Source organism: Staurois parvus, unplaced genomic scaffold, assembly GCF_062004578.1.
Source record: "Staurois parvus isolate SC_StPar_1 unplaced genomic scaffold, SC_StPar_1.0 ptg000050l, whole genome shotgun sequence".
Lineage (NCBI taxonomy): Eukaryota > Metazoa > Chordata > Amphibia > Anura > Ranidae > Staurois > Staurois parvus.
Genome location: NW_028317846.1, coordinates 2,930,576 through 3,415,007, shown reverse-complemented (window position 1 = coordinate 3,415,007; position 484,432 = coordinate 2,930,576). Strand labels below are relative to the sequence as shown.

Sequence of the window (484,432 nt, the reverse complement as noted above, 5' to 3'; positions counted from 1 at the left end):
CATTTCTGCCAGATACTAATGGAGAATTGCATGGGGCCAAGGAAAAAATGACGGATAGGGACAAGGTCCACCGCTGAGGTCGACCAGAGGAGAGAGCAAGGATGAGTCGGGGTCAATTGTAAGGACTCGATCTCAGTCCACAGGTTGGGAGGGTTATAAGAAGATCATGATGCGAGGAAGCGGAGATGAGTAGCATAGTAATAGGTCACGATATCCGGTGCCCCTAGGCCTCCCCTAGAACGCAGAGAGAGTAGTACACTACGTGCAATTCTATGTCGCTTATTATGCCAGATGAAATGTAGAAGGGATTTCTGGAGGGAGTGTAGTCTGGACATAGGAACAGGAATGGGGAGGGTCGCAAATAAGTACAGAAGTTTGGGCAGTACAGTCATTTTTATGACACTGATGCGTCCCAGGAAGGATATGGGAAGGGTATCCCAAAATTTCAAGGAGTGAGAAATAGCTGTAAATAAGGGGGGGAAATTGGCGTCATATATAGAATCATGGGAGGAAGTGAGACTAGTACCCAAGTATTTTAGAGAATGAGTGCACCATCGATAAGGAAAGGATTCCTGGAGAGACGTGAGAACAGCTGGTGGGATGTGGAGTGGAAGTGCTTCAGTTTTGGAAGTATTAACCTTGTAACCCGAGAGAGTCCCAAACTGACATAAAATTTTTTGCAGTACTGGAAGAGAGATTTGGGGATTCGAGAGTGTAAGGAGGATATCATCTGCAAATAGAGATAGTTTGTATTCATGGCCATGGGATATTATCCCTTGTATATCGGGGTGAGACCGAATTGCAATAGCCAAAGGTTCCAAGCAGAGGATAAACAATAGAGGGGAAGTGGGCATCCCTGTCGCGTACCATTCGACATCTGGAAAGGAGGGGAGAGAAAGGAAGCCAATCTGACCTGTGAGGAAGGATAAGAATAGAGAGCCTTTAAAGGGGCCGCGGAAGCCAAACTTCTCCAAGACCATAAACATATAAGGCCAGCTGAGGCGGTCGAAAGCTTTTTGGGCATCTAAGCTCAATAAAATGGTGGCCGTAGCAGACCGGTTAACCAAGTCAACCAGATCGATGGATCTCCTAGTATTGTCCGCTGCATGTCTGGCAGGAAAAAAGCCGACTTGGTCTCTGTGTATGAGCTTGGAGATGAGCCTGGACAGCCTATTGGCTAGGATTTTAGTAAAAATCTTGTAGTCGGGAGTTAAGTAGGGCAATAGGACGGTAATTATCTAAAATAGAGTGATCTTTGTCTGGTTTGGGAATTACAGAAATGTATGCACGGGAAAAGTCAGCCTGGGGAGTAATACCCTTGAAAAAAATCCTGATAGAGAGAGAGAAGATGTAAAGCCAAGATACCAATGAAAGTCTTGAAGTAAGAGTAGGGAAGTCCATCAGGTCCCGGCGATTTGCGTGAGGGGAGATGTTTGACTGTATCAAATAGTTCCTCAAAGGAAATGTCAGCATTAAGGGCCGAGATGTCAGAGGGCGATAGTTTCGGCAATAGAAGAGGATTAAAAAACCTATCGAAAGAAGTCTCTGTGAGGGGAGGATGGAGATCTGGGGTCAAACAGGTGTAAAAGGGACTCGTAATAGGAGCCAAAAAGGGAGACCATTACATGGGGGTCATAAGTAGGGTCCCCATTCAGTTGGATGAGATGGTCTGGCAATGTAGAGGGAGTTTGGGCTTTGAGTCTATTAACGAGCAGACGGTGAGGTTTATTGGAAAATTCATAGAATTTCTGCTTGACCCAGAGAAGAGATTTAATAGACTTACAGGCATCAAGAGCCTTGATTCGGTCACGGAGAGAGGTCACTTTACGCAGCCCAGAAATAGACGGTTTTTGCGAGAAGTCTACGTTCAGCCAAAATTAACTGGCGGACTAGGGTAGTCCTGGCACTCTGAGGATTTCTTCAGGCGAGAGCCCATGGAGATACACAGACCTCGAAATACCGCCTTGTGGGCTTCCCATACGGTTGAGTTGGATGGTACAGAGCCTTCATTGTGGCGGAAATACATGTCAAGTCCCTGTGAAAGCTCAGCACGGAGAAGTTCCGTGGTTAAAAAGATTTCATTAAGGCGTCAATAACCTACCTTAGGCATAACAGTAGGGAAAAAAAGGTTTAAGGTCAAGGAGGCATGATCAGACCATGTGATAGGGTTGATATCAGAAGAAACCAGAAGGGGGAGCAGAGGAGCTGAAATAAAAAAGTGATCTAGGCGTGAATAACTACGATGAGGAGTGGAGTAAAAGGTGGTTTGTGGAGGGGGTGCCGAATCCGCCATGCATCAAAGAGAAGATGTTCCCTGATCAATTACGAAAGGATTTCGAGGAGGAACATTGCCGCTTCGAGGGAGTAGACTCAAAAAGAGCCTTCCTATCTTTATGTGGTGAGAGGATTAAGTTCAAATCACCCCCTATAATCATGGGTGGAGTAGGGAAGGAACCTAATTTGGCGAGTGTTTGTGTAAGAAACTGTAACTGACCTGAGTTCGGGGCATATAAATTCATCAAGCTAAGAGGAGTGTCACCAAGTGTACATTCTAAAATAATGAAGCGACCATGGTGGTCGACCTTGGAGGAAACGACCCGAAGGGAGCAATGTGTCCGAATCAAAATTGCCACTCCAGCCTTCCCAGATGGGTCAAAGGCCGAGTAGGATTGGGAAAAAAACGAAAGGAGCCTGTTGATTTAAAATGGGTCTCCTGGACAAAAATAATGTCTGCTTCTGAAGATCGGAATTCCTTCAAAGCCATCTACTGCTTCTGAACCGAATTAAGGCTTTTGACATTATATGACATAAGTCGCAAAGCCATCACAAAATAACAATAGATATAGCATGTGTACCAGCAGGAAAGGTAAATGGAAAACCATCGATGAAACTAAACAAAAAATAAATGACATTTATAGATAAACCGGAAACATAACAGTAAAAGACACAGATATCCGTGAGGATATACACTTGGGAAAAACAACTATACCCAAGTCGTCCAGGCCAACGGCTGGACGGGATCGGGGGCAACACGACAACTGAAACATAACAGTCGTCGCCAGAAAATCAGAACAAATGAAAGCACCCAGCAAGGGCTCAGCCAGGAAAAAGAAAAAAAAGAAAAAAAAGAAAAAAAAAAAAAAAAGGGGGGGGGGTGAGAGGAGGGAGAAGGGAAGCGAAGAAGGACAACCCCAAAGTATCCGCAGGAGAACACTCTAGAAGAGCATCAGGTAGGCTCATCTCTGGAATGAGGGCATTGTGGAGTACGTGAAGAACGCTTCCGGCCCCCACGAACTGGTGTCCAAATCTTATTGGGAGTAACAGTAGGGCGAGATGGAGTAGGCGGTGATGAGGAGGCATCTTCTGGTAGAGGAGCTAGTCCCAATTGCTTCAGAAAGGAGTCCGCCTCTAAGAGATCACGTAGAAAAACTTGGGAATTGTCTTTGGAGACAACCAGCTTGAAGGGAAATCCTCAGCGATAAGGGACACAGTGGTGTTGAAGGTGCGTGGTGATTGGTTTCAGTGCCTGCCGTTTGGCCAGTGTAATCGGAGAAAGATCACAAAAGAGCTGGAGCCTGTCCCCTTTAAATTCCAAGGAAGGCTTGTTGCGTACGGAAGCTAGCAAGGCTTCTTTGCTTTCAAAAAAATGAAAGTGGACAATGACATCACGAGGTCTGGTACCATAAGCAGGTCTAGGGCCTAGTGATCGGTGGGCCCTGTCCATGCGCCAATCTGCTTCTGAGACCATGGGGGTGGTTGCAATGAAAAAGGATAAGAGATGTCGGCGGAGTTGGGAATCGGCAATAGATTCAGACATACCACGAATACGGATGTTCTGCCGACGTTCCCGGTTTTCCAAATCATCTTGTTGGAGCTGGATTTGTGACATGGTGTGTTTCAGATACGCGTTATCTTCTTCTAAGACATGGACGTATTGCACCAATTCGTCAAATTTGTTCTCCAATTGATCCGCACGCTCACCAATCGGCGCTATTTCTCCTCTAAGATCTAAAGCCAATTTGCCCACTTCGGCAGATATAGAGGCGGTAATGTTGCGTAAAAAAACTTGAAGTTTTTCCTCCAACGCAGACACCGTAAGAGAAGATGAGGAGTGAGGAGCGGAAGGAACAGAGGGAGGATGGCTCAGCGAAGGGTATTCTATTGCCCTCCCTACCAGTGTCAGGGGCTCAGGATCCTTCATCTGGGGATTAGGAGACTGTGGGGATGCAGGGGATGCTGGCTGCACTGCAGAGCTGGTGGCTGCAGTACCTCCGGCCGCCACTGGGGGCCCGGAGCTCGTTCTCCAGGTCTCGGCTGTAATTGAGGCCGGGGATTACGGCCTGGTGAGGAACCGCTGCAGCGGGGATGGCCGCGGGTCCCTCGGCGGTGGGGAGGGGAGCTTCCAGCTCCCGATCTTCCCCATTGTCTCTCCCCTTATCATGGGGGCTGGGTGTAGAGCTGACTCACCCAGGGACGCCCGGCGGCCGACGCTGCGCCGTGGGTGAGTCGCTAAGGCCAGAGAAGCAGGAAGCCTCACAGAAACGCGGCCATCACCTGTCCTGGTCGCGCATGCACCCCACACCAACACTTTTTAATCAGTTTAGCATCAAGTCAATTAAACTCCTGGGATATTGATCTGGTCAGTTAAGTAGCAGAGGGGGTTGTTAATCAGTTTCAGCTGTTTTGGTGATAATGAAATTACCAACAGGTGCACTAGATGGGCAACAATGATAAGAGCCCCAAAACAGAAAAGAGTAGGGGAAAAAAAATGTCAGCAGCCTCCACCTGTAAAACCATTCCTGACTTTTTTTTCCACTAGTTTTGCATTTGACTAGGGTCAGTGTCACTACTGGTAGCATGAGGCGATACCTACAGAGGTTGCACAGGCAGTCTAACTTCTCCAGGATGGCACATCAATACATGCCATAGCCAGAAGGTTTCCTGTGTCTCCCAGCACGGTCTCAAGAGCATGGAGGAGATCCGGGGGACAAGCAGTTAATCTAGGAGAGCTGGACAGGGCCATAGCAGGTCTTTAACCCATCAGCAGGACCAGTATCTGCTCCTTTCCAAGGAGGGAAAAGTTGAGCACTGCCAGAGCCCCACAAAATAACCTCCAGAAGGCCACTTGTGTGAATGTCTCTGACCAAACAATAAGAAACAGACTTCATGAGGGTGGCCTGAGGGCCCAATTCCTCTAGTGGGCCCTGTGCTCACTGCCCGGCACGAAAGAGCTCAATTGGCATTTGCCATTGAACACTAGAATTGGCAGGTCCGTCACTGGTGCCCTGTGCGTTTCACAGATGAGAGCAGACAGATGTGAAAGGGTCTAGAGCCATGGAGAACGTTATGCTGCCTGTAACATTGTTTAGCTTGACTGTTTTAGTGGTGGGTCAGTGATGGTCTAGGGAAGCATATCCATGAAGGGATGCACAGACCTCTACAGTCTAGAAAATAGCATCCTGACTGCCATTAGGTATCAGGATGAAATCCATGGACCAATTGTCAGACCCTACGCTGGTGCAGTGGGTCCTGGGTTCCTCCTCGTGCACGACAATGCCCAACCTCCTGTGGCGAGAGTATGCAGGCAATTCCTGGAGGATGAAGGAATTGATACCACTGAATGGCCACCATGACCTAAATCCAATAGCACACCTCTAAGATATCATGTTTCGGTCCATTCCACGCCAACAGGTTGCAGCTCAGACTGTTCAGGAGCTCAGTGATGCCCTGGTCCAGTTTTGGGAGGAAATACCCCAGGACACTATCCATCGTCTCATTAGGAACATGCCCTGACGTTGTCAGGCATGCATACAAGCACATGGAGGTCATACAAACTACTGAGTACCATTTTAAGTTGCTGCAATGAAATTTCAGCAAAATGGACAAGCTTGCTGCATAATTTTTTCACTTTGATTTTCGGGGTGTCATTGAATTCAGTCCTCTGTAGGTTCATAATTTTTACTTCCATCAAACGATGGGGGCATCCTTCCATTCCTAACAAATTACCCAGTCCATATCAGTATAGATATCCAGCATGATATTTTTTTCCCCATTGAGATCTGATGTGTTTTCAAAGTGTTCCTTTCATTTTTTTTGAGCAGTGTATATACACCTCCCCCTTTTTTTCTTGAATGAAATCTATCATTCAGTCTGTACAATTGTGATTAGTTGTGATTGGCTACAGCTAATCACATGGTACAAATGGGCTGTGATTGGTCACAGTGTTTGCATGGTAGAGACATGGCCAATCATGTCAACCTAGGGATGTCTATATGGGGCCCAATAAATTATTTCAAATCTGGCGACTATTTATATATAGAATAGGTAAGCTGAAGGAACCATCAATCTGAACAGTTATTACAATTTTTCAAGATCAAATTTATGGCATGATCAACAGAAAATTTATCTACATACATACAGTTGTGTTCAAAATAATAGCAGTGTGTTGAAAAAAAGTGAATAAAGCTCAAAATCCTTCGAATAGCTTTTATTTCCATACACACAAATGCGTTAGGAACACTACACATTCTATTCCAAATCAAAACATGAAGAAAAATATCAAATTTGTGTTGTTCCTCTAAAAAAAATAGAATAAAAACACTATTTTTTTTGAACAGTCGAATCACTTTTCTTCATCTTTACAAACTCAAACATTCAGTATATAAACTAAAAAATGTTTGAAGATTTTGCTTTCCTTTGAATCACTTAATATTTAGTTGTATAAGCACTGTTTCTGAGAACTGCTGTACATCTGTGCTGCATGGAGTCAACCAACTTCTGGCACCTGTGAACAGGTATTCCAGCCCAGGATGATTGGACTACATTCCACAGTTCTTCTCTATTTCTTGGTTGCATTTCTGCATTTTTGATGTCATCCCACAAGTTTTCTATTGGATTAAGATCCAAGGATTGGGCTGGCCACTCCATAATGTCAATCTTGTTGGTCTGGAACCAAGATGTTGCACGTTTACTGATGTGTTTGGGGTCGTTGTCTTGTTGGAACACCCATTTCAAGGGCATTTCCTCTTCAGCATAAGGCAGTATGACCTCTTCAAGTATTCTGATGTATTCAAACTGATCCATAATCCCTGGTATGCGATAAATAGGCCCAACGCCGTAGTATGACAAACATCCCCATATCATGATGCTTGTGCAACCATCCTTCACTGTTTTCACAGTGTACTGTGGCTTGAATTCAGTGTTTGGGGGTCGTCTGACAAACTGTCTCCGGCCACTAGACCCAAAAAGAACAATCTTACTTTCATCAGTCCACAAAACGTTGCGCCATTTCTCTTTAGGCCAGTCAATGTGCTCTTTGGCAAATTGTAACCTCTTCAGCACATGTCTTTTTTTCAACAGTGGGACTTTGCGGGGACTTCTTGCAGATAGCTTGGCTTCACATAGGCGTCTTCTAATTGTAACAGTACTCACAGGTAACTTTAGACTTTCTTTGATCTTCCTGGAGTGGATTATTGACTGAGTCCTTGCCATTTTGGCAATTCTTCTATCCATTCAAATGGTAGTTTTTCGCTTTCTTCCACATCTTTCAGGTTTTGGTTGCCATTTTAAAGCATTTGCGATCATTTTAGCTGAGCAGCCTATCATTTTCTGCACTTCTCCCTATGTTTTCCCCTCTCCAATCAACTTTTTAATCAAGGTACGCTGTTCTTCTGCACAATGTCTGGAACGACCCATTTTCCTCAGAATTTCAGAGAGAAATGCACTGTAACCAGCATGTACAACATTTGCTGCCTTCCTTCCTTAAATAAGGACAATAATTGCCACCTGTTTTTCAAAGAATGAATGACCTCACTAATAGAACTCCACACTGCTATTATTTTGAACATGCCCCTTTCAAGTAGTGATTCCATTACACTGTTGGGTCTGTTGGATTTCTATTACCCTACTACACCTGCTAGTAAATTATTTGCCATGTAGAAATATAATTTCTACCAAAAAGAGTGATTGATCAGGTTAGTGATGTCTGACTGCTATTATTTTGAACACAACTGTATATATTTTCACTGTATATACAAGTATGTGAAGTTGGCACTCATAGTGGATCAGACAAACTGCATTTTTTTCATATCAAAAGGAGAGAATAAGGACTCCTTACTATGCTAATTTATGCAGGAGGCAATTACCTTTCCTTTATGTTGGACTAACCTGTTTTTGGATAAATATGTGGAAAGTCAGGGGGAGCTTCAGAGCTGGTTATTTGCAAATCTACCAGCAATGTAAAATGCAAGTGTCTGATTAGATTTGGAAAGGTCTTAAATATTCTTATTTATGAGAAATAGCATTTTTAAAAAGGTGGAGTCTTTACCTATACAAGAAGGGTAAAAAAAATTGCAATTTTCTCTTAAACAGTATGAGAAGTATATGGTAAATGGGTTTAAATGGGCGTCTTAAATATTCATAGTGTACTTGCTTATGGTGAACAAAATTTCAATGTGGGTTTCGTGTGCACCTTTGTACAAGGATGTTAAAGATTGCAGTTTTGCCATAAACAAGACGAGGAGGATATATTTACCTTTTTAAATAAAATCTATGCATGAAGCTGTTCTAGGCCTAGAAATATTGTTTGTAACACACAAGATCAAACATGCTCATAAAACCAACCAGATTGCTCAACATTTAGGTTAATGGGGAAAAGGTGTATATTAGGAAAAGTTTTTTGGTTGAGTTATGAAAGGAGAAACTGGGTCCTCAGAATATTCATGTAATTATCAGATACCTTCAAAGTACCCTGTCATCCATCTATAGATTGTTTCTAAGCCTATTAAGTCTCTCTCTGGAAAAACACTGTTGGACTTGTTGCTGCGAGAAAATACATTTGTAAATACACTAGTCATCCTTGTAATATAAGACAACAGATTGATGGGTACTGCTGTAACATAAGACAAGGGCATGTAGCAAGTTTAATCTCACTGCCCTGCTTCGGGGATCCCCCTTCCCAGTACACTGTAATTGTTGGCTGTGATTAATCAAAGCCGGAATTACAGTACAATGAGAGAAGTAAGCAGCTTTAGCTGTCTAAAAAGCAGTCTGAATCAGCGTTTATAAACAACACTGCTCCAGACCGCAATTATACAAAAATAAAAAGTAACATCATTTTACATTTATATATTTCTGTTCATTCATTTTCAGATCAAAGGGATGAACATAGATTTGCAGACAATGTCAGTTAAAGCAACCTGACAAGCAAAACAAATAAATAAAATGTTCCTCTAGATCTAACAACACAAGGAGTTGTTCAGACAATTTTGAAGAACTAAGGGCCCGTAGCATGACACCCAGGTGTTGTCACCAACATTTAATTATGGATAGGCTATTGCTATGATACACAAAGTCACTATCTCCTGTATCTGCCTTTACATGGATTCCCCAAGTACTGCTGTAGGTTTTGTATGTTTACGGTTACTGCCTAATGTGCTTTGGTCATTGAACTGTAGATTTGCACAGTTGGTTGGCTATATCATTCTGTATCATTGCTTATGTCATCAAATCGTTTGGCATTTGTAATGATAATTTAGATTTCTCAATAAAAAAAATAAAAAAATTAGTCAAAACATTTTTCCTCTGTTTAACCTCTTATTAACCCTTAGTTTAATCAACCATAATTAATTCCTTAGTTACCTTCTCTCCAACTATTATTTTCATGCATATTTTTTGGTTTGAACCTAAACACAGAAGGTTTTTTACCTTAATGCAGAGAATGAATTAGGAAACTGAAATGAGAAAAAAAAAAAAAAAAACCCTTCTGCCTTTACAACTACTTTAATGTTTGTTCTGAAAAAAAACTGTCAAAGGAGACATTTAGGCCTCGTTCACACCATACGTGAAGTAAAACTGATGGAAACTGAGGTGCGTGACATCAGTTTTCATGTGGTTTTATAGACATCGCAGATTCTGGCACAGAAAAAATCTGCACGTGTGTTGTGAACAGGGCACAATTGATTTTGTTGTGCCCTTGCAGAATGCATGCAGAAAAACTGACGTCTCTGCACCATGGTGTGTACAAGCCCTTAATAGCATATGTGGGCTGCCATTGCAGAACTAATAACTCCTGAGTCACCGGCTGCATGTTTGTTCTGGGTCAGAGATATAAAAGCGACTGAAACCAAAAGACATCCAAACAACTTGTATTTCTAAGAGGGCAACATGGCAGCTAATATACAGTCAGGTCCATAAATATTGGGACATCGACACAATTCTAACATTTTTGGCTCTATACAACACCACAATGGATTTGAAATGAAACGAACAAGATGTGCTTTAACTGCAGACTGTCAGCTTTAATTTGAGGTTAGTGCATCTAAATCAGGTGAACGGTGTAGGAATTACAACAGTTTGCATATGTGCCTCCCACTTTTTAAGGGACCAAAAGTAATGGGACAGAATAAACATCAAACTTTCACTTTTTAATACTTGGTTGTAAATCCTTTGCAGTCAATTACAGCCTGAAGTCTGGAACGCATAGACATCACCAGACGCTAGGTTTCATCCCTGGTGATGCTCTGCCAGGCCTCTACTGCAACTGTCTTCAGTTCCTGCTTGTTCTTGGGGCATTTTCTCTTCAGTTTTGTCTTCAGCAAGTGAAATGCATGCTCAGTCGGATTCAGGTCAGGTGATTGACTTGGCCATTGCCTAACATTCCACTTCTTTCCCTTAAAAAACTGTTTGGTTGCTTTTGCAGTATGCTTTGGGGCATTGTCCATCTGCACTGTGAAGCGGCGTCCAATGAGTTGTGAAGCATTTGGCTGAATATGAGCAGATAATATTGCCCGAAACACTTCAGAATTCATCCTGCTGCTTTTGTCTGCAGTCACATCATCAATAAATACAAGAGAACCAGTTCCATTGGCAGCCATACATGCCCACGCCATGACACTACCACCACCATGCTTCACTGATGAGGTGGTATGCTTAGGATCATGAGCAGTTCCTTTCCTTCTCCATACTCTTCTCTTCCCATCACTCGGGTACAAGTTCATCTTGGTCTCATCTGTCCATAGGATGTTGTTCTAGAACTATGAGAACTATGAAGGCTTTTTTAGATGTCGTTTGGCAAACTCTAATCTGGCCTTCCTGTTTTTGAGGCTCACCAATGGTTTACATCTTGTGGTGAACCCTCTGTATTCACTCTGGTGAAGTCTTCTCTTGATTGTTGACTTTGACACACATACACCTACCTCCTGGAGAGTGTTCTTGATCTGGCCAACTGTTGTGAAGGGTGTTTTCTTCACCAGGGAAAGAATTCTTCAATCATTCACCACAGTTGTTTTCCGTGGTCTTCCGGGTCTTTTGGTGTTGCTGAGCTCACTGGTGCATTCCTTCTTTTTAAGAATGTTCCAAACAGTTGTTTTGGCCATGCCTAATGTTTTTGCTATCTCTCTGATGGGTTTGTTTTGTTTTTTCAGCCTAATGATGGTTTGCTTCACTGATAGTGACAGCTCTTTGGATCTCATCTTGAGAGTTGACAGCAACAGATTCCAAATGCAAATAGCACACTTGAAATGAACTCTGGACCTTTTATCTGCTCAATGTAATTGGGATAATGAGGGAATAACACACACCTGAGAAGCCAATTGTCCCATTACTTTTGATCCCTTAACAAGTGGGAGGCACATATGCAAACTGTTGTAATTCCTACACCATTCTCCTGATTTGGATGTAAATACCCTCAAATTAAAGCTGACAGAATGCAGTTAAAGCACATCTTGGTAGTTTCATTTCAAATCCATTGTGGTGGTGTATAGAGCCAAAAATGTTAGAATTGTGTCAATGTCCCAATATTTATGGACCTGACTGTATTTCTTTCTCAACAGGTTTTGTTGTGCACTATATATGAGGAAAGCACTTCTGTTCATGAGGCAGACGTGGGTGGTGAAAACCTCTTTGTGCTGACGGCACCAAATCATAAAAAAAATGATAGAATTATATACTCTAGAAATCTTAATTTGCCAATAACAAAGTCAGTTACAAAGTAATGCACAGCTTTTTATGTAACATTTTCAGCACGCATTTTTTAATGTTTTGCACACAAACACTAACAAATATGAAGCAGACTACACATCCAATGTATAATTGTTCAAAATCTTCCGCAGGTGGATAAAGAAACAAAAGTTGTTTAGCAGGTAACACAACAGACTACATATCTAATGTATAACTGTTCAAACTGATCCAAATTTGGATAAATAAAGTTGCATAGCATTTAACACAAAGAAGAACTTTTATCTTCAAAGTAGTAAATCTTCAAATATATCTGTAAAAGAACAACACACCTTTAATTCACAACAGCAAATAAACATGTCATATGTCTATTAAAACAAGGCAAATCAAACATTGCATACAAAATGCTGGAGCAAAGTGACCCCCCCCTCCACCCAACTCTTTCCTTGGCAATGATTCCCAGCTGCTCCTTCCGCATGCCCAGCAGGTACCAGAATCCACAGTGTGACAATGCTCATGTTCAGTGACTGGTTGCTAGACCTAGTACTGTCGCATAGGAAGAGGCCATGTACTCTCCTATACCAGGAAGAATGCTGAGGTAGTGGAAGGGGCAGCAGAGGAGCTCTGGCAAGATATTAGTGGTTCAGGGCATTCACTTTACACAGACTGTCACTTTGCCCTGTACGTAACTCGTTTCTTTAAATATTTTAAAGCAAGCATCTCCTTGAGTGCCCAAACCAGGTGTTGAAGGCTTTAACTCATCCCCTCTGTATTTTCTGATCCTTGTAACAGGTGGCTTCACTGACCAATAGTAAGACATGAATGAGTGCAGCCTAGATCTCACAGTTACAGGTGGAGGTGACTATTTGCACAATAGTGTCTTTGCTGTTGAAGTTTCTTGGGCGCTTTTAAAGAAATTAGAGCCGGCATACGGGAATGTTGATTTCTGGCTGTAACAACTACTGTTCAGTTAGGGACATCTAAAGTAATGGTTTTGAAACTGTAACGTCAAAAATTTACACTACTGAGAAGAGAGACTCTGAACTCTTAACCACTTGCCCTCTAGAGGATTTACCCCCTTAATAACCAGGCATTTTTTTTGTTATTCGGTGCTGCACTATTTCAACTAATACTGTAATTGTGAGGTCGTGCAATGCTGTATCCAAACAAAATTTATGTTCTTTTTTTCACACAAATAGAGCTTTCTTTCAGTGGTATCTGATCACCTGTGCGCTTTTTATTTTTTGCACTATAAACAAAAAAAGACAGAAAATTAGAAAAAAAAAAATAAAAAAAAAATAATTTTTTATTTTCGGCTATAAAAAAAATATAGTAAACTCAAAGTTAGTCATAAATGTAGGCCAAAATGTATTCTGCTACATGTTTTTGGTAAAAAAATCCCAATAATTGTATATTGATTGCTTTGTGTGAAAGTTATAGCATCTACAAACTATGGTATAGAATAGATAATGGAATATATGCCATTTTTTGCTATACAGCGCTATGCTAGTTTAACTGACAATTGCTCGGTCATGCAACGCTGTACATAAATTAAATTTATGTCCTTTTTTCACACAGATCGTGCTTTCTTTTGGTGGTATTTGATCACCTGTACGCTTTTTATTTTTTGCACTATAAACAAAAAAACCCTAAAAATTAAAAAAAAAAATATTTTTTACTTTTGGCTATAAAAAAATATATAGTAAACTCAAAGTTAGTCATAAATTGAGGCCAAAATGTATTCTGCTACATGTTTTTGGTAAAAAAAATCCTAATAAGTGTATATTGATTACTTTCTGTGAAAGTTATCGCATCTACAAACTATGATATAGATAATGGAATTTACACTCTTTTACTTTCTGGCTGCCTATCACATTTGCGCGGTCATACAAAGCTGTACCCAAACAAAATTTATGTCCTTTTTTTCACACTTTTTTTTTTTTACACAAAGTTGTCATTTAAATGATATATTGTTCACATAAGCCATCGGTATATGTGGAATTACACCTCAAAATACATTCTGCTACTTCTACTGAGTATGGGGATACCACATGTGAGACTTTTTGGGAGCCTAGGCACATACAGGAGCCTGAAATCCAATGACCACTTTGAAAGCCTGAAGGTGTGCAATTTCCTCATTTCACTTCCTCACTACCCATCACAGTTTCAGAGGCCCTGAAATGCCAAGATAGCACCAAATGCCCCAAAAAGACCCCTTTTTGGAAAGTAGACACCCCAAGGAATTTAAAAAGAGGCATGTGAGTATTTTGCAGATCTAATTTTTTCTCACAAGGTTTCGAAATATAAAAAAAGAAAAGAAAAAATATGTTTTTGTTTACTTTCTTCATTTTCAAAAAACTTGTGGCAACAAACGAGATCTACAAAATACTCACAATGCTTCTTATCAAATTCCTTGGGGTGTCTACTCTCCAAAAAGGGTTCATTGGGGGGGGGGCTTTGGTGCTATCCTGGCATTTCAGGGCTTCCGAAACTGTGATAGGTAGTCAGGAAGAATTATGAGGAAATAAAGCCCTTTAAAAGCGTGACTGCTTATTGGATTTTTGGGGTCCTGTACAGGGCAAGACTGTCAAAAAGTCTCTCACATGTGGTATCCCCATACTCGGGAGAAGTAGCAGAATGTATTTTGGGGAGTAATTACACATATACCCATAGCATGTGTGAGCAATAAATTATTTAAGTGACAATTTTGTGTAAAAAAAAATAAAAAATTGTTTGTCATTTTCCAAACACTTGTGGCAAAAAATAAATTCTTCTATTGACTCAACATGCCTCTCAGCAAATAGCTTGGGGTGTCTACTTTCCAAAAAGGGGTCGTTTTGGAAGGTGGGTGCATTTTATGCCCAGCATTAGAAGTTTATGCCACACATTACTCACTCTTCAAACCACCTGAAGATCAAGCATTTTCTGATACTTTTTTTTCACATGAAAAAAATCTGTATTTTTGCTAGGAAATTACTTTGAACCTCCAATTATTATATATATTTTTTAAAGCAGACACCCTAGTGAATAAAATGGTCGGTGCTGCAATTTTTTGTGTCACATAGTACTCGCACAGTGACTTTTCAAATTAAAATTTTTGAAAAAAATACACTTTTTAATTTTAATGCACAAAAGCACAATATATTGGCCATTTATTTGGTAACTTATAAAAAATGATGCTATGCTGAGTAAATAGATACCAAACATGACATAAAACTGCGCATGCACCGTGAAATGAGGACAAACTGCATACATTTTTAATATTCATAAGCAACGCTTTAAAAACCTTTACAAGCCACCATTTTAGATTTACAGATGAGGTCTAATGCTAGAATGACTGCACTTGATATTACATTTGTGGCGATACCGCACATGCATGGTGCAACCGCTGTTTACATACTGGCACGGGGTCAATGCTCAAGCACGCATGCAGGTGCGCACGCAGTGGAGGTACTATTTTTTTAAAGTTATTTAGATTTTTTTTAAATTATTTGTATACTGTCCCTTTCATTTTTTTTTAATCATTGTTAATGCTATCACAGGTAGATCAAATATCCCCTATAAAACTTCAATGAGCATTGTCATATATTCTTTTTTGAGAAATCTGGGGTTTCTCAGACTCTAGATATCTCCTCTGCCCTTACATTATCTAATCTCACCAAGATCGGTGTAATCAGATGCTTTCCCAATTTACAAATGGCGCTATTTATATACTGCGAAACTGAAGAGATGAAAAGCTCGTTACTTCCGATTTCTTAAACTATAGAGATGATTGCACCATTCCGGTCTCCAATCAGCTCTATGGTCAGCTGGCAGAAACACCGGCTGCATTCTCAGGTTCCCCTGATGGCACGGAACTGTCCGAAAAGGCAATGGCAGGCAGCAGGGGAGGGGGGCATCTTCTCTGGCTGCTTGTAAAAGCAATCCTGCAGCTAATTAGCCACTAGGATTGCTTTCACATGAAAGCCCATCGTCGGCTGAAAAAAATGATACCAGGATGATGCCTGCAGCTGCAGGCATCATCCTGGTATAACCACTTAAAGTCCAGTGATTTACCAGTACGTCGCTGGTCCTTGTTGGGTGTATATGTTATGTTGGTTTTTTTTTTCTTTCATTCAGCCCACAGGCAGCATAAAAAAAAACCAAAAAAAAAACAAAGGAGAAGAAATTTCTGCCAGAAAATGTGTGTGGTATACCCACCATTAGAATATACCTCCCTGCATCCACCCACTTCTAATGGTGGGCACACATGAAATGTGCCAACAAATATTATAAAATATATATGCCGAAGCATGGGGGCCATCCACCCACTGGCCACCCCAAGCCTCCATGCTTTGCCATATATGCTCTTTTTTTTAACTGCAGATGAAAAATCTCATCCAAAAGCGCTGCCCACACTGACTTATGTATATTCTGAGAGCAAGTGCCTGTTGCTGTCAGAATAAATGGGTCGGTGCTGCAGCAGAAAGCATTTCTGCAAAGAAAACAGCAATGGTTAACAATAAAACAGTAATAAAACAGTAAAAGTGGAACAGTAGAACAGTAACAAAAAAATATTTTGGGTTTTTAAAATTTTTAATTTTTTTGCGAATTTGTACTTTTCATTTTTTTGAATTTTTTATTTTTTTTTTAAACGTTAACTTTTTAAAACCCGATTGTAGGTTCTCTCCAAATGCAATAGCCAATTTCCTGACTACCTAACATCTTTCGAGACCCTGTGCAAATATGTGCCCTGAACTGTGCCGTGCTGTACCCTATACTAATACTCTACTAGTGTGTGGCAGAGACCAGGTTGGTCAGGACAGGAGGAACAAAAAAAGTGGGTGTCACACCTAATTCCATGTCTGCTACAGACATGACATCTTTTTTGGGGTGCCTTTTAGATTAAGGTACCAGGAATGGCATCGGGAAAATGCCTCTCATGCAGCCGGCTAACTGCATCTGGGTTGGGGGTTTGGGCCACAGCACCTTCTGGATACAAAAGGGCCGTGATGATCCCTTCCTGGAATTTTAGGAAGGATCCACTACGTCCAGTTGCTTTGGACAAAAGCATTATATAGAGCCAATTGAAATCAGAAGACACTTTTCTGTACCAGTGTCTGGCTTTTCAGGAAACTAAGTACGGCTTCATCATCTGCTCGCTGAAGTCCACCCCTCCCATGTTAAGGTTATAATCGGGGACACAGAGGGGCTTCTTAACAACACCAGCTGCCGTGGTAATTTGGATGGCCGTATCTGCATGAATCGAAGACAGGACAAAAACATCCCGTTTGTCCTTCCACTTCACTGCAAGCAATTCCTCATTTCTCAGGCAGGCTTTTTCCCCCTTTCTAAGATGGGTACTTTCAAGCCGTCAGGGGAAGTCCCGGCGATTAAGTCGCACAGTGCCACATGCGCCAATTCTAAGATTGTACAAATGTCTAAATAGTGGCACACTTGAATAAAAATTGCCCATGTATAAGTGGTACCCCATATGGAAAAAGGATGACACCAAGTCCCAAACTATCTTGCCACTGCTCCCCATGTAGTCTGGGCATCCGGGGGGTTCCACGTGACTATCTTTTTCATTGTAAATATGAAACTTATATGTATAGTCTGTTGCACGCTTGGTGGGGAGAAATTGTTTGAATGCAAGGCGGACAGAAAAATTAATGAGGGACTCATCAACACAGATGTTTTGCTGGGGAGTATAGACATCCGCAAATTTTTGGTTAAGGTGATTTACGAGGGGCCGAATTTTGCTGAGCAGGTAAAATTCAGGGTCACCCCAAGAACAACTGAGTGTGTTGTCGCTAAAATGCATAAAACGCATTATATTCTAATATCTAGTCCTGGCCATGGCAGCAGAGAACATGGGCATATGATGAATTGGGTCTGTGGACCAATACAACCACACCTGACTTTTTAGTAATGCCCATGTTGAGGGTTAAGCCCAAAAAAACTTTAAATTTGGAAACCCGTAATGGGTTTCTATGCAAATGGTCTGGCAAGGTTTGAATTTGGGTTGGTGGCGATAACTGTTGTGCATATAAATTGCTTTGATCCACAATCAATGCATACAGATCCTCCGTGAAAAGAAGCTCCTAAAAATCAAGGGGAGTATTTAAATTTGCTGTTTCCACCTGAATTTCCGGGTTGGGCAGTGAATGGGGGAAGTACGGGTGTTGCAAAATTTGTGGGCTGCCAATCGGTATTTGCAAACATGTCCAGACGGACACTATGGGCCTTACAGGCCCGTGTGCAAATTCTTGGTGGCTGTGGGACACTCCTTGTGCTTGCCAGCGCACTAGCTTGTACTGTACTTATGGGACTCGCCACGTCACCAAGTGATACTGCAAAGCTGGTATGAAAAAGACCAGGATGTACTAGGCCGCTGATGCTCGCCAGTTCACCAAAAGGTAGAGCGGCACTAGTACTGACACTCTGCTGCATATGAGCGTCATCATGCGTTTGTAACATCTCAGCAACCTGGGAATGGGGTCGGGGAATGCCTGATCTTAGCAGGGACCTCGCCTCCATCGTCTGAGCTATCTGTCAGGGTGCCGCTGCTGTCTGCAGGTTCGCATTTTGAGCCTGATTCTGTCAGTGAGTGTTTCCCTTCGCTCTCACCTGACATACTCAGAATCCTGTAGGCCTCTTCACTAGTGTACCATTCGTTGGACATTTTGGCCACTAAATTTATAGGTACCTAGTGCGACTCACGGGAAAAAGAGCACCTGGCTGTCAGGGACTCCATGAACCGCTATAAAAAATTTACCGACAAGTGCTAACAGAGATCAAGCCTGATTCTGTGAACACTGCGGTTTTGTGTGCAATGTACCAAGTGAGTGATCTACTGACACGGCACCTGCTGAGGGAGAGGGGGGGGGGGCTGTGGGTAAGCGTAGGGGCTAAATGCAGGTGCTGGCAGGTGCCGGAACTGATCCTGCTAACACTGCGTTTTTGGGGACGCAACACTAACGTGAATGCTGGTTTAGTTCTTTATGAGCGTGTTTCTGGCAATTAAGGGGTTAAATGTAATTACTGGTGCCCTAGCGGGCAATCTGACGCTATCTGGGAGGGGCGCTAAAGCTATCTGAAGTCGCCAGCGACACTAATACAGTGATTAGTAGAAAAATTCTGTACACTGTACTAATGACACTGGTGACAGGGCAGTGAACTGGGGGGGGTCAAGGGGTTAAATCTGTCCTAGTGTGTTCTAACTGGATTTGTGTAGTGCTTTTACTCACAGTTGATGTTCTTTCTTTTCTCTCTGGAACAGAATGTGCCCAGGCAGAGAAGCTTGACATATTTTCCTGTCCTGTGTAATTGTCAACACAGGACAGGATAGGTCAGGGATCGAACACCCGACTTAGGCCGGACATCACTGGCCTAATTCGAATGACTGATCCCTCAGGGATCGAATTGGGATACCCACAGGTTGGTGGGGGCGCGCGTGCACCCCCCGGCCCGAGAAAGCCGTGGGAGCGCGAATCATGTATACATACACTTGATACTGTGCACAGGGGCTGCCCTGCAGCAGTAAAAGTACTGTGGCCGATCCCCAAACGGTTAATTAAAATGCAGTGTCTTATTTTCATACAAACACAAAAAAAAGAAAAAGTCATAACAGTTCTATTTAAAGATAATACTAAAATAGTAATATGCTTTGTTTGCAGGATTATAAAAAAGTTTACATCTAAGAAGCATCAACCATGAGAAATCTTAGCAAAAAAAGGTCTGAGCAAAAAACAGTTTGTATAGTAACTTCCAAAATCTATCAGTTTCCAGCTGTACCCAGGTGTGGGGAGATTCTGGGATATTACTAATCCCTGGGTAATGTTGTCTAGGGACACTATGAGCTTTCAGTTACAGAATATACAATTGTGGACTAGAAGGAAAGGTTGCATGTCTCTTACAAAATATAATGATTAAAACATGTACGTACAGGATCACTCAGGATCAGCCAGGCCCACGTTTAGCAATGGTTTGTGTACCGGTTGCAGCTTTTCATCAAACAAACAAACAGTGTTTTGTGCAGGGCTAGGCTAGAAAACAAATATATATATTTATTAAGTTACAAAACAAGAATGTTTACATTTTTACTCACAGACTATCTTAGAATGTAAACCTGTCATGTATATTGTATGAGTTAACCCCTTTCCGCCAATGCCTTCGAGGGCTGGGAGGCAGGCTTGCTGATCATGTGACCATCGTTATTGGCTGTCGTGATCGGAAAGCTCCCGTTGGCAAGAAGACATCGGGAGCTTTCCATTACCCACAGGAAGCTGTGCCAGGAGAGTGCACGGTGCATATATGCAGCCTCTCATAATTAAAGTCCATCTGCCAAGAGGCTGCATGTATCCATACAGCCAGCAGGAAGTAAAAAAAATATTATTACTGTGGTATTACAATCTAAAAAACCTATAATAATAAATAAAAAACAATAAGCCAAAAAAACATTCATGAGAGGAATATGTAGGCTGTCAATACTGATCTTTTCAGAAAATGCTAATCTATGGCTTGCTCTCATTTCCTCCACAGCATGGGAGAAGGGAGTGCCTAATATACAGTGCAGGTGATGTGGGTTTCAGAAGATATTTATACCTCCTATTTTGGCACTGTGTTTACACTGGAAGGTGTGAGACATCAGGGCAATTCCTGTCAGTAAGAAGGCTCAGGAAGAGCTGTTACAGCTCTGTCCATTCTCTGCCTGCAAGAATAGATCACTTCTATAGTGATCTATTCTGTCTGATTGCAGCCAATAATAGATTACTATTAGAACTGATCTGTTGATGTACAGCTGCATGTGGGGTCTGGATCAGGTCGCTACTGACTAAAGGAAAAAAAAACAAAAAACTACTGTATACTGCCAAAAGTATTGGGACACCACTCCAAATCATTAGATTCAGGTGTTCCAATCACCTTCATGGTCACAGGTGTATACAATCAAGCACCTAAGCATGCAGACTGCTTCTACAAACATTTGTGAAAGAATGGGTCGCTCTCAGGATCTCAGTGAATTCAAGCATGGTAACGTGATAGGTTGCCACCACCGCAATAAGTCCATCCATGAAATTTCCTTGCTACTAAACCGTTCCATGGTCAACTGTTATTGGTATTATAACAAAGTGGAAATAACTGGTAACAAAAGCTACTCAGCCACGTAAAATGACAGGATGGGGTCAGCACATGCTGAAGTGTACTGTGCGCAGAAGTCGCCAACTGTCTGCAGAGTCAATAGCTAAAGATCTCCAAATTTCGTGTGGTCTTCAGACTGGCACATTAGTGTGTAGAGAGCTTCAAGGAATGGTTTTCCTTGGCCAAGCAGCTTCATCCAAACTGGACATCTCCAAGTTCAATGCAAAGCGTTGGATGCATTGGTGTAAAGCACACTGCCACTGGACTCTAGAGCACTAATCAAGCTTCTCTGTCTGGCAATCCGATGGACATTTCTGGGTTTGGCGGTACTTGCCTGAATGCATTGTGCCAAGTGTAAAGTTTGGGGGAGAGGGGATTATGGTGTGGGGTTGTTTTTCAGGGGTTGGGCTTGGCCCCTTAGTTCCAGTGAAGGGAACTCTTAAGGTGTCAGCATACCAAGACATTTTGGACAATTTCATGCTGGACTGCGCACAGTGTACAAAGCAAGGTCCATAAAGACATTGATGAAGGAGTCTGGGGTGGAACTGAAATAGAGCGGAGACTGTGAGCCTGGCCTTCTTGACCGATATCTGTGCCTGATCTCACAAATGCATTTCTGGAAGAATAGTCCAACAGTCCCAAAGACACTCCTAAACCTTGTGTACAGCATTCTCAGAAGAGTTGAAGCTGTTATAGCTGCAAAGGGTGGGCCAACTCAATATTGAACCCTACAGACTAAGACTGGGATGCCACTAAAGTCCATGTGTGTGTAAAGGTAGGTGTCACAATACTTTTGGCAATATAGTGTGTGTGTGTATATATATATACAGTCAGGTCCATAAATATTGGGACATCGACACAATTCTAACATTTTTGGTTCTATACACCACCACAATGGATTTGAAATGAAACGAACAAGATGTGCTTTAACTGCAGACTGTCAGCTTTAATTTGAGAGTATTCACATCCAAATCAGGTGAACGGTGTAGGAATTACAACAGTTTGCATATGTGCCGCCCACTTGTTAAGGGACCAAAAGTAATGGGACAATTGGCTTCTCAGCTGTTCCATGGCCAGGTGTGTGTTATTCCCTCATTATCCCAATTACAATGAGCAGATAAAAGGTCCAGAGTTCATTTCAAGTGTGCTATTTGCATTTGGAATCTGTTGCTGTCAACTCTCAAGATAAGATCCAAAGAGCTGTCACTATCAGTGAAGCAAGCCATTATTAGGCTGAAAAAACAAAACAAACCCATCAGAGAGATAGCAAAAACATTAGGCGTGGCCAAAACAACTGTTTGGAACATTCTTAAAAAGAAGGAACGCACCAGTGAGCTCACCAACACCAAAAGACCGGAAGACCACGGAAAACAACTGTGGTGGATGACCGAAGAATTCTTTCCCTGGTGAAGAAAACACCCTTCACAACAGTTGGCCAGATCAAGAACACTTTCCAGGAGGTAGGTGTATGTTTGTCAAAGTCAACAATCAAGAGAAGACTTCACCAGAGTGAATACAGAGGGTTCACCACAAGATGTAAACCATTGGTGAGCCTCAAAAACAGGAAGGCCAGATTAGAGTTTGCCAAATGACATCTAAAAAAGCCTTCACAGTTCTGGAACAACATCCTATGGACAGATGAGACCAAGATCAACTTGTACCAGAGTGATGGGAAGAGAAGAGTATGGAGAAGGAAAGGAACTGCTCATGATCCTAAGCATACCACCTCATCGGTGAAGCATGGTGGTGGTAGTGTCATGGCGTGGGCATGTATGGCTGCCAATGGAACTGGTTCTCTTGTATTTATTGATGATGTGACTGCTGACAAAAGCAGCAGGATGAATTCTGAAGTGTTTCGGGCAATATTATCTGCTCATATTCAGCCAAATGCTTCAGAACTCATTGGACGCCGCTTCACAGTGCAGATGGACAATGACCCAAAGCATACTGCAAAAGCAACCAAAGAGTTTTTTAAGGGAAAGAAGTGGAATGTTATGCAATGGCCAAGTCAATCACCTGACCTGAATCCGATTGAGCATGCATTTCACTTGCTAAAGACAAAACTGAAGGGAAAATGCCCCAAGAACAAGCAGGAACTGAAGACAGTTGCAGTAGAGGCCTGACAGAGCATCACCAGGGATGAAACCCAGCGTCTGGTGATGTCTATGCGTTCCAGACTTCAGGCTGTAATTGACTGCAAAGGATTTGCAACCAAGTATTCAAAAGTAAAAGTTTGATTTATGATTATTATTCTGTCCCATTACTTTTGGTCCCTTAACAAGTGGGAGGCACATATGCAAACTGTTGTACTTCCTACACCGTTCACCTGATTTGGCTGTAAATACCCTCAAATTAAAGCTGACAGTCTGCAGTTAAAGCACATCTTGTTCGTTTCATTTCAAATCAATTGTGGTGGTGTATAGAGCCAAAAATGTTAGAATTGTGTTGATGTCCCAATATTTATGGACCTGACTGTATATATATATATACAGTGAGGAACAGACGTATTTGAACACCCTGCGTTTTTGCAAGTTCTCCCACTTAGAAATCATGGAGGGGTCTGAAATTCACATTGTAGGTGCATTCTCACTCAAGAGACAGAATTTAAAAAAAAAAATTCAGGAAATCACATTTTATTATTTTTAAAGAATTTGTCTTGCACTGCTGCATATAAGTATTTGAACACCTGAGAAAATCAGTGTTAATATTTGGTACAGAAGCCTTTGCTTGCAATTACAGAGGTCAAACGTTTCCTGTAGTTCTTGACCAGATTTGCACACACTGCAACAGGGATTTTGGCCCACTCCTCCACACAGATCTCCTCTAGATCTGTCAGGTTTCGGGGCTGTCGCTGAGCAACACGGAGTTTCAGCTCCCTCCAAAGATGTTCTATTGGATTTAGGTCTAGAGCAGGGGTGGGCAAACTTTTTGACTTGAGGGCCGCAATGGGTTCATATATGGGACCCGGGGGCCGGACCAAAAGTAGATAGTAATTCATCCCCCATATAGTAATTCATCCCCCATATAGTAATTCATCCCCCATAGTAATTCATCCCCCATATAGTAATTCATCCCCCATATAGTAATTTATCCCCCATATAGTAATTCATCCCCCATAGTAATTCATCCCCCATATAGTAATTCATCCCCCATATAGTAATTCATCCCCCATAGTAATTAATCCCCCATATAGTAATTCATTCCCCATATTAATTCATCCCCCATATTAATTAATCCCTCATATAGTATTTCATCCCCCACAGTACTATTCCCCCCAAGTAGTAAGCCAAGTCCCCCCTGTGTCAATTCACTTACCTTTGCTCCGCGCGTTCCTCTCGCCGTGTTCCCGCGCCGTTCCGGTCTTCAGGGCGGACTGTGAGAGGAGCCTAGCTCCCTTCACATTCGTCACGCTGCCCCGCCTACACACATCCTGACAGCCAATGTTTGCCTGCCCTGGCTGTGTTTTTTTTTTTTAGCACGCTCCGCGGGCCGGATTAAAAGGTCCGCCGGGCCGTAGTTTGCCCATTGCTGGTCTACAGACTGGCTAGGCCACTCCAGAACCTTGATATGCTTCTTATGGAGCCACTCCTTGGTTATCCTGGCTGTGTGCTTCGGGTCGTTGTCATGTTGGAACTCCCAGCCACGACCCATCTTCAATGCTCTGACTGAGGGAAAGAGGTTGTTGCTCAAAATCTCACAATAAATGGCCCCATTCATCCTCTCCTTAATACAATTCAGTCGCCCTGTCCCCTTTGCAGAAAAGCACCCCCAAAGCATGATGTTACCACCCCCCATGCTTCACAGTAGGGATGGCGTTCTTGGGATGCAACTCATCCTTTTTCCTCCAAACACAACGAATGAAGTTTAGACCAAAAAGTTCTACTTTGGTCTCATCTGACCACATGACTTTCTCCCATGCCTCCTCTGGATCATCCAGATGGTCATTGGCAAACTTCAGACAGGCCTGGACATGTGATGACTTGAGCAGGGGAACCTTCCGTGCAATGCATGATTTGAAACCATGACGGCGTAGAGTTCTACCGACAGTAACCTTTGAAACTGTGGTCCCAGCTCTCTTCATGTCATTGACCAGCTCCTCCCTTGTAGTTCTGGGCTGATTCCTCACCTTTCTTATCATCAGTGATACAACACGAGGTAAGATCTTGCATGGAGCCCCAGTCCGAGGGAGACTGACAGTCGTCTTTAGCCTCTTCCACTTTCTAACAATTGCACCAACAGTTGATCTATTTTCACCAAGCTGCTTGGCAATTGCCCCGTAGCCCTTTCCAGCCTTGTGAAGGTCCACAATTTTGTCTCTGGTGTCTTTTGACAGCTCTTTGGTCTTGCCCATGGTAATAGTTGGCGTCTGACTGACTGTGGGGTGGACAGGTGTTTTTAAAGAGCTCAGACAGGTGCTACTAAGTTAGATTAATGAGTGGAGTAGAGGTGGACTTTTTAAAGGCAGAGTAACAGGTCTTTGAGAGCCAAAATTCTTGCTGTTTCTTAGGTGTTCAAATACTTATGTTCAGCAGTGCAAGACAAATAAATTCTTTAAAAATCTTACAATGTGATTTCCTGAATTTAGTTTTTTAATTCCGTCTCTCAGAGTGGGAATCCACCTATAATGTGAATTTCAGACCCCTCCATGATTTCTAAGTGGGAGAACTTGCAAAATCGCAGGGTGTTCAAATACTTTTGTTACTCACTGTGTGTATATATATATATATATATATATATATATATATATATATATATATTACAGGATTTACATAGCGCCAACAGCTTGCTTGGCGCTTTACAACACATATGTATACACACACACATATATATATATATATATATATATATATACACACACATATACATACATACACACACGTCTCAGAACCTTAAATGATCATATACAGTGGATATAAAAAGTCTACACACCCGTTAGAATGTCATGTTTCTGTGATGTAATAAAAAATTAGACAAAGATAAATCATTTCAGAACTTCTTCCACCTTTAATGTGTAAACTGTACAACTCAATTGAAAAACAAACTGAAATCTTTTTTTTGGGGGGGAGGGGGGACATAAACTAAAATAATGCAGTTGCATAAACTGTGTTCAGAATTAGGCAATCACATTCAAAATCATGGACTCAGTACACACCTGCCATTATTTAAAGTTCCTGTAATTAACCCCAAATAAAGTTTAGCTGTTCTAGTAGGTCTTTCCTGACAAAAGCCATGGTTTGCAGAGAGATTCCAAATCATCAGAGGGATCTCATTGTTAAAAGGTATCAGTCAGGAGAAGGGTAAAAAAAGGCCAAGGCATTAGATATAACATGGAACACAGTGAAGACAGTCATCATCAAGTGCAGAAAATATGGTGCAAGAGTGACCTTGCCAAAAGCTGGACGTCCCTCCAAAATTGATGAAAAGACAAGAAGAAAATGGTCTGGGAGGCTGTCAAGAGGCCTACAGCAACATTAAAAGAAGCTGCAGGAATATCTGGAAAGTACTGGCCGTGTGGTACATTTGACAACAATCGCCTGTATTCTTCATTTGTCTGGGCTATGGGGTAGAGTGGCAAGATGGAAGCCTTTTCTTGCTAAGAAAAACATCCAAGCCCGGATAAATTTTGCAAAAACACATCTGAAGTCTCCCAAAAGCATGTGGGAAAATGTGTGACGGTCTGATGAAACCAAGGTTGAACCTTTTGGCTATAGTTCCAAAAGATATGTTTGGCGTAAAAACAATACTGCACATCACCAAAAGAACACCCAGAGTGTACAATGGTGGTGGCAGCATCATGCTTTGGGGCTGTTTTTCTTCAGCTGGAACTGGGGCCTTAGTCAAGGTAAAGGAAAATGAAATTATGAACAGTTCCAAATACTAGTCAATATTGGCACCAAACCTTCAGGTTTCTGCTAGAAAGCTGAACATGAAGAGGAACGTCATCTTTCAGCATTACAACGACCCAAAGCATACATCCAAATCAACAAAGTCTTCACCAGAAGAAGATTAAAGTTTTGGAAAGGCCAAGACTTGAATCCAATCCGAAATCTGTGGAACAATCTGAATAGGGCTGTGCACAGGAGATGCCCTCGCAATCTGACAGATTTGGAATGTTTTTGCAGGGAAGAGTGGGCAAATATTGTTGTGTAATAAAATCAAAAGGTGCTTCAACAAAGTATTAGTTTAACCACTAGCCTACAGGGCACTTATACTCCCTTCCTGCCCAGGCCAATTTCCAGATTTCAGCGCATGTCGCACTTTTAATGACAATTGCGCGGTCATGCAACACTGTACCCATATGAAATTTTTATAATTTTTTTTGTGACAGATAGAGCTTTCTTTTAGTGGTATTTAATCACCTCTGGGTTTTTTATTTTTTCTTAAACCAAAAACCACTGAAATATTTGAAAAAAAAAAAAAAGTTTTTTCTTAGTTTTTGTTATAAAATTTTGTAAAGTGATTTTTCTCCTTCACTGATGTGCGATAATGAGGCTGCAGTGATGGGCACTGATAGGCTGCACTGATGGACACTGATAGGTGGCACTGGTAGGTGGCACTGATGGGCATTGACAGGCATCACTGATTGGCACTGAAAGGCAGCACTGATACATGGCACTGTTAGGTGGCACTGACTTTCACTGATAGGCGACACTGACTGGCACTGTTAGGCGGCACTGATGCACACTGATAGGCACTACTGATAGATAACACTGATGGATGACACTGAAAGCCAGCTCAGATGGGCACTGATATGTGGCATTGATGTGCACTGGTATGCAGCATTGATGTGGCACTGATAGGCACTGGCACTGATAGCTGGCACTGATTGACTGACAGGTGGCACAGCTGGGGCTACACTGATCATCAGGGAACACTGATCATCAGTGCCCTGATGATCAGTGTACATGTCCCCTCCGCGGAAAGCAGATTACCGGCTCTCCTCTTGAGCTGTCAGCGTGACAGCTCGAGGGGAGAGAAATGCCGATAACCGGCATTTCCGTGTTTACATGTGATCAGCTGTGATTGGACACAGCTGATCACATGACCGAGCCGACATCTTCGGCCCTTTCCATGATCGGTGATCCGCTGTGTCCGAGGGACACAGCGCACCGCCGCTCGCTCCCTGAGCCGCGCATGTGCGGTGAGAATGGGAGGACGTCATATGATGCCCTCTCAGAACCAGAGAACCACCTTGCGCCCGTCATTGGACTATATGGCGGGCGGTGGTTAAGGGTGTGCACGCTTACGCAACCATATTTTAGTTTATTTTTACTTCCCTCCACCTAAAAGATTTCAGTTTGTTGTTTAACCGAGTTGTACAGTTTATAGGTTACATTAACTGCTTCCCAACCTCGCTATAGACAAATGATGGCTACAGCGCGGTTGTCCAGTTCTGGGAAGGTGTCTATGGATGTCCTCCCAGAACGTGCCCTCTGTGTTCTGGGAGGTCGACTGCGCGGTTGGTGAGCTGATCACGTAATGAGGTAAAAAGCCAATCACAGCGGCCTTTTACCACATAATCAGATATGTCCAATGACACAACAGATCACAAAGTAAATACAGTTGCCGGTTATCGGCAGAACTTTCCTCACGCTGTCACAGCGTGAGGAACGTACTGCCGATACCTGGCAAATGTGACAGGGGAGATCTGCAGTGATAATCAGGGCACGGTTTATCAGTGCCGCCCATCAGTGCCCAGCAGTACCACCTGTCAGTGCCCAGCAGTGCCGCCTAGCAGTGCCTCCAGTCGGGGCTATCAGTCATTGCCGCCCTTCAGTAACGCCAATCAGTGCCCATCATTGCTGCATATCAGTGCATCATCAGTGCCTTCTCATCATTTCCCATCAGTGCTGCCTATCAGTGCAGCCTCATGCACATCAGTGAAGGAGAAAAATTACCTGTCTGCAAATTTTATAATAGAAACAAAAGAAAACCTTTTTTTTTTTAAATTTTGTTTTTTCATTTACAGTGCAAAAAAAAAATAATTTTTTTTAAAAACAGCGGCGATTAAATACCACCAGAAGAAAGCTCTATTTGTTTGGAAAAAAAAAAAGCAAAAAATTGCAGATGGGTACAATGTAGCATGACCGTGCAATTGTCTTTCAAAGTGCAACAGCACTGAAAGCTGAAAATTGGCCTGGGCTGGAAGTCGGAAAAGTGCCCAGTAGGCAAGTGTTTAAAGGTGGAAAAAGTTCTGAAATTATTTCTCTTTATCTCTTTTTTTACATCACAGAAACCTGACATTTTAACAGGGGTGTGTAGACTTTTTATGTCCACTGTAATTGATTATCATTCAGATTGCTGCACAACCCTGAGTCGGAGCAGGCAAACTGATGTACATGCACATGATTGTGTCTGCACGTGCCGCCTATCTGCAGTATATGTACTGCGGCTGGTTGGTGAGTAGTTAAAGTAAAATGCATACTTGTACTCTGAACTTCACCACTCTGCAACACTCCATAACATTGCACTAATGTGATATCATTTTAATCAGCAGACTGCTGATTACATTTTGCTGTAAATATACCCTATAAGGGTGTGCAAATTAGGTTGAGAAAAGATACAGGAATTTTTTCCCCATTTTTTGTTTAAACTATTTATTCCAAATAAAAAAAAAAAACAAGGGAGTAAGTTTAGTAACAAGCAATACAGAGGAAACAAGGAGAGTTAGGGAGGATGGTCTGTGTCTTGTACTATAAATGTTACAGGCAAGTCAAAATTCCTTTCATCTTAATTGTACAGTACAGGACAGTGAACTTGTTCATATACCATGGGTTGTCCCCAAGGATTGAATAAAAGTGTGGGCAACAACTAAGCAAACAGAAGTGTGCCAACAGGCCCACAAAACAACAAGGATAGAAGACCCAAGTGTGGGCAACAACTAAGCAAACAGAAGTGTGCCAACAGGCCCACAAAACAACAAGGATAGAAGACCCGAGTTTAGAGTGCCACTACAAGAACCTTGTGCCCAAAAGCTTCATCTGCAGAAAACTGAAAAATTACCTTGTAAAAGTTTGAGAAAGTATAAACAGAAGACCAAGTGGCGGTCTTAAGCTGGGTACACACTATAAGAAAATAAGGAGAGCGATTGTCCGATTTTCTTTGATGTTTCGCATCAAGTTGAACTTGAGGATGGATAAGGCTGATAGGCTGCCCTTCTAGGATGCCAAAAGTTAGATTCCGGAAAAGACCTCTTTGCACTAAGGCCAGAATGTGAGGCATGGAGTAATATTTGGGACTGAATTTACTACATTACCAGGTAAATATTTTCAGGTACAATATTAGAGATACCTGGAAGTGACCTTTCTTGCTTTCAACAAGGTAGGAATCACAAACTCAGAAATCCCTATCTTTTTTTTTTACCAATAAATTGTTATTGATTGTAAACAAGAAAACATACATGTTATTCCACCATATGCAGGCTTGCAATGAAAATAGTTATCATATATAACAGGAAAAAAAAAGGGAACATAATAAAATACACAAATACAAAGACAATGCACGTGGAGTACCAGTTAACTAGTCATCAATAAAATGGTACAGATGGTCGCATAGGGAAGGGAATAAGGTAGATCTAGATGGGAATGAATGGCGTGGAGTGGCTAGGAACCCCTTTTCGACCAGGTGATCCAGGGTTCCTAATCAGATTCAAAGGACGAGATCTGGCCCGACCATAGTGCTAAGACACGTTCATAAGAGTAAGGGAGTTTAACAAGCGCAAGAGCTTCAGAGGCATTAGGTGCATCCTGGGCTTTCCAATGTTTGGCTATCACGACTCTGGCAGCAATCAGGACATGTGCAGTGAATAAACAGACAGGACGAGGGATGTCATCAATACCCAGGTTCAGAACCACTAAGGCAGGATTGGGAGTAATCTTTTAACCTGTCACTTCTGAAATCACTGCAAAAATTTTGTTCCATAAACTGACAACACTTTTACAGGTCCAGAAGGTGTGAATAAGGTTACCAATTTGACCACACCCACGCCAACATAGCGGAGACTGGGACGTAGAGAACTGGGCCAGACGGTATGGAGTGAGGTACCAGCGGAGAGAAAGTTTTTGTGTTAATTCCCAATGCTGGATGCAGTGTGAGGCTTTACAAATTGACTTAAGTGCGCTCTTCCATTGGGAGGGATCAAAGGAGGAATTCAAATCTTCCTCCCAGCGTAAGAAGGGTCCTAGTTTGTGAAAAGTTAATTTATCTTGCAGGATATTGTATATTAGAGAGATACCCTTACTTTTGGGAGGTGTAGATAGAAAACATATTCGTAAGCGTTGAGGTAAATGAATTACCGGAAGGGGTGATGCTAACAGGAGGTGTTGAACTCGGAGATACTGGAAATAATCTGCATCTGTTAGTCCAAATCGTTCCCTCAGTGTCTCCATGGGGAGGGGTAACCCGTGTGACATTATGTCATTTATGACATTAATACCTTTTGATAACCAAGGCCTAAAGTTTATATTCGGGATAACTGAGTGTATTGTCAGGAGAGGGATTTGGAGTGAAGTGTCAAAGACTTCAGAACTAGGGTATCTGTGCACTTCTCTCCGCGTAAGAAGGGAGGTTCTCATTGGAGGGGAAAATTTATTCAAGCAAAAGGGTTGCCATATGTCAGCAATTAAGAGAGAACAGAGATCAAGGGCTGGGGTCAGGGAACGCTCTATGGCCAGCCAAGGTGAAGAATATGAGGGTACGAACTAATGTTTACGTTGGTCGAGGCAGCCAGGTAATAATCTCTGATGTCTATCATACCCATTCTGCCCGCTCGTTTATGTTTAATCAGGAGGGCACGAGAGCATCTGGCCCTCTTACCTTGTCATAAGAACTGTTTCAATGAGGCTTGTAGAGCACAGATATATTTAGAAGGAACTGGAGTGGACAATGTTTTAAAAAGGTAAAGGATTTGGGGGAGAATAAACATTTAGAAGGATGGAAGGCAGCCAGACGAAGATAGTTCAAATGTGGTCAAGCGAACCAATTCTTGTGAAACTTTTTTTTAGAGAAGTCTGAACATTAACGTGGGTAAGGTGTTTCGTGTAAGGGGTTAGGGTTGTACACAGATATGGGACTCCTTGAGAGGACCATAGATATGGGAGTAATTGCTGTAACAATTGCTTCTCTGGTTCAGGGGTGCCTAAGTCTAAAATCAATGACTTTGAAAAATTTACCTTGTAGTAAGAGATGTTACTAAAACTAGATAGGATGTGGTGAGCCTGGGGTAAAGAAGTACGAGGGTTATGAGGAGGAGAATAATCCGAAATCCTCCTGCGCTATGAGAATGGAACTACTAAACCTCTTCTCTAGCTGCCAGCACTCAAAAACTGATACCAAAAAACAGTGTCAATAAATTATAAATAAACAGTGCAGCGCTCTAAACAACTACAACTCAATTATAATGATAATGACAAAAATATCAATAGTGATATAAATAATAGTGCCAACCCTTAATAAAAATAAAAAATTAAGTGCCAAACCATGACCATAAAAATAGTGTACACACAATTAAGTATAATAAATAACACTCCAAACATCGTCCAATATTTTTATGGTCATGGTTTGGCACTTAATTTTTTATTTTTATTAAGGGTTGGCACTATTATTTATATCACTATTGATATTTTTGTCATTATCATTATAATTGAGTTGTAGTTGTTTAGAGCGCTGCACTGTTTATTTATAATGAGGAGGAGAATGATGTCCTTTGCAAAGAGGCTAATGGAATGGACGGATTGGCTAATATGGAAGCCTGCGATTTGGGGGTGCGAGCAAATGGCCTCAGTGAGGGGTTCTATCAACAGGTTAAATATCGAGCGGGACAGTGGAAAACCCTGGCGTGTGCCGTTCGTATAATCAAATGGTCTAGAGAGGTTAGACATGTATACCTGTGCGGTTGGGCATGAGTACAGAGCTAGGATGGCTGATAGGATGGGACCCTGGAAGCCAAACCCTGACAGCACTGCCGTCATGTATCCCCAGTGGATCCGATCGAATGCCTTCGCCGCATCCAGTGAGAGGAGTAGGGAAGGCACTTGATGGGTCTCAGCATAGAGTAGAAGATTAATTAAGCGTCTAGTGGCATCAGAAGCCTGCTGGCCCTTGCTAAAACCAGAATGATCAGGCCTGACCAGATCCGGCAGTATATCGAACAAGCGTCCTGCCAACAGTTTAGCATAAATCTTAACATCTGTATTGAGCAAAGAGATAGGTCTAAAATTTGCAGCATATGTCAGGACCTTACACGGTTTAGGAATGGTTACCACATAAGCTCTCAGCATCTCCGGGGGAAAGGAAGCCTGAGACACAGCATCATGAAAAAACAATCTTAGGTATAGGGTCAATTGAGCTTTAAAGCGTTTATAATAGTCATTAATAAACCCGGCTGGTCACGGAGCCTTCCCGTTAGAGAGAGAATCTATAACTTTGATAATCTCAAGCGTGGTAAAAGGGGCAGAGTAGAGAGATGCTCCTCAGATAGGGAGGGAAGTTGTAGCTGAGCCAATACGTCACTAATGACCTGGGCATTGGGTTAGGGGGTAAGTGGATCATTTTTAAAATTATACAGAGTACTGTAATAATCTGAAAATGAATTGGTAATGTCCTGGGGATCAGTAATTTTATGATTAGTAAGAGGGTGCAAGAGGTGGGGTATTTTAGAAGTAGCCTTATATGACTTAAGTCTGTTAGCTAAGCATTTCCCTGCCCGATTGCCATCGGAGTAGCGTTTAATTTTAAAGGTTCTTGTTATCTTATCATACTGTTCAAATAGAAGTCCTCTCAGTTCAAGTCTAAGTTTGTGAGGGGTGGAGGAATGGGTTGGTTTAAAGTTAGCTTTATTGTCCACTTCAAGCTTATGAATGGTAGCAAGTTTTGAGTTCAAGCGGAGGTTATAGTGCTTCGTTGCTCTAGCGCAAAGTTGAAGTATTACACCTCTCATATAGGCCTTATGGGCATTCCAAATTAAGAAGTTGTCAATAGAAGAAGCAGAATTTGTGTCAAAATAGTCCCGGAGATGCTGAGTGAGCAAAGACACATTTGGCAGGGACATTGATAATTTTAGAGTTACATTGCCATATGCGTATCGGATAACCGGGCTTCCTCTCCTCTATGTACAATGAGATAGCTGCATAGTCCGACCATGTGATGTCAGAAATAGAGGAGCAGGCGGCCTGTTAAAGAAGCCATATCTGTCAAAAACATATCTATGCGGGAATATGCGACACGTCTAGGAGAGAAAAATGTCCTTCTCAGATGCATGGTGGCAACACCAAACAAATGCTCAGAGTGCAATAAGGAGCAAAGAGCAGGGATTGATTTCTTTGATGGCTTGGATGAGTCCATGGCAGGGTCTACTGTTGAAGAGAAGTCTCCAAAGAGGAGCAGACAGCCATACTTAATCCTGTCTACTTTTCGGAGAATTTTGCAGAGGAAGCAAAGTTGATGCGTGTTTGGGGCATATAGATTCCCAAGGGTGTAGGGTTGGTTGTCTATGTCACAAAGTAAGACAATATACCTGCCCTGCGGATCCAGAATTGAGTCTCTGCAGGTGAAGGAAAGAGTGTTCTTTATTGCTGTCAGTACACCTCTTTGCTTTACAGGGGTCTGAAGCTCGAAAGATATGAGGGAATGCTTTATGGCTACAACTGGGACCATGGAGGGCATGAAAGTGAGTCTCTTGTATGCAGATTATGTCAGCCTGGAGATTGGCGGCTTCCTTCCACATCGAGGATCTTTTTGCACGGTGATTTAGGCCTCTAACATTAAGTGAGACTATTTTAAGTCCCATCTGAGAAAAGCGGACGAGTCAAATGTCGTAGGTACAGCTCAAGGCAAACAGAGGTAGGGTAGCAATCAGTAAGAATTCTAAATCGGCATCGTCAATGCTCAAATGTGTAGCACCAACTGCAAGGTATGAGACGTAGAGGTATTGAAACTTGGGGAAAAAAAAACAAATGGGATTGGGGAGGTAAAAAAGATTTTAAGAACTGTGTGCAACAAACTGCCGAACTTTGCGGGAGAAAAGGAGAGTAGAGACATCTAAATCCCAGCTGGGGAGTATTAGGGTAGGAGACCCCTGAAGAGCACTTAGGACTCACGTTGACTTCGAGGAGGGTGAGACTTTCTGCGTGATATGACTTTCCAGTTGGAAGTGATCTGATTGGGCCCAGGCGCCCCTGTGGTAGGAGGATTCTCTTCTGGAATAATGTTCCATCTTCTAAGCAGTTGGAGGCCACTTTCCAGGAATGAAATAGTGGAAGATTCACCATTACGGGTAATGATGAAAGAGCACAGATAGCGCCTATGGTGCATGATCTTATGGTTCGCAGAACTTTAGTAACTGTCATTAAATTCCTACGGCTCTAGAGGGTGTACTGTGATAGGTCAGGAACAAGTTGTAATTTGGAAAATTTCTCCGGAATATGCTCCGAGTGGTGGAAAGCATGCACCTTTTCCATGGCCTGGAAGAAGTGCATCCTATGTAGCACATCCCTCGGGATGGACTGGGGTAGATGGCTTGGCTTTGGTATTCTGTGGATCCTATCTATAGTGAGGTCTGCTGTTGTCAGGCCAGTACAAACAGATGTCAATAGATCTTGTACATAATGAAACTGTTGGCCTGCTGAACAGATTCAGGGATCCCACTTATCTTTAGGTTGTTTCTTCGGTATCTGTCCTCTAAATCAGCCATTTTCATCTTAAGCCACTGAATATCTTCCGACTGAGCACTATGGCAATCCCCATTATGTCCTCAATCTGCCCCACTCTATCTCCTACCTCGCGGAGTTCCCCTTTAAAGCTATGGATGCAGGAAAGCATGTCGGTTTGTAGGGATGCCCTTAGGGACAAGAGCAGGTCCTTTATTGTGGAGTCCGACACCGGCTGACCTGTAGTGGGGAAGTTTGCTAGAGAATCAGGCTGGTCCGGAGTTTGGGGGGGGGGGGGGGGATTATTGTGAGATGTGCCTACCTCCATGCCCATGTGGGTGAGAAGGTCTTCATCCTCATCCATGCATGGTCTGCACTTGGCTGGGCTGCAAAAGGAGGGTGAGGAGGCACCAGAGCCTGAGGATTCCACTGGGTGGGACTGCTCATTCCTCTCTGTGCTGTGGATGTGTGAAAGGCTCAATTGCGGCCTGTGGCAAGGAGCGGTGGCCTGGGTGCAGGAGGCAAGGATGTCCACATCTGGAGTGTCCCATCTTTGGCATATCAGATTGAACACACCTGTAATGTTGACACCATTCCCCTTGATACAAGTGGTGGAAACTGAGAAAATCTGCCTACCACTCCTGGGATGTGCGCCACAGAAAATTGCTGAACAGCAAGTATCTGTCCATGAGAAAATTTGGCTTCCTTCCTTCAAGGCAGCCAGACCCCTCGTGCCCCATGGATGGTTAATATATGCCATTGTGGTATAATTTATATGTGGGGGATGGATATTAAATAATTTACACCTTAGGAGGTACCATCGGTAAATATATTTCTAAAGGTGATACTGACATGAAAATTTTCACCAACTGTCAGTAGCAACCCATGCAATGCATACATACAAAGAAACCAAAACAAATAAGTTCAGAAATTAGGTTATGTGTAATAAAATGGAATGACATAGGGAAAAAGTATTGAACACGCTAAGTGAATTTGATTAAATATTTCCTACAAAATCCTTTGTTAGTAACGATAGCTTCAGGATGCCTCCTGTATGGAGAAACTAGCTACATGCATTGCTCAGGTGTGATTTTGGCCCACTCTTCCACACAGTCTTCAGATCTTGAAGGTTCTGTGGGTCTCTCCTATGAACTCAGATCTTTAGTTCTTTCCATAGATTTTCTGTTGGATTGAAGTTAGGTGATTGGCTGAGCCATTCTAGCAGCTTTATTTTCTTTGAAACAAATTGAGAGTTTCTTTGGCTTTATGTTTGGGATCATTGTATTGCTGAAATGTCCACCATTGTTTCATCTCCATCATCCTGGTAGATGGCAGCAGATTTTTATCAAGAATGTCTTGGTACATTTTTCCATTCATCCTTCCTTCAATGACATGAAGTTTGCCAGTACCATATGCTGAAAAACAGCCCCACACCATGATGTCCCTAACTCCAAACTTCACTGTTGGTATGGTGTTTTAGGGGTGATGTGCACTGCCATTTGACCTCCAAACATGGTATGTATTATGGCATCCAAAGGGTTCAATTTTGGTCTCATCTGGCCAGACCATTTTTCCCAGTATTTCACAGGCTTGTCTAAGTGTTGTGCAGCAAACTTTAAACGAGCTTCAGCATGCTTTTTCTAAAGAAATGGAGTCTTGCATGGTACGAGTATATACAGGACATGGCGGTTGAGTGCATTCTTTGAAAAAAATTGTACCTGCTAATTCCAGGTCTTTCTGAAGCTCTCCACAAGTGATCTTTGGCTCTTGGACAACTCTTCTGATAATTCTGATCACTCCTTTGTCAGAAATCTTGCGAGGAGACCCTTGTTGTGGCCAGTTTATGGTGAAATGATGTTCTTTCCACTTTCAGATTATGGCCAAAACAGTGCTCACTGGGACATTCAGAAGTTTAGAAATCCTTTTGTAACCAATGCCATCATTATGTTTTTCAGCAATAAAGTTGTGAAGATCTTGAGAGAGCTCTTTGCTTTTACCCATCATGAGATGTTTCTTATATGACACCATGGTAATGAGACACTTTTCTTAGGCTATCAGTTGAGACTGGAGCAGCTGATACTAATTTGCACTGACAAGGGGCAGGATTACTTTCTAATTACTGATAGATTTCAGCTGGTGTCTTTGCTTTCCATGCCCTTATGCACCTCCTTTTCTTCATGTGTTCAATACCTTTTCCAATGTCATTCCATTTTATTACTCATAACTTAAGCATTTGCCTTTCAGAGGATTTACCCCCCTTCCTGACCAGGCCATTTTTTGATATACAGCACTGCATTACTTTAAATGACAATTGCACAGTCATGCAGTGCTGTACATAAATTAAATGTATAATAATAATAATAATTATATTTGACTTTTTGCTATAAAACATATCCAAAAATTTTTTTAAAAAAATCTAATTTCTTCATAAATTTAGGCCAAAATGTATTCGGCTGCATGTCTTTGCTTAAAACAAAATCCCAATATGTGTAAATTAATTGGTTTTCAGAAAGTTATTGCATCTACAAATGTCGGTATATATACTGGAATTTTTATTTTTAGTTTACTAGATTGTGTTACTAGTTTACTAGGCAGTGATCAGCGACTTATAGCGGGACTGGCATTCTGACACTGGGTGGGAACTGACTGTCACTGACATCCCCAGTGACACTAATACAGTGATCAGTGCTAATAAAAAGCACCGACACTGTACTAATGACACTGGGCAGGAAGGGGTTAACATCTGGGGCGATCAAAAGGTTAACTGTGTTCTGTGTGTGTTTTACTAGTGAAACACAGCAGAGAGATACAAAACAGCATGCCCATGCTGAAAGGAGAGAGAACTGTGTTGTTTACACACAGGTTTCTCTATGTTAGCTTTCCCCAACGATAGCTGAGTGCCGGCCGGGACCTGGTGATTGACATCTCTAGCCACCAATAGCGGTGCGGGTAGGGCAGCGCACACGCCCCCTACCCGGAAACGCAAATCACACACACACACACGCATATATGTATATATATATATACACACACACGTGATTTTGCACAGCCCTGTAGCAGTACTTCTGCTATAGAGCAGGATGGCAAGCGCTAAATTTCTGAACTTAGTTGTTTTGGTTTCTTTATATGCATGGATTGCATGGGTTGTTACCGACATGTGGTGAAAACTTCATGTTAATAGCACCTTTAGAAATATATATACCAAGAAAAATGGTGATGTGTTCAATACTTATTTTACCCGCTGTACATGCAGATTGAGTAAAGTGAATCAGAGTGTTTCATCGTCGCCATCTTGAGGAGGCCACACCATTGGATCGTTTCTCGGGCCAGCTGGTATTAATGGTAAGCCTGAGAAACAGTGGCGGGAGAGGGGGACGTCCCATTCCACTGCTAAGGAAAGCTATCCAGCAACTCAAGAGCCGCTAGGACCACTTTCATGTGAAAGCCGGCAGTCTGCTGAACAAAACAGTAACCGGGTTATGGCTGATTTCTTCAGCCATAACCCCGGTAAGCCACTTGAAACCAGCAACGTTTATATATTTATTGCAGCCGTCATAATTGGTATTTGTTACAGGATGACCCTACTCTTCAATCATTCACATATTCTGAACCACACATCACATTTAAAAGAAACCAATCTATAAGACCTACTTGTGGCCAGATAATACAAAAGATCCTTGTGGCTCTCTTCCAAGAGGTACTTTTAAGGGTGGGATCTGTACACATTGTCAGTTCATTAAACAAGGTAAATCTTTTACCAAACAGGGAAAATTTTGAGGCAAAACATTTTGTAAATTGAAAGACTGGCATTCTATACTTACTCACATGTAGCTGTAATAGCTACTATGTAGGCAAAATGAAATGTAATTTTTGGAAGTGAATCAGAGATAATGTATCGGATATCCAATGTGGTATTACAGAAAAAACAGTTGCTAGGCATTTTGCTAGAGGAATAATATCAAACTGGTATTCATTGTTGAACTGAATACTTTGTTGTGGCTTTTTTATTTCTTTTATTGTTTTTTTTATTACGTTTTCCTTTTCCTCATTTAAATTTTTTATTTACACGTGGTTTTGCGGCTATGGGGCACCGTCCTGTGGCTATTTACATGTGGCTTTATGGCTATGGGGCGCTGACCAGCAATGCCGGGTCCATGTCCCCCTGCTTGGAGCTGTCCGGTGGTGGTTAGCATTTGCTCCTTTGGCCAGTGGAACAGGGATATTTGGCCCAGGTGGCCCTGCATCCTGTCTGTTGATGATGGGAGGATGCAATGTGCTTTTACCATCTGTTCCATTTTCCCTGCAGATGTGCTCCAGCATGGAATGCAACCGTTGCGAACCAGGAAGTGTCGTCATGATGCGCATCACTTCCGGTGATCAGGATTAGGTCCCGCGTCATTTACGGTTGTGGTCTACAAGCGGGGAGAGGAGCCTGCCTTGATTCCTCGGGCCTGATAGGCCTTAAGCGACCTGACCAGGGTAATGGAGGCAGCCTCAGGATCTTCTCAGGTACCCACAATATATATAGCTGGCTAGTGATGAGAGTCTCTCTCTCTCTGTCACCATCTTGACCATGAGCTCTGTGTTGATGATACAGTAGCTTGATCTAGGTGAATCTTGTTCATGATATCTGTATGTTCTTTTTGAAGGGATCCTATGTAAGATGATTATTTTTGCACCATCTTTAAACTCCTTGTGGGGCACTTTTTAATTTACAGACTCATCTGTGGAGATAATATATAGCCTATACAAGCAACAGATGTCTGATTTTGACAACTGATTTCATGCATGGAGCTAATAGCTCACGTTATCTACCCAGGGCTCCCCAATGTTGTGTGGAGCTAGTACCTAGTTGGGTATTACAGTTAAGAATCTTAATATACTTGACACCTTTAAGGTCACTCTTTGGGTTATTTCAATATATATCTTATAGGATACATGAGTATTTAATTTTGTTACATGGGGTCTTTCAGAGTCTGCTCTAACTTGTGTGGTGTATACTGATTAGAACTCTCCGCACAGGCGCGGCAGGCGGGATCACCAAGCACAAATTGCTGTATATGTGAATATAAGGTGATAATTATAATTACTACTTTGGATAAATTATTTTTTTCTTTTTCTCCTCTTTCCTTTCTCATGATCCAGAGTGGGTACTTTTCAACTAGAGATTGGTATTGTCATAACAATAATTTCTATGCCGTGTAAAATGTAGGCGAGATTTCTTAATAAAAAAATAAACCGTTACATGTTCTTTGATTATAATTTATGTATGTACAGTGGGGTAAAAAAGTATTTAGTCAGCCACCAATTGTGCAAGTTCTCCCACTTAAAAAGATGAGAGAGGCCTGTAATTGGCATCATAGGTAGACCTCAACTATGAGAGACAAAATGAGAAAAATAATCCAGACAATCACATTGGCTGATTTGGAAAGAAATTATTTGCAACTTATGGTGGAAAATAAGTATTTGGTCAATATCAAAAGTTCATCTCAATACTTTGTTATATATCCTTTGTTGGCAATGACAGAGGTGTCAAACGTTTCCTGTAAGGCTTCACAAGGTTGGCACACACTGTTGCCGGTATGTTGGCCCATTCCTCCATGCAGATCTCCTCTAGAGCAGTGATGTTTTGGGGCTGTCGCTGGGCAACACGGATTTTCAACTCCCTCCAAAGGTTTTCTATGGGGTTGAGATCTGGAGACTGGCTAGGCCACTCCAGGACCTTGAAATGCTTCTTACGAAGCCACTCCTTCGTTGCCCGGGTGGTATGTTTGGGATCATTGTCATGTTGGAAGACCCAGCCACGTTTCATCTTCAATGCCCTTGCTGATGGAAGGAGGTTTGCACTCAAAATCTCACGATACATGGCTCCATTCATTCTGTCCTGTACATGGATCAGTCGCCCTGGTCCCTTTGCGGAGAAACAACCCCAAAGCATGATGTTGCCACCCCCATGCTTCACAGTAGGTATGGTGTTCTTTGGATGCAACTCAGCATTCTCTCTCCTCCAAACACGACGAGTTGTGTTTCTACCAAACAGTTCTATTTTGGTTTCATCTGACCATATGACATTCTCCCAATCTTCTTCTGGATCATCCAAATGCTCTCTAGCAAACTTCAGACGGGCCCGGACATGTACTGGCTTAAGCAGGGGGACACGTCTGGCACTGCAGGATCTGAGTCCCTGGCGGCGTAGTGTGTTACCGATGGTAGCCTTTGTTACGTTGGTCCCAGCTCTCTGCAGGTCATTCACTAGGTCCCCCGTGTGGTCCTGGGATTTTTGCTCACCGTTCCTGTGATCACTTTGACCCCACGGGGTGAGATCTTGCGTGGAGCCCCAGATCGAAGGAGATTATCAGTGGTCTTGTATGTCTTCCATTTTCTAATTATTGCTCCTACAGTTGATTTGTTCACACCAAGCTGCTTGCCTATTGCAGATTCAGTCTTCCCAGCCTGGTGCAGGTCTACAATTTTGTTTCTGGTGTCCTTCGGCAGCTTTTTGTTGTTCACCATAGTGGAGTTTGGAGTGTGACTGTTTGAGGTTGTGGACAGGTGTCTTTTATACTGATAACAAGTTCAAACAGGTGCCATTGATACAGGTAATGAGTGCAGGACAGAGGAGCCTCTTAAAGAAGAAGGTACAGGTCTGTGAGAGCCAGAAATCTTGCTTGTTTGTAGGTGACCAAATACTTATTTTCCACCATAATTTGCATATAAATTCTTTCCAAATCAGCCAATGTGATTGTCTGGATTTTTTTTCTCATTTTGTCTCTCATAGTTGAGGTCTATCTATGATGCCAATTACAGGCCTCTCTCATCTTTTTAAGTGGGAGAACTTGCACAATTGGTGGCTGACTAAATACTTTTTTGCCCCACTGTATCTTGTTTCAGCAACTGTATAGTGAGATTTAAGGTCCTGATGAAGCGGGTTTCCCGCGAAATGCCTTGGCCATCTATGAATATGATCTCATGAACATGTGTATGGCTATAATGGTTGGCCAAGATGTTCACGTTTTTAAACATTTTATGGATTTTTGTGAATATAATAATTGTTTTATATGCATATATCTTGTCAGTATCATACCTTTTGAGGTAAATTTAAAATCCAAATTCTGTACTTTCCTCAATCTGCATATATGCCACTGTGGTGGCATTGTCTAACTCTACCCAAACTGGGTTTCCAAGAAGTACTGGAGGATCAGCCTGACTGTCCCGAGCTCCAAGTCAGGGGGGGGATGGCGGTTGGTTTCTCAACCATGCTCCCCGGTCAGGGTTTGGAAGACACCTCTCTAGCATGACAAACTTTTGTCTTTCGTAAGAACGTTCCAACTACAAGGAAGGAAAGATTTTGCCATTGTTAGAGCTGGAGTGGTGATTCACCAGGACAAGGAAGTTCTTGCTTGGCTAGACAGAGGCATGAATAAGTACAGTGAAAGAACCATTTTCTATGCTGACAGAATGTTTTGTTGGAGAGCTCTAGAATGGAACTGGGTGAAAGGTACTGCACAGGAGGTGACTATTAGAGCCAGAACTCTCAATGGTTCTCACTGTGGGATTTTTCTTGAATCTCAGTTGTCGAGCTCTTAAAAATTTTCTTTTCTACAAGAAAAGACTCTTGCTTGGGATGCACCCAGGATCAGACCCAAGTTTTCAAGGTGTGAAAGGCTGGACAGTAGATTTTTTCAAAATTGATAACCCAGCCACATGCATGGAGCAGCTGAGAGCTGGAAAGGGGATGAACCCTTCAGGGGAAGGTAATTTAGAAAGCCTGTCATTGAATGTCCTAAACTCTGAGAAGGGCAAGAACAGGCACTAAGGCTTTTGTGAACACCCTGGGAGCTGAGGATAGGCCGAAGGGCAGTGTGAAAAACTTGAAGTGGTTCAGGGTTCAACATGTTGTGAAAGGATCGGTCCCGCTCCCTCTTTGGGACAGGGGAACTTCTCCCCCCGCTAGCGGTCTCATATTTAAGAAAATGTGGTCGTTTGGAGCCCAGGTCAGTATTTTGTGAATGGAAAAACTACAAGTTCTGATAGCCTTTACTTGCAAAAAAAAGTGCATTTATTGTTTTTTGTTAAAAGGTGAACTTCTCTTTTAAGGTGTGTAACCAGCAATGTGATGTAAGATTTGGTTTTCCACCTGAGACTGTTCTTAAAAGCTTGCAAGTGTCCAGTCAACTGAAAGTATCAGTCTATAACCCACAGTTGCTTGTGTCCTGTACTGTACGCTTAACAAAAACAAAAAAAAAAAAAAAAAAAAAAAACTGGGACTCAAAAGGGATTTAACAAACAAGAGCTAGGGACTTAAAGTACATACAGGTTTCCAAAAAGATTTGTCATGTTATTTTATTGCTGTTTACCTCCCTATAGGACCAAGTGCAAAAAGCGCCTGGTCCAATTTAAATAATTTCTTTACTTTCTAAGCAACATAGTTGGTCAGACATGTCCCTCCATTCCTCCAACAATGTTGCTAGAAAGGAGAAAGATGTGATAATCACTATTATAGAGGGGGTAGGACTTTGCTGGCTTTGTCTTATCCCAAAGGAATAACCATGATTTTGATTTTAAAATGGGATAGAGCTGCAGCCAGCTATAGCGGTGTGTTTTGATGGACAACAGGGCCACCAATCACAAAATATATAGCACTTCATCTCCTGGGGAGTTAAATTTACAATGCAAAAATTTATGAGAGTTCTAATTTAAAGTGTGAGCAACAATATGCTATATAACCAAGCAATTAATTTCTTACCTGACATTTAGCAAAGAGTGTTCTTCCTTGCACTAACTCCATCATTTCAAACAATGCTTTAAAACTCCATTTCTTTTCGTAAGGAAGTCTCTCCTGTTCCAAGTCTTCTTTAGGTGGCCTAAATCCAGCAAGTTTCACTTTTATTGCTTTTGCAGGGTACCGAATGAGGAATGGAGGAAGCTGAAACAAGCTATAGAATATATTTAGTTACTATATAAGTCATGGCCAAATCTTTTGTCTCATTTAAAACCTAAACATGGCACAAACGGGATACTTTTTGTTATGAGCAAACTAAGCAATACAACGAACAACAGGTTTTATATAAAAGCATGAATATAAAAGTGTACCAGCAGCAAAGAAGGGAGGTCGAATGCATGCATGCTACTTTTAGTGGCTTATCTACTCTACAACTTGTTATATTTAATAAATTAAGAAATGCAAAAATTACATACAGGAGTACTTAAAGTGTTACTAAACCCACAACAGTAAAATCAGTCTGTATATGCAGTAAGGCATGCTTGTTATACTCACCGTGGAACCTAAGGGGTTAATCCTCTGCAATGTGTAAAAAGGTTGTTTGATCCTGTCTTCTCTGATCCTCCTCTTCTACTACTGTCCCCAATCCATCTGTTAATAGAACAGAGCCTTGGGGGCAAGCTGGACATACTCAGTTTGGTGTGAATTGCTAGAGTTTTTTTTTCCTTCGTACAGTGCATGTGATCAGCACAGGGCCAATTCATCTGTTAATAGAACAGAGCCTTGGGGGCAAGTTACACATGCTCAGTTTGGTGTGAACTGCTAGTTTTTTTTTTCCTTCGTAGAGTGCATGTTATCAGCACAGGGCCAATCAGCGCTATCCAGACAGAGGGTCAGGGGTTATACAGCTTCATAGTAAAATCAGAGACTGAAAACTCCCCCTGCAAGCTTTAACCAGTGCTAAGCTAGACACTGATAGAAATCACAAGACGGCTCTAACTGCTGATGAAAAAGGTATATAGCAGTCTATATTTACTAAAACAATTGCATTCCCTTGCTCTGTGTACTGTGGGAGACCATATATAGTAAATACAGGGTCCTGGGTTTAGTAACACTTTAACTGCAATAACTCTCCCGCTGAAAATGCACTGACAAAAAGAAATGTCAATGTTTAAAACCTTTTCTTACCTGTTGGTTTCAATAACTGCTCTTGATCCATAATCAACAAATTCTACAAAGGCGGCCACAGGATCATACCTTTTAACAGACACTAACTTTGCTCTGTGTAGCATATTGTCATTGTACATTGCAAGACATGGCATTTCTGATAAGGAAAAGAAGCACAAACAATAAAAACAAAAAATTAGGTGATTTTGGGATGCTAGAAAAACAAAAAAGTGTCTTGAGGTGTTAGCCAGGTAGCCACAACTTTATAGTCTAATATATTTGTGGGCCCAAAATATTCCTATTCACTGATGCACAAGTTTATTTTCCCTTATCTAATACTGCACTATAATTAGCATAACGTCTGATATATTTTTATTATGGTGCAAGTAGTTCAGTTGGGACTCACACTGCTGAGAATGTATAGCATTTGAACATTAATCTGGAAAAGTTACCTTAAAAGGAACTTCAGATTTTTTTTAAAAACTGTAAGTATAATAAAATGGGTTCACATACTTACTTGTAACACTTAACCCTTACACTCAACTGTAATACTGGGCACTTTTACCGCCTTCCCGCCCTGGCCAATATTTAGCTTTCAGCGCTATTGCACTTTGAATGACAACTGCGCAGGCATGCAACTCTGTACCCAAACTAAATTTTTATAATTTCACACAAATAGAGCTTTCTTTTGGTGTTAATTACCGTATATTTCACGCCATAAGAAGCACCTGACCATAAGACGCACCTAGGTTTTAGAGGAGGAAAACAAAAAAATATTCTGAACCAATGGACTGAAGACACAGTACAGGAAAAGACCAGAGACTGCGAATGTGCTACAGGAGATGACCACAGACTGCAGACATAGTGCAGGAGATGACCAGAGGCTGCAGACATAGTGCAGGAGATGACCAGAGGCTGCAGACATAGTGCAGGAGATGACCAGAGGCTGCAGACATAGTGCAGGAGATGACCAGAGGCTGCAGACATAGTGCAGGAGATGACCAGAGGCTGCAGACATGGTGCAGGAGATGACCAGAGGCTGCAGACATGGTGCAGGAGATGACCAGAGGCTGCAGACATAGTGCAGGAGATGACCAGAGGCTGCAGACATAGTGCAGGAGATGACCAGAGGCTGCAGACATAGTGCAGGAGATGACCAGAGGCTGCAGACATAGTGCAGGAGATGACCAGAGGCTGCAGACATAGTGCAGGAGATGACCAGAGGCTGCAGACATAGTGCAGGAGATGACCAGAGGCTGCAGACATAGTGCAGGAGATGACCAGAGGCTGCAGACATAGTGCAGGAGATGACCAGAGGCTGCAGACATAGTGCAGGAGATGACCAGAGGCTGCAGACATAGTGCAGGAGATGACCAGAGGCTGCAGACATAGTGCAGGAGATGACCAGAGGCTGCAGACATAGTGCAGGAGATGACCAGAGGCTGCAGACATAGTGCAGGAGATGACCAGAGGCTGCAGACCTTTGAGGAGCGGGTACCCGAATTTGACAGGTACCCGCTCCCACTTCTGCTGCGATTGCCTAGGATTGGAAGCGGAAGTTGTCCTCCACCCCCCCCCCCGTAGTCTTCTGGGACACTTGCCAGGTCCCAGAAAACTAGGGGGCCATTCACAAAGTACAGCGCTTCTCGAGCATGTGCAGTGGGCACCCGGCTGTGAAGCCCACACTAAAGATGCCGGCGCCAGGGAGAGAAGACAGCCGGTGAAACCAGCAGTGAAGACACCGCTGGAACACGTAAGTGGCTGTATTTTAAAAGTCAGCAGCTACTGTTTTTTTTAGCTGCTGACGACTTTTTTTTTCAGCTGGAACTCCGTTTTAAGGGGCAGCTGCTTTGGGCCCTGCCTGGTGCTGCCACAGAAGAGCCTAGTGGCCAGCCTGGTATTCTAACACGGCGGCGGCGACGGGGGGAATACCAGGCTGGCCACTCCATATTTGCTCCATAAGATGCACAGACATTTCCCCCCATCCTTCGGGGGGAAAAAAGTGTGTCTTATGGAGCAAAAAATACGGTAATTACCACAGGGTTTTTTTATTTATACTATGCTAAACAAAAAAAGACCAAACATTTTGAAAAAAAAAAAAGTTTGTGTTAAAAATTTTTTTGCAAATAAATAGTGGTTACTTATAAATTTAGGCCAAAATGTATTCTGCCTCAATTCATTGGTGAAATCAACCCAAATTAGTGTTTATTATTTAATCTGTAAAAAGATAAGAGTCCATAAACTAAAGTATATCTGAAAATCGATCAGTAATGATGTACTTATGGCCAATCTCATTTCTTGAGGCCCAAATATGTCAGGACAGTATAGATATGCCCAAAAATTACCCCTTTTCGGAAAGTAGACAGTTCAAGGTATTTAGTAAGAGGCATGGCGAGTTTTTTGAAGTTGTAATTTTATAAATTTAAGAAATGAAAAAAAAAAAAAAAAAATCACATACTGTCATCAGTGCTGTACAGCATCATCATATAACTGGTGTGGCGGTGATCAGGGACACTGGTGAAAGTACAAAAAAAAAATTTTTATATTTTTTTCCTTTATCACTTTTTTTTTTTTTTAAACACACTGTGCCCAGAGCACAGCAAATTGACAGCCAGGAGGGACTTTTATTGCTCCGGGTGGACATCATTTGATGTCCTCCCGGAACATGCCTGGCGTGGTTAAAGATAACTCGAGCCAGAACAAAGAAGAAAAAAAATTATATTTATATAAATCCTGTATATATACATCTCTCTGCCAATCCCTCCACTGGCTTCCACTCGCTCAACAAATAAAATTCAAAATACTAACAACTTACAAAGCCATCCACAACTCTGCCCCCAGGTACATCACCAACCTGGTCTCAAAATATCAACCAAACCGCTTTCTTCGATCCTCCCAAGACCTTCTGCTCTCTAGTTCCCGTGTCACCTCCTCCCAGGACTTCTCCCGAGCTTTTCCCATCCCATCCCATCCTCTCTACCCCAATCTCTCCGGCTGTCTCCTAATCTATCCACCTTTAGACGATCCCTGAAAACTTCTCTCTTTAAAGAAGTCTATCCTGCTTCTACCTAGTAAACCACCATTTATTTCCTCCATCAGCTCATCCCCCACAACTATTATTTTTTGTATCACTCAACCCTTCCTCCTAGATTGTAAGCTCTAACGAGCAGGGCCCTCTGTTTCCTCTTGTACCAAATTGCATTGTAACTGTAATGTCTACATTCATTTTGTAAAGCGCTTCGCAAACTGTTTGCGCTATAGAAATCCTGTATTATAATAATACATACACAGGTTAAAATAAGTATTGAACATCTCACCGTTTTTCTCAGTAAATATATTTCTAAAGACATTACATGAAATTTTCACCACGTCGGTAACAACCCATGCAATCCATACATACAAATAAATTCACAAATGAAGTTATGTGTAATAAAATGGAATGACACAAGGAAAAAGTATTGAACACACTAACTGAAATGTATTTAATACTTTGTACAAGTCAATAATCCTTTGTTGGTAATGAGAGCTTCAGGATGCCTCCTGTATGGAGAAACTAGTTGCATGTATTGCTCAGGTGTGATTTTAGCACATTCTTCCACACAGTCTTCAAATTTTGAAGGTTCTGTGGGCCTCTTCTATGAACCCTGATCTTAAGTTCTTTCCATAGATTTTCTTGTTCAAACATTTTATTGAATTTTCCAAAGCCAAAAACAAGCGTAGGACATTCAAAATACATGTACAGGAAAAAAGGGGGGACATGCTGCCCCAAGGCAAAAAGGAAAATGTCGTACAAAAACATACAGCAGGGAACCATGGTGAAACATAAGGGAATAATGTAATACAAAGGAAGGTAAAACATGGTTATGCTCTAAATAGGGAGTACTACTCCCAAGAACTATCCATGTAAGGCGAAGGGAAAAAAGCGGTAGCGGGTAGAAAAGATTAGGGAAGATCAAGGGGGGAAAGAGGACGGGATGGAGGATTGTGTGACCTCTGGAAGAGAAAAGGCAAATCGGGACAAGACCAATGTATAGTTGGAAACATTGGACCACCATAAGGCGAGACTAGGAGGTGTTAAGGGAGGAGCAACGAATCATCAAAATTCGGTGGGAGGAAACGTTCCACCCAAGGGGTCCAGATCGACAGAAATTTTGCCGGGACCAAGTACCATCGCATCAAAACTTTGTATTTAGTCTCTACAGCTATTACATTCTGCGAGGAGGACTCGGTAGCCGACCAGATGCGATCCCAATCTGTAAGGCTCAACTGGTGTCCAAGATCTTTCTCCCACTTAGCAACATAAGTAGGGCTTAGCGAAGACTCAGGAGTTGAAAGAAGATTATAGAGAGCAGAGATAAGGCCTCACCTATGCGGGTCCCTGTAGTAAGAGCGTTCAAAAAAAGGTAATAGAACAGGCTGAATGGGATTGAACGGTAAGCGGAGCATAAAATGCTTCAACTGAAGATATCTGATGTCGGTATAGAATGTGACTCACGGAGGGAAGGGAAGGATTTGAAGCCTTTATTGGTCAAGAAGTGATGGGTGCAGAGCAGGGGCGGACTGACAATTCATGGGGCCCCCGGGCAATAGGGGATCATGGGGCCCCTGTCTCCTTGCCCAAACTCAAGAAAGCCTATGAAAAAGGTACCAGGGGCATCTCATGGGGCCCCCTACTGACCCCGGGCAGGTGCCCGAGTTTCCAAATGGTCAGTCCGCCCATGCCGCGGAGCACGTTTGCCGAGGACCAGTGCTGAAGGAACGCAGGGAAGGCGGGGTTCCGAAGGTACGAGAGTAGAGGATTATGCGGAGACTAAAAAGAGTTTTGGGATTTTAGCCTGTCCCAGAGTGAAACATAATGAGACATAATTGGATTACGAAGCGGCCAGCGATTTGAAGGCCTAAGCCATAGTAGATTAGCGACAGAGAGAATCACAGTCGACCGATTCAAGAATGACCCATTGAGGTATTTCATACGTCGCATTGTACTTTGGCAATTGTGCAAGATGTGCAGCTTGGTAATACTTGGCAAAATCTGGGAGATCCAGGCCGCCCATAAACTTAGATTTATGTATAGTTGAGCAAGTTATACGAGGACGGACGGAACCCCAGATATACGTGTAAGTTCGTCGCTGCAGAATGCGGAGAAAATGTGCAGGCAGTGGTATGGCTAAGACTCTAAACAAATATAATATTTTAGGAAGAATGGACATTTTCACAACAGTGATTCTGCCCATCTAAGCCAATGGCAGGGAGAACCATTTGGTCATGAGACTAGTAAGGTGGGTTAGGATAGGTAAGTAATTGGCAGAATAAAGGCCCGATGGGCTAGCAGTCAGTTTAATGCCTACATAGGGAATGGATTGCTGGGACCAAGCAAATAGTAGAACCTGTTGCAGATGAGCCAGCTCCGGAGGAGGTAGGGAGAAACTTAAGCTATCGACTTTTGGGGGTAACGTATAGGCCGGAGATATGGCCAAAATTCTGAAATAGCCGGAGTAAAGTTGGAGTGGAGGACAGTGGGGAGGTGGGAAAGAGGAGCACGTCGTTAGCAAAGAGGCAAAGCTTATGGTGGGAACCTCCAAACTCAAGTCCTCGTATATCAGGATCAGCTCTTATCAAGAGGGCCAAAGGTTCAATGGCTAGGGCAAAGAGCAACGGAGAAAGCGGGCAGCCTTGGCGGGTGCCGCGCAGAATTGGAAATGAGGCTGAATTGTGCCCCAAGTACCTAACGCAAGCCGATGGTTCACAGTATAAGGAGGAGATCCACGGCAGAAAATGAGTTCCAAACCCCCAGTGACGTAGAATAAAGTCAAGGTAGGGCCACGGGACCGTGTCGAAAGCTTTCCTAATATCCAGGGACAAGAAGCAAGTGGGGCTGTTGCGAGTACGGGTCAAATGCGAAAGGAGGACCACGTGTCTAACATTGTCGCCTGCTTGGCGGGAGGGTATAAAGCCTAATTGATCATTGTGGACGAAGAGCCTATAAATGGGTTAAGGCGGTTGGAGAGGATTTTCGCGAGGAGTTTAATATCAATATTATGGAGGGAAATGGGCCTATAATTGGACCAGGCAGAGGCGTCAGAGTTGGGTTTCGGGATCATGGAAATAGTGGCCGTCACTGTTTCAGACTTAAAAGACTGACCGGTTAGGATGGCACTGAAGGCGTTTGCTAGAACTGGGAAGAGAAGGTGAGCGAATTTCTTATAGTAGGCGGCGAAGAAGCCTTCCGGACTAGGACGCTTATGAAGCTTCAGGGCCTTGATAGCATTCAGTTGGTGTGATTGGTTTCTCAAGGATTTCCAGTTGGTGGTCTGGCAGTTTCAGGAAAGTAAGGTGAGCGAAGATAGTTTCAGCGTGAGACAGGTCAAAAGGAAACTGTTGGGGAGTACAGCTGAGACAGGTGTTTGCGGAAAACTTGTAATATGCGTACTGTGTTGCTCGTGTAACTGCCCTGAGATACTTGCAAGCGGATCGGTTTAGTAGATCGATCTAGTCTGTGGCACAAGAGGGCTAGGAATGTGTCTGGTTTGTTCACTTTAGTATAATACTTGTGTCAAGACCTACAGAGAGAGAGTTCCGCTAGATCTGTGAGAAAGAGATCCAGTTCCAATCGGGATTGTTCTAAGGCCTTTTGAGTGTTGGGTGATGGAGTGGCTTGGAAGGCCTGATGAGAAGATGGTTGTAATTTGCCTCAAGACAGGAACGCAGCAGAGGTTTTTCTTTATTCAGGAAAGATGACTTACTGATACAGAACCCTCAAAGAACTGGTTTGTGTGCCTCCCACAGAAGGAGGGGAGAGATGTCTGGAGTGGAATTTGTTGACAGGTACTCCTGAAGAGCAATCTCTATGTCTAAGCTGTGTGAAGGATGGGACAGTAGATTATCATTGATAACCCAAGGGGCATCGGCATTTCACAGGGTTAAGTTCTCTCCACGTTTCAACTAAAAAGTAACGATGTAGAAGTTGTTGGAAGGAGATTCTAGAGGCCAGCAGAAGAGGCGGTTGGGGGGGGGATTTGCACAGAAAGGGGTATAGTGTGCAGTTAAGAGTCTCCGCAAACAATTAGAGTACCGCGTTTATGGCAGTCGGTGATAGTCAGTAGGTAGGAGAGGAACGGTAGTGGGCCCTGATTGGGGGCATAAAAGGTAACGATGGTAACGTCCGAATCGAGTAGTAGCCCCGACAGGATGAGGTACCGACCCTCAGGGTCTACAATCTCAGAATGAAGTGTAAAAGGGGTTGTGCAATGGAAGGCTATTAGGACTCCTCTACGCTTGGATTTTGCAGAAGCAGTGAAAACTTTAGGATCATGGGGGACAAATAATTTGGGTGTGGAAGTAGAAGAGTAGGACTTTTGTAAAATTTCCCATGCATGTATCCACTAATAATATGCATTTTTAGTGAATATATTGGTTTAAAAAACATTTACACAAATAACAGTGCCTAAAAAAATCAGTAGCACCTTCCTTTTATTCTACTGGTCTTATGCTTTCAGAAAATGTATGACATGAGGGGTCCTTCACAAAGTCTGAAAGCTGTAAGGGGGGGAAAAAAAAGGAGCGCAGGGCCTGGTAGTGAAAAAATTAAAAGCAGTCCAACTAAGGGATGGGCAACAAAGCAAATACCCTAACAAAAAGAGGAAGCTGATACTACTTAAGGTATTAAGTTCTGAGCCTCAACACCATCATCTTCCTGTGTAAGATAAGAAAGGGTTCAAGATAGAGCAGCCAGTTTAGACACATGCCTCAGAGGTGATGGCAACAAGAAACACCACCTTATGAGTAGAAATGAAGAGAACATCTCTGATGGGTTCAAGGGTGGTTCCTGAAGTGCCTAGAAAACAATTCAGATCTCACGGAGTCACAAGGAAGCGAACAGGTGGAATCACATAGGAGTCACTATGAACAATGGTCTTAATGAAGGAATAGGTAGCCAATGGTCTATAAAACAGGAAAACGAGCAGAGGCAGACCTGACCCTTGATAGTGCAGAGAGCAAAATGCTCGTCTAAGCCCAGCTGAAAGAAGGCAAGGATTCTCCTAGAGAATATCCTGGGGTGAAGATTTCAACTCACACCAAGTGAAGTATGCCTTCTACGTATAGTGAAAGACCTTTTGAAGAGCAGACTTTGAAGCTTTTAGAGATGCCAGTGTCTCTCAGAACATGGTTTCAACAGCCATGCCATTAAAGGCAGCGACTGTAAAGCAAGGTGGCAAATTGATCCTTGAGACAGAAGATCTTGACAGTCTGGGAGAGCCCAAGGAGTATCTGATCAGTTTAGAGTATCATATCTGCACTGGGCCAATCCAAGCTATAAAAAAAACAAAAACAAAACAGAATGCCACCATCTTGATCCTGCAAAGTATATAAGGAATGATTTTTCAGGGGAGTCCATGTTGAGTCTGAAGGAAGGAAATTCACAGTGGTCTAAAAGACAGGTCCTGAAAAACCTCTAGCTGTAGTGGTTCAAACTTGGCTGGCTGAGGAAGTACACCGGCCAATTGTCCACATCTGGGATGTAAAAGCTGGAATGCGAGGTTCACCCTAGGGCAGGGTCCGCTCTACTGCTCTTGTCACAAAACCTCTGGTTCCTCCCAAATGGTTATATGGCACTGCTAAGTATAGTATATTGTGTGTAAAAAATTTTTTATATATATATATATATATATATATATATATATATATATATTTATTGAAACACGTATTGTTCATTCTTGGACAGGCCAGTGACAAGACCACTTTACACATCAAAAGAACTCTTTGCTATGTCAATTATATGCAAGGTCACCTTGGTATTTGGGGAATAGCCTGTTTATCTAATTAGACATTTCAAAGGGTACATTGTTTACATGTTTAAGGATGATAAAGAATGTGAGGACCATACAAGAAATATTTATTAATGGTAATTAGACTCGAGAGGGTATTCATGGGATATGGTGAAAGGATGACTTGATTACCTGGTAAACACTATAGTGACCTTAACTGTTACCTACAGTAATGACAAGTGAAGTGTGATGGATTTTACCAAATCCACCACAGAAGTCTTTTCATGTAAGATCAAAAGTGTTTTGTAAGCCAATCAGAAACTCCTCCAGTAAACTGTATATCAAGTGACGTTTTCTTGGCTGGGAGAGGAGCTTCTTCCTTTCATTAATATGGAAGCACAGGTATAGATCATAACTCTCATTATTGCATGCATTGAAGCTACCTAGGTGCATAATATAGATTGGACATATGCTGGAAGGTGTAGTATCTCCATGCTTGATATGAAGTATCTTAAATGGGACTGTTTGTTGTAATATTTACAACTATTCAGCTTTAGATTTGTCATTTGTAACTAATATCTTTATACAATTAAATGCATCTCTCTGGAAAATAACTGTTGGGACTAATTGCTGCAGGAAAATAAATTTATAAATATACACTCGTCATGTGTCCACATTAATAGAAGACAACAGATTTGTCTTATGGACTGTTTCTGTGTGGACTTCCTCCTTCATGATATATGAAAACACTAAGGTTTTGTCCAGATAAATATGTATCAGCTATGACTCTCCAGCTGGGTAGTCCAAAGCTGCAGGGACAACCATATCCCCGAAGTTCCATGAATGTTGACTGGGAGACGGGATTACTCAGACATTAAAGTCCCCTGCACCAACAGGGTGTCCAGAACTTCTCCCAGGCCTGACAGGATGGCATCCAGTTAGATGATGTTCCAAAAGACGGGAAGGAAGGACTTCACTGACTCCACAGCCAAATGCATGAGCCACCCAGGCAAGGACAACATAGTCCTTGGTGCCAGACAAACCAGTTTGTCTAAGGACCGAACTGACTTGCCCCAAGATGATGGAATGTTGTGTTGCAGGGGTCTGGAGAGAAACTGGGCAGATGGTGTGACAATTGTGCAAAATAGAGACATGGACACTGACAGCCATCTTGTTAGGTCGCAGCCATATTGTCTCTCCTGTCCTCCCCTCTCCCTTCTGAATGGAATGTGAGGCTGTAAGTGAACGGGGTCAAAAGTGCCTCTTATCTAAAACACAGCTAGATAAACTCCAGGGCTGTAAACCACTAATTAGTCTGGTTCCAGGGGGTCTGCTTGAAAACCACTTTCCTCTGCCCGATCATAAAACAATAACTCAGTCAGACATGACCTGTTAGGCCATTAGGGCTAAAGCATGCCATAAAACGTACATTGCACATGAGTCATTTTTCATACAAATTCATACACTTCAGCAGGAACTGGGCACATTAATATGAAGTATATATTCGGATAGATCATTTTAATATGAGTCAAACGAGACCTAGCATGACTATTATCAGTGCCAACAAAAGAAAATAAAGCAGTCTCTTATCTGGAGTGGCAAAGATATGCTAAGTTTGGTATCTGTGCGTTTAGAATAGAATTCTAAATATTAATCTGCCAGTTGTTAGGATGCTGCCTGTACCTATTGAAGGTTATTGACCTTAGTATGAAATTGTAAGGGATTTGGTCATAACCTTGGTTACCGCCCAACACCCATCCCCAAACTGGATGATTGGTCATTTGTTCTCAGGAGACACCCCTTTGAGATGATAGAAAAAGACTGACAGCCTGGAGAAAAATGAGCTCACCTTTTAACATCGATCAGGAACCACCTAAGACTTGAATGCCAGAGCAGCCTTTATTCAGACAATTGGACTCTGCTCAAACCAAGGACCTTTGCAAGTATTCTGCCTTCTGAACTTCTTTCTTTTGTTTCTCTGTTGTTTTATTGCTCTCTTTATATTTTTGTTACATCTTTTTCTGTAAATATTTTAATTGCACCATTTTTACCTTTTAGTAATAAATCCTATTTTCTGAAAAGTGTTGAACTGTCTCTAAAGCTTTTAATGTAAACTAAAGAATCTCTGAAGAGTGCTACTGTATGTAATAATCCTCTGAATACATCTGTCTGTGGTGACTGTGTGTATTAAAGATGCTTATACTAATGTGTTACTGCTAAGATTTGTGAGTTTCCTCCTTTTCTGTAAAAAGGTGGTGGCGGCAGTGTGAAGAGTTAATTGCGTAATTAACCTGACCCAGTAACAATCGCTCTCAGGCTGCTGGCACATAGATTGTGGTCCCGCAAGCTGGAAAATCTTTGTGCAGGGCACAGCTGAGAGTAGCATTGTTACGCAAGTGACAGCGCGGTGTGAGATCGGCTGGTCCTTCAGTCACAAGTTGGTGAGAAGGGCTGGGGTCTGATGCCACATACCGTCACAGATGGGACTGCTTAAAAGGAGGGTGCTATTAGACCTAGGGCTCTCATGAGGAAGCAGAATGCTTGAAGGGTCTCCTAATCAAAGAAAAACTCTGGCTTGAGAAGTGCCTAGGACAGTGGTGGCGAACCCGTGGCACGCGTGCCACAGCCGGCACGCCGAGCCTTATCTGTGGGCACGCCAGGAGAATCCAGCGGCGCGCTGTCTTCCCGGCTGTAGTGTGCGTGACAGCCGGGTCCCAAGTGCGCATGCACAAGAAGCAGTGCTCCTTGTGAATGGTAAGGCGGTACCTGGGACACATGACAGATCCCAGAAGCCGCCGGACCAATCACAAAGCGCAGCGCTTCTCGCGCATGCGCACTGGGCATCCGGCTGTCCGACGAGCGCCCACACTACAGAAGCCGGGAAGACAGCGCGCGGCTGGATCGAAGAACAGGTAAGATAAAAAAAAAAAACTCTGCGGAAGTAAGAGCGGGTACCTGTCAAATTCAGGTACCCGCTCCCCCTCCCTCCCCAAAGGTCAGCAGTCGTCCCTGTGCTGTGTCCCCAGTCTCTGGTCGTCCCTGTGCTGTGTCCCCAGTCTCTGGTCCTCCCTGTGCTGTGTCCCCAGTCTCTGGTCCTCCCTGTGCTGTGTCCCCAGTCTCTGGTCCTCCCTGTGCTGTGTCCCCAGTCTCTGGTCCTCCCTGTGCTGTGTCCCCAGTCTCTGGTCATCCCTGTGCTGTGTCCCCAGTCTCTGGTCCTCCCTGTGCTGTGTCCCCAGTCTCTGGTCCTCCCTGTGCTGTGTCCCCAGTCTCTGGTCCTCCCTGTGCTGTGTCCCCAGTCTCTGGTCCTCCCTGTGCTGTGTCCCCAGTCTCTGGTCCTCCCTGTGCTGTGTCCCCAGTCTCTGGTCCTCCCTGTGCTGTGTCCCCAGTCTCTGGTCGTCCCTGTGCTGTGTCCCCAGTCTCTGGTCGTCCCTGTGCTGTGTCCCCAGTCTCTGGTCGTCCCTGTGCTGTGTCCCCAGTCTCTGGTCGTCCCTGTGCTGTGTCCCCAGTCTCTGGTCGTCCCTGTGCTGTGTCCCCAGTCTCTGGTCGTCCCTGTGCTGTGTCCCCAGTCTCTGGTCGTCCCTGTGCTGTGTCCCCAGTCTCTGGTCGTCCCTGTGCTGTGTCCCCAGTCTCTGGTCGTCCCTGTGCTGTGTCCCCAGTCTCTGGTCGTCCCTGTGCTGTGTCCCCAGTCTCTGGTCGTCCCTGTGCTGTGTCCCCAGTCTCTGGTCGTCCCTGTGCTGTGTCCCCAGTCTCTGGTCGTCCCTGTGCTGTGTCCCCAGTCTCTGGTCGTCCCTGTGCTGTGTCCCCAGTCTCTGGTCGTCCCTGTGCTGTGTCCCCAGTCTCTGGTCGTCCCTGTGCTGTGTCCCCAGTCTCTGGTCGTCCCTGTGCTGTGTCCCCAGTCTCTGGTCGTCCCTGTGCTGTGTCCCCAGTCTCTGGTCGTCCCTGTGCTGTGTCCCCAGTCTCTGGTCGTCCCTGTGCTGTGTCCCCAGTCTCTGGTCGTCCCTGTGCTGTGTCCCCAGTCTCTGGTCGTCCCTGTGCTGTGTCCCCAGTCTCTGGTCGTCCCTGTGCTGTGTCCCCAGTCTCTGGTCCTCCCTGTGCTGTGTCCCCAGTCTCTGGTCCTCCCTGTGCTGTGTCCCCAGTCTCTGGTCCTCCCTGTGCTGTGTCCCCAGTCTCTGGTCCTCCCTGTGCTGTGTCCCCAGTCTCTGGTCCTCCCTGTGCTGTGTCCCCAGTCTCTGGTCCTCCCTGTGCTGTGTCCCCAGTCTCTGGTCCTCCCTGTGCTGTGTCCCCAGTCTCTGGTCCTCCCTGTGCTGTGTCCCCAGTCTCTGGTCCTCCCTGTGCTGTGTCCCCAGTCTCTGGTCGTCCCTGTGCTGTGTCCCCAGTCTCTGGTCGTCCCTGTGCTGTGTCCCCAGTCTCTGGTCGTCCCTGTGCTGTGTCCCCAGTCTCTGGTCGTCCCTGTGCTGTGTCCCCAGTCTCTGGTCGTCCCTGTGCTGTGTCCCCAGTCTCTGGTCGTCCCTGTGCTGTGTCCCCAGTCTCTGGTCCTCCCTGTGCTGTGTCCCCAGTCTCTGGTCCTCCCTGTGCTGTGTCCCCAGTCTCTGGTCCTCCCTGTGCTGTGTCCCCAGTCTCTGGTCCTCCCTGTGCTGTGTCCCCAGTCTCTGGTCCTCCCTGTGCTGTGTCCCCAGTCTCTGGTCCTCCCTGTGCTGTGTCCCCAGTCTCTGGTCATCCCTGTGCTGTGTCCCCAGTCTCTGGTCATCCCTGTGCTGTGTCCCCAGTCTCTGGTCATCCCTGTGCTGTGTCCCCAGTCTCTGGTCATCCCTGTGCTGTGTCCCCAGTCTCTGGTCATCCCTGTGCTGTGTCCCCAGTCTCTGGTCATCCCTGTGCTGTGTCCCCAGTCTCTGGTCATCCCTGTGCTGTGTCCCCAGTCTCTGGTCATCCCTGTGCTGTGTCCCCAGTCTCTGGTCATCCCTGTGCTGTGTCCGCAGTCTCTGGTCATCCCTGTGCTGTGTCCGCAGTCTCTGGTCATCCCTGTACTGTGTCCGCAGTCTCTGGTCATCCCTGTACTGTGTCCGCAGTCTCTGGTCATCCCTGTACTGTGTCCGCAGTCTCTGGTCATCCCTGTACTGTGTCCGCAGTCTCTGGTCATCCCTGTACTGTGTCCGCAGTCTCTGGTCATCCCTGTACTGTGTCCGCAGTCCTGGTCATCCCTGTACTGTGTCCGCAGTCTCTGGTCATCCCTGTACTGTGTCCGCAGTCTCTGGTCATCCCTGTACTGTGTCCGCAGTCTCTGGTCATCCCTGTACTGTGTCCGCAGTCCTGGTCATCCCTGTACTGTGTCCGCAGTCTCTGGTCATCCCTGTACTGTGTCCGCAGTCTCTGGTCATCCCTGTACTGTGTCCGCAGTCTCTGGTCATCCCTGTACTGTGTCCGCAGTCTCTGGTCATCCCTGTACTGTTAATTAGTTTGCACTACTGTACGAGTTGTTTTTTCTAAACCAAAAGCTCGATATTCAGGTTTCATTGCAGTGTTGGCACTTTGAAAGAAATAAGTTGGTTTTGGGTTGCAGTTTGGGCACTCGGGCTCAAAAAGGTTCGCCATCACTGGCCTAGGACCAGACCCAGATACTACAAGCAATGTGTTGGTTCCAAAGCTGATTTCCTATATGGCAGAGCATCACCAGGGATGAAACCCAGCGTCTGGTGATGTCTATGCATTCCAGACTTCAGGCTGTAATTGACTGCAAAGGATTTGCAACCAAGTATTAGAAAGTGAAAGTTTGATTTATGATTATTATTTTGTCCCATTATTTTTGGTCCCTTAACAAGTGGGAGACACATATGCAAACTGTTGTAATTCCTACACCGTTCACCTGATTTGGATGTAAATACCCTCAAATTAAAGCTGATAGTCTGCAGTTAAAGCACATCTTGTTCGTTTCATTTCAAATCCATTGTGGTGGTGTATAGAGCCAAAAACATTAGAATTGTGTCAATGTCCCAATATTTATGGACCTGACTGTATGCCTACAATCAGACATGTTGCAACTACAGGGCAAAAAGGCAATGTTGCTAGCTCAGGGTACGAGGAAAGGTCTCAGGTACGCATGAACCAACTGCTGGTAGCAGGTGAGGGTCAGGTGGCCAGAGGTGACCACCGTAGATGGGCACAGCAGAACGCGCTAAGAATGGGAAATCCATATATTTTTGCAAGTTGCAGCAGCAGGATGATGTCTCCTTTAAGACTTCCTCAGTCCCTCGATGGATGTTAGAGAAAATTAGATTTTTTAAATCCACATAAATTCCTCTCTCATATTCAACTGGTAAAAGCCTTCTACCTTTTTATTGTCTTTTTATGTACTGCTTGTTACAGCTGAGCAGAGTAAGTTAAGGAGGGGTGTTGCTCAGAGCTGGTAACTATGTTTTGTGTCTAGTGTAGAATTCTCCTGTAGCCGGCTGTATATAACCCACAGTTCCTGAATGGAAGTGCTGGGTCCCTCAATGGAAAGTGATCTATTTCGTAGAGTACAGGACACAGACATCTAAAAAATAATTATGAATGGAATATATGCAGTCTTAAGGTGATTGGATACTGGCAAAAAAAAAAAAAAGCAAGCTGCACAGACATCCCTCTATATAACCTATCCCACTCCCAGCTAGTCTCAGTTTTGAAGGAAGATCATAAGATCAAAAGCAGAGGGTCCTGTACAGTATTCCAGAAAACATACTTTACTGCTAAGTCAAGATCCAAATTTTTCCTACAGTACAATACTATACAAAGGCTCCTTTAAATCATTACGACTGGCATGTCCAAAAGCAGTCCAACAGAGGGGTGGACAACACAAACGTTAACAGGCCAACATATATAGAGTGAAAAAAAAAAAAGACACTCAGAGCAGCTTGTGGCACATTATGCCTGAAACTGGCATATGAGGCGGCTTGCACATCCACTTGGTAGAACATATTAATAGATGCCCAAGTGGCAGTCTTGCAAATCTGAGAAAAAAAAGTCTGATATTAAAAACTCACAAAGCAATAACAGATCTAGTAGAATGTGCCTCAACAGGAAAGAGGTGTACTCTTTTCTTCAAAGGATAACTCTTAACCACTTCCCGACCGCCCTATAGCAGATATTATTATACAGTATTTATATAGCGCCAACAGTTCGCTCAGCGCTGTACATTACAATGGGGGACAATACATGAGAGAGTACAATAATAATACAGTGCGATACACGAGGGGTTCGAGGGCCCTGCTCCTTGGAGCTTACAATCTAGGACTGCTACAGGGCTACACGGGTGCGCAAAATCATGTATATATACGTGATTTTGCATCTCCGCGGCCGTCAATCACTGGGTCCCAGCTGGTGATTGCCGAGGATCTCCGACGGGGAGAACTGTATGTAAACAATACAGTTCTCCCTGTCAGCTCGTGCACACTGCTTTGGATGGCTGTGCATAGAGGTGCCATGTTGAACTTCCAGTGACCAGAATGAGAGAGTGAGAGCGATACCACCAAATTTAACACACCTGCTCCCCATTCACACCTGAGACCTTGTAACACTAACGAGTCACATGACACCGGGAGGGAAAATAGCTAATTGGGCCTAATTTGGACATTTTCACTTAGGGGTGTACTCACTTTTGTTGCCAGCAGTTTAGACATTAATGGCTGTGTGTTGAGTTATTTTGAGGGGACAGCAAATTTACACTGTTATTCGAGCTGTACACTCACTACATTGTAGCAAAGTGTCATTTCTGCAGTGTTGTCACATGAAAAGATATGAAAAAATGTTTACAAAAATGTGAGGGGTGTACTCACTTCTGTGAGATACTGTACACACACACACACACACACACACACACACACACACACAGTTAGGTCCATATATATTTGGATGCAGGCACAATGCTAGGTTTTTTCAGGTATTTACCAAAACATATTCAAGCTGTAGTTATATAATGGATATGGGTTGAACGTGTACACGTTCAGGTTTAATTTGAGGGTATGTACATCGAAACTGGAGGAAAGGTTTAGGAATTACAGTCTTAAGGTTTGGCAGGTGAATGTGCAGGAGAGTTTGCTACTGTCTTACCTCTGTCCGGAGGAGAGAAGGCTGGATGAATCGCCGTGTCTGCTGCGTCCTCCATGTCAGAAGGTGAATCTCCACCAGGCTCATTCTGCGGGAGCGGCGGCGCTCATTCTCTTGACTCCCGAACGTCATGTTGATCCGATGGCTGTGTGGGCCGCATGTAGAAATCAAGGAATCTGTGCAATTCATTTGGTTGGGATCGCTTGTGGGACACAGTTTAGGGGAACTGGGATGTGACCCTGCAGAGTCGAGGGAGGTTTGCTGGATTGGGGCGCTGGAAGCGGATATTTAGGCTGTGGAGGAACGGAGCTCCATTTACAGCTGGCCATCTTCTTCTGCGTCCAGACCATGCCCCCACGTTCACCTCTTGTAACATGTTACACCCATGTTCAGGGTGTAACATGTTATGTCCATGTTCAGGTGTAACATGTTACAAAACCACCGGCCCACACAACCATATCTCCCCTTCCCCACGAGTCCACATTTTGATAGATAGTGGCAGATCTTCTCCCCCGGCTAGAGGTCAAAAGATTTAAAAAGACGTGGCTTTTTGGGGCTTCCTTACACACAATGGGAAAACTACAAGTCCTGACAGCCTTTGACCGCTCAATGTTAACCATTTCTCCCATATACAGTAACTTTAAAATTCTCTAAAGTATTTTCCCGTCTATGCAGTATTTCTTCTATACTGAAAGTTTAGTTTACTTTTTTAAGCCATTCGTTCACAGTAGAGATTACCACCAATAAACACCAATGCTTAGGGATCAACCCATAGATGCGTTTAATAGATGGGGCAGGAGAGACCTCTTACACTAGGCGACCGGTATTTCAGAATAATGGAACAAAAGGCTCCATGAGTATATCCTGTCCAGTTATGTCTTTGATAATTAAAGCTATTCTTTTTAAAAAAAACTGCTATTCTAGGGAAGGGCCACCACTAGTGTGCAAAGATTTCAGGTGCATCGTACTCCCTCCAACACATAAGTGACATAGCCACCCTGAATCTCCTCACGCTCAGCGAAGTTGCATACTATCTCGCCAGAAGCTTGAAAGCATTTCTATTGTTTTCAAGTCAACTGTAGAAAAACATGCCAGTTTTAAGCATCAGAATGGGGAAGACAGGGGATTTAAGGTTGAACGTGGCATGGTTGTTGGTGCCAGATGGGCTGGTCTGAGTATTTAAAAAACTGCTGATCTGAGATTTTCACACACAACCATCTTTAGGGTTTACAGAGGATGGTTCGAAAAAGAGAAAATATCCAGAGTGGCAGTTATGTGTATGCAAATGCCTTGCTGATGTCAGAGGAGAATGGGCAGACTGGTTCAAGATGACAGAAAGGTAACAGTAACCCGTGTCAATATGGACCAAAATCTCTGAGGAATGTTTCCAACACTTGTTGAATCTATGCCACGAAGAATTAGGGCAATTCGGCAGGCAAAACGGCATCCAACCTGGTACTAGCAAGGTGTACCTAATAAAGTGGCCAGTGAGTGTACATGAAAAAAAAGCCCAAAAATTTTGAAAAATAACAAACGTGTTTTTTTCTTCATATATTTAGGCCAAAATGTAATCTGCTACATTTCTTTGGTAAAAATAACTTAATTCAGTATATATTATTTAGTTTGTGTATGTATGAAAATTGACTAATGTACTGAGGGCCTATCTCATTTCCGGAGGTCCTAAAATGCCAGGACAGTACAAATACTCCTCCAAATGACCCTTTTGGAAAGTAGACATCCCAAGGGATTTAGTAAGGAGGCATGGTGGATTTTTTTTAAGTTTTACATTTTACCCTACAATTATTTGGAAAATTAAGTGAAATTTGTATTTTCCCCACTAAATTGTCGATTTAACAACATATTTATCACACGGCATAGGCATACTTGCAATTACACCTTAAAATACATTCTGCTACTCCTGAGTATAGTGATACCACAAGTGAACTTTTTTCACAGCCTAGCCGCATAGCGGGACCCCAAATCCAAGCAGCACCTTCCGGCTTTCAAGGATCATAAATTAAGGTGTTACCAAACCCATAACAGTAAAATCAGTCTGTATATGCAGTAAAGCATGCTTGTTATACTCGCTGTGTAAAAACGCTGTTTGATCCTGACTTCTCTGATCCTCCGCTTCTTCCAATGTCTCCCTCTTATCTCCTGATAAAACATATAGTGTGGAGATACTGCACATGCTCAGTTTGGTGTGTATCAATAGAGAGGTTTTTTTTTTTCTTGGGAGAGTGCATGTCCAATCAGCACAGGGCCAATTAGCACTGCCCAGACAAGTCAGGGGTTCTGCATCCTCCTAGATAAAACTACTCCTACAAGATTAAACCAGTGCTCTGCTGAACACTGATAGAAGTCCCAAGACTGCTCTGACTGCTGATGAGAAAAGTTATTTAGCAGTTCATATTTACTAAAACAATTGCATTCCTATGTTCTGTGTACTGTGGGAGACCAGACAGAGTGAATGCAGGGTCCTAGGTTTAGTAACACTTTAAGCATAAATTACACTTTCCTGATTACCTATCACACTTTTGAAAGCCCGGGAGCACCAGAGCAATGGAAACACCCACAAAATGACCACATTTTGGAAAGAAAACACCCCAATGTATTTTCTATGAGGAATAATGAGTCTTTTGAAAATGCCACTTTTTTGCCACAAGAAAATGTGGAAAGAAAAAAAAACCTTTTTTTTTTTTTTTTTTTTTTACACAACGTTGTGAAATAAGATATTTCTAACACTCGGCAAGGACATGCTAAGAAATGCATCCCAGAACACAAACAGCTACTCCTCCAGAGTATGGCGATGCTACATGTGAGAGACTTTTTCACAGCCTAGACACATAGAGGGGCGTAATGGTGCAAATAAAATATTTCCAGAAAGAAGGTGTTACAAAGAAGCAAAGAAGAAAATAAAGGAAATTAAAGAAATTAAAAAAATAATTGAAAATGAAGAATACTTGCAATGTCCTTGGTTTTAACAGAGCCCAATTGATCAAGCAAAAATGGTAGTCCGGTTAGGTGTTCCTTGGTTGAGGTTACGAGAGCTGTCAAATCTGCTTGCAATCTTTTTTATTGGACATAAAGGGTGTGGGGAGGTGTTGACACAGGCAATCTGACCAATTACCTGGGTTAACCGCTTGAAGACCAAGCATTTTCTGAGACATTTTGTTTAAATCAGTGTTTTTTGCTAGAAAATTACTAACAACCCCCAAATGTTATATATTTTTTTTAGCAAAGACCCCAGTGAATGAAATGCAGATTGTTGCAATTTTTTATGTCACATGGTATTTGCGAAGCGGATTTTCAAAAGCAATTTCTTTTTGGGGAAAAGTACAGTTTAGTGAATTACAAAAACAACATATAACCAATTTTTTTTGTAAAATATGAAAGGGTATGTTATGGCGAGTAGATACCCAACATGTCATGCTTTAAAACTGCGCATGCCTGTGGGATGGCGACAAACTATGATACTTAAAAATCTCCATAGGCGATGCTTTAAAAAATTTTTTATGGGTTACCTGTTTAGAGTTACAGAGGAGGTCTAGAGCTAGAGAATCATTGCTCTCGCTCTAACGTTCGCAGTGATACCTCATATGTGTGCTGCAAACACCATGTACGATTTATGTACACGTTCACTTCTATGTGTGAGCACGATGGGATGGGGGCACCTCATTTTTTTTTTTTTTTTTTACACTGTACCTTCAATTGTTTTTTTGATCACTTTTATTCCTATTACAAAGAATGTAAACATCCCTTGTAATATTAATATGCAGGACAGGAACTCAAATTTTATTTATGTACAGCATTGCATGACTGTGCAATTGTCAGTTAAAGTAACACAGCGCCGTAGTGCAAAAAATGGCCTGTCAGGAAGGGGGGTAAATCTTCCAGAGGGCAAGTGGTTGATTAGACATCTGGGGACAAAAGACCTCAAATCTCTTCTTCACCTTTAAAACCAAAAGTTAAAAAAAATTTTTTTCATCTTTTGCTTTAAAAAAAAAAAAAAAAGTCTACTTCCACTGCCGATTGGAAGTGACATCACTCTGGTCCTCCATCATGGTGATTAAGAGTCTTTCATTGCCTCCATCTTCAGTATGTCAAAAAAAAAAGAAAAGAAAGTTCCCAGTTCAACTTGCCAGCCAGCTTGCTAACAACTGAATTAACCTAACAGTATGCATTAAAAACAGGGGATTAGTTAGCACACATTTGCAAATACATACGTTAGCTACAGAGTCACGGCACCCCGATATTCTGTGGTCCTAACTCTACAAATTTTGAGAGCCCCTCCATCTTCAGTAGGCTGAACTGTTGGTTCGTTTTTGGGGCCCAGTCCCCTCCTCTCACAGCTACAGAAAGCGATCCAGCAACTGAAGGGCCGCTAAGACTGCTTTCAGAAGAAAGCTGTCCGTTTGCTCAAAAAAAATAAAAACCCAATACCGGGGTTATGGTTGATTTCTTCAGCCATAACCCCGGAAAATCACTTGAAAACCAGGTTTATATACATATTGCGGTCTTCAAGTGGTTAAGGGGTGGTGGCTGGGAGGTCACCATATTTGATTGTATTGTGGCCCTCCCTTACATACAGTTTTATATCTTTCACTATGTACAGGTCGCATTCTGGAAACTAGTAGATTATTGTTCAGCATTAGATTTCGTGTCCAGGGATACCAAACACAGAGTATTTCGGATAGGTCTGTCACCCAGGAGGTAGGAGACTGCTATCCCTCCTTTCGTATGTGTTCGCTTAGTAATGTTTGACCTTGATTTTTTTCAGTATATTCCCCGTTCAAATATATACTTAATATTAACCTGTCTTGGTCCTGTTGGATTTTATGAATTGTGTGTGCATTTTGTTAAGTTGTGCATTTGGCAGAAGTCTCAGTTCACCCCACCCTTGACTGCTTTCTGCGTAGACATTTTATGGCACTCTGTGTTCCTAGTGCTTTAATTGCCTGAAGGATTTTGCCATAGTTTTACGATAGGTCACTTCCAATCCTCTCCAGAAAGTGATACACTGTAGGAGTTGATTACTATCAGACACTGCCAGATCTCTGGCCTGAGTGAAGATAACCAGTCCTTTGAAGACTGAGCCCCTTGTTGACTCAAGGCGCCTCTAAAACTTTAGCTATGTTCTGGAAAGGAGGGGGGCGGAGTATTCAAAACTGCTGGATCTCTGGTTTTATAAAAGAAAAGAAGATTACAAAATGTAATGGCTGAATTCTGTAGCAGCATGGCTGCTAAACACACAGCTTGTCATGTGCCCTGTCCGCATTACCATCACACCCCATAATGCCTTATTTCCTCCAGGACATTCTGCCGAGTTTACACTTGGGTTTGGGACATAAAAGTACATAATCTGCATACACTGAGACCTTGCACACTCAATGTCCAACTCTTACCCCTTTTACGTTTTCATTCTCTCAAATCGAGGCCAACAAAGGTCTTAGAGACATGACAAATAACATGAGTGACAAAGGACACCCCTATCTTGTTCTGTTAAACTCAAAAGGTTGGGATAAGCTGCAATTTATCCACACCTTTGTTGTGGGACAATGGTATAACACCGTTACCCATTGCATCATTCTTGGCCCAATGTCAAGAGGTTTCAAAGTTGCAAACTTGAGTCCCCAGTCTACCATTAAACTTCCCGGATTTTTTGTCAAAGTCTAATTGAACAAGCTGAAAAATTAGAAGCCAACGGGCTACCATGCAGAGCTGCACCAGATTTTGCACTCTACAGTTTTAGTAAATCAACCCCTATGCATCAATACTGTATTTAGACATAATTTAAATGGCTACAAACTAAATGCCCCCCTCCAACTATATTGCTAGAGTAATGCCTACTGTTCATATTACGTTACCTTGAACTGCACTAAAGCTAGGAATATAATTCACGATGCAACAGACTTCCCTAGTACAGAGAAATAAACTATGCAGCTAGCACAGAAACTGTACTGCTGAGTTGTTATTTTTAACAATAGAAGCCCAAGACTTTAAAGTGTGCTGTCAAGGGGACTTTAAGATGGGAAACCATAAAACTCAGACTTGGTAAGCTGTCTGTAAGTCAGGGCTCCTGCTTAGAAATGAACTAGACCTGGGACTGCTATTTCTGAAACCTTCCATCTATTATAAGGTAATGTTATTTTTCATTCTTACAGTTGTGTGTGTGTGTTATTTCACTGGTACAATGAGACAGGGAGACTTACAAGATGAGACAAAGTGTTACTAAACCCAAGACCCTGCATTCACTATATCTGGTCTCCCACAGTACACAGAATATGGAAGTGCAGTTATTTTAGTAAATATAAACTGCTAAATACATTTTCTCATCAGCAGTTAGAGCAGTCTTGTGACTTCAGCTAAACACTGGTTAAAGCTTGTAGAAGTTTTGTTTATGCTCTAGGAGGATGCAAAACCCCTGACCCTCTGTCTGAACAGTGCTGATTGGCCCTGTGCTAATCACATGCACTCTCCCAAGAAAAAAAAAAAAAAAAAAACCTCTGTAGCAATACACACTAAACTGAGAATGTGCAGAAGGGCTACAGGTTCAGTCTGTCTAATCAGCGTGGACATTTGAACAAGAGCAGGGGCAGAGAAGAAAGGATCAAACAGCCTTTTTACACAATGCAAAGGATTAACTCCTTGGGTTCCACAGCGAGTATAACAAGCATGCCTTATTGCATATTTAAACTGATTTTACTGTTGTGGGTTTAGTAACACTTTAAATTGCATATATGTTTTCTTGAAGTTGCTGCATGAATTTAAAGTGTTACTAAACCCACAACAGTAATATCAGTCTGTATATGCAGTAAAGCATGCTTATATACTCACTGTGGAACCTAAGGGGTTAAACGTTTGCATTGTGTAAAAATGTGTAAAATAGCTGTTTGATTGTGACTTCTCTGATCCTCCCCCTCTTCCAGTGTCCCCTTATCTCCCGATAGGACATATTGTGTGGAGTCACTCTGCACATGCTCAGTTTGGTGTGTATTGCTAGAGAAGTATTTTTTCTTGGGAGAGTGCATGTGATCAACACAGGGCCATTAAGCACTGTCCAGACAGAGGTCAGGGGTTCTGCATCCTCAAAGAACAGAAAGAAAACTCCTCCTACAAGCTTTACCTGTGCTCTGCTGGATACTGATAGAAGTCACAAGACTGCTCTAACTGCTGATGAGAAGCGGTATTTAGCAGTTTATATTTACTAAAATAATTGCATTTGCATGTAGTATGTACTGTGGGAGACCAGATAAAGAGAATGTGGGGTCATGGGTTTAGTTACACTTTAAGATGAATAGTGCCAGGGCAATTGGAGATCTCGTCAAGATCTGTTTAATGGATTAGGGAATCAAAGCCCCAAAACTCTACAAAACAAGACTTTTTTTTATATCCCACAGTACCTGTTTTAAAATCTGTCAGGCATGGTAAAATGTTTGCTTTGTTGTTGATTTCTTTCAGTTTGGATTCAATTGTAGCACAGTCACTCTCCTGATTTTCACTGCTGATCTGTGACATCTCTCCTCCGTTTTCAATGCAAATAAACATCTATGCAGAAGAGCATAAACAAACAATATGTTAAACACTTACAAAGCAGATTACACCCAACATACCCATGGGCTAATATGACTGAGATCAGCTGACTAGATAAAACACAACAAAATAATGTTCACGGTTGTCATAAACAATACATGACTCTTGAAAACTTACATCAAATGAGCCACAGCACAGTTATTTAGCTAAACTATTTTGGGTCAATCTTATGTTTATTTTGTCTTTTAAATGCACAAGTTTTTAAACTAATATACACCGATCAGCCATAGCATTATAAGATCATTGACAGGTAAGGTGAATAACATTATCTCATTACAATGGAATCTGAAAGTGGGTGTGATATACAGTATTAGGCAGCAAGCTAACAGTGTTTTGAAAGTTGTTTTTTAGAAACTAAAAAAATCAGACAAGCACTAAAGCCTATTACACACTATCAGAAAAACGGGCATAAAATACTGCTTTCAAAGAGATCATATTATAATCTGATTGTTAGTACACAACTTTCGGCTAAAATTATTCAAAGGGCCAAACACGAAAATTATTGTCGTACACTACCAGATCATACGATTTTCCTGTAATCAGGGGGGAGGGGGAGGAGGGAGGAGGAATAATCAAAGTAAAACTGTAAACTGCCACCCCCCCCACCAGCCCCTCACTCTTCTGTTGCCAGCAATCTGGCTCCCTGCCGAGGGAGCATCCAGCTCCCCTGGCTGAGCGCCAGTCGGCCCCCCTGCTGTGGGAATCCACATGCAGGCTCCCTCCTGTCACCCCCCTCACGCGATTCTGTCCTCCCACGCTCCGTGCCCGAAAGGGATAAAGGCTGCACTCCCTGTGCGGGGCCAGAGCCCGTTGCCATGGTAACCCGATGCAAAGTCTTGCGTTACCACGGCAACGCGCCCAGCTCTGTATTTAATGCAGAGCGGGGCCCTGGTCCTAGTGTAGATCTCCTGGCTGCTGTCCCGGCTGTGTGAGCGCGGTCTGAGCTCCAGGCCAGCCTGCTCACTGATCTCCATCCTCCCACTGACCTCCTCCACTTTCTGCCAGTCTGCTGCCTGATTCCTCCCCTTTGTGCGGTTAACTCTCCGCTGTCTGGAGCTTCTCTGTGCGGACTTAACCCTTTGCTGCCCGCGAGTCTGGCGGACTAAACCCTTTGCTGCCTGTGTGGATTGACCCTGTGTTGCCTGTGTGCACAGTGTCTGGCTCCCCACATCCAGTAAGTGGACTAACCCCGTGCTGCCCGAAAGACTGAGCCCAATTCTCCCCATGAACCCCAATTCCCATGGAACCCCCGCCACTCTGTCCTGTTGAACCCGGTGATTATCGGCCCCCTGTTGTCCCATATGCCATCCAGAGAACTTTACTGTGTCGCTGTGTCTGGTGTTGATCTGTGGACTGACGGATCTATTGTCTGTACCCTGAAAAGCTCCCCAATAAATGCCCGCAAGTTGGGTTCCGTGCAATCTGTCTCCATGTGCTCTAAGTGCGCTCCTAGTACGTTACAACAATACATAAAATGATAAATTTTTTCAATATGCAACTCAACAGATGAATTAATAAATGGCAAGACCTGCCTATGACACGGCTGTAAGGTGCAGTCCCGAATACTGTCAGTAGGTCTAAATAAAAGTATCTGGGTATAAAGGGCAGGTATCACATGTGGCAAGTGCGAGATGGTTAATGAGTTCAATAAACGTGCATGACAGCACATGCATATAAAATCACATGTGCAAATGCTTAAATACCAGGGCATAAAATATATGTTAAAATGCACAGACGTCCCCCGAAGCACAATTAAGTGAAAAAGGAGACAAAAAAGAAGCTAGGAGATCAGAGGGTGGCGCATGATATACATGCCGGGTGTAAGAGGCCACCATACCTGCCTAGTCAGTAGATAGCTCAGACAGCAGGGGGGGAAAAAAAAAAGTGCCTAAAAGATGGAAACAACTGAAGTTCCCACTGATGTCGCCATGGGAAAATAAACTCATGACGCGACCATCTTGCACCTCCCATGGCGCTCCAGTATGTCACATGGTCAGGGGATGGTCTCAAACCCCCGCCCCCCATCCTCATCAGGGGGTCTGGCAGTTGATGTCCCCCCCCCCCCCCCCACTTATGTCCTCTCTCTCCCCCCACAACCTCCCCCTCCCAAACCTCCTCCCCACTCTGCATATCTGTGACCTCGATACAGGGGTCTTCAATCATGGCATAGAATTATTAATAAGAGGGGGAGATGACAGCATGGGAGGGCCCGCCTTTACATGTGTACTGGTGCTCAAGACATAAGCTAGTGTATGACTTCAACATATTTTGTATACAATATTTACATCAGGGCAAGCTTAATTCATTCATCATTTTATTTACTTATATATTATACGACTCTGGCTTTGGTTGGGGCTTTTGAGTGTTTTTTTTTTTATGTTGGTGGTATCTCTCTGGGTTCACGGACACTGTTTTAACCCGCATTATAAATATATACTATAGAGGCAGTGTAATTTTGTATTTGGATATGCACAGTTAATCTCCGCCCATGGGCGGTCTGGAGACATCCCTGGATTGATTGGTGGCCTTTATCCAACACTATATATCAGTCCAGGAGCAGCGATTAGCTTGATAGGCTCTGTGGAAGAGGATAAGACATCGAAACGCGTCACAGTGTAGATGTTCCATCGTTTCTGCACACTGTGATGCTATGAGGACTGCTTGTGCTATACCAAAGAGATGTACTTGCACTTTTTATGAGTATAATACCTACCTTTTTACAATAAATTCACTATTTTACCACCTCTGACCCGCCATATAGTCCAATGACGGGCGCAAAGTGGTTCTCTTGTTCTGGGAGGATGTCATATGACTTCCTCCCATTCTGACCGCGCATGCGCGGCTCAGGGAGCACACAGCACGGTGATCAGCGGTGCGCTGTGTCCTCGGACACAGCGGATCACCGATCTACGGAAAGAGCTGAAGATGTCGGCTCAGTCATGTGATCAGCTGTGTCCAATCACAGCTGATCACATGTAAACAGGAAAATGCCGGTTATCGGCATTTCTCTCCTCACGAGCTGTCACGCTGACAACTCGAGAGGAGAGGAAAGTCGGTAATCGGCATTCCGCGGAGGGGACATGTACACTGATCATCAGGGCACTGATGATCAGTGTGCCCTGATGATCAGTGTGGCCCCAGAAGTGCCACCTGTCAGTGTCCATCAGTGCTGAACAGTGCCATGTGCTAGTGCCTATCAGTGCCACATCAATACCATATATCAGTGCCTACCAGTGCACATCAATGCCACATATCAGTGCCCATCTGAGCTGCCTTTCAGTGTCACCCATCAGTGCCACCTATCAATGCCAATCAGTGCCACCTATCAGTGCCAATCAGTGCCGGCTATCAGTGCCAATCAGTGCCGCCTTTCAGTGCCACCTAACAGTGCCAGTCAGTGCCACCTAACAGTGCCAGTCAGTGCCACCTATCAGTGCTGCTTTTCAGTGCCCATCAGTGATGCCTATCAATGCCCATCAGTGCCACCTACCAGTGCCTCCTCATCAGTGCCATCTATCAGTGTCCATCAGTGCCCATCTCTGCAGCCTCCTTAGCCCACATCAGTGAAGGAGAAAAATCACTTATTTACAAAATTTTACAACAAAAACTAAGAAAAAATGTTTGGGTTTTTTTTCAAAATTTTCAGTGGTTTTTGGTTTAAGAAAAAATAAAAACCCAGAGGTGATTAAATACCACCAAAATAAAGCTCTGTCACAAAAAAATTATAAAAATTTCATATGGGTACAGTGTTGCATGACCGCGCAATTGTTATTCAAAGTGTGACAGCGCTGAGAGCTGGAAATTGGCCTGGGCAGGAAGGGGGTATAAGTGCCCTGTAGGCAAGTGGTTAAAAGTTAATGCACTAGGCCGGTGCGCCCTCCCCAGTCTTGTGAGGGTAGCAAGGCAAGTGCACCATGAAGGCCAAGTGTTTGACTATAGCCCAGTAATGCCATTGGGCCTACTCCCCAAGCGCAGGAAGATTGAAGTGTCCTGTTTCTTTGTCTCTCCATGTTCCTCCTGCACCGCTGAAAGCAGTCTTCTCCTCTCCCTACTGCTGGCATTCAGTGGCTGCAGGAGTAAAATGTTCATTATGCTATTCAAAATTCTGAGCCATTCCATTGTGGCCTATGATGGGTTTACTAATCCCTAAGTGGCCCTCGCTCTTAAAAAGATTGAGCACCCCTGAGCTAAATGATTCCTTCCAAACATTTACAGAAAATTAATTAACAAGGGCTATCAAATCCTTACCTCTCTATAATGCTCCTGGATCTGAAAGGTTCTGCAATTAATATTATAAAGAGTTCTCTACCCTCCTTATCCCTCACCTTTGTGACTTTCTTAACAGGTCAGCATCCATAGGAGATATACCTAAAGAATCACTGGAGGCCCTTATCGTTACTATCCAAAAACCGGTTAAGCCTTTTGTTAGCCCGGCTAAGTACCGGCCTATCTCCCTACTGAACTCTGATCTAAAGCTCTACTCTAAACTCTAAGCATCTCAGTTTGCAAGCAAAATTCCTGGTCTCATACCCCCCAATCAGGTAGGGTTCATCCTTCACAGGCAAGCCTCCGATGGCACCAGGAGATTAACTGATCTGATCCAGTGGGCTGATCATCCGGGAACAATTTCTCTGCTCATCTCTTTGGATGCAAAGAAGGCGTTCAAGCTAATATTGGCCTATACTCTGTGCTCAGCATGAGGGCCATGAGGACATCAGGCCTACTCTAATGGCACCTTCCAGGGGCGTCCGCTGTCTCCCCTCATCTTTGCTTTAGTTATAAAACCACTGGCCGCAGTTATTTGTTCTCATCACCTCATATCGGGTATCGCGGTAGGTGATGTCATTCATAAAGTTGCTCTGCATGCAGACGACATCAATTGTTTCCCTCTCTGACTCCATTCACTCCCTACCTGTCCTCCATCAACCACTGGACAATTTTGGAGCCATGTCCTTATTTAAATTAAATTACTATAAATCTTCTATAATGGGCATCTCATTTCCTCAAACGGTTAAGGATACGATTACTCAGTTGAAGTTTTTTGTAGGTACCCAACTCCACCTTGACCTATCTAGGAATATAACTAGTTTTCCCCTCCTCTACTCATTTATGCACTAACTTAACTTCTCTCATCAAGAAACTTAAAAATGTGAGCCTGGCCTTGTGCCCCATTAAGGCCTCCTGGACAGAACGTATTGCTCTTACCAAAACGTTTCTTTTATCCCACCTATTGTATACGGTGCTTTGAAAAAGTATTCATACCCCTTGAAATTTTCCACATTTTGTCATGTTAAAACCAAAAATTTTGGAGATCTGACAGCTTGAGCTATTTTGCAAAGAAGAATGGGCAAAAATTTCACTCTCTAGATGTGCAAAGCTGGTAGAGGTATGACCAAAAAGACTTGCAGCTGTAATTGCAGCTAAAGGTGGTTCTACAAAGTTTTGACTCAGGGCTGAATACAAATGCACGCCACACTTTTCAGATATTTGGAATATATATGAAATTCTGAAAACCATTTATAATTTTCCTTCTACTTCACAATTATGTTCCACTTTGTATTGGTCTATCATATAAAATTTCAATAAAATACATTTACGTTTTTGGTTTTAACATGACAAAATGTGGAAAATTTCAAGGGGTATGAATATTTTTTCAAGGAACTGTAGGTTTAGGACTCTGCCTATTCCAACTCCAAATTGTCACCTCTTAAAAATCCAACATATCCTGAATACAGTTGCAAGAAAAAGTATGTGAACCCCTTGGGATTACGTGGAGTTTTGCATGAATTGGGCATAAAATGTGCTCTGAACCTCATCTATGTCACAATAGAAGAACACAGTCTGCTGAACATAATACTACACAAACATTAGATGTTGTCATGGTTTAATTGCACATAACATGTAAACATTCACAGTGCAGGGAGGAAAAAGTATGTGAATCTTTGCACTTAACTGGTTGACCCTCCTTTGGCAGCAATAACCTCAACCAAACATTTCCTGTAGTTGCAGATCAGACCTGCACTACGATCTGGAGTAATTTTGGACCACTCCTCTTCACAAAACTGTTTCAGTGTAGCAATATTCTTGGGATGTCTGGTGTGAATCGCTCTCTTAAGGTCATGCCACAGCATTTCAATCGGGTTGAGGTCAGGACTCTTGACTGGGCCACTCCAGAAGGCGTATTCTGTACTGTTGCAGCCATTGTTTTGTTGAATTACTTGTATGCTTTGGGTCATTGTCCTGTTGCATCACCCATCCTCTGCGGAGCTTCGGTTGGCGGACAGATGGTCGTACGTTTTCCTGCAAAATGTCTTGATAAACTCTGGAATTCATTTTCCCATCAATGACAACAATCCGTCCAGGCCCTGAGGCAGCAAAGCAGCCCCAAACCATGATGCTCCCTCCGCCATGTTTTACAGTGGGGATGAGGTTTTGATGTTGGTGTGCTGTGCCTTTTTTTCTCCACACATAGTGTTGTGTGTTCTTCCCAAACAACTCGATCTTGGTTTCATCTGTCCACAGTATGTTTTGCCAGCAGTGCTGTGGAACATTCAGGTGCTCTTTTGAAAACTTCAAACGTGCTGCAATATTCTTTTCGGACAGCAATGGCTTCCTCCGTGGTGTCCTCCCATGTACTCCATTCTTGTTTAATGTTTTCCTTATTGTAGATGTGTCAACAAAAATGTTAGCATGTGCCAGAGATTTCTGTGGGTCTTTAGCCGACACTTTGGGATTCTTCTTTACCTCATGCAGCATTCTGCGCTGTGCTCTTGCAGTCATTTTTACAGGACGACCACGCCTAGGGAGAGTAGCAACAGTGCTAAACTTTCTCCATTTGTAGACAGTCTGTCTTACCGTGGACACATGAACATCAAGGCCTTTGGAGATACTTTTGTAACCCTTTCCAGCTTCATGCAAGTCAACAATTCTTGATCGTAGGTCTTCTGAGAGCTCTATTCTGCGAGGCATGGTTCACATCAGACAGTGCTTCTTGAAACCAGTAAACCCAAAACAGGTGTGTGTGTTTAAGGGCAGGACAGCAACACATCCAATATCATCACACTGATTGGAGTCAAGGTTGGCTCACTCCTGGCTCCAATTAGCTCTGGGAGAAGTCATTAAGCTAGGGCCTCACATACTTTTTCCTCCCTGCACTGTGAATGTTTACATGTTATGTGCAATTAAACCATGGCAACATCTAATGTTTGTGTAGTATTATGTTCAGCAGACTGTGTTCTTCTATTGTTGTGACTTAGATGAGGTTCAGAGCACATTTTATGCCCAATTCATGCAAAACTCCACGTAATCCCAAGGGGTTCACATACTTTTTCTTGCAACTGTATATATCCATATCTATTCATCTGGGACATGCGTCCATGCCTAAGACAATACATTATGTGCCTTCCTGTCACCCACGCAGGCCTAGGCGGTCCATGATAAGGCATACCACAAATCTCTCCTCAACTAGGCGAAACACTGGTGGTCCCCCCACTCACGACTCCAATAGCTGCAAATTGAACAATCAGCACTCCCCCAGGATCCAAAGCTCTTACTAACTGCATTCTGTCTTCACTACCACCTTAAGTATATTTATCTAAATACAGTCCATGCAACTTTAATCACCTGGCACTCTATACTTCAAGGAACAAAGGGTCCAATGCATTACAACATGAATCAATTGCCACATGCCGCTTTGAAAATTATATCTCCTGACCTATCGTACCAGCATTGGTCCTCAGGCATGCATATTCTTGCTGTACTCTACACCAGTGTTTCTCAACCTTTTTTCAGTCAAGGCACCCTTAAAATGATGTTTAGTGCGGAGGCACCCTTTAAAATTATGGACTGTCTTGAGGCACCCCATTCTAAAATGGGAAAAACTATTCTAATGGTTTCATATAATGCAACTACATCCACACATGTAGGACACCCAACAATAGAGGTGATTTATTCTTCCAAAGCAAACACACCTTTGCACACCGGTACTGACTAGTATTCCAGTGTTTCTCTTCTCACTCACTTTTCATCCATCACTGAGCTAATGTGACCCCAACACTGATGGAGAGGGGCAGGCAAGGGTCAACTAGGATGCTCTGCAGGCAACTGACATCCTCCTTATTAACTGATGTCATTGGCTGTCAGGACGCCAGCAGCTAGAAGGTCGTAATGGTGCACATTGAAAACCTGTGGCTTTGTGTAACTAAAAGGCAGGCTTGTTCCACTCACTGGCTTGTATACAGATTTTGGGCAATTTTTAGACATTTTGCCAAGGCACCCCTGAAGAAACCTCAAGGCACCCTGGTTGAGAAAGGCTGCTTTTCACAACCCATGGTTTTACTTTGTTCCAATATCTCTTCGAAACCTACCATATATCTCTACAAGAGACTTCTACACATTCCTCCGTATTCGAAACGCCTTATCCACCGTCTTTTGGTCTAAATCAACGTTAACTTGGGGCCTTATAAAACTTAATAACTCCAACAACTAATTCCAAAGTTCTACCAACTTCTTACTTGTCTGCAAACTGACAAGTCTACTGCCATAAAATACTGGGAGAGGACCTTTCATTTTTCCATGTCCCTCGCTATGTAACCCTAAGGAAACAGAGCTATTTCTACCAACCTTACACACTGGGAGTCAGGTTTAAAAATATTTCATCAGTGGTATTACACACCTACGAAACTTGCACTCCCCCAAAAGTTGGAGTTCCTGTGGACAGGATGGAACGCTTTCATACAACTGGTGAGAGTGTCCCACCCTAAACAACTTTTGGATTAATGTAGGTATAGTGCCATCTACAGGAGTAGGACACTAAGCGGAAAAAGAAACTCAGTACTGCCTATGGTCAGTACTGGTTGGTATAAACCCCCTCTCTGCTATAGGAAATCCAGTTAGTTACAAGCAGTGTCAAACAGAAAGAGTACAAAACAGGGGTGGGTGCTGTGTCCGTCAATGAACTCAAGAGAAAGGGATTTTATGGTGAATAACAAAAAATCCTGTTTTCTTTCGTTCATTGATGGACACAGCCTCTTCTTATTCTCGACCACAGGGATGTCTCAAAGCAGTGCCAAAAACAAGAGGGGTGGGGAAACAAGAGCCAAAAGCAGCCAACACACCCTGGAACAGGGTAATAGAAAACAACCACTCAAATGGAACACCCTGCAAGAGGGACAGCAACACTCAAAACAGCTGCATGCTTGTATGGACAAGGGAAGCATCCGAAGATGCAGAAATGTCCACCTGAGAACAACTTGGCTTAGCATGTACAGATGACCAGGTAGCCACCATAAAATCAAGTGACACCAACGCCTGATGTTGGAAGGCTCAGGGAACACAAAGCGCCCTGGATCAACGTGCCATGACCGGGAAGGAAGAAATCAACCTTCTTGATGAAAAGGTCAAAGTTAGCAATCAAAAGCCGAGAGCCCCCCAGACTGGCATCTCTCCTAATTACAGTCCTATGTACTAGAAGGAATGATTTTACAGCTCGAAGGGGAGGGGACCACCTCCACCAATGCAGAGATACCCTGGCCTTTGCCTGGGCGAACTCAGGCAGCTAAACATGAGGGGATGTGTCCCACTTGGACAAGATTTTCATCTGCAGGACCCTCACATGGAACTGCACATACGGAACCGCCTCGAAAGTAGACACCATCAGGCTCAGAACCTGCATGCAAGAGCAGGTGGAGGACTGACAGCGGTATATCAGCTGACAAATAGCCAAAGGAGGCTTCTGAAACTTGACCACCAGAAGAAACCCCCTGGCCTGCGACAATCTAAAAGGTAGACCCAGACATTACAAACATTTGGTCGGAGTCAGGGACGATGTCTGGAGATTCAGAATCCACCAAAAGTCTGCAGGTTGTGTAGTAAGGTAGTCACGGTATCCAGCAGGGCCAGGGGAAATCATCTACATAGCCATCACGGCCATCCCCCATTGTCTTAGAAAGGCCAGAGCCAGCACCCTGGAGAAGACCCAAAGAGCAGAGGAGAGACTAAGGGGCAACACCACAAACTGATAACGTGACTCATGAACTGCAAAAATCAAGAGAGCAGTAGAGTCCAGCGGAAAAGGCATTTGCCGACACACATCCTTGATGTCTATAGTAGCCAGGAAAAAACCCTGAGGAAAGGAGGCCACCATCGACCGGCTAAATTCCATCTAGACTGCTACGCCTTCATGTAACAATTCAAGTCCATGAGACCTACAGCAGGCGAACCTTCCATTCCCTTTTGAATACCATTAACAAGTTGGAGAGAAACTCCCAAAACCTTTCTGAGCCGGAACTGAAGTCGTCATCCCCTGGGACAAGAGGTCCTGCACTGCCACCGTAGGGAGACAGCAGGCAAAATAGGGAAGGCTGAAGAGGGGAAGGAGGAACCACAAATTCCATTTAATACCCAGACAAAATCCGCCTGCGTCAGAAAGAAGTGGGCCTTAAAGTGCATGAAATCTTGAGCAGCGGAGCTCACGAAATGCAAAAGTCCCCAATGTGCAGTGAAGAAGAGACCAAGCGTTCGATGCACAGCTATTTCCATCTGGGCATGCTGGAGGAAGGTATTCTAGGCAACCATATGGTTCATAAGGGTATCCAAGATAGCACTGAGGAGACTTCCACCCACGACACTCAGATCCTTCCAGGTCCTTGGCAGACCAACATGTGAGCTAAAGCACCCCTGCCCAGATGGAGAGCCCGGAGAGTATAGGCATGGGGCGCAGCTATACACACCTTTGGCAATGGACCAGTTAGATAGCCAGCTCCAAATAAGCCTCGGTGACCTGTCTGGGGTTCAATCCCGGCAGCAGGACCGCAGTCCAGGCCGTATGCGGCTCATACACCTGGGCTGTAGCCAAAACCGGCCACAAGGCCACCCTGACAATGGCCAACAAAGAACAAACAATCAAGGTTGCTTTGCGGGAGGCAAAGTAGGGTCCCACATCTATTGGGGGGGGGGGGGGGGGGGGTCTACCACAGAAGGGAGGAATGACGCTTCACCAGAAGGGCCTCATGACAAGAGAATTGCACACAGGAAACAAGCTCTGAACATACCCAAACACCTCCAGCTTAAGCAAATAAACAGAAAATAGTGTCAGTGGTAGCACCAGAGGGGTCCAAAAATCCTAAGCACTCGCCGGTGAATTTTTTCGCATTTTTTGCACAGCCCTGACAGCATAGGTAGCAAACATGCTCTGAGAGGCATGGCCACAAACACCACATGTAAGGTAGAGGAAAACCAGTAGACCCCTCATTGTCCAGGAGGATCGTGCAGCCCTCACAGGAGCTCAAGGGCCAGCGGAGTGCACCATAATGTGCGGCCAAAGGGAGCAAGGCAGGCTATGAAGACTGAAGGCCCAGCCACCGGTGCACATCCCTGCCCGAAAGGAATAGTGAGCACAGCACATCTGCCCCCCAGCTGCAAACCAAGTGCAGTGGAAGGTGTGCGGACCGCCCCCAACAGGACGCAGGCCCAAGGCAAAAAGCAGCATCACAGCCTGTCAGTCACTTGGCCAAAACATGCATGTGATGGGTGGTGGCTCGCCAGGGAGGGAAAATAGTCCAGTGACTGGGGTCACTATGTGCATGCCACTCTAAGCTGTGTGGCTGTGGCAGGACAGAGAGAAACTGAAAACAATGCAGTTTCACCTGTGTTTTCCTTTTTGCCTAGAAAGTGAAGGTTTTTTTTTTTTTTTAACTGATGCCATTTCAGCACTCCAGCCAACTGCCACACTCCTCACCCGCTCTCCAGCAGCAAGGTAAGGGCGCCAGACCAAGCCCACAACACAGCGACATCCATGGCCGCAACCCCAGCACCCAGCTGTCAAACTGGTCAAAGATGTCAGAGGTAGGTGGGCAGAGAGTAGGGCAAGGGTGAAGACCTCAGTCAAGAGGGCAGTTGCCACTGAGAGGTCAGTGACCATCAGTGGATCCTGCCATTTCTGTTCTCAAAAAACATTTGTTTATTTTTATTTTTTTTTTTTTTACACAAAGCTGTCAATTAATTGGATATTTATAACTTACAACACAGGTACCCTTAGAATTACACTCCAAAACACATACAGTTACTCCCCTCGAGTATGGCGATATGTTAGACTTTTCCACAGCCTAGACACACAGAGGGGCCCAAAATCCAAGGAGCACCTTAAGGCGTTATAGAGATATAAAATATGCATGTAATTTCCTGACTACCCATCACGTTTATGGACACTGGTACTGGCTGCACTATTAGAGCTCACTCACACGTGAGACTTGGGGGTGGGGCAGTAAAACTCGCAGTTGAGCTTTAGTTTCAATGCCCCCAACCACTACCCCCTTTAGCTGCAAAGGCAGCGGCCAAGGGTATACGCATGCTACTACTGTGATAGCCGTAGCAGGAATTACACCACTGTTGCTTTTGGCAGGGACAATGCCCTCCGATCGCTGCCCATTCAAGTGCGGAGTCCAAGGGCATTAAGGAGGTGATGCACCTCCTTATCGCCTGTCAAATGCTCTTTGAAGAGCAATCCAAATATGTATCACTTTTCAGAGAGCATCAACCATGTGAACAAGGCCTTATGGTGACACTGGGACTGGTGAGGCAGTAATTAAGGACTTTAGGATTGTCAGCACTATTAGGTACAAAGAGAATAAACAGGCGCATGCATTATGCAGTCCATGTAGTCTTGTGATTAATATAATATGTTGCAGGTCAGGCTGAGGGTCAGGCAAAAGGTAATCCAGTCTGGGACACTAGGGCAGGCTGTGGTAGAGTGAAACAAAACTCTGGAGTAGAAGGAACAAAAGCAAAGACACAGCACCTCCAAGTGAAGACTGTATGACGGTTTATTATTAAAAAAGGTAAGGTTAACAACTCACATCTTGTAAAAGCAATACAAGCTCATAGGGGTAAACGTGCAAGATGTCTATCGCCAGATGTAGAAAGCTGCTCTGGGAAGGGATTCCGGAGCTAGTGGTGTAGGCGTCCAACGTCATCGAGATGTGATGCGTTTCTGAGTACTCCTCCATATATGCCTGGTGAAAGAGCGTGCCGGTACACATCGGCTACCGCGCATGCTCAGAAACGCGTCGCATCTCGATGATGTCAGACGCCTACACCACTAGCTACAGACATATCAGAGACGCAGCCAGTCTCCACCATCCATGCCTCTCCTCTTCACAGCGCCTCCTGCTGATCGGCTGGAAGCCCTTCCCAGAGAGGCTTTCTACATCTGGAAATAGACGTCTTGCACATTTACCCCTATGAGCCTGTATTACTTTTACAAGATGTGAGTTATTAAACTTACCTATCTTTTAATAATAAAGTCATACAATCTACACTTACATAGTCCAGCTGAAAAAAGACAAAAGTCCAACCACTTCAACCATAGAAAAAAAAAAAAGTTATAATCCTATACCCACAGTTGGTCCAGAGGAAGGCAAAAAAAAAAAACCCCAGCAAAGAACGATCCAATTTGCGCCTGCTGGGAAAAAAAATCTTTCCTGATCCGCCGAGAGGCAATCGGATATTCCCTGGATCAACTTTACCTATAAATGTTAGTATCCAGTTATACTCTATCTAAGAAAGAATCCAGGCGTTTTTTGAAGCAATCCACTGAGATGGCCAGAACCAACTCTTGAGGGAGCATGGTAAGCCCGAGTGTAGCTCGGGGTTACCGCTTTTGGTACAGACATTTTACCCCGAGCTACACTCGGGAATACCGTTAGGGAGGTTAAGCTTGTGATCTACCAGAACCCCCAGATCCTTCTCCACCATTGATTCCCCCAGTTGTACCCACCCTGGTATGTATGATGCATGCATATTCTTAACCCCCAAGTGCATAACCTTACATTTATCAACATTAAATCTCATTTGCCACATAGTTGCCAAATTAAACAGTGCATTGAGGTCGGCTTGTAAAATGAAGACATCCTGTAAGGACGTTATTCCACTGCACAGCTTGGTGTCATCTGCAAAGCCTGAAATGGGATTTTTAATCTCAGACCCTATATCGTTTATAAATATATTAAAAAGTAAGGGTCCCAACACTGAACCCTGGGGTACACCACTGATGACCCCAGACCATTCAGAGTATGAATCATTAACTACTACTCTTTGAATACAATCTTTTTAGCCAGTTTTATATCCATTTACCTACAGATTTTTCCAAGCCCGTAGACTTTACCTTACACATTGTGTGGGGAACTGTGTCAAACGCTTTTGCAAAATCCAGTTATACCACGTCCACCGCCACCCCTCTGTCCAAGGTTTTGCTCACCCCCTCATAAAAAGAAATCAGATTTGTTTGACAACTTCTGTCTTTCATGAATCCATGCTGTCTGTTGCTTAAAATATTTTTTTCCAGAAAGAACTCATCTATGTGGTCTTTTATTAAACTCTCCAGTATCTTCCCAACTATAGAAGTTAAACTAACAGATCTATAATTACTTGGTATAGATTTTGACCCCTTTTTAAATATTGGCACCACATTGGCCTTACGCCAATCAAGTGGTACTATGCCAGACATTAAAGAGTCCCTAAAAATTAGAAACAATGGCTTTGAAATGACAGCGCTCAATTGTATAAGGACCCGTGGGTGTATGCCATTCGGTCCAGGTGCTTTATTCACCTTTATCATTTCCTCTTACGGTTATCATCCCCCTTTATCATCCCCTCTTACGGTCAAACCTTACGGTTGAGCCACAGTTTTACTGCCCCTCAAGTGCTCCACCCTTTAGCTGCTGTAGCCAGGGGTGTACACATGCCATGGCTGCAATTGCTTTGAAGCAGTGGCAGAAATTTTACCCATTGTTGCTTTTGGCAGGCGTAGAGCCCACTGATCCATGGGGGCACTTGTTCAGGTTCCAAAGAGTTAAAGCAAGTGCTGAAGAGGCAATGTATCAAATGTCAAATGCTATCAAAGCCCATTGCTGTGAGAAGGAACAGATTAAAGGCTGCAGGCATGCAGCCTTAGTTTACATGTGTGATTGGCCTTGTACACTGCAGAGGGCGAGTATGAAGTGTGCATGCAATATGCAGGCTGACACTTCTGAGTTCTCCTTCTGAAAAAACTGTTCTGACTTTTATGCTGATTCAATAATTGGGTAAAACCTCCTGCTCTTAAATGGAGAAAAACACTAACAAGAAGCTGCTGTCACCTGACCTGACTTCACTAGGTAAAATGCAATAGTTAAAAAAATGGTGAAGTGCTAGCAATATAATACAGATAAAAATGACAAAGTAAACATATAAACAGCAAAAACATTTTTTATACAATGCATGAAAAATGAAGTGAACATTCAATGCGCTGATCCAATCGGATCTAATAAAGTGCTGCTGATAGTGAACAGGTAAAACCCGTAGCCATAAAAGTGGACCCTTTTCCCAGAGGAAAAAAAAACAACAAACCAGCCTCCCCCTGTCCACATGGGGGACTGATGGTATATAATTAAGTGACCCCTCAAGAGGTGAAGACACAACAAAGGTGACCAATACGGTAGTAGATAATGTAATTCCTCCCACTGACTAGTAAATGCACATGCAAACATATTAATGTCCAGAAAGCACTATATGTCAACGCACAAGTGCATTTTTCAATGTAGAAATCTAAAACACAGAATGACTGCAAGCAAACAGCTAAGTGCTCGTGATAGGTGATCTTCAAACTGGGTGACAGGAATCCTAAATGGCAGAAATGCCCCCTCCTCCAAGCAGCGACCACAAGGGCCAGTTCGCCTTATGACTCTCACCACGATGCCACATCCAGACCAAGATGTTGCATAGGGTCCTTTCCCACTAGTAATCTCAGGTCACACTCCCCACAGAGCCATACTATCAAAGACATAAGCACAGAACATCCTCCATAGTGTAATACGTTTATTGATCATCAAATATTAAGTTAAAATTGCCCACTCACATGCAGAAGTAGAAAAAATATTGCACTGCCACCACTTAGTATGGGTGTACTGCATGGATCTTCATATAGAGCCCAAAATGCCGTCTAACCGGAAGTGCGTCACCGGAACTGACGCGTGACTTCCTCAGGGAGGCCTGCGCATTGACATCACGCCACCGGGGCTGCACGAAGGTCCGGCGGCCATTTTGCCGATTTTCTCTGGATCTTTTTTTTTTTTTTTATAACTACTGTTTATGGCAATTGTATAATTTGATATATGTTCACTATTAGTCACTATTCATTTTATATCACCCAACGCTGACCACTCAAGTGTTACAGATACCATCACATTTATCAGTATATTAATTATTGCTATATTAATAATTCATGAACTCTCACACTTTAGACTGTTAGCGCTGATCAGAGCGCCTCACTGTGTCTGCTTTTTAATATTGCTGCTATTCGTTCTATTGCTGCTTCTATTCACCTTATCCTCATTATTTATGTATATGCACGTTTTAGAAATATTTCATTTGATTCATTCATTGCTTGTTGACACAAACTGCTAATCAGCCAATCACATGGCAACTCAAAGCATTTAGGCATCTAAACGTTGTGAAGACACTTGCTGAAGTTCAAATCGAGCATCAGAATAGGGAACGGGGATTTAAGTGACTTTGAATGTGGCATGGTTATAGGTGCCAGATGGACTCGTTTGTGTATTTAAAAAACCTGCTGATCTACTGGGATTTTCATGCACAACCATCTCTAGGGTTTACAGAGATTAGTCCGAAAAATAGAAAATATCTAGTAGTAAGCGACAGTTGTGTGGCCAAAAAATGCCTTACTGATGTCAGAGGAGAATGGGCAGACTGGTTCAGCTGCGACATTCAGATAGTAGGGTCATAATTTGGCACAAACATGAAAGCATGGAACCAGCCTGCTTTGTATCAACGGTTCAGGCTGGTGGTGTAATGGTGTGGGAGATATTTCTTGCACTAGCAAGGTGTACCTAATAAAGTGGCCGGTGATTGTATATTTACAATTTAAAAACAGAATTAAAAAAAAAACAACGATTTATCCATTAGAAATGTGATAAATGAAATCCTAACCCAGGGTTATTTTTGTAAATTCTCCCCAGTTGTTTAAGAAAAGAAAACAGCTTGGGCTGAAATGCTCACCATCAACCTGCGTTGGTCCCATATAGTACCTGTTTTTGCCCAAAATACTCGTATGTTCTCAGTGTTCTGAGCTGAATGATGCTCAGCATCAATCAAACCAACAAGACAGAGTAGTAGGCACAATAGCTACGCCCCTGAGCACAGCGCACTGAACTCACAGTGTTCTGTTTTAGAGAATGTGGTGAAATTAGAGCCACACTCTGCAACATCCAGTATTGCCCACTACTAGAAGACCAAAGAGCAATTTTGTTTGTTTTGCTTTAGAATTTAAACAGATTTGCTATAAACCCAAGGCTTAAAAAAAAAGTTTGTTTTCACAATATATACCCACTTACAACCACAACTTTACACCCTAAATTTGATGTAGTTAGCTAATATGAAGGACAACTTACCCGGTCTGGTGTTTCTATATGGGTCACTTTGACTCTGAAGACCTCTTTTGAAGAAGGCAATGTCAACGGCAAATATTTACATAGTATAGGGGTATACGAGTAACTGCAAAGTAGCTCCTAAAAACATATGCACAAAAAGGTTTTTAGAAAAGTTGAAAAGCAAATGATCAAGTAAACTGTAATCTTCTGTGATACCAAGTTTCTGGGAAAAGGTACAAGTCTCTGAATCACTGTTACACCATCCTTACGTCTGTTTTTCTGTGGCCCTGGGTCAGATAATAGACTACTGCCGGCTATCGGAGTCGTTCCAGGCTTTTAAAGGATCGGGACAACAATGTTGAGATCCATGCTCTGCCTCTCAGCATGCAGCTGGAAGTCGGAGCCAACTGTACCTCCTGCTCTCTAGTACAGCACTCCAGTGAGTGCAAGACAATCACAGCTCTCTGCTTAGGACAGACCAAGAACTAAGTAATCAGCAATCAAGTTCTCGGTCTTAAGAGCTGGAGATACAGCATAGAGGTGAGTATGGATGTTTGTTTTTTAACCATTAGCCGCCCGGCCAATGGCCATTTGGCGTGCTCCCACACATGCGCAGTTTGCGCTAATGCAGAGCCGCGCAGCGGCGCGATCTGTCACCGGCCGTGTACCTCGGACACGGCCGATGACAGATCTGAGTACTGGCCCCCGTTGCTGGTACCATGTGACCTGCTGTGACCAATCACAGCAGGTCACATGACAGTTGTATACAATGGATGGCTTCATTCATGCCATCCATTGTATACTAGTGCCTAGCTGTGAATGGTCACAGCTAATCACATGCACGTCATGTGATTAGCTGTGACCAAATCACAGCTAAGCAAAAAAAAAAAAAAAAAAACCTGAATGAATCGATATCATTCTGGTAAATGCTTGCTTATAGCAAAGTAATTCTTTGCTATAAGCAAATTGTGTAAAAAAAAAAAAATACTGATCACTTCCCCAAAGTAGTACAATGTTACTATGGTGACATTGTACTACTTTGGTCATAGTAAAATATGAAAAAAAAATCTTAAAAAAAAAAAAAAAAAATATAATAAAAAAAAAAAATATATATATATATTTTTTTTTTTCATACTGTCACCAGTCAGTGTCCCTGTTCACCGCCATGCCAGTTATATAATGACGCTGTACTGCACTGGTGACAGTATGTAAAAAAAAAAAATAGTGAAAATAAATTTTTTAATTTTCCAAAAAATGACAAAAAAAATACAACTGCAAAAAACTCCCCATGCCTCTAATGAAGTACGTCTAGCTGTCTACTCTGCAAAAAGGGGTCATTTGGGGGATATCTGTACTATTCTGACATTCTTGGACCTCAAGAAATTAGATTGGCTGTCAGTACTTCAGGATTGATCAATATTCAGATATATACCATAGTTTGTGAACTCTATAACTTTCCTACAAACTAAAAAATACATCCTAATTTGGGTTATTTTCACCAAAGACATGTAGCAGAATACATCTTGGCCTAAATTTATGAAGAACAATTATTTATTTGTAAACTTTTATAACAGAAACAAAGAAAAACGTGTTTGTGGTCTTTTTTGTTAATTTAGCAAAAAATAAAAACCCCAGCGGTGATTAAATACCACCAAAAGAAAGCTCTAGTTGTGTGAAGAAAATGATAAAATTTTAGTTTGGGTACAATGTTGTATGACCGCGCAATTGTCATTCAAAGTGTGAGAGCGCTGAAACGTGAAAAATGGCCTGGGCAGGAAGGTGTAAAATTGCACGGTATTGAAATGGTTAACCACTTGACCACCTGGCCTTTTAATGACACTTTTGTTTACATGTAAAAATCGTTATTTTTTGTTAGAAAATTAGTTAGAACCCACAAACATTTTTAAAGTAGTGGCCCTAGATAATAAAATGGTGGGTTTTGCAATTTTGTATGGGAGAATGTCACCAGCACACCGAGGATGACCAATATGGGTCCAACAGTTTTCATGAACGTTCACTTAGTTACAGCAAGGCAACGTTTCCGAGTCTCACAGGACCTCTTCATCAGCCATGTCACAAACGTTGCCTTGCCTGGTGACATTCTCCCTTGCTGATTCTGATCGGTTCCAGCAGACAGTCGCTGCAGCACCCACTTATACACACAGCCATTTTTAACGCAGGAACGTGTGTGTTTGGATTGTACTCTTGCAATTTCGTATGTCACATGGTATTTGCACAGTGGTTTTAAGAAAGCAATTAAAAAAAATAAACTTTTTTAAGTTTAAAAAACAAAACAATACCTAACCCATTTTTATTGTAAAATATAAAAGATGATGTTACACTGAGTAAATAGATACCACACATGACATGCTTTAAAATTGCACACGCCCGCGTAACGGCAATGACACAAATTTTACTATCTATAGCCGATGCTTTAAAAGCCTTTACAGGTTACCACTTTAGATTTATAGGAGGAGTTCTAGTGCTTGAATTACTGCCCATGATCTGACATTCACGGTGATACCTCACACGTGTGGGATGATCGCAGTTTGTGTGCGTTTGGGACTGATGCGTTCGCCTGCAGGCATCATCCCGGTATAACTGCTTGAAGTCCAGCAAAGTACGGGTAGGTTGCTGATCTGCAAGTGGTTAACCAGTTCCTGCCTGGCCTATAGCAAAATGATGACCGGGCGGGACTCACGCAGGGATCGGATGTGTCCATACATAGCTAATCACAACTGTAAAACAATCACTACAAAGGTGTGTCGTCCCAAAACCTGTATATGAAAAAGCAGCTCTATGTAGTGTAAATATACTGTATACCAAAATCTGTGAAAAATGAAGGCGCTAATCCTACTATTAAAATGAATACCCACAATATTGTGTGAAAAATTATAACCAAAGCATTTTTTTCCAATTCAAAGTCTCAATAAATGTCCATTCTTTCAAATGTTCCCCATGATGCTTTCAGTGATTATTTCAACATTATAGTGCTTTAATTTCATTAATGTGCCCAAACCCAGTGATGTATCCAATCGATGACCTATTTCACCACATGTGGTAAGATTGAATGACTTACCAGAAGTCTATAAGTATAAGAATATCATAATATACAACCAAAATTTGGGGAAGGCAGACATTACAAAGATCTTCTCCAGCTCTCTCCCTTAACAGTGGGATATGGCATGTGTACACTCAAAAGAAAATGGGATCAATACAAAGCACTATGCCCCACCGCTCACCCTGTGTGAGCCGCCGTGCGTTCCAAATTCCAGATCCAAACCACCGAAAGTGACGACATTGGCTGGACCTCAGTGCATTTCGTGGAATTGAGTCATCAGGAAGAGTTGGATTATATAATATGGTTATGCTTATAGACCTCCCCAAGATTAGACTGGCAATGATAAGCTCTACAAAATCCGCCTACTAATTTTTTTTCCCCCAAGAAATTTGCTGAAGTGTATGTCCCTGACCAAAACATCTGTGTGGACGAGTCCCTTGTCCACTTTACTGGGTGGCTGGGAATCAAGCAGTACATTCCCTGCATGGGCCAGGTACTGATTGAAGCTCAAAAAGCTCTGTGCCACAGGATATGTGCACTCTTTTTCTGTTTGTACGAAGGCAAAGACTCTCAGCTCCAGCCCCGAGTGCCCAACCTACATTGGCACAAATGGAAAAATTGTTTGGGACCTGGCATTTCCACTATTAAAGAAGGGGTATCACATCTACCTGGTTGGCTATTACACAAAAAAACAAAAGGAGAAGAAAAAAAGCTGCACACCTAAAAGGCTAACCTCAAAAGAAATGTATTATGCACCATAAACAGTAATAGGCCATCGGAGACATGATAATCCTGCATGACAGAGGACTCTACCCCCGAGATATCAAGAGGGAACACTCAGGGATGGACCAAGGATGGAGTCAGTCCACTGGGACTAACCTGACCTAACCCTCCAACACTTGACCCAAACCACCCCACCATTCCCCCACAAGGAACCCCTCCACTAGATGGAGGACCCTTATGTCCCACCACCCCCATCACAAAGGAGAGAGAGGAGCTGAGGGAGATAATACCAGCCCACTGACACCACCAACACCCACTAGATGGAGCATAAGCCTACTGCACACACCAGGGGCTCCTGGAAGTACCAACCATAGAGATATATTACACAGCTAAACAACAAACATCAATGCATAAACTTATAGCATTAATCCTAGATTGTAAGCTCGAAAGAGCAGGGCCCTCGATCCCCTCATGTTATGCATTGTATTGTTGTTGTTCTGTCCCCCTTTGTAATGTACAGCGCTGAGCGAACTATTGGTGCTTTATAAATACTGTATAATAATAATTAATATATATAGCAATATGCAAAAGCCAGTGTGGCCATAGCCGCTGGCCAAAGAGGATCACAAGGTATAAAGTCACTGTACAGGGCAAAAGCCTCAAAGTCCATGCAATACTTGGTATAAATAACCTCTTGTGTGACCAGAGACAGATGGATGGAGGCAGTAATGAAGGTAAGGCAATGAAAAGGTATTGCATGCAAAGGCTGTGAGAAAATGGATGACACTGGTGCAGCCTGCTGAAATCAATCAGCTAATAGCCAGAGAAGATATGACAGCCATGGAGTGAGGATGGTCAGCTGGTAACTGGGAGTTCAGTACTATAGTACATACTGGTGAAACTCAAAAAATTAGAATATCGTGCAAAAGTTAATTTATTTCAGTAATGCAACTTAAAAGGTGAAACTACTATATGAGATAGACTCATTACATGCAAAGCAATATAGTTCAAGCTGTAATTTGTCATAATTGTGATGATTATGGCTTACAGCTCATGAAAACCCCAAATCCACAATCTCAGAAAATTAGAATATTGTGAAAAGGTGCAATATTCTAGGCTCAAAGTGTCCCACTCTAATCAGCTAAATAAGCCATAACACCTTCAATGGGTTCCTGAGCCTCATGGGAAAGACTGCTAACCTGACAGTTGTGCAGAAAACCATCATTGACACCCTCCATAAGGAGGGAAAGCCTCAAAAGGTAATTGCAAAAGAAGTTGGATGTTCCCAAAGTGCTGTATCAAAGCACATTAATAGAAAGTTGTGTGGAAGAAAAAGGTGCACAAGCAGCAGGGATGACCACAGCCTGGAGAGGATTGTCAGGAAAAGGCCATTCAAAAGTGTTGGGGACTTTCACAAGGAGTTGACTGAGGATGGAGTCAGTGCATCAAGAGCCACCACACACAGACGGATCCTGGACATGGGCTTCAAATGTCGTATTCCTTGTGTTAAGCCGCTCCCGAACAACAAAAAGTCAGAAGCGTCTTACCTGCGCTAAAGAAAAACAGACCTGGTCTGTTGCTCAGTGGTCCAAAGTCCTCTTTTCTGATGAGAGCAACTTTTGCATCTCATTTGGAAACCAAGGACCCAGAGTATGGAAGAAGAATGGAGAGGCACAACACTGCAAGATGCTTGAAGTCCAATGTGAAGTTTCCACAGTCTGTGTTGATTTGGGGAGCCATGTCATCTGCTGGTGTTGGTCCACTGTGCTTCTATAAGTCTAGGGTCAACGCAGCCATCTACCAGGAGATTTTGGAGCACTCCATGCTTCTTTCCGCAGACGAGCTTTATGGGGATGCTGACTTCATTTTCCAGCAGGACTTGGCACCTGCCCATACTGCCAAGAGCACCAAAACCTGGTTCAATGACCATGGGATTACTGTGCTTGATTGGCCAGCAAACTCGCCTGACCTGAACCCCATAGAGAATCTATGGGTCATTGCCAAGAGCAAGATGAGCGACATGAGATCGAACAATGCAGAAGAGCTGAAGGCCGCTATTGAAGCATCCTGGTCTTCCATAACACCTCAGGAGTGCCACAGGCTGATAGCTTCCATGCCACGCCGCATTGAGGCAGTAATTGCTGCAAAAGGGGCCCAAACCAAGTACTGAGTACATATCCATGCTTATACTTTTCAGAGGTCCGATATTGTTCTATGTACAATCCTTGTTTTACTGATTGCATGTAATATTCTAATTTTCTGAGATTGTGGATTTGGGGTTTTCATGAGCTGTAAGCCATAATCATCACAATTATGACAAATCATGGCTTGAACTATCTTGCTTTGCATGTAATGAGTCTATCTCATATTAGTTTCACCTTTTAAGTTGCATTACTAAAATTTTTGCACGATATTCTAATTTTTTGAGTTTCACCTGTAGTAGACAGCCTATGTGGTAGAGGATATTGTAGGAGTAAATCGGCGACATGAACGTGTATGACCAGTCCAGCCTGTGAGCTGCACAGCTGATATGACTAGGGTAGCATCACAAATCGCTAGTACTTACAGTACGATGGAACCCCTGGGTCCTGTGAGGATAAAGGTGAAATAACAGTGGAACCTCCAAATCCAGCAAAAAATCTGCCTGCACTCCCGTGAATGGCGGCCAGTCCTCAAGTTCAAGCCTAGCAAATGGCTCAAGGATAGATGTGTGGCTGTAAAAGATCCAGGTATGCACCACAGCATGTTGAGATGGCATGTGGATGTCAGAGGGAGGCACCTGTCAGCTGAAGTGGGCAGGACGAAACACGTCAGCTGACACGTGCCTCCCCCCCTCCCTCTGACATCTGCATGCTATCTCCACATGCTGTGATTCTCTTTGGCCAGCGGCCGTGGCCACACTGGCCTTTGCATATTGCTATATATACTAATGCTATATGTTTATGCATTGATGTTTGTTCTTTAGCTGTGTAACATACCTGTATGGTTGGTAGGTACTTCAAGGAGCCCCTGGTGTTTGCAGTAGGCTCACTCTCCATCTAGTGGGTGTTGGGGCGGGGGGGTTTGGGGGTGTCAGTTGGCTGGTATTATCAGCCACTCTCTTTCCTTTGTGAGGGGGGTGGTGGAACATGAGGGTCCGCCATCTAGGGACGGGGTTCCTTGTGAGGGTATTGGTGGGGTGGTTTGGGTCAGGTTACTCCCAGTGGACCAACTCCATCCTTGGTGGTCCATTCTTGGGGGGGGGGGGGGTGTTAGAGTCCTCTGCCATGCAGGATTATCATGTCTCCGATGGCTTATTACAGTTTATGGTGCATAAAAATTTCTTTTGAGGTTAGCCTTTTTTCTTCTTCACCTTTTGTTTTTTGCATATTGATTAGGTAGCACCCTTCCAGACACTCTGGTGGCACCTCCACTTTTATACATTGTACGTGGATTCCCCTGCATTTCCCAATTCCCTTTTCCCTGATTTGTGTAACGATTACACAAGTCTGCCCCTTTTCCGCCACATGAACCTCCAGAAAACCTTGGCCTGCGGTACCACCCAAACAAACAGGAAAGGCTTCCTGGTGACTACAAGGCTACAAAGGAGGGAATCAGCAAGTCTGAGGAACGATGAAGTGTTGGCCATGAACTGGAGGGATAAGAGGGGTGTGTATATCCTGTCCACCATCCACAATTTAACTGATCAGAAGCTACAGGCCTATTTATTGTTCTTGGTGGATGGGTGGCCCCGAATCAATCTTTGGGGGTGATTCATTCTGGGGAACCGGATCAACTGTTCCCTTGGTTGGTGCTAATTGGGTGGCTCTCGCTAGGATTTCCCCTCTAGTTACATCCTAACCCTCTGGGGGATTCCCTGATGGCTGTGCTCCCTGGTTTGTTGCCCTTGGGGGTCCCTTTGCTGGATGTTGTCTACATTGCGGGACTTGATTCTTGTCCAGCCCTATGGGTAGATGGTGGTCTGGCAAGGATTTCCAAGATGGCGCGGACATCATTGCACGTGTGACGTCACATCAGCTGGGAGGAGTTGGCGCATGCATGATGGGTACCACTGGGCATTCGCATCCTGCCAATGAGGTCAGACCCCAGCAAGATAGGAGGGATTTAAAAGGACCGCCATGCCATGGATGTTTGACCACGGTTTTTACACCAGGGAGTACTATTTGTGAATGGTCTCTGTCAGAACTTTTACACTCGGTGAGAAGAGGGGGATTGTTGGGCGGGTTAGATTTTTTTTATCTATTGGAATTGTTGCTAGAATTGTTCAGTCTTGCCTATCCTTTGTAGAGCCAAAACCAAAAAAAATAAAATAATTATTCAAATATATTAATAGTTAAAAGGTCTGGGCCCTTTACAAAACAATCTAGAGTGGGTGATGGGACAAAGAGAGGGCACATTTATTAAATACCTTTTTCAGCTCTGTCTATACAAAGGAGCATGGGGGAGCTCTTGTCCATAACAGGCATGTTATTGACACAGCTCCAGATGATCCACATTGGCTCACAATTGATATGATCCAGGGTTGAAGGTTTTGTGCAGTACACAGTGTGATGCATGTATGCGGCAATGAAGCAACAGCTCCAGGATGGATATCGCTGTGACAGATGTGTGCGTCTTGCCCTTCTGGAAACTTGCATTAGAGATCTGGAGAAGCAAGTTGCAACACTGGGCAGAACCGATAACCCTGAAGGTGGTCTTCTGCTCTGTGAGCAGGTAGCTAATGGGAGCGATGTGGAGGGGCTAATCAAGATTATCAGGTAGGAAGATGGGTTACGGTAATGAGAGGGAGTGGTAGGGGCTCACAGAAAAGGAAGGCTGGCCCTGGGCTTGAGCACCCAAAAAGATTTGCTAAGTTGGGTGAAGATGTGGGAATGGCAAGCTCAGGGGTGGCAGCCCTGGATGTCACTGCTAACCCTAACAGCCGGGAGGGCAGACCATCTGGGACGGGTGGTGAGGGTAGTGCAGGAAGGCCTAGACAGCTGGTGGTAGTAGGGGATTCAATAATCAGAAGGACTGAATAATTTGTCGCCAGGATCGGCTCAACCGAATGGTTTGCGGTCTTCCTGGTGCCAGGGTTCAGCATGTGGTGGACCGGGTTGATAAATGACTGGGAGGGGCGGAGCATGACCCGGCTGTCTTGGTTCATGTTGGAACCAATGACAGAAAACATGGAAAGTGGAGGCTCCTTAAGAATCAATTTAAATAACTAGGCTGCACGTTGAAGGGAAGGACCTCCAAGGTGATATTCTCTGAAATATTACCTGTGCCATGCGCAGCTCAGGAAAGACAGGGGGAGATTAAAGAACTCAATGCATGGCTGAAGACCTAGTGTAAGAGGGAAGGATTTGGGTTTCTAGAGCACTGAGCTGACTTTTCATTATGGTGCAACCTATATGCTAGAGATGGCTTGCACTTAAATGGAAGGGGGTCTGCTGTGCTAGGGGAGAGGTTTATGGGAAGGCTGGAGGTGTATTTAAACTAGGATCAAGGGGGGGAGGGAGAATTAGATTATAACAGAGTAGACAGATCAAATAGGGGTCAGTACTTAGTGGTGGGTGGAATGAGGAAAGATGGGGGAAAGGCTATGGCAGATAAGAAGGTTCTCATGTTACAAACAACCAGTGGAATTGGTACTATTTGTATGAAAATAAAAAATATGCAAAACATATGTGAACAAGGTGTCAATTAAAGTGTTTGTTCGCCAATGCCAGAGGTCTGCCAAGCAAAAGGTGAGTTGGAAGCTTTGGTGCATGAAGAGAACTATGATTTAATTGGTATTACTGAATATTGGCCTAATTCTTCACATGACTGGGCCATTAATATTCCTGGCTATGTTCTCTTTCGGAGAAACAGGGTAAATAGTTAAGGTGGTGGTGTCTGTCTCTATGTGAGAAGTGATCTCAGAACGAGTGTGAAAGAGGACCTAGTTGATGGCGTGTGTGATGAGGCTGAAGTATTATGGGTGGAACTGCACATGGGGATGCGTACTACAAAGGTAATCGGCGTTTGTAATAGGCCTCCCAGTGTTAATGAGGAGGTGGAAACTCAGCTCATTGCAAAGATCAAAAGGGCTGAGACAGTGATAATGGTGGATTTTAACTACCCGGAAATTGACTGGAGTAATGGTACTGCAGGAACAGTTAAAGGGCTACATTTTTTAAACCTACTACAGGATAATGTTATGGTACAGTTCATAGAAGCCCCTACTAGGAATGATGCTCTGCTGGACCTGGTAATCTCAAACCATGCAGAGCTTATTACGAATGTCTATATAAAAGAACATCTGGGTAGCAGTGACCATAACATGATTTAATTTATTGTTAGCTGTAAACATCAAGCACATACGGGAAAAATAAAAATGCTCAATTTCAAAAAAGCTAATTTTCCAAGGCTAAGAGCTGCTCTCCAAGACTTAGACTGGGAGGGAATATTGGCATCAATGAACACAACACAGAAATAGGAGTTCTTCAAAAAGACTATGTGAATACACTGCAAAATATATTCCCATGGGCAACAAGTTTAAAAGGCTGGAGTGGGTGATAGGGGACAAAGAGAAGGCAAATTCATTTAATACCTTCTTCAGCTCTGTGTATACAAAGTAGCATGGGGGAGCTCTTGTCCATAATGGGTATGGTATTGACACCGCTCCAGACTGATATGATCCAAAAATATTTAGACAGTATAAAGGTGAAAAAAAAGCACCTAGACTGGATGGCTTACACCCACGGGTGCTTAAAGAATTGAGCTCTGTCATTTCAAAGCCATGTTTCTAATTTTTAGGGACTCTAATAACTGGAATAGTACCACTGGATTGGCGTAAGGCCAATGTGGTGCCAATATTTAAAAAAGGGTCAAAATCTTTACCAAGTAATTATAGACCTGTTAGTTTAACTTCTATAGTTGGAAAGATACTGGTGAGTTTAATAAAAAGAACTCAGATGAGTTCTTGCTGGAAAAAAATATTTTAAGCAACAGACTGCATGGATTCATGAAAGACAGAAGTTGTCAAACAAATCTGATTTCTTTTTATGAGGAGGTGAGCAAAACTTTGGATAGAGGGGTGGCGGTGGACGTGGTATACTTGGATTTTGCAAAAGCATTTGACACAGTTCCTAGGGGCTTGGAAAAAATCTCTATGTAAATGGGTAGAAAACTGGCTAAAAGATCCTATACAAATAGTGGTTAATGATTCATACTCTGAATGGTCTAGGGTTGTCAGTGGTGTACCCCAGGGTTCAGTGTTGGGACCCTTACTTCCCCCCGGCTAAAAGAAAGAAATTTCCTTTTAAGTTTATTTCCCCGAGTTAAAAGAAACAATGGTTCCTTTTAGTTTCTTAAAAGAAAATAAGTTTCCTTTAACTCTGGGGAAAGTGACAGCTAATTCTGTGAGCTATAGTGAAGAAAAAAAAAAAAAGCCGGCAATTGCATTTAAAAATCGCTCCGACATACACTTTGTACTGCGAAAAAAAATTTGTACTAAAATTTGTAAACCGAGGCATTATTTTCAATGGCTTTTCATTCGTAAACCGAAAATTATGTTAACCGAGGTGTTCAGAAACCAAGGTAGACCTGTAATAAAGAAAATAAACTAGTGAAGCTGTTTTTTATGGAAAGAAGAAGAGGTCTATCACCTACAGACACTAGCAAAATACTGAGGACTCACAGAGAGGGGTAGGGTTATAGGGGAGTCCTCAAAAGCTTGCCAGTGTCCAGTCACCTGAAGGTACAAGCTTATATCTCATTGTTTATTAATAAGTTGCCTGTGTCATGTACTGTATGAGCAAGAATCTTTTTCATAGCATAAATCTCAGCAAAAAGATTGGGATGGGTGTACTATATACCCTCTCGAGATTGTGCACTTTGAGGACTGGTGCAATCAATCTATGTGTGTATGGGAACAGCTATTTTAACCTAGGCATTGACCATGTTCCTGTGGCTATGTCAATGCAGAAGATGGCAGCAGGAGTGCCAGAAAATGTTGTGTTTTTGCCAAAATATTCGGGTGGGAATGCGTCAGCCAGGAGACATGAAGCAGTTACCTCATCCTCCTGAGACAAGGTCTGAAAAGGAGAAGAAGAAAATTGCTGGCATCAAGAAACGTTACAGTGTTGCTAAAGGCAGATTGCAAAAAAACAAAACAAAAACATGTCATGCTCACCTTCTCTGTACAGTGGTATTGCACAGAGTGGCTCGATCCTTCTCTTCTCAGGTCCCCCGTTGACGATCCTGGCTCCTCCTCTGTGTGTCCTCATAGAAAGCCGGTTCCTTGGGAGGGACACACTGCATTCTCGCTCCCAAACTGTGTGTCTACAGAGCAACAATCCATAGACACACGCAGCGGGACTTACTTAACCCCCCCACTTCCTCTTCACCACATATGACCAACAGCAGCAAGAGCCAAAGGTTCCTGCTGCTGTTCGAGTCCCTGTGTGAAGAGGAAGTGAGGGTAGAAGAAATACACATGTTCAGAGCACTGATCTCTTTTCCCCTCTCTTCCCCTTCATACAGCGAAACTAAAATCCTTTTTTACCTTAATGCAAGCAAAGCATTAAGGTTATAAAAAAACGTTTTTAGGTTTAGTATCACTTTGGAATACAAAATGGCTGAGGTTGCCACAATAAAGTGAATAACACAAAAAATCCTCTGCACTATGCACTGCTGATTGCCTTAGTGAAAGGCAGGAACGGGTGTAGATACACAGGTGAACCCCCCCCCCCCCAAAGGGGTCATCAGGATCTGGTAATCATAGAAATGGACCATGGCCCTAAACCTATACAGCACCCTGTGGCGGACTACAAACACTGCACTGGGTGCCTAGGTGGGCTTTTAAAATAGGATCCAGTGCCTGAAGAAAAGATTACAGGCTGGTCTCAGACAGCGGGGTCTGGGAACAGTCCCCCAATGTATACAAAGTGTAAACGATACAGAAAACTGCTAGATAGCCCAGGGCAGTAAGCAGTTAGATTTTAGTAGAAGTTTCAAAGAGAAAAACTAAATGTTAACCGCTTCCCGTCTGCCCTATAGCAAAAATAAGGCTACAGGGCGGCAAGGGTGCGCAAAATCATGTATATATACATAATTTTGCATTTCCGGGTAGGGCACGTGCGAGCCATGCGCGCATCTTACCCATGCCGCCATTCACGGCTGCGGCTGTCAATCACTAGGTCCCACCCAGTGATTTCCAAGGATCTCCAATGGGGAGGAGAACTGTTTTGTTTACTAACAGTTCTCCTCCCTGTCAGCTCGTGCACACTGCTTTGGAAGGCTGTGCACAGCACAACCATCACACTCCAAGCACACAGTTACCCCTTATGTTAACCTGTTCCTCCCCAGCGTAGTACAGTGTTAGTGCTTTTTTTTTTTTTAGCACTGATCACTGTATTGGTGTCACTGGGGATGTCAGTGACACCAAGTCAGTTCCCCCTAGTGTCAGAATGTCCGCCGCAAACAAGATATGTCCGCCGCAGTCCTGCTGATCGCCGCCATTACTAGTAAAAATAAAAAAATCCCAGTATATATACCGCCATTAGTAAACGCAATAACTTTTACGTAAACCAATTAATTTACACGTATTGGGATTTTTTTTTAGCAAAGAAATGTAGCAAAATACATTTTGCCATAAATGTATGACGAAATTTGAGTTTTTAAATCTTTTTTTACTGGACAGGTTTAATAGCAAAAAGTCAAAAATATTGTTTTTTTCTCAAAATTGTCGGTCATTTTATTTTTTAGCGCAAACAATAAAAACAGCACATGGGAAAAAAGGATGTAAATTTCATTTGGGTGCAGCGATGTAGGATCGTGCAATTGTCAGTTATAGTAATGTAGCGCCATAACGCAAAAAATGGCCTGGTCAGGAAGGGAGGCAAATCCTCAGGAGGGCAAGTGGTTAACAAAGGGCAACAAAAAAAATAAAAAATCCAGATGAAAACAGGTCAATAAACTAAAAACACTAGCAAAAAGTTGAAGTGTCACAGGGCAGGGTTATATGGCGTGCTCTGCAGGTGGCCCTAGCAAGTCACATGACGTATGCTAAATATAACAGATGGTCCAAGACTACAAGTGTGTCCTGTATGATCAAGACAATGAAGCATGTTGATAGTTGAAGGAGTTATTCTGTTATGACCTTAGTTTTTTTGTTTCTCCAATTCTCCTGAGGCAGCAGCATAACCCAAAAATGAATTACTGTGTTCTTCAAGAAATAAGTTTTAATTTGGATTCCCACATGTGCAGTGCGGATTGAAGGTCAGGTAGCACAGCTAATTAACACAGTAGTTGTTGAGCAGTTCAGGACAGGTTCAGATCAGGATTTTATCCTGTTCACAACTGATGACATTTGCAGTTTAAAAATGGTTCCCATAGAAGTCATTAGCCTGTAATCTGCACCTGAACAGGAAAACACTGCTCAGAAATAGTACAAGAATCTTTTTCAAACTGCATTGCCAGTGCACTGGATATATGTAAACAGGCACCATAGGAAGCAATGTTATTTCACATCTCATGTGGATTGGATGCGGTTCAAATCTCATCCAATCCGCATATATGTGAACCGTTACTTAGAGTAATAGCAGCATCAAACATGGTACAACAGTGACAAGAAAAAAATGCTCGGTTCCTTAAAAGGTTAAAGAAAATCTAAATACCAAGTATGGAGCCTCTCATAGCTAACGTCTCCTGAACATAATTGCCTGGCTGTAATTGAAAACCAGACCTTCAGTAGTAGGGATGCACTGAAATTTTGGTGGTGGAAACGTGTTGGCAGAAATGGAAAAAAAAAAAGCACAGATACAGGTGCCGAAAAAAACCCACCCCTCACCACCCAGTAGTTCTCAGCCTTACCTGCACTGGGCATAGAGATGAGTGAAGGAAAGATGGCCGCCACTCATCTCTATTCCTTGGAGGACCGGATTGATATCACTTCCCATTCTGGCCATTTTTTTTTTAAGCACTAGATCAGTGCTTTTTTTTTTTTTTTTTTTTTAATCTAATGCTTTGCATTGCAGAGGAGAGATGTGGGGTCTTATTGACCCCATCTCTCTAAATAAAGAGAAAGAGAATCTGTCACTAATTATTTCAATCACAAGGGATGCATGCATTCCTTGTGATAAGAGTAAAAGTGATTAATTTTTTTTTTAAAGGGGCAGTGAAAGAAAAAAAAAAAGTTTAAAGTGCCCCCATCCCCCCGTGCTCGCACGTAGTGGTGTACGCATACATAGGCCATGCCCACATATGTAAACAGTGTTCAAACCACACACGTAAGGTATTGCCATGAACATCAGGGCAAGAGCAATAATTCTCGCACTAGACCTCTTCTGTAACGCTACACTGCTAACCTGTAGAAATTTGTAAAGCATCACCCATGGAGATTTTTAAGTACCATAGTTTCACGCCATTCCACGAACGTGTGCAATTTTAAAGCGTGACATGTTGGGTATCTATTTACACCCCGTAACATCCTCTTTCATATTTTACAAAACAATTGGGGGTATATATTTTTTTTAACCAGTGAATTTCTTTCCAAAAAATATTATTCATTTTTAAAAACTGCGCATTTCGTTTTCTGACCAAGTGCATTTTGACTTTTCGTTTTCGGCACCAGAATTTTCATTTCTGTGCACCACTATTCAGCAGTGCCAATGACCTGAAAAAAATATGCAAATCTGAGTTTCAGTTTGACTTTGTGTTTTTGTCCCAGATAAGTGACTTAGTGAGTACTAAAGCCAGAAACGGCCTGAAAATTATAATTTTCATAAAAAAGGTAGCCTCCATATTTTCTTCAGTATAAGTTTCTTGGAAAGAAAGATACAAATAACATTACATACCTGGAAATCAGTGCCCCAAAATTTTTCATGGGAAATTTTGAAGAAACTCTGGTTTTCCTACAAAGAACCAAAATATATAGTTTTTTTTAAAACCCCAGAAATAAAAACCATGAAATAATATTTGCAAGACTTATCAAAATTATAACAATGAAAGAGCACTTGTGAATTAAATGGCATAGCTTAGTGATGGAAATCTAGAGAAACTGCTACACTTACATGTGATCATGACAGGTCCTCTTGACGAGCTGCATGAGACATTTTCATGATGTCATACAGACAGGCCTACTTTACTACCAGTTTTAGCCACTGCTTTATTAGTACAGTGCCATAATGACAACTGCTTAACTGCTTCCTGCCCTCCACATAAGGAAATGACGGGCGCAAGGCACTTCTCTTGTTCTGGGAGGACATCATATGATGTCCTCCCACTCTAACCACGCGTGTGCGCCCCCGGGGCCCGTAGCGTGGCGATCAGTGGTGCGCTGTGTCCCTGGGACACAGTGGATCACTGATCAACCGAAAGAGCCGAAGATGTCGGCTCTGTGTTGTGATCAGCTGTGTCCAATCACTGCTGATCGCATATAAATAAGGAAATGCCAGTTATCGTCATTTCTCTCCTCACGAGCTTTCACGCTGACAGCTCGTGAGGAGAGGAGAGCCGGTAATCAGAGGGGCCATGTACACTGATCATCAGGGCACTGATGACGAGTGTGTCCTGATGATCAGTGTAGTCTCAGCAGTGCCACCTGCCAGTGCCCATCAATGCCACATATCAGTGCCTACTAGTGCCCATCCATGCCACATATCAGTGCCTACTAGTGCACATCAATGCCACATATCAGTGCCCATCTGAGCTGCCTTTCAGTGCCACCGATCAATGCCAGTCAGTGCCGCCTATCAGTATTGCCAATCAATGCCGCCTATCAGTGCGCATCAATGCCGCCCATCAGTGTGCATCAGTGCCACCTATCAGTGCGCATCAATGCCGCCCATCAGTGTGCATCAGTGCCGCCTATCAGTGCGCATCAATGCCGCCCATCAGTGTGCATCAGTGCCGCCTATCAATGCCCGTCAGTGCTGCCTATCAGTGCGCATCAGTGCCGCCTATCAGTGCCATATATGAGTGCTGCCTTTCAGTGCCCATCAGTGCCACCTACTAGTGCCTCCTCATCAGTGCCAATCAGTGCAGCCTATCACTGCAGCCTCATTAGCGCACATCAGTGAAAGAGAAAAATCACTTATTTCCAAAATTTTATAACAAACTAAGAAAAAACTTTTTTTTTCAAAATTTTCAGTTTTTGGCTTGTTTAGCAAAAAATAAACCCAGAGGTGGTTAAATACCACCAAAAGAAAGCTGTCTCAAAAAAATGATAACAATTTCATATGGGTACAGTGTTGCATGACCGCACAATTGTCTTTCAAAGTGCGACAGCGCTGACAGCTGAAAATTAACCTGGGCAGGAAGGGGGTATAAGTGCCCTGTAGGCAAGTGGTTAAAGTAGAACTTTAGATGGGGTGGCAGTAGCAGCCTTGATGTGCATACTAGCACTTGCCTCTGAGCTCATTGCTTCCTGCAGCTACATCTTCTGCACTTTCTTCAGTTGTGGCATTTTCCTTCTTTGGCCATTGGGCAGCCAATGATGATCTGAAATCCTGAGTATGCATACTGGAGTTACATTACCCTATTTTACAATGCCAAAAAGTGGTCCGGGACTGTATGCTGCATTGCACAACACCACAGCCAGTGCGCTTAGGTAGCAGACAGTAAAATATACAAGGTAGTTCCTATTCCTACTTGAAATATACTGCCACTGGCAGGAATAACTCCTGCCAGCCCCACTAAGCATTAACTGTTCCACTGCCAGAGCCAATTTTGCATTTTTTGCATACATTTAACCACTTGCCCTCCGTGGACCAGGCTATTTCAACTGGTAATTGCGTGGTCATGCAATGATGTACCCAAATGAAATTCATGTTTTTTTAACAGAAATAGAGCTTTTGATGGTATTTGATCACCAATGGTTTTTTTAATTTTTGTGATATAAACTAAATAAGACTGAAAATTTTGAAAAATAAATTACATTTTTTACTTTTGGTTTTAAACAAATATATGGTAAACAAAGTTAGTAATACATTTAGGCCAAAATGCATTCTGCTACATGTACTTGGTAAAATAAAATCCCAATAAATGTATATGAATTGGCTTGTGTGAAAGTTATAGCGTCTACAAACTATGGTACAGGGGCGGAAAACTCATGGGGCCCCCGGGCAAAAGGGGATCATGGGGCCTGTGTCCACGCCCACACTCAAACCACACCCAAAAAAGCCTCTGAAAGGGACCAGGGGCATCTCATGGCACCCCATACTGATCATGGGCCCTCGGGGCAAAGTTGTCAGCTAACCACTTGCCGTCCAGAGGATTTCCATCCATTCCTGACCAAGCCATTTTTTGCAATACAGCACTGCGTTACTTTAATAATTGCGCGGTCATGTAATGCTGCACCCAAATGAAATTTATGTCCTTTTTCTCTCGCAAATAGAGCTTTCAATGGTATGTGATCACATCTGCATTTTTTATTTATTGCGCTATAAACAAAAAAACAGCGACAATTTTGAAAAAAAAAAAAACAAAGAAAAAATATGCTACAAAACCTATCCAGTAAAAAAAATTTAAAAGATCAAATTTCATAAATTTAGGCCAAAATGTATTCTGCTACATGTCTTTGCTAAAAAATGCCCATACATGTAAATGGATTGGTTTACGTGAAAGTTATAGCATCTACAAATGGCAGTATATATATTGGAATTCTATTTTTACACTAGTAATGGTGGCAATCAGCGACTTATAGGGGGACTGTGGTGGGCATTCTGACACTGCTGAACAGGTACTGCAAAGAATCCATTTGCAAATTGTCCAGTAAGACAGGTGATGTAGGAAATCAAAGTTAAACTCCAGACAAATATCAATGTACATGGCATGTAACGAAGTTCCATGCTGAAATACATGCAGTGACGTCCCAAAATGACAGTCAGTGACATCCCAATGACACTAATACAGTGATCAGTGGTAATAAAAAGTACTGACACTGTAGTAATGACACTGGGCAGGAAGGGGTTAACATCTGGGGCGATCAAAGGGTTACTGTGTGTGCTTTACTAGGGAAACATGCCACTGTGTATTTCTCTGCTGTGCAGAGAATTACACAGCAGCATGTGATTGCTGGCAGAAGAGACACCTGTGTTGTTTACACACAGGTTTCTCCCCTGGCACTACTTTTCAGCGATCGCCGAGCATATTTCCGCATATCACTTCCTCACTACCTGTCACACTTTCAGAGGCAGTAAAATGCCAGAATAGTACACCCCCCCCCCCATCCTCAAATGACCCCTTTTTGGTAAGCAGACACCCCAAGGAATTTGATAAGAGGCACAGTGAGTATATTGCAGATATAATTTTTGTCACAGGGTTCTGAAAAAGAAGAAAAGAAAAAATATATTTCCGGTTTCATTCTTCATTTTCTAAAAACTTGTGGCAACAAATGAGATCTGCAAAATACTCACCATGCCTCTGTGCAAATACCTTGGAGTGTCCACTTTCCAAAAAGGGGTCATTGGGGGGTGCTTCTACTATCCTGGCATTTCAGGGCCAACATTAGAAGCTTATGCCAGACATCACCCACTTTTCTAACCACTTGAATACCAAGCCTTTTCTGAAACTTTTTTTTACTTGATAGAACTGTTTTTTTTCCTATAAAATTACTTTGAACCCCTGAACATTCTATTTTTTTTTTTTTTAAAGCGGACACCCTAGAGAATAAAACAGTCTGTGTTGAAATTTTTATATCACACAGTATTTGCACAGCGATTTTTCAAACGCAAAGTTTTTGGAAAAAATACACTTTTTAGAATTTGAAAGCACAAAAACACAATATACTGCCCAATTGTTTGATAAACTATAAAAGATGATGTTGCGCCGAGTAATTGGAAACCAACCATGACATACTTTAAAACTAACCATGCCCGTGCAACGACGACAAATTCTGTAAATTAGTAATATTCATAGGCGATGATTTTAAAGCCTTTTACAGGTCATCCCTTTAGATTTATACAGGTGTTCTAGTGCTAAAATTACTGCCCTTGATCTGACATTCATGGTGATACCTCACATGCATGGTGCATTCTCTGTTTACATACTGCCATGGTACTGCAGCTTGCATTTGCCTTTGCTCGGGATGGAGGTGATTTTTTTTATTTTTTTTTAATATATTTTTTGCTTTTTCTTATTTTTACAGTGTCCTTTTGTTTTTTTTCTTTTGATCACTTTAATTGTTATCACAGGACATGTAAATATATCCTGTGATAGCAATAGGCAGTGACAGGTACTCTTTTCTAAGAAATCTGGGGTCCATTAGACGCTAGATCTCTCCTCTGCCCTTCAAGCATCTAATCACACCAAGATCGGTGTGATCAGATGCTTACCAATTTTAAAATGGCGCTGTTTATATCTGGAAAAACGGAAATGATGAAATGCTTGTAGATTACAGTCTCAGACCATAGAGATGCTTGGAGGCATTCCAGTCTCCCATCAGCTCTATTGTTAGCCAGCTGAACTGCTGGCTGCATGTTCTGGTTCCCCAGTGGGACAGGAAAACCCAGGAAAACCTTGAAAGGCGGCGGGAGGGGTGAGGGAGTCGCTTCCCACTGCTTGCAAAAGCGATCCAGGGGCTAGGATTGTTTTTACATGAAAGTCGACCGCCAGCTGAAAAAAACGTTACCAGGAGGATGCCTGTAGCTGCAGGGATCATCCCAGTATAATCAATACAACCACAATTCATTCTTTTTTGTAATGTACAGTTGTGTTCAAAATAATAGCAGTGTGTTGAAAAAAGCGAATAAAGCTCAAAATCCTTCTAATAGCTTTTATTTCCATACACACAAATGCATTGGGAACACTACACATTCTATTCCAAATCAAAACATGAAGAAAAATATATCAAATTTGTGGTGTTCCTCTAAAAATTGAACAAAAGTGAATATTAGACTGTTCAAAAACAAATAGCAGTGTTTGTATTCTTCTTTACAAACTCAAACATTCACTATATAAACTGAAAAATGTTTGAAGATTTTGCTTTCCTTTGAATCACTTAATATTTAGTTGCATAAGCACTGTTTTTGAGAACTGCTGTTTCTGTGTTGCATGGAGTCAACCAACTTCATTCCAGCCCAGGATAATTGGACTACATTCCAAAGTTCTTTATTTCTTGGTTTTGCCTCAGAAACTGCATTTTTGATGTCACCCCACAGGTTTTCTATTGGATTAATATCCAGGAATTGGGCTTCCCACTCAATAACATCAATCTTGTTGGTGTGGAACCAAGATGTTGCACGTTTACTGGTGTGTTTTGGGGCCGTTGTCTTGTTGGAACACCCATTTCAAGGGCATTTCCTCTTCAGCATAAGGCAGCATGACCTCTTCAAGTATTCTGATGTATTCAAACCGATCCATGATCCCTGGTATGCAAAAAATAGGCCTAACACCGTAGTATGAGAAACATCCCCATATCATGATGCTTGCGCAACCATGCTTCACTGTCTTCACAGTGTACTGTGGCTTGAATTCAGTGTTTGGGGGTCGTCTGACAAACTGTCTCCGGCCACTAGACCCAAAAAGAACAATCTTACTTTCATCAGTCCACAAAATGTTGCGCCATTTCTCTTTAGACCAGTCAATGTGCTCTTTGACAAATTATAACCTCTTCAGCACGTCTTTTTTTCAACAGTGGGACTTTGCGGGGGCTTCTTGCAGATAGCTTGGCTTCACATAGGCGTCTTCTAATTGTAACAGTACTCACAGGGAACTTTAGACCTTCTTTGATCTTCCTGGAGCTGATTGTTGGATGAGTCTTTGCCATTTTGGCAATTCTTCTATCAATACGAATGGTAGTTTTTTGCTTTCTTCCACGTCTTTCAGGTTTTGGTTGCCATTTTAAAGCATTTTCGCTCATTTTAGCTGAGCAGCCTATCATTTTCTGCACTTCTTTACATGTTTTCCCCTCTCCAATCAACTTTTTAATCAAGGTACGCTGTTCTCCTGAACAATGTCTGGAACGACACATTTTCCTCAGAATTTCAGAGAGAAATGCATGTATAATATTTGCTGCCTTCCTTCCTTAAACAAGGGCAATAATTGCCACCTGTTTTTCAAAGAATGAATGCCCTCACTAATAACACTGCTATTATTTTGAACATGCCCCTTTCAATTAGTGAATCAATTACACAGAATCAGCAGCATGCATGTCATGACTGTTGGGTCTGTTGGATTTATATTACTCTACTACACCTGCTAGTAAATTATTTGCCATGTAGAAGTATAATTTCTACCAAAAACAGTGATTGATCAGGTTAGTGATGTCTGACTGCTATTATTTTGAACACAACTGTATGTTTTACTGCTATCCCGAAATGCTTTTGAAGTCCAGTGACTGACGGGTTTATAGCTTTACGATCAGCTTCAGAGCAAGAGTGGGACAGACACCCTGGCATCAGCTAATTGGGTTTACAACCATCAAGGATATCCAGCTGTGTCCTGTGCACTCCTGAACTCCGCACACACGGACCACATGTCATTTAACAAAAAGGGAGGGGGGAGCTGATATGGAGTGAAAATGACGCAAGATGGAGGATTTTTTGCAAAATGGAGGATCTTTGGCAAAATGGATGCTCGCATCCATATTTGTACGTACAATTGCTACAGGGGGGACTCTGGGGACCCTGATGTAATGTGGGTAACATTTAACAGTGTAATTTCATTGAATAATTTATGAGGGCGTGTTTAGGGGTCGAATTAGGGGTGTAGCAGGGTAGGGGTTGGGTGGGGCAACTGGTGGCAAGTAACTCTTAAAGCCTGGCTATTAGCTCAGGACTTGAAATTTTGAGCCCTGATGTAGGGTACCTGATGACTAACTTCTCAGGGAGCAATCGGTTCAGAAGCAGACAACAATTTTCCAGGAGATGGTGCAGGTCATGGAAAATGTTGGTTGCTGAACCTTCAAGAAGCTGGCTTTGGTTCTGACATAACATTTGAAGCATTTAGGCCTAGTTCTCAAGAAAGCACAGGCAAATGGTACTACTTCCGCAGTGGAAGTGCCTCTCTTCAATTCCACGTGGAGTCCCTGAGATTGTTGGAAAATCTGTGTCTGAATGGGGGTGCCAGGGAAGATAATAGCTGCCTTTAATGCGATCTCTTAAGCCCAATTTCACTCCAGAGCTCTTCAACTCAATATCCTGTCGATATAAGACAGGAGTCCTTGGATCTGCCAATGCATCTTACATCCAAGATAAGGGCAGCTCTGAAATGGTGGATATTCACACAGATTGCTTTGATTAATTGGAAGTTCTTGGTGATAGATGCCAGCTGGTAAGGCCACGGGCAGTTTTTTTGTGTCATACCAATACAAATAAAAGAAATAAACATGAGAGCGCATGTGTGGGCGGCTGAAGCGGATGTCCTGCTGAGTGCTCTGCACAATCCTGGCACTTCAGGGGGGAACACAAACGGCCACCACCCACCTGTACCAATTGCTGGGATGGTGGGGGCTCTTTCTATGCCCTCCCAACCAGCTAGAAAGTCCACGGGTGTATTCCGATCCGCAGTAATGAGGGCGGGCAGGGGAAGCAAGATGGCACCCGGTGCTGGCTCCAAGGCCTCCTCAGCTGCTGAGGGGTCACAGCGGCAGTCACAAGGGACAGTGCCTCCCTCTTCTACTCCTAGACGTCAGGATGAACATTCCTCCAGAGCTATGGATTATGTGAGTGACCTCCCTGCACTTCCTGGCTCCCTCCCTAATCCTCCTGGGTCTCCCTCACAGGCTGCAAGCCTATTTCCAGGGCGTGATTCCCAATCTTCCTCCCTGCTAGACAGGGAAATGGCGGATATCTTTATTCGTCAAACCAGTAGCCAAGATTCCACACACGATGGCCCAGTGGTTTCTCCTACCTTTCCTCCTGCACTATTAAGGGGATTTCACACTCATCACACGTTTTTCTGATTTACTACAGAAAGAACTGGACAAAGCTTCCAATAAGTTAGCCTCTGACCTGAAACAGGACTCTCAGGAATGGGAGATCGCCTCGAGAAGATTGAATCTTAAGTTGATTATACAGTTCACAGAATGTCCCAAACATCTAGCATGATTGTCACTTACAAGCAAGACTGCTTGGATAAGGCATACAATAAAAGATGAACTTGAGAATCGTGCTAGGCGGTGACATTTTCAAATTAGAGGGCTGCATGAAATGGTAAAAGATATTGTGTCTATTGCCCATTCCCTGATCCATGCTGCAGGACTAACGATTGATGAAATTCATCTGGAAATTGATCGTATCCACAGGGCTTTGGTCCCTTTGTGGCCGGACGGCCCTCCTTGCAACATAATAGTGAAGCAGTGATGTGATGTGTTACGCTAGGGAACATCCAGATTTGGAGGTCGATTGATACCAGATTCAAGTCTTGAGCAGGGGCGGACTGACCATTTGGAAACTCAGGCACTGCCCGAGGGCCTGGGGTCAGTAGGGGGCCCCATGAGATGCCCCTGGTACCTTTTTCATAGGCTTTTTTGAGCATGGCAAGGACACAGGGCCCAATTATCCCCTATTGCCCCGGGCCCCATGAGTTGTCAGTCCGCCCCTGGTCTTGAGAGGACATCTCTCAAGCTACCATCCAAAAGAGGAGTGTCAGGGCTCCAGGTATGACCAGAGGTATGTGAACTGACGCAGGGAAACGCAGGCTTCAGATATGTTATAAACAATATAATTTATTAATACTAACAATACAAAACGCAGTGCAATACTAAAACATAAACACAGTGCAAACGAACCAAACCACCCACAGATAACAATACATACAATGCAAGCGTAGTCAAGCAGGCCGGGTCAATAACTAACGGGCAGGTAGGTACAGGGGGTCAGGCAGAGAATGGTCGGGGTCACAAGCCAGGGATCAAACAGGAGAAGACAGCAGAGGTCAGGATCAGGCAGAGTAGGCAACGAGTAAGTCAGGCAGGAACAGGAATGCAGGTAACAAGATACAGGGGCCCATGGAAAAACACACACCAAGGCCCAGACTGCAGGTCTGGCCATCCCTTAAATACACCTCCGTAATCAGCTTCAGGTGTTTGGCTGACTGCAGGGTTGAGTCTCTGATTGCTGAGAGCACCCGCTGGCCAGCCCTGGTACTGCAGCCCACAAGGCAGGTGAGTCCCACCATTATTGGCAAGTCCATTCCTGACAAGGAGAGCCTTTAAACAGCTACTTTCGCCGTTAATCCAGAGGGAATAATAGTGAAGCGGTGATGTGATACGCTAGGGAACATCCAGATCTGGAGGTCGATGGATACCAGATTCAAGTCTTGAGAGGACATCTCTCAAGCTACCATCCAAAAGAGGAGAGCCTTTAAACAGCTACTATCGCAGTTAATACAGAGGGATATCTGCTACGGATATCGGTTTTGTCTATAGTTTCTTTAGAATGGCAAATCCTACTCTCTCTACATTTCTCGAGGGGGAAAGACTCTTGCTGAACTTGGCTTTTATCTCCCTTAGCCCCTCCTCCCGGAACCAGCCAAAAGTTTATGGACCCCCCTCCACTCTCACCTCTGTGGTTTCCTGCTTCCAGGAAGAAATCTGCAACATCAGAGTGTCTTGAAAATTCTGTTTGGTGCTACTTAAAATTTATAAAACGGAGGCCTCTCAGCGGTCCCATTTTGGGGCATTGGCCTCTGTATGTGCATACTGCCTTACAGTTTTGATTGTTACTCTTTGGTAAAATAATTTGATGGCTTTAAAAGTCTCATCTATGTTTCATGTGGACCCTGGGGTGCCGGGAAGAGTCTATGCGCTCTCCCTATTTAAAAGACTCTCCCCATTGTTTGATTTTGTGGAGACTCTTTCGGTCCTTGACCTAGTGTCTAAGATATTGGTATTTTGTTATCTTATGTTGCATACTACTGTTTAGCCTGTAGCTGGATGCGGGCCATTCTTCGGCCTTGGCGTCTTTGGTTTCTCTCTTTTTCCTTTTCTCACTTTCTTCATTTTTCTTGTTTGAGGGTCAACCCAGGAATCGAACTGTTTCTGGATACTCGATGTTCCATGCGGATGGGTGAGTTTGTCTGATAATAGCTATGGCACTAGCTTTCCATGCCTACTTTAAAACAACACACTGCCATGATCCGCTTGCTTTCCCATAAAGTTCAAGGTTTAGGCTCCCTTTCTAAGTGACTCAAACACTCAAAATATTTTCTCATTGTAAGTCTGTGGGAGCTGACATTGTGGCTTTACAGGAAACACATTTTGCCCCTTCTTTTACTCTCAGATATGTTCATAGGGATTTTCCGATTTGTTTTTTTTGCCAACGCCTTCTTCTGTTCCCTTTTTAAATCTCTGTCTAAAGAACTGGAAGGAGATGTGATTTTGGCAGGGGGACTCAAATCTGGCTTTAGACCATGTATGCGACAAATTCCATGTAATCAAACTTAAATTGCCTTCGATACAAAGCCGCGATTTCACGCAACTTTTGCATCACCATGACTCAGTATCCCAATAGCTGTTGTTTTTTTTTTGAACATGTGACCAGCACAAGAGGACAAAAAGCTCCTCCAGCTTATGTTTCCCTGCAGGCAGGCTGGGAAAGAACTGGGTCATGTGTAGGGCTGAATCTAGCCTGTCCAATGTAGGAGTGCAGTAAAAAATGTCAGGGGGGCAGAAGATGGCATGTCAGCAGGGCAGTGTACAGGGGGTCACCAGGACAGAGGATAGGGACATCACGTTGTAGGGAAGGGAACATAGGCCTTTAACATGTTGAGCAGTGTACAGGAGTCCACAGGGCAAAGAACAGGGATCAGCAGGAAGGAAAACAGAGGTCACTGCTCGTAGAGCAGAAGATAGGAGTCACTGTTGGCAAGGCAAAAGGCAGAGGTCAGGGGTCACTGCTGGCAGGGCAGAGGACAGGGGTCACTGTAGGGAGAACTCAGCAGAGGTTAGGGGTCACTGCTGGCAGGGCACTCAGCAGGACTCCTTTTCCCATCCCTGTACTGCATACAGGCTGGGCACAGGCAGCACATCTTTTCCTTGCCAAACATTACACATAGCTGAAATTGGATTCCCTTACACACAACCTTGATCTTAACAGTGTGTAGCTGGCTTCTGCAGCTGTGCTAGCATACGGACCATGGAATTTCACAGGTCAGAACTGCAACATAGTAGCCAGCTACACAATGTACAGATTGTGGTTGTATGTAAGGGAATCTGATCTCAGCTATGTGCTGTGTGGGGAGGAGCTCTGCTGCCTTTGCTCAAGTTGTGTGCAGTGCAGAGATAGGCGGAGTTCAGCATAGTTGCCAACATTTTAAAAACATTTCCAGGGTCACCTTTTTTTGCTATGCACCCATAAAGCCACTGAAGATGAAGAATGTACTTAAATTAGGGATGAGGCATTCATTTAAGACAGGCGTGGTTTTGAAAGCAGCATATCATTAACCTGTTATACTTTAATGACAAATATATAAGAGAGATGTAGTTATGCTAGTTCAGCATAGTGGCAGGCTAGAGCAGTATAATGGCAGGCTAGGGCAGTATAGTGGCGGTAAAATGGAAGGTTAGAGCAGTGTAGTGGAAGGTTAGGGCAGTATAGTGGCAGACTGGGTAAGTATAGTGGCAAGCTAAGGCAATGTAGCGGCAGGCTGGGGCAGTGTAGCGGCAGGCTGGGGCAGTGTAGCGGCAGGCTGGGGCAGTGTAGCGGCAGGCTGGGGCAGTGTAGCGGCAGGCTGGGGCAGTGTAGCGGCAGGCTGGGGCAGTATAGCGGCAGGCTGGGGCAGTATAGTGGCTGGGGCTGTGTGGTGGAAGGCTGGGGCAGTGTAGTGGCAGGCTGGGACACTGTAGTGGCAGGCTGGGACACTGTAGTGGCAGGCTGGGGCAGTGCAGTGGCAGTGTAGTGGCAGGCTGGGGCAGTGTGGTGGCAGGCTGGGGCTGTATGTAGTGACAGTGTGCTGAGTCAATTACAGTACAGCATGGCTGAGGGTGAAGACTTCCCGGGGCATGGCTACTGCTTCCTGAGTGGCGTCTGTGGGAGGAGTGGCGGAGACAGCCACTCCCCCAGCCCGCCCACCAACTCCAGCTGCCTTGTTAGACAGTCAAGATCACCGAGGGATAGAGACCTGTATTAGATGACAGGGGAGAGGTGCAGGCGAACTCCCCCACCCCGCTGGTCCCCCCCCTTTCCCCCCTGACCTGATGATAAACTGGGCAGTACATCTACCATGCTTATAAAGCTGCAGGGGAGAAAGTGCAGCTGTGTGAAGTATGGTTAAGCAGACAAGTACAGTGTCCATGGAGGAGGAGGGCGGCAGTTCGCTTTGGGGTGGCGCAACTGAAATTTGGGTGGGCTTAGCCCACCCCAGGACCCCCCTAGGTCCGGGACTGGTCATGTGACAGCTGTATATGAATTAGGGAAAAAAAGTACTTAGATGCTTTGTTTTTTTTTCCAATTAAAATAAAGTGCCATCATCCACATAAAGAGAAAGGACAATGTAAATTAAACAGTGTGTTTAGTATCACTTTATTAGTACTCTGTAGAGGTTGGTCAATCATGAAGATCCCGTTGATCCATTTTTGGAGACATGTTGTCCCCACATTGGCTGTACAAACTCGTGCCGGGGTACAGGCACCATACACTGTGAGTGCATTTTTATCTATTTTATGTACCATGGTTCCTAATAAATACTACATTTAGAGCACAATTTATTGATATTCATTTTTATTTGAGCTTCTTTGAGAGCTACTACTATAAGAAGGGTAGCCCGGAGACCCACCATATGAGAGCCTACAGTTGGGAATCTATATGTCGTTTGATCATCCTAGCGTAATTTGACCACCCAGAGTGGGGGTCAATACCTTTTGGTGATTGGGAAATTAATTTATTACTCACAAGTGGTGGCGAAGAACCTATTGGATCAATGTGACACCCTCCTATGGGACTCTCATTCATTTACATATTCTGGACTTTACCATATCCTGTATTAGATATACTATTAAATGTGGTGTTGGGAGAGCACTTTATATAGATTTGTATTTCAACTTTCAGGTTTCATGACACGTATGTATACAGTATGTTGCAATTTTATTGAGCAAGCGCCTACCTATTTATGGTTTTGATAAAAATGGTGCACCCTGTCTTGTGATGTACTATAAGAAAAAGTAAACCAAAAATCCTAATCTTTTGTGTAAGAAACACAAACAGGCATGCATCTGACATGCATCTGCTAGCAATGTACAGCATGAGAAACCATGCAAGTTCCCCAGCGAGAAGAACTAGTAAGAAGTTACTTTATTAACTGTGTAATGTGACAAGTGTCCATCAACACTTACTATGATCAATAAACTTAAGAATCATACGTACAATTCTGGTTTTCCTCTCACAGTCTTTCGGAATACAGTAGGCATACTGCTCCAGGATAGCAGACACTGAAGCATTTCCACAATACAAGTAGATGGAAGCAGTGTTTCCATGAAATTTCGGCGGATTCTAAGTAAAGGTAAATATACCATTCATCAGGCAATTATTATTACAGTTCTAAATAATTTCGTGAACAATGATCTCTCTGTGTCCCCCCTCTCTAATTTACACAAACACACTTTATACAAACACGCTGATCAGCCATAACATTATGACCACTGACTGGTAAAGTAGATACTTTTGATTATCTTGTTACAAGGGCATCCCACAAGGGTGGCATATATCAGGCAGCATATGAACATATTGTCCCTGAAGTTGATGTGTTGAAACCAGAAAACAATGGCCAAGCGTAAGGATTTGAGTGACTTTGACAAGGGCCAAATTTAATGGCTAGACAAATGGGTCACTAGCAGGGGCGGACTGACCATTTGGAAACTTGGGCACTGCCCGAGGGCCTGGGGTCAGTAGGGGGCCCCATGAGATACCCCTGGTACCTTTTCCATTGCTTTTTTGAGTTTGGGCAAGGACACAGGGGCCCCATGATCCCCTATTGCCCGGGGGCCCCATGAGTTGTCAGTCCGCCCCTGGTCACTAGTGAACATCTCCAAAAACCACAGCTCTTGTGGGAGGTTCCTGGTCTGCAGTGGTCCAAGGAAGGATAATCAGTAACAAGGTCATGACCATCCAAGGCTTGTTGATGCACGTAGGGAATGATAGGCTGACCTGTGTAGTCTGATCCAACAGAAGAGCTACTGTAGCTCAGATTGATGAAAAAGTTAATACTGCCTCAGATAGAAAGGTGTCAGAACACACAGTGCATCTTAGTTGATTGCGTATTGAGATGAATAGCCGCAGAATGGTCATGGTGTGCTTGCTGATCCACGTTCACAGCTAAATGTGGATGGCTTGGCGCGTCACTTACCTAGGGAAGAGATGGCACCAGGATGCACTAGGAGAAAAAGGAAAACTGGCAGAGGCAGTGTCATGCTTTGGGAAGATTTCTGCTGGGCAACCTTGAGACCTGCCATTCATACTGTATGGATGTTACTTTGGAATCCACGCCTTGACGGGTTAGGGCAGTTTTGGTTTCAAAATCGAGATCTACCCAATATTAGGTGGGTGGTCAGTGTTATAGATTATCAGTGCTTTTGTGTGTATATCTATCTCTACATATATATATATCTATCTCTACATATATATATATATATATATATATATATATATATATATATATATATATATATATATATATATATATATATATATATATACACACACACACACATACATATATATATAGCTATATCTACCTATACACACTGTACAAAAGTTTTAGGCAGGTGTAAAGAAATGCTGCAAAATAAGAATGCTTTCAAATAAATATATTTTAATTGTTTATTTTTATAAATTTACAAAATGTACGGTGAGTGAACATAACAAAAATCTAAATCAAATCAATGTTTGGTGTGATTACCCTTTGGCTTCAAACCAGCATCAATTCAAATAATTTGAATGACTTGTGTCAGATGTATGATTAACAAATTTTACCAAGCAGGTGCTAATGATCATCAATTGCATATGTAGGTTGAAACAGTTATTAACTGAAACAGCTGTGTAGGAGGCCTAAAACTTGGCGAGGAACAGCTAAACTCTGCTTCTACAGTGAGACTGTGGAAGAGCGTTTCATATCACAGGTCACACACCATTGCAAGACTGAACAGAAAGGAACAAATACATCAGCAAGGTCTCTTCCAGGCATAGATTTCAAAGCAGATTGGGATTTCAAGATGTGCTGTTCAAGCTCTTTTGAAGAACAGAGAAACGGGCAACTTTAAGGACCGTAGATGCAGTGATCGGCCAAGATAACTCATTGCAGCAGATGAAAGACATCATGTTTACTTCCCTTCAACATCGGAAGACATCAAGGAGTGTCATCAGCACAGAAATGGCGGAAAACAGAGGGACCCAGGTACACCCATCTACTGTCTGGAGAAGTCCGGTCAGATGTGGTCCACATGGAAGAATTACAGCCAAAAAGACATACCTTCAATGTGGAAACGAGGCTAAGTGACTCAACTATGCACGAAAACACAGGAACTGAAATGCAGGAAAATGGCAGTAGGTGCTCTGGACTGATAAGTCAAGATCTGAAATATTTGGCCATAGCAGGAGGCAGTTTGTTCGTCAAAGGGCTGGAGTGGTACAATATAGAGTGTTTGCAGGCAACAGTGAAGCATGGTGAAGGTTCCTTGCAAGTTTGGGGCTCCATTTCTGGAGCCCCAAACTTGCAAGGAAATATGGTTAGGATCAATGGTGTCCTTAATGCTGAGAATTACAGTCAGATACTTTTCCATCATGCCATACCATCAGGGAGGCGTGTGATTGGCCCCAAATGTATTCTGCAGAAGGACAATGACCCCAAACATACAGCCAATGTCAGGCCTGGACTGGGACAAAAAAATAGGTCTGGGAACTTTGGACTGACCAGACTAAAGCCCGGGGACCCTTTCCTCAGAGCCCGGACACGGAACGCCAGGGCTTGGTCACAAAAGCGACCTTGGTAATTCCGCCACTAGTGTCAGTAGGAATTTAAGGAATTTTTTCACAATTTTATAAAATTTTCTTTGTAAGGAGGCGGGAGAAAGGGGGGGAGAAAGAGAAGAAAGCAAGAAAAAGAAAGAGAAAAAGAAGGAAAGAAAAGGAAAGAAGAGAAACAGGAGACACAGGAAGAAAGAAAGAGAAAAAGAAAGTAGGAGAGAGAAAGAAAGCAGGAGACAGAGAGAAAGAAAGAGAACCATAAAAGAGAAAAAAAAAAAAAAAAAGAAAAACATTAGATAAAACGGGAGACAGAGTAAGAAAGAAAGAGAGAGAAAGAAAGAAAGAAAGAAAGGAAGGAGAGAAACAGAAGACAGCGAGAGAAAGAAAGAGACCTATAAAAAAAGAAAGAAAGAGAAAGAAAAACATGAGAGAAACGGGAGACAGAAAGAAAACAAAAAAAGAGGAGAAAAACAGGAGACACAGAGAGACGAAGAAAGAAAGAAGGCGAGAGAAAGGAGAGAAAAAGGAGACAGCGAGAGAAAGAAAGAACTATGAAAAAGAAAGAAAGAGAAAGAAAAAAAAATGAGAGAAACGGGAGACAGAGAGAAAGAAAGGAGAAAAACAGGAGACAGAGAGAAACCGGGGAAAGAAACAAAAAGAAAAGAAACAGAAGACAGAGAGAGAGAAGGGGGGGAGAGAAGACACAAGGCTGGCGAGGAGATGGGGGCAGTGGAGGAGGGGGCCACTGGAGATGATGGTGAGGCCGCTGGAGGAGATGGGGAACGGGCCGCTGGAGATGGGGAACGGGCCGCTGGAGGAGATGAAGGGAGGGGGCCGCTGGAGGAGATGAAGGGAGGGGGCCGCTGGAGGAGATGAAGGGAGGGGGCCGCTGGAGGAGATGAAGGGAGGGGGGTGTCGCGCTGGAGATGATTTACTTTCAATTGTGTTAACTAATAACTTAAGAATCGTTTATTGATATTACCACTTCTATTTCTGAAAGCATTTCTTCACTCCTGCCAAAAACCTTATGTATATCTCTCTCTCTATAATATATAAATATCATTCTAAATGTAAACACAAACCACAAGCTGAATGCCGACAAGTCTTTCCAAGAGAAGTTCTTTCAGAAACTGTATAGCATCTGGTTGCCAGTGGTCACCAACCTAAAAAATTGAGCAAAAGATAAATTGGTTACCTGAAGATAGATATACTATTGGGAAAATTAAAAACTATACTATTCTAATTCATTTTTGTCAAATTGCAAAATACAATTAAAAAAATGGCAAAAAAGGAGAAAATCTTCTTGAAGTCAGACTGCACAGTTGGTACTGCACTTTCCAAACACTGTTTTAAGTATTGATAAATGTGTTATGTCAGCGGTTCTCAAACTGTGGGTCGCGACCCCTTTGGGCGTTGAACGACCATTTCACAGGCGTCGTCTATGACCATCGGAAAACACATATTTTCGATGGTCTTAGGAACTGAGACACCGCTCCTCGAACCGTCTCCAGGCGATGTGTGGGCGGGATGACATGCCGCCCGTCATCTGGCCACACCCCTGGAATCACTCAACAGCTCCGCCTCCTCACCAGTGATTAGCCGCCGGAACTGTAGATCAGGAGAGGCACACAGGCAGCCAATCACCGGCGAGGAGGTGGAGCCGAGCAGCAGCGCGAAGATCAAAGAAGATCAAGTGAGGGAGCTGCCATAGCAAGTGAAGAGGAGAGCGGCTGGAGAAGGAAGACAGCTGACCGGTAAGTGTCTGTACCGTGCAGATGGTGCTGATGCAGCCAGGTATGCTGGCTGTAGATGTGAGAGGGAGCGAGCCCAGGCTGGAGCAGGGGTCAGCAAGGTACTATTCCTCCCCCCACTGACACCAACGATGGGACACTTTTCCTCCCCCACTGACACCAACGATGGGGCATTATTCCTCCCCCCCACTGACACCAAAGATGGGGCACTATTCCTCCCCCCACTGACACCAACAATGGGGCACTGTTCCTCCCCCCACTGACACCAACGATGGGGAGCATTCCCCCCTTCCCCGCCTACTGACACCAATGATGGGGCACTATTCCTCCCCCCACTGACGCCAACGATGGGGCATTATTCCCCCCCCTGAGGGGGAACTATTCCACCCCCCCCCCTCCCGACACCAACGATGGGGCACAAGTCCACCCCCCCTCACTGACACCAATGATGGGGCACTATTCCCCCCCCCCTCCACACTTACGTCAATGATGGGGCACTATTCCTCACACACTGACACCAATGATGGGGTACTATTCCTCACACGGATACCAATGATGGGGCACTATTCCTCCCACTGACACCAACAATGTAGCACTATTCCTCCCACTGATACCAATGATGGGACACTATTCCTCCCACTGATACCAACAATGGGACACTATTCCTCCCACTGACATCAGTGATGGGGCACTACTCCTCCCACTGACACCAATGATGTAGCACTACTCCCCCCACTGCAAAATTACAGTTATGAAGTAGCAACGAAAATAATTTTATGGTTGGAGGTTACCACAACATGAGGAACTGTATTAAAGGGTCACGGCATTAGGAAGGTTGAGAACCACTGTGTTATGTGTATTTGTAATATCCTTTTCTCTGATATTTATTAAAGTACAGTGTGCTGCCAATGTTTGTTGGATGGTACCCTGTTTCCTTTCTACTTTTTGTTTCAACTGGGCAACCTTGATAAAGAAGGGGTATAGCCTAATTGGGGCTATAGCCTTTGATTTTTTTTTGCCTAGTTTGCCATCCTCCTGTAGGCAACAGAGAATGTGATATTAAATCTAAAAGTGCTCTGTCCGTCAAAGAATAGAGAAAAATGTTTTGTACCTAAATCTTTATACTAAATCTGGTATAATAGGGGATGTTACTCACAATCAATAAGAAGTATCTCTTGTGCGGCTAGCTGCAGTTTTAGTTAAAATGTAATGACCTATGAGATCCTCCCATACCCCCTTTGTCATGATCTTCCAAGTACTGCAGGGGTTAAAAAAAAGCTCAGGGACCTGTTATATGCACTCAAAGAGAGTGCCGCTATGTCCTCCTCCTCCATTCATGGAAGCTTTATTATTGCGTCTTTGAATGAAAAAAGAACAATTCTATTTAGAGAAAAAGGGGACCTTTCATTTATCCACTTGTCTTCTATTCAGATTACTTTTCATCCATGGACGCTGTAAATCTAGGTTCACACCTATGCAGTTTGCGTTTGATCTGTTTCTGCAGTTCTTTTTTAATGCGTTTTTTTTCCCCCAACTTATTGCTGGGCAGATTAAAACACATCAAAAATGTGTCAAATACGCACTACACACATTTCTGCAGCGTCTCCATTGAACTCTAGTTAACCAAAAATGCAACATTTTGTGTTTTAAAAAAAGTCCCTGACCGTTTCTAAAAAAGCTCACTTAGTAAGGAACCGCTAGATAAGTATATATGGAAACCACAGCAATTTTGCACACGGGATGAGGATACTAGCACTTTGACACAAAACGTATTCAGGATATGGGATGAAATGCACAAACAGAAGGATTGGAAGCTTAATTCACTGTCAATACAATTGGCGGGAACTAAATTTTTTTCGCCAGGGAATGACAATATTTCAGAGAAATGGATAATTGATAAAAATATACGTTTAAAAGATATTGTGGATAAAGGGGTTTTATGTTCATTACAAGAGTTGAAAAGCAAAAAGGGAATATTTTCTATATTAAACGAGTGGAGGTATGGTCAAATAAGACATTTTGTTGCAAGGCTCCCACAACCACTAAGAACAGAGAAAGAAAAATATCTTATGGAACAACTGTTGAGTATAAACAAAACACAAAAACATACCACCTCTAAGTTATATAGAACTCTTACTGAAATAGAGGGATTGGCAAGTTTAAAGTTTTTCGAGAAGTGGGAATTGGAGCTTGGAACAAAAGTGAATGAGCAGCAAAAAAATAGTTTAACACATGGGGCAGTGAATATGAATATAGTTGAAATGAATTATAAATGCTTTGTAAGATGATATATTACACCTAATGTGATGCTTAAACCATATAAGTGGGGGGATAGATGAAAAATTAAGCAAAGATGTTCTGTATTGTGCGAAGTTGGTAAGAAATGGATTTGTACTTTTAAAAATGAAGATATAATCATAATTAAAAAAACAAACAAAATAAAAACCTACTCTAGTCTGGCAATATCGAACAGACATTTCACAAAGAAAGAAAGGTGCATCGTCGTTCTATAACACATTACAAAATAAATTGGCCTTTCACAAGCTCCACTGTATGCTCAAATGAGAGATTGAACTCAGACAAACGTTCACCGAACCTCAATGGCTAGCAGCTATAGGAGCTACCTCGCTCCACCAACTCATGGGAGCATAGCCATAAGGATCAACCTCTGCTGGTACATCACTCCGGACCCGAGGTACAAATGGGACTCCTCCATCTCATCCAACTGCTGGAGAGTGCGTGGGGAAGTAAGGAGCCTGTACCATAAATTTGGGGATGCCCTAAACTATCCACCTTTTGGCCATATGCTTTCCAGCTAAAAGGTAAGGTCATAAAAGGTCCATGCATTTTGACCCCTGAATTAGCCTTGTTGAATATGGGTATTGAGAAATACCCAAAACATCTGCACACACTGATAGTCCATATCCAATTGGAGGATACATTAGCTATAACTCATAACTGGAGGACTCACGATCCACCCCTATGTAGTACAGTAATTACACAGGTTCACACTCATGTTTCCTTTGAACGCATGTTTGCATCTGTAGAAGGCAGGCTTCTCAAGGCGGAAAAAAATTGGTCTAACTAGTTGTATTGCTATAATCATATAGGTAAAACATCTGTATTGCTACCTTTATTGATTTTATTACTGTCATGATTTTCTGAACCCATGCTTTACATAACACAAGATTACTATGCTCAGATATTGATGGATACAGGAGCGATCAGTAGTGATTGCTGACTGTATCCACTAACGTTAAGGGAGGGGGTTGCTCTTCAACCTGGGTGGATGGGCACTCTCCATCCTGACAGCATCTAAGATTGCGGGAGAAGAAGCTAAAGGTGGCGAAGAAGATGAAGGAATGCTGGCCAGCAGCCAGCCATGATCGGCGAGTTGAGGGTCACTGGGAAGAGGGGGGGGGGGTGGTGTCAGTGTAGCAGGGGGACACTTTCCAGAGCCTGAAGCAAGCTGGCAGCTACAGGGGATCAGGTTTGATGGCCGTGGCTTCTGTCGTAGAAGAGGGGGGGTGGGAGTGGAATTGGTGCCAGGGGCGGTGAAATTAGTGTGTGTGTATTGAACAAAAAAAAAATAATAGTGGCGGCGAAGGGAGATAGGCTGGAGACAGGAAAGCGACGGCATCGGCAGGTGGGTTTGGGAGGGTTGTTACATCTGAGCTGCGACTTATTAGCCACTAATCAGAGCTGCCTGCTGAACAGTTTTGCTATAAGCTCATTGTCACTGAAGTGAGGACCATATGGACCTGGCCAGCTAGAAGCAGTGATGTAGGTCCGTATGAGGTAAGGACCTGGCAGTGAAAGGGTTAAAACTTTTCTGGATTAAACTTAGGCTTTAAGAAAATTATAACGGTTACATGGCCAGTTCAGTGGTTAGCACCCTATAGGTATTCTTACACCAAAAAAAGAGATATAATTACAGATAAACACCATCTGAATGATCTGGAGTTGTATGATGTGTGCCCCAGGTCCCCTGGCTCTGACCTAGGACAAATTCTGTTTAACTTGTTTATAAATGATATAGACGTTGGTATAAATAGTTCGCTCCCGGTGCCTGCTGATGATACAAAGCAAAGCAGAACAATAACTTCAAGCGGTAGTAAACTTAAAAAAAAACCCATAATGTGCTAGTATGCATGCAGCTAGTGTGCTGTCACGGAAGTTACATCTTCACCTTGTCTTCATTTCAAGATTGCAGGCTCCAGCTGTTTGAATGGCCGACCTGCAATGATGTCAAATCCGCATGGGAAACTTGGTTGCGGCAGAAATCTCTAAAGGGGACAGTATGAGAATACCGTCCCTTTAGAATGCATGCGCTGGTGACTGTGAAGCAGAAACAGTGAATATTTCCTAAATGGTGCACGTTTAGGAGATATTCCTTGTACCTACAGGTAGGTTTTGTTATAAGCTTATCTGTTGGTACAAGTGTCTAAACTACTGCTTTCCCATTAAATCAAAAAGCATATGTGGAGGATGGGTATAGGGTTAATATTCCCTCTAGAGGTCCCATCCCTCAATGTAGTCTGAATGCTCAAATTGGTACCTCAATATTTGTGTGAAACAACAGTACTTAGAATTGGGACTATGAATGTACCTTCCGAGGTATAGAACAAAAAAACATCAGTACATAAAAACAGTATTTTGTTATTTACATATACTTGCATCACAAATAAACATCATAAAACACTAATAAAATTAATAATGTCGCTTAGAGTATAATCGCGCATCTGTTCAAAAGATCTTAGTCTTAAATGGCCGACGCATTTCACAGAAAACCCACTTCCTCAGGGCCTTGAATCTTGTTTGTACATAAACTAGGACAATAAATAAAATTAATGACATTATATAACAGTCATAGCACTGTAAGCAATCATATGCATCAATTACATGACAGATTGGTAAATACCCACTCTGAATTGAGAGGCAAAATCAGAAAGGTCACAAAGAAGGATGGAAAAAAAGAAAAATCATATAATCGCTTCTCGGCCTTTTGGCTAAGATCAAGTGTAGTATCTGTTCTTATCAGTGTCCAGTGGGGGTGCTCCCGGCCATTCTAGCTTTGCGGGGATGGCTGTTGTATAGTACCCTCACTGGTATGATGGGGGTCTGGAAGGCCAGTATCGGGGGGACAGAAACCGGGGAGCGCCACAAGTTAAGCTGGGGCCCTGGGAGTAATTCCCCTGAGAAAGCTGGAAGGACCCAGTACCTCCTGATTTGGACGGATCTACCTTGGTCTGGCCAGGGGCTGAGGAGGCAGAAAGTCCGCAAACTCAGTGCCCCCTGAGTAGACGCCCTCAGGGGTGCCACTAGTAACACCTGGGTGTGGGACCCCACTGTGTAAACATGGCACATGGTCACTGTTTTTACACTCTTTTTGCACAGCGCCCTAAGGACCAGGCCTTTTGGCTAAGTCCAGGGCAATTTTTGCTACGGGCCTCAGGGCCTGGTCTGTGCACAATTTGGCACGGTACCACTTTCTTTTCTATTTATTTAATTTAACACCTCTCACGTTTTGTCACTTTTTCTTTGCTTATGCGTGCGTTTTCACTGGATGGTAGGGTGTGGGTCCTCGGGCCTACCCTGAAGTCTAGGGGGAGGATGTGTGGCCTTTTGGTTCCTTCCTCCCCTGATCCCTAGGGGGCTTTTCTTCGGGAAAGCCCCCTGACCAAGTACTGAGTGTCCGGCTTCGGCTGGGCACAAGGAACAGTGGTCCACCAGGCCTTTTGGCCAGGAGGACCAATTGGGAACCTTGTCCCCGTCAGGAGCTTCGTGCCCCGGGGGATCAGGGTAAGCAGTCCAAGCCCCTTTAGGGGTAGGACACAAGCACACCCCAAGTGCACTTTTTCGTGTGGTGTTTTGCACTTGCACTTTTTTTGTGATTCACTTACGGGTTTTTTCGTTGTAGTTTGCATGTTTGCGGACTTAAAAAAAAAAAAAAAAAAAAAAAAAAAAATTGGCGTTGTTGGATGTGATGGAGAAGTCAATGGGGGGTGGGGTCTGGGCTGGGGGGAAGACAAGAAACTCTGTTTTGGAGAGGTTCAGTTTAAGGAAGTGGAGCGACATCCAATCGCTCCACTTATGTCGCTCAGTAGGTGTGTGATTCGGGCAGAGACCGAGGGGGTGAGGTGGGGGGTTGAGAGATAGATTTGTGTGTCGTCGGCATAGAGGTGGTAGTTGAAGCCGTGAGAGTGTATGAGTTGGCCAAGGGAGGAGGTGTAGATGGAGAAGAGAAGGAAAAGAAAATCTATTTTTTATTAAATTTTTGGTGTTTTTTGTTTATATGTAACATTATGTTTATAATGTAATTTATGTACAGCATTGCATGAACGCGCAATTGTCAGTTAAACTAGCGCAGCGTCGTATAGCAAAAAAAAAAAGGTGTAAATTCCAGTATTTATACCATAGTTTGTAGACGCTATAATTTTCACATAAACCAATTAATATACTCTTTTTTTTACCAGAGATATGCACTAAATACATTTTAGCCTAACTTAATGACTGATTTTGATTTTATTGGATATTTTTTAATAACAGAAATGAGAAAATTGTTTTTTTTTTTTCAAAATTTCCGGTCTTTTTTATTTTTTGATTATAGTGCAAAAAAATAAAAATCCAGAGGTGATCAAATACCACCAAAAGAAAGCTCTATTTCTAGTAAAAAATTTTACAAATATAATTTATGTGCAGCATTTCATAACCGCACAATTACCAGTTGAAATATTGCAGCGCCAAATAGGGGTCCGGGGGGCAGTGGTTAAAAAGGAGGCGTGGGCAGCTATATGGCAGACTAGGTTTAATATTGAAAAAAGTAAAAGTACTGCACTTAGGAACTAAAAATTAATGCAAGTTACTCAACAGGGAAAGAACCCCTGGGTGAATGTAGGATGGAAAAGATTGGGGGGGGACACACCTGGCTTGCTCATCTACCACCGCTAATCCTCACTGCACACAGGAGGCCGGTGGGATGATCCTCAGCGGTGACTTCTTGAAGCCCAAGTATAAAACCATAAAGTAAGCCCTAGCCTGTTCCTCAGTGAAAATGGCAGCACCTTCCCCCTCCAGCACAGGCTCCACAGCACCGCCAGCTGCAGGTGAATCAGATATCAATAACATTCCTTCAATATTCCATTAAAAGTTTTCACAATCCAACTTGTTACAGCAGTTTGAAAATATGCTACAGAAAGCTCTGAAGAGTACATCTGACCAAATTACACAGTGGCTATCACATGAAATCTGCAAGCTCGGCCAACGCAAGCCGAACTGAAACTACGCGTGCATGACCTGGAGGCTACAAACCCACAACCATGTCAATGAGTTTAAGGCCCTTAGGGAAGAGAACCTCACCCTCCAAACCTGTCTTGGGGACTTTGAAAAGAGATCAAGATTCTCCAACCAATGCATATGGGGTATTCCTGAATCCATTCAGCATTTCTAATCCACTAATACTGCCTTATTCCAAGAGGCTTGAGCTCGACCGAGTACATTGAGCCCTCACTCGACACAAACTGGACAGTCTCACTAGGGATATAGTGAAAGTCTACTATTTTCACATGAATACATATATAGAGCAATTGAGGGATTGTCATGCTGTGTAACACCCTTAAAGTGTAGTAGTCATGGAAAATTTCTGTAGAAACATCTTTAAAAACTTAAAAAATTTGGTTATAAAATCTTCCTCATTAAAAATAAATGTGTACAAATGCAATGAAAAAACTGTTTGTTACAGCAGTTCATTGATTTTCAATAACACCAACGTTTCATTCATCAGCGCTTCTTTAGTGGAAATGATTGCTTATTCCAGAGCCAACGTATCTCAATAGCAAGTTGTAAACAGGATTGTACAATTGATAGCAAAGTATTGGGGTCCAAAAAGCAATCACAGGGGGCACAGAAGGACCATGAAGATTTATAACAAAACCGCAAGAGGGCGCCCAAAAGAATGAACATGCGATGGTACTAGCTTCAACAGATTGGCCTCACAGAAACTGGAAACATCCAATACACTTTCACATGAAAGAATAGCTGTTGATGGCAGCAAGGGCAAAAGACTCTCCTGTCTTTCAGGGCTACACGTACCAATTATCCATGAAACCACAAAATCATATCTTGGCACACCATCAGATCTCATATCAGTGGAGATTTCCTTTTGCCATAATATTTTCCTGTCACGGTTTCAGACATACCTGCCACACTCTAGAAGAACTCCAGTCCACATTGCAAGATCTGCAACTAACATCACCCCCCTTGCCACCAGAGGGTCAATGCCAAAGATCTGCCTCCTTCCCATCAATGAAGTCATGCACCACCTGTTCCAACAGCAGACACCAAGGCCCTTATAAATGCAGTGCTTTACATTCCCAGCTTATGCCTCTTCTGATGCTATCGACTGATATTGGAGCACCTGCACCTAGAAACATTCCTACTCCCCCCTCTGATCTTCAGACAGATACGTTTGTTGTGAATTTTTTTTTAATATACGGTATGCCTGAGAGACCCAGGCTATGAGCCTTGGTTTGCCCTCTTGAGACCTTACAAACTCACTAGTTAACCTTCACCTTATTTTAGATGTACTCTGTATTCAAATTTGCACTGTGCCTTCTGTTCTCTCCTTTAATCAACAGTTTACAAGTGAAATACAGTCAATGGGTACTTTTCACTCCTATACCAACTCCTCAACCCTTCAGCTTAACAGCTTGAGTGACCTGAGTGTACTTCGCTTTTACACTGACTCCTCAGGCTAACCCCCTGAATATCACCCACAGGTTGCTGAAAGTGGACGTCTCAATATACTAGAAACCTATAGCCTCATTGTCTTACTTTGCTGATGTTTTGTAACTATTCCTTATCTTGTGGGCTGCAATGGGGCAGCACCCTCCTTGCCTTTCACCTTCACCCCAGGATGCTTATGGTTTGGTCTCTATACCCAGAGACTGGATTTATTTAGTTTAATATGGTTTTTTCACCTGTTTAGTTTCTTACTATGGGCCCAGAAGCCTCCATTTATCATTCCTCAATCATAGCAAGAGCTTTTGACTTTTACATCATGGATCCTTTGTACGTTCTGACTCTCAATGTCAAGAGATTAAACTGCCTCAATAAAAGAATTAAATCCTTCAAACCCTTTGCTTCTTTCAAAGCTGATCTAATCTGTCTCCAAGAAATGTCCTATTCTTCTGGCTCCACCCCCAAATTGTTTAGTTCACACTATCTTCAGGTATAGTTAGCATCCGTCTAGTCTAAGCACAGGGGGATTCTTATAGAGTTCCCCCAATACTCCCCATTTACTTGACTGGCAAACCTCAAAGACCCAGAGGGACGATAATTAATCTTGACAGGCTACTTAAATTACTCCAAAGTCATGGTGGTCTCCTATTACGATCTTAACAAATACCTCATGCCTTTCTTCTCTCACTTAATGCAGGTAGTGGAATCACACAAAAAGGGTATGCTATTATTATACGGGGATTCTAACAAGCTCTTGTACCCCTTTTTTGGACAAGTCTCTCTTCTCAGTCATACCTACTCCCTCTAGATTAGCTTTTCAAGCATTGCAATGAAGATACACTTTGATTGCAACCTGGCAGGAATGCAACCCTGCTAGATGTCAATGTACTCTACTCCTATCCACATAATGCCTTCACCATGACTGACCACTTGTGTTAATGATTGAGTTGACCCCTGAGCTTCTTTATTCTATCATCTTGTTGCAGTGGACTGACCATAGTGCGAATACAACTTTAACCTCACTGCTCCCCAGGGACCAAGACCCAACTTGGTGCATCAACGATGCTTTACTAGCGCACACAGCACACCATGCATATATAAAAATAGCTCTCAAAGACGGTTACCCTGAATACCACTTCAGATATCCCCCCCCCCCTTATACTATAGCAGGCACAAAAAATCAGTAATACAGGGCTCCTACATCAAAAGGGCCTCCCAGGGTAAGAAGGAAAAGTGTTTATTGAACCAGCAGCTTGAGCTTTCCATTCCCATTATACGGCGTATCAGGCCAACCCAATAACTGCTAATAAGCTTCTTTCAGAGAAAACTGTTTAGAACTCAAATACGTCACTAAAGCCAATAAATTAGACACTTTTTTGGTCCTCACACTTTGTAGATTAAAACACAACACTATACCTATGCATCTTAAGCTCCTTAAGGATATTTACACTAAACATATTATAGGAGTTCTGCAAACACCTCTCATGCTGTGGAAGGAACCTCTGACTCAGCTCAGGTCAACTCACTCTTGGCAACGCTCACTATGGAACAACAGGATCTTCATGATCGACCAACCTCTATAGAGGTACTAATAAAGGGATACTAAACACACAGTTTAATTTACACTGTCTTCTTTTTCTCTATGTGGATGATGACACTGTATTTTAATTAAAAAAAAAAAAAAAAGTTAGTACTTTTTCCTAATCCATATACAGCTGTCATATGACCCATCTCTTTCCCAGGGAAACATAAGCTGGAGGAGCTTTTAGTCCTTTGCTGCTGGTCACATGTTCAAAAAACAGGTTTTGGTATACGGAGTAAGAAATATTATCACCAATAAACTGTTTTATAGCATAAGCTCACCTTTGGGAGCGTTACACCCGTTTTTTAGGGTAGAACATGTTCCCATAGCTGAAGCTGCGCCCGTCGCACCCCCTCCCTCTGACAGATAGTACGAGTAGAAGTTTCCCCGTACTATCTGTCATATTTGAAAACATTGGGGCTCCACCCATACAACTGCGTCACTCAGAGTTCTGTGAATGTGTGCCTACAAGTCCTGGCAGCCTTAGCAGTTGTTGGCTTGTAGTTTTCAATGAACTACCATGGCGCTGTGTAGCGCTGTGGTAGTTCACTGAAGCTTCCTATCAGAATATCTGCTTGCTCGTACATCATGTACGACAAGCAGATATTATAACAGGTCTGTAGGAGACCTGCATAGCAATGCTTTTCAGGCTCCTGCAGACAAAAATAATAAATGCATATTTTATTACCTGCAACCTGGATGGCAGAAAACCTGATTAGAATATATAAATTGACTACTTCTATGAAATCTTTCCCTTTCCTTCAGGAATCATATGGGTTGTCCAATTCTGAAATTTTTTTTACCTGAAACTTAAACAAATTTATTACCCCTTACGAACATTCGGGGTCGTCCTTAACCCAAGTGACACAGTTTGAACAAGACGGGCCTCATCTCCCTTCTCTATATATCATTTTTTTCCAAGCCTGATTCCAATCCCCCTACCTATGTAGCAAGTTTGGAAGAAGACCTTGGGAACCACCTTGGGCTCTGAGTTCTTGAATGATATATGGTGTGTTAAAAAAAATCTTCAGCATGGGGGCATGGAGACCGCTCATCAAAGATGACAGCATGGGGGAGTAGCTCTGTGAGCACTCCAGGAAGAATCCACATCTACACAAGCCCATCACCACACAAGCACCACTTCCTGTCACCCCGCTGACTCTGCAGCGATGACCCGTCGCAGGAAGGAGTCGCCTACCCTCCACAAATTATCGGTCTTCTTTCCGACACTACAGCGGAGTCAACAACAAAATACAAGCTGCCGGACCTGTAGCAGATGCATCACAGTCCAGCCCGGGCACCGCGGGCCTGATGGGCCACACAGAGGATTAGAATTATTCAAAGCTATCCTCTCCAAACACCAGGAGCCCAGTAAAGTCCCGCCTGAGGAGGGACTCTAACCTTACTAAATGACCCTGTATGGATGTCTGTTCACCAGAGGAAAGACCAGAGTTAGATGCTAGCCACCATTAGGTAATGGTAATAAGGTACACCAATTATCTTCTATCCACTCTTTAGATGCCAAAAACAAAATTAATCCGAATCCAAACATAGCACATACACTCACTAATCTAAGAATGGAGCTACGCAACCTCCTTAATGATAATCATGATCGGCTATGTCGGCAACTTTATGCACACCACAACAGAGCTGGGAAATTCTCACCTTCCTGTCTTAAATCTCAATACTCACTCTGCTACTAAGCAAAAATTAACCAAGCCCCAACATAATGCAGACGTGTTTGCAGATCATCGTGCCTCAATATACAATCTTAAAAATGATGCTAATACCCCTCAACCTTCATTGACTACCGATTACCTCTTTTTATGACCAAGTTAAACTTCCTTCATTGTCTGAATCTGATTTTAATGTCCTTATTCTACCCTTCTCAAATCAGGAAATGTTCTATGTTCTCAAAACACTACCAAAAGTTAAATCCCCAGGCCCCGATGGGTTCTCTTAACGTATATTATCAGATCTTTGGAGACTGCCTAGTCCCACAACTATCTACACTATTTAATGCCAAAGCTAAGAAATCCTAATTTCCCTCGGAGATGCTGAGTGCGTACATTATGACTCTCCCTAAGCCCAGTAAGATACCCGATACCCCAGCCAACTTCAGACTTATATATCTCTCTTTAACTCTGACATAAAACTATATGCTAAGATTTTAGCACACCGTTTGGCAACTATCATGCCCAAATTGGTCAAACCGGACCAAATGGGGTTCATTGCTGGCAGACAGACCTAAGACGCCACCAGAAAGCTTTTGAATATCACTCTTTGTGCGGAAAGGGAACAAACGCCTTCTCTTCTATTTATATACGCGGAAAAGGTGTTCGACCTAGGCCACTGAGGATATTTGCACAAAGTCCTTGCCAAATTTAGATTCCAAGGTTCGATTTTATCAGCCATGGTAGCTCTTTACTCATCTTTCTCAGCCCAAGTTTATGCATTCAGTCCCATATCCAAACCGGTTGACATCAAAAATGGTATCTGTCAAGGAAGCCCTCTATCTCCTTTAATTTGCAACTTAAATGATTGATCCTCTAGCACAGGGGTCCTCAAACTTTTTAAACAGGGGGCCAGTTCACTGTTCCTCAGACCGTTGGAGGGCTGGACTATAGTTTAAAAAAAAAAAAAAAACTATGAACAAATGCGGACACAGTACAGGAGATAACCAGAGACTGTGGCCATACAACGGCTGCGGGAATAGTGGACCGGCCGCTCCATAAGACGCACAGACATTTCCCCCCAAGTGTGTCTTATGGAGCGAAATAGTGCCCCATCGTTGGTGTCAGTGGGGGGAGGAATAGTGCCCCATCGTTGGTGTCAGTGGGGGGAGGAATAGTGCCCCATCGTTGGTGTCAGTGGGGGGAGGAATAGTGCCCCATCGTTGGTGTCAGTGGGGGGAGGAATAGTGCCCCATCGTTGGTGTCAGTGGGGGGAGGAATAGTGCCCCATCGTTGGTGTCAGTGGGGGGAGGAATAGTGCCCCATCGTTGGTGTCAGTGGGGGGAGGAATAGTGCCCCATCGTTGGTGTCAGTGGGGGGAGGAATAGTGCCCCATCGTTGGTGTCAGTGGGGGGAGGAATAGTGCCCCATCGTTGGTGTCAGTGGGGGGAAGAATAGTGCCCCATCGTTGGTGTCAGTGGGGGGAAGAATAGTGCCCCATCGTTGGTGTCAGTGGGGGGAGGAATAGTGCCCCATCGTTGGTGTCAGTGGGGGGAGGAATAGTGCCCCATCGTTGGTGTCAGTGGGGGGAGGAATAGTGCCCCATCGTTGGTGTCAGTGGGGGGAGGAATAGTGCCCCATCGTTGGTGTCAGTGGGGGGAGGAATAGTGCCCCATCGTTGGTGTCAGTGGGGGGAGGAATAGTGCCCCATCGTTGGTGTCAGTGGGGGGAGGAATAGTGCCCCATCGTTGGTGTCAGTGGGGGGAGGAATAGTGCCCCATCGTTGGTGTCAGTGGGGGGAGGAATAGTGCCCCATCGTTGGTGTCAGTGGGGGGAGGAATAGTGCCCCATCGTTGGTGTCAGTGGGGGGAGGAATAGTGCCCCATCGTTGGTGTCAGTGGGGGGGGGGTATAGTGCCCTGTCATTGGTGTCAGTGGGGGAAGGGGATAGTGTCCCATCATTAGTGTCAGTGGGAGGAATAGTGTCCCATCATTGGTGTCAGTGGGAAGAATAGTGCCCCATCTTTGGTGTCAGTGGGAGAAATAGTACGTCATTGGTGTCAGTGGGGGGGAATAGTGCCCTGTCATTGGTGTCAGTGGGGGGGAATAGTGCCCTGTTATTGGTGTCAGTGGGGGGGATAGTGTCCCACCGCCGTTGTATGTCCCATCAGGGGCGTACAGACTGATCTGAAATCTGAAACCCCTGAACGAGTCCATTTGTTACAAAAGGTTTCGGATGGACTCTATCTTCACAGTCAGAGCCCTCCTTCCACCAGGGGCCTTCCTGGCCTCCATCGATCTGAAAGATGCCTATCTGCACGTGCCCATCACAGAGGCATTTCAGAAATCCCTCAGGTTGGTGGTTCAGAGTACAGCAGGGACGTATCACCTACAGTTCCAGGCCTTGCCTTTCGGACTCTCCTCCTCGCCAAGGATCTTCACCAAGGTGTTGTCCGAGGCATTGGTTCCTCTTCAGCTGAAGGGAATCTCAGTGGTAGCCTATCTGGACGACCTGCTCTTATTTGCACGCTCAGCAAATCGGCTCGCACTGGACGTGATAGTGGTGAGGAGAAAACTGAAGAGTTTGGGACGGCTGCTGAACTTGGACAAGTCCTGTCTGGTCCCATCCCAAAGAATGGCCTATCGAGGGTATGTTCTGGACTCCACCTGTCAGAACATCATGCTAACCCCGGAGAAGCTCGCCAAATTAGACGGGGGGATCAGGCAGTTACTGGGAAGCCGCGAAGTAGCGCTGAGGCAGGCTATATCGGTATTAGGACTGTTAACTTCATCCATCCCGACAGTACAGTGGGCGGGGTTGCATCTTCGTCCCCTTCAACTTTTCATTCTGAGCGTCTAGGACCGACAACTGCGGTCGTTGGATACCCGGGTACAGATTCCCTCCAAAGTCAAAAGATCCCTGTGGTGGTGGAGGAAGACAGCCAATGTGACTCAGGGGCTGCTATGGAGCTTCTCGCTGGTCAGGGAGATCACAACGGACGCCAGCGCCCAGGGATGGGGGGTGCACTTCGGAGAATCTGTGGTACAGGGTGAGTGGTCTCCAGTAGAAAGGGGGGAATCTTCAAACTGGAGGGAGCTAAGGGCAGTATTGGAGGCACTTCATTCCTTCCAGAGCTTGATTTTGGGCCATCATGTCCGGGTCCTTTTGGACAATGCAACAGAGGTGGCCTACGTGAACAGACAGGGAGGGACAAAGAGCAGGTCTCTCTGGGCCCTGTCGGCGGTGTTTCTGTCTTGGGCAGAAGGGAATCTCGCCTCATTAGTCGTTCACCTAAAAGGAGAATTAAATCGGGTAGCCGATTTTTTGAGCAGACGGCGACTGAGGGAATCGGAGTGGGTTCTAAATGGGGAGGTTTACCAATCCATTGGAAGAAAGTGGGGATCCCCAGACAGACCTTTTCGCGTCAGGTCAGAACAACAAAGTCCCGAGATTATTTTCACTAAACCGGTGGGACGGGGCTCGGGCAGTGGATGCGCTAGGACAGAAGTGGGATTTCCCTCTGTGATACGCCTTTCCCCCTGTCACCCTACTGTCAGCTGTGTTGAGGAAGTTCAGGTCAGAGAGAACCTCTCTAATCCTGATAGCTCCGTACTGGCCCCGTCGAGCGTGGTTCTCAACATTGAGGGCCTTAGCTACTCGGCCACCTTGGGTATTACCCCCCCCGGAAGGATTTACATTCACAGGGCCCGGTCCTATGTTCCAGGGTGGAAAGGTGGAAACTGACGGCTTGGTTTCTGAGGAGCAGCTCCTGTTAGCAAAGGGATTCTCAGCCAGGGTGGTGGCCACGCTCTTAGCTAGCAGGAAGAGGGAAACTCAAGCCATCTATAGGAAGGTCTGGAGGCGCTTTAAAGAATGGTGCTACAGGGCCTCAGCGGATACCCATAGCCTAGTGTCGGTGCTTGAATTCCTGCAGGCGGGGGCTGATAAGGGGCTAGCGATCAGCACACTCAAGAGCCGAATTTCGGCTCTAAGTGTGTTTCTGGAATCCCTTTTAGCTAAGGAGGCATTGGTAATTAGGTTCTTTAGGGCTCTGGCAAGACAGAGACCTCCTGGAAATAAACCTTTGGGACTTGGCAAAGGTACTCAAGGTGTTGATGGAACCACCGTTTGAACCCCTAGGTTCCTGCTCCCTAAGGGCCCTCACGTTTAAAACGGTATTTTTGGTGGCAATCACCACAGCAAGAAGGGTGTGTGAGCTGGAAGCTCTGTCTATCAGGGCGCCTTATTTGCAAATTTTTCCGGATAGGGTGGTGTTCAGGACGGACTCATCCTTTGTTCCCAAAGTAGCCCTAGGTTTTCATAGGGAACAGGATATGGTTTTGCCCTTGTTTTACCCTAATCCCTTGGGGGAAAAAGAAGAGAAATATTTGTTTAGATGTAAGAAGGTATGTGCTCCTTTACCTAGACAGGACTAAGGAATTTCGAAGCACAGATTCATTTTTTGTTTCTTTTGCGTGGGCCAGAAAAAGGCAAAAAGCCTCCAGGTGCACGGTGGCTAGATGGTTAAAACTAGCAATTGAACAGGCATACCGGGCTGAGGGACTAGAGGTCCCAGGGGGAATCAGGGCTCATTCTACATGGACCATGGCGGCAACGCAAGTGGAACAGGCAGGAGCCTCCCTGGGACAGATTTGTAGGGCCGCAACCTGGTCCAGTTATGGGACGTTTGATAGGCATTACACACTTGACCTGGTCTCAGGGCAGAAGCAGGCCTTCAGAAGTAAGGTACTGCAAGCAGTGAGCCCACCCGAGGGGTAAGTACTCGCTTATCCTCTCAAGGTGCTGCTATGAAAAATGAGAGGGGAAAATCAAAGTTACACTTAGGGTAACGCCTTTTCCAGTAGTCTTTCAGGACAGCACCAGTTACCCACCCTCTGTTGCATAATTGTTGTGAGAGATGTCTTATGGTATGTTTTGGTGTCTCATATTATGTCTCCCCAGGTGACCAGAGGTACGGGTCCAAGAACTGAGGTCGGAGGGGAGTGACAGTGTTTTTGTTTAGGGTGGAGGTGTTTCCTCAGGTGGGGAGGAGCCGAGGTCTCTCAAGGTGCTGTCCTGAAAGACTACTGGAAAAGGCGTTACCGTAAGTGTAACTTTGATTTTTCAGTTTAACCCATGGATGGCATTGTGTCTCAGGGCACTTTTGATCACTGAAAACAATCTCGGACACCTGTGATAATTAGATTGGCAGGTGAGCCAAATTTAAGGAAAAATTACTAAAGGAGGGTGTTCCACATTATTAAGCAGAGCACCATTTTCAAGCAATATGGGGAAGAAAAAGGATCTCTCTGCTGCCGAAAAGAGTGAAATGGTTCAATGCCTTGGACGAGGTATGAAAACATTATCTATTTCACGAAAACGTAAGCGTGATCATCGCACTATTAAGAGATTTGTGGCTGATTCAGAGCACAGACGGGTTCGTGCAGATAAAGGCACATTGAGGAAGATGTCTGCCAGATCCATGCATCGGATCAAGAGAGCAGCTGCTAAAATATCATTACATAGCAGCAAACAGATATTTGAAGCTGCTGGTGCCTCTGGAGTCCCATGGACATCAAGGTGTAGAGTCCTCCAGAGTCTTGCAACTGTGCATAAACCTTCTATTTGGCCACCAATAACCAATGCTTACAAGCAGAAACGGCTGCACTGGGCAGAAAAATACATGAAAATTAATTTTCAAACAGTCCTCATCACTGATGAGTGCCGTGCAACCCTGGATGGTCCAGATGGATGGAGTAGTGGATGGTTGGTGGACGGCCACCCTGTTCCAACAAGGCTGCGACGTCAGCAAGGCAGTGGTTGAGTCATGTTTTAGGTTGGAATCACAGGAACAGAGCTGGTCAGCCCCTTTAGGGTCCCCGAAGGTGTAAAGATGACCTCTGCAAAGTATATGGAGTTTATGACTGACCACTTTCTTCCCTGGTACAGAAGGAAGAACTATGCTTTCCGTAATAAAATCATCTTCATGCATGACAATGCACCATCTCATGCTGCAAAGAATACCTCTGCATCAATGGCTGCTATGGGGATAAAAGGAGAGAAAGTCATGGTGTGGCCTTCATCCTCCCCTAACCTCAATCCTATTGAGAACCTTTGGAGCATCCTCAAGAAAAAGATCTATGAGGGTGGGAGGCAGCTTACATCCAAACAGCAGCTCTGGGAGGCTATTCTGACATCTTGCAAACAAACTCAAGCAGAAACTGTCCAAAAACTCACAAGTTCAATGGATGCAAGACTTGTGAAGCTGCTATCAAATAAGGGGTCCTATGTTAAAATGTAACGGGACCTGTTAAAATGTTTAAAAAGTTAAAATGTTCAAAGTTTGAATGAAATAGCGTTTGATTTCAGTAAATATGCTGCAAACACAACAAATGACAATTTTCAGTTCTTTACAACCTATAAAGTGTTTTAAAACCTACTGTGCGTAATAATTTGGAACAGTGCATTGTAAGTTTTTTTAGATTTAAAAAAAATACTGTTATCATTAGGGGGTTTGTTCAATAAAATTTGAATTGTACTCTTAATAGTTGATAACATGAGAATTATGCTGACTGTTATATACATCAATTATTTAGGTAAATGAGAAAAATATAATTTGCATAATACTTTGGAACAGGGTGTATATGAAAGATTACTAGCGATACAATCTGACATTTTCTGTCTTTGAAAAAGCCTGGAAACTGTGGTTCAATAGGTACACCGCCTGATTTATGCCCATAACATTGCATTTGATATGTATTCCTTTCTGTAAGTGAAACCCTAAACCAATACTTTTCTGCCTTTTTTTGTTTCCTTTATATATTTTCTTTGCATGTTCTACTACTCTAACACATTGTATTGTACACCAAATATTAACACCGTTATTAAATAGCTATGGCGGCTGTGTCCGCAATTTTTTTTATGCACAAATCCTTGTATTATCTTTGATACAATAAACATTGTTAAAAAAACAAATCTTCAGCACAGAATATTGCAGCCTTGGAAACAAATTTTAAGGTCCTAACATGCTAGTATTTGGTCCCTGCCAGAATCTCGAAATATGTCCCCATATACCAAGTTGCTTGCTTCCATAGGTGCAAAGGTGCGGGCACCTATTTATCATGGGTGGTGGCAATGTCCCACCGTGCAACAATTTTGATCTGAAAACTCATCAATTCTAGGTTGTTCTCAATCACAATACCCCCTGACCCACTTATTGCACTACTTAATACCTGCCTCTGGATTTAACCTCCACACAATTCAAATGATTGCTGCAGTTAGCCTCACAGCTAAACAGTGGTGAAGACCTGGAATCCCCTTACCTCAATATAGCAGTAACCAGTTCAGTGACCAGTTACCAAGGCCATGATATACTCTGAAATCGAAGCTATTCATCAGGATAAAGTCAGCATATATGAAACACTATTGTAGTCTTGGGTGGTCCATTTCCTTCCCTTCTGTTCATGAAACCCCACTTTGGGTCAGTCTTGAGGCGGTTGACTGTGATCCACTTTCTGAAGCAAACCTTCCATGGTTAGACCCACCTAAATCGAAAGTCACTCACTAATCCAATAACAAAACATTATCTCACACTCTGGGGCAGACTCAAATCCCACTATGCTCTCTTCTCCCCTCAAGTGCCAGTCCTATCATCAGGATAAAGTCTGCAAATATGAAACACTATGGCAGTTTTGGGTGGCCCATTTCCTTGCACCAAATTCTGATGACTGTGTCACTCCCGTAGGGTCTACGCTTATCACTACCAACTTCTATCCACCTGTAGACTGGCAACCTGTTATGTTCTGGGAATTTGCCACCCCCCCCCCAAAATCTGTTACCTTCTCCCTCCCCTATTTTCTCCCTTCTTCACTACACACACACCCCCTTTTTTTTTCTTTTATACTTTTTCTTATTTTGCACTTGGATCAAGTTATGGCATAGATGTTATCATGGTATCGAACGTGATTACTTTTACTATAAACCATGGATGTTGTTATTGTTGTGTGGACCTTTGGTTTGTCTGCCCTGATTTCTCAACATGTATATAGAACTAGCAAGCACTCATTTTCTAACAACAATTTTTTATAGTGATACCTTTAAATGTAACTATTGTGGAAAGTATCATTGTCTTTGTTATACATGCACCAAGAACCTTAATCAACGCTGATACTGTTTTGACTGTCAAAAATCTTTAAGAAAAAAATCTTGAACAAGGAAAGATTTGGGCGATATAGCAGATCACAGACTCCACAATAGCGTGCAATACCAAGCTGCAGCAAGCAATGCTAGCAAACTATTAGCATGCATTAAAGAAGGCATTTACTCAAGAAATAAAACTACACTCACTGGCCTCTATTATTAGGTACATCTTGCTAGCACCAGGTTGGACCCCCTTATGCCTTCATAACTGCCTTAACTCTTTGTCGAATAGATTCAACAAGGTGTTGGAAACGTTCCTCAGAGATTTTGATCCATACTGACATGATAGCATGCCTTTCTATCATCTCCAACCAGACTGCCCATTCTCCTCTGACTTCAACAAAGCATTTTCATCCACACAACTGCCACTCACTGGATATTTTCTCTTTTCGGGACCATTCTCTGTAAGCCCTACAGATGGTTATGCGTGAAATCCCAGAAGATCAGCAGTTTTTGAAATACTCAGACCAGCCCGTCTGGCACCAACAACCATTCCACATTCAAAATCATTTAAATCCCCATTCTGATGTTCAGTTTGAAGTTCAGCAAGTCATCTTCCCCATGTCTAGATGCCTAAATACATTGAGTTGCTGCCATGTGATTGGATGATTAGCAATTTGTGTTACAGAAAGCCAACAAAAAAATAAATATTATCCTCCTATCAATAAAAATCAAAAGCTTACATGTGCTAAGTGTAAACAAAAGCATCTGCCCCATTTCAAGTGTGAACCACACTTAAAGCACAAACCAATACGCATAAAGAGGAAGGTGCTGGTCCTTTAAACATAAAAGCCCACTATTAAATGAACATAAGGGTAGAAATACATTTTCATCAATGAATTCTTATTCTGTATAGATTATAAAACAGTGTTCATCAAACAAATGTGCCTTGTCACCAAACTTTCATGTATACAAATCAACACTGGTTCTTTTCCACAAAAGGACCCAAAACAAACAATAAGAGCGCCACAACTTGCTCAGCTGAAATGCCAAATCACCACAACGACTTGGCCACTAGTAGTAGCCAAACTAGCAATATGGATGGATTTCTGATTTTGTGCAATTATCTTTTCTTCGTAAGATGTATCAATGCTCCACACATAGATGCTGATAAACTCTCATTCACCCAGTTTTAAAATGGAGAAAAAGCCCAAAATAAAGTGATATAATGTAGTAGTTTATTAAATTAAGTGAATTCAGAAAGCAAAAAATGTCTATGCGCTCACATGATGGAGGTGCCAAAGGGCGCACCAACATAAACAGCTCACTAAGGGGATCCTCAACCTGCAGCTCATGATTATCGAGCCAGCGTGTGGTCGATAAACGGTATGTGATGTCAGTGACTCAAACCTTAATGCATTTTGAGCATCATCACACTGCAGCTCATGATTATAGAGCCAGCGTGCGTTCGATAAACCGGATGTGATGTCAGCGACTCAAGCCTTAATGCATTTTGCGCATCATCAGGAAGCCATTTGCCAGTCACTTATGTTGATTTGTATACAAAAAGTATACGAAAGTTTGGTGATAAGGGACTAATTCTTACACGTTTGATGGACACATTATAATCCATACTGGATATTAATTGACATATTTATGTTTTTACACTTGAGTTCATTTAATAGATGGTGTATATATTTAAAGGGTTAGCACCTTCCTCTTTATGCATATCGGTAGTAATTTGTGTTTCCAAGCAATTGAACATGTGTACCTAATAAAGCGGCAGGTGAGTAATTCTACCTCTTTACAAAACCTTGGATTGGCCACATCATGAGAATGCCAGCCAGTTTTGGTTCCCAATCCTCAGGAAGTATGTGCTTGAACTGGAGAGAGTCCAGAGAAGGGCAGCAAAGCTAAAATGGGGGTTGGAGGGTCTCAGTTATGAGGAATGACTAGAAAAGTTAAACTCTTTTTCACCTGGAGAAAGAGGAGCTTAAGAGGGGATATGATCACAAGATACAAATCTTTAAATAGGGGCTGAATTACAGGGAGAAAACTAATTAATCTAAGGTCTCTAAAGAAGACAGACAGAAAAAAAATATGGATGAGAAGTGGTTCATTCTTAAACTGCATAAAGGGTTCTTTACTGTTAGAGCCGTAAGGATGTGTACCTCCTTTGCACAGTTGGTGGTGTCAGCGGGGAGTTTGGATATATAAAAAATAAATTTAGATGCATTTCTTACCGAACAAAATATACAAGGATTTTTAAAATGGTAGGGACATAAAGGTTAAACTGAATTGACTGATGAATTATTCAGCCACTCCAACTACATAACTACGTAAGAAACAAAAGATGCAGAATTCCCATTTTAGGGCTGCTATACTAATAAGTTTAAACCATGGCAGTTACATATATGTACAGTATATAAAAAGGCAAAAGAAAGTTTTGTATTATAATAGTAGTCAAATTCTATCTTGGATTTTCTAATCTCTGCAGGAAAAAATAACCATAGAAAGTCTATAAAATTTGCATTACTTACTGGAAGTACATCAATCAGTTGGCAAGGTATGCAAAAGCGGGGAACAGGTTGATTGAATACAGATGGGTAAAGGTGACATTTTGGAATTTTTTCAGTAAATCCAAAATCTTCATACTGAACCTATTAGAGCAAAAGAAAAGTATCAACAAACAAAAAGAAAATCATTCTGATAACGTCCAGAAAACACTGCAGATGTGCTAAACTAAGGTCAGTTTACTTTTCAAAACTTTGACTGCCAAGGACGTTTCCTACATGCCACAGCAGTCAAGAGTTAAAATAAACTCATACCACAAACTGGTTTTAATATTGCACAGCAGGTGTTTTCTGGCTGTAAAGTCACCTGATCACTTCTACAGGGTGGCAATGTGTCCCTTCCACTTCTTAGCTTTCTCTGCAGCAGAGAACAAAGAAAATGCCCTAGTGGCAAGCAGGAGGGGACTGAAGAACATTGTCCATTGTCCAATCCTCTCTGCAGTCACTAAACCTTAGAGTACTTCCAGATTCAGAGCTGTCAAACCCTGGTTGCTAGTGTCTGGGTTAGAAGCAGATAAGGGGGGGTGTCCTTCCCCAATCTGCTCACAGTACACAGTTTTTCTTTTTTTTTTTAAACTGTTCTTTAATGCTGTTTAACCGCAGAAAGTACTGCTACAGGGCGGCACGGATGAGCAAAATCATATATATATATATACACATATACACACACACACACACACATATATATATATACACACACACACACACACACATATACATACATACACACGAGATTTAGCAGTTCCGGGTAGGGGGCGCACGTGAACAGCGGCGGTTCTGGTTTTTGTTGTTTCTGTACAGATGTAAGTGCATTATTTTTTTTGCCACTGGGCTTAATACATGTACTACACTATGAGAGGCTCTTCCCTTTCTTTTTATGATCCTGCTGTATACTTTTCTATCACAAGAAGATATAACAGAGACACTGGAATATAGACAGCACTAGTGGGGGACCCAGCGTGTGGTACATCCTTTATATAAGCACAGTTTGACTTTTCTGTTTAAGAATTCAGCACCATCTGGTGAGTGTGGTGGAGGGCACAGTGGAGTGGACTGAGCACCAACGCCGTGTGGACTTATTATAATTAGAACAATACATAAAAAATTTAGTGTGGAGTTTTCAGTATATGTTCATAAGTTGTATATTTATTTATGATGCACTGGCTAATAGTAATGTCTTTCCTTTTGTAAGGTGATTTGTTCATTCTGAAACTCCAAGGTGTTGATCAGGAAATGAGTTTCCACTGAAGAACAAGTTCCCTGCATCAACAAAATTCAAGGACTCCTTGCCATACCAACAGGTTGGCATCCTATAAAATCACTAATCCTTGGTGTCAAGTCAAAATCATTGTTCAGAGACAAGGGTGACCTGTCACATGACAATGTCACACTGTAGGGATTCGAGTATTCTCATGCAGGCAGAGTAGGGTATCCCCTAGTCAGAAGCGCTCGAACCAGAGACTGAAGGTTCTGATCTTTTTCCTTGTGAAAAAAGACACGGGTCCAGTGGGTGTTCAGAAACCAGTACAAGATTCTTCAAGTAAGGAGTCTGTACCAGCAAAAATGTTTGCAGGGTCAAGATTCAATAAAACCACTACAAAGACAAGACAGTCTTAGAGCCACTGTCCTCTAGAGCCCTTGATGACTATTCCCTTAGAAGAAGGTTGTCCAGTGGCCTACAAGCAGTATTTTGAGGGGGCGCAGCAAGTCATGACTACAAACACCTACTGCAAACAGCAGAAAGCTGGTAAGTGCAAATACACACCTCTGATATCCACTGAGGTCAGAAAGTTCCCCTAATGGAGAAATACAACCAATCTGCGGACTCCAATTTGAGATTGTGGACTGTAATGAATGTTTAAGATTTCAAGGTTGATGCCCCCCACTGGACTTTAGAACCATAAAAAGTTAGGCATTATGCAGAAGGGACTGGGAAAATGTAGCTCTGGACCAGGGGACCAGAAAAGGCCTGGTAAAGACGCACAAGGCGATGATAGGACACAGGGAGATTTGAAAGTATAACAACATGGAGAGGGCAGGGAATATTGTCTCAGACCCCTCCTGAGACACCATATCTTGCACCCAGGTATGGGGGATGCAAAACCTCCAATGTTCACTAGTGCCAACACGCATTTCCCCACCCTGGAAAGTGGGGGGTGAACTTTTATGCTAAGGAGAGTTTCTCAGAGGATTTGGTTGACTTGGTATGCCAGACCATACCAGTGGATGAAGAGCCAGCCTTGATGCTGAGTGGCAGCAAAAAGGACACTTTTGAGATGGCATGGAAGGAGAGAACCTGCAAACTTGATCCCTGGCCTTCTTAAACTGGGGAAGTACTCTTTCTCCCAGGTATCATGTTTGATGATCCAATCCAAAGCAGCTCCAAAGAGACATGCAGAGCAACATCTTCCTGCAGGTAAGCTCAAGTCCAACACAAATCCAGAGAGCCCTGCCCATGTTCACTGACAACACACCAAGGCAGGAGATGCAAAATCTTCAGATTCCATCACAACACAAATTCAGATCCAGGGGGTCATCTGGCCCAAGCACTTAATGATCTTTTGGTCATTGGCAAGCTCAGCCACATCCCATTTAAAGGACAAGGACCAGTCAGCCATTGTTTGACAGAGTAACACCGTGGCCAGAACTGGATGTAAAGCGGTACCAGATAAAAAAACAAAACAAAAACATGGTAATGGAAGAGGCTCTACTCTTAAAGAGTAACTCCACTTTTGTTGAGAAAAAAAAAACCAAACAGGATTTTTTTTGTAACTCACCATAAAATCCCTTTAACTATGTTCATTGACAGACACAGCCTTTTCTTCTTTATCCATTGCGAAACAGGGTTTTAAAGCCCCTCCTACAGGAGTAGGACACTAGGAAAATTGGGCACCTCCTATGGCCAGTCCTCTATGGGCATAAAACCCCCTCTCTGCTCTAGGTCTCCAGTCAGTTAAAAGCAGTGTCAAATGAGAAAATGCCATAGAGTGGAGGGTGCTGTCTCTGTCAATGAACTCAGAGAAAGGAATTTTACGGCGAGTAACAAAAAATTCAGTTTTCTCTTACGTTTCATAGTTAGTCTGGCTGAAAAAAGCCAAAAGTCCATCCAGTTCAGCCATTACAAATAAAAAAAAAAAAGTTATAATCCTATAACCACAATTGATCCAGAGGAAGGCATAAAAAACCCAGCAAAGAATGATCCAATTAGCTCCTGCAGGGGAAAAAATTACTTCCTGATCCACAGAGAGGCAATCGGATATTTCCTGGATCAACTTTACCTATAAATGTTAGTAACCAGTTATATTCTGTGTATCCAAGAAAGGCCTTTTTTAAAGCAATCCACTGAGCTGTCCAAAACCAACTTTTGAGGGAGTCTATTCCACATTTTCACAGCTCTCACTGTGAAGAAACCTTTCCGTGTTTGGAGATTACATTTCTTTTCCTCCAGACGTAAAGAGTGCCCCCCTTGTCCTCTGGGTGAATAGCTCTACACCGAGTTCACTATATGAACCACTGATGTATTTATACATGTTGATCATATTGCCCCTTAATCTCCTCTTCAGTTCAGTTCTTCTAATCTTTCCTCATAGCTGAGCTCTTCCATGTCTCTTATCAGTTTGATTGCCCTTCTCTGTACTTTCTCCAGTTCCCCAATGTTCTTTTTGTGAATTGGTGCCCAAAACTGAAATGCTTGTTTCAGAAGAAGTGTTACTACCCACATGTAAGAAAAATATACTTCAAATATATTTGAAAAATACTCTTCCCAAATATATTGACATCTATGTGAAATGCTACAGTATTGGCCATATTAAATATATATATATACACACACACACACACACTATATATATATATATATATATATATATATATATACACACACATACACACACATATACACATACGTACATACACGCACTAGTATGTTGAAATGTGTTTTTATTACAAAATATATGAACAATATTTTTAAAAATACATTTCAAATATACTGTATGTCTTTAAAAATACGAATGTACATTTTTGGAATGCATTTACAATATATGTAAAATTATATGTTAAAAAATCTGAAGAATAACATATGTTTTTACATATATTTTAAATGCATGCATTGAGTTTGCTAATCTCCTCCTGTCTCTCCTGAGTTGCACATGGCACAGGTAATATTTCAGAGAATATCACCTTGGAGGTCCTTCCCTTCAACTTGCAGCCTAGTTCTTTAAATTGATTCTTAAGGAGCCTCCACTGTCCATGTATTCTGCCATCGTTTCCAACATGGACCAAGACAGCTGGGTCATGCCCAGCCCCTCCCAGTAATTTATCAACCTGGTCCACCACACGTCGAACCCTGGCACCAGGGAGACCGCAAACCAATTGGTTGAGGCGATCCTGGTGACAAATTATTCTATCAGTCCTTCTGATTATAGAATTCCCTACAACCACCAACTGTCTAGGCTTTCCTGCACTACCCTCAGCACCCCTCCCAGATGGTCTGCCCTCCCGGCTGTTAGGGATAGCAGTGACATCCAGGGCTGCCACCCCCACATCTTCACCCAACTTGGCAAACCTGTTTGGGTGCAAAAACTTAGGGCCAGCCTTCCTTTTATGTGAGCCCCTACCACTTCCTCTCATTACATTAACCCATCTTCCTACCTGATAATCCTGATTAGCCCCACCACCCTCCACATCAATCCCATTAGCTACCTGCTCAGAGAGCAGAAAACCACTTTCAAGGTTGTCAGTTCTGCCCAGTGTTGCAACTTGCTCCTCCAGATCTCTAATGCGAGTTTCCAGAAGGGCAACCCGCTCACATCTGTCGCAGCGGTATCCACCCTGGAGCTGTTGCGGCACACTGTGCACTGCAAAAAAACCTTCCACCCTGCACACATTATCCCACTTACAATATTAATACGAAATATCAGATGTCACATATATTAGTAGACTCCTGTTAAAATCTCCTGTTTTCCACTCTGGTTTTTTAACTTCGCTTATCAAATGTCCACTTGATCAAAGGTCCAGCAAGCAAAATACAGGCAATCTCAAGAATGAGTAAGCTCAGAGTGAGCTCTACAGAAAGTTATAAAGGACCTGTATCACCTATGATCAATTAACCCTTCCCCTTAATTAGCAGACTGAAGGAAGACAAGGAAAGGGAGAAAAAAAAAACTATTTAAAAAGTTACAGAAAAAATGATTTAAAAAAGTAAAAGCTTTTAGTAAGGCCCAACGAAGAAAATAAAACAACTATAAGGACCAGCAATCAAAAGTAAAACTGTTTCACTCTCCACTCAAATTTCCCATTCTTTTTAGATATCAGCCAGCAAAAATGCCAGACATTCATTGACGGACACAGCCTCTTCTTCTTTATCCATTACCTAACAGAAATGTCCCCAAGCAGTGCCACAATGAGGGGTGGGCAAACCAAGTAATGTAGAATAAAAAAACCCCAGGCAATCTGCCAACACCTCAATCCATCCCAATGGGTGTCTGAGTGGCCTAAAAAAGTTTGCAGCCAAAAATAGCATTTAAAATGCCAACACATCAACCTGATTATGCCTGAACGCTTCTGAGGTGCTAACTGCCCTGGAGAAGAGTGCTGTACCAAGGAAGGGAGATTCCTGTTCCTAAATGGCATACACCTGCATAACTGTCTGCTGAATCCAACAAGAAACAGTGGCAGAAGAGGCCGCAAAGCCTTTTATCTGACCATCCATGAACACCAGGAGAGAATTGAAACTCCGAAAAAACAACAGCTGTCACAGAGAGGTACACGTGAAGCAGATCCAAGGAGTGCACCACCTTAGGAAGTGATGGCCAATGTCACAGAGAATGAAGAACAATATTCTCAGTCAAGTGAAAATATGAAAGCATCTACGGAAGGAAGGAAGGGGAATGCAAGAACATCACCTTGTCCTTGTGGAAAACCAGATAAGGCAACAAGACAAGGCCCCCAACTCTGCAACCCACTGAGAGAAAGAAAGCGAGGAGGAAGGCAGCGTACTGCAAAAGAGTAGGAAAGGGAATATCCTGAATGCTCCCAAAGGGAGGCATCTGACAAGCCAAAATCATCACATTCAAATCCTACAGTGCAAGGGTGTGCAGGGGACACCACATGATGAACCGCCTAGGGGAAGGTGCGAACCCAAGAGACACTGAAGGAAAACAGCCAGAGCAGAGCCAAAAGCCATGACCCTTGACCCACACCAACGAAAAAGAGCAAGGCTGAAACCCCAAGGCTGCACACTAAACAGAAGCTCTCAAGGTGCAATGAAAAATCTGCCCAGAGGTAGACTATTGAGCCTTTAGCATAGACTGAACACCAAGCTACACAACCCGCAGTCCTTTCGAAACCTGGCGTGCAGTAGCCATGCTGTCAAAGGCAGCAAAGAAAAGTAGGAGGGACACAGGCCCCCCGAGATAAAAGGTCCTCCCATTAGGCAGCCGCAAGGGAGCATACTCCACCACTGCACCACAGATGGCGAAACCAGTCCATAGGTACTGGGAGGACCGGGATCCTTTCAGTCTCTATCCAGCGAATAAGACAAAGAATCATTCGGAAGGACAGAAGATGTAGATGAGATTGTACTTATCCCCTGGCATCTACTAGCCCATATGGTGTGTCCGCCAGAGGATCTAATGATCTTGCCATGAACCTTGGAACCAAGGTGGAACGCCAGAACATCCACATCCGGCATTCCCCAGTGACGGCAGAGATGAGAGTACACCTCCAGGTGCAGGGACCACTCGCCCTGATCCAGCATCTGCCAGCTGAGAAAATCTGCTTGTTAATTTTGATCCACGAAACATGTACATGTGTGGAGGACAGAGCCGGAATGAACCTTTTTGTCCATCTCAGGGAGCAGGATGCCTCCAACGCTGCTGCTGCACATCTTAAGAATGACATATGCCACTGCAGTGCTGTTGCACGACCGGATTCCAATTGGCAGACCCTGTAGGCAATTAGTCCCATGGGTAAGCGATAACCTAATCGCCCCAAAATTCCAGGAGATTGATGGGGTAATTGAGCCTTCTCCAGAGTCCAACGACCCTAAGCCTCCTATCTCAAGACATTCTGTTCCATAGAGTCAGGGACTGCAGCCACCAGAGAAGAAAGGCCCTCGTTGTCCGACCCAGATTAATGTGAAAGTCCAAGGGAGTGGAGACCCGTTCCATTTGGACAGAATTGCCTACAGCAGTGTACTCGCATGGAAGCGGATATCCAGAACCGCATAAAGATAGACATGAGCAGGCCCACATCAAGCTGGCGAAAATGCAAAGCGGGAAGCTTGAAATTCAAAAAGCTGCCAGACCGCTACCATAGATTCCGTAGTTCATCTGACAGGTGAAACAATGGCCTACTCAGAAACTAGCAGCAGCCCCAGACACTCCAAGCATTTGAATGTGAGAGACAGTCTTGCAGAGGGTGGGGATGATTAAAAAGTCTTATAAGGAAGCATGGTGATCTCCCCACTGTCCAGTAGTGGCATGAAGGACTCCACACGCAGAACCAAGACGCCCAGGTAGTCAAGCACAGCAATCCCCTATTTTCGTAACAAGGCAAGAATTGGGGTCTTAATTTGGTAAACACCTGGGGAGCGGAGGCCAAAAAGAAAGACGTGTTTCACGCTAAAGACAGCGCTTATTCATTAGCCAGTGGACCCATGTACAAAGTTTTGGTTTTAAGCACCAGCAACAGCTGTTCCTCCAAATTAACACAGGGTCCACCTCCCGCTACACCAAACAGTAAAGACAGTTCTGCAACTAACAAATTTAACATCCCCAAAGTGCAATGCATAAAATCCAACGCACCAAGCCCAAGATATGTGCAAAAATTCCTGCGTCGCACAATGGATGACAAAAATAAAAATGAACCTCCCTAGCGGTCCGATTATGTCCATATTTCTGTGCTCAAAGCGGTACATTTTTCTGCATGGAAATATGTCGTTTTTTTATTGTAGGCCTGTAATTTTTAGGAATAACTCACTGAAATCTGTCCGAACAAGAGTCTAGTAAACATCCCGGGTATGTTTAAATTTGAAACACGAAATCATAAATTATAATTTAATAAATAATCAAAAAATAATAATATAATAATAATAAATTTAATTAAATAATATAATCAAATAAAAAACACTGAAATTTGAAATATATCGCCAAATTCGCACATCACTGAGCAAAGTCGCAAAATCTTTTTCAGTGTCTGATGACAAATTTCCCCACGAATCATTATTACTTAATTCTGCAAGTGGTTCTAATTTACTATCGCTGTTCTCTAGGTGGTCTAAAACCACTTTTGACCTAAAGGGACGCTTTTTGGACGCCATGGACATTTCTCAGTTTCCAGGCAGAAAGAACAGTAAAAATGCAGGCAGGGCACAGGACAAAGCACTATGGACAAAATGTATGTGAAAAGATTTGATACAGTAATGTTTTACTATGTGATTTTAGTGAATTTAGTGAATGTCACTTTTACAACTTTCAAATTTCCTGCCAGTTCCGTCCCCCGTACGTCCTGACGTCGCAGGGGACGGAACCCAGAAGACAGATGCCGGCATCCACCAGAGGACATTACAAGGGACACAGGAGGAGGGACATCGCGGGAGAGCAGGACAAGGTAACTGAAGAACAAATCCCAAGGCAGCGCTGCATGGTATTACCGAGTGTAACTCGGGGTTACCGCTTGTGGTACTGAAACTTTACCCCGAGCTACACTTAGGAATTCTGCCAGGGAGGTTAAAGCCGTAAAAAATGTATGGGAAGAAGAAACAAAAAATAACATACCAAGAAGAAAACACCACATCATGTATATTTTTAGGGCTGGCTTGCCAAATTTCTGATCTGGCAGTCTGCTCCTTGTTTTGGCCCAACTGGCTGTGTTGAATTGAGTTATGGTCAGTGATGTAGAATGTAGGGCCATGTCCAGGGGGTCCAGTAGTAGAGTATGTATGGCAGTGTTCAGAGGTCAATAGGATGTATTGCAGGGTACATAAGTTAGTTTCTAGGGCACTGTATGGGGGTTTTTAGCATGCAGAGTAGTTTACAGAGGTCAGTAGCTTGTGCGACATACAGGGGTCAGCAGATTATAAAAGTCAGCTGGGCAGAGGACAGTGCTCAACAGTGCAGTGATTCCCCCCCATGTGCAGAGCAGCAATATGGTGGTTACACTTTTCTTTTCTCTTCCAGAGCGCTAATCCCCGCTAGCCCTCCTCTCTGTCTCATGGACAAGGCACCGCAGTACACTTAGGGATGCCGCTTCCTTGCACCGCTCTGCTGCAGATGGGGGGAGGAGCGCTTCAGATGGAGGGTCAACAGGGCAGGAAAGCAATCTTCCCATCATCTGCCTGTGTTCGAAGGGTTGCCAGTCCCCACTCTAAAAGAAGCAAAACCTGAGACTGTTAGTAGTGGTGGCATCCTGTTACTTACGTTTTAGAGTAGAGTGTGTCTCGTGCCATTAAGAACCAATAGGTCTCTCTTTGCTTAGAAGTAATGCCAGTGGATTTTACAGAGGCCAGCGTTAGATTGACTACAAGTAGCCAAGGTTAGGGGCAAGTCAGTTTCAGACTCTTGGGAAAGCATGGTAGCATGTTTAGGTCTCTATGATCAGTGAAGGTGACCTCATGAACACTTTATCCAGAGAAAAGAGGCAGCAAAACAGCATATCGCAGCGGAGTGATGACTCATGAATCAGACTGGATGGCTGAAACATGTTGACCTATTTGTGGCTGTAATACTCTACAATAAATAAAACTCATCACATTGCTGGCATATGCTGTTGTGCTGGATCCTTTCTCTGGATAAAGTGTTCGTGATGTCTCAACAACCATTTTGCTAGAGCACCCACTTCAAAGTTGAACTGGATGTTGAGGAGAGGTAGTAGTATGGAATGCTTTGTTTTCAGTGAAAGTGACCAGCTGGAAAAACTGGGACATAAACCCCGGCATTATTGAGGGACAAACAAAAACCTACAGAAAAAAGTGAAGAGGAAGCTATGCACCACAGAGTAGGCAAGGGGTCCAATGAGAGGTCAGCAACAGACACCAGGACTCAAAACATCTCTACATTCAAGACTGCTGGGTCAAGCAAGCTGAAGTTGACCAAGCCTCACTGCAGTGGACAGCAACAAAAGGGAAGATATCTGTTCAATGTGGATCTGTAGCAGTAGCAATAGCAGCATCAGAAGGATGCTTCTTCTGTACTTTTTAGGCAGGAAAAAAGTGTAGAGTGTGCACGTGCATCACTCTACCAAGCAGATGTCAGTGCTCTGTTACAGCACATCAAAACCTTCTGCAGTCTGCCAGTGGGAAAAGAGTTTGGCGGCCAAGCCTAAAGACTAAAACTGGAGGGAGTTGTGCCCTGTATGAATTATCTACTAGAGTGAGACCTCAAACTTTATTTTAGCCACATGACTGCATTTTAAATCTTATAGGATTTGTTGGCTGCAAATAGCTCACTTTTTTTTGTCTTTTTAATATCTTGCTGTGTTACATTTTAACTGGTTCCCGCTGGGCCTATAGTCAAATGACGGCAGGGCAGGAGCTCTCCCCCATTCTGGTGGACATCATATGATGCCCTCCCAGGACTGTGCCGTACTTCGGCATAATCTTTCACCTGCTGTGTCCATTGGACACCCTGGAACACTCCATGTGAACACTGTGACCAATCACAGTAGATCCTATGGCAATTGTACACAATGGATAGCTTCCATTTATTGTGTACTTACTGTTGCTTGCTGTGATTGGTCTCAGTGATCAAATGGTACAGATATGGCCAATCACAGCCCATCTGTACCACGTGATTAGCTGTGGCCAGTCACAGCTAATGACAATACACACTCAATGATAATCACTGTTATACGCAATCATAGTATGTGAAATAAAACCCCAAAAAAAACAACCAGAGTAGTACAGTGTTATTATGGTAACAACTGCAATGCCCTGGTCATAGTATGTTACAAAAAAAAAGTAAAAAAGAAAGAAAATTAAAAAAAAAAATACATTTTTTTTTGCAAACGGTTACCAGTCAGTATTCCTGAGAAAACAAATAAAAGGCTAGTTTTGGACTCTAAACCAAACCTGCATAGAGCTGGGTCCCTGTGAATATCTGGTAAACCTAGACCAATATACCATAAAAATCTATTTTTATTGTACACAGTCAGTATTCCTGATCATCACCACACCAGGTATATGACAACACTGCACTTCTTCACAGGTGTCAGTATATATATATATATATATATATATATATATATATATATATATATATATATATATATAAAAAATATATAAATTTGTAATAAAAACTTTTTTTTTAAATGTCTTCATTTTCCAGAAAATTGCAACTTCAAAAAACTCACCAAGCCTCTTAATACCCTGACCCTTCTACTTTCTAATAATTGTCATCCAAGGGGGTATTTGTACTGTCCTGGCATTTTTGGGCCTCAAGAAATGAGATATGCCATCAGTACATCAGGATTGATCGATTTTCAAATATATATACACCATAGTTTGTGGACTCTAACTTTCACACAGACTAAATAATATACAGTACATTGATTTGGGTTATTTTTACCATATAGCAGAATACATTAGATATATACATTACATACAAACATACATTACATACAAGTCTATTAAGAAAGATTATTTGCAAACTGTTATAACAAAAAATGAAGGAAGACACTTAACCAAAAAATCAGCCTTTTTTCATTTATTTAGCAAGGGATAAAAGACCCATTGGTGATTAAATGCAACCAAAAGAAAGGGCTGTGTGAACAAAACGCTAAAAATATAATTTGGGTACAGTGTCATATGAGTAATTGTCATTCAAAGTGTGATAGCACTGAAAGCTTAAAATTGCCCTGGGCAGGAAGGCGCTTAAAGTGTCCGGTATTGAAGTGGTTACTACACTTTAAAAAAAAAAAAAAAAATAATACCTTTATCATATCTCCTCCCAGAATTTCTAGAACTCTCCCTCTGTAAGACATTGTGTCTGATCCTTTAATAAGACATCCTTCTCCTTTTTTCCAGTTGTATGGGGCCATTAATCCAAGACATTTAAACGAATTTTGAATGTCAAGCATAAGGATGCCAAGCTCTTTATCTAAAACAAAAAATTTCCACACAAATACATGGTAATCTTGCCCAAATACCATATATACAGTGATAAAACATTACTAATATAAGCCAGGAAAACATTTTTAGGCTAACCAGTTGATACATTAAGGGTACAACACAATCCAGGAAAGCCAGTTGTGCATACACACATTTAGAAGCCCTCCCTCATGCAAATGTTAACAAATCATGACGGTGCCAGTCTCTTTTTTCTCCTATACAATATTAAAGGCCAATAATAAATAGGAAGGAGCAGGGAGAAGCCATCTACATTACCAGATGTGTCAACTTTTGCATGCTATAGCTACTTATAATTAGAAAATGTATGTGCAAAGCATAATTTGTACCCAGTGATGAATACTCGCAACACATGAAGTCTCTAAGGCATATTTGCAGTCCCTGAGTATTTCATGTTGCATGTTTTCAGTCTCTGAAAGATTTCTGTAGCATTAGTCACTGAATGTTACGTGCAACACTTTGGTGATGTCATGGGCTGCATCTGAAGCCCCCTATATCAAGTAAGTTGAACACAAATGATGTACACTCTTTTTAAAGAGAATGTATAGTGGACATGTGCATATTTTATTTATTATGGTAGACTATAAAACATTACATTTGTTTTCCCATTTATAGGATAGGTAAACATGACATATTGGATATTATTATTCAGCCAGCAAAGAGAACTCAAGTCTACTTATCACATATTGGGCAACTATAGTTGTGCTGAAAGAAATCTCTTAACAGAACTGAAATGATTAATCATAACAAGGACACATCTCTTTCTAGACAGCTCAGCAGAATGCAATAATAAAAGCTTTGCTTGTTGTGCAAACTCTTTAGCTAACCTAAGAAAATCTTTTGTGAACCAAAATAAATAAATGAACTGGCCCTCAAGCTTTCTATAAGAAAAACTGACAGTTGTTTTCAAGATCCGTTTTATATAACCACACATCCTAACCCATCCATAACAAAGTGAATATTTCTAAATGGCAGTAAAAATGCTGAAGAAAGTATTCAGCAGCCTACAGGTAATAAAGACTTTAAAAAAAAAAAAAAAAAAAAAAAACTTTCTAGAGAAAAACCAACACACATACTGACAACTTTATTAGGTACACCCATTCAATTGCTTGGTAACACAAATTGCTAATCAGCCAATCATATGGCAGCAACTCAATGTACCTAATAACATGGCCAGTGAGTGTATATGGGTTGGACAAAAAATGGAAGCACTACATGATTGGCAGGTGTGAAAGTGACAACATGTTTTGCGTTCAAAACTCAAAGCATGTAACATTCTCTTGCTTCTGCCTTGATGATGAGACACCTAACAGGTGGGAAACTTCACTTTTGTCATTCACTGTGTACACTGCTGGTAATACAGAGTAGTGTCAGAGCTCACTGAGGTTCAAAGAGGGCAAATTGTTGATGCCCACTTATCTGGTGCCTCTGTGACTGAAGTTGCCAATTTCTTTGTCACAAGGTACAGTATCAGATTATAATGGCATATACAGTTTCTGGGAAAATGTCGCCTGATCAGCATAAGTTTGGTTGATATGGTCAATTGACAAACTTTTCCTGTAAAATTGTAAAAGCAGTGGTTTTTTTTCACTGATCTCTGTATTGGTGTCACTGAGGATATCAGTGACCCCAAGTCAGTTCCCCCCCAATGTCAGAATGTCCGCCGCAGTCCCGCAATAAGTCGCTGATCGCCGCCATAAGTCGCTGATTGCCGCCATTATTAGTATAAAAAAATAATAAATTCCAGAATCTATACCGCCATTTGTAGACACTAACTTTCACGTAAACCAATTCATTTATTAATTTACACGTATTGAGATTTTTTTTTTTTTAGCTAAAGCATGTCGCAGAATACATTTTGGCCTAAATTTATGAAGAAATTTGATTTTAAAAATTTTTTTACAGGACATGTTTTATAGCATAAAGTCCAAAATATTGTTTTTTTTTTCCTCAAAATTGTCGCCCCCCTTTTTTTTATAACGCAAAAAAATAACCGCACAGGCGATCAAATACCACCAAAAGAAAGCTCAATTTGTGGGGGAAAAAAAGGACATAAATTTAATTTGGGTGCAGCGCTGCATGACTGTGCAATTATCAGTTAAAGTAACACATAGCACCATAACACAAACCGATTAGGTAACAGTTTCCTGACTGCCCTATAGCAGAAATACTGCTAAAGGGCGGCACGGGTGCGCAATCATATATATATATATATATATATATATATATATATATATATATATATACATACAGTGGGGCAAAAAAGTATTTAGTCAGCCACCAATTGTGCAAGTTCTCCCACTTAAAAAGATGAGAGGCCTGTAATTGGCATCATAGGTAGACCTCAACTACGAGAGACAAAATGAGAAAAAAAATCCAGACAATCACATTGGCTGATTTGGAAAGAATTTATTTGCAAATTAGGGTGGAAATAAGTATTTGGTCACCTACAAACAAGCAAGATTTCTGGCTCTCACAGACCTGTAACTTCTTCTTTAACCACTTCCCGACCGGCCGTTGTATATAAACGGCCGGACGGTGGCACTGCAGGGTCGGGTGGCCGTCTATAAACGGCCTCCCCGCACCCTGCTTGTGCGCGCTCCCTGGGAGCGCGCAGCACCGCGATCCGGTGCCCGCTGTGTCCTCCGGACACAGTGAAACACCGATCGTCGGACGGGACCTCTGTACGAGGTCCCGATCATGTGATCACTGATTGGCCAATCAGTGATCACATGCAAAGTAGTAAGCAAGATGTCACTTCTGACATCATTGCTTACTATGTGTGAAATCTGTGAATGATCACAGAGGTCACATGGTACAAGGCTATTCACAAAAGCCTTGTACCATGTGACAAGCTATGACCAATCACAGCTCACTCAGTTCTTTTCAATGAGTGCAAGAATGCACACAGAGAGAAAGAGAAATGATTGCTTTTATATCCTATATGGGTGTAAAAGCAATCAGTGAAAAAAAAAAAAAAAATCATCACCCCCCACAAGTAGTACAGTGTCACCATGGTGACACTGTACTGCTAGGGTGACAGTATGTAAAAAAAAAAAAAATAAATAAAAAATAATATAAAAAAAAATAAAAATGTAAAAAAAAATGTTTAAAAATTATAATTTTTGCTTATAAACTAATTTGGATTTTTTTTTTTTACTAAAAAGATAACGGAATAAATTTTGGCTAAGATTTATGATGAAATATTATTTATTTGCAAAATTGTATAAAAAAAACACTTTTTTTCAAATTTTTTGGACATTTCATTTACATAGCAAAAAAAATACAAATCCCAGTGGTGAATAAATACCACCAAAATAAAGCTTTATCTATCTCAAAAAAATGGTAAAAAATTCATTTGGGTACAGTGTTGCATGACCGCGCAATTGTCATTCAAAGTGTGATAGCGCTAAAAGCTGAAAATTGCCCTGGTCAGGAAGGGGGTAAAAGTGTCCGGTCTGGAAGTGGTTAAGAGGCTCCTCTGTCCTGCACTCATTACCTGTATCAATGGCACCTGTTTGAACTTGTTATCAGTATAAAAGACACCTGTCCACAACCGCAAACAGTCACACTCCAAACTCCACTATGGTGAACAACAAAAAGCTGCCGAAGGACACCAGAAACAAAATTGTAGACCTGCACCAGGCTGGGAAGACTGAATCTGCAATAGGCAAGCAGCTTGATGTGAACAAATCAACTGTGGGAGCAATAATTAGAAAATGGAAGACATACAAGACCACTGATAATCTCCCTCGATCTGGGGCTCCACGCAAGATCTCACCCCGTGGGGTCAAAATAACAAGAACGGTGAGCAAAAATCTCAGGACCACACGGGGGGACCTAGTGAATGACCTGCAGAGAGCTGGGACCAACGTAACAAAGGCTACCATCAGTAACACACTACGCCGCCAGGGACTCAGATCCTGCAGTGCCAGACGTGTCCCCCTGCTTAAGCCAGTACATGTCCAGGCCCGTCTGAAGTTTGCTAGAGAGCATTTGGATGATCCAGAAGAGGATTGGGAGAATGTCATATGGTCAGATGAAACCAAAATAGAACAGTTTGGTAGAAACACAACTCGTCGTGTATGGAGGAGAGAGAATGCTGAGTTGCATCCAAAGAACACCATACCTACTGTGAAGCATGGGGGTGGCAACATCATGCTTTGGGGCTTTTTCTCCGCAAAGGGACCAGGACGACTGATCCATGTACAGGACAGAATGAAACGGGCCATGTATTGTGAGATTTTGAGTGCAAACTTCCTTCCATCAGCAAGGGCATTGAAGATGAAACGTGGCTGGGTCTTCCAACATGACAATGATCCCAAACATACCGCCCGGGCAACGAAGGAGTGGCTTCGTAAGAAGCATTTCAAGGTCCTGGAGTGGCCTAGCCAATCTCCAGATCTCAACCCCATAGAAAACCTTTGGAGGGAGTTGAAAGTCTGTGTTGCCCAGCGACAGCCCCAAAACATCACTGCTCCAGAGGAGATCTGCATGGAGGAATGGGCCAACCTTGTGAAGACTTACAGGAAACATTTAACCTCTGTCATTGCCAACAAAGGATATATAACAAAGTATTGAGGTGAACTTTTGATATTCACCAAATAATTATTTTCCACCATAATTTGCAAATAAATTCTTTCCAAATCAGCCAATGTGATTGTCTGGATTTTTTTTTCTCATCTTGTCTCTCATAGTTGAGGTCTACCTATGATGCCAATTACAGGCCTCTCTCATCTTTTTAAGTGGGAGAACTTGCACAATTGGTGGCTGACTAAATACTTTTTTGCCCCATTGTATATACACACACACACACACACACATGATTTGCACTCCAGTGGTTTTCATGCTCCTCCCAGAAAGCATCAGATTGCCTGTCAGTACACCAGTAATCAAATTTAACCCCTTGACTGCCAGGAACATGCTCATACACAATAAACCTCCATTGCTATTATAGTGTCTGAATGGATCAATATCTTTGATCAGATCAGCACTATACCAGCGTTCACATTAGTATAGTGTCCCCAAAAAAGCAGCGTTAGCGGGATCAGCCCCGGCACCTGCATTTAGCCCCTACGCCCCCTCCTCCCCCAGCAAGTGCAGTGTCAGTAGGTCACTGTCACTTGATACATTGCTCACAAAACCGCAATGTTCGCAGAATCAGGCCTGATCTCTGTTAGCACTTGTCGGTAAATTTTGATGACTCTCGTATGCAGCAGAAAGTCAGTACTAGTGCCGCGCTACCTTTTGGTGAACTGGCGAGCACCAGCGACCTAGTACATCTTGGTCTTTCACATACCTCATAGATTGTAAGCTCCCAGGATCAGGCCCTCCTAACCCTCTTGAATTGAACTGTATTGTTGCTGTATTGTCTCCCATTATATTGTAAAGTGCTGAGCAAACTGTTGGCGCTATATAAATCCTGTATAATAATACCAGCATTGCAGTATGACTTGGTGACGTGGCGAGTCCCATAAGCGTAGTACAAGCTGGTGCGATGGCAAGCACAAGTATTGTCCCGCAACCACCAAGAATTCGCACACAGGCCCATAGAGCCCCTAGTATCCTTCCGGATGTGCTTGCAAATCCCGATTGGCAGCCCACAATTCTGCAGCCCCCGTACTCCCCCCATTCACTGCCCAACCTGGAATTCAGAGGGAAAAAGCACAGTTAACTACTCCTTTTTATTTTTTGAAGCATTTTTTCACAGAAGATCTGTATGCATTGATTGTGGATCAAAGCAATTTATATGCAACACAATTTATCGCTGCCAACCCAAATTCAAACTTTGCAAGACCATTCGCATGGAAACCCATTACGGTTTCCAAATTTAAATTTTTTTTGGGCCTAACCCTCAGCATGGACATTACTAAAAAAAAAAAAATGAATTGCGGTTGTATTGGTACACAGACCCGATTCATCACACGCCTGTGTTCTTTGCGGTCATGGCCAGGCACAGATATGAGAGTATAATGCGTTTTATGCATTTCAATGACAATACACTCTGTCGTCCACAGGGTGACCCTGAATTTGACCGGCTCCACAAAATTCAGCCCCCCATAAATCACCTTAACCAAAAATTTGCAGATGCCTATATTCCCCAGCAAAACATCTGCATTGATGAGTCCCTCATTAATTTTTCTAGCCGCCTTGAATTCAAACAATTCGTTCCCAGCAAGTGTGCCAGATATGGGGTCAAGATGTGCAAGACCTGTGAGAGAGCAACAGGCTATATACATATAAGTTTTGGATTACGAGGGAAAAGTCACATTGAGCCCCCCAGATGCCCAGACTACATGAGGAGCAGTGGCATGATAGTTTGGGACTTGTTGTCATCCTTCTTCCATATGGGGGTATCACTTATACAAGGACAATTTTTATTCAAGCGTTCCACTATATAGACATTTGTACAATCTTGGAACTGACGCATGTGGTACAGTGTGACCTAATGTGTGCCCACCATTAGAAGTGGGTGGGTGCAGGGTTCTAATGGTGGGCATACCACACACTTTCTGGTAGAGATTTCTTCTCTTTTTCTCATTCAGCCCACGGGATAGGCTGCATTAAAAAAAAAAAAAAAAAAGAAAAAAAAAAGAACATAGCATATATACCAAACAAGGACCAGCAATGTACTGGTACATCACTGGACTTTGAATGGTTTTACCAGGATGATGCCAACAGCTGCAGGTATCATCCTGGTATCGTTTTTTTCAGCCGGTGATTGGCTTTCAAGAAAAGCAATCCTAGTGGCTAATTAGCTGCAGGATAGCTTTTACAAGCAGTGGGAGATGATGCCCCCCTCCCCCTATGCCTTCCACGGCCTTCTCGGGCAGTTCCGTGCCATCAGGGGAACCTGAGAATGCAGCCGGTGTTTTTGCCAGCTGACCATAGAGCTGATTGGAGACCACATTGGTGCCAATCATCTCTATAGCTTAAGAAATCGGAAGCTATGAGCATTTCATCACTTCAGTTTCGCAGGATATAAACAGTGCCATTTGTAAATTGGGAAAACATCTGCTCACACCGATCTTGGTTTGATTAGATAATGTAAGGGCAAAGGAGATATGTAGAGTCTGATAGACCCCAGATTTGTCAAAAAAGAATATATGACAATGCCCATTGAAGTTATAGGGGATATTTGATTCCCTGTGATAGCATTAAAAGTGATTTTTAAAAAAACGAAAGGGACAGTGTAAAACAAAAACAAAACAAAAATCGAAATAACTTAAAACAAACAAAAAAAACCCACCCTCGCGCGCCCCCCGGCACACACCTGTGTGCGCGAGCGCTGACCCTGTGCTGGTATGTAAACGGTGGTTGCACTATGCATGTGAGGTATCGCTGGGAACGTCAGATTAAGGGCAGTAATTCTCACACTAGACCTCCTCTGTAACTCTAAAATGGCAGCTTGTAAAGGCTTTTAAAACATTGCCTATGTATATTAAAAACTAATGCAGTTTGTCGCCATTGCATAGGGCATGCGCAGTTTTAAAGCATGTCATGTTTGGTATCTATTTACTCAGCATACCATCATCATTTATATTGTACTAAATAATTGGCCAATATATTGTGTTTTTGTGCATTAAATGTAAAAAAAAGTGTTTTTTTTTTAAATTGCGTTTGAAAAATTGAATACTATGTGACAAAAATTGCAGCACCCACCATTTTATTCACTAGGGTGTTTGCTTTAAAAAAATAGATGTTTGGGGGTTTAAGTTAATTTCCCAGCAAAAAATACGGATTTGTTTTCATTTGAACAATAAGTGTTACAAAAGGCTTGGTCTTCAGGTGGTTAGAAGAGTGAAGTGATATGTGGCCTAAACTTTGAAAAATGACAATTTTTTTTTTTTTGTTACACAAAATTGTCACTTAAATGATTTATTGCTCACACATGCCATGGGTATATGTGGAATTACTCCCCAAAATACATTCTGCTACTTCTCCAGAGTATGGGGGTAACACATGTGAGAGACGTTTTGGCAGTCTAGCCAAAATCTAATAAGCACCTTCAGGCTTTTAAAAGGGCTATATTTCCTCATTATACTTCCTGACTACCTATCACAGTTTCAGAGGCCCTGAAATACCAGGATAGAACCAACCCCCCCCAAATGACCCCTTTTTGGAAAGCAGACACCCCAAGGAATTTGATAAGAAGCATGGTGAGTATTTTGCAGATCTCACTTGTTGCTACAAGTTTTTGGAAAATAAAACAAAAACATTTTTTCTTTTCTATTTTTCTATTTCAAAATCTTGTGAGAAAACATTAAATCTGCAAAATACTCACCATGCCTCTTTTTAAATTCCTTGGGGTGTCTACTTTCCAAAAAGGGGTCATTGGGGGGGGGGGGGGGGGTTTTGAGCATTAAAAAGTAGCTCCCTCCCAAAAAAAAATGCAATACCCACCATTTTATTCTCGAGGGCCTCTGCTTAAAATATATGTTTGGGGGGTTCTAAGTCATTTTCTAGCGAAAAATACTGATTTTTAAATAGGAAAAAGACAGCTCTGACACTTTTTTTTTTTTTTTATAATCACTTGGCAAGTGCCCACCTGCTGTAGGCAAAGCCACGTACCTGTACGTTGCTGCCTGCTTCCAGGTATAGGGCGTGCACATGCGCACACATGCTGTGATTGTACACAGCGGGAGCCTACCAGAAAGTCCCGGCTAATGAACCACGGCCGGGACCTGCTGATCAGCTGTGTGCTATCACAGCCTACAGCTTTGTGTTGGTAAACCCAGAGCTCTGTACAGAGGGAGTGATCTGTCAGTTTCTGGGAGGAATGAAACATTACATATAGCTAGGCACATATTTAACCCCTTGATCGCCCTAGATGTAAACCCCTTCCCAGCCAGTGCTATTACTACAGAGACCGTGTATTATTATACAAGATTTATATAGCGCCAACAGTTTGCTCAGCGCTTTACTATATAATGTGTATGGTATCGCTGAACACTGTATTAATGTCACTGGTGATGTCAGTTCTCCCCAGCGTCAGAGTCAGATTGCCAGCCGCACTATTGCAGTCACGTTATAGGTCACTGATCGAAGCCATTAGTATTATAAAAAAATTCATATATATATATATATATATATATATATATATATATATATATAAAATCAATCATAGTTTGTAGGCGCTATAACTTGCACCCATGCATACTTTTACATTTTGGCCAAAATGTATGGTAGTGATATATCATAGAATATGGGTGGTCCATTGTTTCCTCAGGTACGGGAGGAGTTGGGAACTGAGTGACCTTGTTCTTGACTACTTTAAATAAAGAAGATCCCACAAGCACAAGTATTATCAGTAGAGCAGAATGTGAACATTTTTCAAGGTTTAAGGTTGTGCTTTAGTATAGAGCAGTGTGATGAAGACAGTAACGTGTACTCCACTGATAGTCATGTGGTGAGATGTGTTGAAACACATGCTGGATCAAGGGTTCCATGGTAGGCTCCCCGCTTAGACAGGAAATGAGAGCGTTCGCAGTCATGGTTAAGGTCAATGCCAGGCTTTTCATTGAAGTAGATGTAATGGACTGTGGCATTCCTTTCATCTTAATCTTGCAGTACACAGACAAAGTATTCATATACCCAGTGACGTTCTCAAGCAATGAATGAGAAGGGTGGGCAACAACTAGGGAAGAAGAACTTTGCCAACAAGCCCAACCATAACAAGGGTCAAAAAGAATCAACTGCAGAGTGCCGCTGCAAGAACCTTGTAGCTGAAAGCTGCAAAGTCAGAAGACTGAACACCCGGGCAGAATTAAAGTATGAACAGAGGACCTAGTGACAACCTTACACAGCTGGGCTAAAGAGGCCTGGTGCCAAAATGACAAGGAAACTCCCGCTAATCTGGTGGAATGGGTGCATAAAAACGCAGGAGGAGATTTGTCCTTGAGTGTGTAAGCTCTGCTTCCAAGTCCACCATCACAAGATGGATATAAAATCTGAACACTGTCCCATGCGAGGTCCTGAGGACAGGACAATTAAGGAATCCTGTCTGATTGAGGCTTTGAATGAAGACCTATGGATCAGACTAGTAGTGCAATTTCTTGCTTTCAGCAAGATGAGAATAACAAAGAGACTCCCCTATGTTTTTAAGACCTGGGCTTCAATAGACATGCCATTAAAGCCAAAGATTGAGAAGCAAAATTGAAGAGAGGGCTTAGAAACAGCAGATCAGGCCTGTTGGGAAGAATCCAGGCGCAGAAGTCTGAGTATGTCTGTGTACAAGTTCTTCTGATGACGTCCTTTTGGACAAAACACTTTGGGCAGGGCTACACACACTGATTATACATGCTGTGTGCTTGATTGGGGAGACAGCATTTTATAGTAAAGTAGTTCATTTGTTTGCTTTTATAGACATCATAGGGTATACCAGCATGGACACTGTTTTGGTTCGTTCATGTATAGAGAAGGTTTTAGAGTGTTTTCTTTTCTTTTCAAATCTTTTTTATTGAAAATTTGAAACAGTTAAAACAGCCAAGGATTCAGAGTAGAAAATAGGTACAGCTTTTTCATACCACCACGTCTCAGTACCATCTTAAGGTTGCAATATCAAACATAAGTTGGCCTATCGGCCATGAAAAATATATATTAACTATATAAAGCAGAAGAAAGATTGTTTCCAAACAGAATAGTTACAAATCAGGCATACTGAATTGGCATAGTGCACTGTCTGCAATCACAATTATCCCGGAAAGACGGGCCGAACCTCCAGGTAGTTAAAACATAATGAAAAAAAAAAGGAGAGAGAAAATACATAAGAAAAAAAAAAAAAAAAACCAGGAGGAGAAAAGAAAGGAAAACATTAAGGATAAGAAAAGGGCAGAGCATGCATTTCAAATCCTGAAACCACATCAATCTCAAATCTATATATGCATAATGTGTGACATAATTCTTTCCAGCGGGACCATTTCAATTCAAATTTCTCCATATTCTGATGAGAAAGTGCCAAGGCCCGCTCACAGATATAATGTGACTGAACCCTTTGAATCACTTCCAATATGGAAGGAATTTTTGGTGGCCTCCACACAGTTGTTATGGTCAATCTAGCAGCAATAAGTATATGACCGATTATCGTTCTATATTTACCAGGGAAAAGATTTAAGGTAATATTAAGTAATTCCAGGTGCAGTGCCGGGCTAGTCTTTGTTCCTGATACCCGTGAAATAAGTGCAATAACTCCTTGCCAAAAGTTCTGCAGGCAAGAACATTTCCACAAGATATTAAGTATATTCCCTTCTCCACCACAATTCCTCCAACACAAGGATGACACAGCAGGGTACATTTTAGATAATTTGTATGGGGTAAGGCAGCTGTGGTACAATATTTTCAAAGAACAGTCCCAATGATTGGTACATTTGGTAATACTAAAATTATTACTTAAGGTAGCCTCTAACTTATCTCGGATGAAGGATCTTTGTAGATCCCTCTCCCATCTGCCCACGCAACCTAAAGTAGAGCAATCAGTATCATAGTGCAAGAACTATTAAAACCAAGAGATACCTTTTTTAATTCTAACAGGATTAGATAAAGTAAACCATAGTTTAGAATTTCTCTCAAACCATGCCTGCAAATTAGCTCTGTGAAATCCTCTTACATGCAAGAAAGGGTATAGGCCTTTACTCGGGATAGGTTTTCCTATTCTGGCAAAGGTACTGTAGCCAAGATCCTTTAAAGGTTTGGTATTAAGATTTGGGATAAAATGCTCATAAGCCGATAGTGGGATATTAATTTGAAGTTTAGGAGAGGAATTAGATCTTTTATTTAGACCTATTATCCAAGCTTCCAATGTAGCGGTAATAGATGGGAGAAATGTAGTTAAAAGTTTCGATGTAACAGATCTAGCCAATAGAAGTGCCCGTAAGTCTCTATTGGGAACCACATTCTGCTCTATTTGTACCCATAGCTTGTCTGATGGGACAAACTACTCCGGGAGTTGATCTAAAATTGTTGCATAGTAGTAAGTAGAAAGTAATGGAAGACCAATTCCTCCTTTAGATATGTTTAGTAAGGGACAGAAATGGGATCCGCATTTTTTTCACTTTCCAGATGAATCTTTTTAGGGCCATCTCCAGCTTATGAAAATAGGCCTGAGGAATAAGAATCGGGATTGTTCTGAAATAATATATTTTAGGAAATATTAACATCTTAAAAGCCGCTATTCTACCTATCCATGAAGTTTCAAATTTGTTGAGCTGCTGCAGCTCCGTTATAGTGGACTGGTACAATTGCTGAAAATTATTTTTAAATGTATTAGAGGATGGAGCTGATATACAAATACCTAGGTAGTCCAATTTTTTTATGGGTCCAATCATAGGGAAATTTGTCTTTGAGATAGTTCAGGGGCCCCTTCGCTATAGCCATTGGAAAAGCACAGGATTTTGTAATATTAAGTTTATAGTACGAAACTTCGCTAAAAGACTGCAAGGAAGCTGAAATTTCTGTAAGGGAGTTCACTGGATCAGTAACAGTAAGTATAACATCGTTCGCAAACAGTCCAATTTTATGGGATGTAGACGCTACTTGAATGCCAGAGATCCGTGGATTATTTCTAATTGCAGCCGCTAGAAGTTTCATCACCAATGAAAAAATCATGGGCGAAAGGGGGCATCCCTGTCTTGTGCCATTAGTGATACTAAAAGGGTCCGACAGGGCATTAGATGTAAATACTTGGGCAGTAGGAACTGTGTATAATGCCATAATAGCCGACTTTATAAAGCCGCTAATGACAAATTTGTTTAAGGTAGCGTCTAAGTATTGCCAATGAACTCTATCAAACGCTTTCTCGGCATCTAATGCCAAAAACACCGCCTGAAGCCCTCTTTTTCAATCAAATGCATCAAGTATTTTACGAATTCCATCTGCTGCCTGTCGGCCCTTAACAAAGCCCACCTGATCCGCCTGAATAAGAAGGAGTAATATTTAATAGACGGGTTGCTATAATTTTGGCGTATATTTTAAGATCTGTGTTTAACAGGGAAATTGGCCTAAAATTTTGAGGACGGTCAGGAGTCTTCCCCGGTTTAGGTAGAGTGACGATGATAGCCTTTAACATCTCAGATGGGAATGTGGATTTAAGTATCGCTTCATCGTAAATTCTTTTAAGATGAGGAAGTAATATTGTTTGAAATTCCTTATAAAATACTCCGCTGCGAAGCAGTCATCCCCCAGGGATTTCCCTTTTGGTAAAGCTTTAATAGCCTTGATTATTTCACTTTCTAGGATAGGTTGATTAAGCCCCTCCAATTTAGGCAGTGAAATTGTATCTAGGAATTGACGAATCAGCTCTGGGGTAGGTTGAGGAGTATTAGGGTTATCTTTAAGATTATGTAACAGAGTAATAGGAGCGAAACGCTGCCACTATTTGTCTACATGTAGGTTTGTTCGATAAGTGGTCTAAAATTGCTGCTAATTTAGATTGTCTGGCAGCGAGATATCTCGCAAGCATCTTACCCGCTTTGTTCCCCTGCGTATAAAATGCAGCTTTAGCTTTTGTCAGATTTTGGCCATGACAAGAGGGTCTTAAGTTCAAGTCTAGCAGTTTGGAGTTTCTGCAACACCGCGGGGGATAAGGATTGTTTATGGAGCTGTTCTAGCTATCCTGTCAACCTTATCCAAAAAGGATTTATTCCTATCGCGCCTCGCCTGTGAGGCCAATTTCAAAAGCAAACCTCTACAATAAGCTTTGTGGGCACACCATGTATTAAATAAATTTGTACTAGAAGGAGAGTTAATATCAAAGTATTCCTGTAAACCTGAAGTAATAGTAGAACGAAAAGCAGGATTATAAAACAGAGATATCATGACGCCACAGAAAAACTGGGGAAAATTTTAAGGATTCTTCTATGGACAAAGATATAGGAGCGTGGTCCGACCACATCATTGGATGAATCTCAGCGCAGGAGACATTTTGCAATAATTGAATGTCCGTTAGAAAAAAGTCAATTCTTGAATAAGATTTGTGATGTAAGGAGTTCAGATGCATGTAGACATCTCCAGGGATCATACAAATTGGCTTCGGATAATACATTAGCTAGAGAATGTCTCAAACTGCGAGAAGAGTGTGATACATCTAGGGAATTATTTATAATAGCATTGAAGTCCCCACAATATAGTAAGAAACCCTTCTGAATTTTTGCCACTTTTTTTCGCAAGGAATTTAGAAAGTGGACCTGATGAACATTGGGAGCATAGAGATTCACAATAGTATGGAGGATATTATTAATTTCGCATATAATAATTAGAAATCTACCTTTACTATCAGAAACTTAAGATAGCAATGAAAAAGCGACAGAATTTCTGATAGCTATAAGAACACCACATTTCTTATCAGGGCCATTTGACATGAAAACGTGTGGGAACATGCGAAGTGAGCAATGAGGAGCCCTATTAGAGGAAAAATGTGTTTCCTGAACACAAATCACGTCGCCACATAACTGGTGAGCCTCTTTCCACATTGAATGACGTTTAAACGGGCTGTTAAGACCGTGGGCATTCATAGAAACTACCTTCAGAACAATGATAGGTTTAGCAAAAATGAGGAGGGGGTCGCCCTCAAGTGGTAGAAGTAGAAAGTACACATCAGAGGAAATGATCCAAAAGGGTAAGCTTACAGTATCCCAGGTGTTTCAGCGAGGAGAGGAGGGCTTTGTCCCCCAAAGATACATTAGGAATGACATACTGAGATCCTGTGGTAGATTGACATTGATGCTCTGTAAAAACGAAATTGGAGAGAGAAAGAAAAATTTGGAGAAAAATAAAAGTAACAGTTAACATGTAGATTTGTGTGAAATGAATCACTGTAACGGATGGGGGGGTAAATGCCAAAAAGCGCAGCTTGAATAATGGCTGTCCAAGTACACAGTGGGTTGAGCGAAAAAGAACTAGGCATTGCGGCAGAAAATTTAAGGATTCACATCATCCTGCGACTTGTTCCCATTCAGGGGTTATTTTTCTGGGAGAAGCTTTAGTTGGTGTAGGTTCTTCATCTGTTGGCAGAAGGCCCCATTTTTTGGATAACTGGAATCCTTCCTCTTCAGAATTAACCATTATCACACGGTTGTCCTTAGTAATAAGCAATTTGGTAGGAAAGCCCCATTGGTATTTGATGTTATTGTTGCGCAACAATTTCGTGAAGGAAAGCAATTTTTTGTGGGCTAATATGGCATGTTGTGATTGATCAGTAAATAATGAGATCCCCGAGCAGGGTACGGGTAGCGGGTTGTTCTTCCGAGCAAATAGCATTAATTCCTCCTTAACATGGTAAAAATGAATTCTCGCTATTACGTCTCTAGAGACATGGTCAGGAAAGAAAGAGGACTTTGGCAGTCTGTGGGCCCTATCCACTATTATCTCCCCATTTGGAGTGTGTGGCAGCAGTGTAGAAATCATTTGTTGGATATATTTGCGAAGATCCACAACAGGCACATTTTCGCCAACTCCCCTGAATTTTACATTATCTCTGCGGGAGCGGTCCTCTGTATCCGTCATTTTCACTTTTAAAGCTTTCAGATCCTCCTCTGATTCATTGTGTACGTTGACTAATTCGTTATGAGCTTTAGCGAATTCGCCCATTTTAGTTTCCACATGTGTTATCCGCTCAACTAAATTTTCAACTTCTTTGCTAACCTGCGTCATGAAACCCATCATGTCTTTATGTAGGGAACCCTTGAGAGTAATTAACATATCCTTCATTACTGCTGCAGTAAGGGGCAAAGACTCTGCAGGGTAATCCTCTAGGTGTTCTATGAATTCTCTTGTAGAATTATGTGTAAATGAATCAGTAGATTGCTCACCCATATGATGTACTTCTGGGGAACAACGCTGTTTGGTTTTCTGAGGGCTGCTTGCAGATGAAGACCGTGCAGAGCCTGCCGTCACGGCTGGGCTGAAAGTATGCAGGGGTGAGCAGTGCCTGTCTCCCTCCACCTGCTCCTGCTGAGCCAGAGGAGAACAGGGATCAGCGCCATCTTGGGAGGAGGGGCCACCCGCTGGAGTGAAGAACTCTGTTAATTTGCGGGGCCCCTCTATTTTCCACTTTCCCATCCAGTCTCCCTTATGCCCCACACCCTCAGAGGGCTCTTAGTTGTGTCAGCGGGTATACCCGCTATCACCCGTCGCGGTGAAGTGCTGCGGATCTCAGCGGCTCCTGGAGCTTAATTACAGAGCGGCCATCTCAGTCTGTGGCTGGCCACGCCCCCCAGTTTTAGAGTATTTTATGGGTCTCTTGGCACTCAGAGGCAAGGGAAAACACAGGAGAATCAAGCTGCACAAGGCTTTTGAGCACTTTGCTGAGAGCTTTTCCATAACATGTTGCGTAAAGCTTCCTCTTCAATAATGTGGAAATCTGGGGTAGAAAAATCTCCTGCAGCTTTCTTAAACACTGCCTCAATGTTCTCTTCTGCCTCATCTGTGTCTGCCTTGTCTAGGGCAGGCATATTGGAAACAGACTCCCTTAGATAAATGGGAGTAAGAGAAGAGTCATGGAGATTTTGAACACAGGGAAAAGATGGGTGTAATAAACCTGTTATTTGTCCAAGAGAACTGTGACAGATGCAGAAAAAGGGAACTTTAGTTTACCTGTAAAAATCCTTTTCTTTGGGTACATAAAAAAGGCCCAGGGTATCTTTATCTCTATTTTATTAGAGTTATGCTGCCACCTTTAGGTGATTGGACACTGGCGAAAAAAGACAGTAATTTTCTTTTACACATAACCTCCCCCCACCCGTTAGGCAAGGCTTCAATTTTTGTAGCAAGTCATAAACCAAAGAGATGGGTGGGATCCCTGTGCCCTGTTTTCTTCTCTAAGAACAAATCCCATTTTCTTTATTGTACATCCCAGGACACAGGGTATCTTCATCTCCGTTATGATAGGGATGTCCCAAAGCACTGAATTTGAGAGGAGGGCAACACAGCAAATGACCTACAAAACTAAACCAGAATACACTCACCAGCCACTTTATTAGGTACACCTGTTCAATTGCTTGGAATCACAAATTGCTAATCAGCCAATCACATGGCAGCAACTCTATGTATTGAGACATCTAGACGTGGTGAAGACAACTTGCTGAAGTTGAAACCGAGAATCAGAATGGGAAAGAAAGGGGACCTAAGTGACTTTGAATGTGGCATGGTTGTTGGTGCCAGATGGGCTGGTCTGAGTATTTCAAATCTGCTGATCATTTGTGATTTTCACACACAACCACCTCTAGGGTTTACAGAGAATTGTCCAAAAAAAAAAAAAAATGCCTTGTAGATGTCAGAAGAGAATGGGAAGATTGGTTTGAGATGATAGAAAGGCAAAAGTAATTCAATTAACCACTCGTTACAACCAAGGTATGCAGAATATCATCTCTGAATGCACAACTTTGAAGCAGATGGGATACAGCAGTAGAAGACCACAGTGGATGCCACTCCTGTCAGCTAAGAAAAGGAACCGGAGGCTACAATTCGCACAGGCTCATCTGAAGAGTCTCGATTTCCCTAAAGATGTTTGTGCATGAAAATACCAGTCCAGCAGTTTCTTAACCCCTTGCCTACAGGGCACTTATACCCCCTTCCTGCCCAGGCCAATTTTCAGCACTGTCATGTTTTGAATGACAACTGCGTGGTCATGCAACACTGTACCCATATGAAATTTTTAGAATTTATTTGAGACAGATAGAGCATTTTTTTGGTGGTATTTAATCATCTCTGTGTTTTTTATTTTTTGCTAAACAAACCAAAAACTGAAAATTTTAAAGAAAAAAAAAAAGTTTCTTTGTTTCTGTTATAAAATGTTGTAAATAAGTAATTTTTCTCCTTTACTGATGTGCGCTAATGAGGCTGCAGTGATGGGCACTGATAGGCTGCACTGATCAGGAGGCACTGATGGGCATTGACAGGCATCACTGATGGGCACTGAAAGGCAGAACTCCTATATGGCACTGATAGGCGGCACGGACTGGCACTGATAGGCAGCACTGGTGAGCACTGATAGGCGGCACTGACTGGTATTGATAGGTGGCACTGACTGGCACTGATAGGTGACACTGAAAGGCAGCTCAGATGGGAACTGATATGTGGCATTGATGTGCACTGGTAGGCACTGATATGTGGCACTGATGTGGCAATAATGGGCACTGGCAGGTGGCATTGATTAGCACTGACAGCTGGCATTGCTGGACACAGACAGGTGGCACTGATGGGGCTACACTGATCATCAGTGTACATGCCCCCTCTGAGGAATGTCGATTACCGGCTCTCCTCTCCTAACGAGCTATCAGCGTGACAGCTTGTGAGGAGAGAAATGATGATAACCGGCATTTCCTTATTTACATGCGATCAGCTGTGATTGAACACAGCTGACCACATTACAGAGCCGTCGTCCAAGGGACACAGCGCACCACTGATCGCCGCGCGTCTCTGGAGCCACGCAGGCGCGGTTTGAGTGGGAGGACGTCATGAGATCCTCCCAGAACACGAGAACCGCCTTGCGCCTGTCATTTCCTTATACGGCGGGCGGGAGGCGGTTAAATAATCGGGCCAGCCCGTCTGGCACCAACAACCTTGCCATGTTCAAGGTCACTTAAAACCAATTCCTCCCCATTCTGATGCTCGGTTTGAACTTCAGCAAGTCATCTTCACCATGTCTACATGCCTAAATGCATTGAGTTGCTGCCTTGTGATTGCCTGATCAATTTAAGCTACCAAGCAATTGAACAGGTGTGTCTAATAAAAGTGGTTAGGGAGTAAAGTTTAAAATCTCAAGCAGCAGCCTGCAAAACACGTCAACCAAAAGTTAGCATCCTCAATGACTCTCCATTTGGAAAAAATGCATTAAAAGTATGAACTGATCTTTACAAACATGAGCTACCAAACCCTGATAACGGATAACACAGGATAAACTAGCACTCCTGGTAGAATGAGCTATCAGAGATTATGGTGGAAATTTTCTAGACATAGTAGATTTGGAGGTTTACTGACCTGTCCTTGGGCCTTCAGAAAACACACAGAGGGAATTTGATGAATTGTAGCAGTCACCTTCAGGTAACACCAGATAGCACAAACCACATCCAAGGTATGAAGAGCCTTGATCCCTGGTGTCTGAGGCTTAGGGCAGAAACACAGCAACACAATATTCTGGCTGGGATGCAAAAGAAACCACAATAGAAAAAAAGATGACTGAGGAAGTATAGCACCACCAACAGTTCCTAACAGTAAAGAAAAGCCAGGTTCAAGACCATGTGTCAAAGTAATGACAACATAAAAAAAAATGACCTTTCAAGTTAAAAGGGACTAAAGTAATGCCCCATATGGGTTCCAAAGAAGATTTCTGAAATACAGAAAGTACCAAGTTGAGGTCCCACTGAGTCAATGGAGTCCTAACTGGTGGAACAATACACATTACGCCTTGCACAAAGGCCCGCACCAAGGAAAATAAAGTATACTGTGTCTGGGAAAGGCTTGCCAAGGCCAAAAAGTGATCTTTGATCATACTAAAGGCCAGTCCGAAATCAACTACAGACTTGAGAAAAGACAGGCTGCAGCTAAAGACATACAGTGTCTTGAAAAAGTATTCCAACCCCTTGACATTTTCTCATGTTACAACCAAAAAACGTAAATGTATTTTATTAGGATTTTATATGATAGACCAATACAAAGTACCACATAATTGTTAAGTGGATGGAAAATGAAAAATGGTTTTCAAAAGTTTTTACAAATAAATATGTGAAAAGTGTGGTGTGCATTTGTATTCAGCCCCCCTGAGTCAATACTTTGTAGAACCACCTTTCGTTGCAATTACAGCTGCATGTCTTTTTGGGTATGTCTCTACCAGCTTTGCACATCTAGAGATAAAATTTTTCCCATTCTTCTTTGCAAAATAACTCAAGCTCTGTCAGATTGGATGGAGAGCGTCTGTGAACAGAAATATTCAAGTCTTGCCACAGATTCTCAATTGGATTTGGGTCTGGACTTTGACTGGGACATTCTACACATATATTCACATGAATAAGCTTTGATCTAAAACAGGCATCACTAAATGGTGGACCGCGGTCCGGATGTGGACCTAGCCACTGTTTCATCCAGACCCGATCATGCCATTTAGGAGCCGCTTCTCCCCCCCCTTAGAAAAACAGGTACTGCTGCCACCAGTAACATCATTGATAATGGTATCCAGAGTAGATCTGAAGAGACCTCCTTTAAAGGGCATGCAGATAAGAATTTTATATGCGGATTCCACATGTTATCCTGTATGTATACTGATAAGAGAACCATTCAGGAAAAGAGATGGAAAGCTTAAAGCAGCCAGTCACAGCTGTATTTTAAAATGACAACCATTTGTGCCAAATATTCTATGATAAAGGGATTAAAGGCAGTATTAACAAGATCCGTTTTAAAGACTCCTGTCCAATCAACCGGGTGGTTTAGCAAAGCAAGGTTACAGATAAGACGGAATGAATAGCTGGGTCTGCAAGTGAGAACAGAGCTCTAGAGAGCTTCCAATTGCTTATTAGTTGGTTCCGTAAAAGCAGGTACATTAAATGGCAGAAGACTATGACTCTTCAGAAAAAAGTTTGTCCTGCAAGTGATCTGGGCCATAAGGTTTTTCAAGACTGTAATAAAAACCTTAGCTAAGAAGGCAGAGGAGAAGGCTACACATGACAAGAGTTACGGAAGTCTCTGAAGATGGGAGAGACTCTAGGATCAAAGGCAAACACAATTTCAGGCTGCAGTGCAGTGCACGCAGCACTAAAGCTATTGGAGTGTGAGGTGGGAGCACCCATTGCAGTGGAAAAGCCCTCACCCTGCTATAAATCAGACTTACAGTGACTGTATGGTATTTAGGCAACATAAGGCTCAGACTATAAGGGCAAGGCTTCAGCTGCTTACAAAATCCAAACAGCTGGTAGCAGGTGGGGGTCAAATCGTAGAAGGTGACCGCAGTCACTGTAGCCAGGCAGAAGGAATGCACCCAAGAGGAAAGCACTGCTTTGCAAAGGGTCATTGGAATGTCTACAATGACCCTTTGCAAAGCAGTAGACATGCCTCCTTGATGCTGAATGGTGGGAACAAGAGCACTGGGAGCATGTGTGACACTCCACCCAACGGATGACATCAGTGCTCAGTACCGTAGCATTAACCGCTTCTGCAATGGATACCAAGAAAAAGCAGAAAATTTGAAGGTGCCCAGCTGCCAAAAATAAATGAAGTAGCTCCCGGTTCTATGCTGTCCCAACCTATTTAGGTCTGTTTTTTTCCTTTGATCTTTTATAGATCTTTCGGAGAGGAATATCAAATGAGCAATAATTTTTAAGGGGGATGAAGGTAACAAACATGAAAGAACTGATTTGTAAAGGGGCTGTGATAAACTTGTGTGTAATTTCTACTGCAATATGTTCACTAACTATCATGTGCAGCTATTCTGTGATGTCAGGGGCTCTACTTGATGCCCCCAATACCAAGAAAGTTGATAACCATAGGCTTTATGCATTAAGTCACATAAACCAATACAGAGCACATTTAACAAAGTGCATTTAAATATAAAAATGTAAAATTACCCAAACACTCTTGGATCACATAAACTGTGCCATCTTCAGCAACATGGCTGACTTTAGCTATAAACATTGTTTCATTAGGTATAAGTGGAGGTAGGTATGGCTCCTCAATGTTCACAGCCATTGCAGACTCATCAGTTACTGTAATGTTTTCTTCATCTGTGACTCCATTTTTGCCATCTGACTTTGCATTTCTAGATTCTGCATTGGCTTCTTTCATAGATTCATGTGCCTTGGCAGATGTGCTTGCAGTTTCATTAACTTCCATTAAGGAATCCTGTTTCAACCTATGAAAGTGCAACACACTCATAAAATCACTACATCTTCCTCATGCACAATTAAACACATAATTAAATGAAGTTATATGCAATGCCAGAAAATGCCAACTTGGTCTCTATATATTAAACATCATGCTCATTGCTATATAACAAAGTGTTTCACTTTTGCTAATCAAGACCTTAACTAAGATATGCAATTCCTATCTGCAATACACACATTTACACCCTTTTCAAAATGTTGTAACAATAATATAACTTTTAAAAGAGCCTATTACCCAAAAACTCTTTCTTTCAAGAATCCCCAAAGAAACACAAGTCTGAGGGTGTTTAAAAGGAATCCCAAGAGCCAATTAGCCTCAGTAATTTATAAGACTATAAAAACACTGTAACAATGTAAAATATACAGAGGTTAAGGAGGGGGCTCATTGTCCTGGAGGATTCTTGTAAATGGAGATACTTGGTGAAAAAAAAAAAAAAATTGATTTTCCTAGAATCACCCTCTAAGATGGTTCATGTGACAAAATAAGCAAGAAGTGATTTAGGGTGGCTTCACACTGTTCTGCTGCAGTTTTTCTTAAGCCCAACTACGATTTTTGTTGCGGGTTAGCTGCGCTTTCCCACAGACTTCTGAGGTCCAGCGGTTTTTGTGTGGTTTCATAAAGGGCGAACAAAACTCCAGCATGCTACAACTTTGGCGCGCTTTCTAAAACTACACCAAAACTGAGGGACAACATAAAAGTCTATGGGAAGCGCAGCTAAAATGCACAAAACCTGTAGGATAGCTGCACTTTGCCCAAAGCGCAATGGGCCCACACCAGTCTATGATATGTGGAGCTGCCCTTAGCATGGGAACATTGATTTAAATGGTTTCCTCCCAAATGCTTGATCTTGAGCAGAGAGGAGGTTAATGATATAGTACCCCCCCTCCCCCCATTTCGATAAAGTCAACACCTGCTCATTTTTCTGGTACAGTGGATTCCAAAGTACTCCTTTTCAAGGTCTGTTGGAAAAAAGGAATTGGTACAATGATTGCTTGATTCCTGTGAAAGTCTGAAATCACTTTTGGAAGAACAAGGGAAAAAAGGCATCCCAAAAAAAAAGCAGTGACTGAGAGGTAAACTTGCACAGCCCGAACCTCATCCAAGAAATAGATGAGGTAAAATGGAACGGGACAGAAGGATGGAAAAAAGAAGCACTGGCTGAGTGGAAAGTCAGAGGCTGCCTATGGCAAGAAGAAAGTCCTGGTCTTCCAGATCACCTTGCCCCAGCGCAAAACAAAAAAGGGTTCAGACATTCAAACACACCGCAGCCACTGATTGAGAAAAATTTCCAACATGTACCTTCAACAGAATTTCATTCAATTTTATGGCCAGCTTAAGTAAAGTATGCCTGTCATGCCTGATGATAGACCTTGCAAGAGGTAGACATTCAAGCTTTGAGCTTCGTAGGAATTGCAGGCTCTGAGAGGTCCCTGTCTTTCAAAACAGGGGTTTCAAAATCATGCAGCGAAAGCCAGTGACTGTGAAACAGAATTAGGTCCACCCACCTGAAATTCACTAATTCAGACCTACGAGGAGGATGAGGAGAGAAGTTTCTAGGGAGGAAAGACACAGATCTAGGTGTACCATAGGTCAGGGTTATCCCACAAAACCAACTCAACGGAGCATTCACTGCTTTCTATACCTGGGAAAAAAAACCTGTGCAGCTTGTTGTTGGAACAGGAGGCTCTAAGACACCTCCATGTGAAGGGACCCTTTTCCCTGGGTTAAGATTTTGCCAGCTGAGAACTCTGCCTGCAAGTTGTCCACCTCTGGAAAATATGTAATTCTGAAGCTGCACCCATGTCAGGATCCAAACAAACCTTTTTTTCCTACAGCAAGACTACTGGTTCCTCCCTAATGATTGATGTATGCCACTACTGTAGTGATGTCGAACTGAATCATGATCAGAAGAATGTTCAGCACTTTGTTCCCACACTGCAAAGAGAGCAAAAGTGTGTAGGATTAAAAGATGTTTATTGGGGAAAAGAACTCCCCTGTCTTACAACAGTCCAAGTCCAAAAGGCTGGTCTATGTTAAGGGGAAAAAAAACACAGGAAGGAAGAACTTGACCTGAGTCCAGACCTGGTTTCATGAGCCATCAGACTAGGAACAATCTGGTCCCCGAAGAAGAATTGGACTGTCCCACAACAACAGAACACAGAGATGTTGAAATCTGAGGTTATTGCCTGAACAGGACTTCATACCAAAGCACAGAAAAGGATGGGCATGGACTAAATAGTCTTAAGTGGCTGATATTCCTCCTGTGCATGGAATACTCTGGTCTGAGCTATGCCCAGGACTGGACCTCAATAAACCAAACAATGAGTCTATTCCAACACTGATTTCAAATAACAAGTGTTTACCAACAATGACTCCTAAAGATTAAACATTCATCCGAATAGCTGTAATGCCCAGATGGACAATGTTACCTTGTACAATAAAGAATGCTTTGACTGTTCCTTCAACATAAAGTTGTCTAAATATGCAGCAATGTAAATGCAACAAGGGCCAGTACTAAAGTCAGCACCTCAGTGAACACAAGAGGTGTAGATAGGGTCATGGCTTTGCAATTTCAGAGTAAGGCCACATTTAATGTGAGGTCTACTGAGCATCTACCATTTCCAGCACAGTAAATGGTTTGGCTAATCTTGCTCTTTTTTTTATCGCCTGGTGCTCAGAGAAGTTGTCAGCCACTCTCTGCATCCGTGTACAGTTGTGCTAATAACTTTGCATACCCTGGCAGAAATCATGACATCTTGGCATTGATATTAAAATTAGGACTAATTATGCGGTCTTCTATTTAAGGATAGTGGTCATAAGAAGTCATTTATTACCACAGCTGTTTTGCTCCTTTTTTGAATTATAACAGAAATCACCAAAATGGTCCTGATCAAAAGTTTATATAACCTGGAATGTTTGGCCTTGGTACAGATAGACATACAATATGACGCACTCAGGTTAAAATAGCAATGTATCAGAATCCATGTTAACCGTCTCATTGCTATGTACTGACACACTGCAATCTTTACGATAATTTAACTGTGTATGCGGTTGGACTGGTTTTGACAATTTCCCCTAATTCATGTGTTTCTTATAAGTTCCTAATTGATTGATGAATCCTTTCCTGCACCATCTCGCCATAACAGTGATCTCCAAACTGCAGCCCAGGGGCTGGATGTGGCCCTTTGCTTCTCTTTATCTGCTCCATGAGGCTCTATTTCTTCCACTGACATGATGCAGCACCATTTCTTCCAACAACACCTTAGAGGGAGCATGATTCTCCCCACTGATACCAACAATGGGCCACTATTCCTCCTACTGATACCAACAATGGGCCACTATTCCTCCTACGAATACCAACAATGTGGCACTATGTCTCCTACTGATACCAGCAATTGGGGAACTATTATAAAACCAATGATCAGGCACTCTTCACTCTCACTGATATTGAGGTATTTTCGAATCCCATGGACCACAGTCCGGCCCCCCTAAAGCCTGAAGGAAAGTAAACTGGCCCTTTATTTGGAACGTTTGACAACTTCTGCCCTATAAATTTAGATTAGCTTATGGGGAAGTTCACAGATAGGGGGACAAGTCACAGCCAGGGCTTTATTTTCTGCAGGAGTGTTCAGAAGTTGAAGACAGCACTTTAACTAAAGCAACTAAGATACAAAAAAGAACTCTGCTCAACACTCTGGACTGACTGAAAGTAAACCAATATTTTGGAAAGCATCTATTACAAGTCTGATTTCTACTCCCTCTACCTTTTAATATACCCCCCTTACTCTTTCTTCTCATATTAGTATCCTTTGCGCTGAAATTCTGATTTTCTTTACCCCTCTTCTCCAACCCAAAGCTAGTACATATAACCCTCATGTCTACCCTCTGTCTACTACTGTTTTCATCACCACTTGCAAATACTTAACCCACATGCTGACCCAAAACACCAGGACAAGGAGATTTGTATACTCAAATTTCCCACTCCCATCTTACTTTCCTCATCCTCCTACTCTCTGGGGATCTTTCATATAGTTACATAGTTAGTCTGGCTGAAAAAAAAAGACAAAAGTTCATCCAGTTCAACCATAAAAAAAAAAAAAAAAAGTTATAATCCTACACCCACAGTTGACTCAGAAGAAGGCAACCCCCCCCCCCAGCAAAGTATGAACAAATTTGCTCCTGCAGGGGGAAAAAAATCCTTCCTGATCCCCCGAGAGGCAATCCGATATTCCCTGGATCAACTTTACCTATAAATGTTAGTAACAAGTTATATTCTGTGTATACAAGAATGATACACAGAAGGCCTTTTTTAATGCAATCCACTGAGCTGGCCAGAACCAACTCTGGATGGAGTCTATTCCACATTCTCACAGCTCTTTCCGTATTTGGAGATTAAATCTCTTTTCCTCCAGACATAAAGAGTGCACCCTTGTCCTGTGTGATGACCTCATGGTGAATAACTCTACCCCGAGTTCACTATATGAACCACTGATGTATTTATACATGTTGATCATATCCCCCCCTTAATCTCCTCTTTTCAAGAGAATAAATTCAGTTCCTCTAATCTTTCCTCATAGCTGAGCTCCTCCATGCCTCTTATCAGTTTGGTTGCCCTTCTCTGTACTTTCTCCAGTTCCCCAATGTTCCTTTTGTGCATTGGTGCCCACAATTGAACTGCATATTCCAGATGAGGTTTTACTAATGATTTGTACAGGGGGAAAATGATCTCTCTCTGGGAGTCTATACCTCTTTTAATAAAAAAAAAAATGAGGATTTTGCTCGCTTTAGAAACCGCAGCTTGGCACTGAATGCAATTATTAAGCTTATGATCTACTAGAATGCCCAGATCCTTCTTTGCCACTGATTCCCACAGTTGTACCCCCCCTATCATGTATGATGCATGCATATTCTTAACCCCCAAGTGCATAACCTTACATTTCTCAACATTAAATCTCATTTGCCACATCATTGCCCAATTAAACAGTGCATTGAGGTCGGCTTGTAAATTGGAGATCCTGTAAGGACGTTATTCCACAGCTTGGTGTCATCTGTAAAGACTGAAATGGGATTTTTAATCCCAGACCCTATATCGTTTATAAATATATTAAAAAGTAAGGGTCCCAACACTGAACCTTGGGGTACGCCACTAACAACTCGAGACCATTCAGAGTATGAATCAATCACTACTCTCTGAATACGATCTTTTAGCCTGTTTTCTATCCATTTACATACAGATTTTTCCAAGCCCGTAGACTTTACCTTACACATTAGCCGTGTGTGGGGAACTGTGTCAAACGCTTTTGCAAAATCCAAGTATATCATGTCTGCCGCATCCCCTCTGTCCAAGGTTTTTCTCACCTCATAAAAAGAAATCAGATTTGTTTGACAACTTCTGTCTTTCATGAATCCATGCTGTCTGTTGCTTAAAATATTTTTTCCAGCAAGTACTCATCTATGTGGTCTTTTATTGAACTCTCCAGTATTTTTCCAACTATGGAATTTAACCCAAAAGGGGAAGTTCCGTTTTAAGGACTGCTCTCTCACGGGGGGGGAGCGGGTACCCAAATTTGACAGGTACCTGCTCGCACTTCCTGTCCGATTGCCCTAGGCGATCGGAAGTGGAAGTTGCCCTCCCTGCAGTCTTTTGGGACACTCGACAGGTCCCAGAAGACTACAGGACTATTCATGAAGCGCAGCGCTGCTCGCGCATGCGCAGTGGGTACCCGGCAGTGCAGCCGCATGCGATCACAGCCGGGTGCTCACACTGAAGATACCGGCCTCCTGGAATCCAGGACGACCGGTGAAACGGGCTGCGGGGGACACACCGCGGGACAGGTAAGTGGCTGTTTTTTTTAAAAGTCAGCAGCTAGAGTTTTTGTAGCTGCTAACTTTTATTTTTTGACACTCTGCTTTAAACAGGTCTATAATTACTTGGTAAAGATTTTGACCCCTTTTTTTTTAAATATAAGCACCACATTGGCCTTACGCCAATCCAGTGGTACTATGCCAGTCATTCGAGTCCCTAAAAATTAGAAACAATGGCTTTGAAATGACAGAGCTCAATTCTTTAAGGACCCGTGGGTGTATGCCATCCGGTCCAGGTGCTTTATTCACCTTTATTCTGTCTAAATATTTCTGGATCATATCAATTGTGAGCCAATGTGAATCATCTGGAGCTGTGTCAATACCATGCCCATTATGGACAAGAGGTCCCCCATGCTCCTTTGTATATACAGAGCTGAAGAAGGTATTAAAAAAATTTGCCATCTCCCATCTCTTTGTCCTCAGTCACCCACTCTAGATTATTTTGTAAAGGGCCTACATGCTCGGACCTGACCTTTTTACGATCAATATATTTGAAGAATTTTTGGGGGTTTGTCCTGCTATCTTTTGCAATCTGTCGTTTGTTTTCAATTTTTGCGGCCTATATTTCCTTTTTACATATTCTGTTATATTCTTTGTAATGTTTAAACGATGATAGCGTTCCTTCATTTTTATATTTAATAAAAGCTCTTTTCTTATTATCTATAGCTTTTTTTTTAACTTTGGCCATAAGCCAAAGGTTTTATTTTTAACTTTTAAACTCCCAATCTAAGTCTTTGAAAAGCAGCTCTCAGCCTTGGAAAATTAGCTATCTTAAAGTCGCGCGTTTTTATTTTTCCTTTATGTGCTTGATGTTTACAGCTAACAAAAAATGAAATCATGTTATGGTCACTGCTACCTAGATGTTCTTTTATATGGACGTTCGTAATAAGGTTTGAGATTACTAGGTCCAGCAGAGCATCATTCCTAGTTGGGGCCTTTATGAACCGTACCATAAAATTGTCCTGTAGTAGGTTTATACATTTTTGCCCTTTAACTGTTCCTGCAGTGCCATTACTCCAGTAAATTTCTGGGTAGTTAAAATCTCCTATCATCACTGTCCCAGCCCTTTTGATCTGTGCAAGGCGCTTAGTCTCCACCGCCTCATTAAAACTGGGAGGCCTATAACAAACACCAATGCTTACCTTTGTAGTACGCACCCCCATGTGCAGTTCCACCTATAATGCTTCAGCCTCATTACACTCTCCATCAACTAGGTCCTCTTTCACACTCGCTCTGAGATCACTTCTCACATAGAGACAGACACCACCACCTTTCCTTTTTACCCTGTTTCTCTGAAAGAGAACATAGCCAGGAATATTAATGGCCCAGTTATGTGAAGAATGAAGCCAAGATTCATCAATACCAATTAAATCATAGTGCCGTTCATGCACCAAAGTTTCCAACTCACCTATTTTGCTTGGCAGACTTCTGGCATTGGTGAAGAAACACTTTAATTCATTGACACCTTGTGCAAATGTATTTTGCATATTTTTTATTTTCATAGAAATGGTACTACTTCCAATGAGTGTTTGTAACATGGGAACCTTCTTATCTGCCATAGCCCTTCCCCCACCTTTCCCCATTCCACCCACCAATAACGACTGACTCCTGTCTGATTTGTCTGCCCCATTATAATCTAATTCTCCCTCCCCCCTGAATCCTAGTTTAAATACATCTCCAGCCTTCCCATAAACCTCTCCCCTAGCACAGCAAACCCCTTCCATTAAGGTTCAAATCATCTATAGAAACCCAAATCCTTCCCACCTACACTAGGCCTTTAGCCATGCATTTAGTTCAGTAACCTCCCCCTGTCTTTCCTGTGTTGCGCATGGCACAGGTAATATTTCAGAGAATATCACCTTGGAGGTCCTTCCCTTCAACTTGCAGCCTAGTTCTTTAAATTGATTCTTAAGGAGCCTCCACCTTCCATGTATTCTGTCATTAGTTCCAACATGGACCAAGAAAGCTGGGTCATGCCCAGCCCCTCCCAGTATTTTATCAAACCGGTCCACCACATGCCGAACCCTGGTACCAGGGAGACCGCAAACCATTCGGTTGAGGTGATCCTGGTGACAAATTATTCTATCAGTCCTTCTGACTATATAATCCCCTACTACAACCAACTATCTAGGCCTTCCTGCACTACCCTCAGCACCCCTCCCATATGGTCTGCCCTCCCGGCTGTTAGGGATAGCAGTGAAATCCAAGGCTGCCACTCATGAGCTTGCCACCCCCACATATTTAGCTAACTTGGCAAAAATATTAGAGTTTACAAACCCAGGGCCTTTTCTGTGAGCCCCTACCACTCCCTCTCGTTACAGTAATCCATCTTCCTACCTGATAATCCTGATTAGCCCCTCCAAATCAATCCATTAGCTACCTACTCAGGGAGCAGAAGACCCCCCTTTCAAGGTAGTTGGTTCTACCCAGTGTTGCAACTTGCTCCTCCACCCGCTTACATCTGTCGCAGTGGTATCCATCTTGAAGCTGTTGCTGCATTGTTGCATACATGCGGCACACTGTGCACTGCACAAAACCTTAAACCTTCTTGCTAGCACTCATATCCCAGTTACAATATTAATATTACCAATAGGAATTATCAGTTGTCACTTGCAGGTTAGTAGACTCCTGTTATCTCCTGGTCTCAACTCCGGTTTTTTAATTCCACTTAATCAAATGTCCACTTAGTCAAAAGGTCCAGCAAGCTCAAGAATGAGCAAGCTCAGAGTGAGCTCTACAGAAAGTTAAAAGTAAAACTATTTTCACTCTCCACTCAAATTTCCCACTCTTTTTAGCTATCAGCCAGCAAAAAGTGCCAGTCACAAATGTGTGCTTTACAGAAAGTTATATAGCACCTGGAGCAAATGTGACCAATGAACCCCTCCCTTTAATTAGCAGACTAAAGGAAGGCAAGGAAAAAAAATGCTATTTAAAAAGTGATGTAAAAAAGTAAAAGTTTAAAGCAAGACCCAAAGAAGAAAATAAAATGGCCACAATCACCAGCTGCCAAAAGTAAAACTGTCTTTCACTCTCCACTCAAATTTACCACTATTTTAAGCTATCTGCCAGCAAAAAGTGCAATCTCCTCTAATCCTGGTCTTCCAGCAGTATCTCACTCCCAAATCCTACTTGCTCTGGCAACAGCTGCAGTCCATTCAGTTTAAGCACGATCCACCTGCTCCAACCCCCCCCCCCCCCCTTCTCATGTGCCCTCTGGAATGCTTGCTCTGTCTTTAACAAGCTCACCTCTGTCCATTACTTTTTTTTTCCCCCACTCAACCTACTTGCAATTACAGAACCTGGCTTCATGCGCCTGACTCTGCCTATTCTGTGGCCTTCTCCACTGGACTAACTCACCCAGACCCAGTGGTCAGAAAGGAGCTGGAGTTGGTTTGCTTCAATCCCCACTGAGCACCTTTCAAGTCCTTCTTATCCCTCCCTCTCTATCCTCTTCTTTTGAGGCTATCTGTATTTGTCTGGTTTCTCCAATTTCTCTTAGGATTGCAATAATGTATTGGCCTCCTGGATCAGTGTCACACTTCGATGAATTCTCTGACTGGCTTCCCTACTTTCTCTCCTCTGAAATAACCACTATCATTCTTGGTAATTTCAACATCCCCATTAATGTTAACAGCCTGGCTACATCTCAACTTAACCTCATCTCCTGACCTAACACAATGGACACAAGTCCTCCACTCACTCTGATGGCAATACCCTTGACCTTGTTGTCTTACATCTTTGCACTCCTGGCAACCTCACCAACTCCCCTTATCCTCGCTCTAATCACAACCTCATCACTTTCAGTGTTCTGTTCTTCAACTACCAAGAATCAAACAATTACCCATAGAAACCATCGCCACTTTAATCCTCCATTTATCTACTCTGCAGCTGACCACCTCTATGACAAAATCACAACCATGTCCTACCCTGACCTGGCCACTTCTGTCTACAACAGTTCACTCTCATACACATTGTACTCACTTGCTCCTCTCACTACACAAGTATAAGGCCCCAACCATTACAACCTTGGCAGACTGACACAAGAAATCTTAAGAGACAGCACTGGAGCGATTGTGGTGTAAAATAAAATCCCAGCAAGCACTCACCCTATATAAATCTGCCTTCTTAAAATACAATTCCTCCCTCCATGCTGCCAAACAAGCCTACTTTGTCTTTCTAAATAATACAATGTCACCCAGTCCTTGTCTTCTCTACTTTTACTCTCTTTCTCCACCTACTAACTCACTCATTGCTCACAATATTATCAATCACTTCAAAAACAAGATTGATGCAATTCATGGTGACATCTCTACTGCACAGATATTTATCCTTCTTAACATACCCTGTACAAAACCACCCTCAACACTTTCCTATTTTGACCTTGCTACTACTGAAGAGGTCACTAATTTTTTCTCAGAAGCATGCCTTATCACCTGTATGTGGAACCCCGTTCCCTCAAAACTACTACGGTTCTCCTCTTCCTCTATCCTATGCTGCTTCACTCTCATTTTCAATCTGTCCCTATCTACAGGCACCTTCCCCTCCCCTCTAAAACATGTGCTGATCACCCCCACACTGAAAAGCCCTCACTGGACCCCACCAGCCCAAATATTTTAAGACCCATTTCCTTGCTCCCGATTACCTCTAAACTTTTAGAATGCTTAATCTACAACTGTCTGATCTCCTACCTCACTGACAACAACCTTCCTGACTCCTTACAGTCTGGCTTTCACTTACTACACTCCACTGAAACTGCCCTACTAAAACACAATAATGATTTACTAACTGCTGAAACCAATAGCCTCTACTCCATATTCTAACTACTAGACCTCTCTGCAGCATTTGATGCTGTTGACCAGCCACTCCTCCTCAAAAAACTCCACTCTTGGCCTTCAATATTTTGCTCTCTCTTGGTGCTCCTCCTACCTATCACACCTACCTGTCTTCTACTCTCCACTTTCTGCCCTCGGACCCCTCCTCTTCTACATCTAGACAAGAAAGCTAGAGAGCAGGAGGTGGGTGCTCTCTAGGTGGGTACTGAGTGGAGCAGAGCAATGTCTAGGAAGTCTACCCTGCCTTCTAATAATCTTATTTCTCATCAATTCATAACCTTTTGTTGCACCAGCCCCTCCCTATTTGACTGTAAGCTCCCAGAAGCAGGGCCCTCCTATCCCTCTTGTATTGAATCGTATTGTTGCTCTATTATCTCTTTTAACATTGTAAAGAGCTGAGAAAACTGTTGGCTCTATATAATCCTTTATAATAATTTCTCACACCTGTGGCTTTTTAAATTGCATTTGAAAGACGTCTTTACTGTGCCAATGCCAAAAAAGCCTAGCGAGGCATTCCAGGTTTTGTCAGGCATATTGTAACTGGGCTTTATTGAGGCATTGGCAAAATACAGGCTTCTTTCTGGCAACTTGACCATGCAGCTCATTTTAACCTGTGGGTGCCACCTTGTGTGTCTGTACCAAGGCCAAACATTTCAGGGTATGTGGACTTTTGATCAGGGCCATTTGGGTGATTTCAGTTATTATAATTTAAAAGGAGCCAAACAACTAGGTGAGAATAAATGACTTCATATGAGCACGATCCCTAAATAAATGGCATGATCAGTTAATTTTCATTATCAATGTCAAAATTTCACGATTTCTTCCCTGGTATGCAACTTTTGAGCACAACTGTTTACCATCATTCACACAGTTCCAACCACAAGGAATCCTGAGGGCCTAGCCAACTAGGTTGTACCATGGACTCACATTCAAGTACAGCTACGGATGCTGCTTAACTTGCATTCTCTAGGCAAACTCCACGTGCTTGGGAGAAGCCGATCATCCTGTATGACAATCCCAAAACCGACCAGAGGTAACAGAGTTGTTTGGAAGCATCCCATCAAGAAGAGCAGCCATAAAAATCCATTGGGTGTACATCGGAGCCCATTACTCCATAGTGTGCCCTTGCTGATCCCCTGCCTCCATCGTGTGCACTCTCTCCCGAGAGGAAGGTGTCTTCATTGTTGTTGCTGTCAGATACTGGAAAATGGATACTAATAACCAGGCAATAACCTCTACCACACGCAACATGACGACTGGCCTGGGCTCTATGGATTATAAGGAGCAGAGGGCAAAATTAGGTACCCTCTTTACCAAACAGGACTTAGATCTCCAAACCAAACAATGTGAAATAGCCTTCTGCAGGGAACTGGAAGAACTGTGGACAGCTTTAAATCATACAGTATCTAGAGTGAATGGAGCTGAAGTTGGCTAATTCCACCAAACAGTGCTTAGAAACTATCCTAGATGCTTAGTACTCAATGGAAAAGAAATTGAATCAACTAGCACTTGATGTTACTGAAAACTGATGGAAAGACGTGAAGATAAGCATTCCAAAATCAGCACTTGGCTGGAAAATGAAAGTTAAAAGTGATTATCATCAGTAATGCGTATTTGGGAAAACCGTCCACCATGGAAATAGAACTGGATAGGATACAAAGAACTGTGGCCTAGTAAGCTGAGCCTGAAAAACTGTTTGAATATCCTGTGACGTATTAATTTTTACACAGAGAAGGAACTTCTTATGAGAAAGGCATGGAAAAATGGTCCTCTAAACATGCAGGGTATGCAAATTAAAACTGTACCAGATATTTCTCTTAAAACTCCATTCATGAGAAACCATCTTACACATTTGCTGGTGTTGATCAAATAGAAGGGAAGCACATACAAATGAGTTTACCACTTGCATGTTTTAACAAGGATCCAGAATTACACATTATGCTTGCAATATCCAACCCAGCTTAACTCTGCATTCTAATTTCGGTGAGTCGAACCTGTCCATATAGGATTGGAACCAGAGTATCCCATGGATCTGATACCACAACTCATGCAGCGATGCCCCGGGATCATCAGGAACCGCCCCAGAGAGGAGTATCACACTCCTTAGGAACACCATGCAGTGGAGGTGATACTGTAAGCTGCATCTTAGCCTCGGCTACTTATTTTTTCACCTCAGGACACTTTCTTGCCCTGGGAGGTTTGATAGGAACATTTATTTCGACAACCTGACAGTCTCACCTTCTCTTGCAAATGGACCAGATACTTTTTCAACCACAAATCTTTCACTGTTGAAACACAATAGAAACATCATCTTAAGCAGCACAGTGGCTAAATGGTTAGCACTTCAGCCTGGCAGTACTAGGGTCACTGGTTCGAATCCAAACCACGGCACCACCTGCCTGGAGTTTGCATGTTCTCCCTGTGTCTGCGTGGGTTTCCTCCGGATACTCTGGTTTCCTCCCACGCTCTAAAGATATGCTGGTAAGTTAATTGGATCCTGTCTAAATTGGCCCTAGTATGTATGAATGTAAGGTAGAGACTTTAGATTGTAAGCCCCTTGAAGGTAAGGGACTGATGTGAATATACAATAGAATATACAATATATATGTAAAGTGCTGCGTAAATTGACAGTGCTATATAAGTACCTGTAATAAAATAAAGTCCTCATAGCACCTCTTGGGATACACATTCCTGGGGGGCTGGACATTTGTGAGTCCCCATCCTGCCTCTGCAACTTGAGGCTGTTCAAGTACATTGTCACTACTTTTATTAAACAAATTGCAGCCTTGCATACTAGATCCATATTCAGGTATTTCTATAGTTATCACGAAAAGAGGACTTTTTGACTGGACTGGTGATTCACTGATGACTATTGCTAATGAACGTTATGTTGCCTGACATTCGTTATTCTCGTAAGCTCTTCAATGTTACTTCACTCCACTCATTGTGGGCATATGTTTCTTACACTTGAGCTGTAAGATTTCATGTATCAGCCTATATTCGTCTCTGATTCTATGTGTAAGTTACCCAACAACCCTTCACACCTATGTTAAGGTTCCTGGGAGTGGAGAACATGGATGGTCTTATTGGGCACAGCTCAATTACAGACTCTAATTTCACTAGGTGGGAAGACTGTGATATGTCATCCCTCTGTGGACATGATGGGCTATGTGTGGTAGATTTAACTAACCCCCCCCAAACATTGTTACTTGTTGCTATATAGTTAGGATAAATTGCAACTGGTAGTTTCTGCTAAATTTAAACTGGTAGTTTAAGTCTTTCTTATACTCTGATTGGGCACATCCTATGTTACTTGCAGTACATCTTCTTGCAGCTTTATTTCCAGACAGCTATCAGAGACCTTCCCACATCCATCCCTCAACCCCTATCCCTCTTCTCATTGCTTGGAATACCAATCTCATTATAAAAGGAAAAAAAATTAAACTATTTTATAATCTGGCAAACAAAGAGCAGAAATCAGTGACACCTTGGAGTAAGCTTTTCAGCATAGTTCACCCCATGCCTAAAGGCACCTGTCTAGAAAAATGGAGAGGTGAAAGTACTGCCTCATGCATCCAGCCATTAGTGCCCAGCTCCAAAAACTATTTTCCTTACCGCAATTCATGAGACAACACAAGACATACAGTAGAGCTCAGATCGATCTTGCATGTGGGACACTTCAGCAATAACGTCCTCCTAAAAAGGGCCACCGGGAAAGTCAAAGAGAACGCGGTCTCTCACCGTGTGATGCATAGACACCACACAGTAACTTTAAGATGCCTTATCTGTGGACTCCATAATCAAGGAGAGTCATGATTCCCCATACAGGAATTTTTCAGATGTGAGCTCTACTACAAATGCATTTGAAGTAATCATTTCCAAGCTGGAATACATGAAGGAGAAAAGAAAGAGCATGAAGAACACAATTTTTTTTTAGCACTTACCGTATTTTTCGCTCCATAAGAAAACGGGGGGAAATGTCTGTGCGTCTTATGGAGTGGCCGTCCTGGTATTTCCGCCGCGTTAGAATACCGGGACAGCCGCTCGGCTATACTGTGAAGCAGAACCCGCTCTTCCGTCCTACCTGTTCCTAGGTCCAGCAGTGTCCTGCTTCCATCGCCATCTTCTCTCCCTCGCGCCGGCATCTCCAGTGTGGGCACCTGGCTGTGACAGCTTGCGGCTTCACAGACAGGAGCCCACTGCGCATGCGCGAGAAGCGCTGCGCTTTGTGAATGGCCCCATAGTCTTGTGGGACCTGTCACGTGTCCCAGAAGACTACGGGGAGGGAGGGGAGGACAACTCCACGGAAGTGGGAGGGGGTACCTGTCAAATTCGGGTACCCTCCCCCTCCCCAAAGGTCCGCAGCCTCAGGTCATCTCCTTTTCTATGTCCGCAACCTCTGGTGATCTCCTGTACTATGATTGCAGTCTCTGGTCATTTCTGTACATTGGTTCAGAACGTTTTGTTTTCCTCCTCTAAAATCAAGGTACGTCTTATGGTCAGGTGTGCCTTATGGAGCGAAAAATACGGGACTTCTACCTCCAATGATCAGTAACCAACCTAACAATCACTGGACCCACATGGCAATAGTGGCAAGGCATCTTAGAGAAAGCACCAGATACACCATATATATTCAGGATGGTACGGAGCAACTGGACACAAAATGTGATCAACGGTGGAAGGGGCAGAGCAGGCAGGTTGGGGAACAGGATCCCAGCCAAACATCAGAAGAGAATGGAAAAAGTAATTGTAAGGGAAGGAAGGGTAGTGGTCCAACATAACTCAGCCCTTCTCATAAGCCCCCCTGCTTAGAACTGCAGGAACCATTGGCCTGCTCACTTGTCTTGGTTAACCCTGTTACCACTGCAGATGACCTCAAAGAGACTACTGGCTCCTGAGAGCCCTTTTAAACTCTTTCAGATCTGTGTTTCCTGCAGGTAGGCAGCACAATCTCATGTTAGAGGATGATTCAGGGCTTGTTCATACCACAATTTCTGCATCCTGGATGCATTTCTGCATATGCATTTTCAATGTGTTCCAGTCCGTTTTCTTTCTTAATTTTTTACATTTTAAAAATATTTATTTTCATTCTAGACAATGTGCATTCTTGTGTGTTTACATGCATTTACAAGAATTTTGATGCGTTCCAGATGCAAAAATGCAGCAGGTTGAACGTTCTTTGAAAGCACTGGTACTGAGCTTAGGTGCAAACTGTGTGCATGCATTCTGGATGCAATAAAAACACACTGGTAACTACCTGGCATGAACCATCCTTCAGGGAAATCCTTTTCTCTGTGTCCATTGAGGGTCACAGAAGTCCTAAAACTTTGGGTTATACCGCCACCTACAGAATGATTGGATAATTAACTTCTAGCCGACCAGCAACTGTAGAAATACGGTGGCAGGTTGGCACAGCTGGGAAAAACCACGTTTTAAAAAGTGCATTTGCAAAACAGGTAGGGGGCGCGCACCAGCCCTAGCCGTCCCGCCGATTGCGGCCGCGGGTGTCAGTCGCCGGGTCACGGTCGGTCATTACCTACCGTGTCCCAGCGATTAGCGGCAATCACTGACAGAGAGGACGGCTGCAGTGTTTACACTGCAGCCGTGCTTTCTGTCAGTCCCGTCAGCTCCTGACATGCTGATCCGGAGAGAAGAGTTTCTCTCTCCGGATCAGCCTTGTTCCCGTGCAGTACACACCCCCGCCCCCTAGAAAAACACTCCCCTCACACAGTTAACCCTTTCAGTCAATAAAAAAAGTTAACCCCTTCCTCCCCAGTGCCATTAGTACAGTGTCAGTGTTTTTTTTTTTGCACTGATCACTGTATTGGTGTCACTGGGGATGTCAGTGACCCCAAATCAGTTCCCCCCCAGTGTCAGAATGTCTGCTGCAGTCCCGCAGTCCTGCCATAAGTCACTGATCGCCACCACAAGTCGCTGATCGCCGCCATTATTAGTATAAATAAAAATAAAAATCCCAGTATCTTTCCCACCATTTGTAAACGCTATAACTTTCACGTAAACCAAATAATTTACACATATTGGGTTTTTTTTTTTTAGCAAAGACATGTTGCAGAATACATTTTGGCAGAAATTTATGACTAAATTTTTACATTTTTTTTTACTGGACATGCTGTCAGGGATCTCCTCGATCCCTGCCGCGATGGTCCCGGCGCAGGCGCAGTGCACCGCCCTGTGCAGGGACACGGGCACTAGGTCCGGGCCGGCCGCGGCGTTCCAGTTCGCGCATGCGCAGTAGAAGCCGCGGCCGCCCGCTGGGCACCAATGGCAGCACAGGGCGGGATATTTAAATGGACCTGAGCTGTCATTCAGTGCCTTCTGGTCTTCCCTGCATCCTGTGAACCTGTACCCTTTGTAAGTTTTGACCCGGATTATACCTGACCTTGCTGCTTTCTCCTGTTCTGACCCTTGCTTTGCCTGACCTCTCTCCTGAATGCCCCTGATTGGATTTGACCTGCTGTTGCTGACCTGGCGTGTGACCCGACCATTCTATGCCCGCTGCCTTGTACCTTGCCGTCCTCTCTGTTACCGACCCGGCCCGTCTGACCTTGCTCATCCATCCATCCCTTGCAGTGGGGTCTTCTGACCTCCTCACATCAGACTCTTCCCCGTGGGAGCCCTTGGCGCATACTACTACCACTGACGGACGCACCCAGTAGTCACGACCTGGTCTCGGGGAGCTCCAAGTCCATCCCCACCATCAGGGGCTCTGGTGAACAAGCACCCTGGGACTTAGATTCCGTGCGCTGGGGACGCCTATTCAGTGGAGTGCTAGTGGTACCGCCAGGCGGTCCCTTACAGTACCAGAAGACCATGACTGAGTCTAGAGGAGGGCCCTCGCCGCTTGAGGAGATCTGCAGGCACCTGTCTAATTTGACACAGGCCGTATCGGCCCTGCAGGATAGATGTCAGCAGATTGAAACCCAATTCCAGACCTGCACTATATCCGTTCCTGCCACACAGGCCGCGGTCCCCGCACCTCCAGCCGTAGCAGTCCCTGTGCTGGTGTCTGGGGCATCCGCACCACTCCCGGCGGCCGAACCCCGAGTACCCTTACCGGAACGTTTCCACGGGGACCGCACACGCTTCAGATCATTCCGCAAGTCCTGTCTCCTCTATTTTGAGCTACAACCCCGGACCTTCGTGACTGAATCCGTGAAGGTGGGGTTCGTCATCTCCCTCCTGCAGGTTGAACCCCAAGACTGGGCCCATCGATTACGGGGAAAAAATGACCCTCACCTTACTTCGGTTGACAGTTTTTTTGATGCAATGGCCATCCTTTTTGATGACCCGCAGCGGGCAGCTTCTGCTGAAGCTACTCTGTACACGCTCCGGCAAGGCCGCCGAGCGGCGGAGGAGTACGCATCTGAGTTTAGGCGGTGGATGGGGGATACTCGCTGGAACGAGTTCGCACTCCTGCATCAGTTCCGTATAGGCCTATCAGAAGGCCTGAAAGATGAGCTCGCCCGGGTGGAGGTACCTGAGACTTTAGAGGACTTAATAGCACTGACCATAAAATTGACCGTAGACTGCGGGAACGCAGGTTTGAGAGGTCCGGCCAGGGTCATGGAAATCCCTGGGGGTCATTTCAAGGTCCCAGTCAAGCACCTAGGCCAATCACCCAAAACCGGCCACCTGGAGATAACCCCGAACCCATGCAACTCGGCCTGGCACGGCCTAAACTATCCCCAGAGGAACATCAGCGCAGACGATCCCAGAACCTGTGCCTCTATTGTGGCGAAGCTGGTCACATGGCACGATCCTGCCCGCAGAAACTGAGTAAGTGCACCTCTTCTTCCTTATCCATTGGCAATGTTGGTCCATCCCAATACTTAGTGGTACCCCTTTCCTTTCAGCTTCCAGAAAGGACCGTGGAAGTATCGGCCATAATTGACTCGGGGGCATGCAGCTGCTTCTTGGATATTAATTTTGCTCACCAGCAGGGTATTCCTCTCCAATTGAAACAGAAGGGGTTCAATATTTATTTGGCCGACGGTTCCCGAATAAAATCGGGGGTAGTGAACCAGGAAACCCCCTCCATCACCACTGTCATTGCCGGCCAGCACCAGGAACTCCTCCGCCTGGATGCTATAGCTTCACCCCTCTTCCCAGTCATTCTGGGGCTCCCATGGTTACGGGCCCATAACCCCCAGATTGACTGGGAGACCGGAGTAATCACGTTCCCTTCCCCATACTGTCGGGTATACTGCCGCACTTCGGGCCCGGGGGCCCCCCAAATCCTCCTGTGCTCTGAGGGGGAAGCTGAATTAAAACAAGTAATCCCTGCAGTCTACCATGGGTTTCTAGATGTGTTCAGCAAACGGGGAGCCGATACTCTACCCCCCCACCGCCCTTATGACTGTCCCGTTGACCTGTTACCCGGCTCAGAAATTCCTTTTGGGCGAATCTTCCCCCTTTCAGAGCCCGAACTGAGGGCCCTAAAGGAATATATCGAGGACAGCCTCCAGAAGGGGTTCATCCGCCACTCCACTTCACCGGCGGGGGCGGGAATTTTCTTTGTTGAAAAGAAAGACAAAACCTTAAGGCCATGTATCGATTACAGGGAATTGAACAGGGTCACGATAAAAAACCGTTACCCACTACCGTTAGTACCAGAGCTGTTCCAAAGTTTAAAGTCAGCAGTGGTTTTTACCAAGCTGGATCTGAGGGGGGCGTACAACTTGATTCGCATAAGGGAGGGGGACGAGTGGAAAATGGCCTTCCGCACCCGCTTCGGCCATTTTGAATATCTGGTCATGCCGTTTGGGCTGTGTAATGCTCCGGCCACGTTTCAACACTTTGTGAATGATATTTTTAGGGACTTTTTGGATGTCTTTGTTATCGTTTATTTAGACGACATTCTGATTTTCTCCCCGTCTTTGGGGGAACACAGAATACATGTAGCAAAGGTATTGGGGCGATTGCGGCAGCATGGGTTGTACGCCAAGGCAGAGAAATGTTGTTTTGAACAATCCAGCATTGCCTTCTTGGGCCTGATTATCTCCACCGCGGGGGTCGCGATGGATCCCCAGAAGGTCGCAGCAATACTGGATTGGCCTGAACCCACAGACAGGAAAGGCGTCCAACGATTCGTCGGTTTTGCAAATTTTTACCGGAAGTTCATCAAGAACTTCTCGGGTCTGGTCTCCCCCATTACTCAGCTAACCAAGCTGGGAACCCGGTTCAGATGGACACCAGAAGCGCAGGGAGCTTTCGAAGCCTTGAAGAAGCTGTTCACTTCGGCACCCATTTTGGGTCACCCAGACGCCGCCCTGCCCTATATCTTGGAGGTAGATGCATCGGAGAATGCGGTAGGCTCCATCCTCTCCCAACGAAAAGGCACCAAGGAACTGCTCCATCCTGTGGCATTCTTCTCACGGAAGCTTACCCCAGCGGAGAGGAACTATGATATCGGTGATCGAGAGCTACTAGCGATCAAAACGGCGTTAGAGGAATGGAGGTACCTACTGGAAGGTGCGGTGCACCCCATCTTAATATTTACTGACCACAAGAACTTAGAATATCTGAGAACCGCCAAGCGTCTACGCCCGCGACAGGCGAGATGGGCACTATTCTTTTCAAGATTCAACTTCCACATTACGTACCGGCCTGGATCAAAGAACACTAAGCCGGATGCGTTATCACGGATGTACGAAGACGCCAAGGAGATCCCAGTACCCGACACCACCCTGTCCTCGGGTAACTTCTTGGCCCTTCAATCGGACCTTCGTTCCAGGCTAATGGAGGCATCCACAAACTTCTCTACCCCAGGCGGAGGGCCGCTCCAGAACAAGGGGGGACTCCTATGGAGGGAAGATCGAATTGTGGTGCCGGAAGAAGCCCGAACCCTGGTCTTGGGGCATTGCCATGACCACCCGATGGCGGGGCACTTTGGCCCAGAAAAGACCCTGGAACTTCTCCGACGCTCATTCTGGTGGCCAGACATGGCTAAGGATTGTAAGGGCTATGTAAGGTCCTGTGTCACCTGCCAGAAGAACAAACCAGCAAGAAACAAGGTTTGGGGTCTGCTGCGACCCTTACCTATTCCTGAACGGCCTTGGCAAAAGATCTCATTAGACTTTATAGTCGAGCTTCCGCCATCCCTAGACCACACGGCAATCCTGGTGGTCGTGGACCGCTTGTCGAAGATGGCCCACTTCATCCCGTTGAAGAAAACCCCCTCGGCGGCTGAGACCGCGCGAGTCTTCATTCGTGAGGTAGTAAGGTTGCATGGGGTCCCCGAAGACATCGTCTCGGACCGGGGGGTCCAGTTCAAGTCAAGATTTTGGAGAGCACTGTGCAAAGCCCTGGACATCAAATTGTCTCTCTCCTCTGCGTTCCACCCTCAAACTAACGGTCAAACCGAAAGGACCAATCAGACCTTAGAGCAATACTTAAGATGCTATACTTCGTTTACTCAAGATGACTGGATGCCACTTCTACCTCTAGCGGAATTTGCGTACAACAACGCCCGCCACTCAGCGACAGGACAGTCCCCGTTCTTTGCCAACTATGGCTTTCACCCAGTCTTCCTCCCGGATTTGGTCTCGGAATGCCCAGTACCGGCAACGCAAGATGTGGTAACGTTTTTCGACGCGAACAATAGGAAGCTTCAAGAGGCCATCAGTCGGGCCCAGGAAGACTACAGGAAAGCATTCAACAAGAAACGGAGAGGAGATCTGGTATTGCGGCCTGGGGAGAAGGTTTGGCTGGTGACGTCCAATTTAAAGATGCTTTGCCCGTCAAAGAAATTGGGACCCAAATTTATAGGCCCCTTCTGCATTAAACGGATGGTTAACGAAGTAGCCTACGAACTCGTCCTACCTGACACGCTCAAGATCCACCCAGTCTTCCATGTGTCCCTGCTGAAGCCAGTGGTCCCAGATGCCTTCCCTGACCGGGAATCTAGACCCCCGGAAGCGGTAACGGTCGAGGGAGAAGAAGAATTTGAGGTTGAAACAATCCTGAAGTGTCGAAGGAGGGGAGGCCAGACCCAATTCCTTATCAAATGGAAGTGCTATGGCCCTGAGGACAATTCTTGGGAACCAGCCCATAATGTCCATGTATCCAGACTTGTCCGGAGGTTTTTTCGCGATCACCCGTGGTGGAGAGATCGGGTGGGCATCCGGAGGCTGCCCGTAGGGGGGGGCAATGTCAGGGATCTCCTCGATCCCTGCCGCGATGGTCCCGGCGCAGGCGCAGTGCACCGCCCTGTGCAGGGACACGGGCACTAGGTCCGGGCCGGCCGCGGCGTTCCAGTTCGCGCATGCGCAGTAGAAGCCGCGGCCGCCCGCTGGGCACCAATGGCAGCACAGGGCGGGATATTTAAATGGCCCTGAGCTGTCATTCAGTGCCTTCTGGTCTTCCCTGCATCCTGTGAACCTGTACCCTTTGTAAGTTTTGACCCGGATTATACCTGACCTTGCTGCTTTCTCCTGTTCTGACCCTTGCTTTGCCTGACCTCTCTCCTGAATGCCCCTGATTGGATTTGACCTGCTGTTGCTGACCTGGCGTGTGACCCGACCATTCTATGCCCGCTGCCTTGTACCTTGCCGTCCTCTCTGTTACCGACCCGGCCCGTCTGACCTTGCTCATCCATCCCTTGCAGTGGGGTCTTCTGACCTCCTCACATCAGACTCTTCCCCGTGGGAGCCCTTGGCGCATACTACTACCACTGACGGACGCACCCAGTAGTCACGACCTGGTCTCGGGGAGCTCCAAGTCCATCCCCACCATCAGGGGCTCTGGTGAACAAGCACCCTGGGACTTAGATTCCGTGCGCTGGGGACGCCTATTCAGTGGAGTGCTAGTGGTACCGCCAGGCGGTCCCTTACACATGCTTCATAGCAAAAAGTCCAAAATATTGTTTTTTTTCCTCAAAATTGTCAGCTTTTTTTTATACCGCAAAAAATAAACGCACGGGCGATCAAATACTACCGAAAGAAAGCTCAATTTGTGGGAAAAAAAGGATGTAAATTTAATTTATGTACCGTATTGCATGACCGTGCAATTGTCCATTAAACTAGCGCAGCAATGTATAGCAAACAAATGGCATAAATTGCAGTATCTATACCATAGTTTGTAGATGCTATAACTTTCACACAAAGCAATCAATATACACTTATTGGGATTTTTTTTACCAAAAACATGTAGCAAAATACATTTTGGCCTAAATTTATAACCAACTTTGAATTTACTATATATTTTTTATAGCTGAAAGTAAAAAATATTGTTTTTCTTCAAAATTGTTGGTCTTTTTTTGTTTATAGCGTGAAAAATAAAAAGCGCATAGGTGATCAAATACCACCGAAAGAAAGCTCTATTTGTGTGAAAAAAAAGGACGTAAATTTCATTTGGGTGCAGCATTGCATCATCAGTTGGATTAGTGCAGCGCCGAGTAGCAAAAGGAGGCCTGGTCAATAAGTGGGGTAAATCATCAGCAGGGCAAGTGGTTAAAAAAGAAATGTAGGTCTGCACTGTGTATAACCCGTAGGGCTCATGTACACAGGGCGTTTGAAAAACTCTTATGACCGCTGGAAACTGATGGCTAGAAAATGTAGGTTAAAAACGTCAGTTTAGCCGTTTACCTACCGCGTTATACTAAATAAACTCACTTTAGCAGCAAAGAACATGCCATCACAAAGGAGCTGGAACTGTGTACCTCACTGGATTACTCTGGTTTGTGCTCAAAGGAAGAGAGGACAAATCCTAGTGCAACCCCATTAAAGAAAAAAAAAAAAAAAAAAAAAAAAAAGAGGTGGAGCCTAGTGGCTACTTACAGTATTGTGGCTTCACTGTTTTGCATGTTGTGAGTGGATTTTAATAGCTTAATAAAGGAATTTTTTTTGTATGGGCTTGCACTAGGATTTGTCCTCTTCCTCTGAGCATTTACCATCCCAATTGGAAGCTGAAATCTGGTCTCTTAAAGGGCCAGTAGCAAAGAAATAGCTACTAAGGGATAGCGGTGGACAAGCAAAATATTTACCAAATTTTATAGTGCTTATGACCTATATGATATATGGGTCAAGGAAGAAGGTGAGTGTATGGTGCACTCATTGGTGATGGGAAGCACTTCTGTATATATTGGATGAAGTGAAAACTTTACAACACTGTTATGGAGCACGGTGTGTTTTGCTGTAATGTGAGCGTACATGTTTTGTGCACTCAACCATTAGTTTTAATTCAAAATGGTGTTGCACTACAATATGTATTTTTGTTTTTGGAGTCGTGATTGAGTGAAGAAATTTTGGATTCATTACCACATGAAAAGGATTCACTTCTGTAAAAACGCATTTGACCTATTATAATTTGTAGGTCATACTTTAAGGTGAGCAGGGAGAGTATCCTGAGCACAAGCAGGTATTCTGAAAAGTGATTGTTAAACGCACTAATTTGGACATTCTGTGATTTGGGAGTTGGACTTTTATTGGAGTGTGGATTTATCTTGGATGGGATTACTGGAGGATTTTATATTTCATGTATATCTCTGGATGAGGAGTTGGCGCACTACACATTCTTGGTTTATATCTCTAGCTTTTCTGGAAACTCAGCCTGCTCTCTTTCAATGATTAGACTTGTCCTGATACATCTCCTCTGCATAGCTTTTCACTGGTAAGATCAATGTGCTGTTTCTCCTCCCCCAGCTTTTAAGCAGCTAAGGACAGAGGGTTACGTGATCACCAAAAAAAGGTATTAATGTTTTAATTGGGGGGGAATTGAGAAGTTCAGGGACTGGCCACAAAAAGGATGACTAGAGGAGACAGACACTGCATTATGGAACCCCTGAAAGGAATAAACCGCTTGCTGACCGTATAACAGTTATACGGCGGCAGAGCGACTCTCCTGCACTGGATCACGTACCTAGTATGTGACCCGCACTCCCGGAGGAGGGGGTCACCCATCGACCCGGCGGTGGTGTGATTCGGTATAGCACCAATCAGTTAACGGGTCAGTTAACAGGCCTGCTGATCAGTTGTAGGGAATCATACTTCAGCCTGTGTTTACAAAATAATTGCACAGGAAATTACATTCTCTCTCCTGAAGCCCTTTTCCGTTTCAGAGAGAGAAAAGAGAGCATCTACTGTGAGTAAAAGCAGCACACTTTACACAAAATTACTTAGTCACATTTAACCCCCTGATCATCCCCCAGTTAACCCTTTCACTGCCCCGTCACCAGTGTCATTAGTACAGATTTTTTCTTACTAATCACTGTATTTGTCTCACAGGCAACTTTGGATAGCGTCAGATTGCTTGCCACACTATCACTATCACATTTAACCCTTTGGCAGCAACATACGCACAGACGCTCTATAAACAAAAACTATACTAGCGTTCCCAATAGTATAGTGTCCACAAAAACCGAGTGTTAGCAGAATCAGCCCTAATCTCTGCTAGCACTAGCAGGACATTTTTTTTGGTTCAATCAATCCCCGACAGGCAGGAGCTCTTTTTCCCCATAAGTCGCACTAGATACCTATAAATTTAGCGGCCAAAATATCTAAAGGTACACTAGCAAAGAGGCCTACAGTATTCTGAGCATGTCAGATGAGAGCGAAGAGGAGAGCAGCAGCACTACAACAGGTAGCTCAGATGATGGAAAAGAGGATCCCTGCTAAGGTCAGCAACCTGGGCACAGGGTCAGGTATGCCTGAGGTGCTAGGATCACACAATGATTCTCAGTTGGAGCAGAGTGCCAGTACAAGTGCTGCACTGCCTTTCGTTGAGATGGTGAGCACCAGTGGCCTAGTAAACCCCTGGCATTTTATACACCAGCACTGCAGTATGACTTGGTGATGTGGCGAGTGCCATAAATGCAGTCCAAGCTGGTAAGGTGGCTAGCACCAGTAGTGTCCCACAGCCACCAAGAACCTGAACACGAGCCAATAGTGTCCTTCCAGATGTGCTTGCAAATCCTGATTGGCAGCCCAGATTCTGCAGCACTCATACTTCCCCTATTCACACTGCCCTATCCCCAATTCAGGTGAAAAAGCAAATATAACTATTCCCCTTGATTTTTTTTTACAGCAGTTTTTCACGAGGGATTGTTTAATTTGCTTGTGCTCTCTTCTGTCATGGCCAGGCGTAGATATGAGAATATAATGTGATTTATGCATTTCAACAATACACTCTGTTGTCCTCGGGGTGACCCGGATTATGATTGGCTCCATAAAATTCAGCCCTTTTTAAATCACCTTTAACATAAATTTTCAGATCTGTAGATGAACCAACAAAGCATCTACATAAGATTTCCTGGCCATCTTGCTTTCAAGCAGTATCTCCCCAGCAAGCAAGCAAGCCAGATCTGGGATCAAAATGTATAAGCTCCGAGAGAGGGCAACAGGTGTAAAGCCTTCTTCTAGTTCTTTTAGGATTAATGAGGGAAAATATAGTCATGTGGAGCCTCCCTGGATTCCCAGACTACATGAGGAAGAGTGGAAAGATAGTATGGGACTTTGCGCCACCCTTGTTCCGAAAGGGATACTTGGACGTGGACAACTACAATGCAAGCGTACCACTTTTCAGACACTTATAAAATCTTGGACATATTTTATGTGGTGCCATACGACCTAATCATAGGGACTTCCCCAAATTGCTTGTAAATACCCGACTTAAGAAGCCTGCTTGGGGAATCATGAAATGCTTGCAGTGAAGCGTAAGGACAAACAGGATATTTTCCTTGTGTTTCCTATTCACGCACGGCATCTGGTGCTGAGAAGTCCCTCTGAGTCCACAAACATAACGTTAATTTGGGAGGGGTGGACTTCAATGAGCAGATGATGAATCCGAACTTAGTGTACTGTAAAGCAAGATGCTGGTACAAATAAATGTCAATATACTGTATTTGAATTGGTAATTGGACAACGCTTTTGAGCTCTACAAAGCACCTGGAAGAAGTGGATCCTTGCTAAAATTTCAGGAAGAGATCACGGCCCTATTGTATCCAGAAGGTGCTGTGGCCCAATTCCCAAATCAGTGCAGTTAGGCTGTCTGAGAGGCATTTTCTGGAAGTCCTCTCTGGTACCCCAACCAAAAGTCGTTAAAGGAAAAAAAATAAAAAAAAGATTGCCTGTAGCAGACGTGAAATGACACACGCTTTTGTCCAACCTGGTCTATGCTTCAAGGACTGTTTCCGTCGCTACCACACACTAGTGGAGTATTAGTTTAGGGTATAGCATGGCACAGTCTAGGGTACACATTCACACAGGGTCTCGAAAGATGTTAAGTAGTCAGGAAAATATTGCATTTTGGGAGACTCTAAAATCACAGCCTGGAAAGTTTATGGTTACAGTTAGGCTACAAAAAAGTTACAGAAGTAAAAAAAAAAAAAAAATTTAAAAAAGTGGTTTCATTTCTTGTATTAAGTTAATGTTAGATTGTGTTCACAGTTGTTTACTTTGTAGGAACGCCAATCAGCTGCAGCATGGATATTTTTATTCTGACAGAAAGGTGTTGCTCTCTGAAGATATAAGTCAGGCTGGAGATTTTTAATTCGCAGGAAAAAAAAAATGCTCCTATGCATCAGCATATATTTTTTTCACTTTTTTTGGCACAGGTTTCAGTTGAAAATTTTTTTTTTTTTAGAGTTAATGTTATATTTTTACGGTGTTTAATTGTTAACCACTGTTATTTGCTTTGCAGGAACACCAATTAGCTGCAGCATTGATGTGTTTATTCTGAGAGCAACAGGATGTTGCTCTCAGAATATTTAAGTCAGCTCTTGCAGCACTTCTGGAGATTTCTCATCTGCAGCCTGTATATGTCCAAGCATGAGGAACCTGGGGAGGTCAGCATGCAAAAGGAGAAACAAGAGTGAAGGAAAAGTGATATTGATCGCATTGGGACCTCCAGCACATCCGTGGCATCCACCAGGGGGTTTCACACACTAACCAGAAACAGTGGCCCCTTCCTGTGGTGGCAAGCAGATCCATGTTAAGGGTCCCCCCAATATAGGTAGATTTGATTAGTACATGTTCAGGTGCAGTGGCCACTCCCCTAATGACCAAGGTAATGTCTGCCAATGTTGACCCCGAAAATGTGCATTGCGAAGGGAGAAAAAAACAAGCTATTCTCCCTACTGCAGAATATGTGATCCCTCTAGCGACGCTGCTGCACTCTCACACCACCCTGGAAGTTGACGAAGGACACCAGGGTGGCATTGTCTGATGGGGTCCAGGCCAGGAGCCCCCAGAGAGGCCTGTCTAGTGCTCCAGAGGCAAGTAGATTGCTGCTGCTCCAGGATATTGACAGGCAGGCAAGCTACCTCCACAGTCCAAAGATCTTGACATGTTAAGACTATCATCCAGCAGAGGGGCACGAAACCAGGGAAAGCAGGGGAGGGAGGGACCTTGTCGTACCGGACTAGACTAATCTGATTGTCTAAGGAGGCTGTAGACATGTTCCAGATGGATAGGATATCTAGTAGTAGAATGTACACACTCCCATAAAGTTTGCAGGGGGTAAAGTAGTGAGCCCTGGGCACAATAGTCAGCATACTGTCATGCATTTGTTGTGCAATGGTGGACAGACTGCAACTGCTGGCCAAAATAAGCAGATATCAAGATCTGCACCAGGATTCGACTCTGCCAGTGTGTCGGTCTATAGACCACCATAACGGTCCTGCCTGCACGAAAGGGTGCCAGATACCCACCAATGCTCCGATACAGAACCAACACGAGGGTGCTGGTTGAGGGAGGCAAGGAAGGGTAGCAAATAAGCCCAGGTTGTGTGTATTTGGGGGGGGGGGGGCCTGAACTTTGTACAGACCGATCACCCCCAGAGACTACCTGCGCCCTAATCCACATCCTGGAAAGGAAGGAGGGGCAGCTACTTACCAATCCAGCAGAGAGGGCTGAGTGGCTGTTAGCTAGGGTAACACTGTGACATGGACTGCAGGTGCCTGGTCACGGTGTGTCCCCACGAGATGTTTAACTTGCTGGCTGCCCTGGTCAAGAATGGGGCTGTTGCAGTCTACCCAGCATGTAACTAAAGACTAGGGTGACCACTGGATCTAGATTACCCAGCCTGCTAATTGACTGAAGATCTCTGCAGGAAAAAATCATAATAGAAACAAAAAAGGAAAAAAGCTATGGAACCAAAGGTCTCAGCAGGAACAAGGTCCTTACTCCTGAACACTAGACAGAAGAACTGGATTTCCTATTGCAGGTGGGGGGTTGTGCTAGAAGGGATTGCCTAAAGGCAGTAATGTATTCTTTCCTGTCTAGTGTTCTACTCCTGTAGGTGGCAATAAAACCCTATGGTTAAAAATTAGAAGAGCTGTTGTAGTGACTTTTGAGGGAGTATTTATTAAAAATATGATTTAATTCCAAAAGTAAGAAACCCAGCTGTCTGTGAGGGGTAACATTTCCTGGTTGGAATTCAAGTGATCTAGTAGATGACAAAAACCAGTGAGTGGGAGAAACTTGTTGGAAGACAATGAAACACACCACTATTGAAATGACTACAGGTGATCAAAGTCCCCAAGAAAAACAATGGGGGATCTGATGTGGATTAGTCAAAGACCTAAAAGATATTTCAATGGCAGGAAAGTTAATTATAAAATCAAACATTACTATGTGGACTTCCACAGGTGAGTCATCACACCTGACCAAAACAACAATGAGACGAAACTGAAGGTCTGAGAACTCACCCAAAACCTTGGAAAGTGTGATGAACAAACAAACTTCTTGGACTGTCACAATATGCTATTATCCACTAAGGTTAAAAATATAACTGGCTGTTTACCCTAACTCACACACAATGGACAGGTAAACAGAGGGTCTTTACTACTCATAGGAACTTCTTTTCTAAAACAAAAAAGGTTAAACTTAGGACATATAAAGCTAAGAACTGGATATATCTACCCACAGAGACATTATCAAAAAGCATATTATCAACGCTGTTATCAAGGGAAAATATCTTTGAGAAGGTTGGGGATTACATATCACTCAATTAAGTATGAAATGATGGAGAGTAAGATGATTGTGAATTGGTATCAGTTGTATATTTCCATCAGAAATCAAATGTTTCAAACAGTTTAAATATCTGGGAACTGAATGAACATATATCTCTCTATGTTAAAAACGTGTAAATAAGTGAGCGCCTTCCAAGTAGCAGCAGCTGTACACCAAAGGCACCATATAAAACCTTCCAATACACAATAATATACAAAAAAGGTGGAGCGCTAAAGCACAAATAAATGAACGTATATACACATGCACAAAATCATGCAAAAATGTAAAGTGATACTGTGCACTCATATATATGCCACTATATGGTGGCTAATATAACGTGAGGAAAAAATTGCTGTGTCCACAGATAAGTCCAACGTGAAGATGTGAGCAAGATCTCAACCGATCTATAGATTTCCAAACGACACAGACTGTGCACACGGTGAAACAGTGAGGATACAGATTACGCACTCACCAGATGCGCAACCTTTATGCGCTTTTATATAATATAGAGACTTCCAATATGTCATCAGAGGTCTGGTCAGGTCCCCTTCGTTATCCCATACTTTGCACTCAGCCTTCTCATTAGGTGATGACCACTCTATGGATGTACCTGGCTCCCACAGGAGCTCAGAAAAAACAGAGGAGGCCAGTAGTGCAATATGTCTTAGGATACTTTATTCCCACACACAAACAGATGCTAGTCAGGTACAATGCAAGGAATAAAATTAGAATGAAGTACTGACCCAGTGTAAAGTTGCCGCCGGGACCCCTCGTGGTGCCGGCGGTATTACCGTCAAACAGCTGCAGCCCGTACTGACGCGTTTCGAGCGAAAAGCTCTTAGTCATAGGGTTTTTGGCTATCAGCTGTTGACGCCGTACTGTCCTTTAAATAAGGGAAATGGCGCATGCGTCGTTACCATGCGCCATTTTCCCGGAGATAGATGTCCTCAAAAACGGCGCCATTTTGGCGTAGTCCGTCTAACCGCGCATGCGCGAGCATACGTCGGAACGTGAAGGACATCTATACAGGATCACCGAAGGGAGGAATGTTGCCATGGAAACAGTATGCACGGAATGCGATCCCAAAGATCGCTCAGAACAGGTGTGTAATATTTATCAAGAAAGGGGAATATATTGTTAGAACAACGTTACAAAATATACTCTTTTATACACCAAAATTATGTCAAAGAGATTGAATTATCCCGAGAGAGAAACGGACTTTATTATCGAGGTCCACAATTAAAAAACATAATTTTTTAAAGTTATGTCTAAATACATGGCAACATATATCTAAGGTGATCCTATATAGATACTGTGTTAAGAAATATCCCATCAAACAATCTTTATTTATATATTACCATAAAAATCATCATTCCAAAATGCAGCATAATGGGTATTCATAGGTACTTTAAAATTAAATATGTCACACAAATCTCATATTGTGTGACAAACTCTGGTTATTAAACCATAAATTAATATAAACTGTCCAATAAATATATATGTATGACTGTGCGGCCCTGCTGCACATGTCACACTCAATATGTATATATATTAAAATTTACAACTATAAATAATCCACATCCCATTCAGTGTATATGATATGTAAGATTATAATGGATAGTAATATTTTAAAATGTATATCTAATATGGATATCCATCAGCTCATAGTGTTATATAAAAACACATCAACATATGCACTTAGGACATATAAAGCTAAGAACTGGATATATCTACCCAAAGAGACATTATCAAAAAGCATATTATCAACGCTGTTATCAAGGGAAAATATCTTTGAGAAGGTTGGGGATTGCATACCACTCAATTAAGTATGAAATGATGGAGAGTAAGATGATTGTGAATTGGTATCAGTTGTATATTTCCATCAGAAATCAAATGTTTCAAACTGTTTAAATATCTGGGAACTGAGGAACTGAATGAACATATATCTTTCTATGGTTCTAATCAGAGAATTAGTAGTGAAATTGACTACATTTGGGTAAGACATATATATATCTAATACCTAAAGTTATCTTGGTTCCAATCAAAGTCATCATTAATACTCAAATTGTTTTGTGATCCCTGACTGCCCCCCAGTGGACAGGTGAGACATATATGTATACACACTTCCCGACCGGCCAATCAACACGCCTGTTGGGAGGGTCCTTTAAAACAAAGGATTAGATAGTATAAAAAAGCCATGCACCTCACATAAAAATCAAGCTGGAAAAAGATCATGCTAAAAAAAAAACCCAACCGAAAAAAGGAAGGAGAATCTGAAGAGCTGAAATCTGTCCCATCTGAAAAACTACTTCTAAATTTTTTAATACTACTTCTCAATCTTTTTAAACTTCTGAGAAACTGCTACTAAACTTCTCAGCCTCTGAACCTCTACACTCCTACACTTTTTGCTAAACACTACAACCTACTGCACTATCTCTCACTTGCTCCCTGCGGCCATTTTGCTGAAGGAGTTCCAGCTGCCATCTTGTCTTGAGGACCATTTGAAGTCCCCACTGCATTCCACTGGGGAAGCCTCATAATCAAGGTTCTGGGGAGCGGTGAGACTGCTAAGAGTTTATATTGTATCTTATATTTCCTATTTTTTCCATAGACTAATAGCCGTTGTATTGGGTGTTTAGAAATATTAAGATATATACATAATTATTACTAAAGATTATTTGAGTTGATATTGAAATTATAGAGATTGTATTATTAACGGATTTGTAGTTTTGTCATAGTGCAATTTACCAGAGAATATTTTCTGACATTCCTATGGCCACGGAATGGTAGAAATAATTCCTAAAGCACTACAAGGTTACAACTCATAACTAGATTTGATTTTTAAATTTCTTTGCTATTATCTTTAATCATCTATTGTTTGATATATAGAATTAGCGTATTATATTTTGATTGTATGTACCAGTATACATTTATCACCAGTCTTTTGTGTTTGTATTAATATAAATATATAAATTTTGTACATAAATAAATTTATTTATTTATTAAAAAGGCAATTTTTGTGTATATGGTACAAAATCATACTGGCTAAAAGAACTCAAGGTATATTATTAAGTGGTGATCAAATTATTAAGGTGTCCAAATTATTGGTTCATTAAATATTTGCCGTATTTCAACGGCTGGAGGCACTGCGATATTTTGTTGAAGGGAGAGGACACCGCCCTACATATTTAAAATAAATTCTTACATAAACCACTACACTGTGTCCGTCAATGCACATAAGCAAAACAATTTTATCGCTGTAAAATTCCTCAAATGACACGGCCATTCTTAATAATGTATGGGTTTGATGTCGCCACCTACAGGAGCAGGATGCTAGGTGCAACTGATCTAAGAGAACACCCAGGGGGCGGCCCTCTAGAGGTGGCCAAACCTCCGAATTGCAGTAAGATCAGCTAGTAACCAGCAGTACAGGACATAAACACCAAGAAAGCCAAAAGACAACTAGAAGAGTGCCGTGTCCTTCAAAGAAAATAAATTTACATGTAGTACAAAAATCCCGTTTTCTCTTCCATCCCTTGAAGAATACAACCATTTTTCATGATAGATAGGACTTCCCAAAGCACTGCCAGAAAGAAGAGGGGTGGGCCCATAAACAAAAAGCAACAACAGATTAGGGAAGCGCACTCAGGAAGAACTCAAAACGTTGCCTGAAATTTTTATTAAACCAAATCTTGCATCCACAAGGACAGCAATGTCAAGCATGAAGATCTTGGTGAAAGTATAAACAGATGGCCAGGTAGCCACCTTGTAAACTTTAATAACTAAAGCAGAATGGTGAAAGGGCTAGGTTAGGACACTAAGAGCCATGGTAGAATTTGCAGTGACTGGAAATGGCAGATCAAGGCCTGAAAGGGTATAAACCTTGATAACAGTTTGACAAATCCATCGGGAAATGGTGGAAGACAAAGCCGCTTATCCTTTCCTAGGGCTATCCGAAACCAAGACTCAAACTTTAAATTAGGGGCCGTAGCAGAAAACTAAACCTTAAAGTATTACTAGACCCACAACAGTAAAATCAGTCTGTATATGCAGTAAGGCATGCTTGTTATACTCACTGTGTAACCGAAGGGGTTAATCCTCTGCAAAAAGGCTGTTTGATCCTGACTTCTCTTCCCCTCCTCTTGTTCAAATATCCACGCTGATAGACTGAACCCGTAGCCCTTCTGCACATGCACAGTTTGGTGTGCACTGCTAGAGAGTTTTTTTTCTTTACTTGGGAGAGTGCATGTGATCAGCACAGGGCCAATCATTACTGTCCAGACAGAGGTCAGGGGTTCTGCATCCTCCTAGACCAGAAAAAAAACTCCTCCTCCAAGCTTTAACCAGTGCTCTTCTGAAGTAACAAGACTGCTCTAACTGCGGATGAGAAAGGGTATTTAGCAGTTTATATTTACTAAAAGTTTGGCACTTCCATGTTCTGTGTACTGTGGGAGACCAGACCAAAAACCGCCATTAATAAGAGAAAAAAAACCTAAACAAAAAAAAAAAAAAAAAAACCCAGCATGTCCTACTCATAAAAGGCTGCTAGAAAAAAAAAATGTTGTACTTGCTGCAGATGGGGGGTTTGGCCACTTCCAGAGAGCTGCCCTCTGGGTGTGCTTTAATTTAGCTGCACCTAGTGTCCTGCTCCCGTAGGAGGTGACAGCATGCCCATCCGTCATGAAGAATGAATGTATCCTTCAACAAACAGAAAAGAAATTGGTGTTAACAAAAAAATGCATGCTGGTAGTAGATGGGGTTAATCTGGACTGGACTACAGTTTGTTTTTGTTTGCCAGTGTCCAATCCTCCTGTAGGTGGCAGTATAACCAAAAGGTAAATGGACTGTGGATGAGAAGGAAAATAAAACTAATGCAGACACCCTATTAAGAACTGGTAGGGCGCGCTATATTACATTTTTATGCGGAGTTCAGTTATACCTTAGCACTGCAAGAATAGTGGTTATATAGATAAAGTATCACAGTAAAGTATTTACATATTGAGAAATGTTAAATATATACCTTCTATCTCTCAAGGCCAAGCCCTTATTAATCAAGAAATCAGATACATCAATGAGCTGTCCTGCTTCATTCTTGCATAAGATCCTAACAGGCAAAGGCCACAGTGATGCATTTTCCTATAGAAGAAATTCAATACAATTTATTACACAAGGTCCATAGGTCATGAGAATGAAACATGTAATTTACAAATAATTTCTTAGTGCTAGGACTACTCCAATATCTTAAAATGCTACTAGTTCACCTTTACAGAAAAAAACCCCATGAAATTCATCCTCCCCACCCTACCCCTCCTGTCCCAACTGTACACATCTCCTGGGGATGCTGACCTGTCAGAGCCCCCAAAGCGAGTCCAGCAGTCTGAGGAGTTGAAATTACTGCTGTTCTCTGTGCAGCGCTTCATGGACAGACCAGAAATTTACTGACAGTGATGACCAACCAGAAGTGCTCTGATCCGCCTTGGAAGCACAGCAGAGAGAAGAGGGAGAAAAGCTGGGTTTTCCAAATTCCTGGACCGGTGGACCGGGTGCTGGGCCACTGACAGCTAAGCATCTGTGAATGTAAATACAGCAAGGACCATGGGGGTGGGAAGAGAGTGTATAGTGTTCTTTCACCTTTACATTTTTTCTGAAAGGATGAACACATACCCAAACTCCTAGAACATGCTTAAAGATTTGAATAGAGAGGGGAACACTAAAAATGTGTGTCTTTCTCATAACAATTATCTCGACATGGTTTTCCTGTTTTATGTGAGACCGCACTTGAATTGTTTGTTATTGATTTTATACTTCTACCTGTATACATGACTGCGGTTGCAATTGTATCTTCTAAATGCAAACATTTTTCAATAAAAATCTATTGAAAGGAAGAGTGTCTTTTTTTCAGGCATCCAAGACCCAGTTGAGATCGCCTCTCCCTTCCTGTCTCTGTAACATCAGGGCATGAATAATGAGGAATGACTGTCACCAGGAGAGGAAGACAATCATAGAAATAAAACCCTAAAATTAGTTGTAACCTTTAGGCTAGGTTCACGCGGAGTCTGACTTTGAAATCATGTGACTTCACTTGAAGTTGCACTATTTCAAAACTGCATGTCAGTGCGACTTGGCTGACATTTGTGGAACTTCATGCACAGATGTCTATGCAAGTCGCACCTGAAATCGCAAAAAAATAGTGCAGGAACCTTTTTCAAATCAGTGTGGCACCGCAACGTCAGAGTCGCACTGATTTGAACGGTTCCATTGTGGACAATAGGCTGCGACTTGTCACACGATTTAAAACAGTCAAATTGCATGACAAATCACATAACACCCCAGTCACGTCGGGTGGGATTTGGCATGCGATTTGCACTCCATGCAACTTGCAAATCGTATGCCAAGTCGCACCCTATTGTCCGCTATTAGAGTGGTCATATTGGTGCAGTTCCGACTTGGTCAGAACTGCACAGATTTCTAAAGTAGTACATGCCCTACTTTTGTTTCGATTTGCATAGATATCTGTGTCAGATATCTTGCAAATCGCAACTGAAATCGGTAGGTCACCCGATTTTGAAATCGTGCAACTTCACTGCAAGTTGCACGATTTAAAAATCGGCTTTGATGTGACCGGGGGCTTTCTGGGGATGTGCTGTCATCCGGACAGGAACTGAGGGAAATCTCTCAAGTAGGGAACGAAAGAGCAATTAAAAAAAAAACTGACAGAAGTTCTAGCCTTTCCCAACCCAAAGCAATTTTGTTTAGGAAAAAGATTTTCTGGTGTTAGGTTTAATGGCTTAATACAGGAAAAAAGACATCCAGGCAGTTTGAACTAAGTTATGAACTAGTATCATCAGAATTGACATCAGGCACAGCTAAAGATCTGCGTGCGATCGCTGGCCAGGCTGGGGTGACTACTGGACTAACATTATCAAGCCCGTCTCCGAACCCAGCTGCGGATTGAAGATCTTCTCAGGAAAAAAGGCTATGGAACCACAGGTCCCAACAGAGAACTAGGTCCTTACGCCTGAAACACTAGGCAGATATAACAAAGTTGCCTATAGCAGAGGGGTGTTGACACCAAGCTAGTACTTCCAATAGGCAGTGGTTATTTATTTTTTTTCTGCTTAGTGTAGGACACTAAGTCAAGAATAAAGCAGCGCTCCACCTAAAAGGGGAAGTTCCGCTTTAAGGACTGCTCCCCCGCTCCCCATTAAGGATTGGCACCTTTGGGGGGTGGGGTAGCGGATACCCGAATTTGACAGGTACCCGCTCCCACTTCTGGTCCGATCACCTGGGCGACTGGAAGCGGAAGGCGTCCTCCCCTCCCTCCTTCCCTGTAGTCTTTTGGGACACGTGACATGTTCCAGAAGACTACAGGACCATTCATGAAGCGCAGCGCTACTCGCGCATGCGCAGTGAGTACCCTGGTGAAACGGCTGCGGGACCCAGGGACAGGTAAGTGGCTGTTTTTTAAAGTCAGCAGCTACAGTTTTTATAGCTGCTGACTTATTTTTTGACAGGGTAAGTGGAACTCCGCTTTGAGTAGAGCTGTGTCTGTTAATAAATGCAAGAGAAAACATGTTCTCACAGTACATTACGAGACACAGAAAGGGTATTCAGTAACACAAGTGTTTGCTTCTGTCTTTAGGAAATTGAACACTGCGGGAAAAAAAAACCTGTAAGGATAGCACAGCATAACCCCCTCCTCTCCCAGCATGCCTTAAGTTTTTTTTTTTGTTTAGTGAGAAATGCTGCAGCGTTTTGTAAAGAACAGAGGGGAAAGACCTTTGGTGTCATAATGATGGTTGATGCGAAGTGTAGATGCAGCACTCTCCAACTAAATACTGGTTGGATAACCCTGCAGATGAAAGGTCCAACATTGGAAGCAACATCCAACACCCCCCGAGTTCAAGAATACTGATTAGAAGCCAAACTTTTTCCAACAACCAAGTTCCTTGTTCTGAGAGGGTGCCTAGGACCCCTCCAATGCCAGATAAGGCTGGCATATCTTGTAAGCACCTTCCAAACCACTGAGCGGAAGTATTTCCCTGACTCCGGAAGGCTTGGTCCTGGAATTCAGGTGTATAGGACTATCTAGTGATTGTATCCTCATGTCCCACACTGTCAGAATGTTGACATGCAATTTATTTTCTGGCAAATGGAACTGCCTCAAATCAAAAGGAGGACGCTATTAGATCCAAGACCCTCATGCAAAGACAGCGGTTTGGAGTTCTCTCAGACTAGTGTCCAAACGTGGGACTGCAAAGACTGGTGATCGTCCAGGGTTGTATCCAGTATCAGGCCTACATACTTCAAGCAAAAAGTTGGTTCCAGAGTTTACTGGAGATTTAGGATTCAATCAAGTGCCTGTGGAGTCTGCACAGTTCAATGCACATTGGCTAACGTTGAGCATGAGCTGACTGTTCTGCTCAGAAGTAGGTCACCCAGATATCACATGATGGGTAGGCCTTGAGGACGAAGAAAGAACAGAGGTTGACACCTGAAAAACTCAAGTGAAAACTCAAGGTACAGTGGGCAGGCACAAGGGAATGGCAACAATTTGGCAATATTGTGTTCCCACAGCAAAGCACAGATAGGGATATTGCCCTGGGAAGTTGGCCTTCATGTTCACACAGGTCAGAATATCTCCAGAGTGAAGAGAAGTAATGACAGCACGATCGGATAGATTAAAATCAGAATTTTTGAAATCGAAGGAATCTGTTGAGAACTTTTAAATCCAGTATGGGGTGGATGCCTCTTGCTTTGGGAAAGGGGAAACAGGTTTGAATAGAAACCCTGAGGCCTTTTCTCTTCCTAGGACATTGGTTGTCACTCCCTGGAAAGGGAGCTGCTACACAGCAGAATGAAGATCTCCTAATCCTGCAGGGATATTGGCAAGTGTGACATGAAGATACTGAAAATATAGCTTGCAGACACCAGACAATGCTCTTGACTAAAACTTCTGAAACATCCTGGGACAAGATGTCTGAAGGCCAACAGATGCCCACCCTCCCCATTTTGACAAACTGGGAATCTTTCTTACTGCGGGGAAGGAGTTCCACCTATACCTCACGGAACGGAGTTTCAGGTTTCGATCTGTAACCAGTGGAACTGGGTTCAGGCTTAGACTTAGACCCAGAAATGAGAAAAACAAAAGGAACTATTTTTTTCATTTCAGAAGACCTTTAGACATTGGAACAATAGGGTACTCCTTTGCCCAGCACAGACCAGCATTTAAGCCAAAGCATCCGCCATGTGTCCACAGAAAATAAATCCATTCTGGGTACTTGGAAAATGGTATCCACTAGCCTGTCCACACAATACCTGAGATCAATGAGTAGAAACGCCAGTTACTGGATGACAGACGGATTCATGAGCATAGGACCAGGATCCTGAGCCAGGACCACAGATCAGACAGAGTCTGGCAGATGGACAATGTAGCAATGACTGGTTGAATGGCAGGGCCTGAAAGGGAATAAAAGACCTTTGATAGGGCTTCTAGTCTCATATACAGGGTTCGTAAATACTGTATTGTTCCCTACAGGAACTATTAATGTCTTGTTAAGATAGGAAATTGCTGGGTCTAAAACTGGAACAGCCCAAGTCTTTAGGAACTTTTCTCAACAATAGGATATTGCTGGGCAAAAAAGGTGGCAGGAGAGATGACTTTTTTAAAATTATGAGGCCAGTCACTAAGTACTAAGATTATAAAAGTGCATGCACAGGGTAGGTTTTAGAAGGCCGAGGCATTTTAATGGAGCCTATGCAAGTGACATTTAGCAATGCCAACACAGGTTGCACTAAATCAAGACACATCCGCACTGCACCCATATGTACTGAAATGGTACTGATAAACTTGCGAGATATCAGCAGACAACCTCCTCACGTGCCAACTCCTCAGAACCGAACAAAAAAACACCCTCCTTATCAGGAGGAAATGCAGACACACCTGCAGCCAGAGGAAGGTCAGAGACAAGCTCTGAAGGGGGGGGGGGGGGATGAGGGGGCCTGCTTGCAGATTGTGTGGTCTGAGACCTCCCATAAAGCTAGAAATATCCAAAAAATTCAGAAATTGTAGAGGGAAAGTAGTCTGGGATTGAAGAATAAGGACCCTTAGGGGGAAAAAAAAACCTGCACACCTGTTGAGCTACTAGGTGACTGTAAGCCCACCCCCTCACGTTAATGATCACAGTAGCACATGAGGAAATCCCACTAGGGGTAGTCACAAAAAGAACAGCAACTGGGTTAAGCCTTCTGTAACTCATCACTACAGTCAGCAGTGAACCCCCTGATGAATTGCTGTGCTGTTGTAGTGAAGAGGATGCAAAAGGAAGGGTCTGTGCATGTGAACTAATATGGTGCGTGTATGTATAGTGTGCCCACACAGAAGGATGCTACATGGACTCTGTGTGGGTTCCCAAACCAAGAGCTCAGCATAAAAAAAATGGTTGCAAATCCAAAAAAGGAAGAACTGGATGACTCCCCCCCCCCCCCCCCCCCTGGTTTATTGCAGCCAGTGCTCCACATTTTAATCCTTAGGGGATTGGGGCACAACACACCCAGGTTCCTAGACAGGAAAAAGACTCTTATCTGCTGCAGCATGTTCATCCTGAGGTCCACCAAAATTGATATGATGCTGGGGACAAGAATTACTCATCGGACACCCTCCCAGTAGGACTATGCAAGATGCTTTTTGGAACAGAGTTCCATCAGGCGGGTGTATCTTGACTCTGGACCTCAAGCACATCAAGCAGGTCACTTACTTCATTGCACATAACAGAGTCCAGTGCCAAAAATCTAGAGGAAAAAAAAAAAATTAAAGTTTCCTGGGAGTGGGAGGGGTTAAACGAGCTGTAAGAACAGCCCTGTTTGACATTAGGTGTCCTGTGGTGTACTATTAGGAAAACAGTTATCCGATTAAGTTGCACCTGAAAGAAATCATAACTCCAAGGAAAGTAACTGTAGTAGGAAAAATTTAACAATAATGCATGAATAAATGTGTTAAAAGTTTCTCATATTACGGACTTCAATCATCATTTTTGCTGTGGCCCCATTAAGATAGAAGAAAAGAAAGTCACAGGCAGTTGCTGTCCAGTTTCTGCATCCACCAGCTGGCCTACAAAACAAGAAAAAAAAACAAAAAACCTGAAATGAGTATATTCTACAAGGCATTAAAACAATTGCAGGTTTATAATGATATACAGTATATCTAAAACTACAACCTCAATTCAAAAAAGTTGGGATGATGTGTAAAATCTACATAACACAGAATCTGATTCTGAAAATTCATAAACCCATATTTTATTCACCAGAGAAAGTACAACACATACCAAATGTTTAAACTGAAACAATTTACCATTTTAAGAAAAAAAAACAAGGCAATTTTAAAATTGAGGGCAACAAGTCTCGAAAATGGTAAACGACAGGGAACTGAAGACACCAGTTGCTGGAGTTTTGGAAGAGGAAATGTTGTCCTATTCTTACCTGACACAAGATTCTAACCGCTCAAAAGTCCTGGGTCTTCTGTCATATTTTTCGTTTCATGATGCCCCAAATATTTTCAATAGGTGAAAGGTCTGTACAGACGGCAGATCAGTTAAACACACAGACTCTTCTACTACAAAGGCATGCTGTTGTCATAGATGCAGTATGCAGTTTAGCAATGTCAGGCTGAAATATCCAAGGCTTTCCCAGAAAAAAAACATCATCTGGATGGGAGCATATGCTGCTCTAAAACCTGGATATACCTATCAGCATGGATGGTGCAAGCTGCCATTCCATACACACTAATGCACCCTCATACCATCAGAGATGCAGAAGATGGCAGCTTTTAGAGAATAGTCATATATTGTTTCATTTTTGCATGACAGAGCTTTACTTTTCATTTCTGGATGGTGTTCACAAACTGTTCACAAACTGTGATTTTTGATGGTACTCCTGAGCCCATGCAGTGATGTTAAATCACAGAATCATGCCTGTTTTTAATGCAGTGCTATCTGAGGGCTTAAAGATCACGGGCATCCAGTATTGCCTTTCAGTCTTGTCCCTTGCACAAAGATTTCTCCAGATTCTTGGAATCTTTTGATATGTACTGTAGATGTTGGTATATTTAACAATTTTCAATTTTACGTTGTGTAACATTTTTCCGAAATTGTTTAACAATTTTAAGATGCAGCTCTTCTCTGACTCACAAAGATGATCTTTTTATACCAAAACATGTTACTGACCTGTTGCCAATTATACTAATTAGTTGCACAATATTCTTCCAGTTTACTCTGCCAGTTTTTTATTGCTGTGTCCCAAATTTTCTGAAATGTGTTTCTGCCATCAATTTCAAAAGTATCTTTTTCTAATAATATATGGGTTTATGGGATTTGCAAATAATTGCATTCTGTTTTATATAGATTTTACACAACTATTTAGGAATTGAAAATATATATTAAATAAATATTAGTTGGTGTGTTCAATTCTTTTTCCCTATGTCATTCCATTTTATTACACATAACCTAATTTCTGAAAGTATTAGCTTTGGTTTGTTTATCTGTATGTATGGATTGTATGAGTTGTGGCCGATACGTGAAAATTTCACGTCAGTAGCACCTTTAGAAATATATTTGCCTAGAAAAATGGTGACCTATTCAATGTTTATTTTACCCGAGATATATATATATATATATATATAGATAGATAGATAGATAGATAGATAGATAGATAGAGAGAGAGAGAGAGAGAGAGAGAGAGAGAGAGAGAGAGAGAGAGAGAGAGAGAGAGAGAGAGACTGACTCTCTATGATAGGCAATGGACAGTTACCAACCTTTCCCAAATCACTGAGATGAAACGGAATAAAAGGAAAAGTAGTACATACTAAATAAACTGAATAAAGAAAAAGTAAAAAAAAAAAAAAGCCTCAAAATACCTCACTCAGAATTCTTTAAGGGATATGGAAATTTTGGACAACTGAATTTATACTGCTCTTACAACATGACTGAACATTAGAACACAAAAACTATAGGACAGCCCTCTGAAGAGCATAACTCCTCCAGCAGTTTGTAACAAGCAGCAATAAGAGCAATGGCCAAAAGCACAAGAGGGGTGAGATCAGTGTCCCTCAATAGAAAGAAATATTTTAAGTGAATAAAAAAAACCATTTCAATTATGAGCTCACCATAAAACCCTTTCTTGTAATGTATTGGAGGACACAGGTTTTATAGACAGCTTTGACATCCAGAAAGCAACTCAAAGACCAGCCTACAAGCTGTTGCCTACTGTGTTTTTGACACCAACAAATGATTAAACAACCACTCGGTTTAACTTTGTGCATGTGTAAAAAGAGAACCAGGTAGCAAAAATACAGACCTGGAAAACGAAGGTCAGATGTCTAAATGCCCAAAAAGGTCTCTTAACCCTAGTGGAATTCACTCTCAAAAGAAAGTGGGAGCCTTATCCTTTAGGCCACAAGCTTGTACAATGGTCTGACAGACCCAGCTAGAGATGGTAGAACCTAAAAGTCGGGGTGCCCCCCCCCCCGGGCTCATTAAGGATGAAAACAAAGTCAATTTCTGAAAACAGCTGTGGATAAAAAGTAGACATGGAATAATCGGACTACATCTAGACAATTAAGGGAAATTGCCTTAGGTGTATTGGCGCTGCACTAAAGGACAGCAAGACAATATATTAGTTGAAATGAGTTGCTGAAACTAGCTTTGGAAGGAAAGTCTATGTCTTAACCACTTGCCCTCCAGATTTACCCCCCCTTCATGACCAGGCCATTTCTTGCTATACGGCGCAGCGCTAGTTTAACGGACAACTGAGCGTGCAACTCTGAACATAAATGACATTTTTATCTTTTTTCACACAAATAGAGCTTTCTTATGGTAGTATTTGATCACCACTGGGCGTTTTATGTTTTGCGCTACAAATGAAAAACACCTAGAATTTTGAGGAAAAAATAATAATTTTTTTTAACTTTCTGCTATAAAACATAAAAAAATTAAATTTCTTCATAAATTTAGGCCAAAATATATGTACAGTTAGGTCCATATATATTTGGACACAGGCACAATTTTAGTTTTTTTCAGGTATTTACCAAAACATATTCAAGCTATAGTTATACAGGTGTACCTTGGTTTACAAACGCCTCGGTTAATGTAATTTTTGGTTTACGAATGAAAATCCATTGAAAATAATGCATCAGTTTACAAATTATTTATTTTCGCAATACGAAGTGTATTTCGGTGCTGATTTTTAAAATAAATTGCCGGCTTTTTTTTTTCTTCACTATAGCTCACAGAATTAGGAGTCAATTTCCCCAGAGTTAAGGGAAGCTTTGTTTCTGATAAGAAACTAAAAGCAAACTATCGATCTTTTAGCTGGGGGGAAAGTGACAGCCGTAGTGAGGAAAAAAACAAAACAAAACGGTAATTACATTTAAAAACCGGTACCATAATTTAAAAAAAACGGTGTGGGGTCCCCCCTCCCATCCTTCACAGTTCTGGAACAACATCCTATGGACAGATGAGACCAAGATCAACTTGTACCAGAGTGATGGGAAGAGAAGAGTATGGAGAAGGAAAGGAACTGCTCATGATCCTAAGCATACCACCTCATCAGTGAAGCATGGTGGTGGTAGTATCATGGCGTGGGCATGTATGGCTGCCAATGGAACTGCTTCTCTTGAATTTATTGATGATGTGACTGCTGACAAAAGCAGCAGGATGAATTCTGAAGTGTTTCGGGCAATATTATCTGCTCATATTCAGCCAAATGCTTCACAACTCATTGGACGCCGCTTCACAGTGCAGATGGACAATGACCCAAAGCATACTGCAAAAGCAACCAAAGAGTTTTTTAAGGGAAAGAAGTGGAATGTTATGCAATGGCCAAGTCAATCACCTGACCTGAATCCGATTGAGCATGCATTTCACTTGCTGAAGACAAAACTGAAGGGAAAATGCCCCAAGAACAAGCAGGAACTGAAGACAGTTGCAGTAGAGGCCTGGCAGAGCATCACCAGGGATGAAACCCAGCGTCTGGTGATGTCTATGCGTTCCAGAATTCAGGCTGTAATTGACTGCAAAGGATTTGCAACCAAGTATTAAAAAGTGAAAGTTTGATTTATGATTATTATTCTGTCCCATTACTTTTGGTCCCTTAACAAGTGGGAGGCACATATGCAAACTGTTGTAATTCCTACACCGTTCACCTGATTTGGATGTAAATACCCTCAAATTAAAGCTGCCAGTCTGCAGTTAAAGCACATCTTGTTTGTTTCATTTCAAATCCATTGTGGTGGTGTATAGAGCCAAAAATGTTAGAATTGTGTTGATGTCCCAATATTTATGGACCTGACTGTAACTAGAGTTGGAATATGTTTTGATTAATTACTGAAAAAAACTAAAATTGTGCCTGTGTCCAAATATATATGGACCTAACTGTATTCTGCTACATGTCTGGTAAACACAAAAAATCCCTAAGTGTATATTAATTGTTTTGAATAAAAATTATAGAGTCTACAAAGGACGGTATATAAACTGGAATTTTTTTTTCCTGTGATATTGGCGGGCAATCTGACACTGGATGGGAACTGACACGGTCGTCCCCAGTGGCACTAATATAGTGATCAGTGATAATACTATACACTGTCACTGTACTACTGACATTGGCTGGGAAGGGGTTAACAACTCAGGAAAATCAAAAGGTTAAGTGTGTGCCTAACAAGTGTTAATGTGTACTGCTTTTTACTAAAAAAAAAGATTGTTCCTTCTGTACAGAGCCTGTGTTGATTGTCAACACAGGGCTCTGGGCTGTGATTGGACACAACCAATTAACAGGTACTGGCCATGAATAACTGGCTGGGATCTGCTGACAAAATCCCGCTGGGTCTAATCATAGTGGTACACTGCGGACATGTCCTTTACCCGGAAGAGGATAGCGGTGTACAGGTACATCACTATGCCTCTATGGGCTACATTGCAGGCAGGTGGTCTTTAAGTCAATACAGCAATACTCCGATAGCAGGACGAACCAGTCTTATCTTTCTTACAAGCCAGGGGGCATTGGAACACCTCTGAAAGAAAGCTGCATCGAGTTCATTTGAATCCTGCAAAGCACATGGAACTTTGCATCACAAATGGTGGAAATCACATTGAAGATGTTATTGATTAATATTCCAATGAAATAAAATTGTGTTGAGAAATTTATTGTAAATATGCATTTTGCCTGTGTGTCCAGACTATTGGGAAATCCTGTACATTTTTCTTCCTTGTCTTGTCACTGTACTTGTGTCTGGTGCATTTTTTAAGTGTTCAATTACATTTCTGTGCAGGAAAAAAGCAGCACATTTTATTTATTTTTTTTTAACAGAAATGCACTGGAACTGACAGCAATGACTAATGTAAACTATGCCATTGGAACCCATGTAACTTTCCATGCATTTTTGATGCAGAAAAAAAACACTGCACTGCATGTGGTGTGAACTGGCCCTTAACATGCCTGCTCTGCTAACCAACACTGCCGAGTTCTTCACATCTGTACTAACATTAGACTAACGTGTGAGAAGAGGAAATTATCAAGTGCTTAGTCACACTTGAAGTTCAACAATTGGGCCATCTGGTTGATGTGCAATTTGGGCCAAGAGAGCCATAGGAAGTGCCAGGTGCATTACCAAATTGGATAATGCAAGCATTGATCAGGACAGGAGTTCAAATCTTTTATTGGTGAATTTGAAATAAGGAACTAGGACAGTCAATTTGTTCAGGCAAGAAACAGATAAACTACAGGGAGTGTACAGTATATCAGTTGCCAACAAAATGTTCATCCATAAATGAATAGAATAAAGTACAACAATTTGGAGGGGGGAAACTGGTTTTACAAGAGTATCCAATACTTATAAATAAAATCATCAAAGAATGGGTGATAAACACCATAGAAAAGTGTCGGTGAAAGAGATAAAGCTGAGAATGAGCGAGAAGAAACAAAATACTGATACTCCAGTTTCAGTGTGGCACAAACAATTACCCAAAGATCGTAACCGTTCATTCAGCTTGGGAGTGACGCTGCCTGCATGTCCTCTGGAGAAAAAGGCCCAGGGACGGCAGAGACTAAGATTTAGAGATAGAGATAGGGTAAGCAACCAACTTACTGATGGCAGCCAAAAAGTATGGAAAGATCCACTTAAACACAGCAGGGGAGGGTATAACCTTTATATACAGTTTTAGTTAGAGTTGAATAAGCTGGGGCATGAACCTCTACATAAGGAGAAAATGTGAATAGTTAAAGTAGAGACTTTTTTTTGTACTGTAAAAGATGTATTTTTTTTTTCATCATTCTTACCTAGGTGGCTGCAGCATACGATGCTGCATCTGTCCCCCACTGGCTCTAAGGGTGAGAACCGAGCAATCAGAAACTGCTGATTGCTCAGTACTTCTATCCATTCTGAGCAGAGAGCGATGACAGTCTGTCACTGTTCTCTGCGTAAATTCCAACCCCCCCATTACTCTCCTGAGTGGATACTGACCAATCTTTCCTCAGCCTGTACTGGCTCTGTGATGTCAGCTAACAGCGGGCTTTAGTGCATTTTGTTCTGCACTACTATGATCCACAGGAGTACAGCCAGACGAGCTTTGTCTGTACTTCTCTTTTAATGCAATGCCTTCCCTGCAAGTTTAAAAAGGTCCCAGGCCATTCTCAATACAGATCTATGCCAACTGGCAACTGCTTGGTGATGCAACACTGTATCCAAATTAAATTTTCTTCGTTCACAAACAGAGCTTTCTTTTGGTGGTACTTAACCTCTACACTGCCCAAAGTAAATATACTGCAACAAGATGGCCCCTGTGCGCAGGATCACATATATAAACATGATCCTGCATTTCCGGGTAGGGGCCGCGCGCGACTGCCCTACCCGTGATGCCGATCGCAGCCATCAATCAACGGGTCCCGGCAGGTGATTACCCATTGGAGCCAGCGATTACCAAACACTAACAGAGATGATGGCTGCATTATTTTCAATGCAGCTCTCCTCCCTGTCAGTTTGAGCACACTGGTCCGGATTGAAGAGTTCAGCCTTTCGGATCAGTGTGCTTACAGTGAAACACACACCCCCTTGCCCCCTAGTGAAACACTCTTCAGTTAACCCTTTGATTGCCTTCTGTTGACCCCTTCCTCCCCAGTGCCATTAGAACAGTATCAATGCTTTTTTATGCACTGATAACTGTATTGGTGTCACTGGGGAAGTCAGTGACCCCAAGTCAGTTCCCCCCCAGTGTCAGAATGTCTGATGCAGTCCCGCCATAAGTCGCTGATTGCCGCCATTATTAGTATTAGAAAAAAAAAAATTCCATTATATATACCACCATTTGTAGATGCTATAACTTTCACATAAACAAATTAATTACAAGTATTGAGATTTTTTTTTTTTTAGCAAAGACATGTCGCAGAATACATTTTGGCCTAAATTTATGATGGAATTTGATTTGAAAATTTTTTAACTGGACATGTATTATAGAAAAAAGTCCAAAATGTTTTTTTCTCAAAATTGTCGGTCTTTTTATAGCACAAAAAATAAAAACACACAGGTGATCAAATACCACCAAAAGAAAGCTCAATTTGTGGGAAAAAAAAGAAAGTAAATTTCATTTTGGTGCAGCATTGCATGACCGCGCAATTGCCAGTTACAGTAACACAAACCGCTTCTGTAACTGCTTCCTGAAGCAAAAATACTGCTACAGAGTGGCATGGGTGCGCAAAATCACATATATACGTGATTCGCAGTCCTGTGGTTTTCACGCCCCACCCAGATAGCGTCAGATTGCCTGTCAGCACACCGGTAATCACATTTAACCCCTTGATTGCCAGGAACACTCATACACAATAAATCATTGCTAGTATAGTGTCTGAACGATTCAATATCTTTGATTAGATCAGCACTATACCAGCGTTCACATTAGCATAGTGTCCCCAAAAACGCGTTAGCAGGATTAGCCACAGCACCTGCATTTAGCCCCTACGCTTAACCCCCCCCCTTCTCCCCCAGCAAGTGCAGTGTCAGTAGGTCACTGTCACTTGATACATTGCACACAAAACTGCAGTGTTCCCAGAATCAGGCCTTACCTTTGTTAGCACTTACCGGCAACTTTTTATGTCTCTCATATGCAGCAGAGTGACAGTACAAGCGCCGCTCTACCTTTTGGTGAACTGGCGAGCACCAGCGGCCTAGAACATCTTGGTCTTTCACATACTAGAACTGCAGTATGACTTGGTGACGTGGCGAGTCCCATACAGTTGTGGCCAAAATTATTCAACCCCCAATGCTGTAAAGGGGTTTAGGGACTATAGTGTACATTTGGAATTGTATTCAGAATCAAATCCTACAAGGACGTTGTAACTACCCAAATGCAACTAAAATGACATCAATTGTTTATGTAATACAGTAGTAAATGGTTCTTATGTGGTTTCTTCATTGCCACAATTATTCAACCCCTTAAAGACTACCACTCTGAAGAACAGAGGTTCATACAGGTGCTTTCCATCAGGTATTGAAAACACCTGTGGATGTCACCGAGCAGCAATCAAGCATAATAAGCACCAATTAGGCAGCTTTAAAATGACTGTGATACTCAGCTCCTTCTAGACATTTACTGGTGTGGTTACAAACATGGTGAAGGCAAGAGAATGGTCCAGGAAGACAAGAGAAGAGGTGATTTCTCTTCACAGGAAGGGCAATGGCTATAAGAAGATTGCAAAGATGTTAAACATACCAAGAGACACCTTAGGAAGCATCATTCGCAAATTCAAGGCAAAGGGCACTGTTGAAACGCTACCTGGTCGTGGCAGAAAGAAGATGCTGACTTCGACTGCTGTGCGCTACCTGAAGCGTAGAGTGGAGAGAAGTCCCCGTGTGACTGCTGAGGAACTGAGAAAAGATTTGTCAGATGTGGGTACAGAAGTTTCAGCCCAGACAATAAGACGCACACTGCGTAATGAAGGCCTCCGTGCCAGAACTCCCAGGCGTACCCCCTTGCTGTCTCCAAAGAATAAGAAGAGTCGACTGCAGTATGCCAAAAGCCATGTGGACAAACCACAAAAGTTGTGGGATAGTGTTCTGTGGACTGATGAAACAAAATTAGAACTGTTTGGGCCCATGGATCAACGCTATGTTTGGAGGAGGAAGAACAAGGCCTATGATGAAAAGAACACCTTGCCTACTGTGAAGCATGGTGGAGGGTCAATCATGCTTTGGGGCTGTTTTGCTTCTGCAGGTACAGGGAAGCTTCAGCGTGTGCAAGGTACCATGAATTCTCTTCAGTACCAGGAGATATTGGATGGAAACGTGATGCAGTCCGTCACACACCTGAGGCTTGGGAGACGTTGGACCTTTCAACAGGACAATGATCCCAAGCATACCTCCAAGTCCACTAGAGCATGGTTGCAGAGGAAAGGCTGGAACATTTTGGAGTGGCCATCGCAGTCACCAGACTTAAATCCGATTGAGAACCTCTGGTGGGACTTAAAGAAAGCAGTTGCAGTGCGCAAGCCTAAGAATGTGACTGAACTGGAGGCCTTTGCCCATGAAGAATGGGCGAAGATACCCGTAGATCGCTGCAAGACACTTGTGTCAAGCTATGCTTCACGTTTAAAAGCTGTTATAACTGTAAAAGGATGCTGTACTAAGTACTAAGATTGAATGTCACTTGGGGGTTGAATAAAACTGATAATGCTGTGAGCACAGAAAAGACATTTGTGGTTATTTCATTATAACTGTTATGTTATATTTGTCTGACCTACAAGTGCCTCTTTAATGTAAATGTAAGCAAGATGACTGAATGATCAAAAGCAATGTCAAACTGGCCAAAACACTCAATTTCAGTGGGGGTTGAATAATTTTGGCCACAACTGTAAGTGCAGTACAAACTGGTGCAGTGGCAAGCACAAGTCCCACAACCACCAAGAATTCGCACACGGGCCCATAGAGACCCTAGTATCCTTCTGGATGTGCTTGCAAATCCAGATTGGCAGACCACAAATTCTGCAGCACACGTACTTAGCTGCAGGATAGCTTTTACAAGCAGCGGGAAATGATGCCCCCCTCCCCCGATGCCTTCCATGGCTATCTCGGGCAGTTCCGTGCCATCGGAACCTGAGAATGCAGTCGGTGTTTCTGCCAGCTGATCATAGAGCTGATTGGAGACCAGAATGCTGCCAATCATCTCTATAGTCTAAGAAATCGGAAGCTATGAGCATTTCACCACTTCAGTTTTGCAGGATATAAACAGCGCCATTTGTAAATTGGGAAAGCATCTGATCACACTGATCTTGGTTTGATTAGATAATGTAAGGGCAGAGGAGATATCTAGAGTCTGATAGACCCCAGAGTTCTCAAAAATGTATGTATGACAATGCCCATTGAAGTTATAAGGGATATTTGAACTCCCTGTGATAGCATTAAAAGAGATAAAAAAAAAAGGGACAGTGTAAAAATTATTAAAAAAAATTAAAAAAGCAAAACAAAAAAAAGCAACCTCGCCCCCCCCACGTGCGTTGACCCTGTGCCATATGTAAACAGCGGTTGCACCATGCATGTGAGGTATCGCTGTGAACGTAAGATGAAAGGCAGTAATTCTAACACTAGACCTCTTCTGTAAATCTAAAATGGTAGCTTGTAAAGGCTTTTAAAACATTGCCTATGGATATTAAAAACGTATGCAGTTTGTCGCCATTGCACGGGGCATGCGCAGTTTTAAAGCATGACGCGTTTGGCATCTATTTACTCGGCATACATTCATCTTTTATATTTTACCAAATAATTGGCCAATATATTGTGTTTTTGTGAAAAGTAAAAAAAGTGTATTTTTTTTAAAAAAAACATTGCGTTTGAAAAATCACTGCGCAAGTACTATGTGACATAAAAAAAATCGCAGCACCCACCATTTTATTCACTAGGGTGTTTGCTTTAAAAAATATATGTTTGGGGGTTTAAATTAATTTCCTAGCAAAAAATACTGAATTTTTTCATGTGAACAAAAAGTGTCAGAAAAGGCTTGATCTTCAGGTGGTTAGAAGAGTGAATGATTTGTAGCATAAACTTCTAATGCTGGGCATAAAATGCCCCCACCACCCAAAATAACCCATTTTTGAAAAAGAGACACCGCAAACTATTTGCAGAGAGGCAATTTATTTTTTTTTTACACAAAATTGTCACTTAAATTATTTATTGCTCACAAATGCTATGGGTATATGTGGAATTACTCCCGAAAATACATTCTGATACTTCTCCCGAGTATGGGGACACCACGTGAGACTTTGGCAGTCTAGCCAAGTACAAGACCCCAAAATCCAATAAGCACCTTCAGGTTTGTAAAAGAGCTTTATTTCCTCACTTTCTACACTTCCTGACTACCTGTCACAGTTTCGGAGGCCCTGAAATGCCAGGATATAACCAAACATCCCCAAATGACCCCTTTTTGGAAAGTAGACACCCCAAGGAATTTGATAAGAAGCATGGTGAGTGTTTTGCAGATCTCGTTTGTTGCCAAAAGTTTTTGGAAAATGAGGGGAAAAAAAAAAAAAAAAAAAAAACACAAAAATATTTTTTCTTTTCTTTTTTTTATATTTCAAAAAACTTTGTGAGAAAAAAATTAGATCAGCAAAATACTCACCATGCCTCCATAGACTCAATATGCCTCTCAGCAGATAGCTTAGGGTATCTACTTTCCGAAAAGGGGTCATTTGGGGGTGTCTGTACTGTCTTGGTATTTTAGCACCTCAAGAAATGTGATGGGCAGTCAAAGTAAAAGCTGTGTAAATTCCATTATCTATTCTATACCATAGTTTGTAGATACTATAACTTTCACACAAAGCAATCAATATACATTTATTGGGATTTTTTTGTTTCAATATTTTTATTATTGGGATTTTTGTAACCAAAAACATGTAGCATAATACATTTTGGCCTAAATTTATGACGAAATTTTAGTTTTTTGGATTTTTTTTATGATAGAAATGAGAAAATATAGTTTTTTTTTTTAAATTCTTTTATAAAAACCTATTGTTTATAGCACCAAAAATAAAAAGCGCACCGGTGCTCAAACACCACCAAAGAAAGCTCTATTTGTGTGAAAAAAAAGGACATAAATTTCATTTACGTACCGTTGCATGTTGTGCAATTGTCAGTTAAACTAGTGCAGCACTGTATAGCAAAAAAAGGGCGTAAATTGCAGGATCTATACCATAGTTTGTAGATGCTATAACTTTCACACAAAGCAATCTACATACACTTATTGGGATTTTTTTTTTACCAAAAACATGTAGTAGAATACATTTTGGCCTAAATATATAACCAACTTTGAGTTTACTATATATTTTTTATAGTCAAAAGTAAAAAGTATAGTTTTTCTCCAAAATGTTCGGTCTTTTTTGGTTTATAGCATGAAAAATAAAAAGCCCACAGGTGATCAAATACCACCGAAAGAAAGCTCTATTTCTGTGAAAAAAGGACGTAAATTTTGTTTGGGTACAGTACTGCATGACTGCGCAGTTGAATTAGTGCAGCGCAGAGTAGCAAAAAGAGGCCTGGTCATTAAGGGGGGTAAATCCTATGGGGGGCAAGTGGTAAATCACCACTGTTTTTTTTTTTTTTTTTTTGCTATATAAACAAAAAAACACTTAAAAAAACACACAATTTAGCAAATTTTCATCATAAATTTAGGCCATTTCTTTGGTATAACCACCAAAATAATTTGATAACATAAATTTCTAATCAGCCAATCACATGGCAGCAACTCCATGCATTTCGATATCTAGACATGGTAAATACTTGAAGTTCAAAACGAGCATTAGAATGGGAGAGAAAGGGGATTTAAGTACTTTGTTTGGATTTCCATTCATGACAGCTTAGTTACTGTTGACATGCTGTGATCATCATATGCTACAGCTAATTATTATTATACAAGATTTATATAGCGCCAACAGTTTGCTCAGCGCTTTACAATATAACGAGAGACAATACAGTAACAATACAGTTGAATACAAGAGGTATAGGAGGGCCCTGCTCCTTGGAGCTTACAATCTAGGAGGGAGGGGCTAGTGGTACAAAAGGTAGTAACTGTGGGGGATGGACTGGTTGGAAGAGTAGAAGATTTCAGTATTAGCTGAGGGCAGGATAGGCTTCCCTGAAGAGATACGTTTTCAGAGATCGTCTAAAAGTGAGCAGAGTTGGCAATAGTCTGATAAATTGGGGTAGAGAGTTCTAGAGGATGGGGGAAGCTCTGGAGAAGTCCTGGAGATGAGGATGGGAGGAGGAGAAAAGGGAGCTAGAGAGTAGGAGATCTTGCGAGGAGCGGAGAGTACGGTTTGGGTGATATTTAGAGACAAGATCGTTGCTGTAATTTGGGGCAGAGTTATAAATGGCTTTATACACTATTGTTAGTGTTTAGAATTTTATCCGTTGGGCAACGGGAAGCCAGTGGAGGGATTGGCAGAGAGGGATGGCATATACAGAACGGTTAGTAAGGTGGATGAGTCTGGCAGCAGCATTCATGATAGACTGAAGAGGGGATAGCCTGCGATGAGGTAGGCCAATGAGGAGGGAGTTACAATAGTCAAGGTGAGATAAAACAAGGGAGTGAACAAGTTGCTTAGTGGTTTCCGAGGTTTGGAACGACCTTATCTTGGAGACGTTACGGAGGTGAAGTCTACACGATTTGGACAGTGATTGGATTTGGGGGTGAAAGGACAGATGGGAGTCTAGGAGTACACCTAGTACCCTGGCATGAGGGGAGGGACTGATGGTTGTGTTATTGATTTTGATGGAGAAGTCAGGGGAGGGGGCACGGGCTGGGGAGAATACTAAGAGCTCAGTTTTGGAAAGATTGAGTTTGAGGAAGTTGAGCGACATCCATGCCGATATGTCACTTAGTAGGTTAGTAATGCAAGAGGTGACTGAAGGGGTGAGGTGAGGGGTAGAAAGATAGATTTGTGTGTCATCAGCATAGAGATGGTACTTAAAGCTGTGGGAGTTTATCAAGTGACCAAGGGAGGAGGTGTAGATGGAGAAGAGAAGGGGTCCAAGGACAGAACCTTGAGAGACCCCTACAGAAAGAGGGAGTGAAGAGGAGGAGGCAGCGTTATAGGTAACACTGAAGGAGCGCTGCGATAGGTAGGAGGAGAACCAGGAGAGAGAAGAGTATCGGAGGCCAAGAGAGTGGAGTTTTTTGAGGAGGAGGGGATGGTCAACCGTATCAAAAGCCGCAGAGAGGTCAAGCAGTAAGAGTACGGAGTAGTGCCATTGGTTTTAGCAGTTAGTTAGTGAGTTTTAGTAGGTCAGTTTCAGTGGAGTGTAGATAGCGAAAGACAGACTGTAAAGGGTCAAGAAGGTTGTTGTCGGTGAGGTGGGAGCTCAGGCGATTGTAGACTAAGTGTTCTAGGAGTTTAGAGGTAAATGGCAGCAGGGAGATGGGTCTTAAGTTGTTCAGGTTGGTGGGGTCCAGGGAGGGCTTTTTAAGTATGGGAGTGATGTGTGCATGCTTTAGAGGGGAGGGTAAGGCACCAGTAGAGAGGGAAAGATTGAAGATGTGAGTGAGGGAGCATAGGATGGAAGAAGAGGGTGACCGTAGTATTTGTGAGGGACAGGATCCAGGGGGCAGGTAGTGAGACAGGCTTCTGAGAAAACCTTAGTGACCTCTTCAGTAGTAGCGAGGTCAAAAGAAGAAAGTATTGAGGGAGGTTTAGTATAAGGTATGCTAAGTGGGACGGATGTCTGTGCAGTGGCGATGCCCCTATGGTAAAGGTAGCCAGGTACCATGTGCTAGCTGTAAGCCAATCACAGCATCACAACAGTAATCAAGGTGTAATGAAACCCATTGATTACAGCTTGCTTACATAAATATCATGTGATCACTATGATTGGTCACATGATACCCTGGCCGCTCAAAGCTGCGGGACACAGAGCGCCATGATCCAGTACCAGTATGTCACCCGACCTGACTGTCGCAGGCCTGTGGGCGAGTGACAAGAGGTAAAGTTTAAAAACTGCTTGCCAACAAAACTGTTGGTGTGGTAAGCACATCACATTAATATTCTTTGGAGCATGGACTGATCTAAGATTTTAATGTTCTTTGAAAACCAATACGAACATAATTAGTGCAATAATCAATATAAAAAAAACACAGAAATAGGAACATACTGTATATCCATTAGGGTGCACTCCAGGCATAAAGAACTATAAATCTTCAGGTTATCGTCTAATGTTCTCAAATTGGTCACATTAGTCTGCTGCTCCATTCCAAAATCATAGCAAAACACCTAAAAATTAAACGATATTACATTTTATTACCAAACAATACTGGTAAACATTAACTAGTATTTAATAGTGCAATTAAGTTACCCATGCATAAATGTCTGTTATAACACAAGTGGTGAAAACAATATTAGGCCCATATGTAAGGCCCCAAATATGGGTCCCTCACACTTAACACTCATTTCTGCTTCAAGTTTACCCACTTAAGCCCAAGGTTCTCTTTTAGAATCGCATCCGCTTTCAGTGACTGCAAAAGGTTCCAGTAGAGGCTGGAATTGCATCAGTGAAAGCTACTGTGCATCAATATTCTGCTTCTGTGCTTGCAATCTTACTACAGATTTGTATGTATGCATTCCAGCTGCACAATGCAACACGATGCACTTGAATTTAAGGAAAAAGTACAGTGGCACTGTGTGCAAATCATTGTCTTTTCTGGTTAACAGAGAGAATCAGTGCACTTAAGTCAGGGCTTAACAAATTTGGTTTGAATCTAGGAGCCAGATAAAAAACTTTGGAGCGGTTTTTTTTTTTAACCACTTGCCTACTGGTTACTTTTGCCTCCTTCCTGCCCAGGCCAATTATTACATTTCAGCGCTGTCATGCTTTAAGCCCTGGGTCACAACTGTGCGGTCATGAGGACCATGTTTTGTGCGGACACAAGAGCCCATTCATTTGAGTGGACTCCTGTGCAATAGGACACACAGGGAAGAAGAACCTGCACTACTTTGGAAATCACAGCCCGCACGGGAACTGAGGTTCCCAGTGCAGTTGCGCTTTCCACCGCGGGCGGTGTGCCATTAGAATTAAGCAGTGGCATCATCCGCACAGATGTGAACCAACGGTAAAGGAAAATTGCGCAATCACGCAACACTGTACCCAAATAAAATTTTTAGCTTTTTTTGAGACAGAGCTTTCTTTTAGTCGTATTTAACCACCACTGGGGTTTTAATTTGTTACTAACGGGTTCCCGCCCGGCCAATAGCCGAATGGCGGCCTCAAAAACCCTTCGTCCCTCTGGGTGAACGCCATATGGTGTCCTCCTGGACACGCCCCCAGAGCATGCCCCCAGCGGCGCGCAGTGCGCCTGTCTCTCGTCAGCTGTGTCCCATAGACACAGCGCATCTGTGATAAGGGGTAACAACCAATAAAATTGGCTGCTTACCCTGCGATCGGCTGTATCCTATCACAGCCGATCACAACTGTAAACAAATAACGGTAACTTGCTGTCCTCACTTCTCCTTACACACGGATCCTGTGTGAGGAGAAGGGGAACAGTGAGTTACAGCTATCAGTATTGTGCACTACACTACAGATTGCCTCCACACTGCCCAGATTGCCTGTCACCAGCTGCCCATCACAGCGTACCTGTCCAGCAGAGCCCATCAGCGTACCTGTCCAGCAGAGCCCATCAGCGTACCTGTCCAGCAGAGCCCATCAGCGTACCTGTCCAGCAGAGCCCATCAGCGTACCTGTCCAGCAGAGCCCATCAGCGTACCTGTCCAGCAGAGCCCATCAGCGTACCTGTCCAGCAGAGCCCATCAGCGTACCTGTCCAGCAGAGCCCATCAGCGTACCTGTCCAGCAGAGCCCATCAGCGTACCTGTCCAGCAGAGCCCATCAGCGTACCTGTCAGCACATTCATAAGGGAAGCCTATCCGTGTACTTGTCAGCGCATACAACTGTGCAGCCTGCCAGTGTACCTGTCATCAGAGTACCCATAACAGAGCCACCATCACTGCAGCCCATCAGTAGTAGTACCCATTACAGTTGCCTGACACACGTCGAAAAAATATTACTTTTGTGAGGAGGCTTTCCAAATCCTAAGCAAGATGGACGAGAGCAGCAGGGAGCTCTCACCGTCCGATTCAGATTACGAGCCAATAGAAAGCAGTACAACAGTGACCGAATCGGAAGAGGAAGCAGTCCCTCCTAAAAGAATAGGACACTCTGAAGAGCAGGCAACAACGAACAGCGCCAACGTACCAGTGCCATTACACCCAAATGGACAGTCAGCAAATGCCAACAGAGCTAGACCCCAGGATGACAGGCCCAGTACCAGCACTGGGATATCATGCCAGACCCCAAGAGTCAGGTCCCAAACTTACCTCTCAGACTCTCTGGCAAACCCTTCGTGGCTGCCTTCCAGCTCAGGATCAGCTATAATCCACCGTTTCACCGCACAACCAGGCGTGCAGCCCAACACAGAAAATTTTTCCCCAATTGATTTTTTCAATTTATTTTTCCCTGATAAATTCCTTCTGTCAATTGTCGATCAAAGCAACCTATTTGCCCAACAGTATATCGCAGCCAACCCCAATTCGTGCTATGCCCGGCCATTCGAGTGGAGACAGCTAACAGTAGAGGAGCTTAAATTGTTTTTGGGCCTTACGGTCAACATGGGGCTTACAAAAAAAATTTATTACATTCATATTTCCCACCCACCCTATCCATCACGTTCCCATATTTTCATCTGTAATGTCCAGTTCACATTATGACATGATAATGTGCTTCCTGCATTTCAGCGATAATTCCCAGTGCTCTCCCCGAGATCAGCCAGGCTTTGACAAATTGTATAAAATTCGCCCCCTAATCTTTTTTCTAGAATATTTTCTGAACTTTATGTCCCTAACCAAAATATCTGTGTGGACAAAGCTCTTGTCCACTTTACTGGCCGGCTGGCATTCAAGCAATATATTTCCAGTAAAAGGGCCAGGTATGGACTGAAGCTCAACAAGTTGTGTGAAAGTGCCACGGGATATGTGCATGCCTTTCGCGTTTATGAAGGCAAAGACTCCCAGCTCCAGCCCCCTGGGTGCCCAACCTACATTGGCACAAGTGGAAAAAGTGTTTGGGACCTGCCCTTTCCACTTTTCCAAAAGGGTATCACATCTACCTAGACAATTATTATACAAGCCTGTCCCTTTTCCGCCACCTGTACCTTGAAAAAATGATGGGCTGCGGTACCACCCGAACAAACAGGAAGGGCTTCCCACAAAATTTAGTTAACATGATTCTACAAAGAGGGGAATCTGCAAGTCTTAAGAATGAGGAAGTGCTGGCCATGAAGTGGAGGTATAAGAGATGTTTATGTCCTGTCCACTATCCATAATGACATCATGGTGGAAATTCATAGAAGACGAGGGGACGTCCAAAGGCCAGAGTGTATCCACAATTATAATCAAGTCATGGGGGAGGTGGATTTAAACGATCAGATGCTGCAGCCATTCTTATCAATAAGGAAGTCCCTCTACTGGTACAAAAAAGTTGCAATATACTTTTTCCACATGGCCATTTATAATTCATACATCTACTATCAAATATCAATTGAAAGACCTGCCCCCTTCCTCAAATTCATAGAATATGTCATCACTGCCCTAATTTATCAGCAAGGATCTCCACCACAAACCATTCACTCTGATTGTGTCAGCAGACTGCATGAACGCCATTTCCCTGAGATTATTCCACCATCAGAAACGGGAAGAAGACGTCGAAAAAAATGTAAGGTATGCACCAGAAGGGGAGTTAGGAGAGACACTACTGTTCATTGTCCCCAATGTCCCTTCCAACCAGGCCTATGCATCGGAGACTGCTTCAGACGTTATCACACTTTAATAACATATTAGTTCCCCATATTTTCAACAGCCTGCAATTTCCCCATTTTTATTATCTGCGCTGATCTTTTGCCTACTGCCTTGATTGACCATGCCTCTGCCTTCCACCTTAACTGACCTTGGCCTGTTTACCGACAATGCCTCTGCTTGCCGACTGAATTGCTTCTAAACCACATTTCTGCCATCCACCGGAACTGACCGTGGCTTGTTTATCGACTATGCTTCTGCCTGCCGTCTGGATTATCAACCACGTTTATACACCTTCTTCCTGGACTGACCTCGGCCTGTTAAATCGACAATGTATTTGGCCTGTTGTTTGGATTGATCTTTTGCCCTGCTACTGCAGTAGTGGGATACAAGATAACACAGGGGTATACCATATGTGAGGGGCTTCAGAATAGAGAAAAAACAGTTTTTGGTTTTCTCCAGTTTTTGTAATTCCCGAAACAGGGTCTGTTTGTCCGGAGGCTTCGAAGAGATTGGGTGGGATGAAGCCTCTACCCCTGTGCTTAGGTCCTACCTGACCAAGGACCGAAAGCCTGATGTTCTTACTTGCACCAATACTTTGTGATGATCATATCTCTGCCTGCATTGACCCAGGACTTTTTATGGACCATGTTCTTGCCTGTTGCCTGGACCAATACTTTGGCTGTGCTGACCATATCTCCTCTTGCTACCTGTACTGGCCCAAGACATTTTCAGACCATGATCCTGTTTGCTGCCTAAACCAATACTTTGGCTGTGCTAATCATATCTCTGCTTGCTACCTGTACTGACCTAGGACTTATGGACCATGTTCCTGCCTGTTGCCTGGACCAATACTTTGGCTGTGCTGACCATATCTCCTTTTGCTACCTGTACTAACCCAAGACTTTTTCAGACCATGTACCTGCTTGCTGCCTGGACCAATACTTTGGCTGTGCTGACCATATGTCTGCCTGTACTGACCCAGGACTTTTTATGGACCATGTTTCTTCCTTCTGCCTGGATCTCAGCCTGCTGCCTGTTCTGACCCTGGCTGGTTTATCCACCATATTCCTGCCTGCTGCCTGGTCGAATCCTGTGGCTGTTGCCTGCTTCCTGGTCAATGCTCTCCTAAAACCACAGGTAATCTTTTGCTTATCCTTTCTTTAGCTAGGCTGTAAAAAAGTCTAGCATGTGGTATTGTCATGTTCAGGAGGAGTAGGAAAATGTATTTTCAAGTATAGAAGAAATATCCTATAAATTGACAACTTTGTGTAAAACACTTTCATTTTCTTTCCACATTTTCTAAAAACTTGTGGAAAAAAATGACATGTTCAAAAGACTCATTATGCCCGAAAGAATATATTTTGGAGTGTTTTCTTTCCAAATGTGGTAATTATGTTTGTTTTTACTTTGTCTTGGTGCCTGGGACCTTCAAAACTGTGATAGGTAGTCAGGAAATTAGATGTGTAATTTATGCCCCTTTTATGCTCCTAGAATGCATGAAGGTGCTACTTGGATGTTGGGTCTCTGTATGTGGCCAATCTGCGTAAAAGTATCACACATGTGGTATCGTCATACTCAGGAGTAGCAGAATGCATTTTGGGGCATAATTCTTGGTATGTACATGCTGTGTGTTAGAAATATCTTATAAATTGACAACTTTGTGTGAAAAAAAAAAAAAGTTTTCATTTTTCTTTCCACATTTTCTAAAAACTTTTGGGAAAAAAAATAACATGCTCAAAAAACTCATTATGCCTGATAGAATATACCTTGGGATGTTTGCTTTCCAAAATGGGGTCATTTTGTGGGTGTTTCTACTGTCCTGGTGCTCCAGGGCCTTCAAAACGGTGATAGGTGGTCAGGAAATTAGATGTGCAATTTATGCTCCATTTATGCTCCTAGAATGCATGAAGGTGCTACTTGGATGTTGGGTCTCTGTATGTGGTCAAGCTGCAGAAAAGTCTCACACATGTGGTATCGCCATACTCAGAAGGAGTAGCAGAATGTGTTTTGGGGTGCAATTGCAATTATGTCTATGCCTGGTATGAAAAATAATTTGTTGTTTTGACAATTATGTGTGAAAAAAAAATAAAATAATGTATTCATTTTCCAAAGAATTGTGGGAAAAATTACAACATCAAACAACTCACCATGTGTTTTACTAAATACTTTGGACTATTTTCCAAAAAGGGGTCTTTTGGGGGCTATTTGTACTTTCCTAGCATGTTAGGGCCTCAAGAAATTAAATAGGCCATCAGTGCTTCATGTGTGATCAATTTGCAATGATTGGTGCCATAGCTTGTAGACTAACTTTCACACAGACTAAATAATATACACCGATTTGTTTTTTTTTTTTTTTACCAAAGTTATGTAGCAGTATAAATTTTTGCCAAAATTTATGAAGAAAAATTACTTATTTGCAAAATTTTATAATAGAAACGAAGAAAACCTTATTTTTCTAAATTTTCTGTCTTTTTTCGTTTATAGTGCAAAAAATAAAAAACCCAGGGGTGATTAATTACCACTAAATGAAAGCTCTATTTGTGGGGAAAAAAATTGATAAAAATTTCATATGGGTACAATCTTGCATGACCGCGCAATTGGCATTCAAAGTGCGACAGCACTAAAAGCTGAAAATTGGCCTGGGCAGGAAGGGGGTAAAAGTGCCCTGTATGGAAGTGGTTAAATACACAATGAAAAGACTAAAAATTTAAACAATAAGTAATTTTTCTCCACTGATGTGCGTTGATGAGCCTGCACTGATGGGGCCACTGATGAGGTTGCACTGATGAGGGGGCACGCTATGATGAGGCAGGGGGCACTCATGAGGCGCCACTGATAAGGATGCACTGATGGGACCACTGATGAGGGTGCTGGTCGCTGGTGCAAAGCTTTACAAGCTCCTGAAGACAAATAATAAATGCACATTTTTTTACCTGCAAAGAAATGTGCTTTTTTTTTTTTACTAAAAGGTGAACTTATCCTTTAAATTTGAACTCCAGGTATAGATTTCAATGCATAGCTAACACTGGTCTGGCTTCAACCTATGCAAATATGTATATGCCACATCTGTGGGACCGCTATGGAAGTGAAGCATCGCTCCTACAAGGATTGCTGCTATCTTCCGAGTCCTGTACCGATGCCATGCAGGGAGTTACTTGCTTGGCAGAAGCGCCGATCATAAAAAGCCATGCCGCCTTCTCACTAAATGCAAGGAATTCTCTAAGTCAGCGGTTCTCAACCTGGGGGTCGCGACCCCTTTGGGGGTCGAACGACCATTTCCCAGGGGTCGCCTAAGACCATCGGAAAACACATATTTCCGATGGTCTTAGGAACCGAGACGCCGCTCCTGTCTCCGGCGATGTGTGGGCGGGATGATATGCTGCCCCTGTCACCGCCTCCTCGCCGCTGATTGGCCACCGGAACTGTAGCTCAGGAGAGGCACACAGGCGGCCAATCACCGGCGAGAAGGTGGAGCTTGGAGAGGAGGAGCCGAGCGGCAGCGCGCGGAGATCGAAGAAGATCGAGGGAGCTGCAAGAACGAGTGAAGAGAGAGGCCAGAGAAGGAAGACAGCTGACAGGTAAGTGCAAATTTTGCTGCTGCAGCCAGGTATGCAGGCTGTAGATGGGAGAGGGAGAGAGCGAGCCCAGGCTGGAGCAGGAGTCAGCAAGGTAAGTATCATTGGTGTCAGTGGGAGGAATAGTGCCCCATCATTTGTGTCACTAATACCAACGATGGGGCACTATTCCTCCCCCCACTGACACCAACGATGGGGCACTATTCCTCCCCCCACTGACACCAACGATGGGGCACTATTCCTCCCCCCACTGACACCAACGATGGGGTACTATTCCTCCCCCCACTGACACCAACGATGGGGCACTATTCCTCCCCCCACTGACACCAACGATGGGGCACTATTCCTCCCCCCACTGACACCCACAATGGGGCACTATTCCTCCCACTGACACCCACAATGGGGCACTATTCCTCCCACTGACACCCACAATGGGGCACTATTCCTCCCACTGACACCCACAATGGGGCACTATTCCTCCCACTGACACCCACGATGGGGCACTATTCCTCCCACTGACGCCAATGATGGGGCACTATTCCTCCCACTGACGCCAATGATGGGACACTATTCCTCCCACTGACGCCAATGATTGGGCACTATTCCTCCCACTGACACAAATGATTGGGCACTATTCCTCCCACTGACGCCAATGATTGGGCACTATTCCTCCCACTGACGCCAATGATTGGGCACTATTCCCCCCACTGACACCCACAATGGGGCACTATTCCTCCCACTGACACCAATGATGGAACACTATTCCTCCCACTGACACCAATGATGGGACACTATTCCTCCCACTGACACCAATGATGGGACACTATTCCTCCCACTGATACCAATGATGGGACACTATTCCTCCCACTGACACCAATGATGGGGCACTATTCCTCCCACTGACACCAATGATGGAACACTATTCCTCCCACTGACACCAATGATGGGACACTATTCCTCCCACTGACACCAATGATGTGGCACTATTCCTCCCACTGACACCAATGATGGGACACTATTCCTCCCACTGATACCAATGATGGGACACTATTCCTCCCACTGACACCAATGATGGGACACTATTCCTCCCACTGATACCAACGATGGGACACTATTCATCCCACTGACATCAGTGATGGGGCGCTAGTCCTCCCACTGCAAAATTAGTTATGAAGTAGCAACGAAAATAATTTTATGGTTGGGGGTCACCACAACATGAGGAACTGTATTAAGGGGCCGCGGCATTAGAAAGGTTGAGAACCACTGCTCTAAGTGGATAACATGTAGAAGTGGGGCAGTGATGTCAAGATCTCCATTTTGCCCAATCAGAGAATAGGCATTCTGTAAATGGCGTTCACATAGAGTAAGAAATTCCTGCTGGTTACCATGCTGCTTGGCACAGAACCAGGAAGACAGCGGCGATGACTGTAATAGCAACCACTATTACAGTGATCCTCCATTTTCACAGTAGGCCAATAGCTATTCGCACAAGTTAATTATGCCAAAAAATCCACACCTGGAGTTCAGCATTAAATAATTAAAGCTAGGGGGTCTGTGTAACAGGAAGGTCAGCTTTTCCCAAAGAAAAGGTCAGCAAGGACAGCCTACATGTTTCTATCAAGTTTTGTTCAAAGTTTTAAATACAGCCTTGGAACATTAACTGGAAGTTTCTGCTATCTTTAAGCTTTTTTTAAAATTACAATAAGAGCAATGATTTGTTTACTTGCAGTCACTGCACAAAGCAAGATTTATTTAAAATTTGTTATTAGTGCTCACTGGGCAGCTGAACACTACTGCACTTCAAAGTGATTTTTTTTTTTAATATCACAAAGAAACATGTGAATAGGTCATTGCGAACTCAAACCAAAAAACAAATATCAGAATTTTGAAAGCCATTTCTAGTGATCTGGATAAAGAACTGAAACCTGAGTTCTAGTTTCTATTGGTTAATGAGGGATAGCTTTTTTTAAATTCACCATTATGTTGTCACAAATTTTCAGAAATTCAAAATTGCATCCATATGAAAAAGTTACATGTTTGCAGATGCTGAAGTCAATTCTGATGTACTAAAATTAAACAAAACTCACCTCCACAAGTTGTTCAGAAATTATGCTTTTAATCTTTCCACGTCTCCATTTTTTATCAATTGACAGCTGTACAGCAACATGCATGTCAACCTGCCATTCAGTGCTTTCCGGATTTGAGTTTTCATACATCCTAAACATGGATGCTTCCAAGCTACAATTGAACAATTAAAGAATATTAGAATGGCCCTAAGAACATGAAATAAAGAATGGCCAGTAACTGGATATGTTTTAAACTTGTAAGCTTTTATATAATCAAAATTCCAAAAGTTGGGACACTGTAAAACCTACATAGAAACAGAAAGCAATGATTTGCAAATCTCAAAATAGAAAATATATCAAATGTTTAAAAATGTACCATTTTAAGAAAACAATAAGGTAATTTTGAAAGTGATGGCAGGAACACATCTCAAAAAAGTTGGGACGGTGCAAAAAACAAACTAGGAAAGCAAGAAAGAGCTATAAGAACATTTTGCAACTAATTAATTTAATCAGAAAAAGGTCAGTAACATGATTGGGTATAAAAAGAGTCTCTTAGAGAGTAAGAGTGTCTGAGAAGTAAAAATGGTCAAAGGTTCACCAGTCTGTGAAAAGCTGTGTCTAAAACGTACCCAGGATGGGGCCCTTATAATTGACCCTCAATAGGTCACCACAGATTTCAGAGTTTTTCTCTAAATTATTTACTTCCCAAATGCACTACTCTACAGAGGCCACGAGAGCATATCTTACATCATTACACTTCCCCGGGCTAACACCAGACCAGGCAGCCATGATGGAAGCCCCACTCACAGTGGATGAGGTTGCAAAAACAGTGTCTCAAATGCCCTCTGCAAAGGCCCCTGGTTCTGATGGGCTACCACTCAAAGCCTATGCCACATAATCTGAATGCATCTTGCAGTACCTAATTACATTGTATGATGGTATCTTTGAATTCTCCACACTACAAGCAACAATGCGTGAAGCCCTGATTATTGTCCTTCCAAAGCAAAATTCCTACCCTTCCAGAATATTACCATGCAATCTCTCTATTGCAAGTGGACATTAAGATCCTGGCCAAAATACTAGCCTCTCAACTGAAGGAGGTGATTCTGTCTCTAGTCAATTCTGACCAGACAGGCTTTATGCCAGGTAAAAACACAGCCATTAACATCAGGCAGTTGTTCATGAACATCAAGGCTACAGACGACAGGGTTGGCTCCAGGGTGGTGGAGGCTTTGGATGCAGCCAAAGCATTTGATTCTGTTGAGTAGAATTTATGGGAATGTTTAAAAGGTTTTGGATCTAGATTTATTAAAAGGGTACAGCTGTAATACCAATCCACAGTAGCCCGGGTTTCTGTCAATGGGTGGGTCCCAGACCCCCCTCCCCTGAGCTGGGGCACCCGCCAGGGCTGCCAATTATCTTCTCTTTAATACGCTTTGAAGGCAGAACTGCTAGCCATTTCCCCTAGGTCTCATAAGCAGATTCAGGGCCTGAGAATTGGTAACCTGGTAGAAATAGTGGGCATGTAACACTGATGACACCATACTTTAAACAGACCAGGGCACTTCATTACCCTCAGCACTGGGTGCTATAATAGACCAATTGGGCTCTCACACTCTGGTCTGTGAAAATAATGGGACAAAATCACAAATTCTTCCATTCGATCTTTTCCTGCCGACAGAAGCACAGGCTAGTTTTCCACTTGCTAGAGTAGCCTCGATCCGATATTTGGGAGTGCAAATGTCTCGATCCATACAAGATTATATTACCATAATTATTGAAACTCTTTTACTTAAGCAAAAAACTTAGCCATGGGCGAGACTACCACTGTGAGTTATGGGACGGATCAATCTGGTCAGAATGGTTATAGTACAAAAACTGTTATATATATTCTGGCACTCTCCCATATGTCTACCTCTCAAAACAATCATAAACATGGATTCCATATTGAACTCCTTTGTGTGGCGTGCAAGTAGACAAAAATTACTGTGGTCTTTCCTGAAGAAGCCAGCCTCCCTAGGTGAAGCGTCCCTACCCGATTTCAATTTATACTATATTGCGGCCCAACTATCTAATTTCTAACATTTTGATAAGGCAGACCAGGGGAGATATCAGGTGCTGGTTTGCAGCAATTCAACATACCCAGCTCTCACACCTTCACAGGTTATACTTAGGGGGGCCAGGGGTCGGTCGGTCGTCAATTTACTCAATTTAGCATATTATATCATCAACACATCTGGGAGTTGGCATTAGTAAAACTAGAAAGCCCCCTAGGCCAAACACATACCCAATTATGGTTCAATCACCAATTACCTGAACTTCTGCAAATTCGAGACCCTATTCTATGGGCGTACAACGGAATTTTCTATTTACATACATAGTTACATAGTTAGTCTGGCTGAAAAAAAAAGACAAAGTCCATCCAGTTCTACCATTAAAAAAAAAAATTATAATCCTATACCCACAGTTGATCCAGAAGGCGGCAAAAAAAACCCCAAAGCATGATCCAATTTGCTCCTTCTGGGAAAAAAAATTCCTTCCTGAACCCCCGAGAGGCAATCGGATATTCCCTGGATCAACTTTACCTATAAATGTTAGCATCCAGTTATATATTCTGTGCATCTAAGAAAGAATCCAGGCCTTTTTTGAAGCAATCCACTGAGCTGGGCAGAACCAACTCTTGAGGGAGTCTATTCCACATTTTCACAGCTCTCACTGTGAAGAAACCTTTCCGTGTTTGGAGATTAAATTTCTTTTCCTCCAGATGTAAAGAGTGCCCCCTTTTCCTCAGTGATGACCTCAGGGTGATGGTAGCTCTACACTGAGAACCACTGATGTATTTATACATGTTGATCATATCCCCCCTTAATCTCTTCTCAAGAGAGAAAAAATTCAGTTCCTCTAATCTTTCCTCATAGCTGAGCTCCTCCATGCCTCTTATTAGTTTGGTTGCCCTTCTCTGTACCTTCTTCAGTTTCCCAATGTTATTTTGGTGAACTGTATATTCCAGATGAGGTCTTACTAATGATTTGTACAGGGGTAATATGATATCTCTCTCCCTGGAGTCTATACCTCTTTTAATACAAGAGAGGATTTTGCTGGCTTTAGAAACCGCAGTTTGGCATTGCATGCCATTATTAAGCTTGTGATCTACCAGATCCTTTTCACCATTGGTTCCCCCAGTTGTAACCCCCCCCCCCCCCCCAGTAGGTATGATGCATGCATATTCTTAGCTCCCAAGTGCATAACCTTACATTTATCAACATTAAACCTCATTGCCAAATTAAATAGAGCATTGAGGTCTGCTTGTAAGTTGAAGACATCCTGTAAGAACGTTATTCCACTGCACAGTTTGGTGTCATCTGCAAAGACTGAAATGGGATTTTCAATCTCAGACCTTATATCATTTATAAATATATTAAAAAGTAAGGGTCCCAACACTGAACCTTGGGGTACACCACTGACAACTCTAGACCATTCAGAGTATGAATCATTAACCACTACTCTTTGAATATGATCTTTTAGCCAGTTTTCTATCCATTTACATACGGATTTTTCCAAGCCCCTAGACTTAACCTTACGCATTAGCCATGTGTGGGGAACTGTGTCAAACACTTTTGCAAAATCCAAGTATACCACGTCCACCATCATCCCTGTCCAATGTTTTGCTCACCCCCTCATAAAAAGAAATCAGATTTGTTTGACAACTTCTGTCTTTCATGAATCCATGCTGTCTGTTGCTTAAAATATTTTTTGCCAGCAAGAGCTCATCTATGTGGTCTTTTATTAAACTCTCCAGTATCTTTCCAACTATAGAAGTTAAACTAACAGGTCCATAATTACTTGGTAAAGATTTTGACACCTTTTTAAATATTGGCACCACATTGGCCTTACACCAATCTAGTGGTAATATGCCAGTCATTAAAGAGTCCCTAAAAATTAGAAACAATGGCTTTGAAATGACAGAGCTCAATTCTTTATGGACCCGTGGGAGTGTGCTATTCGGTCCAGGTGTTTTATTCACCTTTATTCTGTCTAAATATTTTTGGATCATATCAATTGTGAGCCAAAGTGGATCATCTGGAGCGGTGTCAATACCATGCCCATTATGGACAAGAGCTCCCCCATGTTCCTTTGTGTACACAGAGCTGAAGGTGGTATTAAATGAATTTGCCTTCTCTTTGTCGCCAGTCACCCACTCTAGATTATTTTGTAAAGGGCCTACATGCTCGGACCGGACCTTTTTACTATTAATATATTTGAAGAATTTTTTGGGGTTGCTCCTGCTATCTTTTGCAATCTGTCGTTCATTCTCAATTTTTGCGGCCTTTATTTCCTTTTTGCATATTCTGTTATAGTCTTTGTAATGTTTAAATAATGATAGCGGTCCTTCATTTTTATATTTAATAAAAGCTCTTTTCTTATTATCTATAGCTTTTTTAACTTTGGCCGCAAGCCACATAGGTTTGATTTTTAGCCTTTTAAACTTGTTGCCCATGGGAATATGTTTGAAGAACTCCCATTTCTGTGTTGTGTTAATTGATGTCAATATTCCCTCCCAGTCTAAGTCTTGGAAAGCAGCTCTCAGCCTTAGAAAATTAGCTCTCTTGAAATTGAGCGGTTTTATTTTTCCCGCATGTGCAACAATAAATGAAATCATGTGGTCACGGCTACCCAGATGTTCTTTTATATGCACATTCATAATAAGCTCTGCATGGCTTGAGATTACAAGGTCCAGCAGAGCATCATATCTAGTAGGGGCTTCTATGAACTCTACCATAAAACTGTCCTGTAGTAGGTTTCAAAATTTTTGCCCTTTAACTGTTCCTGCAGTACCATTACTCCAGTCAATTTCCGGGTAGATAAAATCTTCCATTATTATCACTGTCCCAGCCCTTTTGATCTGTGCAAAGAGCGGAGTTTCCACTTCATCATTAACACTGGGAGGCCAATAACAAACTCCAATGAATACCTTTGTAGTATGCACCCCCATGTGCATTTCTTCACAATACTACAGCCTCATCACACTCTCCAGCAACTAGGTCCTCTCACACTCGCTCTGAGGTCACTTCTCACAGAGACAGACACCACCACCTTTCCTTTTTACGCTGTCTCGCCAAAAGAGAACATAGCCAGGAATATTAATAGCCCAGTCATGTGAAGAATGAAGCCAAGATTCAGCAATACCAATTAAATCATAGTTCTCTTCATGTATCAAAGCTTTCAACTCACCTATTTTGCTTGGCAGACTTCTGGCATTGGTGAACAAACACTTTAATACGACACCTTTTTCACATGTATTTTGCATATTTTTTATTTTCATACAAATGGTACCAATTCCACTAGTTGTTTGTAACATGGGAACCTTCTTATCATCTACCATAGCCTTCCCCCCATCTTTCCCATATTCCACCAACCAATAAGTACTGACCCCCGTCAGAACTGTCTACCCCGTTATAATCGAATTCTCCCCCCCCAATCCTAGTTTAAATCCTCCTCCAGCCTTCCCATAAACCTCTCCCCTAGCACAGCAGACCCCCTTCCATTTAGGTGCAGACCACCTCTAGCATATGGGTTGCACCCCAATGAAAAGTCAGCCCAGTGCTCTTAAAAACCCAAATCCTTCCCTCTTACACCAGATCTTCAGCCATGCATTGAGTTTTCTAATCTCCCCTGACTTTTCTGAGTTGTACGTGGCACAGGTAATATTTCAGAGAATATCACCTTGGAAGTCCTTCCCTTCAACTTGCAGCCTAGTTCTTTAAATTAATTCTTAACCTCCCTAGCGGTCTGATTATGTCCATATTTCTGTGCTTAAAGCGGTAAATTTTTTTTGCATGGAAATATGTATTTTTTTTATTGCAGGCCTGTAATTTTTAGGAATAACTCACTGAAATCTGTCCGAACAAGAGTCTAGTAAACATCCCGGGTATGTTTAAATTTGAAACACAAAATCATAAATTATAATTTAATAAATAATCAAAAAATAATATTAAATTTAATTCAATAATATAATCAAACAAAAAACACTGAAATTTGAAATATAGCGCCAAGTTCGCACATCACTGAGCAAAGTCGCAAAATCGTTTTCAGTGTCTGATGACGAATTTCCCCACGAATCATTATCACTCAATTCTGCAAGTAGTTCTAATTTACTATCGCTGTTCTCTAGCTGGTCTAAAACCAATTTTGACCTAAAGGGATGCTTTTTGGATGCCAAACAACGTTTCTCATGTTATTTTAGTGAATTTAGTGAATGTCACTTTTTGTTATTTTCAAATTTCCCGTCGTTCCGTCCTGACGACTCAGGGGACGGACCCCAGATGCCAGCATACGCCAAAGGACATTACAGGGGACACTGCAGGAGGGACATCGCGGGAGTGCAGGACAAGATAAGAGAACAGATCCCGGAGCAGCGCCGCATGGTAAGCCTGAGTGTAGCTCGAGGTTACCGCTTGTGGTACTGAAACTTTACCCCAAGCTACACTCGGGAATACCGCCAGGGAGGATAAGGAGCCTCCACCTTCCATGTATTCTGTCATTGGTTCCAACATGGACCAAGACAGCTGGGTCATGCCCAGCCCCTCCCAGTAATTTATCAACCCGGTCCACCACATGCCGAACCCTGGAACCAGGGAGACAGCAAACCATTCGGCTGAGGCGGAAAATTATTCTATCAGTCCTTCTGATTATTGAATCCCCTACTACCACCAGCTGTCTAGGCCTTCCTGCACTACCCTCACCACCCATCCCAGACGGTCTGCCCTCCTGGCTGTTAGGGATAGCAGTGACATCCAGGACTGCCACCCCTGAGCTTGCCACCCCCACACCTACACCCAACTTGGCAAATCTGTTTGGGTGCTCAAACCTAGGGCCAGCCTTCCTTTTCTGTGAGCCCATACCACTCCATAACGTTACAGTAACCCATCTTCCTACCTGATAATCCTGATTAGCCCCTCCACCATCCACATCAATCCCATTAGCTACCTGTTCAGAGAGCAGAAGACCCCTTTCAAGGTTGTCAGTTCTGCCCAGTGTTGCAACTTTCTCCTCCAGATCTCTAGCGCGAGTTCCCAGAAGGGCAAGCCACTCACATCTGTCGCAGTGATATCCATCCTGGAGCTGTTGCTCCAATGCTGCATATATGCGGCACGCTGTGCACTGCACAAAACCTTCCACCCCACTAGCACACATTAGCCCAATTACAATATTAACAGGACATATCAGTTGTCACTTACAGGTTAGCAGAATCCTGTTAAAATCTATTTTTCCAACTCCGGTTTTTTAACTCCACTTTATTAAAATGTCCACTTAGTCAAAGGTCCAGCAAGCAAAATACAGGCAAGCTCAAAATGAGCAAGTTCAGATTGAGCTCTACTGCAAGTTATATAGGACCTGTATCACTATTGACCAGTTAACCCCACCCCTTAATTAGACTAAAGGAAGACTAAGAAAAGAAGAAAAAAAAATGCTATTTAAAAAGTGACAGAAAAAGGGATTTTAAAAAGTAAAAGCTTTTAGCAAGACCTAAAGAAGAAAATAAAACAACTACAAGCACCAGCAACCACCAGCAGTCAAAAGTAAATTTTTGATCCAGGGAGTGTAAAAGGGAGTGTGGTTTTTAGGAGCATGGGGGTTGAGATTAAATTGAGTGGATTGCGGCTATTCCTGGAGGAAGGAGGATGCCTGGTGTGGGGGTGAGATACTGGAGGACCAGGGTTTAGAGAGATATCCCCAGAGGTTAGGAGGAGGGTGAGGAAAGTAAAATGGAAAAGTATTGTATATAGCGGAGATCAATTTGGTAGGTTCCAAGCCCGTGATTATATCTAATAGTCATGGGAGGGGGTAGATTAGAAAATTGAGCCTGCAAAGTATGCCACAATTGTATATAGCGAAATAGCATGTAATTAGGGGAAAATTCAGATTGCAATTCATAAAATAAAATTTAACCCCAAGGTATGAAAACAGCTAGTTTAAATAGTCTGACATTTTTTTGCTGGCTGATAGCATTTATAGGTAAAGTTGATCCATGGAATACCCAATTGCCTCTCGGCGGATCAGGAAGGTTTTTTTTTCGCAGCAGGAGCAAATTGGATCGTGCTTTGCTGGGCTTTTTTTATGCCTTCCTCTGGATCAACTGTGGGTATAGGATTATAACTTTTTTTTTTCTATGGTTGAACTGTATGGACTTTTGACTTTTTTCAGCCAGACTATGTAACTGCGCAAATGCAACCACCTTGAAGGTGTACACCATGTGACCCAGAACCAGCATGTAAAAACAGTGAGGGCATCAACTGCGTAACAGCAGCAACTGGCCTGCAGTCTGGACTTTTCGAAGCTTGTCCAGCAGTAGGAACACCTAGTCCTGTTTCGAGTCATGAAGCAGCCCCAGATGATCCAGACGCCTGGTCAGGATCAGAACATACATCCTGAGGATAACACACCCAGCCAAACTCCTGCTGAGTGTAAATGGAGATGGTCACATTGTCCGTTAGTGCAGCAGAAGGAGATCATCCAGAGTGCCTATCACAGCAATCCCCCGCTGTCTCAGCCATACTAGGATTGGAGCCAGCACCTTGGTAAACACCCAGGTAGAACAGGCCTGACCAAGGGGGGCAAAACAAAAAATGACAATGCTCGCAATGACGAAGCACCACGCCACAAGGAAGCGGGTCATACACAACCATGTGAAGGATCTTGAAGGCAAGATGAGAAGATATGGGGTAACAGGAGACAACCCATATGGTGGGTAGGGAAGAACCCTATTGTGTAGGGCAACAATATTAATTAGCAAACTCAATAAAAAAAAAGGCAGACAGCCATGGAAAAGAAGACATGAAGATAACCTGCCACACTGGAATATCCAAAAGGTAAAAATCCTGCATGCCTTGTCAGGCCTACTGCCAGCTTAGGGGGAATAAGCGGCCATGGTCATGTGGGACCGCTTGATCAATCCGAATCCTCATTCAGGGTTCCTGGACAGCCAAAGGAATAAATCTGCTTAGGCAGATACAGTGCCTTGAAAAACCCCTTGAAATTTTCCACATTCTGTCATGTTAAAACCAAAAACCTAAATGTACTTTATTGGGATGTTATGTGATTGACCAACACAAAGTAGTGTATAATTGTGAAGTGGAATGAAAATGATAAATGGTTTTCAAATTTTTTTACAAATATATATGTGTGGCGTGCATTTGTATTCAGCCCCCTTTACTCTGATACCCCTAACTAAAATCTAGTGGAACCAATTGCATTCACAAGTCCCATAAGTAGTAAAGAGTCCATTTTTTTCAAGGCACTGTACCTCACAAACCTAACTGACTGGGTATACATGATACAGTACTCTGGTAAGGCGCAAGAAAAAACCCTGCACCCATGAATGGAAAACTCTGGCAGGGCATTCTAAGAAACTGGACCACGGTAACCCAAGTTCCGCAGCTGTTGTCATAACCCAACACACAAACAGCATCAAGGCAGTAGCAATCGGTGTTGCTCCATCAGAGACCCTGACTCCCATAGGAGCAGCACAAATCGCAACAAGTACAAATGGGAGTGAATAGCTCAAGGCGAAGAGATCCCAACCATAAAACACAAAAATAAAGTAGCTCCAACCTATGTCCACTGTTTACCATACAGTGAAGGAAATAAGTATTTGATCCCCTGCTGATTTTGAATGTTTGCCCACTCACAAAGAAATCATCAGTCTAAAAATCGAATGGTAGGTGTATTGTAACACTGAGACAGAATAGCAAAAAATAATTCAAAAGAAATGCATGTCTAACAAATTATGCACTGATTTGCATGTTCATGAGAGAAATACATATTTGATCCCCTATCATTCAACAGGATTTCTGGCTACCAGGTGTTTTTCATACAGGTAACAAGCTGAGATAAGAAGCAGTCTCTTAAAGGGAGTGCTGCTAATCTCATTTTGTTACCTGTATAAAAGACACCTGTCCACAGGAGCAATCAGATTCCAACCTCTCCACCATGGCAAAGACCAAAGAGCTGTCCAAGGATGTCAGGAACAAGATTGTAGACCTACACAAGGATGGACTGGGCTACCAAACTATCGCCAAGCAGCTTGGTGAGAAGGTGACATCAGTTGGTGCAATCATTCGCAAATGGAAGAAACACAAAAAACAACTGACAGTCTCCCTAGATCTGGTGCACTATGCAAGATCTTACCTCGTGGAGTGTCAATGATCATGAGAACAGTGAGGAATCATCCCAAAACTACACGTGAGGATCTTGTCAATGATCTCCAGGCAGCTGGGACCACAGTCACCAAGAAAACAATTGGTAACGCACTAGGATAAGGATTGAAATCCTGCAGTGCCCGGAAGATCCCTCTGCTCAAGAAAGCACATGTCCAGGCCCGTCTGAAGTTTGCCTTTGAATATCTGAATGATGCAGAGGAGGACTGGTTGAAAGTGTTGTGGTCAGATGAGACCAAAATCAAGCTCTTTGGCATCAACTCAACTCGTCGTGTTTGAAGGAGGAGGAATGCTGCCTATGACCCAAAGAACACCACCCCAACTGTTAAACATGGTGGTGGAAACATTCTGCTTTGGGGGTATTTTTTTGCTAAGGGGACAGGACAAATGCACCGCATCAGATGGACGGGGCAATGTACTGTCAAATCCTGGGTGAGAACATTCTTCCCTCAGCCAGGGCATTGAAAATGGGTCGTGGATGGGTGTTCCAGCATGACAATGACACAAAACACACGGCCAAGACAACAAAGGAGTGGATCAAGAAGAAGCACATTAAGGTCCTGGAGTGGCCTCCAGACCTTAATCCGATTGAAAATCTGTGGAGGGAGCTGAAAGTTCGAGTTGCCAAACGTCAGCCAGCAAACCTTAATGACTTGGAGAGGATCTGCCAAGAGGAGTGGGCCAAAATCCCTCCTGAGATGTGTGCAAACCTGGTCGACAACTACAGGAAACGTCTGACCTCTGATTGCCAACAAGGGATTTGCCATCGTGTACCAAGTCATGTTTTGTGAAGGGGATCAAATACTTATTTCCCTCATGAACATGCAAATCAGTGCATAATTTGTTAGACATGCATTTCTTTTGAATTTTTTGTTGCTATTCTGTCTCTCAGTGTTACAATACACCTACCATTCAATTTTACACTGATCATTTCTTTGTGAGTGGGCAAACATTCAAAATCAGCAGGGGATCAAATACTTATCTTTTCACTGTAAGCCAGAGATCTCATCAGCCCCTAGAGCCAACCAAGTCAATAGAACACCCCATTGCCAGTCTACAGACTAATTTTTCCTTCCAGATCGGGATACGCTGGTCGAAACATCAGAAAGCACCCACCCTTGGAGCTCTGTCCCCACAGGGGAAGAGGTTTGGGCAAGCATCACAGAGCACTGGAGGATGTGCAGCAGAGGAAGAGCAAGAAGCCAATAAGCAAAATGGCACATACTGACCAGTGAAGGGAGAGTGCTGGGTAAGCACAAAGTAAAGCAGCAGCAGCAGCGATTGAGGAATCGTTTTTTTTAGCCAGCAATTTCCTGCAAAGTAAAAGTGATCCGAGCAGCTATACAGCCACCAGATCACTTTTGCAGGCGGTGGGTGTCCCTCCCCAACCCACCAACTTTACCGGGCTCTCCTGAGCGATCGGGGATCCTGGTACTGCTGCCACTTGTTTGCCGAGAGAAGGAACATACTTCTGTACCCACTTCCTCTCTGTGATGTAAGTCTGCCATTTGGAAAAAAAAATAAAAAATACATACCCATATGCAGTATGTGCAGAGATAAATAAATAATTAAACATTATATATATATATATATATATATATATATATATATATATATATATATACATACATATATATATATATATATATACATACATATATATATACATATATACACACATATATATACATATATACACACATATATATATATATATATACATATATATACATATATATATATATATATATATACATATATATACATATACATATATATATATATATACACATATATATATATATATATATATATATATATATATATATATATATATACACATATATACACACACACACTGTGTTCCAAATTATTGTGCAAATGATATTTTTCTCATTTACCTAAATAATTAATGTAAATGACAGTCAGCATAATTATCATGTTATCAACTATTAAGAGTACAATTCAAATTTTATTGAACAAACCTCCTAATGACAATAGTATTTTTTTTAAACATAAAAAACTTACAATGCACTGTTCCAAATTATTACGCACAGTAAGTTTCAAAACACTTTATAGGTTGTAAAGAACTGAAAATTGTCATTTGTTGTGTTTGCAGCATATTTACTGAAATCAAAAGCTATTTCAATCAAACTTTTAACAACATTTTAACTTTTTAAACATTTTAACAGGTCCCGTTACATTTTAACATAGGACCCCTTATTTGACAGCAGCTTTACAAGTCTTGCATCCATTGAACTTGTGAGTTTTTGGACAGTTTCTGCTTGAATTTGTTTGCAAGATGACAGAATAGCCTCCCAGAGCTGCTGTTTGGATGTAAACTTCCTCCCACCCTCATAGATCTTTTGCTTGAGGATGCTCCAAAGGTTCTCAATAGGATTGAGGTCATGGGAGGATGGAGGCCACACCGAGACTCTCTCCTTTCATCCCCATAACAGCCATTGATGCAGAGGTATTCTTTGCAGCATGAGATGGTGCATTGTCATGCATGAAGATGATTTTATTACGGAAAGCATAGTTCTTCCTTCTGTACCAGGGAAGAAAGTGGTCAGTCATAAACTCCACATACTTTGCAGAAGTCATCTTTAGACCTTCGGGGGCTCTAAAGGGGCCAACCCGCTCTGTTCCCATGATTCCCAAAACAGGACTCTACCACTGCCTTGCTGACGTCGCAGCCTTGTTGGAGCAGGGTGGCCGTCCACCAACCATCCACTACTCTATCCATCTGGACCATCCAGGGTTGCACGGCACTCATCAGTGAACAGGACTGTTTGAAAATTAGTCTTCATGTATTTTTCTGCCCAATGCAGCAGTTTCTGCTTGTAAGCATTGGTTAGTGGTGGCTGAATAGAAGGTTTATGCACAGTTGCAAGACTCTGGAGGACTCTACACCTTGATGTCCACGGGACTCCAGAAGCACCAGCAGCTTAAAATATCTGTTTGCTGCTATGTAATGGTATTTTAGCAGCTGCTCTCTTGATCCGATGCATGGATCTGGCAGAAATCTTCCTCAGTGTGTCTTTATCTGCACAAACCAGTCTGTGCTCTGAATCAGCCACAAATCTCTTAATAGTGCGATGATCACGCTTATGTTTTCGTGAAATATCTAATGTTTTCATACCTCGTCCAAGGCACTGAACTATTTCACGCTTTTCGGCAGCAGAGATCCTTTTTCTTCCCCATAATGCTTGAAAATGGTGCTCTGCTTAATAATGTGGAACACCGTCCTTCAGTAGTTTTTCCTTAAATTGGGCTCACCGGCCAATCTAATTATCACACATTTATGGCAAGATGGGAGGAAGACCTGATTTATTCTCGAGATTGGCCCCAATTAATTTTTTACCGCAGATACATAGATGATATCTTGCTTTTATGGGAGGGAGACAAGTTCACACTAATACATTTTTTTACCACCTTGAATTATAATGATTTAAACATCAAGTTATCTTTTCAGTATGATTATTTTACTATTAATTTTTTAGATCTTACACTTTTTAATACTGGCAACACTATTTCAACAAAGAGTTATTTTAAACCAACAGTTAGGAACAGTTTCATTCCTAAAGACAGCTGCCATTTACCTAGATGGCTAGCCAATATACCGAGAGGACAATTCTTACGTATACACAGGAACTGTACTAATCGTGAAGACTTTATCATACAATCCAACATTCTTAAGAATAGATTTGTAGAGAAAGGGTACAATTCCACTTTATTGGATAATGAAATTAATGAAATTACCAATATGGATAGGAATGACCTTTTAACTATTAAACCAAAAGTCCAAGTCGAAAGAGTTTGTCCTTTTATCACTAACTTTTCAACACAATACAGAGACATTGCCAAAATTATCAAGAAAAATTGGTCCATACTCAAAAATGATCCAGTCTTGGGTAAGACGTTACCTGGGTTACCAGAAATCACTTACCGGAGAGCACCAACACTCAGGAACAAACTAGCACCCAATATAATTAACCCTCCCAAACAACCCAGTTTTTTCTTCAACCGCAGTGGTTTTTACCCCTGTAATAGATGCATGTTATGTGTTCACAATGGCATACACAAAAGTACTGTAAAGTCATTTAGATCGAACACCACAGGCAAAACGTTCGACATTGAAAATACTATCACATGCAATACTACGCATGTGGTCTACCTCTTAGCGTGCTCCTGCGGGAAGCAATACGTAGGGAGAACAACCCGTAGGCTAAGAGACAGGTTGCGTGAACACCTGAAAAACATCACAAAGGGGTTTAAAGAACACTCTGTATCCATGCATTTCAGACATCACCACAACAACCCCCATTGCCTGAAATTCACGGGAATTGATGTTATCAAAAAACAATGGAGAGGCACATACAGAAAAAGAGCTGTACCTAAACTTGAAACAAAATGGATATATTTATTACAAACGCTGTCACCATCTGGCCTGAATATCGATCTCGATATTAATTGCTTCATTGACACCAGTTAACATCTCATAATCCCACAGTCCCTAATGGGGTTTATCTTTCTTCATTTTTATACTCATCATTATCTTTCTCTGTTTTTATACTTATTATTATGCTTTTAACTCCACATGGGAGTGCATTTTATACGTTTATACTTTTATTCTTTTGTGATCCATCGTTTGTATTTATAGTTCTTATTATTACGGTTATTCATTACAATACATCTATATCCAATTATGTTACTACCTAACACCCACCGGGCAATACTGGCCTTTGGGTTGTTTTTTAAGTATCAAGATACAAAATATTACCCCTATTACCCTTTTCTACATATGGTTTCATGGATAAGATATGGAACACCATTATCGTAACCTTTTATAATTTTATTACATATATGTGTTCTTATTGTTTTAACCTATTATTCATCCAGTCATCACGAGGTTAATATTCTTTTCCTTAAAACTTTTTTTATCACTAATCCTATAGTATGTTAGAGGTTTTACTTCACATATGTATTGTGGCTCTATATGGAGAGATTCTTATCCCATATTGTTTGTTCCACATTTGGCCACCAGGTGGGGATAGTGCTGTGGCTTCCATTACATCTCTATATAGAGATTCAGATCGGGTTATAATCCTATTATTTATGACCCCAGTCTTATGACTCCACTGCACCACCCCAGTAAGCATTGAGAGTCGGCCACATGCCTCGACAAACCATCGGACACTTCAAAGCACTCCCCTGTGCCCATTCTTTACTATTGTGCTGCTTTAGTCCACAGCAAAACGGCCGCCGGAGGTCTTACTGAGCATGCGCGACTGCTATTTGTCCTCTAGACATTATAGCCAAAAACATGGCCGCCGCACGCGCTAGTGCGCATGCGCGGGAAGCCCGCGATGCCGCAGAATTATCAAATGGATTCATTAGGCCTCTGCCTATTTAAGGACACACTTGGGACAGGGTTCTCTCCCTTTGAAAATGTGTTATTACACGAAACGCGTTAGTGAGATACCCTTTCTCATGGATTGCTAACTACTTTACCTACCAACTACCTCAGATGTAAGTTCTGGCTCTGTTTTTTACCTGTACCTTGATGTTACTCTAATATTATCATTAAACATACTACACTATTGGAGTTCTTTTCTCTCTGGGCTCATTTATCTGGCACCGAGAGTCCTCATCCTGAAGGATCCTTTTCCTGGTTTCCATCTGCGTGTATGATCCCCCTGAGGGTATAAAAGGTACTGCCGGACACGGTTAACCTGAGACGTGGAATCCTGCTTTGGATAGATGACAGCAGGTGAAGTACCTCCACCTGATGATCACATCCGCATGCTGAGTTCCCACCCCCAGAGTACCTAGGAGTAGGTCTTATTTACTCCAACGCACATTTATCTGTGCCATCTGGTTAGTGCATAGTATGTTTATTGTTTCCAGCCACAGCAGTCACGAAAGTTATCCGCTGTTTTTGTGTCACCGCGGTCACATTAATCTGCACGAACTATATCCTATCAGTTTATGACATTATGGGATACTATCCAATCGGTGCATAGTATGCTCGTTGCTTCTAGCCATAGAAGTTATGAATATTACTGTTCATTTATAGTCATTTCACTCCGCATGAACTATATTCAATTAGCTTTGTTGCTATTAATATTATTCAATACCACAGTCACAACAGTCACGAAAGTTTATCATTGCTCACTGTGTCACAGCAGTCACATTTATCCGCATGTATTATACCTATTAAGTTCTAATACTGTGAGATACTATCTGCACACTGTAACTAATACTGAGCGCCGCATTTGTACTTTTATCTTTGGCATTACTTGGAGGATCTGAGGTTGTTTCCTCTTCCATGCTGGCTGCTCCCACCTGTATTTTGCCTGTTGTCACCCAGCGCTCATATATTTTTTACTATTTACAATAATTATCACAGGTGTCCGAGATTGTTTTTAGTTATCAAAAGGGCCCTGACACACAATGCCATCCATGAGTTAAACTGAAAAACAAAATATTTCATCTTTGTGACACTTAAATAGAATTTGCATAATAATTTGGAACGCAGTGTGTGTATATATATATATATATATATATATATATTTTTTTTTTATTTTGAAAATTATCCTACAAAGTATTGCAACAGTGATCAGTGGATGTAAAGCAAACTCCTTCAGTCACTTCCTCCAGCTCTTTGTCCATACCTACCGAGATGCAGGCTCTCAAGGCTCTGGAAGAAGTATAATCGCCACACTTGTTTTCCATTAAGAACTACAAGTCCATCTGCTACAGGGAGGACCGGGCTTGTAATTTATTGATTCAGATTTCTGTTAATAGCCCAAGAAGGTTCCAGCATCCACGTCACAGGAGTGGTCTGCTTGGCAACATGTTACCACCTACATGTAGTCTAAAAGTTGCAGTAGGCCTTTAAAGTGGCTGTAAAGGCTTAAGGTTTTTAACTCCATGCATTCTATGCATGAAGCTGAAAAAAACCCTCTGTGACCAGCAACCCCCAACCAATACTCACCATAGCCCAGTCTCAAAATAGCAATGCGCACGAGAGCAGCGTCTCTCCTGCTTCTCTCCTTCCACATTGGCTGAAGCAGTAGCGGGAACCACAAGCTCCCGCTATTGTCAATCACAGTCAGTGAGGAGAAAGCGGAGGGCAGGGCCGAGCTGAGTGTGTGAATGGACAGGGGCATCAGCTCAGGAGCGAGCCTACCAGGGTGCCTCCATAGGAAGCTGCTTGCTGTGGGGGCACTCGTCATCACAAGGGAGGGGCCAGGGGAGGGGGGGGGGGGAGAGCACAGAGCAGGTAAGTATGACATTTTTATTTTAATCCGTCTTTAATATCACTTTAAAGTGTTACTAAACCCACAACAGTAAAATCAGTCTGCATATGTAGTACAGCATGCTCACTAAACTTACTGTGGAACCAAATTGATTAATCCTCCACGTGTAAAAGGGCGGTTACATCCTGTCTTCTCTGACTCTGCCCTTCTACTGTCCCCAATCCATCTGCTAGTAATACAGAGCTCTAGGAGTCACTCCACACATGCTCAGTTTCATGTGTATGGCTAGAGTTTTTTTTCCTCTTTGGGAGGGTGCATGTGATCAGCACAAGGCAAGTCAGCACTGTCCAGACAGAGGGTCAGTAGTTATGCAGCCTATTAGGACAGACAGAGAATGAAAAAAACTCCTCCTACAAGCTTTAACCAGTGCTCAGCTGGACACTGATAGAAGTCACAAGACTGATATATACTGCTGATAAAAGGTTATTAGAAGTTTATATTTACTAAAATAATTGAAATGCCATGTTGTGTCTACTTTGGGAGACCAGATATAGTGAATGCAGGGTCATGGGTTTAGTAACACTAAGTTTTATTTTGGTCATGTGGTACTTCAGGTAGCTCTGCAGGCTTTATTGAGCCAACTGTGACAACCTTTTGTTCTCGTTGGCCTGTTAGCATTTCATTGCTAGATTTCCTACCCTCAATTGCTTTTGAATATCCTGGTGAATTACAGAATTACTTCATCCTATGTTCCCTAATGTAGAATTAAGAAATTAGGATTTTAAAATAAAATCCTTTTTGAGAAATAACCCTTGGTATACATTGGTCCCTCCCCTCTGTTTTTATGGCCCACTCCTAGTATTGCTACAAAACCGAACACATGAGTGAAAGAGGTTACACAAAGCAAAAACTTACAGCTTTATCAGTGTCCAATCTCCCAAAAGCAGCAGCATAATGCAATGTACCTGAATCACTTCATCACAAGGTTTTTTTTTTTCCTGTAAATTGTTTATTTAAGGTATGTAGTAAAACATAGCAGTAGGACATATGACAAGACTACGCTTTTTTGATATCCATTAACAGTAATGTGTGAATCACAAACACACACAGATACAGGGCATCAAAGTAATAGACTAGATTTCACCACAATAAAATGCAGTGTTTAAAGGCTGAGGGCCACAGTCTCCAAAGCATCATGGTTGGAGACACATAAGGGAACATTGCTGAAGTACATACCAAGAAGATGGCACAAACTGGCAGGTACAGAGCCGCTTGGAGGTGGGGAGTGAAACATAGACCTCAGAAGGTGAAGGTCATCTTTCCCTGCCCTCCGAGTAGAAGTAGGAAGGGTAAGGAGCTTCAGAGTCGACGGCACAAGAAGTCAGGTTTCCCTAGAGCGGGGGTCAGAAACCAGTAGATCTTGGCTGGGTGACTGATGCTCTGAGATGGTGGGTCAGCAAGCCCAGACCATGACTTACCAATCAGAGTGCAATGCAGAGGGACTACTTCTAAAGTTGGAGCTGTAGTAGGGAGCAAGAGCCACATAAGCTGATACCGCCTCTGTAGTGCTGCCTCCTGTCCCATGCGGAGATATACCAGTTGCACTCCACCTTTTATCCCAGCTAGTGGTCTCCAGAGTGGTGACAGCAGCAGGAGAGAGGAGATCTTCAGGTCAGTGTGAAGCAATACACTGGGCATAATAGTATAGGGCTGCTTTCACACTGATGTGCTGCAAAATACCCACCCCGTGGGTGTAGTGTAGCGTACCTGCAGTTCACCCACAGTGTGTGAGTAACTGCAGTGCATCAGTGAAAGCAGACCTATACTATTATGCTTCCAAAAGTGCACCACACCTTCAGGATATAACATAAGTCTATGGGAGAAGTGTGGCTAACCCAGGAAAGTCGCAGATGTGCCATGCTGCACCCGCTGCTCAGGTAAACCGCAGCCCATCAGTGTGAAAACAGCCTTATAAAGAGGCTCAGAGCAGAGCAGGCCCAGGATTAGGTCTGGCTGTAGTTGGAAAGGCGTTATTTGAAAAAAACGAAATGAAGTCTGGGTCTATAATAAAAGTCAGTGGAGAGGGAAAGCTGGATGTCTTCTCCAGCCTGAAGTACCTGCAGAGTTCCATTAGAGTGGGTTCAATCAAGTATTGGGCCCCAGACCATGGAAGGACGGCTAAAGAGACTGTTATGGATTCCTGCTCCATAGTACAGTATAAAGCAGGACTGGGGAGACCACCCCCCCTCAACATACTTAATAAAGATTGACAGGAGATTACAAAAGAAATCCTGAGGTATCTTAACTGGGGCAAAGCCTGAAAAAGATAAAGAGACACAACGTTGTATTCATCTTTAGGATGTTGAATCTACAAACCTAGAAATAGCAAAAATCTTCCATTTCTCTAAGTCTGCAGAGAAAGTACTCAATAAAGGCTGGAAGCTGAAATGAAAAATAAAAGAGAAGATTGGAAGATATTGAATGGTTTGGGAGGCCCAACTGAAAGGGAAATTGCTACTGAGGTGAGCAAGCAAACAAGTAGCTAGGGAAACATTGAGGGCTTCTGATTCTTGCAGGTTAACCTTAAAATCTGACAGATCACCATATGCACGTATTTAAAACAATAAAACTGGTAAAGAGACAAGTGGATCTGCTATGTACAATAGTAAATCATCCGCATAAGCGTATCCGTGAAGACACACACCATTACAGCCATTCAAAAAATATTTGAGTCTTCTTGGAGCATGCATGTAGAGGAGAGTTCAGGGGCTGCTGAAAAAAAATGCCCAACTGTTACACTCATATTCAGGGTGTAACATGTTACAGATGCCCAACCTCCACTCTACTCCCCCATTTTGACTACAAGCGGGGGAATCTTCTAATTCCGCTGGTTATTCAAATCAATTTTTAAAAATACCATGCAGCGGAGCAGGGCTCCGCCTACCCGGCTGTTTCATTCATTTACAGTATTTTGTTAATGGGAAAACTACAATTTTCAACAGCCTTTGTGGCTGTCAGCTTGTAGTACTCAATGACTTACCAGATTGCTGCAGAGCTCTCTAGGTAGTTCCCTGAGCTTCCTGTCATTGTGTAACTGCCTGCCCGTATCAGTGGTATGGGCAGAAAACTACACAGGCAGTCTGCAGGACTGTGGCATTAGATCCCTGATCTGCTAATCATGGGTGCAATGTTTTACAGGTTCCAAATAAACTAATGCATATTTTTTTTCCTGCAAAAACATTTTTTTTGTAAAGGTGAACTTATCCTTTAAACACACTTGTTTGTCAATCACTGCATTTATGGTCCTTCTAAAACAAGAAGTAATGCCTGGTACACACAGACCAAATATCAGACGGAATCAGCCGGTTCAAAAGAAACCAGCCGACATTCGGCCCGTGTATACAGCAGCCTGTCCACCATAGAACAGGCATGTCGGTAACGGCTGTGAGCGCTGACTGGTATGTTCAGGCGGGGGGACGGTCCCCGTCAGAACACAACAGCTCAGAGGGGACACTGCATAGTTAGTAGTGAGCGCATCCCAAGCTCCTCAGGTTTATTTCCTTCAGCCATCTGGGATGAACAAAAAAAAAAAACTCAGTTTGTACTAGGAATTAGTCTAGCTTCCCCTTTCATTCCTTAAGCTTCCTTTTTGGGCGATGTTAGATTCCCTGGGGCATATTTACAGAGGTCTGCTTTCTCCTGCAGGTCCCAAGGGCTTGCATGTATGGAATCCATCAAAATTATAGAAAAACTACATCACACCATTTTAGACATACCAGTATGCTAAAGAAAGTGGAGTTGCTACTGAATATTTTGCCTTTTTTTGTTTTTCTAATCCGTAATTTTATAAATTCTTTTGAGGTTTAGGCGATGGATAAGTGTCGTCACCTAAACCATAATCATGTGACAGGGAGAGTCAAAAGCACCACCAACATTTTCAATTTTTGAATTTTGAAAACAATGAGTACTGCTTGGACCTTGAAGAAGGGGACATACCCCGAAAGCTTGTCCTCAAAATTGTATGTTAGTGCAAATAAAAAAAGTATCATGTCAGTACTCAATTGTTTCTGTCGCAAGTGCACTAATACGGCTACAATCACCTCAAGCAAAATTAATTTTGAAAATATATTTATAATGGGTTTACTGTCCTTTCATTGAGCTATATTTAAGATACAATCTAAAATCGTAGTGATCTGCACTTATAGAATGTTTTTTTGACAGTGATCGTTGACATCTAATCTTATGGATATTGTTGTAGTCTAGATTTTGTCTTTATCCCAATAAAATTGCTCCTAAACAAAAATAAAATTATGAGAGCATAGGATAGAAGGCTTCAAAGTTGTAAGAGGGGGAGTTACATAGGTTTAAAAAAAAAAAAACAAAACAAAAAAAAAAAAAAAAAAAACACACTAGTCCGTTAACTTGAACCAAGAAAAAAAAAAAAAAACAGATAGAAAACCTCCATATACATTATCCTATACTGACAGTTAATACACAGTAAGGCAAAAAAAAAAAAACATGATTCAATTTGCTTCAGTGGGCGAGACAATATTCTTTCTGACCCTCCGTGAGATTTTCTCTGGATCTACTAACTCTAGTGTTATTACCACTAAAAATTAGAAAACAGTTATATTTTGGGCATTTCTAAATGCATCAATCTCCTTTTTAAAACAAATTTACTGGGCTGGCCAGAACCAGTTCTTGCGGGAGTCTATTATTTTCACAGCTCTTACTGTGAAAATGCCTTTCTGTATGTGATGGGTAAACCTCTTTTCCTCCAGACGTAAGGAGTGCAACCTTGTCCTATGCAATAAGCTGAAAGCAAATGAATCCAAGGTCACTATATGGACCACTTATGTATTTAGGGAAGGAGAGAAAGAGAGAAGGAGAGAGAGAGAGAAGGAAGGAGAGAGAGAGAAGGAAGGAGAGAGAGAGGGGGGGGGGGGGAGAGAGAGAGGGAGAGGGAGAGGGAGAGAGAGAGAGAGAGAGAGAGGGAGAGAGAGAGGGAGAGGGAGAGGGAGAGGGAGAGGGAGAGAGAGGGAGGGAGAGAGGGAGGGAGAGAGAGAGAGAGAGGGGGGGGGAGCGGGAGGGAGAGAGAGAGAGAAGGAAGGAGAGAGGGAGAGGGAGAGAGAAGAGAGAGAGAGGGAGAGAAAGAAAAAGAGAAAGACACAAGATTGCCAGGGAGTGTGGGCAGGGCAGACACAGGAGGAGAGGGTGAGAGTAGGAGGGGCAGAACCAGCTCTCTCTCTCCTCTGTGGTGGTGGTGAGGGGGGGAACTGTCAGCACTGGCTCTAGGCTGTGGGAGAGAGACTCTCTCAGCTCAAAAGCCCTAGGGGACAGTCTATCCTGACAGATCCCAAACAGCAACGGCAGGGATTGGGGAACCCAGGAGCGATGTGGGGGGAAGGCCACCGACTGAGTATACAGGAGCCAAGGGCAGAAAGAGATGGATAGAAGGTGTGGCATATAGAGGAACCGGTTTGTGCATTCAGTGGCTGCAGGAGTGAAATGCATGGATCGGTTCTTCCATGTGCCGCCCAGAAGCCCCCAACCCAATGGGCAAATGCCTGGTGTGCCATAAGTCCAATCTGTGCCTGCTTGTGATGCACAGAAAGCAATCCCACCATTTATATAATACCAGGAAAAAAAAAAGTTTACATGCTTTTACCTTTTAAGAATGTTCTCTGTAGACAGCCATTGCACAAATATCTTGCTGGGAGACATCACATGACTTATGTACACATCAAGCTCCTTGCGCTCAGACAGGGAGATGGTGTCTATACACTTTTCAATGGAGTCAAGTGGTTGGTCTATCACTGAATCCCATACTTCCTTCAGAGGCAGATGTGGATCAGCAGATCCAGGTGCACTAAAAGAATATGTCAGACAGAAGAAGCTCAATAATCATAAATAAAAATAATGAAGCCCAGAATAGCATGAAACTTAGTCAAGGAGACAATTAGACCAGTATTTCTCAACCGGAGCTTTGATGCAATCTACCAGTCACAGGCAGCTGACGGGGAGGTCACAACCCCTCCGCTGACTCATGCACAGGTACATAGACAAGCGGTTCTGCTTCTGTAGATGTGCAGTGCTAAACCCCGCCATCTGGGAAGGATAGATTAAGAGGAGAGGAAGAGGGGCCGGTAAGGAACAGCATTGCAGAAAAGGACTCACTGCAGCGGCTTTCCTGATTAGGTCTGCAAATGAAGGAAACCGCTGCCCTGATCTCATGTAAGGTGCCCCTACGAAACAAAGGGCTGGATGGTGGTTGGTGGCCTTCTTGGTCATAACAGCGGGGGTGTTTATTTGTGGTGTTTTAGCCTAGAATATTGATGGATATGCTTGTCATCTAATCTGGTGGCTATTTGTTTTGTGTCTGCCGCCCATATCTACTCTGTCTGTCGAGCTTATTGCACATACACACAGAAGGAAATGGTGTCAGCGTTATTGCATTTTGGCCCCCCTTTTGGGCATAGCACTGCTCTGGCGCACTTATCCGTGCTGGGAAGGGGGATGTCAGTAGTGTGTCTATTCTGGCTTCTGTCCGGCGTAGCACTGCACAAGCTTCGAGAGACTTTGTCGAGCTGATTAAGATCTCAATACATGTTCACCTGATCGTCAAGGCCATGCTGACTCAGAATTTTGGTGCTATTATATGTATAAAAGCACATGCAGATAACTTAGAAGTTAAAAGACAGCAATGATCCATGCAACAGGCCATATGAATATAGCTGAACTGGCCAAACTTTATAATGGTGGTACTGGCCGGTCTTTGGCTATATTATTCCAATCTGCTTATGGTGGTTGCTATCAAGAATCCTTAGATGGGAAGGAGCTTTTCTCTGCTGGTAAAGTAGGAGTGAATTTCCTTTTTTAGTTTCTCTTGTATACCTTATTATAATAACTGGGTCTGTTTGCTGTTCTTTTTTATGTCCTGGTTCGTAAAATCTGGAGGAATCATACCGAGTCAATACTTGCTATTTAGTGGACCATAGTCATATCGAACGTATGGGTCTTTGTGTTTTTCCCTCCTACTGAAAATAACCTAATATTGCAAACTTCTAATTTAAGGCAATACATTTTTTTTGTGGTGGTCCCATCTTTCTCCTGCTTGGAAATCACTTGGAAGGTATTTTTCTCCAGCCACCCTTGCCATATTTAAGTGCATATTTTTGCCTTTGACTGATAGAAGCCTTTTGGAACCACACTGGCAAATTACATCTTTCCTTTCCAAAAGTGGGTATTAAGTTTGTTACTACAATTCGCCTTAATATATTTGGTTCACATACTAGTTACTTATGATGGGCGGAATGGTCTTGCTTAAACCGCCTTAAAATTGAAGTTCACTGGCATGCAAATTAATGGCAAACACTAAGTAAAATTGTACACCATCTGTGCTTAGTCTGGGAACCACTGCTTTTTCGGCTGCTGTTAGGGCATGTGAGTAGCACATTATGCATATCCTACCATTGCTTTACTATGATGAGTATAACGTACTATATGATACAGTGGATATAAAGACTACACACTCCTTTTAAAATGTCAGGCTTCAGTGATGTAAAAAAAATGAGACGAAGAAAAATAATTTCAGAACTTTTTCCACCTTTAATGTGACCTATAAACTGTACAACTCAGTTGAACAACAAACTGAAATCTTTTAGGTGGAGGGAAGTAAAAATAAAAAGCTAAAATATGCTTGCATAAGTGTGCACACCCTTAAACAAATACTTTGTTGAAGCACCTTCTGATTCTATTACAGCACTCAGTCTTTTTGGATATGAGTCTATCAGCATGGCACATCTTGACTTGGCAATATTTGCCCATTCTTGCTTGCAAAAAACACTCCAAATCTGTCAGATTGCAAGGGTATCACCTGTGCACAGCCGTCTTCAGATCACCCCACAGATTTTCGATCGTATTCAGGTCTGGGCTCTGACTGGGCTATTCCAAAACTTTATTCTTCTTCTGGTGAAGCCATTCCTTTGTTGATTTGGATGTATGCTTTGGGTCGTTGTCATGCTTAAAGATGAAATTCCTCTTCATGTTCAGCTTTCTAGCAGAAGGTTTTTTTTCCAATATTGACTGATATTTGGAACTGTTCATAATTCCCTCTACCTTGACAAAAGCCCCAATTCCAGCTGAAGAAAAAAAAGCCACCACCATGATTCACTGTGGGTATGGTGTTCTTTTGGAGCCAAAAAGATCTTTTTTGGTTATGGCCAAAAAGTTCAACCTTGGTTTCATCAGACTATAACACATGTTCCCACATGCTTTTGAGAGATTTCAGATATGTTTTTGAAAACTTTTGCCGGGCTTGAATGTTATTCTTTGTAAGAAAAGGCTTCCGTCTTGCCACTCTACCCCATAACCCAAATATATGAAGAATACAGGAGATTGTTGTCACATGTACCACACAGCCAGTACTTGCCAGATATACCAGCAGCTCCATTAACCACTTCCTGACCTCCCTATAGCATAAATATTGCTACAGGGCGGCAAAGGTGCATAAAATAATGAAGACATGGTTTTGCATTTTTCAAGTAGGGGGCGTGCGGTCGCGGCTGTCAATCAGCCGGTGATTACTCACTGGTGCCCAGTGATTTCCGAGGATCTCCGACGGGGAGGAGAACGGTTTTGTTTACCAACCGTTCTCCTCCCTGTCAGCTTGGGCACACTGCTTTGGATGGTTGTACACAGCACAGCCATCCAAAGCAGTGTGATTACAGTGAAGCACATGGACACAACCCCCTATTAAAACACGCCCAGCACACAGTTAACCCTTTGATGGTCCCTCATGTTAACCCCTTCCTGCCCAGTGCCATTAGTACAGTGTCAGTGCTTTTTTTTAGCACTGATCACTGTATTGGTGTCACTGGGTATGTCAGTGACACCAATGTCAGGCGCAGTCCCGCTATAAGTCGTTGATCGCCACCATTACTAGTAAAAACAGAAGAAAAAAAATCCCAGTATATATACCGCCATTTGTAAACGCTATAACTTTCACATAAACCAATTAATTTACACGTATTGGGATGTTTTGGGTTTTTGTTTTTTTTTAGCAAAGACATGCAGCAGAATACATTTTAGTGTAAATTTATAACGAAATTTGATTTTTAAATTTTTTTTACTGGACATGTTTAATAGCAAAAAGTCAAAAATATAGTTTTTTTCTCAAAATTGTCTTATATTTTATTTACAGTCCAAAAAGTAAAAAATGCACAGGTGAATAAATACCACCAAAAGAAAGCTCAATTTGTAGGAAAAAAAGGACGGAAGTTTCATTTCAGTGCAGCATTGCATTACCGCGCAATTGTCAGTTAAAGTAACGCAGCGCCATAATGCAAAAAATAGCCTGGTCAAGAAGGGGGTAAATCCTTAGGAGGGCAAGTGGTTAATGTTGCTGTAGGCTCTTCTCATCTATTTTGGAGTGAAATCCAGTTCTTGGTTATGTCACTGTTGCGCCATATTTTCTCCACTTGATGATGACTGTCTTCACTGTGTTCCATGGTATATCTAATGTCTCGGAAATTCTTTTGTGCCCTTCTCCTGACTGATACCTTTTAACAATGAGATCCCTCTGAGGTTTTGGACGCTCTCTGCGGATCATGGCTTTTGCTGTAGGATGCGACTAAGAAAATGTCAGGAAAGAGCTACTTGAACAGCTGAACTTTATTTGGGGTTAATCAGAGGCACTTTAAATGATGGCAGGTGTACTGACTCCTATTTAAGATTATTTTGAATGTGATTGCTTAATTCTGAAAACCGCTACATCCCCAGTTATAAGAGCGTGTGCACACTTATGCAACCACATTATTTTAGTTTTTTAGGTTTACTTCCCCCCCCTAAAAGATTTCAGTTTGATTTTCAACTGAATTGTACAGTTTATAGGTCACATTAAAGGTGGAAAAAGTTCTGAAATTATTTACCTTTGTTTCGTTTTTTTTTACATCACAGAACACTGACATTTTAATAGGGGTGTGTAGACTTTTTATATCCACTGTATATCTAATGCGTCTCCTTTTAGTTACTCTTCCAGGGAAATACATAAAAAGTCCTGAAAAAGCATTGTGTGAAACGCATTGACCTTAATACTGTTTCACATATGAAGTGCTGAAGTTATGTTTAACAACTGATTGATCTTTAAATCTGGGAAATATATCAAGTCCCATTTTTATATATTTTATAAATACTGCTGTAAAGAACATTTATGAAAATTTTAAAAACGGTTTGCTCCTTTGGTATCAGTAAAGTCCTGTTACTTTAGATAATATCTCTTTTTGGGGGATTAAGGTTTGCATTTTCATGCTGTGATGTAGTACCCTTTTGGAAGTAACAACTCAAACTAGCTGTCAGGTAAACTCTGAAAGCCCCGGCCATATTCAAAGAGCGTAGAACAATAAAAAAATTAAAAATTATTTAATTGGCAAGACCTCAATCTGCTGTGCACTCTCCCTGTTTCTAGCACATGCAGAAACATCCCATTTATTCCTGTGAAGAGTCACTAAAGGGCCAGAGATGCTTAACAGATGCCTTTTCCAAAGTGATAAATGTGATTTTTCTGTGCATTTGCATGTGCATCAATGGCTGCCTCACTCCCTGTGGAACTGGCGGGAGCAAGGTAAGGTTAGAATAAGAATTGTCATTTACTTAAACAGCTGGGATTAAAAAAAGAAAAGGGAAAAAGGGAAACTTACCAAGGTATGAATGCAGCGACATTACTCTTAACCAGGATGCTGTTAATGCTCATCACACTTGCTGGATTGACATGAAACAACTCAACAGACAATTTATTTTCCAAAAACATTCCTAAAAAAAAAAAAAAAGGAAAAAAAAAAAAGCATGTCATAAAAAAGATGCTGAAAAAAAACTCTATACTAGGCTTACACGATCTGTTGGGAAAACTAGCACAAATGTAGACCACTGTACTGGAAGTCAAGATTACAATTCTTCCTTAAGGTGATTATAAGAAGAAAAAAAAAAAAACACGTCATACTTGCTCTTTGCGATTATTTTGCACAGAGCAGTCCTGCTCTTCCTCATCTGGGGTGCACTGCTAGCCCTCATGGCACCTCCCCCCTTCTGAGTGACCCAATAGCAAGAAGAGGGAGAAAAGGGATGGCTCAGGTGAGAACATCGCTGGATCATGGGACAGGCGAGTGTGTGTTTATTTTTTTGTATTAACAATTTTTATTGGTTTTCAAATAAGTATACAAACAGTATGCTTGCAAACAGGGAAAAAAAAAACAAAAAAAAAAAAAAAAACAACAGAAAGGTACATCGATGGTAAAACTACATAGGTTCAGGACACACAATGTCATAAAATAACAGTGTAGAGGTTATTTGGACCTTACATTTTGGGCCAGTGAAGAAGAAATTAAGATATCCCATGGGTGCCATACTGCCTCAAACACAGCAATCGAACAACTATGTAGGGCGGTCAAATACTCCATCTGTCTTACATTAGCAATAATTTTGTGTAAGATTGGCATTGAAGGGGGAGTAGAGGAATGCTTCTCCTAGCCGCGGTCAGGACATGTACAGAAAGTTTCCTGGACATTTTAGATAGTCCTGGGAATGGTAGACTTAATAAAAAGTATAATGGTTCAAATGGGAGAGTGGTATGCAATAGTCATTGTAACAGGGAAAGAACCTCTTCCCAAAAGGGAGTAATGGAACTGCATGTCCAAAAAATATGGTAGAAAGAACCAAGGTCTTTACCACAGCGCCAGCAGATAGAAGCATTCGAATTGTAAGTGTGGAGGACTTCAGGCGCTTTGTACCACAACATCATGATCTTGTATGTATTTTCCGTAAAGACAACACAAACAGAAGATCTAGGTGCGTTTTCCCAACTTTTCTTCCACATTAACAGGTCTATATCACATTGTAAGAATTGAGACCACTTACGCATGTAAAGGTGAGTGTCATTGGATAAGGAGGGGGCGTCCATAAGGAGTTTATATGTGTTAAAACAGAACCCCTTTGATGTGGACCCTGTATGCATAAACGTTCAAAGGGAGTAGGTTTCCCCAGGATCAGTGAGGGTGACATGGTAGAAAAAAAATGGCATATTTGAAGATAAATATAAAAATGTTGGGATGGTAGAGGAGCTTTTTTCTGGAGATCTCAGAATGAATGTAGTTTGAGTCACCGGGTGTACCAAGCGACGCATTTGGAATAGGTTGGCTGCAACCCAAGGAGACATCCGGGACACAGCCATATTGTCTGGAAGATTAGGATTAAATAGGATATTTGTCAGTGGGGAACAGTCAGAGACCAGTGTAAATTTAGTCTAACATTTCTGCCAAACAGTCAAAGAAAAGTGCATAGGACCAAGGAATAGGTAACGAAAGGAAGATACATCCACTGCTGAGGTCGACCATAGGAGAGAGCAAGGATGAGCCGGACACAACTGCAAAGATTCAATCTCAGTCCATGTGTTAGGAGGATAATGGGCAGACCACGACATGAGAAAACGAAGGTGAGTTTGCATAGTAGTAGGTTACTATGTCCAGTGCCCCCAAGCCCCCCCGAGAACACAGGGAGAGCAAAAAAGAACATGCAATTCTATGCCGCTTATTGTGCCAAATAAGGGTCGCAAATAAATATACAAGTTTGGGTAAAAGTCATTTTTAGTACATTAATGCATCCAAGGAAAGAGATAGGTAGGGAATCCCATTGTTTCAGAGAGCGGGAAATAGCTATAAATAGGGAGGGGAAATTGGCCTCATATGGAGTGGTAGGAGGAAGTAAGATTACTACCTAAATATTTTAAAGAGTGGGTACACCACCGGTAGGGAAAGGATTCCTGAAGAGATGACAGAACAACAGGTGGGATATGTAATGGGAGTGCCTCAGTTTTGGACGTGGTAACTTTGTAGCCTGATAAGGCTCCAAATTGACACAAGGTCTTATGTAAAATTGGTAGGGAGGTATGGGGACTCGAAAGTGTGAGGAGAATGTCGTCTGCGAACAAGAATAATTTGTATTCATGGGTATGGGTTTGTATCCCGCGTATATCTGGATTAGACCTGATAGCGATAGCTAATGGTTCCAAACAGAGAATGAACAATAAAGGAGAGAGTGGACAATCCTGACGCGTACCATTTGACATCTGAAAAAGGGGACGAAAAAAAGGATGCTAATCTAACCTGCGAAAAGGGGGAAGAATAAAGAGTCTTCAAGGCTGCCACAAATGGACCCCGGAAGCCAAACCTCTCCAAGACCATAAACATGTAAGGCCAACTTAGACGATCGAAAGCTTTTTAAGCATCTAAACTCAATAGTATAGCAGGGATGGAGGATCGATTAACCAAGTCAACCAGATCAATAGATCTCCTGGTGTTACCTGCCGCATGCCTGGCAGGCACAAAGCATACCTGATCCCTATGTATGAGCTTGGAGATAAGTCTGGACAGTCGGTTGGCCAAGATTTTAGTAAAAAATCTTATAATCGGAGTTTAGTAGGGCAATGGGGCGATAATTGTCTACAATAGAGTGGTCTTAGTCTGGTTTGGGGATAACCGAAATGTATGCGTGGGAGAACTCTGTCTGGGGTATGACACCTCTGAAAATATCTTGATAAAGAGAGAGGAGATGGGGGGCCAGGATACCGGTGAAAGATTTATAATAGGAGTAGGGCAATCCGTCTGGATCCGGGGCTTTATGAGAGGGGAGACGTTTAATTGTGTCAAATAACTCCTCAGAAGTAATGTCAGCATTAAGGACCGCAATGTTTGAGGGTGATAGTCTCGGAAGCGTTAGGGGATCAAAAAAGCTATCAAAGGATGACTGTGTAAGGGGCGGATGAAGATCTGGGGTTAAACAGTTATAAAGATTCTCACAGTATGAGCCAAAAAGGAATACCATGACATGGGGATCATAGGTAGGGCTGCCATTCGGTTGGATTAAAAGATCAGGCATCGTTGAGGGGGGGTTGTGCTTTGAGTCGATTGACTAGCATACGGTGAGGTTTATTAGAAAATTCGTAAAATCCCCAAAGGAGGGATTGTGCAGACTTACTGGAATCAAGAGCTTTGATTCGGTCACGGAGAGATGTTACCCCCTGGAGTCTTGAAATGGATGGTTTAGCCAATAGACGTCGTTCAGCCAAAGACAGTTGGTGGACAAGTGAAGACCTGGCACTCGAGAAAGACTTTTTTAAACCGGAGCCCATGGAGATACAGAGACCTCGAAATACCGCCTTATGAGCTTCCCACAGGGTCGAGGAAGAAGCTACAGAACCAATATTGTGACTAAAGTAAGTATCAAGTCCCCGAGAGAGTTCGTCCCGAAGATGTTCTGTGGAAAGAAAGGTCTCATTAAGATGCCAGTGACATGTTTTCGGTAGAACAGTAGGGAAGAAGAGGCTCAAGGTCAGAGAAGCGTGATCAGACCAAGTAATAGGGTTGATATCAGAGGAGACCAGGAGGGGAAGCAGTGGAGCAGAGATGAAAAAATGGTCTAGGCAGGAGAAACTACAGTGAGGGGTGGAGTAGAATGTAAATTGTTTATGTAGAGGATGTCTAATCCACCATGCATCAGTCTTATCAGTCTGTGGAAGGCTTTAGAAGAGGAGCATTGCCGCTTTGAGGGTGTGGACTCAAACAAAACTTTCCTGTCTTTATGAGGGGAGAAAATTAAATTAAAATCACCCCCAACAATCACATGCGAAGTGGAAATGGAGTCCAAGTTGGCGAGTGTTTGGGAAAGGAATTGCAATTGACCTGTATTCGGGGCGTACAAATTCAACAAAACAAGAGGAGTGTTACCAAGCATACAAAATAATGAAACGACCGTGTTGGTCGACCTTGGTGGAAACAACCCGAAGGGAGCATTTTGTCTTAATCAAAATTGCCACCCCAGCCTTCCCGGAAGAATCAAAGGCCGAATAGGCTTGGAAAAAAAATCTTGAGGCAAAACGAAAGTAGCCAGTTGATTTGAAGTGGGTCTCCTGGACAAAAATAACGTCTGCTCCTGAGGATCGAAACTTCTTCAAAGCCATCCACCGTTTTTGAATGGAGTTGAGGCATTATATGACAAAAGCAGCAAAGCCATCACAAAATAATAATGAATGAAGCATATGTGTCAGCAGAAAAAATGGATGAAATACCATCGATGAAACAGAATAGAAAACAAAAAACATTCAAATAACACAAAAAAAAAAATCACATCAGGGAGGTCGTCAAACTCGGCCAGGAGAAACAAAAGCAAAAAATGCACCCAACAAGGGTTTGGCCGGCCAAAAGGAAAAAAACCGATATAGAAACCATGTATGGATCAGGAGGGAAGGATCAACACCAGATTCATCACAGAAGGTCACCCCAGAGAATCATCAGGCAGGAGGATCGCTTGATCGAGAAGGACGTGGACGTTGCGGGATAGGCGAGAGTCTCTTCCTACCTCCGCGAACTGGTGTCCAGATCTTGTTGTGGGTGGCGGAAGGACGGGATGGAGTAGGCGGCAATGAGGACACATCCTCCGACAAAGGTGGAAGTCCCAGCTGTTTTAGGAAAGAATCTGCCTCATGAAGATCCTGGAGAACAACTTGAGTTTTGCCCTTAGAGACGACCAGCTTGAATGGAAACCCCCAACGATAAGGGACACGATGTTGCTGAAGGTGTGTAGTGATCGGCTTCAGAGCACGCCGTTTGGCAAGAGTAATCGGGGAAAGTTCGCAGAAGAGCTGGAGTCTGTCACCTTTAAATTCCAAAGAAGATTTGTGGCGAACCGCTGATAGTAAGGCTTCTTTGCTTTGAAAGAAGTGGAAGCGGACTGGTGCGTGGTCTGGTGCCTTCAACAGGTTTAGGGCCCAGAGAGCGATGAGCCAGTCTGCCTCTTGAACCATGGGAGCAGTTGTGATGGACAGTAGGTGGCGGTGTAATTGTGCATCAGCAAAAGATTCGTACATACCGTGAATACGGATATTTTGGCGCCGTTCCCGGTTTTCCAGGTCCTCTTGTTGGAGCTGCATTTGGGACATGGAGTGCTTCAGATACGCGTTATCTTCCTCCAAGACATGAACGTATTGCACCAATTCATCAAACTTGTTTTCCAGTTTATCCGTGCGGTCTCCAATCTGGGCTATTTCCCCTCTGAGATCCATGGCCAATTTACCAACTTCAGCGGATATGGAGATGGTAATATTGCATAAAAAAAAACTTGCAATTTATCGTCCAGCGCAGAAATTGTAAGCGAAGATGATGATGTAGCCTGCTGAGGATTTTGACTAGAAGATGGAAGATACCCTGGTGTAGGGTGGTCCATAACCCCTCCTGCCGTGGCTTGGGAGTCGGAATCCTCCATCTGGGGATGGATCAGAGCAGAGGCTGTCAGCTCCTTGGTAATAAAACAGGGTGCAGTACCCTCCGCGGCCGCTAGGGGCCCGGGATCGTTCCTCGGATTCCTGACACTACTTGAGGTCGGGGATTGCGGCCGAGATAAGAACCGCCGGAGCGGCGAGGGCCGTGGATCTTGTGGCTGCGGGGAGGGGGGCTTCAAGTGCCCTATCTTCCCCGTGGAAACCTCTCCCTGATGCTGGGCCGGGTGCTGATAGGATGTGACTCACCCGGAGCGGAGGAATCGCTGAGAAGCGGGAACGGGTGAGTCTGTACTGGCCAGAGATGAGCAGAGCTCAGCAGTTAAGTGTCCGCCATCGTCCCTGGTCGCGCATGCGCCCCCGAGTGTGTGTTTATGAAAAGTCAGTACCTACAGTTTTTATAGCTGCTGACAAACACAAAACAACTGTAGCTCCTCTTTAAGGTGGAATACAGAGAATACCTTGGGAAAAAAGGAAAGCATAGGCCTGATGAGCACCATGTCCTTATGCAAGACAAAAAAGTGTTCTTTGCAAGATAAAGCTGCCAGTTTAGTTACTTGCTTGGCCATGGTGGTGGACGCAACAAAAACAACCTAGAGTATACTAATCCCAAAAAGTCACCAGAGTGTCTTCTGTTTTCACCCACAGATCCCTGGACCTATAATCTGTAAACTTGTCTAGACTGTTGTTGAACCTGGAGATCCACATTTGGCATCCCCCACCTAGCCCTCTTGGCACATTCTGAGTGCCCCCATTGCGAGAAGAGGGAGAGAAGGGATGGCTCAGGTGAGCACATCGCTGGATCCTAGGACAGGCGAGTGTGTGTTTATTAAGTCAGTAGCTGCAGTTTTTATAGCTGCTGACGTAATAAACACAAGAACAACTGGAGCTCCTCTTTAAGGTGGAATACAGAGAATACCCTGGGGAAAAAAAAGAAAGCATAGGCCTGATGAGCACCTTGTCCTTATGCAAGACCAGAAAGGGTTCTTTGCACATTTATCACAGGTTCTAAACATCTCCTGAGGCAAAGATCACTCACCAAGGACCAGAAGATGCAGATGAGCCTGCCAATTATCTAATGGCCCCATTTAGGGACTTACGGTCCATGAAGGGAGGAATGAAGTGAAAAACTTAGGATGGCTAGGCTGCCAAAAAGGGCATCATATGTCCCCTCTCAAAAGCAAGATTACAGTATAGAAAAGGGTGTATAGCAGGACCTGCTAACAAGAATATAGTACTAGTGTTGTTAACATGAGAAATTGACAGATCCACAGTAGGAATAGTCGATTTTGAATAAAATCCCCTTACAAAAAGAAACAGAGGCAGCAAGTGCTTAGAGGGAAATACAGCATATCAGGAAGTTTTCATTTACAGAAACATTTTGTAGAATGGGTGCAAGATACAATTTTATGAGGCTTTTAAATGATAATAGGCAATTTTTTGCACAGAGCAGCCCTGATCCTCCTCTTCTCAGGTCTCCACCCCCCCTGGCCCCTCCCCCCTGCAGAGTGCTTCCCACAGCAAGCTGCCTGTTACAGGGGCACCTAAGCAGGCTCACTCACAAGCCACTGCTTTGCGTGTCCAGCCACTCAGAGAGCCACGGCTAAGCCTGCCCCCTCTCACCTCACAGCAATGAGGAAGAGCACCCAGAGAGCCGTGGCTCTCATACACATTGATGGATTACGATGGGGCTCAAGTATTGAAGGACGAGGGCTGCTGCACAAAGGTAAAAAAATCTAGAGCCTTTACAACCAGTTTAATGGCCCTATGATCCAAGACCAGCACATCAATCAGCCAAATTGCTGACACTCTAGATTAGGGTCTCCAAACTTTCTAAACAAAGGGCCGATTTACTGTTCTCCAGATTTTAAGAGGGCCGGACTAGGGCCAGTGGGAGTAAACCATCTTTGGTGTCAGTGGGAGGAATAGGGACCCATTGACGGTGTCAGTGGGAGGAATTGTGCCCTTTTAATTGTGTCAATGGGAGGAATAGAGTCCTAACCTTGGTGCCAATGGAAGAAATTTTGCCCCATCATTGGTGTCAGTGAAAGGAATTCTGCCCCATTGTTGGCATCAATGGAAGGAATAGTGCCCTATCACTTGTGTCAATGGAAGGAATTCTGTCCCATTATTGCTGCTAATGGAAGGAAATCTACCCCATCATTGGTGTCAGGAATAGTGGCCCATTGTGGGTATCAATGGAAAGAATGTGGCCCATCGCTGGTGTCAGTGGGAGGAATTGTGCCATTTTGATTGTCAGTGGGAGGAATAGTGCCCCAATGTTTGTGTTAGTGACATGAATTAGGCCATTGTTGATGTCAGTGGGTAGAATAGTGCCGCAAGGGCCAGATAAAGGAGAGCAAAGGGCCAGATGCGGCCCCCAGAATGCGGTTTGGAGACAGTTGCTCTAGATCAGTGGTTCTCAACCTTTCTAATGCCGCGACCCCTTAATACAGTTCCTCATGTTGTGGTGACCCCCAACCATAAAATTATTTTCATTGCTACTTCATACCTGTAATTTTGCAGTGGGAGGAATAGTGCCCCGTCGCTGGTGTCAGTGGGGGGAGGAATAGTGCCCCGTCGCTGGTGTCAGTGGGGGGAGGAATAGTGCCCCGTCGCTGGTGTCAGTGGGGGGAGGAATAGTGCCCCGTCGCTGGTGTCAGTGGGGGGAGGAATAGTGCCCCGTCGCTGGTGTCAGTGGGGGGAGGAATAGTGCCCCGTCGCTGGTGTCAGTGGGGGGAGGAATAGTGCCCCGTCGCTGGTGTCAGTGGGGGGAGGAATAGTGCCCCGTCGCTGGTGTCAGTGGGGGGAGGAATAGTGCCCCGTCGCTGGTGTCAGTGGGGGGAGGAATAGTGCCCCGTCGCTGGTGTCAGTGGGGGGAGGAATAGTGCCCCGTCGCTGGTGTCAGTGGGGGGAGGAATAGTGCCCCGTCGCTGGTGTCAGTGGGGGGAGGAATAGTGCCCCGTCGCTGGTGTCAGTGGGGGGAGGAATAGTGCCCCGTCGCTGGTGTCAGTGGGGGGAGGAATAGTGCCCCGTCGTTGGTGTCAGTGGGGGGAGGAATAGTGCCCCGTCGTTGGTGTCAGTGGGGGGAGGAATAGTGCCCCGTCGTTGGTGTCAGTGGGGGGAGGAATAGTGCCCCGTCGTTGGTGTCAGTGGGGGGAGGAATAGTGCCCCGTCGTTGGTGTCAGTGGGGGGAGGAATAGTGCCCCGTCGTTGGTGTCAGTGGGGGGAGGAATAGTGCCCCATCGTTGGTGTCAGTGGGGGGAGGAATAGTGCCCCATCGTTGGTGTCAGTGGGGGGAGGAATAGTGCCCCATCGTTGGTGTCAGTGGGGGGAGGAATAGTGCCCCATCGTTGGTGTCAGTGGGGGGAGGAATAGTGCCCCATCGTTGGTGTCAGTGGGGGGAGGAATAGTGCCCCATCGTTGGTGTCAGTGGGGGGAGGAATAGTGCCCCATCGTTGGTGTCAGTGGGGGGAGGAATAGTGCCCCATCGTTGGTGTCAGTGGGGGGAGGAATAGTGCCCCATCGTTGGTGTCAGTGGGGGGAGGAATAGTGCCCCATCGTTGGTGTCAGTGGGGGGAGGAATAGTGCCCCATCGTTGGTGTCAGTGGGGGGAGGAATAGTGCCCCATCGTTGGTGTCAGTGGGGGGAGGAATAGTGCCCCATCGTTGGTGTCAGTGGGGGGAGGAATAGTGCCCCATCGTTGGTGTCAGTGGGGGGAGGAATAGTGCCCCATCGTTGGTGTCAGTGGGGGGAGGAATAGTGCCCCATCGTTGGTGTCAGTGGGGGGAGGAATAGTGCCCCATCGTTGGTGTCAGTGGGGGGAGGAATAGTGCCCCATCGTTGGTGTCAGTGGGGGGAGGAATAGTGCCCCATCGTTGGTGTCAGTGGGGGGAGGAATAGTGCCCCATCGTTGGTGTCAGTGGGGGGAGGAATAGTGCCCCATCGTTGGTGTCAGTGGGGGGAGGAATAGTGCCCCATCGTTGGTGTCAGTGGGGGGAGGAATAGTGCCCCATCGTTGGTGTCAGTGGGGGGAGGAATAGTGCCCCATCGTTGGTGTCAGTGGGGGGAGGAATAGTGCCCCATCGTTGGTGTCAGTGGGGGGAGGAATAGTGCCCCATCGTTGGTGTCAGTGGGGGGAGGAATAGTGCCCCATCGTTGGTGTCAGTGGGGGGAGGAATAGTGCCCCATCGTTGGTGTCAGTGGGGGGAGGAATAGTGCCCCATCGTTGGTGTCAGTGGGGGGAGGAATAGTGCCCCATCGTTGGTGTCAGTGGGGGGAGGAATAGTGCCCCATCGTTGGTGTCAGTGGGGGGAGGAATAGTGCCCCATCGTTGGTGTCAGTGGGGGGAGGCATAGTGCCCCATCGTTGGTGTCAGTGGGGGGAGGCATAGTGCCCCATCGTTGGTATTAGTGACACAAATGATGGGGCACTATTCCTCCCACTGACACCAATGATACTTACTTTGCTGACCCCTGCTCCAGCCTGGGCTCGCTCTCTCACTTACCTGTCAGCTGTCTTCCTTCTCTGGCCGCTCTCCTCTTCACTCGCTCCGGCAGCTCCCTCGGTCTTCTTTGATGTACGCGCGCTGCCGCTCGGCTCCTTCTCTCCAAGCTCCACCTCCTCGCCGGTGATTGGCCGCCTGTGTGCCTCTCCTGAGCTACAGTTCCGGTGGCCAATCAGCGGCGAGGAGGCGGAGCTGCTGAGCGATCCCGGAGGTGTGGCCAGGTGACAGGAGCAGCGTATCATCCCGCCCACACATCGCCGGAGACAGCAGCGGTGTCTCGGTTCCTAAGACCATCGGAAATATGTGTTTTCCAATGGTCTTAGGCGACCCCTGGGAAATGGTCGTTCGACCCCCAAAGGGGTCGCGACCCCCAGGTTGAGAACCGCTGCTCTAGATTAACCACCGGAAGGTTTTACCCTTCATGACCAGACCATTTTTTTTTTTGCTATTTAGCACTGTGCTGTTTTAACTGGTAATTGTGTGGTCATGCAATACTGTACCCACATTTTTCACACAAATAAGCTTTCTTTGTGAGGTATTTAATCACTTTTTTCTTAAACGTTTTAATTAGGCAAAATAAAAAAAAAAGAATGTTTGTAAAAAAATGTTTTACTTTCTGCTATGAAACATATGGAAAAAAAAAAAAATTCCAATGTCTTAATAAATATTGCCCAAAATGTATTCTGCTTGATTGTAGATGCTATAATATTCACACAAACCAAACTATGGTATATACACTGGAATTTGTATTTACCCCCCCCTCCCCCCAATAAAGGCATAAAGAATAAGAGCATTACAAGTAACACAGAAAACAAACATATCAAAATGACAAAGTGCATAGTAACATTTCAGGAAGCTGTGTAGGGACTGCAGGCAGATGAGACAGGCCCAATAATCCAAAGAGGTGAGCAGCCCTGCGTACTATACTTCAACAGTCGAGGGCTAGATGATTTATGAGCCACCTGCCTAATCAAGTGGAAATAAGGAACAGAATTTTGTCACGGTCCCATGGGGGAAAAAAAAAAAAGAACAAAAAAAAAAAAAATCTGGTCAAAGAAAAAAGAACATACAAACAAAAAGACTAGAGGAGAAGCCAGAAGAAGAGGAGAATAAAAAAGGGGGGGAGAGCAAAACAAAACCCCAAAACATCCTCTCTTCCTGGGTTCAGGCAAAGCTACATAAAACAAAGGGGAGGAGGAGAAGGGGCAAAGCCTCCCATACCTCACCTTGAAGCGCCTTAGCATAGTCTGCAGTTTTCCTACAGAGAATCCAGCACGCCCATATTATATTGAAGTGCAAAATCCTGTACTGAGAAACATGGAACAATTACTCCATTTCAAAAATGCTGATGACGTGAGAGAGCTATTTCACCACATTTGGAGGTGCAGAGGATCTCCAGTGAACACAGACGCTTAGCCTGGCGGCATTGAGCATGTGCATGGTCAATGACAAAGTACTGGCGTTTAGGCATACTAGAGTGATGAAGATGATACTGCACAGAAGTAAACTCCAGAGGAAGGCTCGAGACTGCCACAGTAATCCTGTATGACTGTGTTTCCAGAAGGTATCCCGAATGCGGCACTGCCACCAGATGTGAAGCAGAGAGCCCACATCAGTGCGACAGCGCCAACACTGATCAGTTACTACCAGGTTGATTTGTGTACCATGCAAGGAGACCAATACCCTAGACTTTTGAAGTTTAAAGTCACATTCTTGGACATTCACTTTCAGGGATCTCTTGTGAACCATGCTGTAGACTAGAACACTCTTCATCTGTGAGGAAGACATTAAGATTTTTTTCCCATTTCAAGAGCGGCTTCAAGCTGCTGGAAGATTATGGAAGGAACAAGGAAGGATATATGAAAGAGATAATGTGCATTCCTGGTTCATGTGAAGAAAAGTAATGCGAGATTGTGCATAAAGACCCCTGTCCATCAAGGAGGCAGGTAAGAAGTGTCAAACTTGGAAAAAAGACCCTGAAAGGTATCGAGGAGTCCGAGGATAGAGCAGGCACTACTGTCCTATCCAAGAAGCATCCCCGTTCAAAGAAGTGATCGGCACACGTAAGGTTTAGGCCAAAGTTCCTCCAAAAATTGTCTGGAAAGGTCAGGAAGGAAGTCCGGATTAAAGCAAAGTGCTGTCAGCGGGTCCTTCATCAAGGAGATCACAAACGGATTGCATGCTAGGTTAAAAACCTTGAGCGTAGGGCCGATGATAGGATGGCTATTGAGCTGACAATAAGCCAGAGAAGAGAGCCAAAGAAGAGTATCCAATGGTACAGAAGAATACAGCTGCTTGCCAGATGGCAAGCTCAATGGTGTTTTTTTAACCTCCCTAGCAGTCTGATTATGTCCATATTTCTGTGCTCAAAGCAGTACATTTTTTTGCATGGAAATATGAATTTTTTTTTTTATTGTTGGCCTGTAATTTTTAGGAATAACTCACTGAAATCTGTCCAAACAAGAGTCTAGTAAACATCCCGGGTATGTTAAAATTTGAAACAGGAAATCATAAATTTTAATTTAATTAAGAATCATAAAAAATAATATAATAATAAATTTAATTCAATAATATAATCAAACAAAAAACACTGAAATTTGAAATATATCACCAAGTTCGCACATCACTGAGCAAAGTCGCAAAATCGTTTTCAGTGTCTGATGACGAATTTCCCCACTAATCATTATCACTCAATTCTGCAAGTGATTCTAATTTACTATCGCTGTTTTCTAGCTGGTCTAAAACCGCTTTTGACCTAAAGGGATGCTCTTTGGACGCCATGGACATTTCTCAGTTACCAGGCAGAAAGAACAGTAAAAATGCAGGCAGGGCACAGGACAAAGCACTAGGGACAAAATGTATGTGAAACGGTTTGATACAGTAATGTTTTACTATGTGATTTTAGTGAATTTAGTGAATGTCACTTTTACAACTTTCAAATTTCTCGCCAGTTCAGTCCCCCGCATGTCCCGACATTGCAGGGAACGGAACCCAGAAGACAGATGCCGGCATCCGCCGGAGGACATTACAGGGGACACTGCAGGAGGGACATTGCGGGAGCGCAGGACAAGGTAAGTGAAGAAGAGATATCGGAGTAGCGATGCAGGGTATTCCCGAGCATAGCTCATGGTTACCGCTTGTGATGCTGAAACTTTACCCCGAGCTACACTCAGGAATACCGCCAGGGAGGTTAAGATCAGAAAGGCCATTGCTGCCTCTGAACTTAGAAAGAGCAGGGCTTAACTGATGGGTCTTCCTTTGCCATAGGAAGGTAAGCATGATGTAACGCAAAGACGAAAAAAAAAAAAAAAAAAGAAACCGGAATAAAGATAGGGATAGTCTAAAACAAATACATCAGGCAAGGTAAGAAATTCTGATTGTAGAGGTCAGACAAGTTAGCCGATAACTGAATCCCCAAGTGGGTGATAGCATCGTTATGCCAGGTAAACAGAAAACGTTGATTACAGTACAACACCTTAGTGACCCAAGTGATACGTTAAACGCATTAGACTTAGAGTAGTTTAGATAAGACAAAGATAGGAATTGGGGGAGAGTCTCAAGCAGGGTGTGTAGAGAAGAGCAGGGAGCAGAGAATAAAATGTCATCCGGAAAGGAAGCAGCCTATTCACCAAAATGTGAGCTGAGTTTTATGTCAAAATTAATGAGCTATATTGGACGGTAACTCCCAACCTGTGTGGTAACTTTACCCTCCTAAGGAAGCAAGCTGATATGTTCTTCCAATAGAGAGGAGGGGGGAGAGGGAGAGTCTGCAAGGGAATTAAAGTCTGCTAAAGACTGAGGGGCAAGTGTCTGATGAAAGCACTTGTAGTACTGGAGAGATAAACTGCCTGTGCAAGGACTCTTACCAGGTTTTAGGAGTTTGAGGATTATGGTAAGCTTCTCTGCTGATAAAGGGGCTTCTAAGTGACTGGCATCAGTGCGAGATACAGCAGGTGGACAACATTTGGAACGAAAGGCATACTGCCGAGACCGGTGTGACGCCTTAGAGAAAAAGTTGGTGTTAGCTGCCGAAAGGTTAAATAAGATTTTCAAATTACAGCTGGAACTGGTTAGCGATCCCAAGTGTATAATTATGATCTTCATCATCTTTATCCCGGATTGAATCTGTGTTGCCTAACGTTTCACGTGGAGAGCGCGCGCAAACAGCATCCTGTTCTTTTGCTCATAAAAGAGCGAGGAGGAAATTCCGTTTTACTCACACCAAGCTCCTTCCGAAGCTCCATCCGAGCTCAGGTGAATTCCAAAAGAGAATCCAATACCAGGAAATGTTTGTGGACCTTCTCAAGGGCTGCAATAGAATCAGTAAGGTTTTTAATCCTCTGTTGTCTATCGTATTCAAGTGCTGTGGCCAAGGCTAGAATTTTACCTCTCATTACACACTTATGAGCCTCCCACTGGGTGAGCAGCAAAACATCTGGGGTGTAGTTCTGGTGAAAGGAGGATTGTAAATGAGACTGGAGCGCAGTTACCCACAGGGGATCGCTAAGGAGGAGTTCAAGTGCCAGAATTTAGTCTGCACATTTCGTTCAGGAAGCTGCAAGCTCCAGATGATCGGATGGTAATCTGAAAGTACCATGGGCTGGCCAAGGTAATGAACTGCAGATCAGCCGGAGACACAAAAAGATAGTCAATACGGGAGTGTCTGCAATGGGGCAGAGAGAAAAATGTGAAGTCCTTGTCTAGTGGATGCAAGGTACGCCAGAAACCGTGAAGGTTCAGAGCGGAAAGAAAAGTCCTAATGCAGCACAAAGCGTGGGTAGGCAAACAAAAAGTCCCAGCTGAAGTGTCGAGAGGAATGTTAAATCCCCCCCCCTCCAGCACTAGAAGAGTATTTCTTGAGAGAACAATCGAGACTCCCCTGGATTTAGTGTTCTGAGCAGTAGCATGATAGACTTTAGGCAATCTACAGTTGGTCCTGCGGGTGAACGCAACCTGCTTTAACCTTCCTAGCAGTAATCTCGAGTGTGGCTCAGGGTTAATTTACAGTACCAAAAGCGGTAACCCCGAGCCACACTTGGGATAACACTGTAGGTGCTTGTCCTGGAATCCCCCGATCCTTACCTTGTCCTGCGATCCCCCCATGTCCTCCCACTGAGTTGTCCGTCTTCCCTTCCCTGCGAGTGTCGGTACACGGTCGCAGAACCGGTGGGATATTCAAAAAAGTAAAAAATATGAGACACAATACATTGTAATGTTAGTATTACATTACTGTATCAAACCATTTCACCTAAATTTTGTCCCTAGTGCTTTGTCCAGTGCCCTGCCTGCACTTTTACTGTTCTTTTCTGCCTGGAAACTTGAGAATGCCCATGGCATTAAAAAAGCGTCCCTTTAGGTCAAAAGATTTCAGACCAGCTAGAAAACAGCGAAAGTGAATTAGAATCACTTGCAGAATTGAGCAATAGTGATTCGTGAGGAAATATGTCATCAGACACTGAAAACGATTCTGCAACTGAGCTCAGTGATGTGTGAACTTGCTGCTCTATTTCAAATTTCAGTGTTATTAGTTTGATTACATTATTGAATTAAATTTATCATTATATTATTTTTTATAGTTATTAGAATTTCTTGTTCATTATACACGGGATGTTTACTAGACTCTTGTTTGGACAGATTTAAGTGAGTTATTCCTAAGAATTACAGGCCTACAATAGAAAACAACAAATTTCCATGCAAAACAATGTACCGCTTTGACATTCAAAAATAATGATTAGTTAGACCACCAGACAGGTTAATGTGTCTCCCCAGAAGGTATACAATTTGTGCTTTTCCATTTTTTTTTTGTGCAATTCCTGTATGTAACACACAGAAAATCTTGTATTACACAAAAAAAAACACTATGACAATGAGACCTCATGTCTACTTTATGTCTCTGGGATTGATTTGAGTATTTTTTGTGTCTTATGCTGCAGCGGTTTCAAAAAAACTCTTAATTCTATGCTTAGAAAAATACATTTCTATATTGTACACTTTACATATGGGCTAATTGTAATCACATGCCTGCACTACTTTATTGAAAATTGCAAATAAGGGGGCGTGGCCGGCAGCCAGTGAAGATGGCCCTGTGAGAGAGAAGCTCCGGTAACCCATGGCACATCCCACCTTCCTACAGTGACAAAGGGCAGGTATCATCTTTCCCACTGACACCCAAAATTTACCGCCAGTCTCCGCAACACTATGGGCAAAAGAAAACCGGTTCTTCATGTTAGCCAGCACACCACTCTCTCAAGATGGCACCACAGTCCAACCATCAGCGCAGCTCTCCATGCAGCTCTCATGGCAGCATCTCGGGAACACACAGGACTGGCTCTCCAACGCAGAGCAGTAGCAACCGCTGGACACCAGACATCACACCTAGTAACAGTCCACTAAGAGCGGCTCAAAAAAGTTCGGCTACACACAAGTATGCAGGTGAGCACATGGAGGGAGAGGATTCTCAACATATCAAACATGAATTCAATGAACAAATTCATGATTTGACAACCCCTGGTCAGCCAATTAGTGACAACACTATGCATGACATGCTTGTGTCTCTGATGGGATCTTTACATAGAGATATCATGGACTCTCAAATGAAGGCAGATACATCTGAAGTGGGAGAAAGAGTCAATCCTATAGAAAATAAAATAAGTAAATTTGTTACCAAGCCTATCAAATTAGTAGATGCACACAATGAGAAAGATCAAGCTCCTTAACCGCTTAAGGCTCGCCCACGGTACATTTACTGCTGCAGGGCAGGCCCTATGCGCAAAATCACGGGGGGCGCGTGAGGCACGTGACCGCCCTACCCGCGCAGACGATCACTGCCCCCAGTGTCAATCACTGGGTCCCGGCTGGTGATTACCCACCGGTGATCACTGACAGGGAGGAGGGTTGCATAGTTAACACACTGGGCACAGTGCTGAGCATAGCCATCCCGCTCAGTGTGCTTACAGTGAAGCACACACCCCCGTCAGTTTGGGCACAGCGATCACGAGCAGTGTGCTTACAGTGAAGCACCCCCCCCCCCCAGTAAAAAACACTCCCATCACACCAGTTAACCCTTTGATTGCCCCCAAATGTTAACCACTTCCTGCCCAGTGCCATTTGTGATCAGTGCTAAATATAAGCACGGACACTGTACTCTGTATTGGGGATGTCAGTGACACCAAGTCAGAGTCAGTACCCCCAGTACCAGAATGTCCGACGCAGTCCCGCCATAAGTCGCTGATTGCCGCCATTATTAGTGTGTTTGTAAATAAATAAATATATATATATATATATATATATATATATATATATATATATATATATATATATATATATATATATATGAAATTCCAGTATCTATACTGCCATTTGTAAACGCTATAACTTTCACGTAAACCAATTTGCACATATTGTAATTTTTTTTTTTTTTTAGCAAAGACGTGTAGCAGAATACATTTTGGCCTAAATATGGGACGAAATTTGATTTTTACATTTATTTACTGGACATGTTTAATAGCAAAAAGTCCAAAATATTGTTTTTTTCTCAAAATTGTCGGGTTTTTTTTATAGCGCAAAAAATAAAAAACACAGGTGATCAAATGCCTCCGAAAGAAAGATTAATTTGTGGGGAAAAAAAAAGATGTAAATTTCATTTGGGTGCAATGTTGCATGACTGTGCAATTGTCAGTTAAAGTAGCGCAGCACCATAACGCAAACCGCTTAACTGCTTCCTGCCCACCCTATAGCAGAAATACTGCTACAGGGCGTCACGAGTGCGCATTATCACGTGTATATATACGTGATTCATGCTCCTGTGGTTTTCACACCCCTCCCAGACAGCGTCTGATTGCCCATCAGTGCACCAGTAATCAAATTTAACCCCTTGATTGCCAGGAATACTCGCATACACAATAAACCTCCATTGCTAGTAAAGTATCTGAACGGATCAGTATCTTTGATCAGATCAGCACTACACCAGCGTTCACATTAGTATAGTGTTCCCAAAAGCATAGCGCTAGAGGGATCCCCTGCAAGCACCTGCGTTTAGCCTCTACGCCCCCCCCCCCCCCAGCCAGTGCAGTGTCAGTAGGTCACTGTAACTTGCTACATTGCACACAAAACGACAGTGTTCACAGAATCAGGCCTGATCTCTGCTAGCACTTGCCTGTAAATTTTGATGACTCTCACATGCAGCAGAGTGCCAGTACTAGTGCCACACTACCTTTTGGTGATCTGGCGAGCACCAGCGACCTAGTACATCCTGGTCATTCACATACCAGCATTGCAGTATCACTTGGTGACGTGGTGAGTCCCATAAGTGCAGTACAAGTATTGTCCCGCAACCACCAAGAATTCGCACACAGGCCCATAGAGCCTCTGGTATCCTTCCGGATGTGCTTGCAAATCCCGATTGGCAGCCCCGCAAATTCTGCAGCACCCATACTTCCCCCATTCACTGCCTAACCCAGAATGCAGGTGGAAATAACAAATTTAACTACTCCCCTTGATTTTTTCGGAGTTGTTTTTCAGGGAAGATCTGTATGCATTGATTGTGGATCAAAGCAATTTATATGCACAGAAATTTATTGCCGCCAACCCAAACTCAAACCTTGCCAGACCATTTACATGGAAACCCATGACGGATTCCAAATTTACATTTTTTTGGGGCCTAACCCTCAACATGGGCATTACTAAAAAAAAATGAATTGCGGTTGTATTGGTCCACAGACCCGATTCATTATTTTTTTTTTTTTTTATAAATATTTATTAATTTTTCACTTCATATACAAGTCATTTCAACATTTCTATTAAAATATTTATCAAAAACATATTTTCTCCTTATATAATTTATTCCTATATATGACCTTCTTTTCTTACCATCCCCCCTCCCATGCTCCGCCCCCTCCCTCCAACCCTCCCACGCTCCACATTCTCTCTTCTCTTATTTACTCCATATAATTCTGTTGTTCCTGAATCCAATTCTAAACCGACTACCAGGGGCATAGTCACTTCATCTATTTCACCCTTTCTTTATATTCTCCCCATCCTTTCCATTTTTTATTATAAATCTCCAGCTTGTCCTCGTGTATATAATACAATCTTTCTGTCCCAGATATCTGATTTACTCTACCCTTCCAATCTTCCTCAGTTGGCACTTCTCTTTTCTTCCAGTACCTGGGTATCAGGCTTTTTGCTGCGGTTAAGTAGTACCATATCCCTGAACTCTTATAAGCTTTCACTGGGAGTTCTGAGATATGGAGGAGACATAATTCTGGATCTAATCCTATATTGATCTTAGTGATCTTCCTTATCAAGTAAACTATCCTTCGCCAAAACACCTGTATTTCTGGACAGTCCCACCAGATATGATACCACGTGCCCACCTCTCCACAACCTCTCCAACACATCTGTGAAATTTCTATATTCATCTTGTGCTCCAAATAGGGGGTGATGTGCCATCTAATCAAACACTTATAGTTTATTTCCACTTCTCTCATACTAATATTTTCGTGAATTAATGTGAACATCATCTTCTCCTCCTCCTCTATTTTTCTTCCCAAATCTCTTTCCCATTTCTCTATGTGTATTAATTTTGTGTCTGTGTCAAGTTCCATTAATATCTTGTGTATTTTTGCCATTCCGTGTCTACCATTTCCCCGTGACTCTAAAATTCCCTCAAATGGATTCCAGTTTTTTCTAGTTCTTATAGGCTTAGGAAGGCTATCAAAAAAATTCTTCAGTTGGTAATATCTTAATCTATCCATCTTATTAAAGACTTCACCCTTTCTTTCCTCCATATTCTTATATGACCCAATTTCCTCTCCTATCATATCTCTCAATTGCGCCTCCTGTTTTATAATCCATTTCCCTGCTATACTATCTTTACCCGGGATGAAATATTTTGTGTTCCTAAGTGGTATTAATTGTGAATTAAAGACCCACCCCTTTTGTCTATGTAATACATCCCATTCTTTTAAGACATTTAAGGTGTATGTACTTGTGCTCTCCTCTAATTCCCTATATTGTGCAGGTACCCATATACTATTACTCAAATTTATTCCACTCAGTTCTTTCTCAACTTTAACCCAACGTTTCTCCGGATTATGAATCCAGTCAAAGATTCTTGCAATAATCCCCGCTTTGTAATATCTCTTAAAATCTGGTACCCCCAATCCTCCTCTTTCTTTACTTCTAGTCAACGTTTCATAACCTATTCTAGGCTTTTATTCCTCCATATACATTTTATTATCATTTTCCTCAGTTCTTTAAAATATGCCTCTGGGAGTTTGATTGGGATCATTTGAAATTTATATAATACTTTGGGGACAATTACCATCTTTATCAAGTTTATACAACCTATCCACGATGGGTTTCCATTTCTCACTCTTCTTAACTCCTCCATTTCATTTAATAACGAGATATAATTGGCTTTATAAAGGTTCTTATTTGAGACTGATAGTTTTATTCCTAGATATTTTAATTCTTTATCTCTCCAAAGAAAAGGGAATTCCTCTTGTAGTTTTTCTTTTTCACTATTTTTGAGATTTATGTTTAAGATTTCGGTCTTTGTCGGGTTAATTTTCAGGTTCGACAGGTCTCCGTACTCCCTCAATGCTTTCATTAAATTTGGTAATGATGTTCTAGGGTTACCAACATAAAACATCAGATCGTCCGCATAAGCCACTACCTTATGTTCTCTATCTCCTATCCTTATTCCCTTTATGTCGATGTTCTTCCTAATCCTAGACAGTAAGGGCTCCAGAGATAGCACATATAGCAATGGAGACAATGGACATCCATGTCTTGTAGCATTTGACATCTTAAAATACTCTGATCTTCCTCCATTTACCATTATGGAAGCGGTAGGCCCTCTGTATAACTCTCCAATCCAGTCTCTCATTCTATCTCCCATTCCTAACGTTTCCAAAGTGTCCATCATAAAACCCCAGCTCACTCTGTCAAATGCCTTCTCAGCATCTATTGACATCAGTATCATTGGGGTTTTCCCTTTTTTACCCGCCTGTATAAGCAACAACGATCTCAAAGCATTATCTCTACCCTCTCTTCCCGTGACAAACCCTACCTGGTCTCCATGTATCCACTCCGGCATCAGCTCTTTCAGTCTATTTGCCAGAACCTTTGCATATATTTTAGTGTCTACATTCAGCAGCGCTATTGGACGACAACTCGCGCATTGCGAGGGGTCTTTATCCTCCTTCTGTATCAATACTATATTCGCCTGTAAAGACTCTCCCCTCATCTCCATCCCGTTCCCCAAGGCATTCATATAGGTCTTCATTTTAGGTATTAAAAGCGCTTTATATTTTTTATAGTATTTGGCCGTATATCCATCCGGACCCGGGCTTTTCCCTCCCGCCATGATTTCTAATGCTATTTTTATTTCCTCTGAAGTTATTTCTGCCTCTAAAGAGTTCAGTTGTGTTTCTCTTATTTTTGGTAGGCCTGCCTCCTCTAGATATTTCTCTCTTTCCCCTCTATTTACCGTTTCCATTTTCTTAAACGTATCCTGGGGTATAATGTTATACAGATCATTATAATACTCTTTAAATCTTCTAGCAATATCCTTGGTTAAATGTACAAATTCCCCCTTGGGATTTCTTATTTTCTCAATATAATTTCTATTTTTCTTCTTTCTTAAAGTTCTCATTAAATACTTTCCCAGCCTGTCTCCCCATCTATATCTTTCACTTGTTATTTTATTAAAGATTCTTCTTTTTTCCTCCTCCATTACATTCTCGAATTCTTCTTTCTTCTTTATTAAAATCTGCATTATCTCCTTGGATCTTTCCCTTTTATGCACCTGTTCGAGATCATATATTTCATTTAATAATCTATTTATCTTTTCTGTCCTTTCTTTTTTGCTCCCATTGCAATGAGTAGACCTCTGATATAAACGTTATGTGCTTCCCACACTGTTGCAACCGAGACATCCTCTGTTTCATTCTCTTCAAAAAACCATTCAATTTCCCTCTCAATTCTTTGACCAATCTCTTCCTCCATGAGAAGTGCCTCATTCAACCGCCATACATAACCTTCTCTCCCTTCTCTACCCCATCTTAACTTCAATGCAACTGGGGCATGATCTGACAGGGTACTTCCTTCAATTTTTACTTCTACCACCAACTCAATCATTCGATGTTCTACTAATATATAATCTAGTCTAGAATAAGTCTCATGAACGTGCGAAAAGAAAGTATAATCTCTCTCCTTCATATTCCTGATTCTCCAGAGGTCTACCAGCTGACACTCATTCATCAATTTCTTTAACATTCTCAAGGATTTGCTTTCCTCCCTCCTCACAGAGGAAGTGGTGTCCATCCGCGGGTCCATACAGATGTTTAGGTCTCCCGCTACTATCATACACCCGCTTTTAAAGTCCATCAATCTCTTCAACACTTCTCTCATAAACCTCTCCGGCCTCTTATTTGGGCTGTATATGTTTGCTATTGTACACTCAATTCCCTGTAATTTAACTCTCAAAAATAAAAACCTTCCCTCCAGATCAGTTAATCTCTCCTCCAGTTCGAACCTTATATTCTTTGCGAATCCTATAGCAACTCCTTTTGCTCTTTTAGTTGGTGAATCCGCATAGAACCATGTTGGAAAATATCTAGTCCTCATTCTAACCTTCGACTCTATCTCTAAATGTGTTTCCTGCAAAAATACCACTGAGGATTTTCTATGTTGGAGTTCTTTAAATAACCTGAATCTCTTTCCTGGACAGCTTAACCCTTTTACATTGTAGGTTATATATTGGATTTCTTCCATCTTACCCTTTTCCTACCATCTCCTTCTTCCTCCTTTCCTTCCTCTTTCTTATTCCTATGGAGCGTTTTTATCCCTCTACCCTTTTCTCTCCCCTTTTCCCTCACCCCTCTCTCAATACACCCCTCAATCCCTTTCCTCTCCCTCCCCTCCCTCCTCACCTCCCCCCCCCCTCCCCCCTCTTTTTAGGCCTTCACTTTGCCTAACCGTCATTTGTGGAGATAGCATCCACCTTTGACTTAATCCTTAGGGCTTCACTCCTCCCGTGGACAGCCTCCCCTCCTTCCGGGTCCCCCCCTTGAACTCCTCCCTACCTGTACTTTCTAAAGAAGAAAAAAAAAAAAGGGGTCAGGCTGGAGGAACTAGGGAGAAAAAGAAGCGATGGAATGGGAGCAAGGAGAGAGAGAGAGGAAAAAAAAAACCACAAAACAAAAAAAAAACAAAAAACAATTCTCTCTTCTTCACTCACCCTCCCCGCCCCTCCTCCCCTCTCTTTGATCTATTTCCCCCAGATTCTTCTTCCCAACCATTTATTTCAATTTTCTGCATTTCAAGTCTATCACAAAAATTTCTCAAGTCCTCTGGGAACCTCAAATGGGCTGTTATTCCATTTTTCCATCCTACTAAAGTCTCCGGAACTCCCCATCTATATTGCACCTTCTGTTTTTCATCTTCTCCAGCAAAGGCCTCAGAGTTCTCCTCTGGAGAGTCTCTAGTGACAAGTCCGCATATATTTGAATATCCATTTCTCCATACTTTATAACTGATTTTCCTTTCGTTTTCCTCCAGAGTCTTTCCCTTTGCTGTAAATCATAAAATTTTACAAGTATGTCTCTCGGCCTGTCCTCATAATTCCCCTGGAGTTTCCCATTTCTAGAGATTATTTCTATATTAGTCCTTTCCATTTCAGAGTTTTCCATTATATGGTTCAGTATTTTGCAGACCATCTCTTCCAAAATTTCTCCCTTTAAACTTTCCGGTACCCCTCTTATCCTTATGTTTCTCCTTTCTCTATTCTCTTGAATTTCCGCCTTATACTGCAATTTTTCCTGAACTTTTTCCATGTTAATTATCTTCTTCTCTAATTCGGAAATAATCTGGGTCTGATTTTTAACTTTCTGCTCAGTTTCTTCCACTCTTAACAACTGCCCCAGGTCATTCCGAATATTTACCATTTCTTGCTTTATTGTTCTCTCCAGATCTTTAAACATTTCTGTCATCTCTTTTTTATTTGTAATTTGTAGATCTTTTTCTATCTCTGATATTTGTTGACTGCTGGTGTCCAATTCTAATGATTGTTTAGGACTGTTTTGCATACTTAAATCAGATTCTCTATCGTTTCTGCTCTGGGGCCTTTCTGGGGTCACATTTCCCTGGGATGTATACTTTCTAATTGTCCCCGTTTGGGTCCCTTTAGGCCCGGTTCCTTTCGTACTTTTATTTTTCATTTCTTCTATAACTTTTATTTTCTTCTCATAGACTTATACTTTACAAAAAAAGGGAATTAATAAGGTGTAGAGGTAGAATTCCCAGCTCTGTCTTCCCACCTTTCTATGCGCCTTTGGCTGCACCTTGCGCTCTTCTCCTTATTTTTATTGTTATTCTCTGGGGGTCCCCCCCTTTTCTCTCTCTCCCAGCTCTATACGTTTTTTTTTTTATTTTTATATTTGGGGCCTCCGCCAGTCTCACTCACCCCTCCTGCGCTTCTCATGAGAAAGCTCCAGGCTCCACTCTCCAGCTTCCTCGATAGGTCAGCTCTCTTCCTCTCAGGGGGACCCTCCAGGACTTCCTCCACGCTCTTCTGCCTTGTTGGTTGGGGAGGCTCACCATCGATCCCCTGCCAGGGCTCCAGAGATAGCAGGATGTCCGACAGAACGGGGATCTCTCCTGCTCTCTGTCAGCCTCCGGCCGGCTTCCTTGCCTCCCAGGGATGCACCGCGGCCGGTCACATGTCCCGGCTGCGCCTCCTTGTTTCCCGGCAACCCGGCTCGGCGTCCAGGCTCAGCGTCCCCTCCTCTCTTACCGCGGGCAGCCGCTCAGTGACAGGAGCCAGTAAACCCCCCGGTCAAGGTAGGTCTCTGGCTTCTAAGGCTCCATCTCCATGGGGGGAATTTTAAAGTCCAAGGGGGGGGTAGGTCGGAGGAGCCTTGTGCGGGAGCTCCTACCACGAGCTCTCCGCCGCCGCCATGATCAGGCTCCGCCCTCAGACCCGATTCATTATATGCCCGTGTTCTCTGCTCCCATGGCCAGGGATAGATATCAGAGTATGTGTTTTATGCATTTCAACAAAAATACACTCTGTAGTCATTGGGGTGACCTTGAATTTGACCGGCTCCACAAAATTCGACCCCTCGTAAATCACCTTAACGAAAAATTTGAAGATGTCTATACTCACCAGCAAAAAAATTTGGGTAAAGGAGTCCCTCAATTTTTCTGGCCACATTGCATTCAAAAAATTTCTCCCCAGCAAGCGTGCCAGATATGGGGCGAAGATCTATAAGACCTGTGAGAGGGCAACAAGCTATACATAAAAGTTTTGGATTTACGAGGGAAAAGATGTATACATAAGTGGGGTACCCCTTATACATGGACAATTTTTATTCAAGCGTGCCACTATTTGGACATTTGTACAATCTTGGAATTGGCGCATGTGGCACCATGCGACCTAATGTGTGCCCACCATAAGAAGTAGGTGGATGCAGGACGGTATATTATTATGATACAGGATTTATATAGAGCCGACAGTTTGCTCAGCGCTTTACATTATGGTGGGAGACAGTACACGAGACAGTACAGTAACAATACGATTCAATACACAAGGGGTTCGAGGGCCCTGCTCCTTGGAGCTTACAATCTAGGAGGGAGGGGATAGTGGTACAGGAGGAAATAGCTGTGGGGGATGGAGTGGTAGGAAGAGTGGAGGAGTTCAGTAATTAGCTGAGGGCGGGGTAGGCTTCCCTGAACAGATAGGTTTTCAGAGTGCACCTAAAGGTGAGCAGAGTAGGTGATAGTCTGATGGATTGGGGTAGGGAGTTTCAAAGGATGGGGGAAGCCCTGGAGAAGTCCTGTAGACGAGCATGTGAGGAGACGAGGGAGCTAGAGAGTAGGAGGTCTTGTGAGGAGCGGAGAGTACGTTTTGGGTGCTATTTGGAGACCAGATCGGTGATGTAGTTTGGGGCAGTATTATGAACAGCTTTATATGTCAGTGTTAGCGTTTTAAATTTTATCTGTTGGGCAATCGGGAGCCAGTGGAGGGATTGGCAGAGGGGGGTGGCAGACACGGAGCGGTTAGTAAGGTGGATGAGTCTGGCCGCAGCATTCAAGATAGACTGAAGCGGGGATAGGCTGCGGTGAGGTAAGCCGATGAGGAGGGAGTTACAGTAGTCAAGGCGTGATATAATAAGGGAGTGAATGAGTTGGTATATTCTAATGGTGGGCATACCAAACACTTTTTCTGGCAGAGATTTCATATCTATTGTTAGTTCAGCCCACAGGCTACATACAAAAAAAATAAAAAAAATAAAAAATAAAAAAACAACATAGCATATATACCTAACAAGGACAAGAGACATGCTGGTACATCGCTGGACTTTGAATGGTTATACTAGGATGATGCCTACAGCTGCAGGTGATCGGCTTTCATGTAAAAGCAATCCTAGTGACTAATTAGCTGCAGGATTGCTTTTATAAGCAGCAGGAGACGATGCCCTCCCCCCCGCCTTCTCGGGCAGTCTTGTGCCATCGGGGGAACCTGAATGCAGCCGGTGTTTCTGCCAGCTGACCATAGAGCTGATTGGAGACCAGAATGGTGCCAATCATCTCTATAGCATAAGAAATTGGAAGTTACGAGTATTTCATCACTTCAGTTTCGCAGGATATAAACAACGCCATCTGTAAATTGGGAAAGCATCTGATTACACCGATCTTGACGAGATTAGATAATGTAGGGCAGAGGAGATATCCAGAGTCTGATAGAGCCTAGATTTCTCAAAAAAAGAATATATGAAAATGCCCATTGAAGTTATAGGGGATATCGGAATTCTGTGCGATAGCATTAAAAGTGCTACAAAAACAAAAAGCACCCTCCTCGTGACAGTCAGCTCAAGGGCAGTAATTCTAGCACTAGAACTCCTCTGTAAATCTAAAAATGGTAGCTTGTAAACACTTTTAAAGCGTTACCTATGGATATTAAAAATGTACGCAGTTTGTCGCCATTGCACAGGGCATGCGCAGTTTTAAAGCATGTCATGTTTGGTATTTATTTACACAGCATAGCATCATCTTCTATATTTTACCAAATAATTGGCTAATATATTGTGTTTTTGTGCATTAAAAGTAAAAAAGTGTTTTTTTTTTAATTGCGTTTGAAAAATCGCTGCACGAGTACTATATGACATAAAAAATTGCAGCACCCACCATTTTTTCACTAGGGTGTACAATATATCTTTGTGGGTACAAAGTAATTTCCTAGCAAAAAATACTGATTATTTTCATGTAAACAAAAAGTCTCAAAATAGGCTCGGTCTTTAGGTAGATAGAAGAGTGAATGATGTGTGGCATAAATTTCTAATGCTGGGTATTAAATGCCCCCACCCTCCAAAACTACACCTTTTTGGAAAGTAGACACCCCAAACAATGTGCTGAGAGGCATGTTGAGTCACTAAAATAATAATTATTTTTTTACAAGTTTTTGGAAAATGACATTTATTTATTTTTACACAAAAAATTGTCACTTAAATGATTTATTACTCAAACATGTTATGAGTATATGTGGAATTATTCCCAAAATACATTGTTACTTCTCCCAAGTATGGGGAAACCACATGTGACAGACTTTTTGGCAGTCTAGCTAAAATCCAATAAGCACCTTCAGGCTTCTAAAAGGCTTTATTTCCTCATTACACTTCCTGACTACCTATCATAGTTTGAGGCTCTGAAATGCCAGGATAGCATCAAACTCCCCCCCAAATGACCCTTATTTGAAAAGTAGACACCCCAAGGAATTTGATAAGATGCATGGTGAGTATTTTGCAGATCTCGTTTGTTTTTTTTTTAAAGTGATTTTTTTTTGAAAGTGAAGAAAACAAAAACATTTTTTCTTTGTTTATATTTCAAAACCTTGTGAGAAAAAACTAGATCTGCAAAATACTCACCATGCCTCTTACTAAATTCCTTGGAGTGTCTACTTTTCAAAAAGGGGTAATTTGGGGGGGTGGGGTTGGTGCTTTTATATTTTTTATGACAGAAATTAGAAAATATCGGGTATTTTTTTTTAAAAAATTTTTTGTTTAGAGTGCCAAAAATAAAAAGCGCACAGGTGATCACATACCACAGAAAGAAAGCTCTATTTGTGTGAAAAAAAAGGATGTACATTTCATTTATATACCGTGTTGCATGACCGCACAATTGTCAGTTAAACTAGTGCAGCGCTGTATAGCAAAAAAAATGCTATAAATTGCAGTATCTATACCAGTTTGTTGACGCTATAACTTTCACACAAAGCGATCAATATACACTTATTTGGATTTTTTTTTTTTACCAAAAACATGTAGCAGAATACATTTTGGTCTAAATGTATATCTAACTTTGAGTTCACTATATATTTTTTTATAGCCGAAAGTAAAAAATATTGTTTTTCTTCCAAATTTTTTGTTTATAGCGCAGAAAATAAAAAGCACACAGGTGATCAAATACCACCGAAAGAAAACTCCATTTGTGTGAAAAAAGGACGTAAATTTTGTTTGGGTACAGCATTGCATGACCGCGCAATTATCAGTTTAATTAGTGCAGCACCGAATAGCAAAAAGGGGCCTGGTCATTAAGGGGAGTAAATCCTCAGGATGGCAAGTGGTTAAAAGCAAAATGGCAGACCTGGAGGACAGATCAATCATGTTAAATTGCGAGGAGTCGAGAGAAATGTACCTCCCCTTGGATGTCCAACGATATGTACAACAATTGATCGCAACCCTGCTCCCTGACAATCCAGAAATGGAACTGTAGACCGTCCACATAGTCTTCTTAGACCACAATATCTACTAGAAAAAGTGCAGTGGGATGTTACTGTATAGCCGCATATGCTTTTTTCATGTCAAGGATGACCTCATGAGATTTGCCCGGCAACAATCTCCATTGTCTGTCCCTTATGCAGTGATCTCTATATACGCTGACCTATCCCTATCCCATCCCTATCCCGGTGGTAGGAGTATTAATAACCTTCGATATGCTGATGATACAACTTTACTGGCAGAAACAGAAGAGGACCTGAAACTCCTGATAGCAAAAAAACAGGAAGAGAGTGCAAAAATGGGACTCCGTCTTAACATAAAAAAACAAAGATCATGACAACATCTAAAACTCAAACAATCAAAATACACATTGATGAAGAGGAAATAGAATGTGTTCAGGATTTCTGTTTTCTAGGATCTATGATAAACCAAACAAGAGATTGCGCTTCCGAAATTAAAAAATGGATCACATTAGGCCGAAACTTCATTCTAAGTATACACAAATTGTGGAAAAGTAAGGATATCAGCCTCATCACCAAATGCAGGCTGGTAAACACGATAGTTTTCCCTATAACAACGTACAGGTATGAAAGCTGGGTTATGAAAAGAGCTGATAGAAAGAAGATTGATGAATTCGAATTAAATAGTGCTGGAGAAAGCTATTAAGGATACCCTGGACAGCAAAGATTACTAACAGAGAGGTTTTAGAGCAAATTAAACCAGGAATAACTTTAGATAGTCAAGGAAAGATAGTCAAATTACAGCTGACTTATTTTAGGCATGTGATCTGATTCCTTAGAGAAGGCAACATTACTTGGTATGGACAGTGGGGGGAGAAAAAGGAGGAAGGTCGAAAATACGCTGGTTGGATGCTATAACATTTAACACTGGCCTAAGCATGTATCACCTAATAAGAAAGGTGCAAGACTGGAAAGTGTGGAGAATGACAGCCCATGCAATCGCCAAGAGTCGGACATGACTGAATGGATAGAGAGAGAGAGATCCCAGTATACCATGATGCCACACAAGAAATTGGTACCCATTACCAAACATCTTCGCAACAATAAGCTGTCTTACTCATGGGGATTTCCCATCAAAGCACTCATTACAAAAGATGACCGTACTTGCACTATCACGTCCATTGAAGACGGCCTTAAATAAAAAAAAATGGGGCTTATTAGTGAATGATAACACAGAACACTGTAAAACATCCCCAGGGAGACTAACCCCTGAATGGAGACAAGTAGATGCTATCTGAAATAAACCATATTCACTTTCCAATATATACCCAGTGGGCTATCAGATGAATGTCATTTATAATGCATGTGCTGGTTGTGTGGAGCTATAACCCCCTATTACAATAATGTGGATATACTCGCAAGTTGAACTTTTATTTTCAATTTTTTTAAGTTTATTATGTTTCTCCATTCTCGACTCTTGTTTTTTTCCCTATGCCATCTGACCATCACACTGGATTCTTTGATGGATTAAACCTCATCTTTAAAGCTTGCTGCTGAAAAACCTTCTACAACATCTAATATCAAGCCCTCTGCTGCCACCTACAGGTACTGTTCTACATACACATTTCACTAGCACATAACATGCTTCAACCTATCATATTACTTCTTCTTTACCATGGTGCTTAAAATAGGGTCTGTGAATGATCATGAACTCAATAGTCCCTTTAAAAGGAGAGCAATATGGCAAGATATACGGAAACGAACGGGAGACATTCTATGTGTCCAGGAAATGCATTTTGCAGCGCAAAAACAACCCAAGTGCTCCAATAAACATTTCCCCCATGTGTTTACAGCATCAACGCATGTTAAAAAAAAATGTGAACTCATATGTGACACAGCAGGGGGGATATAGAATTCTCATTTGTGATCAAAACAACGTAACATACACATTGGTTAACCTATACACTCCTAATTCAAGACAACTACCCTTTCTACGCTCCTTGAAGAAACGAGAAGATACAATTAAAAATGGCTTTCTGCTATATACTGGGAACTTCAATGGTGTGGTGAACAGACCAGACTGTTCCTCGTCTTCCCCATCCAACAGAAGTGAACTACCCTTTTTTACAATCTGCGGAGCTGTACGATATATGACAATGTGTTAACGCCGCTGAAAAAGACTTCACCTATTTCTCAGCTCCTCATTGACTGTATTTTAGAATAGATCTATTTCTGTCTGACCTGCCATTACTCAAAAAAATTCTATCTGCTAATATACACTATCACATGGTCTGATCATGCGCCAATCTCACTTAGTATTAAGGGACACAATGATTCTCCAGTACATCGATGTCGCAATAATGTTGCTCTGTTTACCAACCATAAATATAGGAGTATGTTACATCACCAAAAATATGAACATTTTAATTTAACCACTTGCCTACCGGGCACGTATATACCCCCCCCACGGCCAATTTTCAGCTTACAGTGCTGTCGCACTTTGACAATTGCGCAATCATGCAACACTGTACGTTTATGAAATATGTATCATTTTTTTCACACAAAAAGCTTTCTTTTGGTGGCATTTAATCGCTGCTGGATGTTTTATTTTTTTGTGCTAGAAAAAAAAAAAAAGAGCAAAACATTTGAAAAAAATAAGTTTTTCTTTCTATTATAAAATTTTGCAAACAGGTAATTTTTATCCTTCACTGATGTGTGTTGATGAGGCTGCACTGAAAGACAGCACTGATAATATGTAACAATGATGAGCACTGAAAGGCGGCACTAATCATCGGTGCCGATCCGTCCGCTGACAATTGCCAGTTATAAGTAGTATTGTGACAGTGTGAGGAAAGTGCAGCCGATAACCGACAACTGCATATACCGGTGATCTGCTGTGTCATAGGACACAGCTGTTCACATGGTAAAAGGCCACTGTGATTGTCCTTTTACCACATCACGTGAGCAGCTGTGTCCGTAGGACACAGTGATCGCCAGGGGCGCACAGAAGGGTGTGTTCTGGGAGGACGTCATATGATGCCCTCCCAGGACTGAACAACCACGCTATAGCGCGGTTGGCAAGTGGTTAAATTAAACCCCAGTTATTAACATTTTCTAACTATGGTGTGCCCACAAGGCATATAGTAGGGGTTTATTGCCACAGGCAGCCTCTAGGGAAAAGAAGCAGAGAAATTAGGCCTTATCTGAGCTTCCATCTAAAATTAACACAACGGAAATCTAATCCTTTACCCTCTGTGCAAACTGAGCTTTTTAATTGCAGACAAGCCCTTTGTCTGCTCCTTATTTCTGAACACCAGAAATCATTGCATAACCTAAAGGCTTTACATTATACACAAGAAAACAAAGCTGATAAACTTTTGGCTGCTTATATCCATAAAAAGCAGCAACGTACAAAACTGGCCCATATAATTGATCCAGATAAAGGCAAACCAGTCTACCAGCCTGCTGACATTGCAAATGCCTTCCAAAAATACTATAACATATATAATCTCAAAGCTGATTCCTTTACACCTCAGCCCACATATACTGAAACAGATGATTTCCTAAGAGCAGTCAACCTACTTTCTTTGGATATATCTACAGTCAGGTCCATAAATATTGGGACATCAACACAATTCTAACATTTTTGGCTCTATACACCACCACAATGGATTTGAAATGAAACGAACAAGATGTGCGTTAACTGCAGACTGTCAGCTTTAATTTGAGGGTATTGACATCCAAATGAGGTGAACGGTGTAGGAATTACAACAGTTTGCATATGTGCCTCCCACTTGTTAAGGGACCAAAAGTAATGGGACAGAATAATAATCATAAATCAAACTTTCACTTTTTAATACTTGGTTGCAAATCCTTTGCAGTCAATTACAGCCTGAAGTCTGGAACGCATAGACATCACCAGACGCTGGGTTTCATCCCTGGTGATGCTCTGCCAGGCCTCTACTGCAACTGTCTTCAGTTCCTGCTTGTTCTTGGGGAATTTTCCCTTCAGTTTTGTCTTCAGCAAGTGAAATGTATGCTCAATCGGATTCAGGTCAGGTGATTGACTTGGTCATTGCATAACATTCCACTTCTTTCCCTTAAAAAACTCTTTGGTTGCTTTTGCAGTATGCTTTGGGTCATTGTCCATCTGCACTGTGAAGCGGCGTCCAATGAGTTGTGAAGCATTTGGCTGAATATGAGCAGATAATATTCCCGAAACACTTCAGAATTCATCCTGCTGCTTTTGTCAGCAGTCACATCATCAATAAATACAAGAGAACCAGTTCCACTGGCAGCCATACATGCCCACGCCATGACACTACCACCACCATGCTTCACTGATGAGGTGGTATGCTTAGGATCATGAGCAGTTCCTTTCCTTCTCCATACTCTTCTCTTCCCATCACTCTGGTACAAGTTGATCTTGGTCTCATCTGTCCATAGGATGTTGTTCCAGAACTGTGAAGGCTTTTTTAGATGTCGTTTGGCAAACTCTAATCTGGCCTTCCTGTTTTTGAGGCTCACCAATGGTTTCCATCTTGTGGTGAACCCTCTGTATTCACTCTGGTGAAGTCTTCTCTTGATTGTTGACTTTGACACACATACACCTACCTCCTGGAGAGTGTTCTTGATCTGGCCAACTGTTGTGAAGGGTGTTTTCTTCACCAGTGAAAGAATTCTTCGGTCATCCACCACAGTTGTTTTCCGTGGTCTTCCGGGTCTTTTGGTGTTGCTGAGCTCACCGCTGCGTTCCTTCTTTTTAAGAATGTTCCAAACAGTTGTTTTGGCCATGCCTAATGTTTTTGCCATCTCTCTGATGGGTTTGTTTTGTTTTTTCAGCCTAATGATGGCTTGCTTCACTGATAGTGACAGCTCTTTGGATCTCATCTTGAGAGTTGACAGCAACAGATTCCAAATGCAAATAGCACACTTGAAATGAACTCTGGACCTTTTATCTGCTCATTATAATTGGGATAATGAGGGAATAACACACACCTGGCCATGGAACAGCTGAGAAGCCAATTGTCCCATTACTTTTGGTCCCTTAACAAGTGGGAGGCACATATGCAAACTGTTGTAATTCCTACACCGGTCACCTGATTTGGATGTAAATACCCTCAAATTAAAGCTGACAGTCTGCAGTTAAAGCACATCTTGTTTGTTTCATTTCAAATCCATTGTGGTGGTGTATAGAGCCAAAAATGTTAGAATTGTGTCGATGTCTCAATATTTATGGACCCGACTATGTTAGAAAGGTTAAATTTATCTATTTCTAATCAGGAAATCTTAAAAGCTATCCACTCTCTTCCATCTAACAAATCACCTGGGGCAGACAGCTTCTCTGCCGAATACTACAAGACCTTTTAACACCACATTTATGCAATCTTGTCAATAGGGCTATATCCTCTGCTTCATTCCTGAAGAGATGCTTCAGGCAATTATTGTTGCCCTACCAAAATCAGGTAAGAAACTGGAAAACCCACAGATCTTTAGGCCCATATCTCTCCCTAATACCTAAAACTCTACGCTATTAGCTAAAATACTAGCTGTTAATACCCCCCATCTGGTTAAAGAAGACCATGTAGGCTTCAAGAGAGGCCAACAAGCACCAGACAGAATCTGTAAAATGTTTGATCTTTTTAAATTTGTAGAGAATTGCAAATTGCCGAAAAGGCATTCGATCGGGTTCATTGGGGCTACTTAAAGGAACACCTAAATAAATGTGGTTTCTCTGGAGCTATTCTCTCTGTGATCTCTGCTCCAAATACAGTTCCCACAGCATTTGTATATATGTTAAGTGCTATATCGAATACGTTTTTCATAACTAATGGTACCTGTCACGAGGGCCCATTATAACCACTAGTTTTCACGTTGGTAATGGAACCATTAGCAGGACTTAGTAGAACAGATAGTCAAACACATGGTATCTTGGTTACTGAATGGTCACACAAAATTGGCCTTTCCGCCAATGACCTGGTACTCACCCTGACAAACCCAGCTTCTTCTCTGGAGAGAGTGAATCAAGTGTTAAACGCATTTGGCAGTTTCTTATCATAAACTTAATATTTCTAAATCCTCTATTTTACCTATGTTTATCTCTTCTGCTAATTTAAAGGCATTATAACAACATTACTCCTTTCAATGGGTTACTAAGAATCTTACTGATCTAGGTGTCACATTATCTTACCCTACCATCCACTACATAAGACAGTAATTTCCCAACTCTACTTCCTACTATAAAAAAGTATTTAGATCATATATCTATTCTCACCAACTATCTTGGATAGGGAAGGTAGAGGCTTCGTAAATTATGCTTTTACCTAAAATTATCTACTTCTTTTTGTATTATTCCTATGTGCTTACCAGAACCCTTTTTCTCTACAGTTGAAAAAATGTTTAGAACGTTTTTATGGGATTAAGAGTGGCTAAACTTTAATTCCCTATACTACTTAAACATACATCTAGAGGGGGAAAAAGGATTTTCAGACATACGTATATATATCACCAAGCGGCTCTCTTAGACCAAATGAAAGCTTGGTTTAATCAAAATACAGAACTATGGGTCCACATAGAGAAGGCAATAGTATTCCACAGAGACCTACCTTCACTTTTGATCAACTTGATTGAGACCCCTATTCTATCCCTATTTTCTATCAATAGATGCCACTCTAACTGCCTGGAATGCGCTACTTCTGTATTATGTACCTAGTTTACCAATATCATATATGAAGCTTCCACTTACAGCATATGAATTTCTTATACCCACACTGAAGGTAAATAGCGAGTCTTACAAGTTGATCAAAACACAAATAATTCACATTACAATGACATAGAATGCCATCCTACTTAGAACTCCAATTACATCATTACCATATTAAACATCCAGATACCCAATGCAGACTACATTCAGATATCTGGGAATGCTTACCTAGTATGCCAAAACTAAAGGCCTTTCAAGGTTCTATAGAACTTTACAGTTCAGATTGGATCCTACCAAAACCTCCAATATGGCTAACTGGGAAAGGGACTTTGGTATAACTTTCATTGTACCATAGTGGACTGCAGCAATGCAATACACCTATAGATACTCTCACGGTGTCAAATCATTGGGATAACTACATAAAATATAGACAAACATATAGAACATACCTAACCCCTATAAGGATATCACAAATATTTAAAGATACATATAATCTTTGTTGGAGAGATTGTAGATCTAAAGAGTTATTGTTTCATAATATGTGGGAATGCAAAAGTCTGAGAAGTTTTTGAAATTCAGTGTTCACATTGCTAGCATCTATAACAGGTCATACTCTCCGAAAAACCCACTTTAGCATTGCTTAACCTTACTATTAATAAATTACCTATAAAATTTAGGTGTATAAATGTACGCATACTTATAGCAGCTCGGCTTACAATTACCTCAAAGTGGAAGACTTTCAATGCACCCAATTTATCAGAAGTGATATATAGGGTTAAGTCCCAATATTTATATGAAAGATATTTTGCACGCACTATACATTTCATTACTCAATCTAGAGACAGGTGGCAGCCATAGGTCGCAAAATATCCGGACACTTCTCTTTAAAGTAGCCTTTTCTTATAGCAGCACAGTGGCTAAATGGTTAGCACTTCCGCCTGGCAGTACTAGGGTCGTTGGTTCAAATCCCAGCCATGGCACCACCTGCCTGGAGTTTGCATGTTCTCCCTGTACCTGCGTGGGTTTCCTCCGGGTACTCCGGTTTCCTCCCACACTCCAAAGACATACTGGTAGGTGAATTGGCTCCTGTCTAAATTGGCCCTAGTATGTGTATGTATGAATATAGGTGAGGGACCTAAAATTGTACACCCCTTGAGGGTTAGGGACTGATGTGAATGTACAATATATGTATGTAAAGCGCTGTGTAAATTGACGGCACTATATAAGTACCTGAAATAAATAAATAAAATAAAAGATTGAGTGACGAAACTTGTTAACAGTCTTTATGGTGGCAATAGTTCAAATTCTTTTTCTTCTTCTTCTTGTTATTCTACTATAAAGTTTATGTTTCTTATAGCGGATAGCATTGACATTATGTTTCATCCATACTTCTGATGAGCCATAGTGTATACAAAGGATTATTATTATTATTATACAGGATTTATATAGCGCCAATAGTTTGCTCAGCGCTTTACATTACAATGGGAGACAATACACGAGACAGTACAGTAACAATACGATTCAGTACACGAGGGGTTCGAGGGCCCTACTCCTTGGAGCTTACAATCTAGGAGGGAGGGGATAGTGGTACAGGAGGAAACAACTGTGGGGGATGAAGTGGTAGGAAGAGTGGAGGAGTTCAGTAATTAGCTGAGGGCGGGGTAGGCTTCCCTGAAGAGATAGGTTTTCAGGGTGCGCCTAACGCTGAGGATTAGTCTAGAGTAGACTGTATACTATAACACAATATATTTTATTTGCATATCGGCTCAGGCTCTCAAAGTGGCTCACTGGGTGGATACAGATTTTAAAGTTGGGATCTTTCCCCAACCATGACTGGCTGAGTGACTTCAGCTGACAGTGGACTTTAGCCCGCTCTCAGCTGAAAACAGGGCACAACAAGGCAAAACGAAGTGCACTCCTGTGATCCACAGGAGAAATGCAGCCAAACAAGCTTTGGCTGTACTTCTTTAAGAGAAGATGACTGATATTACACAATTGTCTGCATAGTTTTTGCAAGAATGCTGACAAAATTGTATGAACACATGCAAACATATATTTTTTTCAGTAGGCAAACACTTGCATCTTTCCAATTATGGCACAGTTGTTCGGGAGTGAATTTGATATATGTTGTGGAGCCAGTAGCATGCTGTGAACAGAACTGGTTTTGACCTTTAAAAAGGGTTGCAAGCCTTATTCAAAACTTGCAGCCAAAATAAAAAGTAACCATATTGCTAAGATGTATTTTAAGAAAAAGCCTGCAACTGCTTCTTACAGGCTTCAATAATAAAGAAACCACAGACTATGGTCCCAGTACAGAAGGAACAGAATACAGAATCCTACAGAATACACCTAGAGTTTTGGAGGCCAAAAGTCCCTCCAGCACAAAGATCAGGTGCCTTTCTGCTTTATGTTCCTCTGCCTCTGTTAGGTGGTAATTACAGTAGAAAAGACTGTGGCTTCTCCAAGTACAACACAGGAAGTGAGAGACCATACATTCCAACAAGTAAAACGCTAAGATTGACAGCAAAGGGATCTAAAAGCTGAAGTTGAATGGTAAATTAAAAGCCTGCAGTAGCCATCTAGAACTGAGTTGGGTGGTATGATCTTTAGTCATACTAACAAACAAAAGGAGCATCAAATCAGTTTTCCTAAACTAAAGAATGACGTTTAGAAACAAATCCTTTTATTCGTACATACCTATAAAATTACATCTCAGACGTTTACAGGAAGTCAGTTCATCAAATAATTTGCATGCATCTGAACTCCACTGGGGAGCATCATGGGAAGGTTGAATAAATGCCAGCCTGCAGAGGATTGCCTGAATAAAAAAAAAAAATAAAATAAAAAAAACAAAACAGATATGACACAAAATTTAATTTTCTCAATTATTTCTATAGTAACAGCTCCATGGAGGATTAATTTCCATAGTGCCAGCTCCATGCCGGGAACTATAACAAACATGAGTATCAGTGTTTACAATCAATGGAGGATAAACTTTTGAAATGAAACATACTGCCTTTAAAATTCTATTTATTAATTTTATCAGGCAGTTTAATAAAAAGCATTAAAAAAATCTTCTGTATGGCAGCCTGTTGTGTGTCACTTGCTGGTGTGGTTCCCTCATGCTGCTTTTTGTTTTACAATTGAAAGAAATCTATAAAACAACGGATAAGAGATTCCCAGAGCTGTAAAGCTGGTTAGGCATATATAAATCAAGAGCTGACCACCACTAAACCCATCTAAACAAGACCAAAAAAAATATGTATAATATTTTTAAAGTATTAAACTCAAAAGCAAAACTGTAATACATCGAAACTTACCAATTATCAAATGTGGTGAGCTGCAACGGTTTTCTTTTTTTTTTTAAGTTTATTTCCTTGGTGATCTAACTAGTAGCACACCTACTGTATTAGAGTGCCTATACTGGGGAATAGAGGGAACCTTTGGAAAGCAGCATTGTCAGTCTGGGGAGAAGGGTGTGATAGAAGTACTAGCAGATAATATATTGAAATATTAATATTAAAAAATACACTAATAATTTGAAGCTAAACTCCAGCTAATATTTTATAAGCAGTAACAGTGAACATTTTTTTCCTTATACGATAAAGCATTTCCATATATTAATAAAAGCTGATCATTGTTAGGACCACTACTAGTATAAAATGATTTGTTTCATATCTGTAACCAATGCATTCTGCAGGAGAGCTATAAAAAACACACACACACACACACACACTTAACTGGCCAGATCACCAGATGAAAACAAGACTAAAGAAAAAAAAAAAATGAATGCAGCCATCACATCTAAAAAGTGGTAAGCAGCAATAAATGTTTGCCTTTACGTGTAATACAACTTTAAAAATTGTATTTTTGGCTAGAAAATTACCAATTATACATTTATTTTCGGATTTAGAAGACTAGTAGAATAAAATGCAATTGCAATATTTTTATGCTATGCAATATTCACCAGGTGTGGAGCTTAGTTATAAACCAGACTATCCTCTTAGCTAGCCTTGTTGGTATATCGCCTATCCGTCTTGCTGCCCTCTCAGGACTGAGGGCATCCTTAGGCAAACTAAAAAACGGAGGTGGTGTACCGACCTACTAAATTACCATAACTCAATTTTATTAAAAGTATATAACAAGTGAATACTCACAAACACATTTAATGCAAGAGGATATCTATAAATACAGATGAGACCACCTCCAAATCCACCATAACCAATGAATGGTATGGGAAGACCTCATAGCATCCAAAAAACAGCCAACACGTTTTGAAGGTTGAACCCTCTCCTTTGTTGTTTTGTAGTAAGCCTCATCAGTGTCCTGATCAGCCACGTCAATGCAGCCTCACCAGTGTCCTGATCAACCATGACAATGCAGTCACACCAGCGTAGCCTCATCAGTATCCGGATCTGCCTCATCAGTATCCGGATCTGCCGCACCTGTGTACTGATCAGCCACTCCAGTGCAACCCCATCAGTGTGCTGATTAGCCCCACCAGTGCACACAAATCAGTGTCCTGATTAGCCACGCCACTGCAGCGTCATGATTTGTTTGTGCAAAAAAATGTAGTTTTCAAAAGACTCATACCTCACAGAAAATATGTTGGGTTGTTTTCTTTCCAAAACATGGTCATTTTGTGGGTGTTTCCACTGTCCTGCTGCTCCAGAGCCTTAAAAATGTGACCGGCAGTCAGGAAATTAGAAGTGTAAATTATAACCAATTTAGGCTCCATGAGGCTTCAGCCTCAACGTGCTTCTTGGATTTTGGGTCCCTCAGTGTGGCTAGCCTGGAAAAGTGTAGGCGATTACGGAAACCTGGATCCAGCCCACTGACTCTACCTCCCCTGCTGCACTCTCCTACGGCGGTCTCACCTGGACCCACTCACCCAGGCCCAACGGTCGTAAAGGTGGTGGGGTTGGCCTGCTCCTGTCACCGCTGAGCACCTTCCGAGTCCTCCCAAACCGCCCCTCCCTATCCTTCTCCTCCTTCGAGGCCCACTGCATCCGACTATTCTCCCCAACCCCCCTAAAGATTGCTGTGATATACCGGCCTCCTGGATCCATACCCCGCTTCCTGGAAGACTTCTCCTCCTGGCTACCCTTCTTCCTCTCCTCTGAGCTACCCACTATCATCCTTGGGGATTTCAACATCCCTGTCAACCTCGACAACCCGGACACAGCCCGTCTCCTCCACTTAACCTCCTCCTTTGCACTTGCACAGTGCATACAATCCACCACCCACTCCGACGGTAATATCCTTGATCTTGTCTTCTCCAACCGCTGCGCTCCCCACAATCTCACTAACACCCCCTTCCCTCTCTCTGACCACAACCCGATTACCTTCTCTATCTCCTCATCCTCCAATGCCTACCCCTCCAAATGTCACACTACTACCAGCCGTAACCTCCGCAACCTTAACCCTGCCTCCCTCCACTCCGCAGTTGATCAACTCCATGACCGCATCCTCCCCCTGTCCTGCCCCGACTTGGCTATGACCGCCTACAACAATGCGCTGTCAACAGCCCTTGACTCACTAGCGCCTTTAACCACACGCAACATCAGACCCCGACCACTCCAGCCCTGGCAGACTGATCACACCAAAACCCTCAAACGACACAGTCATGCCCTGGAGCGACTATGGCGCAAAACCAAATCCCAACAAGCCTTCACCCGATACAAATCTGCCTTCCACACCTACACCTCCTCCCTCCATACTGCCAAACAAGCCTACTTCCTGACCCTCATCAAGGCCCTCTCCTCCAATCCTCGCCGACTCTTCTCCACCTTCAACTCTCTACTCTCGCCACCCCCACCTCCACCCAGCACCTCACTCACTGCCCTTGAGATTGCCAATCACTTCAAAAACAAGATTGACACAATTCGCAAGGACATTGCCGCAACTCACACGCCTTCTCAACCCGTCCCCTCTCACACAGCTACCCCCTCATCCCCCCTCCCCCTCGACATAACCCACAGGGACTTCGTCGCTGCTCAAACTCCCTCCAACCCCCTTCCCCCTCACTCAGCTACCCCCTCTACACCCCTCTCCCACGGCCCCACCACTGCTCTTACCTCCTCTCCCACCCCACATTCCTCATACTGAAGCTCCCCCAACACTCCGCACCTTTGACCTTACTACCATCGAAGAAGTCTCCCAGATCCTCTCTGATGCCCGCCTCACCACCTGCCCCCTTGACCCTATCCCCTCACAACTCCTACAACCTCCCTCCCCCTCCATCCTACGCTCCCTCACCCACATCTTCAATCTCTCCCTCTCCTCCGGCACTTTCCCTTCCCCTCTGAAACATGCACACATCACCCCCATACTTAAAAAGCCCTCCCTGGACCCCAATGACCCGAACAACCTCAGACCCATCTCCCTGCTCCCATTTACATCTAAACTCCTCGAGCGCCTAGTCTACACCCGCCTATGCTCTCACCTCAACGACAACAACCTCCTCGATCCCCTACAGTCCGGCTTCCGTCCCCTACACTCCACCGAAACTGCCTTACTCAAACTCTCCAACGACCTGCTAACCGCCAAAGCTAATGGCCACTATTCAGTGCTCCTACTCCTTGACCTCTCTGCGGCCTTCGACACAGTCGACCACCCCCTCCTCCTCAAAAAACTACACTCCCTCGGCCTCAGAGATTCTGCTCTCTCCTGGCTCTCATCCTACCTGTCACAACGCTCTTTCAGCGTTACCTATAATGCCACCACCTCCCTCTCACTCCCCCTCTCTGTTGGGGTCCCTCAAGGCTCTTGTCCTCGGGCCCCTTCTCTTCTCCATCTACACCTCCTCCCTTGGCCAACTCATACACTCTCATGGCTTCAACTACCACCTCTATGCCGACGACACACAAATCTATCTCTCAACCCCCCACCTCACCCCCTCGGTCTGACTGGATGTCGCTCCACTTCCTTAAACTGAACCTCTCCAAAACCGAGTTTCTTGTCTTCCCTCCAGCCCGGACACCACCCCCCATTGACTTCTCCATCATGTCCAACAACGCCACCATCAAACCCGCCCCGCAGGCCAGAGTACTTGGTGTCATTTTGGACTCCAACCTATCCTTCCAGCCCCAAGTCCACTCTTTAACAAACTCGTGCAGACTCCACCTCCGCAACATCGCCAAAATCCGCACGTTCCTAACTCCAGAAACCACTAAACAGCTCATCCACTCCCTCATCATATCACGACTCGACTACTGCAACTCCCTCCTCACTGGCCTGCCTCGCCACTGTCTATCCCCGCTTCAGTCCATCCTGAATACGGCTGCCAGACTCATTCACCTTTCCAACCGCTCCGTTTCCGCCACCCCCCTCTGCCAATCCCTCCACTGGCTTCCGATTGCGCAACGGATCAAATTCAAAATCCTAACGCTGACGTACAAAGCTGTCCACCATACTGCCCCGAACTACATCTCTGACCTAATATCCAAGTACCGCCCAACACGCACACTCCGCTCCTCACAAGACCTCCTTCTCTCTAGTTCCCTGGTCTCCTCCTCCCATGCCCGCCTCCAGGACTTCTCCAGGGTGTCACCCATCCTCTGGAACTCCCTGCCCCAACCCATCAGATTATCACCTACTCTCCTCTCCTTTAGGCGCACCCTGAAAACCCATCTCTTCAGGGAAGCCTACCCCGCCCCCTGCTAACTTGCCGACCTCCTCCACTCTTCCTACCACTCCATCCCCCACAGCTATCTCCTCCTGTGCCACCATCCCCTCCCTCCTAGATTGTAAGCTTGAAAGAGCAGGGCCCTCGATCCCCTCATGTTTTGCATTGTATTGGTATTGTTCTGTCACATGTTCTGTCCCCCTTTATAATGTACAGCGCTGAGCGAACTATTGGCGCTTTATAAATACTGTATAATAATAATAATAATAATAATGTAGTATCACTATACTCAATAGCAGTAGCAGAATGTGTTTAGAGGTGTAATTCTTAGTATGTCCATGCTGTGGGTAAGAAACATTTTTTAAATTAACTTCATGTAAAAAAAAAATAATAATTTTCAGTAAGTTGTAACAAAAAAAAACCCCCAGCATGTTCAAAAGACTTATTATGCCTCCCAGAAAATACGCTGAGGTGTTTGCTTTCCGAAACAAGGTCATTTTGTTAGTGTTTCCACTGTTCTGGTGCTTCAGGGCCTTCAAAAATGTAGTCAGGAAATTAGATTAGTAATTATTTGCTCTTTGAAAGCCCAAAAGTACTCCCTCGGATCCTTGGATTTAGGACACCTCTATGTGTCTAGGTTGTAAGAAAAAAAAAAAAAAAAAAGTCCCCCACACATGTGGTTTCCCATTATTCAGGAGGGACAGCAGCAGGTGTTCTGGGGTATAATTACAAGAATGCCTCAATCGAGTGTGAGAAATAACATGTTAAAAACTAAAAAAAAAACTACACATTTTATTTAATGTCTTTATTTTCCAAAGAACTGTGGGTTTTTATGACAACCTCAAAAACTTCACTATACCTCCATGCAAATACCATGAGGAGTCTACTTTAAAAAAAAATGATACGAGCTGTCAGTAGGATCCCAAAAGGTGGAAACGCTAAATAAGAGCAATTCCGTTTAAGGATTATCACTGGTGTATCTACGATGGGTAACACACCACTAAACAAATTTCTTCTCAAAGTGGAAATGAGGCACATTTCTCAGGTTGGGCCCAGGTGCCTTAATGCAGTATACATGAATATATAAAACAGAAGGTGTAAAGGAGAGGTATTTGCAAATGTAGGAGTCATACAAGACCCAAGGTTTGAAAAAGCAAGCTGATCCTGCAGATGCATGGTATAACGCACAGCACTTAAAAAGTCTGACACATCTCTCCTACAAACCGGGAGACAGCAAGAAACACTGGTGCCTCAAAAACGGTATACTAAGAGGTAGGCTCTTGGGATCCTAAAACTGAGACGGAAATGGTAACAGGGACCACAGGCCCAGTCCAATCAAAGGGATTAGGAGAGACTGAGAAAGACACTGCATGGGATGGCATCACAGCACATTTACAGTTGTGTTCAAAATAATAGCAGTCAGACATCACTAACCTGATCAGTCACTGTTTTTGGTAGAAATGATATTTCTACATGGCAAATAATTTACTAGCAGGTGTAATAAGAGTAATAGAAATCCAACAGACCCAACAGTCATGACATGCATGCTGCTGATTCTGTGTAATTGAATCACTAATTGAAAGGGGCATGTTCAAAATATTAGCAGTGTGGAGTTCCTATTAGTGAGGTCATTCATTCTTTGAAAAACAGGTGACAATTATTGCCCTTATTTAAGGAAGGAAGGCAGCAAATGTTGTACATGCTGGTTACAGTGCATTTCTCTCTGAAATTCTGAGAAAAAATGGGTCGTTCCAGACATTGTTCAGAAGAACAGCGTACCTTGATTAAAAAGTTGATTGGAGGGGGGAAGACATAAAGAAGTGCAGAAAATGATAGGCTGCTCAGCTAAAATGATCGCAAATGCTTTAAAATGGCAACCAAAACCTGAAAGACATGGAAGAAAGCGAAAAACTACCATTCGAATGAATAGAATAGCCAAAATGGCAAGGACTCAGCCAACAATCAGCTCCAGGAAGATCAAAGAAGGTCTTAAGTTACCTGTGAGTACTGTACAATTAGAATATGCCTATGTGAAGCCAAGCTATCTGCAAGAAGTCCCTCGCAAAGTCCCACTGTTTAAAAAAAAGACGTGCTGAAGAGCTTACAATTTGCCAAAGAGCACATTGACTGGCCTAAAGAGAAATGGCGCAACATTTTGTGGACCGATGAAAGTAAGATTGTTCTTTTTGGGTCAAGTGGCAGGAGACAGTTTGTCAGATGACCCCAAACACTGAACTCAAGCCACAGTACACTGTGAAGACAGTGAAGCATGGTTGCGCAAGCATCATGATATGGGGATGCTTCTCATACTACGGTGTTGGGCATATTTATCGCATACCAGGGATCATGGATCAGTTTGAATACATCACAATACTTGAAGAGGTCATGCTGCCTTATGCTGAAGAGGAAATGCCCTTGAAATGGGTGATCCAACATGACTACGACCCCAAACACACCAGTAAACGTGCAACATCTTGGTTCCAGACCAACAAGATTGATGTTTTGGAGTGGCCAGCCCAATCCCTGGATCTTAATCCAATAGAAAACTTGTGGGGTGACATCAAAAATGCAGTTTCTGAGGCAAAACCAAGAAATAAAGAACTGTGGAATGTAGTCCAATCATCCTGGCCTGGAATACCTGTTCACAGGTACCAGAAGGTGGTTGACTCCATGCAACACAGATGTACAGCAGTTCTCAGAAACAGTGCTTATACAACTAAATATTAATTAAGTGATTCAAAGGAAAGCAAAATCTTCAAACATTCTTCAGTTTATATAGTGAATGTTTGAGTTTGTAAAGAAGAATACAAACACTATTTTTTTTTTTGAACAGTCTAATATTCACTTTTCTTTAATTTGTTTAGAGGAACAACACAAATTTGATATAATTTTCTTCATGTTTTGTTTTGGAATAGAATGTGTAGTGTTCCCAATGCATTTGTGTGTATTAAAATAAAAGCCACTAGAAGGATTTTGAGCTTTATTCACTTTTTTCAACACACTATTATTTTGAACATAACTGTATAATCTCTGCTGGTAAGTTCAGAGTGTAAAAGTAGGTTCATATGGACATGGTGTGAAATCTGCTTCGTCCGATGGAGTGCAGGAGTACAATGATGGTGACCCTATAACAAAAAGTGTCCCAGGTTTGAGACTGCAGGCACATCCTCAGAAATACAAGGAGTATGGGCTGAAGTTACCCGTGGCAGCAATACTGGACCATCAAAGTCATACTGAACACATGTTGCTTCTGCGTAGACTCTTGCACTCACATACCTAGGTAACTGGTAAGAGTTTCAAGTGCAAACAAATGACCAAATCACTAGGAAGACAAGATAAATAGTTTGCGTATGGCCTTAAAAACTAGTGCTGAAAAAAAGCGGTTTCAGATATCTGTAAAATGATGAAAGGGTTTAACCTTTTTGCTGCCAGTGATGTTTTTGCATTCGTTCCACACATTTAGATTTAATTTTAGGCCTAAACATTGCATAAACCCCCAAAACATTAAATATTTTCTGAAAGCAGATACACCCTAGAGAAGGGGTAGGCAACCTTAAAGAGGTGGAGATCTACCTGAACAACATGGAAAAAGTCAAAGATCACCAGGGACGGTGTCGCCTCCTCACACCTGATTTTTTTGCCAAACCTAGAATGCATGACGGTAAAAAATCTTGAGCCTTTAAAACCACTTTAAGGCAGTTCAGATGGCAACAGGGGGTCCAACCTGGTACTAGCAAGGTGTACCTAATAAAGTGGTTGCTGAGTGCAAAATTAGGGGAGACCCAGTAGCGTAATTTTAAATGTCGCTTTCGAGTCAGCAACAAGATGGGGAAAAGCATGAATGTGCCTCTTTATAGCGCCACCCTCTATGCAAGTCCCAGGCCAGAAGATGAGCAATCTGATACCTGGATACATAGAAGCGGTTGGGCAGGGAAGGTTGCACGTTACTGGGGGGTGTGTGGAAGCAATTGGGCGGCAGCTGCCAGAATGCTCCCATCTTACAAACAGGAATTTACTTGTCAGATGTACACACATTCCTGGTAGCTGCAGCCACCAGTAATGTGTGTAAAACCCCCTCTGTTAGGTCCGTGTGATCTGGCAGTGAAAGGTTAAGCCGCTATGTAGCAGGGACATTTCTTTTTTTAGATTTCAGAAGAAAAAAAGTTGGAGATGAAGATAGATTTCCAACCTTTTAGGACACTAGCAAAAAACTAAAGCATTCTGGGAAGTGGAATGATTATATGGGAGCTCGCTTACAATTGTTCAATTTACCAGTGTCCAAACCTTCTGAAGGTGGCACTGTACCCCAAATGTATTTGAATTCCTGAATCCATCAAATGACAATGAAATACATTTTTGTTTTTGGAAGAAATATGCTTTAGTTATAATGATGAAAAACAGATTTAGACTGTGCACGAATGGAGGTATTTAATATCTGTACCAAGATTTTTATTTAAACTGACCCTGTCCCTAAAGCTGGGAATTGTTTGTTTTTTTTTCCATGTGCTTCTTGCTGCAAAGGCCAGTTATAGGTTGTGGTGTTTGCCATTTCTTTGTATGGTCGAAGGCCACGGTTACTCGTAGCTGTTCAGAGCCAGCGATACCAGCAGCAATCACTGCAAGTAATTACTGACTGTACGGACAGCCGCGAACAGTGGCACCTGCCAGCAACCTGTCATCATAGTGAACACAGTGAGTGGCCACACCTAGCTGCACACAGCTTTTTAGCAATATCTTGTGTCTTATTTAAAATTTACTGTGATATATATTTATGTGCCATTTTTTCATATGCTGTCTTTTATGGCATTGTAAGAGATTAATACCTTGCTTGATCGGCTTTTAATTGGATGACTTTTCACCTTTGTTCATTTGCCACAAGAACTAGGGAATGCCTCTGACATTCTGATTAGAATGGTCCTTATTTCCTGCCTAGTGATTATTTTTGGTTAGCTATAAGTTTGTGAGCAGCATGTGGTCTCCACAAAGAAGGGGACGGGGGTGTGATAAAAGGCTGCAATGTCAATCAGGATGCAGTAGATCTATAAGAGGGTGGTGTTGTTGACTAACCTGAACCTCTGAGAAAACAGACTTGGGCGCAATGAGTCAAGCGGGCAGTGACCTTGTCACGCTGGGTGAAGCTTTGATGACATTTAGAAAAGTAGAGTATGTGAATAACCCGTGACATGCTTTTTAACATGTGAGTGGAATTTTAACTTATGGAAATAAAATAGTCTGCACTATTGGATGCTCTTTGCTTCCATTGAATCTAATCTGTTGCTGGGAGATCGACAATGACCAGGTTAATGCAGAAGAGGATTGTGGTCTGTAATACAGAAGTGCAAATGACCCGCCTTTTGCAGTGGGGTGCATGATATAAGGTGATGAAATACCCATGTGATGTGGTGAAGGGCACATTGGAGTTTGTTCACGCTGAAGAAGTTATATTCTTGTCAGAATAGCATTCTAGCAATTGAAGATTGGTTCATGTGTGGGACTCTTACATTGGACTATACTTTTTTTGTTTTTTATGGTATAAGAGCTATGTTTTTTTTGCACATTCACAAAATGATACTGGATGCTGAGGGGATCAGTTTATGATAAAGGGTTATGGTATGATCATAGAAGATATTTGATTAATGTCATATTGGAAGGACTTCACCAGTATTTAATTTAGAATAAAAGCAGTTACGCCTGTAGAATAAAATATACACTTTATTTTTAAAGTGTGCCCATGCAAAGAAGACAGTTAATACCTTTCCATGACCATTTTTCTCCTCCTGAGAAAACGAGACACAGTTACTCTGGTATTGTGTATATTTGATTAAATATTTTGCTTCCAATAGTTCAAATTATCCTTGATGGATCTTTATATTTGTCAGCAGTATGGCCTAGGAATGAGATATGTCATGGCCAAAACTCTATGAAACATACATGTGCAAAGATTGTTATGACTGAAAAGGTTTGGTAACTCCCAGTTTGTATCTACTTTTTGCATAAATATCAAGATTCTTTTATGTCAGTTTTTTTATTTGGGGGTGCTGGGATTGATAATATGTTGCAACCTCATTTGTTATATTGTTTTCTGAATATATTAAGAGGTGATAAAAAAAAAAAATATTTGAGAGTCCAGGGATTTCCCTGCATTTTCCAAAAAAATATTTGAGAGTCCAGGGATTTCCCTGCATTTTCAAGACTGGATGTTTTTTCACCATTATTTTTCATTTATTGAAAAAAGTGAATTATCTTTAGAAGCAAACATTAGCAGGGTTGCCAAGATTACCCATCTCATGATCACATATAAAGTAACCATCTCCAGTAGTAGTGTTGTAGGAGCCAGTAGGAGGAAAGAATGCAAAGGGACCAGGAATGTGATACTACTTCGAATGTAAGATTCAAAAGATTCTTCAGACAGCATAAGAGGTAAGTAACTTAAGTATTGTCTTCATTGCCCAGAGTTCAGCATTTAAAGCGGTAATATATATATATTTTTTTAATGTGGGCCCCTTCAGCTTTATGCCATAATGGTCAAGTATGCCTGATTTGACAGAAGGCTAGTCAAAAGGAAGAACTCCAGTGTTGAAAATGTGAGGGTACTGGTTCCCAGGCTCTCCGATCCCTACAAGTCCAGCGTTTCCAGGAAGTCTCCGCGACTTGATGTTTAGAGGATGGCTGCCAATATATAGTTCGCCATGCGTGGATTTCTTATTTTTTGCTGCCAATTTTTAGAATAGGCTTTGGATCTGTTCAGGGATTCCAAACCTTTGCGTTTTTTTTGCCCAGATTGGTTGAGACCTCCAGTGCCCTGCGAGCTCTGGATTGCTGGTTTATAGGTGTATTAGCCTAAATTGTTAGTATAATATTTCTAGAATTTATATTACTGCCGAGTTGTTCCGATGGACGGTCGTGTCCCCCTCCGCGCTGGTTAGCGGTCTGGTTTTTTTTCTAGCCCCGCCCGCTACCTAGCCTCTATGTGGGTATTTTACCCACAGCTGACTGTTATATTGTTTGAACTAACCTTAATGCTTCTCAGATATCTTGCACGTATATCAGATATCTTCTTGTCAGTTTCTTCCTTCTTTACTCCCTTTTTCTTGTCTTTTGTCATGTGTGTTTTTGTAAAAAAATTTTTTAGGGCTCCCGGGGATCGCGGTGGACTAAATCTTCCTTTTTTTAGGTCGCCATGTCGCTGAACTGGCTATCCTTGAATGTCCAGGGGATGAATTCTCTGCAGAAACGGGTAAAAGTATTTAAGTTTCTCCGGGCTCGTCAAGTTGATATTGCTTGTTTACAAGAAACCCATTTCTCTACTACTTCTGCCCCAAAATATTTTGATGCACGTTACCCTCAGATATTTCAGGCCACGGGCCCCACTAAACAGAGGCGTATTGGTCGCCTTCCATAGTAAAACTCCGTTCGTCTGTGTGAAGCGTATTGCTGATCCCAATGGTAGATATCTTTTGCTCCAGGGCACGGTCCATGGGATAGACGTTACCATAGTGTCCTATTACGCTCCCAACGTTAACCCTGGACCTTTTCTGTCACATCTATGTTCTCTCCTGGCTACACATCAGCGAGGAACACTTTTGATGGCAGGGGATTCAAATTTAGTGCTGAACCCCGCAGTAGATAAATATCCAGCGGAGCGTTCTGGCCCTTCTACATCGGCAAAGTCTTTTGTACATGCGTTAACAACCCATGATCTGGTAGACTTATGGCGTGAATTTCATCCTCAGGGGAAAGACTACACTTAATATTCACACCCTCATCATTCTCATTCCAGAATCGATCATGCCTTTGTTTCGCGTAAACACCTCCCTTTAGTTCGCGCTATTTCTATTCTAACGGTTCCATGGTCAGATCATGAACCTATTTTGGTGGTCTGCCGTTCTCTCCTAAGTAGGCCAGCCTTCTCTTCCTGGATAATGAATGATTCTTTGCTTTCACTGAGGGAGGTTCAGGCGGAACTACATCGTAAGTCTCAGGAATATTTCCAATTAAATTCCGGTTCTGTCTCTTCTTCAGTAACGTTATGGGAAGCCTACAAGGCAGTTCTTAGAGGGCATATTATCCAAATAGCCTCCAGACGAAAGAAAGCAAGACAACTTAAACAGTGTCAGTTGGAATCGAAGTTAGCTGCTGCGTTGGCCCAATTTAAACAGTCACCTTCCCCGTCGAACCGTAGGCTGTTGGATCAGGCCCGCATAGAGTTAGATCTTTGCCTAACGGATGAGGCTGAACGCTCCTTACGTTGGACTCACCAGAAATGGTATAGTAAAGCAAACAAACCGGACTCTATGTTAGCACGTAGACTGCGCTCTTTTGCGCAGCACCCCAAACCAATATCGTAACGCACCCGTCACAATACCCTTACGAGCAATCCTGTAGCAGTTTTGGAAGAGTTCCGGTACAGTTTAGCTAAACTTTATTCTGATCCTACTCGGGCTGATCCTCAGTCTATTTCAGACTTTTTATCTCATCTTCCCCTGCCTACTTTAACGTCGGCCCATAAGGACTTGATGGATCGTAATATTCAAGTATCTGAGGTTTTGCAATGCATAGCAGATCTAAAAACGGGTAAACGTCCAGGTCCTGATGGCTATACGGCACTATATTACAAGAAATTAGCTGATGTGCTCGCTCCTCACCTTGCAGCTATGTTTAACGCAGTGAAAGGAGGTTCAAATTTTTCCCTGGATTCTTTAACTGCTAATGTGGTTATGATCCCTAAACCAGATCGAGATCACTCTTCCTGGGCAAATTATAGGCCTATCTCTTATCAATATCGACATGAAGATCCTTACTAAGATTTTGGCTACTCGATTGAATTCCTTCCTTTCTCGTTTGATCAAAAAAGACCCAAGTGCGATTTGTTCCCCACAGGCAGGCTGGAGATGCTATCAGAAGTATTTTACAATTGCAACATCTGGCCCACACTCGTAAACTTGATATGATGCTCTTATCTTTAGATATTAACAAGGCCTTTGACACTTTATCTTGGCCATATCTCCTATCGGTCCTCCATCGTTTTGGGTTTGGCCCTTCGTTCCTACGATGGATCTCTTCGCTATACACATCCCCTCAAGCGAAGCTTAAATATTATGGTTTTGAGTCCTCTACGTTCTCGATTGCTAGAGGTACTAGGCAAGGTTGCCCGCTTTCTCCTTTACTTTTTATCCTGGTCCTGGAACCATTGGCTGAAGCCATTCGCATGCATCCTGATATTAAGGGGATCGAGGCCGCGGGCTCCCAACATAAATTGTCTGTTTGCAGATGACATATTACTGTCAATTTCAAACCCGGGGGTTACTTTGCCCAACTTGCTCGTGGTTCTTGATTATTTTGCAACTCTTTCGGGTTTACATGTCAATCCTGCTAAATCAAGACCTATGTCGGTCACCCTCCCACCATCACTCTTGTTGACTTTGAAACAAACGTTCTTTTCAATGGCTTTCCGCCTTACCATATCTAGGAATTAAGCTTACCCCGACATATGACGGACTGTATCAGGCTAACTTTCCCACTGTCTTTCATGAGCTGTCCGAGCTATTGTCATCTTGGTCTCATTTTCCGTTATCATAGTTCGGCAGAATTAATGCGATACGTATGACCTATCTTCCTAAACTACTATACCTATTTCGTGTTTTACCGGTCCCAGTACCTTCGCATATACTTCGTACTCATCAGCAAAAACTTCTGTCTTTTATTTGGAGCTCTTCTCGACCCAGAATTAGCAAACATATCTTATTTGCGCGACGGAGTGTGGGTGGGTTATCTGTTCCAAATCTCCAGTCCTACTATTTGGCGGCTAACATTGCCCCTCTAGACCATGTTCATGCATCTCACCACTTCCCCCTGTGGGCTGTTGTGGATATGATGGACTCTCACCCGATACCGCTCTCTTCCCTGCCATGGCTTCCTATCTCTCAACGTCCATCTACCCTTAGCCCGACGCTGACGTTTTCGTTACGTCTTTGGGATTCTATTAAATACTCCGCTGGCCTCATTTCCCCTCACTTGCCGTTGTTACGTCTATTCCATAACCCATTATTTCCTCCGGGAAGGGATAATCCTAGACAGTTTGCCTGGTGGCAGACACATGGTTTTTATGATGTTCACTCGCTTCTATCTCCCACTAAAATAATTACCTTCGAAACTTTACGCTCTTCTTATAACATCCCTTTACGGGAACATTTTGGTTACCTTCAACTTCGCCACTTTATTAATACACTAATACGCGCGATCCCGGGTCCTTACCGTCTGTACCCCTTTGAAAGCCAGTGTAGACATAGACCTCATGCCCCGGGTTTGATCTCCTTGATTTACTCCGCTATTATATCTTCTAGAACCCCTCCGGTTCGCTCCTATCACCTGCGCTGGCAGTCTGAATTAGGAGGGTCCTTGGATCAACAGGATTGGCAGACCATGACCCAAGCAATATCCAAATGTTCCAAGAATGTCATTATCCTTGAGAATGCTTACAAAATTCTTTACCGATGGTACTATACGCCTGCTCGTCAAGCTAGTTTTATCCCTTCATATTCTCCGGTTTGTTTTCGGGGATGCCAACAATTGGGCACTATGGCCCACATCTGGTGGACTTGCCCTAAAGTAAGCCGACTATGGATTAGGGTGTATGCCCTTCTTCGCACTATGTTTCACATTGACATTAAGCGTAACCCATATGAAGCGCTTCTATTTAAACCACTGGAGGGCCTCCTCCGTTCTGAGCGGCAGCTGGCGTCACACTTATTTATGGCAACTAAATTGACAATTGCGAGAGCTTGGAAAACTCCTCTCCTTAGTTTTGAGGCAGTCAAAAATCGGATGAACTTCAAAATGGTTAATGAAAAACTGACGGCCATATTGTTGGATACCCATACAAAATTTCTGCAGATTTGGCGTCCCTGGTTGGATATAGCTCAACCTTCAAGATTTGATCAGTCCCTTCTGTCGATATAAACATGGAATCTGCTGTGATCGCCCCGGAGCCCTCTTTCCCCCTTATTTTTTTTTGTTTGTTGTTGTCCGTGTCTTCCCACTGTTTGTCCTCTTTTATCCTTCTGTCCAATCTGCCTTTAAACACATTTTACGGTTTGTGTTTGCTGTTTTCTGGGTTACATCTGCAATACTATCTTTGCAACCTAGATCTCTTTACGCATCCAAGGTTTAGAACATGTATCATTCTCTGGAGGGGTTTTTTTTCCTTTTTCTTTGCCTCTCATATTTTCTATAATGTTGATGCTGTAAAACAATTTCTTATGGAGTCTTTATTGTCGGTGAACTACAATGGTTTGCTTATTGTTCCCTTCCCATTTCCTTCCCACACCCTTTTCTGAAAGACTCTTATGTAAACATTTCAGTTTATGCACCTATCAATGTATACTTTGAAAAGGCTTCCACTTGCCCATAACAATTTATAATTGTTGGTCATTGAACTTGTATTTCGAATGTCTGTTTTTTCTTTGCTTAACCCTCAATAAAACTCTTTGTAAAAGAAAATGTGAGGGTACTTACAGCTTCACCAGGTCTTCCTTTTGGCTCTGTTTGATCAATTGAATGTCTGAACCATGATCACATCATTCCAGCACATTCGCACAGAACTGAAATCACCAGAGCATACAGCAGGTTCTATTATGTACTCTGAACTGTGCATATGTGGCTCAGTGTGCAATACCACAGACAGGAAGGAGGAAGCATTTAAAGGCAGAACAGAAAAAGGGTTTCTACCAACATAAAAACCTTGTTAGTGTTTAATTCATTTTTAAAAATCAATTTAGGCAAATACATATTCTTTTCTTAAAATATGATTTTTGACTAATGGAAAATTACAAATAAAAGTTTTGGATGTTGGATAATAGAATCTGATATTACTCTTCATGCAAAAATCGTTCCAGTTCTCACAAAGATGCTGGAGGCAGAAAACGTGCCCGAACCTTGTTCTCTAAAACTGACCATAGTGACTCCAGGATCGCCTTTATCAACCAGGGTGTCCTGGCAAAATGCCTAAAAAATGTCACCAAACTTGTATACTTGATCAAGCCTGTCTTTTAATTACACAAATCCATAGGTTTTCATTGTGCACCATTACAACCTTCCAGAACCCTAACAATCACTGACATCTTTTGATAAGCAGGACGTCAGGCCCCTTCACAGCCCTTCTCCTGCCTTACCCATCAGCACTTGGGTCAGATTAATTGAGTGAGGGAGAGAAACTGACGGAAAAGAAAAACACTGGCATACTAGTCAGTAACAGTGTGCAAAGGTGTATTTGTTCCGAAAGATGAAATGACCTGTAACGGTGGGTGTTCTAGTTGTGTGGATGTAGCTGTGTTATGTTAAACTATTAGTTTAGCTTTTAACATTTTAGAATAGGGTGCCTTGAAATTGTGCAGCATTCTAAAGGGTGCCTCGATAAAAAAAAGTTTGCGAAACACTGCTCTATGATATTAAGGTCCGGCGACTGCAGCGCCCATGGTAGGTGCAAGAAGTTGTCCGCATGTTCATCCAATCACAATTTGACAACACCATCTGTGTAAATTGGAGCATTATAGTCTTCGTATATGGAGCGGTCTCCCTGGGAAACGTCTGCACCATGGGGTGCACATGGTTGGCCAAAATTTGCACACAGTAGCTGGCCGTGACTCTACCTTTCATGGTGATAAGGCCTGCAGAATACCAAGATATGACTGCACAAACCATGACTGCACCGCCACCATACTTTACCGTTGCAACAAGACCGTTCTGGTTGTAAGCTTGAGATGGTGTTTTCCACACGTAAACACCTCAGTTGGGTGGGAACAGTGTGAAGTTCGATTCGTCGGACCATATTACAGTCTGCCACTTAGCGATAATTCGCCATTTATGGGTGTTGCACCATACTCTTCTCTTCTGAGCATTAATATCGATCACAAGTAGTTTGGTAATTGCAGCTTGCCCATGAATGTTCTGCTTATAGTGTTCCCTCTGCAGTGTTTTTGTAGACACGGTCTTTGGAAGACTGAGATTGAGCTCTGCAGCCACTTTTTTTTTTAGCAGTTTTACTGTTTCAGGTCACAATCCTGTGCAATGTCCTTTTGCCTCTTTTGGCCAGTTGACCATGCTAATCACACAATGTTTTCCCAGAAACTGTATAAGCCGTCAGAACCTTTGATACTGTACCTTGCGACACGGCAAATACAGTCAGTTCCATAAATATTGGGACATCAACACAATTCTAACATTTTTGGCTCTATACACCACCACAATGAATGATTTGAAATGAAACGAACAAGATGTGCTTTAACTGCAGACGGTCAGCTTTAATTTGAGGGTATTTACATCCAAATCAGGTGAACGGTGTAGGAATTACAACAGTTTGCATATGTGCCTCCCACTTGTTAAGGGACCAAAAGTAATGGGACAATTGGCTTCTCAGCTGTTCCATGGCCAGGTGTGTGTTATTCCCTCATTATCCCAATTACAATGAGCAAGGTCCAGAGTTCATTTCAAGTGTGCTATTTGCATTTGGAATCTGTTGCTGTCAACTCTCAAGATGAGATCCAAAGAGCTGTCACTAACAGTGAAGCAAGCCATCATTAGGCTGAAAAAACAAAACAAACCCATCAGAGAGATAGAAAAAACATTAGGCATGGCCAAAACTACTGTGTGGAACATTCTTAAAAAGAAGGAACGCACCGGTGAGCTCAGCAACACCAAAAGACCACGGAAAACAACTGTGGTGGATGACCGAAGAATTCTTTCCCTGGTGAAGAAAACACCCTTCACAACAGTTGGCCAGATCAAAAACACTCTCCAGGAGGTAGGTGTATGTGTGTCAAAGTCAACAATCAAGAGAAGACTTCACCAGAATGAATACAGAGGGTTCACCACAAGATGTAAACCATTGGTGAGCCTCAAAAATAGGAAGGCCAGATTAGAGTTTGCCAAACGACATCTAAAAAAGCCTCCACAGTTCTGGAACAACATCCTATGGACAGATGAGACCAAGATCAACTTGTAGCAGAGTGATGGGAAGAGAAGAGTATGGAGAAGGAAAAGGAACTGCTCATGATCCTAAGCATACCACCTCATCAGTGAAGCATGGTGGTGGTAGTGTCATGGCGTGGGCATGTACGGCTGCCAATTGAACTGGTTCTCTTGTATTTATTGATGATGTGACTGCTGACAAAAGCAGCAGGATGAATTCTGAAGTGTTTCTGCCAATATTATCTGCTCTTAGTCAGCCAAATGCTTCAGAACTCATTGGACGCTGCTTCACAGTGCAGATGGACAATCACCCAAAGCATACTGCAAAAGCAACCAAAGAGTTTTTTTAAGGGAAAGAAGTGGAATGTTATGCAATGGCCAAGTCAATCACCTGACCTGAATCCGATTGAGCATGCATTTCACTTGCTGAAGACAAAACTGAAGGGAAAATGCCCCAAGAACAAGCAGGAACTGAAGACAGTTGCAGTAGAGGCCTGGCAGAGCATCACCAGGGATGAATCCCAGCGTCTAGTGATGTCTATGCGTTCCAGAATTCAGGCTGTAATTGACTGCAAAGGATTTTCAACCAAGTATTAAAAAGTGAAAGTTTGATTTATGATTATTATTCTGTCCCATTACTTTTGGTCCCTTAACAAGTGGGAGGCACATATGCAAACTGTTGTAATTCCTACACTGTTCACCTGATTTGGATGTAAATACCCTCAAATTAAAGCTGACAGTCTGCAGTTATAGCAAATCTTGTTTGTTTCATTTCAAATCCATTGTGGTGGTGTATAGAGCCAAAAATGTTAGAAATGTATCGATGTCCCAATATTTATGGACCAGACTGTAAATTGGCAACTTCAGTCAAAGAGGCACCAGCTACGTGGCACCAACAATTTGCCCTCTTTGAAGCTCGGTAAGCTCTGACATGGCTCCGTATTACTAGCAGCACACACCTGTTAAACGGTCTCATCGCACAGTGGAAGCAAAAGAGTGTTACACTTCCACTTTCAATGCGAAACACCTGGTTACTTTTACACCTGCAAATCATGCAGTGTTTCCATATTTTTGTCCAACCCTGTATGTATATGCAGGCACTCCAGGAAACTGATTTTACTTGTAAAAGGGGACTCTAGGGACAGTACTTAGAATATAATATCGCTTTTTAATAGTTATTAATGTATTATTGTAAAAATAGGTATACGTGAGCGCTAAAGGTAACAAAGCTGCTGAACACAAAAGGTACCAAAAAACCTCCAAAAACTCACATATAAAAAAAAAAAAAAAAAAAAAAAAGGTGCAGCGCTTATATATTACCGTATTTTTCGCTCCATAAGACGCACTTTTTTCCCCCCAAAAAAGGGGGGGAAAATGTCAGTGCGTCTTATGGAGCGAATATGGAGCGGCCGGTCCGGTATTTCCACCACGGCCGTGTCAGAATACCGGGCCGGCCGCTCAGCTCTGCAGCGGTACCTTATGGAGATGACTGCTGACCTTTGGGGAGGTGGGGAGCGGGTACCTGAATTTGACAGGTACCCGCTCTTACTTCTTTGTTCTTTGATCTTACCTGTTCCTCTATCCAGCGGCGCGCTGTCTTCCGGCTTCTGTAGTGTGGGCACTGGGCATGACAGCCGGGTGCCAAGTGCGCATGCGCAAGAAGCGGTGCTTTTTGTGAATGGTAAGGCGGTACCTGGAACACATGACAGATCCCAGAAGCCGCCGGACCAATCACAAAGCGCAAGTGCTTCTCGCGCATGCGCACTGGGCACCCGGCTGTCATGCCGAGCGCCATTACAGAAGCCGGGAAGACAGCGCGCGGCTGGATCGAGGAACAGGTAAGATCAAACAAAAACTCTGCGGAAGTAAGAGCGGGTACCTGTCAAATTCAGGTACCCACTCCCCACCTCCCCAAAGGTCAGCAGTCATCTGTACTGTCCGCAGTCTCTGGTCATCCCTGTGCTGTCCGCAGTCTCTGGTCATCCCTGTGCTGTCCGCAGTCTCTGGTCATCCCTGTGCTGTCCGCAGTCTCTGGTCATCCCTGTGCTGTCCGCAGTCTCTGGTCATCCCTGTGCTGTCCGCAGTCTCTGGTCATCTCCTGTACTGTGTCTGCAGTCCATTAGTTCAGAATTTTTTTTTCCTGTTTTCTGCCTCTAAAACCTAGGGAGGGGACCACCCCTCCCTAGAGGACAGGGCCGCAAAAGTCGCGCCAGCTGCAGAGTAAAGAGCTATAGGGGACAGAGCCGTGCGTGACAGCTGAGGGTCCACATCGTAAAGTTTGACCAGATCTTGCCTTTGATGAGTCCTGGAACCATACCTTGAGAGGGGTTATCTCTTACATGCGCATATTGGTTGTGCATCTGGTGAGAGCACAATCTTTTACCAGTTTTGGATATCACCATACATCACCTTTTTTGGCTATCACCGTGTGTCAATAGAGATCCATCTGATCCTTCACCTCACCCTACCCACTGGGAGATTGTGAACTATATATTTGTGTGTTATTTGAGACTATAAGGGGCAGTATAATAACTATACCCTGCCTGCGTTTTGCAGGGATACACTCTTGCATTTTTGATATCTTGCATGTTTTAATATATAAGCGCTGCACCTTTTTTTATATATTAATGTATTATTATTCTACAGTATTTATATAGCGCTAAAAGGTTTGCTTAGCGCTGTACATCATAGTGGGGGACAGTACATGAGACAATACAGTAACAAAACAGAACATGAGGGATTCAGGGGCCCTGCTCTTTCAAGTTTACAATCTAGGAGGGAGGGGATAGTGGTACAGGAGGCAGTGGCTGTGGGGGATGGAGTTGTGGGAGGAGTGGAGGAGATCGGCTGGTAGGTGAGGGTGGGGTAGGCTTCCCTGAAGAGATGGGTTTTCAGGGTGCGCCTAAAGGTGAGGAGGGTAGGTGACAGTCTGATGGATTGGGGTAGTGAGTTCCAGAGGATGGGTGAAGTCCTGCAGTTGAGCGTGGGAGGTGGAGACCAGGGAGCTATAAAGTAGGTGGTCTTGTGAGGAGCGAAGATTACGGGTTGGGTGGTATTTAGGTATCAGGTCGGTGAGGTAGTTTGGGGCAGCATTATGAATGGCTTTGTATGTCTGTGTTAGTAGTTTGAATTTAATGCGTTGGGCAAATGTATGAGAAACTTGGTAATAGTTTTTATGTTATTACTTCTGTGTCTATATTTATGGCTATTTCTGTTAGCTGTGACTGTCTGACCTTACTTCAACTACCAATTCCAAAAAAGACACGGATTGTGATCTAAAGGAATAAAAAAATTAAAAAATTTGCAAATCCTATCTTGAATATAGAAAATAGGAAACAGATCAAATCTTGCAACTGAGAAAATGGACCAGTTTAGGGGAAAACAAAATTAGGTCATTTTGAAATTGATGGCAGCAACATCTCAAAAAGTTGGGATAGCATTCTCTCTTTTAACACGCAAACAATTTGATGTAGAACAATGGCACGCTAAACCAAAATAAATACATACCAAGTGTGTGAATCAATCCTTAATTCCTAAAATACTGTGGGGGAGATTTATGAAAACTGGTATACTCAGAATCTGGCACACTTGTGCATTGTAGCCAGCCTATAACCTCAGCTTGCTCAATCAAGCTTTGGCAATAAAATCTGGAAGCCGATTGGTTTCTTTGCTGACATGCACTCTACCTCCTTTCACTGCTAGATGCTTGCAATGAATGGGCTATATTCTCCTTGAAGTGGAGGTTCAGAGTTTTGGGATATAGCAATTTTGGGGACTTGACATTGTGTACTTATAGCATCATACCCAGGGTTCTCTAATTTTTTAAGTGACAACGTTGTCATGTTTTTAATGGTGACGGGTGGAGACATAGTTTAAATTTTGTATATGCATTTTCATGATGTTCTATTATGTGGTTTCAATAAAGCTATAATTTCAGTTAAACTACCTGGGTCACCTAGTAGTACCGTCTTTTTTTATGGTGGTTCTTCACTATAAACATTTTTTTAGTGCATTTCCTTGGGTACGGTGACCCGTACCTAACTGGTGAGTTAGTGAACTGACCAATAATTTTCTCCCCTATATGGTTTTACTGTATTTGCTATACAGTTCCCCCTTTTTTTTTACATTTTATAGTCTTTAGCCTGGAGGATGCAGTGCCCGTGTTTAACAAAAAGAATGTCAAATTTTAATTTGTCTGACCACAACAGTTTTACACTTAACAGACCATTTTAAATGAGCTCTGGTTCAGAGAAGACAGCAGCGTTTCAGGATCATGTTCAAATATGACTTTTTTGTATGATAGAGCTTTACCCAGCATTTTTGGATGGCACACAGAACTGTGTTCAGTTAGCAATTTTTGGAAGTATTGTTCAGCCCATACAATGATGTCCATCACAGATTTATGCCTGTTTTAAATGCAGTTCTGTCTGAGTGCCAGAAGATCATGGGTATCCAATATTGCATTTCGGCCTTGTCGCTTACACACAGATATTACGCCAAATTCTCTGAATCTTTTGATATTAAGTACTGCAGATGATGATATTTTATTATTATACAGTATTTATATAGCGCCAACGGTTTGCTCAGCGCTGTACATAACAATGGGAGACAGTACACGAGACAGTACAGTAACAATACAATTCGATACACAAGGGGTTCGAGGGCCCTGCTCTTTGGAGCTTACAATCTAGGAGGGAGGAGATAGTGGTACAGGAGGAAAGAGCTGTGGGGGATGGAGTGGTAGGAAGCGTGGAGGAGATCGTCAATTAGCTGAGGGCGGGGTAGGCTTCCCTTAAATGATGGGTCTTCAGGGTGTGTCTAAAGGAGAGGAGGGTAGGTGATAGTCTGATGGATTGGGGTAGGGAGTTCCAGAGGATGGGGGAAGTCCTGGAGAAGGGCATGGGAGGAGGAGACCAGGGAACTAGAGAGAAGGAGGTCTTGTGAGGAGCGGAGAGTACGTTTAGGGTGGTATTTGGATATCAGGTCGGTGATGTAGTTTGGGGCAGTGTTATGAACAGCTTTGTACGTCAATGTTAGCATTTTGAATTTTATCCATTGGGCAATTGGAAGCCAGTGGAAAGATTGGCAGAGGGGGGTGGTGGATACGGAGCAGTTAGTAAGGCGGATGAGTCTGGCCGCAGTATTCAGGATAGACTGAAGCGGGGATAGCCTGTGGTGAGGATATGTTTAAAGTCATTGCAATTTTACGCTGAGGAACATTATTCTTACAATTTGTATACATGGCATTTCAGACTGGTAAACCTCTGCCCATATTTCCATCTGAGACACTCTGACATTTTAAGATACAAACACATTACTGGCATGTTGCCAGTTATCCTAATTAGTTGCAAAATCTACTTTAAGCGCTTCCTTATTAGGACTGCTTACTTTACCAGCTCTTTGTTGCCCTGTCTCAATTCTTTTGAAATGTGTTACCATCAGTTTCAAAATTACCTTATTTTTTCTAAAAGGGTGCATTTTCTCATTTTAAACATTTGATATGTTTTCTATATTCTATTGTAAATAAAATGAGTTTTGAAGATTTGGAAATAATTGCATTCCCTTTTTATATTGAGATTCTACATAGCGACCCAACTTTTTTGGAATTGGACTGTACCAAACAAATGCACATTCATCACTTAAACTCAAATTAAGCAGATATGCAAATACCTGACATATTGCTACAATGGGGAGGATTGAATTACTCACACACAAGGGATACCCACCCACCAACAGATTTCTGTAAACCCAACTGAATTAATTTTGTCACTTAAACACAGAGTGCCATTACACATGTAAGAAAGTGCTGGGGTTTTTGAGAATGCCACTGATGCACAATGTGTTAAATATTTGATTCCAAAACAAAGTTTGCAAATGCAAAATATAATAAAAAGCATTATACTGTAATACAAAGCAGAAGAGAAAGTGAAGACGGACTTCTCATGGGTGGTTTTGGCAGTTCATCAGTTCTTAAACTGTGATCATTTTAAACAGATCTATAAATGCTGCAAACAACTAAACCACTTAGGCCTTATGCACACAGATTTTTTTTTCTTAAACTCCCCTGGAAGTGCCCTCCAGGCAGCAGCGTTTTGGCCAAAAAAAAAAAAAGCCTGTTGCTTGTAACAGTGTATACCGCATTTACACGCATCAAACGTTTGGAAGTTATTTTCATTGGGCAGAATAAATAATTTATTGTGGTCAATGAAATAAATTAACGCTCAAGCGCCAATCGCAGATGTTGTTTAAGAGAATTTACATGTTACCCGTTTAAGGGCGTCAAGTGTTTTTCTTTTGCCAAAACAATGCAACTTCAGGACAAACTGGCAGTGTTTTTTTTTCCTGCCACTAAACTTTCTATCCAAAAAATGCTGATAAAAGTCTATGTGCATATACACACAGGAAAACATGTACAGGAGTTTAGAGGGAAAAAAAAGAAAAAGAAAAAAAAAAAAGCCTCTAGAAGTAGCTTTGAAAATGCCTAGTGTGGATGAGGCCTTAAAACCAACAAGCTGCAAAGTCATGCATACTATTAGAATAGCAGTAAAACAGCCTACCTTACGAGGTAATGCCAAGAATTCATCTTCCAACTTTCTTAATTTTGTGACATTGACTCTGCAAACATTGCCAAAGTCTACATAACTAATGTCAACATCTTCAGGACTGTGTATTCCTAAAAAAAGTAAAAAAAAAAAAAAAAAAAAAAAATTATTCTACTATATTTTTATTCAGAATGGTATATCAAAAGTTAAAAAAAAAATAAAAAAATTAAACTGGTCTAAATAATCCAAGAATATCTGCTTGCTGACTGCTTATGTAGGAGTACTACAGCAAAACGGCTCTCCTAAGCTGGAACACATATCTAATACGTGATCCAGCACTTCTGTGTAAGGTGCGCGTGCCCGCTTGTGCTATGATTAGTCACAGCACAAGCCGATCACCAGGTCCTGGCCAATGACTGACGTCGGGGACCCGCTGATTGCCGAAGAGGAAGACAGGACAGAGTTCTGTGTGACTGTAAACAACAGAGACAGGGGATGAGCCACTTTTTGTTTCCCTGCAAAGCCAAGAATAAAAACTGGCTATCCCTTAGTAAAGCAGCACACTTTGAATTCACCAAGCACTGTTAGGCACACAGTTAACACTTTGATTAAATACTTTGTCATTGCAACGCAAATTACAATGAAATTCTATAAAAAAAAAAAACTCCATACATATGTGAATATATAACCTCTTCAACATACACACATATGAACATAATGCCCCCCACATAAAAGGAACCCCTACCATCACAACAAGCCAAGTCACTTGGAGCTAGACAATATTCAAAATTACCATTTAGGGCCTTGATAGCTCTAGAAAAGAAACTTTCTTTGAATCAGTTTGTCCTCACTTTTATATTATTGAAAATCCTGTCAGATGGCAGTAGTTCAAAAAGATAATTTCCAGGGTGGGAACAGGTCACTTACAAATTTGCCTGCCCTGCTGACACAATGGGACTTGTAAATTTTATTTAAAGAAACCTACAACCACAACCTTCCACACAGTTTAATTATTTTCTGAAGGCTAGCCTTCTTTGCCAGTGTGCAGTTGGAATAGAAGGCTAAATAACAGTATGTCAGCACACTCTCAAAGGAAGGGTAATAGAAGGACTCTAAGAGGTTTTTCTCTAGGCCATATTTCCTGAGACATCTAAGGACATACTTCTTGGTAACAGCTGTCACGTTCAATGACCAGGATAAATTTTCTGAAATATTAATACCTAAAAATTTAAAAGAAGATACCCGCTCTATCAATTCTCCTCTGATGTAGAGTGGAATCAAATCAGTAATACTCTTCCTAAAGTCAACAATACCTTGCTCTTCGCAGAGTTTAGGGACAAATTGTTTTCCTCACACCTCTCTACTAGACTGGCTACCCATTTCCTGTAATGCTTCTCATCCCCTCTTGTGATGCAACCTACTATAGTGGTATTATCTGCGAATTTGATGATACTTCGTTTGTAAAAAAGAAGGGAGTACAATCACAAGTGTACGGAGGGTAAAGAAGAGAACTCAATACACATCCTTGTGGTACTTCTAAGGTAACCACACACAGGGATGAAACCTACTTACCCAGTCTAACCACCTGTGGGTAGTCTACAAGGAAATTTTTTATCCAAGAGCAAAGTGAAGGGGGCATATTCAGCTTCAGCATCTTTTCCACCAACAGATCCGGGACAATGATGTTAAAAGCCGAAATATAGTCAATGAATAACATTCTTACATAATTGCCAGAGTGTTCCTGGTGACAAGAGCTATAGCGTCCTCAGTGCTTCCATTGGCTCTGTACGTAAACTGGTAAGGGTCAAAACGTCCTGGTAAGGCTGTTTTGATATGTTTTAACACCAATCCCTCAAAGCACTTCATTATCCCCAGGGTCAGCGCAATCGACCTATAGTCCTTCAAACTATCTATGGTTGGAACCACAGCCAGTGATAATGATCAGTTAAATATATTAGTAAAGATCCCTGCAAGTTTGTAGGTACAGGCCTTAACAATCTTCCCTGGAACTCCATCTGGACCCGCCGATTGGCTGATATTGATAGATTTAAATGTGTGACACACTTCGTGTTCCTGCACCACAGGTGCGGCAACACCCACGTGCGAACTCAAAATGTGTTTACTGGGGTACTGCTTCCTCAAACAGTGCTATTTAATTCCTCAGTCCCTAGATGTTAACTTATTCCCAGCCAGTGCCATTAGTACACTGTCAGTGTATATTAGCAAGGATCACGGTATTAGGGTCACTGGTTCCCACAAATTCTCAAAATTGTCAGTGTCAGATTGCCCACCATACGATCAAAAGCCACTGATAACCATTACTTGTATAAAAAGATAAATCAATATTCCAGTATATATGCCATAGTTTGTAGATGCTACAACTTTTGTGCATACCAATCAATATACACTTCTTGGGATTTTTATTACCAAATATAAGTAGCAGAATACAATTTGGTCTAAAAATATATGAAGAACTTTGATTTTTTTATTTTTTTTTATAGCAGAAAGTAAAAAATATTGTTTTGGTTTATTTTTCAACATTTTCAGTCTTTTTCGTTTATATAATAAAAAACAAAAAACCCAGTGCTGATCGAATACCACCAAAAGATAGATCTATTTGTGTGACAAATTATATAAATTTCATTTGGGTACAGTGTTGCATGCCTGAGCAATTGTCAGTTAACCACTTCAATACAGGCCACTTTTACCCCCTCTCTTGTCCCGGCCAATTTTCAGCGCTCTCGCACTTTGAATGACAATTGCGCAGTCATGAAAAGCTGTACCAAACTACATGTTTATCATTTTTTTCATACAACTAGAGCTTTCGTTTGGGAGTATTTAATCAACACTGGATTTTATTTTTTGCTAAATTACTTAAAAATATTAACATTTTGGAGAAAAAAAAAACGTCTTTGTAAATAATTATTTTGCAAATAATTGTTCTTCATAAATTTAGGCCAAAATGTATTCTGCTACATTTCATTGGTGAAAAAAACTCAAATCAGTATTATTTATTCTGTAGGAAAGCTACAGAATCAACAAACTGTTGTATATCTGAAAATCGATCAGTCCTGACGGCCAATCTAATTTCTTGGAGGCCCAAAAATGTCAGGACAGTACAGATCTCCTATAAATAACACCTTTATGGAAAGTAGAGAGTCCGAGGTATTTAGTAAGAGGCATGGCAAGTTTTTTGACGGTCTCATTTTTTGTCAAATTCTTTTGAAAATTATTTATTTTTACATATCCTCATCAGTGCTGCAGTGTCAACATATAACTGGTGTAGCAATGATCAGGGACATTGACTGGTAACATTATGGGGAAAAAACATAACACACTGTGGCCAAGGTAGTATAATGTTACCATAGTAACACTGTGCTACTCCAGGAAAGTGATCCGTTTTTTTTTTTTTTTTTTTTAACACATGATTGCTTATAGCAAGGAATTTCACTGCTAAAAGGAAGTATTTAACTGAATGAAATCGATTCATTCCGGCATTCTTGTTCTGATTAGCACAGTATGTACCATGCGATTACTGTGAACAATCACAGCTAGTGACAATTGTATGCGACAGATGGCATGAATAGAAGCCATCCATTGTTTACAATTGTCATGTGACCTGCTGTGATTGGTCACTACGGTCACATGGTACTGGCAACAGGCCGTTACTCAGATCTGTCATCAGATCTCGCCACAGTGAGGCCTGGCTAATGGCCCAATTTGGGAAGACGTCATATGATACCCACCTGGTTCAATGAAAGTTCCACTCAGCCGTCATCTTGCTATTGGCCAGGCAGGAACTGGTTAAAAGTAGTGCAGTGACAAATAGCAAAAAATGGCCTGGTCACGAAGGGGGTAAAATCTTCTGGAAGGCAAATTTTTATTATGTAAGTCTACCTAAAGCTTGCTATAAAACATACAATCTGATTAGGAAATCTGCTTTGATTGCTGAGAGGCCCCAATTTGATATAGTGGTTAGGAAAAAAAAAAAAACTCTACAAACTCTAATTTGTGTAGAACTAGATATATTAGTTTCTATCGCAGAAAACATTTATGCATCTGCACTGGCCAGAAGATTTCGCAAATATATTGTGGAAACGGGTAGCGATATGGGGTGGGGGAATCAACAAACAACAGACATGCAGAGGGTATAGAAAAGAATCACCTCCCCCCTTTAAAATGATCACATTATGTTGCTTCACAGCCTGAAATGGTGACAGAGGAATCTTTTGTTTTATCGAGCTGTATAATTTGTGCAAATTATAAAACATCCAAGTGAAAGATGCAACACCAGCATGTCAGAAAAAACAAACAAATTTCAAAACCAGAATAACTGAGTTGGAAAAAAGATCACCCCCCCCTCCTAAAAGTGACTTGTAAACTACATCAGGTGTAGCTAATAACCTTCTCAGTAGCATACAAAGCCATTTCACTTTCAACTGATAAGTTCAGCATGAAAAGAGCTTTTATGGAGCATTCCAGTCCCTGATAGTGCAACTGGAGCAATCAGTCAACTATGGGTAGCAAGGCACTGCCAAAAGTTCCCCGGAATAGAGATGTGGACAGGCACAAGTCAGGAGATACGAAAACATTTCAAATGATTTATCAATGAATAGAAACACAGTTGCGTCTATTAAGAAGTTGAAAGTATTTGGTACAACACAGACCCTCCCTGGATACGGACGTCACTCCAAACTGGATGAAAGAACCAGGAGGAGACTGGTCAGATAGGTTACCAAAAGGCCTACAGCAACTCTGAAGCAGTTGCAGGAATTTAGGACTGAGTGGTCACTGTGTGCATGTGATAATACAGTCAGGTCCATAAATATTGGGACATCGACACAATTCTAAAATCTTTGGCTCTATACACCACCACAATGGATTTGAAATGAAATGAACAAGATGTGCTTTAACTGAAGACTGTCAGCTTTAATTTGAGGGTATTTACATCTATATCAGGTGAACGGTGTAGGAATTACAACAGTTTGCATATGTGCCTCCCACTTGTGAAGGGACCAAAAGTAATGGGACAATTGGCTTCTCAGCTATTCCATGGCCAGGTGTGTGTTATTCCCTCATTATCCCAATTACAATGAGCAGATAAAAGGTCCAGAGTTCATTTCAAGTGTGCTGTTTGCATTTGGAATCTGTTGCTGTCAACTCTCAAGATGAGATCCAAAGAGCTGTCACTAACAGTGAAGCAAGCCATCATTAGGCTGAAAAAACAAAACAAACCCATCCGAGAGATAGAAAAAACATTAGCCGTGGCCAAAAGAACTGTTTGGAACATTCTTAAAAAGAAGGAACGCACCGGTGAGCTCAGCAACACCAAAAGACCCGGAAGACCACGGAAAACAACTGTGGTGGATGATCGAAGAATTCTTTCCCTAGTGAAGAAAACACCCTTCACAACAGTTGGCCAGATCAAGAACACTCTCCAGGAGGTAGGTGTATGTGTGTCAAAGTCAACAATCAAGAGAAGACTTCACCAGAGTGAATACAGAGGGTTCACCACAAGATGTAAACCATTGGTGAGCCTTAAAAACAGGAAGGCCAGATAAGAGTTTTCCAAATGAAATCTAAAAAAGCCTTCACAGTTCTGTAACAACATCCTATGCACAGATGAGACCAAGATCAACTTATACCAGAGTGATGGGAAGAGAAGAGTATGGAGAAGGAAAGGAACTGCTCATGATCCTAAGCATACCACCTCATCAGTGAAGCATGGTGGTGGTAGTGTCATGGCGTGGGCATGTATGGCTGCCAATGGAACTGGTTCTCTTGTATTTATTGATGATGTGACTGCTGACAAAATCAGCAGGATGAATTCTGAAGTGTTTCAGGCAATATTACCTGCTCATATTCAGCCAAATGCTTCACAACTCATTGGACGCCGCTTCACAGTGCAGATGGACAATGACCCAAAGCAGACTGCAAAAGCAACCAAAGAGTTTTTTAAGAGAAAGAAGTGGAATGTTATGCAATGGCCAAGTCAATCACCTGACCTGAATCCGATTGAGCATGCATTTCACTTGCTGAAGACAAAACTGAAGGGAAAATGCCCCAAGAACAAGCAGGAACTGAAGACAGTTGCAGTAGAGGCCTGGCAGAGCATCACCAGGGATGAAACCCAGCGTCTGGTGATGTCTATGCATTCCAGACTTCAGGCCGTAATTGACTGCAAAGCATTTGCAACCAAGTATTAAAAAGTGAAAGTTTGATTTATGATTATTATTCTGTCCCATTACTTTTGGTCCCTTAAAAAGTGGGAGGCACATATGCAAACTGTTGTAATTCCTACACCGTTCACCTGATTTGGATGTAAATACCCTCAAATCAAAGCTGTCAGTCTTCAGTTAAAGCATATCTTGTTTGTTTCAGTTCAAATCCATTGTGGTGGTGTATAGAGCCAAAAATGTTAGAATTGTGTCGATGTCCCAATATTTATGGACCTGACTGTATCACAATTTCTCCACAAACGTGGCTTGTATGGGGGGGATTGCAAGAAAAAAAACACTCCTCAAGAAAGGCCACATGCTGTCACGACTGAGCTTTCCCAAAACGCATCTTGAAGATTCTATGGCCACATGGAAAGAAGTGTTATGGTAAGGTGAACCTAAAATTTAATTATTTGGCTTTAACACTAAACGATATTGTCTGGTAGAAATCCAATACAGCTCACCATCCAGATAACACCATTCCTACAGTAAACCACGGAGGTGGTAATATCCTGTTATGGTGGTTTCTCTGAAGCAGGAACTGGAGCAATTGTTCAGGTAGAAGGAAACATTTACGGGGAAAATTACTGTCAATTTTGTTTTTGGAAAATCTTCTGCCCTCTGTCAGAAATTTGTCAATGGGAAGAAAGTTTACCTTCCAACATGACAATGGCTCAAAGCACACAGCAAAAATGACCAAACATTGGTTGAAGGAGAAAAAGGTGAATGTCCTAGCATCGCCTAGTCAGAGCCCTGACTTAAACCCCACTGAAAATCTGTGAAATGACTTGAAGACTGCAGTCCACAAACCATCACCATCAAATTTAACCGAACTTGAGCAGTTCTGCAAAGAACAGCGGACAAATATTGCAAAGTTAGTAGAGGCATATCCCAAAGGACTAAAAGGATGCAATTAAAGCAAAAAATGGTTCAACAAAATACCGACACAATGGGGCAATCCTTTTTCCAACTCCGTGATTCTGTTTTTGAAGTTATTATGTTGGTGTTATATCTTTCACTAGGAAGTTGCACAGTAACTACAGCTCGATAAAATATAAAAACTGTGGCTGTCTTCATTTCAGACTGCAAAGCAACAAAATGTGATTATTTTAAAAAGGGGTGCTTCTTTTCTATACCTACTGTAGGTTAGATTTATTTAGGTCCATTTTCCTCCCCAACTGGGATTTTCAGTTCTGTTCAAAATCTTTATGTAATGCACTTGCAGAAAAATGAATTGATCAGTTACGAGTATGAAAACCTTACCAATGATCTCAGCTCGGTACCAATGGTCGTCATCTTCCCTATCATATTTAGCAACACATGCTTGGCCAACAACTGGGAATGCAATTTTCCAGTCATATGTGTCTTCACTGTTATACACCTCTTGCATTTTGCCGACTACCCTAATGTATTCCGATTCACCAATCTGAAAATAAAAAATGCATTAAACAAATATTTGTTACTGTAGTTTACCTCACTTCCATATAAGCCTTGAACAAGACTAGTCTAAATAAAGAGTTGAAAGCTCTCTGATACTGGTAAAAAATGGCTCCTGAAACTATGTCGGTGGACACTGGTCTTTAGAAAGGTGGCTCGGTCCAACACAAGTATTTGAGTGAATGTGAAAATGTATTTGCAAATTAAAGTGGAACATCACTCTCATTCAACATTGACCATTTTGAATCACTATGCTGCTAGTATTAGTAAATAAATAGGAACATGTATCATTTACTTGTTTTAAACAATTTTTAATTTTTTTTACATTTATTCAGTTACTTCCAGGGTTTCTTGCCTAGGCGAATGCTGTCATACTTCCCAAGAGTCTATAGGAGGGGAAGAGGAATTTACCAGCTAAGCATACCATCCTGCTTGTATGCCTGAACTAAGGGCGGAGGGATTGCAGAAAGTCAAAGCTACATGAATAATTCTGCACTTTCTCAAGATGGCCAAGACCTGAAATGCTAGGGGGCTGTATTTCAAAATGATTTTTCAGCAAAATAAAACATGGAGACATGGATGGATGAGGGAGTTTGCTTTGAACATTTAAAATGATAAATAGCATTTTTTCTGTGTGTTGCTCAGATGCAGTGTAGTTCCGTTTTAATAAACCTGTGTGAATGCACATACTCTTCTATACTAATTTGTATTGAAAATGTATCTGAGATTGTAGAAGCATTAAAATGGTAAACATAATGAGCACATAAAATCAAACCTTATGTGTGAGAATCTTGGTTTAGGTGAATAGATGTGAGATAGTAATTTGTGTACATAATTCAGCTGTCTCAAAAACATTAAAGCACAGCTCCGTTAGTTTGCATTGCAAACAAATTTGACCTATTACATACTGTTACTTGTAAACAGGTTTGCATACGTTACAGCAAAAGCATGATTTTACATCCAGCAGCCAAATTCCAGCCGTTCTGTTTCTACTTCAAAATCAAAAGGAACTGATTCATGTGTAGGGACTGCGTCACCAGTCTCCCTTTGCTCCTGTTTCTACAACTGACACTCTTTGGGGGATATTTACTAAAACCATAAAGTGTAAAAATGGTGTAACGCTGCATAGAAATCAATCAGCTTCTATGCTTTATTGCCACAGCTTCATTGAACAAGCTGAGGTTAGAAAGCCGATTGACTATCATGCACTGCTGTAGAAGATTATGAGTGCACGAGTTTTAGAAAATCTATACTAATGTATCTGCAATTCACACGATTAGGCTGTATTCAAACAGTCGTTTAGCCATGTTGCGAATACCAGCAGCAAGAATATACTGGCAGTGTGAACAGTCAAATAGCTGTGGCAACTGACAGCCTGTCATTGCATTGTATGGGTTTGGCAGCTACCCACACAGCACTGTCAAATCCTAGATGCAGGAAATCCGGATAGTCTTACTGCTGGAGATCGCTGAATGGCTAAATTACAATGCAAATGCAACCTTACACTATACACTGAGTCTATTCATTATATTTTAACTTGAGATTCGGAGGGAAATTAGAATATTACTGAACCGCTTCCTGACCGCCCTATAGCAGAAACACTGCTATAGGACGGCACGGCTGTGCAAAATCACATATATAAATATGATTTTGCATTTCCTGGTAGGGGACGCGTGCAAGCACCATTTGCGGCCGAGGCTGTCAATCATCGGGCCCTGGCTGGTAATTACCCGCCGGCGTCTGGTGATTACCGAGCATCTCCGACAGGGAGGAAGACTGTTTTTTTTTTTTTTACAAACAATCTTCCTCCTTGTCAGCTCAGGCACACTGCTCGGGATGGCTGTGGAAAGCCAGTGAAGCACACCCCCCATTGGTGTCACTGGGGATGTCAGTGAGACCAAGTTAGTTCCCCCCCAGTGTCAGAATGTCCACTGCAGTCCTGCTAAAAGTCGCTGATCGCCGCCATTACTAGTAGGAAAAAAAAATCCCAGTATCTATACCGCCATTTGTAAACGCTATAACTTTAACATAAACCAATTCATTTACACATATTGGGATTTTTTTTTTTTTTTTTGCAGACATGTCACAGAATACATTTTGGCCTAAATTTATGACGAAATTTGATTTTTTTTTTTATTTTTTTACTGGACTTGTTTAAAAGCAAAAAGTCCAAAATATAGTTTTTTTTTCTCAAATTTGTCAGTCTTTTCTTGGCAGACAGGAAATTCCATGTGGGAGGGAAGTAGAGGGGAGACGTTGCTGGAAGTGGCAGCAGAGGAGAATTACTGCTGATCAAAAGGGTCAATTGGAGTGAGCCATTTGGAGTTACCATTTATCAAGTTGATCTTCAGAGTCCAAATATTGGGAAAGTGCAGTTAGACCAAACATTATATAATGTGAGGTCACACTGCTGGAGGTGAGCAGATATCGGGTGGAGGCATAGTGCACCTATTTTGTGTTAACTGCACCTGGTGGTCACAGGAAGAATCCCTTAAGAAGAAATATTTTGGGATTTTTGTTTTTATGGTTTTCTCTTTTCACTTGTTACAAAATATTGTTGTGTAGAACTGCACAGATATTATACACACATATTATAGATTTTGGACTTGCCCACTTATGAGACAAAAGGTTTTCTGCACTAGCAGCTACTTAAATTATTTTTTATATTTATCTTTTTGATTCATAGTAGTGCGTAAGTTTTTTTTACATTTGCATTATCGTAAATGTAATTTGGGTGCATCGTTGCACGACCGCGCAATTGTCAGTTAAAGTAATGAAGCGCCATAACACAAAAAATGACCTGGTCAGGAAGGGGGGTAAATCCTCAGGAGGGCAAGTGGTTAACAGTATGTTTTTCTTTTACAAATTATATACAAATGTGTGTTTTATGGAGGCAATCGTTCTTTAATTTATGAAGCCATACACATACCACATGAATGTAAAAATCAGAGGGATCATTCATATGACAGACAAGGACAACAACTTCTGTCATGTTCTTGGGAACCTCTGGATCTTTATAACGAGCAACAGCTGAAAATTCAAATGAACCTGGAACTTGAGAGGGAAACCTAGAAAAATAATTGGGTAAAATGCATTACAATGTTGTATAATGGGAGAAAGAAAACACCTGTTGGATAGAAAAAAAAAACATATACAGTGCATTCGTAAAGTATTCAGACCCCCTTCACTTTTTTTCAATTTTATGTTGCAGCCTGATACTACAAGTTGTATAATTTTTTTCTCATTATTCTACACTCAGGACCCCATAGTGACAAAGTGGAAACAGAATTTTAGAAACGTCTGCAAATGTATGAAAAAGGAAAAACTGATATCACATTGGCACAAGCATTCAGACACTTTGCAACAACTCTTGAAATTTCTACACCTTGATTGTAGTCCAACTGCGGCAAATTAACCACTACAGGGTTGCTGCTCTGTGCAGAATCATGCATTATACACTTTTTTTTTTTAATACCAAAGACACGTTGTAGAATATATTTTGGCCTAAATTTACGAAGAAAGTTTATTTTTTTAATAGAATAAGTTTGGTTTTTTTTTTTAGCAAAAAGTTAAATATATATTTTTTTAATTTTCAGTCTTTTTTCGTTTATTTTGAAAAAAAAAAAAAAACACAATAGTGATCAAATACCACCAAAGAAAGCTTTATTTGTGTTAAAAAAACCAATTATAAAAATGTCATTTGTGTACACTGTTGCATGACCTCAATTGTTAATGTAGCGCAGCGCCATATAGGAAAAATGGCTTGGACATTAAGGGGGGTAACTTTTTCAGAGGGAAAGTGGTTAAAGTAGTTGTAAACCTCAGACATGAAATATAAACAAAGCATATCCTTGTCTCAATCCAGAGAACAAAGTATCATTTTTGTCCGTTGTCTCAGTCCTATGCTTTGTGTATGAGTCACTTTTGACAAGTTTTCATGACAAGAAAAAAATGGTAACGGGGAAGGCACATCCTGGGACTGACAGCTTCAGCTCTGTTTGTATGTGCTGTGTGAAGGGGGTGTGCATCTTCTCTCCAATCAGCTTTCCTCACTGATACAACTTCAGCTCCCCACCCTCTGCTTTTCAGAGCTGAGAGATCCTGTGTAAATTCTAGACTTTGAATAGATATAGGGTAGAGATGGTATAGATAAATAGGTGCGACTTAAGTCGTAGGATTTCTTTCATCTCTGTGTATCATTTGAAGCTATTCACCTTACTGGATATATATGACTTTAAAATAACTTTAAATTGATTAAACATGATTTGGAAAGGTACACACCTCTGTATAAAAGGTCTCACACAGCTGACAACGCATACTGTATCAGAGCAAGTCACGAGGTCAATGGAACTGCATGCAGAGCTCAGAGACAGGATTATTACAAAGCACAAATCTAGGAAAGGCTACAAAAAATGCTGCACTGAAGACTCCCAAGAGCACAATGGCCTCCAAAATTCTCAAAAGGAAGAAGTTTGGCAAAACCAAGACTATTCCAAGATCTGGTTGCAACTGAGCAATAGGGGAGAGAGAGCCTTAGTAAGAGAGGTAACCAACAATCCTGATGGTCAATCTGACTGAGCTCCAGAAATCCTGTGTGGCGATAGGACAAATTTCCAGGACAACCATCACTGCAGCCTTCCACCGATCTGGGCTTTATGGCAGAGTGACTAGACAGAAGCCTCCTCTCAGTGAAAAACACATGAAAGCCCACATGGCGTTTGTGTGTGTAAAAAAAAAAAAAAAAAAAAAGCATCTGAAGGACTCTCAGACTATGAATAAAAAGATCTCATAAATCTCTGATCTCATAAAACCGAGATTGAACTAATTGGCCAGCAGATCGCTTATGCCCTGCAGGCCTCTTACAGACATGTCACTGTATGTACTTCCTCGTACGGGGAAGACAATACTGACAGGAAGACTTAAACTACTACAGCACCATGGTAGATCATTGAGAACTACAAGCCAAGAGCCGCAAAGGCTGTTGGGGCTTGTAGTTTTCTCATTTACAGAACACTGTGAATGAGTGATGCAGCCAGGTGGGATGTTTTTTTTTTTTTTTTTCTTTTTTTTATTGTGACAGCTAAAGGGGGCATGGCAACCACCTAAGAATATGACTGCATAAGCACAGAGAGACGGGGAATCACCACCTCTAACTTGGCATCATCCACTCCCACCACTCCTCTCCCTAGCATCCCAATCACCGGGTGCACCTAGCAGGAAGAGGAAAAGCTGTCACGACCAATTTCAAGTTCAGAAACTTTTAAGTTTCTTCCCCCTGATGTCCGTGGGCTTCAACACAATGGTGTCAGGAGACCATCTCTGCCGCCGACTGACGGACCTCTAGCGGCACTTGCGTCCGACAACGCAAATGCGCCACCGCGCTCCTGAAGCTGCGTCACGGCGTACTTACGTGTTACATCACCAACCTCGTGACTTCCTCGGGGTAAAGGATACCAAGGACAACATTTTGAGGAACCTGAAAGTCCCCTATTTCATGCAATATACTCAGACATGAAGGATTTGCTGTGGATGACACAATTTATGTGAGTGGGCATTTTAATTCTGCTATTAAAGAACATATTATTGCAAACTACACTATGGAGGATTCTTTTCTCTCACCCTGTGGGGTGTGAGATATCTTTAAACAGAAAACCTTCCTGTGACACCTGGTTTTGTGGCGAGGAACTACAGGTCACAGAATCACCTGCCAGTGTTGGAATAGGATCCTGGGTGATCCTGAAAGTGAAGTGGCCCATTGGGTCGCAGAGGGGAGGTGAGGAGGCAATCTTGCCATTTGAGGATTTGAGTGTGTAGACACATTCACAGTTTCTTTCACCACACGATGCTGCATGGAGTTTGAAGCACAAGTTTATAGACATTTGTTTTTGATTGATGCTGCGTTTGATCACGTTTGTTCACTTAATCACTGAATACCCCTCTTATTTTAGGGGTTCATCTTGATTTAAAGCATTCATTTTGTCACGTTTTTTCAGTCGTTGTTATATTCACTAATATTGAGCACTAAGATTTAGGCACGTGATCCTTTTTTGTTTTTTTTTTTGTGGCACAATTTTCATCATACTTACATTCATTTGTTTGGGGGGGTCATTAGAGCGCTGCACTATTTTTATTTGCATTATTTGATCACTGTTAAGTTATCAGAGTGTCAGCTGCTGGTGTGTGTAGGTTGCTTCCATAAGCGCAGGAGGACTGTTTAGCTATCTCTTGTACCCAAGCATTGGGAATACAAGATATCTAGCCGTCTGCCAGGGTCAACACCCCACTACTCTGGAATGTGGATTTAGTAGCTATAGAGTGCAAGACCTTGCATCTGCAAGGACAGAAAGCCATGGAGTCTCAATGAAGAAGATGCAGGAGAGAAGATGGTACCATTCTCAGCAGGAAAAGATGGCGATGACTTAAAAGTCTGCTCCATAAGTTTCATCTGCTGGGAAAGAGGAGTGCAATTGTCCTAAGAAAAAGCAAGCACTTACTGAAAGTAAAAGCTGATTAGGGTGTTTCCAATCTTCACATAAACAGAACTGGAAAAGCAGGCGCAAGGAAAATGTATGTGCAGTTTAAGAAGCCCTATAGGATCCAAAGGAAAAAAACATCACTGGTAAAAGCAACAGGCTGATCTAGCTTTAGAGAATCACACGGTCTCCTTTAACTTAGAAATAATAGCACTGGGACAGCAGCTAGTCAGGGGAAAGCTCATAAATAAGATACATGAGCAACTCTGAACCCAACATGGTCCCTGCAAAAGATGTCACAAGTAGATTGGCTATAGAATCTGCTAGAGAAAGTTTGGTGGCACGCAAGGGGCTCTGCAATCAGTTAAAACTGGGTAATCAGGGACATCAAAACCTGCATGACTGAAATAAAAATCTGAGCCAAAAAGGTATGGCAAGGAATTACAGACAGACTGAAGACTACGGAAAAATTCAGTATCAAGGGTGGGCTGCAAGCAGTCCCTGACCTGTCAGTGGATTGTGCACTTGAGTGCACCTGAGTCAAATCATACAAAAGGACTGTTCACCAGGTTTCTGGAATTAAACATGTTGTAGCCACTGCACATTAAGCATTGTATAAGCATTGGGTAAAAAAAAGTAATTCCTTAAACAATTTAATTAAAAAAAAAAACGTGAACAGTTGGTAGCTGTAACAAAGGGTGACCAGTTACTATAGGAGAGAGAGCAAAAATGGATGGAAGGAAGACTACCCTTTTTAGCAGTGGAGATGTGCAATTTCAATGTTATTTGGAGGAAAAGAGCAGGATACATGACATTCTGCCAGTGGCGTATCATCAGTGCTCTATTCCATGGCGTTAGCCAATTACACAACAAAGCTAATGGGAAATAGAAAAATTTAATATCCAGGGATTTATAAAAAATTACGCAGCTCCTGGTACCCAGCCTGAATGGCACACTCACAAAGTGATTCTTCAGGACATTAGTAATGTCAAAGACAGCAGCTGTGCAGCTAACTTAACTAGACAAAAGTCTTGGAAATGTCCAAGCGAAGCAAAGAACATGAGGATCACTTCCAGGTTTAGCCTGCAATGTCCCCTCCAGTGGTGTCTGCATGTGGAATAATCCAAAAGCAAAGCAAAGAATGACAGGAAAGTTGCTAGGTAGAAAGTAAAACCACCTCTGCAGCTGTACAGAGAAGAGTCTGGATAAAAGAAAAAAAAAAATCAAGCAAACTGCTAGAGGAGGAAAACAAAAGTAAATTTTCCTGTGACAAAAGCAAACAATAGAGCTTCAGAAGGGGGTTATACATTGGGCTGTCCAAAAATAGTATATAAACCTTTCCAGTACAAAGAAGGATTAATTTGGGTTTGGAAGGTATTCCTGTGGGAAGTTTGAAATTGGAGTGAGGTTCCACTGGAATACTATCTTTGGAGGCTTGTTTAATATTTATTTAGGGTAAGGATATGTTATTCAGCCACATAGATGTGACTGTTCACAGAGCGTAGTGTTCACAGAGCGTTCACAGAAGAATGTGTATATAGAAGTGTACACAAAGTGCTTCACTATCACACATGTTTTTTTCACATTTTTGTGTGTTTTTTATTTAGCACATAAAGTTTTTCTTTTTTGATTTAATTACCGTATTTGCCGACGTATAAGACGACTTTTTGACCCCTGAAAATCTTCTCAAAAGTCGGGGGTCGTCTTATACGCCGGTATACGGCATACTGACACTTTTTAGGGGGGTGGCGCGGTGCCACCCCCCTAAAAAGTGTCAGTATGCCGTATACCCCCCCCCCCCCCCCCCTCCAATGGAAGGGACACTAAGTACAGGGGTGGGCAGGGGCTGGTGTTTCTTACCTGGCTCCGGTCCCACGACGCTCCTTCAGTTCGGCCCCTGGATGTTCGCGCGGCTGCTCGGCTCCGCCTCCTCACCGGTGATTGGCCGCCAGAACTGTAGCTCAGGAAAGGCACACAGGCCAATCACCGGCGAGGGGGCGGAGCCGAGCGGCCCCGTGAAAATCGAGTGCAGGAGCAGCAGGTAAGTGTGCCATGTAGAGGTGCTGCTGCAACCACATATGCTGGCTGCAGCAGCACCATACTAGAACAGGGGTCAGCAAGTGTAATTGGTGTCAGTGGGAGGAATAGTCCCCCATCATTGGTGTCACTGACACCAATGATGGAGCACTATTCCTGCCACTGACACCAATGATGGGGCACTATTCCTCCCACTGACACCAATGATGGGGCACTATTCCTCCCACTGACACCAATGATGGGGCACTATTCCTGCCACTGACACCAATGATGGGGCACTATTCCTCCCACTGACACCAATGATGGAGCACTATTCCTCCCACTGACACCAATGATGGGGCACTATTCCTCCCACTGACACCAATGATGGGGCACTATTCCTGCCACTGACACCAATGATGGGGCACTATTCCTCCCACTGACACCAATGATGGGGCACTATTCCTCCCACTGACACCAATGATGGGGCACTATTCCTCCCACTGACACCAATGATGGGGCACTATTCCTCCCACTGACACCAATGATGGGGCACTATTCCTGCCACTGACACCAATGATGGGGCACTATTCCTCCCACTGACACCAATGATGAGGCACTATTCCTGCCACTGACACCAATGATGGGGCACTATTCCTCCCACTGACACCAATGATGGGGCACTATCCCTCCCACTGATACCAATGATGGGGCACTATTCCTGCCACTAATACCAATGATGGGGCACTATTCCTCCCCCACTGATACCAACGATGGGGCACTATTCCTCCCACTGACAATGATGGGGCACTATTCCTCCCACTAATACCAATGATGGGGCACTATTCCTCCCCCACTGATACCAACGATGGGGCACTATTCCTCCCACTGACAATGATGGGGCACTATTCCTCCCACTGACACCAATGATGGGGCACTATTCCTCCCACTGACACCAATGATGGGGCACTATTCCTCCCACTGACACCAATGATGGAGCACTATTCCTCCCACTGACACCAATGATGGGGCACTATTCCTCCCACTGGTGTGCATTGGAAGAGGGGTAGTCTTATACGGCGAGTATAGCCCAAACACTACATTTTAGCAGGAAAAGTAGGGGGTCGTCTTATACGCCCAGTCGTCTTATACGCCGGCAAATACGGTATATGATTTAATTACTGTTTTATTGAGGATAATACCCTATCCAGTTTTTCTTCTTTTAAAGGTACACGGCAATTTTGGCGTCACACAGTGATTTTGAATCAGAACTCGGTTGAATAATTTTTGAATTTTGATTTTTGTGAATTTTTTAAAATAATTTCACTGACACTGGAAAGGTTTATATACTATTTTTGGACTTTCAAGGGTTAAAGTGGGACTTTTAAGTGTCATTACACAGGGTGTTTATTTTATAATATCACAGTTTATTATAGACTTAATTTTGGATTCCGATTTATATTTCACATTCATTTATACTTTGGGCTGACCTACAGCTTTTGTTAGTGTACAATCCTCTTGTAGGAAGCAATAAAACGCAATTGTTTAAGACTTCCTGTTTCCTTCAATTGATGAGAAAGAATGAACATTTGTGTAATATCACTATATATTTACATTTACATAGAACAAGAGGACACTTACTTTGCCAAATTCAAAAGGACTAGAGTTTCTCGAAGGGAGAGAGGCATGTCACTGATCATTTTACTTGTGGTAGGTTTCTTCAAGTCAACAATTAGTGTACTGTTTTCTTCCCTCAAGACTTTCATTTGCACACTTTTGTTATTTATCATCTTGAGGATTTCTTTTCTAACTTCTTTGCTCCATCTTCCATCCTGAGAAAAAAATAAAATATGAAACATGAAATAAACCCTAGCTGAATCAAATTTACTTTATGAGTTGAGTAATATAAGTGCGTATTTTGATTTTCTTTTTAAATAAAAAAATAGTTTAAATCGTATTCTTTGAATTTATTAAGACCGGATTGACATATTCACAGGACCTATTTCAGTGCGATTTGTAGAACACCGTGACCATTTGTGGATAACCCATCCCACATCCAGCATTCCTGGATGTGTACTAGGAGAGAAAAAACAAAAAGGGGGGTAAGATCTGTGTCACTTATCGAAGTCCAAAAACAGATTTTATGGTGGAGGTGTGGCGACTGCTCATCAAAGATGGCCGCTTGAAGCCGTAGCTCCATGAGCACTCCAGGAGAAACCCACATCTACGAGAGCCCATCACTCCCCGCACCACTCTCTCCAATTCCTGCCACCCCGCTAACTCTGCAGCAATGACTTGTCACAGGAAGGAGTCGTCCAACCTCCATAAATTATTGGACTTCTTTCCGACACTGCCACAGAGTCACCAACAAAATGGCAGCGGCCGGACTTCTAGCGGACGCATCACATTCAAGCCCGTGTACCGCGGCAGACTTGACGGGCCACACAAAGGATATGAGCTGCTTGCCACTGTGCTCTTCTAGCACCAGCAGCCCAGTAAAATCCCACCCAAGGAGGGACTCCAACCTTAATACAGAAAACTGTATGGATGTATGTTCAACAGAGGAAAGATCAGTTAGATGCAAGCCGCCATGACCCCTTTTTCTCATTCCCCACTACAGGTCAGCCAGTTTCTGATATTGACCTGAAAGACACATTACTATCTCAGTGCTCATTTCTGCAGTTCGATATGCTTGCATGATTTCACAAGTTCACAGAAGAAATTAAAAATAGCTGACCTGGAGGACCGCTCATGGCACAACAACGTAAAAAGTAGAGGCATCCCAGAGTCAATAAAATCAGCGGAATTGCCTATGTACGCAACCGCTTCAAAATGGTGGTACCCTCACCAACCTCTGAAGATCTCACCACAGATAGAATCCACAGGGTTCCTAAACCATCCTGCTTGCCACAAGAAATTCCCAGAGATGTCTTAGTGCAAATACACTTCAACCAAGTCAAGGAACACATTTTATCTGCTTTCCAAAAGAAGGAACAACTACTAGAGAAAGTGGTCCAGGTGTTACACTCCAGGTGTTAGAAGACCTCTCCGCACACACTTTACGATGACACAAGAATCTGGCATCACTAAAGCTTTCCAAGACATATCTTAATAGTGGAAACATGCAGCCACAGTGAAAAATTACCCCATGATGGCTCCACTACAGTCATCAACTCCATGGAAGATGGCATCCGCTTGCTCCAATATTGGAAAATAATACCAGAGATTTCTCCATCCCAGGGTCCCAGGAGTCCTCCTACACCAACTTCCAAACGGAATATCAGAGGGTCTCTTATAAGAAATCATCAAAGCAACGGTATGTGATGGGCCACAACACCTAAAATTACTTTTTCTATTTGATCTATTTTTCTCCTAGGAGGTGCTAATTTCTGGATCCATGTTCTCCACCACTGAGTACCCCAGTAAATTAGCAGTTTACTGCTACTGGTTCCACATGGAACTTTTTTTTTTATGTCTTATACATTCTTCCTCCCAGGGAGTGTTTTGTTACTACTCCTTTGTTCGTTTTCAAGCTTGCATTTCTCAATCTTTGGATGTCACATGATGTCTCACATGCTACCATTTCTGAACTCCCAACAGTCTCCTGTATTTGGATAATATTCACGTTGCCATTTATTCTCACCCTAATGGCCTTTTGTTCCAAGTGGCTACTATGGTGTGTGTCAGATTCAGGATCACTACCAAATTTTTACTGGAATGACCCTTTGACTTCTATCATTACCCGTGGCTTAAATCATCTGCCCAAAAGATTTTCATTGTGGAAAGAAACTGCTAAATCTAAAGCTGACATTCTTGTAGCCAAACAAGCACACTTCCAAGCCTCAGCACCCCCAAAATTTCAACAAAGACTTTCCGCATATTTTTTTTCTACAATTTTTCCTTGAAAAAGCAGGGGTTCTCGTCGCTATCACAAATTCAGTAACATTTGTCTCAGTCTTCTATTATTGATGAAGGGGGCCATTATATCATTTTGGTTTGTGATATTAATGGTAAAATATACACTATTGAGGGAGTATATGCTAACTCCTAACAGGGAAGATTTTTCCGAAAACTCTTTAACCAATTGAATAAAGCCAAAAGTGGAAGTCTCAGTGTGTTGTGATCTCAACTCGGTCGTGGACCCGCACCTAGACTCAATCTATTCAGAGATCTCGCTCTTATTCATTAAATGCACTTTTGCATAAAGAAGACATGTATGTCTGGCGCTGCCAACACGCTTCTGACAGAGATTACACATTCTATTTGACTCGCCACAACTCTTACTCACGTACTGATACCTTCAAGTCGACAAATGACTATTGCAAAGAATTTCCTCATGATATTGCTGACATTACATGGTGTGACCATGCAGCAGTCTCCATCACAATATCAGATGCAAACTCTTGTCATCCTATTTGCTTATGGTGCTGTAATGACAAACTTCTTAAAAGAAGCTGCCACCAGCGATGTGCTCCTTCAGTGGCCCCGCAAATTTTTTTTGCCTCAATCTTTCACATGATATTGATGCATTCACTTTATAGAATGCACATAAGACATATATGCCTGGTTTAATGATCCAACTAGGTGCACAGGAAAAAAAAATCCATATTGGCTAAGGTACGCCAATTTTTATCCTCTATCCGCTCTTTAGATGCCCAAAACAAAATTAATCCGAATTCAAACATGGCATGTACGCTCACTAATCTAACAATGGAGCTACGTAACATCCTTAACGATGAACATGATCGGCTATTTCGCAACTTTGAATTAAATATTATGCACACCACAGCAGAGCTGGGAAATTCTCTGCTTTCCATCTTAACACTCTAAGTGCAAAATCCTTCACTTTGTGTTATACAGTGAAGGAAATAAGTATTTGATCCCCTGCTGATTTTGAATCTTTGCCCATTCACAAAGAAATGATCAGTCTAAAAATAGAATGGTAGGTGTATTGTAACACAGAGACAGAATAGCAACAACAAATTCAAAAGAAATGCATGTCTAACAAATTATGCACTGATTTGCATGTTCATGAGGGAAATAAGCATTTGATCCCCTATCATTCAGCAGGATTTCTGGCTACCAGGTGCCTTTCATACTGGTAACAAGCTGAGATTAGAAGCAGTCTCTTAAAGGGACTGCTGCTAATCTCATTTTGTTACCTATATAAAAGACACCTGTCCACAGGAGCAATCAAACAATCAGATTCCAAACTCTCCACCATGGCAAAGACCAAAGAGCTGTCCAAAGATGTCAGGGACAAGACTGTAGACCTACACAAGGATAGACTTGACTACAGTTGGTGCAATCATTCGCAAATGGAAGAAACACAAAACAACTGTCAGTCTTCCTAGGTCTGGTGCACCATGCAAGATCTCACCTCGTGGAGTGTCAATGATCATGAGAACTGTGAGGAATCATCCCAGAACTACACGTGAGGATCTTGTCAATGATCTCCAGGCAGCTGGGACCACAGTCACCAAGAAAACAATTGGTAACACACTACGTTGACAAGGACTGAAATCCTGCAGTGCCCGCAATGTCCCTCTGCTCTACAAAGCACATGTCCAGGCCCGTCTGAAGTTTGCCACTGAACATCTGAATGATGCAGAGGAGGACTGGTTAAAAGTGTTGTGGTCAGATGAGACCAAAATCAAGCTCTTTGGCATCAACTTAACTCGCAGTGTTTGGAGGAGAAGGAATGCTGCCTATGACCCAAAGAACACCACCCGAACTGTCAAACATGGTGGTGAAAACAATCTGCTTTGGGGGTGTTTCTCAGCTAAGGGGACAGGGCAACTGCACCGCATCAAAAGGGATGATGGACGGGCAATGTACCGTCAAATCTTGGGTGAGAACCTTCTTCCCTCAGCCAGGGCATTGAATGTGTGTTCCAGCATGACAATGACCCAAAACACACGGCCAAGGCAACAAAGGAGTGGCTCAAGAAGAATCACATTAAGGTCCTGGAGTGGCCTAGCCAGTCTCCAGACCTTAATCCGATTGAAAATCTGTGGAGGGAGCTGAAAGTTCCGAGTTGCCAAATGTCAGCCACCAAACCTTAATGACTTGGAGAGAATCGGGCCAAAATCCCTCCTGAGATGTGTGCTAACCTGGTGGCCAACTACAGGAAACGTCTGACCTTTGTGATTGCCAACAAGGGATTTGCCACCAAGTACTAAGTCATGTTTTGTGAAGGGGATCAAATACTTATTTCCCTCATGAACATGCAAATCAGTGCATCATTTGTTAGACATGCATTTCTTTTGAATTTTTTGTTGCTATCCTTTCTCTCAGTGTTACAATACACCTACCATTCGATTTTTAGACTGATCATTTCTTTATGATTGTGCAAACATTCAAAATCAGCAGGGGATCAAATACTTATTTCTTTCACTGTATTGGAGGTTAGTCAGTATTTGCTTAGTAGCAGACATGTTTGCAGATTATTATGCCTCGCTGTACAACCTTAAAAATCATACCCCTCAACCTTCACCGACTGATTACCTTTTTTAAGACCACCTTAAACTTTCTTCATTGTCTGAATCTGATTTTAATGTCCTTAACCCTTCTCAAATCAGGAAATGCTCCATGTTCTCAAAATGCTAGCAAAAGGTAAACCCCCAGGCCCCGATGGGTTCTCTAACGAATATTATCAGATTTTTGGAGAATGCCTAGTCCCACATCTATCTACATTGTTTAATGCCACAACTAAGAAATCCTAATTTCCCTCAGAGATGCTGAGGCAACATCGTGACTCCCCTTAAGCCCAGGAAGTTATCGGATACTCCAGCCAAATTCATACCTATATCTTTCCTTAACTCTGACATAAAACTATATGCTAGTATTTAAGCACACCGATTGGCAACTATCATGCCAAAATTGATCAAACTGGACCATATGGGGTTCATTGCTGGGAAACAGACCTCAGACGCCACCAGAAAGCTTTTGAATATCATCCATCATATGGAAAGGGATCAAACGCCTTTTCTTCTATCTATAGACGCAGAGAAGGTGTTCAACCTAATCCATTGGGGATATATGCACAAAGCCCTTACCAAATTTGGATTGCAAGGTTCGTTATTATCAGCCATATTAGCCCTTTACTCATCTCTCTCAGCCCAAGTCTCCTATCCAAACCATTTGACATCACAAAAAGGTACCTGTCAAGGATGCCCTCTATCCCCTTCCATTTTCAACTTACTGATTGAAACTCTAGCAGAACAAATTCGTTCCCACTCACTTATAATTGGCAACCCTGTTAATGGCAGACAATGTCATATTAATGTTAAGTAACCCAGCAACAACACTCCACCACGCCCACACCTTTCTAATGGTGTTTAGCTGGGTTTTAGATTATAAAGTAATTTTTAATAAATCTTTCATTTTGAATGTGGGTGTCTTCTGTCCTACAGAGCAGAGCATCACATATCTGGGTATCCAAATCACCTCATCTTCTGCTCTCATAGCCGAAACTGACTATAAACCCCTTTTTGCCAAAACAGAGAAAGAATTAGGTAACTTAAACCAAACTGAACTATCATGGGCTAGAAGTTTAGCAGCCTTTAAAATGCATATTCTTCCACAAATTCTACATTTATTTACAACTTTACATATCACCAGCCCACACTCTTCTTTGTCCTCATTATCTTCCCTGCTTAAAAATTATATTTGGCAAGAGAAGAAAGCCAGATGTTCCCACACCCTACTTATTAAACACAGAATGGCAGGAAGTATGGGGATGGTAGACTTCTTTGCCTATCACATAGCGACTCACTCCAGTCAATTAAAATACTGGTTTAACAACTGTGAAACCCCCTTATGGGTTGATAGTGAAAAACACCTCACAAAAACCAGTACATTAGGTCATCTGCTTCTTGCAGACCTCTGGAAACCGTTATCAATTGATAGGACTATCACAACCAAAGCGCTCATCCTGGCTTGGAGAACGCTAAATAAATCTATCCAATATTCATCACATACTGACATAGTACAATTCCCTATACAAATTTTGGAAATCTTAATACCAAACTTATTAATCAACGATAATTTACCTAGCACACCTTACTTCACACTAATGCGAATCAGACACTTTTTAATGTCCTACCCACCATCCACGATTTGCCTTCACCCTAAAGAGTGGAACTTCCCAAGGTGCTTCAAGAAGCTCCAAATAGGCATATCACTAATGTACAATTTACTACAAAATACATCCAAATATATTAAAAATATTTCTATACTTAAATGGGACACAGATCTTAATATGTCCTTCACTAATTTCCAATGGCAACATGCCATACGATGCACATATAATATCACTCACTGTGAACCACTGGGAATTAGCATTAAAAATCTAAGCCAGATGGTACTTTACTCCTTATAAGTTGGCTTTGTTATATCCTGACTCCTCAACCTTATGATGAAGAGGATGTGGCTCCATGGGTAACTTGTTTCATATATTATGGTCCTGTAGGAGTATTTACAGCTTATGGCGGAAAATATTCCAAATCCTGTTGGATATCTTGGAAAACCTGGTTTGGCTATACTGAAATAAGGAATAGATAGTTTCCCTTCTCCCTACTGCAAGACTATTGCCAACCTTCTTTATCTGCTAAGCTAATGATTACAAGAAACTGGGAAAAGAACTAGCTCCAAATCTGTCAGAAGCTGTGTACACTACACACCAGCACTACATATATGAAAGATTACTAGCGATACAATCTGACAGTCTTTGAAAAAGCCTGGAAACTGTGGTTCAATTGGTACACCGCCTGATTTATGCCCATAACATTGCATTTGATATTGTATAGACCTCCTGTGTTTAGAAGTGAATAAGCTGACACCCACAACTCATTACCTATAAGTGAATAGTGCTAAAATATATACAAAATTGGTGTAGCACTCTTACTTAAAATGAGAACAAATAATCATACGAGTGATAACTAAATATATAATGTGACCTTATCCCCTCTGGGGTCTGAAAGTGACACAAAAAACAGTAGGTGAAAATTAAAAATTCATGGTCTCAAATTAGACCCAATGTGGTATAACTACACACAAGTTCTCACAAGTACCCAGATCCTTAATTAGGATCAGTGACTAAAAACATAACCTGTCAATCAAAAATAAGTGACACATACATGTGATCCCAGCACTGGGGGATGTATCTTCCAAATATAGTGAATAGTGCTTAGTGAAAATCAAAAACCACTCCAAAAAAATTCTCACAATCTCCTCCTCATATAATAAACCTCAAAATGAACATATAATCCCAAATTGATGTCAAAAATCATATGATGAAATATATAAAATCACATTAAAAAGTCCAACACAACATGTGTATGTAAAACCGGTGTTCCACAGGGATCACATTTAAGGATTGATAAACTGCAATATATTACATTTTTGTTTTTGGATATGCTTTTACCACTTTCCCTTCAGAGGATTTACAGCCCTTCCTGACCAGGTCATTTTTCGCGATACGGCGCTGTTACTTTAAATAACAATTGTGCAGTCATGTCAAATTTATGTCATTTCTCACAAATAAAGCTTTCATTCGGTGGTGTTTGATCACCTCTGTGTTATTTTCTTGTTTGTGCTACAAACAAAAAAGACCAACAATTTTAGAAAGAAAAAAAAATATTTTTGACTTTTTGCTATAAAACATAGCCAATAAAATTTTTTTTTTTAAAATTAAATTTCTTCATAAACTTAGGCCAAAATGTCTATGCGAAAAAAAAATCCCAAAACATGTAAAATTAATTGGCTTACGTGAAAGTTATAGCGTCTACAAATGGCGGTATATATACTGAAAAATTTCTTTACTACTAGTAATGGAGGAAATCAGCGACATAACGGGACAGCAGGACTGTGGGGGCATTCGGACAATGGGTGGGAACTAACTGCCACTGACATCCCCAGTGACACTAGAACAGTGATCAGTGCTAATAAAAAGCACTGACTATACTAATGACACTGGGCAGGAAAGGGTTAACATTTGGGGCGATCAAAGGGTTAACTGTGTGCTCTGTATGTTTTACTGTGTGAATGGTGTTGTATGTTTACTAGGGAGACATGCTGTGCAGAGAGATAAAAAACATTATGTCCATGCTGACAGGAGACCTGTGTTTACACACAGGTATCTTCCCGTCAGCTTTCCCTGACGATCGCCCAATGCCGGCCAGGAATCACCAGCTGGGACCCAGTGATTGAGATCTCTAGCTGTCAATGTCAGTGTAGGTAGAACAGTGCGCATGCCCCCTTCTTGGAAATGCAACTCACGTACAGTTAGGTCTCTAACTACCCTTTTAGTCTCTTTTGCAGTACATACTTCTTGTTTGTCAGCTGCAATGCGCAGCTCAGCGTGCATTAATGGCACCCGATCTGTGCCAGGGTGATAGGACTCCCATGGATATACATGAGTGATGTCATCGCAGCACAGCCATTCAAGCAGCCAAAGAGACAGAACCCAGAAGAAACAGAAGTTGGAAGCTGGGACCCATGAGATCTGAGACAGCACAGAAATGAAGGGCACATTATCGTAGGTAAGTCTGTCAATGTGCTAGTATTCAGTATACTAGCACATTATGGCTTTATCTTGCAAGGTTAATGCCATTTCAAAGTTTTAAATACAATTTACAACCACTTTAAAGCAGAACTTCATTAACATAAACAAGGTAAAAATCAATAACACATTAAAAGATAAAGTAACAAACCCAGCTTTTGCTATAATATTAACCTTTACCCCACAGTATCTATTTTGCTATTTGCCTTCAGTGATCAGTCTGATGGCCAGCAGCATTCAATCCACTTCCATTGAGTCCAGGACATACTTGACCTGTCCCAGTCTGTGACTTGATGGTGAAAAAAGGAGTATACCGTTAGGTCCATATATATTTGGACACAGGCAAAATATTTGTACTTTTTCAGGTATTTACCAAAACATATTTAAGCTATAGTTATATTAGGGGTATGGGCTGAAGGTGCACACGCTCAGGTTTAATTTGAGGGTATGTACATCCAAACTAGAGGAAAGGTTTAGGAATTAAAGCTCTTAAGAGTAGCCACCCCCCCTTTTTCAAGGGACCAAAAGTAATTGGACAATTGAATCAAAAGCTGTGTGGGCTACTCCTTCGTTATTTCTTCATCAATTAAGCAGGTAAAAGGTCTGGAGTTGATTCTAAGTATTTGCATTTGGAATCTATTGCTGTGAACCTACATTATGCGTTCAAAGGAGCCATCCATGCAAGTGAAACAGGCCATTGTAAAGCTTCAAAAACTAAACAAATCCATCAGAGAGATAGCAGCAACATTAGGAGTGGCCAAATCAACAGTTTGGAATATTCTGAGGAAAGAACGTGCTGGCGAGCTCAGCAACATAAAAAGGCATAGGTGTCGGAAGACAACAGTGGTGGATGATCGCAGGATCCTCTCTATGGTAAAGAAAACCCCATTCACAACAACCAGACAAGGGAAGGACACACTCCAGGAGGCAGGCATATCATTGTCAAGTCTACAATCAAGAGAAGACTTCAAGAGAGCAGATACAGAGGGTTCACCACAAGGTGCAAACCGATTATAAGCCTGAAAAATAGAAAAGCCATATTAGACTTTGCCAAAAAACATCTAAAAAAGCCAGACCAGTTCTGGAAAAGCATTCTTTGGACGGATGAAACCAAGATTAATCTGTACCAGAATGACGGGAAGAAAAAAAAATGTGGAGAAGGCTTGGAACAGCTCATGATCCAAAGCACACAACGTCATCTGTAAAACATGGTGGAGGCAATGTGATGGGATGGGCATGCATGGCTTCAAGTGGGCACTGGGTCATTGGTGTTTATTGATGATGTGACAGCAGACAGAAGCAGCTGGATAAATACTGCAGTGACTAAAGATATATTGTCAGCCTAGATTCAGCCAAATGCAGCAAAGTTTATTGGGCAACGCTTCACAGTACAGATGGACAATGATCCAAAACACACCGCAAAAGCAACCCAGGAGCTTTTGAAGGAAAAGAAGTGGAATATTCTGCAATGGCAGAGTCAATCACCTGATCTCAACCCAATGGAGCATGCATTTCACTTGCTGAAGGCAAAACTAAAAGGCAGAAAGAACCACAAAGTAATGTCCATGGGTTCCAGACTTCCGGCAGTTATTGCCAGTAAAGGATTTTCAACAAAATATTAAAAATGGACATTTTATTTACGATTATGTTCATTTTTCCAATTACATCTGAGCCCCTGAAAATGGAGGGACTTTGTAATAAAATGGTTGCAGTTCCTAAAATTTGTACTTGATATTTATGCTCAACACCTTGAATTAACCATTTGCCGCCCACCCTATGGCCGAATGGCGACCGGCAAATGTCATCAGCGTTCCGGGTGGACGCCATATGGTGTCCTCCCGCACATGTGCTCCTGCAGAGCTGCGCGATCTGTCACTGGCCGTGTACCTCAGACATGGCTGATGACAGATCTGAGTATCGGCCCCCGATATAGCAAAGTAATTCTCTGCTATAAGCAAATTGTGTAAAAAAATACTGATCACTTCCCCAAAGTAGTACAATGTTACTCTGGTAACATTGCACTACTTTGGTCATAGTGAAATATGAAAAAAAAATATTAAAAAAAATGTAATAAATAATAATAAAAAAATATATATATTTTTTTTTCCATACTGTCACCAGTCAGTGTCCCTGATCACCGCCATGCCAGTTATATGACACTGTACTGCACTGGTGACAGTATGTAAAAAGAAAATAGGGAAACAAATTTTTTTAAATGTTTTCATTTTCCGAAAAATGACCAAAAAAATGACAAAAAAAAAAACTTTAAAAAACTCGCCATGCCTCTTATGAAGTACGTCGAACTGTCTACTTTGCAAAAAGGGGTCATTTGGGGGTATCTGTACTATTCTGACATTTTTGGACCTCAAGAAATTAGATTGGCTGTCAGTACTTCAGGATTGATCAAGATTCAGATCTATACCATAGTTTATGAACTCTATAAAACTTTCCTACAAACTAAAAAATACATCCTAATTTGGGTTATTTTCTCCAAAGACATGTAGCAGAATATATCTTGGCCTAAATTTATGAAGATCATTTATTTGCAAACTTTTATAACAAAGAAAAACGTGTATTTTTCAAAATGTTTGGTCTTTTTTTGTTAATTTAGCAAAAAAATAAAAACCCCAGGGGTGATTAAATACCACCAAAAGAAAGCTCTAGTTGTGTGAAAATGATAAAATTTTAGTTTGGGTGCAATGTTGTATGACCTCGCAATTGTCATTCAAAGTGTGAGCGCTGAAACCTGAAAACTGGCCTGGACAGGAAGGTGTAAAATTGCCCGGTATTGAATTGGTTAAAGCTGAAAGTCTGAACTGCAAATTAATTTGGATTGCTTTGTTTTAAATCATTCTGGTGGTATACAGAGTCAAAAGTATGAAAACTGTGCCTGTGTCCAAATATATATTGACCTAGCTGTATATATACATGTGATTTAGTGCAGCCGTGCCGCCCTGCAGCAATACTGCTGCTATAGGGCGGAGGGCAAGTGGTTAATGTAACATTATTTTTTAATGTTGATAAAGTCGTCTTCAAAATTGCACCATTTTGCCGATCAATAACAGTCAACATGAAGTAAAAAATTATTTGCAGAACATCCATAACTACACCAAACCTAGAAACAATGTAACTTACTGGAGTTCCAGGAATAATATCCAGTGAGCAATGGACTGCAAAAGGAGGCATTGTTCTCAACCTCTCAAATTCAAGAGAGTTCATTTTGGTCAAAATATGGCATAAATCATTTACTTTACTTTGACAAACGGAAACTGGATCACCTTTCTTCAAACAGGCTCCTGCAAATCTTCAGAAATATGACAGTTAATTTATGATTTGCCTATGAGATAGAAACACTTTCAATTAAGATGTCATCAAATAAATTTTCTCCCACCAGGAAATATGGGCATTTCATTTCGCTCTGTCAGCCAAAGAGCCGCTGGGGAGCCAAATAAAATATGTAAACAATGAGGAGTGAAAGTGTTACTAAACCCAGGACCCTGCATTCATGATACCAGGTCTCACACAGTACACACTACATGGAAATGCAATTATTTTAGCAAATACAAACCGCTAAATATCTTTTCTCATCTGCAGTTAGAGCAGACTTGTGACTTATATCAGTGTCCAGAAGAGCATTGGTTAAAGATCGTAGGAGTTTTCATTCACCCATGATTGTCCTGAAGCTGAAGGACCCCTGAACCTCTGTCTGAACAGTGCTGATTGACCCTGTGCTGATCACATGCACTCTCCACAGAAATAAAGGAAGAAAAAAAAAAAAAAAAACCTTTCAAGCAACACACACCAAACTGAACAGGGGCAGCATGCTCCCAAGGCTCTGTTCTATTAGAAAATGAACAGGTGGTTGTGGATGAAGAGGAGGATCAAACATCCTTCTTACAAAATGTGGAGAACACCTTATGTTCCACAGTGAGTATAACAAGCATGCTTCACTGCATATACAGACTAATTTTACCGTTGTGGGTTTAGTAACACTAATACCTTGCCCCACAAGATCAAAATATAGGTTCAAAGGTTTGTGTTTAAAAACACATGTATTTACACATACATTTTCAAGTGTACACTGCATCTGTTTTGCATACCTCTTTTGAAAGAGTACCATGTCCATCCAAAAAAAAAAAAAACCCTCCCAACAGGCAATCCCCACATCCTATCTCATTGCGAAGATGTGGGAACTGTTGGTTTTCACTGTTGTAAATCTAGGGATGTTGAAGGGTTTTCACATCCAAGTAAAACAGAAGAACATGGGAATCACTAACTGAAATTTTGACCAGGTCTTCAAAGGGGCCCAAATGGTCTACAGGTATGAAAAAAATAATGAAGATTTTACAAAGCTGCTCAATTTAATATCTATGGTGGCATCTTGCCTCCATAAGCTATGTTCTACATAAGCAGAACTTGAATTCACAAAAAGAGTGCTGTTTCTTCCTGCAATTTTGAAGGTGTAGATGTCAAATGTTGCTCCTCCCAAAATCAAGAGAAAATGATTGCACCCACAATACTTCTGTGGGAATATATATATATATATATATATATATATATATATATATATATATATATTATTTCACCATAAGAGTCCATTAAAGTTGATGAGTGAGGGGGCACACAGGAGGGGAGCACAGAACACTTATCCCCTTCTGGAAATGATAGAAATTATTTTTCACTTGTTGATTTCACAATTTTTTGTTACGTGTTCAATATTATATCATGTTTTTCATGTGATATAACACACATTGAGGAAACGTTCCTGATATTTTGTGTATTATGTTGGTGAGGTTGTAACGTTTCTAGGAGCAGCAGCCCTGTTTTTTTTTCTTTTTTTTTTGTTTAACCACTTCCCATCCAGCCCATGTAGATAAACAGCCGGATGGGAGCAGTGCCGAAGAGGGTTGCCATTTATAAACGGCACCCGCATTCACTGCCTGTGCACGCTCCCTGTGAATCCTCCAGACACAGCGGAACACCGATCGCTGTACGGGACCTCTGTGTGAGGTCCCGATTCATGTGATCACCGATTGGCCAATCGGTGATCACATGAATAGCAGTAAACAAGATGTCACTTCTGACATCATTGCTTACTACTTGTGAAATCTGTGAATGATCACAGAGGTCACATGGTACAAGGTTATTCACAACAGCCTTGTGCCATGTGACAAGCTGTGACCAATCACAGCTCTCACAGTATTTCTCAATGGCTGCAAGAATGAGAGAAGGAGAAATGATTGCTTTTACAGCCTTTATGGGCGTAAAAGCAATCAGTGTAAAAAAAAAAAATCTTCACCACCCCCCACTAGTCCAGTGTCACTATGGTGACACTGTACTGCTAGGGTGACAGTATGTTTAAATAAATAAATAAAAAAATAAAAATGTAAAAAAAAAATCTTTGAAAAATTATAAGTTTTAATTATACACTAATTTGGGTTATTTTTTTACTAAAAAGATAGCTGAATACATTTTGGTCAAGATTTATAAAGAAAGATCATTTATTTGTAAAAATTTTATAAGAAAAACACTTTGGAATTTTTCATTTATATAGCAAAAAAATAAAAATCCCAGTGGTGAATAAACACCACCAAAATAAAGTTTTACCTGTCTCAAAAAAATGCTAAACAATTCATATGATACAGTGTTGCATGACCACGCAATTGTCATTCAACGTGTGATAGAACTGAAAGCTGAAAATTGGCCTGGACGGGATAAGGGTGAAAGTGTCCGGACTGGAAGTGGCCAATATTGAGTGTGCACTATTGTTTGGTGTGTCCTAAGCGCAGTTAATCATTATTTATCATACATTGCCTTTTATGTTCAGGACATTTAACAATATTAGCTTTGGAATATAAGCTGTACGTAGTCGCAAATGCAACGGTTTTGTAGCATGGTGCGAATAAAATTATTTTTAAATAACCATAAAATACTTTGCTTGGAGCACATTAAAGAGATGCAAGATTAAGTTTTTATGTACATTGCGTTACCGTGATAAGAATATATAGGGGCTGTTGCACAATTATTTGTTTTTAACTACAGTTACCTGCACTCTGAATCACCTAAGGTGTAAGAATGTGTATGAATGTGCTGAGCTGAAAACCACATAAAGATCTAAACAAATGTAAAAAGGTACTGCAATAAAAATCTCCATAAAAAATGTGTGGGTATAGAAGAGAAACACCAGAGTTAGGCTTATCGGTAACTCCTTTTCTGAGTCTTCCAGGACAGCCCCTTGAGACGTAGAGCTCCTCCCTCCGGGTCAGGAAACACGCCATCCCCTACGCCTTTAAAGGCGGACCTCATGGCCTCCATCCCCAGTCTTTATTTGAGAACTAGCAGAAGACACAGGCGTCCGAATGCCTGCTATTTGACAGGAGATCAGGAGAACTTTGACCAGGTGGCTGCCTTACAGATCTCCTCCGACAAAGCCCCGGCCCTCTCTGCCCATGAAGCTGCTAAGGACCTCGCCGAGTGAGATTTAACAAAGAGGGGAGGAATACCTAAAAGCTTGTAAGACTCCCCGATAGCCAATCTAGTCCATCTACCTATAGTGTATTTGGATACTGCGAAACTCTTCTTTTGTCCCGAAAATAAAACAAAAAAGGGGAATCTGACTTTCTAAATTCCCGGGATCTATCGAGATAAATCATAAGACTCCTCCTTACATCTAGCAAACTTAGCCTGTCTTCATCTTTACCTTCAGGAGAAGAGTAAAAGGTCGGCAGGACTATATCCTGAGACCTGTGAAAGGAGGAGGATACTTTAGGGATGAAACCTGGATCCGTCTTGAGCACGACCCTTTCCTCAAAAACGGTTAGGTAAGGCTCCCTGATTGAAAGGGCTTGTAATTCACTCACCCTACGGGCTGACGTGATAGCTACCAAAAAAAACACCTTTAAAATCAAAATTCTATCCGAAGATTCTTACAAAGGTTCAAAAGGCTTGCGGATGAAAGCCTTCAGGACTAAGGATAGGTCCCAAACTGGACAAGTCTTGACCCTAATTGGTCTAGAATTGAAAAGAGACCTGAAGAAGTCCACTACAAAAGGATTTTGCTGCAAGGGGACCTGCAGAAAAATGCTAAGGGCTGAAGCCTGTACCTTTAAGGTGCTGATCGAGAGACTTCGATCTGCCCCTTCCTGAAAAAAATCCAAGACTACCGTAATGTCTGGGGGCCCCTGCTGCTGGCCCAAAAACCATGAACTAAACTTTTTCCAGACTTTCGAATATATGGCTCTGGTAACTGGATTACGGCAGTTAACCAAAGTTTTTATCACTGTGTCCGAAAACCCCCTGGCTTTGAGGAGCTGCTCCTCAAGGACCAAGCCGTCAACTACAAGGTCCTGATCAGCGAATGCAGAAGAGGGCCTTGAAAAATCAGATCTTCCCTTTCTGGAAACTAAAACGGGTCACCTGAGGTAAGACTGTTCAGTAGGGAGAACCAGGGCCTCTTTGTCCAAAAGGGTGCTATTAAGACTAGATCTGTCTTTTCCCTCCCAAACCTTTGCAGGACCACTGGGATTAATCTCACCGGAGGAAATGCATAAGCCAAGTTGAAGTCCCAAGGGGTCGACAGGGCGTCTATCCCTAAGGCCTGTTCTCGCGGATTAAGGGAAAAAAAATTTACCGACTTTTTCGTTCACTTGTGACGCAAAAAGATCAATCTCCAGAACCCCCCATCTGCGGATTATATCTTGAAAGACCTCCTGGTTGAGAGACCAATCGTTGTGACTGACTGGTCGTCGACTCAGGAAGTCTGCTAGGGAGTTCTGTGAGCCTTTCGATTAAACGGCGGATATTGATAGTAGATTTTGCTCGGCCCAGGTCAGAATACCGCCTGCAATCTTCTGCAGAGAAGGGCCCCGTGTACTTCCCTGCTTGTTTATGTAGGCCACTGTCGCTATGTTGTCCGACCTAATCTGCAAGTGACGGTCATCTAACTTTGCTCCAAAGGCCTCCAATGCCCTCTGAACTGCCATCAGCTCCCTCTGATTTGAAGACCGTAGCCTCCCTGGCGGTATTCCCGAGTGTATCTCGGGGTAAAGTTTCAGTACCACAAGCAGTAACCCCGAGCTACACTCTGGCTTATCATGTGGCGCTGCTCTGCGATCCCTCGATTACTTACCTTGCCCTGCACTCCCGCAATGTCCCTCCTGCAGTGTCCCAGGCAATGTAATCCGGCGGATGCCGACATCTGTCATCTGGGTTCCGCCCCTGCGAGCGTCGGGACGTACGGGGGACGGAACAGCGGGAAATTTGAAAATGACAAAAAGTGACATTCACTAAAATCACATAGTAAAACATTACTGTATCAAACCATTTCACATACATTTTGTCCCTAGTGCTTTGTCTGGTGCCCTGCCTGCATTTTTAATGTTCTTATTGCCTGGAAACTGAGAAACGTCCATGGCATCCAAAAAGCGTCCCTTTAGGTCAAAAGTGGTTTTAGACCAGCTAGAGAACAGCGATAGTAAATCAGAACCACTTGCAGAATTGAGTGATGATTCGTGGGGAAATTCGTCATCAGACACTGAAAACAATTTTGCGACTTTGCTCAGTGATGTAACAAACAAGAGATCTTTGCTCAGTGATGTGCGAACTTGGCGCTAGATTTCAAATTTTAGTGTTTTTGGTTTGATTATATTATTGAATTAAATGTATTATATTATTTTTTATGATTATTAAATTATAATTTATGATTTCGTGTTTCAAGTTTTATCCTACCCGGGATGTTTACTAGACTCTTGTTCAGGCAGATTTCAGTGAGTTATTCCTAAGAATTACAGGCCTACAATATAAATTGCCAAATTTCCATGCAAAATAATGGTACCGCTTTTAGCACCAAAAATCTGAAATAATCATACCGCCGGGGAGGTTAAAGAATCCACTCGAGACCATTCCCCCTGAGCTGTCAACTTTTCTAGATGGGCTCCCCAACCATAACTGCTGGCATCCGTTGTCAGAATGAGCGGAGCCAGCTGACCCCACTCTAGTCCCTTGGTCAGATTTTCCTCCTTCCGCCACCACTAAAGAGACCTCTTGACTTTGGACGGGAGCTGGACCGCCTGCTCTAATGTAGAGCTGTCCCCGTCCCATACCCTCAGCAGGAGTGCCTGAAGCGGCCTTTGGTGGAGCCTTGCACACGGGACCGCCGGAAAACAAGACGTCATCAGACCTACCACTCGAGACCTCTCTTACAGACACCGCCCGATTGCTTTGTAATCTTGCCAGCGTCTGGTCCATCTTTATGACCTTGTCCCAGGGAAGGAAAATCTTCCTCTCCAGTGACGAAATCTCGTATCCCAGGTAAACTACTCTCTGGGAGGGTGTAAACACCAATTTGTCCCCGTTGACGAGCCAACCCAGACCCTGAAGGAGACTTTTTTTTTTATGATTAACATTATTACATTTTTCACCATGTATATACATACATGGCATTTTAAAGAGAAAAAAGGTAAAGAAAAACAAAGGGATCATCAATGATAATATGGGTAGAAAGAATAATAGTATACAATGACAATAGGGCAACAGTGGAAGAATGATCAAGTCCGCACAAGTCAAGCAGGTTGACCAGAGGTGTAAACATCCCACGGGTTCCATACAGCTCCAAATGAGGATTATAGAATTGGTGTGAAGCAGTTAGATATCTGCAATAATCTTAAATAATGTCGACATTGAGGGGGGTGTAGAGGAGAGCCAGCTCATTGGAATAATTATCCTGGCCGCCGTCAAAATATGCACGGAGAGTCTCAACGGTCTAGAGAGAACTGGAAAGGGCAGGCCCGATAAAAAATAAAGAGGCTCAAAAAGGGAGAGAGGTATGTAAAACCAGCTGTAGTAAGGCAAAACCTCTTCCCAAAAGGGAGTGATAAGCCTACAATCCCAAAAAATGTGAAAAGGGGAGCCGGTTTCCCTCCCGCAGCGCCAGCAGGCAGGAAAAGCACACGGGTTACGAGAATGGAGCACATCAGAGGTTCGATACCACAACATTATGATTTTGTAAGCATTTTCTTTATAAACTACACACAGAGGATCTGGATGCGTACTCCCATATTTTCTTCCACTGCAACAAGTCAATGTCACAGCGGAGAAACTGGGGCCACTTACGCATATAGCGATGGGTATCAATAGTTAAGGGAGGGACATCCAGCAGGAGCTTATATGTATTGGAGACTGTGCCCTTTTGATGTGGGCCCTGAATACACAGGCGCTCAAAGGGTGTAGGCTTTTCCAGAGTCAATGAGCGTGACGGTGGAGAAAAAATGGCGTATCTGCAAATAAACATAGAAGTGCTGGGGAGGTATTTGGGTATTTTTTTGGATATTGGAAAATGATTTACATTAACATTGTATGATAATAACCGGAAAAGTCATCATTAGATAAATATACAAATAGCAAATGTACCCATATAAAGAATAATGGAGATATCATCGATAAGGCAAATCTAAGAACAGTAGGGACACGAAACATTAAAACACAAAAAAGAGAAAACACAGTGGGAGACACAGATATCCATGAGGATATAAACAACAACTGGACCCAGGTCATCTAGACCAATGGGTAGACAAAATCGGGAGCAGCACCACATCCGACACATCAGGAAGGTCGTCAAACCCAGCCATGGAAACCAAAAGTGAAAAATGCACCCAACAAGGGTTCGGCAGGCCAAAGAAAAAAAGCCTGTGGAAAAACCATGTGTGAAGCAGGAAGGAAGGATCATCACCAGATTCACAACAGAAGGACACCCCAGAAAATCATCAGGCAGGCGGATCGGTTGACCGAGGAAGACATGGACGTTGTGGGGTGCATGAGGGTCTCTTCCTGCCTCCGCGAACTGGAGTCCAGATTCTGTTGGGGGTGGCGGAAGGACGTGATGGAGTAGATGGCAATGAGGACACCTGACAAAGGTGGAAGTCCCAGCTGTTTTAGGAAAGAGTCTGCCTCTGGAAGATCACGGAGAACAGCTTGAGTATTGTCCCTAGATACGACCAGCTTAAAGGGGAACCCCCACCGATATGGGACACGGTGTTGCTGAAGGTGTGTGGTGATCGGATTCTGAGCTCGCCGTTTGGCCAGGGTAATCAGGGACAGGTCGCAGAAGAGTTGGAGTCTGTCACCTTTAAATTCCAGAGAGGATTTATGGCGAACTACTGTTATTAAGGCTTTTTTTCTTTGAAAGAAATGGAAGCAAACTGACGTCGCGTGGTCTGGTGCCTTCAACAGGCTTCGGGCCCAAAGAGCGATGAGCCCTATCCATTCGCCAATCAGCCTCTGAAACCATGGGAGCAGTTGCGATGAAGGACAGCAGGTGACGGTGCAATTGAGCGTCAGCAAAAGATTCGGACATACCGCGGATACGGATATTTTGGCGCTGTTCTCTGTTTTCCAAGTCCTCTTGTTGGAGCTGAATTTGGGACATGGAGTGCTTCAGATATGCGTGGTCTTCCTCCAAAACATGAACGTATTGCACCAATTCATCTAACTTATTTTCCAATCGATCCGTGCGGTCTCCAATCTGAGCTATTTCCCCCCTGAAATCCAAGGCCAATTTTCCAACTTCAGCAGAAATGGATGCGGTGATATTGCGTAAAAATATTTGCAATTTTTCATCCAACACTGCAAGTGTGAGAGAAGATGATGCAGCCTGCTGGGAAATCTGGGTAGAGGGTTGCTGAATCCCTGCTGCATGGTGATCCAAGGCCCCTCCAGTTATATTCTGGGGGTCAGAATCCTCCATCTGGGGATGAATCAGGGCAGAGGCTGTCAGGTGTGACATGTTGCAGGAAGGTGCAGTATCCTCCGTGGCCACTGGGGGTCCGGGATCACTCCCCGGGCTACTGTTATCACTAGAGGCCGGGGACTGCGGCCTTGAGAGAAACCGCCGGAGCGGTGAGAGCCGCGGATCCTGCGGCTGCGGGGAGGAGGGCTTCCAGCGCCTTATCTTCCCCATGAGAGCCTTTCCCTGGTGCCAGGCCGGGTGCCAAAGGAGTGGGACTCACGCGGAGCGGAAAGAGAGCAGAGACACGCGACGGGTGAGTCCGTGCTGGCCGGGGATGAGCGGAGCTCAGCAATTAGGCGACCGCCATCGTCCCTGGTCGCGCATGCGCCCCCACCCCCCCTGAAGGAGATCTTGAGCCACCCGCAGCTCCTTGGCCTATTGCTGATAAGATTTGGCCACAAAAAGAAGATCGTCCAAATAAGGAACAATCGTGATAGACCCCATCCTCAGGGGCACTAAGGCCTCCGCCAACACCTTGGTAAAAATCCTCAGTGCCGATGCCAGCCCGAAGGGCAAGGCCTGACACTGCCAGTGGAAAACCTGCGAACCCATCCTTACCGCTATCCTTAGGTATTTCTGGCTTGCTCGATGAATGGGGACGTGAAAATATGCGTCCCTTAGGTCTAGTGTGGTAATAAAACAATTCTGAAAGAGGATATTCTTTACAGAATAAATTGACTCCATCCTGAAATGTTTGTATCTCAGGGCCTGATTCAGAGGTCGAAGGTTCAAAATCAGCCGAAACCTGCCCGAGGGTTTTCCCACGACAAATACGTGGGAACAACACCCCAAACACAGTTCGCTCTGAGGAACCTGAACTAGGACCCTCTGGTCTACTAGATCCCCAATCAGACAGCACAGAGCCTGAGCCTTTTCCCGGTCTTTGTGAAGACTGGTGACCAAAAACTTGCTTGGAGGACAGGAAACGAACTCCAGCTTGTAACCCCTCTGAATCAGGTCCAAAATGTAGGGGTCAGGGGAGATAAATGCCCACTGAGGGAGAAAGGACCCCAACCTTCCCCCCCACCGCGATGCTTAAGTCATTGTGACTTGGAGGAGCCTTGAATAAAATCCCCCCTTTTCCCGTTCTTATGCCCTGTCCAATGCTTCTTGGGCTGACTTTCTCTACCCTGTGGCATCTGGGATTTTGGACAAAAACTCTTCCTGGGAAATGCTCTTTTTACTTTCCGGGAAGGCTTTTTGTCGGCCATACGTTCGAGGGCCTCCTCCAAACCAGGGCCAGAAAGATTATCCCGAGAAAGGCAAGGGACAAAGGCGTAATTTAGACGCTGAATACCCTGCCCAGGTTTTACATAAGGCCCGCCTGGCTGAATTAACAAGGGCCGAAGATCTTGCAGCCAGCTTAACAGATTCCGCCGAGGCGTCTGCCAAAAAGCCAGCCGCTTTGAAAAGTAAAGGCATAGATTTCAAAATCTGCTGCCTAGAAGTTCCTGCCGCTAGATGGTTCTGTAACTGGGTAAGCCAGCATTCTAAATTTCTGGCCACACAGGTAGCAGACAAGGCTGGTTTAAAGCTAACGGAAGAAGACTCCCTTGCCCTACGTAGCAGGACCTCACCTCTCTTGTCCATGGGATCCTTTAAGGTCCCCATATCCTCGAAGGCTAGATCCATCCTCTTAGAAATCCTGGATAAAGGAGCATCCAATCTTGGAACCTTGTTCCAAGGTTGAGATGCATCCTCAAACGGAAATCTTCTTTTCAGAGCCCCTAAAGAAGGGCTTTTTTCTGGATTTTCCTATTCCTGCTTGATGGTGTCAAAGAACCATGAACTGGGAAAACTCTGCTCTTCTTAGCATGGAGCCCCTGGTACATGAGGTCATGCTTAGACAAGGACACTTCCACCTCCTCAATCTCCAAGGTCTCATAGATCGCATGTAGCAGATCGTCCACGTCCTCTAGGGCCAATTTATATCTAGAGCTTCTGGAAGCGGTACTCTCCTCGTTATCGGCCTCTGAACCAGAACCCGCCTGAGAGGAGGGAAGGGACCGAGGGGCCTCCTCTTCTGGGTCTTTCTGCCTGACTGCCCCTACAGCTATGGCCGACTGCGCCCCAGGCACTAGTGGAGTCTGCATCCTATCAAACTGTGACCTAAAGGACTGAAATGTCACCATCATGTTATCCTTGATAGAGGATAACACCTTGTGGCAGGCCGTGAAGGACTCATCCTTAACTAGGCCATCAATACAACCACGGCACAAGGGTTTCTCACACGCAGACCCCAACTTAGCCGAGCACACTGCACACTTTTTCTTGGGGGCCTGAACCGGGGTCCTGTCCTGGGTCTTAACCTAAAGAAAATGGATAGAGAACAATACGGACCCTCAGCTCCAAAAATAAACCCCACTACACACCTGTGCTAGGGGAAACCTGTAGCGTGCCCCACCATCACCTGCCCCCAGAGACTGGGGAAACCACCCTCCCAAGAGTCAGCTAAAGGGGACCCTCCACAAGCCTACCTGAGAGAAGCCGGTGCTGGAACCAGGATACTTCTGCAGCGAAGGGTCCGCATCAATGGTGTTCTGCCTGGCGTGGTTACACAGCCTCTGCTGGTCTTCACGCCTCACCGACCACCCAAGTGGAAGCCTGCGCCTCTTCTGGAGACTGGAACCAGTCTGGTCCGTGGAACGCAGGGCCTCGTCCACCAAAAGTGACCTAACTTCCGGTCCGTGGAAGGCAGGGCCTCGTCCACCGGAAGTCGCGTCAGACTTCCGGCCTGTGGAACGCAAGGCTGCTCCCACCGGAAGTCCCGCCTGTTCCCTCCCACCCAGCGCTCTGACCGCCTGTACCGGACACCTGGGGGAGATAAGTCTATCAGGCCCAAAGGGAGCGGATGCCATAACTCACCGTCGGACACCCCCGCTCCCCTACAAGTGACCCCGCCACCACCGATCCCCCGCCTGGGGATGAAGGCTTCCAAGCACTGCCAGCTCCACTCACCGCGGAAGGATAGCGCCGGGGAGGAGGTAAGTGAACCCCTGGGCCCACACCCTTCCACGACTACCCTTAGAGAGTGCAGAGACCCCGTGGGTTCCAAACGTGTTCCTTCCGGATCAGGAGACACTAAAAACTGGGGATGGAGGCCTGGAGGTCTGCCTTTAAAGGCGTAGGGGATGGCGTGCTTCCTGACCTGGAGGAGCTCTACGTCTCAAGGGGCTGTCCTGGAAGACGTAAGGAGAAAACTATTAATCCAAAAACAACTCACAAGTTGCCCCAAAGTAGTCCCAAGTGAAGAAAAAAAAGCCCAGTAGTGCAAGATCTCACTTTTTCAATGAAAGTGTGCTTAAAGTAAAAAAAAAAAAAAAAAAAAAAAAAGGAAAAGGAAAAGAAGAAGAAGAGCAATCCTCCATCTACCCTCAGAGGCTGAAAGCTCACCTCCAGAAACTGACCCTCATTACAAAGATCAATTTAGTATGTTGGCAGGACCCAGAGAAATTCTTCAATCTGCTCCATCTTGTATATGCAATCAGAGAAACCACAAAACCCGGCTTCACAACCACATTACTTTATAAATTTGACCAAAAATAATATCCATTTACCATAGTGCTCACCGCTGAAAAAAAACATTTTATTCAAACTATAAAAATGCACTCAACGTTAAGAAAAAGCAGACAGGTGCATCTGAATGGCCTCAGCCAGTGTGAGATTCAAGACCGTCTGCAAGTAGTATAAACAAATACCACTGTACTAGGACAATCAATATTAATTGATAAATTATTGTTGTCACTTCTATACACATACATTTACACATTTTTTCTGAAGATTTTAATTGCAATGTTTTATATGACATTTGTATATATCTTCATCTATTTTTCAGCACAGCACATTCACACACATTGGGTTATTGCAGCTGCCTTTAGGACACTGGAAAACAAAGTTGTAAGGACAGCACAGTAAAACTGTACCCACTCCCACACTTCATCTGTTTAGCAAGCAAAAGTAGGAGTAGACAACAAGAACAGAGGTAAAGAAATTAAATTCCACCAGAGAGATGGAACTTCAAAAGAAAGTTAGAAAATTGCGTTCCATCCCACTTTAAGATGAAATTGTATTAGATTTCCCAGCCAGTTGGAGCAAGACTTTTGAATCCAACAGTATGTATTGTGCTGCTCTTCCTGCACATAGGTTGCATGCTTGTATGATAAATAAATCAGCTTTTCAATCTAGCTTCAACAGTCAAAATGGTCCTGAAAATCATGAGTTTGGGTTTCACCTTCAATTTGGTCTGTCGAGCTGGAAAGGGAAAATCTACTCACATCGGTAAGACACCGAACAGGACAACACAACTCAGGAAGTCAATTTTGCCAACATTGGTAAGCTAACTTTTTGCTTTATGTGTTTTCAAGTCGATATAATGGAAAAGTACACTTTCCTAGAATCATGACTTTTAAATTTCTTCTTTTCTTTTTCCTTTCCATACCATCTGTTACCTATTATTGTCCTTTGCATGAATGTGCTCTGCTGACTGATTTGCCCTATTTCAGGTGGTATTTGCGGTTAAGTAGGATCTCTGCAGTTCCTGGGCAAGTCAGAGATCAGGTCCTCGGACTCCAGATACAAGGTGTGAGTGATACGATAACATGTATGGTAGGTTCCCATTTCCAGACCATGGGAGATGGGCTGCATTAAAAAAAAAAAAAAAAAAAAAAAAAAAAAAAGCACTGCTTGAAATCCTAGCACATTTTGAAGGAAAAATCTGTGTCTTCTCTTCTGCGTGCCTCTCCATAAAATCACACCATAAGCAGAGGAACTGCCTTTTCTACAGCAGTACCTAAAAAAACTAATGTGGAAGACTTTTTAGGGAAACAGAGCAGCCAGATTTTAAGATCCCTCTCTCTCAGATTCTATATTCTCCTATTGATATTTTGGTTACAGTACTGCACTGCATTGATCTATGTATGTGCTCCCATACATCTTGCGTGGGAAGTGGACTGTCTCTTTAGAAAGGAGTGCTTTTTCATTCTAAATCTTCAGTTTACTTCTTGAACTGAACCCCTCTCAGTCTGTGTGACTGAACCCTTCTTTGGTTCACATGACTGTGTTCCCATTCTGGAATATACCCCTGGCCACTGCCTTGCTAAAGAAGCTGAGGGTAAAGGTGATGGACTGGCCAAGCATGTCTCCAGACTTAAACCCTATTGAGCATCTGTGGGGCATCCTCAAAAGGTAGGTGGAGGAGCGCAAGGTCTAACATCCACGAGCTCCATGAGGTTGTCATGGAGGAGTGGAAGAGAACTCCAGTGGCCACTTGTGAAGCTCTGGTGAACTCCATGTCCAAGAGGGTTAAGGCAGTGCTGGAAAATAATGTGGCCACACAAAATATTGACACTTTTGGCCCAATTTGGACATTTTCACTTAGGGGTGTACTTACATTTGTTGCCAGCGGTTTAGACATTAATGGCTGTGTGTGGAGTTATTTTGAGGGGACAGCAAATTTACACTGTTATACAAGCTGTACACTCACTACTTTACATTGTAGCAAAGTCATTTCTTCAGTGTTGTCACATGAAAAGATATAATAAAATATTTACAAAAATGCGAGCGGTGTACTCACTTCTGTGAGATACTGTACATGTGTGTATGTACGGACTGTACGTGTGTGTATGTATACGTGTATGTATGTGTATGTACGTACGTGTCTGTGTACGTATGTACATATATGTGTGTGTACACGTGTGTCTGTACATGCCTGTGTGTATGTACATGTACCTGTGTGTGTGTGTGTACGTAGATGTGTCTGTGTGTATGTACATGTGTCTGTATGTACATGTGGGTGTATGTACATGTATATATGTGTGTGTACATGTGGGTGTATGTACATGTATCTGTAGGAGAATGTACATGTGTATATACATGTATCTGTTGGTGTGTGTGTGTGTGTGTGTGTGTGTGTGTGTGTGTGTGTGTGTGTGTGTGTGTGTGTGTGTGTGTGTGTATATATATATATATATATATATATATATATATATATATATATATATATATATATATATATATATATATATATATATATATATATATATATATATATATAGACACACACACACACACACGTCTGTGTGTACATGTATCTGTGTGTGAGAGAGTGTGTGCGTGTACAGATGTCTGTGTGTGCATATGTCTGTGTGCATGTACATGTATCAGTACGTGTCTATATGTATGTATGTACGTGTGTGTACATGTGTCTCTGTGCGCGTGTGTACATATTTCTATGTGTGTGCATGTTTCGGTGTGTATACATACATGTGTCTGTGTACATTGGAGCTATATAAATCCTGTATAATAATAAAATAATAAAGTGTAAAAATACAAGTGTGGGTGGTTTGGACAGGTGCAGGATGATGTGGTTATTATGGGTGGTAGATTATCGGGCATTTGAGGTACTGCTGGGTTGGATAGTAGGTAGGATATGCTTGGTAGAGTTATGGTTTGGTGAGTGAAGGATTATGGGGCATTATGGTTGTATGCGGTGCATGGCCTAAGTATGATGGAGTGTTGAGGACATTGGAGGCCCTGATGTAATTTGGGTAACCTTTAACAGTGTCATTTCAAGAAATAATTTATGAGCGTGTTTAGGGGCGTAATTAGGGGTGTGGCAACTGGTGGTGAGTAACTCTTAAAGCCTGGCTAGTAGGTCAGGACTTGAAATTTTGATCCCTGTACTGTTACTTTGTATATTTTTCCATTTCTTTCTAGTGGGCGGTATTTTCATGCTCCTCCACATCTCCCTCCATAGTCTAACAACCCAAATTATTTTTTTTTCCTTCTCTTCATTTCTCTTCTCCCTTTTGCTCCTCCCCTTGCCCGCTGTGGTCTCTGCCAGACCTTAATTCGGCTATTCATAATTATTAAAAATGTCTTCCTGCAGTACACAGTGGATGTGTCGTGTTCATTTTGTAAAACAGGAGAGAGAGCAATTATACCTTTTATTCAACGGCGTACCAGACTTGCACTAAGAAACTTTTTTGTTAAACAAAAACATAGATGTAAGCAACCGATAGCATGCCTCTGCTATCTTCAAAAGAGGAGCTGTTGCTGGGAAGTGCGCCTTTTAATGCACTCATTAGCTGATTTCGTTGACTACCATGATTTAGAAAAAAAAAAAAAATTACGAGCAGCTGAATGATTAAAGAATTTTCACTCAAAGCCGAAATTCAACAGCTGTGAAAAGATGCCCTTCCACAACAGAGAAGAAGCTAAGCTGAATAGGCTGCAAGGTAAAGCCACTGGGGGTAGCTTTTCCCTTTAACAAGTGTCCAATCCTCATTTGGGCAAACATTTACATATGAGTCAACCTATTTATACAGTGTGTATCTCTAACAAGAATACATTGCTAACCCAGAAATGTGTAGGAAAATATAGGTCCAACATTGCATGCTAGTCACTGGCCCACAATGAGCATGTGTATGTCAGATACCTTATACATTTAATATACATGTCTAGCATAACTCCATAAGCAGTGAGTCAACAATAATAAAAAAAAGTTATCCCAGGATCTTGCAAGGTCAAAAAAATCCAGTATATCTGTACTCACAGACTCCCTTTAAATTAATTCAAAAAGGTTATGCGATCAAATACAAAACAAAACCTACCTTGTTACAATGAATATCTCAGAGTTTCCATGGTCAAGCAGGAAAATTGTTACACGTGAAATATCTTCAACCCGATATCTTGCTGGGCCACAAGGTTTCTGTACATATTTAGTCTCTAATGGAATCAGCTCAGTAATCCTTCCACGGTACCAGGAATGGTGTTTTAAACTTTGAAAAGCTATAATTTCTCCTATTTACAACATAGCAGAATTACAGAGTTATTTTTAAAACAAATTAGGTCTAAAGAACTAAGTTATAGAGAATCCGCTACTTTGTCCTTTCATTCACTTGTCTAAGTGTGACTGAATTGTGTGAATACCCTACGTCATCCACAATTTGCTATAAATGATGTACTGTATGATGCCCTAGCACTGTTATGACTATTTTTAAAATCGGTTATGCAGAAAATAATGTTCTTTAAACCACTGCTTCCCCACTGCGTTTAAACAAGCTCCATACGATAAATCACTGTTTAAATAACTTTATAACCCTTATTTTCAAACACGACTGCAAACTTATGGTTATTATATTTAGTTGCACAAGCCTGATAATGGGGCTCAACTAGAGAGTTGTGACATCATCCGCTAACTAACTACTGTAGCGTTAACCTTAACCAGACCTATATCTGATGAGGAAACCTCTGGATGTGATACTTAATGCGTATAATTATTACGCATCTGGTGAGTGCGTAATTCTGCCATTATTCACGGAGCACCACCATCAATTTTTAACCAGTCACCTGACACTTTATAGTCTCACAGACTGTTGTTTATATTGAACTTTTAATACTATTTTATCACTCATACCGTCTCTTATTTTGATTCATAATCTTAGCGCTGCACTGTTTTACTTATTTAAAGGTAAAAAGTATTGAACACATGGAGATTGTGAGGCGCAAAAAGGCATGGAGAGCCAAGACACCAGCTGAAATCTATCAGTAATTAGAAAGCAATACTACTCCTTGTCAATGCAAATTAATATCAGCTGGTTCAGACTCAACAGATGGCATATAAAAAGGTGTCGCATTACCAAGGTGTCACACAAACATCTCACAATGTGTAAAATCAAAGAGCTCTCTACACCTTCACAACCTTCTTGCTGCAAAACAAAGTGATGGCATTGGTTACAGAAGGATTTCTAAACCTCTGAATGTTCCAGTGAACACTGTTTGGGGCCATAATCCGGAAGTGGAAAGATCATTTCACCATAAAGTGGCCAAAACCAGATGATCTTTGCTAGATTTCTGACAGAGGAGTCAAAAGATATATTAGAAGAGTTGTATAAAAGCCAAGGACCACTTGTGGAAAGCCTCAGAAAGACCTAGAAATAGCAGGTACAACGGTTTCAAAGAAAATAAGTAATGCACTCAACTGCCATGGCCTGTGTGCACTCTCACCAAGCAAGACTTTATTGCTGAAGAAAAAGCATGTTGAAGCTTGTTTAAAGTTTGCTGCAGAACATTTAGACAAGCCTGTGAAATACTGGGAGAATATAGTCTGGTCAGATGAGACCAAAACTGAACTCTTTGGATGCCATAATACACACCATGTTTGGAGATCAAATGGCACTGCACATCACCCCAAAAACACCATGCCAACAGTGAAGTTTTAAGGAGGGAACCATTTTGGATTGGGGCTGTTTATCAGCATATTGTACTGGCAAACTTTATCTCATTGAAGGAAGGATGAATGGAAAAAAGTACCAAAACATTCTTGATAAAAATCGGCTGACATCTACCTGGATGACGAAGATGAAACAAGAGTGGACATTTCAGCAAGACAATGATCACAAACACAAAGCCAAGGAAACTCTCAATTGGTTTCAAAAAACAAAAATAAAGCTGCTAGAAAGTCCCAACCAATCACCTGACTTGAATCCAACAGAAAATAGATGGAAAGAACTAAAAGATCAGAGTTCATAAAACGGCCAATGGCCATCAAGATTTGCAGACTGTGTGGAAGAATGGGCAAAAATCACACCTGAGCAATGCATGCAACTAGTTTCTCTATTCAAGGGGTGTCTTGGAGCTGTCATTACCAACAAAAGATTTTGTATGAAGTATTAGATATATTTCAGTTATCGTGTTCAATACTTTTTCCCTGTGCCATTCCATTTTATTACACAACTTAATTTCTGAACTTGTTTTGGTTTCTCTGAATATATAGGATTGCATAGGTTGTTCCCGACATGTGGTGAAAATTTAATGTCAACAGCACCCTTAGAAATATATTTACATAGAAAAATTGTGACATATTCAATACTTATTTTACCAGATGTATTTATATTTCTGAATTTCGATTGTACAATTTTTGCATGCAGAATTTTTTTTTATGTATTATCAATGATTAAAGATTTGTGCCGATTTTCAGGTAGCTATATCATTTGAACTGAAATATGCTTACAAATTATAGGGATAACAGGAAACAGTAAGGGAGCATATAGTTTTGTATTTTGTGCATCAGCTCCATTCCTTGACAAATCTACATAACTTGTGATAAACCAATAAAGAGGCAGCCAAAAATTATCGGGCAAAAACAGTATTATTCGTTTTGTGGATTAAAAAAAAAAAAAAAAAAAGAAAGGTGCAAATTTTTTTTTTGTGTTATCCTTTTGTTTTTGCTTTTTTATTTTTAAGAGTGTTACTAAACCCATGATCCTGCATTCACTATATCTGGTCTCCCACAGTACACAGAACATGGAAGTGCAATTATTTTAGTAAACATAAAATGAGAAATACCTTTTCTCATCAGCAGTTAGAGCAGTCTTGTGACTTCAGCAGAGCACTGGTTAAAGCTCATAAGAGTCTTTTTTTCTGCTGTAGGAGAATGTGAAACCCTTGACCCTCTGTCTGGACAGTGCCGATTGGCCCTGTGCTGATCACATGCAATCTCCCAAAAAAAAAAAAACAACCTGTGTAGCAATACACATTAAACTGAAAATGTGCATGTGTGTCACAGCTGCTTCCCCCTCTCAGCCCCCCTGCTCTGTCATTGCAGTCCCTGTCGTCCCGTCCCCCCCCCACCTGCTCTCCCGGCGCAGCTCTTTGAAGCTGAGCCTTAGGACGAGAGGTGCGGCCCCTCTTACCTCATGCAGAGATGAAAGGCATCCCTGCTAAAGGCTGGAGCCGCGCAAGCCCTGACAACCGCAGCGTGTGTACGGGAAGTTCCCGCACTTGCAGATGTCCCTGGACAAAGACCGCATTCACAGTGGCACGGCCCCTGCCCAGGGGGCGTGCCTCGTTGCCGGGCAACGAGGCATGCCAGCTCCGGCCCGCCCTGGTTGCCTAGGCGACTAGGGGGAGTCCGACATCAGCTTAAGAAGCTAATGCCGGGCGCTCCCGGGGTATTCACCGCTGTGCAGCCACTGAAGGAGCCCCAGCTGCGGTAGAGACCTTCGTGGCCAGACTCTGCAGAGACCCAAGCCTGCCTAAGACTGCCTGCTAGGCACCAGGGATCCAGAGAACCCCAGAACAAGGGAAGACTGCCTGCTAGGCACCAGGGATCCAGAGAACCCCAGAACAAGGGAAGACTGCCTGCTAGCCATAGGGATCTAGAGACCCCCAGTGGAAGACCAGGCACTCTGTCGGATCCGTGAGTACATGCTCTCTCCCTGCTTCACTTGAACGGTTCCTGTGCTGACCCCCCGCACTCCCCGTTGGGTTACAATTGCTACAGAGACTCACCTCACCCCCCTGTTGGATTACAGTTGCTACAGAGACTCTTCCTTGGCTCTCGGTGTTGGACTTTAAGTGTGTTGGCCCCTCCTTGTCGCCCTTTACTGGCGTATTCACCCTCCCTGTGAACTTCCCTATTCAGTGACTGTCATCTGTTTGCCTCAATAAAGCTTTGTGCATTTGCCATCTACTCTGTGTTCTATCCTGCCTACCTTCCATCACAATGTGGCTACGTGTTCAGTCTGTCTAATTGGTGGGCATTTGAACAAGAGGAGGGGCAGAGAAAATAGGAATGAAACAGCCTTTTTACACAATGCAGAGGATTAATCCCTTAGGTTCCACAGGGAGTATAAAAAGCATGCTTTACTGCATATACAGACTGATTTTACTGCTGTGGGTTTAGCAACACTTTAAAGCAGAGTTCCACACACCCCGTCAAAAAATAAAAGTCAGCAGTTAAGTCAGCAGTTACAAAAACGGTAGCTGCTGACTTTTAAAAAAACAGCCAGCCACTTAACTGTCCCTCTGTGTGTCCCTCACAGCTCGTTTCACTGGCCATCCTGTATTCCAGGAGGCCGGCATCTTTAGTGTGGGCACCCGGCAGTGACAGCTTGCAGCTTCACAGCCGGGTACCCACTGCGCATGAGCGAGTAGCGCTGTGCTTCATGAATGCTCCTGTAGTTTTCTTGGACCTGTCACATGTCCCAAAAAACTATAGGGAGGGACGGAGGACACCTTCCGCTTCCGAACACCTAGGCGATCGGACTGGAAGTGGGAGCGGATACCTGTCAAACTCGGGTACCTGATCCCCCCCGCCCCCCAAAGGTGCCAATCCTTAATGGGGAGCAGTCCTTAAAGCAGAACTTCCTGTTTTGGGTGGAGCTCCGCTTTAAAGATATGTTCATCTTTCATGCATGTTATATGCTACACCCATATTCAGAGTGTAACATGTTATGAAAAAACCTGCCCTACTCCTCCCTGCTTTGACAGCTAGCGGGAGTCTTCTCCTCCCACTAGCTGTCAAAATGTTAAAAAACCAGGGTTGTGTGAGGCTCCGCCTGCACAGGATTTTACCATTCCTTGCCAGCTACAGTGCTGGGAGCATGCAGGGAGCACGCTCTCAGCACGGTAAGTTGTTTTAAACAGGGCTCAACATATGTAGCACCTCAGCCTTAAGGCCCACGAGCTGAGTGGCTGCGTATATGCATACAGCCAGAGCCAAGGCTGGGAACACGCTTTCAGGTTGTGTTTTTTTTTTTTGTTCAACCAGCGGGTTTAATAGAAAAATTGACAGATCGCTGCATCAACATCCCCCCCTCATGCTCATATAACAGAAGCCAGTCACTAGACTAGCATCGGTAGGACAAAAAGCTGAACACATGCACCAAAAATCTCCCTGCCGCTACTGAACTGGCCAATTATCGGCAAGTGCGTACTGGGCTTTAGCGATATGGTGGCTCTAAAGAAGCTCATTAGCATCTATAAAGTGATTGAGACCTTTGAAATATTAACATCAATTAACTTTGGCAAGTTCACTGGTAGAACACTAGTGTGAGGCTGGACATTTGGTGAAAGGATTTGTAACAAAGAGTTCAAAGATCCAAAGAAAAAAAAGGAGTTATTAATGCATTTTCTTCTAATGAGACTTATTGCAAAACTTTATAGGCTTCAAAGGTTTCTGGATAAAGATTCACATTTATTTGCATCACAAATTTTTTTCATTAACAGTATATTTTACAACACCGTTTATGCTTGAGTACCTGTCTTTATAGCTATTTTTTACCCACATAGTGCAACAATGACATCTTACAAACCATTCCAGTAAAAAGAAATATATTCACCTAGCTCCAAAATGTCGCAGGGGGAACAATTGCTGCATATGCGGCACAGTGTAGATAAGCTCCGCTCAAGCATGATAAGCTGCTTGTTTTGAGACATACGGTGAATGTACATGCTGCAAGGATTAACAATGTGGCTGAGGCAAACAAGTTCCACGTTGTCTGCAAAAAAAAAAAAAAAAAAACACTTGTTAGGAAATTAAGCTATCCGGATGCTAGAACTGTGCAGCAATTCATTCTGAAAGATCACAACAGACTATGAAGTAATGTTTATGTTTTAGTAACATCTGTTGTGTGTTTTAAAGGAAAGCTGGCAGTCTGGAATGATTCTGGTGGAAAAAAAAAATTGGGTAGAATATTACAATTCCAGTGCCCCTGTTGCAAACTTTGAATATTATTTCTGGACAAAGCCTGAAACTACTTAAATTAATGATGGCTTGTTTTATACAGTGCTCAGCATAAAATAGTACACCCCTTTTGAAAAGTAAGGTTTTAATCAATATCTCAATGAACACTAGAACAATTTCCAAAATTTTGACAAAACTGAGTTTTATAGAACATTTGTTTAGCTCATTACATGAAAGTAAGGTTAATAATAACGTAAATTACAAATTCTTCAGTTTTACTCAAAATTTGTTGATGCAAAAATGAATACACCCCTCAATAAAAACTACTCCATCTAGTATTTTGTATGACCTCCATGATTTGTAAGGTCAGCAACAAGTCTTCTAGGCATGGAATGAACAAGTTGGCAACATATTGCAACAGCTGTTTTTTTCCATTCAAGAACGACCTCTTTTAGAGCCTGGATACCAGATGGAGAGTGATGCTCAACCGGTCTTCAAAATTTCCCATAGGTGTTCGATTGGGTTCAGATCATGAGACATAGTTGGCCACTGAATCACTTTCACCCTGTTCTTCAGAAACACAACAGTGGCCTTAGAATTGTGTTTTGGATCACAGCCATGTTGGAAAAGTACACGACAACCAAAGACACAGAGTGATGGTAGCATCTTCTCTTTTAATATAGAGCAGTACATCTGTGAATTTATGATACCATCAATGAAATGCAGCTCCCCGACACTAGCAGCACCAGCAGCCCCACAGAAGGACACTGCCACCACCATGTTTCACTGTAGGCACCATGCATTGCTCTTTGTACTCCTCACCTTTGCAACGGCATACAGTTTGGAAGCCATCCGTGCCAAAAACATTCATCTTGGTCTCATCATTCCAGAGTACAGAGTGCCAGTAGTCTTCTTTTCAGCATGGGCACTGGGAAATTCTAGGTGGGCTTTTTTGTGCATAGGGTTTAGCAGAGGCGTCCTTCGTGTACGACACACATGCATGCCATTCCTCTGCAGTGAAATTGTGCCACGGGAAACCATCACCCCAGTTTGGCTTTCTACTTCTTTAGCTAACAGCAGTGAACTTGCATGGCGATTTCCTTCAACCCTTTTAATCAGTAGATGCTCCTGTCAAGGTGTTAATTTCCGTGGACAATCTGGACAACTCTGTGAGATGGTTGCAGTTCCATCTTTGTTAAATTTTTGTATCACTTTTGCTACAGTATTCTGACTGATAAGAAAAGCTTTTCTAATCGTCTTGTAGCCTTTACCTTTCTTGCGTAAAGAAATTATTTTCTTTCTCGTGCCTTGTGACATTTCTCTTCCATGAGGTGCCATTACTGACAGCGTAAAATGGGAAGGAGTTTTGTTCAGTAACGTCCTTTGATAATAAACCTTATGCTGGATACCATTAGCCTAAACTGCAGTTGAATTGTTAATTGGGATTTTGTTGTTCTGACAAATCTTGTAGGGTATACTCATTTATGCTGAGCATTGTAATACTTCTAATGATTGTTCAGAATATGTAAACACTCTGGTGCTAACTAAGAATCAATTTTCATGACAAACTCAATGGCAGAAGGTGTTTGGGTAGCTCCAACATTGCCCCTACCCCATAAGACCCCACTTCCATACATTTTTAGGCTGAGCCAAAGGGCGCATTTTTAAATTGTCCTCCTCATAACCCTTGATGTCTGGCTTTTTCCCTACCATTTTGATGCCATCAGTGGCCAGGTATATTGTGGAAGCAGCTGTGCGGAAACAAGTGGCGTCATATGCCATCCAGGAGAAATCCAGCTTCAACAGGACAACTCGAGTTATCACCATGTCCTCAGAAATCAGCAGGGTACTGTTATGATACACATATGCAGAAAATCAACACCTGGAGTATGGGCCCTGCCATCAGCTGGCGTTTGTATTAGCCAGAAGCCCTACTCTCAGTGGGTGGCTATTAAGTGTGCCTAGCGTGGATACAGCAGCTGTGTTCCTGCCTCTGCGATCCGGGAAGTCCAGTAGGTGGTTTTGATTGCCCTGTGGAAGAGGTCTAGGATACTTCAAGCATGCTCACATGCTAAAGCTTTGCCTCGATATTTAGGACATTTTTGTTACTCTCTATAGCAGAACCAGCAGGACTAAGATACAGTATATTGCCAACAGTATTGGGACACCCCTCCAAATCATTGGATTTGGGTGTCCCAATCATCTCCATGGCCACAGGTGTACAAAATCAAGCACCTAGACATGCAGACTGCTTCTACAAACATTTGTTAAAGAATGGGTCACTCTCAGGAGCTCAGTGAATTAAAGCGTGGTACCGTGATAGGTTGCCACCTGTGCAATAAAACCATCCGTGAAATATCCTTGTTACAAAATATTCCACGGTCAAATGTTAGAGGAATTATAACAAAGTGGAAGCAACTGGAAAGAGGAACTCCACCAAGAACTGTTAGGCCATGTAAAATGACCGAGCGGTGTCAGCGCATGGTGAAGACCACAGTGCGCAGAAGTCGCCAACTGTCTGCACAGTCAATAGCTAGAGACTTCCAAACATCGTGTGGACTTCAGATTAGCACAGCAGTGCATAGAGAGCTTCATGGAATAGTTTTCCATGGCCAAGAAGCTGCATCCAAACTTTACATCACTAAGTGCAATACAAGGCGTCGGATGCAGTGGTGTAAATCACGCCGCCACTGGACTCTACAGCAGTGGAGACGTGTTCTCTGGAGTTACATCTTCCATTAACGGTCTTCTGTCTCATTGTGTTGTATAGCCACTTAAAGACCAAAGCCTATTCTGGTACTTTTTGCTAGAAAAATTCTAAGAACCCCCAAACATTCATTTGTAAAACAAAGGCCCTAGGGAATAAATTGGTGGGTGTTGCAATTTTCTATGTCACACGGTTTTTGCGCAGCGGTTTTTTGGGGGGGAATTTATTTTTTTTACATAACCTAATTTTTGTTAAAATATAAAAGATTATGTGACACCGATCAAATAGATACCAAACATGTCACGTTATAAAACTGCGTCCACCCACAGTGACAAAACGACAAAAAATTTTATATCCATAGACAACGTTTTAAAGTCCCTTACAGGTCACCGTCACCATGTTTGCTTTACAGAGGACGACTGGTACTAGAATGCCCATGGCCTGACGTTCGCGGTGATACATCGCATGTGTGTGACAATTGCTGCTTGCGAATGTACGGGACCGAAGTGTGCGTTTGCCCTTTGAGCATTCAAAAACGTTTTGTTTTTTTTCACACTGTCATTTTAATATTTTTTTTGTTTTTTAAACACTTTTATTGCTGTCACAAGGCATGTAAACATCCCTTGTGACAGCAATAGGCATGTAACAGATACTCTTTATGGAGAGATCTGGGGTCGACAAGATCTCAAAACCCTCTTCTGCTCTTAAAAGAATTTGATCACACCAAGACAACCGGTCAGCTCTATGATCAGCCAGCGGAAGCAACGGTTGGTCGTTCAGGTATTCCGATGGAACAGGACAGCCAGTTAAAGCCACGGAAAGCGGCTGGAAAGGGGGGAAGGGGTGGAGGCTTCCCCTCCAGCTGCTTGTAATAGCAATCCAGATTTCTTTTAAAAGAGCCTACCATCAGTTCTAAAAAACGTTACCGAGATGATACTTGCAGCTATGGGCATCATCCTGGTATAACCACTTGAAGTCCAGCGATGTACAGGTACGTTGCTGGTCAAATGGATAGCTTGTTTCCTTATACTGTTAATTTTTATTGGCTAAGTGCTATGACTGAAAGCTCACTTTATTTTGGCATCCCTCACTTGTTTTTTTTTAGGCTAATTCGCTCCCAAACATATTCTGCCAAGGAGTCTATTAAGAAAGGAAAATTACAATGAAATTCCGTTTTCATTAGAACATGCTAACACCAACATTTAATTCAAGTAAATTGGTTTCTTCAAAAAGAAATGTCTCAAGCAATAACCATTAAAGTGGTGGGATATTTCCTAATAACTTTGAAGTAACAAAAAAAAAAAAAAAATCTACTTAAAGCGGAACTTCATTGAGAATCAGAGGTTCCACTCTCTCTCCTCCTAACTGCCAATAATGAAACCTAGACTACAGCAGAGCTGATCAGTGCATTCTGATGTCAGGGAAGTATACTTGCTATCAGATTACAACAGGACAGCAAAAACATTCCCCTATCCACATCGAATATGTAGACTTGTTTTTGCTGGTTGAAAAAAAAAAAAAACCTAATGGGAAAAAGCCCAAGAGTGTACAGGCATCACTGAAAACAAAACTAAATACTTGCCACAATCACTTTTCTTCTGAGAAAAAGGTGGACTGCAAACCATCTTCCTCTGGCTCTTTTTGAATTTTTTTGATTTACAGCTGTACAGCTCTGTATATGGAGCTTCAAAATAAAGTATACAAGATAAAGCAATAAGTATTTTTTTCCTTTTATTATAATGTTGCGCAAACAATTACACACCATTATACACAAAGCACAAGGTAATCAATGTATATTGAATCTCTCTGCAATGAATATTTAGAAGTAATTACTTGCCTTTAAGGCTACACACCTACCTACATAGAACAAAGCCAGGATACATTTCAAACAAGCATGTTGCTAACGTCACAGTTATAAACTTGCTTTTAGCTTCTTACTGCACCAGCAGTGATTGTTACAGTGGTGGCAGCAAGTGGATTAAAGGATCATTTTTAAGCAGCCATGAAGTATAGTGATGAAATTGGGGGGGGGGGGGGGGAATTCAGAAAGCCCCAGAATACAAAAATACATACAGTGCCTTGCAAAAGTATTCATATCCCTTGACATTTTCCACATTTTGTCCTGTTACAACCAAAAACGTAAATGTATTTTATTAGGATTTTATGTGATAGACCAACACAAAGTGGCACATAATTGTAAAGTGGAAGGAAAATGATAAATGGTTTTCAAAATTTTTTACAAAAACTATCTGAAACGTGTGGTGTGCATTTGTATTCAGCCCCCCCAGAGTCAATACTTTGTAGAACCACCTTTTGTGACAATTACAGCTGGATGTCTTTATGGGTATGTCTCTACCAGCTTTGCATATCTAGAGAGTTAAATTTTTGCCCATTCTATTCAAAATAGCTCAAGCACTGTCAGGTTGGATGTAGAGCGTCTGTGAACAAACATTTTCAAGTCCTGCCACAGATTCTCAAATCGATTTAGGTCTGGACTTTGACTGGACCATTCTAACACATGAATATGCTTTGATCTAAACCATTCCATTGTAGCTCTGGATATATGTTTAGGGTCAATGTCCTGCTGAAAGGTGAACCTCCGCCCCAGTCTCAAGTTTTTTGCAGACTAACAGGTTTTCTTCTAAGATTGCCCTGTATTTGGCTCCATCCATCTTCCAATCAACTCTGACCAGATTCCATGTTCCTGCTAAAGAAAAGCATCCCCGCAAACTTATGTTGCAGCCATCATGTTTCATGGTGGGGATGGTGTGTTCTGGGTGATGTGCAGTGTTCGCTTTCTGCCACACATAGCATTTTGCTTTTAGGCCAAAACGTTCAATTTTGGTCTCTTCTGAGCAGAGCACCTTCTTCCACATGTTTGCTGTGTCCCCCACATGACTTCTCACAAATGGGATTTCTTATGGCTTTCTTTCAACAATGGCTTTTTTCTTGCCACTCTTCCATAAAGGCCAGATTTTTGGACTGCATGACTAATAGTTGTCCTGTGGACAGATTCTCCCACCTGAGCTGTAGATTTCTGCAGCTCCTCCAGATTTACCATGGGCCTCTTGGCTGCTTCTCTGATTAATACTGTCCTTGCCCGGCTTGTCAGTTTAGGCGGATGGCCATGTCTTGGTAGGTCTGTAGTTGTGCCATACTCTTTCCATTTTCAGATGATGGATTGAACAGAGCTCCGAGAGATGTTCAAAGCTTGGGACATTTTTTTTTTTTTTTCAATAACCTAGCCCTGCTTTAAGCTTTCCACAACATTATCCCTGACTTACCTGGTGTGTTCCTTGGCCTTCATGATGCTGTTTGTTCACTGATGTTCTCTAACAAACCTCTGAGGGCTTCAAAGAACAGCTGTATTCATACAGAGATTAAATTACACACAGGTGGAATCTATTTACTAATTAGGTGACTTCTGAAGGCAATTGGTTCCACTAGATTTAAGTTAGGGTTATCAAAGTAAAGGGGGCTGAATACAAATGCACGCCACACTTTTCACATATTTGTAAAAAAAAATTGAAAACCATTTATCATTTTCCTTCGGGATCACAATTGTATGCCACTTTGTGTTGGTCGATCACATAAAATTCCAATAAAATACATTTATGGTTTTGGTTGTAACATGACAAAAATGTGGAAAATATCAAGGGGTATGAATACTTTTTCAAAGCACTATAGATCTTATTTAACAATGCACCGCTTGAGGAAAAAAAAAAAAAAAAGGACATTTTCTCTTTACCCACCCTGGAATATTCCATTAAACTGCTCCATAGATACTACAGAAGGCTTATTACAATGTTTGATGTTATTTCCCATATGCTGCTGTATACATTCAAAGCCCTTCAATATTCTACCTGAGCTGGAAAGAACAGAGTGATCATAAAATTTCATAGTTGAACAAAAAAGCTACCCAATCTCGTAAAATTGTACTAGGCTTCAATTCTACCATTTCCATCCAAAAAGAAATGTTTCAAGCACTAAAAGAATGTTAGCTCACACAATATCCTTGCATAGGATAAGACTATCATGTAAGAACATCTTAAGGGCTCCATGTACACGGGACGTTTGGAAAACACTTCTGAACGATGGAAACGGACTGCTGGAAAACATAGGTTAAAAAAGTCTGTTTAGCCGCGTTTGCATACCGCGTTTATGCGCATTTGCATTTAGAAGAGTTTTTTAAAGATATCAGGAGACCTTCCAAAATACCCAGAATGCTCTGAAAAACAACAGTAAAACATTAACTATTTCAGACTTTTTGAGAGAAATAGAGAGCAGAAGCAGAGAGAGCAGTATGTGTTGAGATGACCTGTCTTTTCTGGTTGTATTCACTATGGATCCCATCATGAGCATAATGCGGCACGCTCTACCATTTTTTCCTTCATGCAAAACCTGGAACTGACTGCGCTGGTGTGCTAGGTCTATTTGAATAAATGGAAAATGCTTTGCATGCATTTCTGATGATGAAAAAAGGCTCTGAAAAGCATGTGGATATGGAACAGTTAAAAAATGCTTATAAACGCAAACGCTTATAAACGCGGCTAGTCGCGTTTACAATTGTTTGAAATGCTGATAAAATCTACTCCTGAACGCACGTTTGGTGCATTAAAAAAAAACAGACTGTAAACCCAAATGCCTATAAATGTCATAGTGTACATGGACACATAGGAAAAAATTAGGGAGAGTTCAGGGGCTGCTGAAAAAAAAACGCAGAAAAGCTCCTGAACGTGGGTTTATCAGCTGCAGTGTGTATGAGCTATAAAAGCAGGAGTGCTAAACCCCCGGCCTGCAGAGCCCTCCAATGTGACCCGCAACCTCAAACCAGGGAAGCACATGCCCATTCTCTGGGATGGAGGGTCAGCAAGCCCAGATTGTGATCACCGGGTTACCGACCCACCAACCTAGAGCATCAAGTGCTTGGAGCCAGCAGCAGACGCACTTCGCCTGGGACCCTTCTAGCCTGGAGCCAGCATAACTAGGATGAAAAGTTCAGTGTAATAAATAACTCCACTGCACATTTGCCATAAGCATATTAGCACTTTTAAAAAAAGATTTAAGCGGCTTTCACACTGATCCACATGAGCAGAACAATGTACCTGTGGCTTTCCTGGAAGTTAGCTGCACTGAGCTATAGACTTATAACTGTATATCTTGCGAGTTTGGTGCACTTTCTGAAAGCGCAACAAAACTCCAGAATGCAGGAATTTTGATGTGTTTTCAGAAATACCAAACTCGCAAGATGTAATCGAAGTCTATAGCTCAGTGCAGCAAACCGACCGGAAAGTTGCAGGAGCACTACACAGCACCCACGATGAGGGTAAACCACAGCGCAGCAGTGTGAAAGCAGCCTTATAAGGGGCTCAGGACAGTATTGGCTCAAACACATTTACTGTTTGATGGGAGGTTACCAAATCACTTAAGTAGTTCTCGCACTTCAAAAGGTTGAACACCCTTGCCTAAAGTATAACTAAAATGCAATTTTTTTTGGATTGATTGAAGAGAAATTTGAGCACTTGTCTGGTTCTTAAGACTTTTTGTTTTCGTTAGGGAGATTCCCATTCATGTTTGTCCTGTTTACTGTTATCACTGAAAGTGAAAAGTAAATAATACATTTTGGGTTGTCAACAGAAGTATAAATAAAAAAAAAGGAGGATACTAGCTCTGGTGACAACAAGGGATACTCTTGCTTTGGAGGGATTTCCTCTCATTTCCTATTTGGGGTATGATACATGATATAATGGTAAAGGTCTGTTAAAAGAAACAAATGTAAAAAAATAACTGACGGGTTATAATACTTCATTGTATCTTAAAAGAAAAATGGAAATTTTGCCTTGCTTGTAAATTCCATATCTTGGAATAAACTACAGAACACAGGATGCGCAATCATAGACCCTGTATTATGTGTTTTTACATTTCGGTGATTGGAAACTGACAAAAGAATCGCTGGGAATGGACTCCAATGCACCCTCTACTAACCCCATCCACTCTGTGGGACTTGAGTTTTGTAGCAATCAATAAACAGAAACAGAGGGGAGGGACCTGCGTCCAGTACTGAACTCCAAAATTTAGAATTTACAAACAAATCAAAATTCCCGTTATCTAAATTCTGCAATACAGGACACAGGACATGTGACACTATAGAAAATGGGACATCTCCAAGCAATATACTGAGAGTGGACAACAAAAGCAAAACAAAGGCAAGAAGGTTCACAAGGAAACAAGTAGTTAGCTGACCTGAAACTCAAGACAGCTTGAAACACCTTTTCAGCCAAAGCTCACATCAACAGGGGCCTGGAGGTCCACTGTAAAACTTTAGGATATGAAAAGAAGACTAGTTGGAAAACTTGCAGACCTGCAAAATCGATGCTTCATGCTTAAAAGGCTAATAAACATCAACAGATCTGGTGGAGTAGGCTCCACTGAAATAAAAAGTAAGAAATAAGCTTGGAAAGGAAGTCAGGCCTTGATTGCAGGGCAACCTTCTCTCTAATATAAGAAAACCTGAAAACACACCTGACCACCAAAAAAGTGAACCTTATTAGTGCGATCCTCTAAAGGGAATATCCCTTATTTGTTCAAGGGAAGGGTTTGAAGAACTAAATGTACTACATTTAAATCCCAGGTGCAACCTGGGGATTAACTTAACCCACAACTTGTATAAAAGGTCCCAACAAGACTGTATGAAGTCAAAGGTCTTTAGAACAGAATGGATATGACAGAAATGTGTTTATGTATAGTACTAAAAGCCAGATGATGGTCTAGACAAGACTTGAAAGAGGCCAGGATGCAGGAAAGAATTTTCTGAGTGGTGAGGCGACCGCTTTTGTACCAGATCTTATGACATGCAGATTTTGTCACTTTGAGCATGGTTGGAATGTCAAAATCAGTACTGCTCTTTTCTTTAAATACCTGCGTTTCAACACCCATGCTGTTCAAAGCAGCAACTAAAGGTGGAAGAAGGAGAAAAAAAAAAAAAGTCCAACTTATGTATGTCAAGAGTATATTTGTGTGCCAAATTTGCTGGGTCAATCAGGATCACCAAAATCTATTCCCCCTTCTATGTTGTGAAACTGTTGTCGGTAAAGTTTCACTTCAGGGATTACGTAAACAAAACGGAATAGGCTCCAAGTAGTTAGCAAGGCATCCACCAAAAAGGCTAGGGATCCCTGAATCTGCTCACAAATTAGTCCACTTTCTTATTGAATCTGGGGGCCATGATGTTCACATCTGGTGTTTCCCATTTCTGGCACAGCATCGGGAAGATCTTGGGGAGAAGCGATCACTTCCGAGTACAGCTCGGCATCAGTCTTCAACAGAGTGAACTGTGGATAAATGTTTGCCATGCTGGGAAAAATAGACTTGGGTCCTACAGTTGCAAGAAAAAGTATGTGAACCCCTTGGGATTACGTGGAGTTTGCATGAATTGGGTATAAATGTGCTCTGAATGTCATCTTAGTCACAACAATAGAAGAACACAGTCTGCTGAACATAATACTACACAAACATTAGATGTTGCCATGGTTTAATTGCACATAACATGTAAACATTCACAGTGCAGGGAGGAAAACGTATGTGAACCTTGGGACTTAACTGGTTGACCCTCCTTTGGCAGCAATAACCTCAAACATTTCCTGTAGTTGCAGATCAGACCTGCACTACGATCTGGAGTAATTTTGGACCACTCCTCTTCACAAAACTGTTTCAGTGTAGCAATATTCTTGGGATGTCTGATGTGAATCGCTCTCTTAAGGTCATGCCACAGCATTTCAATCGGGTTGAGGTCAGGACTCTGACTGGGCCACTCCAGAAGGCGTATTCTGTGCTGTTGCAGCCATTGTTTTGTTGAATTACTTGTATGCTTTGGGTCATTGTCCTGTTGCATCACCCATCCTCTGCGGAGCTTCAGTTGGCAGACAGATGGTCATACGTTTTCCTGCAAAATGTCTTGATAAACTCTGAAATTGATTTTCCCATCAATGACAACAATCCGTCCAGGCCCTGAGGCAGCAAAGCAGCCCCAAACCATGATGCTCCCTCCGCCATGTTTTACAGTGGGGATGAGGTTTTGATGTTGGTGTGCTGTGCCTTTTTTTCTCCACACATAGTGTTGTGTGTTCTTCCCAAACAACTCAATCTTGGTTTCATCTGTCCACAGTATATTTTGCCAGTAGTGCTGTGGAACATCCAGGCGATCTTTTGAAAACTTCAAACGTGCTGCAATATTCTTTTTGGACAGCAATGGCTTCCTCCGTGGTGTCCTCCCATGTATTCCATTCTTGTTTAATGTTTTCCTTATTGTAGATGTGTCAACAAAAATGTTAGCATGTGCCAGAGATTTCTGTAGGTCTTTAGCTGACACTCTGGGATTCTTCTTTACCTCATGCAGTATTCTGCGCTGTGCTCTTGCAGTCATTTTTACAGGACGACCATGCCTAGGGAGAGTAGCAACAGTGCTAAACTTTCTCCATTTGTAGACAGTCTGTCTTAACGTGGACACATGAACATCAAGGCTTTTGGAGATACTTTTGTAACCCTTTCCAGCTTCATGCAAGTCAACAATTCTTGATCGTAGGTCTTCTGAGAGCTCTTTTCTGCGAGGCATGGTACACATCAGACAGTGCTTCTTGAAACCAGTAAACCCAAAACAGGTGTGTGTGTTTTTTAAGGGCAGGACAGCTGTCAGCAACACATCCAATATCATCACACTGATTGGAGGCAAGGTTGGCTCACTCCTGGCTCCAATTAGCTCTGGGAGAAGTCATTAAGCTAGGGCCTCACATACTTTTTCCTCCCGGCACTGTGAATCTTTACATGTTATGTGCAATTAAACCATGGCAACATCTAATGTTTGTGTAGTATTATGTTCAGCAGACTGTGTTCTTCTATTGTTGTGACTTAGATGACGTTCAGAGCACATTTTATGCCCAATTCATGCAAAACTCCACGTAATGCCAAGGGGTTCACATACTTTTTCTTGCAGCTGTAAGATGAGGGAGTGGATAGGTGCCCTATATCACCATCCTAAAGCTTATCAATGGCAGGCTCTCGACCTTTGGAAATATTTATTGGGACAAGGAAGGGATGTCCTCTAACTCCTTTGTTGTCTATCCTGTCGTAGGAACTCCTGATATTCTCTATTAGGGTAAAGAGGTGTGTGTGTGTTTTGGAGTATACGGTTGCAGCATATGCAGACGAAAAATTGCTCTACACCTCCCCAATCCTAGAGATACACTACAAAATGTCCTTACAAAATGTCCTTAAAGAATTCAAACAGTAGGGAGATTATCTAATTTGAAATTTAATCTGACAAATCAGACATTCTAAATATTACCATTTCAAAAAAAGCCAAACAAGTTTTACAACCTCTATTTCCATTTACATGGCAGACTAAAGAACTTAAGTACTTAGATCAAAAATAAACCCCAAGCCCTGGATTTCCCACATAAGGCAAATTATATCCAATTATTGAAAGCTATTAAGATCGATCTGAACTATAGGAAAAATATGTATTCTACGCAAGATATCATATACATTTCAAATGCTTCGATACAATTAGCAAATTTTTTTTTCTGTTAGTAAAGTCTGTTTACTTTTACCTACAGGAAAGTCTATAACAAGGCTTACCTGTAGGTACTGTAAATATCTCCTAAACGTGAGCCGTTTAGGAGATATTTACTTGTGTAGCAGCATCGGTGCACAAGTTTTAAAGGTAAGGCAAACCTGTATCAGTCCTTCAGAGCTGTGTGCAATAAACATGGACTCCCACGCGGGAGGAACGTCATCGCGGCTTGTCCATTCAAACCGTCAGAGCCCACAAACCCGGAAGAAGGACCGGGTGAAGATGGCAGACCTGTCAGTGTTGACAGCATGCCACTGTAGGACTTAGTTTTAAAATAGATTTCACATAATGTGCTAGTATGCGATGCACAGTAGCACATTATGACATGTTTCTTTTTCTCCCTCCATTATCAAGATTACTACCGCTTTCTTTAAGAGTACTGCAGTCTCTCATGTTGAGGTTTATATAGGTGGGTAAAGAAATATAGGACGCCCTAAACACTACTTAAAGCTAAATGAAAAGGGGGTCTGGCAGTACCAGATTTAAAAAAAGGTATTACGAGGCAGAAAAAAAGGAAGTTCTAATATCCCATATAAGTGATTGGACTTGGCATGTACATTCAAGAAGTTGGATTAACCTCCCTGGAGGTATTCCCGAGTGTAGCTCGGGGTAAACTTTCAGTACCACAAGCGGTAACCCCGAGCTACACTAGGGCTTACCATGCAGCGCTGCTCCGGGATCTGTTCTTCACTTGCTTTGTCCTGCGCTCCCGCGATGTCCCTCCTACAGTGTCCCCTGCAATGTCCTCTGGCGGATGACGGCATATGTCATCTGGGTTCCATCCCCTGCGAGCGTCGGGACGTACAGATAGTGTGACCAGCAACTTCAGATAGCATTAGTTAGCGTCCCTCCCAGATAGCATCAGATTGCCCGTCATTACACCAGTCATCAAATTTAACCCCTTGATTACCAGGAACACGCTCACATACACAAAAAACCTCCATTGCTAGTATGGTGTCTGAACGGATCCATATCTTTGGTCAGATCAGCACTATACAACCTACAGGATTTTGAACATGTCAGATGAGAGGGAAGAAGCCTCACTGACAGAATCTGCCTCAGAATATGAACCTGTAGACAGCAACAGCACCCTGACAGAAAGCTCAGACGATGGAGACGGTCTCTGCTAAGGTCAAGCGTAAACTACCCTATTCCAAGGTTGCTGAGGTGTTACAATCGCAAGAAGATTCTCATAAGGAGCAGAGTGCCAGTACTAGGCCGCTCTACCATTTGGTGAACTGGCGAGCACCAGTGGCCTAGTACATACTAATACTGCAGTATCACTTGGTGACGTGGAGGGTTCCATAAGTGCAGTACAAGCTGGTGCGGTGGGGCTTGCACAAGTAGTGTCCCGCAGCCACCAAGAATTCGAACACAGGCTCGTGGAGCCCGTAGTATCCTTCTGGATGTGCTTGCAAATCCCGATTGGCAGCCCACAAATTCTGAAACACCCATACTTCCCCCATTCACTGCCCAACCCAGAATTCAGGTGGAAACAGCAAATTTAACTATTCCCCTAGATTTTTTTAGAGCAGTTTTTCACGGAAGATCTGTATGCATTGATTGTGGATGAAAACTATTTATATGCACAACAGTTTATTGCCGCCAACCCAAATTTGCATGGAAACCTACTATGGTTTACAAATTTAAAGACTTTTGGGCCTAACTCTCAAAAAAAATTGCGGTTGTATTGGTCATCATATGCCCCTTTTCTCTGCTGCCATGGATATGAGAATATAATGCTTAAAATGCATTTCAACGACAATACACTCTGTCGTCCTCGGGGTGACCCTGAATTTGACTGGCTCCTTAAAATTCAGACCCTCGTAAATCACCTTAGCCAAAAATTTGCAGATCTCTACACTCCCCAGCAAAACATGTGTTGACGAGTCCCTCAGTTTTTCTGGCTGCCTTGCATTCAAACAAATTCTCCCCAGCAAGCGTGCCAGATAAGGGGTCAAGATGTAGAAGACCTGTGAGAGGGCAATAGGCTATACATATAAGTTTCGGAATAACGAGGGAAAAGATGTCACGTGGAGCCTCCCGGGTGCCCAGACTACATGGGGAGCAGATAGCTTGGGACTTGGTGTCATCCTTTTTCCATATGGGGTACCACTTATATGTGGACAATTTCTATTCGAGCGTGCCACTATTAAGACTTTTGTACAACCTTGGTGTCAAGAGAACCAGAAAGCACACGGAGACAGATTGCACGGAACCCAATGTGCGGGCGTTTATTGGGGAGGTTTTTGGGGCACAGACAACAGTTCCTTTAGTCCACAGATCCACACCCGACACAGCAATGCAGTAAAGTTCTCGGGAAGGCAATATGGAATAACAGGGGTATGGTAATCCATAGGGTTCAATAAGGCAAGGGAGGGGTGGTTTTGTGGAACTTCGGGTTCCTGGGGATAATTGGGCTCAGTCTTTTGGGCAGCACGGGGGTTAGTCCACTTACTGGATGCGGGGAGCCGGACACAGAGGGCTACAGTCCACACTGGCAACAGCTCCAGGCAGGGAAGGGTTAAGTCGGTTCGGCTCACGGGCAACAAAGAGGTAAATCTAGGCAGAGAAGATGTCCAGCCCACAGGCTCACAGGGAACAAGAGGTAAGTCAAGGCAGTGAAAGGATTCCAGGCAGCAGAGAGTTCAGCCCACATAGGAGAGGGATCCAGCAGCAGACGAGCAGTCAGATCAGCCAGGGAGAGGGGAAGGACGACGGGGGATGGTCGTATGAGAGAAACTGGTGCTCAGCACAGTCTCCTCTCACACATGCAACCAAGAGAACACACAGGGGGGTTGCCCTCCTCTCTCTTAAGTACAAAGCTGGGCGCCTTGCTGCTGCAGTGGTAACCCGAGACTTCCTGTCGGGTTACCATGGCAACGGGCCCTGTCTCCCAGGCCTTTGTCCCTGTCTGGCATGGAACCCGGGAAGATGTGCAGGAGGGGGAGGGGGAAAAGGGAGGGGGGGAAAGGGAGGGGGGTGGGGGCCTGTTTGCGGTTTCCCTCAGCAGGGGGCCAGACTGCAGGCAACAGGGGGGTGAGGGGCTGCCTGTGTCAGGGACACGGAGGACTAGAAGTCCCAGCATGGACAGGACAGAAGAGTGAGGGGCTGATGAGCGGTGGCAGGCAGCAAGCTTAGAGGATGGGGGAGGAAGGGCCAGCTCCGTGACACTTGGAATTAGCGCATGTGGCACTGTGCGACCTAATGTGTGCCCACCATTAGAAGTGGGTGGATGCAGAGCGGTATATTTTAATGGTGGGCATACCACACACTCTTTCTTCCAGAGATATCTGCTCTTCCAGAGATATCTGCTCTTTTTTTTTTTTTCATTCAGCCCACAGGCTGCATACAAATAAAAAAAAAAAAAGAGAACGCGCGTGTGCGTGTGTCCCCCCCAGCAAGGGCCAGCGAAGCATTGGTACATCACTGGACTTTGAATGGTTATACCAGGATTATGTCTACAGCTGCAGGCATCATCCTGATATTGTTTTTTTCAGCCGGCGATCAGCTTTCATGTAAAAGCAATCCTAGTGGCTAATTAGCTGCAGGATTGTGTTTACAAGCAGTGTTAGATAATGCCACCCCCTCCCCCACTGCGTTCCACAGCATTCTCGGGCAATCCCACGCCATCGGGGGAACCTGAGAATGCAGCCGGCGTTTCTGCCAGATGACCATAGAGCTGATTGGAGACCAGAATGGTGCCAATAATCTCTATAGTCTAAGAAATCGAAAGCTTCGAGCATTTCATCACTTCAGTTTCGCAGGATATAAATAGCGCCATTTGTAAATTGGGAAAGCATCTGATCAAACCAATCTTGGTTTGATTAGATAATGTAAGGGCAGAGGAGATATGTAGAGTCTGATAGACCCCAGATTTCTTAAAAAAGAATATATGACAATACCCATTGAAGTTATAGGGGATATTTGCATTCCCTGTGATAGCAATAAAAGGGATAAAAAAAAAAAAAAAAAAAAAAAAAAAAAAGCACCTGCGTGCGCGAGCGTTCACCCTGTGCCGGTATGTAAACAGCAATTGCACCATGCATGTGAGGTATCGCCGCAAAGATCAAAAGGCAGTAATTCTAGCACTAGACCTCTTCTGTAAATCTAAAATGGTAGCTTGTAAAGGCTTTTTAAGTGTTACCTATGAATATTAAAAACGTATGCAATTTTCCATCATTGCACGAGGCATGCAGTTTTAAAGCATGTCATGTTTGGTATCTATTTACTCAGCACACCATCATCTTTTATAGTTTATCAAATAATTGGCCAATATATTGTGTTTTTGTGCATTAAAAATCAAAAGTGTATTTTTTGTAAAAAAAAAATCTGCGTTTCAAAAATCGCTGTGCGAGTACTATGTGACATAAAAAACTGCAGCACCCACCATTTTATTCACTAGGGTGTCTGCTTTAAAAAAAAAAGATATGTTTGGGGGTTCAAAGTGAATGATGTGTGGCATAAACTTCTAATGCTGGGCATAAAATGCCCCCACCTCTCAAAACTACCCCTTTTTGGAAAATAGACACCCCATGGCATGTTGCGTTAATAGAATAATTTATTTTTTTACCAAAAATTGTCACTTAAAATGATTGATTACTCATACATGCCATGGGTATATGTGGAATTACTCCACAAAAATACATTCTGCTACTTCTCCCGAGTATGGGGGTACCACATGTGTGAGACGTTTTGGCAGTCTAGCCAAGTACAGGACCCCAAAATCCAATAAGCACCTTCAGGCATTTAAAGGGCTTTATTTCCTCATTACACTTCCTGACTACCTATCACAGTTTAGGAGGCCCTGAAATGCCAGGATAGCACCAAACCCCCCCAAATGACCCTTTTTTGGAAAGTAGACACCCCAAGGAATTTGATAAGAAGCATGTTGAGTATTTTGCAGATCTCGTTTGAATTTGATTCAAAATGCCTATCAGCAAATAGTTTGGGATGTCTATTTTCCAAAAAGGGACATTTTGGGGGGTGGGGGCATTTTATGTCCAGCATTAGAATAGAAGTTTATGCCAAAAAATCATTCACTCTTCTAACCACCTGAAGACCAAGCCTTCTCTGACACTTTTTGTTCCCATGACAAAAATCTGTATTTTTTGCTAGGAAATTAATTTAAAACTTCATACATTAAATATTTCTTTAAAGCAAACACCCTAGTGAATATAATGGTGGGTGCTGCAATTTTTTATGTTACATAGTACTCGCGCAGCAATTTTTCAAAAGTAATTTAAAAAAATTAAAGTAACTTTTTGTGCATTAAAAGTAAAAGTGTATATTTTTTTTATTATTTTTACACTGTCCTTCATATTTTTTATTTTTTTTTTATCACTTTTAATGCTATCACAGGGAATGCAAATATCCCCTATAACTTCAATGGGCATTGTCATATTTTTGGAGAAATCTGGGGTTTATCAGACTCTAGATATCAAAACAAATATAAAAATTATGCCACGCTCCTCCTCTTTGTGAATAATATAAAAACTATTATTTTAAATTAACAAAAATTAATTCATATTTCCAAAAAAATGTTTTGACATAAACCAAATTAAATCAATATTGGAAAAAAAGAAAAACCTGATCAACAAAAATTGTGACATCCAGTGCTTATGCTCTGTGACAGTAATTGCTTGTTTTTAAAACTATTGTGAGTGTGGTATTTGTTGATACTATATGGACAGTACAAATCTGTTGGAACTTTTATTTTTGATATTTGCAATCTGGTGGTCATCTATGATTTTATAAATGTTGTATGATCCTCCTGCGCCAATGGAGTGCCTATAGTACAAAGCAGCTAGCACTCAGACTGATACCAAATAGTAAAGTAAAGCATATGTAGGAAGGTAGTGCAGCGCTCAATAACACTCATATATAAAAAATGGCAGAGTGGAGTAGACTTATACTGCAATAAACCCTCATATACTGAAAGCAAATAAACAATTAACAACTACAACATTGTGATAGATATTAAGCAATAGCAGTAACCGTGCCCCCCTCACTCCCACTCTATAAAGTGTAAGGTGGGTACAGCTAGTAAAAGTGGGTAAATTTGTTAATCCACACTCCAGAATTGGTGCAAATATGTGGCATAAGAGTGACAGTCTATCAAAAGGTCAAGAGTGGCAATAGTGGCAGATATAGGTGTAGATTGCACGAACCAGATAGGGCTTATTTATGCGCATATGGGTGATGAAACATAGGTCATCTGAAGTTGGACATCTGGGATTCGGATCGTCTGATGGGCAGCAGCAGGAATTACAGCATATCAGCCACGCTTCCAAATAATCGATATACGATCGAAATCCACCAGAGGGAGCCAGCAATCAAGATGTCATCATAGGTCTTTAACCAGGCATCAAGGTGTATGGAGTACAAATGAAATCCACCAGAGGGAGCCAGCAATCAAGATGTCATCATAGGTCTTTAACCAGGCATCAAGGTGTATGGAGTACAAACGAAATCCACCAGAGGGAGCCAGCAGTCTCCTTTTAAAAGGCAGGCTCATAGAAGAATGAACCCAAGCACAAAGAATGCCATAGTGCAACACTGCTTTATTATGGTGAATAACAATGAATGGAATAACACTTACACTTTCAAATAACACTTTTGGCCCCTGGCCAACTAAGGAGTCCACGTGGTAGGGTCACTGAGAGCAACTTCCTGACATGTTTCGTACTAAGGCACGTTTTCAAAGGAAGCTGGCCACTCTCAGTGACAGCTCTTATATACTGTGGGCGGCACATGCGCATTAGATAGCCGTGACGTCAGCGCCGTCCGTCCACACATGCGCAGATCGCTCGTGCGGTGGCCATTTTCTTGAAGTCCAATCCTTCCATAGACTTATATTGGAGACATTGTAGATCCTAGGGAGGAGTGGGGAAACTGCCTCTCTACTTATTGCCCAAAGGCTTACTGTTAATATAGATCAATCTAATGATAAATTGATCAAATTAACACGGGAAAGAGACCAGGAACTGTGTGTAACTGATCTAATGATTAGTTATGCCATTAGACCATATTTATGGAAGGTTGGCAATCCTAATCTATATAGATAGAGTTGTTCAGTGTGGCAGTAGAACTACAAGTGCCAGCAAGTCAAAAAACCGTTTTGCATGGCATGCGCAGACCCACATGTATATTAAATAAATAGATGGGTAAAACATTCACAATACTGTGACTTTTGGACATGTAAAACTAAAAGCATTCATAATCAATAGAAATGTGTAAATATATAGAAATATAAAAATGTGTAGGTAATAAAATTATAACATATCTAAACATAAAAGCATCATAATCATATTAAAAGTACTTCGTATGCAAATGGGATAAAAAATATAAGCTAGTGAGTACTGCATACTACCACTGCTGTCTATTATCAACAACATAATGTGGAATAATTGGTTAAAGTAATATAGATGGAAGGCCAAGGACCTGTCATTAGTACAATATTCAAATGACACAAGCATCTAAAATTATGGTAATATAGCGTCTGTATTAGCCGCCAGACTAACGTAATGTGTGCAAATGATGTTATTAAAATAATATTCAAAAAGTAGCTAAAGATATATATTTTAATGGAGCATTTATCCATAAAAACTCCATAAAATCACAACCATAGACCTTATAGTGTATGATAAAATCCTTATTCATACTGAACTGCTGTAACATTTCGGAACGGGGAGGGTTAACTAGTATCAATGTAACAGTTATTATCTAAGTCAATCTTAAGGCCAAGTGGTGTTGAAGTCAGTAATAGACAGATCCACTTGGTTTCGAGCCTCGACACTGCTTGGCGCTTAAAAATACCTCTCCAATGACTAGTTATATTATCTATCTCAATGAATTTAAGACCGTGTGGGTTTTTGTTAAGGGCAACCCGAAAATGCATCAAGACCGAATGGTCCATATACCGCTTTTTTAATATTAGTTAAATGCTCTCTGAGCCTGTCTCGTAGTCGTCTCATGGTTCTACCAATATACTGTTTACCACAGGCACATTCAAGTAAATACACGACATGAGTACTATAACAGGTTATTGCTGTTTGTATGTCGTATGTTTTCCCGGTGACGTTAGCGTGAAAGCTCTTAACCGTTTTTTTGTGAATTGCATTGTGAACGCAAAGCATGCAGCGATTGCAGGGATAGAATCCTTTATGGTGAAAATTAAAAGAGAGCTGTCTTAGTGGGTTAACTATGTTCGGTGCCAGGGTGCTCCTCAAAGGGAGGGCTTTTCTGAACGTAATTTCTGGGTGGCTGGGTAACACTTCTCCCAATATAGGATCATTCTTAAGAATGGACCAATTCCTCCTAATGATTCTTGATACTCTTTTGTAGTGAATCAAATAATTAGTGATGAAAGGGCAGAATCTTTCATTCTTACGATTAACCCCAGGGACAAGGAGATTCTCTCTACTAAGGTTACCCACTTCTTGAATCTCCTTATCTAGAGTGTCAATATTGTAGCCTTTCTCAACAAACTGTAGTTTGAGGGTGTTTGCTTGAGTTATGTAGTCCTCCATTTTGTCGCAATTTCTACGAATATGTAGAAACTGTCCTTTGGGAATCCCATTTAGCCATCTCGGGTGATGGCAACTGTTTTTTTGGGATACAACTATTTCTATCTGTAATTTTAAAAAAACTTTTAGTTAAAATTCTCGTTTCTTCATTAAAAAGTGTTAAATCTAAAAAATAAATTTCATAATAGCTGTGCTTATAGGTCAATTTAATATTTAAACTGTTATGGCTAAGAGCGTTAAAAAAATTGGTCAATGAAAATTCGTCGCCTTTCCACAGGAGTAAAATGTCATCAATATATCGCCTATAAAAAACTAGGTCAGGCCAATCTCTGGAGTATATTATCTCCTCCTCCCAGTTAGCCATAAACAGATTGGCTAAGCTGGGGGCAAATTTCACCCCCATGGCAACACCCGTGGTCTGTAAATAATACTTGTCTCCAAACCAGAAATAATTGTGCGTCATTGCAAAATCTAAGAGTTCTAATATAAATTCTGTGGGGTTGGGATATCATCTGCCATATTTAGATAAAACTCTGCTGCTAACATTCCATCCGTGTGTTTGATATTACTATATAAAGACGCTACATCAGCCATCACCAGGTAAGTGGGATGTTGTAGATTAATGGTTTTTAGGTCTGTTAACACCTGTTTTGTGTCTTTTAAGAAAGCTTGAGTATTACTGACCAGTGGTTGCAGGAAATAATCGATATATTCGCCTATGCGTGGGGTTAGCGAACCTATGCCACTCACTATCGGTCTGCCCGGAGGTTTAACCGGATTCTTGTGTACTTTTGGTAGGCAATAAAAAATGGGTAATTTGGGAGCTGTAGGACACAGGTACTCTCTTTTTTGTTCAATATGCCTACTTCATAACCTCTTTTAAGAATACATTTAAGTGTCTTTTTATAAGGGATAAGTGGATTATTATGTAACACCTTATATGTATTCCCATCATTCAATATATCAAGTACTTGTGTTAGGTAATCTTTCTTATCCAAAACCACTACTCCACCCCCTTTGTCTGCTGGGCGGATGTCGAGGTCTTTATCCTTAAGCAAGTCATCTTTTAATTTATCCATTTCTCTAGGGCCTTTTGAATCCCAGTTACTTATCTTTAGTTTCTCTAAATCCCTTAAGACCATATTCTTAAAAATGGTAATGTGAGAGTGAGCCGGAGGATTGAAAAGGAAGGCATTCCTTAGGTGCGATGATTTTATATTTAGTTGACCTTGATTAGTAATCTGTCGTGTCAGTGGATTACTCAAAAAATACCTTGTTAAAGCCAAACGTCTCGTAAATTTGTGAATATCAATAAAGGTGTTAAATATTCGGCGCAAATTTCAAGCCCTTGTTCAGTAGCACCAGTTCTTTATCGGTTAGGACTTTACTGCTCAGGTTGAAGATTCCCTCTTTGTTTGGGTCCTGGACAGTATACTGAAATTTGCGCCTAATCTCAATAAATTTAAAACCTTTGATATTCACAAATTTAAGAGACGGATCCTCATGAAGTCACGTGTACGGTGACGCAACGCGTAGATACGTGAGGACGCAGCATCCGGAACGCGATGACAATGTTCCGGTACGGCCGCTATCTTTCTATACCCAGGAAATGGGCACTTTTCCCATGCAGTACACCCATGCATGTGTGGAGGAAGCAATCTCTGTGACATCCCTATTTAAGTGCAATCCTTTTTTTCTTCAAAAAACGCACTTTACTTTGGCATACTACACTATCAGAGTTTTTTATATATATCCTACATCTGGATGAGTGGTACACCCAGCGGTGATCAGGAGCCAGGGTATCCAGCCTACCATCCCCAACAGATGAGATGTCTGGAGGAGCTTACCTGACAGCATTGGATTAAAGATCCTATTAGTGATCTTGAAGGCGCATAGGCCCATTGAGCCACAGAGTGAAGGTGAGGGGGCAATTCAGCCAGAGGAGGAGAGTTACGCACCAGCACTGAATGTTCTGTGTTATTATACACAATGCATGAAGTTTTACTGTGTTGAAACACCATCACTTATCTTGTGGACTGTGCTTACCCACTTTGACTAGCTGAGCCCACCTTACACTTTATAGAGTGGGAGTGAGGGGGGCATGGTTACTGCTATTGCTTAATATCTATCACGATATTGTATTTATTCATTGTTTATTTGCTTTCAGTATATGACATTTTATTGCAGTATAAGTCTATTCCAACGTATCTGCCATTTTGTATATATAAGAGTGTTATTGAGCGCTGCACTACCTTCCTACATATGCATCTATGAGTTTACTGAGGAAGATAAGGGAGGAACCTTCAATATAGCTGATCCCAGCTGATGAGAGCAAGTGAGATTTGACTTTTTAATTTAAAAGGTCAACATTAGGAGGTAGGAACCTGTTCCTAGGATGCTTGTGGTGATGGAGACAAGTACTGCACTGGAAAACTCAATGTCTGCTTCTGTAAACTGAACTTTCATGTTTTCAGTAATTTATGAACTGGTTACGATAATTTTTATTAATTTATGTAATTGTTGTGATTATAATCTGCATATGAGGTATTTGACTACACAAGATTAAAATACTGGTAAATATAACTGTTAGCTAAATTTTTCACTGCTGATTACGCAGTAGTTTAATTTTTTTTTTTTTTTGTTTAAGCATGGTACATTGTGGCGTGTTGTGTATACCAAACGCCAGCACACTGAAGTGACAAGCCCCCCTCAGAGACAAATTTTCCAATGCCTGCTGGTACTGATGCACTGTAGGCTGCTGCAGCTGTGCAAGGACTGTGCCTCAGAGTTGCTGAATTGCTAAAGCAGTATTGCACAGTAGTAGCTGGCAGCCAGCGACTGAACCACATCAGGGGAACCAAAAACGAAATGTGCATGCTATAATGTCGTCATGCACCATTCTGCGGCTTGCCTAGGGAGCACTTATATATCTATATATCTATAATGTCGTCATGCACCATTCTGCGGCTTGCCTAGGGAGCACTTATATATCTATATATCTATAATGTCGTCATGCACCATTCTGCGGCTTGCCTAGGGAGCACTTATATATCTATTAAGCACAGAGCACTTACCCACTTATACAGAGGCATTCAGCAGCCCATTCTGCAGAACAAAAGGCCCAAAGCTTAACTATCAAAGCAGGCACAACCTGCAGAGTCTTCAGGGACTAAATTCTTCCCTGGGGGATCATTGCCCTGGACTCTGCCAGTAAGGTTACTGGATACATAATAGATATAAAAGAGATCACTACCTGCAGGATTTAGCGGCAACTAGAAACATTACAGGCAGCCTACGTTCTTCCATGTGGGGTCCGGGTACAGTCCATCTTGGGCATCTAGCCATAGGGAACTGAAACAAATGAAGCTCTTCTCTACCCCAGCAGGGGGGATATGCCAGAAATTAAGGGTAAAGCCCACGAAAGGAGATCCTAGGAGTGACATCTGTAGGCAAACCCAATCACCTAAAAGGACACTATCTAAAAACCAGAGGCTTAGACTGCTTTCATACTAATGTATTTTACTAAAAACACAAAGAAAAAAACACAAGGAAAAGGTTTCCCTGTAAATCATATGGAAAACTCCACGGAGCATTTTGAAAAGTCTTGCTTGCTATATCTTATGTGCGTTTTTTAAAAAAAAAACAAAAAAAAAAAAACAGCTACCCACTGACATGAATGAAAAACACAGCAATAATCAAAAACACTCCAAAAATGCAAACACTTTTTGGAGGTATGTGTCTATTTTTCACAGGTGCAGGCAACCAGAAAGCCCTCCAGAAATGCATAAAAAAGTGCCAAAAATGCATTTGCATGCTTACCGCGTTTTTACAATGGAACAATGTGAATGCAGCCTTAGTTCAGCAGGGAGTGGTTATGTCTAGAAGGGGAACATCTGCCTTTTTATTTTAGCAAGTATCCATTCACCCAAGGGTGGTAGTTTAAACCCAAATAGCCATTAGTATGAAGTGCCCTGTGCCTTTAGATGGAAAAAAAATTACTGTTGATGTGACAGAGTTCCTACCATTCTGACATCACACTGTGCATTTTTCGCTTAGAATTACAAAACCAAGTCAGTTCTGTCCATTTTGGCCATAATTCTCATGTGGGTCAGAAGGAATGCACACACTTCTGCTCTCCTGTGACTAAGAATTAGCCGAAAATGGACTGAAGCCTTCTGTTGACTGACATCACATAAGTGCTACAAGCTCTAGAAGGATCCGAAAAAATTGTCAGGATCCACCCAGATGCATGTGTGAAAGGTGGCTCAGCCTCTCAGAGCACCGCTGAGAGCTTGAGCTAGCAGCTCCTACCTCATATTCCCAGCCTTGGTGCTACAAGTAGAGGCAGAGAAAAATGAAAACTGATTGATCAGCGATGTGATCATTCAGTGCTCAGATTTAGAGCCTGCGGGGGACAGACGTAGCATTAGACTGATTCCGCAGCAGGGAGGTATGTACGTTTTTGGTTTTCTAATACCACACTCCCTTTAATTTTAGGAAAAACACAAAACAAGACCTCATCTACCTCTCTCTCCAGCCGCATAACTCACAGGCAGGGTAAATGATTAGTTCATAAGAGATATGAGAAATTCCCAATTTGTTCCCACTTACAGAAATGATTTAAAAAAAAGTAAAAAAAAGAAATCTATTTAGACTAAAATGGCAGAAAAAAAAAGGGAGGTAAATTATTTCTTAACAATAGGTTCATAGGTTGCCAAATTTATGCTAATCACTAAGTCTGTATTCCAAAGCCCATTTTAATGTTTCTACACACAAGTATATTGAAATAATAAAATTGTATCAAGCTAATAAATTAAAGATGGCTTAAAAAAAACAAAACGAAAAAAAAACAAACTTACAGTCTGGGCCACTGTCAATAATTTCTTCTATGATAACATCAGGATTAGGCACCAAACGTGGTAGAGATTCCTTCCTGAATGAAAGAATGCTTGTTGCCTGATTGCCAGAATGAACTTTTTCCAAGCACGGCTGGTACTCTGGTTCTAGGTCATACTCATTTTTCATCATCTCCATAAGATCGCATTGAAAATCCATGGAATATGTGGCCTCTGTTACATCTGTTGCACCATTTCCATGCATCGCCACAACATCTAAACAGTTAGATTTATTTCCAGTAGGCAACAAAGAGCTGTCATCAGACATTACTTGAAAGCTGCAAGGGAAATTAAAGCAAAAAAATCATTTTAAAGCATTAGAAAACTTCTCCCTACAAGTTAAAAGCATATTGTGCTAGTAAACATCCCATACTAGCACAATATGAAAGACTTACCTGAAATCAAAGCTCTCCAGCGGAGCGCTGTCACGGCTCTTAAAGCTTCATCTTCACCAGGTCTTCCTTCTGTGATTGCAGGAAGCAGCCATTTGATTGACAAAGCCGCGACAATATCACTCTCTCGCATGAGGAGTTTCAGCCATTGCGCAGCTCTCTCAATGGATGGCACACCATCTATTGAGAGTGCACCAGCCCTGCTACAGTAAATAACTCATAAACGGTGCACATTTAGGAGATATTTTGTCAGAACTATTCTATGCACACAGAATGAAACTGTAATGCTTGAACTTTTCATCTCTACATAATGTAACATGGGAATGCTGGAAGCCATTTTGTTCTTTATGTTCTATTTTTATGGTTTCTGAAAACTAACATCAGACATTCTCATTTCTTACAGCATACTTTTCCAGGTATTAAATTTGGGGGGTATGGTTATACCAGATAGCCAAAAGATAAGCATAATTGAGGAGGCCATGTCTCAGACTTAAATGACAAAACTATTCACTATTTTTTTTTCTTCATCAACATCTTTAAAAGAATATTAAATGTACCTTATATATGGTATACAGGATTATGTGAATACAAAAAAATGTCAGTTGTATAAATATTGCATGAAGTGAATATTTTCCTAAGTAATAAATATATATACACACATACACACTTTCAAAGAAGTGAGTGCACCCCTCACATTTTTGTAAATATTTTATTCTATCTTTTCATGTGACAACACTGAAGAAATGACACTTTGCTACAATGTAAAGTAGTAAGTGTACAGCTTGTATAACAGTGTAAATTTGCTGTCCCCTCAAAATAACGCACACAGCCATTAGCCTCCCTAGCTGTCTGATTATTATTTGTGTGCTCAAAAGCGGTACATTTTTTTGCATGGAAATATGTATTTTTTTTTTTATTGTAGGCCTGTAATTTTTAGGAATAACTCACTGAAATCTGTCCGAACAAGAGCCTAGTAAACATCCCCGGTATGTTACAATTTGAAGCACGAAATCATAAATTATAAATTAATAATCATAAAAAATAATATAATAAATTTAATTCAATAATATAATCAAACCAAAAAAAACACTGAAATTTGAAATATAGCGCCAGGTTCGCACATCACTGAGCAAAGTCGCAAAATCGTTTTCAGTGTTTGATGACGAATTTCCCCACGAATCATTATCACTCAATTCTGCAAGTAGTTCTAATTTACTATCGCTGTTCTCTAGCTGGTCTAAAACCGCTTTTGACCTAAAGGGACACTTTTTGGAAGCCATGGACATTTCTCAGTTTCCAGGCAGAAAGAACGGTAAAAATGCAGGCAGGGCACAGGACAAAGCACTAAGGACAAAATGTATGTGAAATGGTTTGGTGCGGTAATGTTTTACTATGTGATTTTGAATGTCACTTAAATCACATTTTTAAATTTCCCGCCGTTCCATCCCCGTACGTCCTGACTTCGCAGGGAACGGAACCCAGAAGACAGATGCCAGCATTGGCCGCAGGATATTGACGGGGACACTGCAGGAGGGACATCGCGGGAGTGCAGGACAAGGTAAGTAAAGAAGAGAACCCGGAGCAACACTGCAAGGTATTCCCGAGTGTAGCTCGGGGTTACCGCTTGTCGTGCTGAAACTTTACCCCAGGCTACACTCAGGAAAACCTCCAGGGAGGTTAATGTCTAAACTGCTGGCAACAAAAGTGAGTACACCTCTAAGTGAAAATGTCCTAATTGGGCCCAAAGTGTCAATATTTTATGTGGCCACCATTATTTTCCAGCACTGCCTTAACCCTCTTGGGCATGGAGTTTACCAGAGCTTCACAGGTTGCCACTGGAGTCCTCTTCCACTCCTCCATGACGACATCACGGAGCTGGTTTGATTTGAGTACAGAGAGAGATCACGTGGTCACTTTGCATATCCTTTGTCATAGTGTGCTGAGTTACTGATAGTTTCCTACACTGCATTTTTTTGGTCCCATTTCACGAATATTTGATAATATTTGCTAGCTTAAATTTGTAACCATTATTTTTTATTAGATAACTGCATTTCTATTCTGATTTGATTTTTATCATTACCAAATATATTTTTAATTACTATTTTGCACTGATATTAATAAAAATATTTGCACATTATTGCTTTTTATTTCCTCTTTTAACACAAAGAACCCGGGTTATCAGTTGATTTATGAAAATTAGTAAGGAATCTCCTTAATTCCAGATCACCACCTATTTTCATAAATTATATACTGATTTTTTTTCTTTTTTCAGAGCTAAAGTTCTGACAACTTACAGTACCTAAGCCTTATTAAAGGTTTACCTGTAGGGTAAACATAAAAGACAAGGTTGGCTTCCACTTTAACACTATATCTTGGAGTACAATACAAGACACATACTTGATATTCAAAGACCCTAGGTTATAGGCTGGTACTTTCAGGTGACTGGACTATGGCAAAGCTTTTGAGAACACACCCTCAGGGTGTCCCCATATAATCTTACCTCATGAGTCCTCAGATTTGTAACAAAAAATGCAGAACACCGGAACAGATGGGCGGGTGTCCTGTATTGCACTCCAAGATACAGATGTTAAAAGTAATTCACAATTTCTTTTAACATCATTGTACAATACAGGACACATGCTTACTATTCATAGACACAGAGAAGGCAAACAGAACTGTGCCAACATGCTAAACTCAACAAGCTGCTGAAAGAACTTGCGGCCAAAGGTTGTATCTGTAGAAGACTGGAAGTCCACTTGGTAGTACTTTGAAAAGGTATGACGAGTAAACCAGAAGGCAATAAGGTAATAAGGTAATGACGGGCGCAAGGCGGTTCTCTCGTTCTGGGAGGACATATGACATCCTCCCATTCTAACCACGGTGATCGGCGATGCGCTGTGTCCATCGGACACACAGATCACCGATAAATGGAAAAGGCCGCAGTTGTCGGCTCGGTCATGTGATCAGCTGTATCCAATCACAGCTGATCGCATGAAAATAGGGAAATGCTGGTTATCGGTATTTCTCTCCTCACGAACTGTCACGCTGACAGCTCGAGAGGAGAGCCAGTAATCGGCATCCCTCAGAGGGGACATGTGCACTGATGATCAGTGTGCCCTGATGATCAGTGTAGCCCCAGCAGTGCCACCTATCAATGTCCATCAATGCCAGCTGTCAATGCCATCTGCCAGTGTCCATCAATGCCACCTATCAGTGCCTACCAGTGCACATCAATGCCACCCATCAGTGCTGCCAATCAGTGTGCATCAGTGCCACCTACCAGTGCCTTCCCATCACTGCCGCCTATCAGCGCCCATCACTGCCGCCTATCAGCGCCCATCACTGCCGCCTATCAGCGCCCATCACTGCCGCCTATCAGCGCCCATCACTGCCGCCTATCAGCGCCCATCACTGCCGCCTATCAGCGCCCATCACTGCCGCCTATCAGCGCCCATCACTGCCGCCTATCAGCGCACAATAATGAAGGAGAAATCACTTATTTACACAATTTTATAACAAAGAAAAAGCTTCTTTTTTTTTTTTTCCTTCAAAATTTTCAGTTGTTTTTGGTTTGTTTAGCAAAAAATAACCCAGAGGTGATTAAATACCACTAAATGAAAACTCTATCAGTCTAAAAAAAAATGATAAAAATGTCATATGGGTACAGTGTTGCATGACCGCGCAATTGTCAAAGTGTGACAGCGCTGAAAATTGTTCTGGGCAGGAAGGGGGTATAAGTGCCTTGTAGGCAAGGGGTTAAAGAGCTTTTAAGCAGAGGCTTTCAATCTAAAAATCTTCGAAGACTGGAATCTCCAGGGAACTCCTACCGATCTGGTGTAGTGAACACATGTAAATGTAGGAGGTGCTTCATTCCATTGAGGAAATTTATGTCATAACTTGCTCTAGGACCTCCACACAAGAAAAAGGCAACCAATGTATAGCAATGTCCTGGAAAATAGGATTGTGTTGTTGTCCTTTGTCCTAGTCCAATTATCTGCAGTTTGACAAATAAAAATTGAAGTAATAGCTGGTTGCAGAGCTGGGCCTGTAAGAGCAAGAAGAGACTCAAAAACTGTCAGCAGAATCTTTGAATTGAGAAACAGAATGTTTACGACAGACACAAATAACCACTACTGAACAGTGCACTTTTTGTGAACTCTTTTCACCGGATAAAGTTCATCAATAGTTCTCAGAGGGGTAAAATCTTTTCAGGATTGACCCAATATTCATAGATTGCCCAGGTGAGGTGAGCACACACATAGAAACCCCCAATGAACATCACATAATGTTCCCATGATGTGGGGTACGGGTACAGCTCATTTATCAAGGCTGCACCGATCTGTATGCAGTTCTTGTATTTCAATAAAGAGTTGACTGAAGATACCAAAGTAAAATAATAAAATTCCTGAACGGCCGAGTTGACCTTTAGGTAAAAAATAAATGCACCTATATTTTCGCAGGAAAAAAAAAGTGGATTATTTTTTCCCAGAGAAACTGCAAACGATTGCACTTGTAATCAGCTGATTGCGAGTGCAAAGGTCAAACTCCTGAACACACATCCTCCAGTCTTCTGCCTGTACCTTATATGGGCTTTCAGTAAGAAAGCTGCAAGAAGTGACAGTGGACTGCTGATTGGCCAGACTTTGCAGGTGTTAGGCCCTGTTCAGGATCCATTCACACCAGATGCAGTGGGACTGATCTGAGCGGATATTCCTGCGCAGTCAAACCAAGAAAATCAGATGCTCTTGGGATGTTACATCTGCATCATACCAACTAATGCAGGCCATAGATGGGTCGTCTTTTCACACCGTTCGTGGAGTAATGTCGTCAGCCGATTTTCGCGTTTCATCTCATTTCTTTTTATCGGTCATGCTGGAAAATCTACGAAAAACGGACGTTTTTCGCAAGCATTGGTGGCAGCAACGACGTATTTTTCGTTTAGCGGCCGACCTGTCTATGGCCTGCATAAGCCAGAATAATCTGCACATTTGTACTGACATCAGACCCATGTGGGACCATACGTTTTGAAACTTATAGCAAGTCTTCACACCTAAAGTGAAAGGCCCCAGACCTTGTTCCAGACCCCTTCTGAATTAGACAGGAGTTTACCCTGATGGTGGATACATCCCTTTTGAAGGGATCTGACTCATTGGGGTTGATTTACTAAGGACCTTAAATGCAAATGGTCGCAGTTCCTTGCATGACCGACTACTTTTAGGCGGAGAAGAGATTTACTAAAGCACTCAGTCCACAAATAGTCAATTTAGAACTTACTAATGTTCACAAAACTTAGCGACGGTATAAATTAGTTCACCTCTTAGAACCAGGTGCAAAGCAGAGAAAAATCTTTATGACGACATAATCTCAAGCAATTTATACTTCCTATACATATATTGGACATTTTAAAGAATAACTGCTTTAAAAGAATTCTAGATTTGTCTGTATCAAGTGAAATATTTCAAAAAAATCCAAACAGGCACTGACTTCACCTAGTTCAAACATCTCAGTTGTGAAATGACTGAGTATGCCTAGACCAGTAAAACTAAAAACTGCTTTCACTTTGTTTTTTTAAAGTGCTATAGTAAATGCATTTGTTGGCAAGCCTAGAAATGTCATTGAAAAGAGTGAACCTGATTCTGTGATTATTACACGAACACACACACTTGTTTTTAAATTAATGGTACACATCAATACTTGTAACTAGAGAACACTTACTATGCACAGAAACACTGACATTCTAAGAACTTTTTGATTTCCTTGTAATTTTATTTATTTTTTTGCTTCTTATACAATATTTTTTTCCTTGTTTCTTTATAAATAATGCTAGTTGTCCATGTTTTTTTTTTTTTTTTTTAGCATATATTCTCTGAATATATATACTTATGTGTGTACTGCCATGTGCATTGATCATGTCCAGGGACTTAAGACTTTTGAAATATATTAACTAAACAGTAGAAAAACTGCACTTGGTGCTCAGCAGCTAACAACAATCTATATCCAGACTCCCACAGCTGTCTTCACGAACCACACACAATACCAGAGCTGAAGCAAAATTAAAAGGAATACAAAATGTTGTGCTCTGTTATTAAATTTGATGTGTGTTGGTTATATGTATCCCAATAACAAGGATCATAATAGTATTCCAAAAAATGTGATATGTGCCCCAACATCATAAATGTACATAAAAATTATGAAAAAAAACAGGGTAACAGCACTGTTCCACAGTGACACACCAATAAAGAAAAAGAACAGTTCATAAATCAAACATAGAACCGTATGGAATTCCACCACCTATATGTAAATGCCCAAATAAAACAAGTAGTTATATGTAGGAGGGTTCCACCATCATTGCAAATCTTACCATATGTTTTAACTCATGAATGACAAGCAGCCTTGTGAATTTTGCTTATTCAGCGCCACATTTGTATTCCATTTAAAATACGTTTGTTACATTGAGCATGCCCAAGGACTTAGGACTGATTACATCACCGAGTTGCAATCTACAGGCATGTGACAGCACAGTGGCTTAGTAGTTAGAACTGCTGCCTAGCAGCACTAGGGTTACTGGTTCAAATCCCAACCATGGCACTACCTGCATGGAGTTTACATGTTCTGCCTGTGTGGCTTTTATCCCAAGCTTCAAACACATGCTGGTATTTGTTTTGGCTCCCGTCTAAATTGCCCCTAGAATATGAATGCGACTTATGGACTTTACATTTTAAGCACCTTGAAGGCAGGGCCTAATGTGAATGTACAATATGTATGTAAAGTGCTGTGGAAATTAACAGTGCTACATAAGTACCTTGGGGGGGGGGGGGGATATTGTGCATGATGACCAACAACCCATGTTTGAAGTTTGTTTTGTGTGTTTATTGTAATTGTTTTGCATTTGTCTCTCAAAAGTGGGCTTTTGTTGCCATGGCTTCAATGTGTGTATTTTTCCAGTCTGACCATGCATTTATGGTCTGTGAGCGTCTGCTAACCCTAGTTGTTACTAACAAATGTCAATTGTTCTACTCCTACAACTCCTAACTTTGATATAATTTGCTTAATCATGTAGACAGAAATGCAGCTTTCTTCTTACCATAATCAGAAATGTGTGTGAGAACTGGGGAATGGGGGTTAGTGCTATATTGTGGTGGTTTTTTGTTTTGTTTATTTATACCTCATATATACATACATATATACCTTATATGTATTGTTTTTGAGAATCTTGCACCTAGCAACAAATTGATGGGAGTGGTTAGGTAGGGTGGTTTGAATTGTTGTACCTTGTAAAATGTGTTGGCTGGTTAATATTGGCCTTATTTTGTTCTCAGCTGTACACTGTGAAAGTTAAGTTGTGATGCCTTTATGACTAAGCTCTTTTGGGCAGGGCCCTTCTAAACTTCTTATGAAGTGCTATGCGAAATGAAACACCATAAATAACATTTCTTTTTACACAAGTAAATGAATGAATATACCTACTTGTGTTGCTGCTGTTAAAATAAATGCAGTCTATGAACTATTTATGTATTTGAATTAACAATTTTTTTTCTCCTCAAGTGGAATGTGTTACCATCCATACAAATCTACAAAATAAACATTTTATTTTGAACACATGCAAGGTGTTAAAAAAAAAAAAAAAAAAAAAAAGTACAAATTAGGAAAGAATTATTATTATTATTACTACATCGAGTTTATATAGCGCCAAAGGGTTTGCTCAGCGCTGTACAATAGAGGGGGGGACAATACATGAAACAGTACAGCAACTACAAAGAGCACACGAGGGGTTAGAGGGCCCTACTCTTTCAAGCTTACAATCTAGAAGGGAGGGGGTAGTGGTACAGGAGGAAATGGCTGTGGGGGATGGAGTGGTAGGAGGAAGGAGAACGGCTGTTAGGTGAGGGTGGGGTAGGCTTCCCTGAAGAGGTGGGTGTTCAGGGAGCGCCTGAAGGTGACAGTCTGATGGATTGGGGTAGTGAGTTCCAGAGGATGGGGGAGGACCTGGAGAAGTCTTGCAGTCGTGCGTGGGAGGAGGAGACCAGGGAGCAAGATAGAAGGAGGTCCTGTGAAGAGCGAAGGGTACGGGTAGGGTGATACCTGGGGATCAGGTTGGTGAGGTAGTTAGGGGCAGTGTTGTGGATGGCTTTGTAGGTCAGAGTGAGTAGTTTGAATTTGATGCGTTGAGCAATAGGGAGCCAGTGGAGGGATAGGCAGAGGGGGGTGGCAGAGGTGGAGCGGCTGGTGAGGTGGATGAGTCTGGCCGCTGAGTTCAAGATGGTCAGAAGCGGGGAGAGCCTGCACTGGGGTAGGCCGATGAGGAGGATGTTGCAGTAGTCAAGGCGTGAGATAATCAGGGAGTGAACGAGTAGCTTAGTGGTGTCTGGGGTAAGGAAGGTACGTATCTTGGCGATGTTGCGAAGGTGGAGTGTTTGTAAGTGATTTGACATGAGGTTGGAAGGAAAGGTTTGAGTCCAGAATGACGCCAAGGACTTTGGCTTGTGGGGCGGGATTGATGGTGTTGTTGTTGGTAGTGATGAATAGGATGGGGGGGGGGGGGGCGCGCAACAAGGGGGAAAGACGAGAACCTCAGTTTTGGAGAGGTTAAGCTTGAGGAAACGGAGCGACATCCAGTCTGAGATGTCGTTTAGGAGGTGAGTGATGCGGGCGGAGAATGTGGGGGTGAGGTGAGGGGTGGAGAGGTAAATTTGAGTGTCATCGGCGTAGAGATGGTAGTTGAAGCCATGGGAGAATTAACAGAATTAACATAAAAAAGCCAAACAACAAATCTCACCCGCCAATTGTTTCTTTTTTTACACACAAAGAAATGGGATCTTGGCTTATTATCCTGCCTATGCCCTCTTGGGACAAAGTTTAGCATTGCCTATTAAGTGAAAGCGACTATGTTGATTTTACATTTACAAAAAGGCATTTTCCTAACTGAAGATGCTTTTCTGTTCACCATAGCAAGGTCTTAATTGTTTCAATTAGGTGAAGTTTGGTGTCCAACATCTATTACTTCACCTTATTCTTAGTAAATCAACCCCATTCTATCAAGGTTTGGCAGATAAATCACTACCATATAATAATCTGCCAGATCAAAATGGGATTAAAGGAGGGGTTCAAGCTTTCAACAGAATCCTGAAAGTGGTTGTAAAAAAATTGTAATATGATCAAAGCAGATCTCTGTATAGAGTGTACTTGTCTCAATTAACCACTTAAGGACCGCCTGCAATGTACTGCAGACGGGCGGCAGCTACAGGACCATAGACGTACCCGTACATCGCTGGTGCTCTACCAACAGAATGAGAATCCTGGCAATCGGGACACGGTGCTCAAGTGATCGCTATTTGATCACATGTGCACAATGACAAAGCTTTTATGAATTAATCTGATTTAGAAATGCCTTGCTTCTCTTCCTGGAGAGCTGTGATCAGACCATAGGTCTCACATGGCATATGGGGTTAATCACAGCACCCTGTACCATGTGACCAGCTGGAGCCAATCACAGGTTGCTGTATTTTGAACTGTCATGAACTTAACCCATTCATGACAGTTCAAAGCAAGCTTTGCATTGCATAATCTTTATTACTCCTGATCACCCAACCACAGTAGTACAATACTACTATGGTAACATTGCACTACTTTGATGAAAGTATTAAAAAGCATTTGCCCAGAGCAAGGAAAAAAAAATAAAATTATAAAAAAAAATCTCTCAAATTTGATTTAAATTTTTTTTCTTCTTGCTCTGGGCAAAGTGACATACTCTTATTTCCGGATGTACGTGTGGACTCCACTGCCCCCTATAGCGTCCAGGGAGAAAAGCACTACCTTTTACACACGTTAGATTAGCACATTTAACCCTTTGATCGCACCTATTAACTCTTTCATCACCCAGCCAGTGCCATTAGTAGTGTGTCCGTATATAGAATTGTTTACTGATCACTGTATTACTGCCACTAGCGACATCAGATAGCGCCAGGGTCAGTTAATGCCCCTCCCGGCTTGGGTCAGCTACCGTTAGATTGTTCTCACACTATCGCACTCACGCTATAGGTCACGCTTGCGATCACTTAGGCAACTGCAACAGAAGTGGGTACCTGTAAATTTTGGGTACCATCTCCCCAAAGGTGTCAATTCATAACGGGGAGCAGGGAACCAGTCCTTAAAGCAGAACTTCCCTTTTGGGTGAAGCTCTACTTTAAGAGCACAAAGTGATATTTTTGCCTGCTGCATCCTTCCTCTGCTATCTGCATGAGTCACTTCTAGCAAGTTTTCCTGACACCAAGAGAAAAATGGTGACGGGGAGGGACAGACCTCCAGCAGATTGACCGCCTCAGCTCTGTTCCCGTGAGCTGTGTGGAACGTCTCTTCCCCCATTCAGCTCAGAGCTCTCCTCACTCAGATCTACAAAGTAACTTCAGCTCTCCACCCCCTTTTTACTGATCTCTCACACAAGCTTCATAAATTCAGCAATTTGAACAGATGTAAATGAAAGAAGAATACAGATAGACAGGTACAACTTATGCAGTAGGATTTGTTTCATCTCTGTGTATCACCTGAGGCCAGTAACTTCACTGGGCATACGTAGGGGTTTAAAACCACTTCAACCACATCATCACTGCGCTATAGTCGAAAGATGGCTACAGTGTGGTTCTCTCGTTCTGGGAGGGAGTGTACAGCCATCCTCTCAGAAAGAACCTGGGGCACAATCTGTGACTGCTGTGTCGATAGCATTTAAAGTCCAATCACAGCGGTCCTTTACTAAATGATCAGCTGTCTCTAATCACAATGCCAAATTGGTACCCACCGGTGCTGCCTCTCCAGTGCCCATCAGTGCAGCCTCACCAGTGCCCATCTTTGAAAAAGAATTACTTGTATGAAAAATTTTCTAAAAGAAACTAATAAAAATTTTAGTTTTTTTCAGTATTTTTGGTCTTTTAATTTAATAAAAGAAAAAAATCCCAGAGATGATTAAATGCCACCAAAATAAAGGTCTGTCTAAAAAAAAAAAAAATGATAAAAATTTCATATGGGTAGTGTTGTATAACCGCGCAATTGTCATTCAAAGTGTGAAAGCACTGAAAGCTGAAAACTGGCCTGGGCAGGAAGGGGGTGAAAGTTCCCAATATTGTAGTGGTTAAAGTTAAGCACAGCTTCCAACACTCTTGCATTTTGTTAACCACTTGGTGACCACCTCCTGCAGTTTTATTGCTACAGGGCGTCCGCCCCGCGCAAAAGCACGTGATCAACAAAACGTGATCCGCACTCCTGCCGTGTTCAAGGACCAGGGGCGCATGCCCGCCAGACTGGCAGTGTTCTGAGTTCGGTACAGCACTGATCAATCACCAGATCCAGGCCAATGATGTTTCGCCTGGACCTGCTGATCTCGATTGTACTGAATCAGAGGTCTTCCTGTGTTCACATTACACTAGCACAAGAAATGATGCAATCTTCTCTGCCCAGAGCACATTCCGTTCCAGAGAGAAGAAAGCAGATCCACGTGAGTCAAAGCACCACACACATACTAAAAGAACTACGCAGCGCAGAACAAGCTATCACGGATAAACGCTCACCCACGGCGACTAATCGAGGCATGATCCGTGACTTGGGGTAAAGAGGGAACGAGGAAGACTTTGAGCATATAAGACTGACCAAGATACACTTTCACAGCCCGCACTACCTCTAGCCACCACTATAGACTCCACTCCAATCTAGCTGGCTGACCACACAGAGGCAGATACGAATCTTACATACAATCTGGTGCACTATAACAATTGGCACACCCTTTTAGGATTCCTCCTGCTTTCCTACAAGCTAGAACGCCGATGTTAATCACTCTTCTACTGTCCACACACCAGACACACAACAAACTGTAGCTTGCCACCACCCAACAGTTTGTATGCAGATTTGTCTGCTGGGACACACACACACACACAAACACATCTGGCAGATTTGCTACTTTACAATCTGCATGCAATCTGTCAACACACACTGCAATAGCATACAGATTGGCAATGAACTTAGACCAAGCACAGACACTACAATACAACAATCTCTCCAGGGATATGAGCCCTATTTAGTACACTGTCACTTATTAGCACTTCCGCCTAAGGGTCGCTGGTTCGAATCCTAACCCCAACATCACCTACCTGGAGTTTGCATGATCTCCCTGTGCTTGCATGGGAGTCCTCCCACAATGTGAATATACTACACACACACACAGGCAAGCAGATATATTGACAGATCTGCAGAAGACCTGCATGGCACCAGAGATCTGCTGATCATTGGTGCAATGGTTTACAGGCTCCTGCATTGGAAAATAATAAATGCATATTTTTTTTACCTGCAAAAAAATTTGTATTTTTGGTCAAAAGGTGAACTTATCCTTGAAGGTCTAAATGCAAATACACTATGGGTTAAATCCTGAATGTTAACAATGGGCATTGATATCTTAGGGTGCATTTTCTAAAAATGGATGCTGAGTGCGGATAATAAGATTTTTTGACATATTTTAAAATTCGTTTTTCTGAGTCCACTGGAGGATACAGTTTGGCAATAAACAAACTAAGGTTATAGGAAACAGTTGTAACAGCACTACCTTTTTAATCCACAGTTGCAACCTGTAGCTCAGAATGTGAGGCTTCCGATGCCTTTACAGTGCATAATCCACAGAAGGGATAGCTAGTAGCAGGGAAAAAAATTCAAAAAGCAGACTTATGGAATTATCCTAGATTGTAAGCTCGAAAGAGCAGGGCCCTCGAACCCCTCGTGTATTGTATTGTACTGTATTGTCTCATGTTCTGTCCCCCTCGCTAATGTACAGCGCTGAGCACACCCTTCAGCGCTAAATACTGTATAATAATATAAATCATCGTTGCAAATACAGCTAACGCATTTCGGCAGTCAGCGGGTAATGCAAACTAAGCCGTGCATGCGCAGCTCAGACAGCATTTACGATTCCCGTGCACATGTGCAGGAGTGATTTCACGGCAGCTTGCTAATCAAGCGGCCAAAGATTCGGAACCTGGAAGTAGGGCCGGGTTAACATGGAGGCGCCCAGGAATGTTTGGGAGCTGTAACAGCCCAGGGCTAGAGGTCTCCGCTTGTAGGCAAGTCTCTCATAATGTACTAGTACTTACCGATCACGTGATCATGCATTTACGTTTTAAATGTTAGTGCTATATTTTTATTTCAGTGGCAAGTGATGGCCGAAACATGTTGAATGTTTGGACAACTGAAATTAATGCAATTCAATAAAAAGGAAGACCTTTTAGAATTTATCACAAGTGCCGACTATTTCTCCTGTGGATTAAACTAGGGTTACATTGATGCTTATAGGAGAAATGAAAACGGGATGCTTAGAAAACTGAAGACTAGACGTTTTTAAGCCAAAAATCCCTCAAACATCACACCTGCTCATAAAGAATTATGGTATTTGAATGGGAAGGTAGCAATACGGAAAGAACAAAAATGAAGGAATTTCATACTCACCAGGGATGTGCAATTCATATTGCCCAACACCCGGATCATGCAGTTCCGGGTGCCGGGTAGCTGGGGTTTTCTTTTTTGCATATAGCCCTGCTGCAGGCAAGCAGCACGGTTTACTTTGACCCGTGCTTCATTTTGCCTCCCCCCCCCCTCCAGCTAACTACAGGCTCAGCCTCTTTGCCTCAACACTGCTTTTCCCAAAGAGCCCTTAGATGGTTAATCGTTTGCCAGCCGCCCACACCCCCTCCTGTCTATGTTAATGACTTCCCCATTTGACAAGCGGTATGTTTACTATGACAGGCGGCGGCCACGCACAGCCTCCTCAGAAGTGTAGTTTTGTGGTCCGTCTACAGTGTCTATCTTCAGCACACAGATGACTACACTTTCCGCAGCCAAGATGAAAGGGTGGAAGGGGCGGTGAGCGCCAGGGTCACAGATTACGCTGGATGGATGACAGGTGGTACACTCCCCTCCCTTCTGTCCATTACACAGACCGGTGCTGAATACTTCTAATCCAGCCTGCCTGGGGGTGTCTGCTAGTTCCTGCCTGTCGTCCAGAGCCTGGGAGCCCCATCACACTCCTTCCTGAGCCAGGCCTGTCCTCATTGTGTCACCTCACACTACAGGCAGGATGACTGCACAACCTACCCACCCTGTGCTCCTGATGTCCACCGCATGAAGGATGGTCGCGCGGAGCCAGGAGGTAGGGAGCGCATGCGTGTTTTGGTTAAAATTATTTTTTCCTTATCAGGACAAGTAGATCATCATGAGGGACAAGTAGATTGAGACCCCGATTTAGTCCCATGGACAAGTAGTTTGTTTTTTGCTATTTTTTTAAATTTCCACACCCCAGCTAACTATAAAAAAAATGTTCGACTTCATTGAGGAACACAGGAAATCAGATGCCACCCAGTTATATTGCCACCTATATGAACACTGGCCAAAAAAAAAAAAAAAAAGTACAGGATAACCCCTCCTACTCCAAAAATGGCTTAGTTTTGTGGTAACGCAGTACCAAGAGCATGCTCATAAAGAGGAATGGGACCTGTGTCCCTCAATGGACTATAATAAAAAAAAAAAAAGATCTGACCGAGCATAAAACTCTTATTTCCCTTTTCTCCAGTCCTACTGAGGATTCAGCAAAAACAAACTTATCTAAAACAGAGCCTGTAACGTATGTGTACGGCTTGAGTGGATAGATGCAAGATTTGAGTGGATAAAGATTTGATCAGTGGCAAGATGTAATCATAACCATAGTGCATTCACATGTGACATGTACCTGAAAGGTACAGGTTTGAGTAGATTAGATGTAGATCAGGCCTTTTCATTACAAATGTCTATTCAGGAACAGATACTCAGACAAATAGCCAATTAGCATCAATTAGTCTGGGATACAGATGTGTATTCATACACAATTACTAAATAGACAAATAGCATGAATTAGTCTGAAAAGCCTGGCTTCTGGGATGTGACACCTTTGTGTTAATCAGGTTATCACCTTCTGGGAGAACCGGTTTGGAGGAAATTACAACCAAGACAGGGTGACTGCCGGACATTAAAATCGATACATCAAAGAAGTATGTTTAATCTCTCATAAAAGCTAAAATATTAGTTGCAGAGAGATGAACATACTCCCTTCTTGTAGAGCAGTGATGGCGAACCTTTTTGAGCCCGAGTGCCCAAAACTGCAACACAAACCAACTTTTTTATTTCAAAGTGCCAACACTGCAATTAACCACTTGCCTACCTGGACGCACTGACAGACGGCACTGATCGGTGACACTGCTGGGCATCATTGATGGGTCGCACTGATGGGCAGCACTGATGGGCGACACTGCTGGGCACTGACAGGCGACACTGCAAGCAGTTAATCTCACCTCTGGCAGCGTCGGTGTGGCTTCCAACCCAGCAGCTCATTCCCATCCACTCTGAACACGTTGCCCCTGGCCCCGGAGCAGTGTGGGAGCAGTGTGGGAGCCTCTTCCTCTCTTCCGCGCCAATCCCCGGGTACATCACCCCTGGTGCCAGAGCCGCATTGGAGCCGTTTCCTCTCGTCCACGCCCACCCTGGCCCCAGAGACATGTGGGAAATGTAGTTTGATGGGGGTCCAGTGTGGACGAGATCTGGATGGCCGGTCCATGCGCGCTCATCATGCTCTTCTTCCTGGCGTGCCCACTGAGATGGCTCTGCGTGCCAGCTCTGGCACGCGTGCCATAGGTTCGCCATCACTGTTGTAGGGCATTCTGTGCGCTGCATTTGCATATAAAAATCATATTTGTGGCTTGGGGAGAAAGCCAGGAAAATGCAGGAAATGGTTAGGTAGCGCTGGATCTCAAGTTGAATGGTGTTTGGTACTGTAGCGATTGGGCTGATGCGTTGGTGTTGGAAATCCAATCCCCGACTTGGTGTTCGGGCCTTGGCCCGATTGAACTTGGGCAGGTCAGCATCCACAGCATCCTGTGGGCGGGTGCAGGAGCAGCCCCCCATGGTTGATTGGCTGAGGACTAATGACCCAACCTACGTCCATATCCCCATAAAAGGAGTACCCAGACATTGGGACATTTGTGATTCGTATGGAGCCAGTTCGATTTGACTGACGGATTGCTGTTTCTCCCTGGCTTGCTCCAGTCGCAGGATAGATCTCGGTAAAAGTTTTATTCTGTACATATTTTATGCTCTGCCCACTTCGGGAAATTAAATCTTAAAATGAATTCGTGAACTTCTGTGTTTTTAAGCACGTGCTCATATATTCGGAGAGACTGGATTGGAGAGATTAGATTGGATTAGCTTAAATTGTATTGTATGATCGTACCTTTAAAGGCTCGGTCAAACTCATTGCCAATCTGTACACAATTGCACTGTGTGTGGGCAGATTGCGTGCAGATTGTAAAAAGGTAACAGATCGGCCAGATGGAGATCTGTGTGTGTGGGGTGTCCCAGCAGACCGTTCTGCGGATAAACTGTTGGGTGGTCGCAGGCTACCTTTTGTGGTGTGTCTGGTGAGGGGGGCTGTGTGGACAGTGGAAGGGTGATTAACACTGGGGTTCAAGCTAGGATAGCTGGAGGGACTCTAGAACGGTGTGTTTAACTTTTGGGAACACATGAGTGTGTACAACAGTACATAAATAAAAAATAAATATAATCAGTGCCATGCAATACTATGCAATAAACTGACCAATCCATACCCTTTAAATGCTTTCCATAAAGTGCTCTGTCTCACTAAAAAAAAAATAAAAATAAAAAAAAAATTATCCACATGTACCAAACAATTTTTCCATGTGTACCACTTTACATATAAAGGTCCCTTTAAAGTGCAATTATAACTTTCCTATTAACTCCTTATCAAGTATTAAGCACTTGCGCTTCAGAAGATATATCCCCCCTTCATGACCAGGCCATTTCTTGCTGTTCGACACTGCGCTATTTCAGCCAAAAAATTGCACGGTCATGCAATGCTGTACCCAAACAAAATGTATGTCCTTTTTTTTCCACACAAATAGAGATTTATTTTGGTGGTATTTGATCACCTCTGCGGTTTTTACTTTTTGAGCTATAAACAAAAAAAAAAAAAAAAACAAGAAAATTTTGAAAAAACAAAAAATATATATTTTTCACTTTTGGTTATAAAAAATATCCAATAAACTCAAAGATCGTCATAAATTTAGATCAAAATGTATTCTGCTACATGTCTCAATACATGTATATTAATTGGTTTGTGTGAAAGTTATAGCGTCTACAAAACTATGGTATAGATATTGGAATTTAAGTAGCTTTTACTTTCTGACTGCCTAAAATGCCAGGGCAGAACAAAACACCCCCAAATGATCCCATTTTGGAAAATAGACACCCCAAGGATTTTGCAGAGAGGCATGTTGAGTCCATGGAACATTTTATTTTTTGCCACAAATTTTTTGAAAATGACTTTTTTTTTTTTTTTTTTTTTTTTTTTACACACACAAAGATGTCACTTCTCGCTGCTCATAAAAACAATTCATTAGCTAAATGGGCACTAGGATTGCTTTTTTTTTTTTTTTTTTTTACATACAAAGATGTCACTTCTCGCTGCTCATAAAAACAATTCATTAGCTAAATGGGCACTAGGATTGCTTTTTTTTTTTTTTTTTTACATACAAAGATGTCACTTCTCGCTGCTCATAAAAACAATTCATTAGCTAAATGGGCACTAGGATTGCTTTTTTTTTTTTTTTTTTACATACAAAGATGTCACTTCTCGCTGCTCATAAAAACAATTCATTAGCTAAATGGGCACTAGGATTGCTTTTACATGAAAGCTGACCGCCAACTGAAAAAAAACAATACCAGGATGATGCCTATAGCTGCAGGCATCATTCTGGTATAACCACTCAAAGTCCAGCGACGTACCAATACATTGCTGGTCCATATTGGACATATATGTAACAGCAGAGAACATGGGCATATGATGAATTGGGTCTGTGGACCAATATGACCACATTTCAGACTTTTTTGTAATGCCCATGTTGAATGTTAGGCCCAAAAAAAGTTTTAAATTCAGAAACCATTATAGTTTTCCACACAAATTGTCTGGCAAGAGCTGAATTTGAGTGGGCGGTGATGAATTGTTGTGCATATAAATTGCCTTAGACCACAATCAATTAGTACAAATTATCCGTGAAAAACAGCAAAGGGGCTAAACGCTAGTGCCGGCAGCGAACGGCGCTGATCCTGCTAACACTGCGTTTTAGGGGACACTATACTAAGCAGGCACTAGTATAGTTCTCTTCATGATCAATATCTTAATCCGTACAAACACTATACTAGTAATAAGGGTGTACAGAGACCTATAGCGTGAGTGCGATAGTGTGCGTGCAATCTAACGTTAGCTGACCCTGGCTGGGAGGGACACTTACAGACCGGCGTAATCTGATGTTTCTAGTGGCAGAAATACAGTGATCAGTGAAAAATGTTATATACTGACACTGTACTAATGCCACTGGCTAGGTGACCAGGTGATCAAAGGGTAAATGTGCTAATCTAACGTGTATGTGTGTAAAATATAGTGCTTTTACTTGGTGCTGTGCCCTCTTCTTTCGCCTGGATCGACCAGGGAGGAAGCGGGGGGCACAAGCGCGTTCACACCCCAAAATAAGCGACGCAACATTACGTCGTTTTGCCAAGAGCTGCTGTTCGCCTGCAAAATGCATGTAAGCGGTTGCCAAGTAGTTAAAAAATAAACCCTTAAAAAAATTTTTTTTTTTAATTCTCAATATGGTTTTTTTTTTTTTTTTTTTTTTTTTAATACTTTTATCAGAATAGTACGTTAACATAGTAACATTGTACTACTATGGGAAGGGTGATCAGAGATTTTTTTTTTTTTGTTTTAAAGATCAATTCTCCTACAATGCAAAGCTTGCTGTCATGAACCAAACTCAATCATGAACTGTCATGAATGAGTTAGGTTTTTGACAGCTCAAGATAGTGATCTGTGATTGGCTGGAACTGGCCACATGGTACACGGTGCTGTGATTGGTCCCTTGTACCATGTACCATGTAACAGCTGAGGGCCGATCACTAGGAAGAGAAGCAGAGTTGTTATGAATGAGATTTGCTTGCATTGTGTTCATGTGATCGCATAGTGATCACATGATCACCGGGTCCCATTCACCGGGATCTTCATTGCGTTCTGCCCCCCTGTGATAGTACAGCCAGAGCGATGTAGGTATGTCACTTTGCCTGTAGCTGCCGCCCGTCTGCAGTGCAATGTGGGCGGCCTGCAAACGGTTAAGTGCCTTAAATAAGTTCTCTGCAATATTTCAGTGTATATACATTCTTCTTCCATAATACTAGGTATCCAAATGCACGTGTTGTTATCCATATGTACCAAACAAAGACGTGATCACACACTTTACACCAATTCTTCATCAAAGAATGAGCAGCCAGTAATGTAAGTAACAAAAATTCCAAGCACAGAGACCTGCAGAACACGCCCAGTGAAGAATTTCCTGAGGTGTTTCTGGACTCACGGCAAGCGTGTATATTATATATATATATATATATATATATATATACACACACACACACATACATACACATACATACATACAGTCAGGTCCATAAATATTGGGACATCGACACAATACTAACATTTTTGGCTCTATATACCACCACAATGGATTTGAAATGAAACAAACAAGATGTGCTTTAACTGCAGACTGTCAGCTTTAATTTGTGGGTATTTACATCCAAATCAGGTGAACAGTGTAGGAATTACAACAGTTTGCATATGTGCCTCCCACTTGTTAAGAGACCAAAAGTAATGGGACAATTGGCTTCTCAGCTGTTCTATGGCCAGGTGTGTATTATTCCCTCATTATCCCAATTACAATGAGCAGATAAAAGGTCCAGAGTTCATTTCAAGTGTGCTATTTGCATTTGGAATCTGTTGCTGTCAACTCTCAGGATGAGATCCAAAGAGCTGTCACTATCAGTGAAGCAAGCCATCATTAGGCTGAAAAAACAAAACAAACCCATCAGAGAGATAGCAAAAACATTAGGCGTGGCCAAAACAACTGTTTGGAACATTCTTAAAATGAAGGAACGCACCGGTGAGCTCAGCAACACCAAAAGACCCGGAAGACCACGGAAAACAACTGTGGTGGATGACCGAAGAATTCTTTCCCTGGTGAAGAAAACACCCTTCACAACAGTTGGCCAGATCAAGAACACTCTCCAGGAGGTAGTTGTATGTTTGTCAAAATCAACAATCAAGAGAAGACTTCACCAGAGTGAATACAGAGGGTTCACCACAAGATGTAAACCATTGGTGAGCCTCAAAAATAGGAAGGCCAGATTAGAGTTTGCCAAACGACATCTAAAAAAGCCTTCACAGTTCTGGAACAACATCCTATGGACAGATGAGACCAAGATCAACTTGTACCAGAGTGATGGGAAGAGAAGAGTATGGAGAAGGAAAAGGAACTGCTCATGATCCTAAGCATACCACCTCATCAGTGAAGCATGGTGGTGGTAGTGTCATGGCGTGGGCATGTATGGCTGCCAATGGAACTGGTTCTCTTGTATTTATTGATGATGTGACTGCTGACAAAAGCAGCAGGATGAATTCTGAAGTGTTTCGGGCAATATTATCTGCTCATATTCAGCCAAATGCTTCAGAACTCATTGGACGCCGCTTCACAGTGCAGATGGACAATGACCCAAAGCATACTGCAAAAGCAACCAAAGAGTTTAAGGGAAAGAAGTGGAATGTTATGCAATGGCCAAGTCAATCACCTGACCTGAATCCGATTGAGCATGCATTTCACTTGCTGAAGACAAAACTGAAGGGAAAATGCCCCAAGAACAAGCAGGAACTGAAGACAGTTGCAGTAGAGGCCTGGCAGAGCATCACCAGGGATGAAACCCAGCGTCTGGTGATGTCTATGCATTCCAGACTTCAGGCTGTAATTGACTGTAAAGGATTTGCAACCAAGTATTAAAAAGTGAAAGTTTGATTTAGGATTATTATTCTGTCCCATTACTTTTGGTCCCTTAACAAGTGGGAGGCTCATATGCAAACTGTTGTAATTCATACACTGTTCACCTGATTTGGATGTAAATACCCTCAAATTAAAGCTGACAGTCTGCAGTTAAAGCACATTTTGTTTGTTTCATTTCAAATCCATTGTGTTGGTGTATAGAGCCAAAAATGTTAGAATTGTGTCGATGTCCCAATATTTATGGACCTGACTGTATGTGTGTATATATATATATATATATATATATATATATATATATATATATATATATATATATATATATATATATATACACACACACACACATTATCTGTCTCAGTGGTATGGAATAAATAAAAATAAAAAAATAAACAAACAAGGAAAAATTGATAGATCAAGGTTTGATCTAGGTCAGTGACAGTTTGTGTTTGGGTCAAAAGTTAAGGTCAGGGTCAGTATTTTTGGGTAGGATTTTTTTTTTTTTTTTTTAGAAAAGATTAAAAAAGAAAAATGCACACTATAACAAATATATACATACGGTGGATATAAAAAGCCTACACACCCCTTTTAAAATGTCAGGTTTCTGTGATCTAAAAATATGAGACAAAGAAATAATTTCAGAGCTTTTTCCACCTTTAAAGTGATCTATAAACTATACAACTCAATTGAAAAACAAAGCCTTTTCTTATGAAGAAAAGCATCCAAGCCTGGATAAATTTTGCAAAAACACATCTGAAGTCTCCCAAAAGCATGTGGGAAAATGTGTTATGGTTTGATGAAACCAATGTTGAACTTTTTGGCCATAATTCCAAAGATATGTTTGGCGCAAAAAAAAACACTGCACATCACCAAAAGAGAAACCATGCCCACAGTGAAGCATGGTAGTGACCGCATCATGCTTTGAGGCTGGAACTGGGGCCTTAATCAAGGTAGAGGAACTTATGAACAGTTCCAAATACCAGTCAATATTGGCACAAAACCTTCAGGATTCTGCTAGAAAGCTGAACATGAAGAGGAACTTCATCTTTCAACATGACGACCCAAAACACACATCCAAATCAACAAAAGAAGGGCTTCACCAGAAGAAGATTAAAGTTTTGGAATGGCCCAGTCAGAGCCCAGACCTGAATCCGATCAAAAATCTGTGGGGTGATCTGAAGAGAGCTCTGCATAGGAGATAACCTCACAATCTGACAGATTTGGAGTGTTTTTGCAAGGAAGAGTGGGCAAATATTGCCAAGTCAAGATGTGCCATGCTGACAGACTCATACCCAATAAGACTGAGTGCTGTAATAAAATCAACAGGTGCTTCAGCAAAGTGTTACTTTATTGGGTGTGCACACTTATGCAACTAGAATTTATTTTGTGTTCTATGGTGGTAAGTTATGGTAGTAGCAATAAATATACAGCTAAATGTGAAAAAATAGTTTATTTTACCATTTTGGCCAAGTTTTCCTTTGAGAATAGGAAACAAATCAGGAAGCTATCCATTACCATTTACCATCAAAAGAAAGCCCAATTTGTTCTGGGGGGGAAAAAAAAAACAGCTATAATCTGACTGGATGCACAAACTGGTTGTGATATGTACTGACACATACACTATATTATCAAACGCATTGGGACACCTGCCTTTACAAGCACATGAACTTGGCATCCAAGTCTTAGTCCGTAGGGTTCAATATTGAGTTGGCCCACCCTTTGAAGCTGCAATACCTCAAACTCATCTGGGAAGGCTGTCCTCAAGGTTTAAGAGAGTGTCTAAGGGAATATTTGACGATACTTCCAGAAGCACATTTGTGAGGTCAGGCACTGATGTTGGATGAGAAGGCCTGGCGTCTCCGCTCTAATTCATCCCAAAGGTGCTCTGATTGAGGTCAGGACTCAGGACTGCAGGCTACTCAAGTTCCTCTACCCCAAACTTGTGTATCTATGTCTTTACACAGTGATCCGCACCCATGTTGGAACAGGTAGGTGCCATTCCCAAACTGTTCCCACAAAGTTAAGAACATGAAATTGTCCAAAATATCTTAATATGCTGACACCTTAAGCTTTCCCTTCACTGGAACTAAGGGTCCAAGCCCAACCACAAAAAAAAAAAAAAACCCACACTATAAATCTCCCATCCACCAAACTTTACACTTGGCACAGTTCAGACAGGCAAGTACCGTTCTCCTGGCAACCGAAAAACCCAAGCACGTCCATCAGATTGCCAGAGAAACGTGATTCGTCACTACAGAGAACACGTCTCCACTGCTCTGGAGTCCAGTGGTGGCGTGCTTTACACCACTGCATCCGATGCTTTGTGTTGCACTTGGTGATGTAAGGCTTGAATGCAGCTGCTCGACAATGGAAACCCATTCCATGAAGCTCTCTACGCACAGTTGTGCAAATCTGAAGGCCACATGAAGTTTAGAGGTCTGTAGCTATTGACTCTGCAGACAGTTGGTGACTTCTGCGCACTGTGAGCTTCAGCATGTGCTGACCACGCTTTGCCATTTTACATTGTCTACCACTTCGTAGCCGGGTTGCTGTTGCTCCCAGTTGCTTCCAGTTTGTTATAATCCCACTAACAGTTGACCGTGGAATATTTAGTAGCAAGGAAATTTCAGATAGACTTAGGGCTTGTTCACACTTCTAATCACACAAATAATTTCTAACTCTTGCCAAACGCCCCTATAGTGTTTGACAGGCATTTGGGAAGCATTTTTAACGCTCCTCTAACGCCCTATACGCGTTTTTAAGACGTTCCCGTTTGTCAAGTGTTAAAACCGCACCACAAACGCCTATATTGAAGTTTAATGGTATTAATGCTCCGCAAACACCTCGCAACCGCATGGAAGGTTCAAGACTGCCCAGCCAAATGCCTGAAGCCGCAAAATTGTCTTTTGGACATTCACTAAGTGCTTTAACAGACATGGATCTTTCAGAAGATCGTCCAGATAGCCTGCCACCTAGATGAATTGAGTTCTGAGAACTGCTGGCAAGGGCGTTAAGAACTTTGTGATAGCAGAAAAAAAGTTGAAGGCCAATGCATCAAAATGAGTAACAAGGAACATGTAGATGGGCATCTACGAATGCCATGTGTTCCCCTTGTCTGAGAAAGGCAATTGCAGACCTAGCAGATTCCATTCAAAACATAAGAATTTGAGGAAATTTGTTGAGGGATTTTACTATCAGAATAGGACAGAAAATTCTTTGACTCTGGCATAATGAGCAGGTCTGTGATTAACCTCTTGAACATGCCTTGTGTTGATACTGGTACAACCACTCCCTGACACAAGAGGTGGTTCAAAGGCTTCTGCAAATCTAACTGACCTTTGGCATTTTTTTGCTGATTTGAAAGAAAAAAAAGTGGTGGGGAGGTAGAGTTTTCACACAGGTCTGGGATGTCTGTGACCCAGAGAGATGCAAACTGCAACAGACATCTCCCTACTTTCACGAGTGAGGGTGTCCTTTCAGCATGAATAGGTTTTTTTTGGGCAAAGCCTTGTGCTCAAAAGAAGGGCTGAGTCCTGGATTTGAAATTGAAGCTTGCGAAGAGCATGAAGGTGCTCTACATTTGGAAGAGCAATGATCCCCTGAACAGGGGGGCCTTGGCACCTTTCCTGAGGAAGCAAAACATTTGTGACCTTGGTCATGTATTGGTTATGTTCCTCACCAAATATAGGTCTCTTTAACCCCTTCACACCTATAGTATAAAACAAATCTTAATGCCCAAGCACAATTTTTGACATGTGTTAGTAAAACCGTAACATCACCACAACTACTCTGCACATCCAGGTGAATTATACCTTGTTTTTTTTCAGGACAAATTGGGCTTTCATTTGGTGGTAAATTTAGCTGTGTGTTTCTTGTTACTACCATAACCTATCACCAAAGAAGAAAACAAAAAAAATGTTCTCTCTTGACAATCACAGCGATACCATATATGTGTATGTTATTTGTTGCTTATACCCATAGTACAGCCCAGAAACAATAGTGCGCATAACCTTGATGAAGTCATGTGACCCGTGATGTAACGCGTAGGACGGAAGCATGGTGACGTCAATATGGTATGAACAGCAGCCGCCATCTTGGTACACCCAACCTCATACACCCTGTGAGGATTTTGGAGGAGGAGATTTAAAGTTACACACCTTTAAGAACATCAGTATTACTGCTTGCTATGTGTGCCATGGAGAGGAGCCTTCGTTTGTCTTACCACTGAGATCCATCTGGTATGGGATCATCGACCTGTGTTTATGCTTTCTGACTCCTTGCAGTTCGCAGTTGGAAGGTGAGCACGTAAGCTAGGTGGTGAAGGATTGCCCGTTTGTTGGGGTCACTGAGGTTTCATGGCTTTGTGATACACTTTTTGTGTCTTTTTTGGGACTATTTGTTTGATGCCATATTTCTTTGCCATTTTTCCATTTATAATATATTTTTCATGCATTTCATCCACTGAACACTTGATGATTCTGTGTTTTTATTGTATTCACCATTTATCTTTGCTGCCACTTGCTGATTGTTCAATCACTTTTTGAATTAGTAGTGCAGCACATTTTTGCACATTATTTATTTGCTTTTATATTGATTGCTCACTCACTTCATGGATAAGTAGCGCAGCACCATTTCATTTATACTTTAAAGTATTCAGTCCCCCTTCACTCTCTCAATCTAGTTGTGTTGCAGCCGGATACAAATGAAAGCCCGCTTGGAGTTTGCAAATGCTTTTTTTTTTTTACAAACTCCTAAAGGGCTTTCACACGTTTTGCACTGTGGGGGGGCCACTATGCTCTTGGGAATCTACAGTGCAGCTGAAATGTATTTAAACCCTTCTCTGGATCTGTGCCTTGCAATGATCCTGTCGCTGAGCTCTGCAGGCAGTTTCTTTGACCTCATGGCTTTTGCTCTGATACAGTATGCAATGTCAGCTGTGAGACCCCTTTATAGAGAAGTGTGGGTCTAAGGGCCATTTTACACTACATGCGTTTTAATTGCTTTTTTTCTGCATTCAAAAAACGCAAAAAAAAGTAGGTTAAATGGTTGTCAATGTCAAAGTTTACATCAATGCTTGCAGTTGCAGTGCATTCCAGATGCAGAAAAAAAAAATATTAAAAAAGGCTGCTTTTTTTTTTTACAGAATTGTACTCGAACGTGACAAAACGTATCAAAAACACACTGGAATGCACCAAAAACGCACTGGAAAGCACATATCCCTATTTGAAGAAAAAGAGGGGAAAAAATTAACTGGAATTCAAAAGAAAATATGTAAAAAATGTACTGGAACATGCCACAAATGCGTCTGGGATGTCAGTGATACCAAGTCAGTTCCCCCCAGTGTCAGAATGCCCGCCGCAATCTCACTATAAGTCGCTGATCGCCGCCATTGCTAGTAAAAAAATTTTTTTAAAAAAAATCCCAGTATACCACCATTTGTAAAAACTATAACTTTCACGTAGACCCATATAGGGATTTTTTTTATTAGCGAAGACATGTAGGAGAATACATATTGGCTTAAATTTATGATGAAATTAGATTTTTAAAATGTTTTTACTGGATATGTTTAATAGCAAAAAGTCAAAAATATTTTTTTTTCTCAAAATTGTCGGTCTTTTTTTTTATAGCGCATAAAATAAAAATCGCACAGGCGATCAAATATCACCGAAAGAAAGCTCAATTTGTGGGAAAAAAGGATGTAAATTTCATTTGGGTGCAGTATTGCATGACCGTGCAATTGTCAATTAAAGTAATGCAGTGCCGTAACGCAAAAATGGCCTGGTCGGGGGGGGGGGGGGGTAAATCCTCAGGAGGGCAAGTGGTTAATGAGAAAAACATTAATTTAACCCCTTAAGGGCACTTATACCCCCTTCCTGCCTAGGCCAATTTTCAGCTTTCAGCGCGGTCTCACTTTGAATGACAATTGCGCAGTCATGCAACACTGTACCCATATGAAATGTTTTTAATTTTTTTGAGACAGATAGAGCTTTATTTTGGTGGTATTTAATCACCTCTGGGTTTTATATTTTTTACTAAACAAACCAAAAATTAAACATTTTTGAAAAAAAATGTTTTAGTTTTTGTTATAAAATTTTGTAAATAAGTGATTTTTCTCCTTCACTGATGTGCGCTAATGAGGCTACAGTGATGGGCACAGAAAGGCTGCACTGATGGGCACTGATGAGGAGGCACTGGTAGGTGGTACTGATGGGCACTGACAGGCATCACTGATGGGCACTGAAAGGCAGCACTCATACATGGCACTGATAGGTGGCACTGACAGGCGGCACTGTTAGGCAGCACTAATATGTGGCACTGACTGGTATTGATAGGCAGCACTGACTGGCATTGATGGGTGGCACTGACAGGCAGCTCAGATAGGCACTGATATGTGGCATTGATGTGCACTGGTAGGCACGGATATGTGGCACTGATGGGCACTGGCAGGTGGCATTGATGGACAGTGATAGGTGGCATTGCTGGGGCTACACTGATCATCAGGGCTGCCCTGATGATCAGTGTAGATGTCCCCTCTGAGGAATGCCGATTACCGGCTCTCCTCTCGAGCTGTCACCGTGACAGCTCGTGAGGAGAGAAATGCTGATAACTGGCATTTACATGCAATCAGCTGTGATTGGACACAGCTGATCACATGACCGAGCCGACATCTTCGGCTCTTTCCGTTGCTCGGCGATCCGTTGTGTCCAAGGGACAGCGCCACCACCTATCGCCGTGCTGCGCACCCCCGGAGCTGCAAACGCGCGGTTAAGGTGGCAGGACGTTATATGACGTCCTCCCAGAACGAGAGAATCGCCTTACGCCCGTCATTTCCTTATATGGCGGTTGGGAGGTGGTTAAACAACTGTATCACGCTGCAACATGACAAAACTGAAAAAAGTAAAGGGGGTCTGAATACTTTAAAAATGCACTGTAAATTCATTATGTATTCAAAGACCAGTAATGGTTGCTTCTGAAACTGTGTGCAGCAGTAAAGCAAATGTTCTACATGAAGAAAACAAGAGCAAAGTAATACAAATACAAAATTGAAATATTTATATTTAATACTTACTTTGCTTCATCATCATACGAAATGCTTCCAAGTGTTTCTAGTACATTAATGATTGCTTGATCATTTAAATTGAACCTGTGCAACACAATAGAGGAAAAGCAAATGAAAGACCGCTATCTATTCTAGAAAGCATACTTGATTTGTTACATAGGCCCTTCAAGTTTCAACCTGTGTTTTTAGGGCTCAAAAATGCAGTGTCTCAAAGAACCTAACTAAATAAAGATTTCAAAGAATATGGTTAAATCATGAAAAACGGAACGAAGAGTACACCAGTTTTCAGACTTATAGAATGTACACACAACAGCCAATTTACAAATGATTCAACAATGAAAAATGTCTGTTCTTGTCTATTCTTCACTAAGTTTGCTGGAAAATATACTTGCTCTGAGCTACTTGTCATACATACGGGAAGCAGACACTTAAGTGGTATTACACCCAAAACCAAAAAACTAATATATTGCAACTTACCAATCATTAAATGTGGTGGCTGCATTCGGTTTTTTTTTAGGCTTCCCCACCCGCCTCCCCTCCTCGGTTTTCACTGGCTGATTTGGTCAGTAACACCTCCTGTCACAAGGGGAGGACCCTGCTTTGCTCAGCAGGGATCTGTCCACTGCTCGCCTTGCTGAGTAGAGTGGGCAGATGACAGGTCTGTGTCCGCTCCATTTATACAGAGGGGACACAGACACAGCCTGTTCTGCTCTATGGGTAGTCGGGGTAAACAAACCAGCAGTCCATTTACACCAGACTGCCCTCTGATACACTTTTTTTTTTTTTTTTTCAGATCAAAATTGGAGGTAGGCAGGTATAAGCACACACTAGTCTGTTCATACCATTCGGTCCATGGGAAGACATGGACCATTTTATCAGGTACACCTGAAAAACTGACATGCGGACCCGATCGGATTACCCATGTGAAAATGATTCCTGCCAAAATGTAAAAAAATTTTGAAACTACAGAAAAGAATGATCAATCACATAAAAGTTGATGTGGATTGCTTGCACTTCTGAGATATAATTAGAGCTATAGTTTGAGTGCCTATTCACACAGATCGGTGACTGGCTTTTTTCTGCTCTGAAAAAACAGTCATTGAGAGGGCACAGGGAAAACAATTGTTTATGTGCCCTGCTCACACTGCAATGCAGGAAGTATGGTACAGTGAGCTGCAATAAAATGCAAATATGCCGCTGGCAGTGAAATACGGTGTCACTTTGAGCACTTCATATAAAGATGGCAGGAAAAAAATAAAAAGGCACCTGTTTGATTAGCTGAAACATGCACCACACTGCCCCTAATTATTGGTTTACATTCTCATATAGAAATATAGTGTGTACATGATTAAGATAAAGTGGCACATACCTAACATTAGGATGGGTTTTCAGAGTTTCGATCATGTGATCTTGTTTAAAATCCACCATCAAATCTGCAATAAGCTTAATAAAAAATGTCGATGTTAATAAAATATAAAATAAAGTTAAACAGCTTGAATAATCATGCATTAACCTTCTTGGTGGTCTAACTAATCAATATTTTTGAATGTCAAAGCGGTATTTTTTTTGCATGGAAATTTGTTTTATATTGTAGGCCTGTAATTCTTAGGAATGACTCACTTAAATCTGTCCAAACAAGAATCTAGTAAACATCCTGGGTATGATAAAGTTTGAAACAAGATATCATAAATTATAATATAATAAATTATAAAAATAATAATACATTTAATTCAATAATGTAAATCAAACCAAAAAACACTGAAATTTGGAATAGAGCACAAAGTTCGCACATCACTGAGCTCAGTCACAGAATCGTTTTGGGTGTCTGATGATGAATTTCCCCACAAATCATTATTGCTCAACTCTGCAAGTGATTCTAATTCACTAACGCGGTTTTCTAGCTGGTCTAAAAACCGCTTTTGACCTAAAAGGGACGCTTTTTGGATGCCATGGACGTTTCTCAGTATCCAGGCAAAAAGAACGGTAAAAGTGCAGGCAGGGCACAGAACAAAACACTAGAGACAAAATTTAGGTGAAATGGTTTGATACAGTAATGTAATACTAACAGTTTACAGTGTATTGTGTATGTCAAATTTTAACTTTTTTTGAGTCTCCCGCCGATTCTGCCCCCCGTACGTCCCCAAGTTCGCAGGGAATGGAACCTGGAAGACGTATGCAGGCATCAGCCAGCGGACATGGGGGACACAGCAGGAGGACCTCGTGGGATCGCATGACAAGGTAAGGCTCAAGGGATCGCTGCATTGTAATCCAGAGTGTTGCTCGGGGTTACCGCTTCTGGTACTGATATTAACCCCGAGCCACACTCGGGATTACCACCAGGAAGGTTAAAGAGGAATTCTAGCTTTTCTTTTTACTGAACAGAATAGGAACAAGATCCTGTAGAACATTTCCCCTCACTAACGGAGGCACAACAGAAGAGACAAACTTTTCAAATAGTCACTTTTGAAAGGTTTTTGTGACTATTTTTGTGGCTATTGCTTAAAATTGGATTTCCTACCAATTTCTGTTTTGGTGAACACTTATTCAAGGAATTAAGGGGAACCTTTCAATAAGATCACAATTATCTGACCAACCCCCCCCCCCCTTCATTTAAAAAAAACCTTAAACATTTAAAAAGGTAACGATTATGCTTGAAGATGGTGAAAAATACTGCAGGATAACTTTACAGTTCAAATGTACATATCTAAAAGATTGCTTTATCCTGCCTACACATGGAAAATTTTAGGCAATTTCAATCAGTTTTGGACTGCAAAAATTTACTAAATGGTTTAAGGCAACCTTCTACCAACAATTTCCAAGTTTGTATAAAAACTTGATGGAAAGTTTCATGATATATTTGACTATTTTTGCATGTGAAGCCTGGTTAAAATCATCGGAAAATGTACAATTTTTATGGCCAGCATTTAGCTAAAGATAAGATGATGATCATGAACTAGTAAGAACATGTCTGACGGCAAAAGGCCTGTTTTTAAAAAGGAGAAGCTGCCACTCTCCAATCGCGAGTCAGAGAAAAGCAACATTAGAACATTTTAATAAAAATGTTGTTTACATCACGTTTCCCCTAAAGGATAAGTTGTTCCCATTTCGTAGAATGTTACACCCATTATTAGGGTGTAAAATGTTAGGAAACGACTGGCCCCCCACTCTCTCCCCACCAACCCCTCCACATGTGACAGCTAGCAGGGGATCTTCTACCTTCACTAGCTGTCACAATTTAAAAAAAAAAAAAAAAAAGGATTCTGTAAATGGGAAAACTACAAGTTCTGATAGCCTTTGCAGCTGTGAGCTTGTAGTTCTCAATGAATTACCACAGCGCTGTGGTAGTTATTGATTCTTCCTTTCAGAGTGTATCTGCTTTTCAGTACAAGGTATGAGCACACAGATATACTGACAGGTCTGCAGGAGTCCTGCATGGAACCAGAGATCTGCTAATTGCTGGTGCAATGCTTTCCAGGCTTCAAAAACAAAAAATAGTAAATGCACTTTTTTACCTACAAAAAAAAATGTGCATTATTTTTTGTTAAAAGGTGAACTTATCCTTTTAATGCTCAGTCACATGGACACTATTTTCTTCCCAAAATATTTCAGATCGTTAAACTATTTGATCAACAGTATGTAGGTCCTTTTCCACATGATCTAGTTTGGATGATTCCAACGAAGGTTCTTTTAATGCTATGGCATACATAGGCATGTTAAACACAGGTAACTTATTCAAGCACTATGGCTGATTGCACACTAGCAAGATTTTGAGGACATGCACGCCCCCACCCCCCAAAGTTTCTCCCCTATAACCCCCACACACTGAATCCTACCTTTTTTAGCAAGCAACAGAGTAAACCAAGGAAAGAAAGGGAGGGTGGCATGTGTATGTTACAGTATCCAAAGAGTTACAGATAAATAAAAATTCCTTATGTCTTAATCATACAGTAGAGGACAAAGGCTAAATATTCATACACCATTGGATATCGGCAATCAATGAACACAAAGGGTGGGCAACAAATAGGCAAAAGAGACTGTGCCAATCGGCCAAAAAAGCAACAGGTTCAGAGTGCTGCTGCAAGAAACTTGTGACAAAGGCTGCATTGCAGAAGACTGGCAGCCTCCTGGAAAAACTGAGCATAAACAGAAGATCAGGTGGTTGCCTTTCCATTGACAGCTGGGCCACAGAGGCTGGGTGCCGAAATGCCCAGGAAACTCCCACATATCTGATGGAATAGGCTCGCAATAGCACAGGAGAAGATTGTTGGTAAAGAGTAAAAGCTCCTATAATCAAGTTCCGTATCCACTATGCAATGAGAAATATTGAAACTGTGTGTCCTTTGAGAGGACCCAAAGAAAGAAGATTAAATTTGCTTGATAATAGTGGTAGCTTTAAAAACAGACCTTCACTCCTAATTGCATGCTCTGCCTCCTCCCCTCTCCCTCTTACAAATGTAATGTTTTTTTATGCTTTGAAATGTCCATGTGATTTAATATATATAGGACGTACTAAAAGACCATTGAAAAAAAAAGAATTAAAGAGCATGTATATAACATTAACAGAGGGTATAAGTATCATCATCTTTCTCTACATTTCAAACAAAACCACAATAAAGATGCCAGTTCTCTGCAGTTTTGGGGAATTGAGAAGCATTTACATCATTGGCGAGGTGATAATTTGGTTAGGGAAATTAGTAGAAAGGAATCTAAGTGGATATTTGAAATGGGTTCTTTAGCTCCTAATGGTTTGAATAAAGAATTTGATCTTCCATGTTTTTTGAGTAATGATTAAAGAGACTATAAATAGTAAGGAGGATTGATTCTTAATAATATTAACATTATTTGAATAAAAGCTCAATCATTTTAAAAATAATTTTTTCATTTTAAGGAGGAGTAGTGGATACTATGACCTGATACCAAGGGTAGTTGATATAATATATATATTAAACAAATGATTATTAATTATAATTTATTATATTGTTGGTATTATATTGATACATATATATGCATGATTCTTTATGATACCTTTTGAGTACTATTGGTGGATTGCATTCACCAATAGATATATGATTTAGTGAGGTGTCGGTGTAGTTGATGTTGGTGGGTATGTATAGGGACATCATATAGATGCGTATGTAGGCACACTGATATTAAGTATATCCAACTTACACAATTTATTAGTAAATATTGTAAGTTATTTTAATTAAAAAAAAAAGTTATTTTTTAATATATATATATATATATATATATATATATATATATATAAATAATTTTTTTAAGTTCAGTAAGGTGTCTTTATGTACCCCAATATGTTTTTAGGGATATGGATTAGAAGTTGTATTTGTTTGTATGATGTTTATATATAGAGCTGTGATCGTACAGTGAAGCCGACGGAGCGTGGTGAATAACAGAGTGCAGTATATGCTGAGAAGGTTGTTTTGCATAGCTAGAATAGACCTTGGGAAAATGGCCGTGCACATGCGGACTTCAAGAAAATGGAATCCGAGAGTCCTATATAAAAATCCCATAGAAGTAGTGGTGACCAATCAATTCTCCCTGATGAAGCCACGTGACCGGTGGAGTAACGCGTAGGGAGGGGCTCTGTCACCACGCCCAGTCGGCTTCTATACGGCGAGTACAGCTAGTGTGCGGTGCACACAAGGAGATATGCATTAAGGCTTGTTTTAATTATTAAAATGTGAGTGCAATACAATGGCTATGCAATAAAGTGTTTTATAAGGGTAAAGCACTAGCTTTTGTTCTTTTTTTGGCATTATATGTGTGGAGACTTCTGGAGTGGATCTAGGAGGATTATTCCCCTTGGAGACTTCTGAAGTGGATCTAGGAGGATTATTCCCCTTGGAGGTGAGAAGGAGGAAATATCCATCCATACACAGATCTGCATAGGATAGTAATGAGAGGAGAGACACCAGGTGGATAATCAGGAAATCACGCTGCGAACACATTCAAAGAAGGTGGTGAACATCAGTGCACATTTTATCCTTTTAGGATAAACAGCTTGTTTATCCTGTATTTTTGGGCTAAAAATTGAGGTGAGCGTATAATTGAGCTTCATATATACCGCAATCATCTATGTGTTGGAGTGAATTCACCTTTTTGTACCCATCTCTCGGAAAAGGAGGATTTCACTTTATTATTGATATTGGACACATAATAATGTTATTACACTAAAATTTCTCTATATCCTAAAGGGATCATTCAAGTAATTTTGTGTACTGTTTGGATAATATATTGTAAGGACTTACACTGTTTTTATAGTTTATTTACATCAATATAGGAGCGCAGCACAGTTATTTGTTTTTATATAGATTCTGACACTATGAGTTGGTGTGATGTGTTTGCGAACCTATTTGTGCATTTATAATAAGGTGATTTAATTTTTATTATTTTTGATTCAAAGACACATTTATTAATTTTTTTATTTATATATACTTTTTTGTATTTCACCTATTTATAGAAATTTACCATATTAGCTCACAAGTAATAATTAGCATTTGATTGATATAAAGTTTTTTTATTGTGTTTCTCCAAATGCTTTATTTGTGCTCAAAGAAGAATTTCTACAAATCTAGCCTATGGGAGAATTTCTCCACCCCGATGTGCCACAAGGCTCTGGTCCTGAGAGAGCCCTGAGGCATATCTACACAAACGCTGGTTCTCCAAGCGATACGTGCATGTGCGCGGTAATCTCACACACACTCTTAACTGCTACCATGAAAGCCCAAAAACTTCCCTTGTCCATGCGCAGAAAATCATCTGCAACTGCACAGATGAGCCCTACCAGAACCCAAAAGCCAGGCAGAGCCCATTGCAATGTCTACACATGCATCATAATGGAAGCTCCCAGGACAGGGGAAGGAACGTAAGGAAAGCAGACTGAAGATCAACTTTACGGCTCTGACTACGTCCAGGCAATTTATAGACACTTCCTTTGAATGCTTAGGAGCAGAGCACAGGGATGATAGAAAAATGTCCTCATTAAGATGAAACGCTGGAAAAACCTTATAGCGGTCGATTATGAGAGTGTGCCCTTTATAGTAAAGAGTCGCCAGTTCAGTGACATATTTGACATGGTCAATACCAAAATGTCTACTTTGCAGATGAGAATCTCCAGGGGAAATCCCTTATGGGTTCAAAGAGTTGTTTCAACAAGGAAGAGAACAAAAATATGGTCCAAGAGAAACATGAGGTGCTGCAAAGGGAGCCTGAAAGCACCTTGAATAATTGTTTTGTACATGGGACTGCAAACCAAAGACCTTTGAAAAAGGATGACTAAGGAGGATACATGCCCATTAAGGGTTGTAAGAGCCAAACTCTAGAGAAGAATTGTTTGTAGGAAGACCAAAATGTGAGGCAAAGAGTAATCTGACTGAATTGACTATGCTCACACCTGGAAAAAGAGGAATTTCAGTTTGCCAATAAATTCCATCTCTTACAGTGCAAGATGCAAGCAACCTATTTATGCACCATGAGTTATAGCATTGTACTATCAGGTTATTGTATAATGGCAAGCCTATAAGGACACCCCAGGTGTGCCTCCCTTATAATGCTACTGCACTTTGTGTATCCTCCATTTTTTGCTAGTGTCTAAAGGTGATCAACCTCTTCTCTTTCACACAGAAATCAGATCCACTAGATCAGTGGTTCTTAACCTGGGTTCGATCGAACCATAGGGGTTCGGTGAGTCAGTCTCGCGGGTTCGGTGGAGGTGAAGACCCACACCCGACTCATATGATTCGTGCAGTATATATTCATTATTATGTTTTTGTGTGAAAATCATGTTTTAATGGTTTTGTTCTTTGTTCTTAACGGTTTTGTTCATTTTGTGCACCTATGTATAAATATATACCTAAATATATACCTATGTTTTGAATTTTAAAAATCATATTTTATTTTTCCAATTAAGAAGGGTTCGGTGAATGCGCATATGAAACTGGTGGGGTTCAGTACCTCCAACAAGGTTAAGAACCACTGCACTAGATCATTAATTTGATCATTTTCTTCAAATTCTTCAAATCAGCATTTCAGTCTTCTAATGCCTACACAGAAGCAGTGTATCTGGATCGGTGGAACCTCTAAAGACTTGGGAGTTGTATCCAAACCTCGTACTGTGGGGAAGGCTTGCAATGTTGCTTTGGGTAATGGATCCTGTATGGGCGTTCGCCTAGCAACTTGGTGCAAAACGTTGAATCAGAAATAGGGTGCAATACAGATCTCAGGGCTGTCATCCATCACTATCGAACCCAGCCCCTGGCCTTTGCTTAGAATGCTTTCCTTCACTTCACAGTGCAACTTTTAAAACTTGGTACTAAAACCAATATAAATTAAAATATACAGCGCTTACATAAAAGTGCACAATAAATTAAAGTGCAATACAATAAAAGTCCAAATGTGATTCCTATAATTATGGTACAAACCAACAAATGTCCACGTGTGATTATTATTATACCACAACACGAATTTTTAAAAACTACACGTATAGTCTACCAATTAGTCCATCATCCATAAAGTTCAACTGTGTTACCACTACAAAGTGAAATGATGTGCAACTTCTGCAAATTAAAATGCTTCATGCAAAAATCGACCACTTCCTGATTCTTGTGTTCCACTCCACTTGCATGTACCACCACCATCACAGAGAACTCGCCAGATCTAGGTCTGGTGCACCATGCAAGATCTTACCTCGTGGAGTGTCAATGATCATGAGAACAGTGAGGAATCATCCCAGAACTACACATGAGGATCTCGTCAATGATCTCCAGGCAGCTGGGACCACAGTCACCAAGAAAACAATTGGTAACACATTACGCCGACAAGGATTGAAATCCTGCAGTGCCCGCACAAGGTCCCTCTGCTCAAGAAAGCACATTTCCAGGCCCGTGTGAAGTTTGCCACTGAACATCTGAATGATGCAGAGGAGGACTGGTTTAAAGTGTGAGACCACAATCAAACGCTTTGACATCAACTCAACTCGCCGTGTTTGGAGGAGTAGGAATGCTGCCTATGACCCCAAGAACACCATCCCAACTGTCAAACATGGTGGTGGAAACATTCTGCTTTGGGGGTGTTTTTCTGCTAAGGGGACAGGACAACTGCACAGCATCAAAAGGGACGATGGGCGGGGCAATGTAACATCAAATCTTGGGTGAGAACCTTCTTCCCTCAGCCAGAGCATTGAAAATGGGTCGTGGATGGGTGTTCCAGCATGACAATGACCCAAAACACATGGCCAAGGCAACAAAGGAGTAGCTCAAGAAGAAGCACATTAAGGTTCTACACACACACACACATATATATATATATATATATATATATATATATATATATATATATATATATATACACACACACACACACACACATACATACATATACATACACACACACTAATATTGCCAAAAAGTATTGGGGCATATGGCGTGCGTTCCATAGGGCGGATGTTCTGCTGACGTCACATCCGCCCTGTGGAATGCACGCCGCTCTGAGGAGCAACCACCACAGCGACATTCCATTTTTTTTACAGTGCATTAGCAACAAGGCTGAGATCAATTTGTGAGTGTATTTCTTTCAGATATTCCCCTGAATAAAGGTTAAGCGGTTTTACACTATGGAATGTCTCCTTTTGTTTCTTTATATATGGTGACCTATTGCATAACCTGCTTTTGGAGGAGGAGAGAGTGGTCTTGGAACTTGTCTATTATCAATCACAGTCTCATCCTAAGGAGAGGTGGTTACTTCATTGCAAAATCGGTCCACTGGGATAGTGCCATATTAAAAGTTGAATACCAGCACTTTGCACCTACAGTATTTCACTAGTGTGGAACTGAATATTGAACTTTATGTTGATTATTTATACTGCTTCTATGCACATAGTATGCGCGGTCCATATGGTTAAACAGACCTGTACAATAAATTAATCTGTGAAATTTCCTTGCTACTAAATATTCCACGGTCAACTGTTAGTGGTATTATAACAAAGTGAAAAACAACTAGGAATAGTAGTAACTCAGACACGTAAAATGAAAGAACAGGGTCAGCGGTTTGCAGAGTCAATGGCTAAAGACCTCCAAACTTCGTGTGGCCTTCAGATTAGCACAACAGTGCGTAGAGAGCTTCATTAAATGGGTTTCTAAGGCCAAGCAGCTGCATCCAAGTCTTACATCACCAAGTGCAATGCGAAGCATCGGATGCAGTGGCGACGTGTTCTCTGGAGTGACAAAACATGCTCCTCTCTCTGGCAATCCGATGGATGTATCTGGGTTTGGAAGTTCCTGGGAGAACGGTACTTGCCTGACTGCATTATGCCAAGTATAAAGTATGGTGGAGAGGGAGTAAGGCGTGAGGTTGTTTTTCAGGAGTTGGGCTTGGCCCCTTAGTTCCAGTGAAGGGAACTTTTAAGGTGTCAGCATACCAAGACATTTTGGAAAATTTCATGCACCTAACTTTATGGCAACAGTTTGGGAATGGCCCCTTCCTCTTCCAACATGACTGAGCACCAGTGCACAAAACAGGGTCCATAAAGACATGGATGAGCGAGTTTGAGGTAAAGGAACTTGGCTGGCCTGCACAGAGTCCTGACCTCAACCCAATAGAACACTTTTGGGATGAATTAAGAGAGGGGATTGCAAGCCAGGCCTTCCCGTCTGGCATCAGTGCCTGACCTCACAAATACGCTTATGGAAGAATGGTCAAACATAGACAAACACAGACACATAGACCTATAGACACACTCGTAAATCTTGTGGAAATCCGTTCTAGAAGAGTTAAAGCTTTTATATCTGCAAAGGGTGGGTCTACTCAAGCGATGCTATTATAAGACAGGGATACTATTAATGTGTGTAAAGGCAGGCATCCCAATACTTTTGGCAATATAGTGTGTGTGTTTATAGTGTGATATGTTTTACAGGAGAAAGTAAAAAAATTAAATTTGTTTACATCGCAAAAAGTTAAAAACCCAGTGATGATCAAACACAACCAACAAAAAAAAGCTATTTGTGTGAAAATAAATTCCATAAATTATGCAATTACCAGTTAAAGTAGTGCATTGCCGAATAGCAAAATATTGCCTGCTAATGAAGGGGATAAAACCTTCTGGAGTTGAAGTGGTCAAACTGTCATACAAGAACCCTTAGCAGTATCTGAATTATATATATATATATATATATATATATATATATATTAGATTGTGTAATGCAATAATGTTTGAGTTGGGTTAAAGATGTACCATACTAGCTTACCTGATTAAGATTACAATAAACAGTAAGGTCTGGGGATGCTTTTATTTTTTCTGCACATAAGACTCGAGATTCCAAATCTTTTTTCTTTTCTTGAATGATTCTTGCAGCCTTCTCTAAGTTATCGTTAAAGGCATCAGATGCTTCTCTTAATTCAGCAAATAAATTTGACTTCCTAGGTGTAAGGGAAAAACATTTCACATATTAAATAAAGGGAAAAAAAGGTAAAGACATTTGACAAATGATGCGTCTTACAAGAGCATTCACTTTAGTACCCTTGTAAACCTATTACTACCTCCCCAACTATGTATACAATTTTGAACAAAAATAATAACAGTGGGTGCTCACCCTTCATATAACAAATAAATAAATGAATACAATAGTGATTTTAAAGTTCAAATAATATTAACCTCCCTAGCAGTATGATTATGTCAATATTTCTGTGCTGAAAGCGGTACATTTGTTTGGATGGAAATATGCTGTTTTTTTATTGTAGGCCTGTAATTTTTAGTAATAACTCACTGAAATCTGTCCGAACAAGATTCTAGTAAACATCCTGGGTATGATACAATTTGAAACACGAAATCATAAATTATAATAGAATAATTATAAAAAATATCAATTTAATTCAATAATATAATGAAACCAAAAACACTGAAATTTTAAATATAGCGCCAAGTTCGCACATCACTGAGCTTAGTCGCAAAATCGTTTTCAGTGTCTGATGACGAATTTCCCCACAAATCATTATCACTCAATTCTGCAAGTGGTTCTAATTTACTATCGCTGTTCTCTAGCTGGTCTAAAACCACTTTTGACATAAAGGGACGCTCTTTGGACACCATGGAAGTTTCTCAGTTTCCAGGCAGAAACAACAGTAATAATACAGGCAGGGCACAGGACAAAGCACTAGGGACAAAATGTATGTGAAATGGTTTGATATAGTAATGTTTTACTATGTGATTTTAGTGTATTTAGTGAATGTCACTTTTTAACATTTTTAAATTTCCAGCCGGTTCCGGCCCTCGTACGCTCCAACACTCGTAGGGACCGGAACCCGGAAGACAGATGCCGGCATCGGCCGGAGGAGATGGCCGGAGACGCTGCAGGAGGGACATCATGGGAGCGCAGTACAAGGTAAGTGAAACAGGGAATCCCAGAGCAACGCTGCAGGGTAATCCCGGTGTAGCTCAAGGTTACCGCTTTTGGTACTGAAAGTTAACCCCGAGCTACACTCGGGAATACCGCCAGGGAGGTTAAATAGCAAAGTCCCCATCCATCAAATTTTTGCATATAAACTCAAGAAATGGAGTGACCAAATCTTATTAATATTCCAGCAGTGTTCTACCAATGTGCTCAGCTGAACTGTGCCCTCACCAGATATTCTCGACCGAAAGGTGGTCAGTGCGTCTTGGATGATAGACCCTCCTCAGCCCCAAATAAACGATTACTTCTCAAGCGGAATCTCCAAAAAAAGTGTTGTCACAAGCATTCATTAATAAGCCTATTCCAGTATTGCTAATCACTCTCAGAGAGAGAGAACCAGAAAGGAAATATATAAAGTGTAGTATGTTAATTTCAGAAACAAAAACGTATAAAAGGTATATGAACTCGCATACATCTGGTGCCAAGAAGGGCACCACCATGTACAGCCCACAAGAGGGAACCTCTCCCCACACCATCGCTAGTCTTGCAGTCGAGTGTGCGATCCAGCGACCGGAAGTGACGTGTGTCTCAGCCTCAAAAGCATTTCACACAAAGCGCGTAATCAAGCTCAGGAGGTTGATTAGAGGACCTATCATCCAAGGTTCACTGACCATTTGTTCGAGGATATCTGGTGAGTCCTCAATTCAGCTGAGCATGTTGGTGGAATAAAGCTGGAATATTAGGACGATTTGGTGACTACATTTTTGAGTTTATACACAAGAGTTTAGTGGATGGAGACTTTTGTTGTTAATATTATTTGAACTTAATGATGAATATTATATTCATTTATGTTAACCACTTGCTCTCCTGAAGATTTACCTCCCTCCTGACCAGGCCATTTTTTGCATTACAGCGCTCCGTCAATTTAACAAATTGCGCAGTCATGCAATGCTGCACCCGAATGAAATTTACATCCTTTTTTTTCTCACAAATTGAGCTTTGGTGGTATTTGATCGCCTGTGCATTTTTTTTTTCCGCTATACAAAAAAAAAAAAAAAAAGACAATTTTGAGAAAAAAAAAATATTTTTGACTTTTTGCTATTAAACATGTTCAGTAAAAAAAAAAAAAAAAAAAAAAAAAATCTAATTTCATAATAAATTTACACCAAAATGTATTCTGCTACACGTTTTTGCTAAGAAAAAATCCCAATATGTGTAAATTAATCGGTTTACTTGAAAGTTACAGCGTTTACAAATGGCGGTATATATACTGGGATATTATTTTTACTAGCAATGGTGGCAATCAGCGAATTATAGTGGGACTGCGGCGGACATACTGACATTGGGGGGGAACTGACTTGGCGTCACCGACATCCCCAGTGACAGCAATACAGTACTAACGTTATGAATATATATACAGTGGGGATCGAAAGTTTGGGCACCCCAGCTAAAAATTTGTATTAATGTGCATAAAGAAGCCAAGGAAAGATGGAAAAATCTCCAAAAGGCATCAAATTACAGATTAGACATTCTTATAATATTTCAACAAAAGTTAGATTCTATTTCCATCATTTACAATTTCAAAATAACAGAAAACAAAAAAATGGCGTCTGCAAAAGTTTGGGCACCCTGCAGAGTTAATATCTTGTACTGCCCCCTTTGGCAAGTATCACAGCTTGTAAACGCTTTTTGTAGCCAGCCAAGAGTCTTTCAATTCTTGTTTGAGGTATCTTTGCCCATTCTTCCTTACAAAAGTCTTCCAGTTCTTTGAGATTTCTGGGCTGTCTGTCACGCACTGCTCTTTTAAGGTCTATCCATAGATTTTCAATTATGTTGAGGTCAGGAGATTGTGAAGGCCATGCCAAAACCTTCAGTTTACGCCTCTTGATGTAATCCCCCATGGATTTCGAGGTGTGTTTAGGATCATTATCCATTTGTAGAAGCCATCCTCTCTTTAACTTCAGCTTTTTCACAGCTTTTTCGCATCAAGTTACCATCCAAAATTTGCTGAAATTTTATTGAATCCATTTTTCATTCTACTCGTGAGATGTTCCCTGTGCCACTGGCTGCAACACAACCCCAAAGCATGATTGATCCAACCCCATGCTTAACAGTTGGACAGAGGTTCTTTTCATTAAATTCTGTGCCCCTTCTTCTCCAAACGTACCTTTGCTCATTCTGGCCAAAAAGTTCAATTTTAACCTCATCGGTCCACAGAACTTGTTTCCAAAATGCATCAGGCTTGTCTATGTTCATTTGCAAAGTTCAAACGATGATTTTTGTGGTGAGGACGTAGAAGAGGTTTTCTTCTGATGACTCTTCCATGAAGACCATATTTGTACAAGTATCTCTTTATAGTGGAATAGTGTACCACAACTCCAGTGTCTGCCAGATCTTTCTGGAGGGATCGTGCAGTCAAACGTGGGTTTTGAATTGTTTTTCTCACAATCCTGCGAGCTGTTCTGATATTTTTCTTGGTCTTCCAGATCTTGCTTTAACTTCCAATACATACGTACAATCTAAAGCCCCTAACTCACATTCATACATACACATACTAGGGCCAATTTAGACAGGAGCCAATTAACCTACCAGCATGTCTTTGGAGTGTGGGAGGAAACCGGAGTACCCGGAGGAAACCCACGGAGTCACAGGGAGAACATGCAAACTCCAGGCAGGTGGTGCTGTAGTTGGGATACGAACCAGCGACCCGAGTACTGCCAGGCGGAAGTGCTATCCATTTAGCCCCTGTGCTGCGCGCACGCACGCACACACACACACACACACACACACAGAAAATAAAAAAAACTCTACATACATGTTAAAATGTCAGGTTTCTGTGATGTAAAAAGATGAGACAGAGATAAATCTTTTCCGAACCTTTTCCACCTTTAATGTAAACTATAAACTGTACAACTCAATTGAAAAACAAATCTTTTAAGGGGGGGGGGTTAAACAAAAAATAAAATAATGTGGTTTCACAAGTGTGCACACGCTCTCATAACTGGGCATGTAGCGGTGTTCAGAATTAAGCAATCATATTCAAAATTATGTTAACTACAAGTCAGTACACACCTGACATTTAAAGTGCCTCTGATTAACCCCTAATACATTCAGCTCTTCTAGTAGGTCTTTCCTCACATTTTCTTAGTCACATCCTTCCAAAGCATCAGAGGGATCTCATTGTTAAAAGGCATCAGTCAGGGAGGCGCTAGTGAGCACCGCTATGATGGCCGCATTGTAGGCCCGCGCCTCGGCCACGAGCTGATTTCCTATCTCTTGGGGGGGTCCCCTGTCCCCCGCTGGGAAAGACGACGGGAGCCGCCCACGCCCCCAGCGCTCAGCGAGCCGTGCCGGAACTTGCGGCATACCCGCTGGAGGCTGGGTTTGTAGCACCAGCCTCGATTTTGGGGCCCCCACCGGGGGCCACATCCAAAGCCCAGGCCTCGAGATCAGATCAACTGCTGGAGGCCGCATCTGAAGTCCCAGCCTCAATTTCTGTTCCCCTGCCGCCGCTACCCACAGATGGGCCAGATCCCAGGGGTGTTGACGACCTGGCATCAGAGGCATCCCTGCAGTGACCTTCTCCATCTCTAAGGGATGCTGAGCTCCTGCGACACTTTAAGTTCATGCTGCAGTTGGAATTGTCCTCCGCTACTTCCAAGCTAGCTGACTGTCTTTCGCAAGAAATCCGGGAGTTGGGCACTCGGACGAATGATCTCGAAGATAAAATGGACGTTGCAGCCACGGTCATTAAAAATCACATACAGTATCTGTGTGATCTCAAGAAAGAATTGGCGGACGCGCTGCTCCGGCTTGAGGATTTAGAAAACTGTTCTCGCCGTGGAAATTTGCGTTTATGGGGTATCCCAGAAACTGTCACAGATATCACTTCAGCTGCTACTGCTCTGTTTCAGGAGCAGACGCACACCATTTCCATTGACCGGCTCGAATTTGACCGCATACACCGTGCATTGGGCCCAAGATGATCGGATGGGCCCCCGAGAGGCATCATCATCAAATTCACTTACTATCACACTAAGGAAACAATCCTCCTGGTGGCCAGAAACAACCCAGACCTCAGATTCCAGGGGCATCGCTACCAGCTCTTCGCAGACCATTCCCAGACCACTCTTTAGAAGCGCTGCCAGTTGAAGCCTTTCACTTCAGTCCTGGTGAACCGCAGAATTAAATACGCCTGGGGCTTTCCATTCCAACTCATCTTCAACTACCAGGGTCGCAGCCACTTGCCACGTCGGAGGAAGCCCACTCTCTCCTGGAATCTTTACACCATCTTCCGCCGGGAGGAGCTAATCAGAGCCCAGCCCATTCTTCTGGATCACCAGTGAGGCCGCTTCCTCTGGGCCACCTCTGGAAGAGGTCGTCCAAAAGGAAGAGGGCCCTCCCTCAGACCCCTCTATGATCCAGTCCATCCTGCTCCTCTCCGGGCTGAAGCTGATCTGGGACCTCCCACGTTGTGTTTCACCGTTGGACTTTCCTGAGGGGACCGTGAGTTTGGCCCTTAAGGCATCCCCAGTTTGTTAGTGACCCAGGATTGAGCCTGGTCCGGCCTGCTCCCTTAGGTTCCATCCTTGAGTAGGGAGGGGGTCACCTCTTGGATTTGAGGACCATGACTTTTGCCGTTGCGGCCTACTACGGGTCAAGGTGACGTTTTTTGCGTTCACGTTAGTGGAATGGGCTGATCGTTCCCTTGGGCTCCGGGGTGGTAGGTTGGCCCAGGTGGGCCCTAATTGGGTGCCAGGATGTCGGTCCTACTGGGAGGTTGGTGGGGGACCACTTGGGCTGTGTTGTGGGGTTCCACGGCAGCCTGTAGTTGTCCTCCTGGAGGGGGTTGACCCCAAGTATAGCTTGGTCTCCAATGGGGAGGTCCGTTATGTTGTGTTGTCTTTTTGCCCCCGAGGGCTTATGTTTTTGAGGTTTTCATTTGCAGCCAGGTGTCCAGTGGTAGAGCCACCCCCAACTGGCATCCTTCAAGTGTAGGATGCATGTCGCCATTGGCGTGATACGACTGTACTATTATACATACTTCTTTTGTCGTCTTCTTTCCTTTTCTTGTTTTCTTTCCTTCTCTGGTTTTTCTGTTTTTGTTTTATGCAGGCTTTTGGGACACCACGGTCCGACCGCCATTGGGAGTGGAAATAATTGGCTGACTTATGCTTTTACTGCTGAGCATGCTGTGCTGATACCGCCATGGCCTTAGCCTTTTTGAAAGTACATTTACAAAATGTTCAAGGCTTCAATTTGCCTCAGAAGGGGGCTAAAGTTTTTCATCACCTCAAATCGCAACAAATTGAGTAGTGTGTTTGCAGGAAACCAGGTTTTCTAAGTCCTCCGCCCTATTATCTCACTTTTTACACAGCCTTGGCTTTTGAGAAACGCTGGGGTGTATTGATAACTTTTAAACACAATCTCCCCTTTGTCTGTGCTCGGAATATAGTGGACCCCACGGGCAGGTATTTGCTCCTACAGGGCACCCTCTGGGACCAGGAGGTTACTTTTGTCTTTTACTACGTGCCCAATCCTTTCAGCATAAATTTTCTCATCTTTGCACCATTGTCTCCCGACACTCCAAGGGTCTACTTCTTTTTGGGAGATTCAAATGTCACCATGGATTCCGCTTTGGATAGGCGCTATGCCCGGGTGGGTGGCCCCTTCTCATGACTTAGCGCTAGAGGAACGTATGCGCTCTCTTTTGCAACATCGGAGCTGGTGGACATCTGGAGGGAACTTCACTCAACTGAGCGTGACTTTACATTCTATTCCAATCCTCATGACCGTTTTTGTAGAATTGACCATATATTCATGCATGTCCAGCAGCTTCCTTTGGTCAGGCGGATATCTATTCCCTACTAGCCCTGGGTCAGACCACGATCCCCTAGTACTCTTCCTTGCCCTCTCTGGGTACGGCGCCCCTTTCACTGGTGCATTAATGAATCTCTATTGACCACTCAGGTTACCTGCCAGCAAATACAATCTAACGTACATACTTTACAGAAAACTCGGGATCTGACTCTTCGGCAGTGCCCCTGTGGGAGGCGCATTAAGCCACGATGAGGGGTCATTATATACAGCTGCCGGCAGCTCAGAAGCAGGAGTGCAGACTTTTGGATCTTCATTCTCCACTGGCCTCTGCGGATGCTTGTTGGAAGTCACTTCCATCCGCGTCCCATAAACATGCGCGGGACGCCCTGGCTGCAGAGTTGGACCTACTTGCTTCTTCGTGGGCGGAACGTGCCCTGCGTTGGACCAAACAAATTTTATTCCTGTGCTAATAAGCCAGGTCTGATGCTGGCCAGGAAACTCAATTCTGTGGAAAAAGTCCACAAACCAATCTGATTGCGATTTCCCACGGGTGGCTGTACCCAGCAGATTGTTTCCCGTTTCGCAGACTTCCTTTTGTGCCTTTACGCTAAACCAGATCCCTTCCCTGTGGCTCAGGCAAATGCATTCTTCCAAGATCTCCGACTTCGTGGATTATCCAAGGCAGCGCAGATGGCCCTCAATGCCAGTGTCACCATATCAAATCTCTACGGTCCACCGAGGCCTCAGTTCCCGATGGCTTTTCAGGTCCTTATTATAAGAAATTTTCAACCCTGTTGGCGCCCTTCTTGGCATGATTCCTAAAACGACTGATGATGTGCAGGAACCGCAAGCCTTACGACCCATTTCTCTTAATGAAGACCTGAAGATATTGGGCAAGATCCTTAGTCTTCGTATCAATAAATATTTGCGTAGTCTGGTCCACAGGGACCAAGTAGGTTTCGTCCCTGGGAGGCAGGCGGGTGATAACGCTCGTAAGATGGTCTATCTTATACACTTTCTACAACAGTGGAAAATCCCGGGATTCTTACTGTCCTTAGACATATATAAAGCCTTTTATACTCTATCCTGGGAATATCTGCAGTTTGTGCGGTCTCGTTGGGGTTTTGGGAATTCTATTCTTTCTTGGATTCAAGCCTTGTATTATTCCCCCTCAGCTTCCGTTAAATACGCTGGGAATTTTTCAGATCTCTTTCCTATTTGGCGAGGGACGAGACAGAGCTGCCCCGTCCCCGACGCTCCTTGTCCTGGCACTTGAGCCACTGGCTTTAGTGCTCCGGGACTATTGTAATGTACCGGGTGTTCCATACGCGGGGCAGGAGTTTAAGTTGAACCTTTTTGCGGACGATGCCCTTTTCACTCTCACTAATCCCCTGACGAGGCTTCAAAATTTGCAACAGGTTCTTGTGCACTTCGCCTTGATTTCGGGTCTCCATAATAATTTGGATAAGACTGTCGCTCTCAATATTACTTTGGCCACAGATTTGGTTTTGCGCCTACAATCCCACTTCCCTTACAAATGGGCTTCATCTTCTCTTGAATACCTAGGCATTCGCTTGACCCCCACCTTTGACTCATTGTTTGCTGCAAATTACTATCCATTGCTTCGCTCTGTGTCCTCTCTTATGCACTCCTGGCAATTTCAGCACCTGTCTTGGATAGGACGGGTTAATTGTGAAAATGACCATCTGGCCGAAATTGTTATACTATGTTTGCACTCTCCCAGTGAGGGTTCTTCCCCATTTTCTTCGGTTAATTAAGGCGAAGATTATGCATTTTATCTGGGCCAATACGCGCCCCAGAGTCTCCAGAAATACGCTTTTTGTTCATAGACTCCAAGGTGGTCTTGGGGTTATAGCAATCCTGCACACAGAGATAGAAGCGATCATCCATTTTGCTCCAAACCCCTCCATTTTGTATCTCTCTCTCCCAAATCAGATTACTCTGATTTCCCCCCTCCCTCAGGAATGTGGATGTGTGTTCGCAAAGATCACAGGCAGCAAACTCATCGGGAGGGCGTCATGGCTATAAACCTCACTAGCTAGGTGCCCCGATGTCTGCCAGACTCTTGCTAGAGAGGGCTTGTAAACCCATAAACCAAGTCCTTCACTGAGCTCAAAGGCATTCCAGGGAGTCGTAAAAACAGACTTGCATTTAAAAAAAAATCACTATTTCATATAAGTTTATATCTTCAAATGGGACATAATTAAACATGGAGCCCATATTCAGACGACTGACTTTAAGACAAATCTCATAGTATATCACACCCCCTATCTGGCAAATATATACAGGAGAGCAGAAAATTATATCTCCGTAACCATTCAAGCAGATATTTCATATCTGACCGTTCAGCAGAAGATTCTGCGTATTAATCTACTCGTGGATAGAATGTTATATGTGTCCAGGGTAAGTTATGAACCATAATATAATTTGTGCAGGCTTTGGTCATAGCCTGAGGTCTCCACCTACAACTCCCTCCCCAAATGAGGCAATTGGTTCTTTGTTTCAGGGAGACACCCTGTGGAGTTGCTAGAAAAAGCTAAGCTGAGTTAAAGAATTCTCCCTTTTTTTTTTTTTTTTTACATCGGAACCAACTTTGGGAGAAAACGCCCTTTTGCTCAGAAAACTTGAAAGCTGCTTAACCCAAGGCTTTTGGCAAGTACTTTATCTAAATTCCTGTTCTCATTGCTGTGCTATTGCTAGATAGATAGATAGATAGATAGATAGATAGGCTACATCTTTTTGTGTAAATATTTTTATTGCACCCTTTTGACCTTTTAGTACTAAATCTTACTTTCTGAAAGTGTTGAACTGTTTCTAAAGCTCTTTAATGCAAACTCAGAACCCCTACCTCTGAAAAGCGCTACTGTGTGTTTTAAACTTCAGTATATCGCTGCCTGCGGTGACAGTAGTATACCGACGACTATTCAAACTAGTGTTATTGCTGATATTGCCGAGTTTCCTCTCTCTGTACAAAAAGGTGGTGGTTGTAGTGTGACGGGTTAATTGCGTAATTAACCTGACCCAGTAACAACCGCGCACAGGCTGCAGGTACATCGATTGTGGTCCACTAGCTGGAAAATCGTTGTGCAGGGTACAGCTGGGAGTGGCATTGTTACGCACGTGACAGCGCGGTTTTAGATTGGCTAGTCCTTCGGTCACGAGTTTGGTGAAAAGGGCTGGGGTCAGACGGGCGATCGTCACAGGGGTGCCTAATGTAACTAAGTATTATCAGGCAAGCATCAACGCTTCTATGGCTTCACCCTGCCCTACGACACTCAGTCCGATTTTGCTCCATGATCTACAAGTGTGGGACGCGGTACGCTACTCCAGTGGCCTGATGGTCACCATTCCTACCTTTGCTCCCAATTGTTAACAACCCTCTTTTCCCACCAGGTTTAGATCAACCAAGGGCGTATTCTTGGTGGGTGGCCAATGGTTTTTTGCCGGTGCGCCATTTTTTGACTTCTCGGTCCTTCTCCACCTGGAATTCTCTTCAGGAGTCACGGGATGTCCCTCCCGCGGAATTTTTTGTTACCTTCAATTGCGGCATTGGCTGACCTCACTGCGGGGCACCTCTGCTTTCCCGTGTTGGAAATCTGCCTTTGAACAGCTTTGTCAACAGCGCCCGGGCGCCCCGGGCCTTATTTCACTTCTTTATGCAGCTTCGAACAGACGCTCGACGCATACTTCTCTTATGGGAGCGCGACCTGGGGGCAGTCATGCATCTGGAGGACTGGAATTGGGCCTGGTCATTTATAGCTAAATGTTCCTTTAAGACGACCACGCTGGTGGCGGCATACAAAGTATTGTTTCGCTGGTATTGGGTTCCGGCTCGCTTGGCCCAGGCAAACCCTGCCTACAGTGATCAGTGCTTTCGGGGTTGTAGCCATTGTGGTGATGTATTGCATATCTGGTGGTCATGCCCGAGACTGATTGGTTTTTGGTCTCGTGTGTTTGGCCTCCTTTTTACCTTGTTCCATCTCCCCATGCGCTGGGATACTTGGTACGCTTTGCTTCATTGTCCCATACCAGGCCTCTTGGATCACCAGCAGAGGTTGGCTTCCTATTTGTTTTTGTTGGCCACTAGAACAATTGCTCAGGCATGGAAGAGCCTGTTTTTCTCTCTTCAGGGGATGCGGGATGATTGCGTGTAATATTCTAATATTCTGAGATTGTGGATTTGGGGTTTTCATTAACTGTAAGCCATAATCATCACATTTATGACATGACATATAGCTTGAACTATCTTGCTTTGCATGTAATGAGTATCTCATATATTAGTTTCACCTTTTAAGTTGCATTACTGAAATAAATGAACTTTTACACGATATTCAAATTTTTCGAGTTTCACCTGTATAGCAACTTCTTGCAAAGAGAGTACAAAGGTAATGCAAAAACTCTAGTGTAAGTAAGGAGATACAAGGCCTAACCAAGAATGGGCTAATGTCTGGCAATTTGAAAATTCAGGATTAGAACAGCAACAGGGTCTGTGATGGGGTAACCCCATCAACACACTGCACAAAGAACTACTTCCAATAACAGAGCATGGGGGAAGCAATATACATGCCCCAAGGAAGAAGGGGCACCCAAAATAAAGGTTGGAAAGTGCCTAACTGGGGATAAGTGATTTAGAGATGCTGGGAGAGATCTAGGTAAAAGTCATAACAGGAGATGTTTGGTGAGAGGCAGGCAAATGCCAGGGTACCTCCAGACCAAATGTGGAGAGGGAAAAAATGCCGAAGGGAAGCACTGGGAACAAGACCAATGCAAGCTTTATCAGAACTAAACCAGTGAACTGAGTAAACCTGTACAAAAGCAAAGGATTTTGAGAGAGTAGAGGCAAAATTGCTTTTGAGCATAAAAACAGGCGACTTGGAAATCCACAACCCAAATACAGGAAGGGAAGGGAATATCAGAGCTCAGGCCAGTATCTGGGCATTGTAAACCAGGAAGCTATGTGTTAAGCTAATAAAGAATAGAAGAGGATCTAGGTAGTGAAGACAGCACTCTCTCATAATGGGGAGAAGAGTCCCAGTGACAGAGGAAAAACCAAGGCACTAGCTGTCTCAAAAATCCACAAGCATAACTTGGGAAAAAATCCCATGCAGGGGCAACCGAGGCGTGCCAATGAGAGTACTGTATGCTCTTAAACATGAAACCACACATACACAAAATGCCATCCTGAAAGAGAATGAATATAGATGTTAGGATTAGACCCAGGTACCCCAAGATGGTACAAGGTCTAGGAAGGAACCCAATAAGGATTTTGGATCAAACGACAAAGGTGAAATGTAAGCATCTGTCTGTGCATAATGAACAAAAAACTAAAATTGTGCAGCTTAGCAAATAAAAATACAAAAAAGATTATAAATTTATTGTGTTACTTATATCGTGAAAATTATTTTAACTATTATGCTTTTAGCGGAGGGCCATTCAAAAGCTCTTAAAACAGGCACAGGGCTCACAGCTGCAGCAACTCTGAGATTAATTTAAGAAGCAGATATGTGAATGAAACATTGTTTTATGGCCCAAATCAATGAATTTGAATATCCTTAACAGGTTTAATAATTTGACAGAGCATTAACCACATGACCTCTGAATGAATTAGCCCTCTTCTTGACCAGGCAATTATTTTCAATATGGCACTGTGTTATTTTAACTGACAATTGCGCAGTCATGCAATGTCATACATAAATGAAATTTTTTATTTTTTTCCCACAAATAGAGCTTTCTTTTGGTGGTATTTAATCACCTGTGTTGTTCATTTTTTGCACTATAAACAAAAAAAGACCAAAAAATTTTGAAAGAAAAAAAAATTCTATTATAAAACATTCTATAAAAAAAAATTTAAATATTAAATTGCTTCATAAATTCAGGCCAATATGTATTCTGCTACATATACATTGGTAAAAAAAAAAATTCCAATAAATCTTATATTGATTGGTTTGCGCAAAAAATATAGGGTCTAAAAACTATGGTAAATATACACTGAATTTTTATTTTTTTATACTAGTAATGGCAGTGACCAGCGACTTATAGCAGGACTGCGATATTGCAACGGAGAGTCAGACACTGACACTGTGGGAACCAGTGACACTAATACAGTGATCAGTACTAAAAACATGACTGACACTGTACTAATGACACTGGCCAGGGAAGGGGTAAAAAATATAGGGTGATCAAGCAGTTAACTGTGTACCTAGCTAAGTGTAATGGGTACGGTGTGTGCTGTTTCACTAGGTAATGTGCTCGATTCTATTCTCTGCTCTGCAGGGAAAGAAAATTCAGCACATTGTCACTGACCGGACACAGCTCTGCCTTGTTTACATATGCAGAGCTGTGTTCCTTCGGTCTTCTAGAATAGATGAACAGCAGGTGCCGGTGAGCATCCATTGCCCAACACCTGCTGATATGCTTCTGCTGTGACAAATTACAGCAGAGGCGAGAATACGTGTACCCGTGACCAGGAAGTGCAGAATCACGTTTATATTTGAGATTCTGCACAGCGTGGCCATGCTGTAGCAGTAGATCTGCTATGGGGAGGTCAGCAAATAAGGGGGGGAGGAAATTAAAAAAAAAAAAAAAAAAAAAAAAAAAACTCACCTTGCTTCAAGAGCAGTAAACATTTTTTGAAACCCCTCATCGATCTGTCGTGACACGCGTTCTTCAAGAACTTTACTTCTGACTTTAATATTTCCCAACATCTAACCAGTAAAAAGAAAAAGAGAATTAGCCATCAATGAAATTGGAAAGGCTAGAAAAATATAGCAAAATGTGACTTTAGCCAGCCTTACACCCACCTACTTCACAGCAGAGACCATTTAGCTTAAAACAATCTTATAGTTTCTGCACTTGGAAACCCATCAGCAGGGTGACAAGTTTCCTGGCAAGCACCCTCCTACAGTCCCATATGCAACACACAAACACAGATTAGCCATGATATTATGACCACCTAATCATAGATAGGACCCCCTTTTGCCCCAAAAACAGCCCAGACCTGTCAAGGCATGGACTTCACTAGACCTCTGAAAGTATGCTGTGATAAGTGGCACCAAGCAATCAGTAGCAGACCATTTAAGTCCTGTAAGTTGCAAAGTGGGGTCACCATGGATTAGATGACGTTCAGAGCACATTTTATGCCCAATTCATGCAAAACTCCACGTAATCCCAAGGGGTTCACATACTTTTTCTTGCAACTGTACCTCCTTGATTTTTTGGAACGGTTTTTCACGGAATATCTGTATGCATTGATTGTGGATCAAAGCAATTTATATGCACAACAATTTATCGCCGCCAACCCAAATTCAAACCTTGCCAGACCAGTTGCATGGAAACACATTACGGTTTTCGAATTTACATTTTTTTTGGGCCTAACCCTCAACATGGGCATTACTAAAAAAAATGAATTGCGGTTGTATTGGTCCGCAGACCTGATTGAACATATGCCCATGTTCTCTGCTGCCATGGCCAGGCATAGATATGAGAGTATAATGTGTTTTATGCATTTCAACGACAATACACAGGGTCATCCTCTGGGTGACCCTGAATTTGACCAGCTCCACAAAAATCAGCCCCTCGCAAATCACCTTAACCAAAAATTTGCAGATGTCTATACTCCCCAGCAAAACATCTGCGTTGAGTCCCTCATTAATTTTTCTGGCCGCCTTGCATTCAATTTCTCCCCTGCGTGCCAGATATGGGGTCAAGATATAGAAGACCTGTGAGAGGGCAACAGGCCATACTTCGATTTGCGAGGGAAAAGATAGTCACGTGGAGCCCCCCGGATGCCCAGACTACATGGGGAGTAGTGACAAGATAGTTTGGGACTTGGTGTCATCCTTTTTCCATATGGGGTACCACTTATATGTGTACAATTTTTATTCAAGCGTGCCACTATTTAGACATTTGTTCAATCTTCGAAACTGGCGCTTGTGGCAAAGTGTGACCTAATGTGTGCCCACCATTAGAAGTGGGTGGATGCAGGGCGGTATATTCTAATGATGGGCATACCACACACTTTTTCTGGCAGAGATTTCTTCTCATTTTTGTCATTCAGTCCACAGGCTGCATAAAAAAAAAAAAAAAAAAAAAAAAAAAAAAAGAACATAGTATACTGTATATACCCAACAAGGACCAGCGACGTACTGGTACATCACTGGACTTTGAATGGTTATACCAAGATGATGTCTAAAGCTGCAGGCATCATCCTGGTATAGTTTTTTTCAGCCGGCGATCGACTCATGTAAAAGCAATCCTAGTGACTAATTAGCTGCAGGATTGCTTTTACAAGCAGTAGGAGATGATGCCCCCCTCCCCCGCTGCCTTCCAAGGCCTTCTCAGGCAGTCTAGTGCAATCGAGGGAACCTGAGAATGCAGCCGGTGTTTCTGCCAGTTGACCATAGAGCTGATGGGAAAAATGGTGCCAATCATCTCTATAGCCTAAGAATTCGGAAGCTACAAGCATTTCATCACTTCAGTTTCGCAGGATATAAACAGCGCCAGTTGTAAATTGGGAAAGCATCTGTTCACACCGATTTTGGTTTGATTAGATAATGTAAGGGCAAAGGAGATATCTAGAGCCTCATGGACAACAGATTTCTCAAAAAAGAATATATGACAATGCACATTGAAGTTATAGGGGATATTTGCATTCCCTGTTTTAGCATTAAAAGTGATCAACAAAAAAAAAAAAAAATGAAAAAAAAAGGTACAAATGTAAAAATAATAAAAAATAATCATAATAAAAAAAATACAAAATTGCCCCTCCCAATGCGCGTACACCTGTGTGCACAAGCCTTGACCCTGTGCCGGTATGTAAACAGCGGTTGCACCATGCATGTAAGGTATTGCCGTGAACGTCAGATCAAGGGCAGTAAAACACTAGACCTCCTCTGTAAATCTAAAATGGTAGCTTTTAAAGCGTTGCCTATGGATATTAAAAATGTTTGCAGTTTGTCGCCATTGCACGGGGCATGCGCAGTTTTAAAGCATGTCATGTTTGGGATCTATTTATTCGGCATACCATTATCTTTTATATTTTACAAAATAATTTGCCAATATAGTGTTTTTGTGCAAGTAAAAAAAGTGTATTTTTTTTTTTTAAATTTGCTTTTGAAAAATCGCTGCACGAATACTATGTGCCATAAAAAATTGTAGTACCCACCATTTTATTCACTAGGGTGTCTGCTTTAAAAACAATATATAATGTTTGGGGGTTTAAAATTAATTTCCTAGCAAAAAATACAGATTTTTTTCATGTGAACAAAAAGTGTCAGAAAAGGCTTGGTCTTCAGGTGGTTAGAAGAGTGAGTGATGTGTGGCATAAACTTCTAATGCTGGGCATAAAACACCCCCACCCCCAAAACGACCCCTTTTTGGAAAGTAAACACCCCAAACTATTTGCTGAGAGGCATGTTGAATCAACAGAAGAATTTTTTTTTTTACCACAAATTTTTGGAAAAAAAAAAAAATAATAATATTAATATATATATATTTTTATTTTTTTTTTACACAAACTTGTCACTTAAATGATTTACTGCTCACACATGCCATAGGTATATGTGGAATTACTCCCCAAAATACATTCTGCTACTTCTCCCGGGATACCACATGTGAGACGTTTTGGCAGTCTAGCCAAGCACAGGACCCCAAAATCCAATAAGCACCTTCAGGCTTTTAAAGGGCTTTATTTCCTCATTACACTTCCTGACTACCTATCACAGTTTCGGAGGACCTGAAATGCCAGGATAGCACCTAACCCCCCCAAATGACCCCTTATTGGAAAGTAGACGCCCCAAGGATTTTGATAAAAAGCACGGTAAGTATTTTGCAGATCTTATTTGTTGCCACAAGTTTTTGGAAAATGAAGAAAAAAACACAAACATTTTTCTATTTTTTTTTATATTTCAAAACTCCTTTCAGAGTGGTCATTGGATTTCAGGCTCCTGTATGTGGCTAGGCTCCCAAAAAGTCTCACACACGTCGTATCCCCATACTCTGTAGAAGTAGCAGAATGTATTTTGGGGTGTACCCATGGCGTGTGCGAGAAATAAATAATTTAAATGACCACTTTGTGTAAAAAAAAAAAAAAAGGTTTTGTCATTTTCCAGAAACTTGTGGAAAAAAAATAAATCTTCCATGGACTCAATATGCCTCTCAGCAGATAGATTAGGGCGTCTACTTTCCGAATAGGGGTCATTTGAGGGTGTTTGTACTATCCTGGTATTTTAGCACCTCAAGAAATGTGATAAGCAGTCAGAAAGTAAAAGCTGTGTAAATTCCATTATCTATACCATATTTTGTAGACGCTATAACTTTCACACAAAGCAATCAATATACACTTATTGGGAACTTTAACCAAAAACGTAGCAGAATACATTTTGGCCTAAATTTATGACGAAAGTTTAGTTTTTTTTGGATATGTTTTATGACCGAAATGAGAAAATATTGTTTTTTCAAAAAAAAATTCTCTTCAAAAAATTTTCTGGTTATAGCGCCAAAAATAAAAAGTGCACAGGTGATCAAATACCACCAAAAGAAAGCTCTATTTGTGTGAAAAAAAGAACAAATTTCATTTATGTACCGTATTGCATTACCGCGCATTTGTTTGTTAAACTAGCGCAGCATAGCAAAAAAATGATGTAAATTGCAGTATCTATACCACAGTTTGTAGACGCTATAACTTTCACACAAAACAATCAATATACACTTACTGGGATTTTTTTTTTTTACCAAAAACATGTAGCAGAATACATTTTGGCCTAAATTTATAACCAACTTTGAGTTTACTATATATTTTTTATAGCTGAAAGTAAAAAATATAGTTTCTTCAAAATTTTTGGTCTTTTTTTGTTTATAGCGTGAAAAATAAAAAGCGCACAGGTGATCAAATACCACCGAAAGAAAACTCTATTTGTGTGAAAAAAAGGACGTAAATTTTGTTTGGGTGCAGCATTGCATGACCGCGCAATTACCAGTTGAATTAGTGCAGCGCCGAGTAGCAAAAAGAGGCCTGGTCATTAAGCGGGGTAAATCCTCAGGAGGGCAAGTGGTTAACTCATGTACTAAAAGGTTGGAAGCTTGGTAGAAGTGACTGACCTACAGAAGCTCACTCAGTGCATCATTTTTGTTTTGTAGAAGACATACTTGGCTATTTGCTCCCCCCCTCTTTGTTTTTCTTTTTTATCTTTTATTTGGGCAAAAACGTGAAGATGGTAACCCATGAAGATAAGTTAATATGGACACACACAGATGTATCTTCGTCCTTAAATAGGAAACGCCTTTTCATGTTCTTAGGGAAAAAAAAAAAAAAAAAAAAAAAAAAAAAAAAACTTTCCTTTCCGACTCTTCCCATTCCCTCTTTATGGTACCGGGAATGTGCAGCCGCTTTTCTTCTGTAGCCCAGCACAAAGTTGGTCATGCAGAGAGAGATCTGGCTGTTCCTCTTCTAAGTCCAGGGTATCATAGATTACCTTTAGGAGACGACCTGTATCCTCTACTGGAAAAAGGAATCTCTGCGACCTGTGGTCCTGTTCTTCCGTCTCGCCTTCCTCCGAGTCGGAAGTACTGGAAGGTTCTTCTTCAACTGTGACAGCGCCCGGGTCCTGTCTCCTCTTCTTAGCTGGTAGGGAAACGCCTGAGGCGATTGGTTGGGGCTCGTCCAGGCCCGGTTCTTGCATTTGTTCTCTGAAATTTTGAAAGGTTTTGGACATTTCCTGCGTCATATTTTGTAAAAAATCTTTGAAGAACGACACCGACTTTTTTAATCAGCTTGTCAATGCACTCCTAGCATAGCTGCTTTTTCCAAGCGCTAGAGAGTCTCCTCTTGCAGGTAGAGCATTTCCTCTTAGCTTCACAGAGGACCTCCTTGTCTCTTCTCTCTTCCTCCTGTAGACCCATCTAAGGACAGGGAGACACAAGGTGTAGGCTTTCTGTAATGCTAGGGCCCTGGGGACACCCACTTATGTGCACCCACTGGCAGTCTGCAAGAAAAAAAATTCCCGAGGTGCTGGAGAGAGAGAAGAGGGGGGGGCCTAATACAAGGATTCAGGACAGACAAAGAGGTATGGGGGGGGGGGGGGTGGCAGCCCGCAGGCTCCTACCCTACAGCTGACCTCCCCCAACTCAGACAGATTTGCCTCCATTCTGCCGCTTTCCCGCCCTCAGAGCGACTGTGTTTAAAGGGTAGTAGGGCTCCGCCCCCTCCGCTGGCTTACCCTCATGGCCGTGGTGGCTGTAGCGGCCGTGGGGCAAAACTTGCGGCCTTCTGCCCATATCAAAGATGGCGGCGGGCCTCTTCCTGTTCGAGCACTGGAAGTGACACTCGTGGGTCCCGGCGACCGGAAATGACGATCCCGGCCGTGACGTAATCCACCCGCACCTCCTCGCTGGGATGTTGGCATGGAGCGGAGGAAGGCAGGCTGTTTTTGCCCCAAAGGGTAGCGGTCCCTTTCCGGTAAGCCAGAGGAGCGGGCCGTCACCCCTGGACAGCCCCTTAGGACCACAAAGGAGGGTGCAGTCACCCCCAACACCCGGAGGAAAGGGGGCTTGTAGGGAACACTGGATCGGCCACCCTGCAAGGCCCCTGCCTTGCTTGAAAATAGGAGGAGTTGCCCCATCCAGGAGGTCTCTGTACCCCGCCAGATGACCATACTCAAAAAAACAAAACGGGAGCAGTTTCTAGTCCTGGTCCAGAGGAAACACTAATACTGAGGGTCCCCTAGGGAGAGAGGCTATTTATGGGAAAAGGTGGATCGGGTTTTTCATGGGAGGAGCCTCTCATGTGAAGCTGTCCTGGAAGATGACTAGGCAAAATCTAATCAACTAGTTCCCAACTGTGCTATAGCTGAAGGACAGCTATAGTGCGGTTGTCCAGTTCTGGGACGACGTCCATGGACGTAATTCCAGAATGCGCCACCGGTGATCGCTGTGTCCTACACAGCAGATCACGTGATACGGTAAACGGCCAATCACAGCGGCCTTTTACGTGATCAGCTGTGTCCAATGACACAGCAGATCACCGGTAAATACAGTTGCCGGTTATCAGCAGCACCTTCCACGCTGTCACAGCGTGAGGAAAGTACTGCCAAGAACAATCAATTGTCAGCGAACGGATCGGTACTGATCATCAGGGCACTGATTATCAGTGCGGCCCACCTGTGCCCCCTATCAGTGATGCCCATCAGTGATGCCTATCAGTGCCCATCAGTGATGCCTATCAGTGCCCATCAGTGATGCCTATCAGTGCCCATCAGTGATGCCTATCAGTGCAGCTCCATCAAGGCACATCAGTGAAGGAGAAAAATTACCTGTTTGAAAATTTTATAATAGAAACAAGAAAAAAAACTTCAAATTGTGTATAGCACTAAAAATAAAACACTCAGAGGCGAGTAAATACCACTAAAAGAAAGCTCTATTTGTGTGAAAAAAAAATTATAAAAATTTCTTATGGGTACAATGTTCCATGACCGAGCAATTGTCAAAGTGCGACAGCGCTGAAAGCTGAAAATTGGCCTAGGGGTAGAAGTGCCCAGTAGGAAAATGGTTAAAGGGTTGAAACAGTTGAAGAAAAAGAAGATCGAAATAAGATCAGCAGACAAAGGGGGAGGTGTGGTCATTAACAGCGATGAAAAAAGAAATGAATTAGTAGAAGATAGGGAGACGTGTGAAGTACTAAAAGGAAATCCAAATAATATTTATAAAGCCAATCTTAAAAGGCTTATTATATTGGGAGAGAAAGACAGTATATTAAATAAGGAGGCGGGAGGAATTTGGTACCTGATGCTCCCATAGTTCCAGTTATCTATCAAATACCTAAAATACATAGGAATGGCAAGAAACCACAGGGAAGACCTATAGTGAGTGGTGTGGATTCCCTCTTTGCAAGGGTAGGAGAAAATTTGGATATCTTTCTTTAGCTTTTGGCTCAAAAATTCAGTTTACCTTAAGGATAGTAAACATCTCATCAATATTATAAGGGATTTAGATATTAACCCCTTCTTGCCGGCTCCTCCCGGCCCTTTAAGGGTTTCAGAAGCCGGGAGGCAGGACGGGGTTTAGGGTCATGTGACCACCGTGACATGCCGTCACATGATCGGGAAAGGTCCCAATCGAAAGAGGAGATCGGGACCTTTCCGTGAGTACCGGACATATGTGCTGGGAGCACGCAGGGTGTGCGCACTCAGCACGTCTTTATAAAACAGAACACAAATGTGTGGCCGCTCGGCGTCTAGGCCCAGACTCCGGGAGGCCACACATTTGCGTTCGACCAGCGTGAAGAGGTTAAGGAGAATTGTGACTTAGCTAGAGTGGATATAAACTCATTGTAGACCAGGGCTTAAAATTTTGATTCTACACCTACTAGCCAGGCACAAACCTTACTCTCCACCAGTTGCCCCACCCAACCTTGCCCAGGTCCGCCTCCAACCTCACCTCCGGCCCACCCCACAACCCCACCCCCAACTCCTGCCATCAACCACGCCCCCTTAAAGCTTATGAAATTACATTTTTCTTTAGAATTGCGATAACTTTTGGACTATTAAGAAAAATATTATCCCAAATAGGGGATTCTAAGCTGACTGTGAGGGGTTTACATTCTAGGTTGAATTTCAAGTGAGATTCCAAGAAGTTACCACACACACAATGAGTGGAAGAAACTGGTCTAAGAGACAATGAGATTCAAAACACCACTATTTGGATGTCTGCAGGTGAGCATACACCTGGACCCAAAGTGACAATGGTGAGAGGAAATCCTCATTGTCTTATCTCTCACAAAACCTTGGGACATGTGTGATTACGAAACAAACTTCTTGAGCTGTTACAATAGACTATTGAATACTGAGGCTTAACTCTAGTCCAGTCTATTTACCCTAATTACCCAACAATGGATGAAATTTCCTATGTCACATCTCCTTGAACTGTATATGCAGTATAGGGTGAAACCTGGGTCATTTAAAATAAAGAGTTTGGGATACATGAACTGCAATATTATCGAAAGTGTATTACCAACACTTGTCCATCAAGGAAAAATCTATTTAACAAAGTTTGGTATTGCATCCCACTCAACTGAAGTTTGAAGTGATGAAAAATATAAGATGGTTTGTGAGTTGGGTAATTTCTATATTTCCAAAGGAAACCAACCATTCCAATACAGTTCATATATCAGAAAAATGAGAAACCAAATGTATTCACATCTTTCTATGGTCCTTATCCAAGAGTTAGTAGTGAAATCATATACACTTGAAAAGGACATATATTTGATCCATAAGGACATACTGCTGATATCAAAGAGTGAGTCATCCTTAAGACCACCAATTCATCTGTAATACCTGACTGTCCCCAGTGGACAGATTAGGAACATCTCTAGGTACGCAAACTGTTCAACCGTCCAAATCAGTGTTTCTCAACTCCAGTCCTCATGGACCCCCAACAGGTCATGTTTTCAGGATTTCCATTATTTTGCACAGGTGATTTGATCAGTTTCACTGCTTTAGTAATTACCACAGCTGTTTCATCTGAGGGAAATCCTGTAAACATGACCTGTTGGGGGTCCATGAGGACTGGAGTTGAGAAACACTGGTCCAAATCAACAAGTCTGTTGGGCGGTCCCTCGGAACAAAGGACTTGTATGGTTTAAAAGGCCAGACACCTCAAAGTGAAAATCAATCTACAATCCATCACCTTCCAAGCTTCCAATCTTCTGATCTGCTAAAACTTCTGCAACAGCTTCTAAGACTGCTATAACTTCTAAACTATCTCTTATCTACCCTGTTGCTAATATATACTGCACTATACCTCACTTGCTACGTGTGGCCATTTTGCTGAGAACTTCCAGCTGCCATTTTGAAGGAAAAGATTTCCACCAGAGATGCTGATGCTCAGTTAAATTCTGGCGCCTGCCTGCCCAGAAATACTTCTTTTCCCAACTGCATCCCACTGGGGTGCCCTCAAAATCAAGATTCTGAGAATGGTGAGACTGTGCTAGGATATTGTAATTTTCTTTGACATTTCAAACTTTCTAAGATTTATACATTTTATTGTGTAGTTAGGAATGTATTAAGGTCCTGCCTGGCGTGGCCTTCCTGCTCTCTATTCGTCACCTCCCGCTCCAAGCTGCGGCTCAGTCACTGGCCTCAGGATTTATGAATGAAGCTCGGAGGAGGCCCCGCCCACCCAGCACACGTGACTCTCGCCAGGCTGTGGGCAGGGGAGGTGGTGGGAGATAGCGGGAAAAGGGGAGCACCGAGCTCTCCTTAGCGTGGGTGTCAGCACACACTCGCCTCCACATTTTTTCCACTCGCCAAATTCGAGCAGGCGAGTGGAAATTTCAAGGTCTGTTGTAAACTATTATCAATCAGAATGATGCATTGGATGCTGTGATGTGAGCTCTACAGAAAAATAATAATCTGAAGAAAAAACAAAGATTTTTTTAAAACAGGCCCTGGATTTAGCTATGAGTAATATCTTTTGGCAAAGGAGGTAAATACTATAAACAAAAGGAAAGGGATTGCAATGGGTACTAAATATGCACCCTCAGTAGCCAGCCTTTTTAAAGTAAGAGTTAATCCATGGAAAAGAGATCGGAATTAAAATTATACAAGAGATACATCGATTATATCTATATTGTATAGAAGGGATCACAGGAATCCCTCAGAGTTCATCAAAGAGATTAGCAATAAGTATGACATCTCCTTTTCAGAAAATGAAGATGGGGAGTCCATTATTTTTTAGATCTCACCATACATAAAAAAGAAAATAAGCTGTATACTCACACCCACTTTAAAGATGTAGAAAGGAATGGATACATTCATAAACACAGTTGCCATCATCCTATATGGTTAAATACGTTCCCAAAAAGTCAGCTAATGAGAATCAAACGTAATTGTGATGAGAAAGAAGATTATGAGGAACAAGCAGATATTTTAATACAAAGATTAGAAGAATAAGGCTATAAAAATAAAGATCTAATTAGAATCCAAAATATGGTATAGAGAATGGAAAGAGGAATACTAAAAACGAAGGAAGAGAAAGTGAATATTATAGAATTTAGTTTATTACGGGGTATTCTGAACAACATAGGTTGGTAGAAGAAACGTTTAAGAAATATTGGCCAATGCTTTTGCAGGACAAGATCCTCAAAGGAATTTTGCCTAAGACACCACAATTCATTTATACGAAACCACCTACATTGAGAAACAAATTAGCCAAAAACATGATAGACCCCCCTCCAAAAAAAAAGGGTACTTTTTTAGATCAAGTAGGTTTTTTAAGCTGTGGAAAGTGTTTAGCATGTAGAACAGTAACTAGTAGAACAAGGAGAGATAGTCCAATCGCATAGAAATCATCAAGAAATGTATTTAATGTGCGAGAAGATATCAATGGAGACAGCATTAGCAGGAGGCAGGATAGTGTAGATGTAGGCTGGATTCTGTGCCATCAGTGTTGGGAGTAGAAACCACATGTATGAGAACCCAGAGTCAAATTGGGGCCTGTGCATGCAGAGCAAGCACTGCTCCGCAAAATCGCATACCTGGTGGAGACTGGAAGTTGAGGGGGCTTCCATTGCACCTCCTGACAAATGTTTCTGAAGGTGGAGAGAGTGTGAGGGAACGGAGTGGCACAAATGCTGTGGCTGCAGGCTGGCAGAAGCCACACTGTGGAAGAGTAAAACTGAAAAAGCTAAAGATCTTTGGACAAGGCGGGGATACAGGAAAAGCTTGATACCAGAGCAAGGGACAGTAGGAGGATTCACGGAACAGGCCAAGGACAGCAACAGTAAGACAGCATACGACAGAAAACACAGACAGGACACAATCCTGGAAGAAAGCTGGGGTCGGCAACAGCCAAGCAATGAAGTACAGAATTGGGAGACAGCATTCCAGTCAGCAAGCCAGGGTCAGTAATGGGTCAGATAAATGCTGAGATAAGACAGATGCAATGTCCAAGGAGGCAGCCACGTTACACAAGGGTAAGCAGATATGGAGTGTCAGGTCTCAAGGAAAACAGGAACAAGCCATAGACCATTCACTTCACAATATCAGAGTATTTGAACGAGTACCCGTGTAATGTTCGTGCATACGGGGCACACAAATAGCTGTGTATGACAGCCATTGTTTCACATCACAAGTCACCCATGTGATCTTGTCATATGAAGGCATAGCCAAGCAACCTTTCTCCCCTCCTTCCTTCAGTTTCTTGTATATGCCACCCTTCCTGTCCCAAGTGTAAAAGAATGTGACAGGAAGGCTGCACAAGCCCCCTGGAGAATGGGGCAGGGTCACCATTGTGACCCCTGATGCAACACCAGTGGCTGGGGGTTTGTGGTAAAAACACGTCTCAACTATGGGGTTATACCCTCCCCTCAAACAGCAAACGTAAGTGAACTTTTACTGTCCTGAGCCCCCTGTAAGGCTACTTTCACACTGATGCACTGTGCTATACCCTGCAGCTTTCCTGTGGGTTAGCTGCACTTTGCCATAGACTTCTATTATATCTTTCAGGTGTGGTGCACTTTCTGAAAGTGCACAAAAACTCCTGCATTCAAGAGTTTTGTTGCTCTTTCAGAAAGCACAACAAACCAGCAGGCTAGAATAGAAAGAGCTCTTCCCTGCTTTGAGGTCGAGAGCAAAACTTAGAGGGCTCCGAAGCTGAAATCAGAGGGCTCCAAGGGTCAAAGGTTGGGCACCCCTGCTCTAAAACTTCAGCGTATTTCATAACTCATGAAATCATTACAGTACAGCCAGAATATAGACATTCACCTCTCTCGGTTATTGGGTAGCAATTTGAAGTGAAACATACCTACGCTAGGAGGTAGCAGAGTGGATTAGGCCTCCACACCTCTCTTATAAGAAATAGATATCTGAGATTTGCTATATCCATTTTGAAGCCAATTGCATGTTGAACAATAATCTGCAGGGTAGCCGACAGTAAACAGTAGGTATTCAGCAATATGGATTCTAATAAGAAACTGAATTTAAGACTTGGTCATAAACTTTGCGACCTCCCAGAACCCACCTCTTAAACAGAATTGGTCAGATATTCTCGGTCAACACCCCTTTGATACCACAGAAAAAGGGAATGGCAGGACCTGTTGATAGCTCTCGTTTAACACCAACTAAGGAACACCTAACCGCACTTGAGAGAGCTACGGCACAGTTTTGCTTGACCAACTGGACTCTGCTAAAACCAAGGATTCTATAAGTATTCATTTTCAGCTCCTTTTTAATTCTCTGAGGCTTCATGGTTTCTTTGTAACACCTTTTTACTGTAAATATTTTATTTGCATCATTTTGACCTTTGTTTTCTATTAAATCCTATTTTGACAAAAAGTGCTTAAACTGCCCTAAGGCTTTTAATGCAAACTAAAGAATCCTCTCTCTTGAAGAGTGCTACAGTATTTGATAAATCTCTGAATATACCTGTCTGTGGTGACAGTGTGTGTACAGACATTTATTTTTCATACTTGTTCTTGCTAATATTGTGCAGGCTGGATAGGTCCAAAGCTATCTGGTGGCAGTTCGGAATTTAAAGCGCTATTTGTTTTACTTAGCCCCTTGACAACCACTCAGGCTGCTGGCACCTAGAATGCGGTCCCGCAAGCTTGAAAGTCTTTGTGCAGGGTGCAGCTGAGAGTGGCATTGTTACACAAGTGAACAGCAAAGAGTGAGATTGGCTGGTCCTTTGTCACGAGTTGGAGACCAGGGCAGAAAATTACAGCGCTGAGGAGTGAAAAGGAAGGGTGAATTTTTAACAACATTCAATTACAATATGACGTGTGTAGCAATTGTACATGCTGTTTTTTCATTTACCATTCCTCCGCACCCCACAAAACTGAAGTTACTCTTTAAGATGATAGTCCTGTTTTCCCTCAATGGAAAAGAAAAATACAGTATGTTAAAATTGTGATCCTGCTAGTGTCAATCTTCTTACAAGGGAAGAAAAAACAAGAATATATGCGTCAGTTTTCAGTCCTGATTTTTTGCAATGTTCAGTGAAAATCCAGCCACAATGATAAAAAAGCTCAAAAAAACTATGTGCATATATCTAAAAAGACTTATCACAGCAAAATAAGTAAAATAAAATCTGAGTTACTATTCTGCAAGGCTTTATTTTGCTTTTTGTGAAGTAATAAAGATGCCCACAAGATGCACTCGGCCAACATGAACAGATTCTGTATGTGGAGAAATGTTTCAGATCTGGCTGGACCACAGTTCAATGAATCATCCAGTATACCCAAAGGACATAGGTATATAATTCTGTCACAAAGGATACAAAGACTTATGTTACAACAGCTTTCAAAACGCTGTGTACCTGCATGGCACTGTTAAGCTGAGAATAATTTTTATTTGCGATCACCAAAGCATCATCAATCCTTATAGCCAGATCATCCTGTAAAACAGAATAAGACAATTTAAATTGTTACTATACATAAGATAAATTAAGATTACTATAAAATACTTTTCTTAGTGTACATGACAAAAAGCACATCATATTAATAAAATTATTTCATGCTAGCCTATTAGTCAACTAACCAGCTGCCAGCACTTTACAACATGTCTTGAAAATTTTTTTTTTTTTAAATTGAGCCGCGTTTTTCTATATACCGTATTTTTCGCTCCATAAGACGCACCTGACCATAAGACGCACCTAGGTTTTAGAGGCAGAAAACAGGAAAAAAAAATTCTGAACTAATGGACTGCAGACATAGTACAGGAGATGACCAGAGACTGCGGACACAGTTCAGGGGATGACCAGAGACTGCGGACACAGTACAGGAGATGACCAGAGACTAGATAGTACAGGGGATGACTGCTGACCTTTGGGGAGGGGGGGGAGCGGGTACCTGAATTTGACAGATACCCGCTCCCACTTCCGCGGAGTTGTTCTTTCATCTTACCTGTTCCTCTATCCAGCCGCGCGCTGTCTTCCCGGCTTCTGTAATGGCACTCGGCATGACAGCCGGGTGCCCAGTGCGCATGAGCGAGAAGCATTTGCGCTTTGTGATTGGTCCGGCGGCTTCTGGGATCTGTCATGTGTCCCAGGTACCGCCTTACCATTCACAAAAAGCACCGCTTCCTGCGCATGCGCACTTGGCACCCGGCTGTCATGCCCACACTATAGAAGCCGGGAAGACCGCGCCGCTGGATAGAGGAACGGGTAAGATGAAAGAACAACTCCATGGAAGTGGGAGCGAGTATCTGTCAAATTCAGGTACCCGCTCCCCCCCCTCCCCAAAGGTCAGCAGTCATCTCTATAAGGTCCCGCTGTAGAGCTGAGCGGCCGGCCCGGTATTCTGACACGGTGGCAGTGGAAATACCGGACCGGCCGCTCCATATTCGCTCCATAAGACGCACTGACATTTTCCCCCCTTTTTTGGGGGGAAAAAAGTGCGTCTTATGGTGCGAAAAATACGGTATGTGAAATCACTATACTCAAAATTTTGCAATTGTGCATTTAAGTGAAAATTCAAAAGCAACAGTTGTATATCAAAGTGAAAAATGAAATGTTAAAGTGGAATTTTAGGGCAAACTTAAAAATGGGCAAACAGGCAGGAATTTTAATGCAGAAGAAACATGCTTTTTCTCTTTTGCATTAACCACTTGCCAACCGCGATATAGGTGAAAGACAGCTACAGCACGGTTGTACAGTTCTGGGAGGGCGTCATATGACGTCCTCCCAGAACGCGCCCTCCTGCACGCCCCCGACGATCTCCGTGATCGCTGTGTCCTACGGACACAGCTGATCCGTGGTGTGGTAAAAGGCCAATCACAGCGGCCTTTTACCGTGTGATCAGCAGTGTCCAATGAAACAGCAGATCACAAATAAATGCAGTTGCTCGGCTGCACTTTCCTTAAGCTGTTACAGCGCGAGGAAAGTACTGCCGATAACCGACAATTGTCAGGGGACGGATTGGCACCAATCATCAATGCCCTGATGATCAGTGCCCAGCAGTGCCACCCACCAGTGCTGCCTACCTGTGCACAGCGGTACCACCCACAAATGCTTATTAGTGCCACCTCTCATCAACACACATCAGTGAAGGAGAAAAAAATTACCTGTTTGACAAATTTTACAATAGAAACAAAGAAAAACCTGTTTTTTAAATTTTTTTTGTTTTTTGTTTATAGTGCAGGAAAAAAAAAAAAAAAAAAAAACACCCAGCGGCGATTAAATACCACCAAAAGAAAACTATTTGTGTGAAAAAAAATTATAAAAATTTCATATGGGTACAGTGTTGCATGACCATGCAATTGTCATTTAAAGTGGAACAGCGCTGAAAATTGGCCTGGGTAGGAAGGGGGTATAAGTGCCCGGTAGGCAAGTGATTAAATTACTTCCCTGCTTCTCTGCCCTTGTATAGTGAGCCCCACATTCGCAGCTAACTGACTGAACTCCCACACACACAGGAGTGACATCATCCCCTCCAAGCCAAATGAAAGCAACCAGCGTTCGAGACCCGGAAGTCAGCTGCTCAAAAGACTTCTGCAGCCGCCGTATCACACGAGCCAAGATGAGTATAGTTCAGCTTTAATAAAGTGTTCCTAAAAGTATGAATGTTAAAATGTCACTAAGACTGCTTCCACATGTTTAGGTTTTGTTGAGTTAAAAGTGAAAGAAAAATGGAACTCTTCATACTTTAACAAAAAGCACATCAAAGACTGATCAGTATGAAAGCCATTTAAACATGCGGCAAAAATGTAGCAAGCAGGGGAAAAAAAAAAAAAACACACAAAACGTGACAGGTGTGAACAGTTCCATAGAATTTAAAGAGATTCATTTTTCTTACGCTTTTTAACTGAAAAAATGACCAGTGTAAAAGAGTCCGTAGCCTCCCTAGCAGTCTGATTATGTTCATATTTCTGTGCTCAAAGCGGTACTTTTTTTGCATGGAAATATGTATTTTATCGTAGGCCTGTAATTTTTAGGTATAACTCACTGAAATCTGTCCGAACAAGTCTAGTAAACATCCCGGGTATGTTAAAATTTTAAATACAAAATCATAAATTATAATTTAATAAATAATCATAAAAATAATACATTTAATTAAATATAATCAAACTAAACACACTGAAATTTGAAATATAGCGCAAAGTCGCAAAATCGTTTTCAGTGTCTGATGACGAATTTCCCTACAAATCATCACTCAATTCTGCAAGTGATTCTAATTTGCTTTCGCTGTTCTCTAGCTGGTCTAAAACCACTTTTGACCTAAAAGGGATGCTTTTTGGACGCCATGGACATTTCTCATTTTCCAGGCAGAAAGAACAGTAAAAATGCAGGCAGGGCACAGGACAAAGCACTAGGGACAAAATGTATGTGAAATGCTTTGATACAGTAATGTTTTACTACGTGATTTTAGTGAATGTCACTTTTACAACTTTCAAATTTCCCACAGTTCCGTCCCCGTACGTCCTAATGTCGCAGGGAACGGAACCCAGAAGACAGATGCCGACATCCGCCGGAAGACATTGCACGGGACACTGCAGGAGGGACATCGCAGGAGCGAAGGACAAGGTAAGTGCAGAAGAGATCCCAGAGCAGCGCTGCAGGGTATTCCCGAGTGTAGCTCGGGGTTAACACTTGTGGTGCTGAAACTTTACCCCGAGCTACACTCCGGAATACCGCCAGGGAGGTTAAACTGAACAAAAGCACATGAAAAAACGATCAGTGTGAAAGCAGCCTAAAGCCTTTTTTTTTTAGTTTTCGCTAGAGTTTAGGGGAATTTTAACCAGTGTCAACTTTTAGAGCCGATTCACATATGTGGTGCGGACTGAAGTAAAGGTTTCACAGCTAATTGATACAGTAGTTCAGTGGTTCATGTCATGTTTAAATCAGGTTCAGAACAGCATTAGCTCAGGATTTAATCCTGTTCACGCATATGCGGTTTAGAAACTGTTCTCATAGAAGTCAATAGCCTGTAATCCACACCTGAATCTAAAGGCAATGCTCAGAAATTGTACACGACTCTTAAAACCACACTGAATACGCACCGCCAATGCACCAGACATGTGTGAGCAGGCACCTTAGGAAGCAGTGTTTTTTTACATGTCATGAGATTGGATGCGGTTCAAACAGCAACTAATCTGCATATATGAACCGACATTTATTGCCGTCTGTGCCAAGTTTGAGAGAGATTCACCCTTTTTGTCCTGTTTATAATTATTGAAAGTGAAATTAAAAGAAATTTCCAAATTTTGGGTTGACGTTTGAAATCTTCAACGGTGAAACTAGCGTTGGCGACATGCTGGGCTTCCCTAATTTCAGAGGGATTTGCTCACACTTCCTGTTTTGACTACGGGATAAGAAATTACAGACTGCAAAAAAAAAAAAAAAAAATTTGCCTTAAAAAAGGAGGAGCTTTGGTCATCTTGCAAAAAAAAAAAAAAAAAAAAGGGCCAAAAAAGGCGAGGATAGGAGAAAGGCAAGGAGAGGTGGAAGGCGGCAAAGAAGAGAAGAGGTGGAAGGCGGCAAAGAAGAGAAGAGGTGGAAGGCGGCAAAGAAGAGAAGAGGTGGAAGGCGGCAAAGAAGAGAAGAGGTGGAAGGCGGCAAAGAAGAGAAGAGGTGGAAGGCGGCAAAGAAGAGAGACGTCGACCTGCGCATGCCGTGCGCCAACAACACTGACTCGAGATAAGGGGGGCCCTTAATGGTGAATGAAAACAAGATCACATTAGAGACAAGCACAATAAAAAAAAAAAAAAAAAAAAAGACAATCCAAAAAAACAATCTGCTGCCAACCATGAGTATAACAATGCTGCTGTTGAGGATGCATGCAACCATGTCGCAGCTAGGAAGACTACTTTTAATGGCTCCCACTACCTCCAGGTGCAGGCAGTGGCTATGGGGACATGTTGTTCCCCCTCCTATGCTAACCTGTACCTGGGGGAGTGGGAGCGTACATTAACAGCCGATGACGCCCTAGCCATGTATACTGACCACATTTGCATGTAGTATAGATATACTGATATCTTGATTGTGTGGGACGGCCCCGGTGATCTGCTTACCAAATGTCTTGAAAATGAACAGAAATTATTGTAATTTAACCTTCACTATGACCTATGACACACAAGGTAACATTCCTCGATATGGCCATTGAGAAAACCCGAGAATGGTGGTCTAGCCAGCCAGCTATTCCACAAACCTACGCTTGGTAACACCATCTTACATGCCTCAAATTTACACCCTAAACCCCTTGATGCATCCATCCCTTACAGTTAGTACTTACGAGTATAGCAGAATCGTTATGACGATAACTCTTAAAATTAGAAGCTGTGCCTTTAAAATCAAGACTCTTGGAAAGGAGATATACAAAATCATGTCTAAAAAGAGCTTATAAACATGCAACAACCTTTAACAGACATGAATTCATATACAGGTATACTTTGGTTTACGAATTTAATTCAATTCATTCTGCAGGACTTTTCATATAGCAAAAAATTCATATACCGAAACGTCGT

The 484,432-nt window shown here is 42.4% G+C and overlaps 1 protein-coding gene and 1 pseudogene across 1 annotated transcript; one reads left to right on the top strand and one right to left on the bottom strand.

Annotated features, from left to right (window-relative positions):
• Positions 1 to 12,007: 12,007 nt before the first annotated feature.
• On the bottom strand, positions 12,008 to 470,704 carry RNF17 (ring finger protein 17). The gene is made up of 37 exons (XM_089666019.1): positions 470,453 to 470,704; positions 465,585 to 465,685; positions 451,998 to 452,169; positions 442,109 to 442,182; positions 440,749 to 440,823; positions 412,307 to 412,620; positions 408,810 to 408,916; positions 408,419 to 408,592; positions 407,354 to 407,552; positions 396,526 to 396,666; positions 390,883 to 390,975; positions 386,241 to 386,399; positions 380,727 to 380,916; positions 364,470 to 364,638; positions 352,412 to 352,602; positions 345,211 to 345,349; positions 342,108 to 342,270; positions 334,642 to 334,757; positions 309,190 to 309,310; positions 270,917 to 271,028; positions 265,888 to 266,088; positions 242,759 to 242,909; positions 233,403 to 233,521; positions 218,249 to 218,339; positions 212,250 to 212,365; positions 177,249 to 177,532; positions 155,505 to 155,671; positions 143,544 to 143,663; positions 120,202 to 120,282; positions 116,525 to 116,650; positions 103,076 to 103,132; positions 87,491 to 87,607; positions 69,857 to 70,001; positions 45,631 to 45,766; positions 44,467 to 44,656; positions 19,883 to 19,982; positions 12,008 to 12,268 (listed from the first exon to the last, which is right to left on the bottom strand). Exons 1-36 carry the CDS (start codon positions 470,702 to 470,704, stop codon positions 19,887 to 19,889), a joined length of 5,259 nt encoding a protein of 1,752 aa, XP_089522145.1. The 3' UTR covers positions 12,008 to 12,268; positions 19,883 to 19,886.
• LOC149470228 (U2 spliceosomal RNA) lies at positions 125,860 to 125,975 on the top strand (annotated as a pseudogene).
• Positions 470,705 to 484,432: the final 13,728 nt, after the last annotated feature.

Bases quoted from the DNA above. Each gene is read 5' to 3' on its own strand.
- RNF17 (XM_089666019.1), bottom strand. From the start codon at position 470,704: ATGACGCAGGAAATGTCCAAAACCTTTCAAAATTTCAGAGAACAAATG. The intron at 45,767-69,856 runs GTACTGTGGGAT...TTTCCTTATCAG, and splicing joins CCTGACAGATTTTAAAACAG to AAATGCCATGTCTTGCAATG. The intron at 44,657-45,630 runs GTAAGAAAAGGT...TATATTCTATAG, and splicing joins GCAGTTATTGAAACCAACAG to CTTGTTTCAGCTTCCTCCAT.